A 576716-nucleotide genomic window follows, 5' to 3' on the forward strand; every position below is an offset into this window, starting at 1 on the left:
CTGAGCAGAGAATGGCATGCAGCACTGTTGACGATGATGATGTGTGTGCATATGAAGCAATCGGTGGTATTTTTTGAGCACTTTTGGTGAGCAAAGCACTGTACTGAGCACTTAGGGGAATTACAATGCATAAGAATTGATAGATATGTTTTCCCACAGAAGGTTACAATCTAGAAGATATCTCCATCAAGTGGGTAGATATCCTGACCAAGGGATGAAGCCTAATATGAAGTGTCAGTTTTGTTGTCTGTAAAATGGGAATTCAATTTGTTCCTGGTTTTGTCTCTCCACGGTTGGCTGTCTCCGTGGACCCTGCCCCTACTCCCTGCCCTTGCTGTCTCCTTTCTCCTTGGTCACCAGTAGCTGAGGCTCTGCTTCTTCAGTGCCTGGGCGGTCATTTCCGTCTCCCACAGAAAATCTCAGCTGGCTTTGGGTTGTTGGGTAAACTTCCCTGTCAGGCACAGATGGTATGCCTGGTTTCATTTTATTCAAGGATTTCTCTCCAACCAATCCCCTGCAAATACCGAGGGACATCTGTACAATAAAAGTAAGTGGTTTGTTTTAATAAACTGTGTTCGAGGACATTATGGCATCTAAAACCTTGCAGTTAGGAGGCAATAAGATGAAAACCACAGTTGTTACCAAGACCTCAAAGTTCTCCACAGTGCTATTATTGTCCTGAGTTGCTATTATCCTACTGTACAATGTAGCAGGATATTAAAGATGTGGGGATACAGGAAGGGCAGGGCCACATGAATTGGCTCGCAATCAGCCTGTTTTAACGCAGATAGCATTTTGATCAATAAAACCCCTTCTTAGCCATTAGAAGTAGACGACAGTTACAGCATAACCTGTGTATAAAATGAATGGAGAGCAAATGCAGTTCAGGATTTGGGAGATATGTTGTTGTACTTAGCTAACCATAGCTTGAGGAGACAGGTCAGAGAAGCCAAGATGGTGGGAGGGAATTAGTTCAGGCTGTTTGGAACTTTACCCATGACTCAGAAAATCTAGGAAAGCAGTTGTTTTAGGAGGACCATTTCCAGAATATTTCTAGGCAGGCTTCACCTCCACTGGACTGTCACTCCTTCAGAAAAAAGGATTGTGTCAATGTACACTATTGTACTCTCTCAAGCACTTAGTATAGTGCTTTGTGCCCAGTGAATTCTCAATAAATTCCATTGATTGGCTTGGAAGGAGTGGGGTTGTTGACTCCAATCCAAATGGAGAGAAGCAGTCATTCATTCAACTGTATTTATTGAACTATTACTGTATGCAGAGTACTGTACTAAGTGCTTGCGAGAGTACAATACAACAATGAACAGTCACATTCCCTGCCCATAATGCAGCATAGCCTAGTGAAAAGAGCATGGTTCTAGGAGTCAGAAGACTTGGCTTCTAATCTCGGCTCTGCCAGTATCTTGCTGGGTGATTTTGGGTAAGTCATTTACCCTGCTACCCTGCTCGTTCAAGCTCTTATCCTATCCCATCTGGATGACTGTATCAGCCTCCTTTCTGATTTCCCATCCTCCTGCCTCTCCCTACTTCAGTCCATACTTCATGCTGCTGCCCAGATTGTCTTTGTCCAGAAACGCTCTGGGCATGTTACTCCCCTCCTCAAAAATCTCCAGTGGCTACCAATCAACCTACGCATCAGGCATAATCTCCTCACCCTCGGCTTCAAGGCTCTCCATCACCTCGCCCCCTCCTACCTCACCTCACCTCCTTCCTCCTACTCACCTCCCTTCTCTCCTTCTACAGCCCACCCCGTACCCTCCGCTCCTCTGCTGCTAATCTCCCTCACTGTGCCTCGTTCTCGCCTGTCCCGCCATCGACCCCCAGCCCACGTCATCCCCCTGGCCTGGAATGCCCTCCCTCCCCACATCCTCCAAGCTAGCTCTCTTCCTCCCTTCAAGGCCCTACTGAAAGCTCACTTCCTCCAGGAGGCCTTCCCAGACTGAGCCCCTCCTTCTTTTCCCCCTCCTCCCCCTCTCCATCCCCCCCGCCTTACCTCCTTCCCTTCCCCACAGCACCTGTATATATGTATATATGTTTGTACGTATTTATTACTCTATTTATTCATTTTACTTGTACATATTTATTCTATTTATTTTATTCTGTTAATGTGTTTTATTTTGTTCTCTGTCTCCCTCTTCTAGACTGTGAGCCCACTGTTGGGTAGGGACCGTCTCTATATGTTGCCAACTTGTACTTCCCAATCCATAATTGATATACAACTGAAGTTATCCCTTTGAAAGGATGTCGTCTACTTAGTCATACTAATCCCTTTTCCTTGTTGGGAGCATAGATTGCTTTCTGAGGTGTTTTCCAAAAATCTTTAACTCCAGTTTTCTGATTTCCACACTTAGAGAACCACCACAGTTCCAAAATTTTTCATTTTGCCAAACTTCCTACCAGCTATGTGTATCACTAGTTGGTTGCCCCCCTGGCTTCTCTGCAGGCAAAAGAAGAACATATGATTAATTGAGTATTGAGTATTAATTGATTATTATTAATAGAGTACTGTGTGCTCTGCACACAGTAAGCACTCAACAAAGACGATTGAATGAATGAATGAATGAATAGGGAAGGGGCTTGTTTTGGAAGTGTTTCTGCCTCAGAACTGTGATTGCCAACAAAACTACACAGTGAGCAATCCATTTCCAGTATTAATGTGTTTCCCCAACTCTAAAGGTGTCCATCATCATTAAAGTATGTACAGAAAGCCAGCAGTGGATGATGGAAGTAATAATAGAACCCCTCAGCTAAATACCAATTAAACATCTGGAACACCAAAACCATGGTTAATTGACACTGGAGATGTTATATATTCATTATATGTATAATAAAGAGTGAGGTATAATGATCAGATCACAGATTACAAGATATGGGTGACATGATTCTCAATCCATTCCCACTTTAATCACAACTTGGTTTGGTTGTGGGGGGCGGGGAGGCGATGAGGAAATTGGATCTTTTTCATTTAGGGGAGCAAGGACGTCCTTGTGAAGTACAGCCCAAACAGTGTGAATTGTAGCCTTCCCCTTGGGAGGCGGACCTGGTTGGCTAGAAGGAGGGGCATGATTGCAACTGTAGAGAGAGTTACTTAGAAATGCTTCCCATTCCTATTCAGAGACGGGAAAAAAAGTCCTTCTCTTTATCATAAATGCCACTAGTGCTGCAAAGCATAAATAGCAGCAGAATATCTGAGAAAAATTGTTCTGAGAAACTCCACTCAAGAATATTATATTTTAGGAAACACTCAGGTGTAGTCCATTTTTGTTTCGAATGTCGAGAATCACAGCATCTGAGGTGATTTTACCTTCTGTCTGGTCCAGTTGTGTCAAGACAACTCTTCAATTAGTGGGATTCATTGAACAGCAAGTACTCATACTAAGCTTTTGGAAGAGTGCAAAAGGGCAAGACAGGATCTCTGACTTTGAAGAATTTGCAATCTAGCAGATCCATGATGGACGCTATCGAGTCACATAATTGTTCAAGCTAGAAATGAATCATTTATTCTTTGTAAAGAAATTGGGAGATCAATGCAGTGTTTTTATCCTGCGGGCATTTTAGGCCTGTCCATCTTCCAATCTTGAGTCCTAGTGAGGCTTTGAGGAAGTTCCCATGGTAAAATAGATGTCCCCAGATAGGCAACACATATACTGTTCAAATAGTTTTCCCATTGAGGGGGAGTTCAGAGCTGTCTCCGCTAAGCTTGGAGTGCAGTTTTAATGAACCAAGTTGGCATGGTTTTCTGTTTCATCTAAAGCTGTCAATTCTTGGAAATAAGAAAATCAGTCATAGATGATAGTAAAGAATAGGATTCTAATTCAGTGGGGCGGGGGGGGCAGTTTATATAAAATAGAGGACAATGGATTTTTAAAGAACCCTTGAAATTCTGGCTTGGGATTTAGGAACTATCCAAAGCAAAGGAATACAAACAACTAGTAAAGGCAATACTAAACATAAGTTAATATGGAACGCAGCATGGCCTAGTGGAAAAAAGTACAGGCCTAGGAGTTCCAATTCTGGCTCTGCCACTTGCCTGCTGGGTGTCCTCAGGAAAATCCCTTAGCTTCTCTATGCCTCAGTTTCCTTAACTATAAAATTGGCATTCAATACCTGTTCTCCCTCCTCAGACTGTGAGCCCCATGTGGGCCAGGGACTGTGTCTGACCTGTATGTACCCTAGTGCTTAGAACAGTGCTTGACATATAGTAAGTGCTTAACAAATACTATAAAAAAACCACACCCACGAACAATGCCATTTTGAGTCAGGTTAAGACTCGTTTAATCTAGAATTCATTCTTCAGCAGTAGTAAGGAAGGATGCTTAGAGGAACAGTTTAATGATTACCCTCTTGGACTTTCATTGTCATTGTTGCAGATGTTCACTGTAGGATTCATAACTTTTCCCTCTAGTAATCCATTAGGGACCAAACATTCATAACTGTATCCAAAAGTTTTTCTAACATATTTGTGTTTACTTTCTGCATAACATCCTGTCAGTTAATTTCATGTGCTTACTACTTGCTTTGTTAAGAAGGTTCTCCTTTTATACATCTTCAGACCAGTTTCAATGATCCTAAACTATAAAAGGACATTTTAGACATCTTAGTTATTTGAGGGAGATTCCCGGAACATTGAATCAGGCAAGTTAACATGCTTATGTTCAGACAGACCATCTGGGAACACCTGCTGCAAAAGACAACAGATATAGTAGTTTCAGCCTCCCCAGACCTTTTTTTATGCCATTTTGCTTGAGGAGATTCATGGTGAGCTTCATATATGCCCTACAAAGTGAGGTGAACCGAAGACATAGAAGGGTTTGTTCCTGGAACCGTGCTTCTGAGGAAGTCAGATACCTAAGTTCCTCTCTAAGTCTTTACCTTACTGATTGGGGAGTAATATGAAGTATTAGTGTCTGAAGTATGTCTAGAGAAGCAGCATGGCCTAATGGAAAGATCTTGGGCCTGGGATTCAGAGGACCTGGGTTCTAATCCTGCTGCCAAGTGCTCTGCCTTGTGGCCTTGGGTAAATCACTTAACTTTTCCATGCTTCAGTTCTCCTGTTCTCCTTCCTTCTAGACTGTGAGCCCGTTGGATAGGGACCATCTCTGTGTATTGCCAACTTGTACTTCCCAAGCCCTTAGTACAGTGCTCTGTACACAGTAAGTGCTCAATAAATATGAATGAATGAATGAATGAATGAAATAATGCTGGTGGTGGGCCAGTCTGTCAGCCACTTGCCTAAAACTGTGTTAAGTGAGAAACTGAAATTTGCCAATTACTCTTCTAATATGTTGTTTCTTCAGCCTAAATGGTTAATTTAGGCCAATAAATCAATCAATCAGTGATATTTACTGAATGCTTTCTGTGTGCGTGGAGCACTGCACTAAGCACTTTGGGGAGGACAAAGTAGAGTAGAGTTGGTAGGCATGATCCCTGCCCCCCAGGAGCTTGCAGTCTAGGGGGCCCCCCAACCCACTTGGCTCTCCAAGCCCAGTGACTAGTTCCATGTGCTCAGAATGGTGATAGTGGAGGGAATTACTGGGTAGAGAGTCCTTCCAATAAGGCTATGTCCATTGATCCAAATAAAATAAACCAGGTGCTCATTTTCCTTTCATCTTTTCCTCAGCACACTTAGGCCTTTCTTGTGACTTTTAGAACTGGGCTTCTTGGGCCAGAATTTCAGCAGTATAATTTCATTTGCCTCATCCGTCTGAATTCTCACAAGAAGCAGTGCTAATTCAAATCCCCAACAAGTCTGCTGGCTAGAATTTAAGGCCAGTTAATAGCTAAACACACATCTGAGCAGTGTGCTTTGGAAACCATAGGCAGTACAGAACATTGTATTCACAGTTACAATCAGTAGAGAAAAGAAGCCCCTAACTCAGTGTTAATGATTTGCAGTATTTTGGAAATTGATTTGTGATTTAAGTAAAAAAAAGGAAGAAAAAGATACTTCACTTGTTGAGCAATACTTTGGATTGAAATTGAAAACATCTTTGAGCAATTACACCTGCCAGTTTGGCAAAGTGAACGAAAAACAGCTCATCTCTGGAAAAAAAATTGTCATCTGCAACGGAAGTGAATTTCTAAACCTCTAAACAAAACAACTTTTAATCAATCTCCACGTACAGAGAATTCATCCTCACATTGCAGCCTGCTGGAGGTAGCCATTACTACCAAAAACAACTGATGAAGTGGAACCCCTAGGTCAGCTATGGCAAAAACCTGTTCTTTGGCTTCCTTCAATTCAATGAATTTGTTCCCTCCATCTCATTCCTACAGGATGGGCATTTAAATAATTGAAATGGCCACTGAAATTGCCAATAATTTTCAGGGTTGGATTCAGGGGGTATGTGAGGTAAGCAATAACTTCAGGGTGCACCCTGAGAGGGGGTAGCAGCGGGGTGGGGACGGCAGTTACAAAATGTAAAGTACTCAGTTCAAGGCAGAAACAGCACCTGTGAGGATGTGGACCTGGAAATGGGAGCACAGAGACTTTGGGATCAATGTGGGTGGATCAGGGGTCCCCTCCTCACCCCCCACCCCCGAAGAAATTCCATAAATTCAGGGTATTGAATGGTCCTCACGTGATGTGATTATGTAATGATCCATGGTATCCTCCAGGTGGTCAAGTGTCTGTAACTTGCCTTGCTAATTTCTTCTCTGTCGTTCTCTCACAGTTTTAGATTACAGTGAAGGTAGGTTACAAGCAAGTGTAGATTTCAGTGGAAGTTTGCTACACGGATGTGTGAGGGAAACAAGCCAATTTTCTGTACAGAGAATTCCAGCCTGTGGAATTTATGAGATATCATTATCCAAGAGCCTTATCTTATCCTATGTGCCAAATAAAAAATGATGTTTCAACCAATCACATCAGTCAGTATTTATAGAACACCTACTGTGTGCAGAGCATTGAATTAAGTGCTTGGTAGAGCCCAACATAATGGTAGACATGGTGCCTGCCCTTAAGAAGCTTACAACCAAGCGGGGAAAGCGTATACTAAAATAAATTACCTCTAAGAGGAAGGAGTAGCATGTAAAGATATGTGCATTAAGTGCATTTTAGGAACAAGCAAATCAGCAAGGGAACCTGTTTACACTTGAGCTGCATGATTTCTCTTCCATTATAGCTTACTGGAAGCTGACATTTGGTTTTCTATAGGTCCCTGTTATTTAGAAGAACTGCAATGAGCCTGACGCATACTGAATGTCAAAGAGAGATAAACCTCTGGGGAATATTGTTAAGACATCTGTAATATAGCAACACATTGGGGAACACTCACCCACACGAAGGGTAGGAAACCTGTGAAGAATTGTTGAAAGTCACTTATGTCACTGGATTAGTTTACAAAGTGAGTTGCCAAGCTTAGAAAAAGACATTTGGAACACAAGTGCTCCAGGAAAGTTCTAAATATATTCATAGCTGTCCTACCCTCAGGGTGTAGGTTTTGCTCTAGAGCTGGTCTCAGTGTCTTATTTCAAATGAGAGCTTTTACTCAGTCTGTAATGCATTGTGATATCCAGCAGGTAGAACTCATTGAGGGAAATTGCTTCCTGCAGTGATATATGATTCATTCATTCACATCTCTGAGCTATTTAGAGGAAATTATCCATGGGATTGTATCATTAGTTTAAAAGCTACTGCAATTGTTTTTCTGTCAGGATAATTTTAAGCTATGCAGGAGCATTAGTTGGAAAAACATATTTGAAAAGGTGCCTAACTCTTTCCATAGTCTTAAAATTGGGATTTCGAAGAATATTTTCCACTTCATTTGTAGACACTTGCAGAGTCTCCCTTTGACTTGTTAAAGGCTATAATCCAACCCCCAAGTTATTCTCCTTCTTTGATTATAGACCCATCACCTGTGGGAGGGACACTTCAGTCCTTCCTTTCCTTAGCCTGAATATGGTATGTGGGCCTCCTCTCTCATAGTCTGAGGAGAATCAGACGGACTGGGAAGTCACATAACAGCATGTTGGTAAATAAATGTGCTATGCATAACTGAATTTATTATCATTAAAACGCAGGCAAGTGGCAAGGTCTTGTTGGAGCCTGTTTCTCTAACGTGACAGAAGTGCCAAAAAGAAGAAAGTCAGAAATTCACCTGGAAGGGAGAGAAAGAAAAGGAGAAAACAGGAGAGAAGAGAAAGGAGTGTTAAAGTGAGGATTTGGAGTGAGCGCTCTTGAAGGCAAATCTCATTTCTTTTCCTGGGGGCAGTGGGGAGAAGTTTCTGCAATTAAAGTCAGTGAGTGTTTAAAGAGGCTTAAGGTGGAAGGAAAGATGTCTGATAATCTTTCCAGAATCATGAGAGTATTCCTCCAAACCTAATGCTAGCTAAACAGTTTGGGTGAGTTTTTTTAAGACTAGTCTATCATATTAGTTTGGGGAAAATATAGGATCTTTTCTGATTGAAGTCAGGAGGAGAACTTGGTCACCAAGGTTAGGAAACAAAACAACGGATTTCTGATTCCCTGAAAAGTTAGCTCAGAGGTCACTGTTCTATTTTCTCCATTCAAACTAGGTGCTCCACAGAACTCAAGGCAAGGAAGATGAAAGGGAAGGGAATTTCTTTCTTCTCTCTAGACCCATATTCTTACTATCCAAAGGTAAAGGGTGGTGGAAAAAGGGGTCTACTTTGCAGAGGAGTGGTCTGGTGGGTTTGAGCAATGATATTCTGGGTGCCTATGTTAGAGGAGATGTTCCTCCTGGAAAAATAGTGACATTTTTCCCTCCTTCTGGACAGGGAATGTGTCTACTAACTCTGTGTTATTGTACTCTCTCAAGTGCTTAGTAAGTGATCTATAATTGTTCAATTACGTGTTCAATAAATGCCACTGATTATTGACTTTTGGGAAATGTAACAAGCAGTGGCATCTTGTTTGCTCATTCTTTCTCTTCCTCTGACACTACATATTATCATCATCAGTGCTATTTGAGCAATCACTCCTGTGCAGAGCACTGTACTGAGTGTTTGGGAGAGTAAACTGCATACTGCAAAGCATCTGTGTTTACTTCCTTCTTTTAGTTCAGCAATTCCTCAATTTTCCTTGCCCTCTCCTTTTACAACTATGATTTCCCACTTAATCTGATCTTACTGCTTATGGAAAGGGAGATCATTTGTTTCCATTTTGGATGGGGAAGTCAAATTTTTGTTCCAGTCTATTGCTGTTACTGGCTTAGTGGAAAGAGCAAGGGCCTAGGAGTCAGAAGGACCTGGGTTCTAATCCTTGCTCTGCCACATGTCTGCTGTACAACCTTGGACAAGTCATTTAACTTCTCTGAGCCTCAGTTACCTCATCTGTAAAATAGGGATTAAGAGTGTGAGCCCAATGTAGGACAGGGACTGTGTTCAACCTGATTAACTTGTATCTACCCCAGCACTTAGAACAGTGCTTGGCACATAGTAAGCACTTAAGTACCATTATTATTATCATTCATTTTGAAGCCTAAGAGTTTACTTCCTAGTTAGTAGCCTGGGAGGTGTAGCTGCAGAGGGTGGGATTCTCAGTCTTGGGGTGAAGGACCAGGCCAGCCTACACTTGCTTTTTATGTTTGTTTAGTTGAAGAATTTTCAAATTACTGCATAATGTCCAACTCTTCATTGCTGTTGTGTTTGTCTTCTGCCTTATCAACCAATCAATCAAAAAGTATTAAGAATCTACTGTCTGTTCAGCAGAGTCCCTCAGATTGTAAATTCCTCTGACAGGAATGTTGTCAAATTCATGTTTTCAACTCATGCTCTGAAACCTCCCTATATATAATTTATCTTATTGTTATATTGAACAATATGTCTTATTGTCCAGCATATGCATATGCAGCTATGCATATATATCCGCTGAACAAAGAATATCATGTATATGCATCTATATAATATGCTTTGTTATGCATTCTGAAGTATATAACCATATTGCTCTTAATAAATACTTTTGATTATAAAATCCCAGGTGCAGACTTCAGAGTAGGTGACTAATTATTTTTATCATGTCCTCTTCTCCAAATCCTATCCTGTTAAAGAGCAAAGGGAGCCCCCATCCCCTTTCTGAACGCACTCCTGGCTTCAATCAATCGATTAATCATATTTGTTGAGCTCTTTCTGTGTGCAGAGCACTGTACTAAGCACTTGGGAGAGTACAGTGAAACCATTCCAGGGACTTAGGAGCCACAGGCGACCTCACTTTACAACCCCTCCCACTCCTCAACCCACATCAGATAGGGGGCTTCATTGAACTTTTTCATGTGGATTTGGAGAAGAAGATGGATTCACTCATTCATTCAGTCGTATTTATTGAGTGCTTAATGTGTACAGAGCACTGTACTAAGCACTTGGGAAGTACAATAAAAGTAATCTGTGTCCCATGCCAAATTCTGGGTGAATGGTGATGTTGTGAGGTCATGATATTAAAGTATATTCAGGGAATATTTTAAAGATATGGTCACCTTAGTTCCTTGAGTACAGCTCAACAAAGAACAAACTCTTAACCCTCAAGAAGCTTGAGTTTTAAGAAGGCAACCAGTGACTTCATTATTTAGCCTCTGTGAGGCCATTCCCAGCCTGGACAGCACAATATAAAAGGAGTTTTTAATCCATTTTTCCTCTGTTGTTCACTCAACACTCCTATATCCTGGGAGCTGCTCCAGTAAACATACCCCTCAGATTCATCAGGGTTACCTGGACAGGATATCTATCCATGCGGTAAATCCACCCCAGTGATCCTGAGGGACCAACAGTTATAGCAGGGATCACTCTGCAAAACAGAATTGATATTATTTTTGAATATAAAGAATCAGTGTATGGGAGCCTCACTGTACCTGTTTTCTACCCTGGTGCTTCTGAATTTTGATCCCCCCAATTTTTTTTCATAGTTTTTAATTGTCTGCTTTATTTACTGGCAAGTCAGAGATTGTAGGTTAAGTACAGCGATTAGTACAGTGCCAGGCACATAAGTGCTTACAAAATACCATTTAAAAATAGTATCAGATGGGTGGTAAAGAAAAATCTTGTTCCATACTGTGGAGTTGAAGAGTGTGGTTAGGGAAGATGGATAAATGAATGGCAGAATCTGGAGCAAGGGGTGGGTAATGTCTTCCTGCTTTTCTTTAATGTAGAAGACCTCCCTAAGGATAACAGCTCTGGAGAGTACTGGACAGAGGCAGCTCAGTCCTGCAGTGGCAGAAAAGTGTTGGGAGAAGGTCTCAGGAAGAAAGGTAGGCTTGGGTGGGGGGAGAATCTAGAGGACTTATCAGAAAACTGTTGGCCACATAATTTACATTCAGAAAATTCTTTCAATCCTCCCCTGCTGTACAACATGCTGAGAGTTCCTAGGGAGTCAAGTGTGATAATAAGCCAGATAAGAAGGCAGTTGAGCAGAACAGGAGCCACTTAACAACGGTGTTCATTAACCTTCGGAAAGAACTGTCAAAACCTTCACTCTCAAAGACATATCAGTGACTGACCCCATTCATTTATGGAAGTCATAATTTACTAGCATAATGGTGACAAACAGACTATCTTTGGGAGGGAAAAAAATGAAATTTCTAGCATCCACTCCCTCTCTTGTGTTGAGGCAGAACTGGACCAGATTCAGCTGTGTTGCAAGGTAAAAGGGCCTTCAAGACTCAGTTCTGGGTCCACTTCTATGCTTTATCTATACCCACTACCTCAGATAATTCATTTGTATCTCTCCAAGTCTGACCTCTCTCCTTCCCTGCAGTCTCGAATTTCCTCCTACCTTCAGAACATCTCTACTTGGATGTCACACTGATACCTCAAATTAAACATGTCCAAAACTGAACTATTCATCTTCTCACCCAAACCTTGTCTTCCCCCTGCCTTTATGATCAATGTAGACAACACCACAATCCTCCCTCTCTCATGAGTCTGTAACTTTGATATTATCCTTGATTCATCTCTCTCATTCAACCTATGGAATATGTGTTCAGTCTGTCCCCAAATCGTGTCAGTACTAACTACACAAGATTACTAAAATCCACCCTTTCCTCTCTATCCAAACTGCTACCGCACTGGTCCAAGCACTTATCATATCACACCTTTACTGTTGCACCAGCCTCCTCTCTGACCTCCCTGCCTCCCATCTCTCCCTGCTCCAGTCCTTATTTCAGGTAGCTGGGCTGGCAACTTGCTGCCCTCTCACTCAATAAGCCCTAGGGAATGAATTGTTTCCTCCAGAAGGGATGGAATGATCTCATGCTACCTGCTTTCCTGCATCCCAGGGTTGGTAGTGTGGATTTGAGGAATGGACTCTCACTCTGTTATTATTTTTCAGTGTTGAGTGGTTCATGTTTGATACAGCAGCACCATGGTAGGGGAAAGTAATGATAAACACCACAACAGGCTGAGGTATTTGGTTCAACTTCAGTCATTTGGTCAGTTAGTTGTCTGGTCAGTCAGTCAGCTGTCCTACCATCTTCTGTGAAACAACTGTGCCAGATACCTGCATGAGATTCAGAAAGAGACCAGAAAGAGCAGGCTCTGAGTGAAGAATGGCAGCGTGGCAAGAAATGCTACTTGGAATCAAGAATGAGTTCCTCACTGGTTAACAAGGAGAAATTGCTGGGCATCAATGAGCTGAATAATAGAGTGGCCTAATGGAAAGAACCTGGGGCTGGAAGTCAGAGGACATGGGTTCTAATCTCAGCTTTGCTGCTTGTCTGCTGTGTCACCTTAGGCAAGTCACTTCACTTCTCTGGGCCTCAGTTGCCTCATCTGTCAAATAGGGATTTAAAGCTGTGAGCGCTGTATGGGACATGGACTGTGTCCAACCTGATTATCTCGTATCTACCCCAGTGCTTAGTACAGTGCTCAGCACATAGTAAGTGCTTCACAAGTACTATGAAAAAGTCACTGTGTACCTCAGTTGGAAGACCTGACCCTCAGTCTTTCATCCAGAGAAGTTTTCATTCAATTTGGTGCAGTATCATACTGGGCTTGGCGGAGAAAGTATCTGCCCTAGAGGGGCTCTTCAACTTCCTTCATTGACCTCATTTCTCTCCCACTTGGATGGGGGGCAGGGGAGCATTCAGTTGTGCAGCATTTGGCATGTGGCAAAGGAGCTGGCAGCAGCATCAGCAATGTTTATGAGCACACGGGTTCAGAGCAATATGCTAACCACTTGAAAAACACCCGCTAGAAGTCACACATACAGCCCTTGCACTAGAGGAACTTACACTCTTGGGACTGGTTCCCAAGTTATGGCACCTTTCTTCCACAAAACCTTCAGTACCTGAGTTCACCGTCAAAATCTGGACCTGAAAACTTTTGTCTAAACTTTTGAGGAAAATTACAGGCTAAGATCTGAAGCCAGACGTTCTTCCAGGCACTTTTTGCAGAAAAGTATCTGGATGTTAAGGGCTATTTTGGGCCTTTGAGGTGCTTAGAGAAGAAGGAGGCCTGATAAATGTAGTTCTTCTTCCTTTCACCCTCCTGGCCCACACAGCTGCTGGAAGTGACACAGTGGGAAGTCACAAACTTGGTCACAAACTTGATCTCTATTTTCTCCAGAGCTGAAATTGAACAGTGGTAACAGAGTAGCTATAAATCTGTTAACCAAACTCAGGAATTTGCCAATTTCCTCACAGATTAGCAAATTGAATAAGCTGGAATTTTCCTTTTTTAAGTGAAAGCATTGCTGAGCTGTTATCAAGGCCTTTTGAAAGAAGCCAAATATTCCAGCTGCAAAGGGAAATGCCTTCTGAGTAGCCCTTGGGAGTGGGAGAGCTGCATTTCTCAGCAGACACCTGCCAGCCAGGATGGGTGTGAAGAAGGACAGTGAGGTCATTGGAAGAGAGATCCCTGGACTGGAAACCAGAAGATCTGGATTCAAACTCCAGGCCTATCACCTATATGTTGGGAGATTTTAGGCAAGTCACATGACCTCTGTGAACTTCATTTCAGAGATTCAAATGGGAAGAGAGACACCTGACTTCCATCAGTTGGTTTGAATGTTGAAAGATAATGCCTGAAATAAATAAATCACATTTTTAAGTGTTTATTTTGTGCAGAGCACTGCAATAAGAGCTTGGGGATGTACATTTCAGTGAAGTTGGAAGGAATGATTCCTGCACATAGGAGAATGCTAACTACAGGGGAAGACAGGCATTAAAATAAATTATAGATGGGATAAGGCTACGGATATGTCTGTAAGTGCTATGGAGCTGGGTGAATATCAAAGCGCTTAAAGAGCACCCAGTTCAAGTCTGTAGGCAAATCAGCTCAATGAAGAATTAGGGAAAGGCTTCTTGGAGGAGATGTGATTTTAGGAGGGTTTTGAAGGTGGGGAGAGTGGTAGACTGTCGGCTATGAAAGGGGAGGGACTTCCAAGCCAGAGGAAGGATGTGGGCAACGGGTCAGTTGGATAAATGAGATCGAAGAACTGAGAGTAAATTGGCGACAGGAGGTTGGCAAACCCTAGAGAACTCTCGAGCAATAAATACTTTATAAATACTGGCCTGAGTCCTTCACTGAGGTATTTAAACTGTATTGTCACTTCATTAGATTCTCTGGAAAGAACCTAACATCTTTTAGGTCAGGAGGAACCAATTGGGTCTGTAATAATTTACCAAGAGATTCCATTTCCACAAAGAGGTAAGATCATATACAAATTCAGCAAGAAGTTTTAAACATCCGGCAGGATCCAAGTTGCCAGTTATTTCTCTGGTTCTGAGCCCTGCTATTGGAAAGAGCTCACATCTGGGAATTGAGACACTGGCTTCTAGTCTGCACATAGGAGAATGCTTAATAGAGCTAGGTGTTCAGTGCTGAAAGTTTCTGACTAAAGATCCACCTTCACAGATGTTCTGTGAAATGGATTGATTGGACTAAGAAGAATCATGAAGGATACCAAGCTGGCTTACATGAGTGGTGAAAACTGCCTGTTGACAAAATAGCCAAATGCTGTGGTCACTTTGACTGCTAATGACTCCTGAAAGTAAAAAACAAACAAAAACCAACCCTAAAAAATAAACCTTACATGTACCTGGCAGTTTGCTGCACTTGAGAAGCAGTGTGGCTTAGTGGAGAGAGCCCGGGTTTGGGAGTCAGAGGTCATGGGTTCTAATTTCCGCTCCGCCACTTGTCAGCTGTGTGACTTTGGGCAAGTCACTTAACTTCTCTGTGCCTCAGTTACCTCTTCTGTAAAATGGGGATGAAGACTGTGAGCCCCACGTGGGACAACCTGATTACCTTTAATCTTCCCCAGCACTTAGAACAGTGCTTGGCACGTAGTAAGTGCTTAACAAATGTCATTATTATTATTATTATTATTATTATTATTATTATTATTATTATCATCATCTTGTTGCACTCTGAGCCAGAGTGGGATCATGCAGAGAGACAGGGAGTCTGAATGATGTGGCACATCCCTTCATCACTAGGATCAGTCTGACATGCTCGGTCTTGGCCCAGTAGTCTCAGGACCGAGTCTTGTCTGCCAATCCATCCCAGTGGGAGCCTTCCATACTCATCATTACTGCTGTAGATCTGTAAAGCGCATACTGCATGCACCCTTAGGATCCCTGGGTGGGTATGCACATAGGAATTGAAAAGCAAATTAAGTTCTGAGAGGCTGTGGTTAGAGTCTCAATAGTTTAACCATCCCAGAAGGAGAGCACAGGTCAGCAATGCTCTTAGAATCTGTTCTTAACTTTCCTGACCTTGAAGAACTGAAGTACTCAGTGTTAGATATTCACAGGATGGGGAATGAGTCAGGATCAGCAAGTGTTGGGAGTGGAAGAAAGGACCTTTAATTTGTTAGCCCTCTTCTTTGAACAGCTTGAGTTATGTGGGAGAAGCACAGCATTGGAATTAGGCTGGGAAGCGTAAGTCATCCTTAGATATGACATTTTTGTTCCTCCTCCCTCTGGCCTCCACCTTCCAACTGCAGCCTGAGATGGTAATTCACGAATTGAAAGACATCCAAGATGCTTGACAATGTTTCTGAGGTTTAGAGCGCAAAGTTTAACATTTTTCCATTATAGGATTAAAGTAATTGGGATTATAAAATATGACACTGTCGGCTCACTTAGCAAAAAGCCCAGAAGATATCCAGAAAACTCATTACCCATCGTAACTGAACAAGAGTACCAGGCTTTCTATGTTTGGCTACTTTCTCAGGGGGTTTGTCAGTGTCTAGAAAGTGACAGTTTTCAGGGCAATGAATCACTAGGTACCTTCAAAGACACAACTGTGCCCTTTGATGCAACTAAGAGTTCACATTTTATCTGAGCACCTGGGTTTTTCAACTTTCTCTCTTACCGTGGAAGACTGAACTGCAGGGAGCAAAGCTTCCAGATTTCAGGGGTTCCATCAAACCCTTTTTAGACTGACTTCTGACCAGAGATAAAATGCCATTCATGCCTTTTTTATGCTAATGCAATGAGTGAGAGAGCCTCCTGATAATAATTACTGATCACAGATAGAGGTATCACAGTGTGCTGGGACCTTAAAGAACCCTTTAAAGACTTCATGAAATATACAACCTTTGCTTTTCTCTATTAAGGAGGTCAAAGACGAGAAAATATGAAAAAAATTAATATGTACCTAGAAAAACAGTAACGTCCAGAGTGAATTGAGGGGAAGGAATGGAGGAAATAGTTTGCCAGCAGCTAGGAAAATGGGTGGATTTAATTGTGGAAAGCTGCTTTCCAGGAGATGTGCCTTAATAATAATAATGGCTTTTGTTAAGCGCTTACTATGTGCAGAGCACAGTTCTAAGCGCTGGGGGTGGTGGGGATACAAGGTGATCAGGTTGTCCCACTTGGGGTTCTCAGTCTTAATCCCCATTGTACAGATGAGGTAACTGAGGCTCAGAGAAGTTAAATGACTTGCCCAAGGTCACACAGCAGACATGGAGCGGGATTTGAACCCATGACCTCTGACTCCAAAGCCCGTGCTCTTTCCACTGAGCCATGCTGCTTCTCTGTCTGTGATTTAAGGGGGGAAGAAGATGCAATGTGGCAGTGAGGCTGTTTCCTACAAAAGGAACAATTTGGAATAGGTCAAGGGTAGGAAGGGGATGTTTGGTTGTGGAGGGCTTTGAATAGGAAAGGAAATATTACATATGTCAGAGGAGGCATAAAGAGAAAGGGTCTTTGGGTAAAGAGATGAATCCAGAGAATACCAATCCTAACCACATTTTGCATTTATCCCTGAATCATATTCAGTTTTAATAATGACATAGTCCCAGCTCATTTGGCTAAATTTGCTAAACCATTCACAATTTGAGATTTTATGTAACCCATGCATTTCTTGATTCATGGGAACACTGCCAACTTTCATGCTTTCAAGGTATGTGTCATGTCCAGGAATCAATCAATCAGTCAAGAAATCTGTGATATTTACTGAGTACTTAATTTGTGTAGAGCACTGTACTAAGTGCCTGGGAGAGTACAATACAGTAGATAGACACAGTTCCTGCCTACAAGGAGCTTTGGATCAGTTAGTGGGGCAGTGTTTTGTTTCATTTTTTAACCTTATAAATAGCAAGATGTATATTCTGAAGATTCAACATGTTACACAACTTAAGTGTTAGCTCCTAGTGTTTTTTAATTAGGGACTTATTATTTAGCAACAGAGTCTGTTGAGAGCAGGAGCACCTAAAGAGCAGGAGCACCTCCAAAAAATGGCAGAGAACAGCCTTGAACCTCTGATGATTTATATTCCTATTTAAATCTGTATTATTTTAGCAATCTCAGAGCAGACTCTGCCTGAATCACACTTCTGGGAGACCAAATGTGCTGGTTACTCCACTAGGTGGAAAACAGGGGATTGTAAAAGGGAGTGCCACCTGCCTCCTGCTTTGCAGGAGGGAAGGATTGTGTTTGAATGGGGGAGAAGGACCATTAAATTGCCTCTACTATCACCTTCTCTCTTGCCCCCGGCTCCCTTCCCCCCAAGACCACTGCTGCCCAAACAACATATAAAAGATAGCAGTAACATCTCATGGGCACATGTGGAGGGAGAGGATGGAGAAGGGAGAATGAGGTCTCATGGGCTTCGTCATTTCCATTTCTCATCCCCTGGTGCTGACCACATCAGAGCTCAAACTGGGCATTCAGGAGATCATTATGCAAACAGGAGAGAAGAAATAGGCTGTGAACTCCTTGTAGACTGTAAGCTTCTGTGGGCAGTGATCTCCTCTACCAAACCTGTTGTATTGTTCTCTCCCAAATGTTTAGTACAGTGCTCTGCAGATAATAAGCATTAATTAAGTATGACTGAATTGGATCAATCAGTTGAATTGGCAGGGAGTCCTTTAAGATGCTTCCCTCTTAGGCCAAAAATGAATATCCTGGGTATTCCCTTTGCTGTGAGCTTCCTCTGTTGATGTCTCATTAGTTCTTCTTAATGTTACTGCCTGCCAGATTGCACTCCCAATTTCCCTCAGTGAATGAGTTCTCTCTCATACCTTGACCATTCTAAACTGGTCTGAGAGAGCTACATCAGTATTCCTTCCAGTCCTCCATATTTGCACCTCCAATCTGGAGGTAATTCCTGGGGATTCAATCAATCAGTGGTAATTATTGAGCTCTTAGTGTGTGCAGAGCACTGTAGTAAGCATTTGGGAGAGCATGATATAACGGAGTTGGTAGACAGATTCCCGGCCCATGATTAGCCCAAAAATGTACCAAGTTTATGCCTAAGCTTCAGGACATTCCCAGTAGTAGAACAAGGCTGGTCCCAGCCTCAAAATGGCAGCCACAGAAAATCGCCAAGAACCAAAGATGGCATGATCAATGCCTATTCTCCCTCCTACTTAGACTGTGGTATCTGATCACCTTTAAGCCACCCCAGCACTTAATACAGTGCTTGATACACAGTGAGCACTTAACAAATACAACTACTAACATTATCATTATTATTAGGTGAGCAGGAAGTTTGAATGGATTCCTTCCTCCCACTCCAGAGATAAGCAAAGAAATTGGGTGTTAGGGTGAGTCCATGAGGCTTTTGCCTTATGAATTGGATTCCCAAACTTAAATCTTAGAATCTGCTAGCATTTAGCTCACCTGCCTGGGGTGAAATATAAAGAAGCGGGCTGAGATCATCAGAGAGGAAATTGTGTGCTCCAAAAGCTGCATTCCGAATATGAAGTCAAATTTTGAATTCATCCTATTGAACTCTCTACTCATTTACCAAAATGCTTTCAGAGAAAATTTAATTCATGCTTTTATTCCTTAGTTTTGCCTTGTTCTTTGAAAATTAGTCTTTTTTTCATGAATTATACTTCCCTTTTCCCATAAGTTAGGAAACCTGATACTTTGACATGCAAAAAGATTAATCTACAGCAAAACTGCTCAGAAAATCTTTTTCAAGATCCTTAGTGGGACAGATTTTTGGGAAAATAGGAAATTCAAAGGACATTGTCTCTAAAACCTCTGAGAAATAGGCAGTTGAGGCTTGCTTAATGAACGTTTCCTACCTCATTTATTCCCAACCTCTCTATAGCTTACTTCTGAAAAGTATAAAGTATTTCCCCCCTAGTAAAATATGTACTGCACTTTTCCTTTCCGTGTGATCCTTATTTCTCTTGAGCATATGTACATGCCTTCCACATCGCAGACATTCAAAAATGAAAATGCAGAAAGAAATTATACCAGGTGGATGTGCTTCATAGAAAAAAGAAAAGAAAATCACAACCCCTCAAACATTAAAGTCAATGTTCTTGACTAAGAAAGGCATCTTGACAAATGCTGTAACTCCAAAGGTGATTTTAAGTGCATTTTCTATTATCCTGAACATCCTAGTTAACATCATTTTTCATGTTCAAAGCAGAATAATATCAATAACAATAAAATGAACAGACACTTTCATCTAAAGGTCTTGAACATTTTATGGACTTGTAAAACCAGGCAAGCAAGAAACCAGTTAAATAAAGCCATAGAGCACCATGGCCGCTGTTCAGGATAAGTCCGGGAGAAGCCACTACTGACAGCCAAGTCAGAAAAGTATATTCAGCAAATGGAAGTGCCTGGGATAAGTTTATTGTGGTCCATTTGACAACTGTGGCCATGCTGAAAAGTGTGGCTAATTTCACTGCCCCCAAAATAAAAGAGTGTTGACTAGGAACACAGTACTTCCCAAGCGCTTAGTACAGTGCTCTGCACACAGCAAGTGCTCAATAAATACGATTGAATGAATGAATGAATACCATAGTAGGTGGCCTTGAAACTATTGCAACAGTTTCAAGAGTGGTTGTATTAATTGATCAGTAAATCGTAGTTATTGGATTTTTTTTTGTGGGGGATATTTAAGTACTTACTAGGTGTCAAGCACAATACTAATATACTAAGTGCTGGGGTAGACACAAGTTAATCAGCTTGGATGTGGTCCCTTTCCCACAAAGACCTCATGGTCTTTATTATTATTATTATTATTATTATTATTATTATTATTATTATTATTATTATTATTATTATCATTATTATTAATCCCCAATTTGCAGATGAGTTAACTGAGGCACAGAGAAGTTAAGCAATATGCCTAAGGTCCCACAGCAGACCAGTGGTGTAGGCAGGATTAGAACCCTGGGCTTTCTGACTCCCAAGCCCATATTCTATTCACTAGGCCATGCTGCTTCTCTCAATGCTTACTTTGCAGAACACCAAACTAAGCACCTGGGAGTGAGTAATAGTAGACACAATCCCGAAGATCAAGGAGCTTACAGGGTCATGGGTTAGGCATTCATTCAATCATATTTATTGAGCACTTACTGTGTACAGAGCATTCTACTAAGCTCTCGGGAGAGTACACTACAACAGTAAACATCCAGGCACTAAAATAAATTACAGGTAAGGGGAAGTGGCAAAGTTTAAAGATATGTGCATAACCACTAAGGTGCATAAATGATGCAAAAGTGTTGAAGTGGCCGTAGATGGAGAATTGGGTTAGGGAAATGAGCAATCCATAAGGGAAAACCTCCTGGAAGAGATGGAATTTTAGGAGGGCTTTAACCATGGGTAGTACAGTGATCTTTGAGATGAGGAAGGGAGGGACTTGCAGGAAGGAGGGTTTGAGCAAGAGGTCTCCCCCTGTAACACACTCAAGTGCTTAGTAGGTGCTCAGTTAATACCGTTGGTTGTAACTGTGCAAAATACAGTGTAATAGTGATTTCACATGATCAACAGAGTTACAAAGTCCCTTATGTTCCACAACTATGCCATACACCTCTTACACTTCTTTCAGGTCAACCCCTAATTCCAACCGCCTGAGGAAGAAATGCCTCAGCCACACATCACTCCTTCACCTTTGTTTGCGGGGAAGGGCACAGAACCGTTTAAAAAATATCACATGTCTCCACTGTTTGCCACTGTTCACTCCCGACAGCACATCCACACATTCCCTTAATATTGCTGTAATTAATACATGATGGGGAATGTCTCCTTTTATTCAATGTACTCTTATCGTACCCTGCCAAGATGCAATAAAAGAAAATTAAAAAAGCTTGTGCAGTATAATTTATTACAAAGTTTTTTGTACCATGCTTTTAAATAACACTCATTCAAAACACTGTCATGTGGGGCACTCAGGGATTTCACACTGTATTATTAATAAACTATTTGGCTTAGATGAATCGCACTGGCAAAGGCACTGCAACTTGGATGTATCTTTTGATTCTGTTGAAAAAATGAATGCGTGTGTAAGGATGTGGGATGCATATCATCTGTCATCATTCGAACCATAAGAAGCAGAGAAGGAGTTTCTCACATGCCTGTGGAGGCGGTGACTGGGAATGGTGGCTGTCTGGGAGTGTGGAACCCTTTGAAGTGTCTCATTGTCTGAGCTAGACTAGCGAGGGGGTGGGGTTTGATCAGAGGGGACGATGGCCCCCCTGAAGATGCCAGGAAGTGTCCTCTGCTTCCCAGTGAATAGGCCGATCTCTCTCCCCTTTCCATCTAGAGTTTCACTGGAATCTGGTACTCTAACCTAACATCTCTACCTTGATCTCATCTATCCTGCCACTGACCCCTTGCCCACATTCTCCTTGGGCTTGGAACTCTCCAAGCTTGGAATTCCCTCCCCTTTCATATATGCTAGTCCATCACTCTCCCCACCTTCAAAACTCTTCTAATATCACATCTCCTCCAAGAGGCCTTACCTGATTAAACTCTCATCTTCCCCATCCACCCTCCCCCCACTTTCAAATGTGCACTTGGCTGGGTACCCCCTAAGCACTTTGCTACTCACCCTAGTCCCACAGCACTTATGTGCATGTACTCTACTACTTCCTCTATCTGTAATTTCTTTTAATACCTAGCTCCCTCTGTAGCCTGTAAGCTCCTTGTGGGCAGGGATCATGCCTACCAACTCTATTGCATTGTACTTTCCTAAGGGTTTAGTACAGTGCTTTGCACGTAATGCTCAAAAATATCACTGATTGATGCACTCTTAATGATGTTCTATTCTTATGTATGCTTGTTTAAGCATCTAGTTAAGCTCTATTACTGTTTATTCCATTACCACCACTACTACTTCTGCTACTGCCACAGCAGATGATGAATGAAAAGCAAACATTTCTTCCCATTTTCTCCTCATTTCTATTCAATACTTAAGCAAGGGAAATTAAACCAGGATAGACAAACATTCCCCCTTGCTAGATTTGGTAATTGACTCCGCATCCCTCAGCTCTGCCCAAATGTTTGGGACACAGAAATCTCCTCTCATTGTTCCATCTCTTCTCTCCTGTATTGTTAAAGAACATGCAGTGAAAATTACAATAGTGCCTCACTACTACGATGATCAGCTCCATAGAAACACGTAGCCAGAAATGTTGATGTTTGTGATTACTGACCATGAATAATACTTGGGCTTCTTTTGGATCTTGATTGGCCTAAATGAAGAGAAGATAAGCACCACCAGGAGTATTATATGATAAAAGATCCAAAGTGCTCTTTTGGAGGGATAGAGACTGAGGTGCTAGGAGGCTAAAGTTCAAGAGACACCCCTCTATCACCACCAAAATGCCAATCCCACCTCACTGTCCCTCACATCTCCAGAAGTGATAGGAGATGTAGTCCTCTGGTTCAATAATAATGATTATCATGCCTAAGGTCCTGCTTAGGCACCAACAAGTTCATTCCTGTTTCCTCACTCCCTCTGTCTTTCATCTTTCTCCTCCTAGCATTCTCTCTCCTTGTACATGCTCTCTCTCCCCGCTCTCCTAACACCCTCTCTTCTCTCTTCTAGTTCTCTGTCTGACTGCCTCTCTCTGTCTCCTATTCCCTGCAGGAACCCAGGGTAGAATTGTCTGTTGAAATAGAACATCACCTGCCGCCCTTCCCTAAAAGCCTCATCTTGGCCTCAGTTGGAAGGGAAACAAGTGGAAGCCCCTGCACTGAGGATTTTAACACTCCTGTTTAGACTATTTCCAGCCAATCATTGACTATCATGGGGAGCAGAGAGAGCGAGAGAGATCAACAAATGGGTCATGGAGCCATGCATGACTGCCAGAACTCTATTGGCTCAAAATGCTTTATGTGGCCGTCAAGCTACCGTGACTTTCTTCCTGCTTATTTACTAACTCCCTGGGGAGAAAAGGGACCTGAATTGTCACCATCTCTGCTACCGCTCAGCTGAAGCAGATTTCTTCCTTTGAGATTACTCTTCAGACACTTTCTCACTGTTGGAAAAAGTTTCCGACGGGAGGCGACATTAGTTATGCTTCTTTACTTGAAGGGAGTTGGCATGACTGAAACTGCCTTTCTCTCCCCACGCTGAGTTATCTGGCCATTCCTGTTATGCTTCAGCTGCAGTGTTTTCTGAGGCTCAATCACACCAGCCTTTGTTCTTTGCTTTGCCACAAGATGGTTTGTTTTTCCTGTTTCATTCTTTCTGAAGACTGGGTGTTCTTTTTTCTCAGTCGGAGTAGTTGCTGAGGGCTTTAGTTGGAGTCCACAGTGGGAAGCAAGGCAAAGTGAAACAGCCACTGTTTCCCCCTCTCTGGCTTTGATGTTCTGTGAAGAAAGGGGATGTCTTGCCAGCCCTGTTCTGGGAAGAAGCAGGTGGGGAAGGGAAAGGGAGTGCTGGGGTTGCAGTGGTAAATGCCTCTTGTGATTTTGGGAAAAGGTGAGGCTATGATAAGCCCTTTGTAGAATTTTAAAAGGTGAATAAATCTTCTCATTTACCAATTGAGAGCTGAGCAAGGTCCATCATTTACTTAGAGCTATGAGTTAGGTGTGGTTACATCTTAGCCCCAGGTGTTAACTTTCCTGATTTCAAGGAGCACCTCAGCAGTGGATGTAAGCACTTAATGCTGCTTGCAATTATGGTAAGTGATGTTGAAGGAGGAAAAAGAGTGATGTGTTTAGTGTTGCTTCAGTGCTGGTGGACTAACTAGTTTCTAAGAATCATCTGCAGTTTATTTTAGTGTCTGCCTCTCTCCTTTAGACTGCAAGTTTCTTTAGGCCAGAGATCATATCTACCAACTCTATTATAATCTCCCAAGTGATTAGTAGAGTGCTCTGCACACAGAAGGGTATAATAAATACCACTGATTGATTGATTAACTGAGAGAAGCAGCATGGTCTAGTGAATAGAGGAAGGACTTGGAAGGCAGAAGGGCCTGAGTTCTAATCCCCACTCTGACACTTTTCTGCTGTGTGAACTTGGGCAAGTCACTTAACTTCTCTGTGCCTCCTCAGTTGCTTGTCAGTTAAATGGGGATTAAGACTGTGAGCCCCATGTGGGGCTCTCTCCAACCTGATTGGTTTGTATCTACCCCAGTGCTTAAAACAATGCCTGGCACATAGTAAGTGCTTAACAAATACCATAAATAATAATAATGATAAACTTAATTATGTCTCTCAACTCTAATGTACTCTTTCAAGTGCTTAGTAAAGGGCTGTGATTAATTCATTGATTCTGTGATCCTTTCTGTCTTCTGATGTTAAAATGCTAAGTGATATTAATGGAATGGTTCTAGAGGTTGAATGTGTCCTCAATTGCCAAGTCATGCAGCAGATAGGAAATTGAACACTACACTTGTCCTGTAGAACTTTAATTTGTTCTGGAGCTTAGTACGACACTCTGACAATCTCCCAAGGGGAATGCTGCATGATTTGATTTGTTTTTTTAAACTTGTTTATTTGTATCATATAAATATCTGTGTCCTCTAGATGTATGCTCGTTATGGGCAGGGAAGGGGTTTACTAATTCTATTGTAGTGTACTCTCCCAAACGCTTAGTACAGTGTTCATAGTAAGTGCTCAATAAATACAATTGATTGATTAAGTAGGAGAATTCAATAATGACATTCAACTCTGGGTATGACTAGAACATTCAGAGACTGATTATAAGCTTGTTATGCACAGGGAATGTTTCCATCAACTCTGATACATTATACTCTCCCAAGCACTTAGTACAGTGCTCTGCACACAGTGAGTGCTCAATAAATATGATTGATTGACAGGCTGGTACAAAATCTCACTCTCCTTCATGCTAATTAAATGTCCACAATGCTTGATAACGTTTTAAAAACAGTTCACAGAAATCTGCATGATTTTTTGGTTGTGGTTTTGTACAACATCACGGTGTAACATCTCCTGTCTGAAGTGTTCAATGGCTTTACAGCAGAGCTTTTAGCTGTTCAGTTGAATGAGTTTCTCAGATATCAGAACCACATTCTGTCACATCCTTGCATCTGGATTCCTTAATCTCAAGTGTGGCTGGAGCGAGAAGGATAAATATGACCAGACTTAATTCTCAATTTTGCCGTTGTTGCTAGGGGATGGGATAAGGATCAGACGAGACCCAGTCTTAGCGTAATCTCCCATTTCTTCCCACGGTATTAATGGCTGCCAGGTAGATGATTTCTTACAGAGACATCCAATCCTGGTCAGTAGGTTAGATACAGGAGAGATTTCTTGTTCCAGTAGGGCTCCTTAGTTATGATAATTACCCATCTTAAGTCTGGGTTAGTTTAACATTCTAGATAGGTGGGATACAGCTGAAATGCTGATTTTGATCATTAGGAAAAGTTTGGAAACACCAGGAGAGCACTTGGTTCCATGTATCTTGCCAGTAATTTGAACTACCTATAAATCTTGGTGTCAGTCATTCTGAAATGGTGATAAATCTGAAGAAAACAGGCATCCTATCAACCTGTACTAGAGAAGCCTTACACACAGAACACATAGGGCCAAAGAGTTTCGGGAGCACTTGATTCCAAAATTATTTAATCTCGGCAGCATCCCGTCCAACCAAACAGAGACAGACAGGGAAGTAGAAAACACAATCTTGAAGGTTGGCATGTCTTTTGGAAGACAATCAAATAGAGCATGGCAGAAATATAATATTTTCATTCAATCAATCATTTATTGAGCCCTTAATATGTGCAGAGCACTGTACTAAGCACTTGGGAGAGTACAATACAACAGAGTTGGTGGATATGTTCTCTGCCCACAGTGAGCTTACACTCTAGAGGATAAAGGAGATTTGAACTCATGGAGCTGGGTGGCAAAGTTTTCCCAAAAGAGCCATCAAGCACATTGAGCTATGACTTAAAGAAGACTCAGAAATCTGACTACTTAGAATAACCTCCCCTGCCTTTAGTATCTAGGACTAGGTAGGCTAACAAAACTGTAAACACTGTCATTATACTTGCACAAAATCGGAGCATTACATTTAGCACAATTTAACACTCTTTTAAACCTCTGCACTATTAAGAAGCTATTAACACTGAATTGCAACAAATTTTGCTAAATGACACATTACGTCCTAGGTACACTGTCCCCAAACAAGACCGATATATTATTGATATTATGATGAATGTCATGAGAGTTTTTAATGATGAGATTAACTGCTCTTTACAAACTGATGACAGATGTGCTTAGTCTCTATACACAGTTGTCATCACAGAAACTCAGTGATGGTTGTTTCTGCCAGAAATAGCAAATACAGTCATGGCACACAGAGCTGTTGATTATAGTAATAATAATATGTGACATTTTATTGCATTTCTCATCCCAAAGGATCTTCCAGCTTTGGTGTGCTTTGCTTTTTCCTGCTCTTCTTACTTCCCTCTTGTTCTCCCTCCTTCCTTCTTTCTCATTAAAAAATATTAATCCTTTCCCTCCTCTTTATTTCTCTTCTTTGAAATGCAGCCAACTTGTTGGGGGTCGGGGGGAGGAGGGAGGGAAGGAAGGAGGGGGAAATTTCACAGACTTCCTCAGTGGCATACAACACTGGGCATTTAGAATATTCTTTGGTGCTGAAACATTTAGAGGGGTTAAAGTCAATTATTCAAACTGGAATTTATCCAGGATGGTCAAGGAAAATACATCCTCCTGAAATCTTTATTGACTTTAAGTGGCCAGGACCTTGGTTTTATGCCTCCTTCAAATGACAGCCGCTCTCCCTGGCCGCTGTCTCTCACTTCCAGGATGGGTTGGCTCAGGACCCTTGATGCAGAACTGTTTCAAAGGACAGGGGACAATTTCACCTTTCCTGAGCAGCAACATTTATAAAAATCTATTATAGAAATAGTACCACCTGGTACATTTTTCTCGGCCCAGCCAGAAGCCAGGTCTTGTTTTAGACCAAGAGGGAGTCTTTGTCCTTAGCATGAACAAACTGCAAAAGATTTCCTTTGTTAATGTTTTTTGGAAAGCGAATGGTCTTTGCCTGTCCTGATGCTGTGGTTCCAATCAATCATTGATTGAGTTATTTATATATGTTTGTGTATCTACTCCTTTGAGGACTGAATAAAAAACATCTAAAATGTTTTTGAATGCCAGTGGTTGCCCTGGAAATTTCCAAGTTGTCAGCTGCTGAACAGAAAGGAATTTTTTTTTTTGGTGGATACAGGGAGAACTCTGTGGAAAATGAAATCTCAGGTGACAGGGAGAGAGGAAGATTTGGGACAGAATTGGCCAGACTTATCAAGTAATTTGTCTATACTGCCTCAATTCACCCACCCTTTGCTCAGTGGAATCGCTGCTTCATCACTAGAGGAGTGGTTACCAAATCCAGAGCCTTACATGAATATGCTGTGGCATTCTGACAGCCACTTTAAACTGGAGTCAACATTGATTCCCTTGGTGAAAGAGGACTTTTCTTCTGACCCCCAAACTACTGTTTTAGCAATTGTAACTTCTGCTTTTAGGCGAGTGTCATCTACGGAAAGGGCAGCCCTATATTTCTCTGTGACTGCAGCAATACCATTACTGTCCCGAAAATGACAGGAGAGAAAATTTACTCTTTTAAAGGCCTCTCAATAACTCATTGGTTTCAGAGGAGAAGCGTTTTCCTAATTTATTGAGGAAGCAATCAATCATGGGAAAATACATCCCACGCATTAAAGTGAGCTGTTGGCCTTTTGCCCAAGTCATCTTGCTGACCTGGAGGGTCTGTCCCAATGGTAGCCTGTTGGTGCATTGCTTAACTGGCATTGTTTTTCAGCTTGCTGTAAGTTCCATGGATCATTCCTGGTGCAGGATAATTAGGGGAAAGAGGATTTCATCGGAGAGGGGAAAGATTTAGTTAATATTGTTAAAAATAATAATAATAGTATTTGGTAAGTGCTTACTATGTGTTTTGTGTGTGATCTCTTCTGCTGGATGACTTTGGGCAAGTCAGTTAAGTTCTCAGTGCTTCAGTTTCTCACAGCATGGCTCAGTGGAAAGAGCACGGGCTTTGGAGTCAGAGGTCAGGGGTTCAAACCCCGGCTCTGCCACTTGTCAGCTGTGTGACTTTGGACAAGTCACTTCACTTCTCTGGGCCTCAGTTACCTCATCTATAAAATGGGGATTAAGACTGTGAGCCCCCTGTGGGACAACCTGATCACCTTGTAACCTCCCCAGCACTTAGAACAGTGTTTTGCACATAGTAAGTGCTTTATAAATGCCGTCATTATTATTATTATCCAATTCCCTTCTAATTAGACTGTGAGCCCCATATAAAACAGGGTCTGTGTCCAACCTGATTATCTTGTATCTACCTTAGCACTTAGTATGGTCTTGTCTTGTTTTATGCTGTCCAGTTGTTTCCGACCCATAGCGACTCCATGGACTCATCTCTCCCAGAACGGCCCACTTCCACCAGCAATCGTTCTGGTAGTGTATCTGTAGAGTTTTCTTAGTAAAAATACAGAAGTGGTTTACCGTTGTCTCTTTCCACGCAGTAAAATTGATACTCCTCCCTCGACTCAAGCACTTAGTACAGTGCTCTGCACATAGTAAGCGCTCAATAAATACGATTGATGATGACTCTCTTCCATGACCCTGCTGCCCAGCACAGGTGACTTTTGACTTGTAGCAGATTGCCTTCCATTCTCCAGCCACTGGCCATGCAGGGAATAGAATGGATAATGCAATGAATGACTCTCCCTCCCTTAGCCGAGACTGGTAGAGTACTGGAAACTCTCCAGGCACGATCCTGAGAGGGTCACTTAGAATGGTATGCAGTAAAAAGTAAGCCTTTGACATGTACCTTAAAAACAACAATCACAACAAAAATTTTTTGTTCCAAGCCCTGTACTAAGTGCTGGGGTAAAATCATCATCATCAATCATATTTATTGAGTGCTTACTGTGTGCAGAGCACTGTACTAAGCACTTGGGAAGTACAAGTTGGCAACGTATAGAGACAGTCCCTACCCAACAGTGGGCTCACAGTCTAAAAGCAAAAGTAAAATGCAAAATACATTTCCTCCGAGAGGCCTCCCTGGACTGAGCCCCACTTTTCCTCATCTCCTACGCCCTTCTGTGTCACCCTGACTTGCTCCATTTGCTCCGCCCCCCTCTCCCTGCCCCACAGGACTTATGTACATATCTTCAAATTTATTTATTTATATTGATGTCTGTTTATTTGTATTGATGTCTGTCTCCCTCCTCTAGACTGTGAACTCGTTGTGGGCACGGATTGTCACTCTTTATTGCTATATTGTACTTTCCCAAGCACTTAGTACAGTGCTCTGTGCACAGTAAGCGCTTAATAAATACGACTGAAAGAATGAGTGAATGAATGAAGATAGAGGTGTGATACAGTCCCTGCCCCACATGGGGCTAAAAATGTAAGTAGGAGGGAGGACAGGTAGTTAGGTGTGATAATCTCTAGGGCTGGATTTTAGGGTTGATTGGAAAATGTTACTTAGACACAAAGAATCAAAGATTAAACAGTTTCCAGCTTTCCTGTGTGTCAGTCAGTTAGTCAATCATTTATTTAGCGCTTATTATGTGCAGGGCACTGTACTAAAACCTTGGAAGAGTACAATATAACAGACACATTCCCCTCTCATTTGGTCATCTGTGCCCTTGGGTTGCTCAGGAAGTATTTTGGGCCCACGTGTTTCATTTTACATTCCTTGCACCACACAGAGACCAGAGGCATCTGCTTCTATAAATTGCTTTGAAGTTCCCAAATGTCCCCATCTCCTGCCATTCACAAGACGAAGGAAATTCCTGACACCAGTATAGTTTGGCAGCAGTCCAAGGCTGCACTAGCCCTTGGACCATCAGATCCTCTGAATATCATCATTGTCACAGTGTGTATTTCCTGTGAGAATCACAGGCTTGGGAGTCAGGAGACGAGGTTCTGCTACTTCCTTGTTGCAGAACCTTAACTCTTCTGTACCTCAGTTCCTTCATCTGTAAAGTAGGAATCAATCCATCAGTGATATTTATTAGGTTCTTACTGTAAGCAGAGCACTTTACAGTGCCTCAGTGCTTAGTACAGTGCCTCAGCGCTTAGTACAGCGCCTGGCACATAGTAAGCACTTAAATGCCATAATTACTACAATTATTACTTAGCAGTTGGGAGAGTACAATACAGAAGAGTTGGTAGACGCATTCCACCCACAAGGAGTGTACAATCTGTTGTCCCTCCCTCTTAGACTGTTTGCTTGCATTGAGATAAAGCTGGAATCTTTCTTTGATATTGTTTCACAGATAAAAGCAGATGCTAACATTCTAAATAAAACCAATCAGCTAGTTCCTAGGTGATGGGTTTTAATTTTCTACTTTTTCGGCAGTGTTTGATTTCAGTGAGGGGTTTTTTTTGTTTTTGTTTTCTAATGGAAAACGAAAGGGAAGCAGCGTGGCTCAATGGAAAGAACATGGGCTTTGGAGTCAGAAGTCATGGGTTCAACTCCTGGCTCTGCCAGTTGTCATCATCATCATCATCAATCGTATTTATTGAGCGCTTACTATGTGCAGAGCACTGTACTAAGCGCTTGGGAAGTACAAATTGGCAACATATAGAGACAGTCCCTACCCAACAGTGGGCTCACAGTCTAAAAGGGGGAGACAGAGAACAAAACCAAACATACTAACAAAATAAAATAAATAGAATAGATATGTACAAGTAAAATAAATAAATAAATAAATAGAGTAATAAATATGTACAAACATATATACAGGTGCTGTGGGGAAGGGAAGGAGGTAAGATGGGGGGGCTGTCAGCTGGGTGACCTTCGACAAGTCACTTCACTTCTCTGTGCCTCAGTTACCACATCTGTAAACTGGGGATGAAGACTGTGAGCCCCACGTGGGACAACCTGATCACCTTGTATTTTCCCCAGCGCTTATTAGAACAGTGCTTTGCAAATAGTAAGCACTTAACAAATGCCATTATTATTATTATTATTATTAATGGAAGAGCCTGGTATTTAGAAAGCTCTTAAACAAAAGGGAAAACATTAAATTCTGTAAGATATCTTCCTTTTCCATTTGTAGAAAACAATGATGCTTTAATGTACCCCAGCACTTGCTAAAGTTTGCTGGCAGTAAGTGTGGGAAGTGGCCATCCTTATTTTTATAAATTTAGGGCAGAGATGATTGAGAAACAGTGTGGCCTAATGGATAGAGCACTGGCCTGGGAGAAAGAAGGATCTGGTTTCTAAACTCAGCTTTGCCACTTGTCTGCTGTGTGACCAAGGGCAAGTCACTTAACTTATCTGTGTCTGTTACCTCACCTGTGCAAAGGAGATTAAGACTACGAACCCCATGTGGGATATGGACTGTGTCCAGCTCAATTATATTTTATCTACCCCAGTGCCTGGCACATAATAGGCACTTAACAAGTACCATAAAGAAAATCTAGGCTGTAAACTCCTTGTGGGTTGGGGTCATGTCTATCAACTCTTTTGAATTTTGCCCTCCCAAGCATTCTGCACAAGGCAAGTGCTCAATAAATACTAAGTGCTATGGAGAGCACACTACAACAGAATTAGGTTCCCTGCCCACAGTGAAGGTGAGATTCTAGTGCATTTTACTCAAAGCTACTCAGTCAACCTCCGGTACCAGCAATTGTAGGGAGTAAACGAGAATGCCGATGAATGAGTGGGTACCTGGGCCAAAGGATCACCATCTTAATTTCAGTAGAATGCTGATTATTCAAATTAAATTGAGCTTGAGCCTAGAACAGGTAATCAAAAATTGGCATACATGATCAAAAGCAGTTTCTTTAAATAATCCAAACTACCTGACCTATGGATAACTGGCCTTTTAATATAAATAAGATTATGATTTTCTGGGGAGACCTAGGGCCTGGGAATATTGAGGCACATTTATTGGAGAAAGATCTGGAAGCTCATGATCTCAGGCAGTTACTTATTTAATTATTTAGTTAATTATTTATTTATTCTATGGTATTTGTTAAGTGCTTATTATGTGCCAGGCACTGTTCTAAGGGCTGGTTAAGATACAAGTTAATCAGGTTGGACACAGTCCATGTCTCACACGGGGCTCACAGTTTTCATCCCCACTTTTCAGGTGAGGTAACTGAGGCACGGAGAAGTTAAGTCACTATCCACGGTCTCACAGCCAAGTGGCAGAGCCAGGATTAGATCCCAGGTCCTTCTGACACCCAGGCCCATGTTTTATCCAGTGGACCCCACTGCTTCTCAATTATCTACCCAAATGGGTTATCTAACCAACAGGCATTGAAGCCACGGTTGAGGATGGGTCCATCAGTTCATTTATTCAGTAATATTTATTGAGCACTTACTGTGTACAGAACACTGTACTAAAAGCTTGGGAGAGTACACTATAACAATAAGCAGACACATTCCCTGCCCACAATGAGCTTACAGTCTGGAGGTCCAGGAATAACAGCAGTGGTGTGTATGTAAGACACATGAACCCCCTTCTCCTCTCTTCCCCTCCCCTTTGAAGGGCTGAGTGCTGCATTAGATTGGATGAGAACATTGTTAGGGTTGCTGCATTTTCCATTTCAGTTTTCCAAGTCTTGCATTACAGGGTCAACTGCATTCACACGTCAGGATATTTTGGGCAATAATGATTCCACTTTCTTACTCTTCATAACAGTTTCCTTTTATTACAGTTAGCAAGGCTTTGTGAGCCAGGGTCGGGTGATGTGACTTCAGTACAATGTAATGCTCTGGGCTTTGCTATTCTGATTTTAACGACAGAAAATGCTTTCAGGGAAATTTGGGGAAAAAAAGCTTAATTATTCAGATATTATTTATACCCAGAATAGCACAATAAGGAGGTTTAAATGGAGAATGTTGATGATTCTTCCACTGAGAAGCAGGAGCGGGCCTCAGGACTGAGAACCTGCTCAGAGGCATTGGTTACAGTGTTAGTGTTTTACACAGCACCACTTACACTTTCTTTTCCTCATCAGCTGTGCTCCCGCTGGAGTTCAGAGTGCAACAAGTGAGTAAGTGGACAGGAGTACAGAAAGTTGAAGAAGGTACACAAAGGTTTTTTTCACATGCCTTCCCCATTTACAGATGAAAAGTGCAGCAATCTGCCTGTTTTGTGCTGTAGTGCCATGACCTAAGGAGCAGCTGTTTCCTTGCTGCCCCTTTTTGCCAGATTTTTTTTTCTCCAGATTCCTACTGGGTCATTTCACCTCAGAGAACACTTAAGGTGGTTCCATTCATCACAGGTTGCATAGTCGTAGCTGACAGAGAGGGTCAGGACTTGAACCTAGATTCTCTGATTCCCAGAGCTGTGCTCTTTTCACTGCATCAGCAGTACATTTTGAGATGTGGTGTGTAGCTTTTTTACTATGTGTGTATATTTTACTATCTGTGAATATATATATATATATATGTTCACATACATACATAGCAAAACTCTGTGTCTGATACTCTTCATATTCTATTTACCTTTTAGACACTAGAACTGGTATCAATCAATCATATTTGTTGAGCACTAACTGTGTGCAGAGAACTGTATTAGACACTTGGGAAAGTAAACTACAATAAAATTGGTAGGCATGATCCTTACCCATAAAAGGCTTACAGTCTAGGGAAACAGGCAGACATTCAAATAATGATAACAATAATAATACTAATAATCATTATGGTACTTATTAAGCTCTTATTATGTGCCGAGCACTATACTATGCGCTGGGGTAGAGACCAGCTAATCAGGTTGAAGAATGTCTCCGTCCACATATGGCTCACAGTTTAAGTAGGATGAAGTAAGATAATAATAATAATAATAATAATAATGGCATTTGTTAAGTGCTTACTATGTGCAAAGCACTGCTTTGAACGCTGGGGGAATACAAGGTGATCAGGTTGTCCCACTTGGGGCTCACAATCTTAATCCCCATTTTACAGATGGGGTAACTGAGGCTCAGAGAAGTTAAGTGACTTGCCCAATGTCACACAGCAGACATGTGCCAGAGCTGGGACTCAAACCCATGACCTATGACTCCAAAGCCCGTGCTCTTTCCACTGAGCCATGCTGCTCCTCTACTACTACTACTACTACTAATAATAATAATGGTATTTATTAAGCACTTACTATGTGCCAAGCACTGTTCTAAATGCTGGGGGGATACAAGGTAATCAGGTTGTCCCACATGCGGCTCACAGTCTTAATCCCCACTTTACAGGTGACGGAACTGAGGCACAGAGAAGTTAAGTGACTTGCCCAAAGTTAACCAGCTGATGAATGGCAGAGTCAGGATTAGAACCCATGACCTCTGACTCCCAAGCCTGTGATCTTTCCACTGAGCCATGCTGCTTCTCTATGTGGATTTAATCCTCATTTAACAGGAAACTGAGGCACAGAGAAGTTAAGTGACTCACCCAAGGTCACACAGCAGACAAAAGTGGCAGATCTGGGATTTGAAGGTCCTCTGATTCCCAGGCCCTGTGCTTTTTCCCCTAAGAAAATTAGGAACTTCTCATCGTAAATCTATTTCCACTGAACTCCACAACCCCTGAATGAGAAGATACCTTTAGAGACTTGAATATGGTAGGTTCAAATGAAACCAAAGGAAACACAGCTCCACAATGAGGGCGATGTACATATGGAATTTGTTACACCAGGAAGTTTAGAAAATTGAAAAGATCAGTGCTTGGCATATAGTAAGCACTTAATCATAACCATCATTATTATAATTTGTGGATCAGTAAACAGATGAGAGGCTCATAATGAGCTACCAGAGGGAGGGTGACAGAATATTTGGTAGAGTCAATTTAAGGGGCTCTGTTAGAACCTTTCCCCCGTCACTATGTGGTAGGGCAATCAGTCAGTCAATCACTAGAGACACTTACTGTGTGTGGAGGACTGTACTAAGCGCTTGAAAGAGTAAAATGTAACAGACCTGTTCAACTTTTTCTATGCTGCCACGCAATGAGGAATCTGCAGGCAGGATTCAAAATATGTATCCGATCCACTGGGAAACACTTCCAACTCAGGTGGCTATGAGCATCTGCAGAGGACTTTAAGACTGTGGTTCAGGAATTCCTTTTTGCAGCGGATTGTGCTCCAGAGGTTGACGTGCAAATCAATCAATCAGTGGTATTTATCAAGTGCATACTATGTGCAGAGTATTGCACTAAGAACTAAATTATTTGCAGGTTCATCATTGTGCTGCAGATTGACAATAAGCCTTAAGAAAATGAAAGATTTGTACCTGCCCACATTCACGAAACTCTGCACACCAGCCAAGGTTTTCATTGGCAACACAGAGCTTAAAGCTCTCACCAAATTCTACTATATAGGCAGTATGCTTTCCAACAGTGCACAGCCACATGAAGAGATAGAAGACATATCTTGTGCTGCCTGGGTTTGAAAAGGATAAGCAAATGGACACATATTTTAAGTCCAGTAAACTGAAACCTTGTTATATGGTGGCTGTCCATACCTTGACTTGGATGCGTCTGCCTGAGGAATAGAGATTCCTAAAAAGTAAGCTCACTGTGGGCAGGGAATGTGTCTGTTTATTGTTGTTTTGTACTCTTCCAAGTGCTTAGTACAGAGCTCTGCACACAGTAAGTGCTTAATGAATATGACTGAATGAATGGATGAATCGGGAAGGCAGCCATTACATGGTTCCTCTAAGGATTCCGTTACTCTTTGGCAGAGACCATATGCTGGGCTAAATGGATGAGTGGTCTGAGTCAAAAGAAGTTGCTTATGTCCTTATGTTTTATACAAAGGATACTTGTTCTCAGGCTACTGGGTTTCAACCCCTAGTCTACCTCTGATTTAATTAGCTGAAGTTTGTAAATTACCTGCAGTCTACAAAAGAAGCTGAGTCATCATGTAAAGCACTGGACCTCAATGTAACTATTTTCTTACCTAGGTTTTCCTCTGTCCTTCCCTTCTTCCTTCATTCTTTCATCATAAATTGATTGTCCTGTTCCTTATGATTTCTCTCTGAATTCCTGGCTTCTTGGCCATTTTATTTGCTGTTCTTATAAATTGCTTTTTTAAAAAAGGAAGGAAATGCTTTTCCTTTGGTTCTTCGATTGCTGCTGGGGGCCAGCATTATAATTTAGTCAACCTGTTCTGCTCTGCTGCCTCCTTAAAATATCCTCTTCCTCTCTGGATAGTAAATACTTCTTTAGCTCTTCTGCCCCCTTCAACCTTTCTTGTACCCCCAGCCTCCCCACGATTTATCATCCTTCACTCTTCAGTTTTACTGTAATGTGGCCGCTTCCCTCCATGATGCCTCAGGAATGCTGTTGCTTTTCCCAGATTCAAGCTGCACCCATCCTCTAATTCTGCCTTTGGCCTTCTGGTGTATTTTTGAAGGGGCCTGCCACATTATTAATGACCAGCTAAGGGCTACAACATAGGCATCAAAAAGGTTTGAATAAGCATACACAATGGTGGGAGAACAGGGAATTATAGCCATGGGCAAAGTATATCTTCTTATTGAGTTATTCTATGGTCTTGGGGAAGGAGGGCTGATCATGTTCTAGCTGATAGAGCTCAGGCCTGGAAGTAAGAAGGACCTGGGTTCTAATACCAGCTCTGCCACTTGTCTGCTGTGTGATCTTGATCAAGTCACTTCACTTCTCTGTGCCTCACTTACTTCACCTGTAAAATGGGGATTAAGACTGTGAGCCCCATATGGGACATGGACTGTGTCCAACTGATTATCTTGTATCTACCACAGTGCTTAGTAGACTTCCTGGTACATAGTTATCACTTAACAAATACTGTAAACAAACAACAACAATTCAATGAAGCTGATTAGGCTAAAATGTTAAGGAGCCATTACCTAATAATCCAATTATTTTAAATGGTATTTGTTAAGCCGTAGTATGTGCCAGACACTGGACTAGATACACTGGACTAGATATAAGGTAATCAGGTTGGACCCAATCCATGCCCTACCTGGGGCTTACAGTCTTAATCCCCATTTTAAAGATGAAGTAACTGAGGCACAGAGAAGTTAAATGACTTGTGTAAAGTCACACAGTAGACGCATGGTGGAGAAGGGATTAGAACCCAGGTCTTTCTGACTCCCAGGACTGTGCCCCATCTGCTAGACCACACTGTCCTGTAAAAAGAATCTCACATGGCAACTTTTTATCTTAAAAAGGACACATTCAACCATCTGAACCTTAACTCTTCGCGCTTTCTGAATTGTGCTAGGAAATACTGCATGTGCTTATTCCACCAAATATACTTACTACCTACTACCAAACAACTGCATTAGAAGAACATTAGCCTGAAAGAATAAACAGAGGACTGAAGAAAGTTGCAGCCCCCCATGAATTAATGTGGCAGAAAAGTGTGTGTAGGGATCCTGTTTCCCCAGGAGTTAATCACATCAGGAACGAGCTTGCCTGAGCTAGCATGGGATGGACACTGTGAAGCTGGTTGACAGCCAGCTGGAAGATAGAGTTGTAAAGATGCCACTGAGAGGTGTTGATTCAGCATTCTCCTTGGGGTCCAACTTCAGCTCTGGGCTGTGTGTTTCAAGATACAGAACCAAAGGGCTGGGTACAGCCAAGTGTTTCACAAACGGGCTTGGACTACTCCAGTGGGAGTTGGAGAATTTATCTGGAGGCTGGGGGAAAAGTGGTCCTTTTGTCCTTTAGCTGCCAGGCAGGGAGCAACAGCATCTCTGATAATGTCATGGAGAGATTCATTGTCCTTCAGAAGCCCCAGAAGTTCTACCTAGTGACCTGACATTCCTAGAGTTTGTCTGGTCATCGGATGCAGGTAGTGAAGTCCTAAGCACCACCGTGACCTGTTGTATGAGTTTAAGCTGAGTCAGGTGTCTAAGGAAGAGAAGCCAGTGGCTGCTTTTGTCAGAGGACTGCCATCTGAGGCGGGAGTCCGTTGATGCCGGCACATTGCAATTCTGATCAAGACCGTTCCCTGGGCTCCTCTTGCCCGGCGTTAGAAAAGACTATTGTTCCCCTGGGCTGGTGTAATCCTTCCACCAACTCTAAATTGACTTTACACATTAAGTATAGATGAGGCTCTTTTCAAGGCTTTTTTACTGAGTACGTTTTAGGATTTAAAAAAAATATAAGAGAAATCCCCATTTCCCTTTCTCCATATTATGACGATCGAATCTCATTATTATTTAAAGGTCTCTCTCTGCAGCCCAATATTTTTCACAGAGACAAGAAAATGGCGAGTCATGGTTATCTCTGGAGTACCGGGGCTCCTCTGGGCATCTTGTGACTCATTCAGCTGCTCTTTAACTCACATTGTTAACATCAGTTGAAACTGGGAAATGAATCCAAGGATTGATTGAAAGAGACAGGGAAGACCAAACGAGACTAAGGAAAAGCCAGCATGGTGACTTCATATATCCGCCTCCCCAGCAAATTCTCTGGAGCTGCTCAAGTGCACTTGGCTTTCATGGGTGCGAATCTCCTTAGGCCCTTTGGTGGGCAGGCCTTTCTGATCCATCCAGAATGGAGAGCTTAAATACATTAGAAGGACAAAATAGACATTAACCGCAAGAATTCTTAAACATTCTAGCCATCTTTCCATCCATCCATTCATTCAATCACTCATGCATTCATTCATTCATTCATTAGGACTTACTGAACCCCTTCTGTGAACAGCGCATTGTGCTTGGTGGTTGGGAGCATGCAATAAGGACAAAAGGTATTTCCTGCCCTTGTGCAGTTTACAATCTAATGGGATAGACAAAGTGTAGACACCTCATGGGAACAAGAATATATACCTAGTGGGAGGATGTGGGCAAGGGATCAGCAGTGAGATAGATAAGTGCATAGATTGGCATTAGAGGAGTGAAGTGAGCATGTTGGGCTACAGTAGGAAGTCAGCAAGATGCGGAGGTGGATGGGCATCCACTGGAGGTTCTTGGGGAGAGGGGAAAACTTTTTTAGATACATGATCCGGGCAGCAGAGTGAGATATAGACTTGAGTGAGAAGAGACAGGAGGCATGAAGATCAGCAAGAAGACTGGTGCAATAGTTAAGGTGGGATAGGATAAGGGCTTGGATTGATGTGGTAGCAGTTTGGATGGAGAGGAAAGTGTGGATTTTCATGATGTTGTGAAGGTAGAACCAACAGGGTTTGGAGATAAATCCCAAGACAATCAAGGACCTGTACTTTCGGCATCCTGGGTGATTTTAACCTCATTGTCTCTCCCCTTCTCCACACTCACAGTCACCCAGAAGGAAGAGAAAGGTACACAAACTTAGTTCAGTGCTCTATAAATACCCCTGGTTGATTGATAAACTTGGAGTCTTGCCCTGATAGCAATGAAAACATTAGGGTCAGTCAGCCTGTTTTAAAAAGTTCTTCCTTGTGGCTAATCAAACTCCTTCTCTCTCTCTCTCTCTCTCTCTCTCTCTCTCTCTCTCTCTCTCTCTCTCTCTCTCTCTCTCTCTCTCTCTCTCTCTCTCTCTCTCTCTCTCTCTCTCTCCCTCTCTCTCTCTCCCTCTCCCTCTCTCCCTCTCCCTCTCCCTCTCCCTCTCCCTCTCCCTCTCCCTCTCCCTCTCCCTCTCCCTCTCCCTCTCCCTCTCCCTCTCCCCCTCCCTCTCCCCCTCCCTCTCCCCCCCCCCACCTCTCGCCCTCTCGCCCTCTCGCCCTCTCGCCCTCTCCCTCTCTCTCCCTCTCTCTCCCTCTCCTTCTCTCTCCCTCTCCCAGGAGTTCTCCTGACTACATTAAGAGGATGGCAGATAATTTGCACTCATTTTCTCTTTTCCTTTTGGTCTTTTCCTCTCCTCTCCTTGCTAAAAGCCCCGATTCCTTCAGCCTACCCTTAGAGATCCTGTATTTCATCCCTTCTGTTCTTCAAGACTGTCTTCAGGTGGAGCAATCAGGGTTCGGAAAGCAAGTTGAATAAGGACAGTGCTTTCAAATGCTGTAAGGGTTTCAGCTAAGCTTCTAGAATGTTTAATATCCAGATATTTTTTAGAGCAGAAAAAATATCCAGAGAGGAAATCTCAGCAGGCAATTCCCAAGGTTAGATATTGTGCCTGCCAGAACTCCCACTAGAGGGGGTTTGCTTATTGCGGTGATGTTTCTGATTGAGTGGCCTTCCCTAGCAGAGAGTGGCACATTTGGAGCAAACTAAATAAAACATGAAGTGTGTGATTATTATCGCCAGCATTTCTACTAAAGAACATATTTGGAAAGAGAACAACTTCTCATCTTCAAAATTGCCTTTTGGAACTGCTGCTGGGTCATCATTCAGGAATCTTGTTTTGTGTCATTAACTAAGCAGCCGGAGCCAAACGGTGGCAAACCGATGTCAAATTCAGATCTGGAAAGGCAGTATGGGACTGTGTAAGAGGAAGTGAAACCCAATTAACTGTAAGAGCAGGGAATTACTATGTTGCGTGAGCCAGATATCAATACATTTACGTTCTATAAGAGTCCTCTTCTAGGACAAAACTGCTTCTAGTGGGGTGAAGGAGAGACCTCATCCCCCCTCCCCTGCCATACACACACCCCTCTCTGTCTCCACAGCCAAGGTGGCATCAGGATAGTAAGGAAGGAGAGGAAGAAGAAGGCTAGAGGGCAAGGAGGAGAGAGGAAAGCAGAGGCTGCCCCTCCTCCTCCTCCTCCTCCATCTCCATCATTATTTTAGGGTTGTGAAGCAACCCTGCAGGCTGACATGCTTCTAGTCCTGTATCTTTGACTTCTAATATTCTCTTCTCTGACTTTTAGGACTCTATTTGCATGTCCATGCTTTCTCTCTTGGCTTCCCTATTTCTTCTCAATAGAACTCAACTATTTTAAGGAAATTTGAAACCTACCTCCCTTTGTCTCCCATTCCATTAGGCTTTGGGTTTTTTAATTTCTTCCCCATTTGATCTCTTGGATGGATGTTCAAAACAACCTAAACAAGATTGAGATATCTCGCTTTTCCTACATGCTCTCTATTCCCTACTGTCTCTTTATCAACACTGGCAACCCCATAAATGTCCCTTTTTCCAGCCTGTGTGCCATTTGACTTCATGAGCAAATGCAAAATGTATCCATTTTCAAGTCTACACCTTTTATGTAGATTTCTGTCCATATTAAATGCCGCTGTCAGTTTCTTCAGCTGGGGAACATGTCTTTATATACCTGTCCTTTCATCTGCAGCCTATAAATAATACCAAAACAACCCTATTGATTGTTGCCCCCAAATTACATGGAAATCTTTTCATTAAATTCTGTAACCTATTCATAAACTTTGATGGAGAAAATCACAAAGTGCTTTATTGGGCTGCATGGTGAAAACCCACTCTTAGACCTCTGATTCCCCCAAGCCATATGCTCTGCTTGGTTCTCCTGTGTATGATTGGACATATTATTTAGAAGGAAACTGCTGTCACATAAAATATAGCTGAGGCCCTTTCCCACTGGGCTTGCAAATTTAAATTAGACAAAATATGCAGCGAAGGCCCAAAAATCACATGGAGAGAACGGAAAGTACACTCGGGGGAAAGATAATTAGCACAAACAAATATTTTTGAGCATGCAGAATTGTATGCATATATTAAGATAAATTTGTGAGGCTTTAAAAAACAGGATTTTAGTTTGGCCAGCATTAGGAAAGCACTAATACAATTACCTCTTGATATAGACTGTTTCTCCAAAGGAGTATATTGGAACCTCACCTGGCCTTTGAAAGAGGCAACTTTAGGAAATGTACTCCTATCAAGCCTGGTGAATAGCCAGGAAAGATGTACAGAGATACACTTCAGCATGTGTATCTATACACTTATCTATATAAGTGTATCTATACATGTGTATCTATAGCATGTGTATGTATATAGCATGTGTGTATCTATAGCATGTACAGCATGTGTATCTATACATGTGTATCTATAGCATGTGTATGTATATAGCATGTGTGTATAGCAGGTGTATATAGCATGTGTGTATCTATAGCATGTACAGCATGTGTATCTATACATGTGTATCTATACACTCCATACACTTCAGCATAGAGAAGCAGTGTGGCTCAGTGGAAAGAGCCCAGGCTTGGGAGTCAGAGGTCATGGGTTCAAATCCTGGCTCCGCCATTTGTCAGCTGTCTGACTTTGGGCAAGTCACCTTACTTCTCTGTGCCTCAGTTCCCTCATCTGTAAAATGGGGATGAAGACTGTGAGCCCCACGTGGGACAACTTAATCACCTTGTATCCTCCCCAGCACTTAAAACAGTGCTTTGCACAAAGTAAGCGCTTAACAAATGCCATCGTTATTATTATTATTATTATTATTATTATTATTTTGTGGCACGGCCATATTTTTCCCAAGCCCTTCTCAGCCACGTCCTTCCACACTGATGATTTGAAAAGCAACCACTCTTAAGCTATACCTTCTCAGTCCCCTTTTTTGTTTAAATGCGATTCAAGTTCTTACTATGTACCAGGCACTGTACTAAGTGCTGGCATAGAAACAAGATAATCCGGTCCCACATGGGAGTCACAGCCAAAGTAGGAGGGAGAACAGGTATTGAACCGCCATTTTGCAGATGAGGGAACTGAGGCACAGAGGAGTTAAATGTAACTTGCCCAAGGTCACATGGTAGGCAAGTGGCAGATTCCAGGATTAGAGCCTTGGTCCTCTGATTCCCAGGCCCATGCTCCGTCTGCTAATAATGGCATTTATTAAGCTCTTACTATGTGCAAAGCACTGTTCTAAGTGTTGAGGCCATGCTGCTTCCTCTTGCCCCACTTGCTCCCTCCCTCCCCCAAGAGAGATAACACTTTCTCTGTAATCCCCTCTGTGCCATCCTCAATTGATGCTGTAAAGCACTAAGCTGTAATGTCCAGTCTCATGTTTGTTCCTTTCCTACCTGAGATAAGGAGATCCTACAGACCTGAGGGTTGAGAGACAGTGACCCAGGCATACCACTGTGAAACACAAGAAGCAGAACAGGAGACTCTTCTTGGAGTCAAGCAACATTAGTATTTGTTACCATCTTCTATTTTCAGGGCTGATGTTCAAACTCTTGTTATGTACGTTAACATGGGTAGAAATGGATCTTAAAATGGATTAAATATCAATTTGAAGTTAACAGCCTCCGAATTGACCAAATCCATAGAGATTACTGAAATAAACATCAAGAGACACATTTTAGCAGAGATAGTGCTAGGAATTAAGATAGGAATTTGCTATTGATTCTGGGCTGCAGCTGCGTCAGACTCATTATTGTTCACAGACTGAGTAACTTGCCTTATTCCTGTAGTGCTGGCCTTTTTTTTTTTTTTTTTTACTTATTATGTCCTGGTGCTGCCAGATTCCTGTCCCATGCCTCTCTCCCTCCTTCCCATCCCTCCCCACTCTCCTCCTCCATGCCCTCCCAACTTTCCTTCCAAGTCTTTCTCCTTTATTTTTCATTCATATTGATTTCTTTATGGGATGAAATTGAGTGAAGGAAAGTTTATCAAGAAATTGAACACAGTGATACTGTCTCTAGACAAACCTCCAACAGTGAGAACAGTAAAAAAAAAAACCAAACAAACAAACCACTACTCCTCAGAGAAGGGTAACAGTCTAATCAGCTGAATGAATCAACTTGACAAAATCCTGGAAAATATACTTCCAGGAATATACCTGAGCCATACCCCAAGGGGAAATAAAGAGAAGGAATCAGAAATATATTCTCTTTTCTCCATTTTTATGGTATTTGTTAAGTGCTTACTATGTGCCAGGAACTGTACTAAGCACAAGAGTGGATAAGGTTGGACACAGTCCATGTCCCACATGGGGCTCACAGTCTTTATCTCCATTTTACAGATGAGGTAACTGAGGCATAGAGGAATTAAGTGGCTTGCCTAATGTCACTTAGCAGACAAGTGGCAGAATGGGGATTAGAACCCAGGTCCTTCTGACTGATTTCTTGGACCTAAATTCTACAACTCTCTCTGAAGGCAGTAGTTGACCTCAGGCAGAACTACTGTTAATTTACTGTCCTCCCCTGTTCCCCCACCCAAACATTCCCCAAATAAGAAAAAAAGGAGCTGGTGAGAACAAACAGAAAGAATAGGCAATTAGAAAAAAAAAAAAAACAGATTGTAGCTCAATAGATTTGATTTCCAGTCTACTGATGACATGAGGTTGGGCTATCCAATGGCAAGATCCTGGGTGTACAGATTCTTTGGGATTGCTGAAAGAAAGACAGACTCCTAGGACTAATGACAAATGTTGTCTGGCCTGTACCATTGTCTGATAATCTCTCAGGGCTTAATGTCCTAGTCGTGGTGACCTGAGCATTGCTGTCCTTAGGAAGTAAAGCAGTCTCTGTTGGGGCGAGGAAACCGTGGCAGAGGAAGGAAGGCTACACATTCCTCAGCTTTAAACTCTCCATTATTACTGTGAGGACCCCTGATTGGTCTGTGGGCCCAGCCCACAGAACACAAACAGCCAAGTTTAGCAAAGGGAGCACACAATGATTAGAATAACTTTGTAACTAAGAATGGAGTCTCCAGAGGGTCAAAATGACATTCGCCAAAGGGGATGAAGTCCCTTTTAAGGAAACTGAGGAAGACATTTGGGTAATTCTGGTAATATGGGACTGAAAAATATAAAGGTGCTAGGTATTTTCATAGTGGAAAATTCTTCTGCTAGAGCAAATCTGATTGGGAGATTGCCCAATAGATGCTCAATAGATGTCAATAAGTAAATGTCAATATTAACTTGGAAGGGTGCTCTGTGAGAGGCAACGTCTAGGCTACAAAAGCGTAAGTGAAAGAAGAGGCTTTCCTGTTGTTGCCCCTATCAACCAGCAAGTTCAGAGTCCCCTAGTTCCAGTTTCTTTGCTCAAATTTTAAGGAATGTCTTTCCTTCTCCTCCCTCTCCCAGCCTAGTTTCACAATCAATGTCTTAGAAAGTCAATCGTTCAGGTACCTTTTTTCACTGAAAAGAAAGAACGGATCCTCTGGCAAATGCTTGGTTTCCTCTGTGGTAGGTTCCTCCATTAATAGCTTGCAAAGTTCTAACAACTATACAGAGAACTAAGCAACTACCAAACTATAAGGTTATTTAAACATGCAAATTGGAAGTGGAAAACACGGAGCAGTACTTAACTGTATTCATTTCCAAGCTAGAGATGTCTACTTTTAGTCTGCCCATCAGTTTGGAAAGCAGAGCTAGAGGGGATGGAGATGGAGATGAGGAGAGGTCTGATCCCCTCTTCTGACCTTAGGGTGGGGCCTAAGATAACTTCCAGGAATCCCCTACTCTCAAATTGTAGTTGTATGGTGGGTAATTTATTATACAAGTGAAACCTTAGTCCCTCCAGCCAGGTGAGCTATCTTGGATCAGAATTTATTTACATGTTTTCTCTCTAACATGACTAGTACTTTATTCTACTGGGCTCCCTACTTGTGAATCGAGGGAAGAGTAGAAGCCCTTGATGTTGCTGCCATAATTTGGACCATGTGGACAGAAAACCCCTCTGCTCATTTCAGGGACCTCCCCTCTGCAGGTCTTCCTGACCTAATCTTCCCACCCAAAATGTTGACTCAAGAGTGAATGGAAGTTACTGTTTTAGTTCTACTGACCACTGGCTTATATTACAATAGCAACTTGTTGTTGATGAAATATCTTTGGAAGCACAGGGCAAACATGCGCTAACCCAGTGCCATGAGTACAAGTACAGTATTTCGAGCAGCTGACGGCAATAGCTTTGTTGATGCCCACCTGAATTGTTGAAAACCTGGGATATTTGATCTCACAAGTAACAAAATACTCCAACCTGTGAATAGAGAATGAATGCTGTGACTAAAAACCTATGGGAAAAGCATGTTTTCTCTTTCCCTGTCTTACCGAAGATCTTAATAAGTTGTTCAGTCAATTGCCCTTCAACGATGAGGTATTTTCTATTCATTTCCCTGCTTCTGCCACAGACAGGGTTCTGTCCTTGTAACCTGCCAAACTATTATGTGCTAGTTGCAGTATTATCCGTGATCTACCATACAGCATTCCTTCATTCATTTATCTACACCTTCTTCTTGGTTTCAAATCTCTGTTGACAAGGGTTTGACTCTGAAGGAAAAAAGCAACACCTCTAAGAGATGAGTCTGTGATTGTCCTCCTTTTGGTTTAATTGATCCCTCTGTCATGATTAGAAAAGAGCCTGCTTACAATGCAGCCTATGACACCTATGCTCTTAGCTGGCAAGCCAGGCTGGGCTCTCTGCCTTAAATAGTATGCAGGGCCGAACAGAACTGGCAGGGTATAATGAGTGTTGCTGCTTTAAGGTGAAAACCGTTCTCTGTAATTCCCAAAGATGGAATGGGTGACTGGGTTTGGAGTAGGTCCTGTCCTGACTGTTCTGAACTTTTTGTAATATTATGCTGTGGAAGCAGAGTTGTGCCTACAGCAGTCCCAAGCCTGCTGGGTCTGTAAACTAAGCAAAGTGAGATCCCAGGGCCCGGCACATAATGCTTCTGGATTACACTTGCTGTTTTGATTTCTTATCCCGGGAGGCCTCCAGAGTTTGCATCACAACACCTGGTCTTTGTGCTTAGTCTCCCAGTGCCCCAGTGATAATAATCATACCTGTCTGCCCTGCCTCGTTAACAGCCCAGGATTATATAAATTGGGGAAAAATAACTTAAAATGTGAGTCCTGTCCTGCACATTCCATCCTGAAAACACCTTAAATGTAATCTGATGTTAGTAGATTTTAAGGGGCAGAAACTCTCCTGTGTATGTCTTACCCAATGCCTTGCACGTTGCGGGCACATGATAAGTACTAGATGAATCAATAGGTTGCACACAAACACTGCATGTAATGAAATTCAGCCCACCCCAAGGACCCAATTTATTTTTCCACCATCCCTACCTGAAGGACAGAGAGCAGTGGAAGCTGTGTGAGGGAATTTATTAGAATAATGCTACTAACTTCCTTTGGCACTACACCATGAGCTTATGGGTGCTTCCTCTTCCTCAGCTCTCTGTCTCTCCTCCACTTTCTTCATTGCTTAGATTTAGTTTACTTCTTGTCAACCTCCAACTGGGCCCCTCTTGACATGCTCTGCTATTTACCAGCAAGTGTGATTACTATGAATGAGGTAAGAGGAAATCAATGTATTGAGTGCACAGTGGTAATGACATTTGCTTTCCAGTTCCCCTGTTCCTCCAAATTTGGGCCTCCATTGACTGCTTATTGGTTCATAACCTCCCACATCATCCTTGTGCATTGCAAATGTGATTGAGTAAAGAAGGCAGAACTTTTCTACTCTAAGCACTCAATTAGCTCTCTCCCCCATTGTTTATCCTTGCTCCTCTTCCTTTACAACCCAGCCTACACAATTTGCTCCTCAAATGCCAATCTACTCAATGTGCCTTGTTCTTGTCTCACTGTCAACCTCTTCCTCACACCTCCTGCCTGTTAGGAACTCACTCCTCTTACACATCTGATAGGCCACCACTCTCTCCATCCGCAATACCCTATTAACATCACATCTCCTCCAGGAAACCTTCTATGACTAATCTTTCATCTCCCCACCCAATCCCTCCAAAACAGCCTACATGGACACTTTTAGTCACTAAATATTCACCCTTTCTCCTCTCTCCACAGAGGGATTTACATTTCTAAATACTTGGTGGCTTTCCCTACCTATAATTAATTCAGTGTTCATTTCCCCACCCAGATTGTAAACTCCATGAGGGCAAGAATCAATCCATCAATCATATTTATTGAGTGCTTACTGTATGCAGAGCACTGTATAAAGTACTTGGGAGACTACATTATATAATCACATCTACTGACTCTGTTGTCCTCTCCCAAGTGCTTAGAGCTTTGCTCAGCACAATGGAAGAGCTCAACAAATACTATTGATTTTTTTCCCCTCTGGACTGCATTTTTTATGGTATTTGTTAAGCACTTACTATGTGCCGAGCACTGTTCTAAGCACTGGGGGAGGTATAAGGTAATAAGGTTGTCCCACGTGGGACTCCCAGATTTAATCCCCAAATTACAGATGAGGTAACTGAGGCACAGAGAAGTTAAGTGGCTTGCCCAAAGTCACTCAGCAGACAAGTGGCAGAGCCGGGATTAGAACCCATGTCCTCTGACTCCCAAGCCTGTGCTCTTTCCACTAAGCCATGCTGCTTCACAGCACGCTTCGGATGATCAACTCATCGGGAGCTGTGGCCCCCAGCCGTCCTATAGCACAGAACTGAACCTTGGGCTTCCTATACAGGCATTCTAGTAAGTCAGAAAGGACTTACTGCGTCAAGCATTGTTCTAGGTGCTGGGGTAAATTCAAGTTAATTAAATCAGAGACAGTCCCTGTACCACATGGGCTCACAGTCTAAGTAGGAGGGGGAATAGGCTAATTGAATTCACATTTTATAGTTGAATAAACTGTCACAGAGGGGTTGAATGACTTCCGAGATTGCACAACAAGCAACTGGAAAAGACAGGATTCGAACCCAGCTCCTGAAACACCCAGGCCCATGCTCCTTCCACTAGGCCACGCTCCTCTTCCAAAGCCATGCAAAAAAGCTGCCTTTGGAAAGAAAATTTATATTAAGAAATAATGCCAGTGACTATTTTTGGGGACGCTAATACTGTATTTTAAAATATGTTGCTTTCTTCAGGTTCAGAACCTGTATTTTACACCCATGACCATGCATATCCTATATTAGTGTCAGCCCCTTAATATATATTTCAATTAGCCTGTATTTCGCTCAATCTAGCTTTCAATACAAAGGCACCTATTTATGGGTGACTGAAACATTGACTTTTCCCAATTCTTTTGCTGTTGAAACACAGGGACAAAACATTATCACTTTTCTTTGTAAGAAAGTTACCACTTTTCTGTGAGTTTCCTTTCTGAGGAAATGTCATTTTGAATCCTTCTTAATGGCCAATGTTGACCTTTGTTTTTAAGAGAGGTTTTGTGAAGTCTCTATGTTTACCTGCTTATCGGCTTTGTCTATCTATTTCTCTGCCTATCTGCCAAGCATTGGTCCTTATGACACCCAAGCTCTCAAACTAATTAATTATTTCCCAAAATTGGAAAAAGGCACCATGCCCTTCAAGTCCTCCTTTCCCAAACTGGGAGACGGGATGAAATGTGACGTTAGGTGAGTTTTGCCTGGGTTGGGGTGCCTAGTGTCTGTGAAATAGGAGGAGAAATTCCTCACTGGAGGGGACCGATCAGGAGGAATCCTAAAATATTTTTTGCCCATGGTCAGGGCCAAGCTAGCATCCCACTTTTGCCTGTGGCTATTGAATTCTGAGGGAACCCCCAAAGGGTCATGTAATGGACATTCCTCATTCATTCATTCATTCAATCGTATTTATTGAGCACTTACTGTGTGCAGAGCACTGTACCACGTGCTTGGGAAGTACAAATCGGCAACATATAGAGATGGTCCTTACCCAACAACAGGCTCACAGTCACAGAGGGAGACAGACAACAAAACAAAACATGTAGACAGGTGTCAAAATCGTCAGAACAAATAGAATTAAAGCTACATGCACAATCAATCCATCAATCAATGGTATTTATTGACACTTACTATGATGTTGAAGCTGTCTCCCCATTTAACCAATTACAACCCAGCTAGGAGTCTCCTCTCCCATTCCCAAACTGGGTCTCCCACCTCCTCCACTCTTCCTGGCCAGCAAGGACTAATCCCTCAAGCAATTGCCTTTGGCATTGGTCCCATTAACAATCACTAATAATAATGGTAAAAGCAATAATAATAAAAATTACGGCATTTGTTAAGTGCTTACTATGTGCCAAGCACTGTTCTAAGCACTGGCATTGTTCTAAGCACTGTAAGCACCTGCTACTGTTCCAAGGACTGAACTAAGCACTGGGATCAGTATAAGATAATGAAAATAATAGTAAAAATAGTAACAATGCTAACCGTGGCTTACTATATGCCAAGCACTGTGCTAAGCACTCAGGTAGATAGACACAAGATAATCAGGTCTCACATGGAGCTCACAGTCCAAGTAGGAGGGAGAATGAATTCCCATTTTTCAGATGAGGGAACTGAGGCCCAGAGAAGTTAAGTGACTTGCCCAAGGTCACATAGCATATAAGTGGAGAGCTTGGATTAGAACCCAAGTCTTCTGACTCTCAGCCCTGTGCTGTTTCTACTAGGCCATGCTGCTTCCCAGGTCAGACTCTCTTCCTGTCCCACATGATATTTGCTGATTGATGGGGTTATTAATAGTTCAGCTCTGGGACAGGTGCTTTCACCTCTCTCACAGACAAAGATTTTTGGAATAAGAGGAGGAGAGGAGAGACTAGGTGAGAGTAATTCTCAGGTCTCCCTTATTCTCTGCTTACAGGACTAGGGATTCTGTCTCCATCCTGTGTTCCTGAAGCTGCACTCTGTGGAATCCAGGGGGGCTCCAGCATGCTATGGGCTCCTGCACCCATGTACCTCTTACACGCTGTCCCCAGTGACAGGCCAGATTCAGGAAGAGGAGGAAGAAAGAGAGGGGCTACCTCTGTGGGAGGGGGAGTGATTAGTGGGAACAAGTGCTCCATTCAGCTGTTCTTGAGGGTGACTTCTGGCAGAGCTGGGGGTTGTAGTGGGGGTGGCATCAGCTTGTCAGCTGGGGGCTGCATGGTGGAGTATACAAGGACCCCCTTACTCTGAGACCCTTGGGCTTCAGTCCCCAAAATGCCCACATTAACCTGATTCTTCCCCTGTCCCTTGCTGATCATACTTCTAAAATCACATCTTCTCCAGGAGGCTGTCCCTGATTAATTTTCTAATCTCTCTCCATTTTCTCTCCACACCCATGTCACCACTTAAATGTCACGGAAGCCCTTAATGCTCATAACTTCCTGTAGCACTCATGTATATATTTTATATACTCTACCACTGCCTCCTTGCTGTATTTTACTTTAGTGCCTCTCTCCCCGACTAGGTTGTAAGAACTTCCTATGTGCCAAGCACTGTACTAAGTGTTGGGGTAGATACAAGATGATCAGGTTGGATATAGTCCCCTGCCCCACATGAGACTCACAGTCTAAATCGGAAGGAGAACAGATATTTAATCCCCATTTTGCAGATGAGGAAACAGAGGCATGAAGAAGTTACATGACTTGCCCAAGGTCACCCAGCAGGCAGATGGCATAGCTAGGATGAGAAGTCAGGTCCCCTGACTCCAAGGCTCAGGCTGCTTTCACTAAGTCACATTGTTTTCACAAAGAAAACTTTAAAAAACTGATCTCCATGTTATAGGCTCGTTGAGAGGAGATGGATAGTCCAGTTGGCCTGAGTGTTTCAGGACTGGGCAGTTGTTATTTAGGTCTGTACTTGGCTCTCAGCCCCCAGCACCTTAAGTGAGTGAAGCCCTGGTCACCATTTGAGATTTCCTGATGACTGTCACTCGGGCAGAACCTGGGAGTTATTCTAAGGAAAGGTTTTTTTTCTTTTTTCCTCGCTTTTTTATGTTGCCCTGACATGCTTTACTGCCTAGAAACGAGGCCGGCTCATGAGGCCGGAAGTTAATGTCCTAATTTATATTTTCATGGAGCTGGGGATACATTTTTCTTTGGGTGAATATGTCAGTTGACAGTAAAAAAAGAATCGTTTTTCAAGATAATGTCGGAATAATGTAAATTCTGGGGCTGGCATTCACAGAGGGAGAGATTTGGGGTCCAGGGCAAAGGAAGGTATGAGGAAACTTAATCTTGAGTTCTCCAGAAGTGGCCACTGGAAGTTGCCTGTGAACATGGGTGTCCTGGGGGAAGCTGAACTGGAAGCGGGAAGTCAAAACAGGCAATCGCTATGCATCAATCACAAGCAGGAACTCCAAGCTGAAGAGGCGATCTCCACTCAAGGCTGGAGTCAGATTGCAAACAGTCTGGCCTAATCGCTAATGCCCTCTCTAACACACCGGGTAGCCAAACAACATGGATGAAAAATCTGGCAGACAGAGATGCCGAGGTATCCAGCAAGTGCATGATTCATTCATTCATTTGTCCCAGGTTAGTAGAAATATTAGGTATTAGGATGATCAGAAAAGACTCCTGCTTGAAGATTCCTGTCTCTGGGAAGGAAGTTTAGATTCGTGAAGCTCGGCACATTTCTCTCACTGAGGCTGAGACTTCTCAGAGATAATGACCCCAAGAAAAGAGAAATGCCCTCATGTTTATCATCTTTATCTTCATCACCCTCCTCCTTCTCCTCCTCTTCCTCCTCTTCCACCGTGTTGACTGAGAACTGCCAGGGGGCAGAACACATCCTAGGGACATGGGAGATATTCAGGAGAAAGTGCTAATCTTGGCAGCAGGTGCTTTATGATCTAATAGGGGAAACAAGCCGATGTGAATTGACAAATATGCAATAGTTAGAAGAGTGAGACTAGAACATAAACTTGACATTCAGCCGCTGTCATTTTTCCATGTTATTCCTCTTTCCCATGTGTTATAATTGCTAGATTGATGGCTCGATTGACTTAAAATGTGTCAGGGAGTGGGAAAAAAGTACTAAATACTCCACAACTGTGATTGGCTGGTTACGGCATGCATGGAAGGGTGACTGATTCCCTCTAGCTGTTGGCTTTGAGCAGATGTTTCTCCACTCTTTCCTCAGGTAGTTCCCTTTCTTAGACTGGGGGCCCGATGAGCACTCCCCAAAGTAGGGGTGCATTGGGCAACCTACAGAGGTCCCTTAGGTGGCCACTGGACTTGAACAATATTGATTTTTTCCACCGTTCCGGCTCCTAGATAAATTCCAGGCCTGTTGCAATGGTGCCATTGGAAGAACCAGATCTCTACAGCAGGGATCAAGATGCTACAAACTCAGAGCAGAAATCTATTAGGACAGCAGTTTGGGAGAACTACTGCTCCTGTCTGTTTAGAATGGAGGACAGGGAGCCCACCCACCTAGGGATGGGATGCAAGAGTCAGTTTCATTTGGGAGAAATGTGTTTGCACCGTCAGTCTCCCCCCACACACACACACTTTCCCCACCCATCCCGACCTCTCCTTGCAAACCTTGACAAGCAGATGAACAATTAGCTTGAACATCCGCTTCTCAAAGAAGCACAGTAGGCTGCCCCAGGTCCTGTATTCCTCTAGGATTTCACGGACCTCTTTGCAAACATCCAGGTTGCTGTGCGACTTGGGGGTGGAAGATAGAGCATATCCAGGGCATAGTTCGGATCCTCTCCTGTCTTATAGACTGAAGTTAATAAGACTGTTGGTTCCCCATGCAGGGAGAGATTGGTTAGTGTGGTTCCCCATGGGCCCCAGGCCCAAGATCCCGAGGCTATAGGCATTCGAAGTGGCAGTGTAGCATTTGGGATCCCAAAAAAGCTGGCATCTTGAAACCATTTCTCTATGCCTGGGCTACCCACTGACACCTACTCCTGCCTATTTGTTCTCCCTCCTACCTAGACATGTGAGACCCATGCAGGATAGGGACTGTGTCCAACCTAATTAACGTGCATCTACCCCAACATTAAGACTAGTGTTTGACATATAGTAAATGCTTAACAAATACCATAATAAACAAAAACAGTTCTTGGAGGGTGATTTTTCAGCTGAACACAGGAAGAAGGGGTGGGGTTAGGTACCTGGAGTCAGTTATCTGGCCTCAGTGAGGGAAAGTGGGGTTAAGGAGTCAGGTCAGGAGTCTGAAATTGGGGAAGGTAGAACAGGAGATAAGGGTGGTCCTGAGTCAGAGATTGGAGCAAGATCAGAAGCTGAACCCAGAAGTGGAAATACCTGGGGGGGGGGGGGTAAATTGTGCTGAGGGAGGACCTGGGTTGTCCAGAATTGGCAGTAAAGCCAGGTAAGATATCAGACACAGGGTCAGAAGTTCCGGCTCAGTTGGTCTATCTGACACCTGCCCCCTGACCACCACACATCCACCTGCTCTTACCAGGAGTCCTCCAGATGGCAGTTCTTGTGACCTTGATTGGTTCCGTGCTGATTGGCCTGTTGCCTTTAGAAAACAAAGCAGTTGGCTACAAGTGAGATCAAGAAGCTGCAGTGAAAGAGCACTAAGGCCATAGAATGCAATAGTAACACAGATGACAATTGGGGCTATCCTATTTTGAAGGGGGTCATGGCCCCTTCAGACTCATCAGTGGATATTTTCTTATATGGAATCAAGACATGGGGTTGTCCTTAATCACATAAAAATAATGACTATTAATAATAATAATAGTATTTGTTAAGCACCTACTATGTGCCAACCATTGCACTAAGGACTGGGATAGATAGGGAATAATCAGGTTGGGCACATTCCCTATACCTCAGCGGCTCACAGCCTAAGAGGGAGAACAGGTATTGAATTCCCATTTTACAGTTGAGGAAATGGAAGAGAAGTGACTTGCCCTAGGTAACAACAGGCAATCAATGGAGTTGGGATTAGAATGCAGGGCTCCTGACTCCCAGGGCTGTGCTCTTTTCACTAGGCTATGCTGTTTTCCATAACATGGAAAAGTTGGTCTCCATTTGAGGAGGTTTACGGGAGAGGATGGGGCAGGGGCAATGATTGGGTGGGGACAAATTTTAAACTCACAGTCTCTGACTTAGACTGTGAGTCCCATGTGGGATATGACTTATGTCCAACCTGATTATCTGGTGTCTACCCCAGTGCTTTGTACAATGCTTGGCACATAATAAGTGCTTAAAAAGTACCTTTAAAAAATAAAATTAAAATTTTAAAAATCAGCTTAACTATGATACTCTACTTTCACCTTGATTCTGTTGGCCCTGATTAAATTGGAAGACTGTTTTCTTTCCTGTGCTTCATTGTTCACAGATGACATTTAATTGGTGTGTTTCAAATATTCCAAAAACAGTATTTTTAAAAAAGGATCCTGACCTGAGAATGAATTTGTCCTCTGTTTTGATTGTTACTGCTGCATGATTTCTGCATATCAAAAAATGTGAACTTCCAAATTGAACCTGGGTATAAAAATTAAATTTTCATCTTGCAAAAGACCCAGGCCCTTACAGTATTTGACGTTCAGGTCGGTGGCATTCTGAATCATGTTGCCAAGGCAATGGCCTCTGAAGATTTTTTAATTATCTACTTGGGTCAGCACAATCGTGCCTGAAGGCAGGGGGTTGGATGATATGACCTATCGAGTCCTTCTGTTATTCATCAAGAAGGTGTCAGCTTCTTGAAATCAGAGGCTTGTCTTAGTCTTCCTCTGCAAGTCTCCATGGGGTCCAGTACAGTGTACTGCACCCAGTGGGCAATCAGTCAGTGTTGTTGATGAAATGGCCCTTTGATGGTATAGGGGTCCACCTGATACTTCTGTCCTCTAACTGGCACAGTGAAAAGTTACAAGGTAATCCAAGTGGACCACTGTACTTGTTAATTGTGGCCAAAAGCCAAATCCAAAAAATCATTTGGGCCCAAATGGGCCCTCCTATTGGCTGCCCAGGAACAGAGCAAGTGATAAAGAAGCAGCATGGCCTAATGGATAGGGCCCAGGCCCGGGTGTCAGAGGACCTGACTCCTAATCCTGACTCCACCACTTGTCTGCTGTGTGTCCTTGGCCATGTCACTTGACTTCTCGTGCTTCAGTTATCACATCTGTAAAATGGGGATTAAGATGTATGAGCCCCATGTGAAACAGAGACTGTGCTCAATCTGATTATCTTGTATTTACCCTAGTGCTTGATACAGTGCCTGGCCTGGCACACAGTAAGCACTTAGCAAGTACCATTAAAAGCAAAAAACCCCACCAACAACAACAAAAACTTGGGAAGAGTATGGCAGTAACAAGCTACATTCCAGTCTGAGATGTGTTCTTTGATCAATGTAGCTGAAAGGTTACTCCAAGCAGGGAATCTATCATCTCCCATTATTCTTTACACTTTAAATATTCCAAAAATTGCCTTTTGAGGGGGTCACTATTGATCCAGATTCATTCTGGCTTGTATTGTTATGCATATAAACAAATAAACTGATGCATACAAACTAAACTTTCAACTCCAAATCCTTTTGGTACATAGCCCTTCCTAAAAGATGAATTTGCTGGAAATTTGAAAGAAAGATAGCCTTGGTGTCCCAGGCAGAGCATTACAACTCCTTTCTCATGATGGGCCCTTGCACACACACAGTGTCTGAGAGATGTAGCTTTGCAACACTTGGTCAGCACGGTGCCCTTGCTCAGAGGCACTTACCTGGCTGGGTCTGCTTGCCTGTGTCTCTCTAACTCAGAGAGAGAGTGCCGCCTTCAAACAGAACCAGTTTGTTCATTTCTTCGGTCGCCACTACAACAGGATCTTCCCAGATCCATCATCAGAGTGAGCCTTCTCTCTGCCCTGGGTGATGGAGAATGATCCCAAGGGCCTGGGATGGCCAGGTCTTCCTCTTGCATCCCTGGCACTGTCTTTGTCAACCCCTGTTAATGAAGTCCACATCCGGGCATGCTCCAGACCCAGAGACACAGTTGCTTGCCGTTACCGCAGCAAAAGCAAACCCTGGCAATTATAAAACTAATTATGAAAACAAAAAAGGGAATAATTAACAAATATTCTGCAGTTTACATCACAGCTTATCATGGAAAAACAACCCATGTAGCACAGCATGAGCATTAAAGAAATAATTACTATTCTTTCAAAATGGGAGGCAAAATATGCCTAGAGAAATGTATTCTTCCTGGGCTGTGCAGAATATGCTATTATCACAGAGAGATAGGGTCGTGAGGTGAATGAGTTTCATAAAGGCTGTTGGGTGTCTAAGGGCACAATGTCTAGTTCTTTGGCAGTTTAAGGAGTCGTGGAGACATATTAATAAGTTTCCCTGAACTTGCTAATCAATAAACAGGTTGCTGGCAAGAATGTTGCTAGACAAAGCCTGAAGGAGAGATGGGGTCTTCTAGGGAGCAGTTCTCAAACATTTTCATCCTTGAGGATTTTCACAGTCCTTATGTCCTGCATCATACCCACACAAGGGAAGGAGAAAAAAAAAGTAAAGTATTAATGCCTCTGCAATAGAAAAACATGTTTCCCTTGTTTCACTGAAAAGGGAAGGGGTTCTGCAGCATTGAAAACAGAGCAGTCAAAATCACATCATCTTAAAATAAATCTATGACAAATGTTCACAAGTCTTTCAAACTCTGCGCAGCTGACCAGAGTGAACTCTCTCTGGTAGATCCTGCTTAGATGGAATATGGGTCGCTAGAGTGAACTTTACTTGATTTCAGCTGTGATCTTTCATCTCTCTTCTCTCCTGTCTCTTCCCTTCTTCTTTTCTTTCCTAACGCTGTCCCCACTCTCCAACATGTAGTAATACTATTCATTAAGTGTGGACTGTATGCAAAGGACCATACTAAAAGCTGGGAAAGAATACATGGGTGAGACTTAAGGTCCCTGACCCTCAAAGGGCTCACAGTCTCACAATAAAGGGGAAAGGAAGGGGACTAGTGATTAACACACAAAGAAAAAAACAATGAAAACACAAAATCTACATAAAAGGTACAAAGTAAATACAAAACATAAAATAAAATAAAAGCTGCAGGGTACACAGTGTCAAAGTTAAAGCACAGACCTGCGAGTCAGAAAGTCATGGGTTCTAATCCCCACTCAGCCACTTGTCTTCCATGTGACCTTGGGTAAGTCATTTCACATCTCTGGGCCTCAGTTATCTGTAAAATGGAGATTGAGACTGTGAGTGCCATATGGGACAGGAACTGTGTTCAACCTGATTTCTCTGTATCCATCCCAGAACTTAGTACAGTGCCTGGTACATAGTAAGTGCTTAACAATACAATTATTATTATTATTAGTATATATAGCTGCAGCCACACCCTTTGGCTAAGACCTTCCCAACTTTTTGCATCTTGTGGAGGTGGCCTACTGCTGCTGTTTCAGTCCTTCTCACCAGGCTGGATGAATCAGGATGGGAGAGAGGCCCTAAATCTTCCCATTGTCTCCCCTTCTCCTCTTCCTGTCTCTTCTCCTCTTCCTCTCTCTTCTCCTCTCCCTCTAGCATACCCTCATCATTTCCCATTTCTGCATCTCTTCTATTCTCCTGTCCAGATCTACCATTCTCTTCTATCCTAGAAGACAGGAGGCAGGGATAGGAAGGATATGGTAGAGATCAGGGAGCTGGGAAGATGGAGAATGATTGGAAAAAATAATAATAATAATAATTGTGGTATTTGCTAAGTGCTTACTGTGTTCCGGGCACTGTACTAAGCGCTGGGGTGGGTACAAGCTAATTTGGTTGGACCGTCCTTGTCCCACGTGGGGCTCACAGTCTCAATCCCCATTTTGCAGTGAGATAACTGTCACCAAGAAGTGAAGTGACTTGCCCAAGGTCACACAGCAGACAAGTGGCAGAGTCAGGATTAGAACCCATGACCTTCTGGCTCCCAGACCCGTGCTCTATCCACCAAACCATGCTTTTTCTCCAGGGAGGGGAGGAGAACAAGTGGGAAGAGCTGGTTGAGATAGTGGTGAGATTTGGGAGAGGAAACTGAGGGAATCCTGGTTGATTGGGGGATCTGGTGTTAGTAGGGTTGACTAAATAGGAGGATGCAAGGAGAGAAAGAGGCAGGGAAAAGAGGAAGTCAGAAGGGATGAGGAAAGGGATGCCAGGGTAGGGGAGATATGGAAAGAGGGAAATTCAGAGGGAGAAAGGAGAGACACTTCCTTTTAATGGTATATGCTAAGCGCTTACTATGTGCCAAGCACTTTTCTAAGCATTGGGGTAGTTACAAGCTAATCAGGGTGGATACAGCCCCTTTCCAACATGGGGCTCATGGTCTTAATCCCCATTTAACAGATGAGGGAACTGAGGCACAGAGGAAGTGAAGTGATTTGCCCAAGATCACACAGCAGATGAGTAGCAGAGCTGGAATTAGAACCCAGGTTCTTCTGACTCCCAGGATCATGCTTTATCCACTAAGCCATGGGCCCTACTTGGGCAGATCATGGCCCAACAAGACTCATGTCGATTTAAGGGTTAGTTTTTTCTGTTTGACCAGGATTGACTGATTTGCTAATTTTCGTCCATTTTTTGCCATGTTTTTGGTATGTTGTTATCAGCCTTTTCCATCTCCTTCTCAAAATCTAAGCTCATTATGGATAGGGAACATGTCTGCTAATTCTATCATATTGTACTCTCCCAAGCACTTAGTAGAGTGCTCTGTTCATAGTAAGTACTCAATAAATGCCTCTGGTTGGTTGATCGCAGTCTGACAGTTGTTTTTCCACATTTGAACATTTAAAATTGGAAGATTTGTTGCCAAATCAAGGAAATAGTTACCAGGAAGAGCAGGCAGAAAACAAGGAGACAGTGTAGATAGTGGGAATGTGAGGAGAATACTGAGGTGGAGGAGGACCAGGCAAGGGTAGCAGACCCAGTAGCTAAGAAAATTATAGCATTAGTGTGGGAAGAGGCCATGGTGCTGATTCAGGACAGTCACATAACCAAACAACTGGAGGGAACACCACAATTTTGGTTTCCACGTCCCTCTGGAAAATCTTCCATGAGCCACCAGGTGCCACAGGTCCCAGTTTAAGTCCTGCTCCAAGGATTCTTAGGGCAGATATGTGTCATGAGAATTGAGAGCAAAGACCTGAATACTTCTTCCTGTTCCTTTGCTGTCTGTTGCAGGGATCATGACAGTTCATTTTCATTACCCACCGTATTTCAGCTTTAGCTCACTCTTTGGCTTTACAGTTCACTGCCTCGCCACTGTGGAACTAATGGGCCTCTGAAGCTTAAGGCCTTCCAGAGCTCTTCTTGGTTCCAGCCTAATGTTGAGACTAAGTGTGCTGTGATTTGTCATTTGTCAATTCTGTAAGCTCATTGTGGGCATGAGTGTTTCTACCAAGAGAAGCAGCATGGCTCAGTGGAAAGAGCACGGGCTTTGGAGTCGGAGGTCATGGGTTCAAATCCCGGCTCCGCCAATTGTCAGCAGTGTGACTTTGGGCAGGTCACAACTTCTCTATGCCTCAGATACCTCATCTGTAAAATGGGTATTAAGGCTGTGAGCCCCCCGCTGTGCAACCTGATCACCTTGTAACCTCCCCAGCACTTAGAACAGTGCTTTGCACATAGTAAGCGCTTAATAAATGCCATCATTATTATTACCAACTCTGTTATGCTATTATATTGTACTCTACCAAGTGCTTAGTACAGTGTTCTGCACCTAGTAAGTGCACAATAAATTGACTGATTGATTTCTTGACTTCCTCTACCTCCTCTGCCATGAAGTGGAAATTCTGATACCAGTAATTTTTGCCAGCTTTGAGTCTTATTGATGAAGTGCCTTGAGATCCTCAGATGGAAAGCTGCCTGGTGGATTGTCATTATAAAGGGTTCACAGAGAAAATCCCATTTGTTAAGTTTGGTTTCAAGCTTTCTTCCTTTAGGGGCAACTACCCCATGGGGGCAATTACAACAGCAATCACAGCAACAGGCTCTGAGAGTGAATCAAATGCCACTGAGGCTCAGATGCCAAGGTTGGGCTGGATTTGAGCTTTGGGAAGGTTCCTTTAAGTGTAATGCTCTTTCCTGTTCCTTGGTAGACATGATGGGCTGCACTGTGCAGTCTGGTTTGCTTTTGCTATTTATATCCTGCATGGGAGTGGAAGGGAAACCAACCTGCTGTAATTTGATCCAGCCAATACTCCATGCTCAGAATGAGGGAATGAAGGGAAAAGTTTATAATTACATTTGGCCTGGCTGTGGCCTATTGGGTTAGTGGAAATAAGTTCATAAATAACCTTCACATGATTATTAGTTCGACATCGCAGTAAGTTAGTCCTTTATTACTTTCCCCTGCCTGGATCTCTCGTCCTCTTCCCTCCACCCCTTCCCACTGTTCTTCAGGAGCAGAAATGGTCCCCTGCCCTGCAGGAAGTGAAGCCCGGTTATACAAATGACTGAGTATTTTGGAACCAAGGAGCCAGCATCCACGTTTTGTAAGCAAACTAAATGAAATTTGACACAGGTTTCCAGTGACAGTTTATGACAACCGGATATCATCATCATCATCATCAGTAATCATTGAGTGCTCACAGTGTGCGGAGAGCACTGTACTAAGCTCTTGGGAGAGTACAATACAACAGAGTCTGTAACCTGTTCCCTCCCCACAATAAGCTTATGGTCTAGAGGAGGAGACAGATATTAAAGTAAATAAACAATTTATAAATGAATTATAATAGAATTTGAAATCTTCCTCCTCTGCCTTCTGAAGTTTCCCACTTTGTTGATCCTAGGTAAATGGTAAAACCTGCCTCCATTCCAGCTAAACGTATGGCTACTCAAATAAGGATATGCTAGTCTCAGATTTTCCACACCATTCTCCACCTGAGTTGTTTCTAAGATGAACAGCTCCTAGTACAAGCCTAGCATAGGCAGCAGCAATGTGAATTCCCGCAGTCCTCTGTGCCAAGGTCCAGAGTCTTAAAGAGAGGAGATCTACACTGTCAAAGACTTAGTCCTCTCTGCACCCTTGCTCAAATCGTAATGTCCTGTTAATTGTGGTTTAGGCCCCTGATTGTCAGCTTCTTAAGGGTAGGAACCATGTGCCTTGCTTCAGCTGAACTTGCCCAAACTCTGAGTACTGGATTAACATTCAATAGGTGCTCAGTAAAGGCCACTGATTGATTGCCTTGTGATTCTTTAGTTTTCCTGGATGAGTCTAGTAGTGATTTCTGCTTGCGTGCTTAATGCACTTTTAAGAGGGGCACATTTTTCAAGGATCACCGGGACTGTACTATGGGCCTTGAGATCTATTCCAGGCCTCTGAATTGTGATCACGGCTCACCATGATCTTCCTAACTACTGCTCCTCAACTCTGTTCTCTTACTATCTCCCCCTCTGGACTGTAAGCTTTAGACTGTGAGCCCACTGTTGGGTAGGGACTGCCTCAATATGTTGCCAATTTGTACTTCCCAAGCGCCTAGTACAGTGCTCTGCACATAGTAAGCACTCAATAAATACGATTGATGATGTAAGCTCTCTTTGGGCAGGGAACGTGTGTAGTAATTCTGTTATATTCTCCCTAGCTTTTAGAAATGTGCTCTGCACAGAGTAAGCACTCAATAAATACAATTGATTGATTGACTGATTGGAAGGCCCAGGCTACCTTTGACACAAAGGATGTGCATGTGTATTCATTCAGCCTTTGTTGTGGCCCTGTCTAAGATGGAGAGAAGTAGAAAAATCCATTTCAAGTTAAATAAACCTGGATTTGGAAATGAAAAATTCTTTTTTCCACCCCTCCACTCTCTAAGTTTGGAGACCCACACAAAAGACAAAGATGGTGGTGAAGGAATTCACCCTGCCAAGTTTGTCGGGGTGAGAGTTTTGAGTTGATATAAAATCATCTTGCAGGCCAGTACTAGACTGTGCCTTTCCAGTGCTGACCAGGCTTACTTTCCTAGGTTCTTGGAGTAGGCATCAGGATAGGGCAGCATAGATGCCTGGAGAACCCAACTTACATGGACCTAGAACTTTTCTATTATTAGGAAAACGGCTTTTGGAACCAAATGGAACAAAGTTATTTGCCTTCCTTGACCCCTGATACAAGTAAGAAAGTGTTCTGATCTGTAATTGATTAATGACAACAAAAAAAGAATCTTAATCCATTTCACATCATCAAGCGGAAAAGAGTCCCCCTTAAATCCACAGCAACTGACTGATTAGAAGCAATATTTTCTCCCCCTTTCATCCTTCCTACAATTGTCGAGATTAGAACACAGTGAAACTCAGACACATCCTCCCATCTCTTTCTCATTGCTGGAGTGGTGGCCTTGGGTAGATCTCATCCATCAAGACTGTCTAATCTGTAGAGTCTGAAGCAGGTCAAGTCCAATCAGCTCTGGCCCTCCTATGATCCAGCAAATAGATGGGAGCCAGAGTTGTTTGGTGATTGCTCTTTCATTAGTGGCCTCATTTCTCCAGCAGCTGGCCTGGAGGGTGTTCCCTGGTGACCAGAGAAGGTCTCTTATGGGCTAGCCAAAGGTCTGTTCACTAACGTACAACTCATACTAAAAAGGAAAGAGCTGGCCATTGACCACATGCTGATTTTTTTAAATATTAGTGGTATTTATTAAATTCTTACAATTTGCCAGGCACTGTATTAAATGCTCTTTTCATAGGCCATGCTGTTTCTATAGTCCTCATTTTATGGTGACTGGCTAAGTCAGCTGCATTGCAGCTGCCTGCATATACCTTAAGTCCGGCATTTATATTGAGAGGATTATCAGATGACGAAGAAGGGAGCTGTAATGACAGTGTGGCTGAGGCTCTCAGCACAGAGTTAGTAAGGATGCCAAAGCAGCAACAGAGTTCAGTACCTGTCCCAACACTTTTCCCTCTGACCATCGCCTTCAGCTTTGCCTCTGTTTCCCCACAATGCTAAACATTTTACCCTTCCAATCATGAGAAATAGTGTTTTTGAAAGCTTGTGTTTAGATAAGAGGATGATGGAGGAGCAATATTATTGATTTGCACTCTGTCTCTTTTGGTGAGATCCCTTCAGAGGGTGGGGCTCCAGCCTGTACAACTCAGGGGCACTATGCTCACTCCCCGAGGGATCTTGAAGCTCAGCAATGTCACTGAGCCTACCCCAAGGATTTAGGGAGGTTTTTTGCAGTATTTTTCAGCATTTACTATGTGTCAAGCACTATTATAAGCACTAGGGTAGGTAGAAGTTAGTCAAGCTGAATACAATCCCTGTCTCACATGGGGCTCACGGTCTAAGTAGGAGGTATTGAATTCCCATTTTACAGGTGAAGAAACTGAGACACATAGAAGTTAAGTGACTTAGGTCACACAGCAGGCAATTGCAGAGCCAGGATTAAAACCCTGGTCCCCTGAGTCCCAGGCCCCGGTTCTTCCCATTAGGCTACACTGCTGCTCTGTCCTCAATAATAATGGAGCAGAGTTCATTCATTCATTCATTCATTCAATCGTATTTATTGAGCGCTTACTGTGTGCAGAGCACTGTATGAAGCGCTTGGGAAGTACAAGTCGGCAACATTTGGAGACGGTCCCTACCCAACAACGGGCTCACGGTCTAGAGTTTTGGGGTGTGGAGCAATTCCTAGTTCCCTAATGGGAATATTACAAGGTAGGAAAACAAGTCCTTCCTTCTGATTTTTCCCTGCCAGCCTCTATTTGTCCTGATGAGCTCATCTCCATTTATCCTAGTCTCATCAGGAAATTCCGTTCTCAAGTGGGTGATGACATGGGGGGCTTTGAAGTCACCAGGAGGCTTGGCACTCAAACCATCTTACAAAGAATAGGATATTGTGATGGAACCATCAAGAAAAATCAAGACTGACAGTTTAATTTCTCTAAATACTGAAAGAGAAAGGACATCTGCCACGATGATGTTGGTATTGCCCAGGTTGAGGGTAATTGACTGTGAGTCTTTTACTGCTGGAGAAATTTAATTCTGTCCTTGGCTTTGGGTTTTTTGTTTTTTTTATTTTGATTATTTGGTTTTTAATCCTTTATGAGTTTTTCACCCAGGTGAGCCTGGAGTCACCAGACCAATGGAAACAGGCTTTTGCACTCCCTTTCAGTATCTTCCACTTTGCCTTGCTGGATGGAGTTCATTGATTTATTTATTGCTGCCTCTACAAAAAATCCTAAAATGACCCTTCCTGTCCATCACCAGGCCAACTTTCCCAACCTCTATGTCCCTCTATAAATAATCGGATTAAGCAATCCCCAAGACTGATGGCTCTCCCGTGGCAGATACATTTAACAAGCGGAATTCTCACTCTCCTTAAGTGATTCTCAAATCAAAATCCATCAGACCCATCAAGTTGCAAAGGTTGATGATCTTTAAATCAGAAAAAGGATACAGACGAGGTTAACATCAGATTCAACTTGAGAGGTGGTACTTTACCCAGAAATTTGTTCTCAGCTAACTTGCTGGGGAAAATTGAGGTGCTGTGAGCATGTTGAGGGGTACTGTTACTATGCCATCGATTTGACTATCAGGGGGAACATATCTTTGCCTTCCAGAAGTTGCAGGGGGTTGAAGCTTGAAGGAGCAAAGGACTGAATTTACTGCAGTGAATCACCCATACAAGCCAGGCTCACATCTTACATTCTACGGAAGTAGAATGTTGTGAGGACCCAGTTTATGACGGAAAATTGGAAATGGTATTCTGGAATAGAATCAGACAGCATTATCCTTTTCTACCCATCCCTATATTCCTGTTATATAACTAGCCCTGCTGTGAGTCCAGTGGGAAGACCCCTGCTCTGGGAATCAGAAAACAAGTTCCAGTTGTGTCTCTTGGGGCTCTGTCATTCATAGTAAAGATTTCTGACCAAAGAACTACTGAGGACAGTTTGCAAAGTGGATAGTCACAGCAGGAATCATGAGAAATGACTCTCCAACAAGGACAGCAAAGACTACAGCAGAAACTGAAGTAGCTGAAATGACCATGACCATATTGGCCAGCTGGAAGTAAAAATAGTTCACATGCATTAATAATAATAATAATAATAATAATAATAATAATGGCATTTGTTAAGCACTTACTATGTGCAAAGCACTGTTCTAAGCACTGGGGGGATACAAGGTGATCAAGTTGTCCCACGTGGGGCTCACAGTCTTAATCCCCATTTTACAGATGAGGTAACTGAGGCTCAGAGAAGTTAAGTGACTTGCTCAAGGTCACACAGCAGACATATGGTGGAGCCACATAATATAATGTACTGCACTCCTCTGCCCCTCTTACTTCATGCTCATTGCTCCTTCAAGCTGATGTCCATCTCCCCTGTAGTCTGTAAATTCCTCGTGGGCAGGGATTGCATCTGCTAACTCTATTATATTGTACTCTCCGAAGGGTTTAATGCAGTTCTCTGTGTAAAGTAAGTGCTCATTAAATACCATTGATTGATTGACTGATTTTTCAGTCCCACTAGTACAGGCAGATAGGATCTCTCTGGTGATGATGTCATCTTTAAACCTGAAAGTCGGTTATATTTGTGTGTCCACTTGACACTCTCCAAAATTCCTTTGAGGTTCAGAAACATTCCAGTATTTCTTCTACTTGTCACATTTTGGTCCAAAACACAGCTAGAAATTCCTTCTTATCTTTCCTGCAACTAGGTACCAAATTGTGACCTTCCCAAATGGGCAGCTGAGGGAGTGAATTAGAAAAATAAGGCTTTTTAAAAGAAGAAATGTCCTTTAGGGTTATTCAACTTTAAATGGAAGTTTTAGACAATGCAGTACAAACGTCACACAATTCCCCCTCTAGAATTTCAAAGGTGAGAAGCCATGAAAAAATAATATGGTCAGGGGAAAAGGTTACCTGAATGAAACTCTTAATAAAACCATAGCAGCCTCAGTTAAAGAAATGTGAAAGACTTGGGCTGATCCCTATTTCCTTGGTTCAGGTTCCTCCTTCAGTCTCCCCGGTATGGTGTGGGCTCCTGAAATGATGTGTGAAGGAATTGTTTATCCTGGGAAATGACTTACAGCATTTGCCCACTGCTGTTCAGCTCTAGGATTTCCGACTGGGGAAAAACATTTCTAGATGTTGCCGTCTCGGTATCTTTCCTCCTCCTCCCCTTATATGTTGTAGTTTTGCTTTTTTAAGTAAATGATTCATTCAATCATATTTATTGAGTGCTTACTCATCAATCGTATTTATTTATTGAGCGCTTACTGTGTGCAGAGCACTGTACTAAGCACTTGGATGATGGGAGGAGTGGGAGTTTGAGGGATGAAGATGAAGGAAGAGAGGTTAGCAACATGTTTTCATCCCTTTCATCCCTTCATACTCTGATAGAAAGAGGGGGCATCTTTCAAAGTGGTTTGCATTTTATCTCATTTGGCTCATGTATCCCTAACCAAGAGTAGAAGACAAGGCTGTAGATTTATGGTAATGAAAAAAAATGAAAATCTTTAAGCCTTGGATTGCTTGGGGTGGGGAGTTTATCTTTGCATTATAAAGCTTTGAAGTTGGCTTTAAAGCACTCGTTCACTTTGCCCTCTCCTGCCTTACCTCGCTGCTATCCTACTACAATCCAGCCCACACACTTTGCTCCGCTAATGCCCAACCTACTCACCATACCTCGATCTAATCTATCTCGCTGTAGACCTCTCACCCATATCCTGCCGCTGTCCTGGAATGCCTTCCCTTTTCATATTGGACAGACAATTACTCTCCCCAATTTCAAAGCTTTATTAAAGACATATCTCCTTCAAGAGGCCTTCCTGACTAAGCCCTCATTTCTTCTTCTCCAACTCCCTTCTGCATTGTCCTTTCACTTGGAGTTGCTCCCTTTATTCACCCCTCCCTCAGCCCCACAGCTCTTATGTACATATCTGTAATGGATTTATTTGCATTAATGCTTGTCTCCCCTTCTAGACTGGAAGCTCGTTTTGAGCAGGGAACTGCCTACCAACTCTGTTACATTGTTGTACTGTGCTCTCCCAAGTGCTTAGTAGAGTGCTCTGCATACAGTAAGCACTCAACAAATATGATTGATTGATTATGGCAGGGATTGCCTCTATTTGTTCCTGAATTGTACTTCCCTAATGCTTAGGTACGGTGTTCTGCACACAGTAAGCGCTCAATAAATACGATTGAATGAATGAATTGCTCTTTGGCCCTATATGCAACAGGAGAAAGTTTTCATCACTCTGTCCCATATGTAAGGATGAATCTCCTGGGATGCAGAGACCAGAAGAGTAGAGGCAGCTCCTTATTTGTTTCCTGGAAGGGCAACAGTGGAAAAGCAGGAGTGTCTGAAATCTTGTAGTCAGTGCTTTGCCATAGGACCCCTGAACCATAGCAGTTCTGAGAGCTTTTCCCTCACATCCCATTTTTCCTCATCATGAGTGAGCACTCAATAAATTCTATTGAATTAATGAATGAATGGGGTGAGTGCAGCTGAATCTCTCCCACCTACTACATAGCTCCATGACTTACAAGGATGAGTTCTGTAGGGTTACCCACTCACCTTTCCTAAGAAATGCAGTGCCTGATATTGCCTGTGAGGAGTTTTCAAAGCATAGGTCCTTAAAACTTTTAGGATCAGCACACTGGAAATCATGCAGTAGCCCTAATGTAAATTGGGCAGGGACTCTCAAAGAAATGTAATTATCTCAGCCTCTGCTTTCTCTATCTCCCTTTGCTTGATTTTCACATTAATCTGTTAGTGGAAGTTTCCCACTCGGTTTTTTAGGTTCTCTTCTGTTTGCAAGGGGTGAAGAATAGAGGACCATTGTTAGATATTGTTGATCCCTTTATTAGCTTCATGAAGCAAATATAATTTTGGTGACCTTGCTGGCTTTTGAAAAACCACATGGAAGTATGGTTTAACAGAGAGGAAAAATAGAATAAATTTTAAGTAAGAAACTGGGAAAACATCTTATGGGGATTCTTTATGATTTTTTAAATTCCTGCATTTACCCTAAGCAGAGGCAGCAGCTGTTTCTATATCATGATATCACCCATTCTCCTCACATGTCAAGTACTCATCGTCAATAAATACTATTGATTGATGATAAAGTTTGGAATTAGGAAGCCCCTTCGTTGGGTGATAGATAACTGCTAGTAAGAACATGGATCAACCATGAAAAATTAGACACCTGATTACCAGGGTTAACCTTCCTAGCATGAAATCTGGTAATTTTCATTGGCATCCTGCTCTGCCCTCTGGGAACAGACAGCCTGGTGACATTTAAGCAACATGTTGGCATTTAAGTTGCCCCCTTACAAGCTTCCCCAAAGAGAGAGCACACTTGTGAAACAGAGAAAGCAGTAAGTATATATTCCTTTGTCATTTAATCGATAAATAAATTAAAGACACTGCTTCTGAAAAGCGTGGCTGTGGGAAGATACCTCCTCCTATTATTATTTTTTACATCTTTCAGTAACCACAGAGTATGAAAGTTCCTGCAGTTAAAGGGATGGCAAGATGTAGAAAAGATATTGCTTTTGCCTGAGTTTTATGAAGCTGATATCAATCTTTTATTTCATAAACTTCAGACCTGTTATTACCCTAAAAGCACGCTTTGGAGCATTAAATGTGACACTGACAAGAATACAAATAAGAAGGAGAACCAAAGGATATTACAGAGTAGTGCAGGAATAAGACTGCCTCATCCCCAAATTCAGACAGCAGAGTTCAAACAAGATCATGAAACAGTCCAGCATTTGAGGTAAATTTGCATTTGACAAATCAAATTAATGAATTAGAAAGAGACAATTTACATCTTGCTGGTAGAGGAGAGAATAAAGCATTTGGTCTACAAAAGTGACTCAGAAAATGGAGGACTGACTGACTCTGAGGTAGATGGGAAAAACCAAGTTGATATAGATAAGATAGAACCAGGCCTATTATAAGGGAACATTCAAAAGCAAATAATTACTGGCGTTTATATGATGAATGGTATAAAGTATTGCGATACTAGTTTGAAGTGTGGGCCAATGGCAGTCAAATGGGTCCCAACACACCTCAATCAAACTTGGTATTTTCATTTCTTTGGTTGGCTCAGTATATATACATAGGTCCATATATGTATCTATTATGAGCCAATACACAGGGTACAGTGCCTGTCACATGGTAAGTGCCTAACAAATACCATCATTATTATTATCTTAAATATTATTAGTGGTTGTAAGGAAACAAGGATAGGAAAGCAGGAGGTGAGCTGGGGAAAGGAGAACAAATAATAAGAATGTGTCTACCAACTCTGTTATATTGTATTCTCCCAAGCAATTAGCGCAGTGCTCTGCACAGAGTAAGTGCTTAATAAATATGATTGATGGATTGAATAAGTGCCTTTTGGACCTAAGTTAAAGGGCTGCAATCTCTTCTCTCACTGTTGAAAGCTTTGCAGAAATGTTCCCTTGATTCCCCTTGGGAAGAGGTGAAGGAAGTAAAGCACTGTGCAACTAGAACAATCTTGGACATGTTGTATTTAAAGGTCCCCAGTAGCAGGCACTGTAGTTATGCTTGCATATGGCTTTCTATTAGCATTCCTGCTGTCACTTGCTCAAAACTCCTCCTTAGCTTTCCAACTGACCAAAATCTTTCTAATACCATCCTCACCGTAGGCTTTTTTTTTATAACTTTGAGTTGTTGGTTTTTTTCCTGGGAAAAAAGTCACTCAGGTGTAATGAATTATTAAGGAGTACAAGTGAGCCTTTTTGTAAATTTCTTGCATGTTGGTGAATGACGTCTAGGAAACTGAAAAATTCAACTTTGCAAAGCTGTTTCAGTGGAAAACATATTAAAATTCAAAGCGGTTTAGAATGAGGGACTGGAATAACTTATTCAAGGAGTTTATGAACTCTTCTTCCCTGGAGACTTGTACTTTGCATCTGGTTGTACTAATATTGTTGTCTCTTGATTGTCTTTGCTTTATACTTTTCTCTTGGTATTCATAAGAACATGATGAAGAACTGATCCCCTCCAACCCTTACTAAAGCACTCTGAGTTTCATACTCAATAATGGTTTACCAAACTGATGATAGCACAGCAGTATCTAAAGTTATTGAGGGATCAAAAACATATCTTTCTGTGACTCCAGACAGTGTCATTCTCCCCACCTGCTAACAAGCAATGCATGTCACTGAACAAAAGGGACTGGGCAAGAAAGTATGGATGACTCAGTCTAAATCATGACCCTTACTGCAAACACAACTCAAGGCCATATCCTGCTAGCAAGAGGACATACTTTTCCTTCTTTGCCATTGGTGTCTGAGCAATATTTGCCCTAAAAATTGCTGTACTGTATTTTCATGGACAAAGAGTGCAAGTGTGTTCAGTCAATCAATGATATTTGTTAAGTGCATATTGCGTGCCAGGCACTGTACTAAGCTCTGGGGTTGATATAAGCTAATCAGGCTGGATAAATTCCATGTCCTACATGGGGCGCAAACTCTTAATCCCCATTTTACAGATGAGGTAACTGAGGCACAGAAGAGTTAAGTGACTTGCCCAAGGTCACACAGTAGATAAGTGGTGGAGGTGGGATTAGAACACAGGTTCTCTGACTTCATGGCTGGCACTCTTTCCAATAGGCCACACTGCATCTCATTCATTGAGCACTTCCTGTGCACAGAGCACTATACTAAGGGCTTGGGAGAGCATAATTCAACAGAGACATGTTGTCTGCCCTTAAGGAGCTTAGAGTCTAGAGGGGGAGGTACACACTAATATAAATAAATAAATTATGGATATGCACATAAATGCTGTTAGGCTGAGGGTAGGGATATCAAGTGTTCAAAAGGTACAGATCCAAGTTCCTTGGTGACTCAGAAGGAAGAGGAGGTCATGGAAAAGAGGGCTTATATTTGGTGAAGGCCTCTTGGAGGAGATGTGGCCAAAATAAGGTTTTGAAGGTGGGAAGAATTGTGGTCTGGTGTATATATGGAGGGGAAGGGAATACCAAATCAGAAGGAGGATGTAGGAAAGGGGTTGGTAGCCAGATAGATTGTGAGGAGTGAGCAAGCTGGCCTTAGAGAAGTGAATTTTGTGGATTAGGCTATAGTAAGAACAGTGAGGTTCTTAGGAGGGGGCAAGCTAATGGAGTGCTTTAAACCTGATGATAAGGAATCTCTTATCTCTCTTAAAAGCCTCTCTTAAAGACACACTTACAGTTGCAGACTCACCATTGGCAACATCATCTTTGAACCGAACTAATACCACTGGTGATCCTTCACAACACATTAGTTGATTCAGCGTAGTTATGCAGCTAAGAGGACATGGTTGAAGGGAGGAGGGAACTGAGAAATGGGGAGGAAGAAGACTCCAGTGACTTGATTTCCACACCTTATCTCTCCCAGAAGAGGCATCATCAGTGAGTAATAAGTTCATGAAGGCAGTCTATCAAAGGGTAGGTGAAAAATATGGGTTCTGACCTATGCCAAAGAGACCAAAGCCTAATTTAGCTGGAGCTGAGTTCCTGGAAAGTGAAGCTCATTGTACTTTAATGACATAGCTGCCCTTCATATTAGAAGATGCTGTTATTGAGAGCAAGGCCCAGGCTTGCATCCCTGAAGAAGTTTGGACCCCACATCAGTCTCATAGACCATCAACTATGAATGACATTTGAAGCCCCACTGTCACCCCACACTGGGGTTTAATCTTCCAAAGGCAAAGATGACCTTCTCCCCAGGGTAGGTCTGAGTTCACTATTACATCTTATGGGGAAGAAGGGAAACAGAACACTCATGTGGGCTTCATCATGGACTTCACAGAAGAAAAAGGTCCTGAGGTGGGAGGAGAAAATGGTGGACAAGTGGGCTTTATAGGGAGAGATTCTGAGAGGAAGCAAGTTCCAGAGCATAAACTAACAGAGGTGGAGGCAGCTCTGTGGGGAGAGCTTTTGGGGAGAGTCCTCGATGTACCTGTGGAGTAATACTAACTAGTAATTGTAAAGTGCTTCCTGTGTGCCAAACAGTGAATTTTGCACTGGAGCAGATAAAAGATGATCAAATCAGACACAGTTCCTTTCCCACAAGGGGCTTTCAATCTTAGTAGGAAGGAAAACAGAGATTTAATCCTCATTTTGCTGATGAGGAAACTGAGGCATAGAGAAGTTGAGTCACTTGCCCAAAGTCACACAGCAGGCAAGAAGTGGAGCTGGGAGTAGACCCCAGGTCCTGCAGTGAGTGATGGCATCCCAGGGTAGGTATTTTCTCAGGGACCACTTTCCACAGAAAGTTGAATAAATGACATGAGGATTTGTGTGCAACACACACAGGGTGCCCAAATGTTGACAGATGCCCTTGGATAATTATATAGAGGAGAAGCATTGCCACTGAGAACTGTGGAACTGTGCAAACCACTGCATGGTGTTACAGTCAGAAGCTTTACCATTTGGGGGGCCAAAAATTGGAATTGTGCAAAGAACACATATGGGGCTCATTATGACTTTTCAGGCTATAAAGCTCACCCTCCCTGCTTCCCTGTCCCCAGAAGCATTCAATGCAAGAATGAGTCTGCACCGAGATGTTCCATAGTATATTCTCTTTGGGAAAAATCCCTGGGATTAATTACAAAGGATGATGAGCCAGTAATGATAAACATCAATTAGTCCTTTCTTCCTGGGTGGTACAGACTGGCAGTCTAGTGCATCTTTGGTGGCTTGGTTAAAAATTTGGGGACTCAGCTGTAAGAAGAAGAGAAGAACTTTAAGCTGCCCTGAAGGAACATTCTCTTTCAAAAGGGAACCGACTCTTCGGTCTCCTTTCCGTTTTAGACTCCGGCCCTCCGTTTGGCCGCGTCACCCTATCAATTATGCTGTTCCGGGGTGTCTCATAGTCTGTGCCCTCCCATCCCCACCTTCGGAGGCCTGGGCACAAGCCAGCTGCTTGGAACGACTCGGGGCCGTGGCTCTGTGACAATCGATGCAGCTGCAAGCGGCAGAGAGCACTGCTGCTGCGAGGGAGGAGGCTCACTGCCAAGCCCATCCTGGGCCTGAGCAGCTGAAGCAGCAAACCATGGAAGTCTGTGCTGGTGCTTTCCGCCCAGCCGGGAAGGAAGGGTTTCCAGCAGGGAGCCGAGGTGAGCATTTCAGACAGGGTGCCATCCTGTTGGCAGTGACCTGATTTAAAACTGAGCACCCGGGGCTTGGTTTGCAGTTTCCTTCCATCCACTAAATTGATCAATCATATTTGTCTAGTACGTACTGTGTGCAGAGCACTGGACTAAGCTCTTGGGAGAGTACACTTTCCCTACCCTAAAGGAGCTTACAGTCTAGAGGGGGAGACAAACATTAATATAAATAAATTACAGGTATATACATAAGTGCTATGGGGCTGATGGACGGGTGATAATATGGCATGTATATATATATATGTATATACTTGCTATATTATTATATTATATTATTATTACATCATATATATATTATATATATATACACACTAGGTTGGTCCAATCCCAATAGAGTGCTGAAATAGCCCCTCTAAATGTATTTCAGCCCTTGTTCTGGGAATCACAAGCACTACCATCCATCAGAGATGGTGACCTATTTCATCATTGCAGCACTTCATTCATTTTCTTTGGAAGAACCAAAACATGCAGATTAAGATAGCTGGCAGCTCAAGTCTATAAGTGCCATCCGAGGGTCTAATGGCATTACTTTCCTCCTGATTTTTGGATTTACCATATTTTCCTTTATGGTCACTAAATCTTAAACTGCTGGCCTGGTCCCAAATGAAAAATTAAAACTTTGGGCAACACAGAGGTGTTAGCCCAGTGAATACCTTTCCTTTTGGGCAGTTCAGAAGCCTTGGGTCTGGGTAGTGCCTTTCTTCCTAAGTGCTCTAAGTGCTTCCACCTGAAAGTTGATTTAAGCTGCTATCCCTGCAATCAGGGATTTTAAATGAGTTTTGAAATAGCTGCAATGGGATGTATTAAAGTAGCCTGTACATTGCCCATACTGTCTTTGCTCAGAAGATATCAAGTGACTTTCTTCTGCCTCTGTAAGGTAAGGATAGGCTGGTTCTGTCTGTGTGGGGGCATCTATGCAGACTCAAACTATGGGGAGAAAATAACCCACCTTCTGTGCTCTAATTCCTCACCCCGCTCCCCTCTTTGCCTGTACCAGACCCAGTGCAAAGATATGTCACTATGTAAGACTGTAAGCTCCTTATGGGCAGGGAATTTGTGGTATTTGTTAAGTGCTTACTATGTGCTAGGCACTGAACTAAGAGCTGGGGTAGATCTAAGTTAATCAGGTTGGACACAATCCCTCTCCCACATAGGGCTCGCGGTTAATGCCCATTTTACAGGTGAGGTAATTGAGGTACAGAGAAGTTAAGTGACTTGACCAAGGTCACACATTGCTCATTTTGTACTCCTCAAGCGCTTAGCATAGTGAATTGCAACTAGTGGGCACTCAATAAATATTACAACTACAGTTACTACTACTACTACTACTACTACTACTACTACTACTACTACTACTACTACTACTACTACCACCACATCCTTGACTTGCCATTCCTTGAGGATGAAAAATGTTATTTGGGAATGTATTTAGGACTGTGCGTGGTAGTGGCTGGAGGTGGGAATGTGCTGCAACTTTAGACATCTGTACAGCCACTGTTGCTCAGTCAGTCATTAAGGATTGCCTCTGTTGCTGAATTGTACTTCCCAAGCACTTAATACAGTGCTTTGCACATAATAAGTGCCCAATAAATACTATTGAATGAATTAATTAATGAATGATTTTGAAAATTTAACTCTGAATTGTTGGGGTTTTTCTTAAAAGATCATTCACCAAAAATAAGATTGGAGGAAAAGGAAAGCTCCATTTTCTCTTATAAACCATTATTTAGCAGAATACTATAACACATACCTAATAGCAGCACATTTTTAAAGCAATGAAATATTTACAACCCGATGCCTTCAGCAGCCGCCTAATACAGCATATTTGTTCTGCGATTCAGTAAATTATAGATACATGAAATTAAAATGATGTTTCCAACTATTCACGTTAATACAAACAAACCTTTCTTAATGCAGACTTCCGTCCCTTGGACCTGGTTTTAAGACCTTTATCATAAGACATTAATCTATTCATTCCCAGTCTACCTACATCTTCCTTACACAGGTGCTATTCTTCCTGCTATTGTTTGCTTCTTTTATGGTATTTGTTAAGCACTTACTATATGTCAAGCACTGTTCTAAGATTGGGGTAAATACAAGCTTATTAGGTTGGAATATGACTGCTTCCTAAAGAAAACCAGGAAATGAATGGAGAGTAGGCAATCTGATGATTTCCCAGAGAAGGAAGTACTGGTTTAATTTTTTGGCAGTGCACTCATCTTTTCAGGAGGGAATGCTGTTTAGAGCACAGAAAGAAGCAGTGTGGCTAGTGATAAGAGCATGGGCCCAGATGTCAGGAGACCTGGATTCTAATCCCGGCTCTGCTATTTACATGCTGAATGACCTTGGGCAAGTGATTTGACCTCTCTGTGCCTAATTTTCCTCATCTATTAAATGAGGAGGAAGTACTTGTTCTCCCTCTTTTGTAGACTTGGAGCATCAGGTGAGGCAGGAACTGTGCCCAATCTGACTCTCTTGCATCTAACCCAGTGCTTAGCACAGTGCTGGGCAACCTAGTAAGCATTAAATAAGGGTCATCATCATCATCAGGAAGAGGTGATGCTTAAATGGACCAGAATGATGGCTTCCTTCCCAGAAGTAAGGTGTCGCTGTCAGGCACAAGACTTGTAGTAGACTGGATGTGGAAGTGGCTACTTCTTGCCTAGCCCTCCTGTTTCATTTTAGCAGTCTGGAAGCCATCCTGGCCCTCTTACAGTTACCTAAAATCTCCATGCTTTTATCTGCAATTATTTCATGCCAGTTTTGCAGTCTCTTGGGTACTGTCTCCTGCAGCTGCTTCCTTTCACTGTGGTGTTTCATCCCACAGCAGGCGTGTTCACTGTCCTGGTGGGGAGCACCAGAGAATAACTAAATTAAAAATACGCAATGCCAGGAAGTCAGAGTTGCCCCACTCTCCAGTCAGATTTATGCTCGGAATGAATAGGCTTCGTGATAGCCGCCAGGGGAAAAGGAAGCATTAAATCTGCCTTATTAAATCTCCTGAACTAATACATTCTAGTAAGTTAAGATTAACTTGATTCACTTCTATTTGGAATGGCAAGACAGTGCAGCTCTTTGAGATTACAGGTGGCACCCACCGCGTTTCCTCATTGCAGTTCATAACCCTTTTGCCCTGCGTGAGCCTTCATGTGACTTATCCAAACTCTAAAATATGAAGGAATTGTATTTTAGAAACATAATTTCTCCCATATTTTAAGGTTGATTTTAAAAGATCTGTCTCAAGTCACAAATGCCCTGAAAGTCAAAACTGATGGCAGTTAAAATTCAAAGTCCTTCAGCTTCTCTAGACTGTTAGCTCCTTATGGGCAGGTAATGTGTATTGTACTCTCCCAAGCACTTAGTATAGTGCTTTGCACACACAGTAAAGACTTAATAAGTACCATTGGTTGATTAACCTTGACTTTTCTAACTCAACCTAATGGATTTTTCCATCCGATATCAGTTGTTTGTTTTGATCTGTATGATCTTTTTTGGATGCTTTGTCCTTGATCTCAGTAAACCGCTTGAAACATTCCAGAGTGGAGAGAGCAGCACCCTGATTTTGACTACACTGTGGGGGAATAAGCTTTTGATTTGTTGATGTTGTGTGTCTTTCAGTTTTGCTGGTTGCTCTTTGCAGCAGAGCTAATAATAAACACGAATCCAAGCTTATCATCTGAAAGGACTGTTAGTGGAGAAGATTTCAATCCTTAGTGTGCAAATGCGGTAAAATTGCTAAAAATAGTAGGAGAAGAGCTTTAGTTATTTACTTGCTCTCTCTATATAGGTTTTTTTTTAAGTATTTGCTTGCCTCCTTCATTAAACCCAGCCCTATGTGCTAATAGATCAACAGGCTTTTTCACCATCATTATCATTACTACAAGCATTACCATCATCATCATCATGGGAGTTATTCAGAGTTCATCTGTAATAGTCCCTGAAATAGCTGTGATTCTAAAGTGAGAAGCTGTATGTACATGAAGAAGAAATTTTTTCCTTATGCCAAAAGTGTTTTTAGAAGGACATTCCATGGTTATCAGAGCCTTAGTTACAAATTTACAGGGTAGTCTCTATTGCTTCAGACTAGATTACGGCCTGCCCAGGAAATACTGTCCTTAGTTCCTTGGTTCAAAACCACCCTGGGCTCACTGATGAGCTAAGGAAAATGTGTTTGGGGGTGATTATGAGGGTTTGGGACAGAAAATGGTGCTGCGTTTGAGAGGTTTTAATTCCTGGGCATCTTGGACTTCTTTGGAAATGTCCCAGCAGGACTTGACCACTCCTGTTATTTCAGCTGACCTTAGCTGGCTCCACCAGCCACGAATCACTGAAAATCTGGGTCTGGGGACTTAGGCTGAACTGTTCCTCTGGAAATGGCTCCTATCAGTCTGGTTAGAAGGAAAATGATAGCGCGACATAAAGAGTGTGTCCCTGCACTACCCTGCAATCTCTGCTGTAATGGATGTCTCCAGGCAGTTCATTCATTCATTCAATCAATCGTATTTATTGAGCGCTTACTGTGTGCAGAGCACTGTACTAAGCGCTTGAGAAGTACAAGTTGGCAACATATAGAGATGGTCCCTACGCAACAGTGGGCTCACAGTCTAGAAGGGGGAGACAGACAACAAAACAAAACATATTAACAAAATAAAATAAATAGAATAGTAAATATGTACAAGTGAAATAGAGTAATAAATCTGTACAAACATATATACAAGTGCTGTAGGGAGAGAAAGGAGGTAGGGCGGGGGGAGGGGGAGAAGAAGGAGGGGGCTCAGTCTGGGAAGACCTCCTGGAGGAAGTGAGCTCTCAGTAGGGCTTTGAAGGGATGAAGAGAGCTAGGTTGGCGGATGTGCGGAGGGAGGGCATTCCAGGCCAGGGGGAGGACGTGGGCAGGGGGTCGATGGTGAGACAGGTGAGAATGAGGCCCAGTGAGGAGGTTAGCGGCAGAGGAGCAGAGGATGCGGGCTGGGCTGTAGAAGGAAAGAAGGGAGGTGAGGTAGGAGGGGGCAGGGTGATGGAGAGTCTTGAAGCAGAGAGTGAGGAGTTTTTGCCTGATGCATAGGTTGATTGGTAGCCACTGGAGATTTTTGAGGAGGGGAGTAACATGCCCAGAGCATTTCTGCACAAAGATGATCCGGGCAGTGGCGTGAAGTATAGATTGAAGTGGGGAAAGACAGGAGGATGGGAGATCAGAGAGGAGGCATATGCAGTAATCCAGTCGGGATAGGATGAGAGATTGAACCAGCAGGGCAGCAGTTTGGATGGAGAGGAAAGGGTGGATCTTGGCGATGTTGCGGAGGTGAGATTGGCAGTTTTTGGTCACAGATTGGATGTGAGGGGTGAACGAGAGAACGGAGTCGAAGATGACACCAAGGTTGGAGACTTGTGAGATGGGAAGGACAGTAGTGCCGTCAACAGTGATGGGAAAGTCAGGGAGAGAGGGCAGGGTTTGGGAGGGAAGATAAGGAGTTCAGTCTTGGACATATTGAGTTTTAGATGGTGGGCAGGCATCCAGATGGAGATGTCTTGAAGGTAGGAGGAGACACGAGCCTGAAGGGAGGGAGAGAGAGCAGGGGCAGAGATGTAGATTTGGGTGTCATCAGCGTAGAGATGATAGTTGAAGCTGTGGGAGCGAATGAGTTCACCAAGGGAGTGAATGTAGATAGAGAACAGAAGGAGACCAAGAACTAATCCTTGAGGAACCCCTACAGTAAGGGGATGGGAGGGGGAGGAGGAGACCGCAAAAGAGACTGAGAATGAACGGCTGGAGAGATAAGAGGAGAACCCACCTTCACTGAAACTCCAATTTGAGGTTTCTCTGTTACTTAAACATTTCCAGAAAGCCAAAGGAAAAAAAAACAACAAATTATGTCTGAAAAGTGCAGAAAGCGATTCTTCAGACTACTTAGCTGCTGGTTTCCAGCTGGATCACTCCCTAATGCTTAGCATTAATTTGAAAATAAGTTTCTCAAATTCTTTTAGGAAATCAATAGATTTTTTTTTTCTTGGGCAAATCTAATACTGGGGGCATTTCTGGGCTTTTAAATAAATGTAGATCTCAACTTCACACCTGCCTCTTATATAGGAAAGTGCAGTGAGGCAGGAGGTCCCCGAAGAAGTAATTACTCTCTTGTTTTTCTCAGGGTTCAGTTTCAGAAGGCAGTTATTTTTTTTCCCTAAAGGGAGAAGTAGATGACAGAGCATTTAGGCATTGCTCAGCTGCAGTGTGGAGAAAGACAGAGCCCACTTCTGAAACTGCAAAGATGCAAAGATTCAGAGAATATGTTCTCTCTCTCTGTGGGGGTTGCTGAAGCCTTTTGGGAAAAAAGCATAAATTATCTTAACGTAAATGAACTTAGGAGGGGCGGGGGGTGGAGGGGAACAAACTGGAAATTGGATACCAGAGGTAGCATATGTTATAGATCACAGTGCTGGATGCTAAGGAAACAATAATTCAAGTACAAAATTTATTACAGATATGACAAAATCCCCCCTGGAACTCATTAAAAAATTTTTGACCAGTAACCAATCAAAATAATTCCACCAGTAGATTTGCAACATACCAAGAATGGTAATAAGGATCAAAAGCTTTAGAGAGACAACCCAAACCTTGGAAAGAAAGACATTGTTCAGTCTCATTTTATTTCTCTTTGGAGGATGCAAGAGAATAAATTAACTGCAGAAAATATTATAGTTTATTGGCTCAAATAATTTTGTGCCTTATAAAGAGGATGGAGGTCCAGGTGTGACAAAATTCTGGAGAATAAATATGTGGATTTCAAAACTTAATGAGAACATTATTGTAGAGCTGCACAAGAAGTCATATAAAAATGTAAATGAGCTAACAGATCACTGGAGAGATTTTGTATCTATGAAGTGTTTCTAGTTAAGCTTGAAAGGACCATTCTCAGGAGAAAATCATATGTTAAAGAATGATTTGACGTGTGACTACTAGTGTCTAATATCTTAAGTGATTGGAAGACAGAGCAAGAGACAATTTTAAACCTATAATGTCATTGTTGGGCAGTTTATTTCCAACAAATTGGGCAATACATCCTTCTGTCTCTTTCCTTCTAGGCAGGTCTCTTTCTAGCCTTTTTGCTGTCATTGACTAAGCCTCCACAATAAGGGGAAGTAAAAAATTGAGGCTCAAAACCCAACTCTTGCCTGAATTACAGTCAGTTCTGCTTTAATGTGTGGGCTACCTTCCTGACAATCTGCATGTTAGGGAAACTCAAGTTAACATAATCACGCCTTAATACAATGCTCACATGCTCATTTCTTCTGATATTGCATTGCAGTCTGTCCAAACTGTTACCTGATGGAAGCATCTTAGTTCCCCAACAATTTTCCCTCTAAGAACACATAGTGAAAACACACAATGTAGGAGAATTGACTCTACTGTGATAATTCCAGTAGGCTTCATGACTCAAATGTGACATAAAATATTTTGAGACAATCTCTGGCCATACAATCTCTAGTCTGTAAGCTCGTTATAGGCAGGGAATGGGTCTTTGAATTCTGTTGTATTGTACTCTCTCAAGTGAGAAGCAGCATGGCTTAGTGGAAAGAGCATGGGCTTGGGAGTCAGAGGAAGTGGCTTCCACTCCCAGCTCTGCCACTTGTCTGCTGTGTGACCTTGGGCAAGACACTTAACTTCTCTGTGCCTCAGTTACCTCATCTGGAAAATGGGGATTAAGACTGTGAGCTCCACATGGGACAACCTGATTACTTTGTATCTACCCCAGTGCTTAGAACAGTGCTAGACACAAAGTAAGTGCTTAACAAATACTATTATTATTATTAAGTACATACTACAGTGCTCTGCACATAGTAAGTACTCAATGAATACCATTGATTGGTGTGCCATTTGTGAGGAAAGGGCAAATCGTACTTCTTTCTTTTTTATAAGGTGCAATTTCCAAATAGATATAAAACTTTTTTTTCTACTTTTTCAGCTTTGAGCTAAATGAAATTAAGTAAGAACTATGAGCCACCAGAATAGGCTGCTGAAGGAGGTTGTGGAATCAGCTTCCTGGTTAAGAAGAAAGAGACTTCCTGTTCTACCAGGATAATTGGAGGGGCATTTTGGGTGGTACTGTGACAGGAGACACTACACTTGACAAGTGCAGTTGCCCCCTGGGAAGGGCTGGGCCAACCAGAGAGCAGGATGGGTGGGGTCTCATAAAGTGGACCTCCCCACAATCACTCGATCGTACCTACTGATCTTGGGAGAGTCCATTAAAACAGAGTTGGTTATAGCAGAAGCTCTTAAAGTTCAGGGATTCCAAAGATGTTCTCACTGCTTTAGGCATGCTCTTGCGTCCACAGACCCTTTTAGCAATCCAACAATTCCCCGTTTTTTGCCAGATTATAGAGTGTAGAAGAGCTCCAGTTTGCTTGTGACTTGGCCAGAGAGGTGGAGAGAGGAAGGTGCTTGCTTTGGGAGTTTTGTCCTGATCTTAAAACCATTGGGCTGGACCTGGGAAAGGAAGTGGGGCAGAGAGGGAGTGCGGTCAGCGGGAGGGTGACCCTGTGAAAGTTGGTAGAAACATTTTGTTTGCAGAATTTCAGTCCAAAACACTGAGATGGATTGCTGGTTTAAAGCCTGAAGGTCTTTGTGGCATTCCAGGTGTCAAGTGAATTCCAAAGTCAAATCTAGAAACGGTGAACTAATCAGTGATAATAGTGCCTCCTTGGTTTAAGCATGTGACTGAGTACAATAAAGTTAATGGACAAAATGTTTTATATCAAAGAGCTTAAAATCCACAGGGGAGACGGACGCTAAGTCAAATAATAATAATATTGTTATTTGTTGAGTGCTTACTATGTGCCAAGCACTGTACTAAGTTAAGTGCTGGAGTAGATACTAGGTAATCAGGCCTGACAGAACCCCTCTCCCACATGGGGTTCACAGGCTAAGTAGGAGGGAGAACAGGTATTTAATTACCATTTTATGGAGGAGGAAACAGAAGCATAGAGAAGCGAATGACTTACCCAAAGTAATTCAGCAACTAAGTTGTGGATCCAGGATCGGAACCCAGGTCTTCTGACTTCCAGGCCTGTGGTCCTTGCACTAGGCCACTCTACTCTTTCCATATGTCCCTAGATGTGTTTGGAAGTTGGGGGTAAGTGTGCGGCCACTTTCCAGAAATGCCTGGTCCTGGACTGGAAGCACATTTGCTTCTGCTATGCATTTGGCTCAATTCTAGAGGTATGGGTACCCAGGCCCAGAGAGAGACCCAAATAAGCCCCTTTACCCAGATGGAATGGATTAGAAAGGGAGATAACTCTAGATGTCCTTGTTGCTATGAGGAACTGCCCAAAATGCAGTGAGGTCTGTTTCTCGAGGGGGTGTGGGGGAGAAAGGACAGAGAGAGAGGAGAGGAGAGGAGAGGAGAGGAGAGGAGAGGAGAGAAGAGAAGAGAAAGAGTTCTTTTGTTCCTTCATTCCTCAGCCACTTTCTGACAGCTTCAGAAATCTGGCTTTCCATGGCTCCTGTTTCCAAGCCAGCAAGGATCCCAGCTTTGCATTTACATAAAAACTTTGTGCCTTTGCACCTGGATATTGGACTTCTTTGCCAATTGAAGGAATACCATATTTGAAAAGAAGCAGTGCAAAAATACCGTTGATATCAATGAAATGCAAGCTTAGTTCACAGACTAATACATTGGTAATCTTCTCCTCATCATTACTGTCTTTCTTTCATTAAACTCTTCCAATGTCAAGTGAAGAGCTAAAAGTGACAGGGATAGATGAGATTTTTTTATTGTCTCGTCAATACAAATAAACCCTAAGCTGATATAATGTCAAGCTTCTATGCGGCAATGGCTAAAATCCAGTGATAGCTGAAAATGAAAGAAACACAAATGAAGTTTTTGCTAATTTAGTCTGTTAGAGTTTTGTTCACCAAGTTGTGGCTTCTGAAAGTATTTCATGTTTATGATTTGAATGATGAAGTTGGGGAGATGTTGAGTTCTACAATCTACAGTGAGGATTTGTTAATAATTTTTCACCACTCCTGCATCAGTCATTAAATTCAAGTTCTCATTTTGCATTAAGCTTTGAAGAGAACAATAATCATGGTTTGGGCTCTGATGCTTTCTGCTATTTAAGGGTGACAAAGATTCATCAACAAGATTTGTCCTCTTATATTGGGCTCGGGATAAAGAAGTCCCAATAGCACCTGAATAATAGCCCCCCTAGCCCTTACTGCATTACAATCACTGTACAAATAATTCTAATCACCAAATGACCAAATTGTCTACATCTTTTTGAAATGATCAACACTAGTTTCAAGTCATACTGACTGATCTGGGCTTATGAATTGCCTTTCTAAAAATAAAATATAAATGGGGTCTTTTTATCTTTAACCTCCTGCATAACAAAGGATAAAACAGACCCATTCATCATCTTCAACAGGGAACACTTAAAATTTGCTTCCTGCTGTAGCCAAAGGACCAAGCCAAGTCTTCCTCTCTGAGGTAGGCTAGCCAGAGTTATAAAAAATATGGCCTTTCAATTGCTCTGCATGCACTGACATATTTCCTGATCATTTGGGTTGTTTATGTAAACTAAGGTAGAAGATTTCTGTATTGTATCAATTTCAAAAGCCCTTAAGAATATATATATATATATATATATATATATATATATATATATAGGTCAGACCAATGATCCACTCAGTCTAGAATTTGGAGAGTGATGCTGAAGCATGCTTTACGAAATAGTATGATGATGGTTGTCTCCCCATTCTCATGGTTATAGAGATCTATCATCCCTAACTCCTCTTTTGGATCCCCCATTGTGGATTCATCATCACCTTTGTGAACCTTTTGGCAATTTCAGTCCTCACAACATCCTGGGGTACCACATTGCATATTTTTACCATTGGGTGTGGGCATATGTCCCCAATCCTGTCACTTCAACCTTCACAGCATCTCTAGAGTCCACCCTTTCTTCTTTATCCAAACTGCTGCTTCCTTGGTCCAAGTACCTGTCATAACCCACCTGAACTATTGTGGACCTCCTGTCTCTCCTCTCTCTAGTCCCCACTACATTCTGCTGCCCAGATCATTTTTCTAAAAAAATTGCTCTGTCCCCACTCAATCAGTCGATGGTATTTATTTAATACTATGTGCAGAGCACTGTACTAAGACTTGCGAGAGTACAGTACAACAGAATTAGCAGGCACGTTCCCTGTGCATAACGAGCTTACAGTCTAGAAGAGCAGGAGACAGACATTAATATAAAAAATTTGTTATAATTTAAAGATACGTACATTAGTGCTGTGGGGTTGGGGGTGGGCAACTATCAAATGTCCGAAGATCATAGATACAAGTGCACAGATGACTCAGAAGGGAGACCGAGCTGGGGAAAAGAGGACTTAATCAGGGAAGACCCCTAGGAGGAGATGTGGCTACTCCTGCCCATCCATCTCCACATCAAATACAAACTCCTCATCAATGACTTAGAAACTCAATCAGCTATCTCCTTTCTACCTAACTTTGTTCCTCCTCTACAAGCCAGCTGACAGACTTGGTTCCTCAAGCACCAGTGTACTGTGTCTCAGTCTATTCTCTCTCTCCATCTTGTCCATGCCCTCCTTCCTGTCTTAAACTCCTTCCCCCTTCATATCCAACAGACTGCCATTCTCTCCAACTTCAGAGTCCTACTAAAATACTGTCTCTTCCCAGAAACCTTCCTTGACTAACCCCTCATTTCCTCTCTATTCTCCCCACCTTCTCTGTTGTCCATTCATACATACCCCTAAGCGCCTTGGTACTTATCCACTCCCAGCTCCACAGCACTTATGTGCAGATCCTTTTACTCTTGTTTGTGCTATCTGTATTTTATTTTAAAGTCTGTCTCCCCAACTATATTCTAAAACTAGGAGCAGAGATTGTGCCTACCAACTCTATTGTATTCTCCTACATGCTTAGCACAGTGCTCTGCACACAAGTGCTCAATAGTGCCCTTGGTTGACTGATTTTGTTGTCTTGTGTCCACTTCCTTCAGGTGCCAGTGGGTGCCCCTAATTCTCATGCTATGGAATTAGGTGGAGAACAATTCCATGTGTATTTGCTTCACACACTTCAGCCTTTTACAGGTTTCAACCTTTGACTTTCTAGAATGAATCTGAAACTTTTCAGTTAACCCTTATAGAGAATCTGCTCCCTTTTCTGATCATTAGATTCTTCACCAGTTCTATCAATCAATCAATGACTTTTTCAATGGCATTTGTTAAGTATGTACTGTGTGCCAGGCACTGTACTAAAAGCTGGGGTAGATATTTAAGCCCACATGGGGCTGGAAGTCTTAATCTCCATTTTACAGTCAGTGGAAGGCAAGTGGAATTCTCATCTGTGTATTTCTTCCCAGCACTTAGTACAGTGCTCTGCAAACAGTAAACAGTAAATACTACTATTCTTAAAATGAAGTAACTGTAAGGGTACCCAACATCCCAGATACATGCCATGATTCTAGATGGTGGAAAAGCCTTTTTCTAGTTTATTGTGCTACTCTTTCTGGTGGTGCTCCTACACCCTTGTCAGTACTTGAAGCTGAAAAGAAAGAACGTTTTTGCTGCGTTGGGTACCCCCAGTTCCAACTGGAAACGGTGCCTCTGGCAAGGAACACATCAGAAAGCAGTGTAAAGTGGAGGCAGGTGCTTAGGGAAGGGAAAGCCTGGAGCTGTGGGGAGAGGGAGATAATGGGTATTTTAGCCCCTTGGCTCTGTCCCCCCCCCCCCCCCGCCTCTGCTTGTCTGCTGCCAGTTATTAACATACTATTGAGGAAATCTGTGCAATCTTGGTACGTCTAGAGTGTATTCAGTGGCCCAGCAGGAGCTTGCACTCTGAATGCACTGGTAATGCCAGGCAGTAGGAAAGTGGTTAATCTCAGACTGGCTATGCTTCACTTCCTCCCTTAATTTTTAAGCCACTCTTCAGCGCAGTGTGAATTCCCAAGGCTCTTGTCGAGCACTAGCAACCAGCCATGTCCAGGGGCATCCAATTCATAGAGTTGATCTCAGGATAGTGCAACCCTGAGTCTACTAAATATGTTTTCAGTGCTCATCTCGGGAGCAAAAGCTTCAGATCAGAAGAAGAAGCTCCAGTACATAAGCTCTATGCTTTCTGGACCCTAACCACCTCCCTTGGTTATTCTTCTTTATTATTATTGATAATAATGATATTAATAATAATAGCAATGATCATGGCATTTGTTAAGTGACTATGTGTCAAGCACTGTTTTAAGCAGTGGGGTAGATCCAAGTTAATCAGATCAGACATAGTCCCTTTCTCACATTGGGCTCCAGGCTAAATCCAAGGGAGAACAGGTATTGAAGCCCCAACTTACAAATGAGGAAACTGAGGCCCAGAGAAGTGAAGCGACTTGTGCAAGGTCACATGGCAGGCATGGTGGAGTCAGCATTAAAACCCAGGTCTTCTGACTCTCAAGCCTGGACTCTTTCCACTAGACCATGCTGCTTCCCTGTAATGTCTCCCAGTTAAATCCATCAATCATATTTATTGAGCATTTACTGTGTGCAGAGTACTGTACTAAGTTTTTGGAAGAGAAGCAGTGTGGCTTAGTGAAAAGAGCACGGGCTTGGGAGTCAGAGGTCATGGGTTCTAATTCCGACTCCACAACTTATCAGCCATGTGACTTTGGGCAAGCCACTTAATTTCTTTGTGCCTCAGTTACCTAATCTGTAAAATGGAGATTAAGACTGTGAGTACCAAGTGGGACAACCTTATAACCTTGTATCCATCTCAGTGCTTAGAACAGTGCTTGGCATATAGTAAAGCACTTAGATATTATTATTATTATTATTATTATTATACCATAACAGAGTTGTTAGACATGTTCCCTGCCCACAAGGAGCTCTTCTTCATTTTCTAGTCCAGGTCTCTATGACTTTGCTCCTGCATTAGTGCAGCAGAGAAGCAGTGTGGCTCAGCGGAAAGAGCCCAGGCTTTGGAGTCGGACGTCGTGGGTTCAAATCCCGGCTCTGCCACTTGCCAGCTGTGTAACTTTGGGCAAGTCACTTAACTTCTCTGTGCCTCAGTTACCTCATCTGTAAAATGGGGATAAGGACTGTGAGCCCCATGTGGGACAACCTGATCGCCTTGTAACCCCCCCAGTGCTTAGAACAGTGCTTTGCACATAGTAAGCGCTTAATAAATGCCATTATTATTATTATTATTATTATTATTATTAGCAGCATTCTTGCTGTTTTCTGCACCTCCAACTTCTCTGTCCTCCAACCTAGATTTCACAAGCCTCAGGAATCATTTCTCTAATTGTCACTGCCCTGAAAAGAAACCTATGGTGACTCTGGATCCCAACATGAACCAGTTTCCATCAGCTGCCTTGGTTTCCCCCAGCTTTGACTAGCTATCCTTATCTCTCCTCATCATTCCTTCATTCAGCTCCTTCTCCCTTCCACCTTGCTCCCCCTCTCTTTCCTCCCTTCTTCATCCTTCTTTCCTCTCCTGCAATTTCCTCCCTTCCTCTTTCTCCCCTCCCTTCCTCTTTCGCCCTTCTCCCTTCCCTTCTTCTCATCCCCTTCTCTCTTCCTTTCTTCATTCCTCCTCCCTCCCTCACCATCAGCCTGTTCCGGACTCTTCTTTTTCCTCTCTGGTATCTCCTTTTTAAAAGTGGTATGTAAGTGCTTACTAGTGCCAAGTGCTGAGGTAGATAAAAGATAATCAGGACAGTACACAGTCCATGTCTCCCACAGGGCTCGCAGACCAAGAGGTAGGGAAAGCAGACATTTTATCTCCATTTTACAAATGAGGAAACAAAACTGGGATTAGAACGCAACCTTCCTGATCCCCAGCCCTATGCTATTTCCACTACCTATTTCTACTTCTCTCCCCCATTTTATGACCTAGGAACCTGGGGCACAGAGGGATTAAGTGATTTGCCTGGGGTCACACAGTAGGCCAATAGGAGATCCAGGCCTGGAGCCCTGGTCTTCTGACCCCGAAAGGTGTGCTCTTTCCACTAAATCACACTTCTTCCGGGCCACTCAGAGCAAGGGGTTGACAGGTCGGGTGACTGGGAGAACCTTAGGAAGAGAGAAGGGCTGCTGTTGCCACTGCTTGCAGAATACAGGGCCTCCCACTCTATTCTTTACCCCTCTAGACTATAAGCTCACTGTGGCTAGGGAGCAGGTCTACCACCTCTGTTGTCTTGTGAAGCAGCGTGTCAGAGAAGCAGCGTGGCTTGCGGCAAGAGCCCGGGCTTGGGAGTCAGAGGTCATGGGTTCTAACCCCGGCTCCGCTACTTATTGGCTGTGTGACTTTGGGCAAGTCACTTAACTTCTCTGTGCCTTAGTTACCGCATCTGTAAAATGGAGATGAAGATTGTGAGCCCCACGTGGGACAACCTGATCACCTTCTATCCCCCTAGCACTTAAAACAGAAGTGCTTAACAAACACCATCATTATTATTATTGTGTCCCCCCAAGCACTTACTACAGCACTATGCACACAGGAAGCACTCAATAAATAGCATTGATTGATGGATGGATTGATGGATTCCTTCCCTAAGGCTCTGATGGTGGGAGAGTCCCAGTTGCAGCAGCCATTACCACTGCAGCATTCATTCTGTCTTACCACCTGCCTACCAGTCTTGTTGCCCCCACATCAAGTGCATGGCTTCAGACCAATGCCTCCCTTGTATCCTTTCACAGGGATCTCCTAGAATGGGAAATCTTTTTTCTTTTTAGTTAAAATAAAATCATGCATGTTTTAATATTTGTAAATGCACTCCCAGATTTACCCTGACAAAATTGAAGCCTAATAACCCCATCTTGTTTCCCCCAAAACCAAATTAAGTTTTTTAACCTCAAAAAATCATCTTCTCCTAAAGGTTTTACCAGAGCATTCAATCATACAGTTTCCCTGCAGCACATGCTTGCCTCCTAAATTATTCATGTGTGTTGCTTGCACTCCTATATCTTTCAGGTTCTCCTCAAATGTTGGAGTTTTTGTCTGTGTGCCTCATATTTGTGTTAAGCCTGGTAGTTTCACTAGATTGTAAACACCAGGAGGACAGAGTCTGTGCCTTGATTTTTCCTTTGTAACCCCACTCAGTATCCTGGTACAGCGTTCAGCACGAGTAAGAGTCTCCCTCTCTATTTAGTTGTGTCTCTCTTCCACATCTGTTTCCATATTTTAAGATGACACTACCGAGGGTAAGATCCTATTCAAACATGCAGATGTGCCTGAAGAGATTGCTTTGTGATCAACACACCATTCCACACTGTATCCTTTCTAGATTGTAAGCTTGTTGTGGACAGGGAACATGTCTACCAAGTTTTGTTGTACTCTCCCAAGTTTTTAATAAGTGCTCAATAAATACAGTTGATTGATAAGCCAGACAAGATTTTCCTTGCGTTGCTGTATTGGCCATGTTCTGTACCTCTAATTTTCAAATTGGTCTTTTGGTATTCCAATATTCTCAAAGCCCCTTCTTGAGGAGGGTAGCCCGATGGTTGCATGCCAGAATTGCTGTCCATCCACCACTAGTTTGCTGCTATGTCACATTTGGCGGGGGGAGGGTTGGTTTGTTTTTATGGTATTTGTTAAGTGCTTACTATGGCTCAAGCACTGTTCTAAGCGCTGGGGTAGGTACAGATTTATCAGGGTGGATACAGTCCCTGTCCCACATGGGGCTCGCAGTTAAAGAAAGAGTAAGTAGGGTTTAAACCCCATTTTACAGATGAGGAAACCGAGGAACTGAGAATTTAAGTGACTTGCCCGAGGTCACACAGCTAGCAATCGGCAGAGCTGGGATTAGAACCTAGGTCCTCTGACTCCCAAGCCTGTGCTTTTTCCACTAGGCTGCTTGAGGCTGCTTATCATACTGTCTTGGAAATGTTTGTCCTGCCCAACCTGCTTTCATAAGTCGGTGGGACAGTCCTTCCTTTCATCTTCTGATCCCACCACCCACCAAGTGTTGATGGAATAGGCCAAGGTCTTCCTTTCAGCCCAGGTAGTCACAGTGGAAGTGGCAACTCTAGCCATTCTGCGCTGTGCTCAAAACTGAGCAATAGCAGCAAGGTGGAGACAACTTAAAGCAGCAGTTAAACACAGCCACTTCTTCCAGCTTCTTGGACTTCCCACCTTCGTCGGTGTGGAAGGGCTATAGACCCTACTTCAGACAGCCATCATGGGGCCTCGGGGCAGCCAGAGACAACAGCTAAATCCAGCAACTGCTTTTTCTTTCAGTAGTATTTACCGAGCACTTATTCTGCCTAGAACGGTGGCTCTGCCCGGAGTTCCCAAGCCTGGAAGCATTGCTCACTACCCAGCTATTTCACTTTTTGCTACAAAAAAATCCAGTCAATTGATACATTACCCATTTCAGCTCACCATGCAGCACCTGCTAAGACATACTCCTGTCATCCAGACTCCTCTTGTGTTTCACCCAGGAGAGCTGTGTGGTAATGATCTCAATATATATAGTTTAATGAATGAATTAATGAATGAACAAACTTGCTTTGGGAGCCATTTATCTCAGAGATTACTTTGCTTCCTTCTACGCCCAGTCTCCAGTTCAGGTACCATGTACCCAAGGATGCCCACTCGGCAAATAATGTGGCAATGATGACACAACTGCTTAGTCTTCAGGATTGAATGATGGAAGAAGTCAGGGGATTCCTTCTGGGTTGGTTCTGTGACTCTGGACTTCTATATTTTTTCAGGTATCATCAGTCCTTCCTGACAAAGTCACCTAAGTAGCCTTGAGATCTGGTCCAGAAATTCATTTGTCCTATGAATTTAGTTTGACTCAAGTGCCATTTACCCACCAGCATTCAGATATTTGTAGGTTCTGGAAACATGATTTTGATCCTGATATTTTGATTCTGCTGAATCTCTAGTCTTCTTCAGGAGAGTTGGAGAAAGAAACATATTTGATTCATCTTAAAAGGTGACTTTACCCAAACATCTTTCACTTACCATTTATTTCATAATGGGGGAAAAGCTGTTGAGGTTGTTTTGAACAGTTCTTAGCTCATCGAAAGTCTTTATTTTAAAATCATGCTAATGAGCTCTGAGGCCTAGAGACGAAAGGTGTATTTTTTACAAAATCTAATAATATCATCTTAAAATACAGCAATTTCACTTAGTCATGGCACATATTTTCTTCTTTTTCACATTCCAATCAGCATGACTAGTTGAAGGGGGGGGGGGGGTGGAGAACCCTAATTAGTTCAAGCTTTGACAGTGATATTATTTCATGCTTCTCTTTCGTAGTTTGATTATACAAGCTATTCCTTAGTAACCAGCAAATGCGTAAAAAAAATTCTTACATGACTATGGCATTGTTTTTATCCATAAAGTGAGGACACAGGAGCTGATGGCAGTGCAGTGGGTTGGGAGTTAGGACACCTGGGTTCTCTAGCTTTGTCACTGAATGCACATCAGTAGGCAAACTTACTTTCTCATCTGTAGTGTGAAGATAACACTACACATGGGCTACCTTTTAAGTGACTGGTAGAATTCCCAATCATCTGGAAAATTTCCAGTGTCCTGGGTGAAGAGATTGAAAGCATTCTTATCAAATTTGCAAATACTAAATTGGGGTAAGTGAGTCTTCACTTTGGAAGACTCAGAGATCTTGATAAATTGGAAAACTGCCCTATAGAACAGGATGAGGTTCAATAAGGAGAAGTGTAAGGTAGTGGACAGAAATCAAACAACCCTTCTAGATGATGGGGCAATTCTGACCAGGCACAAGTACAAAAGAGAAGACCTGGGGGCCGATATGAGACAGTCCAGTGGAAATCAATCAATCAGTCAATCGTATTTATTGAGTATTTACTGTGTGCAGAGCACTGTACTAAGCACTTGGGAAGTACAAGTTGACAACATATAGAGACAGTCCCTACCCAACAGTAGGCTCACAAGGTCTGGGAGCAAGACCTAGGTTCTAATCCCAGCTCTTTCAGTGGCCTGCTGAGTGAATTAGAGCAAGCCACTTAACCTCTCTTCATCTCTGTTTCTTTGTCCCTCCTAGAGATGTGGCGAGGAGTATTATTATTGTTGTTGTTGTTATTATTTGTTAAACACTATGTGTCAAACACTGTTTAAAAACCTGAGGGTTGATCCAAGATAATCAGATCTGACAGAGTCTCTGTCCCAGGTGGGGCTCACAGTTGAAGTCAGAGAGAACCGATATTGAATCCCCATTTTATAGTTGAGGAAACTGAGGCACAGAGAGACTGAGACTTCCCTGAGGTCACACAGCAGGCAAAGGGTGAAGCCGGGATAAGTACATCCAGGCCTTTCTTCTTTCCACTAGGCCATGCTGCTCCTCAAGGATGAAGATGAAATGAGATCATTAATGTGAAAGTGTTTTGGAACAATCCAAAGGGTATAGCTAGAATAAACAGTAACGTGGCAGGCAAGAAGTAATAGTAATAATGCTAATAACTGTGGTGTTTGCTAAGTGCTAACTATGTACTAAGCAATGGGGTGGATACAAGCAACTTGGGTTGGACCCAATCCCTGTCCCAAGCGGGGCTCACAATCTAAATCCCAATTGTACAGATGCGGTAACTGAGGCACAGAGTAGAGAAGTGACTTTCCCAAGGTCATATAGCAGAGATGTGGCTGAGTCAGGATTAGAACTCATTATCTTCTGATTCCTTGGTCCATGCTCTATCCACTACGTCATATTTATTAAGTGCTTACAATGTGCATAGTCCTGTACTCAACTCTGGGAAAGAATACACACAGAAGAATTAGAGCAGGGAAGGTGTCTGTTTATTGTTGTATTGTTCTCTCCCAGTACAGTGCCTTGCACATAGTAAGTTCTCAATAAATACGATTGAATGAATGAATAAGACAAGGTCTCAGGCTCTCAAGAGGCTCACAGTTTAAGAATGAATGGGGAAATGGGACTGGTGGCAGACACGAAAGGAAAAAGTAAAGACAATGAAAACACAAAATTAACATAAAAGATAAGGAAAGGGATAAGTAGGAAAACGTTGAGAAGCAGCGTGGCTCAGTGGAAAGAGCACGGGCTTTGGAGTCAGAAATCATGGGTTCAAATCCCGGCTCCACCACTTGTCAGCTGTGTGACTTTGGGCAAGTCACTTAACTTCTCTGTGCCTCAGGTACCTCATCTGTAAAATGGGGATTAAGACTGTGAGCCCCCCGAGGGACAACCTGATCACCTTGTAACCCCCCAGCGCTTCGAACAGTGCTTTGCACATAGTAAGCGCTTAATAAATGCCATTATTATTAATATTATTATTATTATTATTATAGAAACAGCACAGACCTGGCAATTAGAGGATCTGGGTCAACCGTGTGATCTTGGTCAAATCAGTTAATTAACTTCTCTGTGTCTCAGTTACCTCATCTGTAAAATGGGTGTCACCCTCGACTCCGCTCTCTCGTTCACCCCTAACATCCAATCCGTCACCAAGACTTGCCTGTCTGACCTCCGCAACATCGCCAACATCTGCCCTTTCCTCTCCATCCAAACCGCTACCTGGCTGGTTCAATCTCTCATCCTATCCCGACTAGATTACTGCATCAGCCTCCTCTCTGATCTCCCATCCTCCTGTCTCTCCCCACTTCAGTCTATACTTCACGCCTGCTGCCCGGATCATCTCTGTGCAGAAACGCTCTGGGCATGTTACTCCCCTCCTCAAAAGTTTCCAGTGGCTACCAGTCAACCTACGCATCAAGCAAAAACTCCTCACTCTCGGCTTCAAGGCTGTCCATCACCTCGCCCCCTCCTACCTCACCTCCCTTCTCTCCTTCTACAGCCCAGCCCGCACCCTCCACTCCTCTGCTGCTAATCTCCTCACTGTACCTCTTTCTCACCTGTCCCACCATTGACCCATGGCCCATGTCCTCCCCCTGTCCTGGAATACCCTTCCTCCGCACATCCACCAAGCTAGCTCTCTTCCTCCCTTCAAAGCCCTACTGAGAGCTCACCTCCTCCAGGAGGCCTTCCCAAATGAGCCCCCTTTCCCTCTCCTCCTCCTCATTCCCCCCCCGCCCTACCTCCTTCCCCTCCCCACAGCACCTGTATATATGTTGGTACAGATATATTACTCTATTTATTTTACTTGTACATATTTACTATTCTATTTATTTTGTTAATGATGTGCATCTAGCTTTCTATTTATTTTGATGACGACACCTGTCCACATGTTTTGTCTTGTTGTCTGTCTCGCCCTTCTAGACTGTGAGCCAGTTGTTGGGTAGGGACCGTCTCTATATGTTGCCAACTTGTACTTCCCAAGCGCTTAGGACAGTGCTCTGCACACAGTAAGCGCTCAATAAATACAATTGAATGGATGAATGAATGAATTTCTCTTCCTTGGATTTAGTCTATGAGTCTGATGAGGGACAGGAATTGCTCCAACCTGATTACCTATAATCTACCCCAGTACTTGGAACAGTCTTTGGCATATAGCACTTAACAAGCACTTAACAAGCACTTAAGCACTTAACAAGCACCATAAAAACACAAAAACAAACAAAGCAATCCTCTCCAGGAAATGAATCAGTAAATAAAAGAGCATCGGTTCAGGGTTGAAAGCAGCGTAGCCTAATGGACAGGTTAGAGACCCGGGAGTCAGAAGGATCCGGGTTCTAATCCAGCTCTGCCACTTGTCTGCTATGAAACTTTTTCTCTGTTCCTCAGTTACCTCATCTGTAAAATGGGAATTAAGATTGTAAACCCCATGTGGGACAGGGACTGTGTCCAACCTGATGAGTTTGTTTTAATCTTCCCCACCTCTTAGAACACATAGGGCTTGACAAATACCATCATCATTATTGTTATTATCATTATTATTAGCTTTACTTTGCATGGACCAGCCTCTTATTAGAGGATACCCAGGTGTCCCAAGGTGACCCTTTTTCCTCTCCTCCTCCCGATCCCCCCTACCCTACCTCCTTCCCCTCCCCACAGCACTTGAGCCACGGAGAAGGAGTGTGACTCAGTGGAAAGAGCATGGCCTTTGGAGTCAGAGGTCATGGGTTCAAATCCTGACTCCGCCAACTGTCAGCTGTGCGACTTTGGGCAAGTCACTTTACTTCTCTGTGCCTCAGTTACCTCATCTGTAAAATGGGGATGAAGACTGTGAGCCCCCCGTGGGACAATCTGATCACCTTGTAACCTCCCCAGTGCTTAGAACAGTGCTTTGCACAAAGTAAGCGCTTAATAAATGCCATTATTATTATATTTGCACAGATTTATTACTCCATTTTACTTTTACATATTTAGTATTCTATTTATTTTGTTAATGATGTGCATATAGCTATAATTCTATTTGTTCTGATGATTTTGACACCTGTCTATATAATAATAATAATAATGGCATTTATTAAGCGCTTACTATGTGCAAAGCACTGTTCTAAGCGCTGGGGAGGTTACAAGGTGATCAGGTTGTCCCACGGGGGGCTCACAGTCTTAATCCCCATTTTACAGATGAGGGAACTGAGGTACAGAGAAGTTAAGTGACTTGCCCAAAGTCACACAGCCGACAATTGGCAGAGCCGGGATTTGAACCCATGACCTCTGACTCCAAAGCCCATACTCTTTCCACTGAGCCACGCTGCTTCTCATGTTTTGTTTTGTTGTCTGTCTTCCCCCTTCTAGACTGTGAGCCCGTTGTTGGGTAGGGACCTTCTCTAGATGTTGCCTACTTGTACTTCCCAAGCACTAAGTCCAGTGCTCTACACACAGTAAGCGCTCAATAAATACGATTGAATGAATGAATGAGTGAATGACTCTGGGGTACCGGCCATTAGAGAAGCAGCGTGGCTCAGTGGAAAGAGCACGGGCTTTGGAGTCAGAGGTCATGGGTTCAAATTCCGGCTCTGCCAATTGTCGGCTGTGTGACTTTGGGCAAGTCACTTAACTTCTCTGGGCCTCAGTTCCCTCATCTGTAAAATGGGGATTAAGACTGTGAGCCCCCGGTGGGACAACCTGATCACCTTGTATCTCCCCAGTGCTTAGAACAGTGCTTTGTGCATAGTAAGCGCTTAACAAATACCATTGTTAAATGCTAGCTCGTGGCCGCCTGAGCCAGCAGGTGGAACTCGGAAGTGAGGGTGGAATACTGCCCCCAAAATCCAAACTGCTAGATTGACAGCCCAAGCCGGAAATACAGAAGGTGTCCCTTGCCCCCCTGCCAATCAAATTAGGTATGGAGGAGGGGGGAGGGCAGCGATTGGGTAAACTGAGGCTGGAAGCTGGAATGGCCTAGGAGCCCAGGTGATAAATACCTGCAGCCTCTGGCCCTCTGTGCAGAGGGCTGCAGGCCACCTCTGTCCAGAGCATGAGAAGGCCGCTCCGCCTGCACCAAGTGAAGAGTCGTGGGATGGATGGGTGAGGGTCCTGTCCCGCTGGATGCTCGTGGCTCTGGAAGCTAGGCACTTCACAATAATAATAACAATAATGGAATTTGTTAAGTGCTTACTATGTGCAAAGCACTGTTCTAAGCACTGGGGGGATACAAGGTGATCAGGTTGTCCCACGTGGGGCTCACAATCTTAATAATGATGGCATTTACTAAGCCCTTACTATGCGCAAAGCACTATTCTAAGCGCTGGGGAGGTTACAAGGTGATCAGGTTGTCCCACGGGGGGCTCACAGTTTTAATTCCCATTTTACAGATAACTGAGGCACGGAGAAGTTAAGGGACTTGCCCAAGGTCACACAGCTGGCAATTGGTGGAGCCGGGATTTGAACCCATGACCTCTGACTCCAAAGCCCGTGTTCTTTCCACTGAGCCACGCTGCTTCTCCTAGCCACCCTGCTTCTCTTTCCACTGAGCAATGCTGCTTCTACAGCATGGAATATATCTTCTTCAATATACCTTATCTTCAATATCTTCTTCAATACAATAATAATGGTATTAAGCACTTACTATGTGCAAAGCACTGTTCTAAGTGCTGGGGTAGATGCAAGGTGATCAGGTTGTCCCACATGGGGTTCACAGTCTTAATCCCCATTTTACAGATGGGTAACTGAGGCCCAGAGAAGTTAAATGACTTGCCCAAAGTCACACAGCTGAGGAGTGGTGGAGCCGTGGGTATGGAACTCATGAATGGATTCCTCCCAAGTGGAAAATACTCGTGGGTGGGAGCTGGGGGCTTCCCCTCGGGGGTGGATTCTTCCCGAATGGGAAGTGCACATGGGGGAGAGTTATGAGGGGGCCGCCTTACCATGTACAAACAAACTGCAAGGGAATTCTGCCTGGGCGGGGCCTGGGGGTTCTGCCACACGTGGGTAATATATACGTGTGTTCCTCCCATTAGGGAAGCTCTGACATTACTAATTGATTACATTCCTCCCAAAAGGGAAGTTCAATTCATTGTGCCTAAACAATTAAATAATTCAGTTCGCCTCGCGGAATAAATTGTATATAAAACTCAGGCTTTCCTCCCCCGGCCTCTCTCTCTCTCTCTCTCTCATCGCGCTCCGAACGACAGATGACACCAGGCCACATAAAATCAGTTCTGCCTTACCGCAGTCATGTACTTAAAGAATCCTGCCTGCATGCAAACCCACCGTGGTTCTCACACCACATCTGATGCCATGCGCATATACAAAAATGTTTTGTCTGAAAAACGCCTCCGCTGCATCCAGATAACTGCAGGTTGTCGGCAGAACGTTTCTTAATTCCATAACGGCGTTCTCTCTAAATAAAACACGAAATGAAAACACGTGTTTTGGCAGAACAGACAGGGTAGGAAGCATTTCCATAAGAGGGCTGCAGACTAGTTTTTGCTCTGTCCACAGAGGACCAAACTACGAGAAATGGGTATAAATTTCAGCAGGAGAGCATTTTACGAGCAACAGGAGAGTTAGGTATAAGGAAGAACTTCTTGGCTGTCAAGGTGAAAATAGAGGAGAACTGACTCTCTATGGAATGGCAGAATTTCCAACTCTGGAGATCTTTAAATAAAGAAGAGGCCCAGCTGGTTGGTGTTAGTTGAGTCATTGCTCTGCCTGGAGACCCTTCTGGGGTTCCTTTAAGCTCTGAGATTTTATGATGTGTTCACTTAGAAAAAGGACAGGAAGCATTTAGCACTCCTAAGGGATGGGTAGCATATGTCAAATCCTGTAGCCTAGTGGACAGAGCCCAGGCCTGGGAGTTAGAAGGACCTGGGTTCTAATCCTAGCTCTGCCACTTGTCCGCTGTGTGACCTTGGGCTCATCACTTAACCTGTCTGTGCCTCAGTTACCTCGTCTGTAAAATGGGGATCAAGACTATGAGCCCCATGTGGGACACTGACTGTGTCCAAATTGATTATCTACCCCAGTGCTTAGAACAGTGCCAACAGTGTACTGCTTGGCACATAGTAAGTGCTTAACAAATACCCTTAAAAAAAATATAAGTACCAGTGGCATCATTGCCCCCATGTGGTTATAAGTTCCTCAAGAGTAGGAACTATCTCCATCACCAATTAGGGACATTTATGGTTTGGGTAGAGCACTGTACCGAGCCCTTGAGAGAGTATGATGACAACAGAGTTGGTAGACATGTTCCCTGCCCACAATAAGCTTACAGTCTGCGGGGGACAGAGACAATAATACAAATAAGTAATTTATAGATATGTACATAAGTGCTGTGGGGCTGAGGGTGGGGTGAATGCCAAATGCTTAAAGGGTACAGATCAAAGTGCAATGATGTTCTCTGCTACCAGCGTATGCTTCAGATTCCGAGTACAGAGCTCATAAAATTCTGAGGATAATAATAGTAATGATAATAATAATAATAAACTGATTTCAGTTAAGCACATACTATGCGCAAGTGCTGCACTAAGCACTGGGTAAGTGACAAGAAAATCAGGTTGTCAACATTCCCTGTCCCATATGGGGCTCACAGTCTAGTGATGACCTCCGGGTGTTTTAGAAATTTTAATTAATTTTCAAAGTACAATTATGAGGGAGGCAGGTCATCCTCGGCCCCATTTTCACATATGTGACCTTGTTCCAAAATTGGTCAACGTTGATGGCAAAACTGGGGTTATAATTATGAGACTGTACTGACTCTAGTGGATATGATTCCTGTTGATTCCTGCCCACATTTTATAGGACAGTCCATTCTTTCTATTAAAAAAAAGAAAAGAAAAATCCCTTCTCTCCCCCTGGCAGGGAACATGAAGAATTGGCTTCTTTATTCTCACTTGTGTTCCGTCTGTGGTTCTTCACAAAACTGATTTGAAATACAAGGTCCCTGTTCTCAGAGCTCTCCAAGGGGAGCCAACTATTTTGACAGCTATTACAGGGAATTGTTATCCTGATGAGACAGATAATGAGATTTAATGCCCATTGAAGCCAAGGTATCCATCAGGAAAGGTGGGAGAGAGAAACAGAGGCAGAGACAGAATATGAATCAAAAGCCAGGAAAACTGACTACCGAGATCTTTGATGTCAGCCTTCAAAAATGAGCCACATATTGATAATTTAGTATGTTTCTCAGCGTAAGCTAGCAGCGTTTTCTGATTTTAGGCAGGCACCTTAGATGCACAAAAAGGGTTAAGCTGTATCCCCTCTATGAGCTTTAGAGTCGGGACAGTTTGGTCCCCAAGAATTTGTTGAAGGAACTGCACTGCCCTGTCAGATGATCGGTTCTATCCTCCCTGGCCCACTCCACTCCTCATTACAGAACCTTCCCCATCACGGGCCATTCTTTACCTCTGTCAGCAACCTCTAATTCTAGAGTTTTACAGTCCCAGAAGAAGTTAGTGTGGATAAAGTCACCCCACATCCCGGAACATGCTCTTGGGGCCGGCTGATTGCAGAACAAATTAATTGGCTAACCCCAGGCTGCTGCTTAGGATTCTGCATGGTTAGTCGTTTGTTTCTGCAGTTTTGGCAAGGCTGGTTATTTCGGGAATGGGTAGTTTTTGTGCTTGTGGATATTGACAGGAGTCTGAGGAAGGGGGGGAGTTACATAAATTAAAATGTCACATCACAGAAAATGACGTAACTTGGAACCAGGCTGAATTCCAGCCTGCCGGTGCAACCCTTACTTCAAGTGATGGAACTCAAGGCTAATTTCTTGAACTCTCTCCTGTGGGTCTGACTAATGTCATAGCTCAAAAGTAGATATCGCAACTGCCCAACCCCACCACGGTTGCCCCTTCCATAGGGTAAATTCTAGTGGATTAAGGAAAGGGGGAGACTAACTTTTTTAAAAAAAAAAACCCAGCTCCAATTAAATGACTCTGCAAGAGCGATTTCTCTGAAGCTGAAGCATCTGAGTTTATGGCAACAATTCCCGAGGGCTGGGAAGTTAGGTCTATTGATCGAGTAGGTCAGTACCGACTTTTGACCCGAGACCTGAGTGTTATCCCCATGGCCTCCTCTTTTCCACGATGCTTTCCTTGTTTCCTTGTTCCTCCCAGAACATGGGGATCCAGTGAGTTCTCTCTCTCTCTCTCTCTCTCTCTCTCTCTCTCACTCACTCACTCTCACCTAGAGGGATTTCAGCATGTATATCTAGGCAGCAAAAGGAGGTTAGCGGGGAACTAGGATGCGTGAAGGAAATGATGAGGAGGCCCACAGAAACCTTGCAGGGATGAGCGTGGAAAGGCAGCTCAACACAGGGGAATCAGTGGTTCTGTCACGGTGGCTGCACCAGATAGGAGTGGAAGGCTGGGTTTCCTGGGGTTCCCTCTGCTATTGCCGATAAATCACAGTCAGGCAAAAAAGCCTGACTGCTTCTGCAGCAGGCAAGGAAAGTGTCTTCCCCGCAGCACTGTTAATAATCTAGGATGACCAATTGACCAATTACCATTGAAAGAACATTCGAGTGTATGTAGTCTTTTAAAATGATAAAAGTTTCACCTTTTTAAAATGGGCACATCTCAAGTAGACTGTGAGGTTTGTTTTTTGCATATTTTTCTTTGGCCGAAATCGTTCTTGCCGCTGGCAGATCCCGGTGAGTCTCTAACTGGGTCCACGCTCAGACGCTTCTGTGGCTGAGAAAGCGGGGGCATTGTAGTCTCTTTCTCTCTGGTGACAAGACAAACCCACAACTAAGCTAGGAAGATAATTATACCTTTGATATACGTTACCACAAAATATTTATGCACAAGATTAATTTGTCATCGATGAAATTCAGCAATATGAGCATTTACCAAGAACTGGACCTTAGCCATAATTGTCTTTTATTGCAGTAACCTGTCATACGACCAGGGGAATGCTGTCCAGGGGAATCCTGTCAAGTACCGTAAGCTCATTATGGGCAGGGAACTGTCTGCTAATTCTGTTGTGATCTCCCAAGAACCTAGATTGGTGTTCTGCACAAAGTAAGTGCTCCACAAGTAGCACTGATGGATGAAGCGATATTGGGTTGATAGCAGTATGGGTGTTCTGCACATAGTAAGTGTTCCATGAATAGTATTGGTTGATTGTGATATTGGGTTGATAGTAGCATTATTTATTATTGTTACCGTTATTATTAAGTAGCGTGGCTCAGTGGGCAGAGCCCGGGCTTGGGAGTCAGAGGTCATGGGTTCAAATTCCGGCTCCGCCGACTTTCAGCTGTGTGACTTTGGGCAAGTCACTTCACTTCTCTGTGCCTCAGTTACCTCATCTGTAAAACGGGGATGAAGACTGTGAGCCCCACGTGGGACAATCTGATCACCTTGTGCCTACCCCAGTGCATAGAACAGTGCTTGGCACATAGTGAGCGCTTAACAAATGCCATCATCATCATTATTATTATAGCTACCCTGTTTCCTCACCGCGGCCTTAAGCCCCTCAGCTAAGACCTCCGCCACCTCCCCACCACCAAGTGCCCATGGAGGCCAGTTGGGAGGACCGCGGGGGTCCGTTCCTGCGATTCTCGGAGGGGGTGAGAGGCCGAGGTGAGGGCTCATCCCTCCTGCCTTGGCTTGGCATAACGCGGTTCTTATTGCGGGGAACAGGAGGGTGGCCAACGGTGGGGGAAGGGAAGCAGGGAGGGCCCGCAGGAGGAGGAGGAGGGAGGGGCGTCCCCAGGTGGCACCAGCCAGGGGAGGGGGCGCACGGAGGGGAGCAGAACGCAGGGGGAGGGGGCAAACGGGGGGGCGCACAGGGGGAAGGGGGCACAGGGAAAGGGGCACACGGGGGAGCAGAGCGCAAACGGGGGGCACAAGAGGAGGGCGCACAGAGGAGGGGGCAAACGGGGGGCGCAAGGGAGAGGGCGCACGGGAAGGGGACACGGTGGGGGGGCAGAGCCCACAGGGGAGGGGGCAAACGGGGGAACAGATCGCACGGGGAAGGGGCACAGGGGGAACACTGCGCACAGGGGAGGGGGCAAACGGGGGGCACAAGGCAGAGAGAGCACAGAGGAGGGGGCAAACGGGGGGCGCAAGGGCGAGGGGCACAGAGGAGGGGGCAAACGGGGGGGCGCAAGGGAGAGGGGCACAGAGGAGGGGGCAAACGGGGGGCGCAAGGGAGAGGGCGCACAGAGGCGGGGGCGCACAGGGGGAGCAAGGGAGGGGGCACAGAGGAGGGGGCACACGGGGGGCGCAAGGGAAAGGGCGCACAGAGGAGGGGGCGCACAGGGGGAGCGCTGGGCATGGGGTGGGGGCAAACGGGAAGGGGGCACAGGAGAAGCAGAGCGCACAGGGGAGGGGGCAAACGGGGGGCGCAAGGGAGAGGGCGCACGGGAAGGGGACACGGGGGGGGGGCAGAGCCCACAGGGGAGGGGGCAAACGGGGGGAGCACTGCGCACAGGGGAAGGGGCAAACGGGGGGCGCAAGGCAGAGCGCGCACAGAGGAGGGGGCAAACGGGGGGCGCAAGGGAGAGGGCGCACGGGGAGGGGGCACAGGGGGAGCGCTGGGCACAGGGGAGGGGCAAACGGGGGGCGCAAGGCAGAGGGCGCCCGGGAAGGGGGCACAGGGGAAGCAGAGCGCACAGGGGAGGGGGCAAACGAGGGGCACAGGGGAGAGGGCGAACGGGGCGGGCAGAGCGCACAGGGGAGGGGGCAAACGGGGGAACAGATCGCACGGGGAAGGGGCACGGGGGAGGGAGCGCACGGGGGCGGGGGCAGAGGAGAGGGAGAGCACCGGGGGAGGGGGGGGAGCAGAGCGCACGTGGGAGGGGGCGCCCAGGGGGAGCGCAGCGCAGCGCGGCGCCCGGGGTCCCGGCTGTCTGCGGAGGTCGGCGGCCGGAGCGCGGGTGGGCCGGGAGCCCCGCACTGCTCTGCCAGCCCCCGGCCCCGGCTCCTCCCCCGGGTGGCGGGGACTTCCCTCCATCAAAACCCGCGCCGCGCCCCGCCCGCCAGCCCGAGGAAAGGCGCGCCTCCCCGCCTGCCCGCCCGCCGCCGCCGCCGCCCGCTCTCCTCTCCGTCCTCCCTCTGAAGTTGTATGGAGTTGGGGGCCTGAGCGCCCCCGGTCCCCCCGCCCGGACCCCGCCATGGCCAAAGTTGGCAGCGGCGTCTCGTTGGCCCGGCTGGGCGCGCTGCTGGCCGCCGCCGCCGCCGCCTTGCTCCTCCTGTGCGGTCCGGCTTGCTGCCCCCGGTCCCCGGCCCGGCCCCCCTCCTCCGCCCCCGGCCGGCTTCCCACCCGGGCCGCGCTTTCCGTGGCCCCCGGGGCCGGGCCGCTGGCCCTGGAGCGGGGCCGGGGCTGGGGCCGGGGCCGGGCGGGTTGGGGCGGGACTCTCCGGCGCCCCCGGCGGCGGGGGCGGAGCGCCCGGGCTTTGCGCGGGGAGCCCGGCGGGGCTTTGCGCGGGGAGCCCGGCGGGGCGGCCCGGTTCCGGCCCGAGGAGCTGCGGCTGAGCAGCACCACCTTCGCGCTGACCGGCGATCCGGCCCACAACCAAGCCATGGTCCACTGGTCCGGACACAACAGCAGCGTGAGTCCGCGGCTGGAGCCCCGGGAAACGGACGCCCAAAGGGGTTCACGGAGGCCCGCCGGGGGCTGCCCAACTTCAACTTTCTCCCCCTCCCCACGCACCGGGGGATGATGCAGTCGTCGTCTTCTTCTTCCTCCTCCTCATCCTTCTTTCTTCCTCCTCCTCCTCTTTCCTCTTTCTTCCTTCTTCCTCCTCTTTTCTCCTTCCTTCTCTTTCCTTCTTCTTTCTCCTCTTTCCTCCTTGCTTCTCCCTCCTTTCCTCCTTCTCCCTCCTTCCTCCTCTTTCCTTCCCCTTCCACCTTTCCTCCTCCCTTCTCCTTCTTTTTCCTCCTCTTTCCTTTTTCTTCCTCTTTCCTTCTTCCTCCTTTTCCCCTTTCTTCCTCCTCTTTCCTCCTTCCTCCTCCCTCCTTCTTTCCTCCTCTTCCCCTTTCTTCCCTCTCTTTCCTCCTCCTCTTCCCCTTTCTTCCTCCTCTTTCCTCCTTCCTCCTCCTCTTTCCCCTTTCTTCCTCCTCTTTCCCCTTTCTTCCTCCTCTTTTCCCTTTCTTCCTCCTCTTTCCCCTTTCTTCCTCCTCTTTCCCCTTTCTTCCTCCTCTTTCCCCTTTCTTCCTCCTCTTTCCCCTTTCTTCCTCCTCTTTCCCCTTTCTTCCTCCTCTTTCCCCTTTCTTCTTCCTCTTTCCCCTTTCTTCTTCCTCTTTCCCCTTTCTTTCTCCTTTTTCCCCTTTCTTCCTCCTCTTTCCCCTTTCTTCCTCCACTTTCCCCTTTCTTCCTCCTCTTTCCCCTTTCTTCCTCCTCTTTCCCCTTTCTTCCTCCTCTTTCCTCCTTCCTCCTCCTCTTTCCTCCTTCCTCCTCCTCTTTCCTCCTTCCTCCTCCTCTTTCCTCCTTCCTCCTCCTCTTTCCTCCTTCCTCCTCCTCTTTCCTCCTTCTTCCTCCTTTCCTTACCACCCCGCTCCCCGTCCCCTCCCCAGGCGGTTATCCACTAGTTGCCGATCAGCCGAGGAGGGTCGGTGCCCCTACCCCAGGCTGGGGAGATGGAGAGGGAATTACCCACCACTGAAAATAGATTGGCATGAGGGGTATTGTTGATTGGGGGAGTTGGGGTTGGGGGCCATCACGGGGGCACGTTGATATGTCAAACTTCCAGCAACCTGGCCTGGTTTCTCAGCCTGCACCTGTGAGACTTAGGATCGGACCAGTAGATAAGCCAGGAAAGTTTGGGATGCTGGGCATGGACAGAGGCAGAGGGAACCTCGGTGTCCTATGGACAGCCCAGCCAAGCTGGTACCCTCTCCGAAATGTATTCTTAAGTTCTCCAGAGCAAGCAGATGCGGGCGTCTGCCAGAACTCTCCAGCTTTACCCCATCTACTTCTCCCTTTGAGTGAGTGAGATTCTGCACTTTTGAAACAAACCCACACCCTCCTTTCCTTCACTTGATTCCCATCTGAATAACAGCAAGTACAGAGGACCCTTTTCAATGGACTAAACCCATAGCTGCAATCCAGAGGGCTCAAGTTTTGGAAAGTTGGTGAGAGCGTGCTCCCAGATGAGCTAGTGCAGGCTGGGGGTGGAAGTGGACGATGTTCCCGAAGTCTTCCTGCAGATGCTGCATCTTTCCAATCAGAGGACAGTGCCGAAAGAGAAACTTGCTATGGAGCAAACTCTCGATTTGGCTGCTAACAGTGGAAGAGCACAGCAAAATAAGAAAAGTTCTGCTATAAATCACAAAAAGCATTAAAAGCAGGGGTGAGATAAAAAAAATTCAAGGATTCAGTCGGGAAATGGACATTTTGTTAGCAGTGTGCACAGATTAAACTAATACCTTTCATGAAGATTTTGGCTAGACTGTAATAGCCAGAAATCTTCCTGGAGATACGCCTCCTAGGTAGTTGTCCTCATTGTCGACTTTTAATGAGGAGTTGCTATCACTTTAAAATAACGGTCCGCTCGTTATTAAATTCCTTGTATTGAGGTAAATCGATGCAAAGCCACTTAGTATTAATGCAGCCCTCATAAGCTGTCCATAGAACTTTGCTTTAAATACCCTGTTCGTGACCTAGACTGATTTTATAGCGCTGTAAAACTTTTTTTAATTCAATAATTGAAGCTGGAATTCTTTCTGTTCAGGTTGTGGACACCTTTGGCCCTACTACCTGTCTTCGCTATTGAATCTTTCATAGCCTTCTTTAAAAATTAATTCTCCATTTTGAACTTGACTCTTCTAGACCTGATTGATTAGCTCTCCCATCTCTTTAGGTGATTAAGAAACTGCTTCTGGCTTAAAAAAAGGTTTTAAAGACATCAAACATAGAGGTCTTGTAGAACCAATGAGCAAAGATTTTGGACTTAAAACACTCCTGGGTGTTAATGTTATTTGAGCCATGAATGGTACCAGTTGAACCTTAAAATTTATCAAAATGAAAGGGAAACTTCTTTGGAAATTGTGGGTGTTAATGTACATGTGTAGCTAATGGACATGTTAATGTCCTTTTCACTGTAAGGAGAAACTCTTTTCAGTCAGATATTGGGTTTGTGGGTGAGCTGACAGTGTTGCCTTGTGGATAGATCATAGGGCTGGATGTCTGGTGATCTGGTCTGCTTTGTAACCTGTGGCAAAGCACTTAACTTCTCTGCCTCACTAGCCTTATCTGTAAATGTGGGATAAAATACCTGTTCTCCCCATGAGTCTCTGTGGGACAGGAACTGTGCTCAGTTTTATTCTCTTGCATCTATCCCAGCACCTTGCAAATAGTAGGCACTCAATGCATACCTTCATTCTTTATTCACATCCCCAGGGTCCTGCCAGAAGATTATGCTGGCTTTTCAGGAACCCATTGGTCAATTTTAAGTTGCCATCTCACCTAAGACACTAGCTTAAGGCTGGGGTTGGGGTGGGGTGGTAAAAGAAAGGGGGAAGGGGCTAGCTTGCCATCAACAGGAAATATCCTGACTTGTTTTGCTAGTAGTGGTGATACGTTGCAAGGAGGCATTCACACATTCCCATGCTGGATCACCATGTGACCATCTGCTTGCCCCTTGCATCAGCAGGCTGGGATAGTGGACCCAGTGATTGTGGAACTCGTCTGACTGAAAATATCTATGGGAGTTCCTTAGCAGTAGACATGCTAGTACCCTCCTCCATTTCATATGACATTGTTGAATTTGACCCTTATTTTAGCCGCATTATAGGAACAGAAGGATCTTTGTGTATGGTTAAGGACTGTGGAATGAGAATGTGAACAAACACGATAGCTATGTTGTGCCACAGAAACAGACGTCTTTTATATGTGCCCGACAGGGACCTGGTGAGGACAGTTGGAGAAGTGGATCAAGTGTTGCGCATACGCTGTTTCTGAATACGTTCTCTGTTTCAGAAATGTGGTCCGTCACCCACCCCACATTTCTCCGAGTCTCACCGAGACCTAGCAGGTGACCTTTTAAAAATCTCATCCCCTCTCACAGGCCAAGTGAAGGGGTAGGGTCAGTGATTGAGCTGGGAGACAGGAAACGAGTAACCTAACTGTGCTTTGAACTGGTGATGACTCCTGAGGTGGTTGTGGTTGGACACCTGAGTTTCCAGATTGGATGCTGCTCCTTAAGGATTTCCATCCAAGGTGACAGATGAGGCCAACTTACACCTTTCTATGCCAAAGGGTTGTATACACAGTTTGACTTCCATATGCCAAAGAAGGAATATGTGTGGAGGGATTGAATGTTCTCCTTGTCCTCACTTGACTGGGTTGCCCGCTGGGGTTTGGATGAACTTAGAAAGTGGAGAGGAGGGCTTGGAGAATATGAAAACTTACATCCTGCCTCATGGTAGGAATCTAACTGGAGAGCATTGGTTGAGTCTCCATTTGGGTATCGTCCAGTTGGCACCTGTAGTACCCTTCTTCCTTAGCCAGCCCAAAATTTCAGCGCTGTACAGTTGCTTTTTAAACTGGCTCCACATCTGCTAAAGCCTCATCATTTGTTCGCTCCCTTTTATCCATGCATCATAGGTATAAATTTATGGTAATTGTAGGTTGCCTGTCAAACTCCTCAGGAGCTCTGTAAGGTGTAAAGTACTTCACTCTTCCCTCCCACAACTTCTTCAGATAGGTATCGGGTGTTGTTCAAAACTGATATTGTTTCACAGCTTTGTATGTGGGTCTGGTGTGTTGCTCTCCATATGTATAGTTGTGGCTTACAAAAAAGCATTTCTCAAGTTCATCAAGCACCTTGGGGATTCTTTGGCTTGAAAGGTACTGTATGAATCACTATCATGAGGCTGATACTGTAAAGCAGAACATATTGCCTCAGCCCTAGTCATCCTAGGCATGCTGTGCCCTGATCTAATTTTATATAGTAATACTTTGTGGATATACAAGTAGTTATATATATATATCCTCAGAGTATTATATCTGGAGCTATATATATCTCCTCTTTTCCAAATTGCTCAAAAGTCCTATACTGGTTTTAGCTCATTTATTCTAACAACATCCTTGTTAGCTAAGTGGCACATATTATTAATCTCATTTCACATTTTTATGGTGGCGTTAGTCAGTTTAACTGTTTTTTTCTCACATAGGTTATAATTTCTTACAATTCTATCACCCATGTGAATCTCATCCAATCCCTAATTAACTCCATTTATAATGTATCGAATGTTGTGGTTCTCTAAAGCTGGTATGGAAAGAAATTCCAGAATATGTGATTGTATCTTATCTATACTTTTTTGCCTTCACCTTTACTTGGATTCTGTACTTATAAACCTAATCTTGCATTGAAAGTGCTAAAGGGGAATAGGAGATTCAGATATCAAATAACTTAATCTTGAACGCGTTGTTTTCTTGGATTTACCATTGTTTTGGTCTGGAAAAATTTTCCCCCCTAAATAAGGGAGTTTTTTTTTTTATGATACCTTCGGATCTTCGCGTTCCTTTGCAATCCACCAGTCCTTACTATAACCCTTTGAATATTGAAGGCAATTAATAATTTTGGGATGATGATGTTGGTGGTGGTGATGATGGGTCGGATCACCGAAAATAACATGTCTTCAGAGGTGTTGGCTAGATCATTCTCACGGCCTAGTGGCATGAGCATGGGTTTGGGAGTCAGAGGACGTGGGTTCTAATCCTGACTCTGCCACGTGTCTGTTGTGTGACCTTGGGTAAATCACTTAACTGCCCTGTGCCTCAGTTACCTCATCTATAAAGTGGGGATTAAGACTGTGAGCCCCATGTGTGACAACCTGATTACCTTGCACCTACCGTAATGCTTAGGACAGTGCTTGGGACATAGTAAGACCTTAACAAATACCATTATTATTATTATTTCCTGGTTCATCTCTAGAAAGACTTCCTGATCATTTATGCATGGCCTAGTGGAAAGAACACAGGCCCGAGAGTCAGAAGATAGGGGCTTCAATCCTGGCTCTGCCGCTTATCTCCAATGTGACTTTGGGCAAGTCATCTGCAAAATGGGGATCCAATACCTGTTCTTTCTCCTACTTAGACTGTGAGCCCTATGTGGGACCTGATTCTCTTTAATCTATCCCAGTGCTTAGTACAGTGCTTGGTACATAGCACTTAACAAATACCGCTATCTACCACTATTATTATTATTATTGTTATAACCTGATTCTCTTTCATCAACCCAGGGCTTAGTATGTTGCTTGGTACATAGCAATCACTTTATAAATACCACTATTGTTATTATTACTTTTTTCTTTAATGATGTTTATTAAGTGATTACTATTTGTCAGGCACCGTGCTAAGTGCTGGGGTAGATACAAGCTAATCAGGTTGGACACAGTCCACGTCCCACATGGGGCTCACAGTCGTAATCCCCATTTTACAGATGAAGTAACAAAGGCAGAGGGAAATCATGACCTGCCCAAAGGTCACACAGTAGACAAGTGGCAAAGCCAGGATTGGAAGGCTGGTCCTCTGACTCTGAGGTCTGTGCTCTTTTCATTAGGCCACTCTGCTTCTTGATCATGAAATCTTATCCCCTGTGAGTTACCGACCCCTGAATAACAGCCATCATTTATTTTAGAAATAGCGTCCCTATAATTAATGGGCATTTGAGCTCCTATTTGAATTTTGGGTTGATGACCATAGCCATACATTTTTTGTTGTTTCAGGGTTGTGATCTGGTCAGTTGGTGGCTTCTGTCTCTGTGGATGGGGGGGAGTCCTTTCAGTTCTGGGGTTGGGAGAGGAAGTTTTCAGAAAAGGAAGGAGGTAGGAGTGAAGGAGAAAAGAAGGCAGATAAGAGTAAAGGAAGGAACTGGATACCCTGAGCCTGAATTTCACATTTCAGCAGAACCCGTGTCTGCTGTGTGATCTTGGGCAAGTCACTTAACTTCTTTGTGCCTCAGTTTCCACATCTGTAAAATGGAGATTAAATGCCTCTTTATCTGCCCCATTAAATCAGCGCTTGGCACATAGTAAGCACTTAAATACAACCATTATTATTATTATGTGAGCCAGTACCATTTAGATTATGAGCTTGTGAGTACTCCAAGCTTGGTAACGAAATCAGGACCTTAGCATTAGTTTAAAACACACAAACACCCACACACACACACAAAACCCCCAAAACACGTGATTTTTATGATTTGACTTACTGGATCACAGGTGATAAAGTTGTGGTAACTTTTCATCCCAGCAATGATTACTACATTATCAGTTCCTTTGTGTGAAACATAATTGAAAGGGTCTTTCCATCCTTTGTTTAGTGGCGTTTGATCAGCGATATCATTAAAAATTATGCGCAGGTTTGAATTAAGTTCTTTGCAACAGGCAGCTTGTTTTATGTTTTCCAATAGTACATGTAAAATATTTATTCTCCTCTTAGTGCATAGCAATTACTGTTGTATTTTTCTCACTCGAATGAAACTGCAGAAAATTTACCTGTGTTTACCGTAGGGAAGCTATTTTTGAAGAACATTTCTGTGGCAATTGCAAGTAAAGAAAGCAAAGAGGCTCTTTCACAGTGAAGGTGATCTAATCTCTGGGGAAGTCTAATTGTCACCCTGAGAAGCTGTGCACTTGGATTCAATGTGGGTGGACGATATATCCCAACCCTTTGGTTTGTGAAGAGGTTTAGATGAGCTGAAGTGGAGGCTTAATGGGCTAGGCTTATAATGGAGGAGCCGCTAAATAATCGTAGGTGGTGAAAAAACAAGACTGCATCTTTACTTTCAAACACTTAAAATAGGAATATAAAGACATAACATCCATAAACCTGCTTGGAGTTAGATAGAAAAAGAGCATTGTTTAAGGAGAGAATGGAAGCTGGACTTGAGGAACCTGAGTTCTCTTACCAGCTTTGCTACGGACATGCTAGAGTTTTGAGCTCCCTGTTTAACTGAGGATAAATTATCTGGCCTTGTCTCTGGCTTGAATGATCCCTTCAGAAGGGAAGCGGTTCCCCATTGTCTTGTCTTGTGCTTTCGATCTGTTTATGACCCATAGCTACCCCGTTGACACATCTCTCCCAGAACGCTCCACTCTCCATCTGCAATCATGCTGGTAGTGTATCCGTAGAGTTTTCTTGGTAAAAAATATAGACGTGGTTTACCATTGACTCCCTCTGCACATGAAACCCAATACCCTCCTTTTAAAGGAGGAGAGACACCATCCCAAACTACATTTACAACAGAACAATATTTGGTTAAAAATTTTACTTTGAAAGGGATCCAAAACTATCTCCCTCACTAGATTGTAGCCTCCTTGAGGACAGGGATTGTCTATCAACTCTACTATACTTAGTTTCCCAAGTGTTTAATACAGTCCTCTGCACACAGTAAGCACTAGATGATTACTATCGATTGTTTGAATGATAGGGATTTACACAAATCCACACAGTGATAGTGAGGCAGGACTAAATGGTATTTGCTCAAAGGTGCCCAGAATAATGGTACCCTACTGTCCTGATCCATTGTCTTTTTAGTTCTGTACCATCTGCTCCCCCTCCCCCCAGCCCCATCCAGGCCCCTCACCTCCAGCCCCCCCCCCCCCCCTTAGGTTTGATAAGAATGGTCTACTAATCTAGTTTGGTTGAATGGTCCACTAATCTAGTCCTTTCAGAGTCCTGGCCTCTGCCTTCAAGTTATTACCAAGAAACACCTTAGCCTTGTTATTGGTAGAATATATGTAGAACTATCTCGGCTCTGCCACATGTCTGCCGGGTGATCATGGGCAAGTCACCTAACTTCCCTGGGCCTCAGTTATCTCATCTGGAACATGGGGATCGAGACTGTGAGCCTCATGTGGAACAGGGACTGTGTCCAATGTGATTTGCTTGTATCCACCCCAGCACTTAGTACAATGCCTAGCACATAGTAAGCACTTAACAAGTACCGTAATCATCATCATTGTGTGATTATCCTTTGTCCACTAATGACCCCATTCTGAAAACTAGTTATTGGGAAAGCTAAACTGTAAGCTCCTTGAGGGCAGAGAACATTTCTACTAATTCTGTTGTACTCTCCCAGTTGCTTTGCACAGAGCACACGCTTAATAACTACTATTGATTGAAGCATAGACAGTTTCTCTGTCTTTTCCGGAAAGTGCTAATAAGAACCATGTTATCAGAAAATCAGCTAATCATCAGTTGAGAATAAGGATTAATAGCTTTATTAGTCATTTTCACCTGACTCAGATATCATCTACTGCTACACCAGCTAGAACAGTCATCAGTTCTTTAGTTTAAGGGCATAACGAGGTTCCAGAAAGAAAATCTCCAAAATCCTTATTTGTATTTTCCCAAATGCTTAGTACAGTGGTCTACACGTGGTAAGTGCTCAATAAATATAATCGATTAATTTCCCCCCAACTCCAACCCACACAATTTCCATGATGAAAAGCCTTCGTGACATTTGTAGCTCTGGTATGAACAATTCTGCATTACTGTGACTGTGTCTTGATTAAACAGAGGCTTATTAGCATATTGTACTCAGTTTTGGTTATCTCATTTTAAAGAGGTTTAAAGAGAAACTGAAGAGGGTCCAGAGAAGAGGGACAAAAGCTTTGAGGCAATGTGTGAAAACAGACCCTGTGAAGAAAAAGGAATGAGACTGAGGCCGGATTGCCTGATGCAAGAAGTGATACAATATAAGCATTATGGTTGAGGGAGGACTTTTCTGAAGCATGAATGTGAAAGTAAAGTGGAAAGAATATGAGTTTGGGAATCGGGAGATTTGGATTTGTGTCCTAGCTCAGGGATAATTTTGCTGGGGACCTTGGGCTAGGCACTTTATCTCTTGGGGCCTAAGGTTCCTCATCTGCATAATGGGGATAAATATCTGCTGCTTCTAGGGTCCTCACAGGGATGTTGTGAGAACAAAATGAGGTAAATTATGTAAAGGAGCTTTTGAAAAGTAAAAGTATGTTACAAATTAAATGTAACTATTCAGATGGACTTAAAGAAGTCTTACCTCAAAGAGTGATTAGGCATTGCAGCAGGCTACCAAGAGAGGATATGGAAGCAGCATGGCCTAGTGGAAAAAGCACAGACCTGGAATTTAGAGGGCTTTGGGCAAGTCACTTAACTTCTCTGTGCCTGTTACCTCATCTGTAAAATGGGGATTCAATACCTGTTCTCCCTCCTACTTAGACTGCGAGCCCCAGGTATGACCTGATTATCTAGTACCTACCCCAGCACTTTGCAGTACTTGGCACACAGTAAGTGTTTAACAAATACCAAAAGTATTATTATTTGGAATCTTTAAAATCTCTAAAGTCCTGGATGGTTTAATTATTTCATGTGGCCGGAGGCAGAGGGGCCTGGACCAAGTGGTCTGTTGACCTAACTCTGTGCTACAGATTGTGAGGCAGGGAGTAGAGGGAAGGGTGATAAAATATAATAACTTTTGCTTGATTATTTGAGATGGCCACTTTCCATAATACTAAGATGTTGTAGACATTTCCAGACACAGCTGAGACCATTATCTGACCTAAAGAAGGGAAGTTGCAAAGTTATTCCTTATAGGCAAGGAACATGTTTTCCCTGTTGTATTGTACCATTTCAAGTGCTTAGTACAATGCCCTTCTCATAGTAAACACTCAATCGGTACCACTGATTGATTTCTACAAAACAACTGCAAGCTCTACATTCCTTGACTATAAAGGGATGACTGTAGCTGTCACATTCTCTCATCATTTTTCTTTATCATTTCATTGGGTAAGAGGTGGCAGTATGGGTACTACACTATCACTTCCAAAGGCTCCTGAGATCTCCCTATCCTCCACTCTTGCTAAAGACATCTACTTGCATAACTGCCCCAAAGCAGTTCCAATTTATCTATCCTCAAAGTGAGGCACCATCTGGGTGCCATGTGAGGCTTAGGTAGGGAGAAGCCATGACTGGGGCAGATAAGCAGGAAGATGAGCGTGAAGGCAACTTGCCGAGGGAACTTGTAATTCAGCAAAAAATGCTAATTCATGCACAAAGCCTTCCCCATCCCAGGCAGACTGGATCCCTGCCTGGTATCACAGACGTGGCATTGCTTACTTGGCACTTTGCTCAAGTTTGCAATGTCCTTGTCGATCTTACGGGCAGAGTATACACAGCCCCCACTCCTTGCATGGGGTATGCATAAGGTGGCCATATTTTGGGGAGCTCAAAGTTGGAACAGAATTAAGGCCTCTTGGAGTGGGGAGGGGAGAGAGCAAGGTACCGAGAGGACAAGGATAAAACATGGGGAAAGGAGAAACAAGAGAGAGAGACTGAGAAAGAGAGAAGGTCAGAAGCAGAGGAAGAAAGAGAGTGGGAAAAGGGGGCTAGGCATACACACTCATTCCCACTCAGTCAATCAATCATATTTATTGAGCACCTACTGTGCACAGCACTGTACTAGGCTCTTGGGAGAGTACATTATAACAATAAACCAACACATTCCCTTCCCACAACTAGACTTACACTCAAGAGGGGGAGACAGAAATTAATATAAATAAATTACAGATATGTGTATAAGGCTGTGGGGCTGGAAGGAGGGGATAAAGGGAGCAAGTCAGGGTGATGCAGAAGGGAGTCACACACACTCATCCTCACACATGCACTCAGCACTTACCCAGCCACAACTCCTTCTCTGTCTCTTCTCCACCATCACCCTTAGCCACAGCAGCTTCTGCTCTTGAGGAAGCTCTCCTTCACAACCCCACTGTTGCTCTGTCACTGTGACTGTGGCTATTTGGACCCCTCCCATAAGTCTGGCTGAAAACAGGACCTTCTTCAAGGGTTCTATCAGAGGCACTTTTGGGAGGCAAGAGTCCCAAATTCGTGACCATCCTACCTGATCCTATCCCATGAACATCTCACCTGATGCAGATTTCAGATCATTAATTACATAATATAAATATAATTTAAGTGCTTGCTATGTACCAAGCATAATCTAAGCACTAGGGTAGTTACAGGATAACCAGATCAGGTGCAGACCTTGTCCCCTATGGGGCTTTACAGTCTAAGGGGAAGGAGAGCAGGTATTTCATCACCATTTTACATATGAGAAAACTGAGGCATGGAGAAGTTAAGTGATTTGCTCAAGGTCACACAGCAGGCAAGTGGCAGAGCCTAGAATAGAATTCAGGTTCGCTGATTCTCACCATTGTGCTGTTTCCACTCAGCAAGGCTGGCTGGCCCTTTTTAATGTTCCTCATCCCTGATCTGTGGTCCATGTTTCTGTTCCTCCACCCCTCTTCCGATCTCCAGCCCTGTTAACCCTGTTGTCTGGCTCCTTCTTCCTTTCCCAGGTTCCCATCCTTGGGATTCATCCTTCTGTCCTTGTCAGCAGCATCACCCTAGTCAATCCATTAAAGAGTAAACATAATGCTACTTTAAGGGTTAGGTTTAGCAATAGAGTATATTGTGTTGTACTCTCCCAAGTGCCCAGTACAGTGCTCAGTAAATACAACTGATTGATTGATTTCCCAAGCACTTAGTACAGTTCTCTGCACACAGTTACTCAATAACTATAGGACTTAGACAACAGTGTTTGGTTCATATATGGAGGAGATTGGGGAAACAGAGAAAGAAAAGTGAAATCTACAGACTTGCTTTTATCCCAAAATACCAAATTCTTCTCCTCCCTTCCTCTCTCTTCACTTGTTCTCCTTCCCTGTGGATTCTCTTGAGTGGAGGAGCTCACAATAATAATAATAATAATAATAATAATAATAATAACAATAATAATAGCGGCATTTGTTAAGCACTTGCTATGTGCCAGACACCGTACTAAGTACTGGAATGGTTATAATAATAATAATAATAATAATAATAACAACAATGGCATTTATTAAGCACTGGGGAGAGTACAAGGTAATCAGGTTGTCCCACGGGGGGCTCACAGTCTTCATCCCCATTTTACAGATGAGGGAACTGAGGCTCAGAGAAGTTAAGTGACTTGCCCAAGGTCACACAGTAGACAAGTGGCAGGGGCATGATTAGAACCCAGGTCCTACTGACTTCCAGCACTATGCTCTGTCCACTAGACCAAGCTGGAATGCAACCAGAAGTCAGCACTCCAGTAAAGGGAAATGCACAGAAGCAGAAGACCTGGATAATCAGTCAATGAATGGTGTTTACTGAGTACTTACTGTGAAGAGAGCACTGTACTAAGCACTTGGGATTGTAGAATGCAACAGGTTTGGTAGACTTGTTTCCTGCCCAAAAGGTGCAAACTGGGTGGCCAGTCCCAAATAATGGAGACTTGACTATATCAAAACCAATTTGCTTATATCCACCCCAGTGCTTAGAACAGTGGCTAGCACAAAGTAAGTGCTTAGCAATTGCGATTATTATTATTAGCCAATGATTACTCATCTTTCTCTCGTCCACTTTCCAACTACTAACGGAGATCGGGGGAGAATGGAGAAAACCTCTTTTTATTATCCAGGTGAGATGGGGTATTTGGACTCACTGCTCCCTATCTAGGCTTCTGCCTCAGTTTCCTCTTCTCTAAAAAGGGGTGTGTGTGCCTATCATAGGGGAGGTTAATTAGTTTATGTTTGCAAAGCAAAGGGAAGCCCAGGATTTTTTGTTATCCTGATTTATATTGTAAGCAATTGCTGTCTGATTCCAAGTTTCTAAAGAATTATTCCCAACTAGACCTGCAAAGTGAGTGAAAGGGACACCATAAATTTTGCTCAGTTAAATCAAATTGGGTCGGAGGCTACTGCTTTGATGTAACAGAGGCTTGGGAAGATGTGCCTTGTTGCAAGTTTGTTTTGTCCACGGGAAAGAGAGGAATGGGTGATGGAAGCCTATACTGCTTTAAGCTAGAGTTGAGGGAGAAGGGTAGGGGGGTACTTGTGAGGTAGTGCTTTTCACCAGAGAAGGAGAACTGTACGCCAGTTGGACAGAATCCAACATTTCAGCAGGACTAGGAAAATCTCAGGCAAGGATAGGAGTCACTGCATATGAGAGATTGAACTGCATCTGGGATAATAGATAAAACAGAAGGCATATGGAAAAGAAAATGCCTTTGTTCTTAAATATTCACCTATGGAGCAGCAGCAAGACTGCTGCTGAGATTTTCCAGGTGAGTTTAGCTACAAGAAAGCCTGATTTATGTATAAAAGTTCCTCGGAATACTATAACAGGTGGGACCAGTTTGGGGGAGCTTTGTTATTGCATTTCTTTACATTAAAGGCTTTTTACAAGAGTTCAGTTTTGCATTTGCCAGGACAATGGAAAACTTCATTGTGTGGAGGCTTTTGTTAGATGGGGCTCTTTTCCCTCTATCTTTCAGAGAACAGGGATGACTCACCAGAATCAGAGGTCACCACTTGCTGGAATGAATCTTCTATTCTTTGTTTATCAGCTAGTGTGTGAGGGATCATTAACTCCTATCCTCTTTGACTGACAGCCTGTATTTGCGTTCAGGTTCACACTTCCAAGCATCCTGTTCCATGGACAGGAACCTCTTGAGGGGCAGCATATATCTGAAGAATTTGAGACAATAGAATTCTTCAGCTGGGTTTGAGGCTGGGGTGGGTGGTGGCCTCTGCAGGGTCTGTACTAAGAGGATTTAGAAAATGGGATCATACATTTGCCATCAGTAGGTCAGTGATTAAGAAATCCAAGCATTTCCGACTTGTTGCAAATTGATCTTTATAAGTCCATTTTACTGCTAGAATCTTTCACCCGCAGTCATAATCATACCTGTGTTTTCTGGGTCATGTTTTCATGTTTTTGTTGGAAAATAATGCTTGTTCTGTCATGTTATATTGTTTTAACCCTGAGAAACATGTTTTAAGTAAACATCATTAGTGGGAAAACAGTGTTGCTAGTCTGGTTATCTTGATGAGCAGAATCCATGCTTGAGTGCGATTGAGTGGTTTCCTACAAATGAAACCATGATGAGATAATTTAGAAAAGCAGTACCCATGACAGCCCATGAATGAAACCAAAGTGAGATGTGCCCAAGTGAGATAGGGAAGCAGCGTGACCTAGTGGATAGAGCACGGCCCTGGGATTCAGAAGGACCTGTGTTCTAATTCTGGCTCTGCCACTTGTCTGCTATATGACCTAGGGCAAGTTGCTGTATGCCTCAGTTTCCTCATCTGTAAAATGGGGATTAAGACACTGAGCCATGTGTGGGACAGGGATTGTATCCAACCCGATTATCTTGTATCTACCCCAGTGCTTAGTAAAGTGTCTGGCACATAGTGTGCACATAACAGATAACCACTTGGGGGGAAAATGTTCATTTTTTTCATCTAGGAAAGTGGCCCTCCCATTCTCTCTACCTTCGCCTGAATCTCATTTGGAAGAATGGCTTCTGGGTAGGGAAAATGGGTTGTATTCCAATTGGGATTCCCACAGAAATGGTACTCCGGATGGGTTTAGGGAAGATCATTACCCTTCTGTTCCTTAACTTGTCATTCAGCACTGATTGGCCAGGTTTCCATGGTGCAGGGCAGACTCTTTGGGAAGGACCCAAACAGGCTCAGAGCGAATCTAAACCCCTTCACTGAAGCACCTACTGGGGATGATGCAATGAAAACGGGAGAGGTGGTTTGGAGCTATAGTCAGATAATGCCAAGGTTATGGACTTGCGAGGTGAGGGGTAGTGGTGTTGTCTACAGTGATCAGAAATTCATTTAGCAATGTAGATGCCACACCTTTTGACCTTGATCAGTTATTGAAGTTACCCCTGCAGTGAACCTGTTTTATTGTAATGGATCCTCATTTTATTTTAAGCCTTTTCCTTCTATTTTCTTTATAATGGATTTCTTTCAGAGGTCAAAGGTGCATATTTTTATACTGAGGATTATTTTTTCCATGAAAACACAGTGTGGTTATCAGTTTTCCCTGCAAAATTGTCAGCCTTTGCACATCAACGTGGAGGATGTCACAGTACAGGGGAACTGGAATAGAAGTCAAATTGAAGCCAGGTCACTTGTCTCTTTATTCCCAGGCAAAGAGAGGGGCAAAAGTGTAACCAGCTGCAGCCGATTCCTGATTACCTTTTAGACTGTGAGCCCACTGTTGGGTAGGGACTGTCTCTAGATGTTGCCAATTTGTACTTCCCAAGCGCTTAGTACAGTGCTCTGCACATAGTAAGCGCTCAATAAATACGATTGATGATGATGATGATTACCTTAGTAATCACAAACCCCAAACTAAAATTCAGTCCATAGGTTCAACTTCATTTTCCCTCCAATACTGTCAGAGTTGCTACTAAATAGGAAAAAGGACTGATTGGAGCTTACTCTTTTCCTGCCCCTGCACCCCCTCTGCTGGAGATGTTGACAAGCAGTGAAATAATGGTTTGCAGTTAGGAGGTGGAAGGAGGAGAAGCAGAGGCCCTGGATAATCCAAGGGCTGGTGCATCAGGGCTGACTAGTTAGTCGTTGACTGTGCATCGTTGCGAAAAATACATCCTATTCTCATATGTTTTTGTTTGGAGCAGTTTCTAGTGGAACTTCTTGGTTGTATGATTGGTTGCCTGGTCTAACTTTAAAACCATCATCATCATCATCATCAATCGTATTTATTGAGCGCTTACTATGTGCAGAGCACTGTACTAAGCGCTTGGGAAGTACAAATTGGCAACATATAGAGACAGTCCCTACCCAACAGTGGGCTCACAGTCTAAAAGGGGGGACAGAGAACAAAACCAAACATACTAACAAAATAAAATAAATAAAATAGATATGTACAAGTAAAATAAATAAATAGAGTAATAAATATGTACAAACATATATACATATATATAGGTGCTGTGGGGAAGGGAAGGAGGTAAGATGGGGGGATGGAGAGGGGGACGAGGGGGAGAGGAAGGAAGGGGCTCAGTCTGGGAAGGCCTCCTGGAGGAGGTGAGCTCTCAGCAGGGCCTTGAAGGGAGGAAGAGAGCTAGCTTGGCGGATGGGCAGAGGGAGGGCATTCCAGGCCTGGGGCATGACGTGGGCCGGGGGTCAATGGCGGGACAGACGAGAATGAGGCACGGTGAGGAGAGTAGCGGCGGAGGAGCGGAGGGTGTGGGCTGGGCTCTGACGGCAGGATGCTCTGAGAGAGTGAGGAGAAAGAAAAGCTGGAATAATAGAATTTTATGTGGACCACTTTCCTTTAGACAGGACCATTCATAAATATGACGAACCTGGCATTGTTGGTGGAATTATCCAAGGTGATGACTTTTGGGATTTCTTAATTTTTTTTCCCCCTCAAAGTTTTAGTGTGGGGTTTAGAATTTCTTCAGCTCCACTTGGAAATGCCGGGAACGTTATCACTGGGCTATGGTCGAGTTCTCCTCCTCCTCCTCAGCCAACAATTTGGTTTGATTCACCACTCTCCTCTGCATCCCACCCACCACTGTCAACTCTGTTGCTTAGCAACCCACACATGATAGACGTGGGCAATGAAAACTTGATGATTTAAACATCCCCACTTTCCATAGGAAAGTACAGATCATTACCTCGCCCTGACAGAGAGTGACAGCTTAAACAGCAAGATGCATAGTTAAAGCTTGATTCACTTAAAAAAAAAAGTTATCCACCTGAGCGTCCTCTTGTGATGGTTTGTCATTTCTTCCTTCCCAGGCCCGTTCCCCCCCACCCTGCAAGAGTTGGAAGAGACATTTACTACTAGTGTAAATCCCCCTAAAATAACTCAGGCTAGGAATGAAAAATACCAGCCCCAGACCTGCCAGATCAGGTTGTGACACAGTTGGCTGTTGTGTACTGAGCCCACTGTTGGGTAGGGACTGTCTTTATATGTTGCCAGCTTGTACTTCCCAAGCGCGTAGTACAGTGCTCTGCACACCGTAGGCGCTCAATAAATGCGATTGATTGATTGATTGATTCCTGCCCGGGAACATAGGAAGCTGTGGAAGAAGGAGTGGTAGGAATTCAGCAGATGGCGCTGCTTCCTCTGAATCAGTGCTGAAAAAATGGGCCAACGTTTTGGGCTTTGGCCCGTTTGGTGATGCCTGAGGAAACATCACACCTCAGGCCCTGAACAGGGTTGTCCATTTGAGCAGCCTCAGCCCCCTGGCCCTCTGACCTATTTCCAGGTGGGATCATCGGCTTGCTTCCTCCGTGACTGGTTACCCACTCTCCCTCCCCTCCCCAAACCGTGACAGTCCACATCCCTCTGCTTTCTAGCCATGGCAGTTTAATTCCAGCCATTGGCCCGCGGGGCTTGCAGGGGAATGTGGGTAACTCTGTTAGGACTCAATGTGATGATCAGTTCCCTGAATTTGGAGCTGGGAAGTAGAGGCTCGGAGAACTTGAAGCACTGGAGCGAAAATCAATCAATCGTATTTATTGAGCGCTTACTGTGTGCTGCACTAAGCGCTTGGGAAGTACAAGTTGGCAACAAGTTGGCAAAAGAACCGAGATTGTCACACACTCCTGTCCTTCACCTCCAAAATGCATGCTGCGGTTTAATTTTCCGTGTGACGCTTGCCAGACAGCCTTGCGGTGTCAAGTGCGGCTGAAATACAGCTGGCCGCCCTGAACAGGGTTGTCCATTTAAGCAGCCTCAGCCCCCTGGACCTCTGACCTATTTCCAGGTGGGATCATCGGCTTGCTTCCTCCGTGACTGGTTACCCACTCTCCCTCCCCTCCCCAAACCGTGACAGTCCACATCCCTCTGCTTTCTAGCCATGGCAGTTTAATTCCAGCCATTGGCCCGCGGGGCTTGCAGGGGAATGTGGGTAACTCTGTTAGGACTCAATGTGATGATCAGTTCCCTGAATTTGGAGCTGGGAAGTAGAGGCTCAGAGAACTTGAAGCACTGGAGCGAAAATCAATCAATCGTATTTATTGAGCGCTTACTGTGTGCTGCACTAAGCGCTTGGGAAGTACAAGTTGGCAACAAGTTGGCAAAAGAACCGAGATTGTCACACACTCCTGTCCTTCACCTCCAAAATGCATGCTGCGGTTTAATTTTCCGTGTGACGCTTGCCAGACAGCCTTGCGGTGTCAAGTGCGGCTGAAATACAGCTGGCCGCTGGAAGTTTGAAGCGATATGAGTGCTCCCACTTGGACTGTTTTGCAGCAAGAGAATCTGAGTGAGGACATGGAAGAAAGAACAGCTCCCTGCTGTATCATCTCGGACCTCTTCCCTTTGCAACACGTATTAGGAACGGCACCGATGATGATCATATGCACAACGCAGGAGCAGGCAACCAGGGAGGGATTACAAAGGAACACAGCCACCTCTTTGCCTTAAAAATAGAACCGATCGTGCTGATAGGAAATACTAGAGATGCAGTCTCTGGCTCTCTGGGCATGGGATTTCAGAAACAGTGATTACTATCAGGGACAGAAATGATCATCAACTTCCTGTTTTTTGCTTAATAAATAGCTGTGGGCAACTTAGCTTAAATGGATGGAAGGGGGACCTCAAAACAGTTGTGTGCTACATTATCATATCTTGGAAGAAGTGGGAGGATAGTCCGTTTATCTTTTCTGTCTGTTTGCTCACATCCTTTAGCTTCAGAGCATGTTCGTAGAGCTGGTGTCTCACGCTTGTAGAAAATGGGAAAGGGAAGGCTGTTCTCTGTGGACAGTGGGTTGAGATGACCTGTGTTTGCTGCAATCAGTAATTAGTATTTGAGTGCTTACTATGTGTTCAGACTCTTGAACAAAGTTCTTGCAAAATTTGGAAGGCACTATCCCTGCCCACAAGAAGTATACAGTCTAGAGGGGAAGACAGACATTAAAATTACAGATAGAAGAAATAGCCTAGCCAAAGGATACATACATAAATGCTCTGGGATTAAGGAAGGGGTGAGTATCAAAGTGCTTACGGGGTACAGACTCAGGAGCATAGGTGACACAGAAGGGAGGAGAAAAGGGATGGGGGAAGTATCTGCCTCATTTTATTTTGGGCTAACCTTTACATTTAAGGACAGAAAATGGAGGAACCCTTTGCCTATGGTGGGTGTTTTTGTTTGTGTTTCAAATCAAACTGAAGGTAAGTCACAGTGTCTAGCTGTGAATGGAAGTTAAGATGTTGAGAGGCACCTTGTGGTCTTGGGTTTGGGGAGGAAGAGAGGTGAGGGCAATGGTCCCGTGGCAGACCCTGTGGGAAATAAAAAGGATTTGGTGGGTTGCCTGTGTCTTAGGGGAAGGGCAGGGTCACAATCAATGGTATTTTTTAAGCACTTACTATGTGCACAGCACTGTAATAATAATAATAGTGTAATTTAAGAACTTAATCACAGTAATTTAAGAACAGGAGCCACCTAGGTGAGCCTGAAAAATGGGGTCCGACCAGGGGATGCTGGCCAACAGGTGTACTGGCTGCTCCGGGATCTAGTCACAGGAACACTCATAAGTGGACTTATTTACCTGTCTCTCTTTGCTTGACTAAGCAGCTGGTCAAGAGGAGAGAAATGGCTCCTACCACCAGGTAGTCTTTGCAGTATAGATTACTCACCTAAGTATGCCTCTCTGGAGAAGAAGTGAACCAAGCACTTCACCTGCCTCTCTCCTTGGGTGGGTCTGGGTCAGTAATTGCCCTGCCAGAGGCTATCTAGAATTTATTGCTAGAGATTGCTATTCAGAGCTCAGCAACAAGGTGCAGCTGGATGAACAGATGTAGCTGAAACCCTACAGGAATCAGTCGGGGGCCGGATTCTTGCTTACGAGCAAACCACTACAGAAGCAGGAATTGGGAAGCAGCGAGGCTCAGTGGAAAGAGTCCGGGCTTGGGAGTCAGAGGTCATGGGTTCTAATCCTGGCTCCGCCGCTTGTCGGCTGTGTGACTTTGGGCAAGTCACTTAACTTCTCTGTGCCTCAGTTACCTCATCTGTAAAATGATGATTAAGACTGTGAGCTCCACGTGGGACAACCAGGTCACCTTGTATCCTCCCCAGCACTTAGAACAGTAACAAATGCCATTATTATTATTATTATTATTTATTTTATTTGTACATACTGTATTTATTGATGTGTATATAAAGGTATAATTCTATTTGTTCTGAGAGTCTTGACACCTGTCTACTTGTTTTGTTTTGTTGTCCATCTCCCCTTCCTAGACTGTGAGCCCATTGTTGGGTAGGGACCGTCTCTATATGTTGCCGATTTGTACTTCCCAAGTGCTTAGTACAGTGCGCTGCACACAGTAAGCTGCACACAGTAAGCACTCAGTAAATACGATTGAATGAATGAATGAACATTTTTACTCCATTCTGTTGTCCATTAGAGTGGTGTGCTTGTGTGGGGGGGAGGGGTATTGGGTGGGGATTAGGCTTGAAGGTGCGGAAACATTTCAATGGACCTATCGAGAATGGATCATTCTTTCAGTCAGTCATATTTACTAAGTACTTACTGTGAGCCAGTACTGTACTAAGCGCTTGGGAGAGAACAATATAACAGACACATTCCCTGCCCACAATGAGCTTACAGTCCAGAGGTTGAGGAGCTGCCGTCCTCAGAGTGAGACATTAACCTTTACCATGCCAACTGAAGATGTAGGTCGTAGAATTTCAAATAAATATACTTTGCTGGAATATTGTCACCAATCATCTACCTGCAACTTTCTATCAAAGCTTCAGCCTAGAGTAAAAGTTTAAAAGCTGCCAACTCTTCAAAATTACATATGCCATATATAAAGATCCATCTTAAAGACAAGGAGAGATTTTCCTTTGCCACTTCTCCTCCATCATCCCCACATTGTTTTTAAGCAGAGATTTTTGTTCTATGTATTCCCGGTAATTTCATTCTTGGGAATGTTTGGTTTGGGAAAATGCTAACCAGTCCTTGAGTATACTATACTTGAAAGATTTTATTTTGATTATGTTTGAACACTTATTTCTCATTCAAACAGAATATAATTTACACTTGTTGAGTGTTTAAAACATAATTTTCTGCCTATGTTTCATTAAATTATTTTCCAACCTGCTGAAGTGGGAATCTCCAGATATATGTAGTCTTGAAAAGAGCTTAATTTATTTTGATGTGTGTGATTTCAAAATACATTTAAACAAACACAGATGCAGTAATGCATTAACATTAATCTAGTGGTTTTCTGGCATTCAAATGAAAGCCTGCAGTGCTTTTAGTTCAGTTTTGCATGACATATTTCAATAAAGTCAACTAGGTATTCATTTATTTGAAAATACAAGGAATTGCCATTCTTGACATTAAAAAAAAACACAAGAAATTTATTGCAAAAAAGAATGTAATGCAGTCATTGAAAGTGTAAACATATGTCTTGAAATTTAAAAGTTTTAATTTTTAAAGCTACTCTAACTTGGTCATAATTAATGAATAGAAGATTATCTCTATTACACTGCCTACATATAGAATGGTTGTTGTGGCTGTGAGAAGCGCAACTTAGCATTTCATGAATTTGCATGGATATTATCAATCATAATAAGTTGTTAAAGCTTTGATGTTAGTCAATATAGCTAATTTAGACATTTAATATGCCTGTTTTCCCAACTTTTGCATGCATGTGTGCATGTATTTGATTCCATTTTGAAACACATATGCGTAAAGGATTATATGTAAAACAGTTACCTAACAGAGATTGTTTAAAGATGGTATTTAGTTATTCATTTCATCATCAAGTTATTTGTTTAGTTTTTGGAGGATTCTATTGGAACAGAGTAATTTTTTGATGCCCGAAGTCAAACGGAGCGAAGCATACAGGATCTGTGTGAATCTGTGCATCTGAAATTCTGACTTAAATGCAAAAAAAGCTTTTCCTAATTCATAGAAAAGATTCCAGAGAGGAGAAGTCAAACAGTATTTAGAGTACAGTATGCTGGCTGTCATATCTCCGTGGGGAAACAGATTGTACTAATCTGTGGCGTGAAGAATGTGTTAATTCAGTACAGCTATTTTTGAGGTAGTGCTTTAAAAAATCTTTGTGTACGTGCCTCCTTGGTCTTCCACTTTATTCCTTTAGCTGGACAACTGCTGAGTAGTTCTGCTTCTTTGCTAGGTTCTCAGTTTATGTGCCAGTCACACAACACCAAGTCTCACAGGGATTTCAATGGCAAAGGAATTGGCTGTAGGTGAAGGTGCCTTTATTTGGTTTGGAATGGACTTGGCTGACTCAAACAGTAACGGAAATAGCTCTTGTCACACTGATGTAGGTCCTTAATATCTGGAACACTCGTGCCAGGAAAGTGGCGTGGAAATGTGGTGTCTTCATTTTTCTACCATCCTTCACTTTATAAAAAGCCCATGAGGAACTCCTTAAAGAACTTAGCCCTCCAATGAACCAGTGCCAGTGCAATCTCCTTGAAACAATCCAGATGATGTAAACTCACGTGGATTTGATTCAACAGATTTAATCTCATTTCTGCCCTGAGATTCATAGCTTTAATCTGTAAACAAGCACATCATTAGGGAGATAGGTAATTACACAAATTAGATTGCAGAAACTTTGCCAGGGGAGATGGATTTTGTTTACCATCTTGCATTTGGCAGAGAAGAAATGTTTCTCTCTCTCTGGAGACAAGGCCAGGCTGGGGAGAACAGAGGAGCATTCCTCTGCCAGGAGAGTGAAGCTGAAAGACCAAGACACCTGTACTCATGTCTGTGTTAGCCTGGTTTCAGGAATAGCAGCAAGTTTGAGGCTGTGTAAAGGGCTGTTTGATATAATAATCAGATTGAAACAATTTCCTCCTTCAAAATTTCTAATCCTGGCTCTGCCAGTTGTCTGCTGTGTGACCTTGGACAAGTCACTTAACTTCTCTGTGCTGCAGTTACCTCATCTAAAAAATGGAGATTAAGACTATAAGTCTCATGTAGGACATGGACTATGTCCAACCTGATTACCTGTATCTGCCCCAGCATGTAGAACAGTGTCTGGTGCATAGTAAGCACTTAACATATACCATTTTTTAAAAAAAATTTGTGCAGTAACTAGGCCTCAGCATTCTCTTCTCTGTCACTGCAAACACTGCCCAAAGGCAGGAAGCAGTAATCCCTCAGAAGGATCATTCCAGTGGACGTCCCAGGATGGCCTCTAGGGTTGCTCAGTTGAAACTAGGTTGGCATTAATAACAATAATAATAATAATGGTATTTAAGTGTTTACTATGCACCAAGTACTGTATTAAGCACTGGGGTAAATTTTTAAAAAATGATATTTTTTAAGAGCTTACTATGTGCCAAGCACTGTTCTGAACATTGGGGCAGATACAAGGTAATGAGGTTGTCCCACATGGGGCTCAAAGTCTTAATCCCTATTTTATAGATGAGATAACTGAGGCACAGAGAAGTTATGTGACTAACCCAAAGTCACACAGCTGATAAGTGGCGAGTCAGGATTAGAACCCACAACCTCTGACTCCCAAGCCCGGGCTCTTTCCACTAAGCCACACTGCTTCTCAGGGTAGGTAGAAGATAATCAGTTTGGACATAATCTCTGTCCCACATGGGGCCCATGATCTAAGTGGGAGGGACAATAATAATGATAATAATGATGGTATTTGTGAAGTGCTTACTATGTGCCAGGCACTGTTCTAAGAACAGGGGTAGATACAAGGTCATCAGGTTGTCCCACTTGGGGCTCACAGACTTAATCCCCATTTTACAGATGAGGTAACTGAGGCACAGAGAAGTGAAGTGAAGTGCTCAAGGACACACACCTGATAAGTGGCAGAGCGAGGATTAGAACCCACTACCTTCTGACTCCCAAGCCCTTGCTCTTTCCACTAAGCCACGCTTCTTCTCATAGGTCTTCTCCCAGTCTTTCGAGCTGATCTGAGTGGCTCCTTGGCTTGCATTTTGGGAAAGAGGAGCTGTGACTATAGATCATGAGTTTTTTTGGGCAGGGAACAGGTCTACCTAGTCTGGTAATTTGGATTCTCCCAAGCGCTAAGGTATAAGAATGAGGCTGAGACCTGTCCTTTCCCTGGAGTCAGATTCACATCTGTTGGAGAGGCCCTCCTACTTAGACTGTGAGCTCCATGGCAGGCCAGGGACTGTGTCCAATCTAATTAACATATCTACCCCAGCACTTAGAATTGTTTTAACACATAGTACAGGCTTAACAAATGCAATTTAAAAAATGGTGGGTTGGGGATCTTGTTTATTTAATCAGCATGAGGCAGAAGCCCTGTACCTTTACCCACTAACTCCGGGGGTTGCACCCTCATATCAGTGAACCCCTGAACCCTGGACAACCAAGGGGACCCTGAGAAACTGTTGCCTGGACTGTGCCAGGCTCGATACTCCTAGAAGACCCTGCCTCAGTTAGACCCTTGAAGGTTCAAATGAAACAAATATCCAGGGCAGCTTTACATTTCAACCTCTGTTCCCAGCCCTGCCATCACATGATTCATTTCATTCTTTCAGTCATATTTATTGAGCGCTTACTGTGTGCAGAGCACTGTACTAAGCGCTTGGGAAGTACAAATCAACAACATGATGGTGGTACTGTGCATAGAGCACTGGATCCATCCAGCCTTGGGCTCATCTCTCTCACTCATCCCACGTATTCAGGCTCACTAAATCCTGTTGGCTTAGCATCTCTAGAATCTGCCCCTTCCTCTCCACCTGAACTGCCACCATGCTGATCCAAGCACTTATATCCAGCCATGGCTACTGCGACAGCCTCCTCACTGACCTCCCTGCCTCCTATCTCATTCATTCATTCATTCAGTCGTATTTATTGAGTGCTCACTGTGTGCAGAGCACTGTACTACGCAGTTGGAAAGTATAATTCAGCAACAAATAGAGACAATCCCTGCCCAACAATGGGCTGTCCGCTCTAGTACATATTCACTCTGCTGCCTGGATCATTTTTCTTTAAAAATACCCTCAGTTCACATCTCCCCTCTCCTAAAAAAAACCTTCAGTAGTTGCCCATCCATCTCCACATCAAACAGAAATGCCTTACCATTAAGTTGCCTCCTCCTACCTAAACTCACTGATTTCCAGCTTCTACCCAAATCCAACACTTTACTCCACTAACAGCAACTGATTCAGTCTACCTAGTTCTCATCTTTTTCACCATCATCCCTTTGCCCACATCCTCCCTCTGGCCTGGAACTCCCTCTTTCATTTGTGATAGACTGTCACTTGACCCATCTTCAAAATTGTACAAAAATTACATCTCCTCCAAGAGGCGCTTCTTGACTAAGCCCTCATTTCCCTGTCTAAGACTGCCCTTCTTCATTGCCTGCACACTTGGGCCTGTACCTTTTAAGCACTTTAATATTCAGCCCTCCCCAGCCTCATAGGACTTATGTACATATCCATCTGAGACTTATTTTCATGCCTGTCTCTCCCCTAGTCTGTATTCTTGTGGGCAGGGATTATGTCTACTTTCTCAGGTGCATCAGTGCTCTGCACATAGTAAGTGCTCAATAAATACCATTGGTTGATTGGACACACAGATGAGTGTAGCTCATTCATCTCCAGTGCGTAGAACAGTGCTTTTCACATAGTAAGCGCTTAATAAATGCCATTATTGTTATTATTATCATTATCACCTCTCTCCTCCTCCTTACTTCATCATCATCTATATGTTTTGGTCCTCTACTACTCTACAAGGCACTTGGTGGAACATACCAGTCAATCAGCCAATGGTATTTTTTGAGCATTTAATATGTACAGAACACTGTACTAAGTGGTTGGGGAGAGTACAATACAACAGAATGAGTGGATAGGTTCCCTGCCCATAATGAGCTTACAGTCTGGAGAAGTAAGAAGTAAGATACTGTTCCTGCCCCTGCCTCCAGGAGCTTACAAATTGGGGCGACAAACTTCTAAACGTGCCATAGGATTAAGAGTCAAAACACAGATGCAAATAATAGAAATAAAAGTAAACAATTTTTAAAAAAGTTAAAATGATAAACAGATATGCTCCTGATTGCTAAGAGGTGATGGGATAGCACGACCAGGAAGGTGAGGGATTATTTGGGAAACACATCCAGGATAAGAAACATTTTTGGTAGGTCTTCGAAGGTAACGGGGGGTCATTGGTTGATGAATTTGAGTGGGGAGGGAGTTTCATACAGGGGGAAAGGTGTGAGCAATGGGTTGGACATGGGAGAGTCACAAGAGTGGTACAGCTAGATGATTGGTTTGGGAGGAGTAAAGAGTGTAAGCTTAAACCCATTAAACTCATATAAGCCCCCTTTCACATACTCTTATGGAGAAAAGCACCCAGTTTTTGTTATCTACCATGTCTCTGAGTTGAGCAGAGTAGCCAAGAGAGGACTTTTAGGATAGATGACTAGCACTCGTTCCATTCCTAATGGTACAGCAAGGTTGTTTACTTTGCAGTATAATGATGCTATACATTTTTTAGAGTAATGTGGTTCTTGAGAGGCATTGCAGTTGAACAGAGAGCATGAAAGGAAAGGTACAATTCTATTGGCTGTCTCTGCCTGGGGCAAATTGAATGGTAGGCTGAAAAACATTTCACCAATTCCCCATTTGTCTTAATGATGCTAATGAAATCTTGTTGTAGACAAAGAAAGTTGCCGCTCCAAATGGGAGAACTCAAGACTATGAAGCTGAGCTGGTACAGATGGATACTTTTGGCCATAATGAAACTCATGTGTGCCTCCTAGATTAGCCCAAGAACCCACCTGATTGTCAGCTGTCCTCTCATCTTTGCCCACCTTCACCACACCCCTCTACCCCATTCCTAGCCTGACTCCTCAAGCCCCTTTACCGTAGGAGTTGGCCAAGTCCCTAGTTGGGATGGGCAGACTCATAAGAAGAACCAGTGACATCACCCCAAAACTTGATCAGCTTTGATGGTGTAATTCCTTCTAATCAATCAATTGTATTTATTGAGCGCTTACTGTGTGCAGAACACTGTACTAAGCACTTGGGAAGTACAGGTTGGCAACATATACAGTCCCTACCCAACAATGGGCTCACAGTCTAGAAGGGGCTCACAGTCTAACACCAGGATGATGGCTCATTGGATTTGCCTTGAGGATTTGGGGGGAATGAGTAGATTTTTCGGCTCAAAAATCATCTTCCGAAATTGCACTTGGTCCCTACAGATTCAACCACTGAAAGGCAGGCTACCACCCTGTGCCTGAGTTTCTCATCTGCAAAAATAGTTGCCGGCTTTGACATCTTCAGAAAGAAGAAGCCCTTCCCAGGATTCGCTGGTAGTGGATTCAGGAAGGTCCATCCATAGCTACATCATTGGCTCAGTCCCCTCTTGTTAGTCCAGGTGCATGGACTCTTCCAGGCCACTAGAGAGATATTAAGGGATTTTTCAAATTCCCTGAAGCACAGCACCATTTGGAAAAGTTACCACACTTGGAAAATGTAGAACTTGTTCCTTCATTCCTGAACCAATCTTCCTGCTTTGGGCTTTTGTCTCGAGAGTCTTCTTCTTCAGCAGCTCTTAGCTGAGAGGCTTGTCATGTGATGGTCGGATGTAAGGCCGTAGCAGCTTTTACACCCTTTCCCTCACTAAAGCCAAAACAATCTACACTAGCCGTCAAGCAGTCTGACACTGCAATATGGTTTGTGTTCTACTGTTAACAAGTACAGCCCACGTCTGTCTTTCAAAACCTACAGCTTTCATGCTTGGATCCCAAACAATCTGAACTTGATACGTTTTGTTTTGATAGTGTGTGGGGGTAACTTTAGCATGGTGTAGAATATAAAGATTTATTGTTCATATTTTCTTCTTGACTGTTAGGTTTACAGGATTCCTCCACGTAAGAGGTTGTCCTCCTGCCCTTTCCCTTATGTGCATGAGTTTTTAACAAACCCAAGTGCAAAGCCTTTGATGAAAAATGCCCCAGAAGTTTTGCAGATGGATTGTCTGGTGCAATCCTGTGCTTGGAAACATAGCTTTTCATCAGGCTTTGAAAATCCTGTTTCTCTCATTCTTTTTATTTTTTGGCCTGTAACACTTTGTAGCTGTTACTACTAATAAACCACATTGTGTCCTCTCATCTTTAAGAAGCACCTAAAAGATAAACTGGAGGGTATTTATGTAGAAACAAGATCCGGAGAAAGATAGAGACCAGAACATTTTTTGTTGTTGTTGCTATAGCAACAGTGTGTGCTGTTTGTTTTCCTCTAATTGCTTTTTGTCTTGTATCCAAAGTGCTGTATCTGTGGACATTTGACTTTGGTCACCTGAACTCATCTCATCACATCAAGCATATATGATTCTGATAAAATTTAAAGGTCCGTGGGAAATAAGATGGTTATAGGTGATGGGCAGAAAAGTGACATAAAAGAGAGATTTTGTCGTGTCCTTGACTCCTCCCTTTTAACCTTCGCATTTAGTCTTAGTCTGTTACTAAATTCTGTTGGTTTCTTCTGCAACGTTTCCTGTATCCTCTTCTTCTTCATCCAAAATGTCACCTCACCATTTGCCTCTTGTAAAATTATCGATTTATTACTGTTTCAACCTACTTACTGGTCTTCCTGCCTCCAGTCTCCCCCTCCTTCAGTCCAAACTTCCCTCTGCTGTCCAGATATGTCATTTTGCATGCATCTTCCATTCCTGAAAAACCTCAGGTGGCTACCCATTCCTGTCCGCTTCAATCACTGACTCCTGATTGTTGCCTTAGAGACACTCAGTGAGTTCTCTCCGGCCTTCTTATCCATTCTTTTTTCCCCACTGCACTCCAGCTTGCCCTCCATATTTCTCTCAAACTAATCTACTCACTGTGCCTTGTTCTCACCTCTCCAACTGCTGACCCCTTGTTCACACCCTTCCTCCTATCTGAAAATCCCTCCCCTTTCAAATCTCCCCGTCTTCAAAACCCTTCTGAAACCACATCTCTTCCAGGAAATCTTCCCTAATTAATTTTTTCCTCTCCTCACTTATCACTTCAGCACTAGCATCATGCTTGTGAAGTCATCCAAACTACTTCCTTACATATCCACATATGTGCCCTACTCCTTAAGTAGTAATTCATATATTTATCCCCCAACTGTAAATTATTTCAATTTTTGCCTCCCCTCCTAGAAAGTAAAATCCTTGAGGGCAGTGGTCATATCTACTAGCCTTGCGCTCCCCAAATACTTAGTACAATGCTCTTCATACAGTAGGTGCTCAATAGCTATTTGATTAGAGAAGAATCTTTAGACATGGACATCATTCTTTCCATTGTATTTATTGAGTGCTTACTGTGTGCAGAGCACTGTACTAAGCTCCTGGAAAGTACAATTCAGCAACAAAGAGAGCCAATCCCTGCCCCCAATGGGCTCACCGTCTAGAAGGGGGGTGACAGACATCAAAACAAGTAAACAGGCATCAGAAGCAATAATATAAATAGATAGAGATATATATATTCACATCAGAACAAGTAAAACAGGTATTAATATAAATAGAATTGTAGATATGAACATATGCACACAAGTGCTGTGGGGCATGGTCGGGGGGTAGAGCAAAGGGAGCGAGTTGGGGTGATTGGGGAGGGGAGGGGGAGCCGAGGAAAAGGGGGGTTCATTCTGGGAAGGCCTCATGGAGGAGGTGAGCTCTTGGTAGGGCGTAGAAGGGGGAAAGTGAGCTAGTTTGGCGGATGTCTGGAGGGAGGGCATTCCACACCAGAGGTAGGACATGGGCCAGGGGTTGACGGTGTGACAGGCGAGAATGAGGCCCAGTGAGGAGGGGAGCGGAGGGTGTGGGCTGGGCTGGAGAAGGAGAGAAGGGAGGTAATCAATCAATCAATCAATCATATTTATTGAGTGCTTACTGTGTGCAGAGCACTGTAATAAGCGCTTGGGAAGTACACGTTGGCAACATATAGAGACAGTCCCTACCCAACAGTGGGTTCACAGTCTAGAAGGGGGAGGAGGTAAGGTAGGAGGGGACTAGGTGAGGTGGCAGGGGTTATCACTTGAAGTGTGGTTGTGATTATTATTGTTATTATGATTATTGTGTATGTATCTGTAATTTTATTTATAGTAATAATGATATTGATGGTATTTGTTAAGTGCTATGTGCTAGGCACTGTCCTAAGCACTAGGGTAGGTACAAGCAAATCGAGTTGGACAAAGTCCCTGTCCCATTTGGCGCTCGCAGTCTCAATCCACACTCCACAGATGAGGCAACTGAGGCACAGAGAAGAGCAGTGATCTGCCTAAGATCACGTAGCATCCCTTCGTTCTTCCCTGACAGACAGACGGACATTTGGACAGGTGGATGGACAGACAGAAAGACAGACAGACGGACATTTGGAAGGATGGACAGACAGGCAGACAGGCAGATAGATGGACAGACATATGGACATTTGGACATATGGATGGACAGCTGGACATTTGGACAGACAAACGGACTGACAGAAGGACAGATGGACAGACAGATGCGCATTAGGACAGACAGACGGACATTAGGAAAGACGGATGGACAGACAGATGGACATTAAGACAGACGGACATTAGGACAGATGGACAGACAGACAGACATTAGGACAGATGGACGGACTGCCAGACATTAGGACGGATGGACAGACAGGCAGACTTTAGGACAGACAGACGGACATTAGGACAGACAGACGGATGGACATTAGGACAGACAGGTGGACGGACATTAGGGTAGACGGACAGACAGACAGATGGACATTAGGACAGATGGATGGACAGACATATGGACATTAAGATGGACAGATGGACATTAGGACAGGTGGACAGATGGATTGGCGGACAGACAGACGGACATTAGGACAGACGGATGGATGAACAGACGTAAGGAAATTAGACGGACGGATGGGCAGACAGACATTTGGACAGACGGACAGATGGACGGCGAGACATCCTTTATCACATGGAACCCAGCTGTGAGTGTGTGTGACTTAGTTGCACTTTGGACACTTCTCAACAGAACAGTCGTACACTTTACTGGGACTTCACTTAAAAGAGTGATTTTTCTTTAGCTTAAGAGTGTGTGAGTCTGCAATTTATAGAATGCGCTTTGCCACCATTAATTAGTTATTCATCACATTTCCCCTCTCCAGACCTGATAAGACCCACCACAGGCAAGTGAGTTTCATTCATTTCACTAGTTTTATGTCTTATCAGCCACCTTTGCACACACCGATAAAAATCTTGGTACCGGTAGCATCATCCTCAGACCCGAAGGACAAATCTGTATCTATTTCTATATATGTATGTATGACTCCCGGTGGAGGGCATGCTAAAGAAGTCAGTGTGGTCTGCTGCATTCTGGGGATTTGCAATTATTGAGGGACAGAAGGGTGAATTTAGTGGGAGTAATTCTAACACTGGCTCTTCACTAACTCTGTGTGAGTCCTGGAATGTCTCAATTTTCTCTTTGTGTCGCTGCTGCTTCATCTGTGAAATGGGGCTAATCATACCAACCGACCTCAAAGGATGAGTGTGTGATAAGATAAGCAGGTTATAAAGCTATCTGTGTGGCTGTCCTTACACAAGATAATCAGTAGTAATGCCATGTTCTTGAAGGGTCACTCCCTACTATCCTAGGTGGCAGGCTGAAGAAAGGCAGGAAAGAGGGGACCCATTAACTGAAGGACCAGAGACAGAGCCTCAGATGTTTCTAGAGCATCAGTGGCCAAAGATACAGTCAGGGACACAGCCAGAGATGCAGTTACAGTTTCAGGGTCTGAGCCTAAAATCCAAGGGTTCAGAGACATAGCTCAAGGGCTTAATGCAGTGCTTTGCATGCAGTAAGCACTCAGTAAAAATGATTAATAATAATCCTAACTAGAGACAAATCTAAGAGCCAGAAAAGCCAGGATGGACACCAGGCACAAAAGGGAGAGCAGCAAAATAGGGCCGGAGAGGAATTTGATGATTTTGTGGCAGTTCATAGTTGTGCAGTGCACTACGTGCTTAGGAATTATGAACAGTGACCTGTTCCCTGCCCATAAGGAGATTACACATTTATGGAGGACGGTAGTTCCTTGTGCTCAGAGATAATGCCACAGCCTGTGAGGTTTACCAGTTGATATTTGTGTGGCTGCTGAGACCACCTTGGGGAAATACACTTAGGTTGTGTCAGTTATGTGACACAACTGTCACACATAATGTGACACATAATGCCTAGGAATTATGTCAGTCACTCAGTGTGGTGGAATGTGGGTATTGAGCTGGAGCCTTCCATATATCCCACTTATGGAAGACTGGCTAGGTCTCCCAGCTCTGGGGCAGACAAAGAGAAGAGGACAATCATTCCCTTCAAGGCGATTTCTCCTTGGATATTTTGGAATTTTACTCTAAAGATATCGTCCACGGCCCCAATTCTTGTATCCCGAACGATGCTTAGATTGTTCCATCAGGCTATTATTTCTCACCAAGAGAAGCATTGTGGTCTGGTGGATAGAGCACAGCCCTGTGAGTCAGAAGGGCCTGGGTTCTAATCTACCACTCATCTGCTGTGACCTTGGGTAAGTCACTTCACTTCTCTGTGCCTCAGTTATCTGTAAAATGGGGATTAAAGCTGTGAAGCCCCTTGTGGGACATGGACTGTGTCCAACTTGATTAGCTTGCATCTATCCCAGTGCTTAGTGCAGTGCCTGGCACATAGTAAACACTTAAAAATACCATAAAAAGGGGTTTCTTGATGCAGTTGGATGTGATAGGTCGGATAAGTATTTCATACAAATCATTATTTTATGTTAGTGCCACAAGCCTGGAAATGGGTCTCTTGGTTATGAGAAAACATTTTGTTTTTTTAAGTTATCCCTCTGAATTTCCTCCATTCCAGAAAGTCCCAGTTTGTTCCCATGCATACCAAAACATACAGCTTTCATGTTTCATAACTTTCATAGACCTTCCTCCTTATGAGGGTGATCATCAGTATTTACTGAGCAGTTACTCTGTGACAAGGAGACAAGAGCGAAAACAATAGCTCTATCAACAGCTGCAAATACCAAGTATGACAACACAACTAGGAACAGCCTTTTTGTGTGCACGATGTGGCCAGGACTGTGGGTCCCACACCAGCCTTTTCAGTTATACACCTACCCATAGGTGAATTTCACCCTCAGTGGCATTTTCTTCAAATATGAAGAATAACAAGCACACATGTGTGCAGGTACACCCCCGACCCCCCACCCCCCCACACACACACACTGTATGCAGAATGCTGAATCCCATCCTTGTGATTTGAGGAGCTTGTGCTCTGTTGCTTTTGGTGAGTGGTGTAACGAATCTGCTGTTTTCTGTTATCTTTATTCCCAATAATGCCTAGAAAGGATCAATTTTCCACACTGTGGTATCCCATTTTAGTGTCTACAATCTATATGATCAAGCAATGACATTTCTGAACGCTTACTTTGTACAGAGCACTCTTCTAGGCACTGGGGAGGATACAGTGCAACAGAGTTGGTAAACATGTTTCCTGTCCCCAAGGACAGTTGGGAAGGTCTATATTTTTTTAACCTCTTTCCCACCTCTTCTGACCTCATTGTCGACAGTTGGAGATCATCATCTTGATATTCTTGCAACTCGTCATTAAGTTTCCTTTGTTTCTGTGTTAGGGATCCTCACCCGTATTTCCTTCTCTGCAACAGAAACCAATATCCAGCAAAGCCAGTGGATAATGAGCAAATGGGAACAAAATGTATCTTTGTGTTCAGCCCACCTTTGTCACCTAGAGTTAATGATCATGAACATCCTGCTTGCAACCTTCCAAACAGAAGCTCATTTTGAGGGAGAAAAAATGAATAAGGAAAATAATTCCAGGACACGACAAAATTATTTTAAGAGCTGTAGGGAGAGAGAATTGTGCAAGTTTTGGGAAAAGTCACTAGCACTTGTTCTTGGAAAACATTGTCCCAGTGATGAGCTCTGTCTGGAAGGTGACAGTCCTGTGAAACACCTGTTCTCAAAGTTCAAATTTAGGAAGGTCAACTGATTATTGACTCAGTGATATTTAATTGAGTACTTACTCTATTCAGAGTACTGTACTAAGCTCTTGGGAGAGTAGATGAGGTTAGGTAGACTCAATACCTGCCCTCAAGGAACTTACAGTCTAGTGGGGAAGGCAGATATTATAGGTAGAGGAAGCTGTGGGGATGAGGGTGGGGTGAGTATCAAAGTGCTTAGCGGGCTTAGCACGTAAAGAGGTGAGCAGTTGCTCAGGGAAGACTTCCTGGAGGAGATATAAATCATGGTGGCAGTGAAAATTTCTTAATTGAAAACTTAAAGTGTCTCCATCTACTTTGTCCCTAGTAATCAGTGCAATTGAATTACTGTTTAAGCTTGCTTGAGATCCCTTCAAGGCCCTGCTGAGAGCTCACCTCCTCCAGGAGGCTTTCCCAGACTGAGCCCCTTCCTTCCTCTCCCCCTCGTCCCCCTCTCCATCCCCCCCATCTTACCTCCTTTCCTTCCCCACAGCACCTGTATATATGTATATATGTTTGTACATATTTATTACTCTATTTATTTATTTATTTATTTATTTTACTTGTACATAGCTATTCTATTTATTTTATTTTGTTAGTATGTTTGGTTTTGTTCTCTGTCTCCCCCTTTTAGACTGTGAGCCCACTGTTGGGTAGGGACTGTCTCTATATGTTGCCAATTTGTACTTCCCAAGCGCTTAGTATAGTGCTCTGCACATAGTAAGCGCTCAATAAATACGATTGATGATGATGATGATCTTGATGACAACAGAACTGTTGTATTATGCTCACCATTCATTTTCCTCCTTTCTATTCCAGGGAGCAACTGAGCCCAATCACTGTATTTCTCTTCACTTTGAAAGAGTTGGCAACTCCGGCTTGAAATTGACTGATTTATCCCCTTCATCCCAAAGCAACTAAATTCTAGTTAAATTTATTTTTGAACAAAGGTAGTCAGCTCCCAGATATTCTTTTTCAAATGAGTGACACCAGACAGTTGTGATCCCATTCATTTGCTTGTATCTATTTGTTGTGTCTAGACAGCTATTACCATGCATGTGGTACTTGAAAATAATCTCACCAAGTGGCTGAGACGAACAACAGGCAAAGAGAGTCTGAGCCAAAAGGGCTTCATTTTGGCTGCATGACTGTATCTAAAACTAAATGGCCATCCAGTAAAATAGGATGATACAAAAAGAGGAAAAATGTGTTAAAACCATTTTGTCAATTTCTGCAGCATAACCCAGTGGAAAGAGCCTTAGACCTGGGAAGCAGGAGACCTGGGTTCTAGTTCCGGCTGTGTCATTTACCTGCTGTGCGAACTTGGGCGATTCACTTGACTTCTCTGTGCCTGAATTTCCTTGTCTGGAAATTGAATGGAGATCGCGTACCTCCACTATGATGGTGAGTCCCGTGTGGGACAAGGGCTCTGTCTGATCGGAGTGTTTCTACCCCAACATTTAACAAATACTATTATTATTATTAGAGAAGCAGCATGGCTCAGTGGAGAGCATGGTCTTTCAAGTCAGAGGTCATGGGTTCAAATCCCGCTCCACCAATTACCAGCTGTGTGACTTTGGGCAAGTCATTTAACTTCTCTGTGCCTCAGTTACCTCATCTGTAAAATGGGGATTAAAACTGTGAGCCTCCCGTGGGACATCCTGATTACCTTGTAACCTCCCCAGCACTTAGAACAGTGCTTTGCACATAGTAAGTGCTTAATAAATGCCATTGTTATATTATTATTATTATTAACTTCTCTATGCCTCAGTTACCTCATCTGTAAAATGGGGATTAAGACTGTGAGCCCTCTGTGGGACAACCTGATCACCTTGTAACCTCCCCAGCGCTTAAAACAGTGCTTTGCACATAGTTATGCTTAATAACTGCTATCAATATTATTATTTTTACTATTATTATTACCTTACTGTGGTTTTAACCAAGAGTGTTTTCCAAGCTTTCTTACATCCCCTCTTCCCTGCCCCCCATCTAAATACAACTATTTTCAAGACTTCATAAGTATAGATTTTGGCCCCCACCCCGTGTTTTCATGCTTTTTAGCTATTTATTTGGTAGCACACATGTTACCTGGGCCTCTAAGCATTGTCAATCAAACAATAAATCACTGTTCAGTCAATCAGTGATATATATTAAGTGCTTCCTGCTTGCTGGAATAAGCACTGGGGCGAGTATGATATAACAGAATTGGTAGACTCATTCCCTGCCTGCAGTGAGTTTACAGACTAGACAGACATTAAAATAAAGTACAGCTGCATACCTACATAAGTGTTGTGGGACTGGGGGTGGGGTGAATATCACAGTGCTCATAGCCACTTTTTTAAGATCTCTGCCTGATGCGTAGGTTGATTGGTAGCCACTGGAGATTTTTGAGGAGGGGAGTAACATGCCCAGAGCGTTTCTGGACAAAGACAGTCCGGGCAGCGGCATGAAGTATGGATTGAAGAGGGGAGAGACAGGAGGATGGGAGATTGGAGAGGAGGCTGATACAGTACTTTAGAGTTTATAGCCTGGGAGCATTGGGTCCCATTCTATTTACCATCAAGTGTCAGAAATGCCAGAGATGTTAAGGACTTCATTTGCTGGCAAGCATTTCAATTCACCCATTTTTTTGTTTTAGGCTTCTAGTATTAATTAAGAAGGATTTGAATAGTCTGACTACATTTTTGCCAATTTCCACATCTTTTAGCTTCCCCATTTAATGGGCAATTAAGTTACCACTCCCTCAAATGCCTCCTTGATTCCCTGTGGGATCTTTCCACTGTTCCGTAGCTTTCACCCTTCCCTGGAGTACTCTCAACCTTGAGCACCCCACTTCTCTCCCAGGGTCTACTGCTTTCCAGTGTTTAATTTCAGAACTGCTTTACACCATTTTCTTTTTAGTGCCAATAACCTGGTGCCTATCAGGAGATTCCATCCCACCTGTCTATATTCTACCTATGCCAGAGGTGCCCGAATTCCTAATGTATCTAAGCACACTGTCTCAGCACCATCCACACATTTGACTCTGGATGTCTTCTCTGCCTATGAGGGCCTGTAAATGGATTGGGCAGCATTTCAGATTCTACTAGCCTGGAGGCCCTGAACTTCAGTCTGCTATTCAGCAATGTAAATTTGGCCTTCTTGACTTTCCCTCCTTCTTTGTTATGTCAGTGGTGCCAACCTGTACCACAACCACCAGTTCCCCTCATCACCTCTAACAGTCCTATCATCCAGAACGTAGGTCACCGTGAGGGCCACATGGATATCACAAACCCAACTCTGTACATCATGAATGACTTGCCTTTTATCACTGCCTGGACCTGTCTGTCCTGAGGGCATTGTACATTGCAGTATTGACCTTGGTGTAATATCAGCTGAAGGGGGCTTCCTGTCTAAGGGCTTGTTTCCCTTTTCTCCAGCTGGGTAGTCTCTTCTTGGGGCTTTCCCTTCTCAGCAACTTGTGGACAGACAAGAGGGAGATGAGGCTTTCTTAAATTGTTACCAAAACTCTCGTCAGGGAACCTCTGGACTCCCACAGATCCTTCAGTTCAGCCACCCTTGTCTCCAGAGAGAAATATCTTTCCTCTAAAGGCCAGGAACTCTTCCCAAGTATAAAGATATGTACATAAGTGCTGTGGAGCTGAAATGAGTATTAAACCGTTTAAGGGGTACATAGTCAAATGCATTGTTGATGCAGTGGGGAGAAGAGGTAGGGGAAATGAGGGCTTGGTCATGGAAACCTCTTGGAAGAGATGTGATTATTAGGAGTGTTTTGAAGGTGGGGAGAGTGATATTGTGATCACTGTGAGCCCACTGTTGGGTAGGGACTGTCTCTATATGTTGCCAACTTGTACTTCCCAAGCGCTTAGTACAGTGCTCTGCACACAGTAAGTGTTCAATAAATACGATTGATTGATTGATGGCTATGAAGGAGGAGGAAGCTCTATGTTTGAGGGAGGACATGAGCAAGGGGTTGGTGCTAGGATAGAAGAGGTTGAGGTTTAGAGAGTAGGTTGGTTTTAGAGGAGTGAAATGTTAAAATTGGATTGTATTTCCTTCCGTCCCATCCGTCTTCTCTTATTCAGTTTCTGTAAAAAACACCACTGCCCCTAATCTGAGCTCTGTCTAGGTTGCTTCTACACCTCTGGAAACTCCAAAGTGCCACATATAATCCATTTTGGTGCTATTGATGCCTGTCTACTTGTTTTGTTTTATTGTCTGTCTCCCCCTTCTAGACTGTGAGCCCATTGTTGGGTAGGAATTGTCTCTATCTGTTGCCAAATTGTACTTTCCAAGTGCTTAGTACAGTGCTCTGCACACAGTAAGTGCTCCGTGAGTAAAATTGAATGAATGAATGAATGATTGCCCATACTCTGTGAACAATCCACCCTTCAGGGTGAAGTTACCAATTCATTTGCCCCTCAGCCACCAAATCGTTTTCAGCAAGTTAACTGTAGTTGGAGCTATTGAGAAGCCAGGTTAGTTACTTGTTTATTTGAGCCATCCAGTGGCCCCTCATTATTATTATTTATGGGGAGCATAAAGTGTACAAATACTCTCCCATCTTGCTTATTAGCCCCAACAAATCTGTGCGTCCATTTTTGTTGTCAAGGAAGACTGGGTTCCTTCTGCTTGGAATTGATTCATTAATACAATTATGCTGAGGTCACCGATCCTCTCTCACAACCCAGGATGCAGGGAAATGCCTACAATTAAAGGAGATAAAATTCACATCCATCAGAAGAAGAGTCTCAGCAATGAACAGGATTGTTATGTCCGCTCTCTTAGGCTTTTAGTAATGAGTGCAGAGACATGGTCATCAACGCTTCTAGCATTTTTAGAAATATGTTAAAAAAGAAAGATTTCTGCTTTCAAAAACCATAGACTGAAAATCATTTGGATCAAATTACCAAAATCGTAGGAAATCCAGCCTTTTAAAGGCCAACAGAGAAATTGCAGGGTTTTTTTTGTTTAATTATAATTTGGCTAAATGTTTGCAACCTTAACAGAACCAAAAAAGCTTCATATCTTGTGTCACTGCAAGTTTTATAGAGTCTGGACTGTCTTTTAGCTAAGGTTAGCAGAATTAGACCACATTGCATTACCGAGACTAACTGAAAACATAAGAGGAAAAGAAAGTTGTATATTGTTCCTTTTTCAAGAGTGTCAGTTTCTAGAAAGTGGAGATTCTGTCTGTTGAATGTTCAGAGTACAGTCTAGCATACACCACCAGCTTAATAAATATGAGGCCCATGCACAGAATATTTGAAGATGTTGGGTATCAAGACAAATTAATGGCCTTGCAATTGACCTCCGTTGTTCAAGCAGGTGAAAATGAAGTCAGAGGGTGAGAAAAATCACTTTGGGTATTTAAGCAGATGGAAAGCTCAAACATGAATAATGATAGGGAATATCATCCAATTTACAAGGCAATTGACAGATCACGTGAGAAGTGGAAGGAAATGAGCTAAACAAAGAAAGAGAGTCTTCTCGGTGGAAGCTGTGAAATGGTGGGTGTCCTCTTAACTATTTCCTGGGATAATTGGCTAGAATCTTGGTCAGGTCCCTCACATTTGAGACTTGGGGTTTTGTGTCATATTAAAGGCAACAATGTTCTAAAATTGAAATGGAATAAAATGCCAGTTATTCCTGGCAGAGGAAAAACCAAACACATGGATGATTCAGTTAAGACATAGGAATACCAGGTGCTTATGGTAGGTGAATTTGTACTCATGGCATGACAAATACATTTTCATTTTCAAGTTGGCTAAGGCAGAATCTTTTTTCTTACCCTAATGAAACATTAAAGCAGATTGTCAACTCTGAGGGCAGCATTTTGAAACTTGTCACAGCCTTAGAACTTCGATCCAAGCATAAAAAAATATAATAGAGAAGTGTGTTTAGTTTAATCTTGATTAAACTCAACCTCATCAGACTACATCTGTGCAAGCTAGATTGATGAATTGCGTGGGCGGCTGCAGGTTTGCTTATACTGTGTTTGTAAAATGTAGCCATCTTTTTTTTATTTCTGCTACATGTCAAATAAATTATTTTGAAGCTTCTAAAGAAGAACATCTTTTGAGTATTTAGATATCTGCAGGCCAGTTTGATTTCATGATGAACCTAGTTTATCGATATAGGCGGGTGTAAGGGTGTGTCGTTATACTGAATGGTACATTCCTCATAAGATCGTAACCTGGCAGGCCTGAAAAGTTCATAAAGATTCTGAGACTACTGCATGATTGCCTGTGTTCTAGCTGGGTGTCCTAGCTTATCTGATTCATTTTCCTTTGTCAGAAAGGGTAGAGCAGGGGCAAGGAGTGATCCTGATCCTGTTTAGTCCATTCTCTGCAGCCAGTGAATCCAGAGGTTGCAACAAGACAGGGATGCAGGTATTAGAATATGCTTCTGCTCCTCTGGAAAACTAGTCCAACTTGCCTAATTTTAAGCACCGCTCAAAGCCTTAGAGATGGTCATTCGAGAGTTGCCGATTGCACGTTACTGCAGCCCAATTGCTCATACCCCAAAGGACATGGGACTCAAGCAGGCATTATGGTTGATGATGTCCGAAGAAAACTGAGCTGTTGCATAACCTTGAACCAGTCATACATACAACCAGGAATCTATTTTTGCAACCCAGAGCTAAACACGAATCACAGAATTATGTTACCTGGGCAGGAAAGTAACCAATGATGCAGTAACCAAGGAAGTAGAAAATCCACTCAAAAATAATTCAGTTCAAATAACATGTGACAGCAGGATATCTGATTCGAGACCAAACTAAAAATCTGTAAAGCAGTAGTGCTGTCTTACCTTTTCCATGGCTGTGAAACCTGGACCCTATCTCAAGCGCACATCTGATTCTTTGAAAAGTTCCATCAGCATCACTAACATGCTACATTGAGTGTCATATGGCAAGATAGGATAAGTTTTGAAGTCTGAGAATAAAGTCAGGCTCCTAATATTGAAGGTATGCTCACTTCAACACAGCTTTGGTGGGTGGGAGCTGTGAGGAGAGTGAGTGGCAGTGGGATACTTAAACAGTTTCTGTATGATGAGCTCAAAGTGGAAAACCCAAAGCAAGGCTAACAGAGGCAATGTTTCAAGGGTGCAGTAAGGCAGAGCCGCAGACAGAGCTGTATCTCAGCTGAAAACTGGAGTTCAATTGCCACTAATGGACCTGTATGGCAGGCAATCAATGGTATTTATTGGGTGCTTACTATGTGCAGAGTGCTGTCCTAGACACAGTATTGGTAAACAGGATCCCCTGCCCACAAGGCGTTTACTGTCCAGAGGTACACAGGCATTAAAAAAAAGCAACGGTTTTTGAGCTAATGCTTAATGAAACATCACGAAACAAGGAGGCAAAAGTCAGTCAGTTACTTGTATTTATCGAGCTTTTACTGTGCCGAGCACTGCACTAAGTGCTTGGGAGAATACAATGTAGCAGACACGTTCCCTGCCCATAATGAGCTTATAGTCTAGAGAAAACAGCACCAGGCAGCACAAACATCAAACACTTCAATCGTATTTATTGAGCGCTTAGTGTGTGTAGAGCACTGTACTGAGTGCTTGGGAGAGTAAGACAAAGGACAACATTTTTTCAATTAGTTTTAACTGGATTAATATTAGGAATCTGACTTGATTTTCCTCAATAACTTTACTAGTTGAAATGAAGCTTGATAAAATCATTCTGTGATAAAGGAACCTAGGCCTAGCCCTACACTGCATGGAAGTTGCTGAGAACACAGCAAATCCAAAAGAATCCAAGCACGGGTACAATTTTTTAGAGCAACTCACTTCCAATTCCTTCTTTCACTCAATCCATCGTATTTATTGTGCACTTACTGTGTGCAGAGCACTGTGGATGAAGCAGACATGGATTGTAACTTCAATTGTTGGGGCTGCCTGGGCCCTTCCCCTCCCCACAGCACTTGTATATATTTCTACATATTTATTACTCTATTTGATTTGTACATATATACTATATTTATTTTATTAATGATGTATATATAGCTATAATTCTATTTATTCTGATAGTATTGACACCTGTCTACTTGTTTTGTTTTGTTGTCTTTCTCCTCCTTCTTGACTGTGAGCCCATTGTTGGGTAGGGACCATCTCTATATGTTGCCGATTTGTACTTCCCAAGCGCTTAGTGCAGTGCTCTGCACACAGTAAGTGCTCAGTAAATACGATTGAATGAATGAACGAATTAAAAGATATGTTTAGGTACTAATCTAGCTTTAGTTGGGATTATGATACTCAGAGGGGATTAATGGTTTTGAAGCAAAATAGCTCTAGACATTGTCCAAGGTAGCAGCAAGATGATCCCAAGGCTTTTGAAGCCAGTCCTTTCGCCAAACTAACTGATGTTACTTGAGGTTTTTCCTTCCCTCCCTCTTCTCTCTATACTTTATTCCTTGTGTGTTCCACCAGTTTGGGTTACCTCATGGCAGTTTCCAAAGTCCAGGTGGTGCGGTGAAAAGGAGAGTGTAGAGCTGCCAAAAGGTCTGGACAAGAGTTGTCAATTGGACAATACCCCTGGCCAATGAGCCACCAACCAGGAACAGTCATCCTGTCCAAGTACCCTCCATACCGGATTGCAATAAAAAATGCCTATTCCTCCCACTTCTGACAGCTGGCTAATAAACTGGCTATCGTTAAATGTACCAAGGAGCCCATAGATTCTATGAACTATTTTTAACCTCCCTCTAAGGTTGGCTCTCAGCAGTCATGACCAGAGGAAGTTTCCATGTAGTAGGTTGGAAAAGCTTCCAAACTCCAACTGAAATAATGAAAATGATCATTATACTTTTAAGAGTGGGAGGATTGTGGGCAAAGAATAGGGGGAAGAACTAGGTTTGTAAGCATGACTGACAGCATCTTGATTTTTGCCTCACACATGCTCTGTTTTGATTATGACTGCCAGGGAGGTGAGAATTGCACGTATCACTCATGGCAATATTGCTCATGGCCAGATCCTCAGAGGGATCCTGGCCAGAGAACTGTGCAGCCTCAGCCTCAGTTTCCAGTGTATAACTGCTAAAGCCTTCTTTTGTTTGGACTCCAGGCTTAGCTGTTTACCTTTGTCCTATGTTGGTTTCTGCAGCTAACGAAGTCAGTTTCTGTTTGGGGGAACCACTGCACTGGTAATATGTTAACTATTCCTGCATTGTACTGGACACTGGATATTGGGGTGTACCGTGTAAGCTGACTGCAGAGCACAGTTAAGTGGGGGAAAACCATTTATATAAATGGCAGGATCATTAACACAATCAGTGGTTTGCACGGGTTTTGTTGTAAATGTTTCTGCCTTCTGCTGTCACCAGCTTGGAAGGAAACATGAATTGCACAATAGAGCAGCTCTGATGTTGTATTTAAAAGCCCCTCTGACAGCTGAAGTTTCACTGTTGCATATCTGGCCTTAATGTGGGAGCCAGAGCAGTAGAACAAATGACGTACAAGCATTTGAGGGATTCGACCCTGCCATTCTCTTATTAAAAGCTCTCTTGTTTGGTCCATTTCTGCAGCTGCTTGCAACTGTGTTCCCTAACTGAATGAATATTTATGACATAGTTTTTAGAATCAAGAAGAATGTGAGAGGTGAAAGCCGAGGATAGAGGAGTCTCGGTATAAATGCGGTTGAGACTGTACCCAATAGTAAGCGTGAAACATGGAACGTAAGAACCGTGACAAAATTATTGATACTGTCTCTGAGACTACAGCAATACCTGATGTGACTAAAATGGTGGAACATTTACCTGTCAACTTTCTGAGTTGCTTCATTTTTTTTTTCCTTCTCCTAATGCCCAGCCTTCCTTTATCTTAACTGTATATTTAAAGCCTCATCTTTTGCAGTGAAATGAGTCTTTTTTCTTTGGCACTTCATTTTCTAGGGAGATGATGGATAAATCAGTCAAGCAACCAATAATATTTATCGCATTGTCATCATGTGCAGAGTATTGTACTTAGCACTTGGGGGAGCATAATTAGTGTATCTGATCCCTGCCTCAAGGAATTTACACACTTGAGATTAGGGTTCTGTTGGGTTGCCCGCTTATTAGGGAGAAAATGAAAAGTGAGACTTTTCATTTAATTAAAAAGTATCCTTCAGTAATTCCTGACACGTTTCAATTGATGAACAGACCTTTTGCCCTTTCCACCTCCCAGAGCTTCCCGATGTTTCCAGGAAAGGAGTAGCATCCTCACTCTTCCCTTTCCCCCAGCTGATTTAAGGTGAGCTCCAAGCCACACTCCCTGAGAATGTGATCAGAGGGACAGAATCTGATGTAAGAGCTCAAGTCCTGCAAGCTTTTCCCCCGTAGTCCGTGTGAGACAACAAGAGAGAATTAAAAAAAAAGAAAAAGGAGGGGAAATGAGAGAGATTCTGTTTCATGCGGAGAAGGAAATCAAGCAAAGACTGGCTAGGGGTGGGTGAAGACAGGAAATGTAGAAGGTTCCGCTTCTGCATCTCACTCCCTCCTACCTGTCCTCATTCTTCCCCCACTACAACCCAGCCTGCACACTTTGTTCTTCTAATGCCAACCTACTTATTCATTCATTCATTCATGTTCATTCATTCAATCCTATTTATTGAGCGCTTACTGTGTGCAGAGCACTGTACTAAGCGCTTGGGAAGTACAAATCGACAACATATAGAGACGGTCCCTACCCAACAATGGGCTCACAGTCTAGAAAGGGGAGACAGACAACAAAACAAAACAAGTAGATAGTTTATTGAGTGCTTACTGTGTGCAGAGCACTGTACTAAGTGCCTGGAAAGTACAGTTCAGCAGCAGACAATCCCTGCCCACAAAAGGCTCACAGTCTAGAAGGGGGAGACAGACATCAAAACAAGTAAACAAGCATCAATATAAATAAAAAGAATTATAGATATACACACCTCATTAATGAAATAAATGGAATTATACATTAATACATACAACATATATATATGTATATACATACATATATATACACACTTCATGTACAATATATACACTTCATTTCTGGCAGACCAGCACTCTTCCCATCTTCCAAGACCTACTAAAATCATATCTACTCCAAGAAGCCTTCCTTAGCTAATCTCTCATTTCCCCATTCACCCTCCCTTCTGCATCACGTGTGCATTTCTGTCTCTTCCCCTATAGCACTGATACTTTTCCCTCTCCAACAACAGTTTTGCATGCTCTGTTGCTTTCTGTGTCTGTAACATTTTAATGGGTGCCTCCTCTACTTAACTTTAAGCTCCTTGTGGGAAGGGATCATATCTACCCACTCTATTGTATTTTCCTCTCCCAAGTGCTTAGTATAGGGTGAAGCACTAAGTGCTCAATTAATACCATTGATTGGGATAGGATCCCCCTCTAGGTTATAAGATCATTGTGGGCAGGAAACCTGTCTGTCACTTTCTTATTTTGTACTCTCCCAAGCACTTAGTACAATGCTCTGCACACAGTAAGAAATTAATAAATTGATTCAGATGAGGCCAAAGGACCCTTTGTTTTTGCAACTCCCTTTTCCTGCAATTGTTACAGTGCTAAATCCTATTTGGGAACTGAGCATTTGTGACTTCAACTCATTCTTCAAGGAGTTGGCTCCCACTCCCAGATTTTGGGGTACCAGGAACTTGCATGGGGGTCACCACAGGAACCTCTTTTGAGCTGAAGATTGATCTAAGCTGCCTTTTGGACCAAACCAAATTGAGCTATCAAATAAAAATTGAAATCTGCTTGTTATTTGGTTCTTTTCTTTTAGAAGTACTGTGCCGTCTTTCCCGGACTTCACTCTCTCTCAGACTCACTGCCATACCACAGTGTTCCTTCCGTGTCGATTTCTGCTCATTGCTGTAGTCTCAGCTCCCTGAACTTGAAACCTGAAATACAGCAGCTGAGGGATCCCTGTGCTTGGAGTAAACATACACAAAGATGAGGAGTCCTATGGGAATGAAATGGTTTTCTTGAAGGTGTTATCCTTCTTTTCACATTTTCAGATGTAGCAATTTAGGGTCAGTGATGCGTGGCTAGTTTAAGCAGTCATGCTTTGCCTTTCAAGTCAGTCGTCTTTGGTTCTGTGGTGAAGACCCCCTCCTATAGTGAAATAATAGGTGGAAAGGAGCTATTAGGCTATCAAGTGCAGTAGGAGATTGGTTACTGCTGCCAATTTTCTGCCCCTCTATCTAGCACTGTTCTAAGTGACCCGCTTAATAAGGTTTGAACTCTTCCTAAAGACTGACAAGCATTACTGTTGTGATCTGATTATTGTGATTCAGTCTAAATGTTCTTATTTTGATTCTTCTTTTCCTGGTTCCTCCCTCCAGAAGTCCCCAGGAAAGCCTCTTGGGGGATAATTCTGCTTCTCCCTGGGATCTGGATGCTCCCAACACCAGCTAAGTTTCCAGGAAGTGCTAATACCCTAAGTGTTTGATGCTCAGATTTGGGTTTCAGTTGCAAAGCACTGATAGGGGACACGCATTGTGAGTTAGACCTGGTTCTTGCTCCCTATGAGCTGATACAGTAAAGCGAGCATCTCTAACATGAACAGGCTTTTAAAGAACAAAAACACAATTAAATAATTACTGAAATGCATAGGTCTAACATTGGTTCCATTGACTCACCAAAGGGCCGAGAAATGCATTCAAATGGCTGGAAGAATTTAATTTTTTAGTGAAACCAAATGGAACATAAAGCAAAATGATTCCTGCTTGGGATTTTTCATCTCCCCATCTGATATAAATGTAAGAGCATTGCCCATTGCAGATGGCATATTTCATTAGCACAAACAAAAGTCCAAGCAACAGATGCTGTAGGGAAAGAGGTGGGGGGGCGGGGAGAGGAGATCTCTATAAAGCTCTATCAGCAACAATTCCAGTGACAAATTTCTCCAACAGAGCATATTGAACCAACAACAGAAAACTTGTAGCTTTCAAGCCTTTAGGCACTACACAGTTTTGAAAAGTAGAAGGATCAAAATCTGTATTTGGGGGTAATGAATGCTTAAGCAGAGTTTGCAGGGAAGAGAAGAAATAACAAGAAAGATTGCTACCTGCTTTGTGAATTTCAGTGAGTTCTGGTTGGGGCATCTCTGTTCTTCTCCTTGCCTTCCCAGGGGCCACCTCCATGCATGGAATAATACCCATTACTCTGTGAGCCTCCCCTCAATGACTGCAAAAGCCAAGCCAAGCCAGTTATTTGTACATCAAAGCTAGGTTAGGATGGCTCCCAATCCTTTGTTTCCTGTATTGTTTTCCAGATAATGTAACACAGAGATGATTAATTGCTTTGCAGACCTGATTCTGTCTCTGCTTGTGATCTGTTTAAAACAAAATGCCCCAGTATAAATTACTAAACTGTGTCAAGACTCGGTGATTAAAGCATTAAAAAATATTTTCTGAGCATCCTACTCTCAGCTCATCGTGACTTTGGACGGCAGCCCAGGAAGAAGAGAGAAAGGGAGAAAGGTGGTGAGTGGGGAAAGAAACAATGCATTTGGTGAAAAAGACATCTTCAATATTTTGCTTTCAGTGAGGAGGAAAACCGATAACAAGCATTAAGGAGGCAAAATTGCAGCAATTTGTATAGTTGCCCAGTAGGATAAGCTTAATATTAATGAAATATTACAGACTGTGAACTCAGGACTTCTACTTGTAAAATGTTGGTTCTGAAAAACTGCATCCATGTGTTTGTAGATTTGTATTCACACATCTTGCAAAAATATCTGATGCCATCAAAGATATGGACTCTGGCATCTGTGGACTGTACGCTTGTTTGTGTCTACCAACTCTGTTATAATGTTTTATTGTTCTTTCCCAAGTGCTTAGTACTGTGTTCTGCACACAGTGAGTGCTAAATAAATACGATTGTTTGGTCGCCAACTAGGCAAAGTTGGCCATCCAGGGAAATTCACCAAGATGGCTCCTGCTGTACTTTCCCAAGCACTTAGAGAAGCAGCGTAGCATAGTGGAAAGAGTACGGGCTTGGGAATGAGAGATCATGGGTTCTAATTCCGCCTCCGCCACTGACCAGCTGTGTGACTTTGGGCAAGTCACTTGACTTCTCTGTGCGTCAGTTCCCTCATGTAAAATGAGGATTAAGACTGTGAGCCCCACGTAGGACAACCTGACTACCTTGTATCTACCCCAGCACTTAGAACAATGCTTGGAACATAGTAAGCACTTAACAAATGCCAGGTTTTGGTGACGGCTTGGATGTGAGGGGTGAATGAGAGAGCGGAGTCGAGGATGACACCAAGGTTGCAGGCTTGTGAGACGGGAAGGATGGTAGTGCCGTCAACAGTGATGGGAAAGTCAGGGAGAGGGCAGAGTTTGCGAGGGAATACAAGGAGTTCAGTCTTGGACATGTTGAGTTTTAGGTGGCGGGCAGACATCCAGATGGAGATGTCCTGAAGGCAGGAGGAGATGCGAGCCTGGAGGGAGGGAGAGAGAGCAGGGGCAGAGATGTAGATTTGGGTGTCATCAGCGTAAAGATGATAGTTGAAGCCGTGGGAGCTTATGAAGTCACCAAGGGAGTGAGTGTAGATCGAGAACAGAAGGGGACTAAGAACTGACCCTTGAGGAACCCCTACAGTAAGGGGATGGGAGGGAGAGGAGGAGCCTGCAAAAGAGACTGAGAATGAACGACCGGAGAGATGAGAACCAGGAGAGGATGGAGTCTGTGAAGCCAAGGTTGGATAGCGTGTTGAGGAGAAGGGGGTGGTCCACAGTGTCGAAGGCAGCTGAGAGGTCGAGGAGGATTAGGATAAAGTATGAGCCGTTGGATTTGGCAAGCAGGAGGTCATTGGTGACCTTTGAGAGGGCAGTTTCCATGGAATGTAGGGGATGGAAGCCAGATTGGAGGGGGTCGAGGAGAGAGTTGGCATTGAGGAATTCGAGGCAGTGCCTGTAGACGACTCGTTCAAGGAGTTTGGGAAGGAATGGTAGGAGGGATATATCAACAGACAGCAATATATCAACAGACACATTCCCTGCTCACAATGAGCTTGTGCCTTGGAGAAATACCCTTCCCACAAAAGAAAGAAAATCTGGATTCTGGGCTGAGGTACCAGGCTCAGCCAAAGGAAAATGAATGGCAGAAGGGATGCTTGCTCCATTCTTCACTAGCTCTTTAAAGACGGGCACCCTATTTATTCTCAGTTGATGCAAATGATACTTAGCAGTGTATAGGTGCTCTGGAAATGCTTGCTGATTGGAAGAAGGGTCATGGCTTGTAAGAGCATCATGCTGATATAATAATAATAATTTTGGTATTTAAGTGTTTACTATGGGCCAAGCACTGTTCTAAGTGCTGGAGTAGATACACATTAATCAGGTTGGACACAGTCCCTGACCCACATGGGGCTCACGGTCTTAATTCCCATTTTACAGATGCGATAACTGAGGCACAGAGAAGTTAAGTGACTTGCCCAAGGCCACCCACAAGACAAGTGGCGGAGGTGGGATTAGAACCTATGGCCTTCTGACTCTCAGGCCTATACAATAGGAACAGAGATTTAGTCTATCAGTGGTATTTATGGAACACTTACTCTGTGCAGAGCACTGTACTAAACACTTGGGAGAGTACAATAGAGTAAGTAGATATGATCCCTGTTCTCAAAGACCTCACAGACAAGAGGAGGAATTTACAATCTAGCTTTCTCAAGTACTTAGATGAGTTTAATACCTAGGATTTGAGGAGGAAAAAATACAGGTATATTAAAATGTCTAATTCAAACTCATGCTTCTCCTTTGGACATTACATCCGTTGTAATGTCTTTGCTTTCGAATTTAAGTAGACATGAATGGTCTAAGTTTTGTTTTTCTCCAGCAATTTCCACTAGATGGTCAATTTTCTGAGCTTGATATTTCTTTTATTCTGTTACTCTGGGTGTAACAACCTAATTCCTCTCTTGTTCTTAAGCTGCAAAGATCTGGGCTTGCTTATCTTAATTCTCCTAGTTTACATAAACTGTGGCTCTGTTCTTCATTTCTTCTAAACCCGTCCTGGTAGAATTTTAAATCCATTTCATTTCTCTCAGAATTCCCTCCAATTTTTAGCTTCTTTAGGGTACTGAAGTCACGCAAAGCATTTCTAATGTGCAGACTTCATTCTCAGATGGAACTGCGGGGTGTTAGCTCATAAATAGGAATGGATTAGTTTATAAAACAGTGTTATAAAATAGGCCTTTAGTTAAATCTGGTATATTTTGTATACAGAAAGAAGTTGACAGATTTTTTCTACCGTTTCTAGAAATCAAATTTAGCCAAGAACACAAAATATGAACATATGGACTGTTTAGGCCTTAAGGGTCAGAAGTCCAGCTGTTAAAGGCAAGTGTAGGTCTCTAGTGGTTGCCAGGTACTCAAAGCTCAAAAGCTTTTAGGCAGGAAGCTATAAAGTTAACACTTTTGCACAGAGGGAGATTGAGTGTCTGTGAATTATCCTCCACCTGGTACTTTAAGTTAAAGCAGATGAACTTATTCATCCTCCAGAAGAGAGGAAAAGCATGTATATATTTATAACAACTGAATTATAGATGAAAAATTTATCTTCAAGAACTTAGGGAGTTGTGAGAATGCTGTGGAGATGCAGGTGTGTGTGTATGTGTGTGTACTTATCTTCCAAAAGGCAAAGATTAATGCCTTATCTTAACCTCAGCTATTATGTGGGCTGTTTATATGAACCTATTAAAAATGAAACACTAAATCGTCTCATTTTGAAGGTTGAGGACTTAAACATCTGCAGCTTCTATGAGAACTTGGTTTTTATTTTCAATCTCAGCATTGCCATGAGTACTACCAAGCCCCAGTGCCTTTCACAGTGTCGCACATCAGGCAAATGGTAGAACTAGGATTAGAATTCAGGTCCTCTGACTCCCAATCCCATGCTCTTTCCACTAGACCACATTACTTCTTCCTGAGGTGATTGGAAATAAGTGAAAGAGGAATTCTCAAAGAGAGGCTTTATCATGCATTCCTTGTTTATAGAATTCAACAATTTTAATATAACGTGCCACTAACCTCCTCACTGTGCCCGTTTTTGCCTGTCCCACCGTCGACCCCTAGCCCACGTCCTACCTCTGGCCTGGAATGCCCTCCCTCCTCACATCTGCCAAACTAGCTCACTTCCCCCTTTCAAAGCCGTACTGAAAGCTCACCTCCTCCAGTAGGCCTTCCCAGACTAAGCCCCCCCCTTTTCCTCTGCTCCTCCTTCCCTCCCCATTGCCCCTACTCCCTCTCTCTGCTCTACCCCCCTCCCTGCCCCACAGCACTTGTGTTTATATGTACAGATTTACTATTCTATTTATTTTATTAGATGTGTATATATCTATAATTCTATTTACTTATTTTGATGATGTTGATGCCTATCTATTTGTTTTGTTTTGTTGCCTGTCTCCCCCCTTCTAGACTGTGAGCCAGTTGCTGGGTGGGGATTGTCTCTATCTGTTGCCGAATTGTACTTTCCAAGCACTTAGTACAGTGCTGTGCACACAGTAAGCACTCAATAAATATGAATGAAGGAATGAATGAATTTTTAGGAGAAGGTGGGTCAAATCACGTTGTTTGTACACCTCCATTTAGAAGACCTTTGATGCCAGAAGACTAATTGAAAGCTACTCAAACTGCCTGCTTCAGTTAGGTAGAGAATTGAAATAGGCCTTTTGGGTCTTGATTTCTGTAAATGACAAAATGGAATTCAATGAAAAGGATGACGACATGGGTGCCCTTCTTCCTACACGCAGAAGGAAAGGAGAAGACAGCAGGGTTCTAGAGACAACTAGAGTTCTTCAATTTTGGATTGTTGCTACTTACTCTATTCAACTCTCCAAAGTGCTTAGTATTTCTACACACCATTAGGCACTTGATAAGTATGATTGACTGATTGATTAGCCTTTTGCTTCAATCACATTAATATTGCATGAAAGTGACTTCCTGAACTGAAGTCTAAGGAACAGGGTTTTGGGGGCTTAAAGAAAAATAATTTCCCTCCTATTTCCCATTTATTCTGAAAATGATTTAAATTGTATCACTACTGGGACTTTTAGAGGGCTATTTGAAAATGTAAAGATGGGAAAAATTAAGGGGCTGATGACTGAGAGTTTTGACTCCTTGGCCAGTGCTCTTGACTATGATTTCAATTTGACACTGGAGCTAACAACACAATTGTGGTATCTCCTTCTCTGGAAACCTTTAAAAAAATCTGATAATTTTGTCCTGCCTGAAGCCAGGGAAGATAAAAGCCTTTTTTTTTTATGGTATTTGTTAAACACTTGCTATATCTCAGGCATGGTTCTATAATATTCTTATGTTCTCGGGTTTTTTTGTTTGTTTTTTGGTTTTCTTTTTGGTTCTTGCCAAGTGATTACTATGTGCCAGGCACTGTACAAAGCTCCAGGGTACAAGCTAATCAGGTTGGACACAGTCCATTACCCACAAGGGTCTAACAGTCTTAATCCCCATTTTACAGATGAGGTAACTGAGAAACAGAGAAATTAAGTGACTTGCCCAAGTTTAAATAGACAAGTAGTTGAGCCAGAAATAGAACCAAGTCATTCTGATTCCCAGGGCCATGCTCTATTCACTAGGTCACACTGCTTCAGTTAGTTGAACAACAAAAGATGAACACTGTTGTGCTTTCTGCAAAACTAGTAATTAATATTTCCCAAGTGTCATCAATTGAAGCAAATGTCAACCTCAAAATTGCCTCCAACAGCCCTAATTTTTAGTGGTGGTGTGAAAAGTAAACACCCATAAATGATCTTAGAAGCAGTAAGAACTTTGGAAGTGGTTTTTGGAAAGTACTGTAAGACTGGATTTTTTGGAAAAACAGAATTTTTCTTGGAATGTAATAGGCTTGTAAGTCATAAAGCCATTTAGTCCTTTTTTAGTACAGTCTTCCAATAATAACAATAACATTAATGAATGTGGTATTTATGTGCATACTTTGTATTAAGCACTGGAGTAGGTACAAGATTATCAGGTTGAACATGGTCCCTGCCCCATATGGGGCTCACAGTCTAAGGGGGTGAGAGAACAGGTATTTAATCACCATTTTCAGATGACAAAACCAAGGCACAGAGAAGTTAAGTAACTTGCCCAAGATCACACGTCTGGCAATATTTGGAACCAGGATTAGAATCCAGTTCCTCTGACTCCCTATCTTGTGCTCTTTCCACTGATCCACATTGCTTCTTCTGAGGATAATGCAGAAATAGGTGAAAGAGGAATTCTTAAAGTGCCCTATAAAGAGAGGATTTATCATGCATACTTCATTGATAGAATTCGTCAATTCTATGCTAACAGATTTCAGAAAACAGTAAAATTTCCAAAGTCAGTATCCCGGAAGAAAAATTATTTAACTTATGTTAAATCATTAACACTTATGAGTCAGAAGGACCTGGTTCTAATCCAGGCTGTGTGACTTGGGGCAAGTCATTTAACTTCTCTGTGCCTCAGATACCTGATCTGTAAAATGGGGATTAAGACTGTGAGCCCCATGTGGGACAGAGACTGTAACAAACCTGATTAACTTGTATCTGCCCCAGCACTTAGTACAGGGTCTGGCACATAGTAAACACATAACAAATGCCATTTAAAAGAAAAAAAGTGTCATTTCCTCATATTGGTTGTCAGTCCAGATCCTTGTAATAAAGGAAGAAACAGTCCCAGAGCGATTGAGCAAGAATTAAAGTCACTCACAATTGAATAAATACTGTAAAGGAATTCCAAGTTAGTGAGCCTTTCCACAGACTACTGAGCCACCTCATTTCTAATTTGAGGAGACCTGAGCTGAACCTCCCTCAAGAAGCAGAGAAAAAAAGGAAGCTTGCTACAAGGTTTAAATTTCAAAAACTCTTCATGTCAGATTGAACCAGATTTACTCCTGCCTGGAGGTTGATTTTAGAGTGGAGTTAATTTTATGTGTGTGCACCTAGTTTGTGGCTTCTAGTGTGGTTAATATAATATAAAATGGATTAGGAATTTGGTGTGAATTGTTAAACCATTAAGTGATTATATGTCTTCGGAAAGCAATGAGCCCACTAGGTATTGTGTTTATATGAGATTAGTCAGTACGTCTCTAACACTCTAATTCTCCTTACTGTGAGAATGAGCTTTGAAAATACTTATTTTGACAGATTCTCTGGGAATGCTCTAAACTGCAAGTCAATTCCAGTCTTTGGATTTCTTCATTCATCCACGTTCTTCTGCTGAACAGTGTGATTTATGAATTCTTTTGGCAATAGGAAAAGGTTCAGGGTTCATTTTATTGTATTCCAACAGCTCTGTGAGTAATTTTTAAAATGAAGAGATGCTGTTTGTAATACAATTGACTCACCAAAATTAATACTTTTGTCAACTTTCTTGAGAAGAGTTTAGGGTGATTATTAAGAGGAACTCTATGTTTCTACAGCAGTCACCCATGGAAATTTCTGAAAATCCATATTAGATTCTGAAGAAGGATTACCTACCTGATTTTTCCTTTGGCAGACCTGGACATTTGTTGCTCTATTATAAAAAACTAGATTTAGTCTTCACACTTGCTATCAAAATTACCTTTGGAATTTCATCCTTCATAGTTCTTTTTTTTTTCTTTTTTAACTGGTGTTTGTTAAGCACTTTACTATGTGCCAGACACTGAACTGAGCACTGGGGCAGATATAAGATAATCACATTGGACACAGTCCTGTCCCTTGTGGGGCTCACACTCTTAATCCCCATTTTACAGATGAGGTGACTGAGGCACAGAGTAGTTAATTGTATTTATGGAAAATTTACTGTGTGCAGACCACTGTACTAAGGACTTGGGGGAGTACAGTATAACATAGTTGATAGACATGTTCCATGCCCACAATGAGCATACAGTATAGAGGGGGAGACAAACATTAATATAAATAAAGAATGATGATGATGATAGCATTTGTTAAGTGCTTACCATGTGCCAAGCACTGTTCTAACCTCGGGTAGATACAAGGTAATCAGGTTATCCCACATGGGGCTCACAGTTTTAATCCCCATTTTACAGATGAGTTAACTGAGGTGCAGAGAAGTTAAGTGACTGGCCCAAAGTCACACAGCTGATAAGTGGCGGAGTCAGGATTAGAACCTATGACCTCTGACTCCCAAGCCCATGCTCTTTCCACTAAGCCATGCTGCCGGATATTTACATAAGTGCTGTGGGTCTGAGGGAGGGATGGATAAAGGAAGCAAATCCAAGTATAAGGGTGACATATGAAGGAGTGGGAGAAGAGAAAATGAGGGCTCAGGCAGGGAAGGCCTCTTGGAGATGTGTCCTCAATAAGGCTCTGAAGGTGGGGAGAGTACTTGTCTGTCGGATATGAAGAGGGAGGGTGTTCCAGGTCAGAGGCAGGATTTGGGCGAGAGGTTGGCAGTGAGGTAGACAAGATCGAGATACAGTGAATAGGTTGGCACTGGAGGATTGAAGTTTGTGGGCTGGGTTGTAGTAGGAGAGCAGTGAGGTAAGGTAGGAGGGGGCAAGGTGATTGAGTCCTTTAAGGCCGATGATAAGGAGTTTGTGTTTGATGTGGAGGTAAATGAGCAACCATTGAAGGCCCTTGAGGAGTGGGGAAACATGGACTGAATTGTTTTGTAGAAGAACGATCAGGGAAGCAGAGTGAAATATGGACTGGAGTAGGGAGAGACAGGAGGCTGGGAGGACAACAGAGGGGCTGAGGCAGTAATCAGGATGGGATAGCATAATTGCTTGGATTAAGGTAACATTGGAGGGAGAGGAAATGGTGGATTTTAGTGATGTTGTGAAGGTTGAACCTATAGGATTTAGTGGCAGATAGAATATGTGGGTTGAATGAGAGAGATGAGTCGGAGATAATGCCAGTGTTATGGCCCTCTGAGACTGGAGGGATGGTGGTGCTGTCTACAGTGATGGGAAAATTGAGGGGGGGGGTGGAGGGGCAGGGTTTGGGTGGGAAGATAGGAGTTCTGTTTTGGACACAGTAAGTGATTTACCCAAGGTTACATAATAGATAAGTAGGGGAGCTGGGGTTACAACCCAGGTCCTTCTGACTGCAGGCCCATGCTCATTCCACTGGGCCATGCTGCTTCTCACAAATGATTTATTTTCATCACTTTGTAATACCGTTTTGGACATATCCAATTAGGATTAAATTTGAAGTAAATCAATTATTCCCTGTTTGTTATAAAATAAAAGCAGTTGAGGGCAGAGTTGATTATACAGGGTATCTTTTAGAAAGAGGTTTAATTAGTTGTGCCAAATTTTGGGATCCGATTACAAATGACCACCCCCTTACATGGGGTGACTAGTCTAGGAAAGATGCGTGTTCCACCATCTCATGTGCAATTTTTCAGGACATGCATGAAACAGAATTTCTAGGACTAAATAAGCCCAAATTACTTTGCCACCTCTAAAAAACTCTCCCCATTTCTCCTTTCCATCTGTCAGTTCACCAGAACAACTCATGATCTACTCCTTCCCCTCAATTCATTATCATATTCTTTGCATCTCTTTGTTGATTAATGTTATTAATGGTTCATCAGTTACATTGTGAGCCCCATGTGGGACAGGGACTGTGTCCAACCTGATTATCTTGTTATCTACCCCAGTGCTTTGAAGAGTAGGCACTTAATAATACCATTATTATCATTATTATTTTCCCCTACTAGGTTGCAAGTCCCTCTTTTTGTTTATGGCATTTGTTAAATGCTTGCTATGTGTCAGGCACTGTACTAAGCACTGAGTTAGAAAGAGGATAATTGGGTTTGGACACAGTGCCTGACCCACATAGGACTCACAGTCTTAATCCGCATTTTACAGATGAGGTAACTGAGTCACAAAAAAATTAAGGGACCTTGCCGAAGGTCACAGAGTGGACAGGATTAGAACCCAAGCCTGTACTCTATCCACTAGGTCATGCTGCTTCCTCAGTGACAGAACCAGAATTACACAGTTCTTCCTTTACATAGTTCCATAAATGCTTAGGATTGGGTTATGCCCCTTAGGGAGGTTGAATAAATACTTGGTCTTGTTACTTGTATTTCACTCAAATCTTGTGGTTGATGAAGGGGCCACTAGAGACTTCCTGTCAGCCTCTGTGTGGGATACTGTCGGCAGAGATGCTGTTGCAGAAGTAGTGCAGGCTACACTGGGATCCTCTCTGCTTCTATTTGGAACAAGCTTTTCCACACAGGCAGATGTTGTCACTGTTAGGTGCCGTCACAGAAGCTGATTGAAATGAGCATTGCCTCCATGCTGCTAGCCCTACAGGGGCTCCAGGATCACATTATTTGTGATCCCACTTTTCCATTTGATGTCAATTAAGGTATGTTTGTGTGATTCACTGATCCAGTTGAGCAAGAGGCTGGATATGATGTTTGTGGGAGGCTCAGATCTCTTGTCCTAAAGAAGGTTGTTGAGCACTAGAGTCACTCTGGGGATCTTCGTTTTTTTAGTGTCATAGTATTTACTCATCGTATACTGTGCGCAGGGCACTGTATTAAGTGCTGGGAAAGAGTATACAAGTGATAACTGGACAGGGACCCTCTCCCTTGGTGGGCTCACGACCTGTGGCCCGATTCTTGGGGTCCTATTGCGTTCAAATTCTGCATGTCAATCTTTGAAAGGGCATGCTGGTGTTCTGGGTATATTAGTTTTAACTAGGTTTACATGATCCTTTCCCTCGAGGACCTGACAATCAGGTGACTGACCCATGTTGCCCTCACAGTACATACATCTGCACACCCATACACCTACCAAAGTGATCTGTAATAAATGTTTAAGGTATGAAGACAGAACTGTGGATTTCCGAGAGAGAGAGAAAGAGAGAGAGAAGAAGAAGAAGAAGAGAGTGAGGAAAGATAGGATAGGGAGGGAGAAAGAGAGATGGAGAGAGTTCCTTAGGGAAAAAACAGTCACCTTATTCTCTTTATCTGAGCTATGGGACCTGGCCAGTCTTCAGTGTTATCCTCTTGTGGTGAGATTTTAACTAGAGAATTGGTATAACATTGTTTTATTGTGTTCCTCGAATTTGTATGCGTTATTGGTTTGACTATGGGATATAAAATCTGTGATATTTTAGCTGAATGATTTACACTGTATGTTACCTAATGCCAGGAAGAAACAATTTCCTGTCCCCTTTCTCATTTATTATACTTGTCCGTTATTATTATAAAATTCCCAATTTATATTAAAGTCATATAAATAGGGTTACCTAGGCATATAGTCTACTGGAATCATTTTGGAAAACTGACCTGACATGTACACCTGGGCAACAGCTTCTGCAAATATTTTAGAGACCTGGATCCAGTGACTGGATAAAAAGGATGAAAAAGACAGATGAGCCACGTAGGACCTTTCCTGGTGTAGGTTTTAGAACGCATGAAGCTGGGGTCCACCCAGATGAACAATACCTTGGATAATTGATTGTTCTGAAAATTGAGCTGAAGTGAGATATAGATTCCACTTATCATTCCTCCCCTCCTGTAAATAAAAAGATAGCATAGAAAATTTAAAGTGTGGAGGGTACTAAATTCAGTATTCAGTACTAAATTTAGTCGAATATTTCCTTTGTTTGAAGGTGGGAAGTCTAGCAAAAAGAGCATGGGCCTCGGAGTCAGAGGACCTGGGTTCGGATTCCGCCTCGCCACTTATCTGCTGCGTGACCTTGGGCAAGACACAAACTTCTCTTTGCCTCCGGTTCCTCATTTGTAAAATGGGGATTCACTCCCATGTGGGACAGAAACTGTGTCCAAGCACTTGGTACAGTGCTTAGCACCTTGGAAGCACTTAACAAATACCATCGTTGTTATTATTATTGTTAGGGGAAGTTACCTGTAGTCTGGTGTCTCCCATGTTATCTCTGAGCTCTGTTAGTGCAATGCATTTCTCTATCCCACGACCAGAGCCAGCAGTGTGACAGGCATAATGGCAGCATGTGACAGGGGGAGTGGGCATCTATACCCTAAGTTCTGTGGTGCAGCGTGGCTCTACTAACACCCTCCAACAAGAGGACAATATCACTAGACCTGTACATCCCTAAGATGTTTAGGGCGGCTGTGCAGGCCCCTTGTCTCGGCCACCCCAGAAAGCCAGAGGCTCAGACCTCAGGCTTTTGCACAAGACCTTTTCCAGAACATTAAATACACCAATCTTAGGATGAGTCTGCCATCCCCTGGCTTTTCTTTACATTTACACTCCAGTGACTGGGTACCACTCCAGTGTCACCTTACCATATTGTCGCTAGCCTTGAATCCTGTGTCCAGGACTGTGGATTTGTAAGAGCCCAGGTCTACCGAACAAGCCTGGAAACATCTGGGATAGTGGAGCTCAGATATGTGAGTTTTAATTGGCTTGAGCAGCAGCAGGTGTCAAACCCCATAACTGTACTTTTGACTTTCAAGCCAAGAATGTTCATGGACTGAGTAGTAGAAACAAAAGCGACAGGGAGCAAATTGCAACTGTAAATGCAAAAGCAAACATTATTTGGAATACAGTCATTTGAAAGTCTAGTGTGAAATGACTCTGGCTTTAGGGCTTTGATGATATCCCAGAGGAGACTTTCCCTCTGACAAATAGATCTTACCTCTAGATCATTGCTTTAGGCTTAAGTTTGCCTTTGTTCCATTTCTTTCCATAATTCCTAATTCCTCCTTGGTGGGGAAAAAATACCCCAAAGCCATTTCTTTTTCTATAGTATACCAAGTACTACCTATCTAGCCTTAAATCTACAACTGCATCCCTAACTGCCTTGAGGCTCTGAAACCATTGATTGCCTTCACAGACTCTCTAAGGTATGTATGTTGAAAGTCTGCTGCCTCTCTAAAACCTCCAGAGACAGGCAGAGTCCATTCTAGCATAGATCCTCTTCTTTTTCTTGTTTTTGATCCGCTATGTAAGCTTCAGCTTTCTAGAGAATTTGTTGTGACTAATGCTTAACAGCTCTTAAAGTGTAGTGAAATGTAAAGTTACAATCATTGGGACAGTTTTCATCATTTCACACTGAGTTCCCCAGGGCAGGATCCACCTTCTCCCACCAGCTGGGAAATGAGGCTTTGAGTATAAAAAATACTTTGCTCTTAGAACTCGGGATGGTGCAGGTGTGATTACAGAGCAAACAAACCCTGAAATTAAAATTAAGAAAAACTGTGCTGTTCAACAACAAATGGGGCCATTTTGGCATTACTTTCTGGTTGTCAGGGTGCCGAGCTGGAAAATGTTACAGCTTCTTCATGGGATTTCCTTTGTTGATCTCGAGCTGTTGATCTGCTGGCTTAGATGAGCTGGGGAGAAGCTCAGCATTTTGCCTGCTTTTCTTGGTTGTACATCATAGCCGAAAAGAGGCTGTACATTCACAGCCCAATTTACTTCTATTAATAGTGTTGCTGGTAAATTTATCTCCATAATTCTTTAGTGTCATTATTGTATTGTGATTCTGTTGTATTATACTCTCTCAAGTGCTTAGTACAGTGCTCTGCACATATGTGGCTTAGTGGAAAGAGCATGGGCTTGGGAGTCAGAGGTCAAGGGTTCTAATCCTGCCTCTACCACTGATCAGCTGAGTGACTTTGGGCAAATCACTTGATTTCTCTGTGCCTCAGTTACCTCATCTGTAAAATGGGGAATAACATGGGACAACCTGATTACCTTATATCTACCCCAGCGCTTAGAACAGTGCTCGGCACATAGTAAGCGCTTAACAAATGCCATTATTATTAATAAATGCCACTCATTGAGCTAATGAATGAAGGAAACTTTGACCTTGGAGGCCTCCAACAGTTTGCTGAGGGTGTAGAGTGTTGATATGTTTGTGTCACTTTTAGAACTCCTCAAAGGAAGGGCAGGGACTCTATCCTTTTATTGTAATAATAGCAATACCTTTTAAAACTTACAATGTTCCAAAACTATATTAAGCACGGGCCTTCCCAGACTGAGCCCCCTCCTTCCTCTCCCTTCCCTTCCCCCCCGCCTTACCTCCTTCCCCTCCCCACAGCACCTGTATATATGTATATATGTTTGTATGTATTTATTACTCTATTTTATTTGTACATGTTTATTTTAATTATTTTATTTTGTTAATATGTTTTGCTTTGTTCTCTGTCTCCCCCTTCTAGACTGTGATCCCACTGTTGGGTAGGGACCATCTTGTACTTCCCTAGCGCTTAGTACAGTGCCCTGCACACAGTAAGCGCTCAATAAATACGATTGCATGAATGAATGAATACGAAGTAATCTGATTGGGCACAGTCCCTGTCCCACATCGGGCTCAGAGTCTAAGTAGGAAGGATAATAGGTATTAAATCCCCATTTTACAGATGAGAACACTGTGGTTCAGAGAAGTTAGGTGACTGGCCCCCCGTCACACAACAGAAGAGTGTTGTGTGGGATTTGGGATTTGAACCCAGGTCTTAGAAAACCTAGACAGAAAAGACTGCAGAAAGTTAACAAGTGGTAATACTTCCTGATTCCTGCTATGACCATCTGTGAATATGTCAACCGAGAAGAGGAAAATCAAATGGAGGAGGCCAAGGAGGAGGCCAAGTGCTGAATCTCTCACCTGGAAGAAGTGGTTTGGACAGGAAAAATAGAGACAAAATGGAAATGCTGAAGAAAAGGTGTTCTGTGGACTGTTCTTTGGAAGATTTAGTTAATGCCGTGGCAGGCACACCACCCGCTCCATTGTGGTAACCATTCTACTGAACTTTCACCAAATAGCAAGTCAACTCCTCTTTGCTCAGTTAATCCCAGACTGCTATGAATGAGCTTGGGAGGTACCTTTGGTCTCAGTCTGACCCTTTGTCCTGGAAGCCAGGGATATTCTGGGGCTAGCAGTCAGAAACATGAGAGAAGCAGTGTGGCTGAGAGAAGCAGTGTGGCTCAGTGGAGAGAGCACGGGCTTTGGAGTCAGAGGTCATGGGTTCAAATCCCATCTCTGGCAATTGTCAGCTGTGTGACTTTGGGCAAGTCACTTCACTTCTCTGTGCCTCAGTTACCTCATCTGTTAAATGGGGATTAAGACTGTGAGCCCCCTGTGGGACAACCTGATCACCTTGTAACCTCCCCAGCACTTAGAACAGTGCTTTGCACATAGTAAGTGCTTAATAAATGCCATTATTATTATTATTATTATGACGTAATGGACGGAGCAAGGGATTGGGTGGGAGTCAGAAGACCTGGGTTCTAACCCTGGCTCCACCACCTACCTGCTCTGTGACCTTGGGAAAGTCACCTAACTTCTCTGTGCCTCAGTTTCCTCATCTATAAAATGGGGATTCATTCTTTCATTCATTCAATTATATTTATTGAGCACTTACTGTGTGCTGAGCTCTGTACTTTCTCCTCTCCTCCCCATTGCCCCCCATCTTCCCTACCCATTTTCCCCTCCCCGCAGCTCTTGTGTGTATTTGTATATATTTATTACTCTATTTTATTAATGATATGTTTATAGCTTTAATTCTATTTATGCTGATGGTATTGACACTTGTCTATTTGTTTTGTTGTCTGTCTCCCCCTTCTAGACTGTGAACCCATTGTTGGGTAGGGACTGTCTCCATATGTTGTCGATTTGTTCTTCCTAAGTGCCTAGTACAGTGCTCTGCACACAGTAAGCGCTCAATAAATGTGAATGAATGAATGAATTGGGAGAGTACAATATAGCAATAAACAGGCACATTCCCTGCCCACAATGAGGTGTTAAATACTTGTCCTTCTCCTAAAATCAGGAGCCCCCCAGGGATTGAGGATGGAGTGTAATCTGATTGATTGTATCTACCTGAGTGCCTAGGAGATTGTAAATATTTAACAAAAATCACAAGTAGTATTATTGTTAATGCAGGATGAGAATACAATTACAGAAATGGTCTCATTTTAGAATCGAGGGGGAATTCTGGTTAGAAGAAGTGAGGTTGAAAAGCCAGAAAATGAATTCCTGGCAGGATACTATGGAATCTGTTGGGTGGAGCAGAGGGGCAGCAAAGAAGGATGCTGCAAATACCAGGAGTGTTTAGGGCATTGAGCCTTGTTTTTATCATTTAAATAACATTTTAAGAAACAATGCAAAGCAATGCTCATTAAAAATTGCCCTTTTAAAAACTATAGCAATAAGAAACTTTTCTGGAGATGGGGGAGTTAGTCTCTGGCATGCAAAGTATCTGATGAAAGTGCAATAAAACTTTAATGTTTTGATTACAGAGCAGCTCAAAGCCCTTAATTTGGAAAGCTCTTTATAAAGCAATGCACCGTATGATTACCAAGCAGACAAGCAATCTTGTCAATAAGAGCGTTTGTACCCACCTCACAGGGACCTAGTGTGTATTAATGAGTAATTGCATCCCACAAACATTGAGATCTGCAGATGTGAGGGCGCCAGTTGCCTTAAAGTGCACAGAGATATCCGCAGTTAAACTTCCTTTGCCTGCTGAAAGTTGGAACCACTTGTACTCAGGGAAGATGATCTTATTCTGCTTATCTGCTTGGATTTCTCAGGTGGTACCTTGCAGAGAGATTCCGTTGAAGGGAGTAGAATAATGAGCTCTCTCTTGATGATGTGAAAACCAGAATAAGAATAACAACATTATAGTTTAATGTTAGCCAGCCAGAAAAAGCTCTGGAAGAATTTGAAGAATCTATATAGTGCATTAGAGGCAGGTTGTTCAAAAGTTTTCTATAAATGGAAAAGAACCATATTGTTTATTGCAGCAATTTTATTGCTGGGAAACATGACTTTTAATGCCATACTCTTTGTAATCTATTCAGTCACATCTCCAGGGAATTACAGACCGGTGAGCATTATTTGGATTGTCTGAATATAATTATATTAAGTTTTAGAAGGTAAATCCCCCTTTGTGCCAATTTTTTTATTAACCGCATGAATGGTAGCAGATCTGAGAGAGGACACATACCAAACAAAGGCAGGAGCTGGTACCAGGCCAACATTCTTCTGTTCCTAGCCAGTAAATTCCCACTGCAGGATCAGGTTTGAGAATGCTGCCTTGGCTAAGGCCATTTAACATCTGTACTAGCTGACACTATGGTGGGTCCCAAGGATTAGTCAGGGAAAATGTGTTAGACTTCTGAAGTCAAAATCTATGATTTCCATGGAGCCTACCCATCTCCTTTTGATGATGTTGTTGGATTTCTTTGTTTTCTTTTTGATGGCATTTGTGAAGCACTTACTATGTGCCAGGCACTGTACTAAGCTCTGGGCTAGATACAAGCAAATCTAGGTGGACACAGTCCCAGTTCCATATTGGGTTCACAGTCCCCTCAATCACTGTCAAAACCCAGGCAAGAACTCTGACCACTTGAGTCACATATTTGTACCATTTTGCAGTGAACTACTTACACTGTGTAGAATTGAATGTGTTTTCTTACCTTTTTCCCTTCCAGCTTCACAGAGTTTCATTTTATGATTCCATTCGCTCCACAAGAACTATAAAAGTCAATGAATATTCTAAAAAAATTAAATCTATCTCTTCACCTCAGTAAGTCTTTCTTTATAACAACAGTCCCTATCTTTCATGAGATTCTGTCACCCTTAAAGTATACTCCCTTTAAAGTAATTTCTTCAGGGAATAATCATTTAAGAATGCCTGTGCTATATTTAATTAAAGCTGCAGATCTCATTGTAATTAAAGGTAATTGAGAACTCACAGCTAAGAGAATTTTAATACCAGTGCAGCTTGATCAGTTAAGGAGAGTAACATGATGTTGGTTCATCGCATCTAACCATAGCGGACATCCTGCAGAGAACCGATTTTAATTTGCGGATACCTCTGGGATTCTAAAATCTGAGTCCCTCCCATTGTTATCATCCCGTCATATTATCTTCTGTCATTTCTTTAAAGCATGAAAGGTGGGTCTTTCTGGAACTGATTGGAGGAGGTTACAGGGACTGCATAAGGAGTCTTGTCTGGGCACCCTCCTCCAAGGACGTTCAGGACATCTGTGAGGCACTGAGGGACAAAGACCATGAATAATACCTCCTTCTCCCCCAACAAGGGAATTCTCTCCCAACACTTAGTACGTGGTCTACACATGGTAAATGGTTAATAAATACTATTACTACTATTACTACCGAGTAATAATAATAACAATAATAATAATTATGGTATTTGTTAAGCACTTACTGTGTGCCAGGCACTGTAATAAGCACAGGGGTGGATACAAGCAAATTGGGTTGGACACAATCCCTGCCCCATATGGGGTTCATAGTCTCAATCCCCATGTTGCAGATGAAGTGACTGAGGCCCAGAGAAGTGAAGTGACTTGCCAAAGGTCACACAACAGATAAATGGTATAGCCAGGATTAGAACCTGTGGCCTTCTGACTCTGTGGCCTGTGTTGTATCCACTAGGCCATGCTCCTTCCCATAGACACTGCATTGCTTTGGATATTTTACTCCAAATAAAAGATTCCTGGTGCTTTGTGGAGAATCAAAGGTTTGACAGGCAGTTGGTGCCGGGTGCTTCATAATCATTGATTACATTTTGAGTATTCATTCATTCATTGTTGTATTCATAGAGCACTATACTAAGCTCTTGGAAAGAACAAAGCAATAAAGAGAGACAGTCCCTGCCCACAACAGGCTCTGGGTAGGGAATAGCAAGCCCTAAATTCATTTTAGGCTTGGACCTGAACAGAGTCATCCCAGGATAGTTTCAGCAAATGTAAAATTCATCAGGATTCATGTTCCAGGAAATGGTCCCAGGAAGTGGTTGAGTCTACAGGTCCTGAATTGTGAAAGTTAGGTCATCATTAAGACAACCAATAGAAAACAGACTCCTTCCATTCAGTGACTTGGTTCATTCCAGAAATACAGAGTCCAGGCTGAGTTTTCCTGAGCTGTGTCAGAAACCCCCTCCTTAATGCCTTTGGGGACCACCATTTGAAAATGGAGATCAGGGGGATGGGGTTCCAAGATGGAAGACTTGGCATACAGCATTTAGACTGTAAAGCTCCTTGTGGGCAGGGAACATGTCTAACACTGTTAGAGTCTCCCAAACACTTAATACAGTGCTCTGAACACAGTGAGTGCTTAATAAATATGATTGATTGATTGATACAGTGTGCCCTTCTGCCATGGGCCCTGTTGCATGTAGAGTGTGGATGGTGCTGGATACTGTGGTCTTACTGGGCTATGTTAACTATCCCAAGAACATGGAGGTTTTTTGGAGGACGAGGCACAACTAAGTGAAGCAGAGTGTTTTTTTAAATGGTATTTGTTAAACCCTTACTATGTGCCAAGCACTTTACTAAACTCTGGGGTAGATGCAAGCTAATCAGGTTGGACACAGACCATATCCCACATGGGTCTCACAGTATGAATCCCCTTTTTACAGATGAGGTAACTGAGGCACAGAGTAGTTAAGTGACTTGCCCAAGGTCACACATGAATGCGCCCAAAAGAGCAGTGAAATGCAGAAGTAGTGTTGAGGGCAGGGGTGGGCCGGGTACACATTCGAGACAGTCTGAGATAGGTACCTACTCCTCACCCAAATCCAGCCCCATTCAGAGTGATAAAAGCCCCCTCTACCTTTTTTAAGACCAAAAGCTACATGATGATAAAGTGGTGGTCCATGAAAAGATTTTTTTATGCTTCACTGGGGACCTTGTCATCTTCATTGTCTATAAGCCATCGCTAGCAAGTGATACAGGGTTAAGCACCCAAATAAATATTTGTTGACATTACTCCTGAGGAGGTGCTTCAGGACTTTGCTCCCAGTCTCAGATTATGATGGCCCCAAAACACAGAATACGATTTCTGCTTTGTGAAAGTGAGGAAAAGCGTATGGAGACAAAAGTCACCTTTTCCATTCCCTGCTCCTTTTTATTTCTTTTTTTTTTTCTGAAACAGTGATGTTATAGCCTCCCACCTAGAGAACAGTAGGGAGTCTGTTGAAAGGATCTTTAAATAGAAAATAAACATTTTAAATTGTTTTTATAAGCACAGCAGGCCAGCTGAGCTGCCCTTAGTCAGCATCTCTTTCCACAGCTTGGGCATAGCCTGAGGAAGGGGAAGGAAGCAATTAGGAGTGGAAATTCTTCCTAATTATCAGCATTTGGATGTACCAGACAGAAGTATAAGAGGTGACATGAAAAGGCATTCCTTTCCTCCTGGCTTCTTGTGTTGGGCCAAGGCCCATCACCCTTTAATCTAGGCTGGCCTGTGGCCAAACGCGCACTCTTTTCAGTTACTGATCCCAGAGATGGCCAGTCCCTACCTGCGTTCACAAGGGAGCAAATCCAAGAGCAAGGGCAACACAGAAGGGAGTGCGAGAGTTGGGTCTGGTTTTGGCTAATCTTTGTCAATCCTGAGGTTCCTACAGGGCAAAGCAACCTCTGGTTTACCTGGAACTGACAGTGGCCTCTTAGTCTCTCTTCCTTGTGGGCAGGGATTGTATTTACCACTCTACTATACCGTACTCACCCAAGCACTTACTACACTGCTGTGCGTATACTAAGTGCTCGCTAATTTCCATGGCCCGACTGATTTCCCCTTTTCCTCACATTCAGCACTGCAGATGAATTCGTGAGGCACTTGTGCAGGTGCGCCACTCTTCCTTGCTGAAAGTTAGTATCTTGGTAAAGAACGAGGAAACTCAGTTACAACTCCTGATTTCCTTATGGTTTACATAATGATTCTATTTAGCTCAAAAAGTTATTTATTTTGTAAGGCCACTTGAGGGTAATGAAAATGATGTTTCACAGAGGATTAAATGATGTTTCACAGAGGATTTTCTGCCTGAGGGATTTTCTTTTCTTGACATACAGGGTATCAAAGAAGTCTCTCACCCCTGGCTGAAATGCAGCAGGAATGGAGTGAAATATTGAATCAATTGTACAGCTAAATGGCCACATGAAACACATAAGGCAGTAGGAAACTTGGTACAAGTTCCCCAGCTAGCATTAGCTCACTTGGTTCAGCTGGCAAAGAGAAATGAGATAACCAGAAGGTAATTACGCTCCCAGGATTACCCCAGGACTGGAAAAAAAAAGCAGCAAAACATTATGACAGCAAATGACCACAGTTTCAAAGATTCTCTTCCTCAAGGAAACATCATGTGTCTTCTTCACTAGACTTGGCACTGCTCTAGGAAGAAGTTTATATCTTTAGGCACTGAAGGGGAGAGCTGAGACTACATATATAATGCTAAGGCCACTCCAGGAACACCTCCTTGAACAAATGTTGCTTCTATGGAACCAATCAACCTGTTGGATCTCTCTGTTCCAGTGACATATTCTTCCTTTTACTCCCCAAGACCTTATCTTCCCTTTCTAGCCTCTGCGGCTTTTCTCACTTTTATCCTGAGGGAAGCAGCATAGCCTAGTGGAGTCAGGACTGGGAGTCAGAAGGATTTGGGTCCAAGTCCCAGCTCTGCCACTTGTCTGCTGTATGACCTTGGGGTAAGTCACTTAACTTCTCTGTGCCTCAGTTACCTCATCTGTAAAATGAGGATTAAGACTGCGAGCCCCATGTGGTAGACTGTGTCCAATCTGATTAACATGTATCTACCATAGTGCTTAGTACAGTGCCTGGCACATAGTAAACACTTAAAAAATACCATAAAAAAGGATTCCACATTTATGTGACCATCCAGTCTTCAAAGCTATGCCCCTGACAGTGGAATTCAAGAATCCTCTCAGCCTTTGGCAGTTGATTCTGAAGTGAGGATTCATCAGTGACTTTGTTGTGGTTGTACAAGTACACTGCATCTTTACATCATGTTGACACCTGCTTTACATAGGGGTCCTTGACTTCTCTGCTTGCCAGTTGAATGTACACCAGAATCCAGCAGATTTCTACCTCCATCCGAGATTCTTTAAACCAGTGCAAAAGATACCAAAATAAGTGTTGTTATTTTTAAACTTTTATCTGGTAAGAGAGGAGGCAAGGCAATACTGAGAGGTTAAAGTTTTGGAGAAAAGCAGTAGCTATCTTATTTCACAGTAGCATGAAACCTGGCTTGGCATTTGGCACTCACTGACAGCCAACTTAAAATTTATGAGTGGGATTTGCTTTTGACCCTAAAGTAGGATAGAGTTCTGGTAACGAAACAAATAAAAAAAATAGTCTCCCTGACATTGTTAGCCTGTGAGAGAACTTTTTCTTCCAGGATAAGAGGTCATTGGGATTTACAAAATGTTTCTTATTCATATACTAACCACAGGCATAAATCCTCATCAGTGGAATTATGAAATGCTTTGTTGGTTGTAGCAGCAAAATATAATATGAAACATTTTCCGTATTAATAAAAAAGCCTTCAACAGTATTACTAGGAGTAGGTTTGGGAGGGAGGAATCCCAGTCTTTTCACTGAAATGTTGTTCCAGAAGTCACATTTGCCCATGCTTGTATCCTCCTACCAAAAAACTCCTCTGCCATACCCAAAGCCACAAGTGAGGCAGATCACGGCCATGTCCCAAATGGCTTTAGTGTCTTGAATGTTCTCAAGAGGTAGTCCCTTCCACTCAAGGAATGTAAAGAAATCAGGGATTCTAAGATACTACTCTGCTGATTCCCCTATCTGTAATTTCCTTTAACGTCTGTCTCCACTTCTAGACTGTTAACTCCTTGAGGGCAGGGATCATGTCTACCAACTCTATTGTAGTGTACTGTCCCAGAGCGCACACTCGAACTGTGTGCTCTACACACAGTTAAGCACTAAATAAATGCCACTGATTGGTTGGTTGTCTGAAGGGTCTGCCTAATTGGCAGGCAGCTGTTTCTGATTCTCAGTCCCGTTAATGTTCCTAGCCTTTTGCTTTCATCTGGGGAATACGTGAACAGACCCATAGTCCAGGTTGACCAGAAGGGATCTTGAACCTGTCTGTGCCTCTTGCAGAATGTACAGTTGTGTATGTGGGTGGGTGGGTGGGGGGAGAATCAATTAATCATATTTATTGTGCACAGGGTAAGTGCTTGGGAAACTACAGTATGACAGAGTTAGTAGGCATATTTCCTGCCCACAGTGAGCTTACACTCTAGAGGTGGAGACAATCATTAATATAAATAGATTATGGATATGTACATAAGTGTTGTGGGACTGAGGGTGTAGGAGGGTAAATAAAGGGTGTAAATCAGGGAGACACAGAAGGCAGTGGGAGGAGAGGAAAGGAGGGCTCAGTCAGCAAAAGATAACACTTATCCTATCCTGCCTGGATTACTGTATCTGTCACATGGCTGGCCTCACTTCCTTCTGTCTCGTCCCACTCCAGTCCATACTTCATTCTGCTGCGTGGATCATTTTTTTACAAAACTGTTCAGCCCATATTTCCCAACCCTTCAAGAACCTCCAGCGGATGCCCATTCACATCCACTCAATCACCTTGCCCCCTCCTACCTAGCCTCCCTGATTTCCGGCTACAACCCAACCCACTCACTTGGTTCTTCTAATGCCAACCTACTCACTACACCTTGATCTCATCTAACTCACCGCTGGCCTCTCGCCCACATCCTGCCTCTTGCCTAGAATGCCCTCCCACTTCATATCTGACAAATGATCACTCTCCCCACCTTCAAAATTTCTTAAAAACACATCTCCTCCAAGAGGCCTTTCCTGACTAAGCCCTCATTTCCTCTTCTCCTATTCCCTTCTGCGCCACCCTTGCACTTGGACTTGTACCCCTCCCCCAGCCCCATAGTACTTATGTACATATCCATAATTTATTCATATTAATGTCTGTATCCCCCTCTGGACTGTAGGTACACTGTGGGCAGGGAACGTGTTTACCAACTCTGTTATATTGTACTCTCCCAAGCACTTAGTACAGTGCTCTGCACACAGCATTCAAAAAATATGATTTCTTGATGGTTTAACATTTTGAAGGAAAAGAACTGCTTTCCATGCAGTAGGCAGTTGAAATACAAAAAAAATTTGAAAGCTTCTATAAAAAGTACAGTTTTGTGCCCAACAGTCAATGTAATTTGAACAGGGACCTTTGTTTTTTCAGGACTATTTTGTAGTGGGCTCTATTGATTACGCCCCTCAGTCACTCTGGGGTGAAGACAGGAAGGCAGAGCATGGTTCTTTAACTTACTGTACCAGTACACTTTGTGTTTAGAACTGCTACTGTGGAGTCCAGTCCAGCTTTTAGCTCACTGAACCACGGCAGTAAATCACTACATCTGGACTCTTTTATGAGCTCTGTTAGCATTCCTGAGAACATTTTTTACACTGTTTGATTTGAGGTCTATCATGATTAAAAGCTGCCGCCATCCAAAGTCCATAGCAACCAACCTACACGAAGAGCAACTTCTGTGACTCTTCATATTCTTTACTTCCAAGTGCTATAAGGAGAATATTTGATTTTGAAATTAAATAGCTTTGTTGCTCCATGGTTAAATCTCAAATAAGAATCTGGAATAAAGGAGTAATCCTTCAAACCATAGCATCACCATTCAAAATGAGGAAAAGTAGTTAAAGATTAGCCTCCTGGTTCCATGCTGGGTCTTTCTCCTGGGCTGTTCTCAAGGAGAGAATGTTGGTGTCTCCAGTTTTTTTAAGTGTTTGCAATGCAGCCACCACAAAGCTAAAGTTGTTTATTAGTATTTGGGGAAGGGAACATCCAGCTATAAAATTGTCTCTTCCATCTGTCCCCATGGTCAGGCTCTCTTCCCTCAGAGAGACACTCACTGAATTATTGATTGAGTTACGAGGCACTGACTGAGACATTTGCAGAAAATAGAGGATAGGGTTCTCTTCCCTGACCATTTATAGGGGAGATTCTATATCAGCATACATTCACACAAAGGCACCTCTAGAGATGTTCTTCCCCAGACTTACACATTAGAAAATTTTAGATTCAAACTATATGTATGAATATGTAATATATATGTAAGTTATATTTAAACAGAGAAGCAGTGTGGTCTAATGGAAAGAGCACAGGCCTGGGAGTAAGAAGGTCCTGGGTTCTAATTCCTTGGGCAAGTCACTTTAACTTCTCTGTGCCTTAGTTACCTCATCTGTAAAATGGGGATTAAGGCTATGCTACAGGTGGGACATGGACTGTGTCCAACCTGATTAGCTTGTATCTACCCCCAGGACTTAGTACAGTGCCTGGCACATAGTAAGTGCTTAACAAATACCGTGAATACCATTTATTATATTACTATATATGACTACATATATATTTAGGAAATAATTATATATCGGCAGACACATATATAGAGATGTATGCCTTTTTTTTCCTGAATGTGAATAGAAGAAAATTGGAAATTTATTAAGAGGCTGAGAAGAAGGGGAGGGAGGGGATATCAGACCATGGATTTCCCGTTGACTGACGGGTAAGAACTGAACACTTGAATTTAAATGAGAAATTCAGGAAATGGTTGAGTAAATGAAGTCCAAGGGTGGATCCTAATGTGAACTTAGAGAAATCTGAAATGGTACTGCCTGATGGTACTGACGGGTCAGGCAGCCATGTAGATGTCAGGGAGCCAAGAGCTGGTTCTTGGCGGGGCCAGTGGGACACACCACACATAGAAGGGGAGACAGGCATTAGAATAAATTACAGATGGAAGCAATCAAGTGGAAAGAGAAGTCCTTAAGTGCTGTGTGGATGAGTACCTAAGTGCTTAGGGAGGGAGGAAGTAAGTGCATAGCTAATGCAGTAGGAAGAAAAATGGGGTAGGGAGATGAGAGATTAGTCAGGGAAGGCTTCCTGGAGGAGATATGATTTTAGTACGATTTTGAAGATGGAGAGGGGAGTGATCTTTCCCTCAGGGCACAGAAAAATTGAGATCTTTATAAAGCAATATCTTTTTTTCCCTCAAAACCATTTGGCTTTTTAATTGTTCTCTTTGTTTCTTTGTCTGCCTTAGTCTGAATACTGAAAACAGCTCTGAAAAATGGAATAGATAACAGGGAGAGGTAGAATAATTCATATGGCTGAGCCTCAAACTTCTTCAAGTACTGCTATCCTTTCAAATTTCAAATTAACTGTGTCTTCTGGGTTTGAGCTCTCTTTGTAATCAGGCAAATGTGCCTTCCTGATTCAATAAGAACAAAAGTGGGCCAGGTAAATACAGTAATTTTTCTAATTCTGCATCTCACCTTGGGCTAAGCATTTAGACATTTCAACTCAAAGAATTGCCCTTTTGCTATGCAAATTTTTTTCTCCACGGCAAAACATGACCTGTTATTGGTAGAGAAGTAAAAGATTAAAATAATAATGCTTTTGGTGACAGCAAATAGCCAGCTAAAAGCTGCCCTTGCTTCTGAATAATAAATCATACTTTTGCAAAGTGAATATCTCTGGTAACTCACTTTTTAAAATTCAGAAAGAAATAGAATACAGAGGAAATAATTCCCTTTTATCTGCCTGGGGTGAATATAATTCTAGATTTCAAATGGGAGAGTGGTGATTGGAGGAGGACCCCTTAGTTACAAATTTGATTGGGTGATTGCCTCCTCACTGCCATCATCACCACCATTGCCGTCATCCCTGATTTACTGGGCTCATAGAGCTCTCTAGTAGACGCAGCAGGCTCCATATGCTCTAACAGGGGAAAGGAAGAGGGAAGACCACATGCACAGAAAATAGTTGAAATCTTGAGGAAACTCCCCAGAAATATAGCAAAAAGCAAGTGGAAATATTTCACAAAATCCTAGGGTGAAAAAAAATCTTTTTCAGGTCAGACTGTGGTTCTCCTCTAGCCCAGGGGCCTCAAAGGTATAAATTATTTTTTTTTCATGACATTTGTTATGTGTTTATTGTGTGCCAGGTACTTTACTAAATGCTGGGGTAGATACAAACGAATGAGGTTGGACACAGTCCATGTCCCACATGGGAGTCACAGTATTAATCCCCATTTTACAGATGAGGTCACTGAGACACAGAGAAGTCAAGTGATTTGCCCAGGGTCTCACAACAGACAGGTGGTAGAACTGGGATTGGAATTCAGGTCCTTCTGACTCAGGCCCGTTGCTCTATCCATTAGGCCATGCTGCTTTTAAATTCCTCCCTACAAATGATGTAGAGGGAAAAAGTCAGTTCTTCCTCCCTTAAACATCCCTAGTTAGTATTCAGAACAATTCGCTAAGTCAAACTCATTACTGTTTGTCACCTGTGCCAAGTTAGTTGATAACAGCTTTGTTCTTTCACATTCTACCTGTTTTTTAAAATAGTAGCATCCCACAAAGCTCCTCAGAAGACAGTGCAGGAGAAGGTGCATTGACATTACAATTGCTATCTTGGTGCTGCTGTGAAAAGAACTTCATTTTCTGTGATTATTGATTTTGGGCCTTTCCCCATCATTAATGTGGTTAAAAAGAGGGCTGACTTCGTTGGATTGTGAGACTCCAACTCACTGAGAAAAAAGAATCCCATTTTAGGATAGAATTTGACAGGTGAAAGATGGGAAATACTGGGGCTTAGCAAGAGGAGAGGCAAGCAAGTCAACCAGAGTTTGAGAACAGGTTTGGTTGTGCTCAGGAATGCTTTCTGCCAATCTGAAAGAAATTCTTGCTGTCCACAAGGTTGGCAATGAACCAAAGCCTCCCCTTTCTCCTTGCTTTCTCAGCTGACTGGCTATTACCATCAGAATAGTTCTTCAGTAGTGTACAATCTGAATCACGTATTTTACTTGGGTTTGACAAGTCACTACCTCTCCTGCCTATTTCATCTCTCTCTCCCCTCTGTGTCATCTATATATTTAGATCTGTGACCTTTGGACATTTGATATTTGCCCTACCCCATCCCCCCAGGAGTTGTGTACATGCCTTGAAATTATGTATTATGTATTATTTATTCATACTAATGTTTGTCTCCTCCTCTAATCTGCTAGCTTGTTATGGGCAGGGAATGTGTCTGATAATTACATTGCACTCCTAAGTGCTTAATATAGTGCTCTGCACATAGTAAGCACTTAATAAATACCATTGATTGATCGTTTCCACCCTCTTGGACCCACGTCTCTAATTCTGGACTTTTCTGATGACTCTTTTTTTCTTCCTTAGAAATTGTGGGGATAATGTTTGTGTTACCCTCTGGGCCATGGATTATATTTCATAATTGAAGTCATTTCTTTAATGATGGTGATGGAATTACCAAAATGGGTCTAGAACCATTCTGATTCCCTTCTTGGGACCTGTGAGAGCTTCTTTCTTCTCTAATGATGTTGATCGGAAGAGTTCGGTACCCACAAGATGGTGACTTTGATTCACTCTTCTTAATGGCCGGTGACTTAGCGAGCTTATTATGGAAATTTGAAGAGGGAAAAACTCAACAATTCACCAGTGTTACCGATCTCTACTGTGATAGAGCCTACCTGGATCAGCAGGTGCCTTTTTGGCCTAATTAAGTGTAGGTACAGGATTTGGAAAGTAAGTCGCTCTACTCATTTGACTATCCACTGTTCAAAGCGCATTTCCATGCACCAACTCCACTTACGGCTTTTAAGGATTTTGTCAGTTCCAGGTAAACCAGAGATTGCTTTGCCCTGTGGCAACCATGAAAAACCCAATGAAGAAATTCAGGTTCCTTTAATGCTGTTTCACAGGGAGCCTCATGATATGGGAAGACATTTTTTTGTCTCTAAAAGTGTCTCTTTATCTGGAGTTTTTCAATAGACTTTGCATGTCAAGGTCCCCTGCAGTCAAGACTGTGAGCCGTGTTCACACAGAAAAGCCTTGTTCCCTTTTTCCCCCCGATGGTGCTTGTCCCCTAGGCTCATGCCTCAGAGGGGGACTGTGCTATTTAATGGATTGGCATGCCCGCATTTTCCTCCATCCTGCCAAGAAAAGCAGAGGGTCCCTGCTCTCCTATAGGCTCAATGACATATTCTACCTCTTGACCTCAGGTCTGGTAGAGGAAATAACTGACTTGTGTCCACTTAATGCTGCCATTGATAGTCGTACCTTGATGCCTGGGATGAATGGGGTTTTGTAGGCACTGGAAGCAGAAATAGTGCATATCTTAAGAACCCCTCCCTCTAGGAAATGAAATAATTGAGTGTACCCTACTACTAATTTTCAATAGAATAGCACCTGCCAGTGAAGAGCCCCAAATTGAGAGAATTTAATTCCTGTCAAACCCTCGAACTGTCAAAATGTCTCTAAAATATGTTAAAAATCAAGTTCTTCCTTGGAGGCTTCTTCCTTGAAAAAAAGTAGAATCTTTTGTTTCAAGAATCTGTGTGAACAAAAGTCTTAGTTATCCACCTTTCCCTGAACAGCTAGATGCATATATAAATCCTTCTGTACGATGCATGGAGACATGGGAAAGTGTTAGCTACGGAGCATTCAGCAGAAATAATAATGATAATAGTATGGTATTTTTTTAACCACTTACTGTGTGCCAAGCACTGTATTAAGCACTGAGGTAAATAATCAGTTTGGGCACAGTCCCTGACCCACATGGGGCTTGAAGATTACATGAGAATTGAATTTTCATTTTACAGATGAGGAAATTGAGGTATGGAGAAGTTAAGCAACTTGTCCAAGGTCACAGAGCAGGCAAGTGGAAGAGCTAGGATTAGAAGTCAGGTCTTCCAACTCCAGGTCTGTGCCTTTTCCATTAGTCCTTGCTGTTTCTCAGAGATGGCATGAAGTGGACACTACCACACATCACCATCAACTAAAGCAAGTTCAAGAAAAGAAATGCTATCGCACTGTTTTCCGGTCCTTTAATTTGGTATTCTTTACTGATGACACCATAAATTTAACCTTTTATCAGTGGAGAAACCCAATTATCAATTTACTCATGTATTCATACTGACTCTAAGTTAGTAAATTCTAGTTGGTTGAGCTTTCATTTTATTGGAAACACATGGAAGTTCTTCCTTCTAGCTGCAGCTTGAAACCTTGTTCTCTTTTAATACAGATTCAATTTTTTTACTTTCATTGACAAGGGTTTAAAGAATGCCACTTTCTCTGTGGCTTGCAGTACCATAGATGGAAAGGTGCAGGATGAATGAGAAGGAATATAAACTTTCTATAGGTACATAAAGAGAGAGAAGGGAAAGATGTATGACTAAAATGCAGACCCTGTCTCTAGAATCCCAGTTTTTATTGTATAATTAACAACAGTGGCTGACATAAGCTCCCTCCTGACTTTCTCTAACATGAAGCATCTGGATTTGCTTAACGGAACCCAGTTCTTTCCTCCCAGTACAATAAGATTCTGATTAATTAATCATTGCTCCTGCCTGAATAATACATTAAGCGTAAACTTCAAGGCTTAGTGAAAAACAAAAGCAAAATGTGACTTTTGCTGAGAAAAGAAGGTTTCCAAACAACTAGAAATGGTAAAGCGAACATACACAAAATGAACCCCAAATGCATTCCTCCTCACTCTTGTGATGCCAGTATGGGGTGGGGTGCAGTAGTTCCAAACTCTTTTTATTCTATCTGATGCACCTTGCTCTGTTTGAACTCCCCTAGTCTATGCCATCCTCACCCTTCCTATTGCACAGGCTGTGTCCTTGGAGGACTGGGGAGAATGGGAAGAGAGACAGGGTTGGACAGTGCGGATCACTTACCCAGACTGACTCAATCATATTAGTATGTGCACAGAGCGCTGTACTAAGCGCTTGGGAGAGTACAACATAATGGAGTCGTAGACACGTCCCTGGTTCGAAAGGAGTTTACAGTCTTAATTCATGCCAACCTAGCCGGTGACTTTCCACCACCAGGTATGTCTAATCTGATAAAGATAGTGCATTTGCACTTTTCATCATTCAGTCAAGTCCTACGACATGTTTTTGTGGAATGTCACCTAGTTGGCTAATGGTCACTTCCTTTCAATATCAACATGCTTTTTGGTGGCTCAGGGTTATGGTTGTTTATCATTGTAAGCTAGGGAACAGCATGTTTCTGATTAAACAAGAACCCTTTGAGTCAACCATTAGCTCCGTTAAATAAAGTAGAATCATCTGTTGTAAAACATGACCTTCTTTCCTGTGAGTAGTGCTTGTCAATTCAGAGGCTTTCTGATTCCTTCAAATAAAGTGGCTCACATCCTCTAATGGCTCACTGGAAGTGTGAGCAGGCTTATTCACTGAAAATTTACTCAGGTCCCCTGGCTTCCACCTTCAAAACAAGTTATTTTCAAGCCCTTAAATGACCGATTGGTATAGGGAGAGTCCCAAAAGCTCACTCCATTTCTCAGTGGACCTATCAGGTAAGGGTTCAAATTCAAATTTCAAATTCCAATTCAAAAATCAAATTTTTGTTGTCTGTCTCCCCGTTCTAGACTCTGAGCCCGTTGTTGCATAGGGACTGTCTCCATATGTTGCCGATTTGTACTTCCCAAGCGCTTAGTACAGTGCTCTGCACAGTAAGTGCTCAATAAATACAATTGAATGGATGAATGAATGAATGAATTAGAAGCTTGAAGTCTTAGAATTAACTCTGTTTTGTATCAACCATTTTAAAATCTTAAAAATACTTCCTGTTTATATAGTAGATTGCTAAGCAAAGGTCAGCCCATTTTTCTGACCTTTCCATCTGTCAGAAATGACAGCTGCTTAGCCATCACTACTTGTCAGCTCTGTGAAACATAGCATTTCTTCCTAGCCTCCTAGTTGCCCCTTGCTCTCTATTCTTACAGCTCTGACCCACTGTACATACACTTTCCTTCGCCTGGACTCCCTTCTAATGCAAATCTCACAAACCCCATCTCATCTCTACTACCCATCTATTTATGCATGGTTATTTAGTCAATTAACATATTTGCTTTTGACTTTTTGTTTGTACTAGTTGTATCTATGTTTATCTTCTTGTCTCCATTGTACACATACAGTTAGAGATTGCCCAATTCCCATTAATTTATAAGGTCTATTCTCCCTCCTACTTAGACTGTCAGCTCCATGTAGGACAGGGGCTATGTCTGACCTGACTTTTTTATATCAACTCCAGCACTTAGAACAGTGCTTGATACATAATAAGCACTTAACAAGTATAATAATAATAATGGTAATTATGATAAAAGGTCCTCAAAGGTCCTCTGGATACAGAGTCTTCTTCCTTTAGTATAATCTCCCAGGTTACCTAATACAGTGCTCTGCACACAATAGGCTGGCAGTAAATCCTGATGACAATGATTTCATCCATTATAATACAGTAGTTGTGGCATTTGTTAAATGCCTACTAAGTGCCAGGTATTGTGCTAATCACTTGGTTGGAATCAAGGTAATCAAATCAAAAAAATTCCTGTCCCACATGGGGCTCACAATCTAAGTAGGAGGGAGAGCAGGTATTGAATCCCCATTTTACAGATGAGGGAACTGAGGCACAGATATGTTAAATATCTTGCCCAACCTCACACAGCAGAGAATTGGCAGAGCCAAGAGTAGAACCTGGGTAACCTGGCTCCCATTACCATGCTCTTCCCAGTAGGTCCCTGTACAGCGGGCCAGACATCTGTTTAACAACCATACATCAGTCAGTGGTATTTATTGAGCACTTACTTTGTGCTGAGCACTTGGGAGAGTACAGTACAATAGAGTTGGTTGGCAAGTCCCCCACCGTCAAGGAGCTTGCAGTCTAGCAGCACAAAGAAAGCTCGTTGTGGCTGAGGGGTGGGATCTCTTGCAGGGTTGGGACAAGATTTTAGACCATACCATAGCTTACAAAGAGACAAAGTAGAAAGTGACTCAGTAGATACTACTGATTGAAGGCAAAAATGAACCCAAAAAACTGAGTTTGTTAAGATTTGGGCCTCTACCGGGAATAACATCCATCGAGGGTCACAAATCATAATGAGTAATCTTTTGTTTTATTAACGAAAGCAATTAAAGGGAGTTACAGTGCAACACATTGATCGAGAGCTTTGAAATGTTCAGAGGAGGGGGCTTCACAGCTTTTTCCTCCTCTGTAAACAGGGCTTAGTTGTGTGAGTTGTGTGAGTGACAGCCTGAGATATTCAATAGTGAGTTTGATATGGAAAATTTAATTTCAGATGAATAAACAGTGTTCAGAGAATCCCAGGAATCAGGGCTGGGAAAGGTAGGTTGGTCACTCAGCCTATTCCCCTGGGGACCAGGGGCTCTGATGTGTTTCCAGGGACACTCCCCAGGCTTTGGCCTGGCCTGGATATGAAAGACTCAGGTGGCAGAACGCTGTGGCTTCCCCGGAGATGTCTTTTCACAGTCTAATGGACATCACTCACAGAGCCTTCTTTTCTTGTTCAGTCCAAGCTTTCTCAGCTTAATTTAATTGCATGTTGAATGGGCAGGGCATGGGCAGTGTTTCTGAATGGGCAGCTGCAAAATCCAATTTAGTTATTTTAATAAACTATCTTCAACTCGAGAGAAGTGACTTTTTAATGAGGTATATGATTCCTCGTAGCAACCACATACAACCTAGACCATGCCTGAACCACCGGGCAGAGGAGGGTCAGCATTTCTTACAGTCCAGTGATGCCAATTATGGGATGTGGCATGGTGGAGTGAGGAAAGGCACTGGTCTGGATGCCAAGGGACCCAGGTTTGAGTTTGAGTTCTACTGCCAGACAGCTGTGTGACTTTGGGCAAATCACTTAAACTTTTTGGGCCTCAGTTACTCTGCAAATTAGGAATAATGATATCTTTCTGCCTACCTCACAGGGTTGTGTCCTTATTTTTCATCACTTGTATCATTATCATCAATGATATTTATTGAGCACTTAATGTGTGCAGAACACTGTACTAAGCACTTGAGAGAGTACAATGCAACAGAGTTGGTAGACACAATCCTTGCTTACATGGAGCTCACAGTTTAGAGATAGGTAATCTGAGAGTGCTTTGGGAATAAGAGCACTATACAAAAATCAAACAATGGTATTTATTGAGCGCTTTCTAAAAATGGTATTTGTAAGTACTTACTATGTACCAAGCACTGTTTTAAGCCCTGGGATAGATGCGAATCAATCAGGTCAGACACAGTTCCTGTCCCATATGGAGCTCACAGTCTAAGTAGGAGGGAGAACAAGTGCTGTGTGCCGAGCACTATGCTAAACATTTGGGAGAACATAATACAACACAGTTGGCAGATAAGTTCCCTGCCCACGACAAGCGTACAGTCTAGAGGGAAAGGAAAAAGGAAGGTATTAACATACTCTCACACTCCTTTCTTTCTTTCTTTCTTTCTTTCTTTCTTTCTTTCTTTCTTTCTTTCTTTCTTTCTTTCTTTCTTTTCTTTCATTCATTCATTCATATTTATTGAGCACTTACTGTGTGCAGAGCACTTTACTAAGCGCTTGGGAAGTACAAGTCAGCAACATATAGAGACGGTCCCTTCCCAACAACAAGCTCATAGTCTAGAAGGGGGAAATTATGCCACAATTCCCTCACCTGTAACCAGAGATTAAATGCCCATTATCCCTTCTGCTTAAGACAGTGAGTGCTGTATCTGATCCGATTGAATTGTGTCTATTCCACTGCTAAGCACAGTGTTGGTCCAGAATAAGTACTTAATAGGTACCACAGTTATTATCATAGTCTGCTACACATGAATCGAATGAGTTTTTCTAGCCACTGACGCAGCTATAAGGAAGGTGGACTAACTGAGAACTGCATACCTGATGCTTATTCTCCCTGCTCTCCTGTAAAGGTATTGAGATTCCATGCTGTACTTGTGTTGTTATTATCTGGTATAATTAAATGTGGAGTAAAACAAAAAGTCAATAAAAGTAGATTGCTATTGAGGTCTTTACTGATCCAAACCAATGCACTTGGAGAAAATTAGCATGGCAAGGGAGAACCAGAAAATAGCAGTCATTTAGTAATTTTAAAATATATTCATTTCATGGGATGGGAGATATTTTTCAAAATATCAGTGCCTATTGTTTACTATGTTCAGTACTGGATCACTGTCTCTAGGAACTACTTAATGGTTAAAATTACTGATTTTGTGGGGGGCTGCGTGTTGGTTTGGGTTTTTTCAAGTTCTGATCCCTTCTTCACCACTTCTGTGTGGCCTTGGGCAACTCACTTAATTTTTTATTGCCTCAGTTACCTCATTGGTAAAATGGAGGTTAAGATTGTGAGCCCCATGTGGGATATGGACTGTAATCAGCCTGATTAGTAACAATAATAATAGTGATTTTTGTTAAGTGCTCACTATGTGCTAAGCACTGTACTAAGTGCTGGGGTAGATACACGATAGTCACACTGGACACAGTCCTTTTCCCACATAGGGCTCACAGTCTTAATCCCCATTTTACAGCTGAGATAACTGAGGCACCTAGAAGTTAAGTGACATGCCCAAGTGGAGTTACTCCACTGTCCAACAGTCAAGTGGCAGAGCCGGGATTAGAAACCAGGCCCTTCTGGCCCTCAGGCCTGTGCTCTATCCACCTGGCCACCCTGCCTCTCATGCTGATTGACTTGTATCTATCCCAGCACTTGTACAGTGCTTGGCACGTAGAAAGTGCTTAACAAATGCCATTAAAAAAATAAAAATAAACCAAAAAAAATGTGAATTTTGTGCTCATGAAAGCCAGGCTTGGCATGGCAGTTCAACAGACTGAGACCACTCTACATGTCCATAGCAGGAGGAGCAGGGTAATAGTCCATTCTAGTAATTTCACCTGCAGCACTTATGTCTTGTCTTGTCGAGTCGTTTCCGACCCATAGCGACTCCCTGGACACATTGCTCCAATAATGCACCACCTTCATCTGCAATTGTTCTGGTAGTACATCCATAGAATTTTCTTGGTAAAAATACTGAAGCGGTGTTCCATTACCTTCTTCCACACAGTCAACATGAGCCTCCACCCACGACTCTCTTCCATGCTGCTGCTGCCCAGCACAGGTGAGTTTTGACTTGTAGCATTTTGCCTTCCACTCGCTAGCCACTGCCCAAGCTAGGAACGGAATGGGTATGCTTCTGCTTGACTCTCCCTCCAGTAGCTGGGGCTGGTATAGTACTGAAAACTCTCCAGGTGCGATTCTGAGAGGGGGCAGCATTTATGTACTTACCTTAATATCCATTGCTTCTTCTTACTAATTCTATTGTCTTCCCCAATAGATTGTAAGCTCCGTGAGGGGGAAGATTGTGTCCACTAATTCTACTGCACTCTCCCATATGCTTATTGCAGTACTTTGTACATGATGAACTTACTCTGTGCAGAGCACTGTACTGAACACTTGAGTAAGTACTCTAAAGGTAGTAGACACAATTCCTGCCTTCAAGGAATTTAAAATCTAAAGGGGGAGACAGGCATGAAAATAATTTAGAGGTTGGGCAAGCAACAGTATAAGGCTATGTAAGTACATGTTTGATATGTATGGGGTGAGCATCAAAGCCCTTAGCGGGTATGGATTTAAGAGCCTAGGAGACCCAGAAGGAAAGAGAATTGTGTGGGAAGATGAGGGGTTTGTGAGGGAAGGCTTTCTTAGCAGGGCTAAGATGGGGAGAGTGGTGGCTTGTCCAGTATGAAGGGGGAAGAAGGTCCAGGTGGTTGGGAGAATGTGAACAAGGGCTTGACAGGGAGAAAGACGAGTAACTTGGTGTTATGGGAGTGAAGTGTACTGAATGTGTTACAGTGAGAGAAAAGCAAAGATAGGTAATTGAGTGTCTTAAAGCCAGCTTGGGGGATCACTGAGCAATAAGCTATGTTTCCAACACCTCAAGTCATTTGTCCCCTTATCTTCTTACCGGGAGGGAAGAATTTTGTAGTTGCATCTAACAATTAATAACCAACATCGTCAAATAAAAACCAAAATTTTATCAAAGAAGTACAAAGGTGACTCTGAGTCATGAATTTTGCAACCTGTGGTCCTGGTTCGCAATTATCTGGATTGCTTTGATAGGTTAGTTTTCCTAGTTAACTGGTGAGCTACCTGCTTTTGCAGTATTCTCCTTCTGAAGAACCTTCAGTTTTGCAGTTCCGCTGTCTTTTGGTATGTATCTGGATTAAGAGATAAAGCTTTCACTGGGAGATAGGTGTGTGCAGTGAATAGGATCTGAGAGGATTTCTGCAATTTTGAAATATAGTTGTGTCTTTGAGGATGCTTCCCGTCTCTCCTTCAGTTTCTGTGGCTAAGATGCTCGAGCCTCTCCTGATAAGTACCAAATGGGGAGTGTTGTGAGAGCTGGACCAGCCAGTGGGATAAGAAAAGTTCACAAAAGTTTCCTTCCAATTTTTCCTATGCACTGATTTTTTTTTTTTTTTTGATAGGATGCCGGACTCTTCTCACCTATTGTTCATTTATAAAGCATGGTTATAAAGCAGGATTCTTAAATCCTGTCAGCCTAAAGAGTCATTGGAATGCAGATAGGTTGTTGAATATTTATTGAAGCTGTGCAACATACTAAGTCTTAAGTGGCCGATCCACTGAAATGGAAGTCATAGGTATTTCCATGTAGAATTTAGATCTCAGTATCTACCTACAGTACTTCTTTTGATTGCTTTTAATTTTTTTGACTACTAAGAGTAGGATAGGATATGGTGAGCACTTGAGAAACTAACAATGGTGACAAAAATCCATGTTTGCTGCCAACAAGATGTTTAAAGTTTAACTTTTCTCTGGTTTCTGTTTTTCTGTTTTAGTTTAAAGATGTTAGATTTTTAAAACACTGATGTTATTTAATCAAACACCTTGCAGAAGACTGAATTATGAGTACAAATTTTAAATACGACTACCATCGATCTTCCCATCCATTCATTCATTCATTCAGTAGTATTTATTGAGCACTTACTGTGTGCAGAGCACTGTATTAAGCACTTGGAAAGTACAGTTCGGCAACAAATAGAGACAATCCCTACCCAACAATGGGCTTACAGTCTAGAAAGACATATGGGATGTGGTCTTCAACACAGCAGTCCAGGGGCTCAAAAAAATTATGAGTCTCCATAGGAAAGAAAAGAGATAAGCATCCAATATAGTTCCACTCAAGTAGTTCTGCTTCTCTGTTTGTGAGACGAATAGAAGTCAGAGCATGGGCCTTAATAGCAATTCTCAACAGACCATATTCTGTAGTAATGGTAATAATAATAATAGTATTTATTAATAATTGTGGCATTTGTTAGGTGCTTAATATGTGCCAAGCATTGTACTAAGTGCTGGGTAGATACATGGGGCTCTCAGTCTAAGTAGGAAGGAGGACAAGTATTAAATCCCCATTTTGCAGATGAGGGAACTGAGGCACTGAAAAGTGAAGTGAATTCCCCAAGGTCACACAGAAGGCAAGTGGCATAGGTGGAATTAGAACTCAGGTCCTCTGAGACCCAGGCCCAGGTTGTTTCCATTAGGCCATGCTACTTCTCCAAGCTACTGCTGTCAAGTTCTTGTTAAGCTCTTATTATGTATGAAACTCTGCACTAAACTCTGAGGTACATACAAGATAATAAGACTGGATAGGGTCCCTGCCCCACATTGGGCTGACAATTCAAGGAGGAGGAAGACCAGGTCTTCAGTCCCTATTTTGCAGATGAAGAAATTGAGACTCATAGAAATTAAGAATTTCTCAAAGTCTCGCATTCCCAACAGGCAAATGATGGAGCCAGGATAAAACCCAGGTCCTCTGACTGGCAGGCCTGTACTCTTTCCACGAGGCAACCCTGCCTATCTAAAAAGGGATTGGCTTGTTCAAGGGTGAGTCTGAAGTCTGTATGAGTAAATACAATCCTTGGGAGACTCATATTCACCCTATGGAAGATCTCGACTAGTTGATGTTGTACACAAAATGATCTGTCCCTTCGCTGTCTCTGATTATCAAATTATAAAGTACCTGTTTTAAACCCTTCTTTGAACTGGATCAATTCATTATAAATTGCTTTAATCTGGAATATAAACATTACTCTTTGATAGTCTGTTTTCACTTCTGAACTTGGATAAAGTCAGTTGATGCAGTAGCTGCCTAAAGGGGCATTAAACCTTGGGCTGAAGGGGAAAAAAAAAGTGCCCAAACTGCAGGTGACGCTTGTAATCAATCAGCGAACATTCCACCTCAGCTGTACTAGACCTCATTGAAAATGGATACTTGGATGATTAAATGCTTTCCTTGACAGGCTGTACACAGCACCTTGATTAACTTTTTCTGTTGTTAATGAAAAACATGAAGTGCTCTCTCCTTCATCGTCCAAGTCATGTCTTGTAGTTTTCAGCTGGCTGCCCGGGTAGGGGCTTATATCTGCAATTTTCTGCTGATCCCAAGTTTCTTAGCAAACCCCAGAATAGGATATTTTGCTCATCGTTTAGTGTCCTGTTCTTGGGTTTGGGTTTTCATGCCTTTCCTAAGACAGTAACTCTGTCCAAACTTGAGATAATTGATTGTTTCCTTCCAGCAGTGTTTCTGTATATATGTATATATGGTTGTACATATTTATTACTCTGTTTATTTATTTATTTATTTATTTTACTTGTACATTTCTATCCTACTTATTTTATTTTGTTGGTATGTTTGGTTCTGTTCTCTGTCTCCCCCTTTTAGACTGTGAGCCCACTATCGGGTAGGGACTGTCTCTATGTGATGCCAATTTGTACTTTCCAAGCGCTTAGTACAGTGCTCTGCACATAGTAAGCGCTCAATAAATACGATTGATTGATTGATTGATTGATTGATATGGTGGTTTCTGTAGAATGAAAAGCACCAAGAAAGAGCTGGAAGGTGTATTAGAGGTCAGCAAATGCATTCCTCTGCTCCCAGACAAGCTTTACTTAAATTCTTCTAGATCGGTGCCCCTGTCAACTCTGTTTGGAAGAGCACATTAAGGAAAGCAAATGGGGTCCTGCTATGCAATTCCTTTTTTAATCCTGATCTTCAGGTTCTGAGCAGGACACCCTGACAGCCGCCCTAGCTGTGCCCCTCAGCACTTACAAGTGCAGTCTCCCCCTCTGGACTATAAGTTAATTATTGGCAGGGAATGTGTCTGTGTAGTCTCCCAAGTGCTTAGTACAGTAAGCTCTCAATATATACCACTGATTGACTCACTGACTGACAGAATAGCCCATCTTGAAACACCCCATCTTCCCCCGGCAGTCGTTTTACAAGGATCTTTTCTAAGACCTTTATAACATGGTTTAATTTAAGACTTTTCCCTCTGTGTCTGGGGCACCTCTGGCCCAGGTTTCTGGCCTCCAGGTTCACATGTGGTCGAGGCCCCCCAGCTGCTGGAAGATTGAGTCTCCCCATGGTACAGTTCAGGGGTCAGAAGTCGGGCCGGACCTTTCGAAATGCTAATTAGGAACTGATCTAGAAGAAGTAAAATTTGAATCATCCTGGCTTGTATCCAGATGGAGAGTTGATTTTAAATACTATTCTGGTTGTTTCTGGTGCCTTCGCCTCTTTTCTGAGTTCAGATCAAATGCAACACATATATCTTCCAGTTGCACTAAATGGAACAGATGAGCAGCTGAAAAGGAAGAGCTAAAATGCCATTTAATAAGACTAAATCACTGTTTTATTATCTATGAGCCTACTGCGTGGAATTCCTTATTGTCCCGCCGATTAGTACTTCCCAAGCGCTTAGTACAGCGCTCTACACATAGTAAGCGATCAATAAATACAATTGAATGAATGAGTGAACAAATATTTCCCTGGTTAACTTGTTTACTCTCATATAATAAAAAAGCGCCCACCACCATCACCCATTTAATAATAATAATGATGATGGCATTTATTAAGTGCTTACTATGTGCAAAGCACTGTTCTAAGCACAGGGGAGGATACAAGGTGATCAGGTTGTCCCATGTGGGGCTCACAGTCTTAATCCCCATTTTACAGATGAGGTAACTGAGGCACAGAGAAGTTAAGTGACTTGCCTAAGGTCACACAGCTGACAGTTGGCAGAGCTGGGATTTGAGCCCATGACCTCTGACTCCAAAGCCCAGGCTCTTTGCACTGAGCCATGCTGCTCCTCATGTAGCCCATCTCTCTTGCCGGGCGCAGGTCCACTGCTGGTGACCACTGACCAAACTCATCACCTGGAGTTGGAGGTCCACACCTACTATGTGTCAGGCATTGTTCTTAGCGCTGGGAAAGATAGAAGGTTGGACATGTCTCATGTCCCACATGGAGCTCACAGTCATAGTGCCAGATGAGGTAATTGAGGCACAGAGAAGTTAAGTGATTTGCCCAAGGTCACACAGTCAACAAGTGGTAGAGTCAGAATTAGAACCAAGTTCCTTTTTACTCCCAGGCCCATGCTCTATCCACTAGACCGTGCTGCTTCTCTGATATGAGAACAGTATCTGAGTTAGGCTATGTTTTTATGGAGTAGGTGCATAGTAGCTGGTTGGTGTGTGAGTGCATGAGTTTAATATGTGTGTGTGTGTGTCTAAGTAGGTGTGCAGGAACATGTCTCCCAGTAGGGTAGGGTGTATGAGCTTGTTTGTGTGGGCATGGGCATTTCTGGGCTGATATGAGCATGAAAGACTGCATGGACAGAGAATGAAGCAGATACAGAAAGGAATAATGGCAAAACACATGCCAGAGAAAAATTCCTTAAAGAGAGAGAAAATCAGAGTCCATAACTCAAATGCTTTTGGGCATTTCTACTTGTTGAATATAATGGTGGTCACTAGTAAAGAACCCTTGTGAGCTAGTAGCAGTTCTGAGAATTATAGATTCTGGTGTGGGATCAGTGGGGTAACTGTAATTATTTGGGGTAAAAAGTAGTCAGAATACACTTTTTGGGACCGTGTCTTGCTTTATTTTTTAACAGGATGGAGGCACTGAGGTGTGTTGGGATTTGATAGAGATTCTGGGGACTTGGGAAAGAACCTCCAAGGAGTCGATTTGAAATACTATTCTGGTCATTTCTGGTGCCTCCACCTCCCTTCTGAGTTCAGATCAAATTCAACACATATTTCTCCCAGTTGCACTAAGTGAATCAGATCAGCAGCAGAAAAGGAACGGCTAAAATGCCTTTTAATATGACTAAATCACTCTTTTATTATCTGTGAGCCTATTGCGTGGAATTCCTTCTTGTCCCTTCAGAACAAATATTTCTCTGATTAACTTCTATACTCTCATCAAGCAAAGAGTGCCCACCACCATCACCAAATCTGTACATAAACCTCCTCTACCTCTCAGAATAACTATTATGTGTTCACAGTAAAGTGTCAGTGAGAAAATAGAATTCAATCAAATGTGCAGTACTTTTGTAACCTAACAGTTGCCTGACCATATCCATGGGAGGCATGAGCGTGGCAAAGCATCATGGCCTAGTGGAGAGAGCATGGGCCTGGGTGTCAGAAGGTTCTGGGTTCTAATTCCAGTTCTGCTGCTAGTCTGCTGTGTGACTTTGGACAAGTCACTTTACTGCTCTGTGACTTTTTCACCTCATCGGTCAAAGACCGTGAGTGCCATGTGGGACATGGACTATGTCCAACCTGATTACCCTGTATCTATCCCAGCGCTTAGAACAGTGTCTGGCACAGAGACTGTTAAAAAATACCATATAAAAATGGTGTGGACTAGTGGTAAGAATGTGGCTTCGCACATAGTAAGTGCTTAACAAATGCTATTATTATTATTATTATTATTATTATTATTATTATTATTATTATTATTATGGGACTGGGAGTCAGGAAATCCAGGTTCTAGTCCTGGCTCCATCACTTCCCTTCCATGTGAACCTGGGCTACTCACTAAACCTCTCTGTGCCTAAATGGGGATAAGATACCTGATCTCCCTCTCTTTCAGACTCTGAGCCCCCTGTGGGACCAGGGATTGTGTCCTATCTAATGATCTTGTATCTATCCCAGTCCTCAGGCCAGGGCTTGGTGCACAAAAAGCACTTGATAAATGTCATCATTATTATGGTCTGAATTCATCCTGGAAAACAACTTGATAGGGAATCAGCGAAGGTCTTGGATCATCCCCAGAAGAATCTAGACTTTTGTGCCAGAGGAGTTAAATGATGTAAGATTTCCAGGCGATGAGAATGATTTAAAAACTCCCATGTCCTTGCCTCCCCTGTTCATAAATCAGCTTGGAGCTACTGTGGCAGGGTCTGATGCCCTCCTTGAAGGAGGATGTCATACAGGTGCTTAAAAAGGAATATAATGGTTTATGACTTCAGCACCTGAAGTCTTCTCCTACAGCAGGGTCCCTGGAGATGATAATCCTACAAAAGTAATATTGCTGCCAGGCAGAATTACATGGATTGCCTTATTCTGGCTGCTGAAAATGTCCCTTTGATTAATTGTGTTTCAGTGTAAATAGAGTTGGTATTAAAAAGAGTGTAAATAAGAAAGATATACAGATGAGGACAACAGTAAGAATTGAGGATCAGGCCCAATTGTCTCTCATCAGCCACTAACAGCAACACTGCCTTGGGACACAATATTTTACCAAGTTAATGGGAAAACCAGGCCTTCCCAGATTTAGAACATTGTGTTGGCTGTTGAGATGGTTTTGCCAGTCATTCAGAAAGAGTGTCAGGCAACAGTCATGCAGCCACCAATTATGATAATAGCTGTAGTATTCGTTAAGGATTTATATATAGCAAGCCCTGGTTTAAGCTCTGGGGAAAATACAGGATAAGCATGCCAAACACAGTACCTGTCGCAACAGGCCTCAGAATCTAAGTAGGAAGGAAAACAGGTACTGAATCCCCCTTTTACAGGTGAGGTACCGGAGGCACAGAGAAGTAAAGTGACTTGCCCAAGGTCATATAGCAGGCACATGGTTTATCCAAAACTAAAACCCAGGTCCTCTAACTCCCAGGCCCATACTCTTTCTACTAGGCGACGCTGCTCTACTACCAATTCATCAATGGAGAGTCTCAATTGAATGTACTTGCCATGAAGGAAGACTAGTAGAACTGTTGGCATGAAGGGTCTCTTGGCTTTGTGGATCACAAGCATCCAAAAGCTTGCTCTATTGCCTTCCCTTTGACCCCTCAGCAAAATGGTTTTCAGACTACTACTCTCCAACCCACTAGCATCATTGAAGACCTTTTCCTCCACTTTCAACACCGTCGTTTTATTCTTGAATATCTGTGTACAGGTGTTCTTGTCTCTTCTTGTAGGTAATGAGCTTCTTGAGGATGGTACTGTGTCTCTTCCTGGCAACTCTAAAGCTCTGGCTTAGAGCTATCCCTAGCTGACTGACAAGGACCTCCTACAGTGCTTGCTTTCCTTTCATTTCCATATTTCTTTTCTATGGTATTTAAGTACGTAATGTGTGTCAAGCACTGTTCTAAGTGCTGGGGTAGATACCTGATAATCAGGTCAGACAAAGTCCCTGTACCAAACGGGGCACATGGTCAGTAGTCATAGTAGGAGGGGGGAAAGGTACTGAATTCCCATTTTGCAGTCAAATAAACTGAGGCACAGAATAATTAAGTCGTTTGTTCAAGGTCACACAGCAGGCAAGGGGCAGAACTGGGATTAGAACCAGGTCCTTTGGCTTCCAGGCCTATGCTTTATTCAGTAGGCTATGATGTTTCCTAGTCATATGCTTATTCATCAAACCCATGTGTGTGAAGGTTTTTTTGTTTGGAGGGAGGAGAAATCTGCAGGTGATCAAAGAAGAAACAGAGTCAAGGATTTAGGGAACTCTTTGTCCTTCACCTCAGGCCCTGGGTCTTCTCTATTTTGGGTTCCACAAGGACTTGGCAGTATTGCCTTAGAGGAAAGGGCACCAGACTGAGAATCAGGAGACCTGTTTTTTAATCCCTACTTTGCCACTTGCTGCAGACTTTGGGAAAGTCACGAGTTCTCATGGTCTCAGGCCCTCATCTGTCAAATGGGGATTCAATAACTGGTTCTGCCACACCCGCACACTGTGAGCCCCATGTGGGACCAAGGCTGTGTCTGATCTAATTATATCTATACATTTAGATATTTGTAAAATTGTACTGAAAGCACTGCATTTAGTATGGTGCTTGGCACATAGAAGCAAAATGACATTTATAAAACCTGATGGCTGAACCCTTGGAAACTAAGAGGAATCTAGAGTGTCCTAGCATTCATGTGGGCAGTAAGAAGTGATTTTTGATTCCTTTCCTCCCTGCAGCATACTATCAAAGTCCTTCAAGTACGTGTGGGGCAGAAAACATGGAGAATGAGGACCAGCTGTTCTCCATCTGCCTTGATGATAGGAGAGGGAACAAGCTTTAAATTGCAGCAGGTGGGGTGTAGGTTTAAAGGAAGGTCTCTCTGGCTGGAAGGGTGGTTGAATTCTGGACCTAAGGTTGGTTGCTGCCTCTTTTTCTTGGGTGACGATCCTCTCTGTCTTCCTGAAAGGTAGGGACAGATGGTTTTATTATCCCCATAAAGAGGAAAAATAAAGCATCCCCAGGCAAATTGAGTGGTTTTCCTAGTCTCATTGTAGTTTGGGGCTGGAGTATACTTGGGTTCTTCCCAGAAGAGGAAAAAACTTCCTTCAGCTTGCTACCTCTCTTAAAATGTAAAACCCAACTTTGTCCTTCATGCCCATTCAAAATTCCTCTTTTGGAAGCCTTGGAGAGGAACAGTGTAAAACATTCCCTCCAAGACCCTGACTTTCCTTCTTAGGCAGTGAATGTTTGAATCAAGTTCTGTAGGCCATGTTGCACAGGGGCTGTTTTTTTTCTTTATGTGCCATAGCTCATTTACTGAATGCCATCAAATGAAAACCAGAGCATTCAGACAGGCACATTAGTGAAATTTGGAGGATTAAAAACTCATTTGGTCAGCATGTTTAGTTAGCACAGCAGAGAGAGAAACATTAGTTCTATTTGAGTCTCAGTTCAGTTAGTTTTGTCCATTTGGAGTGGTTTGGGTAATTTTGTCTAAAAGCACTCATCTAGGCAAAATTTCAATTTAGCCATAAGGACCTTGGGGACAAGAGTGAGAACCCACATTCAGGCAGCAACAGGCTAAGGTTTTTTGCCTCATTTTCAAATTGTGAGTCTCAGTGTGGCAATTATGATACATGAATAATCAAAATGCCCTCTTCCTTCTGTGCTTGTTAGCCTGTTTTTTTCCAATAATACCTTCTGTTTGATGAATAGCTTGCAGCTTTTTGCTGGCCTGTGCTCCCCTCTGGTCTTCTGTTGTTGGTTTGCTAATCTTTTAAAGGAATTCAATCCAGGAAGAACCTCTGGGAAATGGAGGAATTGGTAGGGGGTGAATTTGCAAGCCTATGAGCTTAAGGAAATTCTTTTCAAAGTGCCTCCCAGCCCTATGAGATTGTTGTTGCCTTGTACTCCCTCCCCCCTTCACATCTGTCAGACAACTTCTCTTCCCATCTTCAATTCTCTCCTGAAATCCCCTCTCCTCCAGAAGGCATTCCCTGATTAATCTATCTTCTCCCCGAACCTCCTGCCACACACTGCCACTTCGGTACTTCTGTGTCACTTATGCACTTGTCCTCCCCCCCACCCAAGCACTTGGATACTTCTCCCTCCACCTCCACTAGCAGAAGCACTTCTGTACACATCTACATTCTGTTGGGTTTTTTTTTTCCTGAGTGGTGTTTAAGCACTTACTACACACCAGGGACTCTATTAAGGTTAGGGTTGGATACAAGACACAGTCCGTGACCTACATGGGACTCACAGTCTTAGTCCGCATTTTACAGGTGAGGTAACTGAGGCACAGATAAGTTAAATTACTTGCCCAAGGTCACACATTAGGCAAGTGTTGCTGTTTGTTGTCCTGCTGTACTCTCCCAAGTGCTTAGTAAGGTGCTTTGCACACAGTAAGTGCATAATAAATACAACTGAATGAAGTGGTGGTCAGGATTAGAACCCAGGTCCTCCTGCTCCCAGGCCTTTGCTCTTTCCATTAGGCTACTACTTTCTCCTACCTGTAATTTAGTTTGTCTGTCTACCCCCACTAGACTGTAAACTCCCTGAAGGCAGAGGTGATGTCTTTTAACTGCTGTTCTCTCCCAAGCACAGCATGGCTCAGTGGAAAGAGAGCAGGCTTGGGATTCGCAAGGTCATGGGTTCTGATCCTGGCTCTGCTACTTGTCAGCTGTGTGACTTTGGGCAAGTCACTTCACTTCTCTGTGCCTCAGTTCCCTCAACTGGAAAATGGGGATTAAGACTGTGAGCCCCATGTGAGACAACCTGATTACTTTGTATCTTCCCCCAGTGCTTAGAGCAGTGCTTGGCACATAGTAAGCGCTTAACAAATACCAAAATTATTATTACAGCTCTTTTCACAGAGTAAGTGCTCAATAAATTGAAGTGATTGATGGATTCACAGTTGAGCTGTTTGTGGGCTCATGGCCTTAGGGGTAGTTCATCCTGGGGTCACCCAGCATTGTGGTGTCAAGGCTTCATAAAAAAAAAAGGCAGGGTGAGCACAGCCTCTGGGATTGTTTCCGACACTGGGACTTTAACGTTATAGGGAAAGGGGTTGCCAGGGAAGGGAAAGGGTTAGTTTTGCTTGATTGTTAGGTTTTTTTGTGTATGTTTGTCCCTCTCTTCCTTTTCTCATCCCACCCTGATTACCAGCTCACTGTAGGAAGAGACTTTTAGGGATTATGCAGGAATCATAAATCTGTGTGTCACCAATTCAAATGGAGCCACCTTGTGGGCAGGGAATTTCTCATGCTTCTGTTGTTCTTTCCAAGCCTTTGGGAGTAGTGCATTACATTCTGTAGGCATTCAATCAGTACAATTTCTATGGCTGGTAGGAAGCACTTAACAAATGCTAGTGGCAATAAATGGGGAAAGCCTAAAGGCAAATTGAAAATAAATTTTAAATCTACCTGTTTCTTAATGGCTTCGAAAGTATCTTGTTAGCCAGCTAATGTTTGGAGTATTTTCTTCTAGTAGTTTTTGCCACATTCAGCACAATAGGACTCAAATTCATTAGCTGAAGCACAGGGCATTTTTAATGCAATTTACAACCCTCTATCATGCCTCTTGATTGATTTGAGAGCCCACCTTACGGAAATTTTTGTCTATGGGTGAACTATAGCTCTCCCCTGTCTATAGCTCTCCCCTGCTCCATTCTCTTCTCTCTCCCTTCCTTCCCCTTTACTCTGCTGAATGGGTGACTGCAAGTTGGAAGGGTAGGTCTCAGAAATTAACATTCCTTTGGCAGGCTGGGAGGCAGGATTAGTCTGGTATTTGACCTCCAAGTCGAATCCTGTTTTCACAAGTATCAACAGTAGGTTGGAGCCTAACCAGAGCCTTGCCCCATGTAGATTTAAGCCCCAAAGGGAATTACCCCTCCAACTTGCAGTCACCCATTCAGCAGAATAAAGGGGAAGGAAGGGAGAGGCAAAAGCTACTAGAAGAAAATTGAATCTGTTTGGTGGGAAGACAAGGACATATCATTTCAGTGTCCACACACAGCCATGACCAGGTGAGGATACACCAGACCTGAGAATCGGGACTTCTGCACTCCGTTTTGGGGAACTCTCTTGCTTTTGAATATCCTCTTCTCCAAACCACCCTTCTTCAACAGTGTCATTTGAACGCCTACTGTGGGAAGAGCACTGGACTTGGCACTTGGGGAAGGGTGAGGAGCAGTAAAGCACTCTTCCTTCAAAGTCCTACTGAGAGCTCACCTCCTCCAGGAGGCCTTCCCACACTGAGCCCCCCTTTTTTTCCTCTCCTTCTCCTCCTCCTCCCTTCCTCATTGTCCTCCTCCCTCCCTCTACCGTACCCCCTTCCCCTCCCCACAGCACTTGTGTATATTTGTACATATTAACTACTCTATTAATGTGTATATAGCTATAATTCTATTCTGATGGTATTGACACCTGTCTACTTGTTTCATCTAGTCTGTCTCCCCCTTCTAGACTGTGAGCCCGTTGTCGAGTAGGGACTGTATATGTTGCCAATTTATACTTCCCAAGTGCTTAGTACAGTGCTCTGCACACAGTAAGTGCTCAAATTCGACTGAATGAAGGAATGAAAAGATATGCTCTCTGACCTCGAGGCATATCTGCACAACACTAAGTGGTATTATCTTAAAAGTATTATCATTTTTATTGAAAAACATGGACAGACATGGCCCCTAAGGGAACCAGTGTTTCCTATCTGACACAACTGCTTGTTTCTAGTCCGGTGTCACAGGATTTTATGGGCAAAGTTCGAATTATAGCCGGTTTTAATTCCAAGTTGGGGGCTTAAAGTTGATTCTGTGAATGGGGATTTGCAAGCCACTAAATATTCTTGGCTGAAATGGGCAGTGGATGAGTCAAGAAGAGAGGATGTTATAGAACAGACACATGGATACTATTTTTAACAGGATAAATAATCAGACTACAATATCCAGGTGGAAGCTACCAGTATCTGTGCTACGTAGAACAAACTTTCTATATCAACTTGTCAAAGACAAAATCACAGGCAGCCGAGGCTTACGGCCTAAAAGCTCTAATGGATCCAGCTCATTAGCATTAGGAAGCCCAGAGGGGAATAGCATTAACTTAGTGAAGAAGTTTTATTTTATTTCATTTTACAATGACAGCCAAAAGGTAGTCCTGGAGTAGGAGTGGTTCTGCTTCCCAATAAATATTCTAAAGAGTTCCCATCATTCTTCACCCCAGCGTAATTACAATGTATAAATATGCAGACAGCTCTATTATTGATGTTAATCCTAATGCTGATAAGGAGAGAATAGAAATGAATCAGAACATGGTGAAAAAGTAGCCTCCCATTAGTCTACTCAAAGTAATCACAGATCTCCTGGTGGTTATGTGCCTCACATAATGCACACACCACCACCCCCCTTCCCTAATAACTTGTAACAAGGCTTAGCTAGCTTCAGCATAGTGAATGGTTAAAAACCTTTACATACCAATTATGCACACACACACACACACACACACACACACACACACACACACACACACACACACACACACACGCCCGCCCGCCCCTTTTCCCCAATTACTTGTAGCAAGGCTGACCTAGCTTCAGCTTAGTGAATGGTCAAAAACCTTTACATACCAATTACTTCGGTTCTCCTGCCCTCTGCACTGAATTTTGACAAGCCACTTTTCTGTGTGAAGGCTGTTGGTCCGTCAAGCCTATCCGTTGGTTTCCTTTCTCTGTCGGAGCATATGCTGAAGTCAGTCTCCATAAAATCAAGGGCACTAATTTGAGCATGTTCTCTTGTCTGTTGTATTCCTTCTTGGCCTCAGCCATCACTGCCATCCCTTCACTGAGTAAGAATAATCACTTGGGGAATGCAGAAGAAAGAGCGAAGTGAACGCCAAACATATTTATCTCTGCTCAGAATCATCACAGGCCTCTGGGAAGAGGATAGAAAAGAGGACTTCAAATACCACAACCCTAGAACGAGGGATGTCACCCCCGAGAAGAGGTCAAAAAGGGGGACTTCAAATAGCATAACTGTAGAGTGAGGCAATCTCCCAAGTGCCCTGTGTGAGATTGGTATTTCCCCCCAGTTCGGTCATCTGATACCTTCCCAACAAGTCTGTTTTACTTACTGAGTCCTCTATGTAGAGTACTCTACTAAGTGCTTGGGAGAGTACAGTGTAGTAAGTAGACAAAATCCCTTGCCCCAAGGAGCTAGCTGGGAAGGCAAATATTAACCTAAATTGCAGGTAGTATAAAGATGTGTTCATAAATGTGGAGTGAGTGTCATAAGAGCCTGGGGGGTATGGATCCCTATGTGCATGGGTGACCCAGGGTGGGATATAGGGCAGGGAAATGAGAGATTAGTCAAGTAAGTTTCCCTGGAGGAGATGTGATTTTATGTAGGACATCGAATATAGGAAAAATAGTGGATGTGAAAGGGGGGGGGGGGGAGTTCCAGGAAGGAAGGGGGGCATAAGCAAGGGTTTGGAGAGATTGAGGCACAGTGAATAGATTGGCACCAAAGGATTGATGTATAGGCACAGAATAGCTCTTGGCACATAGTAAGTACTTAATAAATACCGATGCTTTATTATTTATTATTAAGGGGCTTCATACAGTCTTCTTGTCTGCCTCCTTGCCATTGGTGGGACCACATCCCAAACAACCCAGGCTTATGAGAAGTGTCTAAAGAAGATGAAGGCTAAGAGCAAAGGTGTCTTATCCCCCTATTGTAAGATTCTGCTTTCCAAGGGAAAGGAATTATCCAGTAGAAGAGCAAGCTTTGGTCTTCTCTGGGGTCTCAGAACTTATGCTCTCAGCTCTCCTCCTTGAGCAATGGAAGGTAAGCTCTACATAATTCTGGGATCCCAGGTTTGAAGTTTTTGCTTGTGATCTTTCTTCTTCGGTCCCTCCTCAAGGGACCAGCGATAAAGACTTTGCCCCTTTTGTCAACACAGCTTGCGGAAATTATCCTTTTTATGAAACTCCTGTCAGCCTGGGCCTATCACGTAATGCATCTGAAAATAACTAGATGCATCGCCATATGGTTCACTTCACTTCTGCATTTTCTGGTGGGGTGTGTGAGGAGTTATTGTGTGCCTGCCTCTGCTGGGGATATCTGCTTTGAGACATCAGATGCAAGCAAAGCTAAAATTATCCAAAAGACATGTTTGATACAGTGGAAAGAAACAATGAGGACAGTGTCTGCCAATGGGCCTCAGTGCTCTCCATCCTTCATTATATAAGAGATACTGAAGACAAACTTTGTTAAGTACAGCTGACTTGCTCGGAAGGCTGATTCTTTGTTAAATAGTACCAGCTCTCAAGTTAACTGGGTTGTTTCATCAATTCCACCTCAACTTTCTCCAAGAGTGTTGGTTTTCTAAATTTTATTCTTCATCTGATTAAAGGATGAGCCCATTTGGGTTGGGTTTACAGAGTATCAATTAATTAATTATGGTATTTAAGTGCTTACTATATGCCAAGCACTGTTCTAAGTGCTAGTAGATACAAGGTTACCAGGTTGTCCCGTGTGGGACTTAAATCTTAATCTCCATTTTACAGATGGGGTAACAGGCACAGAGAAGTTAAGTGACTTGTCCAAAGTCACATAGCTGACAAGTGGCAGAGCTGGGATTAGAACCCACGACCTGGCTCCCAAGCCCGGGCTGTTTCCACATATAATAATAATATTTATGGTATTGGTTAAGCTTTTACTTTTGCCAAGCACTGTACTAAGCTCTGGGGTGGATACACGCAAATCGGGTTGGACACAGTCCCTGTCCGACATGAGGCTCACAGTCTCAATCCCCATTTTATGGATGAAAGAACTGAGGCACAAAGAAGGGAAGTGACTTACCCAAAGTCACACAGCAGACAAGTGGTGGACCTAGGATTCTATGGAGTAGTTGTGATGAATATCATTCTAAAAGCCATCTGAATGCGATTCAGGGGGACATAGTGTTAGCCTGTGCCAAATCCTTGACTGAATGGCCAATTAAGAACATGAGAAATGCAATTAGTGCATTAGATCAGTAGTCCAGTACAGCCCGGTATTCTGCTTAGGGCAATGACAACAGGACAGCGGGTTGCTTGAAGAAACCATGTTGTGTTTAGCTTAGTAGAAAGAGCACGGGCTTGGGAGTCAGAGGTTATGAGTTCTAATCCCTGCTCCACCACTTGTCAGCTGTGTGACTTTGGGCAAGTCACTTAACTTCTCTGTGCCTGTTACCTCATCTGGAAAATGGGGATTGACTGTGAACCCCACCTGGAACAGCCTAATAACCTTGTATCTCCCCCAGCACTTAGAACAGTGCTTGGCACACAGTAAGCGCTAATGCCATAATAACAATAATAATGTTGGTATTTGTTAAGCACTTAATATGTGCCAAGCACTGTTCTGAATGCTGGGGTAGATACAGGGTAATCAGGCTACCCAACATAGGGCTCACAATATCAATCCCCATTTTGTAGATGAGGTAACTGAGGCTGTCTTCATGGTTACGAATGGGTCATCCAATATCCTACCTTTTTCTTTTAATAACCCAATTGGAAATAACTGTGGTATTTGATAGACATTTATGATGTGCTAGAAGCTAAGGTAGGTATAGGATATTTAAATCGGACATTGTCTGTTCCACATGGGATATTCATTCTAAGTGGTGGGGAAAGCAGTAATTGAATCCCCATTTCCCAGATGGCACAGAGTGGTTAAGTAATTGCTCATTGTCACAGAGAAGGCAAGTGGCAGGACTGGGATTCAAACCCGGGATTCCAGGTCTGTGATTTTTCCACTAGGATGTAGATCTGGCACATGGGATATTGCTCAAGAAGTGGGCTGAGTTTATTTTATTAACACTATCCCACTCATGTCCTCCTTCCCTTTACATCTTGGTAAACATCAGTAAAATAAAAGTGTGAAGCTTAAAAAGTGTCCAGGATTCTGGGGCATAAGAACTGTAAGTCCCAGATTGCTGTCTGACAAAAATTGAGCCTCTGCTAGCCAGTTTATGAAAATCCAAGTATTTCTATTCTATTTATTTCATTTTGTTAATATGTTTGGTTTTGTTCTCTGTCTCCCCCTTCTAGACTGTGAGCCCACTGTTGGGTAGGGACTGTCTCTATATGTTGCCTACTTGTACTTCCCACGCGTGTAGTACAGTGCTCTGCACACAGTAAGCGCTCAATAAATATGATTGATTCACGTGAGCAAAAACAACTGGCAGGCTGTGCAGTTCACTGACTCCTTTTGTCAGGACAGTCCCATTTGTACATTTATTTGAAGGTTGCCAGGGATAGCTTACCAAGGCCTGGAACATGCCTGACTGAACTGGGATGTTTAAGGAAGAAAGGTATTTGAGTTTTTCCTTATTTCTTTACATGAATATGCATTTATTCAATACACATCATCATTATAGGTGATTTTTGTTAGAATAATTTTTATTAATTCCTACAGGCAGAATTAGTATTTTTTTATCACTTCTACTTCAGAGCACATAGAACAGTTAATAAAGGAAAGTGAATGAGCAAATGTGTTATTACAATGGCTAGATTTAAAAAAAAAAAACTCTACATTTCCATGGTGATGTCCAGAAAAAGGAGAAACAAATGGAATGATTTTGTTATAGAAGTAGATATGTATCTATTGCCAATGACATTTAAAATTAGCACCCATTTGAGTGAGGGCCTAGTTTGGCAGGGGTTTAATTATGGAGGTGGAAGGATGGGCAGAGTGAGAAGCATGCTAGAGGCCTCTGAAAGGTAGAGTTTATCACAATAGAAACTAGTTTATGTAGTATATTTATTTACAATTGGAAGTAGGTCAAGAGATAGCTCATGAAGGGGACAGTAAGAAAGTATGAGGTAGACTACCTGCCCTATAATAACAGTAATTATAGTATTTAAGTGCTTACTATGTTTCAAGCACAGCATTAAGTGCTGGGTTGGATACAATGTAATTAGATTGAATACAGCCTTTGACCCATACAGGGCTGGGTGGGGTGGAGGGGATGGACAGAGTATAGAGAAGTAGTATGGTATAGTGGATAGAGCCTGGGTCTGGGACTCAGAAGGACCTGGGTTCTAATCCTATCTCTGCCACTTGTCTGTTGTCTGACATTGGGCAAGTCACTTCACTTCTCTGTGCCTGTTACCTCATCTGTAAAATGGGGTTGAAGACTGTGAGGCCCATATAGGACAGAGACTGTGTTCAACCTGATTTGTTTGTATCTACCCTAGCGCTTAGAATGGTGCTTGGCACAAAATAAGTGCTTAACAAATGCCACAATTATTATTATTATTATTATTATTATTACTATTCATATTACTAGCATGTAATTTCCATTTTACAGCTGAGGAAACTGAGGCACAGATTGAAGTGACTTGCCCAAGGTCACCCAGAAAGCAAGTGGTGGAACGGGGATTAGAACCCAGGTCCTCTGAATCCCAAGGCTCATGCTCATTCCATTAGGCCACTCTTTTTCTCAGAAAGGAGCACTTCAGAAACCCTTAGGGGGGAACCCAAAGACCCTCCCTCCACATCTCTCCAACCTCCAATTTCTATGAATGGCCCACTGGTCAGAAAAACTTCCTCAGTGGTTTTTATATGCACTCAGCCCAGTCCCATGAAGGTTCTTATTGGAAACAGGAGGAGAGGAGGTAGGCTAGGCAGCCCAAGGCTGACTGGTCCCACCCGAGTCTTCCCTTTTTCTGGGAGGCTCTTTCCAATTACCATCTCTTATTATATTGTACTCTCCCAGGCCCTTACAACAGTGCCCTCCCTGATTTTCTCCCTTTGTTCTTCCCCCTCCCAGTACATAGCTGTAATTTATTTCTACTGATGTCTGTCTCCTCGCCCCACTCTAGACTGTAAACTCGTCGTGGGCAGGGAATGTCTGTCCATTGTTGTACTCTCCCAAGCTTTTAGAACAGTGCTCTGCACACAGTAAGTGCTCAATAAATACAGTTGAATGAATGAATGACTGAAACCCCTAAAGTCAGCAGACCCCCTCTCTCAGACCCCCAGTATTACCCTGGGGAGAACGAAAGCATGAATTCGCAGTTCTAAGTGGCTCTTGTTCAAATTGTTATGGGTTGATTAATTTTACACATCATCTATCATTGTGTATGGCCGGCTTATTTTTCTTCTGGGCCCAAAGGAGTGCAGTGTGTACTGTAAATTTGCAAGTAATTTGCAGATCTATTTTCCTAAAGGAGAAAAGGATAAATGTAAATGACACTTGGAAACCTAGCTTTTCTGGGTTTAAAGGTAGGAACCCCAAATATTTCTGCAGCCTGGTGTGTGTTGTCCAGTGATCAATCAATGATACTTACTGCATGCAGAGCATTGTACTTGGGAGAGCACAATTCCATAGAGTTTCTTTACACACTCTTTTGGAGAACTTTGCTCCCATGGCTTCAACTACCATCTGTGCATGGATGATTCCCCAATCTATCTCTCTAGCCCTGACCTCTCTCCTTCTCTGCAGACTCACATTCTCTCCTGCCTGCAGTACAACTGCACTTGGACTTTTGCCTGACATCTCAAATTAAATGCATCCAATGCAGAACTCCTCATCTTCCCACACAAACCCTGCCCACCCCCTTTCCTACCACCATAGACAACACCACTAACCTCCCTATTTCACAAACCCACAAACCCTTAGCATTATCCTTGGCTCATCTCTCTCATTCAACCACACTAGAACAGTGCTAGACACATAGTAAGTGTTTGACAAATACCATCAACCTTGGTGTCATCCTTGACTCTGCTCTCTCATTCACCACACACATCCAGTCCGTCACCAAAACCTACCAGTCTCACCTCCACAATATCGCCAAGATCCGCCCTTTCCTCTCTATCCAAATTGCTACCCTGCTGGTTCAATCTCTCATCCTATCCCTATTGGACTACTCCAGCAGCCTCCTTTCTGATCTCCCATCCTCCTGTCTCTCCCCGCTTCAGTGTATACTTCACTCTACTGCCCGGATTATCTTTGTACAGAAATGCACTGGGCATGACACTCCCCTCCTCAAAAATCTCCAGTGGCTGCTTATCAACCTTTGAATCAAGCAAAAACTCCTCACTCTCAGCTTCGAGGCTCTCCATCACCTCGCCCCCTCCTACCTCACCTCCCTTCTCTCCTTCTTCAGCCCAGCCCACACCCTCTGTTCCTCTGCCTCTAACTTTCTCACTGTGCCTCGTTCTTGCCTGGCCCACTGTACCCCTGGTCCACTGTCTACCCCTGGCCCACGTCCTACCCCTGGCCTGGAATGCCCTCCCTCCACACATCAGCCAAAGTAGCTCTCCTCCTTCCTTCAAAGCTCTACTGAGCTTTCATCTCCTCTAGAAGACCTTCCCAGACTAAGCCCCCCGCCACTTTCTCCTCTCCTCTTCCCTTCCCCATCTCCCCCTTCCTCTCCCCACAGCACTTGTATATATTTGTACATATCTATTACTCTATTTTATTAATGATGTGTATATAGCTATAATTCTGTTTATTCTGATGGTATTGACATCTGTCTACTCGTTTTGTTGTCTTTTTCCCCCTTCTAGACTGTGAGCCCATTGTTGCGTAGGGACCATCTCTATATGTTACTGATTTGTACTTCCCAAGCGCTTAGTACAGTGTTCTGCCCATAGTAAGCACTCAATAAATACAATTGAATGAATGAATGCCTTCTCAACATTCTTAAAATCCAACCTTTCATCTCCATCCAAACTGCTACCATGTTAATCCAAGCACTTATATCCTACCTTTACTACTGCATCAACCTTCTTGCTGACCTCCCTGTCTCCTGCCTCTCCCTGTTATAGTCCTTACTTCACTCGGCTTCCTGTACTGTTTTTCCAAAATGAAGTTCAGTTCGTATCTACCTACTCCTCAAGAACCTTTGGTGGTTACCTATCCACCTCTGCATCAAACGGAAACTCCTTACCATTGGTTTTAATGCACATGATCAGCTTTCCCTTTCCTACCTGAGCACACCTTCCCCTCCCCACAGCATCTGTATACATGTTTGTACAGATTTATTGCTCTATTTTACTTGTACATATTTACTATTCTATTTTTGTCAGTGATGTGCATCTAGCTTTACTTCTATTCTGATGACTTGACACCTGACCACATGCTTTGGTTTTTTGTCTCTCCCTTCTGGACTGTGAGCCCGTTGTTGGGTAGGGACCGTCTCTATATGTTGCCAACTTGTACTTCCCAAGCGCTTAGTACAGTTCTCTGCACACAGTAAGTGCTCAATAAATACGATTGAATGAATGAATCCAATCTGTAGCCTGGAAAGGCCCTTTCAGAGAAGCAGAACTATGAAAGGGAAATCTGTGCCTTCTTCACACAAAATGCCCAGTCTGTTTTTGTTTCCTTTAATTAGCAAAAAATTAAACTTGTGTCAGTCATCATCATCATCATCATCATCATCAATCGTATTTATTGAGCGCTTACTGTGTGCAGAGCACTGTACTAAATGCTTGGGAAGTACAAGTTGGCAACATTTATAGAGCACTGTACTAGGCATTTGGGAGTGCCCAATATAACAGAGTTGATGGTTATGTTCCCTGCCCACAATGACCTTACATTTTTGTAGGCCTTAGAACTGGAGATTTGTTCAAATTACAATAAGCAAATTTCATTTTTGACTTTCTCTGAGAATTGTTTTCTATGTCGCAGTTATTTAAATGTTAGGGCAATTTCTAAGTTGCTTCCAAATTTGCACTGTTTTTATTAGACTCTGGAAATGTTTTTAAAGACTGGTAACTACATAGGGGAAAATTGTACTCTGCAGAGCATACAAATACGTTTTAGATTTGGGGTTCAACTATAATTGTATTTACAGGATTTAAGTATTTTATAAAAGGTATGACAAATTGCAGTCACCACAATTCAGTGTATTCATATTGAGTTAGATTAGCATCAGTTCTGACTGTAATCACAAATACTTCATGCTATTAACAATATGGGAAATGGTAGCCACAGTGATGCTGAAATGGGGGAAATTGTGCCTAGGTAGGAGAAAAACACTGCCTCAAAGTCTAACTGAAGAATGTTTGAACATCTTATTAAGTTTCAATTGGCAACACAAATGTGAACACTTAATATTCTAAATCAACTAGCAGTGATTTCTCTGCTTTGCTACTTGGCTGCTGTGTGACCTTGGGCAAGTCACTCTTCTTCTCTGTGCCTTACTTTTCTCAATCAACAATATTTATTGAGCATCCTCATCTGTAAAATGAGGATTCAATACCTGTTCCCCCTCCTACATAAACTGTGAGGTCCATGTGGGACTAGGACTTTGACCTGATTATCTTGTATCTACCCTAGCACTTAACAGAGTGCTTTGCACATAGTACTTAAATATTATTATGTTCATTATTATTATTTCTTTCCAGAGAGAGCTATAAGACAGTAGACTAAATAGGTAAGAATCTCTAAATCCCATTTTTCCTGGGCTATTTAAGGATGAAGACAAAGCATATCCTCTAGGCTGTAAGCTTGTTATGGCAGGGAACAGTTCTGCTAATTCTGTTGTATTGTACTCTCCTAAGTGCTTACTATAATGCTCTATGCATAGTAAGCACTCAAGTACCATTGATTGATTTGATATTTTCTTAAATGGGGCTATAAGGTTAGAACAGTGGAGCTTTTCTTTTTGTTGTGATTCTAATGGGGTTGCATGTAGCAAGAATAGAATCCTCATTTTGTTCAGCAGGGAGATGAAGGCTTATAGGAAACCCTGGCAGTCATACCTAACCCTTATATTTGAATAATAGCTTTTCCCTTCTTTGTTTTTTAGGAAGCCTGAGCAATGTAAATGTTGCATAGGAAAAAAAGACAACTGGAACATAGGAGTGGGGTTTCTTTTTTAACCTTAGCTTTTTGAGAAAGGTTTCAGCGGCTTTAATTCATATAGAGCACAATGTTTAAGAATCGAGATGAGTTGTGATTTTGGACAAAATGACTAGTCTCTTATAGGCTTCCAAAGCTGAGATCTAGCCAGCCCTGGAATGAATAACAAATGAAAGACTAACACAAAATGCATTGTGGTGAATTTTATTTGATAGTTTAGCATCTGTCTTCTGATTATGCTCTCAAGGCCATTCACTCATATATTCCAGAAATACATTTTGGGATTCTCCATCTTCTTTTGGAACTTGAAATTTCAGCAGTATAGGGCCCCAGAAGACCTCTGTATAGAAAAGATGTATCTGCAATGCATGGAAATGCAGTAATATGGAGGAAAAAGTCATTTTGGAAACATGTAATGTTGTTGAATAATTCAATCTGATTTACTGGGGAAATGAAAGAGAATGGCACCCTGCACCTTTCTTAATGTAAAAAAGATAATGGTGGCTTAACTTGGAAAATATATTTTGAAATATCTAAAATGGCCTTTTATTCTAGGTTAAGCTTTCAGAATTTGAAAGTAGCTTAAAATCGGCTGATGAGCTACCATACGTTTTTTAAATAATGTAAAACAGGCATAGAAGGAAAAGTTTACTCTTTGTTTCCGTGGCCTTAGAAAACTTTCTGAAATTTAAAAGTCTTTTCGGTAGAGTCTAAAGGACCCTTCCTGTAAAGGGAAAACCACTTTTTATCCTGCAGAACCACACCATAATGGTAATTGTGATTATCATCATCATCACCATAATAATAATTGTGGCATTTGTTAAGTGCTTACTATCTCCCAGGCACTGTGCTAAGCTCTGGGGTAGTTACAAGCAAATTGAGTTGGACACAGTCCCTGTCCCACATGGGGCTCCCAATCTTAATCCCCATTTTACAGATGGGGACCTGAGGCACAGAGAAGTTAAGTGACTTGCCCAAAGTCACACAGCAGATGTGGTAGAGCCAGGATTAAAACTCAAATCCTTCTGACTCCCTCGCATGCTCTATACACTAGGCTATGCCACTTCTTTATTCCTGTTGAGTTCTGGAAATGCCATAGGCATCAACCTTACCACTTTGTGTTTTGGAGATAACACAAGCTGCCCTGAACTTCAAAGATGCTGAGTTAGAATCTGTAATGCATTGTGCTTTTAATTATTCCTCAAATTATGACAAACAGTGCTAATCACATTATAGGCAGATTACACAGTATGATCCATGTTACACAGATGTCGTTTTATCTCTGAATGGGAAACCTCCAAAGAAGAATGTGCAGCTTTGCAAACAATACAGTTCCTCTGTCCCTGAAGTAAGATTGACAGTTTAGTGGTGGATTGGCTCATAGCATACCGTTAATCCTGCAATATGCTAGCTCCTGTAAGGAACCCTCGGTCTCCTCTGAGTAGCTGAACTGTGTTTCTCTATTTGGCCTACAACAAATATTCCTTTGAATTTGTAGTTTATATCCCTTCAGGTGTGGATTTTCTTGTCATTTACTAATTTGGCATGAACAATTACTTTGCTTTCCATTCACTGAGGAGGGAAAACATTTTTTTGCTGTTTGACTCTAGGGTATCTATCTCTTCTTAGCAAGATTGCTCTCAACTGACTTACTGCCTCTTCATCTTCTCCTGAAAAGTGGTCTGGTTCATTTCATAGTGTTTTCTGGAGATGTGTTTTTCTTTTTCCTTTTTTGTTCCTTTTTCAAAGCTCTGAATTTTAACATCAAAGTTAATACTTAATAACATGTTTGCTTACAAAATTAAATTCAATCCGAACTCTTTTGCTTTAAGGCAAAAAAAAGTAAACTGATGCACATTTTTGTCTGGAATTAAGTTCCAAGAATATAAAACCCTTCCTAAGTAGATGCAGTTTGCAAAGAAAACCAATTAAATGACTTTAATAGTCATCTGTTGTTTTAAATATGTGATAGCAGCCATAAGTGAGCAAACTGTAATTATTCCATTCTTCCTATTCCCAGGAACCACATTTTGCTTTTTATTTTTCCAGTCAGAAGCATAAGGATCCTTGCCCTCAAGAAACTATAATCTAGTGGGGGAGACAGACATTAAAATAAGTTACAGAGAGGTGAAGTAACCCAATAGCCCTGGTATCTTTTCTTGGTCCTTTAGTGAAAATTCAGATAACTACAGATCTTGGCAAGGTACAAGGGCAGACTTTTTGCCCAGTTAGCGTAGTGTTAATACCTGTACCGAGATGCATAAACACATCTGTCTTAAATTCAACTTTATAATTTGAAAATATATTCAGGGCCAGCCAGTTTGGGAATGGGAATTTCCCACTACAGTTAGATCTTTTGATTGTCCAGAGTCAAGGTTGTACAATCAGTTTGGTAGAACTGAGCTAGAATTAAGTTGAATTTCAGAGGTTTGCTAATTTGGAGGTGAGAATGGTTGGGATGAGAACAGTGCCTTTGTAGCTTGTTGAATGCATGATTTTGGAAGAACTACTAACTCATTTGCTTTTTGTGACCCAAGAACATGAAATTAAATTATCATCTGTCCAGGAGTAGGAGCTGAATAGGCATCTGACTGAAAAATAAAAATGTTCTAAGTACCTCCCTGAGAGCTTCTATGTCCAACATGAAGCATACGTCTAAAGCTTCATTCCATACCTGCTTCTTGACGAATGATTGGCCATAAGTACAGGTTCATATGGAACTGAACTTGCTTTGAGGGGGCCAGTTTCTTTTAGAAATCATAAGTGAATTCAGATTGAGGAAGCTAGATGGTGGAATAGGAGAGAGACATCTTGGGAGTTTTCAATCAGAGGAAATGGTCCAGGATTATATTTTGCTTTAGGACAGAACTCCTTAAATCGAAACTCAAATGCTATTCTAGAAGGGAGATATTGTGGTCATTACCCCATGACCCCATAATATCCCATTCTGAGCTAAGGCAAGTTTAGCACATAAAGTAGGTCCTGAGGCTGGTGCTCCCTTAGGAGGTCTGAATAAGGAGGCTGGACTGCCCAGGGCACAGTCTGCCTAGCCCGTCTGAACAATTGAGGGTGTTTTAACAATAATGGTCAATTTGTCACCCTCAAAAGTATTGGGGACTCTCAATGCTTTGCACAGAATGTTGCACTCAGGTAAGATGGGGAATTAAGATGAAGTAGAAAGCACAGCCCCTTCCTTGGAAGAAGACAGACAAATTGCAGGTGAAAAAACATGAAAGCTCAACTGATTGAAACAGATACATAACCAATTCTGCTGTAGAGAAGAGCCACTGCACTGAGGAAGTGCAGTCCAGTAAGCATCCCAGGAGCAGCCTGATACTGATTTTAGGACTGAAAAACAGCAAGTACCCCAAGCAAACCTCTAGTTCCCTGTTTCCAGATAGGACTGTGTTAAGGGATGATTCTACCCTTCTGGGGAGATCCAGTTGAGGTTTTTTGCTCTGGTGGAAGAGTGAGTTGGCAAATTTTTGCATGCAACCCTTTGCTCACTGTGATGAGATAGAAAAGTCCCAAGGGGATTGGCTTGAACTAAAGAGGAAATTTTCCATACAATAAAAATGATTCAAATGGATAATGTATTGTCACTTAAATTCTCTGCACAGAGTCTGGGGGGAAAAAAGTGAATGTTCAGAAGGAATTCAACTCAAATCACTGACAAGAAATCCCAGATGAGATTACAAAGCAGGTTAAGGCCTTTGCAAGGGGAGACCTAGTCTTGGAAAAACAAAATGCAAAGGTTCAAAAATATTTACAGTATAAGGAGAGAAAAGAAAACACTCCTTTTAAAAAATGGAATGGGAAAGAGAGTGTGAGTGTTTGTCAAGGGCACACATCATCAGTGGATTTGACAGAATTGGAGTACTGCCTGCTAGGCAAGGCAGACAGACAACCTAAAGCATTTGCACTTTCCGCATTTGCATCATCAGAGGATCCTATAAATTAGAGAAGAAAAGGGACCGAATGGAGGTATTTAATGCTGCCGTTTCTGTGCACGCTTACATCTCATAGAATATTCTCCCATCCTTGCAACATAGGTTTTTAAGTGTTGGTGCTTCTGACTATCCTCCTTGGGAAGCCATTTCAAAGTTTAAAAGACACTTTTGTGTGAGTATGAAAAGCAGAGTCATTTTAGGGCACAGGTTTATCTATTGTAGAGCAGCAGGAAAATTTATAACGTTATATCAACATTAAATATTAATATGTTTCTCTCCTATTGATATCTGGGCACCATGCAAATATGCAGTTGTAAAAAAAAACAACAACAAAAACCAACCCAACACTAGTATGCTTTAAATAGTCTTATACTGCCGAAGAAGTGCCCCACATTCCTGGATTTTCCTTCATGAAATCAAAAGGATTCTAAGCAAGTGGTCTTTCCCCTCAAAAGTAAAATGTGCAATCCCTGCCTGAGCTCAAGAAAGCAGAGTGGCTTGTCTTAGAATATGGGGCTGAAAGTCACAAAACACAGGTTCTAGTCCCAGCTCAACCACAGGATAGTTGTGTGTGCATGTCACTTAACTGCTCTGGGCCTCCATTTTCTCACTGGTAAAATGGGGAGAAAATACCTGTTTTCCCTATTTCTCATTTTGTGAGCTCCATATGGGATAGAAGATGTCTGATATGACTCTCTTTCACCTACCCTAGTAGTTAGTACACTGCTTTGGCATAGTGACTGCTTAGTGTCGCTCAGTGGAAAGAGCATGGGCTTTGGAGTCAGAGGTCATGGTTCAAATCCCGACTCTGCCAATTGTCAGCTGTGTGACTTTGGGCAAGTCACTTAACTTCTCTGTGCCTCAGTTACCTCATCTGTAAAATGGGGATGACTGTGAGCCCCCGTGGGACAACCTGATCATGTTGTAACCTTCCCAGTGCTTAGAACAATGCTTTGCACATAGTAAGCACTTAATAAATTCCATTATTATTATTATTATTATTAAGGACCTTATTGTCTGAGGGAGACAGGGAATCACAAAAGTGAATAGGTATGGTGAAACCAAGGTGGAGAAATAGAATCAGCTGATAGTCCTGCCTGTGAATATGGCTAGAATCTTTAAAGATCAGTATACATTTACACCCTTTAGTGTTTGAAGGCTTTTTGCATTTGGATTTACGTAATGATTTTGACTGGCAGACTACAGGCATTTCAGAAATCTTCGGCTACTTCTCTGTACCATCTTGCCAATAAACAAAGGTAGACTGGTGATTTTTAAAATTGGAATTGGTTACCAGTAGTCCACTTCAGTGAAATGGAATTCGTGCAGATCTGTCCAAGACTATGGGGAATCCTAGTGACATTTCTGGCATTGGCTGGCGCTTTTTCATTTATGTTAGTTAACAAAGCTGTGTCATAAAATGTTATTTAATGTTTCTAAAATTGGAAAACATCTCATCACACTAGCCACTAAATTACTAGTCTACTCTTTTGTGACCTCATTTGGATTATTGTAATAATGTTCTAGTGGTTTTTCCTGCTTTTATCATCCTCTGCAGATATCTCTAAATTATATTTTATAAATTATTTTATTCATATTAATGTCTGTCTCTCCCTCTAGACTGTAAATTTGTTATGGGCAGGGAACATGTCTGCTAATTCTTTATACTTTACCAAGCACTGAGTACGTTGCTTTGCACATAGTAAATACCACTGATTGATCATCTCTTTTATAATTGATTCTAATGCATTGACAAACTTTCCTAGATTTCCTAGATGGCTGGCCTCATTGTACCATTGCAGTTAATTGTTATTACAATTTTGGGATCCTGTTTTCCAGATGTCTCACCATTTCTAAAGTGTCATTAGGTCTTACAGCATTTTGAAATACTAGAAATTTTTGATTTTGGCTTCTGTACAGCAGATTAACTGGCACTTTTAAATTGTTGGGTGAGTCATCGTCCCTAAAATCAAATCTGGTTTTCTTCAACGGCAGTTAGAATTGTGTGATTTTTCTGATCAATACTAAGGCAGAACTGGGTTTAAACCATGATTTCTTCTATACCCCTGTGGATTCTGTCTTTTTTTTTCATAACATAATTGTCAATAAAAAGAATAATAATGTGGAGATGCTCATAATAGTCTCTTAAAATTTGTATTACATTTATATTTTCCAAAGTAGTTTCATTTTTTCTGTCCCATTTTTCTCCTCCCAGTATCCTTGAGAGGTAAGAAATACAGGTATTAGATTCAATTTTTCAGATGAGGAAACTGAGTTGTTAAGAGGTTCTGATTTCACCAAGGTCACATAGCAGGCCAGTGTCAAATCCAGAAAAGGATCCCAGGTCCTCCAACTCCCAGATTTCCTGAGGCAGTGTTGGTTGTTTCCCTACCTGCTAATCCCACAGCACATATGTATGTATCTGTATTTATTTATGTATAGTAATGTCTGCCTCCCCCTCTAGACTGTGAGCTTGTGGGCAGGGAATGTGTAAGATTCTTGTATTGTACTCTCCCAAGTGCTTAGTACAGTGCTTTGAACACAGTAAGTGCTCAATAAATATGATTGAGTGAATAAATAGCTGGCAGGATACATTATAGAGTTAGTGTATATGAAAATACTGTGTCCAAAGATTTTGGATTCCATATGTGAGGTATGGGTCTTTTCTGCAACTTTCCCCATAGACCGGTGTCATAATCCTCACATAAAGGAATGAGCTTGATACTTCCTGTGGAATCAATGGATAAAATGAAGGTCACAGTTGTATTTTATTCTCCCATGCATTTAGTCTACTGACTCACTGCCACTTCAGTTCATCAACCAATTCACTGTATTTATCCTGCAGCTTCTGTGTGCTGAGCACTGTACTAGGTGCTTGGGAGAGTGAAATAGAGTAAATATACATGATCCTTGCCCTGATGGTGCTGGGAGGAGGCAACCTTGCAAGGTTACCTTCTGCTGAAAATACGGAGTGTGTCTTCATGCCCCCACTCCCTCCCTCTGCCCTACCCTCTTCCGCTCCCCACAGCACTTGTGTATATTACTCTATTTTATTAATGTGTATATATCTAAAATTCTATTTATTTTGATGGTATTGACACCTGTCTACTTGGTTTGTTTTTGTTTTTGTGTTTAGTCTTGGTTTTTTGTTTTTGGGTTTTTTTTTTTTGCTGTGTGCCTCCCCCTTTTAGACTGAGACCGTTGTTGGGTAGGGATTGTCTCTCTATGTTGCCGAATTGTACTTTCCAAGCACTTACTCTGCACACGGTAAGTGCTCAGTAAATAGGATTGAATGAGTGAATGAATGAACAGGGTTTTGGGATTCCATCTTAAGTGGAATATTTGAATACTCTGATGTTTCCACCTAAGGGGTTCAGTCTAGACAGGCTAGTAGCACTATATGTTGATTGGGACATTTCCTTAGTTGTTGTTAACGTGTTTGCAGACTTCTTTAGTTTATTCCAATATGAGGCCCTTCATCTTACCCAGGCAATCATCCAGGTCCTTCCCCTCATTAGATTCTAAGATGTTGGAGGGGAGAGGGACCATGGCTTCTTCTAATTTTAATTGTATGCATTTTCCTTTTTTCATATATAGTATTTAAGTCCTTCCTATGTGCCCTAAGTGTTGGGTTAGATACAAACTAATCAGTTTGGACACAGTCCATGTCCCACATGGAACTCACAGTCTTAATCCCCATTTTCCAGACAGGGGTACTTGAGACACAGAGAGGTTAAGAATTCCCCCAAATCCTACAGCAGACAAGTGGCAGATCCGGGATTAGAATCCAGGTCCTTCCGACTTCCAGGCTTGTGCTCTGTCCACTAGGCCATGCTTCTTCTTAAATACTTGGTTCTTTCTGCAGTGCCTAATGTTTTGAACACCAGAATGGATTTAATAATCAGTTTCATTTCCACAGACAAAATGGACTTGAATTTTTTGCTTTATTCCAGTTTGAATTTGAGTCTATCACCTTTGAGTGGTTAGAATAGTGTGGCTTAATGTGTCCCTGGACAGCTGTCATTTAGATGTTGCTTTTTGAGTGCAATTGTACTGAAAATTGCTAGCTACAGCCTGAATTAGGAAAAGTTGGCCATCTCCATAGAAATTCGAGGCAGTCTATTGTCACATATCTGGGAGTGCCTAGTGATGAGTGACTCACACAAGGTTTAGAATTCAAGCTCTTTAAGCATCCCAGGATACATTCAAATACTCAACCAAGATGCTAGAATCAGCCCTCTGGAAAGCTGAAAATCCTGTACTTACAGATTCATAAGCAAATGGAGTTTCTGTCCTGTCCCTTCTGATCCCAGTTAGATGCACCACTGGAATGTTTATCTCAGTGACTGAATTTTGGTTCCTCTGATTCTGATCCCATTAAAAACCAGAGGGCAAATAAATCAAGGATCGAAAACTATCAAAATCATTCATTGCCTTGAAGAGCTACTATTCAGGTTAATTTCTGGAACTGAACAAGGAAGAAAATGATTTTTTTTTGAAATTATCAGTGTAGTATGCATATTGCTGGAACTATGCACTATTTTTTGCTTAGCTTTTCACTGTCCCTCTTTGCACAATGTGAACACACTGTGAAGCCCCAGATTTAGCTGTCTTGACTAATGAATATTTGCTATTTCCAAAAAGAATGCTCCTTACCAGGAAAAACAGACCCATCATTGCAAAGCATTATTGCATCTAGTGTTATGTAAATCAATACAATAGTGTTTAGAAATAAGATAGATAAAAGTAACAGGAATTACAGTTCTTTTCAGATTTCCAGGTTACATTTTCCTCCAGTAGCTCTCAGTAATGGAATTCTTGCAATGTTCTTCTAGTCCAAGGACATGCCCTAGGTCTCTGCTTAATTTGGAGAAACAGATGAGAACATTGGAGTTGCCCAAGTGGGTTAAACTCCTTCCGCATATTGCCAACTCTGATGTCAAAAATACATGGAGGAACAATTTAATTGCCTTCCTTGACATTAAATGGGTCATCAGGGACATAGTGGTCAACACTGTAACTTTACTACTCTATCTTGGAGCTATCATCCTTGTATCAATTAAAGAATATAATGAATTCCTTGTATTTACTATCCTCTAGGAGAAGTGTTTTTCTTTTGTTCATTTTAAACCTACTAACATGAAGATTCAATCGGGGTTCTCTCTTTCTAGTGTTAGTATTTGAAGAATAACAATTTTGTGTTTGTTCTTTGCCCACCCTTCATAATTTTGTAGACTTCTATCAGATTTACCTCAGGGACAATGTATCTAATTATAATGCCTGTTTTTTTTTTTTTAGCACTTAACATTCCCCAGTGATTTTCACATTAGTTTTCTCATTTGCTCCTTGTGGGCAGGGAATATGTCTACCAACTCTGTTTTATTGTACTCTCCCAAGTGCTTGATACATGCTCTGCACACAGCGCTCAAATACAATTGAATGAATGAAATATGATTTTTGTTGTTGTTGTTCTCACTACAATCCTGTGAGGTAGGTAGAAAGGCAGGAATTAGTATCCCCATATTGCAAATGAGAAAAATGAGGTAGAGAGAAGTGATTTGCGTTAGGTCATACTATTTGCATCTCTGCCTTGGACTCTCAGGAACATATTTGGTGACAACAATATTAGGTAAACTACAAAATTTTTGTTTTTTGTATTTTCTTCTGGGGTACTGGCCATGGCCAAAAAAACTCCTAACTATAGGAAACCATTATTGCACGGCAATAGTGTTCCACGTCAGCTGGATGGAAACGACTTTCCCTCAAAGCTATATCTAATTTAATCTCCACATTTCAATTAATCAGTGGTATTCATTGTGACTGTACTGTGTGTAGCACACTGTATTGACCACTTGGGAGGGTATAATACAGAAGAGTAAGTATATGCCATCCCTGCTCACAAGGAGTTTACAGACTAAAGATTTTTCCAGGGAAGCTCTGACAGGTAATTCATGTTTCCTCCAGGGCTCAGTGCTCTATGAAGGTAAACACATTTCCTTTTTCATTCATTCATTCATTGCCATATTTATTGAGCACTTACTGTGTGCACAGCACTGTACTAAGCGCTTGGGAAGTACAAGTTGGCAACATATAGAGACGGTCCCTACACAACAGTGGGCTCACAGTCAAAGCTCACCCTCAGGTGTATCAAATCTACCAGACAGCCTCACTAGAACTGGAAATAAAATTCCAATTGTGAAACCAGCACTACCACTTGGGCTGCTTCCTTGGTAGCCGTCCTCATCTAACAATCTCAGGAGGTACATCATTACCAAACTGCTCTAGCTGATTATCTTTGGCATCTGGGGCTTTTCAACAAAATTCATCCCCCCCACCCTTCCAAAAACTCAAATAATAAATAAGAGCTTCTCTTAGAGATTGACAGTATAAACATTTTCTGGAACACCAAAGACTAGACCTTGAACATGTATTTGTAGCCCAAATCTGATACCTGAGCTTATTATTGGTTTTAATCCCTTGGTGTTTAAGGGATTACTTCCATTGAACTATCTTTGTCTCTTTCCTTCAACAAGTGAAACCTTTATCCTAAAGTTTGAGGAAGATACCCAAATAAAGTAGAACTGAAGCTCTTTGGAGATCGAGACAAGACAGAGAATGAAGAATTGATGGGCTATTAAGAGTTGTAATTCCCTACCTTGAATTAGACATGTGACATTCCAATCTTACAAATTACAATCTATTAACATCCTAGAAAATGTGACCTTTGCATTTCAATTGGTCTCCAATGCTTTTATTTATTTATTTATTTATTTTACAAACAGCTGCCATTTGCCTATTTCCTCATAGGCTGAGTCTTTGAGCCACTGTATGTAACTAGAGAACTTCCTGTTGGTTAGACAAAGATTAGCGAAGCCAGTTACAGGGAGGGTTGATGGATTCTGAATGACAGGGTCACTTTTTAGCCAGGGTGGGGGTAAAGAAACTTGGGTTGCTATTGATTTACAGTCACAATATAGAGAGAACTAATTAACTGAAGTTAGTTGACTTAGTTCTTTTTCTCTGTCTCCATGCTTCCCCACCTTTCATCCTTCCCCCCCCTCCGCACCCAGCCCAGATCCCCATTAAAGCTGGAAAGAGCTGAAAATTCATAAACAGGTTAGAAATGCTGCAGCATATAATCTTCTGTTCTTTGCTGTACCTTTACACCAGTTACCCCAGTGTTGAGAAATGCTAAGAGACAATAAGTGCCTTAAGCCACCCCTCAGGGCTTGGTGACCAAAAAGTACATTTTGATCATTTTAGCACATGGAATTAAAACAAAATTTGGCTTCATGATTTCACACATGAATGTTACTAGCAAAGTTATAGTTGATAAGCCTTACTAGAATGAGGATGATTTCCAAAGGGCTGAAAAGCTCACATTTGTTTAACTGATCATGAGAGACTCTGTTACTCACACATTCATTCATTCATTCAATTGTATTTGAGTACTTACCGTTTGCAGACCACTATGCCAAATGCTTGGGGGAGTACAATACAATGATGAACAGACACATTCCCTGCCCAGAAAGAGCTTACAGTCTAGAGGGAGTTTACACACACATTCATTTTGACATAATAAGCATTGGAGTATATAGAAGATTATGAGGTTGGACAAATTGTCCCACAGGAGGCTTATAAGATGTCTTGTCTCCAGGTAACAAGTGAGGAAACTAAAGCCCAGAGAGGTTAAATGAGTAGCCTAGAGTCTTGTAGTAGACTAGTGGGCCCTGCTGGGTCCTAATTGTAAAAATCACATATTACTGAGCATGAGGAAGAGGTAAATAGATCATAGCCAGATTTTTCAGACCTGGGGTTATGTTTGTAGCATTGCTGGTGAGCAAAAACCATCATTTGACTTGTAAATGAAGAAGCTATATTATTTGACTTGTAAATGAAGACGCTATATTCTCTTGGGGCCAGTTTTGGGCTTGTAATCACACTTTTTGGTGGGGGGAAAAATTGTAAGGATTAAAAAACAAAAATCCAACTCAGATTTAAATGAGAAGATACATCCAGGGTCATTATTTTATTCTGCCTGAATTGGCTCATCCATTTAGGGTATTACTACAGTTGACGTTGCTACTTATCAAAATGGGTTTAGAAACAATGTGGAAAAACCACTAGTGGAGATTGGTTCTGGTTTAGAATGTGATACATCCATTCCAGTGTTTTCTTACCATATGACAAATCCACCTTATTCTATTGATGGCCAAAATGTCTATTATTCAAGGACAACACCTTTATCTCTATTGTACTTGCCTCATAGCCATGCAATGCCATTCAATAATACTGTCAAGTGCTATCTTTTCTTGGTGACAGAGTGCTAAACAGTGATTTATTGCTTGGCTACACATTGCCTTCATGAAAGTGATTTGTTTAAAACAACAGTAAAGCGCTAAATAAATTATTCATTGCTTGCTAATTCTTCACTTTTATGTGCTGTAGTAAGCTTCAAAATAAGCAGCCCGTGAGGCATTTTATATTTGCCACATTAATCCTGGCTAATTTTTTTCCACTGGAGGATCTCCAGGGAAAGCCCTTTACTTCAACTTTATACATGAGATTGTGTCAGAATTGTCTTTTCCCTGCTCCCTTCTTTTTTTCCCTCCAGCACGACTCTTCTTCAGCCCCCACTACACCTCATCATAAGTCCAGAGTGATATATCATGGTTGATATTGGCAGTTAGGAAGAGCCTGGGTGGTGATTCAATGGGAGATTCTAAACATTTAGCAAAGATGCCAAATGTTCCACTTCTGATTGTTCATCTAATGCTAAGAGCTCGGCCTCCAGTATCTCAGAAGCCCCTTAAAAACCAACCTGCATTTCTTAGGGCAAGAGTTTGCTTATATCTTTCTCAAAAATGCTGGCATTTTTGTATGGGTCTGAAGATTATCAGATCAAGAGTGTCAGAGCAATATGAACTCTACAGAGACCCTTTTTTACTTTGTAAACATTCCTTTAGCTTTCTACTTTGTTATTAGAATCACTTAAAGCTTTTCAAACAGGGGAACATGAAGATGCTTACATTACTATTGTTTGGATGGTGATTTAGGACAGTTAAGGGCAGGCTTAACCAGTCTATAATTGAATCTTTCACCCTTTCCTGGAAGCTCTGCTTGGAGCGATTTGTTTGGTGAACTCCTTGATTGACAAGTTACTGTGGCCTTGTGTGCAAACTGGCTGAGGTTTTTATCCCTCTCCATGGAGGATTTTGGGTCTCTCAAAGGTTTAGCCTCTGCTGAACAATGAGGTTGAGCATCTGTCTTTGTTGTATCCTCCTAGAGAGAGCAAGAATGAAATGCTTTGAGGGGAGGGTGGGAGGTGGGGAGAAATTGATTGTTTGAAACATTAAGAAAATGGAGATGGACAGGTGAGAATTCAGTTTTTTGATGTAGAAAGAAAAAGGCTATGGGTTTTACAAACGTCTCTTTTTGTCTAGATACAATGACATGCATAAATACCTTTGACATGGGCTTGAGTTATTCAGCACTGTGGGAAGAAGTTGGAACAAATGGACTGAAAAGGTACAGAGCACTTTTGCTAGTCTGTGACTCCTAGGACAAATGAAAGCCTTTATGGGAAACCTTTGTTGTTTGGATTCCTCCTTTCCAAACACTGGTTTATGACTGCCCCTACCACTCCATCCTCTAAGTGGATCCCCCAGGCAGGATTGAATTGGCAGACAAATCTACCTGTTGAATGATAGCCTCACCTGATCTGTGGAAAAACCTGCCAGCTAAATCCTTCACTTCAGGGATACAATCCCCCCTCTCTAAACCCAGGAGAGTGGGCACTCAGAATAGGTCTTGCTTCTTGTGGCAGCAGGCTCCCTGTTTCCATGCTCTTTTTGTAGTAAAAGCAAAAACTCTGGGTAAAAGGGGAGGATGGGGGATCTGGATGTGAATTTCTGGAGTGGTGTGTAGGTGGGGATAGTGTGTTTTGTTTTTGGGTTTTTTTTCCTCCCCTTTACAATCCCTTTGGAGTTTCAAACCTTTTGAAGTCTGATAATAAACTCAAACAAGTGGGAGGGGATGCAGAACATATTCTCTAGCTGCTCCCCTTCTTCAGAGCCTAAAATCACATCATCTCCAAGAGGCCTTCCCCAAGTAAACCCTCTTTTCCCTTATTCCATCTCCTCTCGATTTTGCCTACACATGTGGATCTCTGTCTTTTAAGTGCTTGATATTCACTCCACCTCAGCCCTGCTGCATTTAGATACATAGCCATAATTTATATTAACATCTATCTCCCCTTTTAGACTGTAATCTCCTTGTGGACAACAGACTTGCCAACCAACTCTGTGTTGTACTCTCCTGAATACTTAGTATAGTGCTCACCGTGTGGAAAGTGCTCAAAATTACCCTTGATTGATTGATTGATTGCCCAAGAATTGGAACTGGCAGGTTTTCTCCTGATTACCCATGGCTTTCTTCCTTGCTGAGAACAGGGTGGGGCGAGAAGGGCAGTCAGAACCCAGACTTCCAGCTCCAGGAATATTGGGGATATGGAGCCCGTGCTCTTTCCACTAGACCTTGCTGCTTCTCGAGAAGTAGTGGTAGCATGATATCCAGCAGCTACCGTATGATAGGTGGACAGGGGAGCCAGTAAAAACCTACTGCGTCATGGCCTCAATGTGGCCCAACACTGAGGCTGTTGGGAGACAACTGCAACTGACCAGCTTGGTGTGAGGCATTCTGGATAGGTGTGTCTGTTCTTGAATAGATACTCTGGAGACATCAGGTGTCTGAGGCAGTTATGAGAACAATGACACAGGCATACAAGTTGTACACACTGGTGCAGAGAAGGATGGTGTTCACAACTGCAATGGAATGTCAGGTTGTCTAGGATTTTTCAGCCCCATTCATTTGTGTGGCTCATATCTCTCCCTCAATAGCACCATCTTAGAAAACCAAGGGCTACAGCTGTGCAGAATGTAACACATACACATACTCCCTGGTGAGCTGTCAACAGACTTGCCAAATAACCATGAAAGGAGAAGCTGTTAACAAAGGACAGTGGTGAGGGAAGCTCAGGGAAGACACTGGAGCACGTTCGCCAATCGATTAGAAGCATAACTAAAGGTTAGAGAGTCTCCTGTCTCTCTTTCTCTCCTTCTGAAAACAGAAAGATTAAATAGATTGATTCAAGCCGATATGCTTTGAAATGCCATAAAGGATGCCTCTCCTTGTGTGGTATTGATAACCTGCATCAGGGTATCACTGGCATTTTAGTTTTACTAACTGGGAAAGAAAGGAGGGGGTGGTTGGTTCTTACTGCTCTGGGAACTACTTAATATCTGGTGCTGTGTGTGTGTGTAGTTTAACACCATTGTATACTGAGTTACAGGGTTTCACAACCTGTGCTGCCCTTAATTCCCACTTCAGATGAATAGTTGACATGGTGTGAGACCAAGCTGAACTTTGTTATTTAGTTTACTGCTGCATTGTATCAGGAGAGCATCTACCCAGAAATGCTTGATGTGCACACCTCCATTTTTTTAGTGGAAGATTTATAGCCAATTTGACAAAATGCACCAAGGTAGAGAGAGAGCATCACTCTGTATCTTCAACAAGCAGCCACCCTGCTGCCCCTGATAAGCATTCCTGGGATGGTGGTGATTGAAATTTAGCACTTAGAGAGCTTTAATTGGCATTAAGATCTGTTAAGCATATGCCCCCACTGAAGGAATGCCATCTGACATCCCAATAGGGTGCCCAGCACCTACTACAGGCTGGCATTCTGTTAATGGAGGAACTTTGTAAACAATTGGCTCTGATGCGTGGTTCTGCCAATGAGAAGGAGGGTTGGCCATGAAGCCCTTTAAATACCAACAGTCTTTTGGGGCTGCCTCTAATTGCAAAGCCCTCCTGAAAAGTTTTGTAGGACACCTTGAATGAGAGAAAGGTTAAGAATATTCATTCATACTCCTGCGACAATCTGGAAAAAATTGATCTCCCCTGCAAGATCACATTGCCAGGGGGCTATCCACCTTGCATATCCCTACTGTGATTTTCTGTGCCATCTAAGCTCTTAGTAGCCACAATCACCATAGCACTTCTGTTCACATCTCGTGTACTCTATTTATCCCCCTACTTAAAATTTTTTTAATTCATTCATTGTCATATTTATTGAGTGCTTACTGTGTGCAGAGCACTGTACTAAGCACTTGGGAAGTACAAATCAGCAACATATAGAGATGGTCCCTACCCAACAATGGGCTTACAGTCTAGAAGGGGGAAACAGACAACAGAACAAGTGGACAAGTGTCAATACCATCAGAATAAACAGAATTATAGCTATATATATCTATATATACATATATATCATTAATAAAATAGAGTAATAAATATGTACAAATATATACAAGTGCTGAGAGGAAGGGGGTATGGCATTTGTGGCATTAAAATGCATTAAAACTTGTGGCAGACACCATTCTAAATTCTGGGGTATATACAACACTGTACACAGTCCATGTCCCACATGGGGATCATAGTCTTAATCCCCATTTTACAGATGAGGGAACTGAGGCACAGAGAAGCTAAATGACTTGCCCAAGGTCACACAGCAGACAAGTGGTGGAACCACGACTAGGTACTTCCCAAGTGCTTAGTACAGTGCTCTGCACACAGTAAATGCTCAATAAATACGATTGAATGAATCCCAGGTCCATCTGACTCTCAGGCCTGTGTTCTATCCACTAGACCATGCTGCTTCTCAATTTATTTGTGTCTACCCTGCTAGATTTTAAGCTTCTTAAGAGAAGGTTCTTCTTCCCCTTTTTAGACTGTGAGTCCACTGTTGGGTAGAGACTGTCTCTATATGTTGCCATCTTGTACTTCCCAAGTGCTTAGTACAGTGCTCTGCACACAGTAAGCGCTCAATAAATATGATTGATTGATTAAGAGAAGGAATTGTATCTTAGTCTTTTTTACTCTCCCAAGCACTTCTACATTGCTCTGCATTTTCAGTAAATGCTACTGATGAGTAGGTGCTGTGCCAAAGTTACTGAGGATGGAGTTATCTAGGAATAGAAGGTCCAGGTCAGAAGGCTATGCAAGTCATTCTGAATGGAATTATTGTGATGGGCTGGTGTCAGTTTTGAGAAATTCCTTCAAGGTGATTGTTTTCCCATATTGTGAGAAAACTAATAATGGTAAGTAATTGTCCTGGAATGTCAGAACCAGGAAAGAAACAACTTTTAAATAGAAAGCCAAGCAGACTGGACAGCTTAATTGTCTGAGTGAAGGATTATAAAGGCATGAAAATCATAAATGATAAAATAATAAACTCAGATGTTTAAAGTCTCTCCTGGTACATGGATTGTTTGGGGCACATTTTCCTCAAGTGCTTTAGCCATTCTTGAATGTCAAGCAGCATTGAGATTGCAGCCATCACTGGCAAAAATGGACTTTCTTGCTGCTGAAATTTGTTTCCCTGAATTTGAAATGTGAAGGTGCAGACATGGTTCTTTTTACACTTGACAGAAGCATACTAGGCAGGGCAGATTGCACCTCTCCTCTACTGGCTTAACCTCGATTTCCATTCATGGTCACTGGAAAGAACTGCTGCTTCGTATCATCATCATCAATCGTATTTATTGAGCGCTTACTATGTGCAGAGCACTGTACCAAGCACCTGGGAAGTACAAATTGGCAACACATAGAGACAGTCCCTACCCAACAGTGGGCTCACAGTCTAAAAGGGGGAGACAGAGACCAAGCATACTAACAAAATAAAATAAATAGAATAGATATGTACAAATAAATTAAATAAATAAATAAATAGAGTAAAAAATATGTACAAACATATATACAGGTGCTGTGGGGAAGGGAGGGAGGTAAGATGGGGGGATGGAGAGGGGGACAAGGGGGAGAGGAAGGAAGGGGCTCAGTCTGGGAAGGCCTCCTGGAGGAGGTGAGCTCTCAGCAGGGCCTTGAAGGGAGGAAGAGAGCTAGCTTGGCGGATGGGCAGAGGGAGGGCATTCCAGGCCCGGGGGATGACGTGGGCCGGGGGTCGATGGCGGGACAGGCGAGAGCGAGGTACGGTGAGGAGATCAGCGGTGGAGGAGCGGAGGGTGCGGACTGGGCTGTAGAAGGAGAGAAGGGAGGTGAGGTAGGAGGGGGCGAGGTGATGGAGAGCCTTGAAGCCCAGGGTGAGGAGTTTCTGCCTGATGCGCAGATTGATTGGTAGCCACTGGAGATTTTTGAGGAGGGGAGTGATATGCCCAGAGCATTTCTGGACAAAGATAATCCGGGCAGCAGCATGAAGTATGGATTGAAGTGGAGAGAGACACGAGGATGGGAGATCAGAGAGAAGGCTGATGCAGTAGTCCAGACGGGATAGGATGAGAGCTTGAATGAGCAGGGTAGTCGTTGGGATGGAGAGGAAAGGGCGGATCTTGGCAATGTTGTGGAGCTGAGACCGGCAGGTTTTGGTCACGGCATGGATGTGAGGGGTGAATGAGAGAGCGGAGTTGAGGATCAGAATTATTTAGGTGAAAAATGAGGTATAAAGCATGATTGATTCATTAGGTCCTTCAAGGTATTTTATCCAAATCATGTTGGGAAACTTCAAATAATGATGGTAGACCCCTTCCTCTCTGAAGTGGGAAGGGATGGAGATATGAGAGAGTGGGAGAGCCTGGAATGCTAAATCTTAGACTTCAGCCTTCCTCTGGGCAATTCTGATACTGCAATACAAGGAGATTACAGAATAATTGTAGAACTGGCTAATGAGAAATCAACAACTTAAATTCCCATGCAATTCCCCAAACAACTGCTTGCTGGCCATGGGTTATCTTAGCTTTTGAGGGCAAGGTAAAACTCACACATGTTTGGGGAGATGCATTTAGTGGTTCTTGATGAGCAGTGGCAAGTCAAATAATCAGACTGCAAGAAGGTACCACTAAAGCGTGCGGGGGTTTGTGGTCCACATTAAAGAGTGAAAAGTCCCTGCCCTCCGAAGCTAATAGTCTAATTGCAGACATAGAGCAGACAAACATCAATCAGCATAATTCACCAATTACATCACCTTGAATCACAGGTTCACATTATCCATGAGCGCTTCTAAGAAATGTGTTTGCTTTTACACAGCCTTGCCTGGAAACATACCAACTTGTGGTTTGAGGCATTGCATTTCCACGCACAGTTTAGAACAGTTTCAAACTTGTATTTCTACAGCATTTGTTTCTGGGCCACATTGCTCAGAAAACTCATTTCCTTTTACCTTGTGCTCAAAAACGATATGGGTTGTGCAAGAGAATAGATCCCCTGAACACAGGTCTACTTCTGAACAGTATTAGTCCAAAACAACATTAGTTCCTGAGAGATTAGTTCTGCTAGGTTATTGTTGTATAGTAGGTCTCCCAATAGGGTACACTTGTAGCCTCCTGTTTTCCATTGCTCTAATTGTTTGCCAGTCATGAACTAGCTGTTCACTGAAGTGTGTTGAAGTGTAATCGCTGTGGTTGGTGAGGGCTTCGGGATTTATTCATTGCCAACTTTATGTTGGGGTATTGTGCTATGTGCCATCCGTGCACCATTACAAGGCAGTAATAGAGTAAGTTAATTGAGAGGAGCAGGTCATGGAGTTGTAACCGTGGAGGAGATGGTCTTGAATGGTTATTGAAAAGGGGAAAGAGGTGTTATGGTGCACCCAAGCAGAAAAGGTGTCCGAGTAAGGTGGAGCTTGGATGAAGATTCTAAGGCAGGAGACAAATGTTGAGAGTGATGAAGGCCGGGGTCTTGTTTACTAATTCCATTGAATTCCAAGTGCTTCGTACAATGTTCCGCACACTGAAGGTGCTGAAATACCCCGATGATCCTCCTGTGTGGTGCAGGAAGGAGTTAAAATGCACTGGCTTGGAAAGATTTAGCTGGCTTGGGAGAAGGGTCTGAGTAGTTCAGCATATAGGCTAGACAAACCCTTTCCACTTCAGTTTAGGCAAGGGCTGTAACAATTCATTCAATTATGCTAAGCGCCCATTAAAGGAAATCTAAGCCCTCCCCTGGGTCACTTCAGTTCTATGAGATTGTAATTGTTTGAGACTAACCATGATTTTTTTTTTTTTTTTTTGCCTTCAGGTGATTCTAATTCTGACAAAGCTATATGACTACAACCTGGGGAGCATCACAGAGAGCTCACTTTGGAGGTATGTAGATAAATTGAGCTAATAATTACCAAGTTACTTAAAACACCAACACTGTTCTCTTGTTGAATTTAATTGGGTTCTTTTTTCTCCTATGCAGGGGAAGGTTCACTTAGCCTGCATTTTTCCTTCTCTCGTTGTTTCCAGCTTTGTCTGTTCTTCTTTTTAGTGATGAGTGTGAGCTTTGGGGACAAGATACTGTTTTTCTCACCGTTGTTTCTCTCCTCATAATTCAGTTCGGAACTCATTTTTGTTTGTTGCTTTTCCAAGATATGGTCTTGCTGTAGGCTGATAAATTCTTGTTTTTATTTGTGCGTGTCCCAGCACTGATGAGAGAAATCAGCTCTGTTGGGCTCTTGCTGCAAATAGAAGCAAAGATGTTTCCTAGGCCTGCAGAAGTTTTCACCCGACTTCCCAGTTTGCACTTGACCTATCAGTGATGACCTCAGCCCCTCCCCAATTTATCAAATGTCTTCCTCATTATCTTTGTCACCATCACGCAAAAAGCTTTTTGTGTCCACTTTGTGCAGAGAATCTCATAAGCCTGAGAAAACTTAAATGTCTGTTAAAACCGGTATCACTTCTCACCCCTGCTTCACTTATGCCAAAAGTACCCCTGTACACAAGCCCAGGAAATAACCCTTAGCAAGTCAGAGAACAGCAGGTCAGTGACAGAACTGGGACTAGAACCAGAGTGGTCACTGATGGCCCTTGCGGACACCAGCCGCGGACCCACATGATGTAGTGCTTGTTACAATGGGCACACAGACTAACTCTTGACCACATATGCCAAGTGATGCTGCATTTCTTAAGGTATTCCCACCCCATGCCCTCGTTCCAGAGCCATTGCATTCCTTCCTCATCCCAGTCATAATAATAATAATTTTGGTATTTTAGTCCTTCGATGTGCCAGGCACTGTTCTAAGCACTGGGGTAGATATAAGATAATTGGGTTGGACACTGTCCCTGTTCCCCAGAGGGCTCACTATCTTAATCCCCACTTTACAGATGAGGTAACTGAGGCATGTCAAGGAGCGGGTCTATTTATTGTTGTACTCTACAAAGAGTTTAGTACAGTGCTCTGCACACAGTAAGTACTCAATAAATAAGACTGAACGAATGAAGTTAAGTGACTTTCCCAACAACACACAGCATACAAGTGGAAGAGCTGGAATTAGAACCCAGGTCCTTCTGGCACCTAGGCCCTTGCTCTATCTCTTAGGCCACACCTTTTCCAAACCACAGAAATAAGGGGCTGAAGCAGAGATAGAAGGAAACTGGGTACTGAAAATAAAAACCCCAGACCTAAAGACATCTGCCTGGTGCAATATTCATACCGGACATGGGGCAGACTAATGGTGTTTTTTGAGCATTTTCTGTTTGCAGAGTAAAATACAATAGAGGTGGTAGACATGATCCTCCATATCCAAAAGTTTACAATCTAGTGGAGGAGATGGACATTACAATCAATTACAGAAAGGAGATGTAGCAGAATATAAGGATAATAATCATCATCAATTGTATTTATTGAGCGCTTACTGTGTGCAGAGCACTGTACTAAGCGCTTGGGAAGTACAAATTGGCAACATATTGAGACAGTCCCTGCCCAACAGTGGGCTCACAGTCTAAAAGTGGGCTCAGTCTAAAATGTTGGGTAGGGACCATCTCTATATGTTGCCAAGTTGTGCTTCCCAAGCGCTTAGTACAGTGCTCTGCACACAGTAAGTGCTCAATAAATATGATTGATTAATTCCCATTATGCACATGACAAAAATCAGGCACAGAGAATTTAAGTGACTTACCCAACAACAAGCTGTTGGCAGAGTAAGGATTAGAACCCAGGTCCTCTGACTGCTAGGCCCATGTTTCTTCCACTAGGCCATGTATGTAAGGTGAGAATCCAAGTACTTAAGGAAGCAGCATGGCAAGAGCACAGGCTTGGGAGTCAGAGGAAGTGGGTTCTAATCCCAGCTCTGTCACTTTTCTGCTATCTGACCTTGGATAAGTCACTTAGCTTCTCTGTGCCTCAGTTACCTCATCTGTAAAATGGGGATTAAGACTGTGAGCCCTGTGAGGGGCAGGGACTGTGTCCAACCTGATTACTTTGTATGTACCCCAGGGCTTAGAACGGTACTTGGCATATAGTAAGCACTTGACAAATACTACGATTATTATTTCAGACCTAAGCACATAGTTAATGCTGAAGGGAGGGAGAAAAGGAGGGGAGATTAGAAGTAGGGAAGACTTCTTGGAGGTATGATTTTTGCAGGGTTTTGAAGATGGGGATAGTGCAGTTTTGTCAGATATGAAGGGGGAGGAGGTGACAAGGGGTTGACAGGGAGAAACAAAAGATTGTGGTAAAGTAAGAAGGTTGGAGTTATTGGAGTGAATGTGCAGCTTAGGTTTTGGTAGGAGACAAAATTAGGTAAGAAAGGAAGAGCTGTTTGGTGCTGAGATGGATGGGCAACCATTGAAGGTTTATGAGGAGTGTACTGAGGGATTTTTTTTGTTTTTGAAGAAAAATGATCCAGGCAACAGAGTGAAGTATGGACTGGAGTGGGGAGAGGAGAGAAGGCAGGAGGTCATCAAGGAGGCTGATTCATTCATTCATTCAATTGTATTTATTGAGTGCTTACTGTGTGCAGAGCACTGTACTAAGCGCTTGGGAAGTACAACTTGGCAACATATAGAGACGGTCCCTACCCAACAACGGGCTCACAGTCTAGAAGGGGGAGACAGACAACAAAACGTATTAACAAAATAAAATAAATAGAATAAATATGTACGAACATATACATATATACAGGTGCTGTGGGGAGGGGAAGGAGGGGGAGAGGAAGGAGGGGGCTCAATCTGGGAAGTCCTCCTTGAGGAGGTGAGCTCTCAGTAGGGCTTTGAAGGGAGGAAGAGAGCTAGCTTGGAGGATGTGCAGAGGGAGGACATTGCAGGCCAGGGGGAGGATGTGGGCCGGGAGTCGACAGCGGGACAGGCGAGAACGAGGCCCAGTGAGGAGGTTAGTGGCAGAGGAGCAGAGGGTGCAGGCTGGGCTGTAGAAGGAAAGAAGGGAGGTGAGGTAGGTGGGGGGTGAGGTGATGGAGAGCCTTGAAGCTGAGAGTGAGGAGTTTTTTGCAAGATGCGTAGGTTGATTGGTAGCCACTGGAGATTTTTGAGGAGGAGAGTAACATGCCCAGAGCGTTTCTGCACAAAGATAATCCGGGCAGCGGCGTGAAGTATAGATTGAAGTGGGGAGAGACAGGAGGATGGGAGATCAGAGAGGAAGCTGATGAAGTGATCCAGTCGGGATAGGATGAGAGATTGAATGAGCAGGGTAGCGGTTTGGATGGAGAGGAAAGGGCAGATCTTGGCGATGTTGCAGATGCTGATGCAATAGCCCAGGTGGGTTATGACAAGTGCTTGGATCAGAGTGGTAACAGTTTGGATGAAGAGGAATGGACAGATTCTAGAAATGCTGTGAAGGTAGACTGGCAGAATTTAGTGATAGACCAAATGTTAGGGTTGAATGAGAGAGATAAATCAACAGGGCCCTGTGGAAAGAGCGTAAGCCTAGGGGTTAGAAGGATCTGCACACAGTAAGCACTCAATAAATGTGATTGAATGAGTGAATGATCTAGGCTCTAGTCCCAGCCCTACTACCTGCCTACTGTGTGACCTTGGGCAAGAAACTTAACTCATCTGCACCTCAGTTTCCTCATCTGTAAAATGGAGATTCAGTACCTATTCTCCCTTCATCATAGACTGTGACCCCAATGTGGGACAGATATCTCGTATCTCTCCTAATACTTGGTTCTGTGCTTGACACACAGTAAACATTTTAAAAAGCCACAATTATTATTATTATAATTGTAATGCCATAGTTGTGGGCTTATGACTTAGGGAGGGTTTTAGTGTCTACAGTGATGTGATTTTTAGCAGGCAGAGAAGGTCTATGAGGGAAGGTGAGTTCTGTTTTAGACATCCAAGTAGATTTGTCCTGAAGGCGGGAGGAAATGTGAGACTGCAGAGAAGAAGATAGAGCTGGACTGAGATGCAGATTTGGGAACCTCCTGCATAAAGAAGGTAGTTGAAGCCATGGAATTGAATCAGTTCTCCAAGGGAGAGGGTGTAGATGGGGAATAGAAGGGGACATAGAATTGAGGCTTGAGGGCCTCCCACAGTTGAGTGGGAGGCAGAGGAAGAGCTGATAAGAGACAGAGAAGTATTGGCCAGAGAGATAGGGGAGAACAGGGAGAGGGGAGAAGGGGATGGTCCACCTGTCAAAGGCAGCTAAGAGGTTGAGGATTAGGATGGAATAGAGGACACTGGATTTGGCAAGAATGAGATCACTGGTGATCTTGGTGAAGGGCTGGTATGGAAGGAGTGAAATCCAGATTGCAAGCAGTCTAGGTGAGAATTGGAAGAGAGGAAGTGAAAGAAATAGTTGTAAACAATATTTTTGAGGAGGTTGGAAATTAACATTAGGAGAGATATTGAGTGATAAATGGAGGGTAAATTGTGGTCTAGAGAAGGATTTTTTGAGATAGGGGATACATGGACATGTTGAAAGCAGTGGAGAAGGAGCCATTGGATGGTGAGACAGAATAGCTATGAAATAGAGTGTCCAGTATAAAACTAGATGAATAGCCACGATAACTAGACCTCAGGCTTTCTGGCTCTCTGGCACAAGACCTTTCCATTGGATCACACTGCCTCTCCCAGTACAGGGCTCCCATTTACTAGAAGTCCTTATCCAACACAGTACTATATCACAGGGAATGACCTCTCTTTGACCAATACAACTGTTCTCACAGATTGTTTAGTATCCTTGGCTAATTAATTATGTAGCTTCCTTGCACTGAGGAGTGTTAAGCAGGCTATGCATTGATTCAGGCCAGCACTCCATCAGGCCCGTTAGAGACATTTCAATCAAGCAAGCAATCTTTGCTATTTATTGAGTACTTATTGTGTGCCAAGGACTTTACTAAGAGTTTGGGAGTGTAAGAGTTGGTCAACACATTTCCTTGCCCACAGGGAGCTTACAGTCTAGAGGACGAGCTTACATTTGAAATATTCTGGGTGGGGATTGGCTTTTGGTCATTTAGAGTGAGAAGCTTCTTCCCCTCCCTCCTTGAGGGCTGAGCTGGGGAAGCTCATCTGTTTGGACTTGGTGGTGGATGGGGTCACAAACCAGAATTTTGTCCCAAAGACCCAGGTAGAATGATGATCTACGTGTCCAAGTAGTTAAAAAGACAACTGACTTATGACCTGCAGAAAGAGCAGAAGGGCCGAGTGCCGAGGATGCTTTTTACAAATGTGATGAATAAAAATGACAGACTTTGAAACTTTTATACTGACAAATAAAAAGCAGCAGTGAACAGGCATTCCGCAGTAAGGGGTGGGAGGGAGTGTAACGATGACAGGTCTTGTGTTGGACTCGAGGCAGACTGTTTTTAAATACCTTTCTCAGCTGCTGCTTTCGATGAGGAGAAGGTGGCAGTGACAGAAGTGAGTGGTCCCGGTGTGGCAGCTGCCGGCATTTACGGCATATTTTTACAGACATTCAGGACATGATCAATTTTAATTGTTTGGGTCCGTGAATTCATGGATTCTTAGTAACCCAGAGCAAGAGCGGCAGCCAGAACTGTAGAAGTCTCTTTGTGCTTTGTAACTCTCAAAGGCTCAGTATGCCCTTAACGACCAAAGTGGATATCTCCGCCAATTGTTAGCTGTGTGACTTAGGGCAAGTCACTTAACTTCTCTGGGCCTCAGTTCCCTCATCTTTAAAATGGGGATTAAGACTATGAGCCCCCTGTGGGACAACCTGATCACCTTGTAATCTCCCCAGCGCTTAGAACAGGGTTTTGCACATAGTAAGTGCTTAATAAATGCCATTATCATTATTTATTATATTGCTAGACCACAGTGGGTATCACCAAACCAAATGCACTGTTCCCACCCAGTTAAACAGAACGTTGATTATACCTTAATCCAACATCTAGCCATCTAGGCTTTTAAAATTTTCTTTTTTGTAATTCAAAATCAGAGAAAATGGAGGAGGAGAAGGATGAGCTGTCACAGAGAAATGAGTCCCCCTCCTCCCCCTCTTTCCCCCTCCTCCCCCTCTCCATCCCCCCCGCCTTACCTCCTTCCCTTCCCCACAGCACCTGTATATATGTTTGTACGTATTTATTACTCTATTTTACTTGTACATATCTATTCTATTTTATTTTGTTAATATGTTTTGTTTTGTTCTCTGTCTCCCCCTTCTAAACTGTGAGCCCACTGTTGGGTAGGGACCGTCTCTGCATGTTGCCAACTTGTACTTCCCAAGCACTTAGTACAGTGCTCTGCACACAGTAAGCGCTCAATAAATATGATTGAGCTGAGTTCCCTTTCTCCCCTTCTGTCCTTTTCCTCCATTCCCCTACATCACAAAGAGGATTAGGTTTTGATATTTGGAAGAAGATGGAGTTTTACTATGTTGAAGTAAGATATTTTTAAAGGTTGAGATAAATAAAATGTCAAAATCCAGATACAGAATGGCTAGGAAAAATAAATTCTTTTTTTTTTTTTTTTCCTGAACCAAGGCAGTCAAAGCTCTCTGGGTGACATGCTGAGGTGTTAAGACAGTTCTGCTCCAATCCCTAAGGGGAGTAATATTATGTTTTCATAAAGGGGCATTACTCTTTATCACCTAATTGCTTTAAATTTGACATTTTATCCAATTTGTTATGCTACTTGATTCATTCATTCAATCGTATTGCACGCTTACTGTGTGCAGAGCACTGTACTAAGCACTTGGGAAGTACAAGTTGGCAACATATAGAGACGGTCCCTACCCAACAGTGGGCTCACAGTCTAGAAGGGGGAGACAGAGAACAAAACAAAACATATTAACAAAATAAAATAGAATATGTACAGGTAAAATAAATAGAGTAATAAATACATACAAACATATATACATGTGCTGTGGGGAAGGGAAGGAGGTAAGGCTGGGGGGATGGAGAGGAGGAGGACTTGATATGCTATTATTCACTGCATAGTAAAAAACAAAAAGAAAAATTCCCCAACAATTTAAAATTAGGCTTCTGCTTTCTGGAAGAATGGTGGTAAACTGTTAAGTCAGAGACAGGAGTTGACTGATTTTATTCCTCTTGGTGGATCTGATCTTATTCTATGGCCTTGGGACAGCCACCAAGCTTATCTTAGAGATTATGTCTTGAATTTCCAAAAGATAATGAGGCCAGCTAGGTTTTAATGAAGGGCACATTCTAATCAGGAATCATAACGTGGTTTGAGATCTCATGAAAGACACTTTTTGCCTGAGGGCCCAGCTATAGTTTTTCTGGGCTACCTGGGGAGCAGAAAGGAATTCAGATTTTCACAGGCTTGAATTGGCTCATCCAGTATGGTCTCCCCCGTAGCCTGTATACCCAAGAGTGAACTTTGTGTAACTCCTCTTCTCCTCTATTCCATGGGTAGCAGTAGAGTTGGTGAGGGGTGGTGAGGATAGGGAGTGGAGTTGGGGAGAGAAATGGAAGGGAAACTCTAATGCATGTTTCCAGGATCATGGAATATAAAAAAGAGTTTCCAGTAACAGAAAGATCATATCATCATTTTGAACCTATCAGACATGTTCCATGAACACTTGATGTTTTTGTTTCTGGTCTCTGGAGGGAACAGTGCTATGACTGAAGTCTCTTTGGGTTCCTGTGAAGATCTATCAATGGTATATTTGAGTGCTTAGTTCATTCATTCATTCGTATTTATTGAGTACTTAATGTGTACAGTGGACTGTACTAAGTGCTTAGAATTCAATATGACAATAAACAGCCACATTCCCTCTCCACGAGCATACAGTCTAGCGCTTACTGTGTCCAGAGCACTGTACTAAATGCTTGGGAAAGCACAATACTAAAGAGTTGGTGGACACATACCCTGCCCACAAGGAGTTTATAGTCTAGAGGGGAGATGGACATTAAAATAAATTGTTGGTATGTATATAAGTGCTTGGGAGCTCTGCGTGGGGTGACTATCAAGTGCCAAAAGGGGTTCAGCTCCAAGTGTATAGGCAGTGCAGAAGGGAGAGGGATTAGGGGGTAATGAGGATTTAGTCAGCCAAGAGATTAGGAGGAACATTCTACTTGTTTCTGCAAGGAGAAAGCCAAACTGTCAGGAAAATAATTTCATGTTGGATTTCTAGCAATCCCCGCCCCAACCCTGAGGGGTGCAGGCAGTGCATGGCAGAGTGTTTGGACCAGTGGCTCAGAAATAGGCAAGTAATCGGAAATTTAAGTTACTCCAGTGTCCAAGACTCCTACAGGCCTCTCCCTTTACTGGTACATTCCCATGTGGAAATTCAGTTCTTGTTGCTTTGCTTAGTCCAGCATTACTGAAACTCATAAAGGAGAGGAGCAGCGAACCTTTGATGAAGGAAAATAAAACATTTCCTTAGATAAAACCTAATTCCTTTACCAGGAAGCTAGACTGTAAGCTTGTTGTGGGCAAAGAATGTGTCTGTTTATTGTTATATTGTACTCTCCAAAATGCTTTTAGTACAGTGCTCTGTACACAGTAAGCGCTCAATAATTACGATTGAATGAAATACTCAAGAATGAAATCCTCCATGTGATGATGGTAATTTTTGTATTAATAAATGTTCAGGCAAGTGCTAGTTAACGTGAAACCTATTTTTTCCTCTGTTTGTAAATTTCCCCTAAGATTTATGGTCAAAGCCTGGGCCATTTGATGAATTTTCATCCACTTCTATGGCTTTGGGAGCTCTCACACTCCTCTCTTCAGTTCTCTCTCCTGTAGAACCCTTCCCTCTCTCTATCCCTCTCTCTATTCCCCTTGGGAAACTCATTTGTTCGAGCGTGAGACTCTATTCTTAATTTACTGTCTTCCTACTTTCTTACTAAGCTGTGCACTTCATCGCTACACAACAGCAAGCCACCTGAGGTTCACAACCCGAGGTCAGTGGGATCCTTCTTTCCCTCCCTCAGGAGAGGACCTGAAGGATACATGGTGGAACACGGCCACTGTGTGTGGAGGAAAGTGCTTGACTGATTGTCTAATATGCTCCAAAATCACACTGGCAATGCAATCGTTGCACCGAAAATATTAGGCTCCAGAGATGGAGACACCTGAGTTGTGGAAGTAAAATACACTCCTGATTTTCTGGGAAGCTCTTCTGGCAACGAGCATCAGCAAAATTTCTCGGCAGAGGTATTCAGGAGTTGTGTGTGCAGGTGTCTGCTCCTTAGAGGCACAGCCAAGAACACGCAACTTGATTGTTAAGCAGTCTGAAAGTCAGCCAGCACCCTTGGATAGGACTAAAGAAAAGTGAGGTAGTATGTCAGGCTGCACCCAAAAGCCTTCCACACAATCAGAGCTCATCATTTGCAGAAGAGAATGGAATTCCAGGTTCTTCAATTAATTGACAGGACAACAAAGCAAAGGAGAATATTTGTGTATGCAGGGTCTGGGCAGTACTGGTCCAGCCTTGGTCTTTTCAGTCAGGCACCTTACCTTAAAACAACTTCCTCATCAGTGGAAGTGTTTATCTTTTGAATACTAAGGCTGACTCCAAAAATAAATATTGAGATTACAGTCTTAACAGTATTTTCTGAGCACATACTCAATACCTTGCACTATCCTAAGAACATGGGGAAAGTACAACAGAAGCACACAGTGCATATCCTGCCCACAAGGAGTTTACACTTGGACATGGGAGAAAGACATAAAAGAATGGACAGCTGGTGGAATAAAGTGAAAAACTGACTATCTATCTATCTATCTATCTATATATATATATAATAAGATATATAGAGAGCTTATTCAAGTGCTAAGGTGTAGGTTAATCTGATCTAGCAGAAATCATGCTTAGAAGTGCGATTTTACCTGTTGGTATTGTAAAGGTGCTTTATGGGAGTTGGAACACTGAAGGCAGCAAGCTGGATCTGGATCTCTGGGAACTGTAGACATCTCTGCCAGTGCATCTGCCAGTCTCCGCAGCTACCTTCCGCTCCTTTCTCTGGCTGACTGACTTTGTGAATTGGCAGAGGACCGACATGGTACCTAATCTTTTTAAATTCCCCTTCTCCTCCCCTACCCAGAGCCTGCTCCTGTTGAACCCCTTGCTTTGTAAACTAAATGTTAACTTTGCAGTAGGGGGTGAAGTACTGCCATCAGTCATGCTGACTGAATTCTTAGTTAAAGACTAGGGGAGTGTGGGCAGCCCCAGGGTCTGGGATCGGTGCAGCAGAATTTTTGTGCCGTGAGGATTCAAGGGCAAGTGAAATGAGCGCTGTGCCCCTCGAGAACTTTTCCTCTTATTTTAGGTGAAGTTTCCCGAAATGCCAGTTGTCCATAAATCAACCGGCTGCACTTTTCACACTGTTCTCCTCAGTCCAAAGGGAAATGCTGTGCAGAAGAGTTATTCCTCCGTGAGGCTTTATTACTTTCTCCTGCTGGGATGTATTAGCAAGGTCCTCACCTTTTGGTTTATTGGCTTCAAACAATCTGTGATTGCAGGGGACTATGACTTTGACTGCACAGGCAGGAGAGGCAATTGGTTCATTCAAGACAAGGGTCCTTTTTGGGGAAGGGGGATAAAGTGTATATTTCTGTCAATGGAACAGAACCTGAAAGAGCTATTTGAATAGAGCCCATTTTAGACTGCTCTATTCCTTTGCCTCTTTCAGCTGAATGAAGGCAAGCACGTTCTTGTGTGTTCAACTTTTCCTCTTATTTGTGACTGAGAATTTTCTACATGCCACCTCCCCCCGCACAACCGGGAAAACTTTGGGAATTGGCTGCATTCGCCTAGCCCTACATGATTGGGACTTGTACATGTCAAAAGACATTTTCCTTCTATTCTTTCTCTCTGCCACCTCCTTATTCCTCTCCCTCTCCTCCCCATCTTATATATTTGAGGTATAAGTTAAATAATACACTTGATGTGAGTGCTTTTGGAGACGACAGTTTACCTTTAAAAGAGGAGACAAAATAGAGCAAGTCTTGTCCTTTGGTCCTGTCACAAATGTTGCAGTTAACAAATAGACTTTACATAAATTCCCTCATCTCCAATTTTTCATGGTTAAAATATTCAGCATTAATGAGGCTACAGATGTAATTTCCACATTAAAAGTGTGATCCTTCTTACATCCAGTCAGGAAATGTTGTTGTGCTGCCCATGTAAATCAAGAACTTAGTTCTGTTTGTAGCATGAAAAAGAACATGTAAATCAGGATCATGAATATTAATAGTGATCTAGATCATCAATATGCTTTAAATAACAGTGCCAGGCTTTTCACACTGGCTTACAAATATGCAATATTTAATAAGAGTTACTGGCAACCACTCCGTTCTATTACGAGGAAGTAGAGGCAGAATAACCCAAAATTGATTTCAAACACTTGATTTTTCTCACAACTGCATGGTTGCAACTAGTGAAGCAAATTCCACTTTTGAAGACCAATCTTTATCTTCCCTGCTGATGTCTCTAAGCACACTGGTTCAGAGAAGATCCTAGGCAACCTGATTGGCTGGGGGAGGTCTAAGTCCCTCCTCCATCTCGGAGGGATGGGGGCACATAGTGGTTGCCCTCCTTCTCTCTGGCACAGCTTTGCCTCCAGCAGGAGCGAGACCTTGGGTCACTGCTCTGCACACAGTAAGCACTCAATAAATACGATTGAATGAATGAAAGAGAGGGTTTAATTGGGGAAGGCCTCTTGGAAGTGATGTGACAGTGATGAAACAGTAAAATCACGAAGAGCATAAAACACATGGATGAATACACCAACACACAAGCAAAAAATCAGTAGAGAAGGATTTTGAGAGTCCTCGGGGGTCGGAATCAGTCAGCCAATCTTATTTGTTGAGCGCTTAGTGTGCAGGGCCCCGTACTAAGCAGTTGGGAGAGTACAATATATCAATAAACAGACCCATTCTCCGCCCACAGTGAGAAGAGTCCAAGGCTCCCAGTAGCTGCAGTGAGCACTATTAGTGACCAGCAGTCTTTGTGAGTTTTTGTGGAGGCCTAGTTCTGTGGGAGCATTTCTCTTTCCGGCGGGGGATTGTAGGATGGGATGGAGTCCTTTCGATGATGCAGTGGGAAACTGGTGCGGGTTCTTGGGGAAGCAGCCTGGCCGTCACACAGCAGGTCGCGAGCAACCTCGGTGGTGGGAGAGGGGATGGTAAGTACTGCGGTTGCTTTGCTGAGCCGTGATGGAGTGGACAGACATCCAACAGAAGGGACTAGGACCCTCAGAAGTCTGACTGAGTGCCTCATCAGCAGGGGACCCCCACAGAGTAGGGCAGAGGGAACAGGACCAACTCAAACTGTCTCCAGTTGCAGTTGTCACCAACCCCTGACTGCCAGAAGAGTTTGGGAAGTTAGTACAGTGGTGACAGCGGTGTGCTCAGCACAGAGTGGAGAGACAGCAACAGAATGTAACACTTTGAGTTGCTCAGTGTTCAAAGTTCCTAACTCCTACAGGCTCTGTGCTACACACCGGTGGCAGTGGCTGCTCTCATCTGTAGTTTATCTTGCTTCCTCCCACTGCCGTTCCGCCAGGGGAAAGCCATCTATCTTAGTGCCTGCTAGTGTCAGGTTGTGTGACCGAGTAGATGTGTGTGTGTGTTTATTCTCACTTTTTCTCTTTCCCTTCTGTTTAGTTATTTCAATGCCGGAACCCACTCACCCATCTCCCTCCCTCTCTTCTCCCCCCTGCTGTTCCTTCATACTCTTTCCTCTGCTAATCTATCCGTGACTCCCTCACTTATCGTATCCATATGTTTACAAACTTAAAGCATTCCTATACTCATGCATTCACAGATGCAACTTCCTCTCTCTCTCTCTCTCTCTCTCTCTCTCTCTCTCTCTCTCTCTCTCTCTCACACACACACACACACACACACACACTCATACACAAGCATTCAGTGACACAGACAGCTATCTCAGTCTACGTACACATAAGTGCTACCTTATAGTGGCATAGAAATAAACACACAAGCACATAAATTTAAACACACACACACACACACACACACACACAGAGGCAAAGCATTCATAGATGCAAGGACTAAAATAACTGTTTAGACATAGAGGGTTAAAATAGGACAGTGGCAGGAGGATAGTGAACTGAAGTAGAGAGAAGGGAAAAAGAATGAGAGAGAATGAAAATTCTGAGTTGACTCTGGTAGAGATGGGTGGGTACTGCTGTTGATTCTTACTTGTTTTTTGCTGCTAGAAATGTGTTATTCATTCTTCCTGTGGTGACTTCCTGTTTTTTCCAGTGAAGTTCAAAGGGCTTGTTTTCATCTTGAAAGACTCACATTTTGTGAGAGTCTCGTCTCTCCAATTCTCTTCTCTTTAGGAAACGTAACACAGTTGTTCAAACGAGAGAAGAAAGGGGTGAGCCCTCATTGCCCTGGTTAAATGCTTTGTAAAGATTATGACCTGTACAACTTCCCTACTGGGTGTCTTTCCTGGTTTAATCAGATCCACCTGCAATTTAGAAACAGTTCCACTCTGAGAACACCCTTGTTTCGCTGGAAGACGGACCCAGATCTTTTGGATATCAAAGTGAATGTACAGATGTTCTGGCCTCACTTCAGAGGAACCTTCTTTGTTTTTTGGGTAGCCTCCATTTCTTATCAAGCACACAAAGGCCTGAGCTCATGAGATGCTTGGGCACTCATCAGCTCGGTTTCACAACTCCTGCCCTCACCTCTGATTCCCAAAATATTTTGAAAAATAATGGATGGTAGTTAACAGCGTGGCAGGTAGCAAAAAATGAACAGTGATGTACTCATTTTTGATAGACTGCACTGTCTGCTGGTAATTTACTGGGCCACACTGCTGACAAATACAGCCCCATGTGAAAGAGTTAACCTAGCTCTTAAGCAAAAATTATGCTTAGAGGTATCCATTATTCATAATGCCCTATCTGCGATAATGCTGCTGGGTTAGCAGTTCTCTCCTAGGACTTAGAAATCCACACAACCTTTCCATTTGTGGATATCTATTCATTACTACCACTATGAGACCTCGAGATACAGCTGTCGTTTCAGTTGTGAGAATGAGTGACACGGTGCTCAGGTGTCTCGAAGTTGTTGTGTGGATGGGCGAAGCCCCTGAGTGTCTGGGAAACTCCAACCACTCATTCAATCGTATTTATTGAGCGCTGAATAGAAAGAGAAATACTGGTGTACATCCCAACCTACCCAGTGTAATGTGTAAGCTCACTGTGAACAGGGAACGTGTCTACCAGCTCTTATTGTACACTCCCAAGTGCTTAGTACAGAGCTCTGCACACAGTAAGCACCCAAAAATGTGATTGATTATAGAAGTTGGGGAGATATGCTTCTCCCTGGGTAGCAAGGATTCCTTTTTTCCCCATCCATGACTAATGGGAAAGGAGAACATGCTACTTCAGTTGCAAAGTGCTCCCTTGTGGTGGACCCACAGCCTCGGTTTTGATGGAGCCCTGATCTCATGGCTGCAGGCATCAGTCAGTTAATTGTATTTATTGAGCACTGTGTTCAGAGCACTGTACTAATCACTTCGGAGAGTACGATACAGCAATAAACAGACATATTCCCTGTCCACAGCAAGCTTTTCTCCTTTCCCTTCCCCCGACACTGCAACTGACCCTGGAGAGTCTCATGAATAATGACAGCTAGTTCTAATGGGACTCATCTCCTTCTGGGAAGTTTGTTTCCTACTGTTCTTGGACAGGTTGAGTTGTAAAAACACCTTTAATGTGTTTAGTAAGGCAGCTATGCCGATTTTTACTTTTTTGAGATCAAACCTTTAGCCAATGGAAGCATCCACTTATCTCTAGAAGATTCATTTTCTGAGAGCCAGCATCCAGGAAAATTCTCTCATCTTAAGATTCCCCAACCATTTGCAAACATAGAGGGATGTCTGACTTAGCAGTCCAGACCAAGACAACTGGCCTGGAGCTCGCCACCTTCTAGAGACTGACCATGGCCCTTGGGGTACTGGCACCTCCCTTTGATGGTCAGGGTTCACTCTGATGGATAGAACTGTCCTTCCACTTCACTTTCTTACCTCTGCCATCAGCAGAGCGCTTAAGGCGTGACCAGATGAAACAGTTGAATCTCAGTGTTTGGGACTGTATGATTCTTAGCTTTAATTTCAATGAGAACTGGAAATTGAAGCATAAAGGGGAACCCATGAACTCTGACCTTTCCAAACCACATGAAATCACCTTATTTCACCCAGTTCTGAAACCCAGTAGAGTCAGCACACATTAGGGATACCAGCACTGAGAAAGAAACCATCCCAAATTAGCCCAATAACCTCCCTTTGCTACAGACACAATATTCCTCTAGACTGTATGCTCATTGTGGGCAGGGACATGTCTACCAACTCCGTTATTTTGCCCCCTGCTAAGTGTTTATTACAGTGCTCTGCACATAGTAAGTGCTGAATAAATACCAGTGATTGATTGATCCACACAAAGTAAATGTGCAATAAATGGGATTGATTCACTCCAACTACCTCCAGCATGTCTTTTTCTCTCTCTGCAAACTATTTGTTGATGTCTTTCACATCTGTTTCTCTTTTGGGCAGTTAGTGTTAAGGAGGTTTATCATTTGTTGTATAACTATGTTAATATTGTATGCATCTTTACCTGTCTTGTCTCATTTTTCCCTCTTAGTGTAACCACGGAGAGGGTCTTGCTCTAGTTTCATAATCCCACAGCACCTGGGACACACAGTGGGTGCCTGAACAATGTCATCAATCGATTGAATGTACATGCTCCGTTCATCTGTTTGTGATGTACATTGCGGGTTGCAGTCTCGCTTTCCTTCCACAATACATACCAAAATCCCAGCTTGTATTTTAATAAACACACATACAGCCCTGACTTTAGCATATTTACAGCGGAAGGAGGAGGAGGTGGGGTGAGGAGAGGGTTCTGCAAATAATTTACATTCAAATAAATATACAACAGTCTGGCCATGTATTGTGCAGGGTAAGCTGATGGCATATTTACTCTAAAGCATAATGGCTTTGTTAGGAGTGACCTTTTCTCCTGGGTTTCTAAGCAATTAGTCTTAACCCTTTATTTAATTCATTTTCTTAAGCAGAGGAAGCCTTCCCACCCTCTGGTCTTCAACAATCAATCTTTGTGAACCGCATTCAAAATTATTAGCTGGAGAATTTTAATGACCTTAAGCAATTTATTCTAATCCTACTTACTGGCAACTCACAGTAGAGTGCTCTTAGTTAATCCATGGGTATGTGTGTGTGTTTAGTATGCATTTTTTTCCTATGGAAATGTTGCTGACTGTTTTAAAATTCCACCGGAGAGCAACAACTTAAGTGATAAAGTTTGATTCTCCATTCATTGTTGCTAAAAAACTGATGGGAAAACAGCAGAAAATAGGAAATACTGCTTTTTCTCAGTACAACTTTTTTTAAGAACTCTTTAGGGCAGTAATTTGCTCCGATGTGGCTTCAGTTTGGTGGGGGAGAGGAGTGAAAAAGGGGAAAGAGAATGTGCATTTTCTTCCACAAGAGGGGAACTGCAGAACTGATATGTGTATATATCAGTATATATATATATATATATCAGTATATATATATATATATATATATATATATATATATATATATATACCCTCTCTCTCTCTCTTAGAAATATGACTGTGGATCTCACCTTTCACTAATGGGCTGATCCTTATCCATCTCTGTGCTTTCCCTTCAATTGTCCATGCATACTCTCCCACTGGGCATTTTCATTAATTTTGAAAGGAGGTCTACTTAAGATATAGATGAGGGTCAGAGGTGATAAGAATTTTGCCTCTGATCCTGATTTTCAAAATGTTTCCATACTGATTCAATCCACCCTCTTCTAATCCTTCAATCCCATGTCTCTGGTTCTAAATCTATTCCTTCCTTGAAACCCAGGGTTAAAGAAAGTCTGGGAATCCAGAAAGAATGAACAGGCTATTAATTTTTTTATTTGATATTTAAACTGTTTTGCTTTGTTTTGTTGTTTTTAAGGCTTTTGCATGCTCACTCTATTCATAGATGGGAAATAAAGTGCATTTTTGCATCCCAGTGACCCTTACTCTGTGAAAGTGGATAATAGTAGGTAATGATCCATAATACTCCAAGAAGAGAATTTGAAGAAGAGGTAGGATTATTCAAATGTTCCTCACATTGCCCTTAGAGAGAGTCTTCCTTCAACATTATTTCACAAGAAGTGAAGGATCCAATAATAAAAAGAGAAGCAGTTGGTATGAAGTGCAATAAGAAAATTGTGGTTCATTGTAGTAAATTAAATCCTCATTGTGAATACCAGACTAGATTGTAACAGGTTCAGATGGCTAGGGCACCTTCTCTTTGGAAAACACTGTTACTGCACAAAACTTGACAAAATAACCACTCAGTGATAACATTACTATTATTCTTGATCTGGGGTGCAAACCTTAGAGGATACCACAGAAATAATTAAGGTTAAGAGGCCAATAAAATGTTTGTTGATTAGCTGGGTTGTTTCAAGACAATTCAGTACTTTCCAGGAAGATGGTTCAATTTAAGTGTTAGGCTCAAGTAGCATTTATAGTGAGTCTGATTTTTCTAGTGGCCCCAGATGGGGACTCTAACTCTGGGAGACAAAAATGAATTCCAGCTGGGAGAGTTAGAAGGCCCTGGGGGGTACTGTGTAGCTGCTGGCAACAGGTCCTGGTACAAATTCAATCGGTACTCTCAGGCCTGCCTGCCCGCCCGCCCTCTTGGCTCAGAAAGGAAATGTGGCACTTTGCTGGCAAAATGAAGAAACAAAGAGGCTCTGAGCTGAATTATGGAAAGCAAAATCATTGCTAGATAACCCTGTGGCCAGAAGGCAGATGTTCGTGCTAGCTTATGCTATGTGCCCTAGTGTGACTGGAATTAAGACTGTAGCCTACACACTGCAGGGAAGTACATCCAAACATAGTCATTTTCTCAGCCTTGGAATCTACTAATGCATACATCTGCTGAACTAACAGAAGAATGGGGGATTGTGGACAGACCAAAGCCCTTAGCAGTCAATCAGTGGTATTTATTGAGCACTACAATGTGTAGAGCACTGTACTGAGTACTTGGAAGAGTGCAATAGAGTTGGTAGGCATAAACCCTGCTCACAAGGAGCTTGCAGTCTAGTGTCCTCCTGTAGGTCCACATCTCCTCCAGCATGCCTTCCCTGATTAACTTCCAGAAGCCCAAATCATAAAAGCCCCATTAGCCATCCCTAGGATTTTTGTACTTTTACACCCAACCCCAGGACTTATGTCTATACATTTTGTACATTCAAAAATGTTTATTTTGATTACTTTTATATCTGTCTCCCTCATTAGAGTACAAACTTCTTGTGGGCAGAGAACTTTTTAGTTGTTTTGAGCTTCCCAAGAGCTAGGTACAGCTCACAAATTGAGAGACAGGGATAAGTACCTACTCCCCACCTGGATATTCTTTCTCAACGCTTAATACAGTGTCCTGGACACAGCAGGTACTTAACATATGCTACTACAGCGCATTGCTCCCAGTGGGCACTCTGTAAGTGCTATTACTGCTTATTCGACTTCCTTGAAAGCAGAAATTGCACCCTGAAGCTAATTGTTTTGGTGTAGCCAGTGGAGGAAAGGAGACGATGTGTGAGTGGAGATGGGGCATTGTTGAGAAATCCTGACCTTTACTGAGTACCAAGGACTGTACTAAGTGCTTGGGAGAGTTCAGTATATCTGAGTTGGTAGACACATTCCTTGCCCACAAGGAGTTTACCGTCTAGAGGAAGTACGGGAAGGGAAATGGCTTTCTTCCGGGGAGTGGAAGGGGTCTTGGGATTTGGCCTCTGGCCAGCTCATGATTTTGACGTGTTACACTGCTTGCCTAGTGCAACGTGTGTTACTCCATGGGTCTTCCAGTCAGACATTTAAAGTTTCAGCACTCCTTGTGGGCAGGGAACACATCTATCAATTCTATTGTCTTGTAATAATAATAATGGTATTTGTTAAGCACTTACTCTGTGCCATGCACTGTTCTAATTGCTGGGTAGATACAAGGTAATCAGGTTGTCCCATGTGGGGCTTACAATCTTAATCCCCGTTTTACAGATGAGGGAACTGAGGCACAGAGAAGTTAAGTGACTTGTCCAGAGTCACACAGCGGAGAAATGGCAGAGCTGGGATTAGAACCCGTGACTTCTGATTCCCAAGCCTGTGCTCTTTCCACTAAGCCACGCTGTTTCTCGTACTCTCCCAAGTGTTTTGTACACAGTACGTGCTCATTAAATACCACTGATAGATTGTTACAGCCATCCCTAGGTTTGGATCTACATAAAGCAATCAATCAATCGCATTTGAGTGCTTACTGTAATCAGGGCACCATATTAAGCGCTTGGGAAAGTTCGACACAAAATAAGAGACACAAAGCCTGTCGGACTGGCTCACATTAATTTGATCTTAATGCCTCTTACATTCCCTCTCCCTCTATACTCTATTAAGTTGAAAAAGCTCACCTGTTATTTAGAGGGTTAGCACTGATAGATGTCCAATGTATCAGCTGCCCCTTACATAGAGAAGCAGCATGGTCTAGTGAATAGAGCACGGGCCTGGTAGTCCGAAGGGCCTGGGTTCTAATCATGGCACTGCCAGTTGTCTGCTGTGTGACCCTGGGCAAGTCGCTTAAGTTCTGTGCCTCAGTTTCCCCATCTTTAAAATGGGGATTGACAACCTCACATGAGACAGGGACTGTGTCCAACCCAATTTGCTTGTATCTATCCCAGTGCTTAGTATAATGCCTGGCACACAGTAAGAGCTTAATAAATACCACAGTTATTTTTATTAGTAGTAATAGTAGTATTAAGCATCTTCTGTGTGCAAAGCTGCGACTGTGCTAACCACTGGGAAGGAAATACACAGATCAATCAATTTCTAGCCTGTGAACCCGTTGTTGGGTAGGGACTGTCTCTATAGGTTGCCAACTTGTACTTCCCAAGCGCTTAGTACAGTGCTGTGCACACAGTAAGGGCTCAATAAATGTGATTGAATGAATGAATGAATTGTACCTATTGAATGAATGAATTGTACCTATTGAATTCATTCATTCAATCATATTTGAGCACTTACTGTGTGCAGAGCACTGTACTAAGCGCTTAGAACAGTGCTTTGCACATAGTAAGTGCTTAATAAATGCCATCATTATCATTATTATTACAAGTTGGCAACATATAGAGACGGTCCCTACCCAACACCGGGCTCATAGCCTAGAATATTGAATATTTACTTTGTGCAGAGCACTGTACTAAAGGCTTGGGAAAGTACAATTTAGCAGAATTAGCAGACATGTTCCCTGCCCATAACAAGCTTAGAGTCTGGTGGGGGAGAACAGATGTTAATATGAATAAGTAATTTATAATAATTCAACGATATGTACATAAGTGCTGGAGGGGCGGGGTGAATATCAAATGCCCAAAGGTCACAGATCAAATTGCAAAGAGGATATAGAAGGGAGATGGAGCCAGGGAAAAAAGGGCTTAATCCGGGAACACAAATGAGCGGCGTTCCCTGCCCCCCCAACCCCTACAAGAGACTCACAATCAAAGAATAAGTCGGGGAGAAGGCTGGGAACAGATACATAAGGTAGCGGCCTGAACAGCTGTTGAGAGGTGGAAGTATGACTTGTGGGCTGTGTGAACAGGGCAAGTCCCCTTTTTTAAAAAAAATCTCCAGGGCCTGTCCTTTCCCCTTCTCCATCTATAAGACTTGCAGCATTTCCAATAGGGAGAGAGAAATTTTGGCTGCTAATCTGGTTTTGCTAGGGTGAGTGCGGGGTAGGAAGCTAGTGTGAAGCAGGGGATGAAAGTGCTTGAAAATCACTGCAGTAAATGGTAGGCAGATGCAGAGATATGTGAAACTCCTAGAAGAATAATGAGCAATAATAATTGTTCCCCCTGAAAAACGTAATTGATGGGATTCATGGAATAGTAAATAAACTATAAAGGCAGCTAAGCTTCTGTGGGCATTTAAAACAAATAGCTACTGAGGAAACAATTATAAGAAAGAAGTTGGCATAGGAACTGTGCCAAGTTGGCAACAGCTTAGAGGCAGTTTGGACCATGATCCATGAAATGGAGATATTTGAGTATTTTTAGATAGAAATTCAGTTTACTTGGCCTTGGAGAGAAATAATAGTCAATGTGCTCGGGAGGAATTCCTTATAGAGCCTCAAACTCCCAGGGGCTTGAAGTAGTCCTGTTGAATGTAAAATGACTTTTAGTGGACTGCTTTTGATTCAGCAGGCAGAGGGCCTTGATGGAAGGGTCTTAGGTAACAAGAAGCAGCATGACCTAGTAGAGCAGGGACCTGGGTGTCAGAATCACCTGGGTTCTCATCCTGGATTTGCCACTTGTCTTCTATGTGACCTTGGCCAAGTCACTTCACTTCTCTGTGCCTCAGTTCCCTCATCTGTAAAAATGGGGATTGACAGTGAGCCCCATGTGGGACAGGGACTGTGTTTAACCTTTTTAGCTTGTATCTTCCCCAGCGCTTAGAACAGTGCCTGCCACATAGTAAGCACTTAACAAGTACCACAATAATTATTGTTTAGTAGTAGTAGTAAAAATTAGGTAGAACTCTGCAGAACTACTGCACTACTCTTGCATAAAAACAATTAACCTTTCTGAACCTGCTTTCCCATCTGTAAATGGAAATACCATTCTCTGACCTCCTAGCATCTCCAGGAGGGCAGTCATCATTAGTAGTACTTATTGTATGCCTATTGTGTGCAGGAGGCTATAATAGTAGTCAAAGCCACAATCCTGCACTCAGGGAACTTACAATCTAAAGTGGAGTTAAGCAAACATAAAATGATTTGCAAATAGTGGGAGCAAGAGGGAAAAAAGGATGAACTGATAGCCATAGGGTGGAAAAACAAGGAAATAAATGCATATTTAAATAGTAGAGTACATGAATTGCTATTTGTGCTAAGGATGATTATTTGTATGTAAGTGCTTTGAGTATTGTTGGGATTACTCAACCTTGGTAAAGGGGGAAATTAATTGGGGAAACTTCCTGGAGGAGGGATTTCTGAAGCTTTGAAGCAGGGAGAGCTCGGGTCTAATGGATTTGTGGGGGCAGTGGGAGGGTATGAGCAGTGGTCCAGAGGCAAGGTGAATTGAGAGTGCAGCATAGCAAAATTATCTTGGGAAGAGTGATAAATATAGACCAGGGAGTAGCAGATAGAGAGCAGATATGTAAGAATGAGAGGTAGCCTATGAAATGTCTTAAAGCCAAAAACCCAGAGTTTCTTCTTGAGAGAGAGTTGGAGCCATTGGAGGTTTGGAGTGACTGATTTTGAAAAGTGTTGAGAGGCGATGATGGCTTAGTGGAAGGGGATTGGGTCTCTGGAGACGTGCCTGTTGTGTGACCTTGAAGTATCTATGTCTATTTCCTATAGAGTAGGGGTAAAATTCCTTGCTCTCTGTATCTCTTAGACTGTGAGCCCTTTAAGGGTCGAGGACTGTGTCCTTTCTGATTAGCTTAGGAAGCACTTAACAGACATGATCATCTTTGGGGAAAAAAAAGCATTCTGTATGTTAAGGCACCTATTACTCATCTCTTCTATCAAATGTCAGTTTGTTCTTAACAAGTGAAATGAATCTAGTAAGAATGTAAAACACAAATAGGAAGGAACCCCTCTGCCAGATGCCCCCTATCACTTGACCTGGCTGAACTTGCTCTGCACACAGTAAGCGCTCAAGAAATACGATTGAATGAATGAAGTGGTGGAGGCGAGATTAGAACCCAGGTTCTTCTGACTCCCAGGCTCATGCTGTATCCATTAGGCCATGCTGCTTCTATCTTGGCACCAGAACTCCAGTTGAGCTCATCATTTGAGAGATCTTGGAGGAACCCCCATCATGGCACAGTGTAGTGGAATGGGCAGACAGGCATCAGTAACTGACTAATCAAACAGATGGTTTCACTTATAATAATAATAATAATAATAATAATAATAATAATGGCATTTATTAAGCACTTACTATGTGCAAAGCACTGTTCTAAGCGCTGGGGAGGTTACAAGGTGATCAGGTTATCCCACGGGGGGCTCACAGTCCCTCTCCCTCTCGTCCTCCTCTCCATCCCCGCCGTCTTACCTCCTTCCCTTCCCCACAGCACCTGTATATATGTATATATGTTTGTACATATTTATTACTCTATTTTACTTGTACATATCTATTCTATTTATTTTATTTTGTTAATATGTTTGGTTTTATTCTCTGTCTTCCCCCTTCTAGACTGTGAGCCCACTGTTGGGTAGGGACTGTCTCTATATGTTGCCAACTTGTACTTCCCAAGCTCTTAGTACAGTGCTCTGCACACAGTAAGCGCTCAATAAATACGATGGATTGATCCCCATTGAAATCAACCAGTGCTATTTATTGAGCCCCTACTGAGTGCAAAGCATTCAAGTACTCTGGAGAGTATAACAGGAGTTTGCAGTCTCATGGAGGAGTTGTAGAAGCTATCAGTCAATCATATTTAGTGAGTGCTTACTGTGTGCAGAGCACTGTACTAAATGCTTGGTAGAGTACAGCACTATCACAGGTACTAGCTAGCAACTCTGTGTCTGAGTAATTTTCTCTGGCTCCTGTTAGGCTTCAGATTTTAAAAGGGGTGCAGTGTGCCATTGTCTGGTTAGTCAACTGATAAGCAGGAAGGCACAAAAGACAAAACTAGGGATTCTAAAGATTCCTTCCCCATCTAGAGATTTGAAAGGTGATAAACATCCTGGGTATAGAGAAGGCAAATGGACCTTATAGGGAAGCAGTGTGGTTCAGTGGAAAGAGCCCAGGCTTGGGAGTCAGAGGTCATGGGTTCTAATCCCAGCTCTGACACTTATCAGCTGTGTGACTTTGCGCAAGTCACTTAACTTCTCTGTGCCTGTTACCTCATCTGGAAAATGGGGATTAAGACTGAGCCCCACATGGGATAACCCGATTACCTTGTATCTCCCCCAGCACTTAGACAGTGCTCAGCACATAGTAAGCGCTTAAGAAATGCCATCGTTATTATCATTATTATTACCTTGTGCCTGAGTCTGTCACATATACATTGAATGAATGAATATACACTCATACTGTGGGGTGAACAATCTGCTTCTTTCAGCTATCAGTTCTGGGTTGTGTCACAGTGAGGGGATTGATTATATAAGCTCAGGTTATGATTAGTTGAAATAATGAAGACTTCCCAACTTCCAGCCATATCTCACTGTGCTCTAGGCTGTAAAACTCACCTCCTCTCTCAACACATTCTGAAAATACCAGGTGTTCTGCTATGCTGTCTAAGGAAGGGAGCTAGCTGTCAAGTCATAATCAGCTTTGATTTACTCTAAGTGCTTATTAATATTTGCATTTTGAAACCAATAGCAAAGCTGGGGAGACTTGGACTGGTTATTACCCTCCCACTGGTTTCCCGACAGGGTCATTTATCTGTGCATTTGAGAGGATTTAGGAGATCAAGCATTTAGAGTGGGGGTAGGTTGGTTTTTTTTTTGTGTGTGTGTGTGTGTGTGTGTGTGAAGTAAATGACTCAGTTATTTCCAGATAACCTGAGCGAAAGCCATGTGTAAATACATGGCTTGGTTTAGCTAGTGTCCACTATGCTCTTTCAGAAACCAGCTATGGTGTGTAACTAAAGCAGCAGTTCAAACCAGGGCCGATTTCCCACTAACTCTGCTTCAGCAATTGTGGATAAATGGTTATTAAGTGTGAAAATGTGAGCTTCCTACTTCAAAAAAATGACTAATCTCCAACTTGTTGAAACTCAACAATTGTAAAGGACAAATCAAACCTATTTCTTAGGCTGTAATTAACTCTCATTTGCATTTCCAAAAGCTACATTGTTTTTTACCCCCTCCATAGGGTAAACTAAAATGACTCTTTCCTTCAATAGAAAAACATAGAACATCTCTCATTTGATCATGCTAACCCAAATCCCCACCAACATAAATGAGATGCCAAAATGAACTGGCTTTGGAGATATAAATTGTCCTCATAAGAAAATTAACAAAATTCAGTTTAGGTGATTATTTAGGAGACATTTCATTTCTGAGCCTTCTCAAAGAACTATTTGTTTTCCTTTAAAGCTGTTTAATCTGTGAAGCTCCCCAAATTGCCTGGTAGCTTGTAGGGGACTTTATTAAACAACTTTCCTTTGCCCACTGCTCTAAGTACTCTTTTTTGCTTTACCAATGTTTAGGTTTATTTGTCTTCTACCTTGCTCTGAATGGCAAGAGTCGCCTCCAAAAATTCTCACCGTATGCCATGATACATCTTCACAATTTAGAGGAATAAACGAACAATGATTTCCAAATACAAAAATGTACAACACTTTCAAAAATTGTGTCCCATTGACCATGAAGTGTCCTAGTTTCCCTTCCTCCAAACCCAGTTTGGTTTAGGATTAGGTTGTGGGAATCGATTGAACAACTACGAGTGTGTTGTTATTGATTTAACTTTCTGTGCCTGGAAGTGTCAATCCTAGACAACTCAACGTTCAAATTTTGTTGATTTATCATGACACCTTGCCACTGGGGAACAAAAAAGAAAAGATGGCACCTTCCCTCTTTCAACAAAACAAGCTATTAAGAGCTTGGGCAAATCACAGAAGGTCAAAGACATTTGTATGTTCTCCCCAATGTTATTGCATTCATCCGGTGAGGTCCAGAGTCGGCGAAAGGATTTGAAAAGTTGGGCTGTGATTGCAGGCTCGTATTTGAGGGTGATGGTCCTTCCCAGATGAGTCTGACACCTAGAATCCTAAGCTCAATGTTTCAGCTACCTCACTGCCCAAGCCAGAAGCAGAGTTTGTGGAGCATGAATGAAGGAAGGGTAGGAGAAGTTTGCTCAGAGCGGAGGGATCGAGGAAGGGACTTTATAATTGGACATGACTCTCCCTTCCATTTCCCTGAAAATGCGCCTTAATTTTCCTTCTGAAGAGGAAGGACTGAAGGATAGTCAGCCCTGCTATCTGTGCTCACCCACCTTCCCTGTTACACTTGGATGGAAAAGAGAATCCTGGTGCTCAGGCTAGAGAATTATTAGGGTTGCTCAGAAGGAGCCAGCTGCACCAGAGCAAAGAGGATAATTACTGCAGTTAGAACTCTTTCCCCTACCTCTCATCATGTGGGACAGGGACTGTGTGGAACCCACTTACCTCATACGTACCCCAGCGCTTAGTATAGTGCTTAATAAATAGCGCTGTTACTCATATGATCACGTCCCCTCTCCTGGCTGAATGCCCCATCCATAAGAATCACTGTCATCACACAGTCCTCATTGGGTGTGCAAAGTAACCACTCCTTCACCCACATCCTCTCTCTGGCCTGGAACTCCCTCCCCCTTCACATCCATAAGGTAATCAGGTTGGACAAAATCCCTGTCCCACGTAAGGCTCACAGTCTTAACCCCCGTTTTACAGATGAGGTTACTGAGGCACAGAGAAGTGACTTGCCCAGGGTCACACAGCAGACAAGTGGCGGAGCCGGGCTTAGAACCCAGATCCTTCTGATTCCTAGGCCTATGCGCTATCCACTAACCCATACTGCTTCCCCAGCTGTCCTAAAACTCATGGGTTGCATTCTTGCAAAACCCTGCTTTAAAGAAAACTCCTGGTGTAATCCTCACCCTATGGTGACATCACATATATGCATACACTCACACCCCCAGGGCCTAGTGGTAAGATCTCAGGCCTGGGAGACAGATAACCTGGATTCTAACTGCTTGGGAAAGTACTACAGTATCACAAATGTATTCCCTGCACACATTGTGCTTACAGTCTAGAGTGAAAGTCAGACATTAATATAAATAAATTACAGATTTGTACATAAGTGTTGTGAGGCTGGAAGGGGGGGGATGAATAAAGGGAGCAAGGCAGGGAGGTGTAGAAGGGAATGGAAGGAAAGGAAAAGAGGACTTAGGAAAGGCCTCTTGGAGGAGATTTGCCTTTAATAAGGCTTTGAAATGGGGGAGAGTAATTGTTTGTCAGAAATAGTAATAATAATAATGATAATAGTGGTATTTAAGGGCTTACTATATGCCAGGCACTGTACTAAGCGCTGGGGAAGCTACAAGCACATCAGGTTGGGCACAGTCCCTGGCCCACATAGGGTGGGCATTCCAGGCCAAAGGCAGAATGTGGGCGAGAGGTCAGGGATGAGATGGATGAGATCGAGGTGCCGTGAGTACGTTGGCATTAAAGGAGCAAATTGTGGGGGCTGGGTTGTAGTAGGAAAGTAGTAACTGAGGTAGGAGGGGCAAGGTGATTGAGTGCATTAAGGAGTTCTTTTTGATGTGGGGGTGGATTTGGCAACCTCTGGAGGTTCTTGAGGTGCGGGAAAACATGAAAATTTTCTATGTGTATTTGTAGAAAGTACAGTGTTTAGCCTTGAGTAGGGCACTCAGTAAATAGCACCGCTTGATAGATCCTGGATTAAATAATTCCATATAGGCTCATCAGCATTCCAATAATAATAATAGTATTTAAGTGCTTACTATGTGCAAAGCACTGTTCTAAGCGCTGGGGAGGCTACAAGGTGAGCAGGTTGTCCCACGGGGTGTGTGTGGGGGGGGGGGGTGGCTCACAGTCTTAATCCCCATTTTACAGACGAGGTAACTGAGGCACAGAGAAGTAAAGTGACTTGCCCAAAGTCACACAGCTGACAATTGGCAGAGCCGGAATTTGAACCCATGACCTCTGACTCCAAAGCCTAGGCTCCTTCCACTGAGTCACACTGTAAAGAATAACCTATTTCATTCAAGTACTCCTTTCCTCACTCCCATTCCCACCCATCTGGGCCATTCCCTAGCCCAGTCCTAGGGAAACATGTCAGCTGGGTATTCCGAATGATGATCTCCATCTCAGTCAATCTATATCTATTGACCTTCAATCACAAGTTGGGAACTAGATAACCTTTCAAAGTTGTTGGAGGCAGAGTGATAGGAAAAAAGTAATTCAACATTGGCCCCAAATCATGGAATAATTGTGAAAATTGTTGAACTTCTCTTTATTCAGTGACCATGATTTCATGCCCTTTCAAATATAAAATCCATTCCACAAAGCCAAAATTAAGAAGTAAAAATCCAGAGTGTATTCAATTCTCTTGAAAACTGGCAGACAATCTTGCTGTGCATATGAGTTCATCTTCTAGCCCTACGGAGAATATTATTAATGTAATTTAAATGTAATTAAAAATACACTGGATGTGGCTGTTGGTTTCTTTTCATGTTCTCTTCTGTATCAGAAAAAGTCCTGCTGAGTCAGTTTGATCTTCCAGTACAAACAATGCCTGTTAATTTGCAGGATTTCAGGCAAAATTCCAGAGAAACAGCCAAGGCGAATCCTGTATAGATCAGGCTGACTTTTAAAATATATAATGGGTTATTCTCCGATAATTCTTGAGATGACAATAAGCAACTGGCAGTCAGAGGGCTTCAGTTTTCTCGGCTCTGGGAAGCGTTTCATCACCAGCTGGGTCATTCTGGCCATGCTGCTAATCCTGCTTGTCTCCTTATAGAATTCTCCACCGCTCTAAAGTAAACAAACATTTCCAGAATGGCCTTGGAGAGAGCAGCTGAAATATGTCCTGGCTCATCCACAATAGGGCTTTTCTCCTGCTGTGAATGTAAAGCTCATCAATTAAAATGGAGGGGGCTGAGGAAAGGAGCGCAGCTTTCCCTGTACAAAGGAATGTGGTTCTATCATAAAATAGCTAGAAGATGGTTATTGCAGAACAGATAATAATAATCATAGCATTAAGCATTAACTATGTCAAGCACTGTTCTAAGCTCTAGGGTGTATATATGATAATCAGATTGGACAAAGTCCCTGTCCCATATTGGGCTCAGTCTTAATCCCCATTTTACAAACGAGTTAACTGAGGCCCAGAGAAGTTAAGTGACTTATTCATGGTTACACAGCAAGCTGGCAGAGTGAAGATTAGAACTCAGGTTCCCCGATTTCTAGGCATGTGCTCTTTCTACTAGGCCACATTGCTTCCCATCTTCTATTTCTATTCATTGGCTTCCCCAGGGGATGGTGGGATTGTCTGGTAGGGTTCTAGGTGCAGTGGTGAGTTTCTGAGTGGGATTGAGGGCTATTGTTTCAGCTCCATCATTTGTCTGCTGTGTGACTCTGATCCAGTCACTTAACATCTCAGTTACCTCACCTGTAAAATGAGGATTGAGACTGTGCCCCATGTGGGACATAGACTGTGTCCAACCTGATTAGCTTGTAACTACCCCAGCACTTAGAGCAGTGCCTGGCACATAGTGGGCAGTGAGGAAGTGACAAAGGGATGGGGTTGCAAGTGCACTTGTTCAGTGGATGGAGTGGGGGTTGGGGGTAGCCAGCCTGGTGGAGCTCATGCTCTACATCTGATTTGGGATTTTTCCAGCCCCTCTTGGAAGCCCTCTGCTGAACCTCAGAGATCTGTGGAGTAAAACTAGCCTCAACCCCACAGCTAGAAACCTGCAGGGTAGGAGACCCCAATCTCTCTCACAAAGCTATGTCCTGCGACTGTACTCCCTGGAAGGAGGAAGGATTAACTTGTCATTTCCCTTTCATCCTGCTGGAGGCCCTCACACCCAGCCTTTCCCATCCCCTCAGACAGAAACTGACAAGTTCACCTTTGCAAGGAGGCTTTGCACTTTTAAGTAGCTCCAAACACTAGCTGTACCCTGGGCAGCCTCTGTAGGGCTGGGGCTTTCCAGCTAAAAGCTCAGCTGGCAGCCTGATTGTTCTGGCAGCACAGTGCATGGGACTGCTCAGACTCCTGCAGTGCTTAGATGCTGTGACTGATTAAAATTAGTCCAAGTAAGAAAGCACAAAGTGATTGGGATGGATCCCCACTCTGGGTAGCATCCAGGAGCCTCTGCTCTATGACTCGAGCGGTTGGGCTGCCTCAAGCCCATCCACTTGCCATTTACTCAGCTGTGCTAAACCCAGCCGTGGCTTCTCCTCATCCTCTCTCCCTGCATGAGGTCTCTCCCACCATGACCTCTCCTTCATACTGGCAATAGGAATCGTGTTTCCTCTCGGCTCCTCGTCAGACCACAGGAAAGTGACTGAGTGGCCCTCTGCTTCATCCAAATCTGATTTCATCAGTGGCAATAGAAAGAAGCCGATTCAGCAGTTAAGTGTGTCACACAGTGCCAACTGGGCACACGCAGCGCTTAACGGCAAGCCCCTAGCAAGGACAGAATGACTGCTGCATGTGTCAGATGCCAAAACATCTAATTAGGTTTGGAGGAGTCTTAGCAGGGTCTGGGCAATAGGTGGAAAGAGTCCGACTTGCCATAATAGAGTTTGAGAAATTGTTGGGCTCCAATATGTAAACGATTCACAGAGCTGCAGAAGCCGATTAATATACATTTGGAGAAAATCCAGGGGAAAAAAATAATAACAAGCAAGGGAAAGAGAGGATGTAGTGAAATTTGTAAGTGTCACACTGCGAACCAATTTGGCTGAGAGGCTCTGGGGGCAAAAACGGAATTCACATTATCCTAGGAATGAGCCGGGCTGATACTTCGGTAGCTTGTTAAGGCAAATGTCTAGAAAGGGAGCACAGTGCTTCCGATGGACCAGTGTCACTTTCTGTGGCTTCAGAGAAGTCACAGCTGTTTGGAGGGGGTGACAAGTGTGGTTTAACCCTGCTGAGAGACTGTGAGGTGGGAGAGGGGTGTGCGCACCTCCGTCCCCTTCCTACACCTTTTCAGAAGCAGTGTGGAATAGAGGAAAGAGCACAGGCTTGGGAGCCAGGGGACCTGGTTCTAAACCTGCCTCTGCCACCTCCTTGCTGTGTGACCTTGGGCCAGTCACTTAAGTTCTCTGTGTACCTACCGAAGTGCTTAGAACAGTGATGAGAGGCAACATGGCTCAGTGGATAGAGCATGCGCCTGGGAGTCAAAAGGCCCTGGATTCTAATCCCGGTTCTGCCACATGTCTGTTGTGTGACCTTGAGCAAGTCACAACTTCTCTGGGCCTCAGTTCCCTCATCTATAAAATAGGGATTAAGAGTGGGAGCCCCATGTGGGACAGGGACTGTGTCCAACCTGATTAACCTGTATCTACCCTAGTGCTTAGAACAGTGCCTGGCACATGGTAAGCACTTAAGAAGTATCATAATTATTATTTTTACTATTATCAGTGTTTGGCACAAAGTAAACATTTAACACATGCCACAATTATTATTATTATTATTAGCTGAAGTCCAAATGGAAGCCATGCTAGCATCTGATGAAGTGAGAAAGATGTGGGTATGATCCTCTGATATCCACTCTCCCATCAGTCACTGCTCAACTGGAATTCAGTAGAGAGGATAAACAAGGTGGTGGTGGCGGGGTGTTCCCTGATTGGTGTGGGATCATTCTGGAGGTTGGGAGGAAGGGGAATGGGTTTCCAGGAGGAGCCCAATTAATAGCAAAAGGAACATGACCCACAGGCTCTGACTGTCCAAACATATTGTCAGCCAAGTGAATGGAATTTACTTATGAACCTGAAAGAGGAGGCTGGAGTGACAGACTAGAAGAATCTAGGCATTCTGGACTTTCTAAGGCATCTTTCCTTTTTGGATTTATAAAATAGCACCCTTTGATTAATTCAGCCCTGGGCACAAGAATAAGCTGAAAGACTTTGGGCAAGTCACTTAACTTCTCTGTGCCTCAGTTACCTCATCTTTAAAATGGGGATTAAGACTGTGAGCCCCCCGTTGGACAACCTGATCACCTTGTAACCTCCCCAACGCTTAGAACAGTGCTTTGCACATAGTAAGTGCTTAATAAATGCCATAAAATAGTCTTTTGATAATCATCCTCATAGACATTTTCAGGGATCCAATATTCTGAGAAGAAAAAGTGATGTGTTCCCTCCAGACCTTCTCCCTGCTGCCCTCACCCTCTACATCTGTTTGGCCTGAACAATTCAGAATGTTCAGTTGCCTGGCTCATTAAATTTGCAACTTCCCTGGATACCTGCCATTCTGCTTGACTTTCCTCACATCCATTTTTGCAAACCACAGTGAATCACCTCTAGAGGAAGATCTGCACACGTACACTTCACTATACTCCCACAAAGCCCACCAAAGCTATTCACCCTGGAGTGTTTAAGCCTTTCATTCACTCATTCTCTTGTATTTGTTGAGCGCTTAGTGTGTGCAGAGCACTGTACTAGGAGCTTGGAAGAGTACAATACAAGAAGAAGCAGACACATCCCCTGCCCACAGTAAGCTTACAGTCTAGAGGGGAAGAAAGACATGAATAGAAATCAGTAAGTGACAGATAGGGGCATATGTGCTTCAGCTGGGAGGGGGTGTTAATAAAGGGAGCAAGTAGGGGTAAAAGGGAGTGGAACAGGAAAGAAAGGCTTAGGTCTGTTCCTGGTGCCGTCCATCTGTTCCCTCCCCCTCTCGGTTACCCTGAGGGCAGACACCTATGGGCACTCAGGTGGATTTTTGAAATCAAGGCCAAAATTCTCTTATTCCAAGAGCTATTTTGAATGTAGAATCCATCTCTTGCTTGTGGCATCTTCACTATTTATTTTTTAAACCACTGGTGCTGATTATGATGATGGTATTTGTTAAGCGCTTACTATGTGTCAAGCACTGTTCTAAGTGCTGGGGTAGATATGAGTTAATTGGGTTAGACACAGTCCCTGTCCCACCTAGGGCTCCCAGTCTTAATCCCCATTTTACAGATGAAGTAACTGAGGCACAGAGAAGTGAAGTGACTTGCTCAAGGTCAGGCAGTAGGCAGAGCTGGGATTAGAACCTAAATCCTTCCGACTCCCAAGCTCTAACGACACGAGGCCACACTGCTGCCTTAGGGATAGGTGAAATAGCTCATGTTTTCAGTGCCTCTTACTTTTTTTTTCTATCTCAAAATGGTATTTATCAAAACTTGATAATTTGTGGTTCACTCATATCAAATCTTCATAAATTGTATTTTAAGGACAAGAAGGGAAAAGGGGGCAAGATGCCTAGAAGTGGGTCTGGAAAAGCATGCAGCGCTCACAGTTACGACACAATTGGTTCCTAAAACTGCACCTTAAATCTAAACATGTTAAATCTCTTATCTGGTAGGAGCAATGATATAAATGGGGGATTTGTGCCTGAACCAAGGTCAGATACCCTGTTTTTATCCAAACTGCCCAGATTTGTGGACTCAATTCCAGATAAGTGATACAGCTACAATAAACGTATGTATATTGAGTCAGTGAAGCTCTACCGTAGGTAGCTGGCTCTTTTTCGGAAGTGAAATGGATGTATCCAGTCTGCTTGTTGACTCCAGCTGGGGTTAAGGTAACCCCCCTCCCCATCACCACCCCCTAGTCTCTCCCATTCTTTTCTGCCTGGTGCTCTTCAAACCTTTACCATGTGTCCCCCACACCCCAAGGACTTTAAAGTTGGTTCCTTATTTTTCCATGGCTTCCATGGGTCCCCTCTCCTCCCGTTTCCCTGGTCCCAGAGATACTTCTATAATTTGCTTGCAAAGGCAAAACCTTTGTGTTTTAAAGCCGAAGCAAGATATAAATGTAAAACTCTTGTAAGTGCAGTGCATCTTTACTGGAAACATCTGAAGTGGAGGCCTTGTTATATAGGCATCAGTCCAAGGCTTCAAAAGTAATGTTTGAGGGGAAAAAAGTAGTAATTTCTCTATTAGAAGAAGATGGTTGATCTTTTTCCTACCTTAGGTGACATATGTAACTAGCCCAGTTTGTAGTAACACAAGTTTTGGAAAGTTCAAGATGTGAAGCTTTGATGGGTTTTGTAAATCATTGTGTTTGTGTTGTGGTGGTGTACTGGTGCCACATTTTGTCAACCTCTGGAAGACTGTGCTGGCTGTCTTGTTTTGGGTGCCCATTGCTTTGATAAACAGTGTGTGTGATCCAGGAAGTAGAATGCAGTGTCAGTGATCAGCTTTATGTCATGATGAAAAGAGTTAACTTACTTTTCCCTTCTCTGCCTTTGCTAAGCCTTCCCCTTCAATTACAGTCATTATTTTCACACCAACCCCTCGGACCTCATTGCATTGGAGTTAGTTATGTCAAATTCTTAGCAACCAGCACTGACCATTCCCATGCTTCTTTAAAGATGTCGCTTGCAGAAATGTAGCCATCACTCATACTTCGGCTCATTTTTACATGCTCATTGCCAGCTATCACTTTTTAATTGCTTGGACCTTTGTTTTGTTTTTAGCTTTAATAGGCCTCCACAGAGGAATTTTTTCCCTTCTCTGGCTCTAATCAGGCTGTCAGATCAATTAAGATAATTGACAGCAAGTTTATCGCATTCCTTAATCAAAAGTGTAACCAGTTTATTAGAAGAAAGCAATTCCCGAATGATTAAAAAGCAGAAATAAGCCACCCTGCTTTAAAAAGAGAAAGATGCAATTTGGAATGGCAAACTTTCCTAGGAAAGGAGAAGATCAGGGTGGGTATGGGTGGGCAGCTGCCTACTCCATACTAATTAGAGAAGCAGCAGGGCTCAGTGGAAAGAGCATAGGCTTTGGAGTCAGAGGTCATGGGTTCAAATCCCGGCTCTGCCAATTGTCAGCTGTGTGACTTTGGGCAAGTCACTTAACTTCTCTGTGCCTCAGTTATCTCATCTGTAAAATGGGGATTAAGACTGTGAGCCCCCCGTGGGACAACCTGATCACCTTGTAACTTCCCCAGCGCTTAGAACAGTGCTTTGCACATAGTAAGCGCTTAATAAATGCCATCATTATTATTATTATTATTATTATTATTATTAATTAGGACAGGATCTTTATCAAGAAGTGGGGGAGAGAGGGAGGGTGCAATTCTTTGAGCACACAAGGCTACCACGTATTTATATTTATGTCTAGTTGGCTGGGATTATTCCTAGGGCATCAGGTGCCAGGATACATGCCTCTTGGTAGTACTCCAGAGTTACTTAGGTATCTTAGTATTGCCCATAACTCTCCCCTGAACAACCCAAGGAGGTCGAGATGCATTGAGCCGAACCGATCAATACAATCATAATGTGCTCTGGAATGACAGCCTGCTTGAATCTTGTAATAGTTTGCTGCTGGAACCAAAAAGCACGTATGCGTTGTCTTCATTTTTTTTTGGTGGGGACTCAGGAGTTCTGAGAGTTTGGGAAATTGTGGCTCCTCCTTTTTCCCAAATTGTTTCCCTTTTTTCTGAATTAGGAGGAGCCTGTGGAGGAGGGGGAGAGGCAGGAGTGACAAGGCTAGGCCTACCCTCAGGGCCATGCAAAGAAGCTTTGCCAGCCCCACCTCCTCTTGACAGGGAGAGTAGCCACCATGAGCTGCTTATTGCCCCAGACCTTACTGCTCCCAAGGAAACCTTGCCATCTTCCCACCCGGTTAAACCATATCCATTTGTGGGTGGTGTGTGTAAGAGTAGTTTCGGATGTTACAGTTAAATACCCTTTGGTTTAGGGGAAATTATGGATATTGAATAATTAAGGGCTAGAGAGTAGATAAACTGAGAAATCCATCCTGGGTCATTATGATCTGAAGGACAAGTTCATCTCAAATACCGTTTCCCCTTATTAACCTGAGATTTCCAGGCAAAAGGAGAGCAGTTCACTTTAGCACAAAGCAGAATCCTTAAAGTGCAAGCTGGCTTCTGTTGGTTGTTGTTGTTTGGCTTATTTTTCTGGTTGGCAACACTAGATGGTGTTCAACATGAAAAGTCCTTGTGCTCAAGATGAGTAGAGAAAAATATAATCTGTTTGGAATGGATCATTCTGTTAAATGTTAGAAATTGACCTTTTCAACAGAAATTTACTTGATAGTCCTAAGAGAAGCTTGCTCTAAGCTAAACTTGTCACCAAGACATGATTAAATTATCTTAAAAGTACATCAATTGCACATATTATTAATGGGAATTGAAACCGGCTTAAATGGTACCCATAAATTTGAAAGGAAAATATATTTGAAGGTTAAGATGCCCTATCCCACCCAAGGAGCCAGTACATCATGCTGGAAAACTTTCCTAGAGGTTGAAACAAGATGAAAGACAATCTTCTGTGGATTTGCAGGCGACAAGGCTTATGCTTTTTGGTATGTGCTAATCCTTAGTGCTCCATGGGAGGGAATACTCAGCTCCTTCCACTGCAGGTCTATATTAAAACTACTTGGAAAGGTTGATCATAGCTCATTCATTCATTCAATCATATTTATTGAGTTCTTGTGTGTGTGGAGCACTGTACTAAGCACTTGGGGGAGTACAGTGTAACAAAAAACAAACACATTCCCTGCCCATGACAAGCAGTTGTCCAGTTTTATCTCTCCAACCTCTGGGTGTTCTGAGCATGACTTTACCACCCTCATGTTTGGGTGCTGTCAGTTCCTGTGAGGAATGGCAAAAGTGAAGATTTTAAGTTTTTTTTAATGATATTAGTAAAGTGCTTACCTTGGGTCAGATACTCTTCTAAGTGCTGAAATAGTTGCAAGCTAATCAGGTTGGATACAGTCCCTGTCCCACAAGTCTAAATATGAGGGAAAACTGGTATTTCATCCCTATTTTGCAGCTGAGGAAACTGAGCCCAGAGTAGTTAATGGCTTTGTTGAAGGTTACACAGTTACCAATTGGAAGAGCTGAGATAAGAACCCAGGTCCTCTGACTCCTCGTGATCTTTCCACTAGACCATGCTGCTTTTGTAAGGTTTTAGGGCTCGTGGACTTCGGAAATGGGAATGATGGTGGGAATGATTTTATATGTGTGTGTGTGTGTGTGTGTATTGGTGTGTGCATGTGTGCATACTTGAGATGGAGGGAAGTTGTGGTGGGACACTTATGAGTACACCATGGGAACTGAGGTATCTGTCAGCATGCCAAGATACTGACATACCTAAACCTACTGATTGATCAAAATTACTGTGTCTTCAATGACTGAGAAAAATGGAAGAGCAATGTAGCGCATGCATGTTGTGTAGGGTTTTCATAGCCAATATATTTCTTAGACTAAAATTATGACCTTCAATCCTATTTGCAAGGTGCAGTTAGGCCTCCATTCTAGCATTCAAGTATAAGCTCCTAAACAGCAGGGATGTATTTTATTTTATTCTCCCAAGGACCCAATACACTATTGGACATACAGTAGACACCTGTTAATGGCTACTGAATAGATTCAAATGATCCTTGGAAAATCAATCAAAAATGAAAACCTTCTGCATTCTTTTGAAACATCAGTGATTCTTGTTCAAATGAAGCTACCTGCTCAATATGCCTATCTCAAGCAAATTCAGGAAAACATATGGGGTTTCTCTTTTGGCCTTTGACAGTTATCAGTGAGGGAAGCTTCTTATGTTCAATTTGTGGTAGGTAGTAAGTTTTTGTTAAGCTGGTGTAAGTTATTCAGATAGGGTTCTACAACCTTTATCATGTAATCTTGTAGCTAGAAGGGAACACAAGTAGATATCTAGACTAACTCCCTGACTGTAGGTAGGACTACACCTAATCCATTTGGAAATAGGATGGCTGTCCATCCTATTCTTACCCCGCTTTAAAGTCTAGACACCTATATTTTGGGAGCCAATGGTCTCACTGGAGCTGCAGCCAGGTACTTGTGGTTCAGACATGGCTATGCTTTTGAAAGAAAATCAGTTACCTTGTTTTAGGGAATCCTGTAAATTTGGTTAGGAGCGGGGAAGGCCAGAGGGATGGTCTTCCCAGAATGCCTTACCCTGCAGAATAAGCCTGACTGAGTCATCAGGGGGCAAAAGTTTGTCTGTCCTGATGCAGCTATTTTACCGATTGACAAAATGAGAGTCAAGGAGTGTGAATGCCTAGGGTGGTAGTGACAATAACACATGGACTGTACACTCACTGTGGGCAGGGAATGTGTCTGTTATATTGTATTCTCCAAAGGGCCTAGTACATTGCTCTGCACACAGTAAGCACTCAATAAATATGATTGAGTGACTGAAAACAAGCATTGCAACCACTGAGGAATACAGAGCTGAAACAGCAGTGTTCTTCTCTCACTCAGTGTAGGAAACATCAGCTTGTAATTTTCTACATTACCTTATACTGAATGAAAGAAATATGTCTTGGTATCAGTATTTCTTGCTGTTACATCACAGAGCAGGAGCTGGAGGAGTTAGAGATTGAGGAAGTCATGTACGGAACTGAGTATTGGATTTGCCATGATCTAATATGCTCCAAACACACAATTTCAGTACAAAGCGTTGAAATAAGCCTCCAAACCACTATTAGCTCAGTGGTAGATTCCTGAAGAACACATACATCTCCAAAAAGCCAGGCAGAAGTGTTATTAACAACAACAACAACAACAAAAAATAAAAAAACCTTCCATCTAGAAATTCTAGCATCAACAGCAAGAATGTGCTCAGTGGTTGTTTACTTGGCAACAGTAAAAATTCTGGACAAATTAGCTGATACTTTCAAGAGTGTTTTGATAAAATGACTCAGAGTAAAGAACTGCTTGCTTTAAAATAAGCATTGTATCAAAGGATACAATGTACCTGGTCCCTGGGGTTGGAGTACTTTTTCCAGCTTTCCAGGAAACTACTCCAACTCTGTAAGTTAACATTGAAAATCCTAGGGACGGTCCCTCAGCATTTGCTATAGGTCGTGTCACTGCCAGAAAACTACAGCAGGTGATTGGGAATCACTTTTCAGAATCAGCCCAGTTCTGTGGACCTGTGATAGACTTGGAGAAAATTGGGGCAATGCATCAAGCTGCCTTGTGGAATCTCTAGATACATAACCAGAGATCATCATTAATCAATAGCTTCCTCTACATGCCATTGTCAATATCAAGTGCCAAGACAGGTTCAAAAGAAATGAGATCTAGGTCAAAGTTTGTGTCAGAGAAATACTTCCTGCGGTACAGTTTGCTATGTGCAATACATGTGTAGCATTAATGATAGTAGGATACTCAACTACTGCTTCATGATGAGTCAAAATGGAGCAACTGAGATCAATCATTCAGCCAGTGTTATTTATTGAGCATTTGTGATGCACAGAGTACTGTACTAAGTGCTTGGGAGAGTACAATAAAAAAAGAGTTGGTAGGTACATTCCCTGCTCACAAGGAGCTAGTAGGGTAAATGGGGGCGGACAGATCTTAAAATAACTTATGGATGTGTCCATATGGGCTCTGGGGCTGAGCGAGGGGTGAATACCGAGGGCTTAAAGGGTACAGATACACGTGCATAGGTGACACAACAGGAAGAGGGAGATTGGGTGTAGCCAAAAGTAGGAAACAGTGAGATGCAGCATTAAGCACTGTGACGTGGCAACTGAAGTTGGGATTCAACCTCAGGAAGCAGGGCAGCAAGATCAGCGCAATCAAGAAAGGATGCCTGTCTCCTTCCGAGCAGGAGCTTAGGATCATAAGACTCGATAAACAGGACCAGGTACTACAAACAACAAGTGTCACTTCTGAGACAGTACTGGAGCAGGAACTGTCCATTCCTTATTGGTCTTCCAAGCTCACCCACGAGAACACAGTACTGTCAGTGGCTCAAGGCAACAAATGGAAATACTAGGGTGAGTTCTGAAGGAAACACAAGCAAGGGCATTTTCAGAGATTTAAAAACTTCTACTGCCTTTCATCAGGATACCATGCTTAGTGGTGGCATCAGTGCAATTACTTGACTGACTGCTGGCATCAGTGCAATTACTTGACTGACTGCTTGTCATTTGCACTAAATGTACTAAGAGAGAATACTGTCAGGGGAAGGCAAGAGACTGAGTGCTCAAGATCATTTCTGAACATGGCACGGCAAGGAGATCATTGGAGACCATTAGACTTCAGGGTTCGGAGCCAGGCACACCAGTGATTCAATTCTCTTAATAGACCGCTGAATGACTCCTCCTGGTCCTCTTCAGGCTAATCTCGGACTGTGTTTCCATTTTTCTTTCGAGTAGGTGAGTGAAGCCATTTTCCCTCAGTACCCAAAATGGTATTAATCTTCCCTTTCATTTCATTTCTATTGAGTATCCATCTTCAGGTAACGAAGTTGACCTAAGGTTAGATGTCAAGGGAACAAATTACTGATTTTCACTTCTTCTCCCTATGGTCCCTATAAATAGCTAGTTTTATAACCCAGTGGATCCCTTGGATACATAGTGATATAAATGCTTCCCCTGACCACGGCCCCCCAACTAAAAAAAAAAAGTGGGCCATAACTCTCTCCCTGCAGCTCTGGTTGATGTACAAAATAATAATAATGATAATAAAAAATACAAATAATACTCTGTTGAATTATTCATGTCGTTTAAAAAGCACCCAGTTCATGTCAGAGGAGCAGTATATACTGGTGACGTTTGCTTATCGCCAGTGGCTCAGAGACATCCAATCTCTAAAACAAAAGGAATTTAGGGAAAGGAACAGCTGAGAAAGTCACTAGCATCAGGGGATCTAACTGAGATTAGGATAAACAGAAGCTTGAGTTACATAGCAGCCTGGATTATGTTGTATTATCTGTTTCAGTGCAGCAGATGATTACTTCTACCTCCAAAATGTACTGATAGCAAAATCTTTTCAGGTGTCAAATGATTGGCACGAGAAGTTTGTGTGTGTGTGTGTGTGTGTGTGTGTGTGTGTGTGAGAGAGAGAGAGAGAGAGAGAGAGAGAGAGATGCTTGCATGTGCCTCCAAGGTTAGTTTAAAAAGCAGAAACTTGGTTTAGTGGAAAGAGCATGGGCTTGGGAGTCAGAGGTCGTGGGTTCTAATCCTGGCTCCGCCACTTCTCTGCTGTGTGACTTTGGGTAAGTCACTTAACTTCTCTGTGCCTCAGTTACCTCATCTGTGAAATAGGGATTAAGACTGTGAGCCCCACATGGGACAACATGGTTACTTTGTATCTACACCAGTGCTTAGAACAGTGCTTGGTACATATTAAGTGCTTAAATGCCATCATCATTATTATTATTATTGTAAAAGCCTTTGTGGAAGAGCAGAATCCTTGACTGAGGACATCTGTGGTTGAGTGGATATTTGAGCAGAGCATTGACCCAGGAAGTCAAATTTCTTGCATCTTACTATTTGTAGGGAATCAGAGAATCTGGAGCTGGTAATCATAGAAAGTTCATCTATTTTATCCCCACCCCTTCAAGCAAAGCCCCATGGCAACATCCCTAATTCTTAGGAAGAGATGACACCTCCTCTAAGCACAGAGCTGCAAAAGCTTTTCTGTTTCACTGCGCTTGGATCCATGGGATGATGAAAAAGCAAGCTTCCTGTGGCCTTGGGATGCACTGATCTCATTAGATTGCAAAATATTTATGAAGCTCTCCATAACGCCAAAGTGATTTTTACATGATTTCACATAACTGAATGATTAGTTATTGCTTCCAACACCCTTGCAGTTACTTAGCATTGTTGAGCTGGCTGCACAAATGAAAACAGTAATACCTAGAGAGGGTAAGAGATTTATCCTAGATCACCTACCAGAACAACTGTTAACCCAGATTCCCCATAGAAATATACTTGAGGAAGTAGTGGTTTTCTAAACATTTTATTTTGTTAGTATGTAAGTGCTAGGCATTTAGGAGGGCAGGGAGGGTGAGACTTGGGGCCAATTTTTGGCATGACTTCAATACGTGGAGCCACTTGAGGCTAATAAACAAAGACTTTGTGGAGGAATTGATTCTGGGTGGAATTTTGGAAAAAAAGGAGCACAGTGGTTTGGAGTAGAGAAAGGGAGAAGTGGTTCCAGAAGGGTGGAATGGCATAGGTAGTGGTTTGGAGATGATAATGATGATGATGATGGCATTTATTAAGCGCTTACTATGTGCAAAACACTGTTCTAAGTGCTGGAGAGGGTACAAGGTGATCAAGTTATCCCATGTGGGGCTCACAGTCTTCACCCCCATTTCACAGATGAGGGAACTGAGGCACAGAGAAGTTAAGTGACTTGCCCAAAGTCACACAGCTGACAATTGGCGGAGCTGGGATTTGAACCCCTGACCTCTGACTCCAAAGCCTGTGCTCTTTTCCACTGAGCCACGCTGCTTCTCAGATGGGAAACAACTGCGTAGATTGGCATATTAGGTTACTTGGCATGGCCATGGATGTAGTGAGAGTTGAGGTGCGTTAGACAGGGAGATACTGTTTGGATCTTAAAGTCCACATTGTATTCATGCGAAAGTTATTTGCTTGCTGTGGATATGAGTGCAATGCTCTATTGCATTTTCAAATTGGTTATGAATTTCAGAGCTAGGAGTTAGGGTAAGGAAGACCAGCAGCAAAATATTCCTTACTTCGAGGTCATCAAGTATTTAGACAGAGAAAGAGAGAGTGGGTATGTGTGCATATGGAACTCTTCGCTTGTGGAACTAGCTTGGAGTATGTCTGGGCTGGAAGCAGCATGACTTAGGGGATAGAGCAATCAGTCAATCAATCAATCATATTTATTGAGCACTTAGTGTGTGCAGAGCACTGCATTAAGCGCTTGGGAAGTACAAGTTGGCAACATATAGAGATGGTCCCTACCCAACAGTGGGCTCACAGTCTAGTCTTTGTACTTCCCAAGCGCTTAGTACAGTGCTCTGCACATAGTAAGTGCTCAATAAATGCGATTGATTGATTGATTAGAAGGGGGAGACAGAGAACAAAACCAAACATATTAACAAAATAAAATAAATAGAATAGATATGTACAAGTAAAATAAATAGAGAAATATTTACAAACATATACACATATATACAAGTGCTGTGGGGAAGGGAAGGAGGTAAGGCGGTGGGGGGGATGGAGAGGGGGTCGAGGGGGAGAGGAAGGAGGGGGCTCAGTCTGGGAAGGCCTCCTGGAGGAGCACTGGCCTGGGAGTCAGAAGGCCCTGAGTTCTAGTCCCTGCCCCCCATTTGTCTGCTGTCTGACCTTGGGCAAGACACTTAACTTCTCTGTGCCCCAGTTACCTTAAATGGGGATTGAGACTGTGAGCCCCACACGGGACAGGTACTGTGTCTAACCCTGTTGACTTGCATTCATCTCAGTGTGCGGTACAGTGCCTGGCACATAGTAAGTGCTTAACAAATACCATAATTATTATTGTTATTAGAAGGATGGAGATAAGCTGTAGTTTCATTATAATCTCCCATGTGCTAAGTACAATGCTGTGCACAGAGTGATGGTGGAGTCTCTGTGACAGAAAGTCAGATGCTTTATGGTCTTAAGACTTCAAGACTGAAAAACTGCACGAGGAATTAAATATGCTGCTAGGTTGCATGTGCCCATCATACTGTTCAATCCCTCCCAGTCACGTTCCTGCCAAGGTTAGAGTGCAATGACTGAGTTGATGGCAGGGATGCAGCATTTTCAGATGTGCATTCCAAAGGTTTTTTTTTTTTTTTTTTTAACGTGCAACTGCTTTGCAGCAGAAATGTCCATAACATAGGGTGGATGCTATGCCATCAGCGGGTCGTTGCCTTGATAGCCGTCGTGGTCTTTGCTGCCCACATTAGATTCTGAGTTTATCACAGCTTCAGAGAAAGAAGTGTTGTCCTGGCCTTTAGGAGGTTATGCTATAGACACAGAAGGTGAAATAATTCAATGATTGTGGCATATATCGTGAGATTCGAAGTAATAAATGAGACTGCACATGCGAACTTACAGACACCATCACAGACCGTTACAAGTTGCAGGTAGGTCAGGTTCTTGGGCTGTCCTCCAGAAGTACAGTGAATTCCCAGTGAGAGTCTTGTAACTGTATTTGGAAGTTACAACGGAAGGGCAGCTGTACAAGAATGCTTTGGAACATCCAATCCTCTGTTTCTCTTGTCTTCTTTGGGTTAGGCGATTAAGTCTGTATTTAGGGAACTATCCCTTATTTCTGCTAGATGGTAATTGAAGCAAATTTTCCAGATCACCTTTAAACACCCCCTAAATACTAGTGATTTCCCTGTGACATTCCCCCAATGGTCCCCATCCTCATGAATGGGTCATCTCATTAGTTTCCCTTAGCACTTGTGTATATAACAGTTTGCTTATTGTTCTATCCTTTGATTTTTTTTTTTACTGACATTTGCCAGTACAAATCTTGTCTAAATTTTCCCTCCTGTTCTTACAGAATCTCAGTATGTTACAATCTGTGTCTGCCAGCCTCCTCCATTATCTGTCACTGTCCTTCTCTGTAGCTGTCACTTCAACTGTAAAATGGGAATGAAGACTGTGAGCCTCATGTTGGACATGGGCTGTGACCAATCTGACTACCTTATATCTACTCCAGTGTTAAGTACACTGTCAGGCACGTAGTAAGCGCTTAATACCACAATTAATTAGTAAGCTCCTTGAGGGTAATTACTTTGAATTATATTTATAATGTATGTGCCCAAGCACCTAAAAATCCTTGAACAGGTGTTCTGTAAATAATGATGTTGATGAAATTCCCAGATAAATTGTGGTGAGGAGGATGGAAGGTATTTTCGTAGCAAATATCATTTGCATCCAGTGAGCGTGTGTGATCATCTTTGACAATGTAAGGGGTTAGATATGGGCAGCTGGGCTAGCCAGGCTTTTCCCTTTTAACTTTCTAGTTAAAAAATGGAAACATTACATGGAAAAGTACATTCCTGCTCCTGGGAAGGTCTCCCGAGACACTGAAGCAGCTACAAGATGTGGACTTGAGTGACAAGGCAGGTAACAATTCTTGTCTACCAACAGGCTTGAGTATAAGGAGTGGAAATTTCCTCTGTTCATACTGGATTTCAGATCACGCCTCCTGAAAAGCGGCATTTGTATGGATAATATCGGTAGTGTATTTCCATTCTACTTGTATTTCTGTGGCACCCATATCTCAGGAGCCTGAGTCATTCTGTAAAAAGATTACCATTATTCCGTAGTAACAACAGAAAAACTTAATATCTCTGAAGAGTTTGGACTGCTTTCTTATCTATTGTTGGCCTGTCATGGCATCTCAGAGAGGCAAGGATTATTACTGTCACTTTACAGCCACAGAAGCCAAGGCTCAGAGGTGAAGTGACTTGTCCCAGGTGCTACAATGTGTCAGTGGTGGGAATAACACACAGCTCAAGTGATTTCCAGCATAGAACAACTCTTTTAAATGATAGGGAAGAAAACTGTGGGTAGAGAGATTATGAGCTGTATAGGGTATGATAGCCAGTGAGTCGAAGGGTCAAGAATTCAAGAAATTGCAGTCAATCAATCAATCAATCGTATTTATTGAGCGCTTGCTATGTGCAGAGCACTGTACTAGGCACTTGGGAAGTACAAATTGGCAACACATAGAGACAGTCCCTACCCAACAGTGGGCTCACAGTCTAAAAGGGGGAGACAGAGAACAGAACCAAACATACCAACAAAATAAAATAAATAGGATAGAAATGTACAAGTAAGATAAATAAATAAATAAATAGAGTAATAAATATGTACAACCATATATACATATATACAGCTGCTGTGGGGAAGGGAAGGAGGTAAAATGGGGGGATGGAGAGGGGGGAGAGGGGGAGGGGGAGAGACTTGTGGCTTGCAAGTCATTGCAAGTTATTGCAGACTTGTGGCTCTTGGACCTGTATCCAGTCAGCACTCAGGGTAGCGACAGTAACCCTCTTCCTGTGTTGTTATATTTCCTCTTTCTAACTTTTCAGACTGAAGACAACAGTTTCCTCTCTGTCTCATAAGCTCGCAGTCTTTGTGTCACCTTTGACTTCTCTCTGTGTCATTTCTCTCTCACATTTGATGTTTCCTAGTGAATTACCTTTTCTTTATTCAGCCCCTTCCTCTCCACCCATGGAAGCAGCCTGGTCTAGTGGAAAGAGCACAAATCTGGGAATCTGAGTTCTAATCTTGGCTCTGTCACTTGTCTGCTGGATAACCTTAGGCAAGTCACCTAGTTTATCTGTGCCTCAGTTTCCTCATCTGTAAAATGGGGATTCAATCCTACTCCCATGTACTAAACTACAAATCCCACGGATGACAAGGACTGTGTCCAACCTGATTATCTTGTACCTACCCAGTGGTTAAAACAGTGATTGGCACATAGCAAGCACTTAAATACCATAATTATTATTGTTATTACCATCATCGCCATGTTATTAGGTCTAAGTCGTGGGTCATGGGGTCTAATCCCAACTCCACCACTTGTCTGCTGTGTGACCTTGGGCAAGTCACTTCACTTCTCTGTGCCTCAGTTACCTCATCTGTAAAGTGGGGATTGAGACCGTGAGCCCCACATGGGACAGGGACAGGGACACAGGGACTGTGTCCAACCCAATTAGCTTGTATCCACCCTATTGCTTAGTACAGTGCCTGGCACATAGTAAGTACTTAATAAATACAATAATTATCATTACTGTTATTATTGTTATTAATATAAGTCCTCATCACCTCCTGACTGCGACAGATTCCTTGCTGGTCTTTCTGCCTGCAACTTTTTCATTTCATTCTACAGCTGCAACTATATTATCTTAAAATGCCTGTCACTCTCTTTCTTCAAAATGTCAATGGCTTCCTAAGAATTCATGCCTCAAACAAAATCTCCTGATCATTGGCTTCAAGGCTTCAGTTGGTTCTTCGTGCCTGGCCTCTTTCTTCTTTCTCTGCAGTCCAGCTTATACTCTTGGCCTGTCTGAGGAAATCTCATAAGGGTGTGTTTCCCTCACCTCTCCTCTCTTGGAAACACTGTGCATGCTTGTCCCCTGCTTGGAGTCCACCCACTCTGTTATAGTGTACTCTCCCATGTGCTGAGTACAGTGCCCTGCACACAGTAAGTGCAGCTTATTGATCGTTCCCCCTCAGAGTTTCCAACTCTCATCCTTTTTAATAATAGTAATAGTTGCAGTATTTGCTAAGTGCTTATCATATGCTAAGCACTGGGGTACATCCAACTCAGTTCAAACAAAACCCCTTATCCACAAGCGGCTCACATTCTAAGGTTGGTGAGAGAAAATAGGCATTTCATCTCCATTTTGCAGGTGAAGAAACTGCAAAGAGAAGTGACATGCCCAAGGTCACACGGAAGGCAAGTGGTGGAGTCAGAATTAGCAGATCAGAGGAGCAGCATGGCATAGTGGATAGAGCACGGGCCTGAGAGTCAAAGGGTAATGGGTTCTAATCACAGCTCTGCTACTTGTCTGCTGTGTGACCTTTGGCAAGTCACTTTGTTTATCTGTGCCTTAGTTACCTCATCTGTAAAATGGGGATTGAGACTGTGAGCCGCATGTGGGACAGGGACTGTGTCCAATCTGATTTACTTGTATCCTCCCCGCACTTAGTACAGTGCTTGGGGCATATTAAGCACTGAACACATACCATAATTATTATTATTGCTATTACTAACCCAGGACTCCTGAATCCCGGTCCTGTATACTTTCCGCTATCTCACATTGTTTCTGTATTCCACAGAACACTCCTAAAGCAGCATGATTTTCAAAAGGTCTTCTCTGAGTAAATCTCCTCACTTCCTGGTCATTGTCAGCCCATCACCTACCTCAGCATTTGAGCATTTATTTGTTCATTTCACCTTTCTTTTTATAGCTGTAATGGTATTAAGTGTTTGCTTTGTTCTGAGCACTGCACTGAGAGCTGGGGTGAATACTAAATGAGGAAATTCAAATATGTTGCATGCTAGTAATATAGATAATTCACATCTACCTTATTGTTTTATCAACTGTATCATCATCAGCAACAATGGTATTTATTGAACACTTAGTGTGCAGAGTGTGCAAAGTACTGTACTAAGCACCTGGAAGAGTGCAACAGAGTTGGTAGACATCCTGCTCACAACAAGGAAGTTTGTCCTACTAATCTTCCTAAGTACATTGTAAACTCCTCGAGGGCAGGGATTGTTGTGTGTTCTCCAAAGCCTCAATACAATATTGTTCCCATAACAGGTGCCCCCAAACTAATGTCACTGATGACAGTGATGATGATGATGTCAGTCAACTTCAGTCTGCCTTTCTGTTTTGCAAAGACATAAATATCAGCCCACTTCAACGAGTCATTTCCAATGGACAATAGGGCCAACAGAAGAAGGGGCTATTCCGAACTCTGTGCCCTGATACATTTCAGTGTCATCCCTCAACCACAGATAAATGTAAAGTCAGGTTCACACAACTTCCTAACTAGGACAGTATTTGAATATCCATTTGTTACATCAGGAAAATCTCCAAAAGGAAAATTTAGAAACTTAATAAGTCATGAGTACTGTGGACTTTTCAGAGAGGAGTGAAAATATTCGCTGATTCAACTTGTTTGAAAGAGCTAAGCAATGAAGATAAAATATTGATGTCATAGCAACAGAGGGAATCAATGAAATTTACATTTGATTTAAATAGTCAGGCAAACTACCTCTGCAAACAACTACTGCAGAATTGATATCAAAAAGTTAACTAATAAATAAAAATTATTTTCTTTAATAAGTCTTTCAAGTGGCATGAGTACAATTTTGTGATCTCTAAGATTTTTCATTTAAATGATTTGGAAATTGGAAAAGAAAATCAATCAGGACACTCCTTTCCTTCCCACCCCTGCCTTTGGACATCCTTCTGTGTCACACAGATTGTAAACCCCTGATGGGGCTGAGTCTGTAATGCAATTTATCATTGGAGGAAAAAAAACAACATTTGGAGACCCAGAAAAAAAACAGTCATTTGAGTTCTTTATCTTGGCTCAGGGTTATGCCCTCTCCTTCCTCCAACAACTAAACAAGAGACCAAGAGACAGAGGCTCAGAACATTCGTGACCCAGAAGCAGAAACAGGGCAGCAAAACACTAAGACCAAAATGAGGGGAATAGAGACACTGGAAAAGATTGAGAGACGGGAAAGAGGTCCCTCAAACCTAGGAACACAGAAAAAAACAGGGAGAGCTTGGCAAACTAGGGACAGAGTTAGAAACTGAGATGGATATAGGTCAAAGTAAAGGGGATGCAGAATTATAGAAATGCATGCTGTCATTGCTAAGCAGAGATTAGTCAATGAATCAATTTCATTTACTGAGTGCCTACTGTGTCCAGAGCACTGTACTACGTGCTTGAAGGAGTCGGAGTTGGTAGGTATGATCCCTGCTCTCAAGGAACTTATAATCTAGTGATAAAGACAAAGAAGAAACATCTAAATATTCAGAAAGTGGATAAAAGAAGATCCCTACCCTTGAGGAGCTTAAATTCTAATAGTGCCCATTGTTAAAATGACCAGGATTACTTTAATAATTTTCTAGCCAAAGTGGATGTCTATATCCTATCAACACACTACGATAATCACTTTTAAATCAGTGATGGGAACTTTCCCTTTTCTAAGACTTTCCCAAAAGTCTCTGAAATAGGAGAAGCATTTTGATCCAGGGATAATCGTTTTGGATCAAAGTTACAAGTAGTATCTTAAAATGTCCAAATGATATGACCCTTCAGTACTCTAACAGGAGGAGAAGGTGTATATCGATAGATCCCGTTTAGTTTTTGAATAGTATGTGATTATGATATTCCTGAAGTTGTCCTCAAGTAGACGTGAACTTGAATGATAAACAGAGATTTTGTTGCTGCTGCCCTGGAATGCATTTGGCTTAATTTGGAGAAGGCTTTTTAGAGATAAAGATTTCAGTTTGGCAAATCCACAGTGAATAATAATCATACACTCCTCCTACAGCATCTTGAGTACCCTGGCAAGAGCAGTGAGAGACTGTTGACCTAAAATAGTTCACGCCAATAGGAAATCACAGTTCCAATTTATTTTTGACAAGTCTCCTTAAGATAAGGATTTTGTATATTAGATAATCATTTCATGTTTGCTGATGGGCTGGTGACACTTCTCCCTCTTACCCAAGGAAATAATAACATGTGGTTCTACCTTTGGGGTCAAGAAGCATTTTTTAATTTATGTCTGTCTTAAAACCCATGAAAATGTAATGGCCTTTAAGCATTTTCATCTTCTTAGAGTGTGAAACGTTTACAGGATATTAGATAAGATTTTTTTTTCTCAGCAGAAAGGGTTTTACAAACAGATATGAAACCCCAGCTACTTGGGTATATCATTCCATCAGCCACACTTAGCACACAAGTGTTTTTTTTTGTTCTGTTTACTTATATATTTTGGTTTTGGGATTTTTTTTTTAAATGTCATTAAGACCTTACTGTGTGCCAGGCACTGTAGGGAACGCTGGAGTAGAAACAAATTAAATAAGGTTGGACGCAGTCCATGTTCCCCATGGAGTTCACAGTCTTAATCCCCATTTTACAGATGAGGTAACTGTTTCCCAGAGAAGTGAAGTGACTTGCCCAAGTTCCCACAGCAGACAAGTGGCAGAGCTGGGTTTAGAACCCAGGTCCTCTGACACCCAGGTCCATACTCTTTCCATTAGGCCGTGCTGCTTCTCAATGGTTTTAGCAGTTGAATCTTTTTTCACTCTTGTTCACATTGAATGTTTGTAATTTGCCTGTTGCCCATAAATGCTTCTTGTGGGCTGGGGGCTCTGTCTTCCAGTTTTATTCCATGGTCCCAAACCCCTAGTAGAGTGCTTAGACCATAGTCAGTGCTCAGTAAATACAAAAATATTTATTCACCGTTCTTTTGAACATAGATCAAAGTTGGGATGTGTAGTTGTCAGGTACACTCTGCAGACCAATCCTAGTCTCCATATTAAATGTAACAATAATAATGGTATTTAAGTGCTTACTATGTGTCAAGCACTGTTCAATGCGCTAGGGTAAGTACAAGCTAATGAGGTTGGACACAGTCCCTGTCCCACATGGAATTCACAATCTTAGTCCCCATTTTATAGATGAGGTACCTGAAGAACAGAAAGGTAAAGTCACTTGTCCAAGGTCACACAGCAGACAAGTGGAGGAGCCAAGATTAGAACCCAAGAGCTTCTGATTCCTGGGCTTGTGCTCTATCCATTAGGCCATGCTGCTTCCCCAAAAGCATCAATGCATGTGTGTGTACCCACACATGTACCCAGAGCTAAAAAGTTGATATAATAACAGAGCGAGTTGTTTCTTCTCTGGCTCAGTTTATTAATTTTCAAATAAAATGTGGTTTGACTATCATGGACAGAAGCTGGTCTGATCTTAAGTTATCTAATCTTGCATTTTATTATCCATGTGAGCTATGGTTCCAAAGGCAGCTATTTGGATGAATTCCCATAGGATTTACAGCTGAGAAGTTGTATAGTGGTAAACCTACACAAAAGGACTGCATAGACATTGGTTCAATGGCTTGAATTACCTTTTGTCATTCTCTAAGGATATTTTTGGTTGAATGTTTTCATGAAACCAGAAAAACAGAAATCTATTGGGAATACTTCTTTGAATTGCTGCATTTAAAGATCAACCTGAATGTTAAAAAAAAACCTATACCCAGCCCAGCTGCTTAAGAGGACAGCAGCTAAACTGGCAAGAAAAAAATAAAAATGAAGTTTCCTAAATCAGCTGTACTCTTCACCAGGAATGCAATGGCTATAGCTACCATGTGCTGGATGAGAAAAAGGGCTTTAATGACGTCTGTGTCTGTTAGACACTGGAGTTCCTAAAGTAGATAAAAAGAAATGATATTGATTATTTTGTCTTAGTTCTTATGAAAAGCCTGAAGGAATTATGTCTGGGCTTAGCATGGGTCATGTTTTATAATCCCAGAATCCACATGCATTACCCATTTTTCCTTTCTCCCTCAAAACAGTTTAAGAAAACCCTTTCTACAGCTAAAACAACCACTGCGTTAGGGCTGTTTGGCAACTGGGCTTTTTAGCAAATTAAAAAGAAACACCCAAGGAAGCCTGGTATAGGGAGTCTTAGGCACCTTAAGACACAAGCAGCAGAAGCACCTGATTTCTCCAATATTAAATCTAAATTACACATTTAAACTGATGGGCAAACGTATTTCAGGGCAGAAGCCTTTAAAAACAGAAGACAGTTTCCTCCAGGTTCCTGTCACTGTTTGATGTAGATTGTCCACTACATTCATTCAACCGTATTTATTGAGCGCTAACTGTGTGCAGAGCTCTGTATTAAGCACTTGGGAAGTACAAATCGGCAACATGTAGAGATGGTCCCTACCTAACAACGGGCTCACAGTCTAAAAGAGGGAGACAGACAACAGAACAGAACAAATAGACAGGCGTCAATACTATCAGAATAAATAGAATTATAGCTATATACACATCATTAATGAAATAGAGTAATAAATATGTACAAATATAATAATAATAATGACATTTATTAAGCACTTACTGTGTGCAGAACACTGTTCTAAGTGCTGGGGAGGTTATAAGATGATCAGGTTGTCCCACGGGGGGCTCACAGTCTTCACTCCCATTTTACAGACAAGTGCTGTGGGGAGGGGAAGAGGGTAGGGCGGGGGGGTGATAGGGAGGGGAGGAGGAGGAGGAGAGGAAAAAGGGGATGCTCCATTTGGGAAGGCCTCCTAGAGGAGGTGAGCTCTCAGTAGGGCTTTGAAGAGAGGAAGAGAGATAGTTTGGCAGATGTGTGGAGGGAGGGCATTTCAGGCCAGAGGTAGGACGTGGGTCAGGGGTCGACGATGGAACAGGCAAAAACGAGGCACAGTGAGGAGGAGCGGAGTGTGCGGGCTGGGCTGTGAAAGGAGTGAAGGGAGGTGAGGTAGGAGTGGGCGAGGTGATGGAGAGCCTTGAAGCCGAGAGTGAGGAGTTTTTGCTTGATTCGAAGGTTGATAGGCAACCACTGGAGATTTTTGAGGAATACTTTTGAGCATTGTGAAAAGTGAATTTTGAAGTACTTGACAGCACATGGATTAATGGAATTTGGTGATGTTATTTAAAATTTGCAGGAGTTTGGCAATAGAAATATCAGTTGCCCTGACAGGTTTAAGACAGATGTCAATGAATAATAACTAAGTTATTTAAATGACTTCTCACAAAAAGTCTGGAAACTAAATTATTTTCGGTGCTTACACCTTATGTGTCCTCAGTTGTTAGGATAGTCAGACATTCAGCCAATGTTTTCTTGGCATGAAGGCTGTAATTATTTAGGAAATGAACTGGCAGCCATGGATGTGTTATCCTTTATACTTTGAGAACTGCAACACAATTGCTTGATTTGAAAATGAATGATATTCTGCCACTAGAATATTATCTATCAATCAGTCAATGGTATTTATTGAGTACGTTTTGTGTGCAGAGCACTGCCCTAAGCACTTGGTAGAGTACAATACCACAGAGTTAGTGGACAGGTTCCCTGCCCATGAGGAACTTAAAGGACTCAATTTTGGGATTTGTTATTCAACTACACTAGCAAAATATGTGGTTAGTTAGGCCAAATAATACTCCTTGGGCTCAGTAATGCTCTTGTCCTCATAATTATTCTGGACTAGAAAACAAGTCATCTTTTCCTGAAGCACCTGGATGTTGAAGTCTGCTGTGAGTGCCCAGTCCCCAGGGTTGATGGGGACAATAGTTCCCATGCCTATCTGAACTGAACTCCCAGCCTTGCTCTTACCAGACCTCCAGCAAGATCTGAGAGTTTCCCATCAGGTCTGGAAAGACCCAAATGGTGGTTTTCTGACCTTATTAGCTCTTTGAATCCTGTCCCCTTCAGTAACAAACCCCCACAAAAAAACCTTGGCCCCCCTTCCCCCCTTATATTCAATTATAAATTGACACCTATGAAGTCAAAAGATGCAGATCATTTTGCTGTGTCCCCTCGATTTTCTTAAAATGGCATTTCTTAAGAGCTTACTATGTGCAAAGCACTGTTCTAAGTGCTGGGGAAGTTACAAGGTGATCAGGTTGTCCCACAGGGGGCTCACATATATGTTTGTACATATTACTCTATTTATTTTACTTGTACATATCTATTCTATTTATTTTATTTTGTTAGTATGTTTGGTTTTGTTCTCTGTCTCCCCGTTCTAGACTGTGAGCCCACTGTTGGGTAGGGACTGTCTCTATATGTTGCCAACTTGTACTTCCCAAGCGCTTAGTACAGTGCTCTGCACACAATAAGTGCTCAATAAATACGATTGATTGATTGATTAATCCCCATTTTACAGATGATGTAACTGAGGCCCAGAGAAGTGAAGTGACTTGCCCAAAGTACACAGCTGACAATTGGCAGAGTCGGGGATTCAAACCCATTATCTCTGACTCCAAAGCCTGTGCTCTTTCCACTGAGCCATGCTGCTTCACTGCTTTGAGTGTACTCTATTCTTTTCTTTCTTACCTAACATGACCTTGGACTTTGGATCTGTGAATGTACACCGCTGATCTATTTTTTTTTTCCTTCATATATATGGTATTTGTTAAGCACTTACTATGTGCCAGACACTGTATTGGGCACTGGGGTAGAAGCAAGCTAATCAAGTTGGACACAGTCCAAGTTCCACATGGAGGTCATAGTCTGAATTCCCATTTTACAGGTGATGTAACCGAGTCAGAGAAGTTAAGTGACTTGCCCAAGGTCACAAAGAGGACATGGCATAGCTGGAATCAGAACTCAGGTTTGTCTGATTCCCATGCCCGTGCCCTATTCAGTAGGCCTTTGTGACTTTGACAAAGTCACTGACATTTCTCGGCAATAATTTTCTCTTCCTTATTCTCCTTTTTATCCATTATTTGGTGCACTTTTGCATGCAGGCTACTGTACTAGGCAGTGGATAAAATAGGTTACAAACAATAGTGGACACATTCCCTTCCTTCAAGAATTTCTGATCTGAGTTGGGGTGTTAATGGGTTGGAACACAAACTGCAACGGCCCCATTATAGAAAGTTGTACAGTAGCATAAAGTTGGAAAAATAATTCAAACAGATCAAATCATATGAAGACAAAATAGCCTAGATGGCCAAATCTCCTTCCCAACTTTGGGGCTCCAGAATTTCAAATCATGTCCAGCAGTCTAAATGTCAGACAAGCCAATTGCTGAACCACCCTGTCTCCCTTCTGAGCACATGACAGCTCTGGAACGTAGGGCTTTGTTTTACTGTGGGCTGAGACCAGAAGGAGACCAGAAGGAGGCATCCTCTCTATTTATTTATTTATTTTACTTGTACCTATCTATTCTATTTATTTTATTTTGTTAGTATGTTTGGTTTTGTTCTCTGTCTCCCCCTTTTAGACTGTGAGCCCACTATTGGGTAGGGACTGTCTCTATATGTTGCCAACTTGTACTTCCTAAGCGCTTAGTACAGTGCTCTGCACACAGTAAGCGCTCAATAAATATGATTGATGATGATGATCCTCTGCTGCCTCCTTTCCTCTTCTCCTTCTCCCTTCTGTGTTGTCCTGACATGATCCTTTCATTCATCCTGCCCACTCTCCACACAGCTCCATAACACTTATGTAGATAGCTGTATTTTTTTTTAACACCTGTCTCCCCCTCTAGATTGTAAACTCATTGTGGACGGGGAATGTGTCTGTTGTTATACTGTACTCTCCCAAATGCTCAGTACAGTGCTCTGCACACAGTAAGCACTCAATAAATATAATCAAATGAATGAATGAGACATTGCTCAGTAGTAGCATCCTCACCCCTTTCCCTGAAGTCAACAGCGAGCGGAAAGTGCTCACCATGGGTGGTGCCACACTAAGTTCTGGGAAGAATACTGAGCACGTGTATTCCCTCTGGCATGGCCCCTTACTCCAAAAGCTCACACAACCTATAGGGGAGGGAAGGGGAGCAGGAGCACAGACACACAGGGAAAGGACAACTGTTAAATTGGGTCTAAACAGCTACAACAGCACAACTGAAAAGTTTTAAACATCAAAGATGTAACTGTACCCATTTTGTCTTTGGGCACCCCTACACTCCAAACAAATAGCCTGGAATGGAAAAACTTTCCCAGCTTTCTCAGTATTATAAAGGTTGGGAAAGTAAGGACTTTCCCCATCTCCACTGTTGAGGGCGGGAGGGCGAAGGCTTCTCCCCAGAGTTTGTGGGTAGGGAGGGAGAGAACTGTCCCAGTTGTACCCCAGAAGCTGCGACATCAGGAGACTCTGGTTGGGTATTTCTGGGTTGAGTATCTTTGTCTGCTCTCAGCCAATTAATCAGTTGTATTTATTGAGTACTTACTGTGTGTAAAGCATTGTACTGAGTCCTTGGAAGTGTACAATTTAACAATAGAACGGCCTCAGCCAATCAATCAGTTGTATTTATTGAGTACTTACTGTGTGTAGAACATTGTACTAAGTCCTTGGAAGGGTATAATTTAACAATAGAACAGAGTTGATAGACACATTCCCTGCCCACAACTAGCTTAGAGTCTAGAGGACAAGCCAAGTGAGTTCTAAGGGCTCCAGTGAACCCTTTGATCCTGGAGGATTTTTATTTTATTTTATTTCTGGTAAATGTTGTGGTGTCCTTTGTTTAAAAGAATCCTGAAGAAAAATTGGGAAAAAAAGTTATGTTTTAACAGTGGAGGCTACTGGTGTTGAGAGCTGAGAGAGCATTGATTTTTGTAGCCCCAGACTACTTCCATTCTCTTAACTAGCCAAATCACAATTTGTGCCACCTGGCACCAGATCTGGCCAAGAGAGTATGGATGTCTAGGAGCAAATCATCACTGCTATTGCAAAAGCAGCTCAGGCAAGCGTATGGTCTCCTGGCCATAGGGCATCTTTCCCTTCTTTCTTACCCATTGATACCTGAGCAGTGCTTGACCAAAAAAGGAGCATGAATGTATTTTCGTAGACCTATTCTATGAAAGACTGTCTGTTACCCTCATGCATGTAATCTGTCTGTCAGAAACATTGTCTTCCAACCATAGAACAGTGTCTGTAGTCACGTTTTGGAAGTAGCTGTCCTGCTGTTTGCCACTTGGACCAGTTTCACTGGAGAATTTGTGCTATCTACTCTCTAAATTTCACTTTAAAATATAGAAATGAGTAATTAAAGCACAGTAAGTAAAACATGAATGGAGGCAGATCATCCTTAATGGACATATTGGCCTGGAATGCCCTCCCTCCGCACATCCGCCAAACTAGCTTTCTTCCTCCCTTCAAAGCCCTACTGAGAGCTCACCTCCTCCAGGAGGCCTTCCCAGACTGAGCCCCCTCCTTCTTCTCCCCCTCCTCCCCCTTCCCATCCCTCCAGCCTTACCTCCTTCCCCTCCCCACAGCACCTGTATATATGTATATATTTTTGTACGTATTTATTACTCTATTTTATTTGTACATATTTATTTTATTTATTTTATTTTGTTAATATGTTTTGTTTTGTTGTCTGTCTCCCCCTTCTAGACTGTGAGCCGCTGTTGGGTAGGGACCATCTCTATATGTTGCCAGCTTGTACTTCCCAAGCGCTTAGTACAGTGCTCTTCACACAGTAAGCGCTCAATAAATATGATTGAATGAATGAATGAACAAGTACCAGAGTAATAATAATAATAATAATAATAGCTAAAGAGTCCTACCCCCTAAGTATACAATTCAGATATTGGCACTTGATTCACTAGCTGATGTTTCCCTTACTAAGATGACTGGTCATTGTTTCTCTTCCTGCAAAGCCACTAGAAAATATATTTGTGTTTACTTCTATTTATTTATAATGATGCCTGTTTACTCATTTCTCACATTTCTAATCAAGCAAGACATGTATTATGCTATCTGACACTGGATACAAAATAAATGCTAAACAAGCAAGATGATAGACTGGATTAAGCATTAGAGCAGGACAAAGCAAGGCAATTTCCACATTTACCATAGTTAGGATATTTTTGAAGTGTTTACTATAGGCCAAAGCACTATTATGGAGAAGCAGCATAGCTCAGTGGAAAGAGCACGGGCTTTGGAGTCAGGGGTCATGGGTTCAAATCCTGGCTCCGCCAACTGTTAGCTGTGTGACTTTGGGCAAGTCACTTAACTTCTCTGTGCCTCAGTTACCTCATATGTAAAATGGGGATGAAAACTGTGAGCCCCCCGTGGGACAACCTGATCACCCTATAACCTCCCCAGCGCTTAGAACAGTGCTTTGCACATAGTAAGCACTTAACAAATACCATCATCATCATTATTATTATTATTATTATCATTTATCAAGAGCACTGATGGACAGAGGACTTTAAATTGCAAAATACCTGTAAACCTCAAATGGGTCCAGGACCCCAAATATGAGACAGTGACAAAATAGTATGTGATTTTTATGAGGAAATTGATTTTGGAATAATTTAGCCCAATCAACTCTCACAGTTTTCTGTTTATGCTACAAAATGCTCAATTTACTTGCTAAAAAAAACACATTGTCAATTGTCTGTCAGGGGTTAATACTCTGAAGTGTTTTTTTTTTTTTCCAGTTTTTTAACCTGACCATTTTGGGCAGAATTGTAAGTAGGCCAGAACTGAAATGATAAAAGCAAAAACCAATGAATTTATCATTTGCATATTTATTTGTCTGAAATGTAAAGCTTTCTGGTGCTTTATAGGTGTTGACAGAAGTACAATTTTCCATCTGTAGATAATTCAACCTGTAAATAAAGCCTGCAAAAAAAATTATTGCTTCAGGATGTGGAAAAGAGTACACATCTTAGAGTTCAAGGTAATTTTTCATGTAGTTGGAACATATAGCCAGTTTGTGGTTACCATTTTGAAGGGACCTTAGTTTGCACATATGGTACTTAATGGTATTCTTTCTTTTCCCTCTAGACTGTAAGCTCCTGACAGGGATCAGGTCTACCAACTCCATTGTTCTGTACTCTCCCAAGTTCTTAGTGCAGAGCTCTGCATAATAATAATAATACCATGGTATTAATAATGGTGGTATGGTGAAGGCAAAAGCATTTCTAAGCACATTTGGAGCCTCTCAATCCAAATCCTTAGCATCAGTTTTTTATATAAATGATCCATGGAAAATAGTGAGAAATGGAGACCAGGAGGAACTAGGCATCAAAAAGGAGGCAGTGGTGGGATTTCCCCAAAAGAGGGCATCCTATTATTGGCTTCAGCCTCTTTTTTTGGGAAAGGTAAAGTTTTATATAAGCCTAACCTAAAAGTCAGTAGTAGTATTGGATAGTGGGTAAAAATTGCAGTTATGAGTGAATCTTTTGGAGGACTAAATAGATTACCTAATGGGTAAAATCAGAAGCCTAGCCTTTGGGAGAGAACAAGATGTCAGGAAGAGGTCCATAGTAGTTTAAAACTTACCTATATTAACCTGCAGGAGGCTGGCTTCTTAGTAGTTTCCACCAGTATCTGAAATGATCTTCACAGAGCAACATATGAATAAAACAGATTAAAGGAAGGGAGATTCCATAGCTTGGGAATGAAAAGGTTGCTGGGGTGACTTCATATCGTGGATGTTGGCCAGCAAATATGAGGAATGTAGAATAACTCTTCTCAATGCCTATTTAGAGCAGGAGGGAATGGAATTAAATTGCCTCAATGAGATTGAAATTGCACACGAAGAAGAACTTCGTCCTAAAAGTAGGGGTTGTTAAAACTGTAATGGGCCACTATGGGAGGTTGGTAAATTTCCCTCCTTGGATAACATTATGACTGTGCATCTGCGTGGTCTGATCTAGGTGTGGAAATGGATACTTTGGACTGGCTAGTCCCCTGTGGTCATTTCCACCTGACAAAGGATAATTCGTGAGGGAATGAACTGTGTGCTAATAATAAGGCTTGAATACACTGAGACCGTCAGCTCTCAAACTGTGTTAAAGGAGCAGCGAAAGCTTGTAAGCCCTTGAAGAAATCAGGGAAGATCCCATCTGTTATTTGGCATAAATGATGACCATTTTCCATTCTTGTTCTATCTAGAGTTAATTATATCCTTTATGCTACATGGGTATATTAAAGAACAGGAGAAAGATGGCGTTTTAATTTTTACTAATCCAATTTAAATGCAAATGTTAACCACTCACATGATGCTACTGTGTACATAATTAGACATCATTATATACTACATGACTCATTCAGAAACCTCCAGAGAGTCATTCAGCTATGTAAAACATGCATTAAATTGAAACACAGCCAAAAGATGGGTTCCTTTGGACTTATTAAAGCTCCTTCTGAATTATAGGTCAACAGATTATGGGACAACATATGAGAAGCTGAATGACAAAGTTGGTCTGAAGACAATTTTAAGCTACCTCTATGTCTGCCCCACCAACAAGCGCAAGGTAAGAGACTATATGCAACAGGTTATATATGATGATGTGATGTCTGCATTAGATGGCGAACCTTCCCTGGTTCCTAAAAATCCATTCGAGCAAATACAGGGATTATAGATGTTTGGAATAGGGTTGGATGTAAATAGTGACTGACACACAATTTTCACAACCCTGAGTGAGGCCCTTAGAAGACAAGGGGTGAGTATGACTCATTATAATTTTAAATGGTGGATTTAGGGAAGAGAGTGTGGGTTGTTATCTGAGGTAGTTTTTTCAAAACAATATGGAGTACAATGCAACAAGAAGAATAAGAGATTTGACCAGATCCAGTAAAAAAAAAAAAGAGAGAATTGATGATAGTCCAGGTCTACCCTGGAAAGCAAAGTTGCGAAACAGAGTCAATTGTCCAGTTCACCTGGGGGTAGGGGAGGGGGAGCCCGTTTACCTACAGGCTCCAGACCATCAAAGGGACTATATTTTTATTTTTGTTCTAATTATCTGGATCATTGCCTCACTCCTCCAATGATTTTTGCAGGTGTAGACAGAGCCTTCATCACACTGCATCCTTCCCACCAAAGAGCTTAGTTAGAATTGAATAGCATGAATTTAGTTCCAGCTAATTTGGCCTAACTCTTTTTTGGCTATGGCACCCATGATAGGATAGAAGTCTCCCCATCTGAAGGTTATTGTTTTACCCAAATATCAAGTTTATTAGCCTACATGTTTTCCAGGGAATGCATATCCACTTGGCTAAGCTTTTTTTAAGTGGATATTCATATTGTTAACTAACTGAAATCACCTTGGCAACCTCACTCATCTATTCAGGTATTATTTGGCCCCCAGGGATCAGAATTGGCATAACAAATGCTACTGTTCAGAATTTTCAAGATCATAATTGAGGCAAGGAAGTTCTTCCAGGGACGTTGCCTTGATAACTCTTTGAGGACTTGATTGATAACTCTAAGTTTATGCATGAAATTGTAAGCATTTGTTACCTATGCTGTGAGATTATCCTGAGGTCTCGAAGAAACCGAGGTTCAAGGCAAGGTGTTCTTTTTCAGGAAGCTATGTGCCATGTTAATTTATGTTGGAGGAATTGGTTTGGTGGGAAAAAAAAATCCTTAACCGACCATCGATTTATAGGGTCAGCTGTGTGGTGAAAAATCTATCTGATGATTGGGGCAATGAGAGCCTTTTGATTCTGACCTGGGAATGGGTTTTATATGGTGTTTGTGTCCCTCATCTTTGTGCTGTGGCTGTGGGCAGAAGCCGAGAGCAATAAAAGAAGTTTGCAAGCTATAGCCCCACTGCCCTATTCAGGATATAATCCAGGCTTTCAGCCATTTTCACCACCTTCTTAGAAAGACATTTGGTGGTTGGCCCTCTCTGTAATCTACTCCACAGATTGCCAGTCTCGAGAAGAGAAGTGGAGAGCTCTGTGTGTTAGTTTCTAGCTACTCTGAAGTCCTGGCTCTTCCTGGTTCTCACAGGAGGGAGGGACAACCAGCTTGAGCCCGCTGTTGGGTAGGGACCGTCTCTATATGTTGCCAACTTGTACTTCCCAAGCGCTTAGTACAGTGCTCTGCACACAGTAAGCGCTCAATAAATACGATCGAATGAATGAATTAAGGAAAGACATTTTTTTCTGGGACAGTAGGTAGCACAGCAGAGGAGGTCCCAGCCTATTTAAACAACAATGTTTATTTGAAGGAATTTTTCTGCTTCAGACAAATGAGGCTTTCAAGATTGCTTTTTGAGGTGCTGTTAGATTTAAGAAACATTGTAGGACAATGAAGGTCTTTACAATGGTGAGGAAAAATCAATAAAGTTGACAGAGCAGTATATTTGTATACAATTTCTCCACTTATAGTGGGAATTCATCACCATGAAATATGTATTTTATATACAGTGGGACATGAACAGAAACTATGGATCTGGCACTCATTCTAAAGTCAGAGTATTTCTCATAATCAATGAGGTTTTTCAAAAAAGAAAAAGAAAGTACAATTAATTATGCATTTTGGGGACACATTTAGTCAGCTACATCTAGTGTGAAGAGTCTTCTTAGGTGTGAGGCCGACTATTTTGGAAATTGCGTCTATTCTTTCATCCCCAAGGCACTGTTGACTAAATTACTGCTTCAGCGTACCAGCCATTTGAAATTCCATTGTGGGGCTGTGTTAAGACCAACAGTATTTGTACAACTTTTTATTCTCCCCAGAAGTCTTCATCAGCTTTCTTATCCAATTCTAAGTGTCTTTTTTGTAATCCAATTCAACCATTTTATTTCCTACCGCAAGCCCCTTGCTATACATAGAATGTTACTGTTTAATGTTACTGGAAGCAACCACAAGCAAAAAGTTGGCTAGTATTTACTGTGTAGCTACTGATCAACCACTGCGCAGTTTCATTGCTATCCTGTTTAAAAATACATCATTTTGTGGCTTGATCTGTAGTAATAACGCCATTAAGCACTATATGTCAAGTGCCATGCTAAGCATTGGTTAAGAAACAAGATAATCAGGTTGGAAACAGTCCCTGCCCCTCCCATCTAGGACTCAGTCTAAAACAGAGGGAGACAGGTATTCATTCATTCAATCATATTTATTGAGCGCTTACTGTGTGCAGAGCACTGTACTAAGCTCTTGGGAAGTACAAGTTGGCAACATATAGGGACGGTCCCTACCCAACAACGGGCTCACAGTCTTGAAGTATCATCTCCCCATTTTACAGGTGACTAAATTGAGGCACAGAGAGGTTTAAGTCACTTGGTCAAGGGCACATTTCAGATGAGTTGCAGAACTGGAGCTCCCAACTCCCAGGCTTATGCCTTTTCCATTAGGCTTTGCTGCGTGTGATGATAGAAAATGGTAATCTAATAAAGTAGCACATACATTCCCTTAAGCATTAAAAAGCCACAGAAAACCTACCTCTACGTACTATTTCTCATGTTTGGAAATGCTCTACCACCTTGCTATATGACGAATGAGCTGGGCCCGAAAGAATCGGCACTGAATGGATCCTGTGGCGGAAATTGAGCTGGTTGGGTGATTCGTCATCGAATCTCTGAAAGAGTGAATCCTCCAAGCATGATCAATCCCAGGCTTGTTAGTGTCAGCCATTGTTTATTGGTTAGATACACAGAGCTTGGTATGAGAAAAGATGATTTAGCAGGTGGCTGAAATGAACAGCTGATGTAGAATGGGGGATTTGGGGGAAAGATACAAATGTAGCTTTTTTAAAAAAGAGAAAAAAATCAATGCAGTGGGCTCAGCAAACACTCCAAATTCCTCTGGAGGTTATCTGTACTCTGCCTAAGAGAAAAGGGTTTTTTTATGCCTGTTTTTGTCTGTCAATGAGTTTTCCTGCCCCAAACCCATTTTAACAAGTGTTGTCTGCAGATATCTTCAGGGAGTAAAGGGTAAACAAATACCACTTGGATTTGCATGATAAAAACCAAGAAAAGTCTTTTTGAGGTTTCAGAGAGCCCTTTGCTTAACTGGAACTGGATTCCCTGTGTATTTCCTACCCTGTTTTCTTTAAATGGCCAGTCTGTAGCTTGTTTGACTTTTATAGTTTCTGCACCTCTTGTTAATTGCTAACATCTTCTAGGACTTTTCACCTTAAACATAGAACATTGCTGCTTTGCAGATATTGATTAGGCTGTGTAGTTCTCTCCAATCATGCCAGTCTTAAATATTGTATAGATTATTGCCAATAGGTTTTGCAAAATAATGAATTGGTTTGTAGACTCTTCCCATCATTTGTACTGATTTTCTGAATGGGCTGGATACCCATTGTATGTGATATTAGAGAAGATTCTGTATGTGTTTACTTTTACACATATAGGAAGAAAGCAAGTTCTAAAGGGGATTTTTGGGCATAGAGCTCCAGAAAGCCATCCTATTTCTAGAAATTAATTTACCAAAATGTGTTGCAGTTCTTTAGGAAACTAATTGAGCCATCCCTCCAAAAAGCAGCTGCCTGTCACTTTTGCCTCTTTCAAGTAGTAATTGAGTATTAAGTTCCTGCCCTCTGCCAAACACTGTGCTTAATGCTGAGGTAGGCACAAGATAATGAAGTCAGACCCAATCCCTGCCAATTAATCAATCAGTGGTAATTTTTGAGTGCTTACTGTGTGAAGAGCACTGTACTAGCATTTGGGAGAGTTTAGTAAAGTAGACATGATTCCTGCCCTCAAGGAGCATGCAGTCAAACAGGCAAGGCAGAAATGGAAATAAATTACAGGTAGGGGATGTAACCTGGTATAAAAATATTTGCATAGTTACTGTAGGAGTTGGGGTGAGCTGAGGGCCTACATGCTGAGGAAAAAGAACTCTCATGGGTGGTATGATAGGGAAGGAATAGGGTGGGGGAGAAGAGAGATTTGTCAGGGAAGGTTTCCTGGGGATGTAGTTTTGATAGGGATCTGAAGGTGGTACCAGTATAAGAGAAAAGACAAAGCATTTTAACCACAATTTACAGGTGAGGAAACTGAGGTCCAGAGTAGGTGTCATTGCCCAAGGTCATATAGCAAGTAAATGTTAGAGCCGGGACTAGAATCTAGGTCTTGTCTTGGGCTCTTTCCACTAGGTCACGCTGTCTCCCAAATTTTGGATTCTTGAAATGATTCACGCTCGCTCCGTGGGAGCTTTAGCAACATTATCATGCAGTATTATCAGGAGAAGCCATGGGAAACTGTTGTGTTGTTTAATTCATCAAAAGAGGTACATGACATATCCCTTAACTGATATTCCACTACTGCGTGTTCCATCTGGACTCTTTTATCCATCCCTCTTGTACATGAATTAGTCTGTTGCTTCTGATCTTTTTAAAAACATGTGTGGTTTATTAATAAAGTAACTATTTGTGTCAGTGGAGAAAGTACCTCAAAGGAAGCTGGGTTTAACAAAGTATCAAGAAGTGGGTTGCCTTAGAACATATTTTCAGTTTCTTCCACTTATGCTGTCTCCACCCATGTCTACTGAAGAGGATGGTGGATTTTGAAAGCAGAGTGATCTGTATCGAAGTGATTTGGGTAATAATGCCTTTCATCACTGGGTGCATACATACCTCTCCCCTATGTGTTAATTGTTTGGCTATCGTGAAGTCCCGCTATTGGAAAGATTCTCTAGGGGTCAAATGGACCACCCTCTGCCTCTATATAGATCTTCACACTAGTCTTCTTTTTTCCTATTTACCTTCGGAGAGTGCCTATGTAATAGCCTTGGTACTGTATGCGTTGCCTGTTTATTATAGGTGATTAGTGTTGGACCAGTTTCCTGACTCTCCATGCATTCACAGTCATTCAATTATATTTATTGAATGCTTACTGTGTGCACAGCACTGTAATAAGCACTTGGGAGAGTACAGTGTAACAATAAACAGACACATTCACTGCCCACAGTGAGCTCATAGTCTAGACAGGGAGACAAACATTAATATAAATAAATTATAGATCTGTGCATATGTTCTGTGGGGCTGGGAAGGGGGATGAAGAAAGGGAGCAAGTCAGGGTGACGCAGAAAAGAATGGGAGAAGAGTAACCTGCAGGCCTGATGGTCCAGTCTGGTTATCCCTCTGAGCAGCATTGATCCTTTCAGTGACCACCTGGCTTGGCTAAGCATAGCCATAGCACAGCTTCATAAACATCTAGGGCAGTCCCACCCCTCATGACATAGCCTAATCAGAGTGTTCTGGTTCTTGAGCACCCTGGCCTTGCTCCAGTGAACCGTAGGTTCTCCAAGAGCAGTCTGGGGTAGCTTCTTCTTCCCCCTGCCACGACAGATTCCCGTCCTAGTTCAGAATTCCCGCTCACCATGCAAACTCCGCTCTAACTGTAGGTTCTCCAAGAGCAGTCTGGGGTAGCTTCTTCTTCCCCCTGCCATGACAGATTCCCGTCCTAGTTCAGAATTCCCGCTCACCATGCAAACTCCGCTCTTTCCGGGATCATTTGCCATTTGGGACATCTTACCTTATGTGGGTCATCTCCAGCCCCACATCCAGACCTCGTATTCCACCGGAACTGGCCGGAGTTCCAGCCCTTGCCCCTCCCACTGGTTTCTCAGTCCTTGTCCTTTCTTTATCTTACATTTGTCTTCCCAACTTGCACAGCTGGCTCTCCATGGATGGACCACTTTTGATGGTAATTGTTATGTGCTTACTATGTGTCAGGCACCATCCTAAGTGCTGGGATAGATACATGCTAATCAAGTTGGACACAGTCCCTGCCCCACATGGGGTTCACGGTCTTAGTCCCCATTTTACAGATGAGGTAACTGAGTCATAGAGAAGTGAAGTAACTCACCTAAGGTCACACAGCAGACAAGTGGTGGGGCTGGGATTAGAACCCAGGTTCTTCTGACTGCCAGGCCAGGCCTGTACTTTATCTAGTAGATCACACTGCTTCTCTTTTACGCTTCCTGGTCAATGCTCCAGATCAAACTGGAGATGGGGAGACCCTAAGCTAGGGGTTATGATCCTGACCTGGGCTACGGCAACGGAGCCAGGAGTCACTGCCACTTTCGGTAGAGGATGCCAGGGAGCCTTTGAGGAGATGCGAGGAGGAAGGCCCGGAGGTCACTGCAGCTAGGGTTCACGCCACTGCTCCTCTGGAGAGACAGAAGTAGCAAAGCATGGAGACAACTGGTGAGGGAGGGATTCACTCAAGCTGAAACCAGGCCCTAAATTGTCTTGCCTTTGTCTCCCCCCACTTCCTTCCTTCCCCTTCCCATGCCAGAAGAGGCCCTAGCTCATTTGCCTTGACCTAAGTAGAATCCACAGTCCTGCTCCTCCAGCCTTCCCTGGTTTCAGGCCACACTAGGGCTTTCCCCGCTACCTGCCAGAGCGTGTGGATTCTGGAGGTGGACTGGAGCAGTAGTGCTTGTATGTGTGTGGGAAGGGGGCCACTGTTCCAGCCCTTAGAGAGAGAGGAGCACATTGGGGTGAGGATTTGAGAGGCAGCAGATTTTGGGTGGGTTACGGGAGGGTGGTGCCCTAGAAGAACTTTCAAAGTCCTACTCAGGGGCAATTTAGAGCTGCAAGAACTTCAGCAGCGATCCTCAGCCCCCAACTTCTCTCCCTGTTCTCAAGGACTGATCCTGGCCACCTTCTCCAGCCCCTGGAAAAAGGAGAAATTAAAGCAGAAACCTCAACATTGCTTCATCTCAGATGACACTGTACACACAATCTCACAATTCCTCCCATGCTGAGTCTCTTTTTTTATGGTATTTGTTAAGGGCTTACTATGTGTCACAAACTGTTCTAAGCATTGATGTAGGTACAGGTGAATTAGATCAGACACAGTCCCTGTCCCTCATGGGGCTCAGAGTCCAAGTAGGAGGGAGAACAGATATTTAATCCTCAGTTGATAGTTGAGGAAATTTAGGCACAGAGAAATTAAGTGACTTGCCCAAGGTCACACAACAAGCAAAGGCAGATGAACCCAGGTCCTCTGACTCACAGGCTCCTTCCAGCGTGGCTCATTGGAAAGAGCACGGTCTTTGGAGTCAGTGGTCATGGGTTCAAATCCCAGCTCCACCAACTGTCAGCTGTGTGACTTTGGGCAAGTCACTTAACTTCTCTGTGCCTCAGTCACCTCATCTGTAAAATGGGGATTGACTGTGAGCCCCTCTTGGGACAACCTGATCACCTTGTAACCTCCCCAGCACTTAGAACAGTACTTTGCACATAGTAAGCACTTAATAAATGCCATTATTATTATTATAGGCTATGCTGCTTCCCTCCAGTTTAGTTTGACAATGAAGCTGCTGATGGTGAGGTGTTTTTTGGTATATGTGAGGTTTGCCGATAATGCTGACAGGCAGTTTTTGTGACCTCCTGAAGTGCCTTGCTGTCCTGTTTTTTTTTGCCCCCGCTACCCAAATTGTTCAGCATTGAATGAAATTTAATCAAGAGAATATGTTGAGCACCTACTCTGTGCTAAGTCCCATGCTAAGTGCTTGGTCCTGCCCAACAGAGGTAAACGAGAGGATCCATATTCTTGAGTGTACAATCTAATGAGCAAGACATACAGATACAAATTATTTATCCTTCTCGGGAGCTGGAGCAAGGATAAAGCTAAGAATGGCTTGGCATGTGTATGCATTAGTGCTAAAGTGGGTGTTGGGATGACATAACGCGGGCTGGAGAATTTCTTTTCTTGGGCTCAGGATCTTACTGAACACTGACCCCAAGACAGTTATCCTATTTCAGATTGCTAAAATCTACTTGCTTAATTGCCCCATTTTTTCACAGTTTTTGTTATTCTAAAATATTGATGGGGCAAGTACACAGGACATATGAAAGAGAAGTGTAGCAAAAGGGGAGGAGGAGAAAAATAACAGGGGAGAAAGGAGTAAAAGGATTAGTTATTCCCACAGACAAAAGTTGGGGAGAGAACTTTAACATTTGTTCTTCTAGATTGTAGGCTCCTTGCGGTCAGAGAACATTCTATTGTAGAGAAGTAGTGTTGTGTTGTAAGCATTCTTCTAAGTGCTTAGTACAGTGCTCTAAACACAGAAGGTGTTCCATAAATACCACTGGTTGATTGAATGGTTGTCTTGAGTCGTACTGTCTCCATTTTTAGGTTGAAACTTGGTTTGTGATTTGTAGGGGAGTGGGGAAAAAGTACACACAGCCTCATGGCAGCTTAAGTGATTTGTTAGGGTTGTGATGGTTTGAGGAGAATGTCAGTTCTCGGCAGTTTTTTTGTGAGTTGAAGAGTTGCATCATCATCATCTACCTATTCCCAAGGAAGGTGATTATTTTTATCTTCCTCCTCTTTGACCATTTCCAGGACATAATTTTCCTTAATCACCTGGAGGTGATTTAACCTGAGGTAACCATTCATTACCCTTTTTGTCAGTGGCCATGACATTTTTCAAAAGAAACTCTCAAATCTCACTATGCTCATGAGATAGGCGATGTAAACCTCTAGGTCTTAGACACATCTCACTGTAATACTTCAAAGTTTCGTACCACCAGATACTTGGCATATTTCATCCAGAGCATTACATTAGCATGTAAGCAGTCATTTGATTCTGGCGACTGGACCATACTCTGTTCCCTCATTTATGTCCGGTTTATTTGATTCCCATGATAGATGGAGATGGATGTCAGCCAATATAGTAAATTTACTGTAGTTACTAGAGTGGAGATGTTTCCCTAGAATAGATCAGACCTGCTCCGAGCCATCTCTAAATGCTAATTTGCATCCTATCAGAAAAACAAAACAAACACCAGTAAATCATTTAATAGAATGACTTTTCTTCCCTGGAGGAATAGAGATAAAATACTAACTTTGAATGCTAATAGTTCATGGTTAGACATACTCCTATATCTTCTCTTTACTGCTCCAAACACCCAGGTTTCCATAATTTAACCAATCCCTGACCTCTTACACTTTCCTAATTTCATATTTATTTTGGCTGGTGACCTATACTGGGCTTCTTGTGTAGGGGCCTGACCACTTAGGACAGTGATTGTCATTTGGTGGTACTCTTATGTTGTTCCCGAAGTCATTTCTAGGGGAATGCAAATCTCCGGTCCACCGATCCAGTGTAGGGCTACAAGTTCACAGTGCTCAGCAGCAGCAAGGGTTGGAGGGGAGCAGTCCAAGTTAGTGGAACTCAATCAATCAATACTATTTATTGAGTGTCACTTTGTGTAGAGTACTGTATGGAGGGCTTGGGAGAGTATAATAATCACTCAGTGGTATTTATTGAGAGCTTACTGTGTGCAAAGCTAACGCACTATACAACAGAGTCAGTAGGGATGTTCCCTGCCCATGAAGAGTTCGCCTTCTAGCTGGGGAGACAGCCACTAAAATAAATTATAGTTCAGAGGTACTACTAGCTTATAAAAATATGTTCATAAGTGCTGCCGGGGGCGGTCGAAGCTTAGGTGGTGCAGAAGTGCAGAAATGGCAGTTAGGGGATGGAAGATTGGAAATCAATCAGGGAGGGCTTCCTGGAGGAGCTGTGATTTCAGAAGGGCTATGAAGGGCAGCAGTCTGTGTTTGTGAAAGGGAAGGGAGTTCCAGGTGAGGGGGTGGGCATGAGCACATCTGCCAAACTATCTCTCTTCCTCCCTTCAAAGCCCTACTGAGAGCTCACCTCCTCCAGGAGGCCTTCCCAGACTGAGTCCCCTTTTTCCTCTCCTCCTCCCCAACCCCCTGCTTTGTCCTACCTCCTTCCCCTCCCCACAGCACTGTTATATATTTATACAGATTTATTACTCTATTTATTTTACCTGTACATATTTACTGTTCTATTTATTTTGTTAATGATGTGCATATAGCTATAATTCTATTTATTCTGACGGTTTTGACACCTGTCTACATGTTTTGTTTTGTTGTCTGTCTCTCCCTTCTAGACTGTGAGCCCGTTGTTGGGTAGGGACCGTCTCTATATGTTGCCGACTCGTACTTCTCAAGCGTTTACTACAGTGCTCTGCACGCAGTAAGCACTCAATAAATACAATCGAATGAATGAATGAGCAACAGGTTGGTAGTGAGAAAGCAGAAAATGAGGCACGGGAAGTCTGCGAGTGATACAGAGTGTGGGCTGGGTTGTAATGGGAGAAAATGGTGACTAAGTATGGAAAGGGAAGTAGGTAAGATGAAAAAGAACTGATTTGAATGCTTTCAAGCCAATGGTCTGGAGTTTTTTACTTTAAAGGAATGGGCAACGTTTGTAGGTTTTTGAGGAGTGGAGTGATGTGTACAAAGCATTGTTTTAGTAAAATGACTCAGGCAGTAGTATGAAGTAGGACTGAAGAGAGGAAAACCTGGAAGCAGGGAAATAAGCCTGTAAGCTCATTGTGAACAGGAAACGATTCTACCAACAGTGTTGAATTGAACTCCCCCAAGTGCTTAGTACAGTGCTCTACACACAGTAAGTGCTCAATAAATACCATTGATTGATTGCTTATTTCATTTTTTATCGTTACTGATAATAATATTAATGATAGAATTCATTAAGGGCTCTGTACTGAGCACTGGGGTAGATTTAAGACAATCAGCTGAATAGTGTTCTTGTCCCATTTACGGCTCATGGTCTAAGTTCTTTACATAACAGTTTATTTTTATATTTATGTAACCCTGAAAATGATTGTTTTGCTAGGAAAGTTTATTGTGACTGCACAGGTGTTTTAGTTCTCCATTTTGAGTCTTTAAACTTAAAATATGGCCAAAGTATCATCTTCCAAAAAAAAAAGTTGCGAAGTGGGAATTTGATAAACTTTTTGCTTCTGGGTGAAAAATAAGCAGTGTGGCTTAGTGGAAAGAGCTTGGGCCTGGGAGTCAAGACCTGGGTTCTAATTCCCAGCTCTGCCACTTGTTTTCTGTGTGACCTTGGACAAATCACTTGACTTCTCTGTGCCTCAGTTACTTCATCTATGAAATGGGGGTTAAAAGTGCAAGTCTTGTGTGGGACATGGACTGTGTCCAACTTGATTATCTTCTTTCTATCCCAGCATTTAGTACAGTACCTGCCACATAAGCCATAGATTATGTTTGCTGTCCAGATATAGTTATTTCCATAGCAGAGAAAAGGGCCGTTATGTATGAGCACAGAAAGTAGTGAGAAAAAGGCCTTCAAGATCAAGAAAAAGCATCTGAAAGGAAAGGCCCCAACACAGGTGGAGAAGGGAGATGTCAAAGATTACAGAATTTAATTTAAAGGAGTAAATCCAACGATAAGAAAAAGCTAAAGCTTAGAATGAAATAAAGATTGCAGAAGAGAGAAAAATAATAAGAGAAATCTTAAGTACATAAGCAGTGAGAGTTTATTAAAGGATTCATGAGCTCTGTCAGGGAGAGATGGAGAAATACAGAAAGGATTCCAAGGGAGGAGACAGGGCCCGTTGCAGTGCAAATATCATTTTTTTTTTTGCCTGAATAGTCACAAAGAGAAGGAGTTGTTGATTTAGAAGACAGAAAGTCACTTGGCCGAGAGAGTGATGGTGTACATTTGTCCCTCAAGAATTGATAGCCAACCTCTATGGCACTTGGTGGCTGACAGCCACAATTGAGAAGGAGGCGTGACACTGTGGAAGTAGAAAATGCTTACTGTGTCACAGCTGTCTACATGCTAGTGGTCATTGCCCCTCCCAGAGCAGACCCCTATCACAGCAGCTCGTTGGCCTCACATGAATGTTTATTTTGTTATTCGCTCCCTACTCCCAAAGCCTCTTTCCCATTTGCCTTCCCTAGGCTTCCTGTTCCAGCTCACCAACCTTGGTTTATTTCACTTGTTCTATCCCCAACCCACTGGTCCTTCCCAGTCTACTACCATGTCTCCATTCCTGCTCCACCTTGTTGCTCCCAAAGCCAGGGAGGCAGGAAAGGAGTGATGGGGGGGTGGGGGGGGGCAGGCCTGGCAGGGCAGGGTGTCAGCTAAATTTTCAGAAATAGGTGGGTGACATGAGGATGGAGCAGCAAAGGGAGGGACTTTGATGAAGTGAGGCCTGGGGCATTTGTGTTGCGGAGGTGCTCATTGTGGATAGAGAGCACAGGCCTGGGAATCAGTATGACCTAGGTTCATTCATTCATTCAATCGTATTTATTGAGCGCTTACTGTGTGCAGAGCACTGTACTAAGCGCTTGGGAAGTACAGGTTGGTAACATATAGAGATGGTCCCTAGAGATGGTCCCTACCCAATAGCGGGCTTACAGTCTAGAAGGGGGAGACAGACAGCAAAACAACACATATTAACAAAATAACAACAACAATAATTCTGGTTCTTGTTAAGCTCTTACTGTGTGCCAAGCGCTGTTCTAGGCACTGGGGTAGGTACCTGTTAATCAGGTTAGAGACAGTCCCATTCCCACAGAGAGCTCACACTCTTATCCCCATTTTTTTTTTTACAGATGAGGCAACTGAGGCCACGAGAAGTCAAGTGACCTGGTTCTAATCCCACTCCATCACTTGTCTGCTGGGTAACCTTGGTCAAGTCACTTCACTTCTGTGTGCCTCAGTTAACTCCTCTGTAAAATGGGGATTAAGGCTGGGAGCCCCATGTGGGACAGGGACTGTGCCCAACTGGCATAACTTGCATCTACCCCAGCACTAGAACAGGGCTTGGCACATAGTAAGTGCTTAACAAGTGCCATAATTATCATTATTATTGTTACATCCAAGTGGGGCAGACAGGATAGGGAAATGGAGATGGGGTGTCTGTCTCCCCCTCCAAACCATAAGCTCCTCGTGAGTAGGGAATGTGTCCCCTAACTCTGTTGTATTGTACTTTCTCAAGTGCTTATTACAGTGCTCTGCAACCAGTAAACACTTCTTAAATACCATTGACTGATTGGCAGGGAACATGCCTACAGCCTCTGTTATATTGTACTCTCCCTCGTGCTTAGTACAGTGATCTGCACACAGTAAGGGCTCAGTAAATTTGATCAGTTGATTGATTGTAGAAACATGGCTTACCTGAGTGCCCCTGGATGTATTGTACTCTCCCAAGTGCTTAGTGCAGTGCTCTGCATACAGTAAATGCTCAATAAATACAATTGAATGAATGAATGCAATAAGGTGTTTCTTGCTGGGAGAAACAGCCACACATTCATTTATTCAGCCACAAACCATCCTGTGGGAGTGATAAGTGATGCCAGCTGGAAATGATGGTGGAGGGTTTGTTCATTTTAGACACATGCTGAAAGTACTGTCTTGACTAGGCATAAGACTATAAGGATCTTTTAAAGGCAAGAATTACCTGATATTCCTCTCTCACCTGTAAGGTTGGCCAAGGGAATGGATTGGAAATTAAAAGCCTGATTTGAAAATCCTCCTAAGAACAGAACCCAAATCCAGCATTTGTCACTGCTAACATTCAAATTTGCCTGTTTACACTGCTTAAAGGGACCTAAGAAGAGGACCGCACTGAATCTCCTTTCTTCAGCAGAATACACTCGTTCCCTACTCCCAACTCCTCCTTCCCACTTGTCTGTCCTCAAACACTGGACAAATGCCATAGCTTTCTGGTTAGCTTTGCAGGAAAAATTTTAGTGAGTCTAGGAAGCCCCAACATTTCTTGAACACAGGTTAAGATCCCTTCTGATACCATTTAGCAATGACTAGGCAAGGAATAAAACTGAACTCTTTTAGATGGTATAAAGAACTAAAACTGGGGGAAACAGATAAAACCATAAATTACCCTCTAAATACTTCAATACCTTCCCCCCAACCTTACAGTATATAATATCCTTATACTCAGTTGCTTCCCATACCTGTAATTTATTTTAATGTCCATCTACTTACTAGATTGTAAGGGCCTTGTGGGCAGGCATTGTTTTTACCAACTAACTATATTTGTAGTCTACTCTCCCAAGGACTTTGTACGCGTTCAATAAATACTATTGATTGTTTGAAATATCTGAGATCCAAAGTCAGCCAACTTAATAGGCTTGACTTCGGACCAAACACCACCTATATTCAGCATTAATTTAAAGAGTAGTTTTGATCATTTTCATATGGGAGAAATGAATATTTTGACAGAAGCAAGTTCTGTCATTTTCAACAGTAAATTGTTATATAGTACTGAGGGGTGATTCAGCACACCCAAACGCCACAATAACGCTTTCCCTCCCCTGTCCTGAAGACTGAACCTTCAAATTGACTCAAAATAACAGTAATTGTGATTTACAGCGACCTTGGAGAAGAGGGTAACTTTAGCTGCAGAATCAGTTTATTTTCTTTACTTTTATAAGGCTCCTTCCAAATCTCATTGTTTATTCATGTACTATTTAACCAACAGCTTTATTTTTTTCAAAGCCCCCACTGCCTAATTCTTTCATTGTTTCCCGGGCCTAGGTCCTTTGTGCTCCCATTTGAAGTACATTACTGACATTTACAAACTCCCAGCAGAGGATTCAGTCAATTACCACCGAAGGCACCCATTGTTTGAGTGAAATGACCTTTACCCCCAGCACCAATTAAAATCTATTGCTTTTTACTCCTATGGTGCTTTCAGGAATTGGAAACTTGGAGAGGTGCCAGATGTTACTTGCCTTTGTTTTTCTCTTTCTTCCCTAAATATGCAGACCGAGTTAGATTGGGGGCAGATATTCCGGTTTTCAATTAGGCCATTCTTGAGAGCTCTAGAGAAGAAAAGATGGGATTGTAGTTCTGCCATTTCCCAACAGGGACATGCGGATTATTGCCAGGGGAGGGGTCTGGTCAGGTCTGCAGACCAAGGCACTGTAGACACTGAGACAGTGGATCCAAGGCCCTTGGCCCTGAGCGGCCTGTCTCACCGTGCATTTCCAGACCTCCCTCCGTTATTAGAATTCTTGCTCAAAATATTTCAAAGCTGTCCAGGTTTTTGGCTGAAAGTGTGGGTCCCTTGTGGCCATCAAGATTATGGGTCAGGGCACGAAGTAGCACAGAATTCAAAGAATACTCTACAAGCAGTTGGGCTGAAGGAGTGGATTTAACTGCCATTCAGAGGCACACTCATTCAAGTGCTTCTGAACCTTTCCTCAGTTAGACCATGGGTGTTGGAGCAGACCAGAAAACGGAGTCCAGTAAATCCCCTAGGAAACAGAATTGTTTTCCATTTTTACTTAAATCTCCAGCTCAAAAGCCATCAATTGGTTGAGCGCTTACTGTGTGCAGAGCACTGTAGTAAGCATTTGAAGGCATGGTAGGATGCCACAAAGTGGGTGGCCAGAGCAACGTGGCCTAATGGATAGAACATGGCCTATGGAGTCAGGAGGACCTGGGTCATAACCCCAGAGCCACCACTTATCTGCTATTTGATTTTGGGCAAGTCACCTAACTTCTCTGTGTTTTTCACCTGACCTGTAAAGTGGGGATTGATTGAAACTCATGTGAGAGATGGACTTTGTCCAAACTGATGTACTCATATCTACCCCAGCACTTAGTACAGTGCCTGGCACCTAGTATATATAAACATATCTTCATAAGTACCCTGTTAGGTGGTGGAAGGGAGTGGAGTGAGTATCCAAGTGCTTAGGTCTCATGGAAGTGTTAAAATGGCTGTAGTGGGAATATACGGTGGAGAAGATGAAAGAATGAATAGGGGCGGGGCTCCAGGAGGAGATGTGATTTCAGGAGGGCTTTGAAGATGGGGAGCGTGTTAATCTGTTGGTTGTCATAGCAGAAGAAGTTTCAGAGAGTGTGTAGTGTGGATAGATGATGATGGCACTTATTAAGTGCTTACTATGTGCAAAGCACTGTTCTAAGCGCTGGAGAGGTTGTCAGGTTGTCCCACGAGGGGCTCACAGTCTTAATCCCCATTTTACAGATGAGGTCACTGAGGCACAGAAAAGTTAAGTGACTTGCCCAAAGTCACACAGCTGACAGTTGGCAAAGCCAGGATTTGAACCCCTGACCTCTGACTCCAAAGCCGGGGCTCTTTGCACTGAGCCACGCTGCTTCTCATAATGAGATGAGATCGGGGCCTAGTGAATAGGTTAGCTGGAGAGGAATGAAGTATGTGAGCTGGGGTGTATTGGATGAAGAGAGTAGGTGACTAGGAAGGAGAGAGCTGAGTGCCTGAAAACAGATGGTTAGGAGTTTCTACTCAATGGAGAGAGAAATGGGCAACCATTGGAGGCAGTTGAGGAGTGGGACTTTATACAGAGTTGGAGTTGCCTGCAGCTGCCGTCTTCCTTTCCTGAAAGGCAGAGAGGGAGAATAATTTTATCTAAGTCTAGGCACAGATTTAATTTACCCTTATAACTCCCTCCCCCATTTTCTTAATTGCCTGTTTATCAGATGCCAATGTTAGAATAGACTGTACGCTTCTGTAGGGCAAGGAACTGTGTTTTTGGTCTCTATTGTATTTTCCAAGGGCTTTCCACTGTGCTTGGCCACTATGGGAAATTAATCCATGCTATTGATTGATATTCGACCATTGATTTCTTTCGGGAGAGCAGTCCACCTCCCTTTGAAGCCAAGGTTGGGGGTATAATTCACAGAATAGCAGAGGTTATTTTGAGAATGTGAGAATTTATCTCTATGGGGAACAATCTCCAAATACTTATTTTAAATAAAGCAGGAAACAGAAAAAATCAAAGTAATCTAGTATAATACCAATAATCTTCCTATCCCCTTGGATTTCATAAACTAGAGAGAATGAAACAGCAAATTGCATTTGCAGCTGATTATATATGTCAAAAGGTTATAAAATTACTCTTGCTATCTTTTGCTGAACACTTGCCTCTTAACAGCTTTGGCAACGCTGTGGTAAACCAACTGGAAATTCATAGGAAGCTCTAGAATGGCCTGGCAAGAATAGTTATAGAAGCTTTTTATTTTAATAAATTGGACAAACTGCTTTTGTAACTAAAAACGGTGGTATTTGTTAAGCACTTCTTATGTACCAAGCACTGTACTAAGTGCTAAGGTAGATGAAGGATAATCGGGTTAGACACAGTTTCTTTCCCACATGTAGTTCACAGTCTAAGGGGGGGGGGGGGGAGAGCAGGTATTTAAATCTCCATTTTATAGACAAGGAAACTGAGGTACAGAGAAGTTAAATCTTTGTCTGTAAGCCCCTTCTCCAGTCGGTAAGCTCCTTGTGGGCAGGGAGTGAGTCCACCAAATCTGTTACAGTCTACTTTCTTAAGCACTTAGTAGAGTGCTCTGCACACAGTAAGTGCTCAGTAAATAGAAGTGATTGATTGATAACATACCCAAGAACCCAGAGCTGGCAAGTGGCAGAGTTAGGATTCGAACCTAGGTCCTCTGACTTCCAGGCCACCGATCTTTCCACTAGGCCACACTGTTTTATTAGGTTGGTTTTGGTATTGTCCTTCCAAGAGGCAGGGGGATGGACTTGATGATGATCATATTTGTTAAGCATTTACTATATGCTAAGCACTGGGGTAGATACAAGGTAAACAGGTTGTCCCACGTGGGGCTCACAGTCTTAATCTCCATTTTACAGATGAGGTAACCGAGGCACAGAGACGTTAAGTGGCTTGCTCAAGATCACACAGCAGACAAATGGCAGAGTAGGGATTAGAACCCACGACCTCTGACTCCCAAGCCCGTGCTCTTGCCACTAAACCATGCTGTTTCTCAAGGGGACTTTATGTCCCCTCTGAGGCCCCTCAGCTCCTATACTGTATCAAAGGGTCTGCCGTTAATCCTTCCTTGAGCGAGGCAAAGTTCTATCATCTCAGGAGTTTGTAAATTGCTGTTGCCTAACATAAGATTCAGAATCACAAAAGTGTGGTTCTTGCCTCACAGGACAATTTGTACTGGTGATTTTCTCATCACTAGGGTGGTCTGTCCTTTCCTTCAAGTTTCTATGAGCGTTTACCATGCAGCCTTGGCATTATGATCATTTCTGATTTGGGGGCACATTTACCCAGACTCCAGGATCCAGTCTGTGGGCCATCCAAGGTTGGGGCCATGAGAAATGGAACAGGTATGAGGTGACCCTAAGTTTCAGCAGTCTATTTTGGCCTTTTTTGAAAAGATGACTCTCATTCTTTCAGGTAATTTTCTTAGAGCTGAAAGAGTATCCATATTGCATTTTCTCTGATGAAAGGAGGGAATGAACATCATGCTTCTTGTGTTAACCAGGGGGAGGAGGGAAGAGAGAGAGAGAGAGAGAGAGAGAGAGAGAGAGAGGAGAGAGAGAGAGAGAGAGAGAGAGAGAGAGAGAGAGAGAGAGAGAGAGAGAGAGAAAATGTGAATAGCAGGCAGAGGGCCAAAGAGAGTTTTTGAAATAAGCATTGATTTGGGAAAAAAAATAATAATTGTAGCAATCTATTAATGTTTGTTTCCTGTCTAGGCTGTAAGCTCCTTGTGGCCAGGGAATGTGTCTGCCAACTCTGTTGTAATGTGCTCTCCCAAGTGCTTAGTACAATGGTCTGTGCATAGTAAGTGATCAATAAATACCATTGATTGACTGATGTGTTGTGCCATGTGCCAAGCACTCTGCTAAGCACTGGGCTAGGTACAGTGCAATCAAATCAGACACAGTCCCTGTCCCAAGTGGGGCTCCTGGCACCCAAGAGCTGAAACCCACTGGCTTCTCCCGTATTTTTACAGAAAAATTGAGGTTAACACCTGTTGGGGTTTTGGGGGGGGGGGGGGGGCGGAGGTTGCATATAAAACCAGCAATGTCTTGAATTTGTCAGTAATGCATCAAATTGGTAATTGTCTCGCTATTCTCAAGAGACATCTTGTTAAAGAGATATGAGTAGGAGTTCAGAAGCCACATCATGAAAAAAATATTTAACATAACTGAAATTTTCAGGTTTAAAATACTGAAAATCCCCACAGAAAGAGTTACAACTGTGGCTTTATAGGTGGCGGAAAACCTGGTGTACTTGTCTGGGAGGGACTGTCGCATCAGTACTTAAAAAGGAAAAAGAATCTCATTTATTGTCTCCTAATGAAGAAAAGGATTTTGGAATTGCCAAGGAAAGTAGAAATTTGGCCGGGCTGGTTTGTGAGTGTGTGTGTGTGTTATGTGTGTGTCCAACTGCCCTCTACTGGCTAGCAAGACACCAGATTTTACCCAGTTTGTTATTTTGTTTTTTCAATCCTTGAATTTTTTTGCAGTGCTTTGTTTGAAGAGCACTTGATTGAGTTTCAAGGTTTCCTCCTCAGTGCTCTTGGGAAGCTCCTTACAGAAACCTGTCTCGAGCAGTTTCAGCTGAGAAACATGGGAACAGCAGAATCCAAGTCTCCCTAAGACTGAGTAAAAAACAATCTTTCTTCTGTAATGACATCTGGAGAAGGAATGGCTAGGTACTGCTCCATCATAATGTTTAAAATTCTAGATATGGAGGAGGCTTGATCCCTCTTCTCAAAATTTTCTCATTAAACTCAGGGCACTTCTGGGGCTTGATTTTTGAGTTCAACTCTAATATGTCCGTGTTGCAACTTGGTTCTTTTAACAGCTTTGCTGTAGAATGCATGCAATCCACCCAAGCATATTCCAGACAAACTGCTCTTCTGAGGACCTGAAGAAACAAACATGTGATTTTCACTTTTTCCATTTTGGATTGGAAATTAAATTTAGGGGATACAGCTTCATATGAATCATTATCAGAGTTTATTAGGCATATAGAGAATGCATGTTTATTTTGATTTGGAAATCTCAGGGGTGATCTTAAAGGCTTAAGAACATTGTTCATTTAAAAAACCTATTATCAGACACATTTGCAGGGGTGGTTCTTAACCTCTTCCAAACTTCCGTTGTTCGTTGTTGTTGCATCATTTACCCAACACCCTCCCTAGAACTTCTACCAAGGTCTTCCTCAGAGTGAGATGGCCACACCAAAGAAAGCAAAATAAAAAATATTGGAGCTGAAAAGAGGCAAAATTCATCTGGGCAAGGAATCGCAAAGGTTACAGAGGAAAATCCTCTCCCCACACTATTAATGTGGAGTGCTTAGACAGCTGAGCAATGTCTATGGTATGCCTACAGGGTGATGAGGCTAATACTTGAAAGGACAAGGCAGAATCTTTGTCCTTGAGGAGCTTATCAAATACTGGGGGAAGAGAGGATAAAAACAAAATCAAATCAACCAGTAGTATTTATTAAATGCTTACTGTGCGCAGATCACTGAACCAAGCTCTTGGGAGAGGACGATTTAATAGAGTTGATAGATATGACCCTTGCCTCAAGAGCTTATAGTCTAGGGGGAAGACAAATATTAAAATACACTACAGTTAAAGGAAATGGTGGAGTGTAAGCGTAGCTGTGTAAGTGCTGTGGGATTGGAGTGGAATAGCAAGTGTTTAAGGAGTACAGACCCAAATGCATAGACAATGCAGAAGGGAGAGGGAGTAGGGGAGATGAGGGCATAATCAGGAAAGGCCTCTTAGAAGAGAAAAACATGAACATCCAAACAAAATCCACCACCCATGATTTAGGGAGCTAAAAATGAGTATTAGTACAGTGCTCTGCACATAGTAAGCATTCAGTAAATATGATTGAATGAGTCTAATAACTGAGTGACTTTCTATGTCTGGCTCTGTTTTTCGGTCAACAAAAGCAGAATAGGAAATGACCAAACAATTTTGAATGTGCTCATCTGAAATGAGAGAAACAATCAATCAATTGCTCAGTAATAGTTATTGAACACACACCATGTGCAAAATACTGCACTAAGCACCTGAGGCTGATGATGAAGAGAGAAGATATAATTCCTGCCCACAAAAGTTTCCACTCCAACCTTGGAGTCCTCGGACATTGATGCAAGACTGAGTTGTTCTGATTCAGCCAGGTGATTCTTCTCTCCTTTTTCTCTGCATCCCAGTGGCTAGTTCCAACCAGGTCCAAATATTGGTTAGGGGTGGGGGTAAAGGGCTTGACTCACCAGCTCATCTCTCCTTGGTAGTTCGATTGTCAGATTCTCCTAATTTCCCAAACAGCAGGCAGAACAGAATAGAGGAGGCTGGCAGGGAAAAGTTGGCACAGGGAGCCTCCGGCAGCCCTGAGAGGCCACTGAAGAACATGGCTCCTTTCCAAATGGCAGCATCCCCGGCTACAGAGAAATGACTTGTAGAGTCATTGGCAGCCGCTGTCTCCGAGCTAGACAAACGGGGTTAGTAGCCTGGGGTTGAACGTCAATGAGGTTTCACATGGAGCTACGTGGAGTCACTTTGTCTGAGAATTAAAATTTTTAAATGAGGAGGGGAAAGCAGTTTTTCAGCTGGAATAGAAACCGCACGTAGTTGCCGGCCCATATCTCTTGGCCGGGCTCCCGCAAGCCTGTTTCCTTTATGGCCAGCAGTAAAGTGGACAACCAATTTGAAACCCTCCTGGCTTTTCTTGCAAGTTAATATTCCTTTTATTTTCTTGTTTAGCCCTAAAGAGGCTGGGGTTTAGCAGAGGAAAGATGTCTTGCAGTTACTACATATTTCATCTCCACGAGGGTGGGTAGATGGAAAGAGGAGAAGCTTATCAGGATTCCATAGCAGGTTTCCCCAAACATTCTTCTTTATAGTCCAGTGACTTGCTGCTGACTTCTGCCATTGGAACAGAGGAGGTTAACATGGTTGATTTTTCCATGTTCCTTGGGGATTATGGTCTTGATTTTTGTAGAGTTTGGTAGCAATGTTCTATCATGTTTCAGATCAAATCAAAGGCCTCCAAACCAATACTATATGGCTCTGAGACACAGACCCACGTGCCACATCTGATGTCTTAGAGCAATTCCATCAACATAGAAGCAGTTTGGCCTAGTGGAAAGAGCATAGGCCTGGGTTCTAAACCCAGCTCTGCCACCTGCCTGCTGTGTGACTTCGGTCAAGTCACATAACCTATCTTTGCCTCAGTTACCTCATCTGTAATATGGGGATTAAGACTGTGAGCCCTGTTTGGGACAGGGACTGTGTCCAATTTAATTACCTTGTATCCACCCCACTGTTTAGAACAGTGCCTGGCACATAGTAAATGCTTAACAAATACAATCAAGAAAAAAAACAAAATAAACAGCTCCTGGTATGTCCTCATACCAGGATCAAAACAATGTTGATCATCCAGTGAGGGTGTCAAATAGAGCATGTGCAGGGAAAGAATGGTAAAAGCTGCTTTTGAATTATGGGATATAGTTATGAATTATGAAATGCCAACAGAGAGGACAGAAAAAAATCTATTGAAGATATGCTGAGCAAAACTTCAAACAATGCAGCACAGCTATAAACAGCTGCAAGACCGCAGCAATCAGCCTGACAAACAATTAGAAATAAGCAGGGGCCTTGAGGAAATCAAGCACCAGGTAGTACTATTCTATTCATTTTATTTTGTTAATATGTGTCATTTTGTTGTCTGTCTCCCCCTTCTAGACTGTGAGCCCGTTGTTGGGTAGGGACTGTCTCAATATGTTGCCAACTTGTACTTCCCAAGCGCTTAGTACAGTGCTCTGCACACAGTAAGCGCTCAATAAATACGATTGAATGAATGAATGAATACAGGCTCATTGTGCCAGGTTTGCTGTGGCTGGAAGAGTTGTGAATACAGCATCAATCAATCAAATTTATTGAGTGCTCAATGTATGCAGAGAACTGTACTAAGCATTTGGAAGAGTACAATATAACAGAGTTGTTAGACATGTTTCCTGCCCACAACAAGCAGCGTGGCTCAGTGGAAAGAGCACGGGCTTGGGAGTCAGAGGTCATGGATTCTAATCCCGGCTCTGCCACATGTCTGCTGTGTGACCTTGGGCAAGTCACTTAACTTTTCTGAGCCTGTTACCTCCCATCTTTAAATGGGAATTAAGACTGTGAGCCCCACGTGGGACAACCTGATCCACCTTGTATCCCCCCCAGTGCTTAGAACAGTGCTTTGCACATAGTAAGCACTTAACAAATGCCATTATTATTATTATTCTTAGAGGGGGAGAATTAACTAGAAGAAATGTCTCAACAGCTTCACCCAAAAAACATTCTCCCAACCAGTCTGCAGGGGAACACAGCAGCTATTTTATTGCTCGCATTGGAGTTTGAGGAACAGGACACGAAGGAAGTTTGTATTTGAAACTATGGGGTAAAAGTCGGGAGGGACTTCCCAAGATGGAATTTGGCCAGTACTGTAGCAATAATTTTCCTATCTTTGCGGAAAGTACCTAGGGCACATTAATGACCATGAGTGGCCGGGATCTTAGTTTTACATTTCATTGGAATGCCTGTGAAACCACAGATGAAAAGAGAGTGCCAAGTGAAATGACTTTTCTTGTGTGAATCCCGGCCCCAAGGAGCAGAGCCACAATGGCTTGCCCTCTTGTGCGTAGTCAATGAAAGAGTTTATTATATCAAGACCGAAGTGTCATTTAGAAAGAACTTTGTAAATCTGCATAAGGTAGTGGTGATGCAGATGTTCCTTCTTGGTTTCTCCCTAGTAAGTGGCATCTGAGTGGGCAGTGGGGTTAAGGGATATTGGTTTCCTCCACCCACTAACCTCATCTCATTCACTGTCGGTATCCCATCTGCCTAGAGCAGTTCTTTCTTTTCCTAAACAGGTGGTCATGTTTGCTGAGAACCTTCCAATCCTATGTCTTTGACCTGCACTGCAGCACCAGGGCTTAAGTGGTTGTGACAGGAATCATAGAGCGAGAAAGAAAGAAAAAGCTAACCCAGTGACTCAGCTTTAACCTCTTTGCACTCAGTTGTCTGGAGATGTTGAATGAAAAACACAAAGACTTTCCTTCTGGACTCACCCCTGTTTTCACAGCAGTACTACAAAGCAAAATACAAAGAGCCCTTTCTGTCTCCCAGGAAGATAGTAAACAATAGCGATGGAGAGTTGAGGCGGTTGAGCAACTATGTACCTGGGTTGTGCTATGGAAAAGTTGGAGTTTTCTGGATATCTGGAAATAATTTGTCTCCTTTGAAGAGCCTTCCAGTGGATGGGATTTTTGTCTCTGCTCAGTGCCTGGATTGTCAGAGCATTTGAAAAAAAGATTATTTCCATACTTATTAATGTTCTGTGTAATTCAATAGGAGTGGATGCCAGCCAACTCTGTTACTTCCATTCCCCTTCTAGCCCTGCCCCCTGCCCCCACCCAAATAAAACAAAACAACAAAATCTACCTCTGCCTGGGGAAGCCCAGTGACCAAGTTTCAAGAGAGAGATCAGAAAACTGGTGAATCCATCTGGCTGACCCTCCAAAGAAGCTTTGTGGAATGTGGATAGGCAGACTTATCTGAATATAAGGAACATTCATTAATATTTTGTCCATGAATCTAATCTGAAGTCTTCTCCCCTCTCTCTGAAGCTTCCCTGCTACTCTCTGCCCCCAGCCACCAACCAGTGGCCTTGCCTAATGAGCAATCCCTAATTATTTACCTCACCCTAGAAAAAAATCCTGCCTGTAAGATGTGTTTTTAATGCTATCATTAATCATCAATAACTGCCATTAATACCGATCGATTTACTACTTAGAAATATTCACTGTAGGGTAATCATATGTACGACCGTGATGTATGATAAATAAGGGAAAGAGATATAGTTTATACAATTTCACTTTTAACCTCCTTTATGCTGTTGGTTCTTTTAGCTCTAGTCTTGTATTATGCTATTGAATCATCCCCGACCCAGAGCGACTCCATGGACACATCTCTCCCAGAATGCCCCGTCTCCATCTGCAAACCTTCTGGTAGTGTATCCATAGAGTTTTCTTGGTAAATATACAGAAGTGGTTTACCACTTCATGAAATTCATTCGTTCAATTGTATTTATTGAGCGCTTACTATATGCAGAGCACTGTACAAAGCACTTGGGAAGTACAAATAGGCAACATATAGAGACAGTCCATACCCAGCAACGGGCTCACAGTCTAGAAGGGGGAGACAGACAACAAAACAAGTAGACAGGTGTCAATACCATCAGAATAAACAGAATTATAGCTATATACACATCATTAATATAATAAATGGAGTAATAAATATGTACAAATATATACAAGCGCTGTGGGGAGGGCAGGCATACACTATTGGCTTATGGTACTCAGGAGCTGTGGCAGGGGGGTGGAGGTGTACGGTCCAGTTGCCAGGGAGATGTAGCAGCTTGCCTTAGGCATGATACAACCAGCTTGCCCTCAGGACACTACCCCAAATGTCCATAGTAGCTTCATGGGTGGGCCCTATATAAGAATGCTGTGAAAGCCCCTATAAGCAGAGTGCAGAACTGGGACAAAACTCCTCTTTAATGGGTGATGCTATAAAATGCCGTAAGAGACTACGGGAAGGAACCGAGACGATTTAAATGTCGGAAGTGATTTCTGATCCAAGTACAATAAAGAGGGTTAATGGGAACAAATCCCTCTAAACCTATCTATTATTATAAAGCCTTGAGTCATAATAGAAGATTCACCCTGTAGGAGTGTTTGGGGATAGTGTGTCAAACAGTAATGAATGATATCTTGGAAAAAACGGACGAAGAGGATAGTACCTTATATATTACTAGCTCACCTTACTCTAAGCCTGCTTTTTCCTATTAGGAACATTAGTCCTTTTTTAAGTATCAAATTTTTATCTAGAAGGATGAGAAATTTCACCATCAGAGGGATTCTGAAGTGATTATACAAATTTCTCCCACTGTAGCTGGCTGCTTTGCCTTCCCAAAGAAGAGTGATTGAGTCAGAGGGCTAGAATCACAAGGAAACCCATAACATTTTGGAATCCCTGGGCCCCTTGATTCTTTGGGCCCCAAAGACATGAGCTTGGGTGAGACTAGATCAAAACTATGCTTGCCTGGAATTAAGCTTCCTGCCACTCTCTTTCAAGGCCATTTCCTGCCAGAGAGGATTTGGGTGCTATGGCTGGGGTGCTAGAGTTGCTACCTTGCATGATGACCTTACATCCATGTTCTAAAGAGCAGTTGAAACTCTCAACCCCTTGAACTTAGTGGGGCAACCTCAATGATACAAAAACACAGGACAGGTGTGGTCACCTCCCTGGAAATGTGTCCCTGAATCACTTCCTGTTCTGCTTGACTCACTTTAAAGTGACATAAGGCTTGGGCCAGTCCCAAGAGCCCAGTCAGGGGGCTCAGCTCAGAGCGGTCAGGTAATTCCACCAAGTGGAGGCATCTGAGTCCCAGGAATGGAGCTTTCTTCACTTCTCCTTAGGGACATTTCTCCTCTCCTGATCCTCTTTTTCCTCCTCTTCCTCCCCTTTCTAGGGTAAATACAGGGTAAGCAGGTTGTCCCTTGTGGGGCTCACAGTGGGACAGCCTGATGGCCTTGTATCTCCCCTGGCGCTTAGAACAGTGGTTGGCACATAGTAAGCGCTTACCAAATACCATCATCATCATGGATGATGTATATGTATATATGTTTGTACATATTTATTACTTTATTTATCTTGTACATATCTATTCTATTTATTTTATTTTGTTAATATGTTTGGTTTTGTTCTCTGTCTCCCCTTTCTAGACTGTGAGCCCGCTGTTGGGTAGGGACTGTCTCTATGTGTTGCCAACTTGTACTTCCCAAGCGCTTAGTACAGTGCTCTGCACACAGTAAGCGCTCAATAAATACGATTGATTGATTGATTGATTCTTCCTCCTCCCCCTCCTTCTCATACACCATCACTGTTGTGCTTATAGCCCACCAGTACCTACAGTCTGCGATGAATCACTTAAAGAAAACAAACATCTGACCCAGTGCGCTTAGTGTGAAGCAGAGAGATCCAGGAGTGTTTCTGACTTCCCCAAGGCATAGTGAGATGGATAAAATTCTTTGCACATTTCCAGGTTCCTTCTCTTGAGGCACAAATCAACTGAGATGGTATTTCAGGGGGATTCAATCTGGACTGTTGGCACGGGGAAGTCTGTTGCCTGTAGGAAAGGTGATACTTATCCACTGGTCCAGATATTGATCCTTCTGTTGAGGATTATGGATAGGATGGGCTCTGAGGTCAGTGAAGAACAGATGAGTGGAAAGGCAAGCCAAATCCACCCTGGCATCGCAGACCTGTTTCGTAAAGCGGTCATTTGTCTGATTTTTATGACAATTTATTTTCACCCAATTCAAACCACAGACAAAGCCATTAATGTGACACTGGGTAACATGGTGCTGTGATCCAAGTAGAGTAATACATCACTGGGAAACTGGTTTGGGAAAACATTATTCCTGGGAGAAACACGTTTTCTTACCCTCTGAGACTAGAAGTAGGAAACGATCATGTAAGTAGAAAAGGGGAGAGGTTTAGTTTTTTCGTGCACCATCACCGATACGAGGTCATTAGAGAAAGCCAGCAGGCAATCTTCTGAAGCATTTTGATTAAATGTAGAGCTGGTTAAAGATGATGGATTGATAAGTCTCCTGCTTTGGAATGAATAAGATGACTTGAGTTTAACCTTGATACAATTATTCCACTTTTTATTCCCCCTATTGATCCAGGCTGCTTAATGGTCTACTGACTTAGATAACAACAAAGTTGGTAGACACATTCCCTGCCCACAATGAGCTCACAGTCTAGAGAAAGAGACGGACATGACTGTAAATAAATTATGTATATGTACATAAGTGCTGTGGGGCAGAGGGAGGGATGAATAAGGAGAACAAATCAGGGAGACACAGAAGGGAGTGGGAAAAGAGGAAATGAGAACTCAGCCAAGGAAGTTCTCTTGAAAAAGATGTGCCTTCAGTAAGACTTTGAAGATGGAAACAGTGCCTGTCAGATACAAAGAGGGAGGAAGTTCCATGCCAGAGGCAGGATGCAGGTGAGAGGCTGGCAGTGAGATAGATGAAATCAAGGTATGGTGAGTAGGTTGGCGTTAGAGGAGCGAATTTTGTGGGCTGGGTCATAGGAGAGCAGCGAGATGAGGTAGGAAGAAGCAAGGTGAGTGCTTTAAAGCCAATGGTAGGAGTTTCTGTTTGATGCAGAGGTGGATGGGCAACCATCTGAGATTCTAGAGGAGTGGGGAAATATGGACTGAATATTTTTGTAGAAAAATGATCCAGGCAGCAGAGTGAAGTATGGACTGGAATGGGGAGAGACAAGAGGCAGGGAGGTCAGCAAGGAGGCTGATACAGAAATCAAGGCAGGACAGGATAAGTGCTTAGATTAATGTGGTCACAGTTTGAATGGAGAGGAAAGGGTGGATTTTAGTGATGTTGTGAAGGTCGAATCGATGAGATTTAGTGATAGATGGAATATGTGGGTTGTATGAGAGAAATGAGTCAAGGATAATGCCAAAGTTACAGGCTCGAGAGACGGGAATGATGGTGGTGCTGTCCACAGTGATGGGAAAATCACAGGGAGGACAGGATTTGGGTGGGAAGATAAGTTCTGTTCATTGGACACATTAAGCTTGAGGTGACGGGAGGACTTCCAAGTAGAGATGTCATGAAGGCAGGAGGAAATGCGAGAGTGCAGAGAGGGAGAGAGCTCATGGTTGGAGATGTAAATTTGGGAATCATCGTTCATTCATTCATTCAATCATATTTATTGAGCACTTACTGTGTGCAGAGCACTGTACTGAGTGCTTGGGAAGTACAAGTTGGCAACATATAGAGACGGTCCCTACCCAACAGTGGGCTCACAGTCTAGAAGGGGGAGACAGAGAACAAAACATATTAACAAAATAAAATAAATAGAATAAATATGTACAAATAAAATAAATAAATAGAGTAATAAATACATACAAACATTTATACATATATACAGGTGCTGTGGGGAGGGGAAGGAGGTAAGGTGGGGGGATGGAGGTGAGAGGAAGGAGGGGGCTCAGTCTGGGAAGGCCTCCTGGAGGAGGTGAACTTTCAGTAGGGCCTTGAAGGGAGGAAGACAGCTAGCTTGGTGGATGTGCGGAGGGAGGACATTCCAGGCCAGGGGGAGGATGTGGGCCAGGGGTTGACGGCGGGACAGGCGAGAATGAGGCATGGTGAGGAGATTAGCGGCAGAAGAGCGGAGGGTGTGGGCTGGGCTGTAGAAGGAGAGAAGGGAGGTGAGGTAGGAGGGGGCGAGGTGATGGAGAGCCCTGAAGCCGAGGGTGAGGAGTTTTCTGCCTGACGCATAGGTTGATTGGTAGCCACTGGAGATTTTTGAGGATGGGAGTAACATGCCCAGAGAGTTTCTGGACAAAGACAATCCGGGCAGCAGCGTGAAGTATGGATCGAAGAGGGGAGAGACAGGAGGATGGGAGATCGGAGAGGAGGCTGATGCAGTAATCCAGACGGGATAGGATGAGAACTTGAACGAGCAGGGTAGTGGTTTGGATGGAGAGGAAAGGGCGGATCGTGGCAATGTTGTGGAGGTGAGACTGGCAGGTTTTGGTGATGTCTTGGATGTGAGGGGTGAACGAGAGAGCGGAGTCGAGGATGACACCAAGGTTGTGGGCTTATGAGACGGGAAGGATGGTAGTGCCGTCAACAGTGATGGGAAGGTCTGCATAGATGTGGTAGTTAAAGCCATGGGAGTAAATGAGTTCTCCAAGAGAGTTGGTGTAAATGGACCAGACCCAGAAGCGGACCCAGAACTGAGCCTTGAGGGACTCTCACAGTTAGAAGATGGGAGTCAGAGGAGGAGCTTGTGAAAGAGACTGAGAACTAGCAGCTAGAAATAGCTAGCATGAAAACAAGAACAAAAGCCCAAAGTTTGAACCAAAAGTGTGTAAAGAAAATAATATTTGTTAAGCCTTTAGTAAGTGCTCATGTAGATACAAGATAATCAGGTCCCACTTGGGGCTCACAGTTTAAGTTAGAGGGAGTAAAGATGAAGAAATGGACCCTCAGCTATTTTTTTTAAATTATTCCACCACTGCAGTTTTTCATTCTAAAGAAGCAGTGTGGCATAGTGATAAGCAGCCTGGTGTAGTAGAAAGAACATGGGACTGAGAATCAGGACACCTGGTTTCTATTCCCAGCTCTGCCGCTTTTATGCTGTGCTACTTTAGGCAGGTCACTTAACTTTTCTGCATTTGAGAGTCATCATCAGTAAAATGGGAGTTAAATACCTGTTCTCCTCGCTACACTGTGAGCCCCATTTGGGATAGGGACTATATCTGCTCTAATTGCTAAGCACTGAGTTAGATACAATGCAAAGTGTTTAACAGTTAGTGCCCAACACATGCAATAATTTTTATTATTGTCGTTATTCTATTCTTGTACCTACAGCTGTACATGCAGTGCAGTTTGGTGGAAAAGGAACCATTTTGTAATTTGAAAGGAATTCCCTTTTGTTCCGAGCATGGCTGTCTACTTCCTCTGTGATTTGAAGTCATCACACCACCACCTTTCTCTCCATTACTTGCTTCTTTTCAAAAAGTTGATGTTCAGGGCAGTGCCAGTTATATTCATCAGCATTTTTTAATAAAGAAGGATGGGAAAAGTCTGAAATGTTTAATAAGTCCAGCCAAAGCTTTTCAAATTCATTTTAATAGCTCAAAGGAGGAAGCTGCCCTTTGAGAGTCCATCAGGATGTGACCTAGAAGTTCCACTGTGCAGAATTCATGCAAATGTTGACTATTCACTGGAGTCTGAAATCTCTAGCAAATCACCTTAAATAGCTGTATAGTAAACCTTTATCCTGTCAGAAGCAATTTGCAATTTCCACAAGCATCATGACTCATATAAAGACAAATTGAAAGGTAGCAGGCTGGGCTATGCTATTATATGGAGAGACTTCTTAAAGATGCCTTGGGTCGGCTTAAGTAAATATTTTTAAATCCACCAGTAATGAGCATGAAGTCAAACTGCCCAGCTGAAATGATTCAGGAACCAGGGCTGGACTGAACTGGAGATTGGATAGGAAGCTACCAGTATCACTGAGTTTCCTTGTCTGTAAAACAGGGAAAAAATACCTGCCCTCTTTTTCGTTTTAATGGTATTGGTTAAATGCTTACTATCTGACAGGCACTGTACTAAGCCCTGACAGAGATACAAGCTAATCAGGTAGGACACAGACCATGTCCCACATGGAGCTCACAGTCTTAATCCCCATTTTCCAGATGAGGTAGCTGAGGCACAGTGAAGTTAAGTGACTTGACCAAGGTCACAGCAGACAAGTGGCAGAGCTAGGATTAGAATCCAGGTCTTCCATTTATTTATTCAATTATATTTATTGAGTGCTTATTGTGTGCACAGCACTGTATTAAGTGCTTGGGAGATTACAATACAACAATAAGCAGACACATTCTCTGCCCACAACGAGCTTACGCTCTAGAGTGGGGAGACAGACGTTAATATAAACAAATTACACATATTTATATAAGCACTGTGCAGCTGGGAGGGGGGAAGAACAAGGGGAGCAAGTCAGGGCAACACAGAAGGTAGTGGGAAAAGAGGTCCTTCTAACTCCCAGGTCTGTACTCTATCCCCTAAGAATTTAGCAATTACCCATATTTATTAATAATGGTTCAGTATCTCACAAGGATATCCTCCAGAACCTTATTCAACATAAACATTACACACTTAAGCTGAACATGATTGGAACTCAGGATAACCTATTGGAAAGAGCATAAAGTGGGGAATCAGGTAATCTAGTTTCTAGACGTAGCTCCACCAATTCATTATTATTATTATTATTATTATTATTATTATTATGCACTTGGTATACATCAAGCCCTGTTCTAAGCACTATGTTAATCAGGTTGGACACAGTCTCTGTCCCTCATGGGGCTCACAGTCTAAGTAGGAGGATGAACAGCCATTGAAACCCCATTTTAGAGGTTCTAGCTTTGTGACCTTGGACAAATTTCTTAACCCCCCCCTATGCCTTAGTCCCCTCAACTGTAAAATGTGGATATAATGCCTGTTCTTCCTCCCATTGGAAATGTGAGCTTGTGAGAGAAAAGGACAATGTCTGCTCTCATTATTTTGTAGTTACCCCACGGCCTAGACCAATACTTACACCTAGTAAGAGTTTAATAAATATCATCATTATTACCAACAGCTGGGACTACACAAAATAATAATGTTGGAGTCCTAAATTGTGCACAGTAGAGCAAAATTGTTGATCAGTTCCCCAGAATGCAAGGTAATTTCAATTATTTCAGCTGTTCATCAAAAGTGTTGAAATGCTGAAATATTTGTGCACACAGGCTGTGTGGGTAACTCTGGGAGGCAACAACTGAAAGAGATTGGGCAGGGAGAGGGGACCTTCCTTGGCATCGGTGAAGAACTGTCTTTTCTCTGCTTAAAATAGAGAGCTGCTCCTCCACAAACATTTACATCCTTTAATAATGATAATAATAATGATGGCATTTATTAAGCGCTTACTATGTGCAAAGCACTGTTCTAAGCGCTGGGGAGGTTACAAGGTGATCAGCTTGTCCCACTGGGGGCTCACAGTCTTCATCCCTATTTTACAGATGAGGTAACTGAGGCCCAGAGAACTGAAGTGACTTGCCCAAAGTCACACAGCTGACAAGTGGCAGAGCTGGGATTTGAACCCATGACCTCTGACTCCAAAGCCCAGGCTCTTTCCACTGAGCCACGCTGCTTCTCTGCTTCTTCCTTTAGACCCTCTGCACCCGTGTTCTAGTACATCTAAAGCTTTCACCCGTGTAGGATGTGCTGATAGCTAAATGATAACCCACTGGTTCTATCTGTGTGAGTCATCTGAATAATTAGAAGTGAAATTTCAAAGCTTATGACACGAAAAATGGCTTTGTCAGAATACATTTTCATGGTAAACTTTGACATTCATCCTCCTAAGGAAAGCCTGAGAACAAAATAGAAGCTATCAACCTCATAACTTTCAGGTTCCTTTTTTTAAGGTACTTGTCAAGATCTTACTATGTACTTACAAGTTAATTAGGTTGGACAAAGTCCCTGTCCCACATAGGGCTTATAGTCTAAATATGAGGGAGAACAGGAGACTGAGGCACAGAGAAGTTAAGTGACTTGCCCAAGGTTACACAGCAAGCATTTGGGGGAGTTGGAATTAGAATCCAGGTCCTCAGACTCCCAGGCTCGTGCTCTTTCTTCTAGGCCACACTGCTTCTTATGATTTAGCAGCCCTTACATTTTATACCGCTTTTTATCAGTTGTTCATAACTTTCCTAGAGAGTTCAATTCCCCTCACCTTATTTTCATCAATCGATAGACAATATACAAGCTGGAAAAAGTCCAAGATGCGTCAATGTGATAACGAGGACTAAAGTGCTGATAGATGTGTGTAAGGAGATAGTGAGTGTCAGAGTACCTGTCTCCTCTTAATTTCGCCTAACAACCTTCAATCTGTGGTATCGGGAAAAATCTAATAGCTCAGAGTTAGATGCTAATTTGATGGAGGGCTCAGCTACCTGTGCAGTTGAATAAGAAAACTGTGTATGGGTGTCTCTTTAGGAGTCATTGCATCATCATTTATTGAGCTCCCATTTGCCCTACTGTATTGTACAAGGCACATAAGGAGTACAGAATAACAGAATGATGCATTCCCTGCCCACGGGGAGTTTCCATGCTAATGGGAAAAATAAACATGAAAATATTTCCCAAATGGATAATTGAGCAGACACAAAGAGGATGTAAATAAGTTTGTCAATGCTAGAGTTGGTTGAAAGGATGCTATTGACAGTTACGGTGAAAAGTAAGAGTGACTTTAAGGTTACGACCTATTCGGATTTTGGATATTTGTCCAAATTTCCCATCCCCATTTGCCCTCCCTGTGCAAGTGGTGGATAGAAGTCCGTTCCCTGAATGAGGCGTCTATTTGAAGAATGAAGCATTCAATTGCGAGGAGCTGACTCAGTTCAAGGGGAATGGGTGGTGGGGTCAACCAAGAACATGGCAAACTGCCCATCTGTCTGCTGTTCAGGTAGGGATGAACAGAAGGGATGATGTGTGGGTTGATGTTGCCACTGGAGGGGTTTTGCCAGAGAAGTTGTTTAACAGCTTAGTGGAAAGAGCACGGGCTTGGGAGTCAGAGGACTTGGGTTCTAATCCTGACTCCGCCACTAGCTGTTGTGTGACCTTGGGCAAGTCACTTAACTTCTCTGGGCCTCAGCTACCTCATCTGTAAAATGGGGATTAAGACTGTGAGCCCCACGTGGGACAACCTGATTACCTTGAATATGCCCCAGCGCTTAGAACACCGCTTGGCACATAGTAAGCACTTAACAACTACCACCATTATTATTATTATTATCACTTAATAAACATTCATAGCTTCACCTGGCTATCGTTCCTGCTGTCTGCTTTTTACTCTGACACAGCTTGGGAGAATCTGTGACGTATTGCAAAACTAGAAAGAAAACCGCAGAGGTCAGGTATTTATGACCAAATTCCAGGGGCATTGCTTGGAAATAGAAAGGGATCCTGGAATAATCCTCAAGTCAGCAGCCTCTCCTAGAATCCCCTCAGATCCTTCTTTGGCCAAGACCCTTTAGGGTCTTTAGAGACTTTCATTCATTCAATCATATTTATTGAGTGCTTACTGTATGCAGAACACTGTACTAAGCGCTTGGGAAGTACAAGTTGGCAACATATAGAGACGGTCCCTATCCAACAACGGCTCACTTGATAATGATGTTGTTTTTTTCCATTGATTGAAAATTCCACTGTATTTTGGAAGGGTTTGAGGCACTGTCTGTTGGTCATAAAGGGACCAGGGGAAATGGTGCTTTCTATCTCCACATGTAGCTTCTCTGGTGCCTCAGAATCACATCTGCATATCTGTTTGCTCAAATCTGTCAGGCAAACTGCCTGCTGACTTGAGTTCACATGCTGCCTTTGAGTCCGAAGGCAAGTTTCTATTCTGGTGAGCTTGGTAGAAGCCAATGTAATTCAGAAGAGCCAAGCTAAATTGTCTTACATTTCTCCTTGCTTCTTTATAGCCCGAATGACTGATGCAAAGTTCTGATTTCTGAAGTCAGTACACAACAGTCGGCACCCAGTAAGCACTCATTAAATACCATTAGTTGAGTGATTCATTCAAAGAACTATCATGAACTTGTCTTCTGCTCTTGAGTAGTGACTTGTCTCTTCTCCCTCCCTGCTCTCTGACCCACAAATCATAACAGGTTCAGAATTTCTTTCTAATTATAATATGAAAAATATTGGAGTGTTTGGGTGGCAGCTTGTAATTTTGTTCTTCAATCTCAGAATCTAAAACAGCTTCCTGTTGGTGAGTGTGAAGAATATTAGTTGCCCTGGATTCTGAAAAAGCATTCTTTGTGCTCGTACATGTCATCGCTAAATTCCTATGACTCTCCCAACTTTGCAAAATGACACCCCTTATGTCAGTAAGTGGTGCAGGGTTGTTAGGTTGACTCATCGTAAGTTTAGGAATTAATCAGGGAATGCTTCCTAGAGGAGGTGGGCTTTCAGGAGATCTTTGAAGATGGGGAAAGCCGTGGTCTAGCAGACTTGAAAGGCGAAGGAATTGGAGGCCGGGAAAAGAGTGTATGCAGTGGTTTGGAGGCCAGAAAGGCAACTGAGAGAGAGACAGTAAGAAGATAAACTTGGGAGGAGTGAAGAGCTGAATTGCAGAGTAGTAGTTCTAGTGAGCAGGCACGTAAGAAAGAGAGTGGTAGTTATTCTGCTTTCCAATGGAATCTTAAGGAACACTAGTTAGCATCTTATTCCTATTTCATCCAGTTAAATTGACTTGACACATGTTCACATGTTTTGTTTTGTTGCCTCTCTCCCCCTTCTAGACTGTGAGCCCGTTGTTGGGTAGGGACCGTCTCTATATGTTGCCAACTTGTACTTCCCAAGTGCTTTAGTACAGTGCTACACACAGTAAGCTCTCAATAAATACGATGAATGAAAAGTTAAGCTAATCAATAGTATATATTGAGAACTTATTCTTTGCAGAACATTGGACTAAATACATGGGAGAATATAATAGAATCAGTTAACATTTAAGCTTCTGATGGGCAGGGAACATCTACTAACTTGGTTGTATTGCACTCTCCTAAGCACTTAGTAAAGAGCTCAGCATAGCGAAAGTGCTCAATAAATACCATTCATTGATTGACATGAACTCTGTCCTCAAACAGTTTACAAGCCAGCCAGAAAGACAAACACTAAAATAAATTAGAGGTAGGATGAAGCAACAGTGGGAACGTATGTACAGGCTTCACAGTGATCATCCTCATTGTCTGTTAGCGATTTAGCTTACAATCACTGAAATGAAATCAGAAACCAAACTCAAACCTAATTGTGAAAACAGCCATCGTCTAAATGTAGTGAGTGCCATCTAGACCATAAGCTCGTTGTGGTCAGGGACCGTGTCTATTATTGTATTGTACTCTCCTAAGTGCTTAGTACAGTGCTCGGCACATAGTAAGTGCTCGATAAATGTGATTGGATGAGTGAATGCAGCATACTGTACTAGCTGCTTGAGAGTATACAATAGAAGCAGAAGACATGGTCCCTGCCCTCAAAGAGTTTGTAGTCAAGGCTTAAAGTTGACTCCTGCCCTGCTGGAGTTGGGCTCCAGAAATAGAACTGAATGACAGGAACCCAATATTTCATGAACTGGGTCAGTATCCCAGGAAATTAACAATTTATACTTCCAAGCATTTCTTCTTGGTACCCAGAAAGATGTTGAAACACCCCATGTGGAATAACAGGGATTGTTAGCCTCCATGAATTTTAAACCTCTATGCCTGATTTGTTCTTGAGGCAACTAAAATGGGATTTGGAGGGTTTTTTTCTGATTTTCCGGAAATATTTCTATGAGCAGGTGAAACAGCTTTGACGCTAAAAAAAAAAATTGTGAAACAGAGTCCATTTCCTTGGGGCTGACAGAGAAGTAAGAATCCCAGGCAATTTCTTCTTCAGTAAAGTTTTATGTGCCTACTTAGGAGTCAGCTTTAAGCCTGTGGCAATTCATTAACTAGCCATTCCAGGCTATGATGGCTAGAGCATAGAGATTTCTGGGTCTGGAGATGAACCATAGGATAATCCTGTGTGTTGGGAAAAAAGACCTATGTCTTTTGTGCTTTTCCTTCTCAACCCAGGCATAGTGATTTGCAGCAGGGGCAGCTTAATTAAAATTTGTAAACCTATTGTCCTACTGAAATAAAAAAAAAATAGCCCATTTGCAAGTTACCCTGGAATACACACATTTCTCTATATGTAGTATAGAAATGTCTTTTATAACTTACAGTTGGTGACAAATGGCTGGCAGGAGAAGTTTCATTCTTTGAACTGATTAAAGTCAATAATGAAGAAATGATGTTTTTTTCCTAGCTCTTAAGTCCACTAAATACAGTCATTTATTAAACTGTTTGGTAATAAGGTTTAGGAAACTCTTAACTCTCCAGGCATATAAAATGGGGTGTATGTGTAGGCACGTCAACAAAACTATTTTTTTGTCAAGCAACTAAGGTAAATGGGAAATACACAAAAGCAAATTGAAATTAGGAAAGTAACAAAATATTTCTTGTTACCCTTCCTTTCCATATGTCTTAACTCACCAACTGGATGAAATATAATTGTTGCTTTTTTATCAGTTGATGGTATTTGAGTGCTTAGTGTGTGTAGAGCACTGTACTAAACATTTGGGGGAGTACAGTACAGTAGAATTGGTAGACAAGATCCCTGCCTGTTTTTAGGGGTCAGCAGAAGGGTGCTCCCTCTTAACCCTCCTACCTTGTCCTTGGATGGAAGGAGCTGGCATTATTCCTGGATGTGTGAAGAATGGTGGAAGGAGAAGTATTTATTGGGCAAAGGCAGCTTTGGTGCTGCAGCTGGTATCTGATGGTATTGACACTTATCTACTTGTTTTGTAGTCTGTCTCCTCCTTCTAGCCTGTGAGCCTGTTGTTGGGTAGGGACCATCTCTATATGTTGCCGATATGTACTTACCAAGCGCTTAGTACAGTGCTCTGCACACAGTAAGTGCTCAGTAAATACTACTGAATGAATGAAAGGTGCAGTGAGCATAGCCAAGTGAAGAGGGATAACGTCTGCAATATGGAGGTGAAAAATCGTGACAACAGGAGAACCACTGTGCTTGGGTAACATAGAAGAGAAGGAATTCCTGTTGTTCAGATCCCTGATATTGCTTGTGGGTTGGAGAGGACAGAGTGACCATGCCCACCTTTGTTCATTGGTTTGAAAGATGGAGGAAATTGAACATTTCTGAGATGTCTGAAATCTCAGGCATATCCTGATTTTAGTTTCATTATAGTTTAAATAGGAAATGTTTCCCTCAGGGAAATGTATTAATGATAATGGAAAGCTCTGTGACCTAGTGGAAAGAGCCTGGGCTTGGGAGTCAGAGGACTTGGCTCCTGTGTGACCTTGGGCAAATCACTTAACTTCTCGTTCCTCAGTTTCCTGATCTGTAATGGGGATTCAGTACCTGTTCTTCCCTCCTATTTAGACTGTGAACCCCATGTGGGGCAGAGACTGTATCTGAACTGATTAATCTGTATCCATGCCAGTGCTTAGAACAGTGCTTCAGATTTAGTAAGTGTTTAACAAATACCATAATAGCAACAACAACATAATGATAATAATAGTGATTTTTTTTCTGTACTTTGTGTCCAATCACTATACTATCCGCTTGGGTGGATTCAATACAGTCACTTGACATACAGTCTTTCTTCACAGCCTAAGGTCCACAGCCACAAGTTTTCATCAAAAACTTTTCTCCCCAAGCTGTAAGCTATCTGACAATACACCGATAGGTAAAGTGATAGTAAACACAATTAAAAAGGATTCACGCGGCAGCAAACGCCATACTATATTGAAGGCCTATAATGCCGTGGGGATGTCTTATCACCTGCAGAACTGGGAGATCTGGACCTATTACAGATATCTATTTAACTTCCAGACCAGTTCCAGGACATTTAAGAGCCATCCTCAACAGCAAGTGGAGGGACAAGATAATCAACAATGAGGTCATGGAGTGCAGTCAACTCACCGGGGTGGAAGTAATCTTCACAGTAGCACAGCTCTGCTAGCCGCAGGTTGTGGGAGTAGAGTGGAAGGCAATAGGATAGCTATCTGATAATAATAATAATAATAATAATAATAATGATGGTATTTGTTAAGCACTTACTATGTGCAAAGCACTGTTCTAAGCGCTGGAGATACCCAGCAATCAGGTTGTCCCACATGGGGCTCACAGTCTTCATCCCCATTTTACAGATGAGGGAACTGAGGCCCAGAGAAGTGAAGTGACTTGCCCAAAGTCACAAAGCTGACAATTGGCAGAGCAGGGATTTGAGCCCATGACTTCTGACTCCAAAGCCCGGGCTCTTTCCACTGAGCCACTCTGCACAATACAGAAATATAGGCATATTTTCAAGCAATGAGAAAGAGCAGTGTATGGCAGGGAGATTTCTGCAACAGGCAGACTAGCTTGGCTGGCTACCATCCAGAGAATGATTTCTTGAACAAAGGTTTGGGCAGAGGTTAAGATGCCCATAAACAGAGAGAGGTCCTGTGTGGGGGAAAAAAACATTAGCACCACAGCAGGGAATCTATCCTTAAGTGCAAACAATGTGATAGGGTGTGTCAATCACACATGGAGCCTTTCAGTCACACTCTGCATGCTTAAATAAGATCCTATCATCTTTGAAAACAAAGAAACTTTGTCTTTTCTATCTCTCCCCCTGTGTCTCTGCATGTCTCTGTGTCTCTGTACATCTCTCTTTGTCTCTTGCTGTATGCCTTTTGCTGTGTCTGTATCTCCAACTTTCTGTCCATGAGCATCTCTCTCTGTATGTCTCTAAATATAGTTGCCAGTGCTACAATACTTAAACCCTTCATATAGATTCATGGACATAATGTTTCACTGAATCAAAAGAAAAAAAGATCATTCAACTTTGCAAATACCAAAACATCTTTAGTTGGTCTACTGTGTACATTTTAACCTCAGTGTCAAAGTTCCTTTGGACTGTCACAATATAATTTCCATTCAAATAATTCCTTTCCACTTTCATTAAAAAAAGTCAACTGAGTGCCTAATAGCTGCTGCCTAAATGGATTCAAGGACTCTAGCCTTTGAAAAGACAATTGTCTCATCCTTCTCCAACAACCAAAAAAGCATCTATGATTCTACCTGAATATGTAACAAAAATTTGAAGCTTTATAAGGTTCAAATGAATAAAAGATTACCATATATAGTTTGCTTGCCAGGATGCACGCCTGTAGTTTTCTTACCATTAGAAGCAAAATCACTCTTAAACGTGCTGATAAGAAATGGCACTGAAGTCAAGAGAACTGCTTTTGTTGTTATTTGCTTGAAGTGGGGATGTACTGGCAGTAATAACAAGGAACAGATGAGTGTTTTTACAGGGTTGGCATGGCAGCTGCTTTGAGTTAGGCAGCAGGACGCAAATAAAATCTGCAAAGTCAAATAAAATCCTTAATGGCAGCACATGCCATGGGAAGTATAAAAACCTAGCTTGCTGGGTATTTTAAGAAGAAAATCTGCAGTTCACCCCCAAGCCCAGATGTCCTTTCTTTTTGGTTTGAGGGAATTTCTCAATAGCAAAATTTATTTTGAATCATATCTTGCTGAAGAGAACACTCAGGACTTGAGCAGATCAGTTATTTTGCTTTCACTTGTTATCAGTCAGTCATTGGTGATTGTTGAACACTTACTGAGTACTCAGTTCTTGGAAGAGTACCAAAGGAGTGCAACATATATTCACTGGCACTGCCTTTAAGGAACTTACAGTTTAATAGGGACAATGACTTTTTATTTTTTACAAAAATAATGGAAGCAGGAAGAAAAACATTTGAGTGTCCTTGGTGTGGTACTGTTCTGCACATTAAATATTGCCCTAAAGATCCTTGCAGTTTTAGCATCTTTCTAATTTGCCTCCCCACTGGACCTACAAGATATGGAATGTAGGGATTTGGGCATTCTTTTTCCACAGGCTTTCTTTTTCTGCCTCTTGGAACATTGTATCTCATGGTATATGATGGCCAAGATGGAATCAGACAACTTTGAAAGACTCCAAAGAACAACAGTGTTAAAACCAGAAAAGTTACAGACTAAATGGATTCTGTGTTCTTGGGGAAGGATGTCCAGGAGAACATTCTCGTTCACCTTTTCCATTTTTCAAAAACAACATACAATGATCAGTGCCTGTCATTAAATCATTTGAAAGTGGAAGAATTTAGAATGAAATGCATTTCTGTTGTTAACAAGAGGCACTTGTTCATGGAATTTTTATTCAAAACTGAGAGCAGGCTTTACAGTAGAAACTGAGTAATTCTCACTTCACTAATCTGCAAATCCTGTTTCTCATCGAAGCCCCTGGTGGTCTTCATCCACTTCTCAGGAAAGCCTTAGTAACAGGCTTTCTCGTGTTGCTAAAGTGCCATAAATCTTCCCAAATCCACTCCTGTATATTTACAAGTTTACCATGAAGAGTTAACATAAGTAAGTAAAATACACTTGTCAGGATGATGAAGAAAGTACAGTCTGGGATGTTGTATGTGGACACAATTAGTTTACTAATTTTCCAAACTGGCTCATCTGTTCTGATTTTCTTTGTTATTAGTGAGAATTAGCCACATGCTGCTATCTTTCAAGTTGACATTTATCCAATCCCTGAAAGCAAATTTTCAACTTTATTTCTTCACCCAAAGTTTTAGTTTTATTCTCTTTCCAATGCTCAGAACTATTGGCAGATAGAACTTTTTTCTTTTTCCCTTCCAAACACTGCCCCTTTATCACTGCCACTGTGCTGACAGGAGATGTGTTATCACTAAATGAACATCATATTTTTTTTTAACTTTCCCAGGGGCAGACAAGATGTATGTTAGCTTCTCCCAGCATCATGGTTCCTGCCTGATAACGGCTCACATTTTAAGGCAGAGCTCACCTTTTGGCATTTATGGATCTTCTAGGATTCTAGAGAGAACAACTGCCTAAGAGCATGGTGGCCAGGTTCTTCTTGTGATTGAGGCTGAACGAGGCAATTGAAAGAGCTCTATGACTTTTCAGAGGCAGATATTTTTGAGAAAACTAAACAGCCTCAACGTAGATTGCAAGTCCAGTGGAATTCAGTTCATTTGGTGTCAAATGGTTGTTTTCCTAACACTGGATATCTGGTTTTTCAGTTGGATGTCTTGATTAAAAAAACAAAATTAATGGTACTTGTTAAGCTCTTACTAAAGGCCAGGCACCTTACTAAGCAGTTGATGTTAAACATTGACTCTTCTGTCCAGCTTTACAAATGTACTGTTGCACTCTGAGAATTCACCCGACTTTTCCATCCCATAACTTTAATTTTATAGACAAGGAAACTGACACTCAGGGATATTAACTGACCTGTTGAAAGTTTCATGATAAAAGGCATCAGAGCTCAGGCTATGAAAAGTTTCCAGGTGTTTTCAGTGAATCTTGAGCTAAGTAATCAATCATATTTATTAAGTGCTTACTATGTGCAGGGCACTGACACTGTACTAGGTGGCTGGGAGAGTGTAATACATCAGAGTTGGTCGACATGTTCCTTGTCCACAGTGAGCTTAAGATTTGTGTACCTGAAGTTCTTCCTTCTTGAGACTCCTGCCATTTAGGTTATTGCCCCCAGTATGTGTCAGGACCAGGGCTGTATTAAGACCCCTGTGAGTGTTGGAGCTAGTCAGTTTTACCAACTCCCTTTAGCACTGGCAAATTCCTGCCCTCATCTCCTGCAGGGCCACAGAACGGGCCGGGCAAGGAAAGGCTACCTGGCTGGCAGCCACGGTGAGTCAGTCCCCCCTATTCACCAGAAAGTCCCTTTCTTTCCCCTGGGAGAAGAGGAGAGGTGCACACCCCACCCTACCTCATCGACCAGGAGGGTTTTGTCTCTGTTGCCACTGTCTGGTTTTGGGGCTGGTAAGGAGGGCAGAAGCCACAATGAAGGGACAAGCTCGAAACCTGGCAGTCCTCGTGGGCTTAACTTGACCGGTTGTTTTCAAGGTTCAAGTTCCAAGCTGATGTAGTGAATCATTAGCTGTCCTGATATTAAATATGCCATGAATGTACAGTGCCAGAGGGACTGGGTGGGTGGTCTTGGGTGGGTGGCCTGGGTCAGGGGGTGGGGACTGCAGGACTTAGCCCCAGTCCTGCCCCCTCTTTTGTTGTACATGTGCTGTTCCCATCTTGGAGAGGTCTGATTTGGCCACCACCTTAATAATGTTCCCAGAAATAGCCTGGTTGGCAGCGTGAGGAGCCTTCTGATTGGTGCATCAAATTACATATCTCTGGGTAGTGTCTAGGAACTAGGCCTTGGTGTTAGACCAGCTCTGCTCAGAACCTTTATATAATCTACTGGACAGAGTGTTTAGAGATTACTCTGCCATTTTCTCTGCTGTCTTGGAATCTTGCCTAAAATGCAGAGTCAGAGTGTTTAGAGATTACTGTGCCGTTTACTCTGCTGTCTAGGAATCTTGCCTAAAATGCAGAGTTCTTCCTGCACTTACACATACAAACATGCAAATTCTCTGTAAATCAGAATTAATTGCATCTTGAAAAATGACTAAATGAGATAGCTAGCCAATTTCTCTTTGCTTTAGGGTGCTTGAGTTCCTTATAAGGCTAGTTCTGAATGATCCTTCTTTTGGCGTAACACAGAATACATGTTCATTGGCTTGAATGTGATTTGGAGAATCTTTCAGAACAGTCACAATCAGTTCCTCCTCAAATATCTAATTTCCATTATTCACCCATTGGAAATAATCTCTTCAAGCACATCACTGTCTTGTGTTCATTGTAGTTTGTCATCAGTGTGGAATCATTTTAACTTCTCTAGAATCTGCCATCAAATTGAAACTGTTTGCTGTCAACAGCATTCTCTTCGAGGAAAAACTTGGAAAAGCTGCTCAGCAGCATAGATTAGACACTCCCTCTCCTCCTCCCCTCCCTCTCGCCCCCCCCCACCGCCCTATCCCCTTCCCACAGCACTTGCATATATTTGTACATATTTATTACTTTATTTATTTTACTTGTACATATTTACTACTCTATTAATGATGTGCATATAGCAATTATTCTATTTAGTCTGACGGTTTTGACACCTCTCTACTTGTTTTGTTGTCTGTCTCTCTCTTCTAGACTGTGAGCCCGTTGTTGGGTTGGGACTGTCTCTATATGTTACCGACTTGTACTTCCCAAGTGCTTAGTACACACAGTAAATGCTCAATAAATACGATTGATTGAATGAATGAATGAACTGGGTTCTAATTCCAGCTCTGCTGCTTTTCTGCTGTGTGACCTTGGGCAAGCCATTTAACTTGTCCATGTCTCAACTTCCTCATCGGCAAAGTGGGGGTTAAATACCCTTCATTTAGACTGAGAGCCCCATGTGGGACAGGGACCCACCTGATTGTCTTGCATCTACTCCAGTGCTTCGCACATAGTAAGGGCTTAACAAAAAACACTATTATTATTACTGTTGCTCCCCCTTTGTTCATGAACACATTTGTTTTGAATGCATTTAGAAATTTAAAAATATCTTTTGAGGCTGTTGGTTTGCAAAAAAGCCACTTAGATTGCTTAGGGATGAAAGATGATTTCTGGACTACTGTCTTTGATTACGAAAGAAACAAATTGCCACTGGTCACAGCAGTGCTCTTTCAGGCGTAACTCCTGAACAGCCAGCTCAAAGACACTAAAACAATACCCTAACCCTTGTAAAGAATTATATCAAGTAGTCATGCATAGAGCCTGGTGCAAGTCAAAGAGAGCAGAGATGTACTTAATTTTCACAGACACCCTGCTGTCAGAAAGCGCAATACCAAAAAAAAGGGGGTGACGTATTTAAAAATCTATAAGTTGTTTTTCATGTTCATTTGTCACCTCTAGGAAAAGCACATAAAGTTTCTTCCTTCTCCTGAAGCAGATGATGAATAACTGCTTTGAGTTTGGTTTCAGGAGCCTATGTCGGCTTTATTGACTTTCTATGAAAACCAATTCATCTGAACCTTCAGCAAATACAGCACGTGCACAGTGTGCTGGGCATAAGTAAACTGGTTCTAATCACTTGTGGGCTGATCTGAGGCGAAAATAATTACTTCTCCTGGTCTAGGCTGATTCGTCCCCTTGTCTTCAGCCTCCCTTCCTCGGAGGAAAGCGAAGTACTGATTTGTGGCAAAAGAACAGCCAACCGACATGGTGAAATGGGAAGTGTTGCAGGGGGCGGCTTCCGTTTCAGAGGAGATTAAGAATGAGAAGGATTTGAGTTTTTAGGTTTTCACAGATCTCACTCTCCAGGCTCTAAGCTCCTTTTGGGTAAGGATCATGTCTGTCAACTCTATTGCATTGTACTCTCCCAAGCACTTAGTACAGCACACTGCCCATTGTAAGCACCTAATAAATGCCATTGCTTGATTCACAGGTAGAGCACCAAGATTTTTTGGGACGTTTGCTATAGTAGCTCCCTTTAGTGAATGGAGAAGAATGGAAATTATCGGCATAATTGGATAGTGGGGATCCAAACTCTTGTTGCTTCTAGTGGATTCGAGGATGGATTTGAATAGGATTGGGGTGACTTGATGTTCTCTTTCCCTCAAGTAGATACTCCCACTTACCTCATTGGCATCTCAGTTTTGGGAGCCAGATGTCAGCTGGTGGATGATGTTAGAGTTGAATCCTCTAGCTCGTTGAATGCCAATGAATAAAATCCCAACTGTGTATGAGGCATCACAATTCTAGAATCTGAATTTACTCCTGAGGACTAAATGTTTTCCTGGTCTTTTTACCAAAGGCCTTGATGTAATTATTCATTCATTCAATCGTATTTATTGAGCACTTACTGTGTGCCGAGCACTGTACCAAGCACTTGGGAAGTACAAGTTGGCAACATATAGAGACAGTCCCTACCCAACAGCGGGCTCACAGTCTAGAAGGGGGAGACAGACAACAAAATGAAGCATATTAACAAAATAAAATAAATAGAATAGTAAATATGTACAATGTAAATTTGTAGAATTATCCTTCTATGGTGAAATATGTAGACACCAGGAGAAAAAAAATAAATGTGCTTAGAGAGAAATAGACAACCAGAAGAAAGAAAAATTCACCTTCCTTGAGTCAATAGGTGCTCTTTGAAATTGAGCCTGGCAATTATCATGGAAATTACTTTGTGGTGGTAGGGGAAGTGGTTGTTATACATTATTGTTAATTGTAGTTTGAGAAACAAAACAATTTGATCTTTTGATGGCCTATTTGTTATTCAAATCATGACAGCTTTTTTACTGCAGCAAATATGAAATCATCAGGTTATATGCCTTCTAGTTTGGGAGTCATTTAAATTTCTCTACCTAATGCATACGCTAGATTTTAATGAAACTATGTAAGCTCTTACTTAGTGGATCGTTGTGCCAGCAAGTCAGAAATAGCCTAATGTATATAGCCTGTGGATGCAGGAGGAAAAATGTATATAGCCTTTTCAGTATTCATAATTGTTGAATAGAGTGTTCAAAGGAGAATGAAATGAAAGTTAATTAAAGACTCGAGTTGTGCTGGGTATTTTCCTACTTGTGTCAGTAAGATGAGGTGCTACACCCACCCCACTTCTGTTCTGTCCTGCTGTTAGAGGAAGAGAAGTGGAAAGTGCCTGAGGAGGATTTCTATCTGCCTTGAAAAACACCCAAACAGTCTGAGTCTGCCTAGGATATGGTTCCTACTTGCCAAATGGAGTGGCCAAACAATATTATCAAAGACTGTTTTTTTCTTTTCCTGGGTCAGACAGCATCTTCAGCCTATAAATTCTGGCTACAATGATTTATTTTCACAAAACAGTACATCCAACATCTCTTTCAACTTACTCTGAATCAAAAGCTGTACCACCTGCTAAGAAGGCGATATAGAGAAGTGGTGGGGTCGCATATTAAGCCATTCATGTATCAAGTGACTTCCTGACAGCATCTTGATGATGGCAACATTCATTCAACAATTTCTAGATACATAAAATTTAAGGTAGAAAGGACTGACCGGGTCTCTTGTTCTCCTGTTCTTTCCCCCCTCCCTTGGTGTAACTGATGGCCAGGCATGGGTCTTTAGCATCAGATCCATTCCAGTATTTGATAATTTACTTCATTGAACTTCTACAGATTCACAGCATGTTCCATAGTTTAATGGGCTAGAAATTGGGAATGGCTGTCAACCAACCCTCTCTAAATTTCCCTTCTGGTTGAATCTCTTTGTCCTCTCTTAAGTATTTCCTAACCGCCTCAGGGTACATCTCATTGACTCTCATGCCCAGTGATTGTGCAAAGCAGTCTAAGTCTAGACTAGACATTCTGGGTTATTTTCTAAGTAACCAGTTAAACATGGGCAATTGAGTCCCTGTCTGTTTCATTGTTCCCAAGCCAATGGACTGGACAGAATAAATCTTGATGCATTTTATGCAAAATAGAAAGGATAAGTAGAAATAGATTTGAATGGGATTTAGACATTAGAACTTCCTAGTCATAAGGGTGGTTAAATTCTAATACCTGTAACTGAAGATAGAATCCCTTTCCCTGGAGATCTTTAAAATAGGCTTTATACACACACACACACACACACACACACACACACACACACACACACACATTCTTTGTAAATTGATTGATTTGCTTTTTGACGATAATATTTCCAGTTAAATCATATACATATAATTGGGTATAGCTCCTAGGACCGGAGAATGATTGAGAATCCATTCTACAACACATGCATGTAGTTTCTGCAATGTTGATACACTTGCTACATGCAGGGTTTATGTCTATTCGTGAAATTGCCTCTTGGTCTAATCCTGGCTCCTCCATTTGTTTGCTGTGTGACCTTGCACAAGTCACCATACTTCTCTGTGCCTCTTTTACCTCATCTATAAAATGGAGATTAAAGCTGTGAACCCTAGGTCAGACATAGATTGTGTCCAACCTGATGAACTTGCATCTACTCCAGTGCTTAGTATAGTGCCTGACTCATAGTAAACACTTAAAAAATGCCATTTTTTAAAAAAAGAAAGATAAAACCCTCTTCTAAATAAATTATATATTCCCTCCTCCTTGCTTTTGGGTATCTCCTTTATGTTCATCACTCAGTAATTGCTTGGGTATCCTCCTGTCATTCATTATCTTCACCTGTCCTGCCCAGCGAATAATAGACTATGCTGCCGTCATCATCTCTAATGGTAATGTTGTGTGCAGAGCTCCATATATGATTTTGAGCACATACAGGAGAAAAAAATTGCAATCAGTGCCCTCCAGGAACTTAACATAGGCATTCATTTAATTTGGATAGTTTTCATACAGTCATCTTGGAAGGCAGGGTAATGTATCACTCAGATCTAACTCTATAAGGCCAAAAATTGATTCTGTGAAAGTCATTTAGTTAACTTTTCACTTTCTCATATCTCTAAGCTGTTTTTATCTGTGCGTTTTTTCACCCATACAGATCATGTTGCTGACGGACCCGGAGATTGAGAGTAGTTTATTGATCAGCTCAGACGAAGGGGCAACCTATCAAAAGTACCGATTGAATTTTTACATCCAGAGCTTGCTCTTTCATCCTAAACAAGAGGACTGGATCCTGGCTTACAGTCAAGATCAGAAGGTGAGTGTTTGCTCCTTGTACTTCTTAGACAGCTTGGCCTAGCTCCCAAGGCAATGCACGAATATTTAATCTTTTCTGAATTTCTTATCAATTGTTTCTATTTGTCTTTGCAGTGGCTTAAGTCATTGCTTTGGTTGGGGAGGGGGAGGAGGAGGTGGAGACTTCAGGCTGTGGTCGTGATTAAGAATACTTTGGCGTACTAAAAAAGTTCTCACTGTAGGTTACCTAAAAAAAATTGAATCCAATTCTGAGTTTCCTGTTGAAAAGACACAAATATAAAGAAAAGCAGTTGCAACTGTGACATGAAGAATCTAGGTTGTGTAAGGAAGAATTTCCCTAAAGTGCTGGTGGTTAAATTGGAGATTGAGTTACCAAGGAGATGATGGCATTCACTCTTAGGAAGTCTTTAGCTATTGGCCCCAGTCCTCCTGGTTGTGGGAGCTTTAAAGCAAGTCTCACCTGTAGTAAGGGGATGGGCAAACTGTTCTCTAAAGATTCCATTTAGTGCTCATGATTCTAGGAGCAGCAGTTGGAGTGCTTTGGATTTTGGCTTTGTGGACACTGTCCAGACTTCACAATGAAGCCAGCATTGGGCCTAAAATTACAAAATATATACACACATATATATCTTTTTTTGAGGCAGCCCAATTATCCTTCCAGCAGAAGGTGGAAGCTACTTGCCTCTAGTTTGACCTTGGGCAAGGCATTTAACTTCTCTGTGCCTCAGTTTCCTCAATTATAAAATGGGGATTAGATCCTACTCCCTCCTACTTAGACTGTGAGCCCCAAGTAGGACAGGGACTGTGCCCAACCTGATTAACTTATATCTAACCCACCGCTTAGAACAGTGTTTGACACATAGTAAGCACTTAACAAATACAATAATAATAATATTTCTTCCCCCACTCACTATTCCCTCCATCCGTACTCCCACAATTGTAAAATAACAAAAGTGGGGACCGTTGCTCCTGACCCAGGTCCCCACAGTTTCTCTTCCCACCTTGCGGTCTTCAAGGTTCCTTCAAGGTTCAGGAAAGGAAATCTGGCAGAAGTGGTTGGGAAAGTGCTAGGTGGCAGAGAGGTTCTCAGGTTGTCGGAGTAAACTGCAAGTTCCTCGGGGCAGTTCCCTCTAGACTTGTTGGGTGCAGGGAATGCATCTGTTATATTGTACTGTCCCAGGCACACAGTTCTCTGCACATAGTAAGTATTCAATAAATATGAGTGATTGATTGGAGCAGCTCTGGAGAACTCTAGGAATCTGCCACACCATCCCAGTCATCCTCCCTCCATAAGCCCCTGCACTCTCTCCTGTTACCGGGGCCTCGGGAGGCAGCAGGGCACTTAGACAAGTAAAGCAGATCCCTACTTTGAATTTCTTCCTTCTGGTCCTATGGAGCTACCATGTGTTCCCCAGAGATCACTTCTTTAGGAGTCAAGCCAAGCCTGCTGCCTCCCTAGGTAGTACAGGCAGAAGTATGTTCTGGGAAGTGGCTGGTTGAAGGAGGAGAACCTGGAGTTCAGAAAGAGCACGAGAGGAGATCCAAGGATACCTGTTACTGAGCTGGGCATGCTCTCCTCAAGCCGATGGGGTTCCTCCTGGGCCTCACCCAGTGTAGCCATAGAACGGATGGTGTGAGAGTGGCAGGCAACCATATGTGTTCCGTAGCCTACTAAGGTGGGCTTCTGCATATTCTCGACCTTTGCTGTCCTCCTTCTGATCTTTTTTTTCCCTCATAATTTATTCATATTTATTATTTTATTTTCTGAGTGCCTGGGTCTGAATTTTCTTTCTCCTTTATTGAGTTGTGGTCCAAACCATCAAGATTGAAATCTGTTGTTTGTTTGCAGAAGGGCTACAGTATTGACTGCGGTGTTTTGAACTTTCTCCCTGATCCCTCAACCCTAATGAGAGGTTTTAGCTATGAACACTTAAAGACCCTGGAAGACATTAGACTCCAAAATCCTGTTGAGTGGTTCTTCCCTCAAGAGAAGGCCAGCCAGCCCCCAGGTATCAAATCCTGGAAAAAATAGTAACAGTTGCAGCATTTGTCTATCACTTACTACATGTCAAGTGTGGTGCTAAGCGATAGGATAGATGCAAAGTAATCATATCAGACACAGCCCGTCTTATACGGTTCTCAAAGTGTAATGGGGAGGGAGAACAGTGGAATATGAGAAGCTGCATGGCCTAATGGAAGAGTATGGATGTGAGAGTAAGAGGAATTGGATCCTAATTCTGGATTCTCCACTTGCCTGCTGTGTGACCTTGGGCAAGTCACTTAACTTCCCTGTGCCTCAGTTACCTCATCTGTACAATGGGGATTAGAACGGTGAACCCCATGTGGGACATGGACTGTGTCCAACCCGATTATCTTGTATCCACCCCAATGCTTAGTACAGTGTCTGGCACTTATTAAGCCATTAACAAATACCATTTAAAAAAAAAAAACAGATATTTTACAAATGAGGAAATGGAGGCACAGAGAAGTTTAGTGACTAGCTTGAGTCATTTCACTTCTCTGTACCTGTTACCTCATCTGTAAATTGGGAGTTAAGACTTTGAGCCCCATGGGGGCCATGGACTGTGTCCAACTTGATTAGCTTATAAAGTATTAAGTGCGTAACAAATGCCATTAAAAAAGTTAAAGAATTCCATAATCATTATTATTATTAAATGACAGAGCTGGGATTAGAACCCATGTCCCCTGACTCCCAAACCCATGCTTTTTCCATTAGGACATGCTGCTTCCCTTAGAACAGTGCTTTGCACATAGTGCTTAATAAATGCCATCATTATTACTATTATTATTCCCTTGCAAAACAGAGAGTGAGAGCTGGGGTGATCTGGGCTCCCACAAGCAAGGGAGCAGGTTTTAGGAAACAGTCGGCAGGGGAATTGTAACATTTCCCTTTCATTCACAGGGAGTCTGGTTTTTCAGGTGGACCTGAAGGCCAGAATGCCTCTTACCACATGCATTTGGTAAGGGGCTTGAAGCCCACGGTTGGTTGACAAGGACAGATGGGAACATTTCTGTCCTGGAAAACTCTAGGATGGTGTAGACCCTTGCCTAGGTGCAAGAGAAGCAGTCAGTATTATTTTGAGTGCCTACTGAGTGCAGACCACTGGACTTAACACTTGGAGAAGCACAATAGAATTAATAGACATGAATCCTGCCCTCACAGAGCAGCATACAGTCGAGCCGGGGATGGACTTTATGACTTTCAGTAAACCTTTCCAATACATAAAAATAAAAAAAAAAGAAACCAAAACAAACAAAAAACACACAACCAGATTGGAAAACACTCGAGCACCAGAGAGGACAAGAACTCTGTAATTGCAAAGTATGAAGGGGAGTGTGCACTGAATACAAAACTAATCCAGTCAGAGGAGTCATCACAAAACAACAGTGGGTCACCCTTGGTCCCAGAAGCAGTGGGGTAATTCAGCACATTTACTACTTCAGTGGGAATGATTTTATCTCTTGAATCAAAGCTGCAGGCAAAACTAGGATTCAGATATCAGGCTGTTTCTTTTCTTCATCTTTGGAGGATGAACTGGTTGAAAACAGGAAGCCCCATCCTTTACCTTGGGCTTGTTTTTTTTTTCCCCCTTTCTTGGCTTCCTGCAGGAAACCACCAGAGAAAAGGTTTAACAGCAGGCTAAGGCTGCCAGATTACATCTTTATTTTAATTCGGCAATAAACGAGTGAACAAAATGTGCTATAAAACATTGCCTCTGATGCCATCTCTGTCTGCCTTAAACACCTCACTAAACATGATGTGTTGGGAAACATTTGAAAATCGAGAAAACAAAGAGCAGATGTGACAAAACATAGCTAGTGAAATGGGGGTTGGGGTGGGGGCAGAAATCAATTTGACTGATGAAATCAACAGAGACTCGCTTCCACCCAAGGTGGAAGGGTGACCAGCAGGACAAAGAGATATCCATACACCTCTCCTGTGGGTGGGTTCAATTTGCGGAGTATTGTCAATACTCAATAAATAATATTTATTGAGTACTTACTGTGTGCAGAGCACTGCACTAAGTGCTGCTGCTTGGCTTAACGGATACAACATGTCAGAATCCTTGTTCCATGGTGCATCTGCTGTGTGACCTTGGGTAAGCCACTTAACCTCTCTGGGCCTCAGTTATCTCATCTGTAAAATGGGGATATAGTGTGAGCCCCTTGTGGGACAGGTACCTTGTCCACCCTGATTAACTTGTATCTACAGCAAAATTTAGAACAGTGTTTGACACATAGTAAGTGTTTAACAAGTAATTATTATTATTATTATGATACAGTATGGTTCGTAGATTCCGTCTCTGCCCATGTCACGGGGCCAGAGTGGAAGCTAGTCTTTCGATAGCCAGCCCATTGCATACCCTGAATTCCCTGACAATTCCTTCCTAAATCCTCTTACTTTGGGTCTCCCTGCAAGGCAGTGTGAGCAACTCCACGAGTCATCCTTCAGGACTGGTGTCTCCCCTTTTCCCAAGGCTGTTCAAGATTCTATGAAATGTTTTGTGAAAGAGACTAACACCATGATCTTGTGCAGATAATAATAATAATTGTGGTCTTTGTTAAGCACTTACTATGTGCCTGGCACTGTGTTAAGCAGTGGGGTGAATCCAAGCAAATCGGTTGGATACAGTCCGTGCCCCATGTGAGGCTCACAGTCTCAATCCCCATTTTACAGTTGAGGTGAGGCCCAGAGAAGTTAAGTGACTTTCCCCGAGGTCACACAGCAGACCAGTGGAGGAGCTGGGTTTAGAATCCAATACCTTTTGACTACCAGGCCTGTGCTCCACAGATTTGCTCTCCCTTCTCATTGTCTGGATGCCTCCGTTACACAGCGGATGATTCCCCAGGCAGTAGGTCTGCAGACATGCCCTTGACAGTGCTAAGCACGCGGTAAGCACACGACACATACCATTGATGGATTGATTTCTCCAAGACAGACATAGCATCCTTGTCAAGTTCATGGGGCTCAGTAATCCCTTCGTCATTTATTATAGATTAGTCAGTGAGTGAAAGGAGAGCCCCACCTTGAACATTGCTTGCACTCACTGAACATTATCAATTATAATTCAAAGAGCAAATCAGTAAGCATGCAGTGATTTCTTCTCCATCAGGGTTTCATTGATGGTTTGTCAATTATTCTTCAGAGGACCGGCCAAATAGTTGGGATACCACCTGCCATCTGAGCGATGATTCTGGGGGTCAGGGTTTCTGGGAATGAGTAGAGTTCAAAATGACCTTTTTCCCAATGTAGCCATGGATCCTTGTCTTTCTTCACCACTCCCAGTTTCCTTATTCCTCCATTTCCCTCCCTTTCTTCTCTTCTCCATTTCTCCTCCACTCCTCCTTTTCTCCTCGATTCTTCTCTGTGTTCACCTCCTTATTTTCATCCCTCGTCATCTTTAACTCACTCTCTGGCTTCTCCTCCTCACTAACCTCTCATCTCTCTCTCCTCTCTAGGTCTTTTCCCTTTTCCTCTCTATGCCCCTTCACCTTTTCCTTTTCTTCCCCACTCTGAACTTCTCCCTTCCTTTCTTATCTTTTCTCCACTTTCTCCTCCTCAGTTACCCTCTTCTCTACCCCCATTTTCCTGTTTCTCTCTCTCCTAGTCTCCCTTTCCCTACCTCTCTCCTTCATTCTCCCTCTCCTAACTACTAGGTGGCCTGGGACGGCTCATTTCTATCAGCTGTATTGTACTCTCTCCCAAGTGCTTACTTCAGTGCTCTACACATAGTATTCTCTAAAGGAATACCATTGTTTGATAGATTGCTTGTTCTCCATGCCCTGGTGGATGCTGCCTCCTGGCTATGCCATGTCTAGTGCACCCAGAGCCCACTGCCTCGTGGTGGGGAGTTTGGACTGTATTATCTGCAGGTCAGGTGATGCTCCATTGTTGGAAGGAGAGGCGGGAGCTTGGGCTGAACCATCTGCAGGTTGAGGGAAGCCCCCTTGATTTCAGGATTCACTGGGCCCAGGTGTTTTGAACACAGAAATGAGGAAGAACACTATTTTCTCCATTTTAGCGCTCAGGGAATTTTATCATGATTTCCTTTCCAACATACACATTTAGGGAAGTTTTATATACCTGTAGCCATCCTATTTTTGCCCAACAACATTAAATGAAAAGACACTTAATTATTGGAAGAAATATGTTTATAGACCACCAGCCCACAGTACGATTTCGGAGGGCATGAATTTCCCAGTGTCTTGGTTGATTTCTAATCTCATAAATATTTGGATCATTTAACTGTCCAAATATAAAACTGGCAGAGAAGAAGCTGGGAAGCTAGCTCTATGCCAGCTCTGATGCTTGTTTAGAAACAAATTTTCTGGTTTAAATGCCGGGGTGTTCAAACAGTGGCAGCACATTCTGCTTTGAGTAGCTTGCTTACTCAAGTCTCTACCCTTATGTTTCCTTAAAGGTCTGGAACAGATCTTTCCATTAGGGCAATTCAAATGGATAGGAAGAATTGGTTTGTTCTCAAAAAGAAGTGGGGTTTGAGGTAATCAGTCAAAAGTATTTGTTGACGACCCACCTGAGCCGAGCTTTGTATGTAGAGTGCAACAGACACAATCCCTACCCTCAGTAGTAATAATAATAATAATAATGATGGTAGCACTGTTCTAAGCTCTGGGGTAGATACAAGGTAATCAGGCTGTCCCACATAGGGCTCACAGTCTTAAGGAACTTACTGTTTAGCAGGATGTGAAATTGTTTGGTTTTCACCTGGATATTTGTTTAATTCTTGAAATAAGCCAACTTTACACCTCCTGTTTTCAACCACAAGTCCTGAAATGCTGTGGTACTCTTGTTTAAATTTTGGATTTGGAGATCAGACATGAGAAATCATAAGGGCAAGCTTCCTGGTGTGCCTCCTTCCCATCTGTGCCTCGTTCTCGCCTGTCCCGCCATCGACCCCCTGCCCAGGTCCTTCCCCTGGTCGGTAATGCCCTCCCTCCACACATCCGCCAAACTAGCTCTCTTCCTCCCTTCAAAGCCCTACTGAGAGCCCACCTCCTCCAGGAGGCCTTCCTAGACTGAGCCCCCTTTTTCCTCTCCTCCTCCCCATCGCCCCCCACTCTGCCCTACCTCCTTCATCTCCCACAGCACTTGTATATATTTGTACGTATTTATTACTATATTTATTTTACTTGTACATATTTACTATATTTTATTAATGATGTGCATATAGCTATAATTCTATTTATTCTGACGGTTTTGACACCTGTCCACATGTTTTGTTTTGTTGTCTGTTTCCCCCTTCTAGACTGTGAGCCCTTTGTTGGGTAGGGACTGTCTCTATATGTTGCCAATTTGTACATCCCAAATGCTTAGTACAGTGTTCTGCACACAGTAAGTGCCCAATAAATACGATTGAATGAATGAATGAAGGGTGGTTGGGTGCTTGGGAATCAAGTCATAATCCAGCCTGTAAGAGTAGGATAAATGCCATTCAAGACGATGCCTTTATCGAGATTTCTAGATTCCCTGCCCTTAGCTTTATTTAAGGAGAAGGGAGATCAAAAGTCCTGGAAGACAGTTGTGCAGCCAATTGGAAGTCATCCCAAGCAGAATCAAACCTAAATTTTCCAGTTTTGACACAGGCTACTGGAAACATTGTAATGAAGAGCAGCATATTTGATCAATCTGATAATAAAACAATCATAATTACAACTTTTGGCTGCTACCAAATATCTTTCTATCACTCACTCCCCAGTAGCAAATTATAATTGTCTAACAATTTTGATAATCTAAAAAGACAGGCTGAGTTAATCCAGTTCATGCACACAAATCAGCATCCCCTTGAGAAGATCTTCCCAGAAAGATTGAACGTTTTTAGTCCCCCTACCCAAGCCGACAGTTGCCAGTCACCATGCAACTTGGACTCTCAGGGTGTCATTCGGGCTTAAACGTTTCCAATGACAAGGGTATTATTTCTTAGTGACCTCTTACATGTCGGCATAGGAACTAGTGCATTGTGTCTTTGGGAGAGCCATTCTAGAATGCTGCATAAAACTCAAGACTAATCAACCACCAGATTTCCACCAGATTTCCACCAGATTTCCATTTGTTCAGAAAGGTGAAGCACATATCTGGTTTCATCAAATAAGGTGGAGATATACTGTCTTGGCCACCAGCTAGTGACTTGCTGAGAATATGAGTAGCTACAGCCTCTGTGTGTCATGGATAATGAGGATTGGTTCCAAGCCACGGGCCAGATCACTGACATGGCATGGTCAGAGAGACTTTTAGTCCTGAATTTTTCCACAGTTGCTTACGAAGAGAGATGATGTCCTAAATACCCTACATGAAATCTGGTAACATAATTCTGGATATTTCAGTTCAAAAGGGTGTCCAACATAAGATTTCAAAGATGCTGCCCTGATGAGCCAATCCCTCGGGATGTGGTGGAAATGAACAGTGCATGAACCACTCACCCTGCTCCAGTGCCTTTACTTATGGAAAGACCCTTTCTGAGTTTCTGGGTTTGCCTTCTACAAGGCCATTCTGTGCCGTACTTTAGGTATTACAATTTCTCTGATGCTTCTGCCCGATGCCAGGCTGGTATGTCCATTTCAGGGTTCTTCCAGTAGCCCACTGCTCTATCTTATTGTCTGAGACTGTACTTCCTTAATCCTTTATATTAATGATAAATTAATCAATGGCCTTATTGAGTGTTTATGGTGTTCACAGTGCTATACTTGGAAGACTACAGAATAATAGAGTTGGTTGATGCGATCCCTGCCCTCAAGGAGCTTGCAGTCTAGTCATGTGCTGACCTCACTTAGAAATCAGGACAATATGCTCTAAAGAGTGGAGACAGAGGAAAGAGAACAAAAAGACACCTTGAAGTAACTTCAGCTGCCTCATCTCCTCTTTCCCTCATCCTCTTCCTCCTCATCCTTGCTCTCTTCCTTATCCTCCTAAAGATTGTTCCTGAGTGTTTTTCTGATGCATTAAATATTGATAGTGCTCCCTGTTCTGTGCTTACAGTCACAAGAAACTTTGGAGTTAGAGTCTCAAGGGATGGAAATAACTTTTGCTTAGGTGATACCAGTGCCATGCGCTTTATTAAAAGACACAATTATTAAGTGATAATTTTTCCATTGGAAGCTGAAACTGAATCATTGGTTGAAGAAATTTGATAAATTACATTCTTTGTTGAAGAGGATTTTGTTCTCAGATCATACACATTTAATTAGCACATTAACTTTAGCTATGGTTAGATTATTCCCTTTTCCCCATATAACACAAAAATTAACAATTCATATCTGAGGGAAAGAATGTTTGAAATAGTGTGTGGGGTTAGCAAAATCTCTTAGCATGAGAGTGAATTTATATTCACATAAGTCTGAGATTTTACAGTACCAAATCCTGTATTTGAAAATCTTTGAAAACAATTTTCTCTTTCAGAGTCCAGAAATGGAAAACACATTATCCCCAAGTTATTTTAGCTCTCATCTTAGTCGATCAGCAAGGCAAATCGATACCTGGGGAAAAAACACCCAAGGACCAATCAGTGTAGGAATAGTCTGCTAGAGTGATGTGGCTTTTGCATATATTGATATGCTCAGTTTATGACATGCCAGTATCCATAGACTGTGAATATACAGGTGTAATGAAATGGTCCATTACCACAATATAATTCCAGATTACTGAAAGGCCAATGATCTATCCAGCCCGATATTCTACCTCAGAAAATACTAATTAAATGTTTAGAGGAACTGTGTGATGGTCACCCTCCTTAATGTCCATCCTAGTGATTAGAAATGTACCATCTAATGTCCCTTTAGGGATGCTCTGAATCCCTAAAACGTTTTCTGTTGAAACAAAACTTTATCCAAACTCCTCTCAAATATGTTGATGTTTTAGGCATGCAAAATTTCCTTATGCTTATTACCCACTGTGTAGGGAAGCATTTCATTTCCCTTTGTTTAATTTCAAGGTACAATTTTCAAGATTGAATTGGTGACCCCCTCATCTTGCTTATATGGAATTTGATGAACAAAAGTGCTGTACTGACATTTCCACACCCTTCGTTATGCTATAAATTGTAATTACATCCCCCTCCACCTTTGTCTTTTCAGAGTGAGGAGGCCTAATCTTTTCATTCGTTCATTCATTGTCATATTTATTGAGGGCTTACTGCATGCAGAACACTGTACTAAGCACTTGGGAGAGTACAAAATAACAGTAAACAGACACACTTCCTGCCCACTATGAGCTTATAGTTTGGAGGGGGAGACAGACATTAATATAAATAATTTTCAGTCTTTGTTTATAAGGAATCTTCAATTCCCCAAACATCCTGTCTTAACTAATCCTTAGGTGTAGAACAAACATTAAAGTAGGAAGGAGATGATCTCTGTACACTAGTCATTTGTTCCTAGTATAACTTGATGCTGGGCATGTGAAGAAAGAGATGTTTTGATTATGATGAATTTCACAAAACGTAGAAGTAATCTTTCAGGAAGTGTGGGCCTAGATCTTAAAATATGAGCAGTGTCTTCCTTTCTGAAATTGTCTTGTTCTGGTTTGCGTGTATCATAGATTTTCATTTTTCCATTTATTGAGCAATCTGATGACTGCTGTTAATAAAATATCAAATGGGACAGTTTTTCAAGTATTTAGATTCCAGGAGAGTCAGGCACATGAATTCCCAGAATGTAGCTTCTCTCTATTGGCAAGCCACATAGCTAAGTTATACCTAAGTCAGAAATGCCCTATAATAATAATTTTGGTATTTGTTAAGCACTTACTATGTGCAAAGTACTGTTCTAAGCACTGGAGAGGATACAAGGTGATCAGGTTGTCCCATGTGGGGCTCACAATCTTAATCCCTATTTTACAGATGAGGTAAATGAGGCCCAGAGAAGTGAAGTGACTTGCCCAAAGTCAAACAGCTGACAAGCGGTGGAGCCGGGATTTGAACCCAGGACCTCTGGCTCCAAAGCCCTGGCTCTTTCCACTGAGCCACACTGCTTCCCTGCCCACGCCCTATGTTGGTGAAGGATAGGGAGGCAGGTCAGGCTAGGGACTGGTAATTTGGTCCAAGTACTTTTAGTTTTTTAAAGAGTGCTCTTTACTGTAAGCTCCTTGTGGCCAGTAAACCACATCTACCATCTCTGTTGTACTCTCCCAAGTGCTTACTACAGTACTCTGCACCCAGTAAGCACTCAGTAAATACCATTGATAGATTGATAACAGTAATAATTGAGATGTTTTTTAGGGGCTTGCTATTTGTCAAGCACTACACTAAGTGCTAGGGTAGATAGAAAATAATCATATCACACACCGTCCTTGTCCCACATATGTCTCACAGTTTAAGGGGAAGGGAGAAAAGGTATTAAATCCCGATTTTGCAAATTAGGAAACTGAGGCATGGAGAAGTTAAGTATCTTGGCTATGGTCACACAGCAGGCAAGAGGCAGAGCAGGGCTAGTCTCCAGACTCCCAGGCTTATGCTCTTTCTCCACTATGCCATGTTGCGTCCATGAAAAATTGGCTGAAAACACCACTGATTCGTCCTATCTGCATTCCCTGTTGGCTTTCCAAAAGTCGGGCACATAATATCTTCCCTTTAGAACCAGCTTGTTTCATCCAGTGTGGGAAGACAGAGAGAAACAGTTGGATGATGGAAAGAGTTTTGGCATAGGAGTTGGAGAAATCAAGTTGTAATCTCAGCTCTGCCACCAGCCTAATGTGTGACTGGGTTCAAATGACTTCGCCTTGCCTCATCTAGGTTTTCTCATTCGCAAAATGGGTGTAATAATATCTGCCTTTCCCTATGTCATCAGGATGGTGAGGACAAAAACGAGCTACAAAATTGGAGGTGCTTTGGAAAAAGAAGTGCTAGATACAATTAAACAATGATTTGAGGTATTCAAAGGCAAAAGTTTAGAGCTTGCTTCCTCTTCCCCAGGTCAAACCCTGGAGCCGCTTTCTGCAGATTGAAATGAATATTTGCATCTTTTGGGAGGTGTGGACATAAAATTTCAAGAAGTATTTCATCCTGGTTATCAGTAGACACACTTCCAGGAGAAGTGGAAAAAAATACATGTGGGAATATAGCTGAGAAGACTAAATTTATTTCAATATCACAGAGCATTCTGCATGGCTCTGAGTTGATCCCAATATCTATGGATTCTTCATAGACACCTTCTCCCCTATGTTATCTTAGCCTCAGATTTCCCTTCTTTTTAGCTATTACCAAATTACACTGTAAGCTTCTCTAGATTGTATGATCGTTTTGGGCAGGGAATGTGTCTACGCACTCCCCCAAGCATGTAGTACAGTGTTCTACAAGTAACTGCCCAATAGATACCGAGAGCCTGGGCTTGGGAGCCAGAGGTCGTGGGTTCTAATCCCGCCTCCGCCACTTGTCAGCTGTGTGACTTTGGGCAAGTCACTTAACTTCTCTGGGCCTCAGGTACCTCATCTGTAAAATGGGGATTAAGACTGTGAGCCCCACGAGGGGCAACCTGATCACCTTGTATCACCCCAGTGCTTACAACAGTGCTTTGAACATAGTAAGCGCTTAACAAATGCCATCATCATCATCAATTGATTGATGTTATGCTCATAGCATCTGGAGGTATTGCAGGAGTTTACAAATTCCTTCAAGGCAGGGACTGAATGTTTCCAAGTGCGTAGTTCAGTGCTCTGCACACAGTAGGTGCTCTAAGGGTATCGATGAGAATGGTGATGACGATGAAACTATAACATAATTTTTCTTTTCTTTAGTTGTACAGTTCTGCGGAATTTGGGAGGAGATGGCAGCTCATCCAGGAAGGAGTTGTCCCAAACAGATTTTACTGGTAAGTGTCAAACCACGTGCCTCAGTGCATCCTAAAAGAACAGTCTTCTCCTCATCTGTAATTTAGGAGGTTTGGTGACTCAACAGCTCTGTGCTGGTATACAGCGGAGTTGACTAATTTTCCAGGGTCTTCCCATTGTCTGAGTTGCGTTTCCTTGGTTTTGATTTCTAGCTGATGTACCTGGAAGTGAGTCGGCTTGGGAGAAAAAGAGTCATAGTTATTCCAATATTTCCGTGAAGTTAATGAGAGTAAAATACCAATTGTTTTCTTTCAGGTGGTGATGTAGAGGTAGATATTTCTAGAATGGCCAGGAAGATGAGGTTCTCTGTATGGACCTTATTTGTTACATCTTTTGGCTATGCAGTTTGGTTAAAATGCAGTTGGAGTTGATCAGAAGGGCCTGTGACCTACCTTAGAAGGACTATTACATCTGACTCACAAATCTTAGCCCTCTTGCTGTTCACTAAAGCCATTGCCACCGAAGTTTGGGCAAATTTACACTCGTTTACCACCAGTAGTGGAAAGAGCATTGGACAGGGAGTCGAAGGACCTGGGTTCTACTCCTGGCTCTGCCACTTGTTTGCTGTGTGACCTTGGGCAAGTCACATCACTTTGTGCCTGAGTTACCTCATCTGTAAAGTGGAGGTTGGGATTGTGAGCCCTATGTGGGAAATAGACTGTGTCCAACCTGATTAGCTTTCATTTCATTCATTAATTTGTATTGTGTGCTTACTGTGTGCAGAAAACTATATTAAGTGCTTGGAAAAGTACAATGCAACAATGAACAGTGACAATCCCTGCCCACACAAAGCTACCCCAGTGTTTAGGACAATGTCTGGCACATAGCGAGCACTTAATAAATACTATTTTTTTTTAAAAGACAGAAACCTGATTGTACTGCCTTCTTTATACGCACCCAGGAGGCTGCCCTCTGCGATAGATTCCTTGGTCCACTTTTCCATTTTGAAAGACAAAGTCCCCAAAGAGATTGTTACTTAATAATAAATCCACTATTGTTATTGCTCTGGCCTCAACCCAAGCCTTCAAATACTGAAGACCCAATTTTTGGCAATGAAATAGATTTTGAGGGCTTCCCCAGAGACTTGACTTGAATGAAATCTGAAGATAGGACACCTCCAATCTGCAGGCAACAGAAAGCCAGAGGGTATACTTTAACTTCAGTTTGGCTTCCTTAACTCAGACCCTGCTCCCTGGTGACTGAAGATAATTGGAATATCTTCAAGAGGAAACAAGAAAACAAAGATGATGCTCAGAGAATTTCATAAAGGAAAAATGTTTAATCCATGTCCAGGTGTAACTTTCTCAGCTGGCAAGATATGTTCATTATAGCATCTTTGCAAGTGGCCCCTGAGCAGAAATGTCTTTCTTGTGATGGGTCATTTGGGCACCATGAAAACCAACTCACCAGATGGGCATCAAAAAGAAATGTAGTAACTCCAGCCAATGTTAAGCCTCACTTACATCATTAATGAAATGTTGTATATGGCTTGGAAGAGGTTCTCAATTGCTCTGAGGGCTTTACTTATGTTGAATAAACTCTTGAGTGTCTAAGAGAAGGTGTTGGGTAAATAGGCTCCTCTAGACTGTCAACTCGCTGTGGGCCGGGAATGTGTCTACCAACTCTGTATTACTCTCCTAAATACTTAGTACAATGCTCCTCACACAGCAAATGCATAATAAATGCCATTGATTGATTCACTTTTGTATTTCTGGTGGCTTAAAAACTGTCAGTTCTGTCTGCCCAGGAGCTTTCCCTGGTTCATGCAGATTGTGGCAGCTGGAGAGAAAATTGCCTTTATTAGAATTAATCTGACAATCAGTGGCTTTTAATTGCCCATGAACTTTGGGCATCGTTAGGATGATCCAAAATGTTTAAAGACAGACCTTTTCAGATCCAGGCCATGCTAGGGTGGAAGAAAACTGTGCCAAGAGGTCCTCAGACAGTGCAAAATCCTAACTGTTTGGATGTAAGCCTTTCCAAAGTGCTCTCCAGCACTGAGTAAGCACCCTGTGACCAAATAATGCATGTCATCCTTGATTCTCCTGCCCTTTGAAGAGGAATCAAATTCAGCTCTTTCGGATTGTCCCAAGTACCCTCACACCAGTCACCATTTTCCTTTTCTAGTGTAGGACCCCCTTTGCCTGCATGATCCCATGCATTTATTCCTAAAACATGAAAGAACTAAAATGTACTTCCATATTAATACATTTCCTTATAGTAATTGGTGAGCATGTTGACTCTAGAATGGTGGGGAAGGGTTTATGATCTCTACTATTGCAATAATAATAATAGTAATAATGGCATTTATTAAGCACTTACTATGTGCAAAGCACTATTCTATGTGCTGGGGGGATACAAGGTGATCAGGTTGTCCCACGTGGGGCTCACAGTCAATCCTCATTTTACAGATGAGGTCACTGAGGCCCAGAGAAGTTAAGTGACTTGCCCAGAGTCACACAGCTGACAAGTGGTGGAGCTGGGATTTGAACCCATGACCTCTGACTCCAAAGCCCATGCTCTTTCACTGAGCCATGCTGCTTCTCTCTGAGTTGATGGCATTTGTTAAGCATTTACTGTGTGTCAAGCATTGTTCTAAGCTCTGAGGTAGATACAAACTAATCAGGTTGGGCACAGTAATAGTTCCTGTTATAGTAATGAATAATGCCAGGAAATGATATGATTTTTTCTCCTGTAGTGGAATTAAAGGGCTTTCAAATATGTATTTTTTCATTCATCTTTGCACCACATGCCTGGGAGGCAGATAATATACCCACTTTGCAGCTGGTGAAACAGAGATGAGGGGAGTTTAGGTGATATGCCCCAAGTCATTCAGTAACTGGGCTGGAACTAGAATTCTTATCAGTGAATTCAATCTATTGAGAGCTTGCTGTGTGGAGACAACTGTACTAAGCACTTGGGAGAAATTCCTACCTCCTGATTTCCTTCTTTTACTCATACTTCTCCCTCATTTATCCCCATGGTTTCTAATAAAACATTTACACCTTAGTAACCTTTGTCCCTCATCCCAGAGAAGGGGCTATTCATAGATGAAGAGTCAGACTATTCTGGATAATTGAAAAAGTATGTTAGTCTCTTTCGGAGGACCACAGGAACAGTGGCTTACTCAAAAGAATTTATGCAGTGTGAAACAGCAATCCATTCCCAGGGTGCTTACTGGTCAGAAGATGGTTTATTCACCTGGTGGAATGGCTCTGAGAACAGTATCACAGGCTGAGATACTCAACAGACCTTCTTATTTTGTATTCTGAGTAAGGTTTTTGTTTCATTGCACTCCCTCTGTGATGAGATCCAGAGGGGTTACACAGTTACAGGGTGTTAAAAGGAGTTATATCTCCTTGTCTTCATGTTTCATGTGTGACCTTTTAATTGAATTGAAAGCCCTCCTGTCCTTTTATTAGAGAAGAAGGCACAAAAAGAGTAATTGGCTACCTGGGGGCTCTGTGTTCTGCTACCACCTCAGAAAATTGATTTCAAATGGGATTAGAAAGAATTGATCGGGAAGGGGTGGGGGGACAGCAAGGTGGTGGGACCCAGTGTGTCTGCAAAGCAGTCAGCATCAGCTGCCCAAAGAGGATGCCAAAGAAATGGGCAGGTTCTTGGTGGAGCAGGCAACTGGAGTCTCTTAATTGGGCTTTTAAAATTGTTTGACCTTGAAAGTGGGAGAGAGGTCTAACCTCACCTCATAAATCAATTTCTTGTTTTGTCATGCTAAATTAGGAAATTTTAATCCTGAGCATTTCCCACTCTACACTTAAGTAGCTCTTAGTGGAAAATGAGAGATGAGTGGATGGAAGTTCCATTGGGTCAGAGGCTACAAGGCAAGGAATGAACACAGCCAGAATGAGATATAGATAGAAGCTAAGAATCAATTATTTTCATTAGCTGATGAGAGAGACAGAGCTTGGAGTAAGACAGCTTATACTGGGGCAGGGAAATCTAGGTGAATTTTGAGAAAAAACTCCCTAATAGTGGGAAGACCTCAAGTGATGGAAGAAGCTGCCAGAGGGAGGTATCCAATGACTCTTGGAGATAATAAAGACCAAGGTTTAACATCCACAAGGAGAATGAAGTTAGTCCTGCCAAGAGGAGAGAGGGAACCACGTTTCATCCTCTAATCCATAAGCTCCTTGTGGGCAGGGATTATGTCTTAATAATAATATTAATACTGGTACTCATTAAGCACTTACTAAGTGCCAAGCACTGCTGTAACCACTGGCACTAACTCTATTATATGGTACGGTCCCAAGCACTTACTACTGTGCTCTGCACACAGAAAGCACACAATAAATACCACTGATTGATTGAAAGTCCAAAAAACCTGGTAGTCCTTGAGCATTCATTGTTGGGAGGGGCTGTGGGCCAGAAGACCGTGCCAGAAGTGGAATAGGTGGATGGGGTGGTATGTAAAGTCACTGGGGAGACAGGTGTAGGGGGGGGATCCAGTAGTATGAAACAGGAATTTCTTCTGGAGGAGAAGGAATAGGATTTAGAATGTTGAGGGAGTAAGCTAGAAAGTGTGGTGCTTATGAATGAGCCTAGGCAATGAAAATTGGATCTGGCTAAGGAATGGTATGGAAGACCGAATTGAGGATGGAGGAACAAGAGAAATGATGGAGGGAAAGATTTTTTTGGGAGGTGTGTGGGGAGGGTGTTTTTTTTAATTACTTACTATGTGCCAGTCACTTTACTAATTGCTGGAATGGACACAAACTAATGAGGTTGGACAAAGTCCGTGTCCCACATAGGGCTCAGAGTTTTAATCCCCATTTTACAGATGAGGTAACAGAATCACAGAAAAGTGAAGTGACTTGTCCACAGCAGACAAGTGGTGGAAATGAATTAGAACCCAGGTCTTTCTGACTCCCAAGCCTGTGCTCTATCCACTAGGCCATGCTCCTTCCCTGATTCTGAAGTAGATGGGGAACAGATAGGAGGCATTAGCCATGGCATGGCCAAAGGGTAGGTGAAAATTTGAGAGTTAAATGTGGGCCAGCTGAGATCAGGGAGAGTCTGGGAACAGTTAAAATGGTCATGATAGTGCAGTTAATCAATGGTATTTACTAAGTGCTTATTACTAAGTGTTTGGGAAAGTGCAATTCAATAGAGTTGGTAGGCACAATCCCTGCCACAGTGAGCTTACACTCTAGAGGGTGAATATCCCCAGGATGGCTGATAAGGGCTCAGTGCTTCTCAGAATGTGCAGAGTTGATCAAGTATGAATTCTCTGAGTCCTAGGCTTTCCTTCAAGTCCAGGACAGAGCTGCGCTTAGAGATTTCTATGCGAGAGAGAGAGAGAGAGAGAGAGAGAGCTACCATCCCTTAAGAAAAACATTCCCCATTGTATTTTATTGTTCTCTCTGCTCTTGGCACTTAGAAAAACCAATATCCCCAAGTTCTGCAATACCATAATTTAGAAGAAGCTGTCCACATTTGAAGAGGAGTGGCCAACATATGCCCCCAGGTTGGGGACAGAACTGACTTAGCATTTATGAGATCGATGATGGGGGTTTTAGTGTGTGCTGAATTTTAAGGCAGATAAATCCCCCAAGACAAATATTACCAATAATTGAATTGCAAAGCCATTATCATGTGCTGAACAGAGCAACTTTATGACTCTATTGTGATGGGATAAAGCTAGTTAGAATATTTATGCTCCAAGGACTGCTTCGGAATCGGAATCAAGACCTGCAGTAGGCTACCTCTTCTTCCCACCTGTTATGGACAGTGAGCTTTCCTGGGCCAGGCAGAGGACAAGATGCAATCCTGAGCAATCCAAATGCTTAATACAGTGCTATGTGTCCAGTAAGTGCTCAACAGCGCTTAGTGCTGTTCTCTGAGCACTGAGTGCTCAGTAAATACCATTGATTGATTGCTTGTGGAATTAAAACAGGGCTGCATGGAATCATTTCTGAAACAAGTGCTAACACCAAACCCTTCTCAAGAGCTTCTTGGAGGGGAATGAGATGCTGGCAAATGTGTGTGGGTCTATGTAAGCCTTTCTTGTGATACTGTTGCCTTAAACCTCAGTGTAAGCTCAGGGATATTTGTTTCTATACATTAGAAAGGCATTACATTCGGGGAATAGTGGGAAAAGAAAGGAGAGAGAGAGAGAAGAGAGAGAAAGAGGTTTGAAGTGCTATGGGTTCCCATCCCCAGACTATGTTTATTCATTCAGTTGTATTTATTGAGTGCTTACTGTGTGCAGAACACTCTACTAAGCACTTGGGAGAGTACAGTACAATAAACACATTCTCTGACCACAACAAGCTTACAGTCTAGAGGTGGGAGACAGACATTAATAAAAAAAAAATTACAGATAATATATATAAGTGCTGTGGGACTTAGCGGAGGAAGAACAGAGGGAGCCAGTCAGGGTGATGCAGAAGGGAGTGGGAGAAGAGGAAAAGGGAGGCTTAGAGAAGGCCTCCTGGAGGAGATACATCTTCAATAAGGCTTTGAAGGCAAAAGGACTGAAAGAGTCAGCAGAAAGAACTTCTGACCTAAAATGGACAGGATAAATCATAGGGGAAAGCTACCTGCATTTTAGGTGAATTTTATTAAGCAGACAGAAACAGCTAAGAAGCATCGTTGCCCTATGGATAGAGCAGGGGCCGGGGATTAGCCTGGGTTCTAATCCCGCCTATGCCACTTGTCTGCTGTGTGACCTTAGGCAAGTTACTTAACTTCTTTATGTCTCAGTAACCTCATCTGTAAAATGGGGATTAAGACTGTGAGCCCCATATGTGGAACATGGTCTGTGTCCAACCTGATTAGTTTGTATCTACCCCAGTGCTTAGTACAGTGCCTGGCATATAAGTGCTTAACAGATACTCTTAACGAAGAAACAAAAATCTCATATAAACAGGATCCAGACCACTCCAGAATCTCCTACACTGAAGGATAAGCCAAGCCAGGATCTGCACTGTGGCCCAAGAATGTGGAATTGCAGTTGACTGCTCTCTGATCCTTTATAACTGACTGTTTTGTACACAGCCAAGAGGCGGGATGCCTAAAAATATCAAGGATCAGGAGATCTGGGCCACTTTCACAGCCTCTCCTGGTCTAAGGTTGCCACTGCTTGCATACAGTTATCCTCTTCCTCCACCCTCCTCTGCCCAGCAGTACATGAGAGGCAGCGAGTGTCCATCTGTGGGAGGGTTTTAGGGACCAGAATCTGCATTCTAAAAGCGGTGCATTTCTGTCAAATGCTTGCCCACATTCTGGGAGCTTGCCATATGCCCGGTCTTCTGCCAGCAGGACAACCGTCTTTGGAGGCTGTTGCTGAATCTAGAATTCACAGATTCTATGCAAGTATTTATAGAAAAGAGAAAACTTCAGGATATTCCATCCTCCTAGCTGAACCCTGTCCAGTTCACTCCTCCCCTCCTCCACATGTCATTAAATTGGTTTTCTAAATTTGAATAAATATGCTCTGTTCTGTCATGGTGGGGTTTTTTTAATACTTGCTCTGCAGTTATCTACATCAAGACATTTTGTGAGTTCATAGCATTTATTGAGCACTGTATTAAACTAGTATAAAATGAGACAAAATGCCACAAGAATGATAAACTAGTGACATTTCCGAGCCTCTTTGTAGAAATCAGCTACCAAGGCTGGGTTTGGTGATTATATATCAAACCTCTGAAATCGCTTAGCAAATATCATTAGGGATACAGCTCAGGGAGTGATTTCTCTCTCCCCTCCATCCCCCCCATTAAAGACGGTTGTTTTTTTCTGTTTTGAATATTGAGGGAATATGATCCCAGATTTATTTTTCCTGTCCAAATTGCCCTTGAGTGTGTCGCAGGCAGTTGGAATCAGCAAAGTGTTGGGTGCTGTTGCCCGAGTCACCTTCCTAGGATTTCAGGGTTGGGCTGGTTCAGACCACATGACCTCGAAAGTTTCCCCTGGGTAAATGAGACAAAGGGAATGTAGCCACAGACAGTGTCACTGGAATCTGGCCTGGGCTCAGGAGATCCTTAGATTCAAATATTTCTCATGGGCATATGATTTTACAGCCCAGGGTTTGCTTGCTCCTGAGCCACTTGGATTCAGAATCTATAGAATAACAAACCAAGACCCCATTGATCTTGGGGTGAGTTGAAGTCTGCAGATCAGGAGCCTGGACTTCCTCAGGGAACCTTGAGCCATCCTGATTGCCCACTAACCAAGGAGGTGTTTTTTCCTTTTTATTTTATGGTATTTGTTAAGTATTTACTGTGTGCCAGGCACTGTACTCGACATTGGGGTAGATACAAGCTACCTGCATGGGGCTCACAGTCTGAATCCCCATTTTACAGATGAGACAGCTGTGGCACAGAGAAGTGAAGAGACTTGGTCAAGGGCACAGAACAGACATGTGGTGGAGCTGAGATTAGAACCCAGGTCCTCTGATTCCCAAGCCCGTGCTCTTTCCATTAGGCCAAGCTGCTTCTGATAAGTAGAAGAATATGTACATGAGTGCTGTGGAGGTGAGGGTGGAGTGAATTTTAAAGTACTTAGGGGATACAGAGACAAATAAAGGAAAATAGGGTGGGGAGATAAGAGGTTAGTCAGGGAAGCCTTACTTTTACTACTGAAAAACAACATGGTCAAATAAAGTACCTGTCAGTGTGGGAGATAGTACCTGGACTCTTTTCTCATATGACATTGATGAATTACTCCAGTCTTGTCCCAGAATCGATAGATCAAAATCAAGCAGTTTAACTCCAAGGAGGAGACTCAAAAGTACTCTTGTGACCAGTAATCGCGAGAAGGCTAGGATACATAGGTTACAATGACAGCCCTTTAAAAATACTACAGAACGTAAAATTAGGAATAGAGTCTCACGATGTCAAATGGACAAAAAAAGGTCCCCTTCAGAAGTGCTTAGTACAGTGCTCTGCACACAGTAAGTGCTCAATAAATGCAATTGAATGACTGAAGAGCAAACATTTTTGATAGAGGTTATTGAGCTCATAGGTTTTAAGGAGATGAGAAGTCAAAAAATTTTGACCAAGGAGGAGAGATGGAGAATATAAAACTTTTAGGAGGGTTTCATTGGAGATAAATGATTTAGGTTAGATAAAAGGAAGAAATGTTCTGCTCACAGTGATGATTGTTCAACACAATCACTTAGTATGGTGTGTTCTACTCAGTAGTAATAATAATAATAATGATAGCATTTATTAAGGGCTTACTATGTGCAAAGCACTGTTGTAAGCACTGGGGAGGTTACATGGTGATCAGGTTCTCCCACGGGGGGCGGGGGGGGGGGCTCACAGTGTTAATTCCCATTTTACAGATGAGGTAACTGAGGCACAGAGAAGTTAAGTGACTGGCCCAAAGTCACACAGTTGGCAATTGGCAGAGTCGGGATTTGAACCCATGACCTCTGACTCCAAAGCCCATGCTCTTTCCACTGAGCCACGCTGCTTCTCAAGTAATAGTAGTAATACTACTAATAATAATAATGGTATTCATCAAGTGCTCATTATGCATTTACTCTGCACTCGGGTAGATACAAGGTAATAATGTCCTGCAGAGCCCCTGTCCCAGATAGGGCTCACATTGTAAGGAGAGACAACATATGAGGACTTTGAGGCACAGAGAACAATAATAATACATATGGTCTACGTTAAGCCCTTACTATGTGTCAAGCACAGTTCTAAGCACTGGGGAAGATAAACTAATCAAGTTCATTCATACAGTCATTTATTGAGCACTTACTGTGTACAGGGCGCTATACTAAGAGCTTGGGAGAGTATAATACAATAATAAACAGACAAATTCCCTGCCCATGATGAACTTACAGTCTAGAGGCAGGGAGACAGACATTAATATAAATAAATGACATATGTAAACAAGTGCTGTAGGGTTGGGAAGGGAGATTTAGGGGACGCCTCTTTGAGGAGATTTGCTTTCAATAAGGCTTTGAGGGAGGGAGAGTAATTGGACATAGGTCCTGTCCCACATAGGGCTCACAGTCTTAATCCCCATTTTATAGGTGAGGTAACTGAGGCATAGAGAAGTGAAGTGACTTGCCCAAGGTCACACAGCAGACAAGTGGCAAAGCCAGGGTTAGAACTCGGGTCCTTCTGACTCCCAGGCTGTGGTCTATGTTGAACCATGCCATTTCCCCAGCAGCACAGCCTAGTGAGAAGTTGAGTCTTGTCGTAGGTCATACTGACAAGCGACAGAGCAGGAATTAAAATCCAGATCTTCCAACTTCCAGGCCTGTGCTCTTTCTACTAGGCCATGCTGCTTCTTAGCAACTACTACTTTCAGAACACTGGCCATTTTCCCTCCTCTTTCACTCTGCCAATTCTAGTGGGAAGCTGTGAGATCTATCTTTCCTTGAAATAATTGGAGACTATAGTGTGCAACCATTTGATCTGGATGGTGGGTGCCTAGAGGCAGAGAGACAGAAGGAGCTGATCTCCTGAGTCCCTTTCATCTCCAGGATTCCCATAGTCCTTCCTGAAAGCTCAAAGGCTTCCTGAACTTAGCTCCAATACTCACAGTTGAGGAAAGAAAGCAAGGATTCTCTTGTGGTTTTTAGAGGCAAACTCCAGCATAGAAGTAGTGGGGACATAGAGTCTGAGCCTCACTATTCGGTGGGCTTGAAATATGCTGCCACACATGCTGAATAGATCGATGACGAATATTAAAGAGCATCTTGCCTAGTGGAAAAATGTTGGGCCTCGGGGTCAGGGAACCTGGGTTCTACCCTGAGCTCTGCTACCTGTCTGCTGTGTGACCTTGGGCAAGGCACTTCTCTTTGCCTCAGTTTCCTCATCTGTAAAATGGGGATTAAATACCTGTTCTCCTTCCTGTTTAGACTGTGAGCCCCATGTGGGACAGAGACTGCATCCAATCTGATTAACTTTTACTTACCTTAGCGCTTTGAACAGTGCTTGACACATAGTAAAAGCTTAAAAAGTACAACAATTATTATTGTTATTATCATTATTATTAACTTGCAAATAGCCTTTTCCCCTCGTGTCTGAGGCAAGACACATTTTAAACTGGTGAGAAACAAAAAGTTCTCCTTTCATTTCACTAATTTAGTACATGGAGGGAAAGGAATAACACCTCTGGAGGCTACTGGTTTTTTTTTTTCAAATCTGATTTGCAAAGCTGAGTTAAGAACTTGTATTTTCTCTGCTTGATTTAATTAATGGCTTACTGTACCCAAATTATTAACACATTCATTTATCTTTTTGAGTTAAAGTGGAGTATGGTCAAAATTTTTAAATAAATACTATGGTGGTTTCCAGGATGGAGTTTTGAATAAATATCGTAAGAACAGGTGCACACAAGATCTAATGGGATCCAAGGAGAAGTTAGATGAACAACATCTACTGTGCTGTGAATCATTTTGAAGCTTTGTTCTCCTCGTTTCCTTTTCAGGTCGGTCATGGGGTCAAGCAAGGAACCAGATCTTGTACACCTGGAGGCCAAGAGTATAGATGGCCGTAAGTACCTCACCTTTCCTGTGACGTTCACATCCATGACAATCCTAAGGCAGTCTTGCTTGGTAGAATAACCTCTTTGTTTAGAGAAGGACAAGTTTTTACTCTGAGTTATCTGATTGCGATTTGAATAGCTCACTCCAACAATGGAGATTTGAATCAAGCAGGACCAGATCAATTGCTGAAAAAAGTACTCAAAAATCCCTGGCAGGAAGACAAGCTGAGAGAAGTAGGGCTTTTCAGAGAGGCAGTACTAGAGAAACAGTAAATCTTCTATCTTAGGTTGGGACTCATACGTTGCTTCTTATAGGCTCGCAAAGTGTCTGGAACTTGTACGATGCCAGCAGCTGTCTTCTTCATCATCAGTAATACTCTTATTAGTAGGAGATGTCTTACTGCAACCTGATGGTGGGGTTACAATTGTGACTTTCCAGTAGAGTAGTGTTCATTTAGCCTTGGTAATTCAGTAAAAACAGGTGAGTGTCAAATCTCAGTGATCTTGCTTGGAATTCACCAGAATCCCTGCTTACTTCACTTCTCAGTCAGTCAATAGTGTTTATTGAGCACTTACTGTGTGCAGAGCACTGAACTGAGTGCTTGGGATAGTACAGTATGACACGTGCAGTCTGCATTTCTCTATTTTCTGGCATTTCCCTGCTTAGGGGTACTGCCAGCCTGAAGGGCAAGAGGAGAAACATCTGAGGAAGAGATTCCATTTAGTCTATTTTGGCCAACTTGGCAGTGGGAGACAGGGAGGAGAAAGGTGGAAGCCAATAGCCAGGGCTGATTTTTTATTCAAAATATCAATTGTATTTATTGAGTGCTTACTATGTGCAGAGCACTGAACTACAACATGGGAGAAGACAATAAAAAAGAATGGGTAGAGGGCAGACACATTCCTTGCCCAAAACGAGCTCATATGTGCCCAAGTTTTGCCCAGTTTTTGGACTTACCATTTTCTTCTAGATTTTACAGTACTTTGATGTTTGGCAAACTTAACAAGAGCCTCCTGCTTTTTTAGAGAGGGGGCATTGATGGATCTTCTGGAAAGCCTTTGTTCCTGAAAGAAGTGTTGAAATGAAATTTTGAAATGCATTCCTACAAAAAGGGATAGCGAGAGTCTTTGGACCAAGTCTCCCAGACAGTGTCTTCCTTGTCTCCCTCCCAAGTTAAGCACCAATTCTGAAATTTTCATCCTGAAGGTTACTTCCCCTTGGTTTTATCAGTCTCATGGATCTCACAAATCCCAGGGCATTTCCATTGCAGTTGCCTGGACTCACTTTGTATTGTGTTTTGAACAATATAAATAAGGCCTTTGTGCCACACGTAATAATGCTGACAATAGCCCCTTAATAACACAATAAGGAGCTTCCTTAGAAAGAAAATCTGTAGGCAGAGTAACTTCAAGACAATCATTCTTTTTTAACTCCTAAAATTCACAGGAGCTCACTCATTCATCAATGAGTCAGTTACAATAGCACTGTCAAGATAAAATGCATTTTTCCCAAATTCTTAAACTCGAAATTTAGGCTATTTAGCCTTTGCTACCCTTTCTGGTTCCTGCAAGTCAACTATTTCATTCCTCTGACTCCAGGGGTGACAGCAAGTAACCAACAGATGGACATTTCTCCAGTTTTTTGGCCAGCTCTAAACTAGGGGAATAGTAATGATGTCGATCAAAGTAGACTACGTCTCCTCCCTCCAAACAGCTTGTGTTTAAGCGTTTTCTGTTGGGGATACCCTCTTTTAACTCACTGATGCTAAAGAAAATCTCCCTTTGGCAATATGGAAAGCATACATAGTCTATACCTGTGCCTCCCGTTTTTTACTCACTCCTGTAATTAAACATGTACGTGTTGGTTTCTTGGTTTCTCTGCACTATCAGAAAGAGCTCTTAGAGAAACTTCATGACCTAGAGGAAAGAGCATGGGCTAGGAGTCAGAGAACCTGGGTTTCATTGCCAGCTCTAACGCTTGTCTTCTGAGTGACCTTGGGCAAGTCACTTAGCTTCTCTGCCTCAATTCCCTCATCTGCGAAATGGGGATTCAATACCTGTTCTCCCTCCTACTTAGACTGTGAGCTCCATATGGAACCAGATTATCTTGTATCTACCCCAGCGCTTAGTATAGTACTTGGCACTTAGCAAGTGCTTAACAAAAAACATTACTAGAGAAGTAGCGTGGCTCAGTGGAAAGAGCCCGGGCTTTGGAGTCAGAGGTCATGGGTTCAAATCCTGGGTCCGCCACTTGTCAGCTGTATGACTCTGGGCAAGTCACTTAATTTATCTGGGCCTCAGTTACCTCATCTGTAAAATGGGGATTAAGACTGTGAGCCCCACGTGGGACAACCTAATCACCTTGTATCCCCCCAGCACTTAGAACAGTGCTTTGCACATAGTAAGTGCTTAATAAATGCCATCATTCTTACTATTGTTATTATTGAGAGCTGTTAAAGATGGTACTTCATTCTTTAATATGGACTCCAAGACATACTAATGCCTCTCACAACACTTAGGCTCTCAATAAGTGCTGGCTGAGTGTTTGGTTTGAAAGTGAAAGCAAACCTGTAACTTCTGAAGTCTGGGTGTGGATTTCACATACTCTTTTAACTTTAGTCATCTACAATAGAAGGAGCCCTTCCTCGGTTAAAGTTCATGTGTTTTCTGGGTTCTCTTTGGCTGAGTTAAAATGACTTCACCTCTTAGCACTTACATCCCTTGCATTAGTGCCCATATCTCAAAAAGAAAGGAATGTCACTTTGTGAGAGCTGCACATCCTCCTCTCATCTAATAGTATTCTTCTTAGCCGCTGCCCCTGGCAGGCTTTGAAGTCCTTAAATACAATCCTGTCTTAGACATGCATTTCACAGAGTGAAATACATTTTAAAAAATTCCATTTATTTTATACTTTGCTAAGGAAGTATCTTGTGGTATTTGTTAAGCACTTACTATATGCCAGACACTGTTCTAAACTAACCAAAGGGTGAAAAATACAATAAAGTGGTTTGATTTGTTAAGGTACCCCTGCCAAAACAAAGCATCAAAACATAAGTCCCGGCAATTGAAATCAGGATCAGGTCAGGGCACCTGACCTGAGTGTAAAATTACACATAGTTTCATTCTGGCTTTTTTTTTTCTCCTCCTGGCAGAAACCTGGCCTTTCAGTAACCATGGCTTCTGGTAAAAAAGAGACTGAAAGAGAGTAGAGATATCAGAGTAACAAGGTCTTAACAAATGTAGCTAATAGGATTTGTGAGCGTATTTATCAGAATTGGACTCTATGCTTTGTTAGTTGCCTTTGGGATACCAATATCACTACTGTTTCTGCTTTCAGCTTGTGATTAAGTTTTTTTCTCTTTTCTTCCCCTCCACCCCTCTACCCTCAGTCCTTTAATTGCTTTTGGAGAGAATCTTAATATATGCAACACATTATTCACCAAGTCAGGCGCTGTATAGGGTGTATGACAAGATAATGCTCTCGGCTTCATACTCAGCCGAACACACCACTTCTAACATGCATATTTAATGAACATCTAACCTAAACATTAGTGAAAAGTAGAGACTGGCTACAAAATAGGGAAATTGGAGATGGAGAAGAAATTCCTTATTATTGTGCTGTAGTTCAGCTCCACAGAGGCTGATTGAAGATACTTTCCTAAGGCAGAGTCTTCAGTTCTCTCTAGCCCATTTTTAAGTGACCTAGGATTCAAAAGTTTCAAGTCTTTCCTTTTCTAACTGTGTCTCCCAATTTGAGCGGGGAGCACCTCGAAACTGCCTTCATAGTGCTATTCATGTGCTAGCTCTAGGCACATACTGGTCTCCCCAATGCATTTTAAAATCAGGATGCGGAGGGGTGGGGGGTGGCCTCTTAACTGTAACAGAGGGGCTGTTTTTTCCACATTCTCTTTCTCTACCCTGCGGCCTTACCAGAGAGAAAAATTGGGAGCCGTAATCCATCTTGTGGTATATTTTTAGAAGTTTGGGGACACATTTTTGGAAAGACACCTGCCATCGCCTTTCGCTTATTTCGTGCAAGTGTAAGCTGACAAATGAGAAGGTTCTAATTCCTTCCTCTAGTGTCTCAAAAGAGGGAAAAACCTAGAGTTTGGATTGAAAATTTGATTTTTAAAATATTACTTTTTGAGAAACTAAGAGCATTTCAACGATTCGGAGCTTACCTTTTTCATTTCTTTCTTCTTACTTTCGTTTTCCTGAGAGGCCCACTGGGTTCCTCTAAGTGTCTGAAAAGTGGCAGTAATTAATGCCAGCAATGGTTAGGAGACAATTACCCACCTCAGTGTATATTTACTTGAGTGAGTAATCGTGCATAACATCCCCCAGGTGCTAATCCTTTTTCTGTCCCTGAACTTCTTTGAGCCTGCCCTTGACAGGATGGGCCTGCCCTTGAAGTTTAACCCCTGCAATTTACCCACCAGATGCACTGAAGGCCAAGGGAAATCTCTTAATATTGAAAGTGTAGGGAAGTACTTTGAAAGTTTGTTGTACTGTATGGGAGTTCTTGGAATAGGGTGGGGTCACCAGGAGGTCTTGGCTAGATTGTAGGTGAATTGGCGGAAAACTGCAAATGGGCCTTGACTTAATTTCCTGGGCTGGGAGGCCAGTGCCACCGATTACTTGTGTTTTCATTAAGAGGAGGGACACAAATTTGGACTGTTGGGGAGGGAGGCACTGCTGCAGTGGTTTTGCATAAGCACAGTTGTCCTCTGGACTGCCGGTAATAAAAGACTCAGAAGGTCATGGGGTTACGATGCACGTGCAGTGAAGCCGGAATCACTTCCATTACTACCTGGGCTTGTAGCACATCATATCAGTGAAGCACCAGTGTCGATAATCCCTAAAATAGATTAATTTGCTGTCATACAAATGAGATTTACAACAAAATGGTAGTTTTTTAAAAAAAAATTCCACCCTCAGGAATGCCCGGGCCCCTTCATTTCATTCATTCAATCATATTTATTGAGCTCTTACTGTGTGCAGAACACTGCAATCAGCGCTTGGGAAGTACAAGACGGCAACATATAGAGACCGTCCCTACCTAACAGCGGGCTCACGATCTAGAAGGGGGAGATAGACAACAAAACAGAACATGTAGACAGGTGTCTAAACAATCAGAATAAATAGAATTATAGCTATATGTACATAATAAAATAGAGTAGTAAATATGTACAAATATATACAAATGCTATGGGGAGGGGAAGGAGGTAGGTTTGGGGGGGCGGCTATGGGGAGGAGGAGAGGAAAAAGGGGGCTTAGTCTGGGAAGGCCTCCTAGAGGAGGTGAGCTCTCAGTAGGGCTTTGAAGGGAGGAAGAGAGCTAGTTTGCTGGATGTGTGGAGGGAGGGCATTCCAGGCCAGGGGAAGGACGTGGGCCAGGGGACGATGGTGGGACAGGCGAGAATGAGACACATTGGGGAGGTTAGCTATAGGAGAGTGGAGGGTGCGGGCTGGGCTGTAGAAGGAGAGAAGAGAGGTGAGGTAGGAGGGGGGCGAGCTGATGGAGACCCTTGAAGCCAAGAGTGAGAAGTTTTTGCTTGATTTATAGGTTGACAGGCAACCACTGGAGATTTTTGAGGAGGGGAGTGACATGCAGCGTGGCTCGGTGGAAAGAGCAAGGGCTTTGGAGTCAGAGGTCATGGGTTCAAATTCCGGCTCTGCCAATTGTCAGCTGTGTGACTGGGCAAGTCACTGAACTTCTCTGTGCCTCGGTTACTTCATCTGTAAAATGGGGATTAAGGCTGTGAGCCCCCCGTGGAACAACCGGATCACCTTGTTACCTCCCTAGCGCTTAAAACAGTGCCATCATTATTATTATTATTATTATTATGCCCAGAGCGTTTCTGTACAAAGATAATTTGAGCAGCAGAGTGAAGTGTAGACTAAAGCGGGGAGAGACAGGAGGATGGGAGATCAGAGAGGAGGCTGATGCATGCCTCCCGTCTTTGCCATTACAAGGTTTCTGTAATCCAATAATATTGTCATTTACTCGCCATACTCCCTGCTGGCCACCCAGTGAATATCCCTGGCCTGAGGTGAGTCTCTTGGGCTCAATGGCTCAAACTGAGATGAGCCCCAGAAGTCAGGGTCCAGGATCCAGTCAGGCCAGTTTAGGGCACCAGTCAGAGCAGCAGGACTTGCAGGGGGAGGGTGGGGGCTGAGCCAACATCAACTGTAGGCAGGCACCCAGCCCTCTGACTGGCACTGAGCATCTCTAAAAGGGGCATGGGTTTGCAGCCATGCTTGCCGATTGCAGGTGCTGCTGTTCTCCCCCTCCACCCCACCCCAAGCAGCTCGGAGGAGAAGGCCCTCTATGGCCAGAGGCAACTTGGCCCTTCATCTGGGAAGAAGTGCCTCCGCAGTGCCAGAAGACTAATTCTCCTGGTTCCGCTTGAAACGGTCCATCCCCGAAGTCCAGGACCTCCGGCTCCTCAAATTAGATAAATGAAGCCCAGCCACCAAGCTGGCATTTACAGGCAACGTTGGGCTCTCCCGACTTCTGCCCCAGGTATGAATGGAAACACTCGGTGCTTCCAACTGATCTCAAGATGCAACCAGGATAAAGGCCATCAGTGGATCCATCTCATCCCCCTCTCAGACTTCTAAACCAGCTCTTTCCTCTGGCATGATTTCGATGAGCCACTAAAACAACAAAACAAGTATTAGCACTTAAGAAAAGATAGCAGAAAGTCTCAATCTCTTTTGTTTTTCCTCTGGGGCATTGATCTCTATTGATTTTCCCTTTTTATGTTTTGAAGCTCTTGGGGTATATACTTTTATACACTTTTGAACTGCAAGCTGCTAAAGGGCTTTAAAAATGAAGTGAGGTTGACATGACACTTCCAGTCTTATTTTTGTCTCCCAGTTGCTGTTTCTGTGGGAATTTCTGGTTGCTTTCTGCAGATACCAAGTCTTTCTCTCTGCCCACCCCTAGCAGAGAACGGGAGAAATTATTTTAATGTGTCTCCTCACCTCTATGTTCCGCAGACTACAAGGAATGGAAGCTCCAACCCAAAGATCCAGATGCTAGTGATGAGTGAGCTACACCTGGGAAGTACACTCACTTCAGTATCCCAGATGTAAAAAGCAATCTCTAACACCTTAATCAAGACAGCACACCAATCTTGCCTTGCTGTGCTATCATGCCCTTGGCTAAGTCATCTAAGGGAGAATATGATAGTTGCTGTGGAAATCGAGAGATTTCTCCTGAAAATCAGCTCCTTGGTTTTCAGGGAGATTCTCAGATTTTTTTTTTTTATTTATTTTTGGATCAGCCAGAAATATCATAAAAAGAGCGTTCTCCTCGGATTTTCAACATTTGGGCTGGTGGCTCTGATGAAATTCACTACAGAAAAAAAGAGGAACATACCCCTTGGCTTAAATTAGTTTGAAATTCAGTGTCAGTTGCCTAATATTGTTTTTGGGTTCCTTGTTGGTGGGAAGCAAGATGGACTGTACTCTGACCATTCCTGAGTCCTAGGGCTACAGTGCAACTTCCTCAGGCAACAGTCACTACCTTGTTCAGAGCAACAGCTGTTGTAGACACTAAGGATGCTTGAAAAGAGAAGCATAATGTCCTAATTACCTATGGCAAGGAAAACATCTGCACAGGAAAAGTAATGAAATTAATTCTAAAGCCTAGCACTTGCATATATTAATTGATGTTAATTAATGCTAAATCATAAGACACTTCCTATGGAATTGCAAAATAAATCCACAGGAACTGACTATGGAAAGAGTTCATCATACTTAAAGTTATTACGGCAAAGCCCAAGGGAAATGAGAGTGATTGGTCTCTCATTATAAAGTGCCACCAATTACTTGTGTTTCCATTAAGAGGAGAAGGGACCCAAATTGGGAGCACTTTACAGCAGGGCCCACTTTAAGCTTTTCCTCCGGAATTCATCATTTTCTCTAAGAGTAGGGAAATTGATATTAAAGAGGAACTGTATCCAGGACTCTTCAGGCAGATGGAGGTTCTAGGATTACCATGTCCTCCTCTGGGGCCATCTTTTAAATTACCCACCGGGCAACAGTGAGTCACGATTGTAATAATAATTATGGTATTTCTTAAGCACTTACTACGTGCCAAGCACTGGGATAGATACAAGGTAATCAGGTTGTCCTACGTGGGGCTCACAATCTTAATCCCCATTTTACAGATGAGGAAACTGAGGCACAAAGAAGTGAAGTGACTTGTCCAAGGTCCCACAGCAGACAAGTGGCAGAGTCAGGATTAGAACCCATGTCCTCTGACTCCCAAGCCTGTGCTCTTGCCACTAGGTCATGCTGCTTCTCTGTGCTACTCTCAGGCTGCTTCAGGACTCTGAAAATGAGCCGTGAGTAAGGGAGTCTTAAAAACTGAGGGCAGAAGGATTTCCAGAGAAGGTTGCCTAGAAGAAGGATGAGGAGAAGCATTCATTCATTCTTTCAGTCGTATTTATTGAGCGCTTACTGTGTGCAGAGCACTGTACTAAGCGCTTGGGAAGGACAGGGCAGCAACATATAGAGACGGTCCCTACCCAACAATGGGCTCACATTCTAGAAGGGGGAGACAGACAACAAAACAAAACATGTAGACAGGTGTCAAAACTGTCAGAATAAATAGAATTATAGCTATGTGCACATCATTAACAAAATAGAGTAGTAAATATGTACAGGTAAAATAAATAGAGTAATAAATCTGTACAAATATATGCAAGTGCTGTGGGGAGGGGAAGGAGGTAGAGCTGGGGGGATGGGGAGGAGGAGAGGAAAAAGGGGGCTCAGTCTGGGAAGGCCTCCTGGAGGAGGTGAGCTCTCAGTAGGGCAAGTCTACTTGAAGCAAGGGGCTCAGGTAGCAAATTGAGAGAGAGAGAGAGAGAGAGAGAGAGAAAGAGAGTGGCTAATACCAAATGGTTAAATTTTCTCTCTAGCCGCTCCATCCAATTATTTCTTTCATATATATAATGAATTTTTCAATAGAAAATTCTGTTTTAAGTGCATTTGCCTTGCTAAGCAGGGTTGGCACACCCCCTTACTGTTGGTGGGGGCTGGTTACTATGTGTCTGATGGGATTCTAAGCATAGCTGCAAGTTAATCAGGTCAGACACAGTCCCTATCCACATGGCACTCACAGTCTGGAGGGGGAGGACTAACAGGTACTGAATCCCCATTTTACAGATGAGGTAACTGAGGCACAGAGAAGTTAAATGACTTGCCCAGGTCACAAAGCTGATAAGTGGTGAGAAACCCAAGGTGACAGTCTCCATGTGGACATAACCCAACTTTGCCCTACAGTCTCTAGGAGATAATAGAGGCTGACTCAAGTAGATACTTTCAGGTGAGATTGTAAATCAGGACAATTCAACTTAATATGCTTGAATGTGTTGGCATTTTCATTTTTCCAAAGCATTTTCATGTCATTTTTCACATTGTAATGTCACGACAACCTTGTGAGGTAAGGAGAAACAGGTATTATCTTCATTTTACAGATGAGGAAACAGGCACAGAGAGGTTTAATGATTTGTGCAGAGCTGGCATCAGGACCCATGTCTTCTGAATTGCAGACCCATGCTCTTTCACTGGGCCTTGCCCATTGGCATGGAAAGTGCTAATAATATCGAGAAACAGTGGTAAAGCGGCTGGGATTATTGTGTGGCATTAGATGAATCTTTCAACCAAAACTGAGTAGGGATTGATGCACAAACACACATAAATTGACAGGAGAAGGTTGTCTTTCCTGGGAATTTATCCCAGAGTGTCCCATGTGCATTGCCAGACCTGTCTCAAAAGTCAGTCAAAATTGCCAGAAAGGTGGAGTCCATATGACTGCATCTCCTTCTACCTTTTCAACGAATCCTGGAGAAGTAGTGTTGCCTAATGGAAAGAGCATGGCCCTGGGAGTCAGAGGCTTTGTCACGTGCCTGTTTTGTGACTGTGGGCAAGATATTAATTTCTCTGTGCCCCACTTTCTTCATTGGTAAAATGAGAATTTTACCCGTTTCCCTTACTCCTTAGACTGTGAGCCTCGTGTGGGACTTTGTCCCAACCCCCGTGCTTAGTAAAAGGCCTGGCACATAATAAATGCTTAATAAACATTATTATTATTATTATTATTATTATTATTATTATTATTATTATTATTATTATTGTATTAGAATTTGTTCAGGCAAGATTCTTCATTCTATTCCAGGTCAGCTGGAGTGTATGAGAATGTTGCCCCCTAGTGGCTACTCTTTTGCCTATAGAAATTTTCCAGGCAACAGAAAAAAAATTCTACATGTATGTGTGCATGTGTAAGAGAAATATGGATATCTTTGTGTATCATATATGTATTTATTTCTCTACATGCGTGTGAAAATATTATATATGTACATATAAATCGTATATGAATTTTTAAGGTAGCCAAATTTGCTTGGTATGGTCTGGTGTTCACATTTCGGTTTTGCTCGCTGTACTTTTCTTGTACCTATCAATCAATCAATCGTATTTATTGAGCACTTACTGTGTGTAGAACACTGTACTAAGCGCTTGGGAAGTACAAGTTGGCAACACATAGAGACAGTCCCTACCCAACAGTGGGCTCACAGTCTAGAAGACTATTACAAAGATCATATATCATATCATATCATATCATCATATCATATATCATATTACAAAGACCATACATGTTGTACTCTTTTGTTTTGAAGTCATATTATGGTTCATGGAGAACACAGTGAATATTTTAAAACAGTCTGCCCCCCCAAAACACTCTGGAAAGGATATCAATCAATGGTATTTATTGAGCACTTACTGTGTCCAGAGCACTGTACTAAGCACTTGAGTGAGTACAACAGAATTGGTAGACACATTCCTCAGCAATGGAAACTGGCGAAAACCCCCTAGTAAGCTATCTCTCCTTTCTTCTTGAACATGATAATTTTGGTGTTTTATTTAAATATCCCTTACATTATGGTCACAAGCCCTTCCTCAGCTCATTTATGTCACACTGCCAACAAGATTCTGGCCCTAATCTTTCTGGGAACACTTTTGAAGAATATAGTGAATGGTGCCTTACCAGGGGCTGTTCCCATAGTCTGAATTGCAGTGTGACTTTAGCCCGAACTGCAGCCCAGCAGATGTGTTCTTTGAGATAAGAAAGCACCGAAGAAGCCCAGGGGTAAAACAAAGGCACCCACTGAATTTTGCTTTTGTTGCTCATGTGAAAAGCATGGGCACCATCAACAGACCTGTTTAATTATTAAGTAATCTTTCCAGAATTCTAATGCCTCTCCAAGACGGTATATTTTTTATGGGATTTGTTAAGCACTTACTATGATCCAAACACTGTACTAAGTGCTGGGGTAGATACGAGCTAATCAGGTTGGACACAGTCCATGTCCCACATGGAGCTCACAGTCTTAATCCCCATTGTACAGATAAGGTAACTGAGGCACAGAGGAATTAAGTAACTTGACCAAAGTCATGCAACAGACAACTGGAAGAGCTGGGTTTAGAATCCGGATCCCTATGATTCCCAGGCCCATGCTCTATCCATTGGACCGCGCTGCTTCTCATGTTCAGGTGATCAGAGTTGAGGTTTCCTTCTCTAGCCACTGGACTAAAGGTAGGGACCATCTCTATATGTTGCCAACTTGTACTTCCCAAGCGCTTAGTATAGTGCTTTGCACACAGTAAGCGCTCAATAAATACGATTGAATGAATGAAATGAATGAATGTGATGGGGCTGGTTCTATTGTATCTGTTCTTTGTCCCCATGTTTGAGACTATGAAAAGAGAATATGGAAGAGTCAGAAGATGTTTTGGATCTACCAGGAAGTTCTTTCCTCGGGGCATATCATTGAAGTTGCTCTGAGCATTACTGAAAACTTTGGGGCAGTCACCCAAAGACTGTTGTATACTGGTGACGGGTCTACTCAGTACCCACGCAAGAAGCCATGAAACTGAGAATGATTCACTTTAGAGAAGCAATGTAGCCTTAGACGAAAGAACTGGAATCTGGGAGTCAGGGGACTTGGGTTTTAGGCCCGACTCTGCCACTTGCCTGCTGTGTGACCTTAGGCAAGTCACTTAAAAACTCTTCTAAACTTCAGTTTCTCTTTTGTAAAATGGGGGCTAAATAATAGCTTTTCTATTTTCTACTTTAGACTCTGAGTTCCATGTAGGACAGGGACTACATCTGGCCTGTTAACTTTGCATCTACCCCAGTGCTTTTTAGATTAGGAGGGCCCCAAGGGATGGAGATTGTGTCTAATTCCCTGCTTTGTATTCTTTCCCAGCACTTGGTACATTGCTCTGCACACAGTGCTTAATAAATATGATTAGTATTACTACTACTCATAGTGCTTGGCACATATTAAGTGCTTAACAAATGCCATATTAGTTGTAGGAGTAGTAGTAGTGGTGTGAATGAAGCATCAGTGTAGCACTATGGACTGACAGAAAAAGTAGAAAAAACTGAGGTATTTAATACAGCACTACCCCCTTCAAATGGCAAACACATCAGCCCAGCAAGTAATTATCTTTATATGCACATGGTGCAGATAGATTGTTAGCCACACATGTACTTGGAAAATCACATATAGAGGAAACCAATGGATTGTTCACTCTGATTCTTCTCATATTTCTGTCCCCTATATTTTTGTTCTTCATCCTCCTTGATTTCTTATCTCTTTCTCCCCATTTAAATTGTAATCCCCTTCAGGGCTGGAACTGTGTCCCTTGTCCTTGTTTCACACTTCCAAGTGATTAGTACACTGCCCTGCATGCAGTACCCACTTCAAAAATTCCATTTCTTGATTGACTCTTCTGCCTGATGAAGTGATCTGAGACAATTAACATGTAAAATTGTTATCGTGAATTATATCAACTCTCTCATTTCATCGTATCCTTTTTATCTTGTTTTATAGAGCAAAAAACTGGGAGTCAGGACCATGCATTCTAATTTTGGCTCTGCCACTTGCCCACTGTGTGACCCTGAGGAGGTCCCTTGACTTCTCTGTTCCTCAGTTTCCTCATCTGTAAACTGGAGATTAAAACCTGTCCTCATTCCTCTTTAGATGTGGGACAGGGACTGTGTCTGATCTGATTGTGGTATGTCTACCCCAGTGCTTAGTACAGTGCTCAGCACATAGTAAACACTTAACAAATACTATAATATCATTATTATAGTCTTCATGTGCTGCTGTGAGGTAGAAAAAGACTGATATTATTATCTCCATTTTTCCATTGAGGAAGTTAAGGCACAGAGAGGTAAAGTGACTACAGCAAGGTGACACAGCAAATCAGTGGCAGAATTGGAGCCCAGGCATCTAGACTCCCTGCCCCATGCTCTTTCCACTAGACTACACTGCCTTAATATAATTCCGGAGTAGGCAGTCATTCATTGCACCTCAAACTGTGACTCAGTTTCTCCAACTGCAAACTGGGGGCATTTCAAACTCTCTAAATTGGAATAGAAGCAAAATGCCACCTACCTGCAAAACATCAGGGTGTGATTCAATTTGTCTTTTTTTCTCCCTTTGCTTTTCAGCAGAAGCTGATATAAGAAAAACAGAGCTTGAAAAAGATGTATTCACTGAAGAAAAATACTAAATCACAATGCCTTCAATTTCCTTGTACATCTGTGTTTTTTTTTAAATCTCAAGGGAATAATTATAGCAAGCAGGATGCGGTGACATTCCTTAGGGGAATAAGAATAGAAGTAATGAGCTGGGCACTGAATTGCAGGATAAGATACAGGTGGATAAATGATGAGGGAATCGAGGAATAGAGATGCTCCCATTGCAGGTATAATGTGTTTTTTTGTCCCTTTTCCCTTTCAGATTCACAGTACATAACCTGCCGCATGCAGAACTGCACAGAAGCCAACAGAAATAAACCTTTCCCTGGCTACATTGACCCCGACTCTCTGATTGTCCAGGATGATTATGTGTTTGTCCAGGTGTGAAACATCCACTTCTATTGATTGGACTCCAACTAATCTCTCTTCCTGCTGCCTGTCCATTCTTTGTCCCTCCACTCTCTTTCCACCACAAGAAGCCTCTGGATTTTCAGTAGAAGGGGGAGGGTGTGAGCTTCCAAACCATCAGAATGCTAATTGGTTCTTTGTGACTTTTCCTCAAGGACCTTATCATCACAGGGTCATAGAGGTACTGGTTGGTGCCCTAAGCATGCACATTGGAATAATCCACATTGCCAATCAGGTTGCTTCATTGTACATTCCAAAGCAGCACCCCTATCATCAGCTTTTAAGCAGATGATGTGTCGGTCTGTTGAATACCAGGAGTTCAGTAGACCAATCAGCCTTTTTTATTTATTTATTTTTTGACAGGGGGAGAGGATGATGGGGTGACTGGATGGGATTAGAGGAAAGGAGAGTGTAATCAGTCATTATTGTCATGCACTGACTGTTATTAGAATATGAATTTAGATGAGCAGCAGCCAGCCAGGTTTTTCACCCCAAATTGGGAGCAGAAGAATTCATCACTGGAACCGGAGTTTCACTGTGAGGCCAGCCTGACCCAAGGGACCGGATGGAGGGGCTCATTGCCGCCTTTCTACTTTTTAAAAAACTATTCTGTGGTATTGTTTTCACTTTGCATCACAAAAAAAATCTGTTTGGGTATATCGTGCTTTAGGGTGCCATTCCTATAAAGGTAATAAATTCATTTAAATGGCACTTGTCAGTGACCATTCAGGGATCAAGATGAAGGGCAAAAAAAAGGGAAAATTAGAAATGGCTCATTGGGTCTGAGTTAATCAGACCTTCTCTCAAGAGAGAGTGCTGCTATTGTGTTTCCATCAGTGACATTTTCTGCTGCTTAATATCAAAGTTAGTCCATTTAGGAGATTGTGAATTTTACCTATTAGTTGGACTGTTATGTCTGCTCCCCCTCTTACTCAATATCTCCCTGTTAATTTCAGCCCCAGAAGGGGCTTCTCATTAGGTGGGCCATTAGTCACACCCTTTGAAACCATGGTTGTTTCCCGTAACATTGACCATTGACTTTTCCGAAGTCCAGGACTTGAATGAGTTCAGTTCTTAGATCAATTCACGGCCCCACTACTCTTTCGATGATGATCTTGACCCTATGAAACTGTGTTCAAATCATGGATTTGTATCTTCTGGGCTGAATGGGGTGTGGTGGAACTTGGGTCCTGTGTGTTCAGGGGCCAATTATAAGTGTACATCTGCTTATATTGCCACTGGGAATTTTCTCTGAGGCTGAAGACCAAAGACATTAATGCCCATGCCAGGCTGGGGAACCACAGTGAGGACTGAGGAGCCAACTTTGGCCACAGAGGTAGATTTGGGTGGGAGCAGACACATCTAAATCTTGTTTGCTGGCCTGGCTCACTTATACTTGGGAAGAACTATCACTCGTGCTTTTGTTTCAGAGCTGCTGACTTACCTCATAGTTTTTGTGGAAACATGTAGTAAAATGGTCATAATCAGAACCTTTTCATTTATGGCATAGCTAACGTCAGGAGGTCGACCACATTATTATGTGTCCTACCGGAGAAATGCCTTTGCCCAGATGAAACTGCCCAAGTACTCCTTGCCCAAGGTATGTACTCTATGCTCGGGCAAGTATCTTGTTCAGCCAAATTTCTCTTCCTTTTCCTCTTTTTGGCTTCATTTTATCCTCCACTTCTCTTGTGCTGTTTCTCTCCTTTCCTGTCTCTCTTTCCCTGGTTCATGTTTCTCTTCTGCTCCATTCCTTTAAGTTCACTGTAGAAAACTTGTATTTATTTATTTTCCTTTTGAAAAGTGAGCTCCAGGATTCCAACTCCCTTTCAAGGACGTGATAAGGGACGTCAGATTTTGATCAATGAATTCCTGACCCCTTTTAATCGCAGGGAGTGGCTTGTTTGGGACAAAAAAAATGCTTTATTCCTTGGCCAGTCTGGAATTTTGAGATTTGCACCATTGGCTGATTCTCTAGAGAAAGGATGGATTACCTGTAGGATCTATCCCTTGTCACTTCTAAGTACAAAGCAAGGAAGGATAACGTCAGTGGGATCTTTGCCTGTACTTTAAGCTGTGTAGTTCCTCTGTGAGGGGGAAAGGGAGAAGGAACCAGCTAGTGGGAAGCTTGTAAACAAGGAAGACCCCAAGCACTGGGTTTTTATGGGGTCTTGGGCACTTCCTTTGCCTCAGTTTTCCCTTGGGAGAACTGGGAATTCTAATGCTTGATTCCTGTTCTTTCACCTTAGTTTTTTGTGGGGGTTTTTATGGTATTTGTTAAGTGCTTACTATGTTCCAGGCACTGTACTAAATGCTGGGCCAAAAACAAGCTAATCAGGTTGGACACAGTCCCTGTCCCACCTAAGGCTCGCAGTCTTAAACCTCATTTCACAGATGAAGTAACTGAGGCCCAGAGAAGTGAAGTGGCTTGCTCAAGATCCCACAGCAGACTAATGACAGAACCAGGATTAGAACCCAGGTCTTCTGACCCCCAGACCCATGCTCAAATCACTAGGCCAAGCTGTTTCTCTACATGAAAGTATGTGAATGTAGGCACTGGTGTCTCTGTTTTGAGATCTGTAAGGGAGAGGGAACTGTATTCATAGACAGTCACCCACTGGTTTCATCTTTCTGATACTTCAGCAGCAGCACCTTGTTGCTTAGACCTTTACTGAGGACTATTTTCATTCCCCAGATGAAAACAGCCCAGTTAGCAGGGTTACTGTTAGGGGTGACGGATTTTAAATCGGTCCAAAAAACCACAGTGAGGAATTTTGCTTTCTTTGGAGAAGGGATATTTCCCTCAATGGAATTTTCATCCTTTAACTTTAATTTTGGAGTGAGGAATATCCAACTATTTTATCAACAGTTACTGGACTAAAACCTGCTGATGTGACCCACCCCTGTTCCACCAAAGGTTCCAAGGCCAGTCAGTGGGTCCAGACTTATGTCTTCGGAGTTGACAGCTCATGGCTTCAATCCAGCACACCCCCACAATCTTTTCTTCTGTGGAATGCTTATTGCTTCTCTGGTAAATCTGGGGTTTTCCATTGTAGGGTCACCTCTGGACTCCCTTTCTTTCTTCTGCCCTTCCTTTCGTTGCCCTCTCCCATCACCTCTCTCCACCCCATTCCTGTCCCTCCAGTCTTGCTATAGCAAGAGAATGCCCTCGTTGAAGGAAGTTGGTGTATTTAGGGCACAGAATTCCTCAGGGTGGCTTATGTACCATCAGATCAGTATCAAGAAACCAACTTTGAAATATCTATTTAAAAATAATAGGTGGGACCAATTATTGAGATGGTTGTAGAAGACACCACTATTAATTTCCAGGATAAAAGCACTGCCCTATCAGTAGATTGTAAATACATGTACAATCTAGGAGGAAGCAATATTCCTGGAAGCAGAGGCACCTGTCTCCCTCCACCTTCCTTCTCCCAGATGCTTCATGCTCCATATCTCAATCACCTCTGAGGTCTGGGGAGCCTAAGTTGTGATTAATTTAGTTCGTTTTCAGAGAGATTGGAGTCAGAGCAGCAAAAGAATGCATTATTTGGTTTAACTGAGTGTGTATTATTTAAGAAGATGAGATGCTTCATTACAACCTCATTACATCTTCAAAGCAGAAGCAGTCCCAGCCTGGATCCAAGGATGCATATATTGAGGACTTGTCTATCAAAGCTGGGAGCTGTCTTGATTGGAAATGAACAAAAGGCCAGGCTGTCCAAAAGAATTGAAATGACCACAGCGCTTTCATGCTGAGATATTCTTTGATCTTCCCCTGGCAGTGTGCTGAGTCCTGCAAGGCTGTGGCCAAGGGAATCCTGGCAAAAGAGTTGGTAACTCAGAGGAGTGGGGAAGGGATAGGAGGCTTTAAGTTAGCCATCTTCTCTGAGTCCCATGTATTCTTTTAGCTAGCTTTTCTTTTCTGGCATCCTCATCAGGTGAAGATAAATAGGGAAATGCAAACAGATGTTTTGAGCTCTTAGACCAGGAGCCCTGTGTGAGTGAGTGACTGTGACTGACCTGATTATAGTAATAATTATGATGTAATCTTTAAGCATTAATTATGCATCAAGTACTGGTCTGAGCGCAGGGGTACGTACAAGTTAATCAGGTTGGACATCCCTGTCCCTCATGGGGCTCACTAAGTAGGAGAGAGAACAGGTATTGAATTCCCATTTTACAGGTGAGGAAATGACGCACAGTGAAGTTAAGTTCCCTACTCAAGGTCACACAACAAGCAGGTTGCAGAGCCGGGATTAGAACCCAGCTCCTCTGACTCCCAGGCATGTGCTCTTTTACTAGGCCCTGCTCCTTCTCTATCTTGTAGCTACCTCAGTGTTTAATACAGTGCTTGGCGCAATTATTGTCATTACTGGAAAGCAACTAAATGCATTCGGTATGACTCAACAGTCTTGATCTCTTTATCCCCGTATCTTCCACGTCTACCAGCTTTGTCCCTTCTCCTTTCCTCATACTGAGCTAACATAAGCTTTATGGACTCAACCAGTGTTGTGCAGAGTGAATGTGTAATAATAATTAATTCAAAAAAGACTGAATCATTTCAGAAATCATTTCTTAAGTTGTATAATAAGGCCTCTAAATTACACCAACTTTTCCCTTTCCATTACATTTCTGAGCTGAGATCATCTCATTAATATTGTCAAGGGAAATTTTGATTAACACTTCATCAATTAATTATTTTGCATATATGCAAAAGAGAAATAATTATTTGCAATCTTGGTGTCTATTATAGTATGTCCCCTTAGACTCTAGATTAATTTTCTTCCTAGAATTTATAAAGTCATTTAGGGAGTACCCAGAATGCCAACGAAGCTGCCTTGCCCTTCTGTTCTCTGTCCAGGATATGCATGTCATCAGCACCGACGAGAACCAGGTGTTTGCGGCGGTCCAAGAGTGGAACCAGAATGATACCTACAATCTCTACATCTCGGACACCCGGGGGGTCTACTTCACCCTGGCCCTGGAGAACGTCCAGAGCAGCCGAGGGCCTGAAGGCAATGTCATGATTGACCTCTATGAGGTATGTCACGGGGCCAGGTGAAGAGTCTCTGTCTGGGGGATGTGGGGGCTTTGTGAGCTAATGACGACATTATCACTGGCTCCTCACTGGAAATTACATCAAGCTTTTCTGAAGAGAACCTGACAACAACTGATACCCACTTCGGTAGTCATCTAGCAGTGTGGCTTAATGGGTAGAGCCCGGGCGAGGGAGTCGAAAGGACCTGGGTTCTAATTCCAGCTGTCACTGCCTGTTATGTGACCTCGGGCAAGTGATTTCACTTCTCTGTGCCTCAGTTCCCTCCTCTGTAAAATGGGGATTAGGACTCTAAGCCCTAGGTGGGACAGAGACTGTGTCCAGCCTGATTATCTTGTATCTACTTCAGTGCTTAGAACAGTGCCTGGTGCATAGTAAGTGCTTAACAAATACCACAGTTATCATTATTATTATTATTAACCACTCTGTGGATTATCCATCAATTGCTCATCCACAGGCTGTGTGAATTTGGGCAAGTCACTTAACTTCTCTGTGCCTCAGTTACCTTCTCTGTACCTCAGTAAGTGCTTAACAAATACCACGGTTATCATTATTATTATTATTATTTACCACTCTGTGGATTATCCATCAATTGCTCATCCACAGGCAGTGTGAATTTGGGCAAGTCACTTAACTTCTCTGTGCCTCAGTTACCTTCTCTGTACCTCAGTTAGTAAGCGCTTAACAAATACCACAGTTATCATTATTATGATTATTATTATTATTCACTCTGTGGATTATCCATCAATTGCTCATCCACAGCTGTGTGAATTTGGGCAAGTCACTTAACTTCTCTGTGCCTCAGTTACCTGCTCTGTACCTCAGTTAGTAAGCACTTAACAAATACCACAGTTATCATTATTATTATTATTAACCACTCTGTGGATTATCCATCAATTGCTCATCTACAGGCTGTGTGAATTTGGGCAAGTCACTTAACTTCTCTGTGCCTCAGTTACCTTCTCTGTACCTCAGTTAGTAAGTGCTTAACAAATACCACAATTATCATTATTATTATTATTAATAACCACTCTGTGAATTATCCATCAATTGCTCATCCACAGGCAGTGTGAATTTGGGCAAATTACTTAACTTCTCTGTGCCTCAGTTACCTCATCTGTAAAATGGGGATTAAGACTGTGAGCCCCACCTGGGACAACCTGATAACTTTGTATCGTCCCCCAGTGCTTATAACAGTGCTTGGCACATAGTAAGCACTTAACAAATACCATCATTATAATAATTATTATTATTTTCTTCTTCAGGCCTTAATGGTACTGTCCTCTAGGATCAGGTGACTCTCCCGCATACAATAATAATAATAATAATAATAATAATAATAATGGTATTTGTTAAGCACTTACTATGTGCAAAGCACTGTTCTAAGCACTGGAGGGATACAAGGTGATCAGGTTGTCCCATGTGGGGCTCACTATCTTAATCCCCATTTTACAGATGAGGAAACTAAGGCACAGAGAAGTGAAGTGACTTGCCCAAAAATCACACAGCTGACAATTGGCGGGGCCAGGATTTGAACCCCTGACCTCTGACTCCAAAACCTGGGCTCTTTCCACTGAGCCACGCTGCTTCTCTATCACTCCGTATCACTGCCTAGGTGTTAACCAAGCCACACCCTCTGTTTTTTAGGCTCTGTTACTAAAGATAATAGGAAGGGTGAGGAGAGAGTCAGAGAAAATAATTAATGACTGTCCAGATCAACTCTCTGTGATATCTTTTGGCCATATTGAAGGGCACAGGAGAAGTTGAAGAGGGCTCAGAGGAGAGCTGTGGAAATTCTTAAAGAGTAGGAAAATGGGGGAGGTTGCTGTGCCTGAACCAAAGAAAACTAAAAGAGAGCTAATAAGAGAATATGCATGGGTAGAAGTAAGCAGATTTCCCATGTTCCCTGAAAATAGAAAAGGAAGTAGTTTAGATTAGACAAGGAGAGAACTTCCAGTGGGTGATAATGGAGAACAGGTAAGGTAGGTAATAAATCTTTTTGATTGTAATTTCTCTTATCCTTGTAAATGCATTTTTTCTCAACTCCCATATAAAAAGCTAGGCAAACCCAACCTTTCCATTTTTAATCCTAACAGTAAATCTTGCAGACAGCCCATGCCCTTTCCCTATGGGACCGTCAATCTAAGCCTCGGACATTTAAAGGGAGATTTCTTCATTTTCTATTAGTTTTTGGTCATTTGTAAAGTCGTGGCCCTGATGATGGAAGATTTATAATGTGCTATAATGAGCCATTTAAAATCTCACTCATAATTTTGAAGGAATTCAGTCAATCACCTAGTTCTTGCTTGACAACTTGGGACCAATGGGGCTGGTCACGATGACTCATCTCTCTAGGAGGAAGTAGGATAAAGGCAGAAAGATTTGCTGGTTGGCTACAGAGAAGAATGTGCCCAGCTGAAACACTGATTTAAATCATTTCTCTCTTGAGGCAGTTATGCAGAACGTTCTCCTCCGTCTTCTCCATGAGAATGATTTTCCCACTCCTGGGTGCTCATGAGAACATTTTCTAGCATTCAGTCTTCTAGTTGTACCAGTCTCTATGTCTTATGTATGGGAACAAGTGAAAAGAGAAACTTAGGACACCTGGTTTGCCTACATATATGGCTAAGACAACCTGAGACTGCATTCTCCCACAACAGTTTAATTTCAGCTTCTTTTCTTGCCCTTCTCTCACATTCTTTCCTTGCCCCAGACATTTTCCTTGTTTCTGGATTACACCTTCCAATCCATCAAGAGTATTTTTGAATAACTACTATGTGCACTATACTAAGCACTTGGGAGCATACAATAATGTGATTAGACCTGGTCCCTGTTTTCAAGGACCTTACAATGTAGCCAGGGAGAGAGATGCCAAAAAAGATTACAGGTAGGAGGAATTGGTTGATGGAGTGGAGGAGGTGGGCTAACAACCTAAGTGTGTAGGAAGTGAGGACTCAATAAGTGTGTAGGAAGTGAGGTTTGGAGGGAATGAAAGATGGGGAGATGCGAGATTAGGCAGGGAGAGCCTCTGGGAGGAGACATGATTTTAGAAGGACTTTGAAGACAGAGAGGAATAATCTTCTGGATATGAAGGGAGAGGGAGTTTCAGGTGGTAGGGAGGGCCAGAGCAAGAGGTCAATGGCAAGAGAGATGAGAGCAAGGAACAGCATGTAGGTTGGCATTAGAAGAGAAATATAAGCGGGCTAGGCTGTAGTTGGGGAGGAGCAAGGACAAGTAGGGATGGGGAAGAGAACTGATTGAGTGCCTCAAAGCCCATGGTCAGGAATGTCTCCTTCCCTACCAACTAGCTCAGTGAGATGGATTAGGAAGTTGTTTTTGAAGGACCCAGAGCACACTTTAATTGGTCCCAGGATGATGCCGAGGCTGTTGGCTCTGGTTGGGATCACCTTTGGGTTGTCTGGTTGTTGGAAAGCCCCTTGAATCACCAGTTAAAAGCCCAGTTGTTTATTACAGCCTAATATGAAGAGGAGACTTGTCAATTCCCCCTGGACATTGTGTGCTATTTGCTCCTAATACATGGATTTCCTATTCATTTCTCCCCTGTGGTTGGTTGCCTGTGGAAGTACTGCCAGCTGTTATTACCGTCAATTTGAGCAGTGGTTTGACTGCATTATGTAAAGGTGTCCTATGTCCTCGGGGGGAAGAGAAGTCTTTGTTTTATTAAGCTGACAGTTCATAGCAACCAGGATTGAAATTGATGTGATCAGACTGGGAGTGCCGTATCTGCTGATTATCTAGATAGAAAGAATATTGGCTGACACTGAACCAGGTACAAATGTTCCCTTAAATCTGATTGTTCTGGCTAGAAGGATGCCGAAAGCCATCCAGCGCGAAGCTCCCAGTAGAATTGCTCTGAATGATGAGTGCTTAGGGGTAAATGGAAAGTTAAAAAAATCCATACATGAATTAATAAGGAACAGAAATAGCGCAGTCAGTGGTGGTGTGGGGAAAAGGCAGAAAGTGTGAAATGTTCCCCCTTCTCAAGTTTGAGAGAACAGAAAGGCTGCCTGTGTGTCTTGCACAAGTGGGCTCATGTGAACCTAACACTGGTCAATTAAGCTGCAGTATGTGATTCTGAGTCATTTTAGCATACATGACCTTTATAGGGTGCATAGAGAAAAGGAGGTGAGAAAAGAAAGGTTGTGTGCCTCAGAGAGAGTTCTCTGTTGTGTAGGGATTGTCACATTTCCCCCTCCCTTGAAACGCCTTTCTATTTTGAGATTTTTTCATGTCCACGCCTATAGTTCTACTTGCTAAATCAGTCGATCAGAAATGGCATTTACTGAGCACTTACAGTGTGCAGAGCTCTGTATTAAACCCTCTGGAAAGTACAATACAATAGAATTGGTAGACATGCTGCTTCTTCATTGGGAGCTTACAGTCTTCAGATTATTTCTTGATTTCTTTGTTCTTGTCTACTCCACATCTTTCCAACCAAGTTACAGCCCCAGTGCCGGTCATTTGGATATTATATTAGTTGTAGCTCTGCATGCCAGCTACTCCTGCCTGCAGTATTTGCAGAAGATGTTTCTGGAACATGTGGCCATGAAATTTGTTCCCTGAGTTAGTTGAAGTGTGTATTAATGGTGTGCATTATGCCCCCTGGGGCAGGCTAGGAGTGCACTAACCACTGGGGCAATCATGGGGGTGATTTTGGAGGGTGTACGTGACATGTATGTTGGTGTGCTGGCATGATGTCATGGATAATGAGTGGTGGATTGGCTGGGGAAAGGTCCCCCATCCTCTAGGGAAGCAATATTAATTAATGGTGAAGAAGAATGCTGTGGTTTAATCTGCAGTGTCAGTTTACCTCAAGCAAAATGGAAATTGATGGGATTGGGCTATGACCACCTGTCGGGAATGTGTCCGATTTGTGCAAGTGCGGCTAGTGTGGGCATGTGTGGCTAACGTGGCTCGGTTACGAGGTGAAGCTGTCAGAACATGACAGTGTAACTTACACTCTGCTTATTCCAGAGCGGCTGGCAATTACAAACCCAGGGCAGGAGGCAGAAAAGAAAAATTTACTGGGATATAGAAGCCATCGATCACCTGACATATAAAATGCTACTTAATCATTATGGCCAGAACCTCGGTGCGGCTACCGAGTCAAGAAACAACAGAGGGCAGGGCTAGAGAAATTATTAGCTTGGTTCTCTTAAAAACCCAGGGATCGCCATGGTTACACATACCTAGTGCCTTGAAACTGAATGTCCTTCGTCAGTCAGGTATCCATTCTCTTCCTTCTTCTTATAGAAAATAGTACCCTTCAAAAATCCAAATGAATTGATGGCCTTTGAAGAATTTTATTCATGCTGTCTTCATTTCCTGATTATCTTCAAATGTTCTATGATTTCCTATGATTTAATTCCCTGCAAAGCTCCTAGAGTGAAATCTATGTCTCTGAGCAACAGGGACAGAAACAATAAAGACTTCTGTCATTGGAACTCTTGTGCCTCAGCCCAGCTTGTGGAGGAGAAGGGATAAGAGTTAAGTGATTTTTTTCCATATCTGCCTCACACAAACTCTGTACCCACTGGTGGAGTTGTAGACGACCCCTTTTGAGACAACCAGAAGTGGATAGGAGTGGCATCTCGAGAGGTAGAGTAGGGCCAGGGGGATGCTCCCTATCCTCCTTACCACCTTCCTTCCCCATTTTAGATAACATTGTAGAAAAGGAAGAAATCTCTTCCTTTCATTCCTCCACCCTTCGGAGTGGGAGTCCCTCTGGAATATCTTTTCTCTCTGGCTCTCCTCCACAAGATCTCAGGGTCTACATTAGGAGAAGTCACTCATGCTCACAGTTCATAAACAGATTCTGCCATTTTCACCCCTCTTCCCAGAGTATGAAGGGGAATATCTTTCCCATGACTTGAAAACACACGTAAAAACAGACCCAGAGTCCATTTAATGTCCTTTGTGGAGGGAGGACCTGTGGGTAATATGCATTAGCATGCCCGGTAGCAGAAATGGTTAAAGGAGTAGAACATGTGGGTGCTGGTTGTCATTGTGTAGCTGGGCAGTTGCCTTAGAGGACTTTGCTGGATGAGACAAGAATGAATGGGAATTATTTCCCAGTTAGAGCTGGATGCAGGAAGTCCCTCTGCTGCTGTCTTGTGGAACTGAGCCTGTTGTCACTATTACCTGTTTCTTCTGCTGGGTAATAAACCTTAAGGCCAACTAGTCAGACTTGACGTGAATGACCAAAAAGAGGCTTTGGGGTCCAATACTATGGAAACCTACTCCAAATCAAATCTACCAACTCCAAAGAGCAGATTATCCTGCCCTACATCCTAGCAACAGAACAAAAGGCCAGCAAGTCCTGGCAATTGTGCTATTTCAGTAGGACATGCTGTTTTTCATCCTTTACCCAGCAATGAGAAAATGAGAAACTCCTTTACTTTAGAAATGTGTAGGGATCTTTATATGGATGTGTGTGTGTGTAGTGTGTGTGTGTGTAGTGTATGTGTATATACAGGCATTCCTCTGTCTAAATGGGTGATGAGAAGTTTAAGCATATTTTTCAAAGGTAAATGTATTTCCCTTTGCCCCTCTTTTTCCTAACTTGTATTTTCCTAATACGAAGTCTTGATGGTTTCAGATTATCTCATTTTTGGTTCTGACATTCCTGGTAGGGCTGGAATCATCATCATCAATATTATTCATTGATTGCCTTCTGTCCTCAGAACACTGTTCTAAGCACTTGGGAGAGCATGAAACAGAAGAAATAATCCTCACTCTCAAGGATCTCATAGTTTAGCCAGAGAAGCAGATGAATACTTTACAGATGTCTGAGATATGTACAAAAGTGTTATGGGGCTGTGATGTCAAAGTGCTTCGGTGGCATAGAAGGGCCAAGTGACAGTTGGGAAAACTGAGGAGAAATTAGAGGTTACTGGGGGAAGGCCTTCTGGAGAGTGTGTGATTTTAGAAGGGCTTTGAAAATTGGGAGGGGAGTGGTCTGTTAAATATGAAGGGGGGAGTAAGTTACAGGCAGGGGAAGTAAAGTACAACAGAGTGAATGGAAATGACCCGCAAGGAGTTGACCATCTACAGGGTGAGACAGACACTAAAATTAATAACAGATTAAGGAAATAGTTGAGCATAAGGATATTTACAAAAGTGCTGTGAGGCTTATATTGCATTCTCCCAAGTGCTTAGTACAGTGATCTGCACACAGTATGCCCTCAGTAAATATGATTGGTTGATTGATCAACTGATTAAGGGAGAGAAAAGGGCATGAGCCAAATATCGGTGAAGGGAGAGACCAGAAGGCACGGTAAGTATGTTTTTTATCTTGTTTTTGAGATTAATGCCTGCTAATCTATGTCCAACCTGTAACAGGGACCTGGGTAATTATAGTCAAGTCAACAGACAGCAATGTTTAATGAACCCCCAATGAATGTAGAACTTTAAAGCAGGTGCTGTGGAGGTTACAGAACAAAGGAGTCAGTCCCCACCCTCAAGGAGTTTACGCTCTAGTCTGAGAAGACAAGACTTAGGCAAAGATCCAACAGTAAGTAAAGGTCCTACCAAGTCAGAGTGGCCTAAACTTACAAAATAGAAATATATCAGTAAATCAGTTGTATTTATTAAGCACTTACTGTATGCAGAGCAATGTACTAAGTGTTTAGGAAAATCCAATACAGCATAACTGGTAGACATATTCCCTGCCCACAATGAGTTTAACAATCCAGAGGCTGTGATATAGATTATAGAAGCAATAACATTTATTGAATACTCCCTGGATATAATACACTATTCTAAGCCCTTGGAGAATGAGAAACAATAACATTTTGTCTCAAGAGGTCACTCCAGATAGCAGTCTGGTGGCTGCTGGGTAAACCATGCATTGCCTGACAGTTTCCAGCCCAACCCTCTGAGGTCAGTGAAACCCAATCATTCTTCCCTTGGGTTTTTGTGCATTTGATCTCTGAGTATTTATCTGTGCTGCTCCTAGATTTGATAGGCTGGATAAAGTAAAGGAAAAAAAATCCTCTTTTCAAACTGATGTATTTTTCAGCCATGTCAATTTTTCCCAGGTAGCAGGGATAAAGGGAATGTTCTTGGCTAACAAGAAGATTGACAACCAAGTGAAGACTTTCATCACATACAACAAAGGCAGAGACTGGCGTTTGCTTCAGGCACCCGACTCCGATCTGAGAGGGAATCCTGTTCACTGCCTGCTAGTAAGTTTCTGTATTGACCAAACTTTTCCCCAGGTGACACTATGATGACACTGCTATTAAAAATGAATTGAGCCGGCTGCCTGGCCCACTTTAGTACTTCTCCTGAACAGTTAGTTGTGGGGATGGGTAGCCATGAACATGATAGCGACGGTTCCCATGTTTTAGAATCACAACGGGGAAAAAAGTTTCTAGTAAGACATCTACCTGTTGAAGGTCAAGAGTTTTGAGGCAGGTCAGAGGCTGCTGTCTGTTCGCTGATGAGGAGGGCAGGGCAGATGCTAGTGAGTGTGCTCTGGAGGTTAGAACCTTGCAGAAAGTTGTGGGATGACAAAACAGACAAATTCTCCAGAGCAGGTTTGCACTGTTGCTGGTTCCAGTCTCTTTCTCTGTATGAGGCACATTACTATGGTGTGACTTTATTCATTGCAGAGAACATCACAATTGTTATCAAGAAAAGATGTGGCCTAGGGGGGAAATAGCACAGACATGGTCATCAAGAGACCCGATTCTAACTCCAACTCCTTCACTTACCCGCCATAACTTTGGGCAACTCACATGACTTCTCTATGCTTCAGTTTCCTCACCTGTAAAATGGGCCTTTAAGTCCCACTTCTTCCTTCCCCTTAGACTGTGATCCCCAAGTGGGACAAAAACTGTTTCTGATCTGATTGTGTTGTATCTATTCTGGGAGTAGCAGAGTTCTTGGCACGTGGTAAGAGCTTAACAAACACCGTAACTGTTGTTATGGCATGGAGATAAGCCGTTGGAGAGGATGGAGCTCTGAGTTTAGCCTCTCTTTCTCCTCCAGTCCCTAATAGGCACAATCAAGTTTCAGTATTTTGCATAAAATGCAAGGGCGGATGGGATGGTTCCTGAGAAAAACAAGAAGTCAAACCCACATATCTGGAAACAGCAACCTTGGAGTAGCTGCACAAGTCCAATCAATCAATCAGTCATATTTATTTAGCACTTACTGTGTGCAGAGCACTGTACTAAGTGCTTGGGAAAGGACAATATTACAGCTGGGAGACCCATTCCCTGCTTTCAATGACAGTCCCTTAAGCTCATCCACAGTAATCCTAAATTGAATTTGGAATTCACTACATAATTTCAGGGTTATTAAGATCCAGAACAAAAATTGGACTGACGCTTGATAGGCTCCTAAGTTCTCCCTCCTCACTTCCAACCTCCAGGTGACCTGCATCACCATTTCAGGAATGGTATTGGGGTGGTAGAGGAGGAAATCACTTTGCAAAAATTCACCAAAGGTGGAAAATAGTAGGTGAGCTTTAGGACGGCAGCAATCTGCTTAAAACCTCTGTCAGGCTGGGAGCTAGTGGCTGGGAGGAGATAAAGAGCAATTTCAGCTTGTGAGTGCTTGGGAAGTGGCGGTGTCACCACCAGCACAGCCGAGTGATTAGAAAAGAGATTTTCCAGCAGAGCTTTACAAATGGGGAACAAGTCCAGCATAGCAGCCTTAAATCTAACACACCCCATCAAATGCCTTCTTAAAGCCTCTGGTGTTATTTCAGGCTAAATTTTCAGTTTTTTTAGACTGAATACCTGCAGAGTTCAACTGGGATTTTTTTCTCCAGATTCTGCAAGGTCCAATTAGACAGGGGTATTATCAGATCAAGGTGTGTCTTCCTCCAAAAACTTCCCAGAGGCAGAAAGGGAACCCAGCAGAGTCTGCTCGAGGTTATCTGCCCCAGTGAAAGGTAATAACAGAAGCCCCTATTCTCTCTGGACCCTGCTAACTCCTCTCCACGTCGACTGAGACTGGGACAAGGCTGTCGATGGGGGTTGAGCCTCCGGGAGGATTAGGAGGCTTGTTGAGAGGAAGGAAATCAGGTGCCGGCAGTGGTGTGTGGAGCTTCGTTTCAGCCATCTGATCTCCCACCATTCCCAGTTAACATGGAGGTCTGATCGGAGGAGATCTGTGGAGGAAGGGAGGGGTGATTTCTGGAAATCAACTCTCCTTTTCTCCCCACCCCCCACTCTTGGTATAAGGGACGTCAGCGTGCATTCAGCAGCGAGACAGTTTTCAACTTCATGTAGGTCCCTGGATGGTGTGTTGGTGGAGGGAACTCACTGCAGCTCTATTGTGAAAGATCAGCTTTTATCCACAGTCTTGCATCGATTAATGGTCCAGGGGTTCATCTCCCCCTATCCTGCGTGCCTAGGTAATAGTGGGACAGATCAGCTATGCATATTCCAATTCACAAGCCCTTCTTGGGCCCCTCCAAAACCACTGAACCAATTGCTGTGAGGGAGGGCTCACTTTTTTCTGATTATGCAAATGGAACATACACATATTAACTTGAGCTTCTAGGGAGGAAGCAGCACTAACATGATCCAGACCTTCACTCTAAAGATTGATTGTGGCTACAATCTATAACCCTACAGAATAACCTTCTTGGCTCATAAGGATAATGTTTCTACCCTCACTTAACTGAAAAATCTCAGAAGGCATGTTTGATTTCTGCAAACAAAACAAAAAACCCCAAACACAATGTCTTTTGGTCACATTTTAACAACTTCATCAGATAAGACTTGTTAAAAAAACTCTTCCATCGGCACTATTAACTTGATTTATAAAAGAAAAAATCACATAATATTTTCCTTTTACCAGCTGGGGGCAATCCAGTACCAGAAATGGGAGAGCAGAGGAAAACAGGCTTCGGAAAGATCACTAGTGATGCTACCACCAGAGCTGGACATTCTCGGTCAATGTCACACCCAAGCTGAGGCAGTCAATCAACCATATTTATTGAGCACTTCCTGTGTGCAGACCACTGTACTCAGCGCTTGGGAGAGTGCAGTGAACAGAATTGGTAGATGTAATAATAATAATAATAATAATGGCATTTATTAAGTGCTTTCTATGTGCAAAGCTCTTTTCTAAGCTAAGACATGTTCCCAGCCCACAACAAGTTTACATTCTAGAGGGGAGGAATGATTCTTTAGGAGCAGGACAACAAGGCAGTGGGCTCCTTTACTTTCTAGCTTAGTTCGCGAATCCGCAAACTCTTTGAATCGGAGAATGGTAGCCAGAGCTTCAGAACCAGTGGGAAACCATAAGCAAAGTACAGGACATCCTCTCCGAGGTTCGCCGTCCCCAACCACTGATTAAATCCGCTGGGGTGGTGCTGCCAAGACTCTGCCTGGGCCTACATATTTCCCAGTGGTATTCAGGAAGCACTTACTATGTGTTAAGAGCTGTGATAAAAACAAAATGACTGGATTGGACCCAGTCCTTGCCTTTCATGGGATACAGTCCCTGAGGTAGGTAGAACAGGGATTGCACCCCCATTTTACAGTTGAGGAAACTGGAGCACAGAGAGATTAAGCGACTTGTCTGAGGTCACACAGAAAATAAAATGGCAGAACTGGGGCCTAATCCCAGTCTCCTGACTCCCAGCCTCCTGCTCTTTTCCAGAGTGAATTCTGTGGTTTCTACATTCACTTAGAGGGTCTGTCTCCAGGATGAATTCTCTGATGAGCAGTGAAGGTTTGTTCACTGCTGGACAGCTGTTCCTCATCCACCACATTTATGGGGTTTCTTTTCAGGATGAATTCTCTATTGTGTGACTTGCGTGTTTCCTTGGCCGAACTTCCTCCCCTGCCTCAAATGCAAATTCTCCCCTGGGCTTTCTGTACCTCTCTGTCTTGCAGCACCTGGGCTTTGGTCAACCATGCCTGAAACCCTGACCATATCAGGGAAGCTTAGTTAAAAAACATGTGGGTTGGGGAATTAGAGGCCCTGGGTTCTAATCCCAGATGGGCTTCTTGCCTTCTGTGTGACCTTGGGCAAGTCACTCAATTTCTCTGTGCCTCTGTTTCCTCATCTGTAAAATAGAGATTAAGTACCTGAGCCCCAAGTTAGACAGGAACAGTACCCAACCTGATTATCTTGTGTCTACTGCAGTACTTAGTACAGTGCTTGGCACATAGCATTTAACAAATATCACAATTATTATTATTAATGCTACATCTAGGTTTTCTCAAGGTAATGCTCCCACTCCCTTCCTCAAAGCTATGTAACTCACCCCAAACTAATTATATTCCAAAGCCTTATCCCACAGCCTCTCAGGTTCCGTGTCTTTCACTCTAAGAGGAGGGCAGGGCTCTCTCTTTCTGTTCGTATCCCTAAAGGCCAGTGATGGGGTGAAATACAAATGTCAGTCAGTATTATTATCATTGTTAGTATTTGTTATGTGCTTATTATGTGTCAAGCATGTGTCTAACTGCTGGAGTCGGTAAAAGTTAATCATATCAGACACAATTCCTCTCTGACATGGGGCAAATATTCTAAGTAGGAGGGAGATCAGGAAACTGAGGCACAGAGAAGTTAAGGGACTTGCCCTAGGTCACACCACAGACAACTGGCAAAGCTGGAGTTAGAACTCAGGTCATCTGACTCCTAGTGCTCTTTCCCATAAGCATACCCTGCTCTGCACTTCTGATTTGCACACTTAGGACAATTAAGTAGATTTTCTGGTAAAGTCTAAACCCATGCATCTCACAGTTCACCTCAAGTTACTGTGAAGAACACACAGAAAATCTTTTGGTTTTGCCTTAAATGTATCACCTGAGTGCTTCAAAAAGGAATTTAAAGGCCCAGTCCTGCTCTCTAAAACCTTTGCTGCAGTCTGACTCAGTATTTTTTATACTTTTTATCCTCTAGCATGCTCCTACCCCCTTTCTGTAATGATAGTTTGTCATTTTTATTCAAATGCTAAAAATCCCTTGGAAAAAGTACTGGAAAAAACACGTTTTATTTAAAACAAGACTCACCCTTAAGGTTTGGTAGTGGAGTAAAGGACCTCCTCTCTGATCTCCCATCCTTCTGTCTCTCCCCACTTCAGTCTATACTTCACACTGCTGGCCGGATCATCTCTGTGCAGAAACGCTCTGGGCATGTTACTCCCCTCCTCAAAAATCTCCAATAGCTGCCAGTCAACCTATGCAACAAGCAAAAGCTCCTCACTCCCGGCTTCAAGACTCTCCATCACCTCTCCCCCTCCTACCTCACCTCCCTTCTCTCCTTCTACAGCCCAGCCCGCACCCTCTGCTCCTCTCTCACTAACCTCCTCACTGTACCTCTTTCTTGCCTGTCCCGCCGTCGACCCCCAGCCCACGTCCTCCCCCTGGCCTGGAATGCCCTCCCTCCCCACAACCGCCAAGCTAGCTCTCTTCCTCCCTTCACTGCCCTACTGAGAGCTCACCTTCTCCAGGAGGCCTTCCCAGACTGAGCCCCCTTTTTTCTCTCCTCCTCCCCATCCCCCCAGCCCTACCTCCTTCCCCTCCCAACAGCACCTGTATATATTCATTCATTCATTCAATCGTATTTATCAAGCACTTACTGTGTGCAGAGCACTGTACTAAGTGCTTGGGAAGTACAAGTTGAATATATGTTTGTACAGATTTATTACTCTATTTTACTTGTACATATTTACTATTCTATTTATTTTGTTAATGATATCCACCTAGCTTTACTTCTATTTATTCTGATGAGTTGACACCTGTCCACATGTTTTGTTTTGTTGTCTGTCTCCCTCTTCTAGACTGTGAGCCCGTTGTTGGGTAGGGACCATCTCTATATGTTGTCACCTTGTACTTCCCAAGCGCTTAGTACAGTGCTCTGCCCACAGTAAGTGCTCAATAAATACAATTGAATTAATGAATGAACCTCTGGAATCAGATATATTTATTTGTCCCTTTTTACTGGTTCTCTGTTTCCTTTTAAGGTATCTGTAGTTTGTCATTTTACTGCCACCTTAAGGAATTGGATTTTGTTTTTTTTATGATTGAATTGCTGCAGGCCTCTGAATGGTGACTTGCTGAGATTTTAGTTAAGCTGGAGAAAAGTAATAAAGGAAATAAGTTGGTGATAACCAAAAACCAAGCCAGGAAGATTAAGTCATTTTCCTGAAAGATGAAAAAGAATAGGGATTCAAATTCAGTATGTGTCTTTGACGACTCAGTTGTGAGTAGTTTAAAAAAAAAATCCCCATAAATGATAGTAGTAGAATTCTCTGGGACAGACCCTGAACTTCTGACCAAGGGAAATCATTTAAATTCTTAGAAATAAAGAAAATTCCCTGAAAAATTTATTTTCCCTGATATCTTGACAAGCAAATGTATCATGGTTTTCACTGGTGGTTTTAAGCTAACTCTGATCTTGATACATTCCCAGCACAAGAACCACATAGAAGGATTTCACTGCTAGAATATGCTCCAGGTGGTTAGATAGCATTTTTCTTACCTGACTCAGTTTATCCAAGTTGGGCTTGATAATCTCCCTTGAGTTGAGTAGCATGTTAGATTGATTGCAATTAGTGGCACTTCAATCAAGATGAAGAGTATTTATTTGGCACCTGTCTTTTGCCACAAATGGAGCTTTGCGTAGAGGGAAAATAAACCAGAAATAGAACTCAAGGACTCAAGGTGAAGTTCTTGAAGGGCAGGCAATGCAGTGGGTGAAGACAAACAGCCAGGTCTGTTGCCAGAGGTTTGTCCTAAAAAGCTTATGCCCCTACTTCTCACTTTCTTTCTTTTCCCCAGCCATATTGTTCCCTCCACCTTCATCTAAAGGTTTCAGAGAATCCCTACACTTCAGGGAACATTGCCAGTCGAGATACGGCACCCAGCATTATAGTGGCCTCAGGTATGTGATTCCCATTTATTGGATTCTTTGAAAAACACATTCTTTGCTTGAGAATAATTTCTGTTCTAGTTAGATTTTTGTGTTGGGACGTGACAAGCAAACAAGAACCAAATTGAACAGCTGATTCTGACACTGCCATAGGGCGGTGGAAAATGTGGAAATAACGGACTTTTCTCAAACTCCAGTTAATTGAGAATATTCTCATTCTAGGAAACATAGGCTCTGAATTGTCCGACAGTGATATCAGCATGTTTGTGTCTTCTGATGCAGGGAATACCTGGAGGCAGGTAAGTAACAAGTGTGTCCGTCGTTGGGGTAGGCCATTCCTGTGTGGCCTGTCTTGGATGACTGGGATGGGAGGGAGAAGTTGCTGCAAATGCATCCTATAGACTGACTGATGTGCTTCTGTTAGAGAGTTATAGTAAAGGGAAATCTGCAGTCTGCAGAAATCTGCAGAAAGCAAGAGACAGTCCCTGGCCTCCAAGGAACTTACGGGTTAGTAGGTTCCACAGAACTAACATGCATACCAAGCAATCAAATTTATTGATCGCTTACTGTACGCAGAGCATTGTACTAATGACTTGAGAGAGAACGATATAACAGCTGGTAGACAGGTTCCCTGCCCACAAGGAGCTGAGCATCTAGAGGACCACAGACAAATCTGAATCTCCAACAGCAAAGGCTTAGAAGCAGAATTACTGAAGAAGCAGCTTTCCCAAGCACTTAGTACAGTGCTCTGCACACAGTGAGTGCTTAATAAATACAATTGAATGAATGAATGAATGAACCAGCGCAAATCTGCAGGGATAAATAAGCGCTGTGAGGTAGCTGAAATAGCTAGAATGCTTAGCACCATGTTAGGCAAAGCTGGACTCATATGAGCTGAAATAATTTACCACCTAGCATTTATTCTTCACCTTATTCTGGTTTATTAAGAAACATCCATTATCAAAAAGACCTAGGTAAGGAAGCAGTAAGGCAATGTTGAAAGCAAAGTGAAGTCAAGCAGTTTAAACCTCTCTGCACCCCACAAAATAAAATCCCAAACCCAATGGATTTATCAGGTTAGGAGCATCAAGCTGTCAGGGTTGATTGTATATTATACTCTGTGTTTACTCCATAAATTCTTTCTACCTTGAAGTTAGAACATGGTAGTAAGTGCAGTATGGAAAAAAAATAGCCATTACCCAGGTGGTGCTCTGAGAATTTAAAAATCTCAGGTGCAAAAATAGAGTAATAACAATCAGAACGCATATGTCAGGTGAAGTAGAAATGGAATTTCTTTTAAGCAATGCCACTTTAAGCTCAAATGCCTCCTGCCTTTGGAATGTGAATTAAATATCCATTGCTTATAAAACAGGTATTTAATGAGGTTTAGCAATCATAACAAGATATGTGTCTTATGCATAGTTGTTACACCTCAATAAATAAGTTTTAATAACCCGTTGACATTTAATTATCATACAATAACTAGCATCATAAATTAAAGTCTAATGTGTATTTGGCAATATGATTACTTTGGGTAAGCTTTTGTGCAGGGAAGGGAGGCAGGAGTTTCACATTCCAGGGTGCAAGCAACCGTGGCTGTTTCCTAGCCTTTTCGAGACCAAACAGGAGCTGTGAGGGAAAATTCCCGAAGGGGCCTCAGAGTAGAGAAGCAATGTGGCTTAGTGGAAAGAGCATGGGCTTGGGAGTCATAGGACATACGTTCTAATCCTGGCTCCACCACTTGTCCGCTCTGTGACCTTGGGCGAGTCTTTTCCCTTCTCTTCACCTCAGTTCCTTCATCTGTAAAATGGGGATTAAGACTGAGCCCCACGTGGGACAACCTGATTACCTTGTATTTACCCCAATGCTTAGAACACTGCTTGGCACATAGTAAGCACTTAACAAATACCATCATTACTGTTAGTATTGCTATTATTAATTCCCAGTCCTTCATTTTTGAGATTGCTCAGTAGATGCTTTATTGCAACCATCTTCAGGAGGGGAATGTGAGAAATTTCCTCCAAGAAAAATTTGATGGGCTAATTCTAGATTAGTGTGTAGCATAAAGAAAATCCCTCATGAGTACACCATCCAATCCTCTCCTGCCTACTTATAGTGGGGATGGGGTGTGTGGGGTTTATGCTTTCATAGCTGAAGAATAAGGGCAAATGAAGGATTTCCTGGGAGACTGACTGCTGAGAAAAATTAGGAAAATGAAAACGGTAACCTTACGTGGTGAATAATATGCAAGCACTACTTCCTGCTGTGTGACCCTGGGCTCTTCATTGTGCCTCATTTTCACCCCTTGTAAAGCGGAGATTCAATCTCTGTTCTTTCTCCCTCTTAGACTGTAAGCATTACTTGAAACTGGGACTGTGACCACCTTAATTATTGTGAATCTATTCCAGAGCTTTCTAAATGATAGTGCTTGGCATATAGCATGCACTTAAATATTACTGTTATTTCTAGTAGTATCATCATTATTACTGTCTATGCCACATCCTCAAAATACCCTTTTGGGACTGAAGATGTCGTCTATAAAGGGGGCTTTTTTCTTCATTTAAATATTAATCTAAAATGAATTGGAGCTCCTGGCTCAATCCTGAACCACCTTTCCCTGATACTGGAGTCTAACAGAATCATCATATCAGAACAAGAGTAATTTCCTCCAGTATGATTTCTCAAGAACAAATATGATTCCTAGCCGTGTATCTTGGTTCTGCCTCCCTGGTTGGGATGTGTGGGATGTCAGATGAATCTATGAGACTGCTTTTTCCTCAGATCTTTGAAGAGGAGCACAGTGTTTTGTACCTGGATCAGGGAGGCGTGTTGGTGGCTATGAAACACACATCTCTACCGATTCGGCATCTCTGGTAATGGTTCTGACTGCCAGGACATGTTAAAACAAATCTGAAGAAGTCATGCTATAAGCGGATTGACCGTGGCCTTATTTGTTTTAAAATACCACAATCCATCAGAACACGATTTACACTTTTGCTCTACTAAAGGTGGATTGTAAATTGTAGTTTCACTGAAAAAGGGGTCTAAAAGAAGGATTTTAGGGAAAACTTTTTTTGTTTTTTTCAAGTAAGTCAGTTCTCAAGCACGCTATCCCTTCTTTCTTCGGTGTTATTCCTCTTCCCTGCAGAATTATTGATTCAAGAGTTTGTAAAACAATTGTATGGATAGTTCAAATCCCTGCATTAATTTTCTAAATGGCACCCTCCAACCTTAAAATTGAGTGAGTCCTACCCTCTGCATTGTCACAAATTGCCTTCACACATATTTGCTTACCAAGTATTCCACCCCATAACAGTAAAATGATTCATACAAAATGTGCACTTTTTTTTCCACTACCCAGGTTCAGGTGAATTTCTTCTGATAGGGGTAAACCTATTCCCAGTCACAAATTCAGAGTTGACCAGTGAGGCGTTAAGGGACAAATCAAATCAGATGTGCCCAAAAGGTCAAATGTTTAAATCAGAGCTCCTTGCCTGCTTTTGTGAGACTGAACCTCTGCCTCTGTTGCTGCGTCTACCCACACCTCCGCCCCTCTGCCTCATTTTAAGTTGTAATTCTGGTTTTAGTAGCACTGTTGGTTGCTGTGGAGATGATTATGATGCTGCAAATGGAGCCTTACAGCTTCAGATGGAAAATGAATTACGGAGAACTACTGAGAAACAAAGATAATTTTCATGCAGATGTCCCTTAGAAATAAAGCCAAAGAAAACCAGTTGAAAAACATGATACAATGTTCTCTGTTTAGACAAGTTCCAGGACAGGAATTGCCTCTAATAACTAGTAATGCAATTAATAGATACACATACCGGACAGAACATCAACATCCAACATCAAAATATATCCATTTATGTTTTTCTATAGTGAGGGTACAGTAGTAAGATATTAGATATCAGCCTACATTAGTTACTGAAGGTTCCACCATACAAAATTAAAAAGGAATAGTATGGCATTGTTGCTAAACTTGCAGGAGGTTGCAGTATACTGGGAGAAACAAATGCAAAAAAAAAGAAAAAAAGTGACTTGAAAAAATCATGCTGAAAATGTCTTGCTGAAAAGTTATTCCTCCCACTCAAACTATTCTTTTTAATGATCATTTAGCATGTCATTGGTGATATAAAGTTCCCAAATGACCTACCCAACTGCATGCTTGTCGGTGTCTGGCAAAGAACATTAGGCCCGTGCCCTTTGAAACCATTGTACCTTGTTCTTTTATTGGTAGAATTGTTACTTTGGCAAATATTGTCATCGATAACTGACTACTGATGTCCATTTGTCACTAGGTTAAGTTTTGACGAGGGGAGATCCTGGAGCAAATACAGTTTCACATCTATTCCGCTGTTTGTGGACGGGGTCTTGGGAGAGCCTGGAGAAGAGACGCTGATAATGACGTGAGTGGAACATTTTGAGACTTAGGCCCAGAGATTCATAGTGAGAGCCCTGTGCTTCCTGATTCATTGGCATATAATCTTTCCTCTTAGCCAGGGTACTAACTCTTTCCAAAGCAGCTTTTAGAGAGAACCACCTGATGGAGGTTTTGTGTAAGTCCATATATTTGAGGAGCTAGCCCTAATAATAATAATAATAATAATAATAATGGTATTTGTTAAGCACTTACTATGTGCAAAGCACTGTTCTAAGCTGTTGGCTACAAGGTGATCAGGTTGTCCCATTTGGGGCTCACAAGCTTAATCCCCATTTTTCCAGATGAGGTAACTGAGGCCCAGAGAAGTTAAGTGACTTGCCCAAAGTCACACAGCTGACAAGCAGCAGAGCCGGGATTTGAACCCATGACCTCTGACTCCCCAGTCCGTGCTCTTTCCACTGAGCCACACTGCTTCTCTATCCCTACCCACACTGGGGATGGCTGTCTTAAATGGTTCCATCAGGACACTGAACTGTTTTTAAGCTAGACACCCAAAAGGTTCCATTCTACATTCCTACTCAGTGCAATGTTCCATTTGATCAAATATGTCCAGATTAAAATGATGAAGTTTACCTCAGAAGTGCCAGTCTCATAAACAAGGAAGGAAGGCAGGTTGTCCTGGAGTTAGTGAGAGCTGTTTTTTTATGGGGGGCGCCCAACCATGCCAGTCTCAGAGGACAGTTCCTACTGCCACAGTGTTGATGAAGTGGCACGTGAAGAAAAATAGAAACACATTTGCAGTCCTGCAATCTCTGGCTGCTCAGTGTTTTTGTTGGAAATGGGAATAGCCTTATGAACAACACCTAAGAGCTGAACATCAAGAGAGCATTTTCCCCCTCCCTGCACACGTACGTCATCATCAGTGGTATGTACTGAGCATTTACTATGTGCAGAACACTGCACTAAGCGTACTTATGTCTTACTTGAACAGCCAGTAGAGTGGAAGTTTGAGCAATTGTTCAGTGAAACCGGACAGAGTTGAGAGTCTGAATCATTGACATTGGCCATCTGTTATCTAGGTTACCCAGCATTTTCTGAACCCCTTATTTCACATTGACTGGGGAGTTCAGCCAATTTATGCTGATGCATTGGTAACCTGTACCTGCACACTTCCAGCCAGCTCATTTCTGCTGTTTTGCCCTTATTAGGGGTGTTTTTCAATTACTACTGCTGGGAAAGGTCTAGAATCCAACTCCTGTAAGTACAACTGAGATTTAGGACTGGAGTTTTAAACCTCAACCCCAGATGGAAAGAGATGCAAACAGCACTTGGCTGACAATTCCTTGGATAGGAAATGAGGCAGAAAAATGGTTTCCATATATTCCATTCCAGAGCTGCTCCCTTCAAGAGCTCTGCAGTGAGAACGTAGGTTTGCTAACAATCATACAGCCTGATACAAAGCACTCATTTACCGAATAAAAATGTGGCAGTTAATCAAATAACGTATGAAGAAGCAGATGAAAACAACCCTTGCCAGGGATTTTAGAAATATCCTTGGTAATCAGAAACTGATCCCACCTTAAAGCAAAAGCACAGACTCTCAATTCCTTGATGAAAACCTTCCCAAGGACTTCTCTAGGTCCAGTTACTTCATGTCATAAGCACCTTTCCCAATAACGAAGTAGATTAAAAACACAACAGTAGCTATTTGTGCTTCTGAAATTTCATTTTCATGAGTTTCCTTTGCCAACCTGGCACATAATGCCCATAAATTGGAGAGAGACTTAATTAGTAGCTTAGGTACATCTGGGTTTCAAAACCAGTCTTTCAAATTTGAAAATCTAATGTTTTCATCCTTGGAAAACTTCTTTATAATGGGGATAAAATCAATGCTCAATCAGTTGTCTCTATTGAGCACTTGTGTGCAGAGCACTGCTAAACTCTTGGGAGAGTACAGTAAAACAGACTTGGTAGATATGTTCCTTGCCCACAAGGAGCTTTCAGTCTAGAGGCCCATTTGGGATAGGGATTGTTTCTGATTTCATAACCTTTTATCTAGCCCATTACTTGTCACTTAAAAAGTCCTTAATAAATGCCATAATTATTGCTTAGTTTGGTAAGAGAAGGGAATAGATCTAGATTATTTGAAATGTGAAAGTGGATTTTTAAAACTCTATCCTACTGAATTGTCCTTCCTTTCTGTAAAAATTGGGTTGTTTGCCTTATAATCCAAAATAGCCCAAGGCAAATGCAGAAGGACTTTTGGTAGGTCCCAAAGTTCAGATTTTCCCTTTCCTTGTGTGAGAAAACATGCATAGATTTAGTTACATGTCACCTTCATGGGAATTTTTAAATTCCAGCCTCCACAAGCAAAAGATACGGTATGTCGAACTCCCTTTAAGGCGATTGGAATATGTTGTCATTGAATGGAAGTAGTGAAAATACACTGATACTTGTAATGAATGGAGAGATCAAACGCAGTATAATTTAATCTGTTCTCATTGGCCTCCCTGGGTGGGGAGGGGCTGGCCCCAGCCTGGGAATCTAGCTTCTGATGCTCTGCAAACCTTCTTGCTGTATTCTATAGAGTATTTGGACACTTCAGCCATCGCTCCGAATGGCAACTGGTCAAAGTTGACTACAAGTCCATTTTCGACAGGCGGTGTGCTGAGGAAGACTATCTCCCATGGCAACTCCACAGCCAGGTAACAGGAAAAAGACCCAGGGGCTCTTTTGGGGCTGTTACTGGGCAATGGTTAGTTTGCCAAGAATTGGGCACAATGCTCACTAGAGAACATGATCACCTTTCCAGTTACTTCCACTTAACTCCCACAAGTCTGAGTTAGGGAGATTTGGACCGTGGTTCCTGTAGGGTGGCATTTCCACCTGTTCTGTGTCCCCTGGAATTGAAACAACTGAGGGTCATTTTGAAGTTGTTTCTGTTTTATGCTGGAATAGGAGATAAAATTCAAATGCACTTTAGTTACCATTACAACGCAAAATGAAATATAAACTCAGCACTAGGCTCTAGATACAATTCATCACAGCCCAGTAGAAGTCGGGGCAGTGCGGAAGCTGGAGACCTTTATTGTTACCTGAACCAAGGCAGCAGATAGTGGCATTACACTGGATGAATAGATCCAGAAACAACCTTCTTTCTGGCTTCTCGGACTGCTCACATTTGGGTTGTCTACCCTTCATATTTCAGGCCATTTCCAGTGTTAGGAATGCAGGGTCTTTAACAGAAAACAGTTCCCCAGCCCCTGCCTCTTAATTATTTAGTTTGTGGCAAGTCTCAGCCCAACCTTCTCCCCTCTGATTTCCTGAGGCAGAAGTCCTTACCTGGGGTTCTCCAGATGATTGCAAAGTGTCTTCCTGCAAAGTCATCATTGTATTCAGGCATCAAGAGATAATATACCCCAAACCCACTGTCAGTAATGTATTTACAGGTAAGTGTAATGGAGTCTGATAAAGTGAGCTAGCTAAGGAAGACAGATCGCTGGGGAATAAGCAAGACCTGCATCTCAGATGTACAGGGATGATGAGTCTGGGATTGTCACAGTTTTGTTTGGTGATACGGTGCTTAGGTGGTCCCCAATTTACTGGGAAGCTGGACTTTCACATTTGGATTTATTTCCAGTCTAATTTTGGAGGTTTGGTTTGGGTTTTATTTATTTGTGTTTGTTTTTCTCAGCCATCATCACTTGAGGGGAAGGAGCCTGCTCAGTGAGGTTGAGTGAGGTTGAGGGGCTGTAACTTGGAGCCCTTGGGTGATTTGTGAATATGTGAAATTCTGTCTCATAGTTCTGGCCCACTGAATGGGTGTGCCCTTTATGCAAGGAGCTAATTGAGCTCAAGGACTTCTATTTCAAGGTTGGCTTGGTAAATACTTTGTTCCTGGCCTTTGGTCCTTCTGGATGTCTTCTGTGTCTCATTAAAGTTGTAGGTTATGGGCCTTTTATAGATTTTTCTTGTACTCCAATTGTAAATAGGGATAATCTCATTGCCTTTGCAATCCAATTACATGCAATACCAGAATTTTGGAAAGAATGACCAAAAACATTGTCGTCTGACCACAGAACACCAAGCTCATGTCACAGAGATAGCTGAAAAGTTTTGGGAATCCATCATGCCCACAAGGATGTGAGAATATGTTCTCGTGATTGGTTATGGTCCTATCCCATGATAGCTTCTGATCTGAGTATATTGTCTTTTCAGGGAGAGGCATGCATTATGGGAGCCAAAAGAATATACAAGAAGCGAAAATCCGAAAAGAAATGCATGCAGGGAAAATATGCTGGTGCCATGGCATCAGAGCCCTGTGTCTGTACGGAGGCAGACTTTGACTGGTGAGTCGATTTTCTCACTGGAGTTAGCTGACTCATCAGGTTTATGCCATGTGAGATAATACAAGCACTGAACAACCTCATCAAGTCAACCCCTTTTCTGTGTATGCACTGAAACCTTTAGAACTGAGCCTGCTTAGTTGAGGGCATTTGTCTCTTTGTGCACCAAGGAGTGTTGGGTTAAATCCAGCCCCAGCCCAGCCACTGTTTTGGAGAACCTGAGAGAGTGCAAAGCACACCAACCACTTCAGCAGCCTGGGACACAGATTTACTTCATTTCATTTTGCATTTAAGCCTTCCCTGCCCCTACTCATTCAGGAGGGTGAAGTCCAGCCTGGTCATCGAGTCCCTTGCCTGTTAAAGGGAAACTTAGCTGTCTTCCGTGGTGTGGCCACATCTACCTGGTGGCCATGATATTAAAAATAAATTATTCTTGCATTGCTTTTCTCCTCCAGGTCCTGGTTGAGGTTCATGCTCATCTTCGTACAATTATTCCTCGGGCTTGTGGGCCCGGTCGACTTAATGATGACACTAAATGTATGTCCCTGGGAATTTTGTGCCTACATTCCAATTTTCCACTTGAATTGTATATTTGTGTTTTTGTTTTTGTCCTGCCACTCTTACTGGTCTATAAACTCCCTGAGGGATGGGGCCATATCTTCTGCTTTGTCCTTTGAAGGCCCAACACCTCTCAAATGGATTGAGAACTCTGCACAAAGTAGAACCTCTGTCGATACCGTGGCAGAGAAGGGAAAAGAGAATGATAGAGGATGTAAATTCTATAAGAAGAAGTCTTCTGGAGTTCCTCTCTCTGTACTCCCTCTTGAGTGTTTCCAGTGCTCATGTGGAGAGAAAAGGGATGTCGTTTTGTAGATCGACTCCTCATAATGTAGATCAGTGTTGGTGAATTCACCCCATCAATCCATCAGTTAATACTGTGTACTGAGTGCTTACTCTGTGCAGAGCACTGTTTGGGAAGAAAACAAGATAATAGTTTGGTAGACTTGATCCCTGCCTTCAAGGAATTTACAATCTAGTGGAAGAGGCAGGCATTAAAATAAATTACAGGTGGGGGAAACAACAGAAAATAAAGATAGGTATGAAAATACTATGGGAGTGGATGTGGGAGATGGACAGGGGTGAAGAGACAGTTTCTTGAGTGATGAAGAAGTTCTGAAGTGGCAGTAAGCATAAATAGGCTGAGGAGATGAAAGATTAATCAGGAAAGACTTCCTGGAGGAGATGTGATTTCAGAAGCAATATGATTTGAGAAGCGGCATGGCTTAGTTGAAAGAGCATGATCCTGAGAGTCAGAAAGACCTGGGTTCTAATTCCAACTCCACCACCTTTCTGCTGGGTGACCTTAGGCAAGTCACTTAAGTTCTCTGAGCCTCAGTTACCTTGTCAGTGGAATGGGGATTAAGACTGTGAGCCCCATGTGGGACATGGACTGTGTCCAACTGGTTATCTTGTATCTACCCCAGTGATTAGTACAGTGCCTGGCACATAGGAAATAGTTAATAAATACCATTTAAAAAAAAAAACCTTGAAGAAAGGGAGCCTTGGTGTGCTGGATACGAAGGGGGAGGGAATTCCAGGTAGAAGGTAGGGCATGAGCAGGACATCAATGACCCAGGCCAAGTAACTTGGTCTCCTGTGGTAAAGAGGGAAGAATCAAATTCAAGCCCCCTGTACACTAAACCACTCTGGGGCCTGAAGTGTTTTGATTTGGTCCTATTTATCCAATGGTACTTGTTAAGTGCTTATTGTATGCCGAGCACTGTATGTGCACAGTCAAAATCAGTATTCATCAATATGAAGGATGCCCCAATAACTTCCTGGATTAAGTTTGTCTGCCCAGTCAAAACAAGTTAACATTTGAGAAGCTGTGATCACACTCCCAAACATTCAACAAACTCAGATAGCATGGTTGAAAAGTTTGTACTTTCATATGAATGGCTTGGATGAATTTCAGTGTTGTTTACCTCACTTAGACCAGCCCTATGCGACCTCTGTTATTTTTCTTTTTTTCTATATCATTTAGGAGGTTTGTTAGTATATTTGCTGAGTTAGCTACTAAGAAGTCTTGGCCCAATTTTCCATCACGTAATAATAACCTTTTGAAAGAGAAGAAATCTAATGCCCCTAAATTCTCTGTGCTTCAATGGTCGGCCTGTTAGAATTCAAAAACAAGCAATTTTTTTAATGGGGTAATAGATCCTTTTCAGCAGTACACCAATTGTGCAAGCATTCGTTAAATCAACATTTTATAAACATTTGGCCATGCAAATTCCCCCAGATAAAATTGTTTTTAAGAGGTTCATTGTTTTTCAAGATGAAAAAACTTTCCAAGAGTAAGTTACCTCTCATCAGCCGTCCAAAAATAAGATCCAGGAAAGCTGGGCAGAGGGTGGGGCTGTGGGAGTCAATACAGAGTTGGAAGAGGGGTGGACACACCTCGGCTCTCAGGAGGAAGAAACAAAAAGGAGTGGGTGAGGAGGTGAAGGAGGAGACAGGAAAGCCATCCTGCGTGCGATCCTGCATCAATTCCTATGTGCACCGTGGCCTGCAGCCAGAGGGCAATGGTGCTTCAGCAAATGTGAGCGTCCAGAAGGATTTAACCCAACAGTCTCAGCAACAGCAATCTCCCAACAGATTCTTTTAAAGCAAATTCATGATTCTGGCATTATCTTCAAACCCAGCCTTTTCTTTTTACCAGCTCTTTTTTTTTTTTATCCTGACATTTTGCTCATCAGGGAGAACCTCACAAAACCAGAAACCCCGATTTTCATTAACTTCTTTTTTGGAACCACAGACCCCACCTTCCAAGGGCTGTCCTTTTTTCTCCTTTTGGGCAGGCTGTATATCAGACTGCCTGTCTGTTGTGGGATTGGCAAGGAGAATTAGACAGAGGAGCTTATTTTACAGTCTTCTAAACTGAACCAATCAGAAACTGGTTATGAACATAACTGTTATGCATGTGGGTGGGGGTAAGTACCTAACTGTTTAAGAGGCTAGCAACACAGTTATGTAAGTGGAGCAGTGCGGGAGGAGATCGGTTAGGGAGATAAAGGATTCATCAGGGAAGGCTTCCTGCAGGAGATGTGATTTTTAAGGTCTTTGAAGGTGGGGCATGTAGAGTGTAGCAGAGTACAGAAACAGCATGGTCTAATGGATAGAGCATGGGCTTGGGAGTCAGAAGGTCCTGGGTTCTAATCCTGCCTCTGTCACTTCTTTGCTCTGTGACCTTGGGTAAGTCACTTCACATCTTTGTCCCTGTCACTTCATCTGTAAAATAGGGATTAAGACTCCATGCGGGCCAGGGACTGTGTCCAACCCAATGGCTTGTTTTCACCCCAGCGCTTAGTACAGTACCTTGCACATAGTAAGCACTTAACAAATACCATTATTATTATTATCATTAGCAATTTGCCAAATACGAAGGGAGAAGGGGTCCCAGGCAGGAGGAAGCTCATGAGATAGGGGCTGATGGTGAGAGAGACAGGAGCGAGATCCAGTGATTAGGTTGGCATTAGAGGAGCAAAGTGTGTTTTGTTGAGTTGTAGTGCGGAGAGAGCTGATTGAATGCCTTAAACCTGATGTTGAGAAGTTTCTGCTCAATTTGGGAGGCCATATCCCAGGAACCGATTTGTTGAGCCCCAGATGCATCCTGTAAAAGCCAAGAAGCACATCTGATTTCAGTCCCTTTCCAGGCCCTGGGGGCATGCAAGGTTGCTGGTGTAGCTAAAAGAGATGCTCACCGTAGTTTCCACCATGCTGTTCCTGGGCAGGCAGCGCACGCCAGCTGGCTCAGATTTATGAGGCTAACACTGTTTGGGCTCCCACTCATGGGACAGTTCCAGGCGCTCCTGAAGGACGTTTCATTTTCCTCTCTGACTTTGAAGCATATGGCACAAGTACAGCCAGCCCTGGATTGACGCTCCTTCCTTTATCCATATGTCTGCAAAGAGGACCCAAAAGACCATGGCAGTAATGAGTCTCTTGCTGAGCGCGGCTGCTTTAGAATTATGTACCAAAGTTTGGGGACGGGACTGGACACGTTGTATACATTCCTGTGAGGCAGAAATGGCTGTTTCCTTTCTTGCTGGATTACCGCATATACTGTGTGCTCTGTTGCCCCTTTTTGTCACTTCAGGGGCCCATGAGTTCATAATAACATATTCCAGCACAGCAGTAATTGAATTATAGGTCATTTAGGGCTCATTCAAATACAGCCACTTTTGTTTTCTCAAAAGAAATCAAAGTTGTTTTTACCACTCACAGTGTGAGTCTTCTTCTTGTCCTCTGTGAGGGGAAGATTCAAGACCTGGTACTCATGAAGGATGCCCTGGCGAAAAGCTGAGATGTAGTGGATGATGCGCATATCTTGGTGAAATGATATCTCTTGCTTTTATTCCCCCTACAGCGATTACGGTTACGAGCGTCACAGCAACGGTCAGTGCTTACCTGCATTTTGGTTCAATCCATCTTCCCTTTCAAAAGACTGCAGCCTGGGGCAAAGTTACCTTAACAGCACAGGGTAAGTGACCCTTCAGGAGTAACATTAAAGGCCCGTTGTTGGCTGCCTGGAGCCACAAGGTTCAACAAAGACTTCTAGGCATGAAGCACTGGAAAACATGTCTCCTTGTGGCACAATTTATTTTGCTTTGTTCACTGAGATAATACAGTTCTGCTTTGTGTTTATAGTGTCTCTTTTGACTGAGACTCTTAAAGCACCGGTAGCTTTTCAAGAATCCTATATGGTTAGAATACACTCTCTCTTTAGACCTCGTAGTCAGTTCTCCAGGTGTTTGGGGGTTTTTGTTCTTGCTGACCCTCGCATTAAAGAAAACCTGCACTGTAATGTACTTCTCGGGATCAGCACTGCATATGTTAACGTAACTATTTCTTCCCACATCTCATGGGCTCTTGCTGGGTGAGTGCCCTTGTTGGGAGAAAGTTTCCTAATTTCCAACCAGCATTCTATGCCAAGTGTGCAGCGAGAACATATGTTACGGGAGAACTGGCTGCACATAAACATTAGTCGGCTTCTTATTTGTAAATAAGTGTATTCATTAGCTCTTACGTGCAGCCCCCTAGTGAAGCGGGTTGCTTTGATTCTGACTCAGCTGAGGCAGAGGATGAGGGAGCAAGAATCGAAATGATTCTCTCAAATGCTTAGAGCATGTTTCTGGTAAAGGTAAGAGTTCAAATTCATAGCCCCTGAATTCCTCCCCACTGGACCCATCAAACCATTTTACTTTTCGCCTGTCACTTTTGTTTACTGCTCTTTAATTTAACATCTATATAGATAACACTTGAAAGGGAGGCTTGTCTCTTAAAGTCAGCCCTGGCAGGTCAGAGTTGGGCACTGGCCCACTTTTAGCATGCAATTCTACTGGCTCTGGGTTCCATCATGGCTGAGGTGGCTAGGGCTTTTTTTCTTCCCTTTTCCTGCCACTCTTGTACTATTTATCCCTGGACTCCTAGTAGAGGGGAGAACTCTGAGAAGCCCAGCAAGAAGTTGCTTTGGATGAAAAGAAAATCAGGAGTATTTATTGAGCCCAAAGCACTGCTGTTACCATGACTGCCACAAAGTGCCAGGACTTTCTGCCTGTCAAGAGCTCAGAATGAAGCAGAAAGAAGCCATGGCAGGACTCCTGCTGCCACCTTCACCAGCTCCCAGCTCTATCTCGTTTGCTTCCTACTTTCTTCCATTCCAGATTAAATTACCTGAGTAAATTGTATCTTCCCCAGTGCTTAGAAAAGTGTCTGATACATAGTAATTCCTGAACAATAATAATAATAAGAATAACCCCAGATACAGTGCTTCTTTCTGGCTTCCCAGGGGTGGCCACAGAACTCTTGGGAGCTGTGGGCAGCAGCAGCAGGATCTGGGTTTTAATGTGACATAATACTCTTCTATTTCACACTGGTGATTTTTTGTGTGTGTGTCTCCAAGAGCCTGGTTTGAGTCTGTGTGTTGGACTGGGGGGGGCGGGTTGGGGGGCTGCACGCACGTGGGTGTGGCTGTGTGTGTGTTTTGCCCACTGCTACTTGAACCCATCCCCTTTTGTCCCAACCTCAGTGGACATACAGAAAAGGAAAGAGATTTTGAACTTGCAACACCTTATACACTGTCAGGTATCCTATGGGCATTCAGTGTATGTTAAACTAATTATGTGGATTCATGATTTATTTCTGACATAGAAAAATTCATGTCTCATCCAAAGTCACTTCAGGATTAAATCTCTTCTCCCTTAACCTCAGACTATGAGCTCTGAATGGGACAGGGACTGTGTCCAATCAGATTATCTTCCAATTACACAATGCTAAGCACACATCATGGGAAGCAGCATGGCCTGGTGGAAAGTGCGCGGGCCTGGGAATCAGAGGACTTGGGTTCTAATCTTGGCTCTGCCACTTGACCGCTGTGTGATCTTAGGCAAGTTTCTTAACTTCTCTGTGCCTCAGTTTCCTCAACTGTAAAATGGAGATTCAAATCCTGTTCTCCCTCCTATTTAGACTGTGAGCCTCATGTGGGCCAGGGACTGCATGTGACCTGTTTAACTTGTATCCACCCCAGCACTTAGAACAGTGCTTAACAAATTCCATCTTTATTATAGTATGTGCTACAATTATTATTATGAGGGACCTGTGAATGAGCCCAGAATAGAGTGCAGCACTCCAGACTCTTAAATTGCAATGTGACTTCCTCCTGTTTTTTTTTCTATAGGAACAGGAACTTTAAAGTCTGGGAAAGAAAGATGCCAGATGCAAAATAGCAGGAATCACTGGGCACTAATGCCCTGCACATTCTTCCTTGTGATTACTGCAAGTGTTTCTTCTATTCTTCCTTTCCCATGCCACCACTTTAAACCATTACTGGTAGAGGCAGCAGAGGGACTTGGCCTTGGCAGCTGGGCTCAGAACCAGATGGAAAGAAATACAATCCCGTAGCCCCTTTGGCATACGGTACATGACTTGGTTACCCATTACCTTGCATCAAGACCTAAGTCCATGTATACAGAAAGCAACATGTTAGCTTGAGTCTCTGGCAGTTACAGAGAGGGAGTCTGCCAAAATAACCCCGTGTGTGTGTGTGTGTGTGTGTGTGTGTGTCCGCAGTGGGATATGATGTAGCTGAATAACCATACACACATATATCCATAGATCTATGTTCCATAATGTTCCCTACCAAACTATGGCCTGTCATATAATGAGCAAAATCCTATAGGGAAGTTGTCACCTGTCTGAAGATAATGTTTTGTGCAATCTAACTCTTCCTTTCCTTGCAAAGACTTTCCCTCATACTTCCATTAGGGCCCAGAAAGTATGTTGGGCTTCCTGGCATGCTGACCAAAGCCACATCTTTCTCTCCCATTCATTCCCTCCTCTTTTGATATGTCCGATCCTCCTTCTCTGCAAGCAGGGGCCGTTTGTCATATGTGTTGGCATATTCACATTAGAATTCCTGGTTTTAGTAAGGGGATGTAGAAGAGAATAAATGTATCTTTCTTGATTCTCTCCTTTGCTTTATAGAATGGGCTGGTCTCAACTCAGAATTTCCCTTTTTCCTCTTGATTGATATTATTTTCTTATCTCTTCTACTTATGCTTTTCTTCCATTCTGTCAGTCCATCAGGCAGTTGTATTACTGTGTGCAGAGCACAGTACCAAGCACTTGGTAGAGTAGAACATAACAATAAACATTCACATTCCCTGCCCTAATACTAAGTTGAAATATTCGACTTGCAAGTAATGCATATTTCTAATGTTGACCACTAAACCAGGTGCATTATTTATAGGTTTTGTATTTTTGCCGACTTGAGTTTTAAAGATTAGCTTCTATTCCATGCAGAGTTTGCCTAATGGGTTTTGTGTTAGCTTTTTGGAATGACCACTTTCTTTGAAATACCCTCTTTTCCTTTTTAATTTAACTGCATGTGCTCACCTTCCTGTTTAAGTCTTCTAAAGACAGTGGTTGAATTTTTTAATGGTATTTTTTGGGTGCTTACTATGTTCCAGGCACCATACTAAGCACTGGGTAGGTACAAAATAATCAGGTTGGACACAGTCCATGACCCAGATGGGGCTTAATCCCTATTTGCACAGATATGGTAACTGAGCGACAGAGAAATGAAGTAACTTGCCCAAGGTCACACAGCAGACAAGGACAGACCCAGATTTAGAACCCACATCCTTGTGACTCCCAGATGGTGCTCTATACATTAAGCCACACTGCTTCTAGATACCCCAAAATTTACCAGTAACAGTTGCATAATGCGCTGGCAAAAGATATGCTAAAAGCAAGTCATAAAAAAACCAAGAACTTTAATTGCCCAAAGTTCACGAAACCCAACTTTGAAGCGGCATATCTTCTATGACTTTTCTCAAGTCTGACTTCATCATCCAACTGATTTCTAAGCTCTTCAAGGATTTTGTTTTTTTGATTATTTTACTTCAGCTGTTATGATTTATGCCCCTTGTCAAAAAGTCAAGGTTGCATTTGATTTAGACAGTTTGTCATCAGACATCAATAACCATTCCTGCTGTTCACAACTGCAGTTATCATTGTCGAGCATATATTTCAATGTGCCTACTGCCTCTCCAAAGGATAAGAGTATTATATTCTCAGGCTACTCTGTCAACCAAATATCTAGCAACTTGAAACTCAAAACCTTGTACATTAAGTGATTTAATAGTGCAGGTAAGAGAAATAGAAAATATGAGTAGTTTCAGCCCCAGTGAATATGAGCACAACCAGAAGCCATAGGAGTTTTGAATGCCATGTCCTCACAGTTCTTCTATCTAAATTATTAAAAGATTTACAAGGTATACATTTTGGATGTCTTTATGCTCTGAAAGTTGGCTCTGAAACACAATACACAAGCTATTTCCTCAGCTTGGGACCTGAAGAATAAACTTCTGAGTTGTGGAAGTAGAAAGCCATTTCATGAATCGGTTTTGTCTTAGTATTTGAAGTGTCAGGGAAAGGACAGTTCAAATCTAATAACAAAGCTAAAATAGCTGGGCAAATTACTGTTCATGATGGGTGTCCTATTTCTTTTTCTCTGTCCATCCTAAAACCTCCTCTCCTAACCCTCTATTTTCTTGGTTTGCAATTTCATCGTTAAGTTCACTTTACATTTAGGATCAGGGGACTGTATTTTGTAGAAAGCAAAGTGGGAGGGGTCAGAATTTCTAGCCAGCTAAGGACTAGGAGAAAATGTGAAAGACCAGAGTAGTGAAAGAAAAGAAAGGTAGGGGAAAGGAATTGTAAGCTTACCGTGAGCAGGGAATGTGTCTACCAACTCTGTTATACTGTACTCTCCCAAATTCTTAGTACAGTGCTTAGCTCTGCATACAGTAAGTGCTCAATAAATGCAGTTGATTGAACGAGGGATTAAGGGAGGAAGGAAGAGGGAGGGCTAGAATGAAGAAAGGAGAGATGGAGAGAGGAAAGGAGAAATTGAGGGAGGAAGGAAAGGAGAGACTGAGGGAGGGAGAAAAGGAGAGAAGATCTAGGGAAGAAAGGATAGAGAAATGAGAAAAGAGAAAATGCCAATGGGAGGGAGGGAATGAAGGACACAGAAAGCAGGGAACAGTAGCATGGGATGATTCATAGCAATCAACTCAGGTGGCTTGGACCCACTCCAGGTCCTGCCTCAGGGATGTCAGAAGGAGGCCTTAAAGTCGGTGGAAGCTTGAGAGAGCTACTGATGCGTATATTTGCAGACTCCCCACTGTGGGTATCCCACCAGTGGGAAGGTAATGTAGTGAAGCAGGCTGCCAGCTGGAGGGACCAGAGAAATCTGCTGTAGAGAGTCAAAAGGTAGTTAACTACAGACATTATCTATCCTGTGGGCATGTATGTGTGTTTATTGTTAAAAAAAAAAACCCTGAGTGCCTGAACAATCAATAATATTTCTTGAGCACTTATTCCATGCAGAGCACGGCACCAGGTGCCTTGGAAAGTACCGTAGGGTTATACACACTATCCCCGTCCTCAAAGAGTTTATAATCTAGCAGGTCATAATAATAATAATGGCATTTATTAGGCGCTTACTATGTGCAAAGCACTGTTCTAAGCGCTGGGGAGGTTACAAGGTAATCAGATTGTCCCACGGGGGGCTCACAGTCTTCATCCCCATTTTACAGATGAGGTAACTGAGGCCCAGAGAAGTGAAGTGACTTGCCCAAAGTCACACAGCTGACAATTGGCAGAGCCAGAATTTGAACCCATGACCTTTGACTCCAAAGCCTGAGCTCTTTTCCACTGAGCCACGCTGCTCCTATCAGGTCATGATAGGTGCCAAACATAATTAAATAAAAAAACATGATCTTTGCCCTCAGAGAACTTGAAATGTACAAGAAAGCACACAAACTACTGATGTACACTTTAGGTGTCTTCTAAGTAGTAAGAAGTTTACCGATTTAGCCCATTTAACCAATAAAAAAATAACTTCCTTTTTTTCCTTTTTATTTTAGTATAGAGATTAAGACGTTAAAAAAGAAAGGGTCAGGGTAAGCTCCCTCTAGACTGTAAGAACCTTTTTTTCGATGGCGTTTATTAAGCACTTACTATGTGCAAAGCACTGTTCTAAGTGCTGGGGAGGTTACAAGGTGATCAGGTTGTCCCATGGGGGGTTCACAGTCTTAATCCCCATTTTTACAGATGAGGTAACTGAGGCACAGAGAAGTTATGTGACTTGCCCAAAGTCACACAGCTGACGGCGGAGCCGGAGTTTGAACCCATGACCTCTGACTCCAAAGCCGGGCTCTTTCCACTGAGCCACACTGCTTCTCCTTGTGGTTAGGCAATAGACTTACAAACTCTGTTATATTGTACTCTCCCAAGTGCTTAGTACAGTACTCTGCCCACAGTAAGTGCTCAATAAATATGATTGATTGATGGGAGGATTAAATGCGGAGGAGGAAAAACTGGAGCTAGGAGACAGAAGGAAGACTGGGAAAGAGGTCGGGAGAGAGAGAGTGAGCAGGCAAGCAGAGGACAGAGTGACAGCGTAAAGATACAGACAAAGAACAGAAGCCTCAAGAGCTATTCTTAAAATCAGTGACATATTTGCAGTATGCTCTCTTAAGAGACAAAGGCTCCCTTCCCTTTACAAAGCATTTTTCTTCCTGGCAGATTGAAGAATGCTTTACAGACCTAAAGTATCCAGGTAATAATCAGTGCTCAGATCCAACCTAATCATAATCTGACTTGTTATTACAAAGGTAGCAGCCCCATTTAACAACATATTAAATGCATTATTCATTTGTGGGCCCATCAAGTAGAGGGGCAGCTGCTGATATGAAAAAAGAATTATTCTGAATCACTGAAAAGAAATCTGTGCTTACTTGAATAAATGAATTAAGCATTGGTGAGTGGTTTTCTACTACATTTGAGGGGCAGGTCATGCAAAGCTAGTGTAATGGCATTTTTGTTAGGAAATCAAATGGGGAGAATTTTTAATGAGCATCTGAAAAATATTCTTATCAGTCCTAGATTAATCAACTTCAGAGGGGCTGTGCATGCTTCAGTTTTAGCATTGTTGTCAAGAATGTAATAAGTTAAACAGTAGTATCTTCTTATTGTGTGTAGAGGACTATACTAAGCACAGAACGAGTCCAGTGCTCTGTACCTTGCGGTGCTCAATAAATGCTCATAGGACAGTGTTAAGGATTGATGGGACAGGACTGTAAATTCATATTCAGTAGATTTTCATTGGTGGCAGTGATGATGATGATGAAGCAGCATGGCATAGAAGGTGGAGTACGAGCCTAGGAGTCTGAGGGCCTGGGTTCTAATCCCAGCTCCACCACGTGTCTGCTCTGTGACCTTAGGCAAGTCGCTTCACTTCTCTGTACCTCAGTTTCTTCATCTGTTTGCTTGTATCCACCCCAGGGCTTAGTTCAGTACCTAGCACATAGTAAGCACTTAACAAATACCACAATTATTATTATTATGAAGAAACCCAGCAAGGCATTGAGTGTTTTCTAGTGAGTTAGGGTATTTATTTTGTGCTTTTTATGGCTGAGTACTGAACTAAGTACTGGGATAGATAGTAGAAGCAATCCCTATTGTATGAAAGTCTCACACTCTAGAGGTGGGGACACCCCCACAGAGAAATACATTATAGATTACCAATTTGCAGGTAGTGGAAGCATTTCAAAAAAAAGAAGAATTTTTCTCCCATAGCCTCTCAAAGGGCTTGTAGGCTACCCAACACCCTTCTTTTCTTCTTTTCTCCATCCAATGAGTATTAAATGCCTTTAGGATGGTACTTCGCAGCATGGCAGGAATAAAGACTAGGAAGGAGGGCCTGCATGGGAAGATGAGCCTTAAGAAGGGGGAGAAGACCAGTTCCCCCATCTCCTATCACCTGCAGCTTGTTTCTGCCAGTATCATATTGCTATTCAGAGTCTGAATCTGCTGCCTTCATGACCACCTTGAGCACCTTGCCTTCTTGAGCACCTCGACCTCCAGTTTGAAACATTCTGGTGGGACATTTACCACCATCTTGCTGTTCAAGCTGTTTTAGGGCCACTGTCCACAGATTGGAGGACACGGATTCCAACTAAACAGATGCAGACTGAGTAAAAGTCAAACATTGCATTTTAATCACGGGGATCGTTGGTGTTTTTTTTGCAACCCTTAATTTTTCTGTCCCCAGTGAGAGACTCGGACTCTTCCGTTTACGTCAGAGTGGGAAGCAGGACAGTTTGTAGTTTGTAAAAAGATGCTGAGTTACTAATGAATGAACCCCTCCCTGACAGAGCCCTTTCTGCCCCCAGGTACCGGAAAGTGGTGTCCAACAACTGCACAGATGGTGTGAGAGAACAGTACACTGCCAAGCCCCAGCAGTGCCCAGGAAAGGCCCCCCGAGGGCTCCGCCTCGTCACCGCCGATGGCAAGCTGACGGCAGAGCAGGGGCACAACATAACCCTCATGGTGCAGTTGGATGAGGTAGGGGCCGCCCATTTATCTGACGCCGTCGCGGTGGAGCAGCCTGGGTTTGCGAGAGGGGCAAGGCTGACGCATCCAACCCTTGGAGCAACAGGCCACTGTTGGCATGAGACCTGAGTGGCAGCAGGAGGAAAGGACTGAGGAAAGGAAGGTTGGAATGAGTGAGGGGAGGTGGGGAGATGGGAAGGGAGGTAGGAGGGAGGGAGAGAGAGGGAAGGTGGGGGTTGATTTATTTGTCTCCTTCAGCTTATCTCCATGCTGCTCTCGCTTGTTTCCAGCTATCTCACAATTCATCATTATTCCACATACCCCTTTATTGAGGTTTGTATTCTAATAGTCTTTCTCAGCACCTGCTGGATTATGTCCACCATCATCATCATATTTTCCCAAGCACTTAATACTTTGCTCTGTCTGCAGAGAGTAAGAAGTCAATAAATACTACCGATTCGTTTACCCCATATTTTACAGAGAAGTACAGAAAGAACTGACTCAAAGAATCTGCTTCCTCTAGACCCACCTGAAGTTCCTGAGATTTAACCAAAATAAAAACTGAACAAATACTTACATAGGAACAGTGCTAAGGCTATTTTACCTTCTGACTGATGTCAAAGAAAAATAATCCAAGGTATAATGTAAGAGTCTTTATTACCACTAAAGAGGTACAGGGCTAAGAGCAACAGAGGGATTTCTGCGGCAGAGAGGATAAGGTATCCCCAATTAGAAAGAGTATTTTTCCCATTGAAAACAGAGAACAATTGATTCAGGAGTTTAACATGGGAGGAGGAAGAGGAATCCAAGAGTTTGTATTTACTGGGCTTCTGACCAGGCAAAAAACTTTACTGACTGTGCCTGCTTGTTACAGTGAGGAATGCAAATCTATGCTGTGGGAACAAGGGGTTCAGCTCAAAATTTGATGGCTCTTCACAATGCCACTGATAGAAGATCCATGTCCTCTTTTACACTAATGAGCATCTAATGAGCCTATAGACTTTTAGAGCCTAAATCAGCTTCAAGAAGAAAGCCATTGTGGCTGTCTGGCGGGGAGGGGGTGATGAGAAGGGTCAGTGAGAAAGAGGTGGTACATCAGAAGTAGGGACTCCACAAAGCACATTTGGGAGACACTCATTTCGAGAGGACTGATTAATAGAAACTGTGTGTCTGTTTTAGGAGATAATTAAATCTGTCTTAAGCAGCTGTAAGAATAAAGAGATGCAATTCATTGCATAATTTAAGACTTTTAAATTAAATTTGAGACAAGGGACTAAAATTAAAACTTTGATCTGTATCTCATTGTTTTAATACTACAATTTACATACAAAGACTGGCACTTGATAAGGAAAATTCATGATTAGAACCTCTTCTGTAAGATTTAAATTCTAAATGTGAAGGCTGTGCCCCTTATTAGATCGAATTGAAGGAACCACAATTTCACATATATTGAAATGGTAACATAAAAGTAATCACAAGGTAATATCACTTTGTAAATGTTATCGAGTGCTGTTTGCAACAGTGCAATGGGAAAAGGTGAACTCATTGTTTAGTTCTCAAGTTGCTTGAATTCCTGGAAGAGGATAAACTCCTTTGGAGAAAAAAACAAGATTAATTAGAATCATAAAGCTTTAGCTTTATAACAACAGTTTTGTGATCCAGGACAAATGATAAACTTTGAGGACTTGACACTTCCTCCACAAAAGAGGAGAATAGGCTCAAGATCATCAGTGGAGACTTTAAGGAATTTTTCATTTAGAATTAATTGATTCATTCAGATTTCCATCTTGGGCTGAAACCAGGTAATTAGCACATTTTTAACTGCAGTGCAACACCTCCTTTTTTTTCTGCTGGAGCTAAAGAAAAAGGGAAATAGGAAACAAGAAGGGAAAAAGGGAGAAGTAGCTAAATCAGGTTATCCCTAGATTGAGATCTAATTTAGTGCATGATTCAGCTGCATTTCGGGATGGTTAGCTCAGGGGCTTTGTCTGAAGCTGAGCGTCTGTGGCAGAGCTTAGGGATCCTCCACTTGGCTTGCTGAATTTCCTGCTGTCAGAATGATATTGAGTTCCTCCGATTCTTGGAGGATATATAATTGAAAGGCTGTGTTATCTGATATGTCTCGAAAAGGGCAGACATCTGCGTCAGACTAGAAGGTGTACGTGCAGGACATCTGTCTGAGAATCTCAGGACTGTGAAGTTCCTACTTGAGAAGCAGAGTGGCCTAGTGGAACAAGTGTAGGCCCGGGAGTCAGAGGACCTGGGATTGGGTCCCTGCTCTGCCACTTGTCTGCTCTGTGACCTTCGGGCAAGTAACTCTTCTGTAAACTGATCTCGGTTTCCTCATCTGTAAAATTTCAATACCTGCCTGCCTTCCTTCTTAAACTGTGAGGCCTATGTGCTCAACCATAAACTTAGTACAGTGCTTGACACATAGTAAGCACTTAAAAAATACTATGATTATTACATTGCAGGTCGCTCAGTGCTCTGTGCCAAGGATGAGTGAACAGAATTGGAACTGGAAGCCCTATGCTTCCTTCTCGTCTGACTTTTCCCCTGGATCTTCCCAAGCTGCTTAAACTAGGCTCCATGGAGCCAAGTGAACAATGCAGGATGTATAGTGCAAAAACTGTTTATGTTGTTTCCTTTTTAAATTCTACTGTGAGTTGGCCCCAAAGCCTTTCACCCCCAACTTTCAGGAGTTAATTGGCTCTGAGTGCTTTAAAACATCTTGAATACAGGTTCCAAATTGTAGGGTTCATAGGGCATATCCAGATCACATGCAGGTCTGTCAGCCTGTCTAACTTGAAAATCAACCAGAGCTCAGAAACAGAACTAAAGTGAACTGGGAGAGGGAAAGTGGAACTCTGGATCAGATTAAATTGCTTACACTCCACTACATAGCTTCCAGTACATTTATGGACTTATTTAGATGCACGGGCAAACACAGATACATTTTTGCAGAGACACGAGGAGCTAAGTTCTGAATGGACTAGGATCAATCAGTCATTCAAATCATATTTATTAAATATCTACTGTGTAATGAGCACTGTATCAAGTGCTTGGGTGAGTACAATGAAATTAGACAAAATCGCTGCCCACAAGGGGCTTATAGTGTAGCTGGGGAGATAAGATACAAAAATAGAAGAGAAAAGAAAAGTGAATGTGTAATGATAACTGTGTTGTTACTTACTATGTACTAAGAACTGTGCTAAGTGCAGAGGTGGAACCTAGGTCTCCTGGCTCCCAGGCCTGCGTTCTTTCCATTTGTTTAAATAATAGAATATAAAATTAATTTGTCCAGAGGTGCTATGGGTGCCCATGAGTGCGTAAGTGTGTACTTGGCCTGGAAGTGGTGAGTATTAGAAAAAAAATTAATCAAAGAAGGCCTCCTGGAGGCATTATTATTTTAGAAGGGCTGAGTGTGCATGGAGTAGTAAGTGGAACACATCTGACCGAGAATCGATTGATTGATTGGAACACATCTGACAGAGAATGAGCCAACAAGCAGACAGGAACAGGACCTGAAGCCTCTCTGTCTTTCAGATTGAGTCCCACATAGAGGGTTCTGGGAAACAGAAGTCTCTGGCACCAAGGAATCCAGTTCTTGTGCAGCGGGCATTGCAAGAATAAGCTTCCTTCTATCCCTTTAAACTCAGTTTCACCTCCGCAACTACACCTACTGACAATTTATGTTTAGAGCGATCTAGCTGAGGGTCTTATCAGTCTTAGGAGTGTCCCAGGACCTTAGGCCATTGATACTTTGGGGCCCTGCCAATATTTCTACTCAGATCAGTATATCTCCTTCCAAGGCCACCAGGGAAACACCATCCTTGATTCCAAGCTCGCCCTCCACCTCTTAACCTGGCCCTAGAACTATGGGATTTCATAGAACCCTCTGCCTCATCATTTCGACAACAGTGCCTTGTAAAGAAATGTTGCACTGTGGAAGTTTTCAACAGTGTGAGTGCAGTCAATCAAATCACCTTGTGCCTCAAAAAAGGAAAAAAGAGAAAGAAGAAAGTTAATATTCTCCCCTCTAAGTTGGTTGTGGGAAGGGATCATGCCTACCAACTCTGTTGTACTCTCCCAAGCACTTAATACAGACCTTAGCACTCAATCAAGGCCATTTTGTTGAACAGTGGTACGTTAAGTGTAGTTTGCGGTATACTTCACTTCAGAGTATCTTCTGCCCCTCAGAACCTCATGATTTATTGGTCAGTATTTCAGACCTTTTTGGGCCAATGAATCAGTAGTATTTCATGATTGTCTGTTGTGTGCAGAGCTCTCTACTAAGTGCTTCCTTAGACTAGGTGTTCTTCCATAGACCAAAATGTGTATTTTATAAAGGTCATTTTAACTCTGCCCAACTAGGCTTTATGTAAGCAAGGGGGTAAGAAAAAAGGAGGATTTGTTAAGGAAAATCTGTTGTCTGTTTAGCCATACAATGCCACTTTCCAGGGTTTTCAGTGGCTGCGTCATCTAAAGCAGTAGTATGGATGTATCTTTGCCAATCATTTGTTTGCCTTCTGGGAGGGCAGTGCTCTGATTTTTGTGTTGCAAGGACACCATTCAGACTATAGTCCATCTAAAGTAGTGTCAGGCAGCTAATCAGTCCTCTTCACTCCCCGGTGTAACAAACCACCCGCATCAATCAGATGGAAGGAGGAGCATTCCAGGCCCATTTTGGTTTGCTTATGGATGTAGGATTAGGTCTCTCTGGAGTCATTGCCCTTTTCTGACTTCATTGGTGAAAGAGATTAATCAACCGTCTTTGCCACTTGCCATCTCTCCGTGGTGCATTTTAGTGTTCCTGTCAGATCAGCTCTGAGTTATTGGCTCTTTTGCAAGAAGCTCTCTGTGTTTCTCCCCATTAGGAGAGGCACTGATGTTATAGAAGGCCATTAAAAACTCCACTTGTGATGGTTTGAGGGGTGACACATAGTTTGCTGCCCCTTCTGTATGATTGGCCTGTGTTTTCATCTGGTTGCTCAGTGAAATGCGTCAGGATCTTAGTCTGCTCTGGGTAAACCAGAATGTCCACAGCAGATGATTCAGCCTTAGAACTGTGTCACTGTGAGCTCTTCAGCTGCCACTGAAAAGAGCCATTGATTTCCAAAGTTACGAAGTCTTTCCAGGATGGATTGCAATTGTGTCAACAGAGCTTTCTTCATGACTGTCTAGGTTTACCTTATAATAATAATGATGCCTATGTGCCAAGACCTGTATTGAGCACCGGGGTAGACACAAGATAATCAGATTGGACACCATTCATGCCTCACAGTGGGCTCACAGTCTAAGAAGGAGGCAGAACAGGTATTGGATCCCCATTTACAGATGAGGAACCCAAAGCCCAGATAAACTAAGTGAGTTTTCTAAGATCACACAGGAAGCCAGTCAATGGTGGAGCCCAGATTAAAAGCCCAGGAAGCAGCAGCGTGGTCTAGTGGAAGTCAGAAGGGCCTGGGTTCTAATCCCAGCTCTGCCACTTGTCTGCTGTGTGACCTTGGGCAAGTCACTTAACTTCTCTGTGCCTCAGTTACCTCATCTGTAAAATGGGGATTAAGATTGGGACAACTTGATTACCTTGTGTCTACCCCAGTGTTTAGAACAGTGCTTGGCACATAGTAAGCACTTAACAAATACCATTATTATTATTAGTATCATTATTATTATTGAAAAACAGATCCCAGAACACACTGCTTCCCATACTATTTCCCCAGTTGTTTCCACTAGGCCACACAGCTGCCCACAGTGGGAAGTGGATCACTCAGCCTCATTAAAAAAATGCCCATCAAGCACCCATATGCACATAGTTATCTTGCATAGTTGAAATTAGCCATTGGATGAATAGACTGGTTTTGGAAATGAAAAACACTTCATTTCCCAATTCTGTTTAGAATCCTCATTATAAGCATTAATATAGGCTGTTCCTAAACTGGTCAGCAAAATGTGTACAAACTTGCAGGAATGCTGCCTCCTTAGTAGGTGCGTCAGATCATTTACAATAAGAACAAAGATTACAGGGTATCACATTTTCAGATATAAAACCATGTCATCATCATCTGTCACTTCTGTAAAAAATATGCTTCAGTTTTCCCACGTAGTAAGAGGAAAAATAAATGCCTTACAAATCAGATGAGCACTATAGAGTGACAATGATAGTGGGCCATCTAATATTTATAATACCATTTCGATAGGGGAGTTTCTGTGTCTTAAAGCTGTTGTTAAATAAGTTTTTCAAAGGCAAAAGCCATCAGAGCATAGTGACAAGTACTGCATAATGTTTCTTGTTTTCCTTGTTTTTATATTCTGAGACACAATTTTCAGTCATTTATCTATATTAGAATGTGGTACGAAAGCTACGCTCTCTTTATTCAAGAGAGCAATCAACTCTTGATTATTAAGAAGTCTCCTATTAGCATGGACAAATGAGAGCTGTCTAAAGCCTTTTTCCATTCCTTTCATTCATTCAGTCATATTGATCTCTTATTATGTGCAGAGTACTGTACTAAGTGCTTGGGAAAGTACAGTACAATAATAAGCAGTGACATTCCTTGCCCACAGTGAGCTTACAGTCTAGAGGAGGGGAGATAGACATGAATTCCTTAATGCCATGGGCACATCCATACTGTCTTCCCCTCGATTCAACAATTTTATATTATTTTATTTTTTAACGGTATTAAGTGCTTACTATGTGCCAGGCACTGTACTAAGTGCCGTAAGTCCCTTTGCCCTGCGCAGTCCTGGAAGCAGCATGGCTTTGTGGAAAGAGCCCGGGCTTGGGAATCAGAGGTCGTGGGTTGTAATCCTGGCTCTGCCACTTGTGAGCTGTGTGACTTTGGGCAAGTCACTTCACTTCTCTGTGCCTCAGTTACCTCATCTGCAAAATGGGGATTAAGACTGTGAGCCCCACGTGGGACAACCTGATTACCTTGTATCTACCCCAATGCTTAGAACAGTGCTTGGCACAGAGTAAGTGCTTAACAAATACCATTATTATTATTATTATTATTATCTGTTTACTACCACTCAGCTGGTTGAAACAAAGCCCCAAGGCCATCTTGTCCTATCGCTAGGACAAGTCCAAGAATACCATCCTCTCCTACCCTGATAGGGCCCAATGTAAGTTATCTGGACCATTGTATCTTCCAGATCATTGATTATCCTGCAGTACTGTGGAGAGCACATTTTCCTGACATGGTTCCTGCCCAATGGGACCTTCCATTATCAATCTTGCCCCATCAACCCACTTCCCCAGCAGATTTATCTAAATCCTGACCGTTCTGGTCCAGGTTAATTCCTCCCAGGGGCCTCACGATAGCTTTAACCTTAGCATCCTGCCGTCTTCACATTCCTAATGAGTCCTCGCTTCACCTTACACTTAGAGCCCAGACCCTGTCAGGGGTAGTCTAGGATAACCGTATAGGGCAAAGAAAAACAATTGCAGCTGAGTCATTTTCCTCCGTAGAAAATTTGTAGCACTGCAGGGGATAGCATTTTCTACAAGACATCTGGCATTTGCTTTGATTCATGCCGCGGATGCAAATCGGCATGGTTTGGGACAGGGAGCTAGATCCTTTTTAAAGGTCACTTACAGCGAAGGAGGAAGGAATGAACTATGGATCCCGGAGAATATGGGGAGTTGAAAGAACCCCTAATCTCTCCAGCTAAGGTTGAGAACCCCTGACACTAATAATAATTATGGTATTTGTTAAGTCCTCATTACGTGCCAAGTACTTTACTAAGCACTGTTGAAGATACAAGAATGGCAGGCCGGACACAATCCCTGTCCTATATGGAGGTCGCAGACTAAGTAGGATACTTAGGTCTCAAACCAGGAAAACTGCATGGTGGGGTCAACTGGAGCCAGAAAGAGAAATTGGTTGATCTGTACTGCCCAGTCATACAGAATAGAAAGCACAAAGGGTTTCTTTCTTCCAGTCTTTTCTTTCTCAGTGGCGCAAGGGGAGTTTTTTGTTGTTGTTTTTCTTTTTATGGTATTTGTTAAGCCCTTATGTGTTAAGCATTATTCTAAGCTGTGATAGATGCAAGTTAAAGGCCAGATACAGCCCCCATCCCTCAAGGGGCTCGCAGTCTAGGTAGGAGGCAGAACAGATATTGATTCCCCATTTTGCAGTTGAGGAAACTGAGGTGCAGAAAAGTTAAGTGACTTATCCAAGGTCACACAGCAGGCGAGTGTGGGAGCCAGGATTAGGACCCAGGTCCTCTGGCTTCCAGACATGTGCTTTATCCACTGGGCCAAGCTGCTTCAGTGGAATTCCAGCCACTTCACCCTCTTTCCACTTCCATAGCTCCTAGGTATTTTTCTTGCAAGGAGAGATCCTTAATGCTGTCATAACTTTCATTTCCCTCATGAGAACTCAATACACCTACTCACTTTTCTGCAACTTCTGTCTACCACATGCATGTTAACCAGATTCACCTAGATCAAGATCAGCCCTCGTATCCTACAAGCTGTGTTTACCCGCTGCTGAACTAAATCCTTTGTGTCAGCATTTTAAACTTGGCCTTTTCAAAAATGAGATACCGTCAGAGCCTTAAGTAATGGGAAGTGGATTTCTAGTTCAAAGCATTTTATGAAAGAGGGAAAAGCTAAACTAAATCTTGTTTTGCACAGAGTGCATGGGGATAGATGAACTTGGCCCAGATGACTGGACAGAAGTTACTTTCAGTGTCTCTGTTCTTCCCTCAAAGAAGTGTAGACAAATGGCTTTGTGAAAAGTCTCTTACAAAGCAGATTTTGTCTTCCACCTTTTAGTCTCCTCCACCACTCAGCCTTCGTTGGTTAGAGACAATTGGACAATTGTTCACGCTACAGATTCAGAACCTCAGTTGGAATTATTTTTTAAATAAGTGGAAAAAAAAAGCCCAAACTCATTCGGTAACCAAGGAAACTCCTTTTAATGCATTTTAAGGGCCTCCTTTTCCTTTCCTGCCTACTATTCTTCAGAGAATCAAGAATGAACTTAGCATTATCCTATCTTTCAGGGTGGCCAACAAAGCCTCGGGGAAGGAAATGGATTTTCTATTTTCCAGCATTAAAAGGGATCAGCAAAATGAAGATCTTGAAAATACTTAGAAAGATTTCTGTTAGGGTTTTTCTGAAGCGCAATTCATCCACTTGTAGTTATTAAGTATCCACTGAGGTTCAGGCACCATTGTTCCATTACACAGGTGCTGGTGTAATTCACCTTTTGGAAAGTTTGAAGTAATCATGCAGTGTTCTGAATTTAGGACTTGGGTTCATAGTGAAGTTGTAACACAATTGTATTTATTGAGCACTTACTGTGTGCGGAGCACTGTACTAAGCACTTGGGAGAGTACAATATAGCAGACTTGGTAGACATGGTCCCTGCCCGCGGCGACCTTTCAGACTAGATAGTCTCTGCTATCAAGGAGATGATTATGTTAGCCAACAAAATTGTGTCTGTGTATGTGTGTGTATTAATCAGTATTTACTGAATGCTTACTATGTGCAGAGCACTCTTCTAAGCTTAGTAGAGTACAATTCAAGAGAAATTAACAGACACATTTCCTACCCATATGTATGTATGTATCATGAGCATATTCTTTGGCGTTCAAAAATGAGACCCCGAAAGTGAGATTTTATCAATATTTGTGCAAGTGTGACTTTTTAAAGTAATGGATGACAACCAGTCCCTTTCATATTCTGTTTATTTAAAAATCATCCCTTGTTACACAGGTATAATTGTGACCTGCAGTGTCTGTCTCCGTTTTTAGTTCAGCATCTTAGTGTTTCATTCTTTACAAGATAATAACCCCATTTCTCATTTTTGAATCTGAGGCTGTCTGTGTGCTATTGTTGTGCTTGCTTTATAGCATGGCCTAGTGGAAAGAGCGTGGGCCTGGGAGAAGGAGGATCTGGTTGTAATCCTGGCACCACCACTTGCCTGTGTGACTGAGCAAGTTCTTTAACTGGTCTGTGTCTCAGTTTCCTCATATGTAAAATGGGATTCAATACATTTTCTCCCTCCTACTTAAGACTGTGACCTGATTATCCCAGTGCTTAATACAGTGCTTGGCCCCCATAATTGCTTAACAAATACCAAAATTATTATTATTGCATCTGTTCTCCTACTCTCTTAACTATTGTTTTATCAATTTGTCAACTTGTTTTTCCTGTGGAATTATAAGCATCTTAAGAACAGGCCTAATGTCTTAGTTGTATGTTCCTGAAGTGCCTAGTGTAGTAGTCTGAACACTGAAGAGCCTCGTTAAGTGAAGATGATGATGAAGAACCTCCATGTATTGATGTTGCCTGAAGACTATTCACTGTTATACTGCACCATCGAGTTTACTTACCTATCTATAAACCCGTGTTCATGGCTCCCCAATTTCAGTTTAGTATTCAGCAGTTATTTGTGGTACTCTCCTGTCATTCATCTCCCTTTCCTGACTCAGTAAAAGTGCAATTCAGTGAGCATTGTTTTGATGTTGGTAAACTGTTAATAATGTTTGTTACACTGTATTATCAATCGCTAATAGTAATCATTTTAGGATTTATATCTACCAAGCACTATGCTAAGCATTGGGGTTGATACAATACAATCAAATCAAATGCAGTTCCTGTCCTGTATTAGGCTTTCAGACAAAGAGGGAGGAAGAAGAGGTATCTTATCCCCACTTCCTAGATGAAGGAATTGAGGCACAGGGTTGTGTAACTAGATATTTTATCCCTAGTTTCTGGATGAGTGAATTGAGGCACAGGGATGTGTGACTTTGTGTGTGGCACAAGGTCACATAATAGGCGAGTGACAGAGTCAGGATTAGTACTGATGTCTACTAACTCCCAGGTTTGTGCTTTTTCCACTATGCCAAACTGCTTCCTTTAGTTAATGTGAAATATAGTACACAGTGATTGTACGAATGAGGTAGGGAGGAGTGGTGGGTCACAGATTACATGGGCACAGTCTCATTCTTCCTCCTTTTGTTCTCAGGGAGATGTTCAGAGGACCCTTATCCAAGTGGACTTTGGAGATGGCATTGCTGTTTCGTATGTGAACCTCAGCTCCACAGAGGATGGCATCAAACATGTCTACCAGAATGTGGGCATTTTCCGAGTGACAGTGCAGGTGGAAAACAGCCTGGGCTCAGACAGCGCAGTCCTGTACTTACATGTAACTTGTATGTTTACTGTTATTGACTTTTGACCTTATTTATTTTACTCCCCTCCCCATCCCGACTAAAGACTGTGACCCAAAGCTTCCTATCCAGGAGGAGCATGTAGTTGGGGAAGGGAAAAAAACAAGAGGAAGGGAGGGAAGCAGTGAAAGAGGGGAGAGAGAAACAGAGCCAAAAAGAGAGAAATTGATCTCAAAGTGCTCTAGGGAAACTTCTACAAACTTTCCATGCTAGAATCAGTTGAAGGTGCAGAGTGCTAATAGATTCCAGATTCTGGGATCACAGAACCCAATTGTCAGCATCCAAAAACAGATTTCTCACTCTACGATCATTTTCTTCTTCCAACTGCACATCCTGCAATTGCTCCCTCTTTTACCCTATGACTTCTACATCTGCTACACCTGCTCCCTCCTGGTTTTCTTGGGCTTTTGGTTCTGCTAAATTTTCTTTTTCCAAGACTTGGTTTGGTAAGTGCTGCAGTGAATGATGAATAATGATTTGGGCCCTATGGTCACTCACTGGTCCTACATTGGCAGAAAGTTAGTCTTTCAAAGCTCTTGAAGAAAACAGTTTGGTTTTTCATGAGCTCGCAACTCTCTGGGAGGCTGGAAGAGTTAAAGCACCTCTCTAACCATCTTGTGCTTGTCCTGGGAGTGATCAGGTCTCGGGCAGTGTTCCTAATGGGATACTTGGGAAGATTGGGAAAAATCCAGTTGCTGCCATTTCCTTCTTCCCCCTGTCCCCCCGGCAACAAGCACACACACACACACAGATCCCAGAGGTACATCTCATAAGATGAGGTGACTGAGGCACAGAGAAGTTAAGTGACTTGCCCAAGGTCACACAGCAGACAAGTGGCGAAACTGGGATTAGAAACCAGGTTCTTGGACTCCTAGGCCTATGCTCTCTCCACTAGGCTATGTTGTTTTTCTTAAGGGGTTAGTACAGAATAATGTCTTATATCTCAATAAAGAATAGGAAGACAGGATGACTGTCAGGGACTGTTTTAAAGGCTATTTCCAGCCAAGGCCTAATGCCTCCAAATTCTGAATAGAAATCACTTAACTACTATGAGTGACCCTGGAGGGGATTACTCTTTGACAGTATGCAGCGACCTGTCCTGATTGTAGGTCACTGATATCTTGTGGGTTAAAATGGATAGAAAGAATGCTACCTTTCATTTTAACACGCTTTTTTCTAGTGAGCCTAGCCATTTCCATTCGTCCTCACAGATCTGAAAAATAAAAACAAATTACGAGATTGGGTATCAACCAACGGAACACAATTTCACTTTAGTGAATCGTTAACAGTCGTTCCTTTTAGACATCCTCTATGCCTGAGAGGCAAGGACAGATGGGGATTACTCACCCCATTTTCCAGATAGGGAAGTCGAGAGATTAAGTTACTCTTCAGAGGACATCCGGGGCATCCTTGGCGAAGATGAGACTAGAACCCAGGGACTCTGAATTTCAGTTTCCTTTCCATTCCACCACATAGATGCCCAGCAAGAAAACAAATTAGGACATTTGAGTCCAAATAGGTCCATTCTATGTTCCTCTAGTTCTATACTCCACTAAGCTCCTTGTGTGCAGGGAACCTGACTACCCTCTCTGTTGTACTTTGCTCTCCCAAGACCTTAGTATTTGATTGATTGATTGATCGACCCAGTGTCCTTATATTCAGGGTCCCTGGCTTTGGATGAGATTTGTCCTAAAATTAGGGAGTAATTCCTGTCAGTGTTCAGTGTGGGTCAGTAAGACCCTGCACTTTAAAATCCTATCCAGGTGAACTCTCCTTTCTTAGCCTCTTACTTCACTACACACTACTCTTCTACCTGCCGGTATACAAAGGTTAGTTGTACATAAATCAGAGGTTACTTACAAGAGTTTGCAAAGGTCACCAGAAACAAATGGAGAAAATGTTTCTGTGGTTACATTTTCCATGCACTGCTGACAGTGTCTTACCCAGGTGACTATATAATAATCGGCTGCAGTTTGACAGGAAGGAATTCCTTGGGGATGGTGTCCACAGTGTTCTGTTAGTTTGCAAAGTAATGAGTCCACATTATACAGGGGCTGCTTTCTGAGGGAGGATGCGTGTTTTACAGAGAATCCATGTTTGTGGTAAGGACAACTGCCTCTGTCAGCCAACACTGAAATTAGCTCTCCCCTCAACAACTCCAATCAAGGATTGTGTGAAGTTGCAGAATAGTAGTTGGATAGAGAGACAAATGTTATCTTTCCCCCTGCAAGTTGCTCCACTTAGAAATGTCTTTCACAGCATGAAAAGGAAAATCTCCTGGTTTCTGGATATTTCAGTCTCCAAGAGAGCAGTAGTATTGGTACTCTTGACTTGTGTTTAGTAATAATAATAATTGTGGTATTTGATAAGCACATACTATATGCTAACACTGCGCTAAGTACTGGGGTAGATACAAAATAATCAGAACAGACACAGTTCCTGGTTTACATGTGGCTCCAAGTGTAAGGAAAAGGGAGAACAGATGTTTCACTCCCATTGTTCAGATGAGGCAACTGAGACACAGAGAAATTAAGTGACTTGCCAAAGGTCCCAAAGGAGACAAGTGGCAGAAAGGTTTTCAGCCACTATTTCATAATTGTGATTAACGGCTTTTCCCCCGTTTCACATCTCCAGCAGTCTCTTACAAAGGAGTACATTTCCTTCCTAATGACTCGTGACATTCCAGCTTTCCCACCTCTATTGAGGTGGAGGATGTCCACAGAACTCACATGTGTTGAAGAATTTATTGGGGTTCAAATGGGGTTGTAGCTAGGACTTGGAATCAGCCCGTGGATTGACATTCTGTGGTGTAGGGACTGGGCAGTCAAAGGAAACCCAACTGTATTTTCTGGCAGTGGAGAGGTGTTCTCTGATAGGGACATGAGAGCCGCCAGCTAATGCCTTGTCTTTGAAGTAGAAAGTTAATCTGAATGGGGCTTTCTCCCTTTGATCAGGCAGTGGCATTTATTGAGCACCTACTGGGTGCAGAGGACTGTACCCCATGCTTTGGAAAGTGCAGAGCAGGTATAACATACTGTCCCTGACCTCAAGGAGCCTACAATCTGGTACTAGAATAAAGGAAGACCAATTGTGCCCTCCCCTCCCCAAGAGGCTCCACTGACTCCCAGCTAATCCTGTTCGAAGAACTGCTTATCATTCTTCCAGTTCTCTGTGTAATTTCACAGGGCAAGACCACCCCAGGTTAGTGGTTTCCTCAAAGCGCTTAGTACAGTGCTCTGCACACAGTAAAGGCTGAATAAATACGATTGAAGAATTTCAAGGGCTAGCTCTCCTGTCAGGTAGTTCTGCAACTTGTCTGCCATTTACAACCGGGTGACATGGGCTTCCGCAGACTCCTAACACAATTATTACCGGTATTATCACTGATTATATTACTGATCATCATGGGCCAGGAAGTGAAAGGAATTGCACCAGGGGCTGCCCAAGAAATGCTTAAGTTCATCCCTGCTCTAAATCCTCGACTTCGTCAATTGTAAAATGGGGATTTAAATACCTGTTCTCCCTTCTACTTAGACCATGAAACCCATGAGGCACAGGGACAGATTTATTACTCTATTTTACCTGTACCTATTTACTATTCTATTTATTTTGTTAATGATGTGCATATAGCTATAATTCTATTTGTTCTGACGATTTTGACACCTGTCTACATGTTTTGTTTTGTTGCCTGTCTCCCCCTTCTAGACTGTGAGCCCGTTGTTGGGTAGGAACCGTCTCTATATGTTGCCGACTTGCACTTCCCAAGCGCTTAGTACAGTGCTCTGCACACAGTAAGCGCTCAATAAATATGATTGAATGAATGATTGAATGAAATCCCTTGGAATTTTGCCTCTAACGCTTTAGCTGCTCATCCGGAGTGAAACAGCGCCATCTTCCGTTGCTATAGAATATGACATGTGCCACCCAATGCGTATTTAGTCTGGTGATGATGCCTAGAACGCAGGCATATTCAAGGGGAGGACGTTTTTTACAACACTCCTCCTATATAGGTGGTCATTTTATTCAGTGATCTGGTACTTTTTTGCCAAGCTGATATGGTTACAAATCAATCCTGGAAGCAGTGAAAGCCAAAATTATTTAAATCCTGCCACAAATAGAAAGACTCTAGGGTCCAATATGAGGAGCTGCCCCGACAATCTACTAGCGGGAATCAACGTGTAAGGACAAGGGAAATACTTGCTGTATCCATGGAGAGAGGAAAGTCTGCCCTTGCCCTTTATTACAAGGATGTGACTGAGGTTAAAACAAAGCTAAGGAACCTAGTTTCTCCTTTTCCTAAAGATAAAACAGAAGAATTTATGCTGGAGAAGCACTTTTAAAAAAAAAAAGATCTACCCCCTCCCCAAGTAGGAGGAAGGCAATCCTTTCTTAGAGTAGGGTAGTATTTTCAGCTGTGATTTCTCTGTATGAAAGAATAGTACGGGAATAAATGAGAGAAAGAGCATGGGCCAGTGGAAAGAGCAAAACAATGGGAGTCAGGAAATGTAGATTCTAGACATGGGTCCACAGCATCCCCAGGGGCCCAGAAAGAGTTAACATACAGGCTTCGCTCCCTGGAAATCTCTTACTCCCCTAGAGTCAGAGCGCTTAGAAGATTCTTCACATTGATATTATGGCTTTAATAACTCTGGGAGTTGATATCTCCCTGGAAACAAGCAAAGAGCGATTCCTGGGATGTGTTATGGTGTTGGCTGTCAGTGACCTTCTCGGGGGATCCTCAGACAGCGGTAGCTGCGGAGATGAGAGATGTCGCACGTCTGGACTGGGTTGCTGTGCCTTTTGTCTCCCCAGGCCCCCTGGAGCACGTTCACCTGTCACTTCCCTTCGTCACGACCAAGAACAAGGAGGTCAATGCCACTGCTGTGCTGTGGCCCAGTCACGTGGGCACCCTCACCTACGTGTGGTGGTATGGGAACAACACAGAGGTGGGTCGCTCTTTCAGGCACTGCATCACCCCAACGTCCTTTCCCAGAGGGAATGAAAGCCATGTGCAAAATGGCAAGTCAGTGTCCTCCCTTCCCACCTCATAACGTTCCCCCTTTCATCATCAATCGTATTTATTGATGATTTATTTATTTTCACTGCCTTGGTTAGTTCTGTGGGGAATCAACAAGGACTGTGCTCCACGAAGAGATGTTCTTTGGGATAGATTAAGGGTCATATCACCTGGGTAGCTCTTCCAGGGGCTTGTTTTAGCTGAATTGGGTTCAGCTGGTGGGGCAGTAGAACCCACCCAACCCCCTGGCTCCCTAAACTCAGATGGGACATCAGGACTATAATAATGATAATAATAATTATGGTAATTATGGGAGTCAGAGGAACTGGGTCCTAAGTCCAACTCTGCCACATACCTGCTGTTTGATCTTGGGCAAGTCACTTAACTTCTCTCTGCCTCAGTTCCCTCATCTGCAAAATGGGGATTCAATACCTCTTCTCCCTCCTACCTAGACTGTGAACCCCATGTGGAACCTGATTATCTTGTATCTATTCCAGAGCTTAGTACAGTGCTTGGTACATAGTAAGCACTTAAAAATATGATTATTATTGTCATTTATTATTACTATTAGTATTGATAATAGTATTTGCTTAAAGCTTATTATGTGTCAAGCACTGTTCTAAGTGCTTGGGCAAGTACAATTCAATAGAGTTGGTAGACATGTTCCCTGCCCATAAAGAGCTTACAGTCTAGAGGGGTAATCTGGGGATGCAGTTCTTTGGACAAAATATATTTTTTTGTAAAATTGCAAATCCTGTGCTCCAGAGTCACATTTTTTTGCTTTAGCTGGAAGGATATTCTTGAAGAGTCACAGGAGGTAACCATCAGTCGAAGTCTCATTAGACGTCCTGCCTTACTCTCAGGCATCCACCTTCATATGATTAGACCAAAACAAAGTTCTTGTTTTCCCTCGTAAACTCTGTATTCGAATGTGGTCCATTACCCCTCACTAGGGGATGAGAAATGGAATTCCAATTAGCTGATATAGTACATTGAGAGTACAAACAAAGGCTGGAAAACTTTATCCCCTTGTCTTTTCTAAAAGGATTTAGAAAAATCCAGAAATGCATTTTGAGCCTCTAAATGTCGCTAAACAAATTTTGGCTTTAGTATTAAATCAGCCAACAGAAGAACGAGCTCAAAAGAAATGCCTGTGAGGAGTCTGGAGAAATCAGGAGATAATAATTCTTTCTTCCTTGCCCCTTGCATCTGATTCTTTGGCTAGTTTGAATCTTTAATAATTGAGAAGTTTGTTAAGTACTTCCTATATGCCAAGCACTATACTAAGCTCTGGAATAGATACAAGATGATCAGGGAGTCTTTCTCCAGACTAAGGTGCTTGCTTGTGCGTTCGAGGTTTGATTAGGATTCTCATATGCCTCCAATTTATCAAGGTACATGTTTATATCTCGAATGGTGTTTTCCGGATCTCACTTCCGAGGCCGGAAATAGAGACAAGAGCACATGGGAACAGCGAGGCCTAGTGAATAGAGCACGGGCCTTGGAGTCCAAGGACCTGGATGCTAATTCCTGCTCCATCACTTGTCTTTTGTGTGATTTTGGGCAAGTCACTTAACTTGTCTGAGCCTCAGTTTTGTCAATTGTAACTCCTATTCCCTCTACTCAGACTGTTAGCTCCATGTGGGACAGGGACCATGTCCAACCTAAATATCTTGTATCCACCCCAGGATTTAGTACAATAACTTGGCTCATAGTAAGCTCCTAACAAATGCCATAATTACTGTTCATTAGGGCAGGAAGTCCCCGTTAGGGCAGTCTACTATTCCTTTCCCCTCTCCTCTTATGGGTAGAAGAAAAGACTGTGATCCATTCAATTGGGTGCACTCAGATTATGTTCTCACCCTGTTCCCCCACTTCCCTGTTTACAGCCACTGATCACCCTGGAAGGCAGCATATCTTTTAAGTTCACTGCTGAAGGGATGAACACCATCACAGTGCAAGTTTCGGCAGGCAGCACCATTCTTCAGGACACAAAGACCATTGCAGTGTACGGTGAGTCCTTTTCTCTTCTTGCTTGATTCACCCCAGTTAAAAGGTGGGTCAGCATTCTTTTCCACACACACGGATAAATGGTATTTTTGCCTCTCCTACTGTCAAGTGGCATAGAGAGTTTTACCTATTTCCAGAAAATAGTAGCCTTTAACCAGCGCCTTACTTTCAAAGGTTTTGCATATGATTGGACATTTATGTCACTTAACCATCGTTTTTAACACTGGGAAAATTACAGGTTGAGTTCTAACCACAGCCTCAAATGCATCAAAAAGGTATACCAGAAGTCAGGTTTGTCTTAAAAAAAAACCACAATGTGGAGAGTACCCCAATGTTCACAGGGCTTGTTAATGAATCCTTCCATCAGTTTCAGTACATAGGCACAACAGTGCTCAGCGGACCACAATGTTATCGTCATTTCCTTTGACCTCTGACTTTGCCCTACTCCATCCTTTGATTTTAACAAGGGCCAGGGAGAGGTGCATGCAGTCTGGGTTTCCATGGAGACACTGGGTGTGGTAACCATTTCTTCAGAGTTTTGTTTCATATCTGTTTTAGCCAAGGAGACACCTTCAAACCCCTATTAAAACAATCCATAGCTGAAGCAGGGAGTTGGGATGAATTGCTCATCTATCTTGGAGTAGGAGCAGTGATATTTTTTTTTGAGTGCCAACTGAGTAAAATGCACTCCATTAAGGGATTGGGAAATACAACTTGTGCTTCTGAAACCTGCCTGACACATTTCCTTTTGTGCAGTGCACAAGAGTAGACCACCAAACAGAATGGAAATTGACTAATAAAAATGGTAAAAAGTGCATTTTAGACTTTAAAATTCATCATTTTGTGAGGACCATATACATTTTTATATTTAGGGTCACAAATTTATTGTGGAGATGATTAAAAAAAAACCACCCTGGAAAAATGATAGGTACATGATTTCCCATAAGTTTTAGAGATTCATTTTAAAGGCTCGTCCTGGCTAGATTCCAGGGCCCTGCCCATCCAGGCCCACTCCATTTCAGTCCGGCCAGGCCTCATATTGGCTCTTGTGGTTTAGGGGAACCTCTTTGGGGACAGAGGAGATCCTTTGCATATGCTACTCAATTGAACTAGGGGTCTGCTCTAATAAGTTCACATGAACATAATCTAGTGATGTTCACGTCATGTGGCAGCCCCCACAAAAACCATTTATCCCAAGCAATTGAGGAGCTTGCCATAGCCCTGCCTGCAAGATTTTGTCTAGATATGCTTCAGAGCAAAAACTCACTTTTAAATTTAAAATGCAACCGTGCAGAAGGTCATCTATATAAATTCCTGAAAAAAATTATCATGGTACTTGATCCTATTTCTGGAGAAAGAATGGGTATAAATTTCCATTTCCCCATCCCTGCATGCTACTGTTCAACATATCAAAGAATTATGGAACGACATCACTTTTTCTGGAGTGAGGCTTTTTCATACATGCGATTTGCATTTTCACCTAGACAAATTTCTTTCCTGTTAGATGAGTTGTCTGCAATTAAAAAAAAAATGAATAAAAAAGTAGGGGGGAGAATTGACTTCAGCTAGTTACTTGGAAGACAGCTCAGAGGAAAGTTCCTTACTGCTGGTATTTGCTGAGCTCGTTAATATGCATCTTTATCAGGGCTAAGGTAGTGATAATCACATAGGTGATCAGTGGATATAATGGAGTCAGTTTCTGAAAAATACTTCTCTGAAGCAGTGTAACAACCAGAAATATGCACCTTATAATGGAAGTGATGCCAAAGCCTGTGTTGAAAACACTTACATACTGTTCAAAAATGTACAAATAGGCCTTTTTCTTTTTGAATGCATAGTAATCTACCTGAAGCTCTGGTAGCCCCTTTAAACACAAATCTTTATTTTCCACGCTTGGGTTTTAAAGCAAAATCAGACAGTGTAATTCATGTCCAGAACCTGAAAGTTAAATAGGGGAAAACCAGTACTGAACATGAATAAACTACCCCTGTTGTAAAATGTTTCTGTGATTTACAATCAGTCAGTGGAGAACCGTACTCTAGAGAGATGACATATGAACCGAGACATTCATGGGAATTCTTCTGCCATTGTGTTCCCAGAGGAGTTTCAGTCTCTCCGCTTATCATTTTCTCCAAACTTGGATGAGTACAACCCCGATATCCCTGAATGGAGGCGCGATATCAGTAGAGTCATCAAAAGAGCCCTGATTGAGGTAAGTGACTACGTGGCTATTTCAGGTTCCTTCTCCAGTCTCATGACCTGTGTCTCAGCTCACGGTAGACATCTAGGATGAACGAATAAGTGGTTTTTCTGTGGGCCTCCTGGGCATAGCATAAGTTTCACCCTTGGGAATCTTCTTCTGCCTGCAGTTTTCCCATTTTGTTCATTGTTGAGGAATATCAACGATATAATAGTTTCAGGGTTACCTAGTCAATCGGTCAACCCATCAGTGGTACTTACTGAGTATTAAGCATTGTGCTAACTGCTAGGGATAGTACAACAGAAGCAAAACACTCTAAATCTGGTTTGGTGGGAGTTGGACAGTGGGGCAGCATTATAATGCAGTGAACTTAAGGGACAACAGATTGTCAGCCTCCTGTTTTCAAGGAGGGGAGGCTTTTGCTCCCTGGGAATGTAAGTACTCTGCCCAAGGAGTTTGGATGCAACACCCCTCCATCAATCAAATGACAGTGTAAGATCAGAATTTAGCAATTTTCTTCCAGGAACTGGCTAATTGGCTGCCAGGGCTATTTATAAGCCTTAATGGCCCCTCTGTATGCTGGAAAAGGCAGGATTCTTGGCCTTTCTTCCTGTGCCTCAGTGTTTCCACTAGGTAGAGTCTAAAATGGTAAGAACTGTTACGCATTTATAGGCAGGACAGGGGGCAGCAGTAACTGGTCATTGTTAATCAGATGGGCAGTGAGCCCTGACCATTCAGCGTAAGTTCTGAAGTCCCTCATTAGCTCACAGCCTGACCTTGCCCCACAGACTGCTCAACTTAACGAGACTATAGACATCTGGGGAAGGGGGGGAAGGGGCATAGGTAGGGAGGCTGACCAGCCAATGCCAGTCCCAGGGAGCCCACACGGCCCTACTCCCTCTCTGCCTCTCGTCTCCACTTGAGCTGGTTTCAGTCTTGAGCACAGTCGGCCTCTGGCATTTTGTGCCAGCCTGTTCATTAGTGTTCTGCAGGGTGGGTGAGAATTAACAGGAACTAGCCTGCTTCTCCCCCCACCAGGTATTCCGCCAGGAGAATCACAATTTCTATCCTGTTCCTTCTGCCCTGTGCCCTACAGCTGGCTCTCCTCTGATTGGTGAGGATGACAAGCCCAGCCACACACCCCCAACTCTCCGGGCCCTGTAGGGTCTCTGCAGGCTGGTCTAGGGGATAGCTCCAATCTTGATGATCATTAATCAAGCTGATCTGCCCTAGAATAGTCGACAACCCTCTCCGACTATTAATTCCCAGGCTTACCTTATTATGTTTCTCTAGAGAACAGGAGCTGTGAGCCCCAGCCTTTACCAGATGTAAAAAAAGCTGGAAATTTCTCCCAATTAATATTCTTAGATTCCATAACCTCTGAGTTGGCTGAATGTAGTGACAGCAAGACAGGTTAAGCTGCCCACAAAACTCGTGGGCTGACCATTAACCCTATACCATCGTTTAATGACTTCATTAAGAAGTGACCGTTGCAGGGCAATACATGGTCTCCAACTGATTAGAAAGAGTTGATGAACCTCCCCAAATGCTGAATTTCTAGCTGGCTCCACTTTACTAACCTGGCAGGACCTAGTACATCATCCCCTCCATTATCTCCTTCCCGAACCCACCCCGCATCTCACTGAAGCAAATGTACTCTGTTGCTTGTCCTTGTCCTCTCCCTGACTTTCCCATCTCTGTTGACAGCACTACCATCCTTCCCGTCTCACAAGCCCGCAACCTTGGTGTCATCCTCGACTCCGCTCTCTCATTCACCCCTCACATCCAAGCCGTCACCAAAACCTGCCGTTCTCAGCTCCGCAACATTGCCAAGATCCGCCCTTTCCTCTCCATCCAAACTGCTACCCTGCTCATTCAAGCTCTCATCCTATCCCGTCTGGACTACTGCACCAGCCTTCTCTCTGATCTCCCATCCTCGTGTCTCTCTCCACTTCAATCCATACTTCATGCTGCTGCCCGGATTATCTTTGTCCAGAAACGCTCTGGGCATATTACTCCCCTCCTCAAAAACCTCCAATGGCTACCGATCAATCTGCGCATCAGGCAGAAACTCCTCACCCTGGGCTTCAAGGCTGTCCATCACCTCGCCCCCTCCTACCTCACCTCCCTTCTCTCCTTCTACTGCCCAGCCCGCACCCTCCGCTCCTCCACCGCTAATCTCCTCACTGTACCTCGTTCTCGCCTGTCCCGCCATCGACCCCCGGCCCACGTCATCCCCCGGGCCTGGAATGCCCTCCCTCTGCCCCTCCGCCAAGCTAGCTCTCTTCCTCCCTTCAAGGCCCTGCTGAGAGCTCACCTCCTCCAGGAGGCCTTCCCAGACTGAGCCCCTTCCTTCCTCTCCCCCTCGTCCCCCTCTCCATCCCCCCATCTTACCTCCTTCCCTTCCCCACAGCACCTGTACATATGTATATATGGTTGTACATATTTATTACTCTATTTATTTATTTATTTATTTATTTTACTTGTACATTTCTATCCTATTTATTTTATTTTGTTGGTATGTTTGGTTCTGTTCTCTGTCTCCCCCTTTAAGACTGTGAGCCCACTGTTGGGTAGGGACTGTCTCTATGTGTTGCCAATTTGTACTTCCCAAGCGCTTAGTACAGTGCTCTGCACATAGTAAGCGCTCAATAAATACGATTGATTGATTGATTGATTGCTCCCAAGCAAAGCATTGAACTATACCTCATTTTCTTCCCTTGTACCTCCAACCTCTTGCTCATCCCCTTCCCCCCTGCAATATACTATATACTCTTTGCCCTTTCAAAGCTCCCCAGAAGGCCATCTCCCCCAGGAGCCCTTCCCCAACTAATCTCCACATCTCCTGTCACGCCACCCTTAGCCTTTATGTGAAAGCTGGTTTATTCCATTTATGTTTCTAGTCTCTCATTTTGGGGGTTATATTTGTGGTGTGTTATGTTGGCCTTTCTCCCCCTCATTAGTTTGTATGCTCCTTGAGGACAGAGACAGGGTCCTTATTTCTATTGTACACTCCCAAGCAACCAGTACAGTCCCTACATTTGGTAGGTGTTCTCCCTTCCCTTTAAACTGTGAGCCCCATTTGGGACAGTACAGACTGTGTTTGATCAAATTGTGCTTGACACATAGTAAGTAATAGTAATAATTATGGTACTTGTTAAGCTCTTACTATGTGCCAAGCACCGTTCTAAGCTTCTGTGGTGGGTGCAAGCTAAAGCTAATAAGTCTGTAATAAATATTATTATTAGTAGTATTATATGCTCAACAAATATTAAGAACTATTGAATGAATGAAGGATCATCACTGCTGTAGATTATCCATGGCAGCTTTCCCTGACATGTCCCCATGCTAGGGCCCTTGCAGTCTACCGTAGTGACTCTGTCTCTCTTGACCCACTAGCCTGGATTTGTCTCTTTCATTTCCCAGACACCCAACTATGACCCAAACCACCTCCCCCTACTTTATATCACCTGTCCAGCGACTCCCCTCTATTGGCCTAGATGACCACTAGTTGACTGCATTCAAGTGCCCATTTTGGAGCCATTCTAGCTCCTGGTAAGGTGGTACTCTTTCCTGTGCACCCACACATTATTCCGTGTTTGGTTGTCTGTGTTTCTTCTTCAGGCCACTGGCATCTCCAGCCAACACATCCTGGTGGCAGTGCTTCCGGGCCTACCGACATCAGCCGAGCTCTTCATCTTACCCTACCAGGATGCCGCTGGAGAAAACAGAAAGTCAGCAGAGGATCTGGAGCAGGTGAGTGTACATCAGGATTCTGTCACAGGGGAATTTCAGTTTTTTCTCTTCATCTGACTCCAGCCGCTGCCTCGTATAATGTGTGGTTCCTGCACCAGCACTGATGTTGAGGATGGTGCTGGATAAAATGTCCAGTTTATCCAGGCTGCAGTTGTGGAAACTTTGTCCAGAACGTTATGGACCTGGAGACAGAAGTTGCCTGGGAAAAGCCATTTTGAGTTAAGTCATAGAGGTCTTTAGCAATGAACCTGACTGTGCTGCCCTGTGGAGGGGGAAAGTGCATCTATCTGCTGGTTTGAATGGGAATGTGGGAGGGTGGGAGAGACTATCTCTTCCCCCCACACTGGGGACATTGGCCCAACCAATCTGGGCTTTGACCTCCTTCAGAAATTATGACACACAACCTGTCCATGTGCCATCAGGGAGTGTGGCCCCAGGGTATTTCTAGCAGCCTGGCATTCCTAAAGGGTCTTACAATACAGAAGTCACTGGGTTTCCTGGCATCAACTGCTGTTTACAATGCACTGGAGGAGCACTTCCAGTAGCTGACGAGGTCCCAGTCTCTCCAACAATGATTCTCTCCCAGAACCTGGTTTAACTGGAATCTCTGGAGAAAATATGGGGGCAGGATGAGGAGAAAAAGGTGATGAGAAAATATGTTGTCTCCCTCCTGAGACAATATGTTTATTTTCCACCTACTAAAACCGTATCCGGCCTCTGGGTCGATGGGTGAAAAATAAGTCCCCCCTCAGGCTCTAACTAAACCCTTTTTCTTTCCCCTGTGACAATCCCACTGTACTGTACCTAACCAGCAATTTTTTCACATGATTATTTAGGCTGTTGAAATGACTTGAAAACCTGTTTGAGCAGCCAAATTAGCAAAACCCTGCATTATCAGATCTTTACACAGATCCTGATTTCACCTTCGTAGCCTTTGCCTCTCTTGACAAACTGCTCACCTCTATAATTTCCTCCCTGAGCAAGTAATAAAAACCAGAGCTGCAATTAGAGGACAGTGGAACCCCCCTCTTCCTTCCTAAACTGATGCTGCTGTAGCAGTGCATAACCTATCATTTTCCCACTGACCTCATTCACCTCTGGCATGCTGTTACACATTGTATTCTACAGATTATTACAAATACATCATTTTAGGGGGTACCTTTTTGTCTCCACAACTATATGGTACAGGAAGAATCAGGCACTGCCAACAGCCTTTCATTTTTTTTTAAATAACAGAAGATGCAGATTTATAGAGCTCCACAACAGAACATCATAATAATAATTGTAGTATTTAAGTGCTTACTATGTGCCAAGCACTGTACTAAGTGGGGTGGTGGATGCAAGCAAATCAGGTTGTACACAGTCCCTGTCCCATATGGGGCTCACAGTCTTAATTCCCATTTTACAGGTGAGGGAACTGAGTCCCAGAGAAGTAAAGTGACTTGTCCAAAGACACACAGCAGACAAGTGGAGGAGCCGGGACTAGAACCCAAGACCTTCTGGCTCCCTGGCCCTTGCTCAATCCTTTGGGGATTACTACCTAACTTCTTACTGAGGCCAAACAGTAGTCTTTAAAGTTGTGGAAATACCTCTGAACATGTTTTCATTTAGTCAGTCAATCATGTTTATTGAGCACTTACTGTGTGCAGAACACTGTACTAACCACTTGGAAAGAACAATACAGCAAATAAAGAGAGACAACCCCTGTCCACAATGGGCTCACAATTTGAGGGGAGGCGGGGGGGGAGACAGACATCAATATAAGTAAGCAGGCATCAATATAAATAAGTAGAATTATAGATATATACATATAGACATAAGTGCTGTGGTGGGGGAAAAGGGGGAAGAGCAAAGGGAGCGAGTCAGAGTGATATGAAAGGGAAGGCCTCTTGGAGGAGGTGAGTCCTCTGTCCCTACTTTAAAGAGGGGGAGAGTAATTGGCAGATTTGAGGAGGGAGGATGTTTCAGGCTGGCAGTAGGATGTGGGCCATGGGTCAGCAGTGAGACAGGCAAGATTGAGGCACAGTGAGAAGATTAGCACCAGAGGAGCAGAGTGTGTGCGCTGAGATGTAGAAGGAGAGAAGGGAGGTGAGGTAGGAGGGGGCAAGGTGATGGAGAACTTTAAAGCCAATAGTGAGGAGTTTTTGTTTGATTTGGAGGTAGATAGGCAACTGCTGGAGATTGTTGAGGACAGTGGTGACATGCCCTGAACGTTTCTATAGAAAGACAGTATGGGCAACCGAGTGAAGTATGGTCTGAAGTGGGGAGAGGCAGGAGGTTGGGAGGTCAGAAGGAAGGCTGATGCAGCAATCTAGGCGGAATAGAATGAGTGTACTAATGTGGTAGCAGTGTGAATGGAGAAGAAAGGGCAGATCTTGGCAATGTTGTGAAGGTGAGGCTGACAGGATTTGGTGATGGTTTGGATATGTGGGTTGAATGAGAGAATGATGATAATAATAATGATAATTGTTGGTATTGGTTTAAGCATTTACTATATGCCAAGCACTGTACTAAGCACCTGGGTTGTTAAAAGTAGGTGCAGACTGGACAGTCGCTGACCCATATAGGGCTCACAGTCTGAATAGGAGGGAGGACAGATATTTCCTCCCCATTTTACAGGAGAGGAACCTGAGGTAAAGAATAACAACAACAATTCTAATAATAACTGTGGTATTGGTTAAACACTTACTATATGCACTAAGTGCTAGAGTAGATACAAGATAATCAGTACCACATGGTACTAACATCTAAATAGGACAGAGAACAGGTATTGAATCCCCATTTTGTAGAAGAGGGAACTGAGGTACTGGGAAGCTAAGTGACTTGCCCAAGGTCACACAGCAGATAAGTGGCAGAGTTGGGATTAAAAGCCAGGTCCTCTGATTCCCAGGCTGGTGCTCTTTCCACTAGGCCACACTGCTTCACTGTGTAACCAGTTGCCTCAGGAAAAAAAAATAAAACCCTTCACCTCTCCTTTCTCTCCTTTGCCTCAGTCAATCAATCAGTAGTATTTTTTGAGTACTTACTCTGTGCAGAGCGTTGTACTAAGCACCTGGGAGAGTACAATAGAGTTAGTAGACAAGATTCCTGGCCTCAAAAAGCTTAGACTCTCTTTCCTCTTGGCCATCAATATCTGTTTTTTTTGGTGAGATGTATCAAAAGTAAGCACCTCCTGCCTTCTCTCCTTCTATAGAGTGTTTCTTCCCTGTCTTTCTCTGCTTCTAATTCTTAGACTATTTTGGCAGAGCTTCCCAAAGATTGTTAGCAGCTAGCCTGTATCTGACATCTAGTCAAGTCTATGTCCTGCTTCATTTCATCTCTTTAGAAGTGCTCACATAGCCCGAGGATCTCTGATGATGGTCTAATCTACTCTCTCAGTGGCCAAACCATTTTTCTCTCCCATTTTCCATGCTATCTCCTGTTTGTTTCTATTCTGGAGGAGCAAGTGTGCACAGAATGTATATTTAATAACACCCGGAATGCTGTGAATCCTAGCTGAATATCATTACACGGTTTTGTAAGTATAAAAGCAAACAGGTTACAGTATAGGCAGTTTAGCTGCCTAGCCTAGTATATGTAAACATCAGTCTGCTTCCCAGGAGTAGGCAACCAAACAAATGCTAAATCAAACACCCAAGAAACAATGACTGGAAACTTAATCCGTGGCCCATCCATAGTCAGGTCTGAATACAGCCTGATGAAAATAGATGTCACCGACATAAGGCTGCCATTTCACCAGCCAACCTCTCATCATTTCCACGAAGAGTGGCTTGAGCTAAGGTGGGAATTGGCGAGTTTGGATATGTCACTGAAATCAAAACTTTTGCCAGCTCATTCCTCCCTGTAGGAAGAGTAAATACACCCACAGAATTCCAACGCACTTCTTGGTGTGGAAGGAATCAAGCGTCTCAGCCTTATCCAGCCTCGGAGAGTGGCTGAGCTCAGGGAGGCGAGCTGGTAGCGGTGTTGTAAGCTTCAACGCTTGTGTTGCCACTGTTCCCATGGAAGCCGAGAAGCTGGCTCAACTCTGAGTGATTTTTATCTGTGAAATAAATTGAAAATTCTTCCCAGTGAGATACACTTGACCCCGTTACCAAGCTGAGGCAAGCTGGGTTAATCAAGTAACCCGCTACCTGGAATGGTTTCCACTGGTCTACATTTCGCAGACACAGGGGCCAGTGGAAAGGGCTCTCTCCTGCAGTCAGCCTTTCTGGGAAACAAGGAGTTAGATGCTCAGACATAGCTTTCCCTCCAGCTTCAACTCTTGCAGGCTGCCAATAGTACCCCAAGAGAAGAGAAGGTATAGACAAGAAGGTTCCCCGGATTGTGGGTAATAATGATGGCAGTGCCCTAACAAGGTGTCCCTTTGCCCCTCCTTCTTCAAATATGGCTGTGAAGCGTTGTAAGGACCTGTGTAGAAAAAGATGAGCTCAGGAGTACTGACCAAAACAGGAACCTGATCATCCTGTACCCGACATGGGTTTCAGGATTACTGTACCACCCACAAGCTGCAGTGTTGTCCCAATAACTTACCACTTTGTCACATTGTTTGAGACTGTGTTTTGCATTGTGCCTATAAAATATTTATTTAGCCACCCTGCAGAGGGGTTGCTCTCCCTGAATGAAAGCTCTGCAGAATTTGAGATGCCTAGAGCCCATCTTGAAATCAGAAACCTGCATTAGACAAACACACCTACAGAACAGGCAGCCATCTATTTGGGCACACACTGTGAAATGGAGTGCATTTTGGCCACTGGTCTTTTCAGCGTCACTGTCAGGGACATCATCTTTGAGTCAGTTAAATGCCCTGTATGTCTCTGTGTCACTGCCTAACTCTCTTTATCTTCTCTCTCCATCTTTGTGCACTATATTTGCTCCACAAATGCTTAGAAATGTAAAGAGCAACATGTTAAGCAAGAATTAGGCTATTAGCCCCATGTAGAACAGAGACTGTCTCTCTGTTTTGATTGTGTTGTATATACCCCAGTGTGGGTAGAGAAGCAGCACAGCCTAGTGCGTGGGCCTTGGAGTCAGAAGGACCTTGATTCTAATCCCAAACCTGCCTCTTGTTAGCTCTGTGACCTTGAGGCAAGTCACTTAAATTCTCTAAGCCTCAGTTACCTCATTTATAAAACGGGGATTCAGAGTGGGAGCCCCATGTGGGGCAGAGACAGTGTCCAACCCAGTTACCTCTAATCGACCCCAGTGCTTCGAACAGTAAGAGCATAGTAAGCGCTTAACAAGTACCACAATTATTATCATTATTACCCACTTGGTGGATTCACTATACTAGGTGCTTAGGAAGTGCAGTCAGTCAGTCAGTCATATTTATTGAGTGCTTACTGTGTGCTGAGCACTGTACTAAGCACTTGGAAGAGTACAGTATAACAATGAAAAGACACATTACCTGCCCACAACAAGCTTACCGTCTAGAAGGGGAGGCAGACATTAATATAAATAAACAAATTACAGATAGGTACATAAGTGCAGAATAAGAAAGTAGGAAAGGAGCTCAAGGAGGCCAGGAAATTTTGCCAGTTACCAAAATGAGTGGTCATCTCCAAAGCATAGCAGTGTTTGCTTAATTATTAAAACAGGTTGTACTGGGAAGAGAGTTACAATCTACATGGTCTTATTCAGTTAGACTTTCTCAAAAAAATAAATAAATAGACTGTTGTTTTTATATTTCAGTATCCTCAGGGATGATTTTTACAACCCTGACCAAAATGGAAAGCAGTCGCGTGAGAGAGTGAACTTTAAGTGAAATTGTAAAACAGTTTCAAATTTTCAGTCAAATGAGAGTACACCAACGTCAGTTGAATTCTGCTCTCGATAAAATGTCCCATCATCCCTCACCATGACCATCATTAGTCCTAAAGAAAATTTAATGAACACCTCCCTTTTGAGAGAGCACTAATCTAGGTGGTTTCACACTCAGTATAGGCTCAATAATTACAATTGATTGATTAATTAGTTGACTGAGTTTCTGTTTGAAGAAGAGAGAAATGGGTAGAAACTGGAGGCTTTTGAGGAGGGGAGTGATACATTCTAAGAAGATGATCCAGTCAGGAGACATTAAGAAAGACAGAAAAACATATGACTGGAGGCAGGGAGACCATAAAGAGGCTGATTCAATAGTTCAGCTGTGAGATGGATGAAAGCATGGACCAGGGTGATTGATTGGCTGAAAGTGTGGATCAGAGAAATAATGTCGAGGAAAAATAAGTAGGATTTAGACAGCAACTGGATGTGGGGCTGAAGGAGAAAGAGGAATCAAGATAACACGAAGACTGAGAGTTTCTGATGATGCCACCCATCCTAGGAGAAGGTAGGGGAAGGAGGAGACTTAGAAGGGAAGATGCCATATTGAGTTTAAGGTCTTACTTAAGATCTTCCATATTGAGTAGGTCTTTCATGAGGAGATGCCCTAGAGACGGGCTGGTGAGATAGGTTTTCCAGTGAACAGGTACGTTTTCCGAATTTTTGTTGAAAACACAGCAACGCCAACCTAAGCTTATTCACGATACCTTTCCCTTTGCTCTCATTGAGTCTGAGGCAAGGAGGTGAAAGTGGGCAACTAGAACCCTCCAGAATTCTGAGGCATCCATCACTTCCAACTCTGAATTCACAGGCTGTGCTCAACCTCAGCACAACTCTTTCAGGTGGGACACATGGTGAGAATTGAAGACAGCAAGATATCCAAATATCTACTGAGTGGTGAGCTGAAATGGAGAAACAGAGAGCAAGGAGGACAGAGGAAAGCTTTTAAGGGCATAGTCTCAGATCATGCTGCATCCCAGCTGAAAATTGGAAGACATTTGCCACGGATAGACAAGAGTGGCCTAATGCCATCAAGAAGGGGGCAATTTTTTGAGCCAAAGCTTTGTAAGGATTGAGAGACAAGGAAACTTGAGAAGCAGTGTGGCTTAGTGGATACGGGACAGGCCTGGGAGTCAGAAGGACCTGGGTCCTAATCCTGGCTCTGTCCCCTGTCTGCTGTGTGAACTTGGGCAAGTCCCTTCACTGCCCTATGCCTTAGTTACCTCATCTGGAAAATGGGGATCCAGTCTGTAAGCTCCATGTGGGACAGGGACAGATTAATTTGTACCTACCCCAGCTCTTAGAACATAGTTTCCACATAGCACTTAACAAGTACCATGATTATTAGGTAAACAGTACCAAGGTGCAGCAAACACCCAATATTAGGTTCTACATTGTTTTTTTTTTCAGTCTCACATACACCAAAGATGACATCTTCTTAAAGTACAAAGGAGAGGAGAGAGAGAGAGTGGGGGGGGGGGGTGGGGGGGGGGGTGTACCTGTGCATATTCACAGGTGACTCTGTGATGAGCACCTATGGAGCATGATGTATTTGGATTGTGAGCAGGCCAATCATTTCATGTGACCAAGAGCTGGTGATGGTGTAACATAGGCAGATTAGAGGAATGACTCCCAATTCTAGGGAAGTTGCATATATATCCAAAATTCACAGCCCTGATAACTAAAAATCGAAAGGTGACCTGGCTAAATTGGAACACATGCTCTGCTTTTCTACATTCTCCCTCCTTCAGTGGCATTAACTGAGCACTTATTGGACTCAGAGCACTTTACTAAAGGGAGTTAAAATTAAGGTCAGTTTATCCGGTCTAAGAACTGCTTACAATTTAAGGCAAAAACGTATGTCGGGCCTTGAATTGAGGCATTTAATAGTTTTATCAGTGATTGTTTAGGCAAGAATCACTTAATATAGAAACATTACAGAATAGTTACAAAATTAATTAGATGCTAATTGAATGTGTTTCATTCTTTTTTATCTGGATGGAGACACAGTATTTTAATTGAAGTTATTCTTGTGAGGAGTATAAATCTAATGTAGTTTTGTTCTTATACATTGTTTCTTTTGAACTAAGTATTGTGTTCTTTACTGTGTGTCTTGTGATATGAGTACATGAAAAATGTTTCTATTACTAGATTATTTTCATATCGTATTTAATTTCGCTAATGATGCAGATAGGGTCAATGAAACAGTTTTGGAAACCAAAGTAAATGATGATAGTTAATTGTTTTCACAAGAGCCCCTCCTGGAGTTTAAAAATTAAAAATTTGTATTCCTGATAAATTGCATTTTCTTTTTTTAGTTATTTACATCACTAGCTGGAGAAACAAATACCCCCAAGGAATGTATATAAAATGAACTGGTTGGCTAAGGGAAGAAGAACCCTCAAAAATATTTAAGTAGTTTTCTGTTTTTTTCTTTCTTTGGAAAGAAAGTAACTATCCTAGTGATTGTGTGGTATTAGGACGGAAAGCATATGCAGTGTTGTCTCATTTACCTATATATCCATTGCAAAAACTATAGGATTTATAAAGCCTATGAGGGCAAAATGATCACCCATAAAAAGTAGAGAAATCCATTTTAAAGGAAGATGAGCCATCAGCCTAGATTTGTGTTTTATCACATTTCCTGCCAGATGAAAAGACAAGTCCAGAATACTTAAAAGTTTTGGTGGTATAGATGGATATGGAAATGTTTGCTCCATTTAGCATGGCCAAGAACAGAACCATATTTACAATACATCCTGCTACTGCTACAGATGAAAAATTTGAACAAGACGCTCTATTAAAAGCAAGAGCATTATCCATTGCCAAATTGATATGGGATCAAGGGCACAATTTCAAGAAATCGATGGCCAAAAAGCTGTGGGGAATCCAAGATGCCAGAGTGCGGGAAAAAAACAAAAAAACCCAGCTATTTCTCATTACAAATGCAACTAGAGATAACCCTCATCCCAAGATGAGTGATGGTAAAATAGTACCTAATCAGATTTGGTTTGCATTTATAAATTAAACTGACTAGACTAAATTGAAAAACATGAGGAAAATAGTCTAATAATGACAAATTTCCGTATAACTCAGAAAAGAAGTAAAGGATTATCCGAATCTAATTAGATGAAGCATGTGCCTAAACTTGTATTCATTCTTAAATCTTTTCTCCAAGTAAAATGATTCCTGCTGCTCATATGGGCTGCCTCCCCTCACCCACCCTAAGGAATTTGATAGCCTTCATTCTTTTCTTCTCAGGGAACACCGGGTAAAATTCTGTATGCTGGAGCCATAGAGATAAAGTACATTAGGGTCTCCTAACTTGGCAAAGGTTATTGTGGTCCAAACAAATTGACACATTACTAGTTTTTATTTCATTTCAGGAAATCACATGCACTGGGGCCTGGTGGAAATAGCCCAGGCCTGTGAGTCAAAGGATCAGGGTTTAAATCCCCACTCTGGCCTTGCCTGCTGTTTGACTTTGGGCATATCCTCTAAATCTCTGTGCCTCATTTTCCTCATCTGTAAAATGCTGTTCAATACCCGTTCTCCCTCTTGCTTATACTTTGAGATCTCTGTGGGTTAGGATCGATGTTTGACCTGATTGGCTCTACTCCAAAGCCCAGTTCAAGCCTTCTAGTGAACACTTAACAAATACCACATTTATTTTTATTACAGTGTCCTTTTCAGTAGGCTAGCTGTGCAAATTATATGGATTGTGTGTACCTAAAAATACCTGGACACTTTCAGTCAGCCACCCCCTCCCTGCAAAAAACTCCTGAAGTAACCAGCTGTTTCAGAGACAAATGCACTTCTGGAGCTTGGACTGATTAACTTGTGTCTATGGCTGTTGCTTGAATCTTGTCACGAGGGAAAAAGGATACAATACTGATGTTCCAATTGGAAGACTCTATTTTTAAAAGAGTCTTGGTCTACACCTGTTCCACAAAATAAACTGTCAGGTATCTTCGTGGGTTACCAGTCCAAAGAATCTCCACATGGGTGAAAATTAAATCTCAGAAGGTAGTTCGAGTCAAAAAGGCAAATCTTTTCTTTCCCTACACTGCCCCTAACTCATAGGATCATTGCACCTCTCCAAGATTCCCACACCACAGTTTTCCTTCAGTTAGCCTGGTATGAGCAGCTCGGTGTCTTTCTTTTCACCCTCTCTGTTGTGGTTCCTGAGCAATGATACCTGGATATTTGCTCCTGTCGGTAATGTTAGGGAGAGAAAGCAGCCTGAATTTACAGCCTAAATTAAGCAGGTGGCATTTTGTTTAATGGCATTTTGAATCCAAACAGATCTACAAGCCCCTGAATGAGCATATATAGACTTCTCTTTCTTCCCCCAGAAACCCAATACTGAGTATCCTGGTTAATCTAGCCCAGCTAGGCAGCCAGCATATATAAATCAGATCCCAAATTCTCTTTGGGCATATGTGTTCTGGATCAGCACTCTCTATTGATCAAATTAACCAAATGATTGCTAGAGCTTTGGGTTGTTGGGGACACAGCCAAAGTGTTCCATTCAGTTTGGGCTGTGGCTATTCAAATATGTGAGCACATCTCCATGGGCCTATTGGAACAACAGGATAGAGATTCAAATCCAGCTCAGTGTCTTTGTGAGGTGCTGTGATAGTGTGGACAGTTTTAGATTTTAATGTGATTCTCCACCAGCCACAAATAGATTATATTTCCAAGCCCGACAAGTCAACACTTCCCTCCGGAACGATGAGTCTCATGTGTGGCTGCCCCACAAATCTGAATCAGACACCAAGAAAACAAAATTACCATACTAATACTGGTTCTGATTGAAAACTTCATGTTTCAGGGGTTTTGCTTAGTTGCTTGAAAGATTTGGTAACAAGAACATTGACTTCTCTTCTTCCAGATTTCAGAAATGCTGGTCCACAATTTGAACCAAAACTCTATCCACTTTGAATTAAAGCCTGGAATCCGAGTTCTTGTTCATGCCGCCCACTTAACAGCAGGTGAGTGTCTAGTGTATCAAAGTGTAATCCAGCAGTTATGTGATAGTCTCTGGGATGACACCACCACACCAGCCCAGAGAGATCCAAAGTCAGGAGATGTGATTTGGTGGTTACCCAACTTAATCTTGCTTATATTAATAAAGATAATGATTTGTGTCTCCATCTCATCTGTTGGAATAACAGGCAGAAAAGCCCGTGACTTTTATACCAGTGACTTTATCTGTAAAATGGGGACTAAGACTGTGAGTCCCATAAGGGACGTGGACTATGTACAACCTGATTAACTTGTATCTACCCCATTGCTTAGTACAGTGCCTGGCACAGAGTAAGCCCTCAACAAATACCATAAAAAAATGTACTTTGTGGTTGGGAAGCCAATATTTTAATACCAGCTTTAACGGTGTTAGTGTTATCAGTCAGTCAATTAATGGTATTTATTGAGCACGTCCTGTACGCAGAGCACTGTACTAAGCACTTTGGAGAGGACTCTATAAAATTGTAAGAGTTGCTGGACATGTTCCCTGCCCACAGTGGTGCAAGCACCTCTAGTCAAGTAGAGATCCAGAGCCGGTGGGTGGGAGGGCTGTCAAGGGTGTAGGAAAAGCAGTGGGGAGGAGTATCTGACACCCCAGTCCAAACCAAGACAGTCTGCTCCCGGCAGCCTTTCATGTCTCATAAGCAGGATTGCTAATAGCTTCCCAGGGAGTCTTCCAACATATTGCTGCATCCTATTAATTGCCCAGCAGATGTTCAGCAGCCTTCCATGAAAATGTTAGCTTCCAGTGTGTGTCGGGAGAGGTAGGTGCAGCAGAGCTTGGGTTCTCTCAGAGGGAAAAAATGAAAACTGTCACCCAGGAATTTATAAATATTTTTTGTTGGTGATGGAGGCGGTGTTGTTGGAAGAGGGGAATTCAAATTCTCTTCCCTGCCCAAAGTTTACTGCACTTCAACCTTTACCAAGTAAGCACTTTTTGCTCCAATGAAACTGCAAGAAATGGATTTTAGATTTTGCTCATATTCAGATTGGCTAGTCATTAAGTTCAGTATCTAAATTATGCTTGGCGTTTTAGAACACCCAATTTTGGCTTAAATGAAAGGTCTTTATTTCATTTCACAATGGAGGCTCTTTTCTGCTACACACCTCTTTCATCCTCGGTTGTCAAGGCAACAAGGATGTTCAGTCACAACCCTTCCACCTCAGCATCATGACAGAGAGCCACTGGACAACCCATCTGGGCAGAAATGTCCTGAGTTGTCATTCGTGCCATTGTGAATACGACTCATTGAATGGGCAAAATCTAAGGAATGAAAATCCCAAGAACCTCCTCTGGTTCTGGAGTCACTTCAGGCAGATTGGATTCTGTACAGCTATGCCTTGCTTAGATTTTGTAAAGATTTTGTCTGCTGTGTGACCTTGGGCAAGTCACTTACCTTCTCTGTGCCTCAGTTCCCTCATTTGTATAATGGGGATTAAGACTGTGAACCCCATGTGGGACAGGGACTGTGTCCAACCTGATTAGCTTGTATCTACCCCAGCGCTTAAAACATTGACACGTAGTAAACGCTTGACAGATAACCACCATTATTATTATTACTGTGCAGGCCAAGAAAGGAAAAAGGCCATTACGGTAAGATAGTGGAAGATCTGTATAAGAGATAGGTGATTAGAGCAGAGTGATGGGTTTAGGGATAGTTGGAGGTGAAGTTTGCATGAGATAACGTGAAGCATATTTCCAAACCAACACCAGTGGAAAGAAAAGCATGTCTCGTATGAGATGTGAGGAGGAGTCCAGTACGCAGAAGTTGGGCTGGAAAGAGTCTAAGTGCAAAGCAAAATGTGGATATATCTCTAGCATTACATCTGATTTAGACCCCAGGACATAATATGGAATGGAAATATGAATTAAATGAGAAGGAACCGGGATATGAGATGGAGAGAGGAGGGACGGGGAGCATCCATATGAATGTTGAAATGAAATTCTCAGAAATACTTAGTCACTTTAATTGTCTGAATGGGGAAGTGACTTAATGTGAAAATAGGGGAAGATGGAAAAAATTAAATATGCTTCTGAATTTGGGCTCTTTGGTATTTATAATATAGATGAATGGGAAAGGCCAGCCAAGAGGCTGTTCTAGCAAACTAGTTTTGAAATCATTAAAGCACGAACCAGAATCTTGGTGGCAGTCATAATTAAATAGCTGAGGGTTACGAAAGTTAAACAAATGATTACTTCCGGAAATTTTACCATGTGAGTAGAAAATGATATTTCTTGATCTTCTGCACCAGTTTCCCTGATCAGAGTATTGAAGCAGTGTGGGCTAGTGGAAAGAGCCCGGGCCTGAGAATCAGAGGACCTAAATTCTAATCCCAGCTCTGCCAGTTTTTTCCTATGTGACCTTGGGCAAGTCCGTTAACATCTTCGGGCCTCAGTCTTCCCAACTGTAAAATGTTCTCCCTCCTACTTAGACTGTGAGCACCATCTGGGGCAGGGACTGTGTCCAAACTGATTAACTTGTAAAATATTCCAGTGTTTCAACACAGTAAGCATTTAATTAAAGTAATAATAATTGATGACAGCACCTGATATTGGCACCTATGGGGGATTTTTTGTTTATTAATAGAAATGTTTATTGAGCTTCCTCACTCAGAGAAACTGAAGATCTGAGCTGGCATTTTTATGGCCCAAATGGTTCCTCGTTCTCTGTGTTTGTCATATTTAAAGAGTCTGTGTGGTATTTGAAATTAATATGGCCCTGGAGTCAAAGAACCTGGGTTCTATTCCTTGGCCTTTTAGTCTACTAGAGCATCATTTCACTTCTCTATGCCTCAGTTTCCTAGTTTATAAAATTGGGTCAGTAAATCCCACCCATCTTAAACAACAGAGTAAATGTGAAAATACTTCTTTGAGTTCTTGCTGGTAAGGCACTGAATAAATCCAAGGGATCATTGTGATTCCTGCAGAAATACAGTCTCTTCAATCAATCAATCATTTTCATTTAGTGATTACTGTGTGCAGAGCACTGTATTAAGTACTTGAAGACTTACGTTGTTCAGCTCTACAACATTGTGAGGGGAAAGATAATGAATTAACACACAAAAATAACTTTGTCTTCAGAAATATTTTAATTGTTCCCTTCAAGGGACTTGGTGGATCTTGTGCTTAATTTTAATAAGGTTTCTTCAATCTCACTGCGGTTGCTGCTTAATAATTTTTGTTTTTTTGCAGGTGTTATGAAACAGATATTATCACAGAGACATTGAGGCGTGGAAAGGTCTCAGGATTCTGCTCCAGCTGTCTCTGAGTTGGGGGGGCTTTTTTTGTGTGTGTGCGTGTATGTGTGTGTAAAACTGAAATGTTGCTGGATTATTTCCTCAGTCAATATTAAAAGTAACATTTCCCCATTTCAGAAAGAAATTAGCATTTGTCAGGTACTTGGAGAAATTGCAATATGTCAGGCATCTGCTTCTGTTGCATGTGGCTTAGAAGTGGTGAAGCTCTGCACTGTAAAGTAGAATAAATTGTTACAATAATATTTGCCACTTAGGGAAAAATTAGTACTAGTGAAATTCTTCCAGAGCCAATAAATTCCTCTGTCTCTCTAGTCTCTGGCTGCCTCATTATCTGTACTGTTAACATTTACAAGTCTTCTATGTATGAAGACTTGTTAAGAGAAATTAATGCTTGTTTGTTTTTTCTATTCTTTTCTTCTTGGGCTGTATTTCACTGGGTGACTCACAACCCCCTTTCCCTCTTAATACCGTGTGAGCTATTCTGTAAACCTCATTCACTAAGAAAAGACAACAACCCTCCCTTTCCATGCAATGTGATGTGACCCTATCCAAGGCCTTCGTTCTCCTAAAGGTTCAGCTCTCTAGTGTTTCCACTTCTCTTTCATCCCAAGGGTTATTGGCTCAGGAAGGATTTGGAATGTGATCCACGTAGTTGTCAAGTACCGGGGGCCGAGTTTACCTGGTTCACCCTCAACCCCAAAAAGACCTGTGGTAGGTTATGATATGGGCAGGGAATGTGTCTTTTTATTGTTATATTGCACTCTCCCCAATGCTTAGTACAGTGCTCTGCACACAGTAAATACTCAACGAATACGATTGACTGGCTGACTGACTGAGGGGATGACTCTGAGCTTATGACCCCGAAAGAGGGTATGTAAGGAAAGGGTAAGTGGGTCTTTGTTGGTCCTACAATGTTCAGCCTTTGTGGAGGGGGCAGGGGGAAGCAGATTTTAAATTGGGAAACATTAGAAGTGGGGCCTGTCTCCACTAAGAATTGACAGCCGACAAACTCTGCCCTAGAGCAGCAGGGGAGTCCTGCCCGCTGGGTGTTTTCTTCAAACAGTATATCTTGCATTTAGTACAGTGTTTAGCACTTAGTCATATGTCGTATTTCTTTCATTGCTCTTATCTGACTTGGCTGAGGTGGGCACTGGCCTTCTCTCCTCACTAGCCTTGGATTTGTTCTGCCCAGAATCCCCAGGTTTGGTTCCATAATAGCCTAGAGCAGGCCTTTGGGGAGAGGCCCTGTGGGACTGGGGATGTATCTGATATGATTGTATTGTACCTGTCCCAGAGCTTAGCACAGTGCCTGTCACAAAATAGGAACTTAACTGACATTATCATCTGTAAAATGGGGATTAAGACAGTGAGCTTCATGTGGGACAGCCTGATTACCTTGTATCTACCCCAAGCTCTTAGAACAATGCTTGGCATATAGTAAGTGCTTAACAAATACCAGCATTATTACTATTATTATTAAGAAGATAGTTCCCTACTGCACTAATGGAATTGTTCTGTATTGGAGCTGGCTCTTTTTTCATGTATTCTACTTTCCCAAGTGCTTATTACAGTGTCCTGCAAACAGTAAGTGCTCATATACCATTAATTGGTCGATTGATGGATTTTTGAGTTTACCTTTTGGTATCCTCACATTAGCTGAGTTTTTGTAATGAATAGCAACTTCTCTTCTGGTTGTGCCTGCCAGAGGAGATCTCTAGGAAATGAAAGGACAGTTTTACTTATTTACTCCCTCAGGTCATCCAGAATGCATGTTTGCAGGAAGTGTTTTGAACAGACCATTGTTAGGGAATTAAAGGTTGCTCATCTGGAAGCATGAACCTGTTTGGATACAGCAAGCCTTGGTTTTGAAAGAACTGGTCATCAATCAATCAAATAATGGTATTTGTTGCCTGCTCACTTTGTGCAAAATGCTCTACTGAGTGCTTGGGAGGATAGAATTGGTGAATGCTAAAATGGAAGTTTTCCTTAACATGGGATTTTGCAAGTGCACAGTCTTCAGGTGATGGGAGTAATGGTACATAGTAAGCGCTTAATAAATGCCATCATTATTATTATTTATTGAGCGCTTAGTCTGTGAAAGAACACTGTATTAAGAACCTGACAGAGCACAATAGTAGGACTGATCCCTGTCCTCAAGCAGTTTACAATCCAGCCTGGGGAGATAGTAAAATAAATTCCAGATAGGCAAGGGCAATAAATAAGCTGGATGCTGGAGTGAGAATATGCTTCCAGCTGCGGTTCTAATTAGTTGTAAGGGTCTCTTCAGTTCCCTCAGTGAAGGCTGAAGTCATGTTTATCCCTAAACAGACTCCCCCTTCAAAGCACCATGGGCTTATCTGGACTATATTACTATTGCCTAGACTCAGCACAGCATCATGATTTTCCACCATAATTTACAGTTATCACATTTATCCTTGCAGCATGGCCTAGTGGAAAGCTGTCGGGCCTGGGAGTCAGAAGGACCTGGGTTCTAATTCCGGCTCCACTGCTTGTCTGCTGTGTGATCTCGGCAAGTCACGTCACTTCTCTGTAACTCAGCGTACCTCATCTGTAAAATGGGAATTAAGGCTGTGAGCCCCATGTGGAAAATAGGCTATGTCCAAACTCATTAGCTTGTATCTACCTCATCGCTTAGTGACTGGCATATAGTAAGTGCTTAGAAAATATCATTTAAAAAATCCCTAGGAGGGAGAGGTGAGGAGTTTCCCTTGTGGAAAATAGGCTGTGACCAAACTGATTAGCTTGTATCTACCCCATCGCTTAGTGACTGGCATATAGTAAGTGCTTAGAAAATATCATTTAAAAAAAAAATCCCTAGGAGGGAGAGGTGAGGCTTTTCCTTGTTATTTTGCAATTGCCAAATCAAATCTGAGGCCCAGAGAGAGTGAGCCGTGTGCCTAAAGAGATACAACAGGTCAGTGCCAGAACTAGACTAGAAGCAGTGTGACATAGTGGAAAGAGTATCGGCCTGGGACTCAGAGAATCTGGTTCTAATTCCGACACCATCTCTTGTCTGCTGTGTGACCTTGGGCAAGTCACTTTGTTTCTCTGTGGGTCAGTTACCTCATCTCCAAAATGGAGATTAAGACTGTAAATATAGTGTATAGAGCACAGTCCTGGGAGTCAGAAGATCATGGGTCCTAATCCTGGCTCCACCACTTGCCTGCTGTGTGACCTCAGGCCGTCACTTCACTTTTCTGGGCCTCAGTTATCTTATTTGTAAAATAGAGATTGAGACTGTGAGCCCACATGGGATATAACCCGATTAGCTTGTATCCACCCCAGTGCTTAGTACAGCGCCTGGCCCATAGTAAGCATTTAACAAAAACCACAATTATTATTCTTATCATTATTATTGTTAAACCTCACGTGAGGCAGGGACTGAGTCCAATCTGATTAGCTTGTATTTACCCCCCGCTTAGTACAGTGCCTGGTCTGTAGTAAGCGCTTAATAAATGCTATGAACACAAAAAAGCCAGACCTTCTGACCCCCAATCTTGGAGGTTTACTTTAGACTCCATTCCCTGTGAAGGAAAAAAGAACTGGATTACTCTTTCCCCACACCAACCAAGGGAGACTGTACCAGATCTTCTTCCCCATTTGGGGCAAAAAAGATGGTTAATTACATCAGAAGGAGAAAAGAAACCTTAGTGAAATTCCATCAGATTTAAGCTTCAGTTTTCCATAGGTTACTGGGAGGAGACTGAGCTACATTTGCCTGAGTCAAACCATGTGATTGTAAATTTAATTAATACGTTTAGCAACCTAACTCTTATCTGTCTTGGTTCCTTTTTGCTGTTGACTGCAGCAAAAATATTCTATTCTTTTATTCTGATTCTTATCCCTTGGCCCCCAGAGAGATTTCCTCATTTTAATTTTCATGTGCAACCTGCTGACCATTGTTATTGCAATTGGTATTTTAACTCTCAACCAAGGTGTTTTGGAAAGAGGGTGTTAACCTAAATGAGGGTCAGAGGGAGAGAGAGGGAGGTAGAAAGAAAGAACTTCTCTGATAACTTTGTCGACTTTGTCATCTCATCCCCTTCTGCTAGATCACACATGTTTTGCATCAACTTGCTCAGCAGAATGTTTTAATCTGTGTGTAGTGAGCATGCACACATACACACACACACACTCACTCACATGCCCTTAAACACTTAGTTAACAGAACATTGTTCTCCTGTTTCACTTTCCGCGGGAATAATGGGAGGAGAAGCACTCAGCACTTTTTTTTTCAAACTCTACTTGCTTATTCCCAGGCTGGAAAGAGATTAATTTATGATAATTCTGGACCTTGAGTTGCAGCCCATTTATCACCCACATTTCCATTTCTCAGCAAAACCCCCACACACCTTAGCTGTTAGCAAACTAAGATAGGCAGCTGGTGGTATACAAAGTGGTAAGGGAACAGTTTACTTTCAGGTACTAATCCTGCATCATAGAAACCACACCAAAAGCAGTTGTCTTCCTTCTTCCTCAGCCACAAGCAGCTGGCCCTGGGGCAGAGTGGCAGAGCAGAGAGAAGGCCAACATATATTTAGGATGCAGAAACCCTCGTGCCAACTTTGTTACAAACTTACACTATTTGAAGCTTAATGCCAAAGGAGCCAAACAGATATTCCAACAATTGTACCACTGAGATTGGCTGGGAACCAAAATCCAGCCATAACCCCCATTTGATATGTGGGTCTCCGTTGTCTAGAATGTGTTTGTTTTCTTAATGTGTCACTGAATGTGCTGGATCTCAGGACAGAAGAATATTCCCATCTGCATTTGGCATAGTTAATTCTTCAGTATTCATAACACCTTTCTAGGGAGCCAGGAGTCCATGCAAATTATTAACCATCCCATTCCCTGACTAGGACTCCACTTATTCCTTTTTGGGTAACACCTGAAGCATTTCTGAATCCATTTGGTAAAGACCTCCTATTTTGTTCAGACCCAAATGGATAACCTTGGTTTCTAGTAATTAGAAAATTTCCCCAGGGCATTCTGCTGCAGTGGAACTGCCATGATCCTCCCATAGTTGGCTGACCGCACATTCTACCAGAATATGTGTACACTTTCTCCCCTCACGTCATAGCTCCTCATGGCAGAGATCTCCACCAGGGCACTTGGATTTCAGAGGAGACCTGCCACAAGGAGAGGAAACTAGAGAAAGCAGAGTTGTCAGAGACGATAATAATTGTGATTGCTTTTCCTTGTGAACTTTTGCATTGGGTTTCGCAAATGACCTTCTTTCCACTGGGAACAGAAAGTTACACACAGTGACTCTTAAAGGTCCGTTTTGCTTAAACTGGTAGTTAAAGGTCAGCTTCCAGAAGGGCCTTTTGAGGAGGTGAATGTGTTTTTGTTTGTTTCGAGTTATAATAGGGTGGCAGTGCTTTGGCTGCAAGCTTTAGAAGTTAACGGTGCCCGAAGTTATTAAAAAGCCCATCAGGTCAATGCGCAAAATCAGATGACAGATGAAAGAAGGAAGAAGAATTCAGTGAAGGAACTGTTCATGGAGACCTTAAGGCTGAGAACCATTTCTGACCACTGATGTGCCTTATTGGGTTTCGTTCTGGCCCTAGGTGAATTTTGCTGAAGGCACAGTCTCTGAGAGATGGAAGGCTTCCAGAAGGTGTCTCCTTTTGGCAGATATAGAGCTATCTATGTGTGATGCTTTGTATTCTCTCAGTATTTGCAATTGGGGAGACACGATCAACGCTGCCATGATTTTCTTTACAAGTGAACAAAGTACTTACAGTAATCTCAACTTCTTCAAGGGAAATGCAGTTTATTTTTTTAGAAAATAAGAGTAAATGCTGACTAAATATTTTGCTATGGTATTTCAGCAGTCATAGGTCTTTGATATATACACACAGTCACCTCTTGTATATTCACGTAGATGGAAAGTAAAGGGGACCAAAATGCAACAAATAAGTCATTATGAGATGATACTTTGACTCCGGGCATTAATGGGTGTGATCCTAGCACATATCTGGGCCTTTGCCGGGGTGTGATCTCAAGTCAGTGGATTCAGGAGAAAACTGCTCAGGCAGGGGGAAGCTGCTTACCATGCAGAAGAAATCATGGGAAGTTCTGTGTCAACACTGCTGACAGTTGAATAATCGGCCACGAGGAGATATATTCTGGTCACTGATCACTTGGAGTTCACGAGCAAAAATAAAACTCTGAACTATGATTAAAATCTGCCTGGTTTGGTGCCCGGGTGCCATTTATCAGGTCGGCTGCACACCCCGGGTCTATTTAAGTTATTGCCTCTTACTCTCTCTCGTAGCCCCTCTGGTGGACGTCACTCCCAGCCACAGCGGTTCAGCGATGCTGATGCTGCTTTCGGTGGTGTTCGTGGGTCTCGCCGTGTTCGTCATCTACAAGTTCAAGAGGTATATGTCGTACTCTCCCACCCGTGTCCCTCTCCACTCCCCCACACCACTTCAGGCTGAAAAGCATGATATGGCCACAGAGGATCATGTGCACAGCAGTGATGGTGTCTATTAATGTTTTAGGCAGATTCCGGGGATTAATGTTTATGCACAGATGCAGAATGAGAAAGAGCAAGAGATGATCAGTCCAGTCAGTCAAAGTGAAAGCGGGCCCAATATCAGTCAGAGTGAACTGAGGAGCCCTGGGCAACTTGTAGATGAGAAGTTGGATACGCAGCCGATAGGTAAATAATTTCCAGTAGCCAATAGATCGTTGGTCTGCATAGTAATTGGCGGAATCTCTCCTATCCCTTTCCTGGCTTGAGATTGCTTGCTTCCACTTTGATTCCTGAGTGGAGCTAAGCTCCTGTCAATCCCCCTCCCCCTGCCAACCCCTTTTCCTTCTTTCCCTTTGGAGAAACCAAAAATACCAATCCTGCTCCTGTCGTTATCTTCTAGAGTCATCTTCCTTCTTTCAGGAAACTGCACTTGGTTCTGTGACTAACATACATGGCTTCTGACATTAATGTAAAATGAGGGTAAATGCATTTTTCAGAGGAGCGAGAGAGAGGATGGGGAATAAACTCAAAAATGCACATACGTGCACGCACACACCTTGGAGGTCATGAGGGTGGTGATAAGGGAAGTGGTAAATAAGGACTTCAAGCTGAGTTTGGGGCCCAGTTCAGAGCAAGAGCCCCAAGAAAGAATACTACTCCAAACTGAAGCCCAGTGGGAGAGGAGGAATGGCTTGCTCTTTGTGTGCTTTCCTGAACAATGAAAGAAAGAATGTACAACAATGCAGAAACATGCTGTCACATGCCCTGGATCTGTTTGTGGTTTTAATAAATTATGACGTTTGCAGCAGCCCTAGAGGGTGTCTTCTACGTGGTGTGACACAATAATACCGTGACATGTTATAGTCACTCTATTTTCCGAAGTGCTGACATATTTACATCCTTTATCCTCACAACATTCCTGGGAAGCAGAAGCAAGGATTCCTATGCCCGTCGTACAAATGAGGAAGCAGGCCCAGATAAGTCAGGCAACTTATCAAAGGACACACAGCAGGCCAGTGGTAAAGCGGGAACTAGAACCCATGTCTTCTGGCTCCCCAGTCTATGTATTTTCCATCAAATCAGGCTTCCTCTCAGAAAGCAGGGAGAAACAGTTTAGCAACAAATGGTAACCAGAACCAGGGTCAAATACCTTCCCCCCTACACCCAAAGGTGAACTGAAGAGATATTTGTTGAGGTGAAAGTGGGGGTGTTTAATTGAACTACCCTATTTCTGCAAAACTTGATAATTCCGATATAAAATATGAATCAGAGCTGAATTTTCAAGGACTCTACTGAAGTGACAGACAAAGCCAAATTTGGCATGGGACAGTTCCTCGTACCTGTTAATGTCAGTAGTTTATGCTCTAAACTTTCCTCTTGATCCTGTGCTGCTGACTTCATCTGATGCATTTCTCTAGTGCCATGTGTTTTACACTAACTTGATAATTCCAGATCTCCTGTGAGTCCTTTCAAGAAGTCTTTCAATATGTTACTCAAAAAAGCAATCAATATCTAAATGAAAATATGCCCCTTTCCTCAAATGGACATGGCAAGGTCTGTGCTGCGTTAAAGGGAAATATAAATGCAATGAATTTTGTTTGTCCTTTTATGGAACAGTAGCACTGTAGCCACATCTGGGTTTGAATTTTTCCCCATGCATTATCCTTTATTTGGGAAGTAAATGTGATAAATATATAATTGCTGTGGCTAAATGAAAAAGCTTTTCTATCTTCAAAACCAGGCAATCATTTACCCTATAATGAATGAAAGAACTAAAACAATTTTTCTGGGGTCATTTAGTTCTCAAGCCTATTTCCAAGGGTCTTAAGCAGAGTTACTGTTTACTTTGTAATGGTAGCAATGCCTTCTTAACCAGGCGGATCATTAAGCAAACTACAGAGTCCCTGACACCTTTTCATTTCTAATGTTCTTAAATAAGAGGTACCCTTATTATCTTAATATGCTTTTATTGTTTTGTTTTTTAACAGTACTTCTTAAGTGCTTACTACGTGCCACGCAATTTACTAAACTAAGGGCTGGGGTGGATAAAAGATAATCAGGTTGGACGCAGTCCCTGTTTGTCCCACACCTGCTTAATATAGTGAATTATTTTCACGTTGAAAAAGGAGCAGGCTGCCCCATCCCACCCTCTACCCAATAGACGGACTCTTAAGTCACGATTTCCAATTAAAAGAAAAATCATAGAAGGTAGGAACCTGCTTATCGGTTGATCGAATCACTTTTGTCCGCTAACTTTTTTTCTTCTGTTTCTTTTTGCCAGGAAGTATTTCCATAGTTGCTGAAAATCAAAGCACAAAAGAAATCCCTACCTATGTCAATGTTTGAATGGAGGACACCAGTTTAAAAAAAAAAAAGACAAAACACCACTCACTGCATTTGGACTTTAAATTCTTCAGACACAGACAACAAGGGTTTTTAGCTTTAAAGCCTGTGCATGTGGACATTATTCTGAGAACATGTTTGGAGGGACCGTGTACAGGTGCTCTATTTTAATGGGAAACTCCCCCTGTTCCCTTCCCTCTTCTCTCTCTTTTTCTGACCAGTCGTGTTTGTAGGAAATTCATAACAAATATAGGCCAAGGAAATCTGCATGTATTTTTGGGAAGTATTCTTGGCTCTAGATTTAACAGTTATTTTAGCACTGCAGGCCAGTAAGTGGGCTAGCCACCCTGGCAAATTTCATAAAAATTCAAAGGAGATAATTCAGGCCTGAAGCCCTGAGCAGTTTCTCGTTTTAATTTTCCTTATTTTTGTTTGTCCTTTCTGTCACTTGGTGGGTGAGTGGTGGTAGGGTGACTGCTAAGCTCTTTCTGCAGGAAGAGAATAGGAGGGAACTGAAAATCCTTACAGGACACATTCATTGTGCAGAAAAGGGGCCTGGGATGGTCGTTTGTCTCTTTCAACGGGAGGGACCGTCTTTATAAAAGAAGGTCCCCACTTGCTTCCCACAGATTTGGCATAAAGTGTAGGACGCCGTCTTGCGCCTTACCTGAGCTTCCCTTTGCCTCATTATGTACATCCTGTGTGAGGTTGCCTTCCCACTGACTTTTCTTCAACCCAGCTACTAACCCATGACATTGGGCCACTCCGTCACCTCACTTTCTCAACCACTTTGCTACATACCAAGTATTCACTCATGCAAACAATCACTGTCTTATTGGGAACTTACTGTGTGCTGAGCATTGTTCAAGGTGCTTGAGAAAGAACAGTACTGTAGATATGTTCCCTGCCCACTTGGGATTCTCTTTTGAATCCATTTCCTCTTGACTTCTGACCCTCTACCATTGTCCTGAGGCAGGGATTTCAACACTTAATGTACATTTCACAGTTCCTAGTGTATTATCTTTTCTCCACTACAATTAGGCTGAGTCATATCAGGCAGACTTGAGATTGTGTGGATTGGTGGGTAGTCCCAGACAATATTAGGAAAATAGACAAGCACCACAGAATCAGAAAGCTGTGATAGTTGGGCAGACATCAACACTTGACTGCTTTCTTATTGACAGCCCCCACCCTGGGAGCATGCTCAAATCATGCTCAGTTTCAAGTCCTTCAGGGTTCTGGGAATTGTAGTTCAGCTGGCCCCAGAATTATGGGTTGCTCGAACCCCACATTTACCTCTTTGTCACTCCCATCAGGAGATAAGAGGATCATTCAGCGTTTGGGATGTCATAATGTTCTGATTTTCAACAAGAATCATCCAGTCAGTCTAGTCCCATCTAATCTGATAGGATCAAGAGTCTGCCAACTCTTCCAAACTCTCTTTTATCCTCCTGATGAGGATCTTAATCCACATATGAAATATTTTGAAGCAGTTTCAGATTTTGATAAAATACAAAATCTATACAAAATACAAAATTGGGAAGTGTTCATTCAACCCAGGGAAAATCACGTGTGATCAAGTTGTCATTTCACTGAAGATGTTTGCTCTAAATTTTTTTTTAGTATATGTTTAACAGCTTTCTCCAGAGAAAAGTTCCTCTCCAGCACCAGAACGTAGGTACTAGGAAACAGCTTGGCTTATTTTTAGAAGAAAGAAAGGTTGTCATCACCCTATTCGTAGATTATCTGTTCTAGAAAATGGGAGGTGGTAAACCATCCGGTGGATTAAAATATCTGTTTGGATTCCATTTCCAATGTTGATTATTCTGAAGATTTTGTTGTTGAGGACTTTTCCACAGAGCCACTGGGAATGCATGGTTAGGATCATTTGGTCAAAAGGAGGAATGAAGCCCTCAAACCTCAGTGAGCTAGCCAGCTTCTAAGAAGGAAAGGAGTAAATCTCAATATTTTACTTTCTAATGTAGTGTCACAGCCCAGCCAATTTTTCCTCTAAGGGGACAGAAAAACAGGATGTACTATCCTCAAATGTTAGGTTTTTTCTCTTTAGAAAATCAGTGAATGGGAGAGAGGATGAAATTGATCTCTGGACTCTGAGTGACAGACTGAGGAAGAGGGAACTGTGTGGTCTGGAAGTTACAAAGAGACTAAAGGGGACCAAACCTATTTTGAATAGAGACAGATCAGAGGTCTGGAGTGGATGAAAGAACCTCTCTGCTCTTGGATATGTTTTATGGATACATACAGCGTGGAAAGTATGTTCGGGTCATCACTGGAGTGCTACCACCCCTAATGTTTGAATTAGCCTTGGGTAGATGCTGTATTCCCTCTGCTGCAGTTGTATCCAGATGCCTTAGCTGAAGTGTCAGGGCTAGAGCTCAGGTGTCCAAGACTTTGCAGGCAGTACACTTTGTGATTGAATATTCTCACTGCGTTGCGCTGTGTGAATGTGGGAAACGGACTGTGTATGCCTTCTGGAGTCAAATAACCACCCTGCTTCTCTCTGACATCCTGAGATTCCTATCCAATATGAAATGTCCTCCTTCCACAATCCAGCTAAGCCTTCTGCTTTCGTAGAAATCTAAGAGGCAGACAGGCAAGCAAGAGGAAACAACACAGTTTGCATCAGAAACAATATAGGGAAACAGGTGTTCAGTTTAAGCGCTAGTTTAAATTCAGTAGGTGAGGCAAGGAATCACATACTTTAGCATAATGGGATTGGATGTCCAACAATATGAAATGGACCTGTAAGTGGATCTTGGAAGAAGAATGAGTTTGTTGTTCTCAGTGAGCATTTAGCAGGGCATTAATAGGGGAAAACAGCACAATCTGCAACTCCTGCCCAGGAAAGGAGGTCATCACAGGGATCAGGAATTTTCCTGGGCATCTCAAGATAAGGAGATGTGTGAGGGGATAGGGAAGGATTGGACATATTCCTGTCCCTGCTTTCCACCTGGCTTTTAGATATTCAGAGAACAAGGTAACAAAACAAAATCCTGAATTCAGAGGCCAACAACACCTTTCACTAGTTGGCTGTTGATTCAGGTGAAACAGTCTAGAAAATCCTAAGGCTGCATTGATTTTCCTCAGGAGTTCAAAACGGTGGCCCACTTGGCAGCTGTTGTGCGTTTCCCAGAATTCCAACTGAACGTTGAGATCCCCACATTAGCCAACTTATTTTTATAGTAAATAAGTAAAAAAAAGTTTTCTTATAGTATTGGAACTACTAATTTTAAAATGACTTTTTGATGTATTTTTTTGTTAAATACAATGTAGTGTAATGTATAATTGCTCTTGTTTATTGCTTTTACAATCATATTTATTAAACAGATAATGTCTCTAAAGCCATGCATCCACATGTTCATTGCTTTATTCTAGGTGCTTCTTTGGTCCATAGGAGCAGTATCTCAGTCTGATCCAAGAAGACATCAGCATCATCAGAGGAAACCTCGTATGTTTGAATAAAATAAAATAGTACCGGATTTCTATTATAGGCAGAAATCACCTACCCAATATTTAAGTAATCATTCACCTGGTTATGATTTTTTTTTCCTAATCAGTCTTGGTTGTGGTGTGTCATTATTCAAAGCTGCCCTCCTACACTTTTATGGGCTATGTTTCTAGCACTAAGCAAAAATTCTGAAAAGTGTTAAGCTCACCCTTATAGTAGTACCCATGGTAATAGCCAAAGATAGACTAGATGGACTCTGTCCTTCAGGTAATTTTTGCCTCCTCCCAGGGCATCTCTGATGAGCCAAAGATGATTGCACCTCACTGACGGATCCAGCCTCATCAATCCTCAGCCACTTGTATCCAGTTATGCTGCTGCCTCTGGCTGCCCCGGTCTAACATCAGGACTCTGCAAAGAAGGGTAAATGGATACTGCAGTGAAATACTGAGCTCTCTTTCTTCTGATTCACCCTTTTGCTTTGAACTAACAACGGTTACAGTAACTTTCTTCCCCTGCTAAAATCTACTATTCCTATCTGGAAGAGGAATTCATCCCTCTACTTACCTTTCTCCACATCTCAGTGTCTTTCGCCTTTCCTTGGTTTCCTGAAACTAAGTCTCTTCAGTCCACTTTCTATGACCTTCTGGAAGTGGGAATGGAGAGGAAAGTGTGTTGTCCTGTCCTTGAGTAACTCTCTCAAGAGAAATGACCTTCTCAGGCTGAACTATTGTTCTGAAAATCTACTGAGTTCTTGATCAGCTACTTCTTTATTAATACATTTGAAACCACCACAGAAAGATGTCCACTGGCAAATTCTACCCTCAGAAATACACTCTTGAGTGCCCACCTCTGCCCCTCCACTAGCACTTCCCCAGGTGCCATGGAATATCAACAGCTCTCTTCTCTGATGTCCTAAATGCCACGCTTGGATGTTGTCTCTGCTCAGTCCTGAAGGTAGGTTCAAACAACTTCTGTGCTCAGAAAGCTTTCCCTAGGTATCCCTGTTGTTGCCCAAGTCACATCGATACTAAAAGCTTCAGGAGATTGAATATTTTCAGGATTGATACTGTGGGCCTATTAGTGCTGTGGCCCATAGTTTCATAACCGTTCTTTCCTGCTCATAGAATGAGATTTCTGAGGCTCACAGCTAAGCAGCTCTCAGCCTGTGCCAATTAGTCTGCCAGTTTAGCTCACCTCTGGATTTCAGCTTCAAGTGGATTTCTGGCCGTCACCACACCAAACAGCAAGGCATTTAAGAAAATGTGATTGCCGGCATTGCCAAGCCTTTGAAAGGGGGAGGGCTATAAGATTGGGCAAAGATCCCAAGGCTACTGCTTTTGTGCAATTTGCCTACCCAACTGGAGTTTCTCATAAAGTTTTCCATTAGTATTTGTCAGAAATTTGGCTGCTCTGTCTCTTCAATTGATGCTGGATCTGAGAAGCCTCTCTCCTATGGTAATTTGATCAAGATAATTGTAGATTGGGGAAAAGCACCATCTGTTTGCCAAAAGAACTACTCTGCCTTTAGATCTCTAAGTTTTGCTTTGGAATCTGCACAGGGCGATTCCTTTAGGGCTTTTTATTATCTTGAAACAGTAGCATCCTGTAATGCAGTGAAGTTGTCACTAAATAAATGAAGGATAACTGGGGAGGGGTGATATCTGGAATGGGTATATAGAAAGTTTTAAGGACAAAAGAGGAAATTATCACCAGAATCCTTCTTGCTCCTCTTGCTAGTATTCTCTAGCTGAGTTCATCAGTTGGGAGTCAGAAGTCATGGGTTCTAATCCCAGCTCCGCCACTTGCCCTCTATGTGACTTTGGGTAAATCACTTAACTTCCCTGTGTCTTTTACCTCATCTGTAAAATGGAGGTTAAGATTGTGAGCCCCATGTGGGACAACCTGATTACCATGTATCTACCCCAGCGCTTAGAACAGTGCTTGGAACATAGTAGGCGCTTAACAAATGCCATCATTATTATCAGTTCCCCACATTGGCAGCTGGGTTTGAGAGGTTGGGAAAGGGAAAAAGTTCAGGTCATCTGCTTAATCAGGCGCTAAACAGCTGCTTATGTTTTCCCTGTGACAATTCACTCCTTTCACCAATATCAGGACAGAAAAAATCAGAAAATACAATCATTTGGTCAGCCCAATGGTCTATCCAACATAGTTTTCTTTTCTTCTAACAGGGTCAATCAGAAGGTTAGAAACACTGATTGGAATGGTTGTTTTCTCCTGTAAATCCCTTCTAGTCTCCCTAACGTTTTACCACAACCTCTGTAATGTACTTTTTACCACAACCCATCAGGGGCCTCTCACTCATGATTCTATCCAAAGCATTGATAATATTTTTTGTCTTGAACTATTTTCTGTAATTATTAATTTCATATACCTAACATCTACCATATGAAGAAACATTTTTTTTTTTATGTTTTGAATCTACCCTCTTCAAATGACAGTGAGTGTCCCCTTATCCCGTTCACTTCTCTGGGCCTCAGTTACCTCATCTGGAAAATGGAGATTAAGTCTGTGAGCCCCAAGTGGGACAACCTGACTAACCTGTATCTATCCCAGCATTTAGAACAGTGCCTGGCACATAGTAAACAACGAATGCCATAATTATTATTATTATTGTTGTTGTTATTGTTGGCCTTGGAGGTTCCATTTTCTCCGTCAACACACTCTTTGTGATTTTGTGAACTTCAATCATGCTTTTTCTCAGCCTTCACCTTTACCAAGTGATAAATTCTAATCTTTTCAGTCCATCCTTAGTGGGAAGCTTCTTCAGCTCCCTGATTACCTTCTCTTTAACATTTCAGTTCTATTATAGCCTTTTCAGAACTGCCCACAGTATTCCAGATTCAAATGTAGTACAGTTTTATAGAATGGCATTAACTGTGGGTTTTCAGTGGATTTTCAATATATTCGTTCATTCATTTATTCAATTGTATTTATTGAGCGCTTCCTGTGTGCAGAGCACTGTACTAAGCACTTGGAAAGTACAATTCAGCAACAAATAGAGACAATCCCTACCTAACAACAGTCTCAGGGTCCATTGAGTGCTGACTGTGTGTAGAACATTGTACTAAGTGCTTGGGGGAATTTTGTTTGATTTAAAGTATTTATTGGGTGCTTAAGGTGCGCAGAGCTATGTACTAAGTGTGGGGGGTATTTTGCTTTTATTTTTCAATATCCTAGTTAATGAAACCTTTTATTTGGTGTAGCTAATAATTAATTTCAATCTAGAATGAAAGGTTGATGTTTGGGCAAGAGGAAGAAACTTCTCTCCCTAACCTTCTCCTCAGTTTGGTTCACTGCTGTCTTCTCCCACATAAACATCTTCTCACCCTGCCTTGCTTAGGAATTAAAGAAGAGTATTAACATAATCTAGTCAGCGTGGCTCAGTGGAAAGAGCACGGGCTTGGGAGTCAGAGGTCATGAGTTCGAATCCTGGCTCCACTACATGTCTGCTGTGTGACCTTGGGCAAGTCACTTAACTTCTCTAGCCTCAGTTACCTCATCTGTAAAATCGGGATTACGACTGTGAGCCCCCCGTGGGACAATCTAATCACCTTGTATCCCCCCAGCGCTTAGAACAGTGCTTTCCATATAGGAAGCGGTTAGCAAATGCCATCATTATTATTATTATTAGTCCCTAAACTATATTTGCCCTTGCCGTGCCCTTTGCCACCACACTAATTTACACCCAAGCCTCAAACCATGGACAATTCTTTTCATGGTGTTTCTTAGGCACTTACTGTGTGTCAGGCACAGTGCTAAGCGCTGGGGTAGATAAAAGACCAAAGGTTTGGACACAGTCCCATATAGAGCTCACAGACTTAATCCCCAGTTGACAGCTGAGGTAATTAAGCCTCAGAGAAGTTTAATGACTTGTCCAAGGTCACACAGCAGACAAGTGGTGGAGCTGGTATTAGAAGACTTCCAGGCCCATTCTCTTTCCACTAGGCCACACTACTTTTCCTGTAGAAGTCTTATTGGGATATTTACTATGATCATAGCTGGAATCACAATGAGTTTGGATGTCGGCTCAGATCTCCTAGAGAGAATTTCCACCTGCAGAAGATTAAACCAAGCCCAGTGCCTTAGTAATGCTTCATTTTTATAGATTACAGGGGTCCAACCCAACCAGGTTTCTAAGGAGGCACTGTGGTGGGACCTTGATGGTAAGCTTGACTCTGGACCTGATCCGTCCTGATTTATTAGCCCTGAGCATGGTATGGTCTTGCCAGCTCCATTTAAAGGGCCCCCATGTATCAAATCGGTAAAGGAGTTCAAAGTTCAGAGTAGAGTAGGGCACAGATGGACAGATTCTAGCTCATGGAGCTAAAAGACAGTTATTCACTTTACTGTACCCACCTCAAAAACATCCTCATTGCTGGACTTAATTTCCAACCTCATATTTAATGGTGTAGCAGAGCCTGTGTAAAGGAGCCAGGATTGTTTGATCTGGTTCATTGGAGAGCATTTTAGAAGGCTGAAAGGAAGGCAGATACAATTGTCCACAGTCTGTCCCAAGCCAGGTTTATGCCCGGAGGAATGCCCAGAAAGATAAATAGGCAGATGGATGGACAGACATTAGGACAGACAGGCAGACAATAGGACAGACAGATGGACAGAAAGATGGACATTAGGACAGATGGAAGGATAGACAGACAGACATTAGGACAGGTGGAAGGACAGATGGACAGACATTAGGGTGGACCGACAGACGGATAGACAGATGGACGGATAGACAGATGAGCGGACAGACGGACATTTGGACAGATGGAAGGATGGACATTTAGACAGATGGACGGGCAGACAGACGGACATTTGGATGGACAAATGGACAGATAGATGAGTGGGCGGACAGACATACGGACGGACATTTGGACAGAAGGAGAGATGGACAGACGGACGGGGAGACATCCTTTGTCACATGGAATCCAGCTCTGAGCACGTGTGACCTCGTTGCACTTGGGACACTTCTCAACAGAATAGACATACACCTTACTGGGAATCCAGTTAAATGAGTGATTTTTCTTTAGCTTAGATAGTGGGAGCCTGCGACTTATAGAACGTGCTTTGCCACCATTAATTAGTTATTCATCACATTTCCCCTCTGTAGACCTGATAAGAGCCACCCCAGGCAAGTGAGTTTAATTTATTTCACTAGTTTTATGTCTTATCAGCCACCTTTGCACACACCGACAAAAATCTTGGCACCAGAAGCATCATCCTCAGACCCGAAGGACAAATCTATATCCATTTCTGTACATGTATGTATGACTCCCGGAGGAAGGCATGCTAAAGGAGTCAGTGTGGTCTGTTGTGTTCTGGAGATTTACAATTATAGAGGGACAGGGGGTGAATTTAGCGGGAGTAATTCAAACACTGGCTCTTCACTAACTCTGTGTGAGTCCTGGAATAGGTCTCTTTATTCTCTTTGTGTCCCTGCTGCTTCATCTGTAAAATGGGGCTAATCATACCAACTGACCTCAAAGGATGAATGTGTAAAGAGTAACAGATAAGCAGGTTATAAAGCTGTCTGTGTGGCTGTGGTTACACAAGTTAATCAGTAGGAATACCATGTTTTTGAAGGGTCACTCCCTACTAGCTTAGGAGGCAGGCTGAAGAAAGGCAGGAAGGAGGGACATCAGACCCATTAACTGTAGGACCAGAGACAGAGCCTCAAATGTTTCTAGAGCATCAGTGACCAACCAGAGATACAGTCAGGGACACAGCCAGAGATTCAGTTACAGTTTCAGGGTCTGAGCCTAAAATCCAAGGGTTCAGAGACATAGCTCAGGGGCTTAATACAGTGTTTTGTGTGCAGTAAGCACTCAGTAAATATGGTTAATAATAATCATAACTAGAGACAAACCCAGGGGCCAGAAAAGCCAGGGTGGACACCAGACACAGATGGGAGAGCAGCAAAATAGGGCCGGAGAGGAATTTGGTGATCTGGTGGCAATTCATAGTTGTGCAGTGCACTACTTGCATAGGAAGTACAAACTGTGACCTGTTCCCTACCTATAAGGAGGATACACATTTATGGAGGACAGTAGTTCCTTGTGCTCAAAGATAATGCCACAGCCTGTGAGGTTTACCTGTAGTTATTTGTGTGGCTATAGAGACCACGTTGGGGAAACACACTTAGATTGTATCAGAAACTAGATTGAACAGCACTGAAACACTGAATGTGTTGGAATTTGTGTATGGAGCTGGAGCCTTCCATATATCCCACTTATGGAAGACTGGCTAGGTCTCCCAGCTCTGGGGCAGAAAAAGAGAAGAGGACAATCATTCCCTTCAAGGAGATTTCTCCTTGGATATTTTGGAATTTTTCTCCGGAGATGTCAACCATGGCCCCCAGTCTTGTATCCCGAACGATGCTTAGATTTTTCCATCAGGCTATTTATTTCTCACCAAGAGAAGCAGTGTGGTCTAGTGGATAGAGCACAACCCCGGGAGTCAGAAGGTCCTGGGTTCTAATCCACCACTCATCTGCTGTGTGACCTTGGGCCAGTCACTTCACTTCTCTGTGCCTCAGTTATCTCATCTGTAAAATGGGGATTAAAGCTGTGAATCCGCTTGTGGGACATGGACTGTGTCCAATCTGATTAGCTTGTATCTACCCCAGTGCTTAGTACAGTGCCTGGCACATAGCAAACACTTAACAAATACCATAAAAAGGGTTTCTTGATGCAATTGGATGTGGTAGGTCGGATAAGCATTTCATGTAAATTATTATTTTCTATTAGTGCCACAGGCCTGGAAATGGGTCTTTTGGTCATGAGAAAACATTTTGTTTGTTTAAGTTATCCCTCTGAATTTCCTCTATTCCAGAAAGTCCCCGTTTGTTCCCATGCATACCAAAACATACAACTTTCATGTTTCATAACTTTCATAGACCTTCCTCCTTATGATGGTGATCATCAGTATGTACTGAGCAGTTACTCTGTGACAAGGAGACAAGAGTGAAAACAATAGCTGCATCAACAGCCACAAACATCAAGTATGACAACACAACCAGGAACAGCATTTTTGTGTGCACGATATGGCCAGGACTGTGAGTCCCACACTAGCCTTTTCAGTTATACACCTACCTATTGGTGAATTTCACCCTCAGTGGCATTTCCTTCAAATATGAAGAATAACTGCCACACATGCATGCACGTATACACACACACACACACACACACACACACACACACACACACAGTATGCAGAATGCTGAATCCCATCCTTGTGATTTGAGGAGCTTGTGCTCTGTTGCTTTTAGTGAGTGGTGTTATGAATCTGCTGTTTTCGGTTCTCTTTATTCCTAATAATGTGTAGAAGGGATCAATTTTCCACACTGTGGTATCCCATTTTAGTGTCTACAATCTAGACGATCAAGCAGTGACATTTCTGAACACTTATTTTGTGCAGAGAACTCTTCTAAGCACTTGGGAGAATACAATGCAACAGAGTTGGTACACATGTTTTCTGTCCACAAGGATATTGGGAAGGTCTATTTCTTTTTTTACCTCTTTCCCTCCTCTTCTGACCTCATTGTCGATAGTTGGAGATCGTCATCTTGATATTCTTGCAACTCGTCATTAAGTTTACTTCATTCCTGAGTTAGGGATCCTCACCCATATTTCCTTCTCCGCAACAGAAACCAACATCCAGCAAAGCCAGTGGATAACGAGCAAATGGGAACAAAATGCATCTTTGTGTTCAGCCCACACTTGTCACCTAGAGTTAATGATCACGAACATCCTGCTTGCAACCCTCCAAACAGAAGCTCATTTTGAGGGAGAAAAAATGAATAAGGAAAATAATTCTAGGACTCGACAAAAAATTATTTTAGGAGCTGTAGGAAGAGAGAATTGTGAAAGTATTGGAAAAAGTAACCAGCACCAGTTCTTAGAAAACATTGTCCCAGTGATGAGCTGTCTAGAAGGTGACAGTCCTGTGAAACACCTGTTCTCAAAGTTCAAATTTGGGAAGGTCGACTAATTGATGAATCAGTGGTATTTAATTGAGTACTTACTCTATGCAGAGTACTGTTCTAAGCTCTTGGACTCAATACCTGTCCTCAAGGAACTTACTGTCTAGTGGGGAACACAGTTATTAAAATAAATGATAGGTAGAGGAAGCTGTGGGGATGGGGGTGGGATGAGTATCAAAGTTCTTAGTGGGCTTAGTATGTAAAGAGGTGAGAGATCGCTCAGGGAAGGCTTCCTGGAGGAGATATAAATCATGATAGCAGTGAAAATTTCTTAATTAAAAACTTAAAGTGTCTCTGTCTACTTTGTCCCTAGTGATCAATGCAATGGAATTACTGTTTAAGCTTGTTTGAGATCTCGATGACAACAGAACTGTTGTATTAAGCTCACCATTCATTTTCCTCCTTTCTATTCCAGGGAGCAACTGAGCCCAATCACTGTATTTCTCTTCACTTTGAAAGAGTTGGCAACTCCCGCTTGAATTTGACTGATTTATTCCCTTCATCCCAAAGCAACTAAATTCTAGTTAAATTTATTTTTGAACAAAGGTCGTCATTTCCCAGATATTCTTTTTCAAATGAATGACACCAGACAGTTGTGATCCCATTCATTTGTTTGTATCTCTTTGTTGTGTCTAGACAACTATTACCATGCATGTGGTACTTGAAAATAATCTCATCAAGTGGGCTATGCACAACAGGCAAAGAGAGTCTGAGCCAAGAGGGCTTCATTTTGGCTGTATGACTATCTCTAAAACTTAATGGCCATCCGATAAAATAGGATGAACTGGGAATAAGGAAACCTGGGTTCTAATTCCGGCTCTGTATCAGTTATAACCATGTTCTTCCTCTTGCGCTTACTATTTGTAAATCACGGTGTCTGTCCCCTGTTAGATAATAAGATCTTTAGTCCTTATAAAGAATTCAAATTGAGGTGTAGGGAAAGCTGTGGTCACTGCTGAATTGCTGCTCTGTAGAATCCTCCGACCCTGTGGTGACAAAAGTCATGACAGATTTTAAACTCATGTACCTCAATAACCGGTTATCTTAGTTATCTTAATTATCACTGAGCCCCATGTTGGACAGGGACAGATATTATGCAAGATATATAGTGTCTTGTATCTGCTTCAGCATGTAGTATAGTGTTTGGCCTATAACAAGTGCCTAACAAATATCATCATTATTAGTAGTAGTATTTCTACCAGTGGGGATGGTTTCAGGTCTCTGAGTCTGGGATGATTTGGCTGAGCATCTGAGAGCAACTGTACTAAGTGGAAGATTTTTACAGAAGCAAGAGACATTTCCCAATCCCAGGAGTTTACAATCTACGGGGGATAAAAGAGAGCTCTCCCTAGTGCTTAATACAATTCTCTACATACAGTAAGCACTCAATACCTCCTATTTATTGATTAGTTGATTAATGACTTGGTACTCTGCACACAGTGAGTGTCCAATAAATGCCATTGACTGCTAGACTAATTGATTGATCTAAGTCATGTAAGTGAGAAGCTTGAAATCAGCCTGAGTATTAGCCAGCAGCTTTAAGAAAAAGCACTGGAGAATTCAGAGCCAGAAGCATGCACTTGTGTCTAGAACTTTCTATTTTTGCAATCTTTATCATTGTTATTAACCTCTAGATACTTTAATTACCATTAGAATGCCTGAAGGTTAGTACTGGAGAGATGCCAGTGAGAATCCCATTGCTAATTAAATTCAACTGAACATTTCCTTCACCTGCAGACACACAACTAGTTCTTGTTTGTGAGATCCCTTTCAGCCAAATAACCACTTAACACATCTCAAATTGAATATCTTATTTGGAATTCTGAATTCTCCCCCCTTCCCTAGGGAGTTGCTGTTCAATGTTGAACCAGAACTACTTAGGGAAATGTTTTCTTACCATCCTGGGTGGGGAAAAAAAAATTGGCAAACTTTGTACCTAGAGGGAAGAGCAGAGCAGAAGAAGGAAAAGACTGGAAAATCCTAAAGTCATGCTAGCTTCAGCAGAGAGTACATCCATCAGTCACGTTCACAATTCAATCCCAAAAGACTCTGTAATAATGACAGGACAATTTAAACTACCTGGCCCATTCCAAATTTGAGTAAATGTTGGTGAATATTAATTAGTGACTACTGTGATGCCAGCTTCTGTGGTCTGGGTACCGGGGCCAAATCAGTTTTTGCAGACTCCCAAGTAGGAGAGATGGCTAGTGTTTTAGTTACGCCTCCCACCGGAACCAGATGTGAGATGATAAATTCAAGATTCACCCAAGACAATCAAAATGTAAGCCTCCACCCCAGTGTTGTTTGACTCTCGATGACCCAAATGTTTGATGCATCTTGGCGACTGAACAAAATTTAGCAGATTTTCCCCACCAGGCTGATTGTGTGTGAGTCCATCTGGAAGCCTTTAGGCATCATTAATTGGCTGCTCATGCTCCAGCATGCATTTTGATTGGTCTGGAGTAATGCATGTCAGATCATTGACGGAGCAGGTAGCCTCACCCTCTCTCAATCAATCAATCAATCATATTTATTGAGCGCTTACTGTGTGCAGAGCACTGTACTAAGCGCTTGGGAAGTACAAGTCGGCAACACATAGAGACAGTCCCTACCCAACAGCGGGCTCTCCCTCCCTCGCACTCCAACCTACACTCTAGGCTCTTCCGAACCAGTAGCCGGGAAGGGAAGTCAAGTTGGGACTGTCAGAGCATGAAATGCTCTCCATCAGTTGAGAGAGCAGGTTAACAACAGCTCTTGGGCTGGGATGGATGACAGGGGAAAGGTACGGCTTAGTGGCAAGAGCACGGGCTTGGGAGTCAGAGGACACGGATTCTATTCTTGACACCGCCACTCGTCTGCTGTGTGACCTTGGGCAAGCCACTTCACTTCTCTGTGCCCCAGTTACCTCATCTGAAAAATGGGGATTAAGACTTGTGAGCCTTATGTGGGACAACCTGATTACCTTATATCTGCCCCACTGCTTAGAACAGTGTTTGGCACATAGTAAGAGCTTAACAAATGCCATCATTGACATGGTGCTATAACTGGATCCTGGACTTAAAAATCTGGACCCCTGGTGGAATGAGAGTTTGGATCAGGGTTTGAGCTTTCTCTCCCCACCCCAGAAAAAGAATTACCAATCAGGAAAGGGTGAGGAGTCCCTTTATCCTCCTCCCTCCCTTCCTCCCTCCCTCCCTCTCTCTTCCCCCCTCTCTCTCTCCCTTTCTTCCTTCTTTTCCCCCCTCCTTTTTATCCTTTCTCTCCACTTCCCCTTTCCAATCTTTTTCTTCCTCATTTTCTTCCCTCCTTACTTTTCTCCTTCCTTCCCTTCCTCCTTCTCCCCACCCCCAAAACCACAGCTGCTGCTCATGGCTTGGACCAGACAGTGTGTCAGCTCCTCAGAGCCGTAGGGAGAGAGCCAGCCAGGCAATTCCTGCCCTACTGCTACTCAGCTGTGGGTAAAAATCAGACATCAAACAGCAGTGGCGATGACAGCCAGAATTAGGGGTTTGAAGGGGAATGGAGTTTAACGGAGCTTGTCAGGAACCCATGCTTGTACCCGGATTGTTTTAGAGTAGTATCACAGTTTACCTCTCGTTCTCAATCAGTTGTATTTATGGCACTTACGATGTGCGGAGCACTGTAATGTGTCTTCGGAAGAGTACAGAAGAATTAGGCAACCTGAACCCTGCCCTCAAGGAACTTAAAATCTTGCTGGGGATATACTCATTAAAATGTACTACTGACAGGGGAAGTGGCAGAGTATTAAAAAAAATACACAACTGCACCTGGGTGGGTGTTGAGTATCCAAGTGTTTAGGTGAAATCGGAGTCCAGAAGTAACAGTTAATGGGACTATAGGTTGGAGAGATGAGAGATTAATCTCCTCCTCCCTATCCCCCCACCCTACCTCCTTCCCCTCCCCATAGCACTTGTATATATATATTTGTACAGATTTATTACTCTGTTTTACTTGTACATATTTACTATTCTATTTATTTTGTTAATGATGTGCATATAGCTTTAATTCTGTTTGTTCTGATGATTTTGACACCCATCTTCATGTTTTGTTTGGTTGTCTGTCTCCCTCTTCTAGACTGTGAGCCCATTGTTGGGTAGGGACCATCTCTATATGTTGCTGACTTCTACTTCCTTAGAGCTTAGTACAGTGCTCTGCACACAGGAAGTGCTCAATAAATATGATTGAATGAATGAATCAGTCAATCAAAACGTCAACCCATGCATTGTCATCATCATTGGAATTTATTGAGCACCTACTGTGGGCAGCAAACTGTAGATTGTGAGCCCCTCCAGCAATAAGGTCCCTGACTAACTCCCACTTATATGCTATGTCCCAGTGCTTAGTACAGTACTCTGCACACAATAAACACTTAAAACTATTAAGACTACTACTGAACATATGGAAACAGAAAAGCAAAATAGGAGGTGTGGCCCCTCTCCTCAAACAGAATACAGTTTACAGAAACAGTGTTTTTCGAAAAGGCCCCAGACAGAAATTCAAGGTGCCATTTTATTTCTCATAATATTTTTCTTCCCCGAAGTTATTTTACAGCTCCAGATAGAAATCTTAAAAAAATGATCACGTCGAAATTAATGTTGAGGATGAACGTTATGAATAAAAAATGGTGCCAAATTAGCACTTCAAATTTAATTTTATGTGCAGAGAACTGCCAAGTGACTTGGAAAGTGTGTGGGTAATTGGGGAATGGTTAGAGATGACAGCCTCCACTTGCTCTGTTCCTCACTGAATTTGAGGAGGCTGCAAATTTGAGGGGGATAAATGAGGGAAACCTGCCTGTAGTCATCTTCCTGAAGAACATGACCTTCACTCCTTACTGGACCCTCTGAGTGCTTCCGTTTCATGGCCTTTTCCTATTCCAATGGCTCTTGCAGAAACCCCAAATGACTTAGTCTTCTTATTCCTTCCTTCCATGCCCAACTTTGATACAGTGCTTACTATCTTGCCCATGAGGTTATTTCCGACCACTAGTTCACACATCTTTTCTAGGTGATGGATAGATAGGTATTATAGCTTTCCCAGATAGGATAATCAAGTTTCCTGGGTATTAACTAGAGACTAAGATGCTAAATTTTTAATGGAGTTGAGCTTAGATCCCAAAGCAAGTAAACACCTCTATCGTGTTTGGAACACTGGGTGAAAGAGATCCCTAGATTTCAGTGACTTTTACATTGCCACACTAATTGCTGCTCCAAAATGGAACCGGGATTAAAATAAAAGCCTGGATATAAAAAGGGGGTCGGAGTATTTTGCAAAGCGTACAGGCAATTTGAAGCATGCATAATTAATTTTATCTTGAGATTCAGTTCAGCCCGTGTTTATGATCTGTTGGAGGAAAAAAAAACACCTCTAATGGTTTCTAAATAAATTCGGTATCAATTTAAACTATTAGAGGAAGTTAAATCAAAATAATTAGGATATTAAAATACTTTGTGCATTTCCAATCACAGGCTTATTGAGGCTCTGGATCTTTTCCAAGAAACAAGAATAGCATGAATACATTAAAACACTTCCTTCCCTTAATATAGAACTATTTGCTCATGAAATGATGATTGATACCTCACATTAAACACAGAGCCAGATTGATGTGTTGACACATCCAAGGGGGAGGGTGCTTTATTAATGACAAATTAATTTGTACATAAAGAACAACAGAGCTTCAGTGTAGGAAAAAAAAAATAATGTAACCTGATTATTCTTTATTTGTGGTAATTGCTGATTTCCCAGTGTGGGAAGGAGACATTTTGGTGACTGGATTGCAGTAAAAATAATGATGATGATAATAATAATGATGATGATAATAATAATGATGCTGATAATAGTATTTGTGCTGAACACTGTACTAAGCCTTGGGGTAGACCCAAGATAAACAGGTTGGGCACAGTCTCTGTCCCACATGGGGCTCACTGTAAGTAGGAAGGAGAGCCGGTATTGAATCCACATTTTACAGATGAGGAAAATGAGGCCCAGAGAAGTTAAATGACTTGCCCAAGACCATACAGCAGGAAAGTGGTAGAGCTGGGATTAGAACCTAGGCCTTCTGACTCCTTGGCCTGTGTTCTTTCCACTAGGCCATCTTCCTTCCCTATGATGGAAATTGAAGTGAATTTAATTAAAAAATGCAATCCTGCCGTGTGCATGATTCCCTTTGTGACTGTTGGCTGACTCCAGTGAAGACAGCTAGGCCACTGGGAACAAGAGGTACTGTTTCATGCTAGAATGTCTGTGTCTTTCCATCACATTTCTCTACGGGAACAGAATAATATAGTCACCTCTGGTGTATTCAGGACTTGGGAACAAAACTAAACTTACGAAAATTCCTGAGACTTTCCCATCCCCCCTTCAAAGGCAGTAACTAATTTATTTACCAATTATCATGAAAAACCCACTTGAGCTCTCTACAGCGGAAACCTCATCCTCACTATGGTGGCCTTAAGTTTCTTCATTTAAACCCCGAGGTGGCAATTAATGGTTTCTTGCAGACACCCTCATAAAGTATTTTTCCTTTCTTAAGCCATCATAAAGCTCCTTGCTAATCCACCTAATTTACATTGAATATTAGTTTTCTGGAAACTGCTGCTAATTAATCATGCATAAATATAATTTGCTAACTTGGTATCAGAACAGCATGACAATTAACATGGCAATAGGAAGTTAATATATCAGATCTAATTTCTGGTTAGCCTTTTTACGTTCCAGGAGATGGCCATACACTGAACATAATTGCGAAGCATTCCAATCTCCGTCATCTTGAATTGAAGTATTCCTTTGGGCTCTGTTTGGTGTATGTGAGGGAGAGGGGTTGTTGAGAGTCTTTTAGAGCTGGAGGGTGAATGGGCTTCCTGCTGAAGAAGAATTTCAGGTGCATTTAGGGGCCAGCAGGGAGCTTCTGTGCCCACAAATACAGAAGGACAGATAGATGGGAACCCCTTGAAAAACAGCGACCCTATCAAATTTTTACCCATGCTACGTATTCCAACATTTACTATAGGATTCTGCACACACTTAATAAATTATATTATTCCTATTAACCGCTACCACCACTACTATTTTTGTCTTTTTCTTTTGTTTTTATGATACTTTATAAGTGCTTACTGTGTGCCAGACAGTGCTGGAGTTGATACAAGTTATAAACAAGTTGGACACAGTCCCTGTCCTAAATATGGCTCACAATCTTAATCACCATTTTACAGATGAGGTAACTGTAAGCACAGAGGACTCAAGTGACTTGCTCAAGGTCACACAGCAGACAAGTGGCAGTGCTGAAATTAGAACCCAGGTACTTCTGATGCCCAGGCCCATGCTCTATCCACTAGGTCACACTGATTTTTCTCCTACTAAATCTAGAGGCTAGCTGGGAATCAGCATCCAGAGAAAGTGGATAGGTAGGGGATTGAAAGCAGAATTCAGAGTCAAAAGCTATTTTTAAGTGGTGGTAGAAGTCATGTTTTTCATTAAATGCCTTACCATGTGCAAAGCACTGTACAAAGCCCTGGAGGAAAAATATGCAGACAAGAAGTAGAAATGGTCCCTGGCATCTAAGGGGATCACATCCTAAGAATAAGTGGGAGAAAGGGAGGCTGGTGACAGACACATAAGGAAAGTTGAAAGGATAAATACAGCAGCAAATCCAGGACCACTAAGGAACTGTGGCTAGAGGAACAGATTTTTAGGCTCCTCGTGACTGGGAATCCAAATTGTAAGAGTCATAGCTGCAGCCACAGTCAAAGAGTAGTTTGCTATATTTGGCACAGATGAGGTCATAATTCTTTTTCAGTTTGTGTAAAATTATTTTTCTTCCTCTGTGAATGGCTTTTGTCAATCCATTTCCCCTAATCAACTGTAAATGCCTTGAAGGCAAGGACTACACCTCTTAATCAATCAATCAATGATATTTATTCCGTGCTTACTGTGTGCAGAGCAATGTACTAAGTACTTGGAAGAATACAACAGGGTTAGTAGGCATGTGTCTTGCCTAAAACGAACTCACAGTCTAGGTTACTCAATTATTCTCTCCCAAATGCTCTGTACAGTGTTCTGAATCTGTAGGTGCTCAGTGAATACCAAGGATCAAATTGCTTGGTGATGGTAGCCCCTTGGAAGAGCTATGGTTCTTTTACAGGGCTCCAGAGTACAATTTCAAATCATGCATTCAAAATCAATATGCAAGTGGCTGCAGAAGGAAATGCATGCATATGCAGTCTTTGCTGGAGGGGAAACATACCTTTCACTTGCCTGAATTTACACAATAGATCTGACTTACAAAACTTTCTATATATGGAATCTAAACGAAGTCCCCAGTGGTTACAGCAGCCACTCAGTGTCAGTGTTCCACACATCTATCCAGCTACTCCTTCAGCCCCTTATGGGAAGAATTAGCATTTACCAGCACTTAGCATTTGTGAAGAGAAACTACAGTAAACTTTAAAAACTATTAAAGTTCCAATTTAATAAGGCAGAAAAACAGTTCATTTGGATGGAGATTTCATTTTATGTCCTACCTGAAAAGAAAACAGAGATACTGTGCTTCCAACATAAATGAAATCAAATGTGGACCATGATTTAGAGGATCTAAGCTGACCAACTTAACCTATGAACAAAGCATCTCTGGTTTAAATCATAAATCTATCAACTTTGAGAACGTTAGTTGATGCATAGAGGACACGTAATTGTTAAAAGACTTCTTCGGAGTGGAAATATGTGTTTTGAATGACGTTTTAGAAAATGATCCAGGCAGCAGATAAAGTATGGACTGCAGAGTGGAAAGGTTGGGAACAGGGAGACTGGAGGAGAAATTGATAGAGCAGTGTCTCTCTGTTATTAATAATGATAATAATAACTGTAATATTTCTTCAAAGCTTACTATGTGCAAAGTATTGTACTAAGCAATAATAAAGACACAGCCCATTCCACAAGGGGCTCACAGTCTAAGAGGGAAAACAGGTTTTTAATCTCCCTTTTACAAATGAGGAAACTGAAGTACAGAGAAGCAAAATGACTTGCCCAAGGTCACACAGCAGGCAGATGGTGGACCAGGGATTAGAACCGAGGTCCTCTGACCTCGGTCCTGTGCTCTTTCCACTAGGCCACACTGCTTCCCAATGTCTCACGGCCACTGCATGATGCCCAGAACTGATGGCAGGATGAAAGAACTACCCCCCTTTCAAGGGAAGGTAGGTGGTATAGAAAATCATTCATAGTGACCTGAGAAACAAACCTGTAGCCTCAACACTAAAATGGTTGATATTGTATTTTATTATTTTGTGGCATTCGTCAAGTGCTTACTGGGTGCCAGGCACTGTTCTAAGTGCTGAGGCAGATATAAATGAATCAGGTTGGACACAGTCTCTGTCCCACATGGGGCTCACAGTTGCTCAATCCCCGTTGTACAGATGAGGTAACTGAGGCCCAGAGAAGTGACGTTTCTTGCCCAAGGTCACACAGCAGACAAATGGTGGAGCCAGATTGAAAGCCCAGAACCCTGGTGGTTCTGACTCCAGGGCCCATGCTCTATCCACCAGGTTGTGCTGCTTCTCTGATATATATATATATATACACATATATATATATATATATATTATATATGCCCCTCTGTCTATATATAGGTATAGATATACTTTGTGTGTGTGTATATATATATACTAATCAATATATAGAAAATGGACTCAGAAAATCATCTTGTTTTGGGGGAGAGTGAGAGCAGGGTGTCAACCCTACTTAGATTGTTAACCCAGCATCTGGTTTTAGTTTGTTAAAAGACAAATGGCTAGCTTGACCTTTTCATATGGACCTGCCTCAGATGAATTATCCAGGTTTTGGAGCCGTGCCATTGGCTCTACAAGTCATTCCATATGTTAAACCATGATCATCGGCAGTGAAATCCTGGAGTCTTTCCTGTCCGTCAGCTCCACAGCTACACCTGGGCAACCTCGCCCTTTGAGCTGGAAGTGAGTGGTACGTGATTGTCAGAAAGGTAGATAGGAAACGACTCCTCTAGGAGGAACTAACATAACATAGACATATATAGACATAACATACATTTCTAACATAGAAAGGTAGGAGAGGAAATTAAGGTATTACAACTCACAGAAGAATTTCAAGCACTGAGGCAGTGCTCTTGATTACTACTGGGAGGCAAGAGTAGCAAGCAGTATCCATCAGGAATTGGATCATGGAGTCTATGGAGCAGTGGCTCTATGGAGTCTCTGAGGCAAGGAGAAGCACCATGGCCTAGTAGATAGAGTACAAACTTGGGAGTCAGAAGGGTACTAATGTGGGTACTAATGCCGGCAATGCCACTTGTCTGCTGTGGGACCTTGGGTAAGTCACTTCACTGTTCTGGGTCTCAGTTACCTCATCTATAAAATGAGGATTAATTCTGTGAGCCTCATGTGGGACATGGACTGTGTCCAAACCGATTAGCTTGAATCTACCCCAGTGTTTAGTACAGTGCCTGGTACATAGTAAGTGTTTCACGAATACCATAAATAAAAAGAGGGAGAAGCTCAGAAATGGACCTAGTGATCTGTGGCTTCAAAAACACTGGGCTTGCATTCACCACACAATCACATCTAATGTGAGCTGGCACTAGATGTTAGATTTGAACCCAGGTAATAATAATAATAATAATAATGGCATTTATTAAGCACTTACTATGTGCAAAGCACTGTTCTAAGTGCTGGGGAGGTTACAAGGTGATCAGGTTGTCCCACAGGGGGCTCACAGTCTTAATCCCCATTTTACAGATGAGGTAACAGAGGCCCAGAGAAGTGAAGTGACTTGCCCAAAGTCACACAGCTGACAATTGGCAGAGCCGGGATTTGAACCCATGACCTCTGACTCCAAAGCCCATGCTCTTTCCACTGAGCCACGCTGCTTCTCTATGTCCTACGTCTCCCAGACCAGATCCTATGTCTCCCAGGTTGTGTGCTCTTTCCAATATTTGCGTGTCTTATTCATGTGCTTCCTCGCTGCCGTGCCCTGCCCTGGACTCTAGAGGCAAATACATAAGATATGCCGATTTAGGAATTTTTATACTCAGTAAGGGATGTTCAACTGGTAATTAGCCAAAAGACCAAATTTATGGACCAGTCTGTTTTCAGCAAGACCCACTCACATTTGAAGATCTCCTTGGTCAAACTGCATTTTGTTACTTAGGTAGAACTTTATCCAAAAAGCAAAAGAGAGTCAGAGAGTGATAACTGAAGAAGGCCAGGATATCCATTAGGAGACAGGCTGTTATGACACCAATATGGCAGCAAGCTTTAGACCAAACTAAAGCTTAATGGAGAAGTTTTAGTTTCCAATCTCCTACCCAACTGTAATATCTGGATTTACCGCTACTCACTTTCCCAACATCTCGAACAATTCCCTGTTGCCAATCAGTTGTCATTTTCACATCTCTGCCAGCTTTGGCTACTCTGGGAAGCAGGTGAAAACCACATACCTACTTCCTGTACAGTTTCAACAGCAACACATATATGTGTTACTTTAAATGGGAAGATGAACCCACCATCAGTGAGGTCTTGGAACAGAGTCAGCCTACAACTTGGATGGTCTTCTACCTGAAGAAAATAAACCTGACCTACTCAATGCAATTTCACTCCACAGAATTTCCATTTTGAAGTAATCAGACACTCGAGGTAGTGGTACACTTTAGCGGCTGTTAGTAGGGAAGCCTAATAAAGAGGAATGAACAGTGCTTAGTATGATCCCGTAGACTTGTTATGGGCAGGGAGTAAGTCTATCAACTCAGTTACATTTTATGCTCCCAAGTGCTTAGTACAATGCTCTGCAAACAGTAAGCACTCAGTAAATGTGATTAATTGATTGACTGATTTCTGCTACTCATTACTATTTAATCTTAAACATGGCACCTAATCTCAGTGCCTCAGTCTCCCCATATGTAATAGATGTTAAAAATCATCTTCCTGCTTTAGGATGAGCTAGTTTGGATGAAAAAGAGAAACTGGATGAACAGGGCTCTGAGGAAATATCAGGTGCTGTGATTTAATTTGATATCCTTACCTACAGACTGGAGAATAAAATTATTTTATTGGTGCATAATTCCTTGGCTGGGGAAAATATTCAAGTACAGAAACCTGTCAGTGGAATCCTGCAGTGCCTACTTTTTATGCTAAATAATGTAGTACCCCTGATATTATCATTAATGAGCCTGTTCCTAAGATATCCCAAATTGGATAAAGCAAAAGGTGCCCCCGGAAAGAGAAAGTATTCTAAAAAACTAAGAGGAGGAGACACTTTTGGAGGTGGAGGCACAAGGAACTGTTTTGGAGATGGTTCATGGTTGTGCCAACTGCAGAAGTGCTGTAAAGTTGCCAAGTTGTGGAAGATACAGCCTTTCAAAGTTCCTTGCTTTGGATTTGATTTATTTTTAAATTAGATTCTTACTAGATAGAGGTGTGTCGGCGTGTGACAGTAGAGAGATAAAGCAATTCTAGCAAGAGGAAAAGCAATCAGTGGAAAACTCTGGTTGTAATCTGAGGGTTTTTGGAGCACTGCCTTGTTTTTATTATTTATATTTCCCTACAGTAGAAACAAAAGCATTTCTGTAATCTGTATAAAGTGTAAAGTAGTTAATTGATCTCAGTAATTTCTAGGCGCCTTAATAGCACAAGCCTCTGGAGTGAAATATTCCTAGTTAATGACCAGCATAAAGTAGCTAGAGATATTTTTAATGTAACTGTAATTTCTAAGTTCATTTAATAGTTGAATTGGTGTGAGGATATCATTAGCCATCATCTGCATGGTACGTGTGACTATATATAAAGGCAAAGTTATGAAAGTCAAAATCTGCGTTCAAAGAGAAGTTGCCTGGAGGGGCTCAAAGGTGAACACCTCCCCCCACCACCCCCATCTCATTTTCACATCCGCTGCTTGAGTCAGCGTAGCCTCCACATCTGGGTCACTGCTTTGGGCAACTGGCAAAATCCACGACACAGTTTGTCTGATCATTAAATGCAGCCTAAGGTGGTAAGCTAGGGACAGCAGAAAAGAAGGGAAAGTCACCCTGTGATTAGCTATTAGCTTTTGGCTCCAGTCACTGGAACTACTGCTTATCTGGGTCCAAAATATTTAGTTTGAGGCCTCCAAATGCCAATGAAAAATTCGTTAATCTGATTCGTCCCCATCCATCATGAGGCATCAAAATACACTTTGTTTTTAACACCAATTCCCAATATTTCTTCCTTTTTCTCATTTTCCTTTTCTGTATTGGAAGTTATTTTAATCTCTCTTGCTTGACATCTTTTCCTGGACTCATCTAATTTGCCTCATTTCTAAATCATGATGGTATCCTCCAGACACCAATTCATAACTTCTTCTGTTGAATTGTTCATTAAAAACTAATTTTCACCTTCTAATACTGGCTTTTTAGCTAATGAAATCCACAGTAATTATAAATATCCATCTTGCCACATCTCCAAAATATTGGCATTTAAATAGAAAGACAAGCAGAGAGAGAAGGGCATGAGGGCTGAAGTTGGCTCCTTCTGTTTTAATCCTCTGCAATAAAGTTAGTGTATATAGAGAGATAGGAATATTTAAATTTTTTAAAAAGTCTCATTTAGGCTTATTTCAATATTTTTACACAGCTGTTAGGTCCTGTTTGAATGATATCCAAGAGGGCCCAGGTCTAATTAAATGGCATTGCAAAATAGCACAGAGAACCTTCAGATTCATTATTTAGCACAAAGATCTGAAAGGCTCAGTAAGAAAGGGATCTTTGAGCTTGCGTGGTGTTCTACCCAAGGTGCTATAAAACACCTACAACTCTTGTGAGTTTCCTGAGAGCGTCAGCGGCATTTTGATCAAGAGGGCGAATCATTTATGAAAAGCTGGATCACTTCTCTCGCTCATGGACTTAAGAGTTGAATCAATTGAGTAGTAAGCCCTAATTACCCTTAGAACAAAATCATATTAGTCCAAGGATAGTGGGCATGGAGGCTAGTGGGTAGGTGATTTGTAATGAGGTGGCCAAGGCTGAGCCTTAGGTTTTGGCAGTGGGGGGAACAAGGTACCTGATGATAGATAGGGACTTTCCTTCCTCCCAACCCCAGCAGGCAGGTAATTTCTGATGAAGGATCAGGGTGGAGCCAGTGGAATGGCTCTCAGATGAGAATGAATCTAGGAGGTTCAGGAGGCCACAAAAATCTTGTTCATGAAACACAAATGCCAGTTCTGTACTCCACTTTAATGGATCCTGTTCTAGTTTCCATCAGATAATAATAATGGCATTTATTAAGTGCTTACTATGTGCAAAGCACTGTTCTAAGCGCTGGGGAGGTTACAAGGTGATCAGGTTGTCCCACGTGGGGCTCACAGTCTTAACCCACATTTTACAGATGAGGTAACTGAGGCACAGAGAAGTGAAGTGACTTGCCCAAGGTCACACAGCTGACAATTGGCAGAGCTGGGATTTGAACCCATGAACTCTGACTCCAAAGCCCGTGCTCTTTCCAGTGAGCCATGATCAAACTCATTCTATCATTTTCCATTGTCACATTTATTGAGTGCTTACTGTGAGCAAAGCAAGGTACTAAGTGTTTGGGAGAGTATAATATAACAGTAAGCAGGCACATTTCCTGCCTACAACGAGTTTACAGTCTAGAGTATACAGGAGCAGCAAACAGGGAGTTGACCCATCAACCCACCTTCTTTGGCTGGATGTTGAAATCCTTTTGCACCTATTGCCACGTATTGTGCTTGTGTTTCCTGGGCAATAGTTCAACAGAGTGACTCCATTTTTGAAAAGAAATGGCAGAACCTGCATTGTGGCTCAACGAACTAATGACATCATACCAGTTGCCCTTCTCTGCCGTCATTGTTCAGCCCTACTTCTAAAAGTACAGGAGGTGAGAGTTATTGTCCATTGTTCACTTAGCAAAGTGCCTGGCACATGCTAAGTGCTTAACAAATTCCATTATCCTCACATGACCTGACTAGGCTACACATGTCCAGAATGGCTGAATGGGGCTCCTGTTAGTTCAGGGATATTAGACCCCCAGATTGTGGTAGTGAGAGGTTTAAGACTCAGAATAATTTTATTAGATGATTGGCCCAAAGCCCTAGAGTCTAATGAGAACTGAAAGGCTAGATTTTTCCCAAATAATAATAATCATAAGGATAATAATTTGTTAAGAACTTACGATGTGTCAAGCCCTGCACTAAGCACTGTGTAGGTACAAGAAAATTAGGTCAGACACAGTCTCACAGTCTTGGGGGAGGGAGTTTGGGTATTGGATCCTTATTTTGCAGATGAGGAAACTGAGGGCCAGAGAAATGAAGTCACTTGCCCTCAGTCACACAGCAGGCAAATGGCTTAGCCAGAATTAGAACCCAGGTCCTCTAATTTACAGGCCTGTGCTTAGGCCATGAAGCTTCTTGTTTTCTATAAAATATCTTTCTATGAAATCAGTCCTCTCCCTCTGCCAGTAATTGGCCAGAATCGACTTAAAATAGGTTTTTGATTTAGGTAAAGGGGTGAGAAATAGCATCTCGGAGCAGGATCTGGGGAAGAATCTTAGGGGATTTCTGCAGCGTATCCCATAGCAAAGTTCAGTTCAGGATCTCATCTCATCTAACTGCCTCCTGAAGATTAGATGCTAGGTACTATTTGGATCATCTTGGAACCAATGATATATTTAAATACCTCTGAAGCTTTTCTTGGTTGTTGTTTATCTGCGAGGGTGCAGTTTTGAGTTCTGTCTGATGCCATTGTAGAGCTGAATATTAGAACGACAATAAGACAAACTGGAATCATCGTTGCAGTCGGTTTCCAGAAGAAATGACAAACCTCTATGTGTAATAGCTCATTAAAAACCACAGAAATGGGACTGAACAGAGAAGCTTTATAACAGCTATCATTTTGTTGCTGCTTCTGGTTTCATCATGTTAATGACAAAAAATCGTATCCCAAAGGTCAACATTAATCACCGTGTTGATTTCTCCTGGAGGAGGAAGGCTGCTACTGTGAATATTAAAAGAATGCAAGGAAGGGGAAACTAAGCCAAAAACCATTGATCTCAACTGGGGGAGGTGGGGATACATCTGGAGGCTGAAGAGATATTTAATCTGCTTCATGCCTCCCCGTATCCAGGGACATCTTAGCCTCCTTTTGATAGAGTTAAAGACTGTATGGAATACTGTCTTTTATGTCTAAAAAGCACACACCTAAAAAGCACTTTTAGAAGAAACATAGGATTCCAAGTTATAAAATATATTCATTCATTCATTCAATCATTTATTGAGTGCTTACTTTGTGCACAGCACTGTACTAAGCACTTGGAAAGTCCAATTAGCCTTCATCAGTAAAATATAAAATGATTTGGGCACTATGCATTCGAAAGCCTGCTATAACAGTGTCAATTAAAATTATTTTTTATTGAATCAACCACTCAATATTTACTGAGCACGTAATGAGAGCAGAGCTCTGAACTAAGAGCTTGGGAGAGTACAATACAGCAGAATTAGTAGACATGATCTCTGCCTTCAGGGAGCTTACAATTCAGTTTAGGAGGCAGAAATTAAAATAAATTGCAGTTAGGGGAAGGAGCAGAGTATAAGGATATATCCATAAGTGCTGTGAATTGATCAGTCATTGATATGTATTGAGTGTCTAGTGAATCAAAGTGCTATATTTAGTTCTTGGGAGGCTACAACAGAAGCAAGAAACACAATCCTTTCCCCAAAAAACTCACAAAAGGGAGATGGAAAGACAAAAAACAATTAAAAGTGGTGTGTTGAGAAGCATATAACAGGAGATCATTTAAGGAGATCAGATGAAATAGCATATGTGATTGAATAAACAAATGAAAATCCAAACAGAAACCTAAATGAGTGTTAAATCAACTTTAAAACAAAAAATACAGTTCAACTAATTTGAACCAACTAATGGACCAAGTTAACCACTGATTAAAAACAAATATTCAGTTTTTTTAAAAAATGGAGTCTGGTTACATTGTTTGTGCTTCCTGGGTTTTAGTCATAATCTCCTAAAAGCATTAAAGATGCTTTTGAATATTTTAGCCTCTTCTTTTTTTGGAAGCAACGTTCTCTCCTAAGTTTGATTTTGTTACTTATTCACTATGGCACCTACGTGAATCAAGGTTTACTAGTTATGATCAGGACCTTTTTGAATTGTTAGAAAAACTAGAATAAAGGAAACATTACATGTACAGTGTCTCAGTGATACTCTAGAACCTTCACTGATGGTTCTGATTTATTATGTAAATCAATGGAAGACTGAATAACATATTCTATTTAATCATACAGATTTTCTGTGGGATAGAATGTCCAGCAATTGGAGTATAAATGAATATTCTATGAAGCCAAAGTCTATTCTAGAAATGAATACATTAAAATTAGAGTGGGTAAAAGGAAACCGAGTGTCATGATTTACAGAGGTTGCTTCATGTATTTTAGTAAACAGTTTGTCTCTAAAGAACTACATTTTGTAATGAGAAAATTATCAAAAGCTTTTAGCTACTCAAGTTGCTCAAAGAAAAGATGAACTCATCCATTATAAGCTATAAAATCTATTGATTACCTAAGTCTTAAGACCTAAGCATCTGTGTTAATACACTTAGATATCTTACTGAAATATTTTCCCTACTCGTATAATGTATTATTGATGATGGATTTTATGGTATTGCAGGATTTCAGGTATTCTTCTCCTACCTCTGCAAGGAGATTGCTCACAGTTTAAACAGTGACTTATTCAGAGAACAGTGGGGATTCCTAGAAACCATTTTTCTCCTTCAAAAGCCAAGGCCAAAGCCTCAGGCAAAAGTTTAGACTGACAGGGAGAATGACGAATTATTTGACATTCAGGACATTGCCAAGATCCAAATTGTCTGTCATCAGGGCAGGCTTTCGGTAACCTCAGGACTAGGAGGCAAGACAATTTTGCTACTCATCTTGCCCTTCTCCCACAGACTCACTGGCTTGACAGAGGAAAAAAAAGTGAACAGGAGGAAGGTTAGCTTGTATCCTCTGAGGAATTCAGGGGCTTTATTCTAGAAACATCCCTTAGAGATCTAGACATAGGCCTTGACCCTCATAGATGGCAGGAGTGGAGATAATCAGAGACAGATGAAAGCTCCACAGTTTTGTTTCTGTGTTTTCTTGACTACGGACTCCAAGGACTTCACCTATGTTCTGCCTGTCCACCTACTGCATACACCAAAACAAGTGCCAGCCCAAATGCAGGAGGGATTTGGAATTCCACCAGTCTTTCCTACCCCTAAGATGGATGTTCCTCTGAAAAAAACAATTCAAACTACTTAATTGCTGCCACTGTCCCTGCATTTGAATTTTTCTCTCCAGGTCAGCACAGGAATTATTCACAGTTCATTTCTTAACCTGGCTTCATGCTTGGGGAAATAGCTGCTCCTCATCTCCCCTTTCTCTTTTCCCACCACTTTCCCTTCCCTTTCTCTTCCTTCCCCCATTCCCATTTCCCTTCTTTTCCCTCCTCTTTATCCTTTTCCTCTTTTTTATCCTTTTTAGTCTGTCCCCTTTTCCTCTTCTTCCTCTGCCCTCTTTCTTTCTTTCAATCATTCATTCTTTGTTTTCCATCCTTGCATCCATTCTTTCATCAGCATTTATTGAGTGCTTACTGAGTGCCAAGCTCTGTTCTTGATGATTGGGAGAATACAATAAGAGTAGCAGACTGTCCTCTGCCTGCAGTCTAATGTGGAAGACATGCAGACACCAGTTGTATACATTGCGAGAGTAGTAGAATAGAAAATCAAATGCAATCGGTAACAATAAAAATTTGAAAAGGCACTGATGAAATAAATCCATTTACACAAATGCTAAGGCTGGCTGATGGGGTGGCACAACCAGGGATATGGGGAATGCCTTTTTTATTTTATCTTTCTCCTGTTCCCTCTGTCTTTTTCCCCCTTCTAACTGATATCACTGCCCCTCTTCTCCCCCACATATCTGCCCTACCTTTTTCTTCTTAAAATCATCATATTTCTGCTCACATCAGTTTGAACAGTCTGTCAGCTTCAGCGTGAACAGAGATTATTTATTAAACAGTAGCATGCTTCTCCCACAGTTTCCAACACAACCTCCTCACTGTGCCAGCAGAAACTGACTCAAACTGATTATTTTGTGTTTTATAAACCCTTTTGTCTGGCTTGATTATCCTAGAAGTTACCCAACAAATATGAGATTTTCCATCCCCCCAAACTAAATCTCATTATGTGATAAACTTTATGCCTGGAAGCTTCACAGCTTTAGCCAGAAAATGACTCCCAACCATATTTGCCCAATACTCAGCCTCTACCCTAATTCTTCCAGTTTCTCCTATATTGCCTGTCCTGTTGAGTACAATGACTTTAGACAAGTAGATTTCCCCCTACCCTTTGCTTGAAAATAATCTTAGTCCCTTAGGTCTCCTCAGGCATTAACAGCCCCTCCATTCTGCTCTAAACAAAGATTGCCCTTTGTTATACTGTTGAAATAGCTCTCTAAGATGTCTGGTATCATTTTCAATTCAACTTCTTAGTGTCATCTTCCCAAAGCCACTGCTTGAAAAACACTACCCCTTTCTTAGTCGCCACATTCCAGTTGGGCCTGTCTGCCCCTTACTGTTTTCCAGCAGCCCACTGGCATGATTTCTGGTATGCTGGATATTTTGTTTCTATTTTGATGTGATTAACTTTTAAGTTTTCACATTGGAAGCAAGAGGTTCCATAATTTCCTTGTAATTTTCTCAGATGGTAGTATGGGGCTTTGCACTCTTGAGTCTTGATAAAAGACGGGTTGATTGAATGCTAAATTGATGTCCCAGCCCTCTAGAGTGCAAGCTTATTGTGGACGTGAACCGTGTCTGCCAGTTCTGTTATATTGTACTCTCCCAAGCAGTTAGTACAGTGCTCTGTACACAAGTAAGTGCTTATTAAGCATGATTAATTGACTGATCGATGTACCCTTCCATATTAAGGATGTCAGGGGGACCAGAGTTAGGAACTTACTGAGTAACTGTTACATAACTGCCTGATTTGAAGCCTGGGTAAGGATGCCAATTTTACATCCACCCGCACCACTCCTGCCCACACTGGATTTCACTAGGAGCAGTGGAAGGCACCAGTGGGAATTCACCATTGCCACCGCAAAGACTTGGCAGGGGTAGGGAGAGGACTGATGACAAAGGCAGGAAGAAGTGTATAGTGCCCCATTCCATGACACATCCCACCTAGCCTGGGCTCAGAGACAACGTCTAGGAGCCTGATGGCCCGAAGACATCACAGCCTGAGTGGTACAGCCCCATGGTATATCTTCCGATGGTAGCGGAACCACCTGAGCAGCAGCAAGGCAACAGCAACCGTGGCAGCCGGAAGAGACTGTGGTGACCGCTGATAGGAGTTTCCGGTGAGGATAGACAACATATTTGAGTCACTCCAGAAACTCCCATCACTGGCCCAGAAAGGTAAGTTCAGACGTGGCTGATGTTGCCATTGCTGAAGAGAGGAAAGCTGCCCCTCCACAAGTGAAGCAACCACAGCTGCCACCACATACCTGTGGTCTAGTGGGTAGACCATGGGCTGGGATTCAGAAGGGACCTGGGTTCTAATTCCAGCTTGGCCAGCTGTCTGCTGTGTGACTTTGGGCAAGTCACTTAACTTCTCTATGCCTCATTTACCTCATCTATAAAATGGGGATTAAGACTGTGAGCCCCATGTGAGATACAGACCCTGTCCAACCTGATTAGCCTATACCCAGCCCAATGCTTAATACAGTGCCTGGCAAATAGCAGCATAACAAATACCACCCCCCCAAAAAAAATTATGTCCTCCATTCCAGCCCAGATCGAGACCCTTAATAAGATTCACCTCACCTTTATCGAGGGGACAGAACCGAACCACTTCTGAGCCCTTTCTTCCAATATGCCTCTAGCCCTGTTCCATCCCTGCTCCTAAAAGGTACAAACTTTCTTCCTGTCATCTAAACAGCACTTGGTCTGAGCCCATTACCATCTGCCAGCTGACTGTTGGTCTGTGAAATACAATGATCTCAATCCAGTTCCCAGTGGACACATGTTAGTGTCAAAACTAAGCAGCCAAATGGTCACTGACTGAAGCAGCTAAAACACAAATGGAGTGTTTTAATTCTCAAAAAGCTTTAGTGGGGGAAGGGCCTCAAAAGGCCATTTTTCTAAAAGATCATTGATTTCTTCAGAGGAGGACAATTTCTGCATTGAGAAACACACTTGTGAAAGGACACTCTATTATGAACCAGAAGGTGTAGAATCTTGTATAAAAATCCTATATGAAAAACTGAGTGGTTATATTCTATAACTTTTGATAGCCATATGCCTAATACAGTCTCTGTAATGGCCCACAGATTTCAACAAAATATTTTTCATTATTGAAGTAATAATAAGCGGTGTAAAACAAATCCCTTTATTTTACTGGTATTTAAAAAAAGAAAAACTTCTCTGGCACCTTGAGGCCATTACTAAAAATGTCCTGTAATATTCTGACACAGTTCTTTTGATTTGTTACAGATACCTTGTTTATAATTCCCTTCTGTTTTATTTTTTTATTTTTTTCCAAGACAATGGAATGGAATTGTAATTTTTGCTTATAAGAGTTCATCTGTTCCTACTGCTACACCTGAAGTCATAAATTCTCTCTGACTTCATCATTAGTTGCCATGGAAATGAATGCAATGATTCAACCAATGATGATGGGTGGTAATTCCAATTCTTTGGCATAAGGCGCTGATGCTTTTCAGTTCAGTGTGTAGTTCATTGCAGTAATGGCCATTACCTCTACCAGTACTGTTACCACTTTTCCCCCTGTTAAAATTTGTTTCCAATGGCTGGAAATGATAATATCTTTGGATAGAGAGTTGAAGTACGTGAACTCTCCTCTGGCTATCATGTGTTGGCCACTGGGGGTTGTGGCAGCTAAAAGAACAATATGTCCTCAGGATAAAAGGTGGATATTTTGGCTTAGTGGAGGCCTCCATGGCAGGACTAGCCAAAAGTCTGCTGACTGTCCCAGTGGAGAATATATTCAGTGGGAACCTCATGGCACTCGACTAGCAGATGCTTGTGGTAGCTACCATGGGTGGTGGCCTCTCAGTTCCCTGGCCTCAGTAGAATTGTGAGAATTGGAATAACAGGAGAAGACAGTATCTCTTCCAACCCACTTTCACTGTCTTCCCTCTACACCATTTGCCTGGCTTCTTTCATTCTTCAGCTCCCATCTCACTTCTTGCTTTTCCTCCTTCCTGTCTCCGTTTCCCCTTCCTTATTTTCTTTTCCTTCATTTTGTCTCTCCCTTTTTTAAATCTTCCCTCTACTGTCTCCTACCTTCCTTTTCTTTTCTCGTATTTCTTCTCCTCTTTCCCTCTTGCCCCTTCTATCACTCTATCCCCCCCACCCCCCTTTCTTTTGGTCTCTTCCCCACTCTTTGCCTTTCTGCCTTTCAGTTCCACCTCCTCTTTCAGGCCCTGACCCCATTCTGCCTTGGACTGTGAGTACTATAATCAAATTGGATCAGGGTGACAGTTTAGTGGGGAAGGGACCTCCTCAGAGTCACTGGTTTACACAAATTAAACAATCACTACTATCCCCATTTGTTCAATTACCTCATCCTATCATTTCTTTTGGGAGAATATGGAATGTGTTGAATAATTTTATTATCTCCAGATAAAATTATACTTTTGAAGAATTTACCCCTCAATTTCTCCTTCCGCTTTCTTCCTAAAAAGTCCAGCATCAGTTAACATTAATAGTGTTGTACAAAACATACAACGAAAATAGAACATACTCCAGTTGTTTTCATGATTTACAAACTGTTCTTTATAAACTCTATGAGGGCCTGGCATTGTACTGAGCTCATTCCTTACTATGAACACTACATGCCAACAGTGGCTACAATTATAAGCTTATTAGTTGAATAATTGGCACCACAAGGGTACTAAAGCTGCATTCCATTTGTTTCAACCATGTTTAGTATGAGAGGAATTTTGTGTTTTTAGAAATGGATTATAATCAAGCATAAACGACTTTCTAATTAACTGCCTTTGTCTGAGTCCCGAGACTAAAATGCAGTTTTTCCTTAGTGAAACACATTTGCTGCCTGAATGGCCTTAACGTTTATATGGAACATTCCCTTCTCCTCTTTATTCAATCAGTAGTATTTATTGAGCACTTACTGTGTGCAGGACACTGTACTAAGTGCTTTGGAGATTACACAGATACATTCCCTGCCCACAGCGAGCTTACAGTTTTGGTTCCTAGTGTTCATAGCTCTCTAGACTGTAAGCTCATTGTATACAGGGAATATGTCTGTTTATTGTTGTACTCTCCCACGTGCTTAGTACAGTGCTCTGCACATAGTAAGCACTTAGTAAATACTATTGACTGACTAGTGAAAGAAACTTCTTCTTACAATACAAATGGTACACAATCACTGTGCTAGCTATTTGAACTATTAGCAAGGATGGTGTGTGTAGACCTGAAGTGTGCTGACACCTTTACAATAGAGAATTGAAGTTATGTCCTGAAGTGTCAAAAAAATTCTTGGCTTTTTATGCAGTGGTCTCAAATCTATTAGCATTTTCTCCATCTGAAAACTAAATAAATTAATGAGCAAAGAAGAAGATATTAACTCGGGATCTAGGCAGGAAATCCAGAATCCTGGAACCTAGCCACCATTATTACCACAATTCATTCAGTAGCATCTATCAAACATTTACCATGGGCAAAGTACTAGCTTAAGTGAAAGACATTAGTCCCTGTCCTCAAGGAGGTTGCAGTTTAAAGTTTTACTGGAAATACAGACAGATATAAGTTGTAAAAATAGTGTGGGAAGAGGAGGAAACATACAGCTATTAGGGATAAAATAGAGAATCCTACGTTTTTACTAATTCCAATGTGTAGATCTCTTTAAACATTCATACTGATGCATTATAATAGATAGCTATGTAGAGATATAGGCATACTATTCTCTCTTCAGATATATGTCTCTATATATAAAATGGCTGTCCTTTGTTTTTAAAGACAGAATGCAAAGAATGTGGTAAAAATACAGAAGCAATTTGCGTGTGTTCAGTTTAATGAAAATGAGAGACTAAGGACATGACTTCTGAGCTGTTAGGGTAGATTCTTCAAGAACTGGTCACTTCTTTGGTAATTTCTATTTGCTAAAATAGCAGTGATGCTCAGCTTGCTATTTTGACTTTAGATTCCAGATGACATTGTGGTTGGACAAAGGCCAGAATGAATCAAGTAGGCGCCAGCCCTTCTCCTGCCCCTGGCCCTGGGTACCCTCTCCTCTCCCTAATAATAATAATAGTGGCATTGTTTAAGAGCTTACAATGTGCCAAGCACTATACTAAGTGCTGGAGTAGATAGAATCAATTTGAACACAATCTCTGTCACACATGGAGCTCATGGTCTAGTAGGAGGGAGAGTAGGTATTGAATCAGTCAATCAGTGGTATTTATTGAGGGCTTACTGGAGAAACTCTGTTGGTTTGGGTCTGTTTTTTTGTTAACACCTTTCTCTGGGTTTTCTTGTTTTTCCATTGACATGCTTGTGGAGTCAGGACTGAATTTGTGAGGCTCCATTTGCCAGTTATTTCTGAAATGTAAGCTGTCACATAATAATTACCAGCATGATTGGTCCTGTTTATGGAGGTACTGGTCACACCAGTATGGAAATATGGTTTATTTAATCTTCCTCTTCAGCGGGTTGTTTATCTTTTAATAGTATACTGAAATAAGCTATATAAAAAGCACAGAAATACAGCAAGAAGCTAAGTGAGGATTTATGTCTTCTGAGGGGTGGGAGAATATCAAGTGGAATATGAACCTAGTAGCAGGGGTGAAATGATAGAAAATAAGGGTGGGTGTTCATTGTAAACAAACGGCTTTTCTTTCAAACAATAGATGATCCTTCTCAGGTAGGCAGTGAGCTGGAACAGGGAGGGGTGAAAGCAAGTTAATAATATCCTGTGTTTCAGGATACCTTATAACTTTGAGAGGATTGTATTGTTCCATTACATCCTGGGATTAAAGTGGAACAGATTCTTCTGACCCAAACCAGAGGATGAGAACAAGAAAAGGGATGTCATCTGCTGGGATGAGATTGAGGACTCAAGCAAAAAGTCTTTACTGAGTGCCTTCTGTGTGCAGAACACTGTACTAAACACTTGAGAAGTGTGATAGTCTTAGACATAATCCCTGCCCTCTAGGTCCTTGCAGCCTTCCAGGTGGAACAGTCAATAAACTAAATTACAAAGAATAATGAATAAGGTGACCGGCCATCCTGCTTCAGGTGGGGTGGACGTACCCTATGGGGTTCTGTCCACCAATCAAAATATTCTGTCCATTAAGGGGCAGAATCCTTCAATTACCATGGCGGTGGCGGGGGTGGTAATAGTGACCGCATCAGTTGGCACAGCTAAAGAAGGTAGATGTAGCCTCCTCTTTTACAGTTGCTGCCTCAGCTGCCACGATCAGCCCATGATGACTAAACCAGGCGCTCTCACCCATTGATAAAACTTTCCAGCAGGATTGGAAATGTATCATCAGATGGTGCCAGAAACAGATTCACAGCTGGGAAGGGCTAGCTTGGGTGTGGCTGAGGACTGAACCTTCTTCAAATGCACAAAATGCTGCTGTTTTCAACAAGGAGGACACCAGTGGCAGGGTCCCATCCACTCATGTGGGTGTGGCCTTCATATGAGACTCAGAAACACTGTCCCTTGAATGGACATTTTTCTTCATACCTTTTTTTTCACTTTGGAAAACTCACTTTTTAAATGATGCTTCTTCATGCATTTTTCCCCATAAAACCAGAGGCTACATGAAATGCAGAGACTGCAACTTGCCCACTGCTTAATTTAATATTTTGCAAGGGGGTGCTCAGGAAATCCCTCTGGTGTCAATAGTTTAATAAACCCTACTAAAATGAACTCTCCTCCAGGAAGCCAACCTTGATTAATCTCTCATCTCCCCATCCTTTTAGCCCTTCCTACTATGTCTCCTAAACACTTGAATCAGTACTTATGGACACATCCCACCCTCTATCCCCACAGCAGTTATATATATCTTCATATTGGGTTGCTTTCCTGCAATTGTATTTTAATGTCTTTCTCCCTGATAGATTGTAAGCCTCTTGAAGGCATAAATCATGTCTGCTTACTCTATCACACTCTCCCCTGAATGCTTAGTAAAATGTTAAACACATAGTAAGCTTTCACTAATGGCCACTGGAGGGTTAAGAATGTTAGAATGAGTTTGAAATTTGGGAACAGCACCTTTGGCTCATTCCCCTTGGCGATCTCTCCCCCCCATCACGAGGTTCCTCTAAACATGTGATGCCGTGGTAGGATGGATCACTCACTGGACCCAATAATGTCCTACCTGTGCTTTTATCTGTGTAATCAGATGCTCTGCCTAAATAAGCAGCCTGAGTGAGACATTCTCCCCACAGGACTGCTGGATGGGGTTTAGACACTTGCATCTGCTATTCTCTGGAAGAAATAAGTGGGGACTTCCTCTTCTCAGAAGAACCTTCGTCGCTTTTCCCATTTTAATATTTTGTGGCTGATGGTATTGATTTCTTCAAATATCTAATGTCCATACCTTCTAAACACAAAAAAATTCAAATCCTGCAACTGTGAAGTGAGAAAATAGACAAAAGCCTACACAAGGCCATCCCATGACCTTTACTGGCCCGAAGAAGTGTAAGTAAAAGGAATTTTTCACCAACAATGAAGAGATAAGAACACATCAGAATAGGGTACGTCTCAGTAATAAAAGTCCACCACTCATATCCAGCCTCAGACATTAATTCTGACTGCTTATTCATTTTGTGAGCTCAATGGGGCTTAATCTAGGTTCAATTATACCTCTCCATTAACAGCATGAGTCACAGGTTGCAAAAAGGCAGGGGTGAAATGAGGAGCCATTTTTAGCGGGGTCCCGCTCAGTGTATAGTGCAGAGTGAACCCAGAGTGAAACTTCCTCCATCTCCTCAGAGGTTCATGAAGACAACTTGGTTCCAGTATCCAGGGGCCCTCAACCTGGACTAGTTCCAATCTGAATCCAGTATGCCCCCCAGGAAGGAAACAATAGAACAATATTTTTTGGCTGATATTTCTGGCTCACAGTCAAGCAACACTATCTACTTCCCCTACAATGGCTCTGCTGCTTTTCTACTGATGAACACCTACCGTAGCTCTCTCTAGACCACACTTGAATTTTGATATTTCAGGCCTAGGCCCTCCCAGAAAATGCTGAAGGATCAGACCAAGTCATCTTGTAGTTCAATGTGCAAATAAATAGGATTTGGAAAATGGCCTCATCTGAATTTGTTTGGCCAGTGGCTCTAAATCCCTAGAGCAAGCCCTGTGTGAGTGTAAAATTGTTTATTCATTTTAGAAGGAAACAGACAGCAGGAGCTAATCAACAAAACCAATCAATCAATCAATCAATCGTATTTATTGAGCACTTACTATGTGCAGAGCACTGTACTAAGCGCTTGGGAAGTACAAATTGGCATCACATAGAGACAGTCCCTACCCAACAGTGGGCTCACAGTCTAAAAGGGGGAGACAGAGAACAGAACCAAACATACCAACAAAATAAAATAAGTAGGATAGAAATGTACAAGCAAAATAAATAAATAAATAAATAAATAGAGTAATAAATATGTACAACCATATATACATATATACAGGTGCTGTGGGGAAGGGAAGGAGGTAAGACGGGGGGATGGAGAGGGGGACGAGGGGAGAGGAAAGAAGGGGCTCAGTCTGGGAAGGCCTCCTGGAGGAGGTGAGCTCTCAGCAGGGCCTTGAAGGGAGGAAGAGAGCTAGCTTGGCGGATGGGCAGAGGGAGGGCATTCCAGGCCCGGGGGATGACGTGGGCCGGGGGTCGATGGCGGGACAGGCGAGAGCGAGGTACAGTGAGGAGATTAGTGGTGGAGGAGCGGAGGGTGCGGGCTGGGCAGTAGAAGGAGAGAAGGGAGGTGAGGTAGGAGGGGGCGAGGTGATGGAGAGCCTTGAAGCCCAGGGTGAGGAGTTTCTGCTTGATGCGCAGATTGATCGGTAGCCATTGGAGGTTTTTGAGGAGGGGAGTAATATGTCCAGAGCGTTTCTGGACAAAGATAATCCGGGCAGCAGCATGAAGTATGGATTGAAGTGGAGAGAGACACGAGGATGGGAGATCAGAGAGAAGGCTAGTGCAGTAGTCCAGACGGGATAGGATGAGAGCTTGAATGAGCAGGGTAGCAGTTTGGATGGAGAGGAAAGGGCGGATCTTGGCAATGTTGCGGAGCTGAGACCGGCAGGTTTTGGTGACGGCTTGGATGTGAGGGGTGAATGAGAGAGCGGAGTCGAGGATGACACCGAGGTTGCGGGCTTGTGAGACGGGAAGGATGGTAGTGCCGTCAACAGAGATGGGAAAGTTAGGGAGAGGACAAGGTTTGGGAGGGAAGACAAGGAGCTCAGTCTTCGACATGTTGAGCTTTAGGTGGCGGGCGGACATCCAGATGGAGATGTCCTGAAGGCAGGAGGAGATGCGAGCCTGGAGGGAGGGGGAGAGAGCAGGGGCAGAGATGTAGATCTGGGTGTCATCAGCGTAGAGATGATAGTTGAAGCCGTGGGAGCGAATGAGGTCACCAAGGGAGTGAGTGTAGATTGAGAACAGAAGGGGACCAAGCACTGAACCTTGGGGAACCCCCACAGTAAGAGGATGGGAGGGGGGAGGAGGAGCCTGCAAAAGAGACTGAGAAAGAACGACCGGAGAGATAAGAGGAGAACCAGGAGAGGACGGAGTCTGTGAAGCCAAGGTCAGATAACGTGTTGAGGAGAAGGGGGTGGTCCACAGTGTCAAAGGCAGCTGAGAGGTCGAGGAGGATTAGGACAGAGTATGAGCCGTTGGATTTGGCAAGCAGGAGGTCATTGGTGACCTTTGAGAGCGCAGTTTCCGTGGAATGAAGGGGACGGAAGCCAGACTGGAGGGGGTCGAGGAGAGAGTTGTTGTTGAGGAATTCTAGGCAGCGCGTGTAGACAACTCGTTCAAGGAGTTTGGAAAGGAATGGTAGGAGGGATATGGGACGATAACTAGAAGGTGAGGTGGGGTCAAGAGAGGGTTTTTTTAGGATGGGAGAGACATGGGCATGTTTGAAGGCAGAGGGGAAGGAACCAGTGGAGAGTGAGCGGTTGAAGATGGAAGTTAAGGAGGGGAGAAGGGATGGAGCGAGAGATTTCATAAGATGAGAGGGAATGGGGTCAGAAGCACAGGTGGCCGGAGTAGCACTTGAGAGGAGGGAGGAGAGTTCCTCTGAGGATACCGCTGGGAAGGATGGGAGAGTAGCAGAGAGTGTTGAGAGCCGGGGGGTTGGAGAAAGGGGGGAAGAGACTTTGGGGAGGTCGGACCTGATGGATTTAATTTTGTTAATGAAGTAGGAGGCCAGATCGTTGGGGGTGAGGGAAGGAGGAGGGGGAGGAACCGGGGGCCTGAGAAGGGAGTTGAATGTACGGAAGAGCTGGCGGGGGTGATGGGCATGGGTGTCAATAAGGGAGGAGAAATAGTTTTGTCTGGCAGAAGAGAGGGCTGAGTTAAGGCAGGAAAGGATAAACTTGAAGTGAACGAGGTTGGCATGGTGTTTAGACTTTCGCCAGCAGCGTTCAGCAGCTTGAGCATAAGAGCGAAGGAGGCGGACAGTGGCAGTGATCCAGGGCTGTGGGTTAGTGGTGCGAGAGCGGCGAAGGGAAAGGGGAGCGAGCGAGTCTAGCTGAGTAGAAAGGGTAGAGTTGAGAGCAGTAATCTGATCATCAAGACTGGGTAGAGAGGAGAGGGCGGCGAGGTGGGGTGTGAGGCGCTCCGAAAGATGGGTGGGGTCCAGAGAGCGGAGATCTCTGTGAGGGAGTAAAACTGATTTACAGGGGAAAGGAGTGTGAGTGAGGAGGCAGGTGAGAAGATTATGATCAGAGAGAGGGATCACAGAGTTGGTGAGGGTGGACACAGTGCAGCGGTAGGAGATGATGAGGTCGAGGGTATGACCAAGTTGGTGAGTGGGTGAGGTGGGGTGGAGGAAGAGGTTGGCAGCGTCAAGGAGAGATAGAAGGCGGGCGGCAGAGGAGTCTTTAGGGATATCCATGTGGATATTGAAGTCTCCGAGGATCAGAGTGGGCATGGAGAAGGAGAGAAGGAATGTGAGGAAGGGGTCAAAGTCATTAAAGAAGTTGGAAGTGGGGCCCGGAGGGCGGTAGATGACGGCTACAAGAATCTGGAGGGGGTGGTAGAGGCGAATAATGTGGGCTTCAAAGGAAGGGAAGGAAAGGGAAGGGGGAGGAGGGATAGTGCGAAAGCGACATTGGGGGGCGAGAAGGAAACCGACACCTCCTCTTTTTCCGGTGAGTCTGGGGGAGTGGGAGAAGAAGAGGCCTGCACTGCAGAGAGCAGCAGAAGAGACCGTGTCGTCCGGCGACAGCCATGTTTCAGTTAGGGCGAGGAGGAGTAGAGAACTGGAAAGGAAAAGGTCCAGGATGAAAGGGATCTTACTTAAAACGGAGCGGGGGTTCCAGAGGCCACACTTGGCATCAGCTGTCGAGGGTGGGGAGGGAGGGGGAAGGGTGCGAGGGGTGGGGAGGGTTTGGATTGGGATGAGTTGGCGGGGGCCTGGGCGGGGAGAGTGGGAAGGGGGGTGGTGATGGGAAAGGAGAACTGGGATGGGGTGGGGGCGGGGAGAAGGGGAGGAGGGGGGCCGGGAGGGAGAAGCGGAGGACCTGCGCTGGTACAGAGGAATCCTTGGTAGGGGTTGAGGGGGAGCGGTCTTGGTGGGTGAGAGGGAGGGAAACAGCTGGGTGGGAGAGGGGAAGGGGAAGGTGAGGAATGGGAATGGCAGTTGGGAGCAAGGGAACTGATAGTTCATGGTGAGGTCAGCAGGGCGAGTGACAGTACCGCGGGGGGTTAACAATTGAGATGCAGAAGCAATAAAACAGTAACAATGATAAAAGTAGGCGATGGCATCACAGGTGTAGTTGAGCAATCAATATGCTATGGCAATAATAGAATTGGCAGACAATGATGCCACAGAGAGCAGATACAAACTATTAAGAGCTGGAGTAGGGTGGGCCAGTTAAGGGGGGTCAGGGAGCAGAGATACCTGGGGAGGGGAGCGAACAGTCAACTAGCATGGGAGGGCTGAGGAGGTGTGAATGAGGTTGTCGTTAATGTAACATGTAACATGGTGCTAACAAGGTGCTAACAAGGGCTTTTTACCTGGGGGCGGGAGGAGAGTCAGTCAGGACCGGACCAGGAAGGTGGGGGGGGATGAGGGGCACTTTACGGAAGGCCTCCGAAGTGGGGGGGTGGAAGCAGGGGGGGTGTCCGTGGGGGCGCTGAGATGGTGGGAGGGTGGGCGGCCGGGCCTCTCGGGAACAGAGTCCCGGGCGTCAATGGCGGCGCTCTGAGGAGAGGAGCCTTCCGGGAGCGGCAAGGCCACGCGGTGTGATGGGGGCGGGCGGGCGGGCCTCTCGGGAACGGAGTCCCGGGCGTCTGTGGCGGCGCGCTCTGAGGAGAGGAACCTTCCGGGAGCAGCAAGGCCGCGCGGTGTGATGGCGGGCGGGCGGGCCTCTCGGGAACGGAGTCCCGGGCGTCTCGCGGTGTGATGGCGGGCGGGCGGGCCTCTCGGGAGCGGAGTCCCGGGCGTCTATGGCGGAGCTCTGAGGAGAGGATCCTTCCGGGAGCAGCAAGGCCTCGCGGTGTGAGGGAAACAGACAATAACTGACAAGAGTTGGCCAAATTGGCCAGGGAGTCTCCGTGTTTAGCAGGAGACAAGGAAGCCTGCCAGCTGGCTACCAGGTAAATTCAGTCACTAAACTGAAGGGCAGTGTCCTGGATATTCTGTTAATTTGGTTCAGTTATTGCCCAGAAGGATTATTTTCCTTGTTTAGGTCAGAGGGATGGCCTTGTGAAATGATTAGCCTGTGATGTTGGATTAGCTGATGTGAAAGGAAAACCTTTGACTAATGTGGATGTAATTAGTATTTCAGGTTCTTTTATCTGAGCCCTAGCATATGCCTAGACAGAATTTTCTCCAGTTTCCTGGAAAGGCAATAGGGAGCTGAGTTGGTAAAGGATGTTCAAGGCAGGGGAAATAGGAAGGTAAGAATGAGAAATGGCCAGATGTGAGTTAGGGACATTATTAATATTTGTGTTGCTTTTCTAGACTGTGAGCCCGCTGTTGGGTAGGGACTGTCTCTATATGCTGCCAACTTGTACTTCCCAAGCGCCTAGTACAGTGCTCTGCACACAGTAAGTGCTCAATAAATATGATTGAATGAATGAATCACCATCACTGCCGTCTTGTCGTACCCTGAACCTTCAGCACTTTGACATCAATTAGCATCCCTGTGAGATAGGCAGATTCAAATACTATTATTCCCAAGACAGGAGGCCCCTAACACACCAGGGTTAGGAGTGGAAACCAGGTTTCCTGAGTCCTAAATCATGGACTTTCCATTAGGTTGAACCTCCCTCTGAAGTTTCCTCTGCCTTTTTCCCTTGTTTGTAGCATATTGGAAGGATTTGTTGACTAGGAGTTCTTAGTGCTTCTAGGAGGTGTTATAATGTGGATGCTACCTGAATTGTTTCCAATTTTTACTTCCCAATTGCTTAACTCTGCACACAGAAAGCGCTCAATAAATACGACTGAATGAATGAAGGTCAAGAGATTGCTCAGCAGTCTTGGAAGAACTTTTTTATGTTATCTGTTAAGAGCTTACTGTTTACCAGTCATTATACTAAACTCTGGGGTAGATACAAGCTAATCTTGCCCCACATGGGACTCACAGTCTTAATTTTCATTTTATAGGTGACGATGTAACTGAGGCACAGAGAAGTGATGTGACTTACCCAAGGTCACACTGCAGGCAAGTGGCAGACCTGGGTTTCAAACCCAGGTCCTTCAGAATTCCAGATCTGTGTTCTCTCCAGTAGGTCTTGCCACAACTTTCCAGAATTGTCTGGTGCTGTATGTATGAACTTTCTTTCAGTTCATAGATTGCTATGTGGACTGTCTCAAGATCTGCTTTCTGCATCAAGGTTTAAAGCTATGATTTGGGAGAATAGGGACCAGGGAAGGAATCCCTTACCTCTTGAATATATAATTCAGGAACCTCCTACTTCAGCCTTACCTAAAAAGTTTAGGCTTCCTCATTAGGGCAGATACTGGGAGAAAGTGAGTAGAATTTTAAAGTATTTGGAATCAGAATCAAGTAACTCAATAACAACTGTAGTATATAAGTGCTAACTATGTCCCTTGCACTGTACTAAGTCCTGGAGTAGAAACAAGATAATCAGGTTAGACACCATCCCTTGTCCCACATGGGGTCACAGTTTAAGGAGCGAGAATGGGTACTGAATCAATGTTTTACAGAGGGTAAAATTACAGAGGCCCAGAAAAATTAAGTGTCTTGTCCAGGATCACACAGCAGGAAAGCAGAAGAGCTAGAATTAGAACTTAGAACCTCTGAATCCCAATCTTGTCCTCTTTCCACTAGGCCCTGCTGCTTCTCAGTAAGATAGAAACAGTGATGCCAAAATGATTACTTTAAAATATACAGTTGAATGGAGATTGGGTGTCAGTCTGGAGAACACTTCATCAGTGTTCATCACCCTTGTTTCTATTACTCCATGGCATCATTCTCCTGGGGTATACAATATTGAATATTTGCCAATCAATCAATGGTATTTAGTGCTCATTGTGTGTAGATCACTGTGCTAAACACTTTGGAGAGTACTACACAACAGAGTTGGTAAACACATTCCCTGCCCACAAAGAGCTTACAGTTTAGAGGACCAAACACATGACTAGGTGTGCTGATATTCTGGAGAGACATATAGAGAATTAGGGCTGCAGATGCATATTTAATTTGTATGTTTAAAACATGGGAGGAAAGACTCAATCAATCATTGTTTGTTGTTTTTTTGAAAATAAATAACAGTGATGAAAAGAAAACCTGATAGATGAGTGGGACCATTACCCAGAGTGGTATCTGATGGACCTGTTTCTCGGGCAGAACTGGGTAAAACACATAGTACTTTCAGGTGGAGTGGTGAGGTACTAATTCTTTAACTTTGCCTAACAGCCTTCCCTCCAAACTAGTCCCATGCTCTGCCACAGGGCATGATAAAAGCTCTTTCCCAGCTCTGCTGACCCAAACTTTTCTCCCATTTTTGAACAGACAGGTGCTGAAAATAACCTCCTTCCATTATCATCATCATTGTGAATTGTAGTTCTTGAACTCTTACTGTGTGCAAAGCACACTAAATTCTTGGGAGAGCGCAGTACAACAGAGTTGGTAGACATGTTCCCTCCCTACAAAAAGCTTACTATCTAGAGAGGAAGACAGACATTCCATTACTGATCTGATTCCACGCAGCCTCTCCTGCTTTGTTCTGTCCAGTGTTTTGTTTTATCCAGATACTTCTTCCCTTCAGTACATAGTTACTCCAACTGTAAATTCTCTTCACAAAAAAATATTCCTTGGTTTCCCTTCAGTAGTCCAGTATCTGATTTCAGAATCATTTGGCACACATGGAAAATGGAAATGGCCCTCTGGACATATAAGGGAAAAACTGCTCTTAAAAATGGAACATTTTCCCTGGGCAATCTATTTTACAAAATTTGATTGGGATCAAATTTAGGGTAACTTGAAGAAAGTGTCTCTTAAAATGGGAGCTGCATTTTTCAAAGAGCTTGCCATTGTTCTTACTGCAGTCACATCCTGGAGTGTGAAAAGAAATTTCCAGTTGTTTTAGAGTTCTGCTTCCCAGAGTGATGAAGAACATGAACTCGTAAGCGAAGGGAAAAGAATATGGCATCAAATCACAGAGGGGTTTTGATTATTTCAGCATGTGGTCTAATAGGCAACAAATTCAGCAAGATAGAGATTAGCATAATATAATGAGAGTGGAATTAGGAGCCAGAAGACTGAAAGAGGGTTATCTAAAGAGACAACACAGAAGGGCAGACTAGCCAGGATAGAATATAAGCAGATGCAGTAAAGATCCTAGGATTTTGAGAAATTGACTTTCTCTTTCTTATCACAAGAAACTCCTTTGGTTTTGGGGAAGCCATAGAGAGTCACAGCTACTTATTATGGTGGACAAGTTATTTAAAAAACACAATGTGGGGAGTTAGGGCCATTTGAAAGCAATACATGATGGTTTTGAGGGTTGATCAGAAGCTTTGACAAGATTTTCAAAATTAAGAATTTACAAGAAAAGTTTGAGGAAATTTACCTCACTTTTACGGGAATCAGAATGAAATCACTGGGTGCTAATTGCCAATTTACAGTAGGAGAAGAGGATTGTTAAAATTGATTTAGCTGGTTTCAACATCCAGGCCAAGAACAGCCAAATGGAAATTCTATGATATATAATGTAGGCTTGCTCAAGGAAGAGATTGGTGTAATAATAATAATGATGGCATTTGTTAAGTGCTTACTATGTGTGAAGCACTGTTCTAAGCACTGGACTACTTAAAATAGGCGTAAAAGAACAGGAGATAAATTACTAGGGAGGATAAATAGCATACCAGCAACAATTGAACCTCACCCAGAGAGGAGCACATCTGCTAATTGGTCACTGGAGACTGATAGAGCAATGAATGATGGGCTTTTGGTGACTGAATTGTTTTAACATATATTCGTTATCATTAAGAATTAAACGTTTTTACCTTTTGTTCTTGTTTTTAGGGCCTGGGTGAAGGCTGGTAGATAGATATTTAATCCAGTCACCTATATTTGTGATCACAGTAACCAACCTCAGAATCAGATAGGTAATGGAGATAATGCACTTTGACTTGTCTATTCAAAGGGTAAGTAGAGGGTTTTGTCCGTTGGGCCCTTGATGCAGCAGTAGATTGGCTGTTTTTTATTGGCTGATGTAATACCACAAATGGCCCAGTGGAAAAAGCAGACCTCTGGGAATCAGGAGACTTGAATACTTTCTATTCCTAGCCCTGCAAAATAGGAGAATTCCTGCTGGGTATGTTTACAGTGGTGATGGTTTCTGACTGAAAAACTACTTAGGCCATTCCTCGAGGTGCCTAGACCCAGCAGGAATCCTGAAAAATAGCTGGCTAACACAGGCCTTGAAGACCACAGTGCAGACCAAGGAAACCCCCTGCTTGTTTTTATGGGTCTGCAGCCCAGTGTTGGCACTGTACTGTAGTTACTTGGGCTTTAAATGGGTCAGATCAGAAACCTTTGCATGCACTTGGGAAGAAGTGTGGGCTTGTTGATAGAGCACGGGCATGGAAGTCAGAAGTACACAGGTTCTAATCTTGGCTTCACCTCCTGTCTGCCCTGTGACCTTGGGCAACTCACTTCACTTCTCTCTGCCTCAGTTACCTCATATGTTAAATGGTGATTAAGACTGTGAGCTCCATTTGGGACAGGGATTCTGTCTAATCCAATTTTCTTGTGACCACCCCAGCTCTTAATGCAGTGCCCGCCACATAGTAAGTGCTTAACAAATACCACAATTATTATTATTACTATAATAATAATAATGGCATTTATTAAGCGCTTACTATGTGCAAAGCACTGTTCTAAGCGTTGGGGAAGTTACAAGGTGATCAGGTTGTCCCACGTAGGGCTCACAGTCTTACTTCCCATTTTACAGATAAGGTAACTGAGGCCCAGAGAAGTTAAGTGACTTGCCCAAAGTCACCCAGCTGACAATTGGTTGGAGCCGGGATTTGAACTCCTGACCTCTAACTCCAAAGCCCGGGCTCTTTCCACTGAGCCATGCTGCTTCTATAAAGTGCACTTGGTACCCTAATAGAAACACAACTGGCAGGGATGAAAGAGTGTGAGTGGTGCTACACAAACCACTGTCACTATAATTTTTATGTAGATTCTTGATCCTGGATTCTCAGTAGTAGTAGTAATAATTATTATTTATTAAAAGCTTACTCTATATCAAGCACTGTACAAAAGACTGGGTTAAGTACAAAATAAACAGCTCATACACAGTCCCTGTCCGATAAAATGCACACAGTCTATGAGGAAAGGAACTCTAGAAATTTTCCCATTTTACAAATGAGGAAATTGAGGCACAGAGACACGGTGACTTGCTCAAGCCATAGATCAGGCAAGTAGCAATGCCAGAATTAGAATTGGGGTCTCTTGACTACCAGCCCCCCGTTCTTTCCACTAGGAGTAGTAATAGTATTTATTAAGTGGTTACTTTGTGCAGAGCACTGGGAAAAATTTTCCACAGCTGGGAATTTTATCCGGACCCACTCCCTTGCAGGCCTCACAACCGCTCTCCCTCTCTCAGAATCAAGACGTTGGTTCTTGACAGAACACCCCATCATTATCTCCATCATCATTGGAAGATGTCTTGTTCTTCCTTTGCCAATAGTCAGCATGCCTAGAACATTGTTCACTACAGAATGGGCCTTCACGCAATGTTGTGAACTGGCCAAGTGGCTTCTCCTTTATTCTACTTATGAAGTGTAAAAATTCTGACCCTGCCTCTATTATAGACATGTCAGTTCAACTAGTAACAATAGTTATTGTGGTATTTAAGTGCTTCTTATATGCTAAGCACTGTTCTATGCACTGGGGTAGGATATAAGATAATCAGGCCGAACACATGCCCCTGTCCCCCACAGGACTTACTGTTTAAGGGGGAAGGAGCCCATGTATTGAATCTCCATTTTACAGATGAGGAAACTGAGGTCAAAAGAAGTGAAGTGACTTGCCCAGGGTCACACAGCAGACAAGTGACAGAGACAGAATTAGAACCCAGGTTTCCTAAGCCCCAGGCCTATGTTCTTTCCACTAGGCTATTCCACTTCTCTCTAAGCAGAAGCATTATTAATATACCACCTGATGTTATGTAGAATCAAAACATGATTCCCATCCCCAAAATAATGTTGCAGCCTAAAGTGGAGTTGTAGGATGAGATTGGGTAGAGAATAGGAGAAAGATGAAATCAGAGAGCATTTTTTATCTTGAGGTTTCTATCTCTGACTCATTTCATCTGCTTATTTTTTGGTATTGTCTTTTTGAAATCATTATTTTATCTTGGTATGTTCAGTTATTCTATCAGAATTAATGCTGGCAGACTTGTTAAATGTGTTTCATGTATTCAGGTAGCTTCTCTGTCTTGAAGTAGAAGAGGTCAAAAGTTCCCATCCTTCTGAGCATCCTGGATCAAAATCACGGATCAGGAAAAATCACGGTTTTAATGTGCTTTAGCTAATAAAATCAGGTTAGCCTTTTTAAGTAATAAAATGAATTTATGGTCTTAATATTGTAACCTGGTAGAGTGCATCATGGGGTAACTTTTAAGAACCCATTTAGAGGGAGATGGACTGCCTTCATTCATTTTTGACTGCCTTTTAGCATCTTGCAGCAGCATCTTGCAATATATGCCTTTGGATGTGAAAGAACGAATGAATCTTCAGGGTAAGATGGATGAATCTTAAGGCAGGAGAGGGTGGAACTCACCTCAGGCTTGTGAGCCTTGGAGAAAGCTGGCTTTAGGATGAGGCTTGCTGCTAAGTTTGGATTGCAAATGAGTTTTATCTGGGCTTAAATGTGGCTTTACTTTAGGAGTGCTAGTTGCTGGTTTGTTTGCTTTGCCACATGGTTTCACCTAAAAGTAGACTTCTTCCTTGGGGCAAGGAACATCCCTACCAACTCTGGCATACCTTACCCTCTCAAGTGCTTAGTACATTGCTCTGCACACAGTAAGTGCCCAATACATGTGATTGATTGATTGTTCAAACTAGCATAAAGTACTAACAGTGCTGGTGTCTCTTCATGGTCCAGAGAAAACTGTGGCCAAATGGTGAAAAATCAGAATTTGGCATCTAATTTGGAGCCATTGTGAAAAAATGTTTCGGCTTTGCATGAAACAGTTATTAGACTTCGGTACTTGGTTCTTTTAATCTCATCTCACATTTGTGCAACTATTTCTGCTTGATTTTATTCCGTATATTTTGTCTACTTGAGAATTCACCTCATTTGGTGACTTCTAGCTTCATTACCAAGGAGATGGTTCTATTTGAATGTTTTAATTAGGATAAGATTGGACTGTTGTGTGAGTTTTATGGTCTGCAGTTTAAAGTATGCTATTTTTAGTACAGTCATAGAGATGTCAGCATCTTCTTTAGCTGTTACATTGAAAAGGAGAAAATAGGGTTTGGTTTAAGGTGGCAGTTTGCCACAAACACTCTCCGGGAAATTGTTTGGAATGCTACTGGTAACAGACTTATACAGAAAATAACTAAAGCTCTTAGTCCTTAGAGAAGCAGCGTGGCTCACAGAGAAGCAGCATGGCTCACTGGAAAGAGCCCGGGCTTTGGAGTTAGAGGTCATGGGTTTGAATCCCCATTTTACTGATGAGGAAACAGAGGCCCAGAGAAGTTAAGCAACTTGCCCAAGGTCATAGAGCTGGTAAATGATAATAATGGCATTTATTTAGCACTTACTATGTGTAAAGCACTGTTCTAAGCTCTGGGGAGGTTGCAAGGTGATCAGGTTATCCCTTGGGGGGCTCACAGTCTTAATCCCCGTTTTACAGATGAGGTCACTGAGGCCCAGAGAAGTTAAGTGACTTGCCCAAAGTCACACAGCTGACAAATGGCAGAGCCGGGGTTTGAACCCATGACCTCTGACTCCAAAGCCCGTGCTCTTTCCACTGAGCCATGCTGCTTCTCTTAAATAGTAGAGCTGGGGTTAGATCCCAGGTCCTCTAACTTCCAGGCTCAGGCTCTATCCACTGACCCACAGTGCTCTTCACTTTATTGATGAATGATCTTGCAAAACAGACTAGTTGCCTAACTGTGGCCCAAGCCCTCCTAAATATAGGACTGAAGTAACCTCTGAGAAAGAAAGTTGGAAAGAAGATAATTCTTGATTAGTAGCAGCATTTCCCTATGGCCTCCATTTCACATCTTAAACACTTAAGAAAACAACAGCAAGTAAACCCCAAAACAAAATATAAAGTTACCTTGGCAAATTTATATATAATATATATAAATATATACACACATATATGTATATGTCATCATTGGTATCAGCATTCAATAAACATCTATGTCTATAGAATCAATCAATCAATCATATTTATTGAGCACTTACTGTGTGCAGAGCACTGTACTAAGCGCTTGGGAAGTACAAGTTGGCAACATATAGAGACAGTCCCTACCCAACAGTGGGTTCACAGTCTAAAAGAACACTGTATCAGAAACTTAAGAATATACAATAGAAGTATTTAATAGAATATGCAATAGAAATAAAAGACATCTTTACCCAAAAGTATCTTATAGTCTAGGAGAAAACATAAATTTATCAGGATGTTACAACTGATAATACATGTATTTTTGAAATGTGTGCCCAATCTCCTTAGACTATATTCTCTTAGTATAGCTGTTTCTTGGTCTCATTTAATCATAGTTGTAGTAATTTCCCATTACCAGTGTTGAGAACCAGATTGTCTTCATCAGCCATGTTTATTGATGAGCACAATTGCCTATTCTATCCCGCTACACCTGGGGAGACCATAATGGAGGGTGGGAGGTAAACTTTCTAATTCCCGCCTGCATAAAACCCTCCTGTGCTGGGCAGCAGTGACATGGGAGATAGTCAAGCGTGGAGACTCAGGTTTTCTGCATGGAAGGAGGTGGTGGTAAACCAATTCCATATTTTTACCAAGAAAACTATGGATACACTACCAGAACGATTGTAGTTGGAGAGTGGAGCGTTCTGGGAGATGTGTCCATGACATCGGTAAGGGTCGGAGATGATGGCATAAGACAGGTATTTTCACCCAGTGCTTAGAGCACTGCTCTGCACATGGTAAGATGTTAATAAATACTATTACCACTACTCTGCCCTGTGGCCTTACCCAGGGCACCATTTGTTGGTGAATACAGCTGGGGATGGAACAGGGCTGTTTCTGCTGCCAAATTGCAGGGATGCTGATGCCAGTGTAGCCCCTGTCAGGGTAGGCTGCATTGCCAAGGAGGCAGGGCAGCTCTCTGGACCATTTAGTTAGGGACTTCCAGCCACTGCAGGTCCTAGCCATGTGTCTCTGAATTTGCAGGTTGAGTACACGTGGGCACACAACTTCTATGGGCCGGCTCAAGATCCTCACGTGGAAGCGAGCATAAGACTGCTTCAGTCTGAGTCAACAGGGCTTCTGCTTTTTTCTGCATCAATCAACCAATTGTATATCTCTTCTGTGCAGAGCACTGCACTAAATACTTGAGAATACAATAGAATAAGTGCCTTGACTCCTGCCCGCAAGGAGCTTACAATCTAAGGAGGCTTGTAAGGATGCCTTATCTGATAAACAGCCATTTAATAATAATAATAATGATGGCATTTATTAAGCACTTACTCTGTGCAAAGCACTGTTCTAAGCGCTGGGGAGGTTACAAGGTGATCAGGTTGTCCCACGGAGGGCTCACCTTCTTAATCCTCATTTTACAGATGAGGTAACTGAGGCCCAGAGAAGTTAAGTGACTTGCCCAAAGTCACACAGCTGACAATTGGCAGAGCTGGGATTTGAACCCATGACCGCTGACTCCAAAGCCCGTGCTCTTGCCACTGAGCCACGCCTTTTCTCTGATAAAAGCATTTGATAAAAGCATTAGTAATAATTCAGGTGGCTTAGATTCTGTAACTTGGGGTAAGATATCAGTCTTTCAGTTGTTATTCATTTATTCATTCAATCGTATTGAGCGCTTACTGTGTGCAGAGCACTGTACTAAGCGCTTGGGAAGTTCAAGTTGGCAACATATAATAATAATAATGGCATTTATTAAGCGCTTACTATGTGCAAAGCACTCTTCTAAGCGCTGGGGAGGATACAGGGTGATCAGGGTATCCCACGTGGGGCTCACAGTCTTAATCCCCATTTTACAGATGGGGTAACTGAGGCCCAGAGAAGTTAAGTGACTTGCCGAAGATCACACAGCAGACATGTGGCGGAGTCGGGATTCGAACCCATGACCTCCAAAGCCTGGGCTCTTTCCACTGAGCCACGCTGCTTCTCAAGCTGTGTGCAGAGCACTGTACTAAGTGCTTGGGAAGTACAAGTTGGCAACATATAGAGACGGCTTTTATGTTCTTTAAGCACATGATCGCTTCTGCCAGGGAAAACCTTGTCTTGTTTTCATTTTGTTCTTCTCATGATGTGTGCCCGGAACACTCACCCCTTAATGAATAAAGGGCTTGTGAAACACTGGATCTTATCTTTGCAGATAAGGGGCCCTGCCCCTTTAACTGGGGTGCTGGTTTACCTTGATGACACCTTGCTACACCTGTGTGGAGATTAGTAGCTCATGATACAGCTGGTAACCTGGGATGCTCTAGGAAAGCACGGGGAAACCTGTTCCACCCGGATAAAACCTGTTCCACCCGGATTGCTCAGTGTATCAGAGGTCTAAGTGGAGATTCCAGCCCAGCTTCTTCTCAGGGTGAGTCTGCTAAAAAGGGGTTAGGTCCCTCGAGATATCACTTCGTGCATATTGGCTTGGTTGCAGGCTCAATAGGTTTGGTTATGAGGCCTCTTCTTTTTTTGAATAATTAACTCACTCAGCCACTCTGTCGAGCTGAGTGGGAGTGCACTGGGAGAATGGCACTATCTTAGATTCCTTGAAAAGGTAAGAGGGGATTTTACTTAGCTCATAATAAATTGGGAAAATGGACTTAATCAGGCCTCAGTGGCCTTCCACCTCCTTGGGGCAAGGAGAGTGTTGTGTGGGGGAGAGGGAAGGGTGGTTGCAAACTACAATACTCTGGGTTTTTTTAATATGTCTATTCCCCCCTTCTTCCTCCCGCTCTTCTCCTCCATTCAATTGTATTTATTGAGCGCTTACTCTGTGCAGAGCACCGTACTAAGCACTTGGGAAGTCCAAGTTGGCAACATATAGAGATGGTCCCTACCCAACAGTGGGCTCACAGTTTAGAAGGGGGAGACAGACAACAAAACATATTAACAAAATAAAATAAATAGAATAGTAAATATGTACAAGTAAAATAGAGTAATAAATCCGTACAAATATATATACAGGTGCTGTGGGGAGGGGAAGGAGGTAGGGAGGGGGGATGGGGAGGAGGAGGAGAGGGAGAGGAAGGAGGGGGCTAAGTCTGGGAAGGCCTCCTGGAGGAGGTGAACTTTCAGTAGGGCTTTGAAGGGAGGAAGAGAGCTAGCTTGGCGGATGTGTGGAGGAGGGCATTCCAGGCCAGGGGGATGACGTGGGCCGGGGGTCGACGGCGGGACAGGCGAGAACGGGGCACAGTGAGGAGGTTACCGGCAGAGGAGCAGAGGGTGCGGGCTGGGCTGGAGAAGGAGAGAAGGGAGGTGAGGTAGGAGGGCTGGGTAGGTAGGTTCTCTTTTTCTCCCGCGCCTTCCCCTCCTTGCGCTCTCCCCCTTCCCCCTCCCCCTCCCTCTCCCCTTCCCCCCTCCCTCTCCCCTTCCCCCCTCCCTCTCCCCCTTCCCTCTCCCCTTCCCCCCTCCCTCTTCCCTTCCCCCCTCCCTCTCCCCCCTCCCTCTCCCCCCTTCCCCCTCCCTCTCTCCCCCTTCCCCTCTCCCCCTTCCCCTCTCCCCCTTCCCCTCTCCCCCTTCCCCTCTCCCCCTTCCCCTCTCCCCCTTCCCCTCTCCCCCTCCCCTCCTCCTCCCTCCACCCCCTCCCTCCACCCCCTCCCTCTCCCCCCTCCACCCCCTCCCTCTCCCCCCTCCACCCCCTCTCTCCCCCCTCCACCCCCTCTCTCCCCCCTCCACCCCCTCCCTCTCCCCCTCCCCCCTCCCTCTCCCCCCTCCACCCTTCTTCTCACCCCTCCACCTTCGCTCTCCCCCCTCCCTCGCCCCTTCCTCCTCCCTCGCCCCTTCCTCCTCCCTCGCCCCTTCCTCCTCCCTCGCCCCTTCCTCCTCCCTCGCCCCATCCTCCTCCCTCTCCCCCTTCCTCCTCCCTCTCCCCCCTCCCCTTCCCTCTCCCCCCTTCCTCTCCCCCCTTCCACCCCTTTCTTCCTCCACTTTTCCCTTCACACTTACATTTTAAGTACTGCTTCTCCCAGGCAAGGGATTTCTGCCACATGAGCACTGAAGTGAAACACCATAGAAGATCAAGGGTGGACTCAAGGACCATAGAACAGTGTGGCCCTAGGCCTTGACCAATCAATGAAACTGGAGAGGAAGTGGCAATACAGTCACTGAGGCTAGCATATAGCCCTACCTCCATACCCCCTCCTGCTTCCCACTTAGACTGTTAAGCCCCATGTGGGATAGGGACTGTGGCGACCTAATTGTGTTCTGTATACCTCAGTGCTTGACACATTGTAAGCACTTAACAAATACCGTGATTATTATTATTACATGCAGCAGGTACTCAAATGGACTTTAAGTGCAATCAGTTTTACCTAATTTCTGATTGTTTCTGCTGTTTCATCACTGCCTTTTCCACAACCCCATCCCCATCTTCTGATCTACCTCTAAATAATTCTGCATTCCTGGCTTCCAAGGGATCTCCAGAATAAATATCAACTCTATTTAATAATTCTTGGTTTAAGAAACTCTGTATACAATAAAAGCTCCATCTCTAAGTTCCCCAAATCCATAACACCTTAAAGTCTCTGCCCACCATTAGTCCAATATCAGATGTTCTCGGGTCTTTATTTCCTCTCCGTATTTTCTTGGCCCAGACTTGCTGTGGAGATTGAAATCCTTGGGGGAAAGAAAATCTGGTCAATTTTTAAAACTCTCCTCGCTCTGGGACTTGGGCCAAATCACTTTCCCCACCCTCTGTGCCCAGAACAGAGGAAAGTAGTTCAGGCTTTACGGGCTCATTAATTAGGGCAAGATGCTGTTGCAGTGCACATGGTATTATTAATCTTTCTGAAAGTAGTTTAGATCTGGACAGATGCAATTTAGATCTTTCCAAAGAAGAACGCAGCACTTGTATTCAAGGTGAACCAGGAGAGTTTGAATGTAATTAATGTGCAAAATGGAAAAAAAAATTCTCAGTACAAATTTTGAGCATTAACTGAACAGTTGGGGATGAGGAGAGCGCATACCCTTAGAAATAATGCCAATACAGAATACTGGCACTCTATGAAGCTTTGAAATATTGGCTTCCAGCAGGTTGATGTAGAAAGAGCTGCACATCAAAAATATATAATTAAAATCCTGCAGTTAAAGGGAAAACAAAGGACAGCATAAACTGAACAAGGAAACAGCATCGAGCATTACCTTCAAGGTGCGAACATGGCAGGGTGAATATACTGTGCTTTCCCTTGATATACAAGTTGGGTAAAATCAGGCATCTGATGCAGATTGTTGTGTTTATTCTTAGGGAGCTTTGCATTGTTCCTTTGATATAGAACTTGAACCTGATTCGTATAACTCAAATTTGGATTTTGAGTTTTCCCAATTTATTTTTTGTTTTTCAAGAAAAATAAAAGGCTTTACAGTCTCTGTAGAGAAAATAGGAAGGAGGGTGATTTGACTACTGGACTCTTGACTGCCTACATCCGAGTCTGCTTGGAGGAATCAAAGCAAACCTAATAATAGGATCATCGATAGCATTTGCATGCCTCCCATGAGCAGAGAACCATACCAAGTGCTCGGGAGTGTGCAAAATAATTAGAAGAGATGATCTGTGCTCTTGAGGAGCTTACACTATAGCAGGGGAGACAGAAAAATAAGTAACAAGTGTGGGTGGTAGGGTATATCCATAGTTACAGCGTGATGCAAGTACCCAAGTGCTTACTTGACATGGAAGTACTAAAAGTGGTAGTTGTGGGGAGGTGAGATTAATAGGGAAACCTCCCGTAGGCAATATGATTTCAGAAGGGCTTTGAAGATGAGAAGAGCAGTGATGTTACAGATGTGAAGGGGTACCAGGCAGAAAGTAGGGTGTGAGCAGGGGATTGGTGATGAGAGAGATCAGAATGAGTTGTAGTAAATGGATTAGATTGTGAGCTGAGGTGAAGTGGGAGAAAAGTGAGTAAATAAAAGAGAAAGAGCTCAGATATGTTAAAAGAGGCTGTCCAGGTAATGAGCGGGCCCCTTAAAAGCATACACCGGCAAGTAAGAGTGATGGCTGCTTGCCTCAGTGAATTCTTTAGCTCAATCTCTGTTGAAGATGAAACCTAAATTACTTTCACCAAAGTATTGGGATCAGATTGGGATACCTTCAGAACAAAAAGATTGACTAGACTAAACCAAATTACCAGCACTGTTGGTATCCATGCAAACAAGTATTCCTGGAAATATTCCTGAGACCTCTTGTTTCAAATGGCCACTTCTCAATGTTTCTGAATCTGGCAGTTTTTCTATTTCATACTTCTAGCAAAGCAGAAACAATGCCAGAAATTTGATACTTTGGGTCCTTCTCCAAACTGAGACTATTCTCCCTAATGAGAATCATTTAGGTTTTGCAACAGTCTCCTAGAAATAATAATGTTTGAACACCCCCTTGGTACAGTGCACAGTTTTAGGCACTTGGGAAGTACACAAAGTTAAGTAAAGTTGACTTGGGTCTACTTTAAGACACAGTTCGACATGCACTTTCTCCAAACCCATCTGTTCACTCCTTCCATGGTATAATGCAAAGTGCTTAGACTATAATTTCTTCAGGAGCAGGTCATAACATTTTTATCTAAAATCTCAGAGGGAGATGGACAAAGATTAGAATGTGTCCTCTTCCTTTCATTTTTTTTTTTTTTGTGTGTGTGGGGAGGAGAGGATATTTTCTACATTTCTTTTGTCTCCTAGTCTCAGGTACAATTGTTCAGGATGAAGCTTTGCCAAAGACTTCCAATGTATGGGTGTCAGAGAATTTAGCAAATCCTCTGTAGGCAACTTTGTACAACTGTTTGGAAGATAACTGATATTGTGAAACAAATCCTGCATTTACTCTTGTCTTCTGTTTTACTCAGTGTGGTTGTGTGCCTTTGGTCAATAGCTAAAAGAGTCTCCTGTCTTAAGAGGAGCTTGGGGCCAGTCATGAAGATTAGTCAGTCAATTGTATTTATTCATTCATTCAATCATATTTATTAAGCACTTACTGTGTGCAGAGCACTGTACTAAGCGCTTGGGAAGTACAAGTTGGCAACATATAGAGATGGTCCCTCCCAACAGCGGGTTCACAGCCTAGAAGGGGGAGACAGACAACAAAACAAAACGTATTAACAAAATAAAATAAATAGAATAAATATGTACAAGTATAGTGAATAGAGTAATAAATATGTACAAACATATACATATATATAGGTGCTGTGGGGAGGGGAAGGAGGTAAGGTAGGGGGGATGGAGAGGAGGGAGAGAGGAATGAGGGGGCTCAGTCTGGGAAGGCCGCCTGGAGGAGGTGAGCTCTCAGTAGGGCTTTGAAGGGAGGAAGAGAGCTAGCTTGGCGGATGTGTGGAGGGAGGGCATTGCAGGCCAAGGGGAGGACATGGGCCGGGGGTCGACAGCAGGACAGGCGAGAATGAGGCACAGTGAGGAGGTTAGTGGCCGAGGTGCAGAGGGTGTGGGCTGGGCTGTAGAAGGAAAGAAGGGAGGTGAGGTAGGAGGGGGCGAGGTGATGGAGAGTCTTGAAGCCGAGAGTGAGGAGATTTTGCCTGATGCGTAGGTTGAATGGTAGCCACTGGAGATTTTTGAGGAGGGGAGTAACACGCCCAGAGTGTTTCTGCACAAAGATGATCCGGGCAGTAGCGTGAAGTATAGATTGAAGTGGGGAGAGACGGAAGGATGGGAGATCAGAGAGGAGGCTGATGCAGTTATCCAGTCGGGATAGGATGAGAGACTGAACCAGCAGGGTAACAGTTTGGATGGAGAGGAAAGGGCAGATCTTGGCGATTGTTGCGGAGGTTAGATCGGCAGGTTTTGGTGACAGATTTGTTGAATGCTTACTGTGAGCAGAGCGCTGTACTAAGCGTTTGGGAGAGAACAGTATAACAATTCCCTGCCCACAATGAGCTTACAATCCAGATGGGGAGACAGACATTAAATAAATTACAGATATGTACATAAGTACTGTGTGGCTGAGAGGAAGGATGAATAAAGGAATCAAGTCAAGGCGATGCAGAAGGGAGTGGGAGAAGAAGAAAGGAGGGCTTACTCAGGGAAGGCATCTTGGAAGAGAGGTGCTTTCAATAAGGCTTTGTGAGTGGCGGGTAGAGTAATTGTCCGGTAGATATGAGGAGGAAGGGTTTTCCAGGCCAGAGGCGGAACATTGGGCGAGAAGTTCAGGACTGAGAAGTCACATGAAGGAATTGATTATACTGTTAGTGGATTGACTCTCTTGTCCCTGGATGCCACTAGTGAGTAGACTGGCAGAGGTGCAGCCCCTTGTAAAGTGCACACAAGAATGCCATCTTCAAAACCCATTTAAGACCCAATCTCCGCAGCAGACCCTGTAGACCAGCAGTCGGTAGCTGCTGCAGTCTTCATTAGTCATGTTTAAGGATTCCTCCTGAATCCATCCTCGGTGTGAGATGCTCTAAGTGATTATTTGGTGAGGAATCTTTATGACTGATGACACTGGCCCAGCAGGCATCTTCCTATTTCTAGTTGCTTCATGCCCCCACACAGTGAAGAGTGTGTTGCATTTAGGTAGGGGAATGGGTAGGAGGAAATAGGCTTGTAGTAGCGTGGCTCAGTGGAAAGAGCACGGGCTTTGGAGTCTGAGGTCATGGTTTTGAATCCTGACTCTGCCACATGTCTGCTGTATGACCTTGGGCAAGTCACTTAACTTCTCTGAGCCTCAGTTACCTCGTCTGTAAAATGGGGATTAAGACTGTGAACCTCACGTGGGACAACTTTATCACCTTGTATCCCCCCCAGTGCTTAGAACAGTGCTCTGCACATAGTAAGCACTTAACAAATGCCATCATTATTACTATTATTATTGTAGTGGCTGTACGTGAGCAACGTGAAGAATACTGGATCACTGTTGCCACCTCACCCGCACCCCAAAATGGAGCTCTGCAGGTCATTACCCCTGGGGAAAAGAGCTTTATTGGAGAACCTCTAATCTGGGGAAGGCCTTTTTGACTGCTCCTTTTCCCTCTCTTCCCTACTGTACACTGATGTCTCTCCAATTACACTTTTTCAGGCCTTTGTTCTGAACCCACAGCCCCCTGGGTGATGATAATAATTGTAGTATTTTAGCGCTTACCATTTGCCAAGCACTGTACAAAGCACCAGGCTCTGCACACAAGAAGCGCTCAGTAAATATGAATGAATGAATACAAGCAAACAGGGTTGGACACAGTCCCTGTCCCATGTGAGGCTCACAGTCTCAATCCCCATTTTATAGTTGAGGTAACTGAGGCACAGAGAAGTGAAATGACTTAAGGCCATACAGCAGCCATGTGGCAGAGCCGGAATTCATTCATTCATTCAATCAATCGTATTTATTGAGTGCTTACTGTGTGCAGAGCACTGTACGAAGCATCTTGGGAAGTACAAGTTGGCAACATATAGAGACGGTCCCTACCCAACAGTGGGTGCTCAGTCTAGAAGGGGGAGACAGAGAACAAAACAAAACATATTAACAAAATAAAATAAATAGAATAAATATGTACAAATGAACCTGTTCAATAAATACAATTGAATGAATGAATGAGCGCTTACTGTGTGCAGAGCACTGTACTAAGCGCTTGGGAAGTACAAGTCAGTAACATATAGAGACGGTCCCTACCCAACAACGGGCTCACAGTCTAGAAGGGGGAGACAGACAACAAAATAAAACTTAGGTGTCAATCATCAGAACAAATAGAATTAAAGCTATATGCACATTGTTAACAAAATAAATAGTAAATATGTAAAAGTAAAATGAATAGAGTAATAAATCTGTACAAACATATACAGGTGCTGTGGGGAGGGGAAGGAGGTGGGGCGGGGGGATGGGGAGGAGGAGAGGAAAAAGGGGGTTCAGTCTGGGAAGGCCTCCTGGAGGAGGTGAGCTCTCACTAGGGCTTTGAAGAGAGGAAGAGAAGTAGGTTGGCGGATGTGCGGAGGGAGGGCATTCCAGGCCAGGGGAAGGATGTGGGCCAGGAGACGACGGCGGGACAGGCGAGAAGGAGGTACAGTGAGGAGGTTAGCGGCAGAGTGGAGGGTGCGGGCTGGGCTGTAGAAGGAGAGAAAGGAGGGGATGAGGTGATGGAGAGCCTTGAAGCTGAGAGTGAGGAGTTTTTACTTGATTCATAGGTTGACAGGCAGCCACTGGAGATTTTTGAGGAGGGGAGTAACATGCCCAGAGCATTTCTGAACAAAGACAATCCAGGCAGCAGAGTGAAGTATAGACTGAAGTGGGGAGAGGCAGGAGGATGGGAGATCAGAGAGGAGGCTGATGCAGTAATCCAGTAGGGTTAGGATGAGAGGTTGAACCAGCCAGGTAGAGGTTGGGATGGAGAGGAAAGGGCAGATCTTGGCGATGTTGCAGAGGTGAGACCGGCAGGTTTCGGTGATGGATTGGATGTGTGGGGTGAAAGAGGGAGCGGAGTCGAGGATGACACCAACGTTGCGGGCTTGTGAGATGGGAAGGATGGTAGTGCCGTCTACTGTGATGGGAAAGTCAGGGAGAGGGCAGGGTTTGGGAGGGAAGATAAGGAGTTCAGTCTTGGACATACTGAGTTTTAGATGGCGGGCAGACATCCAGATGGAGATGTCCTGAAGGCAGGAGGACACATGAGCCTGGAGGGAGGGAGAGAGAGCAGGGGCAGAGATGTAGATTTGGGTGTCATCAGCATAGAGATGATAGTTGAAGCCGTGGGAGCAAATGAATGAGTTCACCAAGGGAGTGGGTGTAGATAGAGAACAGAAGGGGACCAAGAACTGGCCCTTGAGGAACCTGTGACCTTCTGATTCCCAGCCTGTGCTCTATCCATTACGCCATGCTCTTTCATGGAATGGGGAGTGGCAACTCATTAAGGGGTGTAGCTTCTGCTGCTTCACCCTGGCCTAGCGCTAACGTGGAGCTAGAGCCACCAGCGAACCTAGAGAAGTCTGGGAGCTGAGGCTTATGGGGATAGCCACTCTAGGTTGTGTTTGGCTCCGAATGGCTCCTTATTTCTGGAGCTCAGAGCAATCAAGGAGTCTCTCACAGTGTAAGGCAGCTTAGGATGGAAGTAAAGGGGTTTCTGCCTCTCAGGCTCTTCCCACTCTTTAAACATTCATGCTGAGATTACTGTAGCTGAGCCAGGCCAGCCCTGAGGGGACCCTGCCTAAACTTCCATGAGGGGACATGGGGTCGTCCAGTGGAGAAAGGTGGACTTGGGTTTCCTTGAAAAGTCTATATTCTAGTCCCAGAATGCAAGAGAGAACAGACTTTACTGCTGCATTCAACAGCTTTCTAAAAATAGCCACAATAATGACTCTGAATCTTCCTGAGTTCTAACCACATACATATTCAGATCAACAGAAGGTGAATGGGAAGTCTAATTGCATCATCAAGTAGTCCCACGATAATGCTTAGGCCTCTCTTCTAGGAGATAAAAAATATAAGTAATATTCTCATGCCTAGAGTTTAAATTAAATATTTTTCCAACTCCATCTCAGAGGAAGGACATGTGAGAGAGGAGCAGTTGGGCAAGTTATTTACCCATATATCAAGGCAGAAATAAAGCTCTGCATTGTAGGGTGCCACTGGAAAACCTTGTTTGCTGAATTACTTGCTAATTTATAGGACGAGTTTAGATATTTCACACCAAGGGGTAATTTGCCCAAAATAAATTTCCCTTTAACAGAAAACCTAGGTTTGCTCTCTTCCACTAGGAACAGCCTAAACTCCATCTCCCATTTCATAGAAGTGAGCCCTTCATTAGCCCCTTTATGCCAGCTTTCTGGTGGGAGCTAGAAGGGTGGAGTGGTTGCTGCCTTTGGAAAAATTGGAGTAGCTAGGAGAAAGCCAAAACCTGTGCTCTAAATTGCATAATTCAACAATTATGTAGGTATAAAATAATCTATAATTACATTTGTTCCTGTAGTTAACAAGGCATCTAGACTAGGAGTTGTGATTAATAATAATGATAATTATTATTATTATGGCATTTATTAAGTGCTTACTATGTGCAAAGCACGGTTCTAAGCACTGGGGAGGTTACAAGGTAATCAGGTTGTTCCCCCAGGGGGCTCACAGTCTTACTCCCCATTTTTCAGATGAGGTAACTGAGGCCCAGAGAAGTGACTTGCCCAAAGTCACACAGCTGACAAGTGGCAGAGCAGGGATTTGAACCCATGACCTCTGACTTCACAGCCCGTGCTCTTTCCACTGAGCCTTGCTGCTTAAGACAGGGAAAGTCAGGTTTTACTGGCTCAGTGGCAAGGGAAAGACTTGGAGAGAAGCATTCATTTTCTCTCACTACAGTATGATGGTCCTCCACAAACTGCAAAACTCACAACACCTTCATTAAGCAGGTCTGTCTCTCTGATGTGATAAGATTTCATAAAGTCTGGTAGGAAGGGCTTGTAGAACCTCTAAAAAAAACTTGAAACCTCATTAGGGTAGCCAACCTCAATCATCATTACCATAGTAACTATAGAAGTGCTTACTCTGTGCAAAGCACTTACATGTGCCAAATGCTTTTCTAAGCACTAGGTTAGATACAAGATAATCATGTCAGTTGCTTTCCCTGTCCCACATGGGACTTACAGCCTAAGTAGGAGGGAGAACAAGTATTTAACCCCCATTTGACAGATGGGTAAAGGAAACACAGAGCAGTAAGAGACTTTTCCACGGTCACACCCTGAAGGCTGTAAACTCACTGTGGGCAGGGAATATGCCTCCTAACTCAGTTGTATTGCACTCTCCCAAGCACTTAGTTCAGTGCCTTGTACATAGTAAGCGCTCAAATACAATTGATTGATCACACAGCAGGTAAATAACAAAACTGGGATTACAACCCAAGTTATCTGAGTCCCAAGGCCTGTGCTTTTTTCACTAGGACTCACTGACTCACATCTACCTTTCTTCGAGTTATTGTTAAATGGGCAGAACTATCCAACCTTAGGTTTTGGGCCTGAAAGGGTATGGGCTGTGCTTGGTGCGGTTGAATGTCCACTTGGGGACTCAAATTTATTTCTAGCATTTTTTGCTTAGTACAGGACAATGCTTCCTGGGATAACTCCTGATGCTTATTGAGATTATAATGTAAACAATTTTACTCTTTCATGACACTGGTTGCCAAGATCAAGGTGTCTGTGAACGGGACAGGCCAGAATGAGAGATGGTTGTGACTTGTACCTGCCAATCTCCTTGCCAGAATGACTCTCTCTTCCTCTACACTTTTGACATTCTATTCTAGTGCTGTCCTGGATTAGCAAAATGCCTATCTCTGTAAAATGTTTTTATCCTTTTGAATCTCATGTTCTAAGACACCGATACAGGTTGCTTTTATCTTTTTGAGCATTTGAGTTGGTCCAACTCCCTTTTTAGATCACCAGATTCAGAACTCTCCCCTCACATTCCTCAATTAACCCATCTGTCTGGCTCACTGAGGAAAAGGCACAACTCTTCTCCGTCTCTTATCTGTGTCTCTGCTCTGACTAGCCCCTGTGACTACTCACAGTTTCATGGAGGTACATGTCAGGTTACAAGGTTGTAGGCACTTGTCTTTTTGTTACTTGTCAGTTGGTCAGTGAAATTGCTATAGAGACTCTCAAGTGACCTTTCTTCTTTTTCCTCCCTCCACTGCCCCTCTCCTCCCTTCCATTTTCTTGGGACTTGTTTTAGCAGATAGATTTGACACCTACTTAGGAAAACTGTGATCAGCAGATTTGGAGTAGGGAGCCTGGTTTATTTTCTGCAGCAAGATCGGGCTGGTGCCTTGTGCTTTAATTAGTGTTTTGTGAGAAGTGGAATTGATTCCAGATGATGGCTCATTAGTGGCTGAGTTGGTGAACCTGCTGTCATCTTTCCACCCCCAGACTTCCTTCATAGCGTCACGCAGTAAAAGGTATAAATCCATTGCTAATCATAATTCTGTGCAATCACGACCTGTGACCAGTAGAGCCCAAACTTAAATATTATTTGTGCCAGAAGTCTCTGCTGATTGGAATCACCTAGTCCTGTGTGGTTTATTTTGCATAATCTAATCTCAGGACCACAGGAAGCATTTATATAAATCGTGGCCCATCTTTCTTCATCCCCTCAAACTTACCTAGATAAAGCTCTTCCCCAGTTCTCTGGTTGTGTCGCAGAGGAGTAAATGAGAAACTGAAAACCATTCACTCCCCATTTCCCTGCTAGATTGTGAAGCTCCTTGATCAATCAATCAATGGTATTTATTGAGCACTTACTATGTGCAGAGCACTGAACTAAGTGCTTGGGAGAGTGCGAAACAAAATTTGCAGGCACATTCTCTGCCCATAGAGAGCTTGAAGACAGGGATTGTTTCCTCTAATTTTAGTGTGCTCCCCCAAGTACTTAGAACAGTGCTATGTATGCAGTAGGTATCAATACTATTGATTGATTTTCCTCCTCAGGGTGTGGGCTGGGCTGGTTTTCCACCAATCTTAGGCCCGGATTGGAAGTGATTCATTCATTCAATTGTACTTATCAAGCACTTACTGTGTGCAGAGCACTGTACTAAGCTCTTGGGAAGCACAAGTCGACAACATATAGAGACGGTCCCCACCCAACAACAGGCTCACATGTGGGGGTCTCTCTGGTGGAGGAGTATCTAGACTGGTCCCCCAGAATTCCCAGGCCCTGAGTAAACTGGGTCTCAATGAGATTTAGGTTTTAGGACTGGGGCCAGGGGAATGTCCCTAATGTAGTTACATTAATGTCAGTCTCCCCCTCTAGACTGTAAGCTCTTTGTATGTAGGGGACATGTCTACCAACTCTGTTATAGAGTAATAAATATGTACAAACATATATGCAGGTGCTGTGGGGAGGAGAAGGAGGTAGGGCAAGGGGGGATGGGGAGGTACATCCACCCCAGTACTTAATACAGTGTTTTGTCACATAGTAAGCACTTAATCAGTACTGTAATGACAGGACAATCTTTATGTGGGCTAGGTGTGGATTGATTGGTCAGTTATACATGTGCCTTGTAAATTCCATCCAATCTCATGGACAAGATCTCACCACCGACAAGATAATTTATTGTTTAAAATTTGAAGTGCTAATCTATAATTCTAGATATCTAATACAGGCCTATACCTACTGAGGCTGTGCATCCATAACTCATACAGGGCGGTTAACAAGAGTGATGAACCAAGGGGTCATCTCTACTCGGGAATTCGTGTTCCTGAGCTGTTAGAATTACACAGAACAAAGTCTCTCCTTTTTGGAGACATTTTAATTCTGCTGCATAAACTCTCTTTGGGAACAGTCAGGAAAATGTTCCCATATACATCTGGGCTATGTTATGTTGTCGCTTTTATTTCTCCTCTTTTATGCCTTTGAAACACTGGTCTAATGATGGATCAGATGGGCCAGTCCTCCTGAGAGAACAGCTCAATTAGAGGCATGCTGTAACCTTTGGAAAAGAGAGATGAAGCTCTGATGAGCGAGCACAAGAATTAACATTTAAAAGATTGCTTCTGTCCCAGCTAACAACATCAGTAACAACAACAACAATTATTGTTGTTATTTTAGAAGGCCCCATAGCTGAGAGGGATCCGGGCAAGGTGAACATGTGAAATAAACGAGGAAGCTATGGCTGCGTGATGGGCTATTTGATCCTATTTCTTCCCACAATTATCAGTTTGCCACTTGAAAACCATTATCTCATAGATCAAGGTTTCAGTGCCTGGAAACACTGCTTGCAGCACATTGGATCAGATGCAGGATGGCCTAGTGGATAGAGCCCTGGAGTCAGAAGGACCTGGGTTCTAATTCCGCTCCACCCCTTTGCTGTGTGACCTTGCGCAAGTCACTTAACTTCTTTGTGCCTCAGTTCTCGCATTGGTAACATGGGGATTAAGACTGTGAGCTCCATGTGGGACAGAGACTGTGTCCAATCTGATTAGCTTATATCTACTCCAGAGTTTAGAATCAATCAATAAATCGTATTTATTGAGCGCTTACTGTGTGCAGAGCACTGTACTAAGCGCTTGGGAAGTACAAATTGGCAACATATAGAGACAGTCCCTACCCAACAGTGGGCTCACAGTCTAGAAGGGGGAGACAGAGAACAAAACCAAACATATTAACAAAATAAAATAAATAGAATAGATATGTACAAGTAAATTAGAGTAATAAATATGTACAAACATATATACATATATAGAACAGTGCTTTGCACAAAGTACTTAACAAATACTATCATTATTGTTGTTATCCATAAATTCAGTCAGTCAATCGTATTTATTAAGGCCTTACTGTGTGCACAGCCCTGTATTAACTGCTTGGGAGAGTACAATACAATACAACAATAAACACTCATTCCCAGCCCACAACAAAGCTACAGTCTAGAGGGACTCAGAAAGTAGAAGGAAAGGAGGTAGTATTTGGTTCTATGTGCCTGGGACAAGTGTTCTTATTTTTTTTTTTGTTTTATTCCATTTGTGAGGGACAATTGTTGGGGGGAAAATCCAATGTCTAGTGCCAGCTCACATTAGATGTGATTGTGTGGTGAATGCAAGCTCAGTGTTTTTGAAGCCACAGATCACTAGGTCCATTTTTGAGCTTCTACATCTTTTTTTTTATTGTATTCGTGAAGCACTTACTGTGTATCAGGCACTGTACTAAATGCTGGGGTAGATTCAAGTTAATCAGGTTGGACACAGTCCCTATCCCTAATAGGGATCACAGTATTAATCCCTATTTTACAGATGAGGTAACTGAGGCGCAAAGAACTTGTGACTTACCCAAGGTCACAAAGCAGACCCGTGGCAGAACAGGTCCTCTGACCCCAGGGCCATGTTCCTTCCACTAGGTTACACTTCTCTATCTTATTGGACTTTTTCAAGTGCTTAGTACAATGCTCTGCCCATAGTATGCACTCAATACCACTGATTAGTAAAAAGAGGACACTACAGAAATGAATCAAATAAAGTTTGGTCCAGTATTTCTCTGAGTCCTAATCAGTTTTCTGCTGTTTCCCTTTCTTAGTGGCATGAGGTTACAAAAATGTGTTACTACTATGTCAGAAACCCCTTTCTGGGTGTTCCATAGCCTTTTGAAAACACCCTTCTTCCCTCCCCCTACCTTGATCTCTTTAAGATTCTAGCCCAGCGTGAACTTTCCATCTTGCAGCGACTCCAGTGCAGTTTTCCAACTGGTGGCATTCAGCTGTTTCTTCCAGTCAATTGTGCTGCCCAAGGAACAGATACCAAGATGCTCTCAGCATCTGTAGCATTTGTTCATCTGGACCAACTTTGCTTACCCCGGGCAATTTGCAGGTTGTGCCTTTTCTTTTTCCATCTCTAAGATGTTTTCCTTTTTATCGAATTTCTGCTGAACCCCGTTACAAGAAAGTGAATAACAAGCCATCTGGCTCAGCCTTCCCCCTGGGTGGTGTATCATGAGCATCAGAGATATGCTGGATACTTCCCCGGCTGAGACAGGTAGCTGACTCAAGTGGTCTTACCTGCTGCCTCTGGAAAGAGTTTGCACCTAAGAATCCAAAACGGCCACAAAAGCCATTTGTATTTGGTCTTAGAACGCTGGAGCGGCAGAGGTTACGAAAGCACAGGGCCATGGGACATTAAAGGGGAGGCAGAGGGGGAAAGGGCAGGGTGAATGATAGATCTGCTTTTCAAGGCCGCGGATAATAGTAATAATGATGATGGTATTTAAAGACTATGTCCAGCGATGTTGTAAGCTAAGTTCTACTTTACAAGCTAAGCAGGTTGGACATGGTTCCTCTCCTACATGGGGCTCCCAGTGTTAACCTCCATTTTACAGATGAGGTAACTGAGGTCCAGAGAAGTTAAGTGACTTACCCAAGGTCAAATAGCAGGTGAGAGGCAGAGCTGGAAATAGAACCCAGATCCTTCTGATTTCCACTATAGATAGATCCACTAGACCATGCCGCTTCCAATGCTCAGGGGCTGAGCCTGGGAGAAATCGGTTACCTCCTTCAAATCTGCAGGATGGCATCATCATATGCTGTACCCAGAAGGACCTGGATTTGAATTCTGACTCTGCCACTTGACTGCTGTTTGACCTTGGGTAAGTCACTTAACTTCTTAGTGCATCAGTGACCTCACATGTAAAAGGGGGATTGACTGAGCCCCATGTGGGACGTGGACTATGTCCCTCAGTGACCTCATCTGCAAAATGGGGATTAAGACTTTGAGCACAGTGAAATGACATCATGCAGATGCCTCTAGGAATCCCCACATCTAGAGTGTTTCTTTGATAGGGTGTGGGTGGGTGGGGAGAAACAGGACCCCTAACTTCCACAATGCTCCCCTCTTAGGTCTCTGGTAATATAGGCGCTGATTTCATCAAATGGCAAGAGCACCGGTTTAAGGAGTTGGAGGACATGGGTTCCAATCCTGGTTCCACCCCTTGTCTGCTGTGTGACCTTGCACAAGTCACTTAACTTCTCTGTGCTTCAGCCAGCTCATCTGTAAAATGGGGATTAAGTCTGTGAGCCCCATGTGGGACAGGGACTGTGTCCAACCTTATTATCTTCTATCTACCCCAGAGCTTAGAAAAGTACTTGGCACATAGTAAGAACTTAACAAATACTGTAATTATTATTATTATCAAATGTTTAGCAAGTGCTGCACAAGCGCTGCTGCCCTCACATTCCCCTTTATTGTTGGGGCTGGGGCTGCCCATCCCAAATTATACCTGTGACCTCTACCCCTCAAAGGTGCACCAGGGCTGGACACCAACCAGGTCATCACCCCTTTTAGCTATCAATCATGAATATTTGAGTACTTATTCCATGCAGCGCACTGTACTAGCACTTGGGAGAATACAATAGTAGTAGCATAAATAATCAAATTTATTGAGCAAATACTAGATGCAGAGCATTGTACTAAATGCTTGAGAGAGTACAATGTTATGGTAGACCCATTCACTGCTCACAACAAGCTTACAGTTTGGAGGGGGCGACAGGCATCAATGTAGATAAATGCATTATTGATATGTATATGTAATGGGCTGAGGGAGAGGTGAATAAAGTGAAAATCCCAGTGCAAGAATGATATAATTTCTGTCCTCAAGGAGCTGACATTGAGCCTTGAAGCAGTTCCCGACGTTGTAAGAGCCTAGTACCTGTTGGTTACTGACTTGGAATATATCAAGTTTAGGGAAGGTACTTTTTCTACTATAGAGATATCTCAGAGAAATAATCTGAGTTTGTCTTGTCAAAAGCTTGCTCTCCAGGTATGACTGCCATATTCCAGGTTGACCAGACTATTCTTCAGTGAAGGAAATTTCCTAACCTCCCTGAAGGACTCCCTTTTGCGGATGTCAGGATTTCCATTATAATCCTTAAGTATAACCTGAATCCTCCCTGCTGCCATTTCTCCTGTTTTCTCTTGCAGCCATTTTTTATATGTCAACCTTGCATGATTAACTCTTACCTACCCCAGGGCTTGACACATAGTAAGTACTTAACATACCATAATAGTAATAATAATAATAACAACCCTGCATCTGTTGAAGTCATTCAAGCAACTCCTTAGTTTTCTCAGGGTTCAGAGTTTGGGAGTGCTCTCATTTAATTGCAGATTAAAAGAATCTAGCCAGATGCTTGGGTGATTTGCATGGATTTTTTTTGCAGAATTTAAGAACTTATGCGCCAAACACTGTACTAAGTGCTGGGGTAGATACAAGTTAATCAGGTTACACATGGTGCTCCCAGACCTAATCCCCATTTTACAGATGGGGTCCCTGAGGGATCAGTCCATGTCCCACATGGGGCTCACAATCTTATATGTGAGGTCACTGAGGCACAGAGAAGTTGTGACTTGCCCAAGGTCACCCAGCAGTCAAGTGGCAGAGTGAAAATTTGAACCCATGCCCTTCCGACTCTGACCCATGTTCTACCCACTAGCCTGTGCTGCTTCTCTTGTGTTCATAAATTAAGCTCAACCACAAAATCCACTGCATTATAAATATACTGCAACCAGCAAAAGGGGAGTAAAAAACAACTCATTCATATTTAAGATTTTATTTGTGGTACCGCCCAGGATAAAAGATATATGATTCCAAGATATAAAATATATTATATTTATTTTACCAAGAAAGTGTGAAGAAAATAATCTATCACCTACATAAAAAATGTATATCGAGAGATTCTGCACCAGTATCCATTTTATCACATCTTTCCCGCATGTTTTTAGGTCAAGTAAAATGATTTATAAGCCCACACTAAATCGCCAATTCCTAGATAATGTATACCTCCGACTAGGATCATTTTAAGGGATTTATGTGCCAGCTGTAGAATACAATATACATGGAGATGTTGTTTGTCTTGTCTGACATTGCTTGCAGAGGAAACATTAAATAAACACAACTATTGATTTTCATGTTTAACAAATGCTTAGGGTACTCTTAACTTCACCTTAACCTGTGAAGGGCAACTACTTTGAATATGTCAATAACTTCATTCAGTTTAAGAAAATTTTCTCTCTCTAACCCCTGCCTTCCTATTGCATTCTTCCCTTTTTAGAGATCTTGGAGTTGGCTTAAAGTCAAAGAACTAGCCAACTATAGATGATCCTTCTCTCTTCTTTCAAATCCAACAAGTTGTTTTTATTATATTCCAACCAGTAAAGATTATCATTCTCAAAAACCTGTGCCCCAACATTAATCCAGCATCTTGAATTTCACTCTTTGAGGATATTTAAAGTAATGATGCAAGCAGGGATTCTGACTCAACCCATCTGCCAAGTCAGAGTGAATATATTTGAATTCTTGCTGGAGGTCTTGAAGGGATCTAGTCTCCTGTTTTGATGAATGTTAGCTCCTGTTTCAGCGGCTCATGAAACAGTCACATGAAAAAGTTTCCATTTAGCCTTGTTTTTAAGTTGTCTTAAGCATGGTGCTTTATTGCACTTTGATGCAAACGCAATCACTTATTAGCTGAGGGAATATTTATGACGAGACAGAATGTTTCCGGCAGAGGGAACTCAACTTAGAAAGCATCGGTTCAGACATTACAGTGATGATGAGTGTGACAGTTAGGAAATCTGGGGTTTGATCAAAAGGGATCCCGGATTGGGAGGGAAATCTAAAACTTTGAGGGGAAATAGGCCAGAACAATGCCAGTGTATTGTGAGTGTGTAATTTCTGGTTTGGGGCATACCTAACCCGCAGTTCCAAAGGAGAATTTCAAGGAAGGGCAACATGTGCAACAAATGACGATGGTCCTATAGTAATTGAGAACAACACTTGCCCTCTACATGTCACAGCGGGACAAACCTGGAGGGAAGACGGGTTTGCAACTGCTTAGAGCTTACAATTCTTCTGAGGTTATTCCTCAAAGTGGCTGGTCCATCTCTGGAATCTAAATACTTGGGGTAATATAATAATAATAATGGTATTTAAGTGCTTACTGTGTGCCAGGCACTGTACTACGCACTAGGGTGCACACAAGCAAATTGAGTTGGACATAGTCCCTGTCCCATGTGGGGATCACCATCTCAATCCCCATTTTACAGATGAGGTAACCGAGGCCCAGTGAAGTGACTTCCCCAAGGCCACACAGCACACAAGTAGAAGAGCTCTGATTAGAACCCATGACCTTCTGACTCCCAGGACAGTGCTCTATCCACTCAACATGGTAATTGAGAGTTATTGAGAGTTGACATGAGGCTTCAGATAATGTTCTTAGAAGGAAACAAATGATATATTCACTGAACTTGAAGGGGCTTAGAGGAAAGGAGTAAGGTAGGGAGAAAGGATAAGTGGTTCAGTGGAAACAATCCATGTGTTACCATAATCCTGTTATTGGGATATTGCCATAATTGCAGTTTTGTGAATATGGGAATTATATTCCACGCAAAAAAATTGCTTTACCTAAAAATGTTGTTTTCACCCTAGATTTCCAGGGCAAAATGGGCCTTTTAAGAATAGTTGTGGATTATAAACAGGGAAGGATGCACTTGGGTAAAATAAACATGCAAAGTCCAAATGCTGTGTAATCTAAGGTGTTAAGATTTTGATGAAAAGCTTAGTGAACCACTACTGATGGTTATTCATAAAAATAAATTGAGTACTGAAAATATCAGGATTAAAAGTCAACCTACTACCAATTTGCCAAAATGGGAAGAACAGCTATCATGGTAATTATAGTTCAGTACATGTAACGTAAATCCTTAAATAACATGACAACCACTAAGAGAAACTAATAACCTAGCTCAGGGTAACAAAATCCAGAAGAGTGAGTAGAATGGTTTAAACAATAGTGACAGATGAAATTTAAAAGCTTTATGATTATATTACAGAATTAATAGACTATAGAAAGGCAATGATGATATGTTTTTATTATTGTGTGGCACTATCTCTTGAAATTCAAAACAATTCAAATTTTCCGGAAAATGAGCAAAGTTACATGCATTTTAAACTACTTAAAAGTTTTACCAAAGGGTAGAGTGAAGAAGAAATAAAGAGAAATAAAGTATTTTACTGTTTCATCAGTGAAATGGGTTCAAAAAACTGACCTCTATATCCATTGCAGAGTGTGTGTGTGTGTGTGTGTGTGTGTGTGTGTGTGTGTGTGTGGTGGGGGGGTTGTATTTTTTAAAGAAATGTAGGAGAGATCAGACCACACACCAGTAAGAACAAAAAGTTTACATATTTAGGGGAAAACATGTAAATTGGTAGACTATATAATCCAGTTCCAGGTGGCTACAATGGGAGTCAAAGACCTGGGTTCTAACCCTATTTCTGCACTTCTAACCCCAAGGCTTTTCAGAGAGCCATCCTGATAATACGAATAATTAATAATAACTATGGCATTATGCTCTTACTATGTGCCAGGCACTGAATTGAGCACTGGGGTGGATACTAGCAAATTGGGTTGGACACTGGACACAGTCCCTGTCCCATGTGGGGCTCACAATCACAATCCCCATTTTACAGATGAGGTAACTGGGGCACAGAGAAGTGAAGTGACCTGCCCAAGACCACACAGCATACAAGTGGCAGAGCCAAGATTAGAACCCATGACCTTCTGATTCCCAGGCCAGTGCTCTATCTACTATGCATTAGATAAAACCTGGTTGAAGTGCAACTTAACAAGGAGTAGCTCCCACACACTAAAACGTCCTTTTTCTCTGTAGACAACCATGAAATGTGCCTATCAGCATAATCAATATAGTATATATTACATATAATGTATATGGTACATATAGTATATTGTATGGCACACAATACACATATCGACACAGAGCCGCAGCATCATGGAACTTGAATAGTCAATTGTACCTATTGAGTGCCTATAGTACAGACATATTCCCTTCCCACAATGAGCTTCCAGTCCAGAGAAGGAGCCTAGGAGCCCATTATGGAGGAAGTGTGAGATGTCCTCCTCTCTCTGCCCCCAAGTGCTCTGCTCTTCCCGTGGTTGCATAAAATTGGTTTCTAGGGCTATCAATCTGGAACTGTTCCCCAGCACTAAAGGTTCAACTTAAAATGAAAAGATTGCAATGAGCGGTTTGTGAGAGGACAATAGGATCTGTCGCCTAAACCCAAGTTTAATCCATAACAGCAACTCAAATAGGCTGGTGCTTTAGTTTGTAATAAGGAAGTGAGGCTTGCTGCTGGAGAATGAAATCTAGCCACCCTGGGGCTCTGGCAGATCCTTTCAATAAATAACTGGTACCTATTTCTCTCTACTAGCCTTCTGTTCTGGGCTTAGATCTGGGCGAGCTCTGCAGCAGCACTGCAGTGTGTTACAGGGAAAGGTCAACCCAGGGCTGGATTGGAGCTAAAATACAATGTGAGCACTGAAGTAAAAGCTGAGGAAAATGCTGGGAGAGATTGAGGCATCTGCTTCCCTTACTGGCCTGCGTGTTCATTGAGAACACACTTGGTGCGCTGTACTAGGCAATTGGGAAGTACAACAGTAATAATAATGGTATTTGTTAAATGATTACTATGTGCCGAGGACTGTTCTAAGTGCTCGGGTAGACACAAGGTTATCAGGTTGGACATAGTTGCTGAACCGCAAGAGGCACACAGCTTAAGGAGGAGGAAGAACAGGCATTGAATCCCCTTTTTACAGATGAGGAAACTAAAGCCCAGGTAAGTTAAGTGATTGGCCCAAGGTCATGCAGCTGACAGGTGGCAGAGCTGGGATTAGAACCCAGGTCTTCTGATATCCAGGCCCATGCTCTCTCCACTGGACCGTGCTGCTTCTCAAAAGTACTAAATAATGATGTTGCATGTTCCTTGCCCATGAGGAGCTTACACGCTAAAGAGGAAGGCGAGCATAAAAACCTGGTCCCTGGCCTTCAAGGGCTCACAGGCTAAGTATGAGGGAAAGGAACAGGCAACAGAAACCTAAGGACGAATGAAACAATAAAAGCACAGACACTCTATTAAAGGCAAGAAGAATAATATATTGAACAAGAGGCATAGGGCATTGCAGCTAAGGGAGCAGCTTTTTAGCTTCTTGTTCTCATCATAGGTATATTTTGCCATCAGTGGCATCTCTGAGTATGAAGAACAGCTATAAAGCCTTCGTACTCCAGCTTCACAAACAGAAAAATAAAGTTTCCAGCACAGCCCTTTTGTTCAGTCTTCTCTTCCATTAGTATAATAAAAGGTAAGATAAGGAAGAAAATAAAAATCCACCTTTTCCACTACTCAATTAACATGAATAGTTACTCTGTGGGAGTTAGCTTTCTGCAAGACTGCCCAAACTCTGATTGCTTTAGAAAACTTTTTAAACTGGACTTTTTGTTCCAAAGACCTGGGGTGGACTTTTATGCTCAGAGTCAGGAAAAAAGGAAAGCGCAGCTGGTTTCTGAAGCCATCTATGATTGGATTGCCACTCAGATTAGCAAGTGCAAAGATTTACCCTAGTGATGGATACAGCTCATTAAAAGGATACACATATTTTTGTCCCCTGGACAACTCTAAGTAGGGATGCAAAGGTAGCAGCTGGTACCTAAGAGGTCTTGAGATACACCAGGTTAAATCTGGGTTTCAATTGCTGAAACAGAGTCCAGGGCCTGGATTTTTTTCTGATCCCAGTCCAGCTTCTCCTTTGGTTGCAGGACCTGCTCATTTGTTTGTGGAATCCCGGGAAGCAAAAGTGGGAAAGCCTGCTAGACAAACAGGATGAGCAATGTCTGCATGAGGGCGGCAGGTAGAAACAGTCTGCGACGAGGCATTCAAACCTTTTGACCTGAGGGTCACAATCAACTTGGTTGGGCCCTTCTTGACTCCTGTGGGAATTGTGGCTCCTGGGCTGTCATGCCTAGTGATGCTGACATGGAGAGAGGAAAGGGCATAAATCTTGGGGTTCCTTTTCCCCCATGCAGCCCACTCTGTGACTAGGGCTTGTGAGCTAGAGTGGGTTTGAGTCAAAGCTGCGAACAGTAGCAAGCTCAGTTGCTGATCGAATGGATCATTCTAGAGTGTTAAAGGGTGAGTTAACTCCCACACTGGCCTGCACAAAAACAGATAATGATGGCATTTATTAAGCGCTTACTACATGTAAAGCACTGTTCTAAGCGCTGGGGAGGTTACAAGGTGATCAGGTTGTCCCATGGGGGGGCTCATGGTCTTAATCCCCATTTTGCAGATGAGGTGACTGAGGCACAGAGAAATTAAGTGACTTGCCCAAAGTCACACAGCTGACAAGTGGTGGAACCAGGATTTGAACCCATGACCTCTGACTCCAAAGCCCATGCTCTTTTCACTGAGGCACGCTGCTTCTCTCATGTCTAGATGCCCTGATAGGTAGCGATCCCTGTAGCTTAACAAGATCACCCGTTCTCACCCACTGTGGTCTGACCACACCACTCACGTCTATTTCTGAGAGGCCTGAGGATCCAGGACCAGGAGAGAAAGACAAAGTTGAGTGGGGAAAGTCAGTGGGTAGACAATTTGCCACGTTCCACTAGACTGTAAGCTCCTAGGCAGAAGGTTCAACTCTACCAACCGTATTGTACTCTCTTGACTGTAGGCTGCCCCCTTTTAAACTATAAGCTCACTGTGGGCAGGGAACATGTCTACAAACTTGGTTAGATTGTATTCTCCCAAGTGCTTAGTACAGTGCTCAGTGAATATGATTGATTGGTACTCCCCCAATTGCTCAATGCAGTGCTCTGCACACAGTAAGTGCTTGATAAATATCATTGATTGATCATCCAGAGTATTTTCAAACAGGCATTGACCTGGAAGACTTTCTTTTACATTTCTCTCACTTGTTGAAAAAGAGAAACTCTATTAAACATTGGGAAAACAGCATTTTTAATGACAATGGGGATGAGGGATTTTCAGTGACAGATGCGTAAAACAATCTCTTCTTGATAATGGAGAGCAAGAGAAAAGAGAATCTGACCTCACCAAGAGATTAAGGAGCAAACAAAAGAAGCAGATTGACTTTCCTCCCTCTCAAGGTTGTTTCAGAAGATTTCCTTTGGGCTGCCACTGTGTTCTCATGATATTACTGTTCCCTGGAGAACTGGAGGGAACAGAATTGACAGGTGGTGGGGCTGATGCATTGCTGTGGTTTTGAAACAGGTTGGGAATACTGAGAACCTATCAGGACAACTTGTGTGACCCATGGAGGGTCTGATCCTTTCTGTCCCTTCCCTGGGATAGGATCTGCTAACAATGCATGCATCCCAGCACTTGGGACAGTGCTTTCTATAGTTATAATTAAGGCTCTGTGAAGAAGCCTGGGGCCAGTGAAATGGAACTCCTGCAGTTTTCTTTACATAGTTAAGGAAATGAGGAACTAGGAAAAAGAAACAACAAAATAGCTGCAGGAGAAGGAAGAGGAAAAGGCCACTATTTTAGCAATGACCTACTGTGTAGCACAAAAAAGTCTATGACGTTATTTTTATTTTTAGCTACACTTGCTCATATGGGTAGGATCTTACCATCAGAATGATGGTGTGTATGAAGTACTTAGGATGTGCTAAGCCCTGGGGAAGATTAAAAAAAAATCAGATGGAATAGAGTCCCTGTCCCAAGTGACACTCATTTTAACAATGGGGATTCGGAAGCTGCCAATGAAGGCAGTTTTGCCTAGTAGATAGAGAACAAGACTGGGAGTCCCAGCTACTCCGACACCTAGGGCTGTGCTTTTTCCCCTAAGCCCCACGGCTCCGCCAATTGTCAGCTGTGTGACTTTGGGCAAGTCACTTAACTTCTCTGTGCCTCAGTTACCTCATCTGTAAAATGGAGATTAAGATTGTGAGCCCCACATGAGACAACCTGATTGCCTTGTATCCCTCCAGAGCTTAGAACAGTGTAAGCACTCAACAAATACCATTATTATTATAATAATATTATTAACAGCCACCATTATCAACTGTGTAGATCTCTGGACTGTAAGCTCTTTGTGGGCAGGGAACATGTTTGCTAACTCTATTGTACTGTACTCTCCCAACTGCATACTACAGTGCTCTGCACATGATAAATATCATTGATCAATCAATCAATCGTATTGAGCGCTTACTGTGTGCAGAGCACTGTATTAAGCACTTGGGAAGTACAAGTTGGCAACATATAGAGACAGTCCCTACCCAACAGTGGGCTCACAGTCTCAACTTCTTTATCCCATTTTAGTCATTTATTCATTTTTTCCATGCTTTTGTTCCAATTTTTTGTTTTTTCTCCTGTCCTCATTGTACATATACACTGTGCTTTTTCTTGTCTCTTTCATTTGACTGTAAACTCTTTAAAGACAGGATTAGTGTCCTGGGCTTTCACAGAAGGGTGCCAAGAACATAATAGGCTCTCAAAGAATACTGATAAGCAAATAGTCCTATGGGCTAAATTGATTCTAAACTGATTGATTCACCACTAGATTATAAAGTCTCTGAAGGCACAGGTGGTGTTTACCAGCTCTTGTTTTGGACTCCCAAGAGCTTAATACAGTGCTCTGTATACAATAAGTGTTCAGTAAGTACAACTGACTGATCCAGGTACCAAAGGATATTCAGGCAGGTGGAAAACTGCCCTGGTTCATTCTACTTTAGTGTTGGCCCCATCATTCACTCCGCCTTAGTGTCTCTTCTCGCTCTCTGTCTTATTGTCTTTCACCTTCGAAAAGGACACTACTGACCATGACGTTTATTAATGGATTACAGGCACATGGGTAAAGAATGCCCTCTGCTGTGCTGATATATTTGTTGTTTGTAGGGCTTAGTACTGTTTTCCTGTTAATATCCCAATCTTCCTGTAGTTTCTGAGGTGCACTATCCCTGTTGCTCTTGTCATGAGCCAGTGTGTCCCAAGACTGTGATTGTGTTGCTTTGTTTGAGGTTGTTCCTCAGGGACTCTTCCAAACATGCCTTCACAACAACTTTGGTGTATCTCACTAACATTGATGTGGTGCCCACAGCAGTACAACAACTCTCAATCATTCATTCAGTTGTATTTATTAAGTGCCTACTCTGTGCAGAGCACTGTACTAAGCACTTGGAAAGTACAGTTCAGCAATAGGGACAATCCCTGCCCTCACTAGGCTTACAGTCTAGAGGAGGGGAGACAGATATCAAAACAAGTAAACAGGCATCAATAAAAATAAATAGAATTATGGATATGTACATATATACACAAGTGCTGTGGGGTGAGGAGAGGGGGGTAGAGCAAAGGGAGCAATTCGGCAATGCGGAGGGGAGGGGGAGCTGAGGAAAAGGGGGGCTTAGTCTGGGAAGGCCTCGTGGAGGAGGTGAGCCTTCAGTAGGGCTTTGAGTCGGGGAGAGTGATTATCTGGCAGATTTGAGGAGGGAGGGCATTCTAAGCTGGCAGCAGGATGTGGGCCAGGGGCCAGCAGTGAGGCAGGTGAGATAGAGGCACAATGAGAAGATTAACACCAGAGGAGCAGAGTGTGCGGGCTGAGATGTAGAAGGAGAGAAGGGAGGTGAGGTGGGAGGGGGTAAGGTGATGGAGAGCTTTAAAGTCAATAGTGAGGAGTTTTTGTTTGATACGGTGGTGGATAGGCAACCCTTGGAGATTTTTGAGGAGTGGGGTGACATACCTTGAACGTTTCTGTAGAATGATAATGCAGGCAACGGAGTGAAGTATGGACTGAAGTGGGGAGAGACAGGAGGTTGGGAGGTCAGAAAGGAGGCTGATGCAGTAATCCAGTCAGAATAGGATGAGTGATTGTACTAATGTGGGGAGAACAAATGATGGCAAACTACTATGTGAGGAACTGAAAGGGAACATTGCACCTGCAAACAAGAAAGGTGAAGCACAGAATTTAAAGCTTTAGTGGAACACAGCCTCAAAAGGTACAACATAGCATTGGTCTCTCTTGGGGGACCATAACAGACAGTCCAGCCTAGCAGGCAGCAATCAGGAGAGAGGTCACTCTTCTCAAGCAAAGACTTTGCAAAGCTCAGGGTACCAATAGGCAGGCTTGTATATAAAAAAGACAGGTTCCAGAGGGGAGAAGCCCACTATCATAGCAATGATCTATTGTGAAGTACAAGCAAAATCAATTTCATGTTGGATTTTTTTCATTGCCACACTGGCTCACACGGATGGGACCTTACCATCATAATGATGGTATGTATTAAATATTTAGGGTGTGCTAAACACTGAGGTAAGTACAAGATAATCGGTTGGGTTAGAGTCCCTGTCTCAAGTGATACTCTTAATCTGAGAAAGAGAGAGAGAGAGAGAGAGAAGGAAAATAGGCACCTTATCCTCATTGTACAAATGAGGACACAGTGGTCTAGAGAAGTTAAATGACTTGCCCATGGTCACAGAGCAGGCTAGAGGCAAAGCCGGGATTGGACCCCCCCATCTCCTGGCTCCTAATCTTGTGCTCTAACCACCAGGCCATGTTGCCTCCAATGGCAGTTATCGGAGACTGTGGTGTTAATGTATATCTGCACTGGTAGTTATCAGAGTGCTAGAGTTAACATTTATATAGAGCTTTGAAGTTCCCTATATGGTAGGCATAGTGTCTGTAATGGGAAAGGAGGTTAGTTTTCTTGGTGCCTGCCAATGCTTCCAGGCAGGGAAGCTTGACTTTTCACCAATTGGCCAGTGATGCTTATTCACTCTGAGTGATAACCATTCAAGGTCCATTACTTCATCTCAAAACTGTAACTTGTCTAACTTTCAAACAGAATGCTGTCCCAGTTGATTTCAGATCCTCTGACTGAACTGTGGGTTTCAGTCCTACAATACGAGGAAGCAGTTATCTGGCTTCCAAATTGTTGCACTCGAAAGAAGCAAGCTCAATCTCCCTACCGGGATGTCATTTAGCAGGGTGATTATCTTAAAACATAAATTGGACTATTCAGGCTCCAGTTATGAGGAGCCATTCAAATCTGTCCCTAATGTATTTAACCAGTGAGAGAAATGTATTAATCATGCCTTTTAATTTGAGCTGATGCCCCCTACTTCTCCTTCAATTCCACCCAGCCTGAAGACATTTTCTTCTTGCTGGAGTATTTTGCCACTTAGTTTTCACAGATTTTCTTTTATGAAAATGTATTTTGGAGTGAGGAAGGCTGCTGCAGTGGGCCTTGAGGGAGAGCTGCAAGATGCAGCATGGCTCCTCCTTCTCCATTAATCCTTCTGATGAGCAAAAGCTTAGATAACATCTTTGACAGTGCCATGTGTTACCAGTGATGATAGAGCTGTATGCTCTGTGTGGATTATGGGTGGGAAATGAACAGTGAGCCATGTTAAACACTTTGGGTTTAGCACGAAGTCTTGTAATCACAGAGGAGCCAAAGAATTGAAGACGAAAGAATAACAATTAGTCATCTTTATTTATCCCTTGTTAGCATAAAATTGCTACCGCTCTGGCCCCTGCATCCCTCCGATCCACAATCAGCAACTTCCTCTCATCTGCCTTCCGCCAGAACAGAGTCACTCTCAGTTTACAAAAGAGCCTGCAGTTTTGTTGGGAGATGTTTCAGAATCCTTTAAGGCTAAGTCACAAGTGTCAGCAGGTGCTAACTCATGAATCTCCCTGTCAGCAGTTTGGAATCCCAGATCTGATGCATAATTTACCCTTAAAATGAAAACGAGACAAAGGAGAGACCCAGAAGCAGCATCAGGAGCCCTTTGCACAGATGTGGATCGATATTGCAGATGGATGTCCTTGTGTATATGTGGACTTTGTCGTGTGTACTTGTCTGTGTTCTTCCTTTGTGTCTTGGGATCCGTATGTGCTGCTAATCCCTGAGTTCTAATCCTGACTCTGCCACTGCCTGTTGTGTGACTTTGGGCAAGTCACTTAACTCCTCTGTGCCTCAGTTTCCTCATCTATAGAATGGGAATAAAATAACTGTTCTCTTCACTGTAAGGCTGATAGCCACATGGAACTGTGTCCTATCTGATCATCGCGTACCTAACTCAACATTGAGCACAGTTCTTGGCACATAGTAATCTCTTAAATACCATAATGATTACTTCTCGCCTTCTGTAGATGGCCCAGCATGTGAGTATTCGCTGCAAGTACATGTTAGCAGAACACAGTCCTGATCACCTGGCAGCCAGCAGTATTGAATGCGCTAAGCTCTGATTTCTCTTACCGTTTGACAAGCTGCTGTGTGCCGATGATGTGTGCCTTGCTCACTGCGCCTCTGTGTCAGGGGAAGGGTGTTTAGATGGCCTCATGTTCTGATACATGTGGGACAGTCACAGAATTTGGGGGTAAGAGAATTAGAGAAGCAACGTGGCTCAGTGGAAAGATCCCGGGCTTGGGAGTCAGAAGTCATGGGTTCTAATCCCACCTCCACCACTTGTCAGCTGTGTGACCTTGGACAAGTCACTTGACTTCTCTGTGCCTGTTACCTCATCTGTAAAATGGGCATTAAGACTGAACTCCATGTGAGACAACCTGTTAATCTTGTATCCTCCCCAGCACTTAGAACAGTGTTTTGCACATAGTAAGCACTTAATAAATGCCATCATCATTATTATTCTTATTCTTATTATTATCTGACCAGACTCCCAGTAACATTCATTAGAATGTGTCTGTTCATTCCATCTTTGTTTTTTAAGACAATCTCCCATTTTCCTTAGTACATTGGTATAATTTGCTTCAGTGTTCTCCCATTCTGGATTGTGTAAATCATATTAAATTTTCTTGTATTCACCCCAGCATTTAGAGTGCCAATGACTTTTGACAATTGATTTCCTAGCAGTCCACTAACAATACCCTATCAGGGTATTGTGAGTTACTGTAGACTGGGGAAAGACTCGCAAGATGAGTTCTAAGTGGTAAGTTAAATTCCAGTTGAACATTTGCAGGCCTTGGGGTGATGGTGGAACAACGAATACCACCCAGAGGGTCCTTAGGCAGGCAAACTGCCTTTTTTTAAAACGATATTTGTTGAGACCCATAATAATAATTATGGAATTTAAGCGCTTACTATGTGCCCGGCACTGTACCAAGCGCTGGGGTGGATACAAGTAAATTGGGCTGGTCACAGGGCCCATCCCACATGAGGCTCACATTTTTAATCCCCATTTTAAAGATGAGGTAACTGAGGCACAGAGAAGTGAAGTAACTTGCCCAAGGTCACAGAGTAGACAAGTGGTGGAGTGAGAATTAGAACCCAGGTCCTTGTGCCTCCCAGTCCTGTGCCCTATCGCCTAGGCACACTGCTTGCCCATGTTGGTTCTTGTGAGCCAGTCCATGGGGCTGTCAGTCTAAACATCCACAACTTTGTCTTAACTTTGCAACGGGCTTCATTCATGGGAAGACCATTCCTAAGTCTTACCAGATGCTAAGCTTGCACTTGCTTCTCTTCTGTGCTGCCTGTAGCGGTTCTATATTCTGCTCCTCCATAGTGCTGTTTATTCTCCTACATTTTAATCACTGACAAGGATGGGTCTCATCAATGAAAGTATTGTTTCCCACTCGGCATTTCCCAAGGATCACTTGGCGCACCAACAATAGATTTCATTAGGAAGGCTGAGCTTCTGGGGCTTGATCACTCATTCCCCTGGATATTTGCCGTTCCGCTGTTAGAGTTGAAGGCAGGTGCCTTGATCTTGAAAATAGGATAATGCAGCAATATATTTCCAATCAGCTGCCGGAAGAAAGGTTCCAACCCACCTCATAGAGAATTCAATTAGGCGCATCAGTGTGTGGAGGAGAGAGTCCAAATTAATTCATATGGGTGCTTCAGTTTTTCAAGATACCATTATCCTATTTCCTTGTATTATCTAATCAAGTTCATACTCTAAGAAAGTGAGAGCATCCAATTGCATTTCCCCTTAAACTGCCTGGAAAGGAGCTTCCTGCAACCATCGAAAGCCTTCTATTTGGGAAGAATCTCTCAATTTTGCTATGGCATGAAAAATCAGACTTGGATTCTTATGCTCGCACTCATTCATTCATTTGTATTTATTGAGTGCTTACGGTGTGCGGAGCAGTGTACTGAGCACTTGGAAAAGTACAACACAACAATAAACAGTGACGTTCCCTGCCCACAGTGAGCCGTCTACTTGTTTGTCCTGTCCTGCTTCTTTGAGCAGAGGTAAATCGTTTGTTCAGTGTTCCTAGGAATACTTTATTACATCAGAAATGTCATGTAAAAGATATTAAAATATACCGGTGACCTACTGGCTTATGTTGCTTAAAGTAGGTGCTGCTTCTGCTTGTGGTTAAGAAAGCAGAGAGTGTCTGGGGGAAAGCTGGTTAATGAAATGCAGATTTTACTGGGAAAACACATGTACTTCCTACTCAAAGATCATAAAAATGGCATTAGTGAGTCAAATCAGTGACTCCATTGGTCCTGTGATCCCTGGGATTCAGTCTCTATTGTGGCAGAAGGATATTTGACAGACAGTGATGCTACCCTTCTTGATGTCCAGCCTAGTGCTTAAGAATGAACCCTTTTTATGGTGTTTAAGCACTTACTATGTGCCAGGCACTGTTTTAAGCACTGGAGTAGATACAAGCTAATCAGGCTGGACTCCGTCCATGTCCCACATGTCTCGTAGACGAGGTAACTGAGACTCAGAGAAGTTAAGTGGCTTGCCCAAGATCAAACAGCAGACAAGTGGCAGAGCTGGGATTCAAACTCAGGTCCTCTGACTCCCAGGACTGTGCTCTATCCACTAAGCCACACTGCCTCTAACTTAACAACCCAAATTTTGTCTTTACTCAGGTTTTCAGGACCTTGCATCCAGAGGCTTATCCAAACCCCCTTGGATTCTGCTGATATGTTCAGACTGCACTACCTCCTGTGGTAGTAATTCCATGTGTTTAGCACCCAGAAGGACTATTTCCTTTCGTTTGTCTTGGACTTATCACTCTCAAGCTTTAATCCTTGTCCCTTCTTATTGATGCAAGGGAGTTAGTGAATAATTCTACATTTATTGTCAGAGTAGCCTAGTAGAAAGACCATAAGCCTGGATTCTAATTCAGGCTCTGCCACTTTCCTGTGGTGTGACCTTGAGCAGGTTATTTAACTTACCTGTGCCTCAGTTTCCTCAACTGTAAAATGGGGATTTATACTTGTTCTCCTTCCTACTGAGACTGTAAACCCCATGTGTGACAGAGACTGTGCCTGACATAATCGTCTTGTATCTACCCCAGTATTTATTACAGTGCTCGGCACACAGTGCTTAAATGCCAAGATGATCAAGATATTAATATCATAATGATGGCAAAGGATGAGGACAGGATACTAATACTTCAGCTTCTCTAATAGAATGCAAGCTCCTCGTGGTAAGGGAGCATTTTTTTCCAATGATATTTCCCCAATTGCTTCACTTCTTTGTTGTTGTTTTTTCCTCCTCCCCATGGCATTTAAGCACTTACTATGTGCCAGGCACTGTTAGAAGTACTGATATAGATACAAGGTAATCAAGTTGGACACAGTCCATGTCCCACACGGGGCTCACAGTCTTAATCCCCATTTAAAGGTGAGGTAACTGAGGTGCCGAGAAGTGACTTGTCCAAGGATGCACAGCAGACAAGTGGTGGAGCCAGGATTAGAATCCAGGTCCTTAATGTTGTGCATTGCAATCAGGAGGTGTTCAGCAAATACCAAAACTACTACTGCTACTGACCATCATTATTTCATTTATAATCTTAATATCCCTGCAATAATGATGCCCATTGTTTGTCCCCACTTTTATAATTAGGGAGAACTCAGACAAAGAGAGGTTAAGATCACACATCAGATCATTTGGCGTGGTGATCTCAGGTCCAGGTCCCCTAACTCCCAGCCTGGCGTTATTTCCATGAGAACAAACTGCATCACAGAAGCAGATCCCCACTTAATTCTCAATTAATCATAGGCATTTGAGTCCTTACTATGTCTGCAGAACACTGTACTAAGTGCTTAGCAGAGTACAATACATTCCCTGTTCAAAACAAGCATACAGTCTAGAGAATTAAAAACAAAACCAATGTTAAAAACAACACTGACAGGGTTTGCAGTGCTAATATTTTCTCTTCTCTGTACACCGATAACTCTGGTAGTTCACATTTCCCAAAAGTGGATGGCATTGTTGCTCTGGCCAGGCAGATGCTAAGGAATTACTAATTGGTAATGAAGAGTGAATCGCTGATGAAAGCAGGACCTGGCCTTTCATAGCTCTGCCTTGAAAAACCCTTCCATCTTGCTCTTCGGTAGAATGAGTTTCAGGGGATATGCTGATCAAATCTAAGGTAAACTGTTCATTGACAAACAAATTCATCAGAGATATTTGGTCCCACTTAATTTCATCGTATCCACTCTCTTGAAAACCACTGCATTTCCGTTTGTCATATCTAAATTCATCTTTAATATGAGTGGAGGACTTTTCTCATTTTTGCAGAGCTGAGACACTCTAACCTTTATCCTGTCTCTTGTCAGAAACTTATTTATTTTCTGAAATGTTGACAACTTTCTGAACTTCAGATGATTAAGATAATCACTTTCTTGCATTATAAGGGGTCTGGTTTAGAATATAGTTACCTTTGTAACTACTGAGACCCAGGAAAAATTCTGCAGTGCTCCAGAATAAATTCTAGGAATCTCATCAGTGGAAACATTATTATGTGGGCAGAAATAATTGTAGATTATTTTTAGGCTGGTGAAATATTGCTTCCAAATAAGGCAGAAAAATTCCATGACTGAATCCAAAAGTACTCTTCAGCACACAATTTTTCCAAGCAAGTTGAGTTCTTAAAAATCAGAATTATATTTGTTGAGGGTTTTCACACTTATGTTTCATTATGTTTACCCTTGCCCTGGTATTCTTATGTTGTTTTGTCTGTATGTGCTAAAATTTACCTCGTGTTCAGCTAACTTCCTATTCCCATATTTTTTTTAATTGAGTCTCCTAAGGGTTAGGGACAGAATCTTATTACTCCTCATGGTATTCATTCAGTCGCATTTCTTGAGTGCTTACTGTGTGCAGAACACTGAACTAATGGCTTGGGAAGTATAAACAATAGAGTTGGTAGAAATATTCCCTGCCCTACTTACAATAATAAAGGGGTTAGGGAAGCTTGTGGCCTTTTTTTTACATGCCTGCATCGCCATGATTTCTTCTGTGAGATCAGGGAACATTTTCTGGAGAAAGCAGGGAATGTGCCCTGGCATTGTAGAACAGCAAATTGGGCAAAATGGAAGGCAATTAACACAGTGCTGTAAGTCTTTGCATCCTCTTTGCCATTATTGTTTGGTGTTTGTGGCATGCACTGGCCTAAGAACATTGTTATCTGACTTAGGCAAAGTCTCTTAATTCTGATGGAGTTTATGCTGTGGGTTCTGTTGCAGGTTTGGCCATTCCCATCTTTGAGCAGAGATTGCAGAGCAAAGAAATCCCAGGGAGAAGAGGGCAGGAGCTTCAACATTTATTTTTACTTTTTTTAAACTTTCCCTCAGTATTAAAACTCCCAATCTTGAATCTTAAGTGTGAGCATTCAAATGCTTTAGTCTACCAATTAGTTTCAACTAGGCTGTGACAAGAGCTCAAAGGTCAGATAATATGGAGCAGTGGCTAATATAGAGCAATTCAATCATATTTATTGAGCACTTTGTGCAGAGCACTGTACTAAGTGCTTGGGAGAGTCCAATACAACAATAAACAGACACATTCCCAGCCCACAATGAGATTACGTTCTAGGAAGAACTCTGTTCATTGGGGCTGCCAGAGTACTGCATTTCCCTCTGAAAGAGCACTAGTAAAATGTAGAAGATGGAAAGGATAGGGGTGCATTCTGGGAGTGATGCAGTCTGTGGGGAGAGTCTACTGAGAAGCACGTACGAACTAAAAGATATAGCGTAGGCCTGGGAGTTGGAAGGACCTGGGTTCTAATCCCAGCTCTGCCACTTGTCTGCTTTGCAACCTTGGGCAAATCAGGTGAACTCCCTGGACCTCAGTTACCTCATCTGTAAAATGGGAATTAAAACTGTGAGCCCCATGTAGGACATGGACTGTGTCCAACCTGATTAGCTTATATTTACCCCAATGCTTAGTACAGTGCCTGGCACATAGAAAGCACTTAACAAATACATTTTTTTTAAAAAAAGTACCCAAGGATGGAGGTCAGGAGAAGACATGTGTTCTGTCTATCTCTGGTACTGTCATTACCCATGACCTACTTACCTTGTGATTTTGGGTAAATCATAATCCTCTCTCTCTGGGCCTCTAATTATTCATCTGTGCATGTTTCTTTTTATGGCATTTGCTAGGTGCTTTCTATGTGCCAGTCACACTGTACCAAATGCTGGGGTAGATAAAAGACAATCAGGTTGGGCAAAGTCCATATCCCCCACTGGGGCTCACAATCTTAATTCCCATTGTACAAGTGAGGCAGTTGAGACACAGAAAAGTGAAGTGATTCGTTCAAGTCAACACAGCAGCATCATCATCAATCATATTTATTGAGCGCTTACTGTGTGCAGAGCACTGTACTAAGCACTTGGGAAGTACAAGTTGGCAACATATAGAGACAGTCCCTACCCAACAGTGAGCTCACAGTCTAAAAGGGGGAGACAGAGAACAAAACCAAACATACTAACAAAATAAAATAAATAGAATAGATATGTGCAAGTAAAATAAATAGAGTAATAAATATGTACAAACATATATACATATATACAGGTGCTGTGGGGAAGGGAAGGAGGTAAGATGGGGGGGATGGAGAGGGGGACGAGGGGGAGAGGAAGGAAGGGGCTCAGTCTGGGAAGGCCTCCTGGAGGAGGTGAGCTCTCAGTAGGGCCTTGAAGGGAGGAAGAGAGCTAGCTTGGCGGATGGGCAGAGGGAGGACATTCCAGGCCCGGGGGATGAATTGGGCCGGGGGTCGATGGCGGGACAGGCGAGAACGAGGTACGGTGAGGAGATTAGCGGCAGAGAAGCAGAGGGTGCGGGCTGGGCTGGAGAAGGAGAGAAGGGAGGTGAGGTAGGAGGGGGCGAGGTGATGGACAGCCTTGAAGCCCAGGGTGAGGAGTTTCTGCCTGGTGCGCAGATTGATTGGTAGCCATTGGAGATTTTTGAGGAGGGGAGTAATATGCCCAGAGCGTTTCTGGACAAAGATAATCCGGGCAGCAGCATGAAGTATGGATTGAAGTGGGGGGAGACACGAGGATGGGAGATCAGAGAGAAGGCTGATGCAGTAGTCCAGACGGGGTAGGATGAGAGCTTGAATGAGCAGGGTAGCGGTTGGGATGGAGAGGAAAGGGCGGACAAGTGGCAGAGCTGGGACTAGAACCCAGGCCATTCTGACTGACTCCCAGGCCCATTCTCTAACCACTAGGCCACACTGCTTTTTGGAGAAATAACTTGGGGATAATAACTTGTTCTTTCCTTCCTCCAGGCATGGGGAAAAGACCAATGAGATCATTGTGGTCAGAGTGCTACATCATTTCAAGATGTTCATATTATCAAGACTCCCTCTTCTACTCAATTCAGTCCTGAGGCCAATAGATATGTGCCTTTATTTTTATCATGCAGCACCTTTTTCTCTAAGGATCCATAAAGACCTGGCAAACCTTAGCTATAAATCTAAAAGTAATCCTTTTAGAGCCAAAGAGGGAGGTAAGAGGTGTCGACACTTCCCCTAGGAAGCTCTTTTATTAAAACAAAACAAAAAAATACCCCAAGAAACTCAATCTTCCAGTGGAAACTGATTTGGGGAAGAATTGGGAAGGGAAAGGGAGCTCCGGTTGAAATGCAAAGGGAAAGGAAGATGTGAGATACCAAGGCAGAAATGGAGAGAAGAAACAAAATGACAAGCCCAGATTGAGCAGGAAGTAGAAGCTGAAGTTGACACCCTTCTCCTATTTTAAAAATTGCTGTTTGACTCATAAACTCCATCTCAGAGACATTTTCTAAGCTAAATGACCTGAAAAACACATGGGAGCATAATGATGTATTTCTTTGGAAATACTGGTTATAAAAAATGCAACATCTATTGAAGTGGTTATCCTGCTGTAACTCTGGAATGAGCGGTCATCTTTCATCCTTGCCAGTGGGAAATAGTTAACGGGAATTCAAATATATGGGGAGGGATGAGTTAAAGAAGAAACAATCATCATTTGCTAATTAAAAAAACTTTGGCATTAATCTTCATGATTCATAAGATGGAGGCAAGCTGGCAAAGTTTCAGTGATTGAAAATGATGCTGGTGGCCTTCTTCAAAATCTGATTGCAGTTTTGCTGATTGATAGCTTGCCATTAGCACAGGAAAAAAAAAAGTAAAGGCCAGAAATGGAGCAGAGTAAATCAAGGAAGACCTTCCTAGTTTACAATGAACACTTAGACGTGATTCAAAAATGTTTTAACCAAGATTGGAGTTTCTGTAAATAGATGCTACCTTCAAATATGAAATATTTGTCTTAGTGACTCTTCCCTGAACTGTACTTTAATCTGGTCTTCACAAAAGTCCAACTTTTCCTGCCACCTCTCCAAGGCTCTGCATGATTTACTTAAAGGACATTGTGTGACTCTATTTGTATTTCTGGGTTCAGCTGGCAGTTGTGACAAACGATGTTGTTGTCACTATTAAGTGAGACCGACAAATAGAAGCAGCTCAAAGGTGAGCAAGGTGAAAAGGAAAACCCTAGGAGCTTGGAGGAAGTTTTTTGTTTGTTTTTGCTGAGCCCTCCTGCATCAAGGATCAGGTTTTACCTGCTAGAAAAACAACCATCTGTCCAAATCCTTTGGGGCCTTCCTTGTGGCTTTCAGGACTGAGACTTTCCCTTGCTCCTCCTCAAAGCAAGGATTAAAATGAGAATTCCCTTAAAGGAAAAGGAAAACTTGAAAGTTTTGGTGGAGGGAGCGAGGCAGGGCAGAAGATGATCTCAGTTTACACCAACTAAGACAGTGTTGATTAGACTGTCAGTTATAAGTTGTTGCCTTTCCTTGCTCATGCACAATCATGTGCCCAGATCTAAGACAGCCTGTATCAGGTTAGAGATTTGGAAGTTGGAGAGGAGCTGGATGTTTTGAGTTCTGTAAGCACAGGTTTGGTTTCTCTGGTTTCAGACAGTTCTGAATATACTCTATGCCTCTTTTCCCCTTTTTCCTCTTGCCAGAAGTTGGTCTGGAAGCAGTGATTTCCTGCCCAATTTCTTGAAAGTAGGTTATCTGTCACCCAAAATGAATAACCACTCAGCCCCAGTGCAGTGTTGTTTAAAGTCTACCTGGGCTCAAGAGATGTCCTTGACTGAATTAGTGCTTCTGGGAGAGGACCATTTAATCTGTCCCTATAAAAACAACTTACGGTAAATTGACCTGAGCAGACGTTGGTGCCAATTATGTTAATTTTGCTTCCTGGACACTACTTAGCTCTCAGCAAGCACTCTGGACTTGGACTTACTGAAATACTTGAGGAGCTCTGCAGAAGGAGCAAACTGATCTAGGATGGGGCTGGCTTGTGGGGCGTGGGATTGATCCACAAGCTGTACTGCAACACATCTTTAGGTATGAAAACTCAAGTAGGCACACTGAGACTTCCTAAAAGGAAAACAAGACAGTCTCCACTTTTAAGGCATTGAAAATCTAGTAAAGCAGGACAAAAACCTACTCACCAACAAAATGAAGCCAGGAATATTGGAAATCTAAGCTCCTTTTCAGAAACATACACAAGTGTGAAGGGTTTATTAGGGCAATTGGAGGCATTGGATTAATGGACCCCTCCTATCCACAAGCTGGAATGCATTTTTGTGGGGAGGCTAAAGAAAAGTTTCCCTGGAACTAATTACTCCTAGACTCCTCTTCTTTCCTGGCCAATAGTAATAACGGGTTCTATTTGTTTAGCACTAAAGAAGTATGGTAATTAAGCACTGTGCTAATTGCTGGGGTAGATGCAATCAGATCAGACATTGCCCCTAGCCCACACAGGGCTCACAGCTTAAGTGGAAAGGAGAAACGATAGTACAGTGCTCTGCACACAGTAAGCGCTCAATAAATACGATTGAATGAATGATCCTCGTTTACAGTTGAGGAAACAGAAGTGCGGTTAAGTGACTTGTCCAAGGTCACACAGCAGGCATGTGGTGGAGTTGAAGTGAAACTTCAGGTCTCGTGATTCCCAGGCTTGTGCTCTTTCTACTAATTCACGCTGTTTTTCTGGGCAACTATCCCATTGGTCCCTATCTGGTCAGTGTTACTGGAAGTATCCAGCACAATCCCACTTGTGCTGGAATAGAATAAAAGTTCTCCCCTAAGTTGGAAACCCACTGGTATTATTATCAATGCTTACACTAAAGCTGTCTGCTAATGGGAAGTGAGGCAGGGGCCTGGTGACCTTTGCTTATGCTTTTCACCACTGGGGTGTAAAGCTCTTCTAATCTGAGGCTAATTAACGTGTTAAGCAAAAGTTTGAGAAGCTCAGTTTCAGTCCATTAGATAAGGGAAGAAGCCACTTCAGAGCACAGCCCTTTTAATTATGTGACAAGAGCACTCCAACAATCATACTACCTCCCACAGACTCCAAACACTTTCCTATGTGACCCCTACAAATCTCTTGAGTGCTCCTATAGCCGTCTTACTCACACGGCTCTTGGCTGATTGAGAAAGATGCTTTTGAACCAATCGCTGCTTTTATTCCCTTTAGAGAGAGACATAATAATAATAATAATAATGGCATTTATTAAGGGCTTACTATGTGCAAAGCACTGTTCTAAGCACTGGGGAGGTTACAAGGTGATCAAGTTGTCCCATGTGGGGCTCACAGTCTTCATCCCCATTTTATAGATGAGGTAATCGAGGCACAGAGAAGTCAAGTGACTTGCCCGAAGTCACACAGCTGACAATTGGCAGAGCCGGGATTTGAACCCATGACCTCTGACTCCAAAGCCTGTGCTCTTTCCACTGAGCCACGTGACATCTTGTCCTTCTACCCCCACCAACAAGGGGGATGTGAGGAGCCTAATAAAATTTTCATGAATGGATCTGGTATCTTTCCATCAAGGCTCTTTCATGGGTATTCTACCATGAACCCCTCAGGGATCGGCATTAATACTTATTTTACAGGTGGAAAAACAGGCAAAGGGATGTTGCACAGAGAGACAGTGAGACAAAAATCCAGGTCCCAGGAAAGTGGTAACACTGCCCTTTTCCCTTACTGCCCCACCTATGAATACTACATTTAATAGGTGTAACCTGTGCTTTTTCCTCACTATTAACTTTGACACTCAATCAGCTCTCTCCTCCCTTCCAATCCTTGCTCCTTTCCCCCTACCACCATGTACGTGTACATCTCAAAATCTCTCCAGTGTTATGTTTCTTGCACTTTCTCTTCATCTGTGAGTCCCATATGGGACAGAAACTGCATCTGATCTGATTATATAGTATTAGCCCAGTGTTTAGCAATAACGCTTGGCCTTTAGTAACTGTGCAACAAATACTACAATTATTATTACTATTTTTAATGGTATTTAAGTGCTTTTTGTGTGCCAAGCACTGTACCAAGTGCTGGGGTAGGTACAAATTAATCAGGTTGGACACTGTTCATGTTCGACACGGGGCTCACAATCTTTATCCTCATTTTAGAGATGAGGTAACTGAAGCACAGAGAAGTTAAATGACTTGCCCAAGGTCAGATGGTAGACAAATGGCAGAGCTGGGATTAGAACACAGGTCTCTTTGACTCCCAAGTCCACTAGCCACTAGGCCATGCTTCTCAATATTACTACTTCTCCTGCCTCCTATCTTCATCATTTCTGAGGACATCATCTCCTTTCTTCTCTTTCATTTATGAAGGTAACCTATTCACCCCTTTTTCTGATTCCTTAACCCCCTGGGTATTCAATCCAGATTTCTGCACCTTCCAACTAGTGTCTCCAGTGTTTTCCTGGCTCTTCCTCTGCCTCTTCCTTGCGAATCATCAAATCAATCTATACTATGTATTAAGTGCTTGCTGAGGGCAGAGCACTATACAAAGCACTTGGGAGAGGATGATACAATCGAGTTGACAGACATGATCCTGGCCCACAAAGAGCTAATGGTCTAGAGTGGGAGACATGTTAAAATAAATTATGCATAGTGGAATTGGCAGAGTGTAAGGGTATATATGTAAGCCCTGGGGCTGGTGAGAATATCAAGTGCTTAAGGGGTACTGACCTAAGAGCACCCAGGATATTAACAGGATGTTATCCCTCAAGGCTCTGTTCAGCATCCTCACACTTCTCCTTTTACCCTTACCCACTCAGCTTATTGGCTCAGCTACCTCCTCTCTGTGGATGACTCTATGTGGATAAATTATGTCTCGCTAGTCCTGACCTCCCTCTATCTCTGCAATCTTGCATTTCCTTTTACCTCCAGGGCATCTCCATTTGGATGTCCTGCCAGCACCCCAAGTTCAACTAAAATTGAACTCCCCATTTCTCCTTCAATCCATTTTACCTAACCTCCCATTGCGATCGCCATTGTCCTTGTACCAGAGGCCCACAGACTCTGGCATTTTCATTGATTCCTCCGTGTCTCTCAACCCCAACGTTTGCTGGGTGCTCACGGAACTAGAGAGGCAGTCACCTGCATAGAAGCACAGAATGGAAAGGAAATCTGTTCGAGCAGATGAATCCCAGAAGATGCATGTGGAAAGTGAAATGGGTAGGAGACTCAGAATTGTGAAACATCCACAGTTAGAAGTTGAGGTGGAAAAAAAGCCTGTGAACAAAACTGACAAGGAAAGGCCAGAGAAGTAGGAGGAGAACTATGTGAGTAGCGAGTTGGCAAAACCGAAGTCCAAAAGAGTGTCTAGGAGTGAGCAATCCACAGAGGCTGAGAATAGTCAGCTTCCCCTTCTCTTGCTAATTCCTTTTCTATTATCAATTGACTGAATGCTTTACTGTGACTAGCAAAACCCACCCAGCTAAAAAGAGCATACAGGCAGAAAGCACTGCTTTTACAACCATAATAATGTGTCAGTCTTTTCCACCAAAATAATGCTATAAAGTTCATTTGAACATTTACTGAGAGCCTAAGGCTTTCGCTGCTAGTGGGGCGCAGCTGGGATCACAGTAACAGCTGTTCCGTTTTGGAATTCGATACATTTTGTGTTTGTTTTTAGGGGAAAATGAAGTACAACTTATTTCATTTAAACTTCCATAATTAAGATCCACTAAGGAGCCACAATTAAGGACAAGGTTAGAAGCAATCTGAAATTTAAGTGGAAATCTTAAGGAGGCAGGATATTATACAAATTGGAAAGAATCTTTGCTAAAGTGACTCCCTGATGCCCATAGTCATCAATCTGGTGCAAGCAGCATGGCCGAGCAGACTGGCCTACTGGATGGAGCATGGACCTGGGAATCAGAAGGACCTGAGTTCTAATTCTGACTCTACCACTTGTCTGCTGTGTGACCTTGAGCAAGTCACTGAACTTCTCTGTGCCTGTTACCTCATCCGTAAAATGGGGATTAAGACTGTGAGCCCCATGTCGGTCATGGACTGTGTCCATGACTAGCTGATAAGCTTTCATCTGCCCCAGAGTTTAGGAAAGTGCTAACTTGCACTTCCCAAGCACTTAGTACAGTGCTCTGCACACAGTAAGTGCTCAATAAATACAATTGAATGAGTGAATGCTGGTACATAGTAAGCTGTTAACAAATACCTTAAAACCAAAGTTATATAAAGCAAGGAAACGGTATAAAGCAAATAAGTATGCAAACAGATTACTCCAATGTTTCTTTAGCATTTAATGAATATCTAAAGGCCTGGCAGCACTTCCATTAAAGTTATCAACACAGCTGGCTAAAAATCACCTCCATTTAAGGGTATCTAACCTGGTTTGACGTATTATAAGAAAAAGTGGAAAAATTCCCAAGGCAATTTAGCCTACCCTTAAGTGCCATGTACATTTTTCTCCAGGAATAACAGGAACTTGCTATGTCCAGGAACTAAAATAAATCAGCTAGTGGGGTATCCTTTATCGATTGGGAGTTGGACCATTTAGGATACGCTCCTTTCTGTTTGGTAAAAAGTTTCTTTGCCTTCCTTCATTTCATTCAGTTTCTCCATATGATATTCTCTCCTTGTTCCATGCCTAGCTAGTTAGCGTGTTTTTACAGGGTCTAGGTGGGATTTAAATCAGACTGGTGAAGGCTACAGCCTATTTTACATTAAGTGTATTTAAAGTCTATTTGTAAATTTTTCTAGCAGCTGCAAAGTGGCTTTTTAACATACCCAGTAATTGAAATGATTTTGTAATGCATGTAGTGTCATACATCATTAAGATCAACCTCCCACCTCCAGGCCTGTTTAGGAGTGGTTCAAGCACTTGGGTTGCCCTGCTGAATAAATCTAATTTTGTTTATAGCTCTAAGTGATGGAACATTAGGTTTCCTGATTCCAAAATGATCGCTCACATTCAGATGCTCAAAATACATGGTTCTATACCTCAGGAGTTATTTTTGCAAAACCTCCTGGTTACTAGAGCCTGGAATTGTCATTCTCTTGATACAATTTTCTGTCAGATGACCTTTCCCTTTTAATATCTGAGTGTTCTAGGTAAAAGAAAATTCCTCTTGGAGTGATAGTGACACTTTATATGATTAAAAATAGATGGCATGATGTCCCCATTTCTGTTACTTTTTTTCCACTATTTATTTTACTTACACATCTAAACTAGGTAAGTCGGGTTTACTTTAACTTCTTGGCAATATTTTAAATTTTTGACTTCTTTGTTTTGTTTTGCTTTTTTATCTTTAACAGTATTATAGGGTAAAAAGACAAAGGGATAATTTTAGCTGAATTTTTGTGAAAAAAAAATGCTATTACCAAAGTATTTTTCTGCCCCCTCCAAGTCTTCCTATCAAATCCAGTTTGAGTGCCTAAAATTCCTGAAACAACTGTTCCATTTGGAACAATTTTAAAATTTTTATTCTAGCGTATAAGCTCCTCAAGGAAAAAGTTTGTCTCTTACTTTCATTGTACTCATGCACACTCGCAGTACCTAGTGCGGTACTCATCTAGGCATGGACTTGTATTTCAAATATTTTTTAGTAATGGGGAAACCGGACTGTTTATATAAAAGCTCGTTAGTGGAATCTTTGGGTTCCAGGGAAATTGTTAGTGAAATCTTAATTCTGTGTTACCTCTGACTGGTGGGTTAGTGAAGGGAAAGCACATCACTTGTAAAACTACACGCTGTTCTTGTTCCTCAGGTACCATGACATTTATTCCAACCCTCCTCTCCCTTGCTGTTCTCTTCAGTCTCACTCTGACCTGGCCCCTTCCCTTCTGATTTCAAATTTCCCATCCTAAAAATGCTTTCTGCATCTTCCAGCTATCCCCCATTTTTTATTCTACTAATGGTGTTTGTTTAGTGCTTACTATGTGCCAGTCACTGTACTAAGTGTGGGGTAGATACAAGCTAATCAGGTTCGTGTCCCACGTGGGGCTCAATCTTAATCCCCATTTTACAGGTGACGTAACTAAAGCACAAAGAAGCTAATTGACTTGCCCAAAGTCACACAGAAGACAAGTTGCTGAGCTGGGATTAGAAGCCAGGTCCTTCTGATTCCCATGCTCTATCCACTAGCCCATGCTGCTTCTCATTTCCCTGCTCCCACTCCTGTCCAGGCTTCTCAAATGAATTGCCTTCACTTCCTCTCTTCCAATTCCCTTCCAGATCCAGGACAATCAGACTTTCCTCCCTTTCACCCCAATGAGGTGAGGTGGTGCTCTCCCAGGTCAAAAATGTCCACCTCGTAGTCAAATCCAATGAACCTAATTTTTCCAAATCCTTGCAGGACTCTCTAGACTGTGAATTCCTTGTGGGCTCCGAAAGTGTCTGCTAACTCTGTTCTATTATATTCTCCTAAGCACTTAGTACAGTGCTCTACTCTACACATAGTAAGCGCTCAGTAAATACCACTGATTGACTATCTGTTTGCCTTGAATATTGTTGGCCACTGCCTTCCCCTTTTATCTGACCTTGGCTTCACAAGTAACCTGGGTCTCTTCCTACCATTCTATCTTCTTGACTCCTTTTTTAATTTTGTTCATTTGCCATTCTTCCATTTCTTTCCCTTAACTTTTAGTTTAATGATATTAAGCACTCCCTATGTGTCATGCACTGTAGTAAGTGCTAGGGTAGCTGCAAGTCAATCAGGGCAGCCAGAGACCCCGTCCCCTGTGGGGCACTCAGTCTAAGTAGTATGGAGAACAGGCATTTTACAGTTGAGGAAGCTGAAGCGAAGAGAATGTAAGTGACTTGTCCAGCAAATAATAATGATAATGGTATTTGTTAAAGCGCTTACTATGTGCAAAGCGCTGTTCTAAGCGCTGGGGAGGATACAAGGTAATCAGGTTGTCCCATAGAGGGCTCACAGTCTTAATCCCCATTTTACAGATGAGGTAACTGAGGCGCAGAGAAGTTGACTTGCCCAAAGTCACACACCTGACAAGTGGCGGAGCCGGTATTTGAACTCATGACCTCTGACGCCAAAGCCCGGGCTCTTTCCACTGAGCCACGCTGCTTCCCTATGGCAGAACTGAATTAGAACCCAGGTCCTTTTGAATTCCAGGCCCATGCTCTGTCTACTAAGCATGCTGGTTCCTTAGGTTTCTCACGCTATACCTATTTTGGGGAGCTCATCCATTCACTCACATGGCTTATTGGTTCAGTGGAAAGAGCACGGGCTTTGGAGTCAGAGGGCATGGGTTCAAATCCCGTCTCTGCCAATTGTCAGCCGTGTGATTTGGGGGAAGTCACTTAACTTCTCTGGGCCTCAGTTCCCTCATCTGTAAAATGGGGATGAAGACTGTGAGCCCCCCATGGGACAACCTGATCACCTTGTAACCTCCCCGGTGCTTAGAACAGTGCTTTGCACATAGTAAGCGCTTAATAAGTGCTATCATTATTATTATTATTAAGCTACCACATCTTCACAGATGACTCCCTAATCCTTCTCTCTAACCTCTTGTTCTAAAGGAATGAGCCCAGGCGTGGAAGTCAGAGGACCTGGGTTCTGATCCCAGGACTGCAAATTACCTGCTGACTTGGGCAAGTCACTTAGCTTCTCTGTGGGCAAGGGGAGGATTTATCACCTCTGTTGTCCTCTGCAGACCAATTAACATGAAGGACTTCACTAAAGACTTTTGAATAGAATCATCAATAGCACTGGATATTTATTCTGTAGTCCAACTGGATTTATTCTGTAGTCCATTGAGGATGCATGAGAGAAAAGAGGAATCATGAAAAAGTAAAAAAAAAAAAAAGTGTGAAAAGGTGTCACCTGTAGTGGACTTAGTGTAAAGGAGAAGGTATCCTTCAAGAGACAAGCTGCTGTGATTGACAGCAATTTGCAAGTTGTCACCAAATTCAGAATTAGAGGCTCTGGTGAATTTGCCACTCTGGGTGGGTGACCCCAATCTTCTGCTCAAGGGTGAAAATCTAGTTAGCACCACTTTGCAGCCTGCAAATGGATTTAAGGCTTGCCTTGAAAAGAACTGCATGTGTCAGAGGCTGCTCTGTGGGGCGCCTGCATTTGAAGTTAAGGAATATTTGTAAAACCATTCAATGTGGTGGCTGCCCAGCACCATTGGAAATAATGGTGTGTGGTGTCGTCGATTCATCATTTAAAGTGTAATATTTTAAAACAAGCTCCAAAGCAGACTCCATGTTTGATGGAAAATGAGCTGCACAGGGGGATGTGTGCTGTGTCTATGTAATCAAGAATAACCCAGGCAGGAAAAAATTTATAGTAACCTGCGCTCTAGAAGAGTATTATTTGCCTATCACAACTGGTGCCGAAAAAATGAGTCTTTTACTATAATCCTGCTCTTGAAGTGTATTTGGCTAATTGATAAATAGTATTTATTGAGTTTTTACTCCCTATAGAGCACTTTTTTTAAGCACTTCGAGGGTACACTGGAATTAGTAGATAGGATTCCTGCCCTCAAGTATCTTAGAATCTTATAACCCTTGTGGATGTTATAGTATCAGACCCTTCCTTCTGAAGAAGGCCAAACTTGATTAATTTAGGGCTAATTCTTCCCAGAGCTGTGTCATTCTGATAGTTTGGGAAGTGCAGAATTCCCTCTGGTCCCCAGAATTTTGTTTATTATGTGACCGGTCTAGTACTTTAAATGGTACCAGCCAATGTGCTAACATGCCTAGAGAATAGCTTCCTAGTTTACCAACCAGATGATTTTGAAGGAATAGATGAATTATGCCTAGGGTAAAGAGGTTGGATGATGCTAGCCTGGGAAATAAGCAACCCCTGGATGATATCTGGGAGACCACTGGAGACTGCCCGTGTCCACGGAAGTGATTATCAGCTTGTTGTGGGCAGGGAGCATGTTTACCAACTCGGTTAAATTGTACTTTCCCAAGTGCTTAGTACCGTCCTCTGAAAACAGTTAAGCACTCAATAAAAACAGTTGCTATCAATCAGTGGTGTTTATTGAATACATACTCTGTGCAGAGCACTGTACTAAATGTTAGGAAGAATATAATAAAGTTAGCAGACCTAATCATTCATTCATTCAATTGTATTTATTGAGCATTTACTGTGTGCAGAGCACTGTACTAAACGCTTGGAAGTACAAGTTGGCAACATATGGAGATGGTCCCTACCCAACAGCGGGTTCACAGTCTAGAAGGGGGAGACAGGCAACAAAACATATTAACAAAATAAAATAAATAGAATAGTAAATATGTACAAGTAAAATAGAGTAATAAATCTGTACAAACATATATACAGGTGCTGTGGGGAGGGGAAGGAGGTAGGGAAGGGGGGATGGGAAGGGGGAGAGAAAGGAGGGGGCTCAGTCTGGGAAGGTCTCCTGCAGGAGGTGAGCTCTCAGTAGGGCTTTGAAGGGAGGAAGAGAGCTAGCTTGGCGGATGTGCAGAGGGAGGGCATTCCAGGCCAGGGGGAAGACGTGGGCCGGGGGTCGACGGCGGGACAGGCGAGAATGAGGCACAGTGAGGAGGTTAGCGGCGGAGGGTGCAGGCTGGGCTGTAGAAGGAAAGAAGGGAGGTGAGGTAGGAGGGGGCGAGGTGATGGACAGCCTTGAAGCCGAGAGTGAGGAGTTTTTGCCTGATGCGTAGGTTAATTGGTAGCCACTGGATCCCTACCCTCAAGGAGATTGCACTGTACTGGGGCAAAAGTCCAGCTAGTTCTGCCAATCAACTGTGATCCAGGTCTGGCCTGTAGCTAGAGGAAATTACTTTGAAGGGCGAATTAGCTCTACAGATTGTATTTTGCCAGATCCTGATCCATACGTTTCCAGAATAGCCTTTCTTCCCATAAACTTTTTTCCTTGGCAACTTGGTTCTCCAGCTTGTTTCACTCAAGCCAACTTTTAATCTTTTAGACTATGCCACCATGTAAAATGAACCAGGACATTGAGCTGGTTACATGACATTTCACATCCTGGAGATGCATAGAAGGTAGTCAGAGAGGCCACTAAAACTCCCATGACATTTTATGAGAGAATGGGGATATTTATGCTGTTTATTCACTTTATTTCTTTTGTAATAACCTTGTAACGAATAGCACATTCCTCTAGCAATCCAATTCCATGGAGCTTATGACCCAGAGAATAAGAAACTATTGAGTTATATAGTACAATACAGACTCTACAGTATGAATGGTGGGAAAAGAACAGATTCACTAAAGTTTACAAAATGTCAGAGAGATTTGAGCACAGCTGTAGGTTTGTTGTCTCCAGGGATTCATCCGTAACTGCCATAGTAAACCATCTCTTGGTGTTTTGTTGTCTGGCTCCCCCTTCTAGACTGTGAGCCCGTTGTTGGGTAGGGACCATCTCTATATGTTGCTGATTTGTACTTCCCAAGTGCTCAGTACAGTGCTGTGCACACAGTAAGCACTCAATAAATCTGATTGAATGAATGATCAATGCTATGTTGCTTCTGTGCATATATGTTACTTCTGTATTCTGTGTTCAGTAAAGCCCTTACTTGTATGTTAGGTAATGATAACCAGCAATGGTGGAGAGAGCAAAGGAGGAATGTGGGGTGCATATTGTAGATCCCCAGCAGAATTATGACCATGATCCAGTTGTTCCCACCGACTCTGTCACCATTCTGATAGGCCATAAGCTGCTTCTCTAGGTTGTAAAGTCTTTGTGGGCAGGGAATTTGCCTCCCAACTCTGTTGTACTCTCCCAAGTGCTTAGTACAGTGTTCTGTACTCAGTAAGTGCTCAATGAATATGATTGATTCATCCCTCTCCAAGTTTGGGTGTAGTTCCCAAGAGGCAGCCCTGAATTCTCCCTTTAGCAGCAGCTCCATAGGGATTCAAACCCTGAAGAGGTGGTGGGGTCTCTTTCAACACCTTGAGGCCCTTGTTCCCTCTTAGGGACTGGCATATGTTTCAGCCGCTTCCACACAATTGCCTCAGTTAGCACTGGTGTCCTCTTACTTCAGGACACCATTTTCTCAGCCTCCCCCTTGAGAGAGGAGAACAATGGGAGGACCTGTGGATGCAGGACTTGTGAGTGGTGATCTGATCCCAGAAACAGAGGATGCACCAGACTGTAAGTAGTTGCACAAGAGATAAGCTTATGAGCAAAGATGTTGCTTTTCAGACTGGAGTGTCCCCCATGATGCTGACATTTCCAATGGCTGTTTCGTATGGGAAGGGACCTCCTCACTCCATCTGTTCCAGAAGCACACAAAAACCATTTCTTGTTTTCACTAATTCTTCCTGGTTTCCGTATGGGTGACAGGCCTGGGCCGAGTAGGCTGTTTTATCCCCGAGTTATTGACACCTTTTAAAATACCACTGGGCGGCTGCTTATTTCTGACCCCTCTGCTACTCTGTCTATTGTCTTTGGAAGTGTTAGTCATTCATGGCTTTCTTCAGGCCCATAATGAATTCTCAGAAATCATTTCGGAAAGATGGGGGATTTGATTAGGGAGCTGCATTTGAAATGTCAGGGGTCTCTACCTCATCTAAAAGAAATCGGGGGAGTTGACAGATGTGCTCACCGATAATGGGAACAGCACCATTCTTTCAAAGCTTTTATAAGCTACCTCTGTGTGTTCATCCTCTTTCCCTTTTTTGCTGTGGTTTAAATGAAGGAAACAAATGAGGAAATAGATTTGACCCATGTTAACCAATTTATAGATTTTATTTTATTTTTAATAGTATTCCCAAGGGGTGCAGGCCTGGGAATCCGGGGTTCTAATCCCAGATCTGCTATTTGCCGACTGTGTGACCTTTGGCATGTCACTTCTCTGTGTCTCCATTTCCTCATTTGTAAAATGGGAATTTGATATCCATTCTCCCCCTAAAATTGCGAACCTCATTTGTGTCACAGTTTGCTCCATTTGCAATATGCCTACTCCAGTGCTTAGCATAGTGCTTGGCACATAATGAACACTTAACAAATGCCACAAGTATTATTATTATTCGATCTCTCTGTGGAAGTATGGTAAATGTGTTGGCTAATTCTGATGTGCGGGCTGTTTGGCATTCTGATAAGAAGCTTCAGATGGGACCAAATGTCACATACCTTCAGCTTGGACATAGTGCCTTAAAAAAGTCTCTCCCCTTGCTTCCTTTTGGAAATGAGTCCAGATTTCCAACATCCTTCTCTCCAGGACCTCACTCCTTATATAACCTATTTTCATCCTGATGTAGTTGAATCCCATTCTTGTTCAAACCTTTGTCAACGAGGTGTAGATTGGTTCACGTTTCTTCCAACAACAACAACAAAAATTTTCACCGTAGAGAAGCGGTGTGGCCTGGAGGAAAGAGCTTGGGTCTGAGAGTCAAAGGACCTAAGTTCTAATTCTGGCTCTGCCCCTTGTCTGCTGTGTGACCTTGGACAAGTAATTTAACTTCTCAGTCTCCCTCAGTTCCCTCATCTGCAAAATGGGGATTCAACACCTGTTCTCCCTTCTGCTTAGACTGTGGGACCTGATTATTTTGTCTCTATCCCAGTATTTAGTACAGTACTTGGTACACATTAATCGCTTAACGAAAACTATTATTATTATTTTAAAGTATGACCATATACATTCGCCTTAGTCATCTTTGCTGTAATAGAAACTTCCTTTCAACTGTTCTTCAGAAATCCTGATCCCTCAGGAGAACGTTAGAAATGCCCCAATTGGAATCTTAAGAGTCATCTAAAATCCTTCATTTTACCTCTGGAATCAATCATTCAGTGGTATTTACTGAGTACACACTTTGTGCAGAGTAATGAACTAAGCACTTGGAAGAGTACAATATATTAAGAGGTGGGAAACATGATTCCTGCCATCAAGGAGCTTAGAGGACTGAGGACTAGAAACCAGTTATGGGACTTTTATCTGTGAATTCATCTAAACTCCTTGCGATCCAACTAATATCTGTGCCCTACACAGCTACTGTGGGGGGCAGTTTCCAGATTTGAGCTAACTACCTTCAAACTTCAATGGGTGACCCCTCTCTTAGGGTTGTGGGATCAGAGAAGCATCTTCCATTGGGTGACATGCTTTTAAGTTACATTTTGAACAATTTTCTCTATCAAGTAAAGGGGATTTAAATGGGAAAGGGCAGCATTATGCAAAGAGAAATCACACTTAATCCACCACAGAAAGGAGAAGCATCAAAGTGTAGGACAACCCGGTTCAAGGTAGTTTGGACCATTTGATCTGAAATGGAAACCTCAACTGCAGAGTTACCCAGAAAGGAACTGAAACTAGTAGAAATAGTTTTGGAGGAAGCCAAGATGCTGTCAGCAGTTGGAGGAGGGTGACATATTCTGCAGAATTGTTCTAAAAGCCAAGACATATATTCAGGGCAGAGTACATTTTGATGTATTACATCTTTAAAACTACTTATTGAAATTCTATTTGACGAAGTGTTTTTTGATTGAATAATTGCCTCAAAGTGGTTTCTCGTTATCAACAGCAGTTTGTTTTATTTGTAAAAATCTCAAATGTGTCCAGGCAACAGACACTTAAATTTACTACCTATATCGTAACTGTCAAATAACCCTCCCTTTAAAATGCCAGAAACACAGGAGTAAGTGGTAGTGGAACATTAAAGAGCATGATTCAGTGAAGTACTAGTGTGTATGCAAATTTGACACATTTTTCTAAGTGTTAATTGCATTCTTTTATATTTGACAATTAAACTACTCTCCCAGGTAGATGGCAGGCTTCACCTGTTTCAACAGTCTTGAAACTGTAGGCTCCAACACTGGGTGGCTCACAAGCAATAGGCTTCTTCTGGCACCTAGTAGGATGGAATTGGGTGATTCTTTAGTTCAGAATATTAAGTTAATGAATATGGTGCTGCAGGGATTCTCTATTGCTCTAAACCACCACCATCAGTGTGCAAGCAGCACTTTTCAACTGTGTTCTAGCTTTCCTCAATTTAGGCTAAGGTGGAAATATCTATTCCCATGCTTCCTATCCTCCCAGTTCCCTCTAACACCTCATCTAAACTATGCAGTCTGGCAAGTGCACCGTTCACTTTTGAATATAAATCCATTTGGACTCCGTTTCTATTTCCTGATTTGATTTTGATTTACAGTTTCCTGTAGAAGAATTGGGTTTGGGTATTTTTTTTGCTGTCTAAATACCGCTGAAAGGAAAATTGTATTTTTGTAAAACTCCAGAGAATAGGGTGATTTCTACACCAATAGAGGATGATTGACCAACATGGTTGGAGGAATTCCCAGCCAATGGCGATCCCCAACACTAGCATTTATTAGGCAGTTGTTACAGATGGCTTCAAATAAGGTTTACTTTCCAGCTAGTAAACCTCTTGGTTAGGAAAGTGAGGCTTGCCATCCCATATCCTGTATCCCAGTGCTTAGTACAGTGCTTGGCACCTAGTGATCACTTAACAAAACCTTATTATTATTATCATCATCATTACAACCAGGCAGAAGCAAGAAAGAAAAAAGGTGCAGTACATCAACCTCCCATCTTTGTTACACACTCTCCTTTTTTCATATGCTTTTGTCAAGTGCTTAGTACACTGCTCTGCAGGCAGTAAGCTCTCAATAAATTGATTGACTGACTGATACAGACTCTGCTTTGCACCTTGCATATTCACCCACTGTGGTCCCGTGGGCTGGGTTGATGAGCTCCAGTCATTGATACTTCATTGCCCCCAGCTGGGTTCTTAGGAACCACAGCATCAGTCTTTCATATCTTGTATCTCCTGCTCCTGGAGTTGGGCATTCTTGGGCTTTTCCTCAAGGGGTGGTCTTGGAGAGGCTGGGGGTGGGAGGGACTTTTAAATCCTTTAGTAGGGTAGAAAGATGATCAAGTCATCTGATGATAACCAGTGCTTGGAAGGACCCTCCCAGGATTCAGGGCTGGACTGTGAGGTCTTCCCCATGTCTTTTCAGGGGGTTTTCCTCAGTGTTAGTATCCAGCTGTGGGGTCTTCACAGGTGATCACATTCCGTATCCTCTTTTTGTTTGATTAAGGGCAGTCTACATTCATGCACCCTTCTCAGGGCTGCACCTGGAGAATGTCCAATACTCTACCAGTCTTGGCTACGGGAGGGAGGGTCAAGCAGAGGCGTATCCATTCCATTCCTAGCTTGGGCAGTGGCAAACGAGTGGAAGGCAATCTGCTACAAGTTAAGACTCACCTGTGCTGGGCAGCAGTGGCATGGGAGAGAGTTGAGGATGGAGACTCATGTTTATTCACTGCGCAGGAGTCAGTGGTAAACCACTTTCATATTTTCACCAAGAAAACTCTATGGATGCACTACCAGAATGATTGCAGCTGGAGGTGGGGTGTTCTGGGAGAGATGGGTCCATGGTATCGCTATGGGTTGGTTACGACTTGACAGTGTAAGACCAGACGAGACATTCATTCAGCCACTCACAACCCATCCTCCTTGAGGACAGTTTACAACACTGTATACTGGATTACAAGTGTGCCTTTGAGAACTGCATTCAGAGTGTTCTAAAAAGCATTGAATTCTTCCCATACTTCAGTTCTTCTGAAGAGAAACCACTCTAGTGAAGGAAACTTTCATCTTCTCTCTTTCTCCCTAGCGATAATAATAGCAATGATTCTTGGTATCCAATTACTAAGTGCCGAAAACTATACTAAGTGCTGGGGTCACTACAAGATAAGCAGATTGAACATAGTCCTGGTTTTATATATAGGGCTCATGATCTAAGCAGGAGGGAGAATGAGTATTAATCACCATTTTACAGATGAAGAAACAAAGGTATGGAGAAGTTGTGACTCGCCCAAGGTCATGCAGCAGGTATATGGCAGAGCCAGGAGAAGAACCCAGGTCCATGTTCTTTCCACTAGGCCACACTTACTCCCATTAGTGTTATTCAACCGGGAGTCTGAGATGGTAAAGAAAATGAATCAGTGTTGAGCCTTTGTTTTCATTTTTTCTGTTGTCATTTTGTTTTCAACTTTCTGCTTTCTTCACCAGGCCCTGGGAATGTTACAAGATTTCTCCCAAAGAAGGGGTTTTCTGGTTTCACACCCCCCCCTCCCCCCATTACTTTTGACTTTCACACCCTCCCAAGGACTCTTGTGTTTCTCTTCAATGACAGTATCTGTGTGTGCTAATTCTGGCTGATCAAATATGTGTAAGAACCAAATCTGGGACTCCCTGCTGCCGGTTCTGTTCTTCTACTACAATCCAGTCCACATGCCCCTTTACTCGATTTTGTCTCTCCCACTGCCAACCCTTTGACCACTTTCTACTTCAGGCCTGAAACTCCCTCCTCCTTCATATCCAACAGTCCACCAGTTCCCCCATTTTCAAACCCTCCTAAAATCACACCTCCTCCAAGAGGCCTTCCCTGGCTAAGCCTTCATTTGCCCTTTCTGCTCTCCATTCTGTGTTATCTATACATTTGATTGCATACCCCTTAAGCACTTTGAAACTCACTGCAGGCCCACAGCATATCCTTATGCACTACTATTTCCCCTATCTGGCCTCAGTGGGAAGCAGTGTGCATAATGGATAAAGCACAGGGCTGGGAACCAGAGGATCTCTGCCACTTGCCTGCTGAATGACCTTAAGCAAGTCACAAGGTCTCTGGGCCTCATGTTACCCAACTGCAAAATGGAGATTCAATACCTGTTGTTCCTTCTACTTGACCATGAGCCCCATATGGGGCAGAGACTATATCCCTCCAGATTAATTTGTACCTACCACAGTGCTTGAAATATAGTAATCGCTTAACAAGTACCACACTTTAAAAAAAAATCTGTAACTGATTTTATGTGGCTCAATGGAAAGAGCATGGGCTTGGGAGTCAGAGGTCATGGGTTCAAATGCTGATTCCACCAGTTGTCAGCTGTGTGACCTTCGGCAAGTCACTCAATTTATCTGTGCCTCAGTTACCTCATCTGTAAAATGGGGATTATGACTGTGAGCCCCTCATGGAACAATCTGATCACCCTGTATCCCCCTCCAGAGCT

The 576716-nt window shown here is 42.8% G+C and overlaps 1 protein-coding gene, 1 long non-coding RNA gene and 1 other non-coding gene across 3 annotated transcripts; 1 reads left to right on the forward strand and 2 right to left on the reverse strand.

The window, feature by feature from the left end:
• Window positions 1–29272: 29272 nt before the first annotated feature.
• On the reverse strand, window positions 29273–29410 carry LOC119938874. The gene has a single exon (XR_005454570.1). It is a non-coding gene; the product is annotated as a small nucleolar RNA SNORA7 (small nucleolar RNA).
• A 39088-nt stretch (window positions 29411–68498) lies between these two features.
• SORCS1 (sortilin related VPS10 domain containing receptor 1) lies at window positions 68499–470627 on the forward strand. Its single transcript, XM_038758618.1, has 30 exons — window positions 68499–68645; window positions 69570–69742; window positions 73793–73930; window positions 74028–74097; window positions 231246–231313; window positions 291287–291386; window positions 340108–340266; window positions 353032–353105; window positions 364540–364604; window positions 378422–378540; window positions 380078–380167; window positions 383432–383611; window positions 391687–391833; window positions 398401–398503; window positions 398714–398790; window positions 401273–401364; window positions 402793–402900; window positions 405463–405580; window positions 407094–407224; window positions 411648–411761; window positions 420022–420193; window positions 431164–431350; window positions 436181–436314; window positions 438275–438398; window positions 440495–440607; window positions 444220–444351; window positions 455066–455165; window positions 464762–464867; window positions 464991–465151; window positions 467247–470627. Exons 1-30 carry the CDS (start codon window positions 68499–68501, stop codon window positions 467309–467311), a joined length of 3567 nt encoding a protein of 1188 aa, XP_038614546.1. The 3' UTR covers window positions 467312–470627.
• LOC119938203 lies at window positions 98660–102649 on the reverse strand. Its single transcript, XR_005454369.1, has 3 exons — window positions 102609–102649; window positions 102001–102168; window positions 98660–98842 (listed from the first exon to the last, which is right to left on the reverse strand). It is a non-coding gene; the product is annotated as an uncharacterized LOC119938203 (long non-coding RNA).
• Window positions 470628–576716: the final 106089 nt, after the last annotated feature.

The sequence above is a fragment of the Tachyglossus aculeatus genome, chromosome 16 (genome assembly GCF_015852505.1).
Source record: "Tachyglossus aculeatus isolate mTacAcu1 chromosome 16, mTacAcu1.pri, whole genome shotgun sequence".
Lineage (NCBI taxonomy): Eukaryota > Metazoa > Chordata > Mammalia > Monotremata > Tachyglossidae > Tachyglossus > Tachyglossus aculeatus.

Excerpts from the sequence above, each read along its gene's own strand:
- SORCS1 (XM_038758618.1), top strand. The coding sequence starts at position 68,499 with ATGACTTACAAGGATGAGTTCTGTAGGGTTACCCACTCACCTTTCCTA. Across the intron at positions 378,541-380,077 it reads ATGATTATGTGTTTGTCCAG|CTAACGTCAGGAGGTCGACC; the intron begins GTGTGAAACATC and ends TTTATGGCATAG. Across the intron at positions 380,168-383,431 it reads CCAAGTACTCCTTGCCCAAG|GATATGCATGTCATCAGCAC; the intron begins GTATGTACTCTA and ends TTCTCTGTCCAG.